This window comes from Geotrypetes seraphini, chromosome 9 (genome assembly GCF_902459505.1).
Source record: "Geotrypetes seraphini chromosome 9, aGeoSer1.1, whole genome shotgun sequence".
Lineage (NCBI taxonomy): Eukaryota > Metazoa > Chordata > Amphibia > Gymnophiona > Dermophiidae > Geotrypetes > Geotrypetes seraphini.
This window is the reverse complement of record NC_047092.1, coordinates 107,051,361-107,628,076: the sequence shown is the minus strand read 5'-3', so window position 1 is coordinate 107,628,076 and position 576,716 is coordinate 107,051,361. Positions and strand designations below refer to the sequence as shown.

At 43.7% G+C, this 576,716-nt stretch overlaps 3 protein-coding genes across 3 annotated transcripts in view; all 3 read left to right on the top strand.

The window, feature by feature from the left end:
• The window catches only part of TM4SF19 (transmembrane 4 L six family member 19), a 236,686-nt gene extending 68,809 nt beyond the window's left edge, over positions 1-167,877 (top strand). The window contains exons 3-5 of the mRNA XM_033957805.1: positions 13,259-13,336; positions 158,114-158,298; positions 167,596-167,877. Coding sequence (XP_033813696.1) covers positions 13,259-13,336; positions 158,114-158,298; positions 167,596-167,800 — 468 coding nt within the window. The 3' untranslated portion in view covers positions 167,801-167,877. The remainder of the gene's footprint in view (positions 1-13,258; positions 13,337-158,113; positions 158,299-167,595) is intronic.
• Positions 167,878-245,543: 77,666 nt separating this feature from the next.
• Positions 245,544-493,314, top strand: LOC117366358 (galactose-3-O-sulfotransferase 2-like). Its single transcript, XM_033957636.1, has 4 exons — positions 245,544-245,736; positions 359,187-359,297; positions 413,225-413,702; positions 492,216-493,314. The coding sequence occupies exons 1-4, from the start codon at positions 245,705-245,707 to the stop codon at positions 493,062-493,064; spliced, it is 1,470 nt and encodes a 489-aa protein (XP_033813527.1). The 5' UTR covers positions 245,544-245,704; the 3' UTR covers positions 493,065-493,314.
• A 28,654-nt stretch (positions 493,315-521,968) lies between these two features.
• Positions 521,969-522,957, top strand: LOC117366422 (putative nuclease HARBI1). Its single transcript, XM_033957761.1, has 2 exons — positions 521,969-522,440; positions 522,560-522,957. The coding sequence occupies exons 1-2, from the start codon at positions 521,969-521,971 to the stop codon at positions 522,955-522,957; spliced, it is 870 nt and encodes a 289-aa protein (XP_033813652.1).
• The last annotated feature ends 53,759 nt before the right edge of the window (positions 522,958-576,716 follow it).

Sequence of the window (576,716 nt, the reverse complement as noted above, 5' to 3'; positions counted from 1 at the left end):
CTGGAAACAGATTTCACTAAAGATAAATCAATTGAAGGAGAATTTTCTAAAAAGAAGATTCGTATTTGTAATTTTCGAAGAAGAACATATAGCACAATTCTTTGCATAAAACCATCATAGTAGGGGGAAGGAACATAACTCAGACCAATTCCAATACCGAGATTTGAGATTCATCTAGAGTAACATTTGATAAATTTATGACTGCTGATTCCTGCTTCAAGTTGTTGCTTGTAGTTGGGGTTTCCCTGCTCCCTGTCATCCTCCTCATGACCGTCCTCTGGGCATCCCTCTCCTGGTTGTTGGAAAATCCTCAGAACCCGAGGATTGCTGTTGTTGATCAGTCGTATCTTCACCACTAACTTCTCAGTCTGCTGAGGAATCTTCAAAAGCCAATTTTTTTTATAAACCCGAGTTGATTATCTATGCATCCATGTATAAATTTGATCTTGAAGATAATCTTGTTCATCCCTCCAAAACTTCTTAATTTTATTTTGTTTCAATGAATCTTTAAATTGATGAATAGCGTCATTAGCAGTGGTGTACAAAGGGGGGGGGGGGAATTCCTCCCTGGGAGCACGGCTTGGGGGGTGCACAGCCGGTCAGGTCCGGGTCTTCCTGCCCTTCCCAGCTGTGCCGCTACGATCCTACCACCCCCGCCAACAAGAAGTCTTTCTGACCTCAATTCTGACGTTGGATAGGACGTTCCGGGCCAGCCAGGCAGTGATTGGCTGGCCCAGACTGTCCTCTCCGATGTCAGAATTGATGTCGGAAAGACTTCTTGTCGGTGGGGGGAGGTAGGATCGTAGCGCGCGGGCTGGGGGAAAGGAAGGGGAGAGGCACATTTTTTTCCTGTGGCAGGAAGGGCAGGATGTAGGCAGGCAAGCTGGCTGGCTTTAGTGAGGGAGGGAGATAGGTATACAGGCAGGCTGGCCAAAATCTGGAAGGGGGGGACATAAGGAGGCACTGGGGCACCATGGACACGGGACGGAGGTACTGGGGGCACAATGGACACAGGATGGAGGCACTGGGGGCACTATGGACACAGGAAAAAGGCACTGGGGGCACCGTGGACATGGGACGGAGGCACTGGGGGCACCATGGACACGGGACGGAGGCACTGGGGGCACTAAGGACACAGGATGGAGGCACTGGGGGCACCATGGACATTGGACGGAGGCACCATGGACATGGAACGGAGGCACTGGGGGCTCTAAGGACACAGGAAGGGGGCACTGGGGGCACCATGAACACGGGATGGAGAAACTGGGGGCACCGTGGACACGGGACGGAGGCACTGGGGGCACTGAGGACACAGGATGGAGGCACTGGGGGGCACCATGGGCATGGGACGGAGGCACTGGGGGTACCATGGACACGGGACGGAGGCACTGGGGGCACCATGGACATGGGACGGAGGCACTGGGGGCACTAAGGATACAGGATGGGGGAACTGGGGGCACCATGGACATGGGACAGAGGCACTGGGGGCACTATGGACATGGGAAGAAGGCACTGGGGCACTAAGGACACAGGACGGGGGCACTGGGGGCACTATGGACACAGGACAGAGGCACTAAGGACATGAGAAGAAAGCACTGGGGGCACTAAGGACACGGGAAGGGGGCACTGGGGCCTATGGACACAGGAAAGAGGCACTGGGGCACCATGGACACAGGAAGGAGGCACTGGGGCACTATGGACACGGGACGGAGGCACTGGGTCACTATGGACATGGGAAGGAAGGAGGGAGGGAATAGAAAGGGACATTGTTGGGCCTGAGTGAAGAAAGAAAGAAATGAAAGAAAGGATACACAGTCAATTAATAGATGTCACCTTTTGATGAAAAAAAATAAATGGTCACGTTACCTCTGACTTACTTTCGCTGCAGCAGAGTTGGCAGCCGTGCTGAGGTGCAGGAAGGTCCCGTGATGACTCGTCTGCCAGCTCTGCTCCGGAAGAAGTTAGTTACGTTGGAGGGGGTGGACCCGGCAGATGCTGTCATTGCGGGACTTTGCCACAACTCCCTGCGTCTGCTGGGTCCACCCCCTCCTTCTTCTGGAGCAGAGTCAGCAGGCGAGTCATCGCGGGACCATCATTAGGCTGCTGAGTCCGCTCCAGAGCAAGTACGTCGGAGTAGGATGGACTGGCAGCCGGTAGCTACAATCATCGTGAGACCTTGTTGCATGAAGGTAGAGAAAGGAGCAGGATTGCTGGAATGGAAGAGTGGTGGAGGGAAAGAAAGGGGGCAGGGTGGTATGGAAGGGTGGTGCTGATAGAACTGATGTACAGAGAAAAGGGACAGACATAAGGGGGAAGGATATTGGAGGGAGAGAAAGGGGGCAGATGCTGATTGAAGAGGGATGGATGATGAGAGAAAGGGCAGACATTGGATGGTAGTGGGGAGCCTATGCTGGATGGAAGTGCAGATGGGAGAGATAAGGGAGAAATTGCAGGAAGGAGGAGAGAAAGAGGGGAGCAGACGCTGGATGGAAGTGGACAGAGAGAGGAGAAGGTATTAGATGGAAGGGTTGGAGAAAGAGGGTACATGATGGAAGGTGGGGATAAATAAAAGGAGGGCACATGATGGGGAGAAAAGGATTGAGTTAGGGAAACACTGGAGGGGTGAGGGAGAGAGGTTGCAAGCTTTAGGTAGACAGTAAAAAAGAATATTGATGAGAGGGTAGTAAGAACGTAATCTAGACAGATGCAGAAAAGGAAAATGAGGGAAAAAAGGGAAAGGGATTGCAGAGGAGAGGTGTGGGAGAGGGAAGGAGAGGAGAGAGATGCCAGACCAATGGGGGTGAAAGGAGAGATGGAAGGGCGAGGCATACAGTTTCTGGAAGGGGCATAGAAGGAGAGAAGATGCCATATAGGGAAAGAGAGACGGCAGACAGTGGATAGAAGGAAGAGAGTTACAAGAAGATGAGGAAAGCAGAAACCACAGAAGACAAAGGTAGGAAAAAATTTTGTATTTATTTATTGCTTTAGGAGACATGTGTCACTGTTTCCGTGGTGCACTGTATGCAGAGTCCAGCTTCTTACTGGTTCAATTTAACCTTTGTCTATGTATTTCTATTTTATCCCCCCTTTTACAAAACTGTGGAGCGTTTTTTAGTGCCAGCCGTGGTGGTAGCAGCAGCTCTGATGCTCAGAATTCTATGAGCATCAGAGCTGTTACCACCATGGCTACAATTCACACTACAGTTTTGTAAAAGGGGGAGGGTTTAGTTTGTGATGACATATTCCATACTAGGCGAAGGTGTTTTCTGTGTTCTGTGTGTTCGAAAGACATGGTTTTTTGTTGGGATTGACTGCAGGATTGATCTGTACTAGTCTGGCTTGTTTAGTTTTACAATGGGTGTATTGATGTTGTACTGCTCACTGCAGTATGTAAGATGCTGCCTTTTCCTAGGTACTCATGTGTGATATGTGGCTTGTTACTAAAAATCATGTTTTTCGTATAGATGGGGGAGGGGTGTCAAAAAATGATGGGCCCCGGGTGTCACATATGCTAGGTATGCCACTGGTCATTAGTAGTCTGAATACATTGATTATATTCTGCTTCAATTTTTTTTTTGTTTTATAGTAGATTCCATACAGGTAATCTTTTCTTTAAGATCTTTCTCAGAAAGTACACATGTAAGGGGGTGTCCAAGATGGTGGCATCATGACTGACGGGTTGTGGTCGAGTAGTTGGACTTTTGATTTTGTTTCCTCTGTTCGGCAATGCCACATTCAAAGCGCAAAGACGTAGTCTGAACGGGCCCATTACTGTCGGAATCTTCCATGCAATGCGTCAAACATTGCTCGACTTCCCCGCCAGAGCTCATCTCAACAGTGGAGACCGAAGAGCCGTGGCATTGATGCCCTTGGACTTGGACATCATGCCGAAGCCGGAAGTCTCACTCTCGCCTCCAAATCTGACTATCCCTCCATGCCCTGCGGCAGAGAAGATCCGATTCCGAAGTGGCAGCTGGAGCCTTCTCATTTGTGGGGAGCTGGACGGATCAAGGAGCCACAGGGAAGGTTAGCCATCAAGGAGCCGAGAGTTTTTCCTCGACCCCCGCGGAGGTAACTCTAAAGGATGTCTGGAGTTTGTTACAGAAGATGGAAGGAACGATTAGAAAATCCACAGAGGAAACTGCAAGTTTGGTAGGCAAAGTTGACTCTTTTGTACAAACTGTTGAAGTAATTTTAAAAGACACTGAATCTAAGTTTCTTACTGTAAATGAAGAAATTGCAGCTTTAAAAACTATTAATGAAACTTTGGTTAAGATAAATTACTGACTCATAGGAAAATTGAACAACTAGAAAACTTTAACAGAAGGTTAAATCTAAGAATATTAAATTTTCCAAGATCACTGGATGTTTCTCCAGTTGAATTGTTTAGAAAATACTTGATAGAAAATTTGTGCTTCAACCCTGATACTATTCCTCCATTAAATAAAATTTACTATCTACCTAGTCCCAGTGGCGTACCTAGCATATGTGACACCCGGGGCCCATCATTTTTTGACACCCCCCAATCTATATGAAAAATATGATTTTTAGTAACAATCCACATATCGCACAACAAGAGTGTTCTTAGGAAAAGGCAGCATCTTAAACACTGCAGTGAGCACTAGAACACCAACACATACATTGTAAAACTAAACAAGCCAGATCCCACAGTCAATTGATCCTGCAGTCAATGCCAACTGAAAACTATGTCCTTTTCATACACACAGAACAGAGATACACCCTTGCCCAATATGGAATAATCACAAACTAAAAATAGAAATATGTAGACAAAGTTAAACTGAACCGACAAGAAACCAGACCCTGGATACAATGCAACACCATGAAAACAGTAACACATGTCCTCTAATACAGTGCAAAATATAAAGACAGTAGATGTAAATTTGAAAAAACTGATACATAACAATCACCACTTTACAAATTAACAAATAAAAATAAAACAAATAATGAGAAATAAAAAAATACCATTTTATTGGACTAATCCCCGTAAGCTCGGTCCCCATCCCCCAAACCACCTGATTCCATCCACACAAGCCTTGAATTGTTTTATATTGAACTTATTATATTAAAATATAAAAAGAAACAATATTCTGTACAATTGTCAATTTATAAATTAGCGTCTTCTCCCCACTCTCTCTTCCCCATTTCCCTTCATCGTCCTCAGCCCACTCTCTCTCCACTTTCCTTCAGCGCACGCACATAAAAACAAGCAAGTAATTTTATATCATTTTCATTCTATTCATTCATAGAAATTAAAGTCTAAATAATGTCAGTCACATAACAAAACATGATTTTACAAAAATAATTCCCTGCACAGTCAAGGATTACTAGATGTCTTTCAGTAGCTCCCCTCCCTCCCCCTTACCTTTGTGGCCAAGTCAAAATGATCTACTAACAATAAAATTTTAAAAACACAAAGCACACTGTATGCAGAGAAAATGTTAATTATCATTTATATTCCGTGGGTTTTCAAAGAGGTCAAGGCAGATGACTTTATGCAATGTCACCTCAGTAACAACTATACAAAAATAGACAAATATACCCCCTCCCTTTCTACTAAACTGTGATAGTGGTTTTTAGTGCAGGGAGCTGCGCTGAATGCCCCATGCTGCTCTCGACACTCATAGGCTCCCTGCGCTAAAAACCGTTATTGCGGTTTAGTAAAAGGGGGCCATATTGCAAAATATAGACAGCATATATAAATTCTCAAAACGGACACATTTTGATCACTAAATTGAAAATAAAATCATTTTCTGTATGTCTGTCTTTCTCTCTCTCTCCGTGCCCCATTTCTTTCTTTGTTTCACCCTTACCCCTTCTTTCTCTCTCCATGCCCTCTTTCATTCTGTATGTCTGTCTTTCTCTCTCTCTCTCTCTCTCTCTCTCTCCGTGCCCCATTTTTCTTTGTTTCACCCTGCCCCCTTTCTTTCTTTCTGGCTCCCTGTCCCCCCTTTCTTTCTTTCTCCCTGCCCTCCCCTCCCCCATGCCACCACCATTGGGAAAATGGTGCCACCGCCGCTGGGGAATAGGCTGCTACTGCCACCATCGGGAACAGGCCGGCGCCGAGTTCGCCCCGCTTCTCTTCCCCTTGGGGCTGACCAACTCTTGCCGCCCGACGTCAATTCTAGCGATTGGCTGACCCAGAACATCCTCTCTGATGTCAGAATTGACGCGGGCGGCGAGAGTTGGTCAGCCCCACAGGGAAAAGCAGGGAGAACTCGGCGCCGGACTGTTCCCGATGGCGGCAGTGGCACTCAAGTGGCTAAAGAGCCGCAGTTTGCTGGCCTAGGGAGAACACTGGAGGGTGGCCAGCTGTGCACCCCGTTGGGGCGTAAACCCGGGCATACTGCCCCACCCCCACCCCCACCTTGGTATGCCACTGTTTGTACCTCACTCCCTCCCTATGACCAAAAATTCTCCTTTCTTCCATTCCCCGTGTACATAACCATCTCTTTCCCTCCCTTCCTCTCTCCCAAGTCCATGCCTTCTGTGTCCAAAAATGCACTCCCTCCCCCCTTTTGTGTTCTGCGTTTGCTTCCTAGCCCTCATCTTAGCAACTTTCTCAGCCAAATACAACTGGAGCTGCGAGGCTCGTCTTGTGTTCCTACCTGCCCTGCTGCGCACACATAGCCGACCGGAAGTCTACCCTGATGTCAGCGCTGATGTCGGAGGGAGGGCTTAAGCAAAGCCTGCCCTCCGACATTAGTTCTGACCTCAGGGAAGACTTCCGGTCGGCTATGTGTGCGCAGCAGAGCAGGTAGGAACACAAGACGAGCCTCGCGGCTCCAGTTGTATTTAACCCCGCGTGTCCCCGTCATCCCCGTTCAGCTGTCTCCTGAGCACCCCTTTGGGGCGTGCACCCTTGGCGGACCGCCCCCCCCCACCCCACCTAGATATGCCACTGCCTAGTCCTATAAAGAAAAGAGGGACTAAAGCAGAAGCAATAAATCAGGAAATCCAGCAGGCTTCAATGGATCTTGGTAATATTTCCCAGATTCTGAGACAATATTATCAACAGTTGATGAGAGGGCCACTTTTATTAGTTTTTACACAAGACCTCAATGCCGTAATGAGAATGTATTTTAGAAAGGCACAAACTCCCTTCTTGGGACAACGTGTTTGGATATATCCTGATGTCAACAAGAAAACCCAAGCAAGGAGGAAGCTTTTTCTTGCAATGAGGCAGGAAACAAAAGATTTTGGGGCCAATTTTCAATTGGCATACCCATGTAAATGTATAATTAAGTATGCAGGATTGAAATATACTTTTTTCGTTCCGGACCATTTAAGGAATTTTATGGACTTGAAAAATATCTCTAAGAGTTAAGATAGTTGGTAGAAATATAGAGGAACTATTACCATTAATGCCATGAGACTGAATTTAATTTTCTTGCTTATGTTAATTTAAGTCTCTTGTTTTCCTAGGACAACCCCCCATAAATTATTTGGGGTCTAAGAAGAAATTTAAATTGTTGCATTATAAATTTATATTTGGAAACTTTTTTCCTTTTCGCTTAAACAAGTGTTCAATTGTTTGTCATATATTGCAAAATTTAATTTAAAAAAAAAAAAGATCTCTCTCAACTGTCATAGTAGTCTCTACAATAAGAAGCATGAGGTCACAGCTACACTTATTAAGAATAGATATCCATTTATCCATAAAGTTTTTATCATATGTGAACATCTTGGGTTCCTTGTTCAATCTCAAGCCCCTTGGTATCATCGTTTTTTTTTCAAATATTGAACAAGTGTGCTCCCGTGAAGCTCAGCCCGTATCAATCTTTCTTGAGTGTTAAGTAAATCATTCCATGAGCTCTGCAAAGTACTTTTAGTTTCATCGTCCAGAAGGGCAGGGCATGCCATCAATTCTGACACCCGTTCCTCCGAGAATCCTATAAATTAATTCATTGTGTTCATAGTTGCCACATTTTGTATTGACTATCATGTACCTATTAATGGCTATTTGTTTTAAAGTCCAATTGTAATGAGGTCCAGTTCATAAAGTATATATCTCAGCAATATCCTCATTCAATAATAAATTCATACAAACTTGAGACATTTAAACACTTTCTATAATATATCTCTACAGTTCATAATTATTAATTCATCATTTTTTCAATTTTTCTATTCCTCTTATTTTTCATTAAGGGAATAGACCTCAGTGGCTACATCTGCACAAGATCAAGTCTGTTAAGTGCAGATTTCAAAACGTAGCTGGCCTCCTCATCGGTCATAACCCTACTCCTCCTTGTATTAAATATTCTTAATTCATAATTTTATACTATAAGTTATTTTTATGCAATAAATTAGTTTTTTAACTTAGCTTTTCATAGCGTTGAGGCAGTTAAATGGGACTCCGACATGGATCCACGTTTTGCAAGTGCTATTTCAAGGAGATGCCTCTCCTTAACCCCAATTCTTACTCTTTCCTTTTTTTCCCCCACATGTGCAGCATCTTTCCTCCCCTCCCTCCCCTCCCTCGTGCAGCAGAACATTACATTTCATTAGAGATTTCTATTTCGCCAATACCTTGCAGTTCAAGGCGGATTACAAAAGAAGTTATCTGGCCATTTCTAGAGGAATTGAAGAGTAGAGAGATTTGCTACAGAGAATTGGGATGAGTCTTGCGGAGTTAGTTTGTCTTCAAGGAGGTCTTGAATAGGATGTTTTTTATTTCTTTTGTAAATGATTTGTAGTCTGTAGTCGTTATCAGTAAATTGAAGAATTGGTAGTCTAGTTTTGCTGCTTGAGTGGCTAGAAGACTGTTGTACAGGTTTTTTTTTCATTTTATGTCTTTGATTGGGGGATGAGTGAACGGTCTATGCATTCTCCTGTGTCTGGTTGAGGTAGTTTCGATTAGGCGGTTGTTTAGGTAGGCTGGGCTGGGTAGTAGGCAGTAGAATTTTAATTGTACTCTTGCTTGTATTGGGAGCCAGTGAGAATCTAGGTAAGCCGCCGTGATGTGATCGCGTTTCCTCAATAAATAGATAAGTCTTAGCGCTGTGTTTTGAACAGTTTGTAGTTGTTTTATTATGGTTGTGGGGCAGGGGAGATAGAGTATGTTGCAGTAGTCTAGAAGACCCAGGACTAGGGATTGGACCAAGAGCTGGAATTGTGTTCTGTCGAAGAATTAAGAACATAAGAACATAAGCAGTGCCTCCGCCGGGTCAGACCATAGGTCCATCCTGCCCGGCAGTCCGCTCCCGCGGCGGCCCAAACAGGTCACGACCTGTCTGCATCACCAGAAGGGGCTCCCTTGCCACCTTGGTTTCTCATTTAAGTCCTATCTTCCCATCGTAGTCCTAACCCTCCGGTCTTGCACATGCACGACCTGTTGGCTTTCTATACCTGTGTTACATCCCAGCACCTCTCTCAGTATCCCACGATCCCTTTATCCCTCAGGAATCCGTCCAATCCCTGTTTGAATCCCTGTACCGTACTCTTCCTGATCACTTCCTCCGGTAGCGCATTCCAAGTGTCCACGACCCTTTGGGTGAAAAAAAACTTTCTTGCATTTGTTTTGAACCTATCTCCCTTCAGTTTCTCCGAATGCCCCCTCGTACTTGTTGTCCCCTTCAGTCTGAAGAATCTGTCCCTATCCACCCTCTCTATGCCCCTCATGATCTTGAAGGTCTCTATCATATCTCCCCTGAGCCTCCTTTTTTCCAGAGAGAAGAGCCCCAGCCTATCCAATCTCTCGGCATATGGGCAGTGTTCCAGCCCCTTTACCAGTTTCGTTGCTCTCCTTTGGACTCTCTCAAGTACCGCCATGTCCTTCTTGAGGTGTGGCGACCAATACTGAACGCAGTATTCCAGATGTGGACGCACCATCGCTCGATACAATGGCATGATGACTTCCCGCTTCCTGGTTGTTATGCCCCTCTTTATGATGCCCAGCATCCTGTTGGCTTTTTTCGAGGCTGCTGCGCACTGTGCAGATGGCTTCAGTGATGCATCCACCAGCACACCCAAGTCTCTCTCAAGTCTGCTGTCTCCCAACAATGCCCCCCCCAATTTGTAGTTGAACAACGGGTTCTTTTTCCCTATATGCATGACCTTGCATTTTTCCACGTTAAAGCGCATTTGCCATTTGTTTGCCCAGTCTTCCAGCTTGTCCAGGTCCCTTTGCAGGTCCTCACACTCCTCCCTGGTCCTAACTCTACCGCACAGTTTGGTATCGTCTGCAAATTTTATAACCTCGCACTTTGCCTCCTTTTCCAGGTCATTGATAAATATGTTGAAGAGTAACGGCCCCAGCACCGATCCCTGCGGCACACCGCTCGTGACTCCCCGCCAGTCAGAATATTGGCCCTTCACTCCGACCCTTTGCAGTCTACCCGACAACCAGTGCTTGATCCATCTGTGCACATCCCCTCCCACCCCGTGGTTCCACAGCTTCCTAAGCAGCCTTTCGTGTGGCACCTTGTCGAAAGCCTTTTGAAAATCGAGGTAAATGATGTCTATAGGTTCCCCATTGTCCAACCGACTGCTTATTCCCTCGAAGAAGTACAGAAGGTTCGTTAAGCATGACCTTCCCTTACAGAATCCATGCTGGCTTGTTCTCAGTAGGCCATTTCTCTCGATGTGCTCGCAAATACTGTCCTTGATCATAGCTTCCACCATCTTCCCTATAATTGAAGTCAGGCTCACCGGCCTGTAGTTCCCGGGGTCACCCCTCGATCCCTTCTTGAAGATAGGTGTGACATTCGCCAATTTCCAGTCCTCTGGTACCTCTCCAGTTTTCAGGGATAGGTTGCAAACATGCTGGATTGTGCCCGCTATTTCTTGTCTTAGTTCCTTCAGAACCCTTGGGTGGATCCCGTCCGGGCCCGGCGATTTGCCGCATTTTAACCTGTCTATCTGTTTGAGGACATCCTCCTTACTTACCTCTATGTGTTCCAAATTTTCAGCCTGTTCCCCGCTCATGAGTTCCTCTGAGTCCGGTATATTAGATGTGTCTTCTTTCGAACTTGCCTTAAGTTTCTCATGACCCCAAATGATTTTTGTATTGTTTTGTTGATTTGTGGTTGCATGGTACAGCATCTGTCAATTGTCATTCCTAGAAGTTTTAGAGTGGGTTGTATAGGATATGTGTGAGTTTATTACTAGGTTTGTTATAGTTAGGGATTTATTATTTTCGAGGAGAATGAATTTTGCCTTGTCTGGGTTCAGTTTCAGTTTGTGATTATTCATCCATGTTGCAACTGTTTCAAGTGTAGTGTGTCTGTCATGGAGGATGTTGGTTGATCAAAAGGAAGGAGAATGGTGATGTCATCAGCATAGCTATAGGAGGTTAAGTCTAATTTGTTCAGGCAGGTGCCGAGGGATTCAATGTAGAGATTGAAGTGAGTTGGGGATAGTGGAGATCCTTGGGGTACGTCGCAGGGGTTGGACCATGGTTCTGATTTTTCTTTGTTCAACTTGACTCTTGCCCAGCTTCCCTTCCCTCTCTCCCATCCCTTGTGCAGCAGAACCCTTACCTAGCTTCTATCCTTCCCTCCCTTCTATCCCTTGTGCAGCAGAACCCTTGAGCAAGCACTGCCCCCCTGAGCACCTCTCTACCCCCACTGCGCAGTTGAACCTTCATCCTTCCCTCCCTCCCATCTGAACCCTGCTGACTGCAAGCAAGCCCTAGTACATACCTCCCTAAGCAGCGTCGGGCTGGCAGCACTCTAAACAGGCTGCTTCGGCCTTGTCCACCTGTGAATTCATTCTGCCACATTACTGATGATGGCATCAGTAACGCAGACAAGGCTAAAGCAGCATGTTTAGAGTGCTGCTGGCCCGACGCTGCTTAGGAAGGTATGTACTAGGGCTCGCTCGCAGTCTTCAGAGTTTGGATGGGATGGAGGGAAAGATAGGGGTTCAGCTGCATGACAAAGGGTAGGTGGGGGTACTTGGGGGAGGGGCGGTGCTCGCTCAAGGGTTCTGTTGCACAAGGGATGGGAGAAGGGGAACTGCCGGCGAATCCTGGGACTAGGGCTTATTTTTGGGGTAGGGCTTATATTAAGACCTACCCTGAAAATCCTGCTAGGGCTTATTTTCAGGATAGGTCTTATTTTTGGAGAAACATGGTAGTTGGATGGAGATGTGGGGTCTAGTGAAGTTTTTTTGAGGAGCGGTTTAACTATGGTATGTTTGAAGACATCAGGAATTGTTGCAGTAGGTTGAGGATGTGACAGATGGGAGGGATGACAGTGGGAGTGATAGCTCTGAATAGATAGGTGGAAATCGGATTAGAGGAACAGGTGGTGGGTTTGGAGGAGGAGAGGAGGTGAACCTTTTCCTCTTCAGTGACTTCAGAAAAGGAGGAAGAGGTGGCAGGGGCTGAAGGGAGGTAGGCAGAGTGGATTACTGGAAGGGGTGATGGGGGTAGGTGACTTTGTTGAGAATTCAAAGTGAATCTTATGAATCTTGTCATAGAAGAACTTTGCAATCGTCTGGGGGAAAGTGAGGAGGGGAAAGGATATGGGGGTACTTTGAGTAGAGAGTTGAGTGTGGCAAAGAGACAGCTAGGGTTATTCTTGTTTGGCAAGTGAGAGGATAGATTGGAAGGATGCCAGCATGAGTTTGAAGTGTATGAACTTAGCACGTGTGCAGGATTTAATCCAAAGACGGTTAGCAGCTCGAGCACATGTCTGTAGATAACGGATGTTGGGGGTCAGCCAGGCTGGTGTTTGGCACTTCATACATGATGTGAAATGGGAGGGGTGAGGGTATCAATAACAGAAGAAAGAATAGAGTTATAGGAGAGGACAACTTCATTGACAGACTTGCGTACACCTTTTCAGCGCTATAGAAATTATAAATAGTAGTAGTAGTGTGACATAGTAGTTGAAAGGAGGGATGAGACAGTAGTGAGGAGCATATCAGGGTCAAAAGCCTGAAGATTCCTAAATGTATGGGTAGTGCTTGGTCAGTTTTGGTGGAGAGGGTGATGAGTTGTGAAAGTTAGCAGATGATGGTTAGAGAGGGGAAGAGTTGAGAAGCCAAATTCAGATGTAGAGCAATTGGAGGAGAATACAAGGTCAAGGCACTGGCTAAATCTTGACCTGGTATTCCAAAAAGTTATACTAGTGGCCAAATTCTACTGTTTAATTGTGTTTATGGCTCATTTTTGTTAATAAAAAAGATTTAAATATAAAAAAATAGCTTTCCATGATTAGTTTTCAATTTGCTTCTCATTAGTTTCATAGAGTATCCTATAATTTAGACCAAAATTATCTTTTGCTCCTTCCAGGTTCTTTTGGCTGCAATTCAGATCATAACTGCTGGCTCCAAGATAAACTGGTTTGGCTGCTATGGATCCTGCTGGCATGTAAGACCAAGATTTATTATTAAATCCAAGGATTTTTTTAAATTAAAGAGCCATTTGGGTTATGCAATTGTGATCCTTTCTTGCCTAGATCAGTCCTAGGAGGGTTATTTTACTTAGAATGCATTCTGTATCTACTGTATATCATTACAAAACTGTATCTGAATGCTGGAGAGAAGCCTGGTGGTATGCCTGGTAGATTACCATATAGTAGTGCTCTTTCTTCAGGCTTATAAATAAATGTCTGTCCTCAATGGATCATTTTAGTATTTCTGCAGATCATCAAAGAATCCAATTTTTGTTTTAGTTGGTCATTCAAATAAGTTAATTCTTCAACTATTTATCAAATGTAGCTCATATAGATTCCAGTTCTTATTTGTCCTTCTTTGGTTGTAATATATATTGTATGTTCTTTTTTTGGGCAAATGAAGTATGAAAATGGGAAATTGAAAGATTGATGTCTTTAGCTATATTCAATCTGTTAGAATTAAGACAACATCACTATACAATTTTTTTTTCAATTTGTCCTTTTTTTGGGTTGAAAGATATGTTATATGTTCCTTTTTGGGCAAATGGAATATGGAAGTGCAAAACTGAAACAGATTGATGTCTTTAGCTATATTCAATCTGTTGGAACCATAGCAACATCAGTATATTATTTTTGAATTTATTTGTCCTTTTTTGGTTGTAATATATGTTATTGTTATTTATAAGAAATAGCTTTTCAATGTTTTTGAATTGGTTCTTATCAGATTTCTGTAACTTCAAAATTGAAATAAGAGAAATTTCAATAATTTCTTGTTTAGTTTCTAAATACAAATAAAAAGGGTAACATGAATTACATAAGCATTTGAGGGAGGAATCCTTTGTGCAAGGGGGGATATAGGGGATTACAGGTCTGCCTGTGTGCAACCAAGTTCACCATGGGCTCCTTTTACTAAGCTGCGCTAGCAGTTTTAGCGCACGCTAAATTGCCGCGTGCGCTAGATGCTAACACCAGCATTGAGCTGGCGTTAGTTTTTGGCATATAGCACGGGGTTAGTGCGCACGGCAATGCAGCGTGCACTAAAAACGCTAGTGCACCTTGGTAAAAGGAGCCCCATGTGTTGCTTCAGAGGGGTGGGTAAGGGCGGGCTAGGGGTTTTTGAGGGTTCGTGGTCCTGGATGTGTATGAAAGGGTTATTTGTGAATCTGGTAGAGGTTAACAGAAAATGGAGTATTACATTTCTATTTATCTTTGAATCTAACTAAAATGGCTTTAAAAAAATTTTCACTAAACATTAATGGACTTAATCATTCCATAAAATCAAAAGAAGATACCTACCTTTTTGAAAAAGCAACAGGCTGATATATATATTTTTTACAAGAGACTCACTTGTCTGCAGGAGAATCAGCCAAGCTGGAAGGTGGCAGGATTAAACACTGTTTCTTTGCTCCAGCTATTCTGGTTAATAAAACAATATCTGCTACCTTTGATAATTTTCATGCTGATCCAATGGGTAGATGGCTCTATAACTCTATGGCTTCTGGTGATTATACCCTGATGCTTTTCAATCTTTATGCACCAAATTCTAATCAGGTAGATTTCTTCAAAAAACTGCAAGAAGTTATTCTTTCACATCTAATCTAATCTAATCTAAACCTTAAGTTTATATACCGCATCATCTCCATGAGAATGGAGCTCGACACGGTTTACAAGAACTTAAAATAGTGGGTAGAGAAGAAGAAAAAGGATTACATGAACTTATGTGTAGAAGGGGGGAGAGAAAGGGGGGAAGGATAGAGCTACAATTTGCTGAAAAGCCAGGTTTTCAGTTGTTTGCGGAATAACTGAAGGGAGCTCAGGTTCCGCAGCGGGGTGGTGAGGTCGTTCCAAAGACCTGTGATTTTGAAGAGAAGGGATTTTCCCAGTTTGCCTGAATAGTGGATGCCGCGTGGAGAGGGGAAGGCTAGTTTAAGCCTTTGGGCAGTTTTGGAGGAGTCGGGACTGGAGGAGTTGAAAGACAGTGGGATAAGAGGAGGCAGGATTCCGTGAATGATCTTGAAAGCCAGGCAGGAACATTTGAAATGGATTCTGGAGATTATTGGGAGCATACTCTGCCTAACTTATTATAGCTGGAGACTTCAGTGCTGTAGTGGATCCGTATATGGATAAACAACCAGGTAGACAAATGAAATCTTTGGGGCTCGATCATTTTATGAGTATTTGTGGTTTAAGGGATATCTGGCGGATTCTTAATTCTAATGCTTATGAGTTTACGTTCTGTTCCCAAGTGCATCAGTCATTCTCATGAATAGATTATTTTTTAGTATCAAATCATATAATCCATGAGGTTTTAAAGACAAATATAGATCCTATTATTATTACAGATCACACAGGTGTCTGGATCAAATATCCATTTACTAAAGAACATTCGCAGGTCCCTATCTGGAGATTTAATAATATACTGCTTGTTGACTCAAATTTTCTTGAGCAAATACAAATAAAAATATCTGAATTTTTCCAAATTAATACCTTAGATATCTTTAGAGACCCTATGGAATGCCTTTAAGACAGCTCATGTTCAGAAATTATTGCAGCTTGAATTTTCTAAATTAGAAAGGATTATTTCTGCTCTTGAATTGCAACTGGCTTCTCAATGGAATCAAGTAACTTTAAATGCCCTAATGACAGCTAAGTACAAATATAATTCTATTAGTAGTCAATTAGCCAGGAAAGACTTTTCCTTTAGCAAGCAGTATATTATGGAAGCTCTAATAAAGCAGTGAGAGTGCTTGCAAATTACTGTATCATAAAGCTAAGAAACGTAGAGAAAAGATCACAGCTATTAAGGATAAAAGGGGCAATGTCTATATGCATCAATGTTATATTCTGTCCCAATTCCTTGTATATTATAAAAAATTGTACACCTCTGATCTAGGTTCAGGAGATACAGTTAGAACAGGAAAATTTCTACAGTCTATTCTTGGGCCCAAACTTCTAGATCACATAAAAGAATCCATTGATGCACCTATATCTTTTCCTGAGCTCTAAACAGCATTGAAGCCTCTTAGGGCTCCTTTTACAAAGGTGCGCTAGTGGTTTTAGCGTGCACTTAGCGCGCTAAAAATGCGTACACTAGCCACTACCGCTTCCTTTTAAGCAGGCAGTAGTTTTTCAGCTAGTGAGCGCTATAGCATGCGCTAATCTTGTGTGTGCGCTAAAAACGCTAGCGCACCTTCGTAAAAGTAGCCCTTAGAGTAGGATCTACTCTAGGTAGTGATGGATATACTGTGGAGTTTTTAAAAAACCTTTCAAACCATATTACTACCTCATCTTTTTCAGTTGTTTCAAGCACAATTGACAAAGGGACAAATATCTGGTACCATGGCAGAGGCTCTCACAATTGTACTCCCCATACCAAATAAAGATCCTATGCTGGTAACAAATTACAGGCCGATCTCCTTAATGTGGATGGGAAAATATTAGCTAAACTTTTGGCTTTAAGATTAGCAAAGGCTCTTCCTCATAGTATTGGTATGCATCAAATGGGTTTCGTCACTCATAGACACTCCACCAACAATACTAGATTAGCACTACATATGCTTACTCTGGCACAATCTATAGAGGTTCCGGCCTTCTTGGTATCATTGGATGCCAAGAAGTCCTTTGACCGAGTAGAATGGTCTTTCATGTATCAAGCTATGTATTGGTTCGGGATAGGGCCTGGATTTGTCCATATGATTAAAACTCATTATAGTTTCCCCTCTGCTAGACTTTATATTAATAATGCATTCACTGAGTGGTTTCCTCTAGAAAGAGGGGGGGTGGGGGGGGGTTCGGCAAGGATGCCCCTTGTCTCCACTGCTTTTTGATATTGATCTAGAACCTTTATTAATGGCAGCTCAACAAGCTGTGACAGAGCCGGTACCTGTGGTTTCCGGAGGTCCGGTCTCCGCTCACTTTAGCGCAACTCCGGCGTGCTTCCTGTGAAGGAAGGAAGTCCTGCTGGCTCACATTCACATTCCAGGCATGCAATCAAAAAGGCAAAAAAGAGTCAATTTTACTGTTCATACAATACCCACTTTATTCAGTGGTATGTTGGTGGGAGTTGCTCTACAATTAGTCCACACTTTGAGCAATCAAAATCAATCCCTTCAAAACAAAAATAGAGCTGGCCCAAAAAAGTTTGGGTTCCAGCTCCTACCTTCAGTCAGGCAATTCAGGTAAGTCAGAATAATAAACACAAAACAAAACTTAAGTGCAGCTGCCTTTACCTTTAGTTAGGTAAGGAAACCTATTAGCACTCTCACTAGTTCTGTGTACAAGTCCTGCAGTTGTTATGGCTTGATCCCAGCCAACTAAATAAAGAGTTGGTGGGGGAGGGGAGTAAACAAATCCACTATTTAATTTTCTGATTCTCAGAATGCCACTAATGGCCCCACTAACCCAACCTGTATGTTAAGTGAATTCTCCCCAAGGTTTACTTCCCTCACTCACATTTAAGTGAGTCACAATTAAAGCCAGTTTAACTTAACTGCCAACTTTAAGCTTCAAAAAAAAAACGTTGGTTTTTTTTTTCCACATAGTCAGGTCAGTGCATTTTCTTAGCAATATACTATCACACCAAGTATGCTAACAAACCCCAAACTTCCCAGCCCTGCCACTTAGCTTCACTCCATTGGAATATCTTCAGGCAGGCTAGGAGTTTCCACACAGTCCATGGGTTCTGGCAGTGCTAGCTGGTTGGCAAAAGGGTCAGCGTCTGCTTCCTGCATTTCGATGTCCTGACACCCAGGAGCACAATCAGGGGAGACCCTTTCCTGATCTGGCCCAGGATAAACTGAACTCCTTCTCCTCAGGGCAGCCTCAAAAGTATTCAAACGAACACGCCCTGCTTTCTGAGGGGGAGGAGTTGCTTGCAAAGTTTGCCTAGCTTGTCTCGGCTTCCTCGTTATTTGTTTCAGCTGGGAGTATGCAGAGGGAGGGAGGTTCCTCTGAGGCTGTTCTGAGCTGTTCTGCTCCCCCTCCTCTACTCCCTGCAGATCAGACAGCTCTGAGTTAAAGGGGAATATACATTTCTCCCTATGGCTGGTCACAATCCTATCCCCGTGGTTAGCTCGCTGAATGGCTAGACAGGGTTTAGTCACAGGCATATCTGGTCCAAGCGGAGCTACAGGGGTAGGATTGTGACATACCCTCACCTTTAAGGATTGATTGCCCCTGCCTTTCAGGGATAAATCACTATCCTCTTGCATTCGGGATAGGGTGTCAACATTCGTACTCAACTTGCCGGGGCGATGCAAAACCTTGAACCTGAATGTTTGCAGGGCCAAGTACCATCGTGTCAGCCTTGCGTTGTTATTTCGCATAGTATTCAGCCATTTCAAGGCTGCATGATCGGTCACTAAGGTAAATTCTCGCTCCTGCAGGTAGTGTTCAAGGGTTTGCATTGCCCATTTGGCTGCCTAACATTCCAACTCTACCGTCGCATAATTCCTCTCGTTAGGATGCAACTTGCGGCTAAGGAAGAGAACTGGTTGTTCCACCCCTTGAACTTCCTGGCTTAGGATAGCTCCCAGCCCTGTCCCAGACGCATCGGTTTGCAATACTAACGGTTTTCCAAAGTCTATCGCTATAAGAACCGGGTTGGTGCACAAAGCTGCCTTTAGTTCTGTTATAGCTTGTCTTCCCTCGTCTTTCCAACGTAAGTTGTCCGGACTATTCTTTTTTAGCATGTCCGTGAGGACTGCGGCCTTAGTAGAGAATGCCGGAATAAACCGGCGGTAGTATCCTAGGAGTCCCAAAAACCCTCGCAACTGTTTCTTGGAGCTAGGTATGGGGTATTCCTTTATGCAGCGTACCTTGTCCACTAAAGGCCTAACTTGCCCTCTGCCTACCACGTACCCTAGGTATTTCACCTCTTTCTGCCCCAGATAGCACTTCTTTGGGTTGATTGTAAACCCAGCTTTTCTAAGTGATTCTAGTATCGCTTTCACATGCACCAGATGTTCTGTCCAATTCTTAGAAAAAATCATGATGTCATCAAGGTAGGCCTCTGCGTAACTATGATGCCCCCTTAAGACCTCCGTGATTCCTCTTTGGCAAGTCGCAGCAGCCCCATGGAGGCCGAAGGGCATGCGTTTTAACTGGTACAGACCATGGGGTGTGCTAAAGGCTGTCTTTGGCCTAGCAGACGGGGATAACGGAATTTGCCAATACCCTTTAGTTAGGTCTAACGTGGAGAGGAATTGGGCTTGCCCCAATCGATCCAAAAGGTCATCCACCCGGGGCATGGGGAAAGCATCAAATTGCGAGACCTCGTTCAACTGACGGAAATCGATGCAGAATCGGGGAGTGCCATCAGCCTTTGGAACAATGACAATAGGGCTGCTCCAGGGGCTTTGGGATGGTTCAATCACCCCCAGAGCCAGCATTTCCTCCACCAGCTTGTGTACTAGTTCTTTCTTTCCCTCTGTCAGTCTATAAGGCTTCACCCTGATTACCTTCCCAGGAGTAGTAACTATCTCATGGGTGACTACTTCCATCCGCCCAGGTATTGGTGAGAATACATCCCCAAAAGCCTGCACTAAGGTCTCTAATTGTCTGGCCTGGCTACTGGACAATTCCGTCCCAATATTGACTCCTTCAGTTTGGGCCATATCAGCTATCTGTGGTCCCAGATCGTCATCGGGCTTCTGCTCAACCATCAGGGTTAAAGTTTCCCTATCTCTCCAAGGTTTTAAGAGATTAATGTGGTAAGTCTGGACTCGGTTTGTCTCATCCTTGACCCTATAGTCCACCTCATTCACTCTTTCTGTAACTGTGGCGGGACCCTTCCACTCTGCTAGGAACTTATGAGGGTCCTTGGGTATCAGGACCAGGACCTTATCTCCCACTTTCAAGTGACGAGCCCGAGTCCCCTTATCGTAATACCTTTTTTGTCTCTCCTGGCCCCACTCTAAATTATGCTTGCCCAATTGGGCCACCTGATCCAACCTTTTCCTCAGCTGGCTTAAGTAGGATACTGCATTCATATCCTCGCCCTCTTGCGAGCCCCATTGGTCTTTAACTACGTCTAGTATTCCCCTGGGGACCCTTCCAAACATCATCTCAAAAGGGCTTACCCCCAAGGAGTCCTGCACTCTCTCACACGTTGCAAATAAAACCAGTGGGAGGAAAAGATCCCAATCTCGCTTTTCTGAGACTGCCACCTTCTTTATCATTTGTTTCAACGTTTGATTGAACCGCTCCACCATGCCGTTAGCCTGGGGGTGATAAGCAGCCGTTCTAAGGTGGCGAATCCCGAATTCCTGCCAAAACTTCCCCATTTCTCTCGACTGAAAGTTACTTCCTTGGTCTGTCAAAACCTCCCGTGGGAACCCCATCGTACAAAAAAGGCCCATTAATTCCTTCATAAGCATTGAGGACGTCGTTTTCCGTAATGGAAAGGCCCATGGGTAACGGGTGGCCACGTCCATCACTACCAAAATGAAGCTATACCCCCTTGGAGTCTTTTCCAACGGACCCACAATGTTCATAGCGACCCGGGCCCAAGGTTCTCCTACCCTAGGGATGGGTATTAACGGGGCCTTAGCTGGTCTACTCAACGAGAGTTTTTGACACGTAGGACAGGATTTACAAAACCCTGCTACGTCCTGAGCTATGCCTGGCCAAAAAAATCTCCGGGAAATCTGAGTTTCCGTCGCTTCAGTCCCTTTGTGCCCTGAAAGCGGATGGTCATGAGCTGTCTCTAAGACTATCCTCCGGAACCCCTGAGGAATTACTAGTTGTTCAGTGTTGTTATTGGGGTCCTTTCCCAAAGTGTGCCTGTAAAGTAACCCTTGTTTTACCTTAAAGCACACTGGGGACCTAGGGGGTTGCGAAGCTTGTTTCCAGAGTTCTGACAGAGAGGCGTCAGATTTCTGCTCTGCTGGAAAAGTGGGAAATAACTGCGTCACCTCCTTGGGTAACCAAGGAATATCCCTAGCCATGCTAACCTGCTTCAGAGCCTGACTTCGTTGTTGCCTCTGCCTGCGATTCTGTGACCTCGAGCTTCGTTTTGTCCCCTGGGATGCTTCCCCTATTACCTCCCCCCTAAAGGGGAATATCCTCCCCAGTTCCTCTTCCTCGGATGGAGCCAGAGGACCCTGGGAACGAGTGCTCACCAGGCCTTGCTTAGTTTTGAGACACTCCTCTAAACCCTTCCAATCCCGGCCTAGTATAAGGTCGTAGGGTGCTCCGGGGACCATGGCTATCTTGACCCGGTATACTCTATCTTTATTCAAAATTGTCGTGGTGCGAAGAGGATACCTTACCCTGTCTCCATGTACACACTTGATGACCACAGATTCCCCCTTCCTGTACTCTGCTTCGGAGGGGAACAATTTCTTGAAACATGGCATGGACATCATAGATTGATCCGCTCCTGTGTCTACTAGGGCGGCGACTACCCTCCCAGCAACTGAGACTGCAGCCATGTAAGCTTCCGGGACCTGGGTATTTATTCCCTGAGTCACCATCAACCCTCCTTTAGATTTGCAGAACTTCTGGGTATGCCCTATTTTGCCACAGTGATAACACTTAAGGGCTTCTTTCGGGGCAGGCTCCTTAGACCTGGGATACCCTGAAGTCTTGCCAGGTTGATCCTGACCTCGGCTGGCCTTACCCTTTCCCAGACCCGGTAAGGAGGTTGTCCTCTCTTCCTCATAGGTGCCCTGAGCGTCCAAATAGGCCTCCGCAACCTCTAATGTCTGGGCCAGGGTTTTGCAGCCTTGTTTCTGCACCCAACCCCGCAGATTCTTTGGAGCTGACTGCAGAAACTGCTCCCTTATCACCTCCAGTACTACGGCCCTGGCGTCCCCAAGCCATGGACTAAGCCACCGCTCAGCCAGCTTAGATAGCTTTTGAGCTAGTGCCTTAGGCCTTTCCCTTTCCTACATAACAGTTGCTCTAAAGCGCTGACGGTAATGCTCAGGGGTGTAGCCTAAATATTCCAGGATGTGGGTTTTCACAGCTTGGTAATTATTAGCTACCTCTGGGGCTAGTGTCTGGAAAGCAGACAAGGTTTCTCCTGCAAGGCATGGGAGCTGCCTTAAGTACATAAGTACATAAGTACATAAGTAGTCGCCTCCGCCGGGGCAGACCAGAGGTCCATCCAGCCCAGCGGTCCGCTCACGCGGCGGCCCATCAGGCATATTGCCTGGTCAGCGGTCCCTGACTAATTTTATTGCCTACCTCTACAGTTATCTCTAAACCTTCCACTGCTCTTATCTGTACCCCTCAATCCCTTTGTCTTCCAGGAACCTATCCAGGTCATCCTTGAAACCCTGTACTGTGCTATTTCTTATCACGGCCTCCGGAAGGGTGTTCCATGTGTCCACCACCCTCTGTGTGAAAAAGTACTTCCTTGCGTTTGTTTTAAACCTGTCCCCCTTCAATTTCATCGAGTGACCCCAGCCCACTGACCCTGAGGCCAACCAGCAGCAGTAGCTACCCTCTCGAACGCGGACAAGAACTCGTCTGGAGCATCTGCTGGCGTTATTTTACACAGATTCAGCATGGCGAGAGGGTTAGCTGCTCCTGAGGTTTGTGGTATGCCACTGAGTCCAGGCTCACTGCCTACGGTTGTCGAGGGGTTCTGCAAAATTTTTGACAGTACCTTCGTTTGCTCCCCCATTGACAGTACCATTTCGTCGTGCTGCCATCGAGACAGCTCTTGGGACCGATACCACAATTCTTCGTTGGTGTTCAGTACGGCCTGCAAGTCCTCACTTTGCTTTTGCCTTTCGGCAGTCAGGAACGCTATCAGCTGCTGCTGGTCCATGTTGTTCCGCTGCCTGTAAGGAAACAAACAGAGAGACCAACCCAAGTGCGGTATCAAACAACAGGGTAGCCAATCCCCCTCACCAACCCCTGGTCAGGTACCTTACCCTAACGATTGGTGAGTCTGAGCCTTTGGTTTGTAGGCCTCCTTGGCCCCCAGTCGTTTGTCTGCGTCTCTGTCCTCTTATCTTGGCTTCCAGTCCTCCTTCGGTCCTTCTCCTACTCGGGTTCCCCGTGGGCCAAACTGGATCTGTCCGGTCTTGTGCTTCCGCTGTACACTCTCGCGGATGACTCCGGCAACAGCCACCCAAGGACAGGAGCTAACACAATAAACTAACAAAACAAATCCAAAAAGTCAAAACTTTTTTTTTTTTCCCCCAAAGTTCCTAGAATGTCCAGCAGGAGGCGCTCTATCCCACTTCTGACACCATATGTGACAGAGCCGGTACCTCACTTTAGCGCAACTCCGGCGTGCTTCCTGTGAAGGAAGGAAGTCCTGCTGGCTCACATTCACATTCCAGGCATGCAATCAAAAAGGCAAAAAAGAGTCAATTTTACTGTTCATACAATACCCACTTTATTCAGTGGTATGTTGGTGGGAGTTGCTCTACAATTAGTCTAAACTTTGAGCAACCAAAATCAATCCCTTCAAAACAAAAATAGAGCTGGCCCAAAAAAGTTTGGGTTCCAGCTCCTACCTTCAGTCAGGCAATTCAGGTAAGTCAGAATAATAAACACAAAACAAAACTTAAGTGCAGCTGCCTTTACCTTTAGTTAGGTAAGGAAACCTATTAGCACTCTCACTAGTTCTGTGTACAAGTCCTGCAGTTGTTATGGCTTGATCCCAGCCAACTAAATAAAGAGTTGGTGGGGGAGGGGAGTAAACGAATCCACTATTTAATTTTCTGATTCTCAGAATGCCACTAATGGCCCCACTAACCCAACCTGTATGTTAAGTGAATTCTCCCCAAGGTTTACTTCCCTCACTCACATTTAAGTGAGTCACAATCAAAGCCAGTTTAACTTAACTGCCAACTTTAAGCTTAAAAAAAAAAACGTTTTGTTTTTTTTCCACATAGTCAGGTCAGTGCATTTTCTTAGCAATATACTATCACACCAAGTATGCTAACAAACCCCAAACTTCCCAGCCCTGCCACTTAGCTTCACTCCATTGGAATATCTTCAGGCAGGCTAGGAGTTTCCACACAGTCCATGGGTTCTGGCAGTGCTAGCTGGTTGGCAAAAGGGTCAGCGTCTGCTTCCTGCATTTCGATGTCCTGACACCCAGGAGCACAATCAGGGGAGACCCTTTCCTGATCTGGCCCAGGATAAACTGAACTCCTTCTCCTCAGGGCAGCCTCAAAAGTATTCAAACGAACACGCCCTGCTTTCTGAGGGGGAGGAGTTGCTTGCAAAGTTTGCCTAGCTTGTCTCGGCTTCCTCGTTATTTGTTTCAGCTGGGAGTATGCAGAGGGAGGGAGGTTCCTCTGAGGCTGTTCTGAGCTGTTCTGCTCCCCCTCCTCTACTCCCTGCAGATCAGACAGCTCTGAGTTAAAGGGGAATATACATTTCTCCCTATGGCTGGTCACAATCCTATCCCCGTGGTTAGCTCGCTGAATGGCTGGACAGGGTTTAGTCACAGGCATATCTGGTCCAAGCGGAGCTACAGGGGTAGGATTGTGATAAAGCATAGGAGATACAGGGAATTCCATATGTGGGTCGAATAAGGTTTCAACATATGCAGATGATATTTTATTGCATTTAACTAATCCTTTTATAAGAACATAAGAATAGCCTTACTGGGCCAGACCAATGGTCCATCAAGCCCAGTAGCCCATTCTCACAGTGGCCAATCCAGGTCACTAGTACCTGTCTAAAACCCATGCTACCGATATAGGGCAAGCAGTGGCTTTCCCCATGCCTTTCTCAATAACAGACTATGGACTTTTCCTCCAGGAACTTATCCAAACCTTTCTTAAAACCAGCTACGCTATCTGCTCTTACCACATCCTTTGGTAACGTGTTCCAGAGCTTAACTATTCTATGAGTGAAAAAAATGTCCTCCTATTGGTTTTAAAAGTATTTCCCTGTAACTTCATCCTGAACTAACTATTCCAGCTTTGCTATAGTTGATCGGAAACTCTAGGAAATTTTCTGGATATAAGATCAACTGAAGCAAATCTGAGGTCCTTCCATTGAAAGTTCATTGTGTATAATGTTCATAATTAAACAGAATTCTTTTGGGTTTTCCATGGCTTGATAAGACCCCCAGAATTGCTTATCATCTTTGCAAAAGTCTCAGTCTATGGGAGGAATAAATTTTCCAAATTTTCATATGTACAATCAAGCTTACATCTTACATCAGGGTATATATTGGGTCCTGATATACTGTACTTAGGATGCAGAGAGACCAATCTGAATACAGTCAAAAATACCTCTCTGTATTTACTCTTAATCTTTCAAATTAGAGACCAGTAGTGAGTGTTCTTTCATCTACACTTATCTCTGACTCTCAGTTTTCGATTTTTACTCTATATAAGAGGAGTGGCCTCAGATCCCCATGCGCTGTCAGCTAGTTCACAGTTCTTCAACCGCCGGTCCGCGGACCGATGTCGGTCCGCAAAAAAATATTGCCGGTCCGCGAAGGATTCGGTCCCCGCCGCAACAAAAGGCCGGCGTCAGCTGACTTGCAACTTCCTGTTGCAGTCGCTGTGCCGGGACTCCTGCCTTCCACCGCATATGTCTCCTGCCTTGTCTCCGCACCTCCAGACCAGCAGCGGTAGCTCTATGTGCTTTTAACTTTGGCACAGAGCTACCCCTAAGCAGTAGTTCAGCGCGGTTTCATGAGGCAGCCTCGGGGCCTTTGCTAGGCCAGCCCGCTTCGATGATGTGATGTGGGCCGGCCTAGCAAAGGCCCCGAGGCTGCCTCATGAAACCGCGCTGAACTACTGCTTAGGGACAGCTCTGTGCCGAAGTTAAAAGTACACAGAGCTGCCGCTGTTGGTCTGGACTCTAGGGCCGCTGAAGGAGGGCAAAAAGCAGCTGTCCTGGAGGTTTCCCTTCCTCTCGCCTTTGCAGGTCCCTTTTTTCCACCTTTCTTCTTCTTCGAACGGCAACGGGCCCCAGCATCGACATCAATCAAGTAAGTTCCACTGTTCCTTGCAAGCGGTTCTGCTCGGCCAAAGCTTCCCCTCTGACATGAGCCACCCTCAGGGGAAAGAAAGTGACCTGCAAAGGTGAGGGGAAGGGGGGCAGACGATGGAAGTTGGAGGGGGGAAGAGAGAAGGGGCAGATGATGGAAGTGAGAAGAAGGGAGAGAGAGCAGAAGGCAGATGGATGTCAGTTGAGAGGGGATAGCAGATGCTGAATGGAAGTGGGGAAAGAACACATATTGGATGGAAGGAGGAGATAAATAAAGGGGGAAGAAAATAGTAAGATAATGGAGGGGTGAGGGAAAGGGGTGACAAGCTGTGGGTAGACACAGTGAAAAGAGGGAAACAGGACTAAATAGCAAGAAATAATTTAATTTAGATGGAGGCAGAAAATAGAGAAGGAAGACCAGAGAAGAAAAGGGAAGAGAGAGCAGAGAACGATATCAGATCTGAGTGGAGGAAATGAGAAGAGAGAGATGCTAAAAACCACAGGGGGGAGGGAAGGACTGAGATGCCAGACCATGAGGTGAACAGAAGGAAGATGATGGATGCCAGACCAAATTGAGGGGGGGGGGGCAGGAGGAGAGATGGAAGGGGCAGATGCTGGACTGAAGAGACAGAGAAGGTTATCATGCCGCTGTACCGGGCTATGGTACGCCCTCAACTGGAGAACTGTGTCCAGCACTGGTCACCGTACATGAAGAAGGACACGGTACTACTCGAAAGGGTCCAGAGAAGAGCGACTAAGATGGTTAAGGGGTTGGAGGAGCTGCCGTATAGCGAAAGATTAGAGAAACTGGGCCTCTTCTCCCTCGAACAGAGGAGATTAAGAGGGGCCATGATCGAAACATTCAAGATACTGAAGGGAATAGACTTAGTAGAGATAAACACTATTCACCCTCTCCAAGGTAGGGAGAACGAGAGGGCACTCTCTAAAGTTGAAAGGGGGTAGATTCCGTACAAACGTAAGGAAGTTCTTCTTCACCCAGAGAGTGGTAGAAAGCTGGAACGCTCTTCCAGAGGCTGTTATAGGGGAAAACACCCTCCAAGGATTCAAGACAAAGTTAGACAAGTTCCTGCTGAACAAGAACGTGCGCTGGAGGGCTAGTCTCAGTTAGGGTGCTGGTCTTAGACCAGAGGGCCGCCGCGTGAGCAGACTGCTGGGCATGATGGACCACTGGTCTGACCCAGCAGTGGCAATTCTTATGTTCTTAGGGCAGACGCTGGATGGAAGAGAGTGAAAAGGCAATGAAAGCAGAAACCAGAGACGACAAAAGGTAGAAAAAAATTATTTTATTTCTATCTTGTGATTCAAATATATCAGATTTGAAGTATGTATCTTGCTAGACATAACTGGGGAGTGCAAAGCCCAGGCACTGCTTCTTTAGCTTCCAGCTGGCTTAGGGCTCTCTCTGACCAGGGGGCAGTTGCCCTAGTTCCACTCCCCTAACACCATTCCTGTCATGTGTGACTGTGTTATTCTGTTACATGATATTTGTGTTGCATTCTGTAATATTTTAGCTTATTCATTTTTCTAGTAGAGGGGATATATGTGAAGGGGAGGGGAGACAAGGGTTTTGTTGATCTTTGCCCTGTATTATTTGTATTTATAAAATGACAATTGTATAGAATATTGTTTCTTTTTATACTTTAATAAAATATGTTCAATATAAAATCATAACTATTTGAGGCTTGTGCAGATGGGATCAGATGGTTTGTGGGACCGAGCTCGCGGGGATGGGGCGGCGATGGTTTTTAAAAAAAATTTCAGTCTTAGTAGTTTGCCGGTCCACGAAATAATTATTTTATTTCCGCCGGTCCACAGGTGTAAAAAGGTTGAAGAACACTGAGCTAGTTAACTAAACAGCCGTACTAGAAAGGGAAACAACCTCATTGGCCCTTTCCCCCTCCTGCCTAGCTTTTAAGTTTATAGAGTCTAATTCCCAAAATATATATAGAAAAACTTAGCTCAGGCAGGGTGATTATTCATATGCGTTCAACACCACTGAAATTCTTTCTTGCTGTCTTTGCTGGTCCGATCCTGCCAACGTAAAGCTAGCTGGTGTATCGCTATGTAGCTGCGTCAGGGCGGTGGACTCCTGTACAAAGGAAACACATAAACAGCAATGTCAGAGTAAGAATGGTGAAAGGACACCTCTCCCTGTGCCAGTGGCGTACCTAGGGTATGTGGCACCCGGGGCCCATCATTTTTTGACACCCCCCCCCCCCCCCCCCCATGTAAAAATTTTTTTTTTTTTTTTTTTTGCAATAACCATGAAATGGAATAAATGGTCAGAATAGAAACAGGCAGTGAAAATTTTCTTTTATTGAACCTCATATATGTAACCATTATTCCAAACATAACATAACATAAATTATGTCTAAATTGTCATGACATTAGAAGTACATATGGAGTAGTTGCAGGTGATGCTTGGGACAGTTCTGATTGTGTTAGTTCGGTTTTATGTGTTTTTTGAATAGAAGGGTTTTTATTTCTTTTTGAAGGTTTTGCAGTCTGTGGTTGATATCAATTGGTTGTAGAGTTGGGGGTCGAGTGTTGCAGCTCGAATGGCTAGGAGGTTGTCGAACAGTTTTTTCTTTTGACGTTTTTGGTTGGAGGGTGTGTGAATGGTGCACAAGTTCTCCTATGTCTGTTTGAAGTGGATTGAATTATTTAGCTGAAGAAATTAGTTACCCCCCATTCCATGGGCCCGGAGTTTGCTCAGCAGAATTTCCCAGACCACCTCTTCCTCTCAACACATTGACACGCTGCCACCATCACCACTAGGAACACCTCACTGGGTAGGCCAGCTATGCTATAAACTTTATAAAACACATTATTATATTTTCTTATAAAGCACATATTTTAACTGACCTCTCTGACATCCTCAGCCTTTCCATTCACAAAAATAGAAGGAAGAAAAGTTCCCATTTCCTGCTGTCTCATGTCCCCGGCCTATACAATATTTTTTTTCTGCAGACCCTTCAAAAGTCTGACCAAATCCTCGTTTCACTTGCATTATAAAGTACTGAGGATGCCATCTCTCCCCAATCCCAGGTCCTAAAGTCTAAGACAGTAGCGCAAACTAATGCTGCCAGATACAGGAAAAAAAAATTTCGATTCGATTCAGCCTATTGAATTGGTTTTTCAATTCGATTTTCCTGCAAATCCTGGTGGGTTTTATAGCTTTTTCACCCCCTTTGGCTTCTCCTAACCACACTGGCGCTGTGGTGTAAATAAAATAAAGAAACAAAAAGGACTTTTCCTCTCTCTGTTAAATCCTAGCTCACGTTTGCAGTCCAACACCAGCTCTGGCAGGATACACATTTCAAATCTGACATGTTATAATCACAAAACAGAAAATAAAATTAATTTTTCTACCTTTTGTTGTCTGGTTATATTTCAAATCTTGTTGGTCCAAGGCTCTGGTTTTCTTCTGATAACTTGCTTGCCAGGGTCTCCTTCTTTCTGCATGCTAACCATCCATCTGCCAACTCTGTCCTCCCTTTCCATTTCCCTTCCCTTCCCAGGAAGTCTGGTATCTTTCCTTTTTTTCATCTCCCTCCACAGATCCACCTTTTCTTAAATACCCTTTCATCTGGCATCTCTCCCTCCTTCCCCACCATCCCAGGTTCCACCATCTCTCCGTTTCTTTTCCTAATTACCCTCCTATCCAGTATCTCTATCCCTCCTCCACACCATCCCTTGTGTCCAATTTCTCTCCCTTTCTGTTCTTTCCCTCCCTAAATCCCATGGTCCATCATCTCTCTCCCTCTCCTCTATTTTCAGACCCATTATTTCTCCCCCCCCCCAAAGTTTGGCATATGCATGTCTCTTTGAACACCCCCTTCCCTCCGTGTACTTCTAAATCATGGTCCCCCCCCAAAGGCCTGTCCCCCCTTAAAGGTCTGCCTGTCCCACCTTGAAGGCCTGCCCCCCCCTTGAAGGCCTGTCCCTTCCCCTTGTAGGCCTGTCCCCCCCTTGAAGGCCTGCCTGCCTGTCCCCCCCTTGAAGGTCTGCACCCCCCGAAGGCCTGCACCCCCCCCGAAGGCCTGTCCCCCACTTGAAGGCCTGTCCCACCCCCTTGTAGCTTCTCCCCCCCCTTGTAGGCCTGTCCCCCCTTGAAGGCCTGCCTGCCTGCCTTTCCCCCCTTGAAGGCCTGTCCCCCCTTGAAGGCCTGCCCCCCCTTGAAGGCCTGCACCCCCCCCCTCAAAGGCCTGCACTCCCTTGAAGGTCTGCACCCCCCCCGAAGGCCTGTCCCCCACTTGAAGGCTTGTACCACCCCCTTGTAGCTTCTCCCCCCCTTGTAGGCCTGTCCCCCCCTTGAAGGCCTGCCTGCCTGCCTTTCCCCCACTTGAAGGCCTGCACCCCCTTGAAGGACTGCACCCCCCCCCGAAGGCCTGCACTCCCTTGAAGGTCTGCACCCCCCCGAAGGCCTGTCCCCCCCTTGAAGGCCTGTCCCCCCCCTTGTAGGCCTGTCCCCCCCCTTGTAGGCCTGTCCCCCCCCTTGTAGGCCTGTCCCCCCCTTGAAGGCTTGCCTGCCTTTCCCCCCTTGAAGGCCTGTTCCCCCCCTTGAAGGCCTGCACCCCCTTGAAGGTCTGCACCCCCCCCAAAGGCCTACACCCCCCCCGAAGGCCTGCACCCCCCTGAAGGCCTGCCTGCCCCCCTTGAAGGCCTGCACCCCTTGAAGGTCTGCACCCCCCCCCGAAAGCCTGTCCCCCCTTGAAGGCCTGCCTGCCTGCCTGTCACCCCCTCCCCCTTGAAAGCCTGCTTGCCTGCCCGCCCGCCCCACCCTGAAGGCCTGATGCCCCGACCCACCCCGAAGGACCGCTCGCCCCCCTGGCCTCCCCGCACCACCTATGAAGCAGCCGCAGCAGGATCGCGAAGTCAGCGTCAGCGATCCCTGCGCTGCTTCCTGCGCCACGGTCCCGCCCCTCCTCTGACGTCAGAGGAGGGGCGGGACCGTGGCGCAGGAAGCAGCGCAGGGATGCTGACGCTGACTTCGCGATCCTGCTGCGGGCTGCTTCACAGGTGGTGCAGGAAGGTCAGTGGGGCGAGCGGTCCTTCGGGGGTGGCGGGGGACTGAACGGCAAGGCCGGGAACACCCCCTTAGGGCTGGTACCCGGGGCGGCCCGCCCCCCCCGCCCCCACCTAGGTACGCCACTGCCCTGTGCCCCTACTTACTCGGCGATTCTTATCATGCTTAATACGGCAAAGATGGCGACTGCCTCGAAGTGCTCTTATTTATATACGTCATGACATCATAACACCCGACGTGTGCTGTCAATTACCAACAGCTGACTTCCACTTGTCAATGTTGCAACCAGGCTTCACTCAGGACGTTGATGAAAATGTCATTGTTATAACTTTTGTAAAGATCCTCATTGTGACTAAAAAACAAGTGCCACTCAATTTTAGCATTTAATCCCTTGGGTTCTTCAGAGTTCATATGAAAAATCCACTCTTGTTCCTTCTGCATTAGGACCAGTTGAGAACTGCATATACAAGAGACAGATATGTAAATAGGAATTTACTTTTAGAAAAGAGATTAAAGCCAAAGGAAGACTTAAAGGCATTGATTTTATCTTCCAAACGTCAGGGGTTGAAGTCTTTAGTATGGTTAGCAAATATTTATGATTTAGTCATTCATTTTTCTACCACAAAACTTCCAATGGCTTGTAGTTGAGAGCAAATTGATGTATATGATGCACAGTGTTGGCCTCATTGTGACATCATCAAGATGCACCTAGATGGCAGATTGTCACCAAAAATTGAATATGTGTTGGGGTATCCAACCATCATTTGGATAGGAGGCTAGGAGATGTGCCATTAACTGTTGAGCCACAGCCACAGCCACTTTCTTTGAGTTAGGGGTTTCTACCATGAGAGCTTAGGATATCTTAGCCATGTGAAGGTGAAAATAAGCTTGCCTGAAAAGAGAAATGTGCCGATGCAAATGGCAAAGTCCACCATCTATACTCTTTTATAAGAACATATAGGAAGCTGTTAAAATTAGTGGAGGTGAGGGTGGGATTTAAACCAGTGAGCTTGAGAGGAAGGACAAGGTGCAACAAGGTGCCTTAACTTGGTAAGTCACAGATGGTTTCTTTCTGTCAGGGAAGAAGTTTCCTACCATGAGAGCTTAGGATATCCTAGCCATGGCAAGATCTAAATAAGTGTGCCTGATGAAAAATGGCAAGATCTAAATAAGTGTGCCTGATGAAAAATGGCAAGATCTAAATAAGTGTGCCTGATGAAAAATGGCAAAGTCCACCATCTATGAGAGCAAATAGGAAGCTGTTAAAATTAGTGGAGGTGAGGGTGGGATTTGAACTGGTGACCTTGAAAGGAGAGCTGAGGTGCCATAACTTAGTGAGCTACAAATGCTTTCTTTGTGGTGACTGTGATATCATACCTAAGCAGATGATACAAGTCAGTAAGCTATGATATGACAGGGCAGTCAGATCCACCTGATTGGAAGTTGATGTAACTCAGATTGGAAGCTGATGTAGCTCAATGTGTTAAAACCCTATGCTGATCTTCCAGAAGTTGTGAGTTCAATTTCTAGCACATCTTTTAATTGTGGCATTGTACCTTGCAGGTACACCTTGATGATCTCACAATGAGGTCAGCATTGTATAACTGTACACCTCCATTTGCAATGAAGTAAAAGCCACATTAAGGCCTATATGTGGTTTTTCAATTTTTAAGCTAAGGGAAATGAAGTTATGTATGCAATCTCTATATTTTTGCCATGTTCTTTGCTTTCAAGAATGAGCTGATTGCAGCACTGTTTGGTGAGAAAAAAGGGTTCTTTTTGAGCAGGAAACCCAAAAGTGTGTGTTTTTCATGTGCTGTAATTAGTAAATCATATTGCTGTTTGGCCAGAAAACTATTATGTTTTGCATGCAATGTTTATATTGATGTGCCCTGTTTATATGGTGGCTTATTAAATGTATTAGGAGCTAAAAAACCAAAAAACAATATCCTAGAACTCTAGAAGATGTCATTACGGAAGTCCAAAGCATACCTATGCTTCACCCATAAAAAGTCACATCTATCTAAAGCTCAAAATAGACTGAAAAGTAGACCAACATTTCGTTCATCTACAATTTCTGTGATATACAGACACACTTTGCTGCTCAACTATGTCAACTGACATCTATCTTGAGACCTCTCCCTAACCATGCCCAGGTTATTCCCCCATCTATATAGTTAGGCGCGGGTCTTTATAGAGGATGTCAAGAAACATGGAGACGCGTCTGAAAACTCACGTCTACATTCTTGGGACGCCTATCTGTCAATTAACGATGCTTATCTGCCAATTAACGCTTGTTAGGACCCTTAAATAGCTAATTAACCACTTAATTTGGATGCCTAAAAGGCAGGCGCCACTTAGGCGCACTTTATAGAATCTAGGCCTATGTATGTACTATGAGTTTGAGAGAATGTTAGCAGAAAAATTGGGTGAATCCTGAAAGTTCAAAGTGATTTCGGATCCATTAGATTCTTGTGTCAAACACCTTTTAAATTTAGGCTCTATTATGTTTTCTGTAACCTACCAGATTTGAGATATATTAATTACTCTTCATACATATCCAGGATGAATGGGAGGGAGGGAGGGAGGGAAGGGTTGAAGGGGAGGTTTGTTTCATGTTTTCATGCATAGTATATAAGTGCTTTTTGATGATATTACTGTTTATATAAATTGTTGCACTTTGTATAAGCTGTTTTTACAAAATTAATAAACAGTTATAAAAATGAAAAACATAAGTTTTAGTAATAATCCACAAATCGCACAAGAGTGTACCTAGGGAGTGAGAAGAACGTCAATACATCCAATAAAAAATAAACAAGCCAGATTGGTTCAGATCGATCCTGCACAATGTCACAACCCCAGCCTTAAGGCTAAGCTTGTGCCAGATAAATCTCCTCAAAACCCAGGCCTTACCCTTAAAAGGGCTGATCAGTGTGATAGGTTCTACTCAGACAGACAAGTAGGCTCTGAGTTCAGATTGAACCAGCATGATCCAGAACCCTGGGGAGGGGAGGAATGTTGGGACAACAGCCAAGAGCAACAGGAGGTGCCTTGCAAAAAGGGACAGCCTAGGAGGCAGGCTCCTAGCTCAGAGAATTCACAGCAGAAACAGCAGGTTGCCCTTCCCCCTCACAGGTTAGGGCGTGGCCAGCTCAGTGCTTTAGAGGCTGAGCTGAGAAAGACCAAATCAGTCTACCCTGGGCCAGCCCAGGAAGGAAGCTCGAGGGACTGGGCTCCTGAATTCCCACATAACAAGGACATTGAAATGGTGGATGTTACTTCTGTCCCTGAGGCAAACCAGACAGCCAGCACAGATACCATAGAACTTATGGATACTTCCATGGAACCTGAAGAAATACACATGGATGAAAGTTAAGTGGAATTTTCCTTACTGTTTGGTGTGCTTTTGAACTTTGGTTTTCTTTTGAGCTGTCTGGAAGCACAAGTCTAGTGCAGGTAGTGGGAACCGTGCTAAGCTCACTGCTGAACTTGGCGCCTTATTTTGTGGGACATTGAAGGAAGTGTGTTTTTGCATTTTTACTTTTATCTTTTTCTGTTTGGATGGGACTCTGTTGCTGAACGTATGAAAAGGGTAGTAGTGGGGAGAATCCACTGAAGATCCTCGGGTTGGGATTGTGGGGCCAATTTTGGCAAGTTTAAATATAGTGGATTCAGCTACTCCCCTCCCCCACCAGCTTGTTAAGTTGGCTGGGGAAGGCCTGTTAAAAACCGGGCCTAGGCAACATGTTCTAAAACTGTTTAAAAACATAGTGAATAACCAGTATAAAGGCTGGGTAGTTTTTGTAGCCTTATTTTGCCCTTTTGACTGTGGGACTGATAGGGCAATGCTACAGTAGAACCATTTGGACACTTACCTGCAAGAAAGGTGTGGGCTGTTTTTGTAAGCCCGAATTTTATGTTCATGTTTTGAGTGCAAAGCCTAAACTGTGGCAGTGTGCTATTTAGGAAATAAAGTTGGACTCAAGTTCTTTTGAAAAGCTTTATTCTTTCCTGACATTTTTTTTTATTATACTCATAAGAACCATCAGGACCTTCGATTTCCTTTGAAGGCACGTCAAGTTCGGTCTTTGCAAAACCGGCCAGTTGCAAAACCCGGCACCAGCAAGCTCACAACAGTCAATGCTAACAGAAAACCATATCTTTTGTATACACAGAACACAGAAACACCCTCGCCCAGTATGGAATAAGTAATAACAAACTAAAAATAGAAATATGTAGACAAAAGTTAAATTGAACCACCAAGAAGCCGAACTCCGCATACAATGCAACACCACAGAAACAGTGATGTATGTTCCCTAATATTGTACAAAATATAAAGACAGCAGATGTATATTTGAGAAAAGAGAAATAACAAATCACTTTATAAATTAACAAATAAAAATAAAACAAACAATGGAAAATAAGATAATACTATTTTATTGGACTAATACATTTTTAAATTAGCTTTCAGAAGTCAAAACCTCTTTCCTCAGGTCAGTAAAGTATACTGCTGTTACAGTATCCTGTCCTGACCTGAACAAGGGAGATTTAGTTTCTGAAAGTTAGTAAAAAAAATGCATTAAAATTAGTCCAATAAAAGGATCACCTTATTTCCATTTTCTATTTATAAATGTTTATCAACACAACTACAATAGTACTTTATCCTAAAGCAAAAATAAATAAATAAATAGAAATTGTTTTTCTACCTTTTATTGTTTGGTTTCTGCTTTCCTCATCTTCTTGTCATTCTCTTCCTTCCATCCTCTGTCTCCCCTCTCTCTGCCTCTTCCATATGGCATCTGTTCTCTTTCTATGCCCCTTCCAGAAACTGCCTGCCTCCCTCTCCTATTGGTCTGGCATCCATCTTCTTTGCTACCCCTATGGTCTGGCATCTCTGTCTCCTTCCCTCCCTTCCCCCACTGGTCTGGCATCCATCTTCTTCGCCCAACACCTCCTATGGTCTGGCATCTCTATCTCCTTCCCTCCCCCACCAAGGTTTTTAGCATTGTTCTCTTCTCATTTTCTCCCCTCAGATCTTGTATCTCTGTTTCCTTCCCCCAGATCTGGTATCTCTCTCTCCTCTCTCTTCCCTGGTCTCCCTTCTCAATTTATTTTCTGCCTCTGTCTAAATTCTTTCTTACTATCCAGTTCTCAGTTTCCCTCTTTTTACTGTGTCTATCTACAGCTTGCCATCCCTTTTCTTCACCCCCCTCCAGTATCTCACTAACTCTATCCTCTTCCCCCCATCCAGCATGTGACTTTTTCTTTATCTTCTCCTTTTTCCCCTCTCCTTCCAACCAGTATGTACTCGCTTCCATTCAGCACCTGTTCCGTCTCTCTCCCTTCCCCACTGACATCCAATGTCTGCCTTTTTTTTTAACTCTCCTTTTACTCCACTTCCACCATCTGCCCCACTCTCTCTCCTTCCACTTCAGTTCCATGGTGTATCCTGCCCCACTCTTTCTCCCTCCACCCCAATTCTGTTGAGTATCCTGTTCCCTTCTCTCTCTCTCCCCCTCCACCCCAATTCCATTGAGTATCCTACCCCCTCTCTCCCTCTACCCCACCCCAAGTCTATCGAGTATCCTGCCTCCCCTCTCACTCCACCTCAATTCCATTCAGTAGCCTTCCCCCTCATCTTCTTACCCTGCTGCTGCTTTCCCAAATGCTCCTGATGACACATAAAGCTCAAGTTCCATGCAAACTCTTCCCCTTGTAGGCCCATCTCACCCCCCTTCCCCTCCCCTTCCCTTCGTGGTCGCCTTTCCAAATCACAGTTTTCTTTTTCAGCGGGGCCCCGGCACGACAGCTATTTTCATAAGTTGCAGGCAGAGCTGCCTGGCCCAAAGCTTTTCCTCTGACGTGATCCACCTAGGCAGAAACAGGATGTTGCATCAAAGGGGAAGCTTCAGGCTAGGCAGCCGCCTGCAATTTAGGAAAATGGTTGCCGTGTTGGGGCACTGCTGAAGAAGAAAACTGATTTGGAAAGGCGACCACGAAGGTGAGGGGGGAGGAGATGGGCCAACAAGGAGAACAGATGCCCAGAATGTGGGGCTTCTTGGAGCTGTGGGGCCAAGGACAACTGCCCTGTTTGCCCTTCCCTAACGCTGGCCCTGTCTGTGAACATTCACTAACTCAGCTGACACCAGAATTGTGATTCTGAACCATAAAGTTCACTTAAAATAAATTTTAAGCAATAAGGACAAGAATCACAAGGAGCAATCAGATAATGCAGACAGACTCTCTAGTTGACACCTCTCTTCTACTATACACCTTCATAGTTGGCTTAAACCCAGATGCGATTGCTTCTTTTGTTTATCTTCCCTACTTGACTCCTCTTTTGTAATTCTCTCTAGTTTTTCATAGGTACAGTGTTCTGTTTTGCTTTCACATTTTCCCAACTGCTCAACTCCTCTTTTCTTCTCCTTAGAAATAACAGGATGCTATTCTAGCTTACACTTTTGAGCAAGAGCAGGAATTCTCAGCAACCATGTCAGTTCTCACCACTTCCTTCCTCCTACTGCCTTTGGCTGGTTTAGCCAAAGTTCCTGATCCCCTCACAAACCAGATGCAGTGACTGGGGTATCCAAGCTAAAGACCCTTCCCCTCACTGTAGTATGATGACTGGGGAAATAGGAGCCAAAGACAGAATTTAAAGAGGCTGGGGTTTTATACCATCCATTTTCTTCCACATGGGGTCTCCTCTCATACTATTACCTCCCTGGTGAGGAGAGTTTTACTTTTTTCTTGAAACTGTGGGATTATTCACAAGTCAAAGTACAATATTTTAGCAAAGCCACTAGAGGTCTCTGCTATCCACCTATGGCAGAACCTTAGAAGTCTCTATGCAATAATTTCTACTTCACAGTTTTATTCTCAAGGGAGTCCTTTTACTAAACTATATTGAGCACTCACCCCCAAATTATATATATGGTACCTAAAGTTGTGCATATACATTGGTGTGCATAGCCGATGTATGTGTACAACTTAATTGATTAATAGACCTAATTGGCAGATAGTTGGCAATTAATACCTAATTGATGCTAATTGAAGTTAATTGAAACTTGCATGCACAACTTGGTAGGTGCATAGAGGCCTAGAGGCCAACTAAACCCAGAAGAATTCTGGTCCCACTACAACCCATCATTCATCCCAGACCTAGACCCTAATTTCATCTCAGGTTAGAACATCTTCAGCAATCAGGTCCTAAACGACATTGCTCCACTGAAACTATGCAAGAAAAAACTCCTCTGCCAACTGGTTTGATGCCAACCTACTCACCCTGAAACGAGAAGTACGCAAGCTGGAAAGGACCTAGTGCAAATCAGGCACAAACACTGACAGACACTCCTGGCGAATAAAAGTTACAGAATACAAAAGAATGATCAAAGAAAAGCGCTAAAAATACTACTCCCATTCTATCAACTGCCCATCCCTGAACAGCAAAAAACTCTTCAAACTAGTTAACTTCTTATTTGACACCGACCCTCATAAAAGCTCCCCCACAGAACTACCACCCTCCCCGACAAATCTAGCTGACCACTTCGCAAACAAAATTCTTAACTTGAAAGCATCCCTCGCAACATCCAACACTTACCCATCTATCCATCTACCTACCCCAGAAAACGATAGTTCAACGGCCGACATGACCTGGTCTCGCTTCAATAACCCTGATTGGAACCTATTCCTCAAGCTATACTCAAAATATTCCAAATCCAACTGCCTACTAGATAACTGCCCTCTACCCATCATGAAAACTGCCTCCCTCCCCTTCAAAGCCGAACTCTTCAACTGGATCACTCTCTGCTTGTCTACCGGCTTCTTCCCGCTGGAACACGGCCACATCCTCATGTCTCCGATAATCAAAAATCCCAAGGAACCACCCTCTGCAGCCGCCAATTACAGACCTATTGCCAATATTCCTCTCTTCCTCAAAATCATGGAAGGTCTTGTCAATCATAATCTCATGGCTTACCTAGAAAAATTTAACATCCTTCACGATTCCCAGTCAGGATTCCGCACCAACTATAGTACGGAAACCGTTCTAGCCTCATTAACCGATCACCTCCTCCAACTATTCTCACTGGGAAATAGCGTACTGCTACTCCAGTTTGACCTCAGCAGTGCATTCAACCTAGTAGACCATGACATACTGCTTAGCTGCCTCGACTCCATTAGCATTTCCGGACAAGTACTATCTTGGCTCACAGGCTTCCTAAAAAACTGCATCTACCAAGTTCACAATGACGGAACCTTCTCCCATACCTGGTGCAACCCCTGTGGAGTTCCCCAAGGCTCCCCCCTATCACCTTCTCTGTTCAATATCTACATGGCATCACTGGGACACATGTTATTGAACCGAAACCTGAAATCCTACATTTATGCAGGTGACATTACAATCATCATCCCTATTACCTCACTGTCACAAGAGACAGAACAACACCTCAACTGTCCTCACTATGGTTGAACACTGGACCACTCGCTTCAAACTGAAACTAAACCCAGAAAAAAACAAATTTTTCCTTGCAAGTCCCAACCACAAACTAACGACCACCACCCTGCAACTTAACGGGCTAACATATCCAATCAATCCCACCATTAAAATTCTCGGAGTCATCCTGGACCGCTGCCTCACCTTTGAAGACCATACCAATGCCCAGGTCAAAAAATGCTTTTCCACCCTTTGGAAACTCCGTTCTATCAAACACTACTTTGATTTCCCCACCTTCAGATTGCTGGTCCAATCCCTAATCTTAAGCACCCTGGATTACTGTAACATTGTATACTTGGGTTCCTACAAGAAAACCATTAAACGTCCTAAGACTCATTCAGAACACCGCCGTCCGCCTCATCTATGGCCTCAAAAAGTCAGACCATGTTAGCCCTTTCTACAGAAAACTTCATTGACTTCCAATTGAAGCAAGGGTCATCTTCAAATTCGCCTGCTTCTGCTTCAAAACCTTAACTGGCTCATTACCGATATACCTGTCATGCCACTTTGTGTTCCCAGGCTCCAACCGTACACGCAATGCCCCTCGCCAAAGGGATGTATCTACAAAAGATTCCTGGACAAAACCCTCTCTTTCCAAGCTGGCAAATGGAATGACTGCTTGACCACCCTCATCTCTCTTGCCCCATCCTACCTATCCTTCAGAAAATCTCTCAAAGCATGCCTCTTTGATAAATTTCTCTAACCCCATCCCTCCCGAACAAGCTACTTAACTCTACCCCGCCTCCCTTCCTTCCCTTTCCTCTCCCTTCTCACCTATATACCTCATCCCCCCCAGATTTTACTATCCCCATTCTGTACTCCCTTGTAATTGTTACAGGATTATTTTGTTATTGCTACTGGTTACATTACATTGGTTAATCTAACTCTCTGTATCTTCGCTGTAAATGTACAGTCTCTTCTCCTGTAAACCGCTCTGAACTGTTTTGTGGTACTGCGGTATACAAAAATAAAGTTATTATTATTATCAATTCTATAGTGCTGAAAGGCATACACAGTGCTGTACATTTTGACATTTAATAAATTGTCCCTGCTCAGAAGAGCTTACAGTCTAACTTAGACAGACAGACATGACATCTAGGGTTGGGGATACTGTACATTTTGACATTTAATAGATGGTTTAATAGCACAAAGTGTTATGCATCTTGTCCAGTGCATGTATCTAGAAATGAGCATGGCTAGGAGCAGTTCGTCAGCGTTTTGAGTTATGCACAAGTTTTGGACTTATGTACAGATGTGTGCACAACTTAGGTGTAGGCATTTAGGCCAAGTAAAACCTGATAGAAACATAGAAACATAGAAAGATGACGGCAGAAAAGGGCTACAGCCCATCAAGTCTGCCCACTCTTCTGTCCCACCCCATCAAGTCTGAGTGCTAATGACCCAGTTCCTTAGCTCGACCCCCGTAGGGATCCCACGTGGATGTCCCATTTATTTTTAAAGTCAAGTACACTGGTGGCCTTGACCACTTGCACCGGAACTGAGCAGAATGGTGCTTAGGTGGTGCTACACGTGATTCTATAAATTGCACATAACTTTTATAGCATCATATTTAGCACTGCACTAATCAGCTCTGATATTCTGGGTGCTCTGTATCAAGTTTCAAGTTTACTTAAAAAATTTGATTATATCACATTATCATATTTTCTAAGTGATGTACAAATTAAAAATAAAGGGAATGACGAACAGTGGGTTTGGGTGAACAAAAGACTTGAATGCAGACATACGAACAGAGGCATTAAACATAAGGGAAGTAGGAGGAACTACGAGTAAAGAAAAGAACATAGAGGGGAACAACAGTAGGTTAAGACATACCTAATTTAGTAGGCTCATAGCTCTTTATGGTTCAAATGCATCTTTAAAAAAAAAAAATTAGTTTTCCTTTAAATTTGTCTAGATAGTATTATATTGTATTGTTTATATTTATATTGATCATATTATTGTAATATCTGTATTTTCACATTGATATATTATTGCAATGTTTGTAATTACATTTGAAAACGTGTCAATCCTTATGGTTGAACTCCAAGATTGAAATTGGCCAGTCTAAGATCCTCTGAAAGCATTGGCTGCAGGCAGGTATATACACTTTAGATGATGTGATCTCCAATGGGAAAATGCTAAATTTATTACAACTGCAACAATTATTTGGTATTTCAAAGTCTCAAGCTTATCTAATCTAATCTAATCTAATCTAATCTAAACCTTAGGTTTGCATACCGCATCATCTCTACATTCATAAAGCTCGACACGGTTAACAAGAGTTAGGGTAGAAAGGAACTCCAGTGGAGGGAAGAGGCAAAATGAAGAGAAAATTTCAAAGACTAGAATAACCAGAGAGGGAGGAGGAGTTACATTTTTGAGAATAACCAGGTTTTCAGATGTTTACGGAAGAGTTGGAGGTAGCTCAGATTCCTAAGAGGGGAGGTAAGGTTGTTCCAGAGCTGAGTGATTCTGAAAGGGAGGGAAGAACCTAGTTTTCCTACAAGTGAAACGCCTTTTAGAGAGGGAAAGGAAAGTTTCAGTTTTTGGGTGGATCTGGCAGAATTGGGGTTAGAGGAGTTCCAAGAAAGAGGAATGAAGGGAGGGAGAATACCGTGTAGGATCTTGAAAGTGAGGCAGGCATATTTGAAGTGGACTCTGGAGATAATCGGAAGCCAGTGGAGCTTGGATAAAAGTGGTGAGACATGGTCGAATTTGCTTTTTGCGAAGATAAGCTTAGCAGCGGTATTCTGAATCCGCTGGAGTCTTTGAAGGTTTTTCTTTGTTAGGCTAAGGTAGATAGAATTGCAGTAGTCCAGTCTGGAAAGGATGGTGGATTGGACAAGGACGGCAAAGTGTTTTTGATGGAAACAGGATCTCACTTTTCTCAGCATGTGAAGGCTGAAGAAACATTTTTTTTACTAGGGAGTTGAGGTGGTCGTCGAAGGAAAGTGTAGAGTCAATGATGACTCCCAGAACTTTACTAGAATATTCAAGATGTAGAGTGGGGCCAGAGGACAGTGGTATGGAGGTGGGCAGTTGGTCCAATTTTGGGCCGAGCCAGAGAAGTTTTGTTTTAGATTCGTTCAATTTCATCTGCACAGTGTGGGCCCAGGATTGAAGGTTTAATATACATGAGGATATGTTCGCCGAGAGGTTGGTGAGGTTCCAGTCGGTCTCGAGGAGGACAAAGATATCGTCTGCGTAAGTGTAGAGTGTTTCAAGGGGGGAGAGATGGAGGAGTTTAAGGGAGGACATATATATGTTGAAGAGGATAGGAGAGAGAGGTGAGCCTTGCGGGACTCCACAGATTGGGTTCCAGGGGGAGGAAGAAGTGCCCTTCATGTTGACTATGTAGGAGCGGGAGCGTAAGAACTTCGAGAACCAGTCAAGGACTGTGGAGTTTATGCCTATCTCGGTGAGTTGGTAAATTAGAATATCATGATGGACGACATCAAAAGCTGCAGAGAGGTCGAATTGAAGAAGGACGGCGAACTTGTTGCGAGAATGGAGATATTGAACTTTTGAGATTAAGGAGGTCAGAAGGGATTCGGTGCTGAAATTGGGATGGAAGCCGTATTGGTAGGGTTGAAGAATGGTGAATTTCTCAAGGTAGGAAGATAGTTGAGTGATGGACTCTAGCATCTTGGTAAGAAGGGGAATGTTAGCTATTGGATGGTAGCTGGATGGTGTAGAGGGGTCAAGCTCAGGTTTTTTCAGTAGTGGGGTTAAGGAAATATGGCCCATTTCTGGGGAGAAGAGACCCGAATGGAGGGTGGAGTTTATGAGAATGGTAAGAGATGAGATGGCCTGAAGGGGAGTGTTCTCATAGAGGTAGGAGGGGAAAGGATCCAAGGTACAGTTGCAGGATTTCAATTTGAGGCAGAGATTATAGACCAGGGATTCAGAAACAAGTTCGAAGGAAGACCAGGATCTGTCTGCTGGGATAGGGAAGGAGTCTGTTGGGATAGGGTTGGGGTCAATTGGAATCAGAGATTTGTAGGAGATTGTAGGTGGAAAGGAGTACCTCAAGGTGGGAGACCTTATCGTTCAAGAACTTTGCTAGAGAATCGGCTGAGGGGGAGGAGGGAAGTATGGAGTCATATTTGGAGGTTAAGGAACGCCAGATGTTAAATAATGTGCTACTCTGATTGTTGGATTTGGAGATTTTGTCACCGTAGAAGTTTTTCCTTGCTTTTTTTAGAAAGTATTATAGATTTTAATGTTGACCCTCCAGGAGAGTCTGTCTGTAGGGGATTTAGATTTTTTCCATTTTCGTTCCAGAGCAAGGCATTTCTGTTTCAGTTCTCTGTGGTATGGGAGGTACCAAGGGGCCTTAAGGGAGTAGGAAATGGTTTTAGTGGAGAGAGGGGCGAGGGAATGGAAGGTGGACTCGGAGAGGGTGACCCAATTTTGCCAGTTAGATTCTGGTTCTGCAGGTTTAGAGATGGGGGAAAATTTGTCAAGAAAATTGATCCAGAACAGATTGCTCGAGATTTTTTTTACGGAAGGTAATAGAATTTGAGGTGCGGGATGGGGGCCCGAGATGTGACATGAAAATGGGGAGACAGAAGGCCCCTAGGTAGTGGTCGGACCAGGGGACAATTTCCCAGCGAATGTCGTCAGTTGAGGTTTTGTGAGTAGTAAGATCTAGAAAGCTGATGAGGTCTAGTGTGTGGCCTTTATCGTGGGTTGGGGAGAGTGTGGGGGGGAAAGCCTAAAGTGGAGAGGAAGCTATTAAATTTGGATGTATCCTTGTTGGTGACATCGTCAAGGTGGAGATTGATGTCTCCGATGATCAGTAATCTTTGAAATTTGAGGAAGGCGTTTGTTATGGTTTCAAAGACGAGTTCGGAGGAATTGTTCCAAGGGGCAGGTGGGCGGTATAGAAGCAGGATACCCAGAGGATGAGGGTGGAATTCGTCATTGACTGAGGCTAACATGTATTCTAATGAGGAGTGACTGCCCTTTTCAAGGAGTTGGACATTGAAGAATGATTTGAAAAGGAGGGCCAGGCCGCCTCCTCTTCGGTTGGTTCTGGGAGAGAAGAGGCCTTGGTAGCCTTGGGAACAGAGTTCATTTTGAGTAAATTGGTCATCTTTTGTGATCCAAGATTCTGTGATGAATAGGAATCCGGGGTCAGAATCCTCGAGTAGGTCCTTCAAGATTTGTATCTTATTGCAAGCGGATCTGGCATTGCAATAGAGTGTTGGGACTGGGGTGAGAAAATGTGAGGCAAGGTTGGGGGGAGTGGAAGCGAGGACAGGTTTTATAGAGGCATGGTTGACTTTGCGAGGGTTTTTGTAGGATGGGTGGTGTTTGGGGCGAATGAGTGTGGCAATTCTGAGGCCAGGGCAGGTATTGCGAGCATTTGTAGAGTCGAAGAGGTTGGGGGCAGGGGGTGTCAGGCAGGGGAAGAGTTTGAGAGAAGAGAAGAGTAGGAGAAGAAGGAGCCATGAAGGTGGCTTCATGATGAGAGATTAGAGATCTATGGGTTAGATGGCCTGTTTGAGGCGTGTGAGAGTAGGTTAAGGATGGAGGAGCGACTAGGTAATAACGTACTAGGTATCAGCACAAACGATATTGGACAGATCTAGTAAAGTGTTTCTGAATTGGAGTTATTCTGAGAATGATCTCGTGGAAGGGGGATGAAGATAATCTGGCTATCAAATTGGTATTCAAATTAGCATAGATTTTTGGATACAATAGGCATTTAACAAATTAGTTAAGAATTGACAACAATTAATTGACAAAAATTAAGAAGACAGCAAGCATTTAATAGATTATATGATTCAACAGGTATTTAAGATAATTTTTTGATTACTTATGCTTTATGTATATACAGTGGAACCTCGGTTTGCGAGTAACCCGGTTTGCGAGTGTTTTGCAAGACGAGCAAAACACTCTGCAAACTTTTGCCTCGCAAACCGAGCATGTTCTGGTGTACGAGCACCCCCCCCCCCCCGTGAGAACCGCAAAGCACCCCCGTGCTGAAGGCGGCATCCGCCCGCCCTTCCTCCCAAGCACTGTCCTTACCCCTTCTGCTTGTTGTAAGGGTGAATGCGAGCTCCCACCTCTTGCCTGGGCTGGGCCTTGAGCATCTCTGCATGCTCAAGGCCTTCTGGCTCTCATTCTCTCGGAGAGAACGAGAGCCAGAAGGCCTTGAGCATGCGCAGATACTCAAGGCCCAGCCCAGGCAAGAGGCGGGAGCTCGCATTCACCCTTACAACGAGCAAAAGGGATAAGGACCATGCTTGGGAGGAAGGGCGGGCGGATGCCGCTTTCAGCACAGGGGTGCTTTGCGGTACTCGCAGGGGGGGGGGTTGCGATGCCGGTTCGGGGGGGGTGCGATGCCGGATAGAGCGGGGGGAGCGAGTGATGGTGATGGAGCAGCACCGGTAGTGTCGGGGGGAGGGGGGGCGGGGCGGGTTGGTGGAACAAATTGTCCTAGTTTCCATTATCTTCTATGGGGAAAGTTGCTTTGATATACGAGTGTTTTGGTTTAAGAGCATGCTTCTGGAACGAATTATGCTCTTAAACCAAGGTACCACTGTATATATTTTTTTTTTGAGAGCTAGTAAATTAACTTTACAGTTGAATGGGTTCACGATTATGCTTAATGATTAAAGATTTCACAATTAGACTTAAACATGGGGAAAGTTTCCCCTGCTGGCTCGGGGGGGTGGGCGGAGCGGTGCTCGAGACCCGCCGATGTAGCCGCTGTTTTCGGTTGGCGATAGCCCACTTGAAGGGAGAAAAGTTTCCCCTGCTTCCCTTTCGATCTCACCTCTGCTGGAACGAGGGAGGAGTGGAGATGAGGCCAGGTGTCCTGCTGGAAAGGGCTCCCGAAACTGGCCGCTGGTGTCGAGTGCCGTTAGCGCTGCTTCTCTTTATTTCTCTCCCCTGCTGGAACGGGGGAGGGGTGGAGATGAGGCCAGGTGCCCTGCTGGAAACGGCTCCCGAAACTGGCCGCTGGTGTCGAGTGCCGTTAGCGCTGCTTCTCTTTATTTCTCTCCCCTGCTGGAACGGGGGAGGGGTGGAGATGAGGCCAGGTGCCCTGCTGGAAAGGGCTCCCGAAACTGGCCGCTTGAAGGAAGAAACTGGCCGCTTGAAGGGAGAAAAGTTTGAAGGGAGAAAAGTTTGAAGGGAGAAAAGTTTCCCCTGCTTCCCTTTCGATCTCACCTCTGCTGGAACGGGGGAGGGGTGGAGATGAGGCCAGGTGCCCTGCTGGAAAGGGCTCCCGAAACTGGCCGCTGGTGTCGAGTGCCGTTTGCGCTGCTTCTCTTTAGTTCTCACCCCTGCTGGAACGGGGGAGGGGTGAAGATGAGGCCAGGTGCCCTGCTGGAAAGGGCTCCCAAAACTGGCCGCTTGAAGGGAGAAACTGGCCGCTTGAAGGGAGAAAAGTTTCCCCTGCTTCCCTTTCAATCTCACCTCTGCTGGAACAGGGGAGGAGTGGAGATGAGGCCAGGTTCCCTGCTGGAAAGGGCTCCCGAAACTGGCCGCTGGTGTCGAGTGCCGTTAGCGCTGCTTCTCTTTAGTTCTCACCCCTGCTGGAACGGGGGAGGGGTGGAGATGAGGCCAGGTGCCCTGCTGAAAAAGGCTCCCGAAACTGGCCGCTGGTGCCAAGCGCCGTTAGCGCTGCTTCTCTTTAGTTCTCACCTCTGCTGGAACGGGGGAGGGGTGGAGATGAGGCCAGGTGCCCTGCTGGAAAGGGCTCCCGAAACTGGCCGCTGGTGTCGAGTGCCGTTTGCGCTGCTTCTCTTTAGTTCTCACCCATGCTGGAACGGGGGAGGGGTGAAGATGAGGCCAGGTGCCCTGCTGGAAAGGGCTCCCAAAACTGGCCGCTTGAAGGGAGAAACTGGCCGCTTGAAGGGAGAAAAGTTTCCCCTGCTTCCCTTTCAATCTCACCTCTGCTGGAACAGGGGAGGAGTGGAGATGAGGCCAGGTTCCCTGCTGGAAAGGGCTCCCGAAACTGGCCGCTGGTGTCGAGTGCCGTTAGCGCTGCTTCTCTTTAGTTCTCACCCCTGCTGGAACGGGGGAGGGGTGGAGATGAGGCCAGGTGCCCTGCTGAAAAAGGCTCCCGAAACTGGCCGCTGGTGCCAAGCGCCGTTAGCGCTGCTTCTCTTTAGTTCTCACCTCTGCTGGAACGGGGGAGGGGTGGAGATGAGGCCAGGTGCCCTGCTGGAAAGGGCTCCCGAAACTGGCCGCTGGTGCCGAGTGCCATTAGCGCTGCTTCTCTTTAGTTCTCTCCCTTGCTGGAACGGGGGAGGGTTGGAGATGAGGCCAGGTGCCCTGCTGGAAAGGGCTCCCGAAACTGGATTATAAATGGTTGCAGAAAGGGTTCCCTGAATGGCGAAATTTAAAAACTCAGTATAGCTTGCTGGGCCTATGCTTCCAGAGAGATGCCAAGTGGTATAAATTAATATCTGCATATTTGAACAAGAAGCCTAAAACTAGTCTAAAAGACATTTGGAGCATTGAGATAAAGCAGCAGATTTCTGCTACTCAGTGGCCACAGATTTGGACTTGGAGGATGAAATGTACAGCATCAGCATCTATGAGGCAAACTTGTTTTTTTTCTATTACATAGAGTTTTTGGGGCCCCAGTTCGTTTGCAGAAGTTAGACAGTTCAAAATCTAATAGATGCTGGCACTGCCATCTTGAAATAGGGACACTGGATCATTTGTTCTATTGTCCTTTGATACTCAACTTTTGGAAATCAGTATGGGGACAAATTAATTTGATTCTGGAGTCTTCGATTCCGTTATCTTATGAGGTGGTTATCTGTGGTACATTTTTGTCCATTAGCTAGATATAAAAGCAGACTATTTGCCATAATGACTGGGATAGCCATGCAAATGGTTATCAAGAACTGGAAAAATTGGGATAGACTCAATTTCTCATTTTGGTGGGATTCTTTCTGTTTATGTTATAAATATGAAAAAATGAATTCAGAAATTTTGTGTAATAATAAGCTATTTAAATTAAAGTAGGGTCCATTGACAAATTTTTTTAACACTGATTAGCTTATTTCCTATTTGATTTGCACATCCAGGGAGGGTGGGTATTATATTTTGTTGTGTTAATTGACCAAAGGAAAGTGTTGTTTATGATTTTAATTGTATGTATGTAGCATTGCACTTTGTTTTTGTTCTTGAATTAGGGTGGGGAGGGGGGAAATGTTTTATAGTACAGTATTTCTTTGATCGATTGTAAGTGCTGTCTTGAAGTCAATGGTATGTTTATTTTAATGCACTGTTTTCAAATGGAAAATGAATAAAGATTTATTTAAAAAAAGAAAACAAATAAATATGGAAAAAAATTTCAAAAAAAATTTGTCTAGGTTAGTTTCTTCTCTTAAATATATTAGCAACGAATTCCATGTTTGAGGGGCCGTCACTGGAAAAACTGTGTCCGTCAAGAGTTAATGTTTCTTAAAGAGGGAGCTGTGAAAAGATGTTTATCCTTGGATCTTAGGGTTCTTGAGGGAGTGTAGGGAATAAGTATTCTATTAAAAAATAAAAGGGCCTTTGACATTTGTACTTTAAAGGTTAGTAAAGCTATTTTGAAACGAAACAAAAAACTATACAACCCCCCCCCCCCCCGCTAAAAAATAGCTGGAAAGCGATGACCTCAAATGCTCACAGTCTAAGCAATAAAGTTCATGATCTGCAAGCCCTGATGTTAGAGGGGGACCTGGATATTGCTGCTATCACAGAGACATGGGTCATTGAATTTCATGGATGGAATGCAAACATACCGGGATATAATCTTTTTAGAAAGGACATAGTTGGTCAAAAAGGTGGAGGAGTAGCTCTCTATGTAAGGATTGATATCCAAGTGACTGAAATGCAAGGGACTTGGGGAGAGGAAGACGCAATATGGATTGCTCTGAAAAGAGAAGATGGAACTTCTATCTACGTGGGTGTGGTCTACAGACCTCTGACTCAATCACAGCAAATTGATAAAGATATGATTGTGCATATCCAAAAGTTTGGAAAGAAAGAGGAGGTACTGCTGTTAGAAGATTTCAACCTGTCAGATGTGGACTGGAAAGTTCTGTTTGCGGAATCAGAAAGAAGTAGGGAGATTGTGGATGTCTTTCAAGAGGCTCTGCTCAGACAAATGGTGATGGAACTCACGAGTGAAAAAGCGATATTGGATCTGGTCCTCACAAATGGAGCGAGTATATCTAATGTACAAGTGGGTACTCATCAAACGGTTTGGTTTGATATAACGGCTAAAATGGAGAGCAGCCGCACGATACTAAAAGTCCTAGATTTCAAATGTACGGACTTTAATAAAATGGGAGAGTACCTGAAGAAAGAGCTGTTAGGATGGGAGGACATAATAGAAGTGGAAAACAGTGGTCTAAGCTGAAATGAGCTATAAAAATGACTACAGAACTTTATGTGAAGAATATAAATAAAAACAAGAGAAAAAGGAAGCAGACATGGTTCTCCATACTAGTGGCAGAGAAAATAAAGGCAAAAGAGTTGGTGTTCCTGAAATATTAAAAAAAACCCAAGAAGAAGAGTACAGAAAGGACTACCGGATGAAACTGAAAGAAGCCAAGAGGGAGCTACAGCTGGCGAAAGTGCAGACGTAAGAGCAAATGGCTAGAAATGTAAAAAAGGGAGACAAAAATTTTTTTTAAGATATATTAGTGAAAGGAGGAAGATGAAAAATGGAATTGCGAGCGTTGCGGCTGCGGGGAGTCGGAATCAAGATGGCGTCAGAGTGAGTCGAGCTATCAAGTGGCTCCTGCTCTGTTCGGCATTTTCTTTAATTTTTCAACTTTTCCTTTATAGAACTTACCTGCTATGCCTAAGTGCAGGGGTAAGCAGAGGAGTGTGCTTCCTGCCTCCTCTTCCACTTCACTGACTCGGCAAGCGGCAATAACAACCTATGTTGTCCCAGTTGGAGAGGGCGCATCCGCTGACCGAGGAGGGCAGACCTCGGTCCTGGAAGGCGACGTTTCGCTTAGCCCCTTTGGGCCCGGAGTTCCCCCGCGTCCCGGGATGATGTCGGGGACGCCCTCAGACGCACAGGAAGCACCGGAATTGATGTCTCCGGCGGCGCTGCAGGTCTCACCCCTGACCCCGGATGGAAACCACAGCTTGCTGACTTCTTTACAGTCAGCATTGGAAACTGGAGGACCTGAAAGTCAGCGGGAAGCGGGGAAGGTGGAGATGGATCCTATGGTGGAGTCCCCCGGAATAGCTACCCCTGCTCCCCTGATTAAACCAGCGGTGATTGACATGGAGGCATTATGGAGCGCTATGGAGACTTTACATAAGGTATGCTCCCAAATTGTACTTTCCACACAAAATACTAATAGTAAATTTAAAACTTGAAGAGAAACTCCAGCAACAGTCTCTTAGAATGGACAAATTGAAGAAATCTGTGGCAGATGGGAAGATTACTACTAATTTACAACTTAAGGATAAAGTTTTACTTGCTAGGAAAATTGAAAATGTGGAAAATGCTAATAGGAACTTGAATTTGAGACTTATAAACTTTCCTGTTTCCAAGTTTCAATCTCCTAGGGATCTATTTCATTCCTTTTTGAACACTGTTTTGAAATTTCCTGAAAATAACATGCCACCATTACAAAAGATATATTACTTAAATTTACCAAAGGAGGATAAAGATAAAGGGAACGCCATACCGGGAGAATTGGATCTCACTGGTATGCTGGAGACATTGCAAGAAGATTTATTGACTAGAACTACTTTATTGGTAACTTTTGTCTTTCTTCAAGATAAAGAAGCAATTCTTTGTCTATTCTATAGGACTGAAAAGGTGGAATTTCATGGATTCAAAATTTCTATATTTCCTGATGTATCTAAGTGGACACAAGCCAGACGTAAGAAGTTCTTGGCTTGTCGTCAGTCTGTTTTGAGATTAGGGGCAACTTTTCAATTACGTTTCCCCTGTAAATGTTGCATTACTTATCAGAGTAATAGATATATTTTTTATGAACCCGATCAATTGCAGTTTTTTCTTGAAGGTAAAGTAACCACAAGAATTCCAGATACCTCCATGGAATCAACCCAGCAGGCCATTAGTTAAATAACTCCAACTGCACTCTGTTATTTGTATTGTATTAATTTAGTTTATTTCTTGAAACCAACTACCCTTGAAAGTGATTGATTCCTTCTCCTCTCAGATTGTGGACTTTACTCATAGTTACTATGTGGCATTATTTCATAATTAATATTTGTTTTTCTTATTGGATTGTTATATTTCCTTCAAGTACTGATTGACATGTTAATTTGTAAAAGTATAAGGAAAAAAAGAAAAAAAGAAAAATGGAATTGCTAAACTAAAAGATTCTGGGAACCGATATGTGGAGAGTGATGAGGAAAAAGCAAATGTGTTAAACAAATACTTCTGCTCTGTGTTCACGGAAGTAAATCCTGGAGAAGGACCGATATTGTCTGGCAAAGTTACACAAGAAAATGGAGTAGATTCTGCGCCGTTCAGGGAGGAAAGTGTTTATGAACAACTTGAAAAACTGAAGGTGGACAAAGCAATGGGACCGAACAGGATCCATGCCAGGATACTGAAAGAGCTCAGAGAGGTTCTGGTGGATCCTATTAAAGACTTGTTCAACAAATCTCTGGAGACGGGAGTGGTTCCTGGGGACTGGAGAAGAGTGGATGTGGTCCCTATTCACAAAAGTGGTTACAGGGATGAAGCGGGAAACTGGAGTCTGGTAAGCCTCACTTCGGTTGTTGGAAAAATAATGAAAGTGTTGCTGATAAAAAGAATAGTACATTTCCTAAAATCTCATGGGTTACAGGATCTGAGGCAACATGGTTTTACTAAAGGTAAATCTTGTCAAATGAACCTGATTGAATATTTTGATGGGGTGATCAGAGAGCTGGATCGAGGACAAATGTTAGATGTAATTTACTTAGATTTCAGCAAAGACTTTGACACGGTTCCTCATAGGAGGCTCTTGAACAAACTTGAAGGGCTAAAGTTAGGACCCAAAGTAGAGAACTGGATTAGAAACTGGTTTACGGACAGACACCAGAGGGTGGTGGTTAATGGAAGTTGCTCGGAGGAAAGAAAGGTGAGTAGTGGAGTCCCTCAGGGTTCAGTGCTGGGGCCAAATAAGGAACTAAGGCCAGTACTGGGCAGACTTGCATGGTCTGTGTCTGCATATGGCCATTTGGTGGAGGATGGGCTGGGAAGGATTTCAATAGCTGGGAGGGTGTAGATGAGCTGGAGTGAGCTTTGACGGAGATTTCAGTAGTTGGAACCTAAGAACAGTACTGGGCAGAGCATTGGATTCTTGCCCAGAAATAGCTAAGAAGAAGAAGAAGGGAACCCCCCCCCAACAAATTTTTAGATTGAATCAAGTTGGGCAGACTAGATGGACCATTCAGATCTTTATCTGCTGTCATCTACTATGTTACTATGTTATTCTATAGTTTAAAGGCAGCCAGTTTGTATTCTTTAAGAGAGGTGTGACATAATCAAATTTCCTCATTTTGGTGATAATTTTTATTGTGGTATTTTGAATGATTTGAAGGCTTCTTATTTCTCTTAATGTGATTCCCTTGTATAATGAATTGCAATAATCGAGTTTTGATATTATCAGAGAGTGAATTAGAGTATTTAAAGAAGATGGGTAATGAAAATTGGCCAGTGATCTAATCATCCGCAGCCTAAACTCATATATACTGTAGAATTGGGCCTTCAGGCCCTGATTCTATAAAGGGCGACTAATGCCAAGCAGGACTTAGGCGTCCAAACTAAGTGGTTAATAAGCCATTTAAGGGTCTTAAGGAGCGATAATTGGCACATGGATATCCAAAGGATGTGGATGTCACTTTGTAGGTGCCTCCACAATTTCATGGATGCCCATTGGGAAAACTCATGCCTAACGGAATAAGCATGGGCATGGAATGGATGTGGTCTGGACAAGGCTTCAATATGGGTGTCCTTCAATTCATTTGCATAACGCTGAGTGACCTAGGGCATCCATCTCATGCCTACAGTGTAGGCGAATGAAAACCAGGTCTCCTTTTCAGCATAGTTAGGGCTTCAGATAGACGTGAGTACTGTGGACGGAACTTAGGCATAGTTTGGATGTCCCTTAATGCGATCAGTTAGATTTCTTCAAAAAAATTCAGCAGATTATTCTTGCGCAGAATTGTTCAAATTTGATTCTAGTGGGAGATTTCAATGCAGTAGTGGATCCTTATATAGACAAACAATCGGGTAGATATATGAAGTCTTTGGGAGTAGATGATTTCATGAGCAATTGTGGATTAAAGGATTCTCAATCCTGCTAGGAATTCACTTTCTGTTCACAAGTGCATAATTCTTTTTTGCATATAGATTATTTTTTAGTATTGGAAGCTAAGATAGATCCTATTGTAATAACGGATCATGTGGGTATTTAGTTGAGTTTTCAAATTGATAAAGAAGATTATCAAGCTCCTGTGGGAAGATTCAATAATTCACTGCTCACTAATACTAATTTTGTGGAAGAAATGGAAACAAAAATTTTGGAATTCTTCCAACTTAACTCATCTGAGGAGTTATCTTTTGAAATCATTTGCGATGCCTTTAAAGCGACTATAAGAGGCCATATTATTGCATATTCATCTCATATGTGGAAATCATTAATGGTTGATTTTTCTAAATTGGAAAGGTTGATTTTGGTTCTTGAAAAAAAATTGATCATTCAATGGAGTCAAGTAAATTTGAATGTGTTGATGGTAGCTAAATTTAAGTATAATGCTATTAGTAGTCAATTAGCAAGAAAAGATCTATTTTTACAGAGGGCAGTGTATTTTGGAAGCTCAAACAAGGCAAGGCTTGTGAATTATCTTAAAGCTATAAAATACAGGGAAAAAATTGCGGCAATAAGAGATAATGGGGGTGGGGGTCTTTACTAAGCAATCTGAGATCTTATCTCAATTTCTCATATACTATATAAAGAAAAAACTCTACTCCTCCAGTATTGATTCTGGGAATAAAGACAAGCAGGACAAAATAGGAGAATTCTTACAATCAGTTTTTGGTCCAAAACTTCCAAATCACATTAAAGAATTTATTGAGGTACCTATATCTCTACCTGAGCTTCAAATGGCATTGAAATCTCTCAAAGCGGGATCAGCATCAGGTAGTGATGGATTTGCAGTGGATTTTCTTAAAACCTTCCAAAATACATTACTACCTCAACTATTTCAAGTGTATAGAGAACAAATGGGAAAGGGGCAAATTACGGGAACCATGTTAGAGACACTCAGTTGTGCTCCCTAAACCAAATAAAGATCCTTTGTTGGTAATCAATTACAGGCCAATCTCATTAATAAATGTTAATGGTAAATTGTTAGCAAAACTGTTAGCATTGAGACTAGCAAAAGCCCTCCCTTATATAGTTGATATGCATCAGACTGGTTTTGTGGCAGGGAGATACTCCAGTAATAACACCAGGTTGGCGTTACATATGCTAGATTTGGCAAAATCTATGGATGTTCCTGCCTTCTTTGTATCGCTTGATGCAGAGAAGGCCTTTGATCAAGTTGAATGGTCCTTTATGTACAGAGCAATGAATTGGTTTGGGCCTGGATTTGTTCATATGATTCAAACTCTTTACAGTCATCCTGCAGCTAGACTTTACATTAATAATATAATCACGGAACGGTTTCTTCTAGAAAGGGGAGTCCATCAGGGTTGTCCTCTGTCTCCTTTGCTTTTTGATATAGTTTTGGAACCTTTATTGTTAGCCATTCAACAAGCAGAGGAGATACAGGGTATTCCTTATGGTGGACGAACATATAAGGTCTCAGCTTATGCAGATGATATTTTATCCAGAATCTACTATTCCAGCTTTATTGGATTTAATTGACAATTTTAATATGAATTGGATTTTAAAATTAATTGGAATAAATCCGAGGTCCTTCTCTTAAATGTTTATTGTATTAAGGGGCTATTTGAGTCTTTCCTGTTCATATGAAGGGAGGATGGAATAAAATATTTGGGTATATGTGGTCATGTGATGTATGCCGACATCAAGCTGGAGAATGGGAAGTCCAAGGGGTGCGGTGTAGTTAGGTTTGACTCCCCCCCAAGTTGCTGAGAGAGCCTGTCGGATGATGAATGGGATAAAAGTCAACGGGCGGGAAATTGATGTACGAATGGATCGAAATGCTAACTCCCTGCTTCTGGTTCTTAGGAAGTAGAGTCTGGGGTTTGTTTTTCTCTGTTAACCCCATTTTAAATTGTTAAATGGATTTATAAGGAGACAACAACAAGGAATAATTTTATAATTTTTTTTTTAATGGGCACAGATCTGTGCAGAGCATTTCTGTTTGTAGTCGTGAGATTTTGTTGACAGATGTACAAAATGTGCGTTTGATAATAAATATGTATTACCACAGCACAGCACAGGTACCGATTCCATTGCGATTTCATCATCGTCATCTACAGGAACAACTGGGCGAGCCTTCCTATGAATCCCATGCTCTGAACTGGTCTCAGGACCTTTCTTGTGAAGTGACAGCCACCATGATCCATAGGGGGGTCTTTCAGACAGCTCGTGTTTCACATAATGTGATCCTGTTTGAAATGAATTATAAATTTTTGCACCGACTGTACCGGTCTACCTCATACCAATTTTGGGCGAAGATGTGTTTGTCCGACTGCTGCCTCAAATGTTCTCATTCTCCATCTACTCTTGGACATCAGTTTTGGTCTTGCACTCGGATTACTACCTTTTGGCAGCAGCTTTGTGGTCATATTCAAACCATGTGGAATTACAAATTTGCTTTGGATCCGGTGATGTTGTTTACGCTGGACCATATTCCCCTGTCTGCACCAAAGGGGTTTCGGAGCTTTCTTGCTCACTCAGTGTTGTTGGGGAAGAAAGCGATTTTGCTATGCTGGATCTCCTCTGATTCTCCGACGCTTTCCTGTTGGCGTACTCTGATGATACATCAAGCATCCATGGAGCGATTATGCTTTTCATCGTTGGACTCTGCCTTGGGCAGGTTATTTTGTCTTTGTTGGACACCATTTTGGGACACTTTAACACCTAGAGCTCGTAGTCATTTGTTGAATGTGTGAGCCTTTTGTTGGGACTGCACTGGAATGGATTTTTGTTTTTAGTTCTTGTTTAGGCTGTGGGAGTGGGAGTGGGAGTGGGAGTGGGGTGGGGGGGAGGCTCAGGTATACGGTGAAATTGGGATGTGTTCTGGTACCCACTTCTTCTGTTGTACACCATGTATATTTGAGTATTTTTGATTATTTTTGAAAATTTAATAAAATATATTCTTCAAAAAAAAAATAATTTGGAAGAAACTATTTTGAACAATGAGAAATTGTTATTGCTTAAAGTTAAAGATATGTGTGAAAGATGGAACCCTTTATATCTATCTTGGTGGGGGAGAGTTCAAGCAGTCAAAATGATGATTGTACCTGTGATCTGTTATCAACTGAGCATGATCTCAATTTATTGTAAGATATCCTTTTACAAAAAAATTAATTCTTACAGGGTTTATTTGGTCGGTAAAGGCCCCTAAAATCTCCTTAGCATCCTTGCAAAAACCTCAAAACATGGGTGGGATTAATTTTCTGAATTTTTATAGTTACCATCAGGCATATATTTTTCATCAAGGGATGCATTGGATCCTCCTGGAGCTTTTGGATAGCCTGCCTGAGTGGCTTCTTCTTGAGAAAAAACTGATGGCTCCACTTAATCTTAAATACTGAGTATTCAACTTCCAAGATTATACAAAAATAATAAGATTTTTCAAGTTTCAAGTTTATTCAGAAATTTTATAAACCGCCCAATCAATCTTCTAGGCTGGAAAACGTTGAAATTCTTAGATGCTTTGTTGCCCGTTCCTACAGCGAAAACAAAATCTCAATCTCTATAGTTAAATTAAAAAATAACGGTGGCACTGTCATCTTGAAGCAGGGACTTTGGATCATTTATTATTTTATTGTCCATTTGTTATAACTTTTTGGAAATCAATTTGGGACCAAATTAATTGTTTATTAGATAATCCAGTGGCATTGTCATATGATACTGTGTTGTTTGGTATGGCAATGAGAGCAAAAAGTCAGATTTCTTCAAATAATAACAAATTATTACTTATAATGACTGGGGTTACCATTCAACAAATTACTTATAATTGGAAAAACTGGAGTAAATTAAATTATAATTTCTGGTGGAATTCCTTATGTCATATTTATAAAATGGAAAGATTTATTGCAATACAGCGAGAGTGTTTTAGAAAATTTCAAGATGTGTGGGAGCCATTAACAAAGTATTGTACTGATTAGATGACTTTTTTACCTTAAATTTTACAGGTTCAGTTATGAGGGGGAGGGGTAATTTTATCATTATATATTGTACAAGGTATTTGATTATATAATAGGAAGGGGTGGGAGATAACAGAATATCATTTGTACTATTGATGTTTATTAAGTGATATATTTATGGTTAAATTTGTTTTAACATATTGATACACTTATTGTAAGTTTGAAAATGAATAAAGATTTATTTAAGATAAATAAATAAATAATGGTGGGGAACTCTAAAATTCTATAGAAGCAATGGGTGCAAACAGGAATTCATTCATTAAATGTTGTGATTATTCAGGATAAGTTTGCCTCTTTGTTTCATTTGCAGCAATCGTATAATCTTTCAAAGATCCAATCTTAAATTGTTGCAATTAAGACAATCTACAGCAGGGGTGCCCACACTTTTTGGGCTTGCGAGCTACTTTTTAAATAACCAAGTTAAAATGATCTACCAACAATAAAATAAAAAAAAAAACACAAAGCACATTGTACGCATAGAAAATGTTAATTATCATTCCTATTCAAGGGTTTTTCAAAGAGGTCAAAGCAGATGATTCTATACACTATCACCTCAGTAACAACCATACAAAAATAGACAAATATACCCCCCTCCCTTTTTACTAAACCACGATAGCAGTTTTTAGCGCAGGGAGCTGCGCTGAATGCCCAGCGCTGCTCTCGACACTCATAGGCTCCCTGTGCTAAAAACCTCTATTGCTGTTTAGTAAAAGGGGACCTTAGTGTAAAATATAGACAGCAGATATAAATTCAGACACATTTTGATCACTAAATTTAAAATAAAATCATTTTTCCTACCTTGTCTGGTGATTTCATGAGACTCTGGTTGCACTTTCTTCTTCTGACTGTGCATACAATCTTTTTCCCTTCTTTTAGCCTGTATGCTTCCTCTCCTCCAGACCTCATTCCTTTCCCCAACTTTTCCTTCCTCTTCCCTTTCTTTCTCTCTGCCTCCCTTTCTTTTTTTTCTGTTTCTCTTCTTTCTTTCTGTCTCCCTGCCTGCCCTTTTTCTTTCTTTCTCCCTGCCCTCCCCCAAGCCACTGCCACTGCCATTGCCATCGGGGACCAGGACCCAAACGCCACCAATAACAGGCCCCAAGCTCTCCCTGCTTCGGCCAACCAGCATTCCTCTCCCCGATGTCAATTCTGCCGTCGGGAAGAGGAAGGCTGATCAGCCCAAGATCGTGATCAACCTATTGGGGGAAATGCTGCCGGGTCCTGCCTTCGCGGAAACAAAAAGTAGGCAGGACCCGGCAGGAAGAAGAACAAATGCTTCACTAACCTGTCTCCCTCATTAGCCCGTAGCGAACGCTTGCTTCAGGGCTCTCAACATGTGCGTGCCGGCTTCCCTTCTCCCCCCCCCCCCAAGACATAACTTCCGGTTTCGGAGGGAAGGGAAGAGAAGAGAAGCCAACACGCACATGTTAGAGCCCGGATCATAAGTTCGCTATGGGCTGAAATCTCAGAGGAAGGCTGATCGGCCCGTAGATCAGGACGGCAACACGAGTCTATCACGGAGCCCGGGATGGGCTCCGCGATTGACTCACGTTGCCTTCCTGAGCTACTGGTCGATCGCGATCGACGTATTGGGCACCCCTGATCTACAGTATACAAAAGGGAATTCCAGATTGGTGTGCTCTTGCAGACCAAAGGAGCTTGCCTTTCTTGTGTTTTCAAGCAGATTTTCAGGGGCATCAAGCTTCTAAATGGTATAAAATAACCTAGAACAAGTCTATATGATATTTGGAACACTGAAATACAGCATAAGATCTTAGCAAGATGGCATAAAATATGAATGTGTCGACTGAACTGTACAGGGTCTGCTGCTATGAGGCAGACTTTGTATTTTCTTTTATATAGAATTTTCTGGATCCCGGTGAGGTTGTAAAAATTATACAATACTCAATCCAACAAATGTTGGCATTGTAAATTGGAACTGGGTACTATAGATCATTTGCTGTATTATTGCCCATTGATTCAAGTCTTCTGGAAAAATATATGGAGTAAAATTACTTCAGTTCTTGAAGTCAATGTGTCTTTATCATATGGGACTGTTTTATCCAGTAAAATAAGAAATAGAGAAAAAGATTAACCAAAAACAAATAGATCCACAAAAGAGGTTAATCAAATGAGCAAAAAGTCATCAAAATAAATGACCTGCATAACTAAATCAACATGAAGGAAAAAGATCTCAGAGGTGCCACTCCTGCGTATTATAGTGTTCTAGTAATTTAAGTTCCACTAGTAGATCTTCATCTACACATAGTAATGGCTCTGGGAATTTTTTATCCAGAAGAAACCCTCAAAAAAGAAGGGGAAGAGGAAACAACAGATGGAACCAAAGAGGCCGACCAGTTACGAGATCTCAACAACAACAGTACCCATAGGGAATAGTCCTTCAACACAAGCGTCTATTATCTGTAACCGCGTAGTAACCCCACAAGCCGATTCAGTTATTATCAATCTGTCTAACAGAATACTTACAACCACAGAAGAACAGCTACTTAATTGTGGATTATCATTTGTTCCCTCTAAAACGTTTGACCACTTTCAATTTAATATCGACCTTGAAAGATTCATTAGAAAACTTAATATCAAGATGTTTTTCCATGCACAAGAAGCTTTTGAAAGCAGAGCTATTATGAGACCTCATTCTCAATGGTGTCCGCCTGGTCCGATGGATAATACCCTCACTGTGTTTAAACAAAAGATCTTAAAAGATGTTGAAGCTTTTAATTTGGTAGATCAAAAAAGCTTCAATAATTTAAACACACAACAAAGAAAAGCTTTAAGAGATCTTATAAATGATCAAACTATTATTATCAGAAAAGCGGACAAAGGCGGGGCGGTGGTCATTCAAAACAAAGTTGATTATATGGAAGAAGCCTTAAGACAGGGGATAAGAAAACTTATAGGTTGATAAAACTGGATCCAACCAAAAGATTACAGAAAAAGATCAAACGGCTTGTTAAAGAGGGTACAGAAGCGGGGTTTCTTACTTCTAGGGACGCGAGATTTTTATGTGTTTCTAATCCATTGGTTCCGGTAATCTATTTTTTACCGAAGGTACACAAAAGACTTGACCATCCACCTGGTCGTCCTATCATTTCATCTAATGATTCTGTTTTGGAGCCTTTAAGTAAATTTGTTGATTTCTTCCTAAAGGATTTGATTTGTCTGAGTGAGTCTTACATCAAAGACACTGCACATTTTTTGGAGATATTATCATCTGTTTCAAATGAAAGTTTTCCTCTTCTCATGGTGACCCTAGATGTCACATTTCTCTACACCGTCATTCCCCAGGATTCTGCTATTCAAATTGTCAAAGAAGCACTTTTTTCAATTCAACGACCGTCTCTGATCCCTCCAGAATTTTTACTTCAATTAACAATATTAGCTCTTAAAGAGAATTTTTTCTTGTTCAACAATGACTTGTATCTACAACTTTCAGGGGTTGCAATGGGGGCTACATTTGCACCCTCCATTGCTAACCTTTATATGATGGATTTTGAGAAAACTTGGATTAAAAATTCCCCTTTCATCAACAAAATTTATTCGTGGCATAGATACATCGATGATGTATTTTTGCTATGGAAGGGCAATGAAAAAGAACTCCATTCATTCCATACTTGGTTGGGTACTTGTGATGAAAATATTCAGTTTTCCCTCACCTATTCGACAGAATCCATTCATTTCTTGGATGTTGACATTGTGCAAACTAATGATACTTTTGTGACTAAAGTTTCACCAAGGCTACCGATAAGAACACGTTTTTAAAATTCAGTAGCTGTCACCCTAAGAAATTGAAAGAAAGTCTCCCCTTTTCACAAATGCTACAAATACGCAGGAACTGCACTGACATCAAAGAGTTTGACAAGCAGTCACAAATTCTACAAGAAAAGTTCTTATCTATGGGGTATCCAAAACATGTCATAGAAAAAGCAAAACGTTGTGCAAAATTTGTTAACAGAGAACATCTTTTGGATCCTAGAAGGAAGAATATTTTAGAAGCTGATGTAGAGACCTGTGTACTTCGTTATTTTTCCAATAGTAATAAAGTAGCAGAATTAATGATAAATAATTGGGAAATTATGAAACTCCATCCTATTTTTGAGAACAAGAACCTCAGGATTGCATTCTCTAGGAACCTTAAAGAAATTTTATGTCCTTCCAATATCCGTTTGATTGGAACAACACCACGGAATGTGATTGGTCACTTTAAATGTCATTCTTGCACTATATGTGAAATCACATTGCAAACTAAAATTTTTACTAATCCACAAGACAATAAACAATATACGTTGAAGCATTTCACAAATTGTAGGAGTCAGTTTGTCATTTATGCCATCATCTGCCCATGCAATCTGCTATATATAGGTATGACCACAAGGGATTTAAAGACTAGAATTTGTGAACATAAATCCAACCTCAAACGTAACAGAAGTGCAGAGGTTATAGTTGAACATTGTGCTGCATTTAAACACACTTTCAGTGACTTACGCTGTCTGGCGATTGACCAGGAACCCAGAACTTTACGAGGAGGGGATAGAGTAAAAAGATTAAGACAACGAGAACTTAGATGGATTTATATGCTTAATAGCATGCACCCCTTTGGGTTGAATACTGTAGCAGATTGGTCAGTATTTATATAAGTTTTTTCATAGTATTTCTGCTGTTTTCACATGTTGATTTTTGTTATCCAATCAAAATGTCTGAATAGTTTTTGGCCCATTGCGCATGCACTGGCGTTCTGTGCTTAAAAGCTCCATTTTTTAAGTGCAGGTTTGTGTGATAACAACCTAAAAGACAAACGCTTTAAGTAAGTACTTTACTTTGCAAATATTTTGGTGATAGACATATTCCTTATAATAATAACTTTTTTGTGTGCTTTTTTCTCAGCCCGTATATCAATTAAAACCCTGTTGAAGCCGCATGTTGCGGCGAAACGGGTTCCCATTGGATACTAGTTATGGGAACTAAGCCTTCTATCTTGTAACATGAAATCACAAGATAAGTGCCTTTTTGGCTTTTTTGATATGTCTTTGCTGTAAATTGCTTATTTGCACCAGTTTTGCTGCTATTATCAGTTTTGCTGCTATTTTCTGTGCCTCGTATATTCGCACAGTTCAATTGTTGCTTATCTGCACAGTGAAATCATTGCTTATTTGCACATTCTAAGTTACTGTTAGGCAGTTGTCATTTTATATTTTTGCAAATTTGCAGCCTTTAGATAGTTAAAAGAAAAGAAAAATTTTTAAAAATTATTTAAATTAAACTATAAATATATAGGATAGACACTTTAAATTATAAAGAGTAGTGAAGTGATATATTTAAATTTTTTGACGAATTAAGTCACATACTCATCATGAAGGTTTTTTTAGATCGATGAAAGACAACCACGCCACAATTCCATATGTGTACTATAACACTATAATACGCAGGAGTGGCACCTCTGAGATCTTTTTCCTTCATGTTGATTTAGTTATGCAGGTCATTTATTTTGATGACTTTTTGCTCATTTGATTAACTGTTTTATCCAGCACATCATTCCTGACTGGAAATCTGCTTGGTGAACATAGAGATAGGCTTTTTCTCATAATGTCAGGGGTGAGGTTGCAGTTGATTATGAGAAATTGGAAGAATTGGGACCGTTTAAGTTTCCCTTTTTGTTGGGACTGTTTAAGTTTCCCTTTTTTGGAGTTCCAGATTTCTATCTCTTTTATAGATATGAAAGAATTTTAGCCGAACAAAAAGGTGAGAAATTTCACCAAGATCTCAACAATTTCCCCAAGGGATATGGTACAGCGGTACTTTATGGAAAATTTAAAAATACTTGAAGATTCCCTACCTCCCTTGACAAGGGTTTATTATCTTCTATTAAAGAAATACAAAAAGAAGATGACGGAATCCTGCAGGAAGGTCCCTTAGACATTACCGCCATTTTGGAACAATTAAGAGTAGTTTCGATGAAAGGGGAGGGGTTTATATTTATTGGTATTTATGATTAGTACATAAGTGCTTTTCAAGAGTGTTAAGTGTTGAATAATTTGTTGCACTTGTAAAATGTTTTTCTAAACTCAATAAAAACTATAATCACAATTATGTGGTGGGATTTGAACCTATGACCTTTGGAAGAGGGGAACAGGGCTTTTACCCATTGAGCCACAGCCACTTCCTTTCAATTGTTGGGGTTCCTACCATGAGAGCTTAGTGATCCTAGCCATGTGAAGGTAAAAATACATGAGAAGATAATAGCTTAGCAGATTCCTAAGCTATCATATCAGATGTGAGGATGAAAGATATTAGTGGAAGCTGCATAAGATTCTAGGTGGCTGCTACCAATGATTGTTAGAAGCCACAGAAAAACCTTTTGTGCATTGGGAGGAGAGTTTCCTTGTAAGTAAGACTGGTTAAAACTTGCATTGGAACCTCAGAGCGGTGCCTAGTGATGCCTAAATTGAGATGCCTTCTGATGCCTACTTGAAAAGTAAGCATGGTTAGGGGAAGAGAATAGGTGTGATTGAGTTAGAAATCCAGTATCTCTCCCTCCTTTCTTACCACCCCAGGGTTCACAAGCTCTCCCTTTCTTTTCCCAGCTACCCTCCTATCCAGTATCTCTTTCTTCCCTCCACACCATCCCTTGTGTCCAACTTCTCTTCCTTTCTGTTCCTTTCCTCCCTCCATCCCATTGTCTACCATCTCTCTCTTTCCCTCTCCTGTTTTTAGACCCATTATGTCTTCCCCTCCCCACCCTCATTCCAACATATGCACATCTCTTTGGACCCTCCTTCCCTACCTCTGTGTACTTCTATACTGCCCCCCCCCAATGCCTGCATGATTTCCCCCTTCTTTCTAGCATCTTCCGGTTTCTTGGTCTCATTTTCAAAGCAGCCTGCAGAGGATCGCTGGTTGGTTTTAGCGATCTTAGCAGGCTGCTGTCAGCCTCCGCAGCACGTTCCCTCTGCCCCACTCCTGCCCCTCCTCTGACATATGGGACCGTGGCAGAGGGAATGTGCTGCGGAGGCTATGACAGCCTGCTAGGATCGCTACAGCTCTGCAGGCTGCTTAGAAGGTGAGACCAGGAAGCTGGGAGAGAGATGGTGGACAATGAGATGAAGGGAGGGAGGGAAGGAACAAGGCATTTTCTCACAGGCCAAATTTAATTACCCTGCGGACCAAATTTGACCCGTGGGCCTAAGTTTGACACTCCTGCTCTAAAACAGGGGTTCTTAACCTTCTAAAATTTTTTATAGTTCAAACAAACTTCTTAACAGAATAGCATCAAAACATATAAACACACTCTGGTATACTCTCAGATGAACAACCAATCCCCCATCTCCTCCCCCCCACCATCACCTAGCCCTTTTAGTACTTTCCAGCATTCCGACAGTCCAATCATATAGTTCAAGGTAACAATAATCTGCCACCATCCCACAGAATTCAAAAACATACTTCTCATTCAAGACTTTAGTGCCCAGAAAGGTAGTCTAAGTGTTAAATTTAGTCATTTTCTTTTTTTCCTTTACCTTGGACTGGCAGTGTTTCCATGCACAGTAATAAATGCATTTGGTTTCTTCATAACATCGCGGTGGAAAAATTTTTGTTTATCTTCATCACATTCAAATTCAAGGTCATCCTCCAGATCTAGTAATAATGCACTGGGGAGGGGCCTAAGGCCCTGATTAGTCTAGGCACCTAAGGTTCCTCAGCCAACTAGAATCTTAGGCCTCCTTCCCAGTGCATTCTGGGATGCCCTAGGAGTAGCTTATGTCTTCAAGTGGCCATATATCTAAGGCCACTACCACTGGGAAGGAGACTTAAAATCCATAAAAGTCTTGTGGGCCTCCCCCCCGGTCGCCCTATAGTGTCAGGCATTGGTTCCATTTTTGATCCTCTGTCCAAGTTTGTGGACTTCCATTTAAAAGGGGAAGTCAAAAGGGCACAGTCTTACATTCAGGACAACAAGGACATGTTAAACCTTTTGGAGGAGCAGGAGCAAATTCCAGCAAGGGCTATTATGGTAACACTGGATATAAAAGCATTGTATACAAATGTACCACAGCAGGCTGCTGTTACAGTGGTCCAACAACATCTGCATGCCCTATCATTATCTCAGCCTAGGGTTGACTTTTTTGTGACCCTCACTGCTATAGCTTCCAGTTTGATGATATGTTTTTCATGCAAATAAAGGGCACTGCCATGGGGGCCACCATGGCCCCAAGGTAGCTTGCCTATATGTCAGAAGTTTTCAAAGAAAGATTTGAAGTACACATCTGAGTACTTCCAGGACGTGCCAATCTGGAAACGTTTCATTGATGATATTTTCTTGGTATGGACTGCTTCTGAAGACACTCTTAGTAATTTTGTGGAATGGCTAAATCAATGTGATCCCAACCTTCAATTCACCTTATCAATGGACTATTATACCATATCATTTCTGGACATTAAGATCATTCTTACAGGAGGGAAATTTGTTACATCCTTGTATCGTCAAGATACGGATAGGAATAACCTGCTTAGATTTGACAGCTACCACCTGAAGCATTTATAAAACAACTTACCCGTAGGACAGTTTTTGCGTTTACGCTGGCTATGTTTCACTGTAGATGATTTTAAGGTGCAAGCACAAGAACTCTGGCAGCAGTTTATGGACCGAGGATACCCCCAAGCAATCATCAAGCGTGCTTACAAGCGGGCGCTATATGCTCAAAAAAAGCATATAGTACTTAAAAGTGAAAAACCACAATCTTCATACACGGGGTGTGTGTTACCCTACACTTATAGGGCATTCCAGATTAAAAGACTCATTCAAAAACACTGGGTTTATATTACAGGTCCACAAACAATTCAAGGACCCACCTCTGTTTGCATACTCCTGGGGCAAGAACATCAGGGAATTGGCATCCAGGTCCCAATTCTTAAGACCACAATCTCAGTTAAATACTTTGGATAAAGGACATGACCAATGTGGCCATTGTACAGTGTGTAAATATTATAACAAAAAAAGTGAATTAAATTATTTAAAGTATATATTATATTATTAAAAATAATTTATAGAGTGCTCAGTGTGATATCTTATTCAAAACCAACAGGTTAATAGAATAAAGATGTATTAACATTACATCATTGCACTCACCTACCTACCAGCCCTAAACATTTAATTAGATATAAGTTGTTCAAGCAGAATAATAGTGGTGAAGAAGTATAGATGAATACTTAGCTGAATATGATTGATGAAAAACATATGCTTGTCTCCACTGTCAAATGTATCATCTCAAGATAAACAAAAGTGTTTAATTTAATTCACTTTTTTTGTTATATTATTTATTAGGTGAATAGATTTATAAAAGATTTTTTCTCCCATTTATTTAACCAGTGTGTAAATATGCCATAAAAACAAGCACTATGATTCATCCATGTTTGGGACGCACTCACCGTTTACAACATAACACCACTTGTGACTCTGTAGGGGTAGTATATTGATTGAGTGCCCGTGTCAACTGTTTTCCATAGGGCACACAACTAGAAGCATTCAGGTCAGAATGTGGAATGTTTAAGTAAAATACAGCGGGGGATCCAGTTGCATCTCTTATAGCTCATTGGCAGGAAAAACAACATAAAATGGAGGAATTGAGATTTGTGGTATTGGAAAGTTCAAAGCTTCAGCAGGGTGGAAGAGGGAGCAGGCATGGATTTTCTATTGGCAGACAGTGATCCCCCTTGGCCTCAATTGTGAGGTTGAGTGGTGGGCGTTTCTTCACTAACTTCAGTGATTTAACAGGCTGAAGTAGGACTGATGTCACAAACAAAAAATGCAGTTTTGAAGAATGGAAGGTGCCCTCCAGCAGCGCCATGGAAGCTGATTTAACAACTAATTGCAAGTTACATTTAATTCAGTTACTGAGAGTTTTTATGTATTTATTGTAGGTAAAGAGGAACCTTCTTGGTCATAGCAAGAAGTGGTGTGGGTTCTCTGAAGCAGCCCATGAGGGTGAAACACGTCAGAACCCATTATTACCATCAGAGCAAACCACCTTAGTTTCACCAAGATTGGAACAGAGTTTTAAAGTTTTTGGACACAAGCACTTGATGGAGCACTTAGCACTTTAAAATTTATTAGAGAAATTCAAAATTAAAAAATCACACCTTAAAAAGATTCCCTACTATTGGGTGAAGTGCTGTGATAGACCAAGGGGGGGTCTGCATTTTGGAGCGTGTCTCCATTTGTGGGTCCTCTATCGTCCACCTAAGGGTTCTGAGCACTTCTAAGATAGTTTAGAATTAAAATATTGATATAAAAATAGGAGAGGGGGGATTGGTAATATATTTATTATCACCATTGAATCTACTATATGTATATTTATATATTCCCCTGAGTTTGTCTATTGGGATATCTATAATATAGACACAGTGTCTCCCACCAGAATGGGAAGTTTAGATGATCCCAATTCTTCCAGTTTTTTGTACTTAATTGTAACCCAACTCCAGTCATTACAAGATGGAGTCTATTCTTATGATCATCAAGTGGACTTTTGGGCATCAGTGAGGTACCAATTAAACAGTCTCATGTGATAATGGAATAGGAGCTCCAAGAATTGAAATAATTTTGCTCCATATAGATTTTCAAAAAGCCTGAATCTGTGGGCAATGAAATAATAGATGATCTAATGTACCTGGTTTAAGTTGACAGTTCCAGCACTTATTGGAGCGTTTATTATCTAACTTTTGCAATCTCACCAGGGTCCAGAATATTCTGTAGAGTAAAAAATACAGTTTGCCTCATAGCAGCTGAGTCTGTACATTTCACTCTATGATTTCATATTCTGGACCACTGAGTCACAGAAATATTATGCTGTATTTCCATGCTCCAAATATCATAGACTTGTTTTAGATTTTTTAGGTATATATTCAAATATTAGTTTATACCACTTCGAAGCCTGAAGTCCCTGAAAGACCACCTGAAAACACAAGAAGGGAAAACTCTGTTGGTTTGTAAGAGTGAGCCACGCAGGAATCCCATTTTGAAAGCTTGCTTCAATTGCAGCCATTTAAAACATTCAGGGCTCCTTTTACTAAGGTGCGCTAGCGTTTTTAGTGCATGCAGGAAATTACCGCGTGTTACGCTTCTAGAACTAATGCCAGCTCAGTGCTGGCGTTAAGGTCTAGTGTGCATGGCAATGTAGCGTACGCTATTCCGTGCGTTAAAGCTCTAGCACACCTTAGTAAAAAGAGCCCTGAGTCTTAGATAAATCAAAGGACTGATGCAACTGAAACAAGGAAGCCAATTTATCTTGAAAAATTACATCATCTAAGGTTCGAATTCCAGCCTGTAGCCACTGCTTTGGGGCTTTAACACATGGAATAGCGCACGCTACATTACCGTGCCCGCTAGACCTTAACGCCAGCATTGAGCTGGCATTAGTTCTAGAAGCATAGCGCGCGGTATAGTGCACGGTAATTTCCTGCATGAACTAAAAACACTAGCACACCTTAGTAAAAAGAGCCCTGAGTCTTAGATACATCGAAGGACTGATGCAACTGAAACAAGGAAGCAAATTTATCTGAAAAATTACATCATCTAAGGTTCGAATTCCAGCCTGTAGCCACTGCTTTGAGCAGGGACCTTACCAAACTCTGCCCTTAGTTGCCTGAGAATAATAACAATTGCACAAATATTTTCCAATCGGTTATTTTTTATTTGTTTTGGCATTAACAACTTTTGTTAGTCATTCGTGCAAGGAGATATAAAGTCAGGCATGTTACAGTACATCTCTCCTAGCAAATATAATCTCAAAGAACCCCTGCCACAAGGTTTCCTTATATACTTTTGTAATGCTTAGTATGACATCACACTTGTCAACCAATCAGCCAACAGAGGCTGTCCTTAGGTATGAACAATGAAAATTCCTTTTAATATAGTTAAAGTTTTACAAATCATATTGTTTACATCAATTTCTGAATGCGCAACACATTATAACATACCCAATAGACACTTTGTCATTCTCAAAAAGTTTAAATCAAACCAGTTCTCTGACCCTTTTGCTTGAAACACTGACAGCCTGGAGTTTTGAGCCCCCCTTAATGAGAATTCCTATACTGGGCCTCTAGGGGGTTTCCATAGTAACAATGTCCCTGGCTTTAACTTAACCATTTCCAGATGTTGCCTCTGGAATTTCTAAAACCTAAATTTTATAGTAATTTATATGCACATTTCATATGTAAAGACACACCCAAAATTCATGCACATTATCAAACACATTCTGGGATCTCAAACATTCATACACAAGCACACTCTTATCTCATTCACATCTCATAATTCTTTAAAACATATAAAAAAGATTATTCTCTACCCAGCATTGAAATGCCAGGACCATCTGTTAATACTTATGTCATGAGGTCTCTCCTATTCCCCCTAGGCATAACCGTCTACACAAAGAACACTAGAATCACAGGCCTTTTATAGGCGGGAAAACTTCAGTATTTTTTCTCCAAGAAGAAGAGACACAATGAAAGACAAAAGCCAACATGGAGGAAGATTAATACAAAATGGAGTCATTAATACCTCTAGAAGTATGTTACACATTACCTGATTTCCCCTAGGATTTGGCTTAATAGCAAAATACATAAAGAGAATATTATTATGCTTTTCCTTATCTATAGTGTTTTTCTGGCCTTAACTGCAATCCATATTCAGATTGTTATTCACCAACTTTTCATACGCTTCTATTGGGCTTAGCCTTAATTTTCACATATGCTTCTATCTAGTTTTACCCAGAACCACACGAAAAGCAGGTGTTAAATGTAGAAAACACTCCACAAACACGTCTTGCACACTATCCATTCCATTTCCGCATTATAGCACCCCTACCAGCCAGTGAGCGCCACTACTACTCAGCTTCCATAAAATTTTTGAATTCCCCACCATAATTTTTGAATAAAACATAAAGATTGACATTTTGTTTTATTGGTGGGGACTGGCAATAAAGGATCTAGAAACCTCAATGTTTTCCAAGTTGAATGAAAAATCTTGTTATTTTTGTAAATTCTTGGAAGTCCAATGTTTAATAAATGTTTAAGATGCAGCGGGGCCATAAGATGATCCTCAAGAATAAGTCAGTCTAGCATATTTTCCATGAGTTCAGGGAGGATCTAATACATACCCTGATGTAATATATAGGCCTGATGATACCTAAAAAAATTCAGGAAATTTATTCCTCCCATAGATTGAGAATTTTGTAAAGATGTTAGAGAAATTCTAGGAATCTTACCCAAACATATAAAATCCAATAAAATGTTATTTAATTTTTTATAGAAAGACACCTGAAAATAAATAGGTATCATACTCATCTGGTAACAAATTACAGGTGCAATCATCATTTTAACAGTTTGAACTCTCCCCCACCAAGAAAGGTGTAACAGGTTCCATCGCTCACACATTTCCTTGACTTTTGTCAACAATGATCTTTCATTTACCAGTATAGTTTCTTCCAAGTTACTTTGGATAATTATTCCTAAATATTTTATTCCATTTTCTTTCCAAAGGAATGGAAATGGATCTAGTAATCCTTTTATATAATGGAAATTCAATGGAAGTACCTCAGATTTGCTCCAATTGATTTTATAACCAGAAAAATTTCCAAAGTTTTCAATCAATTGGAGCAAAGGTGAAATAGTTTGTTCAGGATAAGTTAAATGCAATAAGATGTCATCTGCATATGCTGATACCTTATACATTCGACCTGCATGTGGAATTCCCTGTATCTCCTCTGCTTGTTGAATTGCCAATATCAAAGGTTCTAGAACTATATAAAAAATCAGGGGAGATAAGGGACAACCCTGTCAAACTCCCCTCTCTAAAGAAAATTGCTCTGCAAGTGTTATTGATATAAAGTCTAGCAAAAAGGGAACTATAAAGACTGAATCATATGAAAAAATTCAGATCCTATACCCAACCAATTCATTGCTTGATACATAAAAGACTACTCTACTCAGTCAAAGGCCTTTTCTTCATCCAATGAAACAGAAGGCCAGAAAATCTAATGTTTTAGCCAGATTAAGCTTATGAAGTGACAATCTTATGTTACCAGTGGAATGTCTTTGAGCTACAAAACTTATTTGATGCATTCCAATAATGTAAGGGAGAGCTCTTGCCAATCTGAGAGCCAAAAGCTTAGCCAATATTTTTCCATCAACATTAATTAATGAGATTGGTCTGTAATTTGTTACTAGCATAGGGTCTTTATTTGGTTTTGGGAGTACAATTGTGAACTCCTCTTCCATGGTTCCAAAAATTTGTCCTGTTGTCAATTGTGCCAGAAATGTTTGAAAAGTTTAAAAATAAACTCCACAGTATATCCATCACTATCTGGTGCAGATCCAGCTCTAAGAGACTTCAATGCTGCTAGAACCTCTGATAAAGAAATATCAAGGGATTTTTTTGATATGATCTGGAAGTTTAGGCCCACAAATAGATTTAAAAAATTTCCCTATTCTGTCTACATCTTTTGATCCTGGATCAGAAGAATATAATTTTTTATAATTTTCATGAAACTGGAAAGAACATCAGATTGATGCATATAAACAGTACCATTTCCATCCTTAATTGCAGTGATCCTCTCACTGTGCTTTTTAGATTTAAGATAATTTGCAAGGACTCTTTCTGCCTTATTGGAAATTCCATAATATACCGCTTGTTGAAGAAAAAGATCTTTCCTGGCAATTTGACTACTAATAGCATTATATTTATATTTAGCTGTCAGTAACGCGTTTAGTGTTACCTGATTCCATTGTAAAACCAGTTGTTTTTCTAGAGTCAAAATGATAATTTCTAATTTAGAAAATTTGAGCCTTGGGGCAGAGCTTGGCCACGAGTGAAGATGGCAGCATAATCTCACTGCTCCTCCCTGCCTCACTTAACTGAACATTCTGCAGGATTAAAATACATCCTTTTTCTTTTTTAAAAAATATTGATTTACTAAATCTTAGTATGGCTTCAGGAAAGCAAAATAAGGTGGATGCTGCTTGTACTTCAGGGGGAATGGCCAAAAGACTGAAGGCTGATCCTCCTACATCTTCTAGGATTCCTTTGTCAAAGGAACTTAATGAACTTATGGAGCAAGTAATAACTGACCTCCAGATTATAAAAGAACTGATCAAGGAGACTTCTTCAAAATTAAATGGTCTTCAATGTGAGGTTGCTAACCTGTCCCAGCAAATGGCAGTAAGTAACACCCAGGTTTAGCAATTAGAGCAGAGGATAGTGGCAGTGGAGGAGGTAACATCTCAGAGCTGTTTGGATCATAAACTGATTGCGCAGGTGTCTGCTGAACTGGAGGAGATGGAGAACTGATCTAGAAGGGATAATGTTCGGATTTTAGGAATACTGGAGGGATTGGAAGGGAAAAATCCTGTGTCATTCCTTACCTTTCTCAACCCTGAGGTTTTGTCCATTAATTTTGTGGAGCCGTTTGAAATTGAGAAGGCACACAGAGAAACAAAAAGGGGCCAAGACCACTGTTAATTAAAGTACTGCATTTTTAACATGCAATGCAAATTTTTGAGGCTGCCTAACAGAAAAAACAGTGATATGGAAAGATAAAAAACTTCACTTTCTTCCGGATTTTGCTAGGAAGACAGCAGCTGTCAGAAAGCAGTGTTTGGATCTTCGTGGGAGGTTCAAGGATTTAGGAGCAAGATATGGGTTATTTTACCCAGCAGTTTTGAGGGTCACATTTAATAATAACACAATTCAATATCAGGACCTGAAGAAACTTGAGGATTTTATTGAGAAGCATAAACATCGTATGGATTTTTAACTGTGTGATCTGACAGTTGGTAGCAGTTGGAAAGGCAGTTAGCCTGCCGTTCTATTTATTCCTTTAAGTTTAATTACTCCTACAATATCTTTTAGATTATGTGTTGGTATGAGACTGAATTATTTTCAATATTTTTTCTTTGTTTTTGCTTTTATTTCTGATGGGATTTATTATTTCATTTTTGGAATCGTTTTTACGAATAATTTGAGTGTCTTCAATACTACTACCAATGGGATTGAAGCTTCTTTAAAAGAGAACCTCCCTCTTTGCAGCTCTAATTTCTTTATTGGTTTATAAGGTTTTACTGCAGGTTTTGTGTGAGGACAAGGATTATGAAGCAGGAGTGAAAAATTAACTCTCTCTGCCTTCCCTTTGGGCTCCCTCCTGCTCTTCTCTCTCTCTCTTATCGACCTGAGGTTGTTGATCATTATTGCTGAGGGAAAGGAGAATTTTTTCTGTTTTGGTGCCATTTTTTCAAAGAATCTGTAGAAGCTTGGACCCAAAGAGCACAGAAGTAGCAGGAAAACATCCAGTGTTTGTGGCGTGGGTAAAAATTGGGAAATGCCCACCCTGGAACTCCTTTTTCCGCATGACCCGTTCCCACCGTGAATTGGAGGTAATGGTCACTTCCGGTACACTGAAAACCTGATTGGGGAACTGGTCTGGAGAAGGAGGAGTGCTAGTTATGAGAAAATGATCGGGTGCAGATAGTGAAGTGGCTAATCTGTTCCCCCTGTGTTTGTATTTTGAAGGAGCCTGTGTGCCTGGGAGGATCATGTCTTTTGTAGAACATGTGTGGGCAGAAATATTGGCAGCGATTGTTCAGTATGTCACACACTTGCTTGGGTAGAAGATGTGCAGATTAATAGATAATGGGACAATATGATTCAGCTTTATAACAAACTACAGAACCTGCTTGAAAAGAACAAGAGCGTCATAGAAAGAACTGTTGTTGCAAAATCTATGCCTGAATGGCAATTCTGTTAAGGAAGCAGAAATCAAAAAGAAGCAATCAGGACACTATTCAAGCGATGTTTGTACAAGTGTGATCAGTCGCACAAGTAAAGGCTCTGTCTTTACCCAGTATCTCTGCCTATATATCAACCTTGAAGTTGAAGAATGTGATGGAACCATTCTTCCTGGACTCCTCCCTAGGCTGGGAGACATGGGGAGGAGGGCAACCCAACAATTTGGACATCATTGTCAACATTAACATGATCAACATCACAGACTATAGCTGCACTGAGAGATTGTTTTGGGGTGCAGGACAGCTGTTGAAGTCTCAGGGTGTGCTCTTTACCTTTGGCCTCTACACTGTTAATGGACAGCTCACTCCACACAGCAATGTGGACTTCAATTACAGTTTAAAACTGAGGAATCTAGCTTGGAGGATTCAGGACACAATGCATCTGCATCAGCTTGCAGAAGCCAATGGACTATGTCTAGAGAGAATGGTTGATATGCCAGCTAACAAGTGTCTTATCTTCTGCAAGCAATGAATAGCACAGTCCAGAGCCATGGAAACACTGTGGAAGATCATCCTCAATTCTGCTACTGCAGCTCTGGAACTTCAGCCTTATGCTGCTTATCTTGTTGCCTCTCCTTCCTCCTACTGTGCCGTGCAACTCCTCTGAATCCCCTTTCTTCCCCTCTGCAGTGGGCTTGCTGAAGTAATGAGAGTTTCTATGCCTCTCCCTGCATATCCTTTGCATCTAAAGAAATTAAGTTATTGTTTGCTTTAGTTTGTCTCATTATTTCTCCATTCCCAAAGGACATACAGTTCCTGATGCTAGCTGGATCCAGTCTCAAGGCAGCAAGAGTCACTCGCCTAGGTGATGTATGAATACTTCTCAGCTGGTGTGCATCCTGGTGTTATCAGAGCAGTCTCCACATCCAATTTTCAAAAGGGTGAAAATGAATAAAAGAAATGAAAAGGAGATAGAACAGAGGCAGGAGAAAAGAACATCAGATACTGAAATGATATGGGGAAAAGGTGTGTGTGGGGTTTTATTTTTATTTTATTTTTTATTTTCTACATTGAAGGCAATTGCTTTACAAAATCTCCCATGTGCAGGGGCACTAGCATTAGAAATATGGCAAAAACTTGAGAAAGCTGATGTTGCAAAAACTTGAGAAAGCTGAAAAGAAAAGAGTGCAGAACACTGATGTAAGATGTTTCTTCTCTGCATATTTTGAAAGGAGTGCTTGGGGATGGGTGTTTTTACAAGGTTTTTAAATTTAATTTAATTTAAGAGGTGTTTATAGAAATTGTATGGTATTTTGTAATGAATTGGGGTAATTTAAGCTGTACTTATAATTTGATTAATTTAATATGAAATTGGAAATGAGGATATAGTGTTTAATATGAATTGTGGGGCGGGGATAGTGATTTTGTGTGCCTAATCATTCCGTATCCAAGCTTACACGAATTATTTTTGGGGAAGGGTTGGGGGATAGTGGGATAGATAGGGTCCTGGATGTGTATTATGTTGGGAAGGGAAATACTTTGAATTTTATTGTGAATTATTTAAAATGTCTTTAAAAATATTTTCATTAAATGTCAATGGCCTTAACCATCCAATTAAGAGGAAAAGAACACTTAATTTTCTAAAAAAGCAGGATGCTGATATATATTATATCCAGGAAACACACTTAAATGCCATGGAATCAAAAAAGTTGGAAGGGGGTGGGTCAAACATTGTTTGTTTGCTCCTGCTGTAGGTAAGAAGGCTGGAGTTGCTATTTTAGTTAATAAGAAATGCTTAGCTACTTTTACTTTGAATTCTGCTGATCCCTCAGGTAGATGGATCCATGTGTACATGGGCATGGGGGAAAATACGCTGGCACTTTTTAATATCTATGCCCCTAACTCACATCAGGCTGAATTTTTAAGGCTCTTCAACAGATGATACTACCACTGGCTGCTTCTAATATAGTAGTGGCGGGGGACTTTAACGCTGTTATGGATCCATTATTGGACAAGAAACCAAGTAAAATTATAAAATCATTAGGTTTAGATAATTTGGTACAATCCTGTGTACTTAAGGATATATGGTGGATTCTCCATTTTGATGATCGGGAGTTTTCTTTCTGCTCCCAGGTTCACAAATCATTTTCACAAATAGATTATGTTTTTGTATCAGATAAGTTAGTACAGCAGGTTACACAAGCCGCTATAGATCCAATTATTTTGTCAGATCATGGTGGAGTTTGGATTGAATTTAAGATTGCTGAACAAGATAATAATAGACCTGTGTGGAGATTTAATAATGCATTGCTTGCAGACTCAAACTTTCTGGAAGTTTCATTTAAAAATGAATGAATATTTTCAAATACATGCCTCAGAGGAAATATCATTGGAAATACTGTGGGATGCTTTCAAAGCTACCATGAGGGGGCAAATAATCTCATATTCGGTACATATTAGGAAACAATTTATAAAGGAATTTGCTGATCTTGAACAAAATATTAATAACTTGGCCTCAAAATGGGAACAATCTACTTTACAGGCCCTCTTAAAAGCTAAATATAAATACAATGAGATTTCCTCGCAACTGGCTAGGAAAGAATTGTTTTCTCAACAGGCTTTGTATTATGGAAACTCAAATAGGGCAGGAAGAGTACTAGCAAATTACCTTAAAGCTAAAAAAAGGTAAAGATTGTAGCTATTAAAGATGAGAAGGGTGAAACTTATTCTCAAATTGGAGATATTTTAAAACAATTTTTGAAGTTTTATAAAACTTTGTATTCTTCCGAGCCTTATTCAAATAAAGAACTAGAGGGTTTAGAATTTTTAAACTCAATTAAGGAATCAAAAATCACATAAAGGGGAACCTTGAGGCATCTATTTCATTGAGAGAACTACAAGCAGCGTTGAAGTCCCTTAGAGTTGGATTCGCTCCAGGTGGTGATGGGTTCACTGTAGAATTCTATAAATCATTTCAAATTACCCTATTACCTCATCTACTAAATTTATATCAGGCTCAACTGACTAAAGGTTGCATTACAGGTACTATGGCAGAATCTTTAACTATTGTTTTGCCAAAGCCAAATAAAGATCCTATGTTGGTTTCAAATTACAGGCCTATTTCGTTGATTAATGTAGATAGAAAACTTCTGGCTAAGTTATTGGCTTTGCACCTGGCCAAGACTCTCCCTTATATTATTGGTATGCACCAAACGGGGTTCGTTGCTCATAGACATTCTTCAAACAACACTAAACTGGCTTTCCACATATTAAATTTCACAAAAGCCATGGATGATCCGGCCTTCTCTATGTCCTTAGATGCAGAGAAGGCCTTTGATCGTGTAGAATGGACCTTCATGTATCAAGCAATGTATTGGTTTGGTATTGGTTTTGGATTTATACAAATGATCCAAACCTTGTACAGCTCCCCCTCTGCCAGATTATATATTAATAATACTTTTTTGGAATGTTTCTGTCTGGAAAGGGGAGTTAGACAATGGTGTCCGTTATCTCTTTTGCTTTTTGATATCGTACTGGAACCCTTATTATTGGCTATTCAGCAGCCAAAGGAGAACCAGGGTATTCCTTATGCAGGTCAGAGAATATAAAGTCTCTGCGAATGCAGATGACATTTTGCTGTATTTGAGGAATCCTGAAACTACCATTCCATATCTACTAGATATGATAGATATGGGAAATTTTCAGGATATAAGATAAATTGGAGTAAATCAGAGGTTCTTCTGCTGAATGTTGTCACAAGCCCAACTCCAGTTATGGCCTTGTGCCAGTTAAGAGCCCCAAAAATTGCCTGGTGAAAATGATTAGAACCGACCAATATGTTCCTGCTGTGCAGGAACAAGACCAGCAAGCTCAGGCTGAGTTTAGGCAGGACTCAGTACATAGCCCTGGGAAAAACAGTTTGGTCCCTTTAAATCCACCATCGTGGAAACTGCTGACCAAACAGGTTAGAAGGCAGCATCAGGTGCAGAAAGCCCTTCCCCCGCGGAGGGCTGGACATGGTACAGCAGCTCTTGAGCACTTAGAGAGCTGGCTGTCTGGAAGGAGAGGGCAGTCAAAGGAAGCTCTCATGTTGGAAGAGCCTGTACCTCCTCCAGAGCCCACTGACATGGAAATGTTAAACCCAGAGTCAAAAGAAGCAGCCCTTAAAACCAGGAACCTGAGGAAATGGACTGAAGTGCTTTGCCAGAATTTGTGCTTGCTGAAGAGATGGAAGTAAACTGATTGAATTGTGGGCTTGTGTTTTTGAAAAGTTTTCTTTTGGTGAGCTTTTTGGGGTTTTGGATGTTTGACTGCTGGGACATTAATTTAACTACTGTGATGTTTGAAGGAAGTCACTGCTGAATAAGTGAATTCTCTGTGTATGTTAGCAGAGGGAAGTGTGCTAGTAATTTATTCTGCTTGTTTGGCAGTTGTTTCTTTTTGAGCCAAGATGGTTACTGCAAGCTGAGGCTTGGCTGCAGTGAGGAAATACTTGCAGTGTCCTTCTTAGAGTTGGAAAACCCTGAAGACTGGGGCAGGATCTGCCCAACATTTGTGCGGAGGGATTTGAGGGTTCATTTTGCTCCTTGTCCTGATAAGGAGACATTTTTGGCAAATCCGCCAACCTTCTACTCTGGAACTCTGAGGAGAAGGGAAGATCTATGACATTGCAAGGTGATAAGGTTTTTTTTCTGTTTGCATTGAGGACTACAAGAGACTGAATTAAGTTTTGTTGCAGTACTGCTACAAGGAAGTAAGACTTACCTGGGACATAAGTTGAACACTGAGAATTAATCAGATCAGGCTGAGGAGTGCAGCATTATTGAACTGTCAGTTGATGTTACTGTTATTTTTTGTACTTTTGTTTTTTCCTTGCATTCTTTGTTGGTCCTGACTGGATAATAAATAAATTTAAATTTATCCTTTTGATACGTACCTGTGAGAGGCCATTCTGTTCAGTGTGCACAGTGTAAGCTATCCACCACAGGACTTCCTCCCATTTGAGGAAGCATATCAGGGCTATTTAGTGGTTGTGTACCAGTCCCTGCTATGACGTAAGGGATGGCCATGCCACACATGGTGACAGGATGGGATATAGCGCCTCCCGTTGGTGGAAAATTTTTTTAAGGAAAAAAAAAAAAAATCTGTTTTTTTGTTTGATGTTGACTAACCATTGGATTTATTGGAACTGTTTGGCAACTGTGGACTCAAACTGGTGGAAAAGCGCCTTACAGACACCGGAAGTCAATCCATAGGAGGACCGGAAGTCAACCCACAGGAGGACCGGAAGTCAGCTGAGCTGGGACATTGAAAGCTAGTGATCCAGTCCTTGGGAGTGCAGTTCCAGTTTGGAGAGAGATGGAGTCAGACGCAGGACCCATCTTGGAGAGCAGTCATATCCGGCCAGAGACGGAGTGTTCCCGAGTACCGGAGTGATACAAGGCGCAGACTCATCAGTACCTTGGGTAAGAGTACCTAATTCAACAGGCTGTTGAGCATAATAAATATCAATCAGCGAAGCTGGTCAGCTACGCTGTGGGAAGAGGGTCAGGTGAAAGCTTAGAGGAGTCACACTTGGTTTTCATTTTCTTTTTGCTTCCATTTCAGGTGGTTGGAGATGGAGTAGCAGCAGGTATTGGCCTTGATCACTGGAGAACGCCAGAAGCAGATCCAGGAGATGCAGGAGGTCTTCAAGACAAGCCAGGACTGGAACCAGGCACAGGACCACGCACAGACACAGCACCAATAAACTCATGGCTGCTATGGGGGAACAATCAAGACTGTTTTCTCAGTTTTTATAAATACCACAACCGATTATGAGTACCCCACTACCGCATTCGGTACACCAGCAAAAGGTAGGAGCCAATCCTTTGGCTTGGATGCACTTAAACAAAATTACACCTAATGATGCACTTGATGACTTTTTGTCAGCCTTTGAAAGGACTGCCAATGCTGCTGATTGGCTGCAAGAACAATGGGCAGCATCTAGTCCACTAAACAATGGGCACCTTGTTTAGTGGACTAGATGTTGGCTGCCTTTCAAATTTTGAACCCTGATTTGGCCAGCAATTATCAAACTATCAAGGCACACATATTAGACTATTTAGGCTTCACAAATGAACATTATAGGCAACAGTTTAGATCTGCCATAATGGGGGAACAGGAAAGACCTAAGGCCCATGTACAATGGCTGACTAAAATGGCCGAGCGCTGGTTACAACCTTGTCTAGCTGACCCTAGGGCACTCTTTACAGAGATCATTAAGGAGCAATGCCTTGAATCTATGCACAAAGAGTTCAGAAGCTGGATGCAGAAACAAAGTTGTAAGAGCCTAATGCAGGTCTTAGAAGTAGCTGAGGCCTATTTAAATGCCACGGGTTCTGCAGGGGAAGTTAGGGTAGTTCCTTCTTCCCGAGGTGAGTCAGGAAAAAAGTTTGCAGCTGTCAGCAGGCACACTATTTTTAGGGAAACAAAAACTAATGAGCCTGGTGGTTCCACACATAGGGAAGAACCCAAATGTTTCCGCTGTGGTAAAATGGGTCATGTACAGTGGAACTGCTGGCTAAAGAGGGACTTAGTTGCCATAAGAGATTCAGAGATACCGGATAGAGCCGGATCATATTTGACTCAAGTTTGCATAGGGGAACACCTTACATCGGCTATGGTAGACACAGGACCTGATCAATCCATGGTGGCAGCCCACTGGTGGGAGAAGGTCCGCCCCAGGAGGAGGGAGATAGGGGAGGGAGGTTTTATTATGATCCGGTGTATCCATGGGGATAGTGTTAGGTATCCTCTTAAAGACACCACTATGTTGCACAAAAGTAGGGTATATCGGGTGAAGCTAGCATTGGTCCTGGAAGCCCCATTTGACGTGATATTAGGGCGTGACTGGGATGGCCTGGGAGAATATCTAGGGAATAAACAGGGGTTGATGAACACTCACTCCCAGAAAGTTCCTGGAGACAAAGAAGGGGAGAAGCTGGGGAAGGTGTTCCCTTTTAAAGAAGGAGTATTTCACAGGTATCCCCAGAGGCCAGTGAAGGGAAACAAGGCTAGCAACAAAAGACAAAAACACCAGCATTGTCAAGTTCTATGGCAGCTCACTAGTAAACAGGAGATTCCCTATTTACCACAGGAAGTGATGGACCTATTCCCCACCTTTTCGGCCGAGCAAAAGGCAGATGACTCATTAAAAGAGGCTTGGCAGCAGGCTTCTGGACCTCAATGCGGGGAAGGGCCCTTTAGGTTCAGGAGGGGGCTACTGTACCACCAGGAAGTAAATGGGAGTACCGGGGCTCAGGAGGAACAGTTAGTGGTCCTGAGAGGTTTTAGGAAAGTTATTCTTCAAACTGCTCATGATCACCCCATGTCTGGGCATAAGGGAGCTGAGGCTACTTTGAAACAAGTCCTTCGGAGATTTTTCTGGCCAGGGATCAGGCAGGATGTGCTTAACTTTTGTACTGCCTGCCCTACTTGTTAGAAGTTGACCCTGGCAAAACCTCTTCAGGCTCCCATGATTTCCGTCCCTCGGATGGAGGATCCTCTTAGTCGGTTAGCTATGGACATAGTGGGACCCTTGGAGAAGACTCCTAGAGGACATAGTTTTATCCTAGTGATAGTGGATGTGGCCACAAGATTCCCACAGGCATTTCCTCTAAGGAAGACCTCTGCCCAGGCCATTATGAAAGAGCTTACTGGTTTGTTCTGCACTGTAGGATTTCCATGTGAGGTGCTGACAGACCAGGGTAGCAATTTCATGTCTAAGGAAATGCAGGACTACTGGCGAGGCTTTGGGGTTTGTCACATCTGAACCTCGGCATACCACCCACAGGCGAATGGATTAGTAGTACGTTTCAACCAGACCCTTACACAAATGCTTAAGAAGGGGTTGGATGGGAACATGAGGGATTGGGACCTACTCATACCTTTTGTCCTTCTTGCCGCCCGGGAGAAAGTCCAAAATTCCATAGGAGTAAGCCCTTTTCAGATCTGTTTGGAAGAAACCCTATGAGAATTTTAGATGTATTAAGGGAAGGTTGGAGCCCTCCGTAGTATCAAGAAGTTAACGTGGTTTCCTACCTGGTTCAGTTAAAACAGAGATTGGCCCGAGTTGCCCAAATTGGTAAAGTCAATCTGGAGTGGAGTCAGAGGAGACAAAAAGCCTATTATGACCGGTGGTCTTGTGAGAGACACCTGCAGGTTGGGGATAGGGTACTAATCTTGGTACCTACCGACCCCCATAAATTCCTGGCGCAATGGAGGGGCCCGGCAGTAATAGTTAAAAAGTTAAATGAGGTTGACTATCAGGTTAAGGATGAGAAGGGTCGGGAGCAAACATACCACATTAACCTGCTTAAGCCATGGAAGGATAAGGGAACAGCTCTGATAGCCCTGTAGAGCCAGGAGGAAGACTTTGGGCCACAGGTAACAGACCTCTCTCAGGAAGAGGGGGTCAATATAGGAACGGAACTCTCTGATGCCCAGGTGCAACAGGTGGGGACATTGATTAAAAACTTTGAGGACATGTTCTCTGTGACCCCAGGATGCACTGAGGTGGTATCCCATGATATCATTATTGCGCCGGGTAGGATAGTGCGCATCAAACCGTATAGGTTATCTGAAGAAAAAAGAAGCTGGTACAAGACATAGTAGACGAAATGTTAGCCCTATGAGTAATTGAGCCCTCACTTAGCCCATGGTGCAGTCCTATAGTAATTGTACCCAAGGCAGATGGGACCCCTTAGATTCTGAATAGACTTCCGCCAACTTAATAAGGTCTCTCAATTCAATGCTTTCCCTATGCCATGGGTAGATGAATTATTAGACCACCTAGGACAGGCCCAGTACTTATTCACCCTGGACTTAATGAAAGGGTACTGGCAGATACCCTTAATGCCAGCTGCTAGACCCAAAACAGCCTTTAGTACTCCTGCTGGTCTGTTTCAATTTAGGCATATGCCTTTTGGACTCCATGGCGCTGCTGTAACTGTCAAAGACTAGTCAAAGAGGTACTGTGGGACCATCACCCATACGTGGGGGCATACCTCGATGACATTCATTTGCGTAATTGGACCCAGCCCTTGGAACAAGTTGCAGCAGTCCTGAAGTCATTAAGGGAGGCGGGCTTAACAGTGAATCCCAAGAAATGTTTCCTAGGGCAGAGGGAGGTAAGGTACTTGGGCTATGTAGTGGGCCGAGGGCAGGTGAAACCGCTGGTGGACAAAGTTCAATGTATTACGGCCTATCCCAAACCTGTCACGAAGAAGCAGCTGAGAGGGTTCTTGGGGCTGATCGGATATTACAGAAGGTTTATTCCCCAATATGCTACTAGAGCAGCTCCGCTAACTAATATGTTGAAGAAAGATAAACCTGACACCTTGCACTGGGAAACACTAGGGCAGGAGGCCTTAGAAGATCTGAAAGGCTGTCTTTGGTCAGAACCAGTTCTAAGGGCTGTAGATTTCTCTAAACCCATGATCCTACAGACAGATGCTTCCACAAGTGGCTTAGGGGCTATCCTTAGCCAGAGGTACAGGGAGTAGAACATCCAGTACTGTATCTCAGTCGCAAACTCCATGACAATGAACGAAGGTATGTTACGGTAGAATTAGAGTGCCTAGCCGCTAATTGGGCAATGCAGACCTTGGTTCACTATTTGGAGGGCCAAGAATTCACATTGGTAACTGACCATGTGGCCCTCAAATGGTTAAATACCATGAGGAATAACAACGCTAGACTTACTCGATGGTACCTTGCCCTCCAAACATTTAGATTTAATGTAGTGCACAGGCCAGGATATCTAAGCACTAATGTGGACAGACTTTCCCATTTGTAGGAGAACCCAGAGGAGGGTAGGCCATGGTTCAAGAGGGAGGGTATGTCAAAAGCCCGACTCCAGTTACGGCCTTATGCCAGTTAAGAGCCCCAGAAATCACCCGGTGAAAATGATTAGAGCCGACCAGTATGTTCCTGCTGTGCAGGAACAGGACCAGCAAGCTCAGGCTGAGTTTAGGCAGGACTCAGTGCATAGCCCTGAGAAAAACAGTTTGGTCCCTTTAAATCCTCCATCTTGGAAACTGCTGACCAAATAGGTTAGAAGGCAGCCTCAGGTGCAGAAAGCCCTTCCCTCACAGAGGGCTGGCCGTGGCATAGCAGCTCTTGAGCACTTAGAGAGCTGGCTATCTGGGAGGAGAGGGCAGTCAAAGGAAGCTCTCATGTTGTAAGAGCCTGCACCTCCTCCAGAGCCCACTGACATGGAAATGTTGAACCCACAGTCAGAAGAACAGCCCTGATAAACCAGAAACCTGAGGAAATGGACTGGAGTGCTTTGCCAGAATTTCTGCTTGTTGAAGAGATGGAAGTAAGCTGATTGAATTGTGGGCTTGTGTTTTTGAAAAGTTTTCTTTTTGTGAACTTTTTGGGTTTTTGGATGTTTGACTGCTGGGACACTAATTTAACTACTGTGATGTTTTGAAGGAAGTCACTGCTGAATAAGTGAATTCTCTGTGTATGCTAGCAGAGGGAAGCGTGCTAGTAATTTATTCTGCTTGTTTGGCAGTTGGTTTTTTTGAGCCATGATGGTTACTGCAAGATGAGGCTTGGCTGCAGTGAGGAAATACTTGCAGTGTCCTTCTTAGAGTTGGAAAACCCTGAACACTGGGGCAGGATCTGCCCAACATCTGTGTGGAATGATTTGAGGGTTCATTTTGCTCCTTGTCCTAATAAGGAGACATTTTTGGCAAATCCGCCAACCTTCTACTCTGGAACTCTGAGGAGAAGGGAAGATCTATGACATTGCAAGGTGATAAGTTTTTTTATGTTTGCATTGAGGACTACAAGAGACTGAATTAAGTTTTGTTGCAGTACTGCTACAAGGAAGTAAGACTTACCTGGGACATAAGTTGAACATTGAGAATTAATCAGAGCAGGCTGAGGAGTGCATCATTATTGAACTGTCAGTTGATGTTATTGTTATTTTTGCACTTTTGTTTTTTCTTTGCATTCTTTTATGGTCCTGACTGGATAATAAATAAATTTAAGTTTATCCTTTCGATACTTACCTGTGAGAGGCCATTCTGTTCAGTGTGCACAGTGTAAGCTATCCACCACAGGACTTCCATTTGAGGAAGCATGCCGGGGCTATTTAGTGGTTGTGTGCTGGTCCCTGCTATGCCCTAAGGGACGGCCATGCCACAATGTTCATTGTCCAAAAGGATTGTTTGATCCATTTCCCTTTCTTTGGAAAGAAGAGGGTATAAAATATTTAGGTATCTGGATTCACAAAATGCTGGAGGAAATGATGAAAATAAATGAAAGATCTTTACTGATGAAGGTTGCAGAAATGTGTGAGCAATGGAACCCATTACATTTGTCTTGGTGGGGGAGAGTTCAAACGGTTAAGATGATGATTTTGCCTGTTGTTTGCTACCAAATGGGTATGTTGCCAGTGTTTTTCAGGGGTCTTTTTATAAAAAAATAAATAGTATACTTAACAAATTTATTTGGCTGGGTAAAGCAGCTCGAATTGCTTTAGTATCTTTACAAAAACCAATTGCGGAGAGTGGGGTAAATTTCCCAAATTTATATAGGTATCATCAAGCCTATATAATGCGCCAGGGTTGTATTGGGTCCTCCCCGAGCTTATGGAAAATCTTCCAGATTGGCTGAACTTAGAGTGGCAAATTATGTCTCCATTATGATTGTTTCATGTGCTGAGTATCAAGTTAACCAGATATGTTAAGAACAATAGTATTTTATTTGATACCTAGAAAACCTTGAAATTTATTAATAAATTAACAGATGTTCCAGTAGAGAAATCCACTTATCAATCCTTATGGCTAAACTGCAAGGTTCAAATAGGAGGGTCTGGGATCTTCTGGAAGCATTGGATGCAGGCAGGCATTCATACATTAGATTATGTTATATCTAATGGGAAACTGCTTGACTTTTCATGATTGCAACAATCATTCGGTATTTCAAAATCTCAAAATTATAGGTGATTGCAGTTGAAGCAGGCCATTCAGAGTGGGTTCCCTGCTTGGCAGAATCTCAAAAATCATTATAGCTTGCAGGTCCTATGCTTCCAGACAGATTTTCTAGGGCATCAGGCCTTCCGGTGGTATAAATTAATTTCTGAATTCTTTTTAAGTTCAAAAAAGTTTTTATTTAAATTTCTTGGTTACAAAACATGTAAAGTCATATGGCATCATAATAAATATATACAAATCAGATTAATAAAGAGAAATATCATACAATGCCTCAGAGAAAACTTGCTGTATGAACAATAACTCAGAAAGAAAAAGGAAGGTAAGGAAAGTTAAAGAAGAGGAAAGCAAACAGAAAGTAGACTAAGCAGAAAAGTCTGAGTAGAGAACCAAAATGAACTGGTAACATCTATATGTCAGTAAAGGATGTGTACTACAAAGTTACTTCAAACAGCATTTAGTCAGAAAGCAGTTGGTTCTAACATATATGCAATGTCAATACTTTACACTCAAGTATCAATCAAGAGACCCTAAATAATAGTAAATCAATCTAATATAGAATAAGGCAGTTTAGCAAGATCTAATAAAGGGGCCCATATGTGTTCAAACTTTTTCAACGAGTAGGATCTTTCAGCTACAATGCGTTCAAATTTAACTGTCATACAGATTGTGTTCCACCACACATTATATTCCACAGATTCTAGATTTTTCCAGGCTATAAGAATGAGTATGTGCATTAAACTAGCAGAGTCTCTTGGTAGTGCCAATGTAGTAGCATAACCACCAACAATAATGGAATTAAAGTCTGAAAGCATTGGGCAGTCAAATAACATATGTCGAAGTGAACCGCTTGTATTTCCACAGGACCAACATTTGTCAGACATGTTAGGACTAAATTTAGATAGCCGACTGGGAGTCCAATATGCTCTGTGTAGAAGAAACAAGGATGTTTGGAGAAAGGACGCGGCCCCGCACACAAAGGCAGTATGCGTCCACAGTGATTGCCATACTTCTTCGGTCAGATCCAATTTTAGATCAGAATTGCATCGGTTCTCTACTTCTTGCGGTCTCGCTGATTTTTTGAGTCTTATAATCTTGTACCACTGGGAAACTTCCTTCGGTTTGTGAATAATGGATGAACACAAAGAGAGAACATCCGGTATGACGTCAACCAGTGGTTTAGAGCGAAGCAGACCCTTTAGGACATGCTTGAGTTGAATCCACTGAAACTATTGAGTGTGGGGTAGACCTGTGTTATTGGTCAGGTTTTCGAATGTGACCCAACCAGATTCCAGCCTTTTGCCAAGATTTCCAATCTAGCATATTTCTTTGTATTCTAATCAAGTCGTTTCTCCATAAAGGAGAATGGAGTGTGTCTAGCCAAGAACAATCGAGCAGTCTATTTGTTTAAATACAGTTTTCATGGTTGAAAGTATATGATCCTTGCCACGTTCATGTTTGAGCATTTCCATGAATGGTAAGCATTGCAAATGGTGAGGGTACAATCGGTCTCTTTCAAAAGGCAACCAGATGTTCTCAGTCCGAGGGGAAGTAACATTAAGAATCCATCGAGAACCTTGTCATAGTAAGAAAGCGCAGTGATAATCAAAGAAGTCAGGGAAGTTAACTCCACCATTTTTCTTGCATTGCTTCAATTTACTAAGCGCGATCCTGGGAGTACTATTATTCCACAAATAATTAAATAGAGCCGTATCAATTTTTTTGTATAGAGAAGCATTCAGCAGCACAGGCAACATGCTTAAAGTATACACAATCTTGGGAGTTAGCACCATTTTGATAGATTCTAAAAGCCCCCACCAGAACAAGTTTAATGGTGTCCATTTATTGACATGATCCTTTATTAGCTGTAATATACGCAAAGAGCAAAGATCTATGGTGGAATCAATGGTTTTGGCAAAATTTATACCCAGATACTTTAATTTATCATCTGTCCAATGGAAATTATGATGTTTAACCTCAAATTCATGGATCAATGAGTTTAGGGGCATAAGTTCAGTCATAGTGCTGTTAAGTATATAGCCTGACATTTTAGAGTAATCTTGTATAGTGGATAATAGTGCAGGAAGAGAGTCAGGAGTTGTATATAGGAGTACGTCATCCGCATAAGCTGAAAACTTCACTTCTTTGTTGCCACACTTAGCACTTTTAATGCCAGTATTATTGCATATGGAGTGAAGAAATGGCTCGAGTGCAAGATTGAAAAGAAGCGGTGACAATGGACAACCTTGTCTTGTACCTTTAGAGGGGTGAAATGAGGTTGAAACCATACCATTTATCCTTACATTAGTGGTTGGAGCTGTATGCAGAACTTTAATCGTGGATATAAAGGTCTCATTGAATCCAAACCATTTCAAGGCTGAGAATAGGTAGTGCCATTCAACCCGATCAAATGCTTTTTCAGCATCAAGAGCCAGTGCCAGCATAGGGGTTTTGATGTTATTTGCATGGTGAATTACATTAGCAAATATTCGTGAATTATCACTGGATAGCCTGTTCAACATAAATCCATTTTGTTTCATGCCAATCAGTTTGGGGAGTACAGACTGTAGACGATTAGCGATTATTTTTGCGTATATCTTTGCATCCATATTAATAAGTGATAGTGGTTGATAGTTAGAAACATGTAGAGGATCTTTGCCTGGTAGGCAGTACTATAATGCTAGCTTCTGTAAATGAACCACTTATTCGACCTGTCTGAATGAAATAGTTGTATAAAGATGCATTGCAGGGATCGAGGGCACAAATGGACCAGGTAAGCGGCACCAACACAGAACAACAGGAAACAGAGGGGCAAAGTCATTGTGAAAAAGAGCCCAGGACTGAGTGGGAATTAGGAGAGCAGGAGGTGCAGGGGAAACAGGCAGAGGACGTCACAAACACACAACAGGAGGAGGACGAAGCTCAGGGGCTGGCAAACCATGAGGGAAACTGCAGGAATACCAAAGCACAAGGGAAACAAAGAGAGAGGACAAAAAACTGGGTCTTAAACTGCCTATACACAAATGCTAGGAGCCTGAGGGCCAAAATGGGAGAACTGGAAATCACAGCCAGCAATAAGGACCTAGACATAATTGGAGTCACAGAAACGTGGTGGACTGAGGACAATCAATGGGATGTGGCCATACCAGGGTACAAACTATACAGGAGAGACAAGTCACATAAAAAGGGTGGAGGAATAGCGCTGTACATAAAAGACTCCATACCATCAGCCAGAACGGAAACAACAGTACGGGCGGATGGCCTGGAATCACTATGGGTTAAGCTACAGGGAGGAGCAGGAGCAGACATTAAACTGGGTCTGTACTACTGCCCACCTGGACAACCGGAAGAAATCGACCAGGAGATGGAGGCTGAACTGAAGCAGGTATGCAGAAGCGGAAATGTGGTGGTGATGGGGGACTTCAACCATCCTGGGATAGACTGGAGTATTGGGCACTCAAACTGCGCAAGAGAGACAAAATTCATAGAAGTCACGAGGGACTGTTTCATGGAACAGCTGGTCACGGAACCAACAAGGGGCGATGCCACTCTTGACCTAATCTTCAACGGACTAGGGGGGACAGCAAAGGAGGTGGCAGTATTACCCCCACTAGGTAACAGCGATCACAACATGATCCAGTGCAGGCTTGAAATTGGATCATCAAAGGGGAAAAGAACCACAACGACGGCACTCAACTTCAAAAAAGGAAATTATGATGCCATGAGAAAAATGGTGGGAAAGAAGCTCAAAAGCAACATAGGGAAGATGGAATCCGTAGAAAAGGCCTGGACCTTATTCAAGGAGACTGTGCACGAAGCACAAAGCATATGCATCCCCAAGTTCAGAAAAGGGTGCAAAAAAAATAGAACAAAAAACCCAGTGTGGATAACAAGTGCAGTAAAGAAGGCGATAAGCGACAAGAAAGCATCGTTCAGAAAATGGAAAAAAGACCAAACAGAGGAGAACCAAAAAGAGCACAAAGAACACCAGAAAGAGTGTCACCGAGTGGTTAGAAAAGCAAAAAGAGAATACGAAGAGAGACTGGCAAAGGAAGCAACAAACTTCAAGTCGTTCTTCAGATACGTCAAGGGGAAGCAACCGGCGAGAGAAGAAGTGGGACCATTGGACGATGGAGACAGAAAGGGAGTTGTAAAAGAAGAGAAAGAGATAGCTGACAGGTTAAATGAGTTCTTCACGTCAGTCTTCACGATGGAGAATATAACCACCATTCCGGAACCCGAGGAGATCGTAATAGGAGACCAAGACGATAAGCTGGTCGATTTAGAGGTAAGCCAAGAGGATGTACTCAAGCAGATCGACAGACTAAAGAGCGACAAATCGCCCGGTCCGGATGGCATTCACCCAAGGGTACTCAAGGAACTAAAAGACGTAATAGCGGAGCCACTTCGACAGATATGCAACCTATCCTTAAAAACCGGAGAGATCCCGGAGGATTGGAAAATAGCAAATGTCACGCCCATCTTCAAGAAGGGTGCAAGGGGGGACCCGGGAAACTACAGGCCGGTGAGCCTGACCTCAGTCCCGGGAAAGATGATGGAGGCACTGATTAAAGACAGCATCTATGAGCACATCGAAAAAAATGGGCAGCTAAAACCGAGTCAACATGGCTTCTGTAAGGGTAGGTCATGCCTCACAAACTTATTGTACTTCTTTGAGGGAGTGAACAGCCAGGTGGATAAAGGGGAATCTATAGACATTATTTACCTTGACTTCCAAAAAGCCTTCGACAAGGTGCCACACGAGAGACTGCTTAAAAAGATATGGAACCACGGGGTACAAGGGGAGGTCCACCGATGGATCAAAAACTGGCTGGCAAACAGGAAGCAGAGGGTTGGCGTAAAGGGCCACTACTCAGACTGGAAAGGGGTCACGAGCGGAGTTCCGCAGGGGTCGGTGCTGGGACCACTCTTGTTCAATATCTACATAAATGACCTAGAGGCGGGAACTAAGTGTGAAGTCATTAAATTTGCAGAAGACACCAAACTATACAGCAGGGCTCAAACCAAGGAAGACTGCGAAGATCTCCAAAAGGATCTAACGCAGCTGGAAAAGTGGGCCGAAAAGTGGCAGATGAGCTTCAACGTGGGGAAATGCAAGGTCATGCACGTGGGGAAAAAGAACCCGATGTTCACATACAAAATGGGGGGAACACCACTAGGGGTTAGTAACCTGGAGAGAGACCTGGGAGTGATGGTAGACGCAACACTGAAGGCATCGGCGCAATGCGCCACAGCCTCTAGGAAAGCAAACAGAATGCTGGGTATCATTAAGAAGGGTATTACGACCAGGACGAAGGAAGTCATCATGCCGCTGTATCGTGCAATGGTACGGCCGCATCTGGAGTACTGTGTCCAGTACTGGTCGCCGTACCTCAAGAAAGACATGGCGGTACTTGAGGGAGTACAAAGAAGAGCAACCAAACTGATAAAGGGAATGGAAAATCTCCCATATTCTGACAGATTGAAGCAGTTGGGACTTTTCTCCCTGGAAAAGCGAAGACTTAGAGGAGACATGATAGAAACCTTCAAGATCCTGAAGGGCATAGAAAAAGTAGACAGGGACAGATTTTTTAAATTAAGGGGCACCACAAGTACAAGGGGGCACTTGGAGAAATTGAAAGGGGACAGGTTTAGAACAAACGCTAGGAAGTTCTTTTTCACTCAGAGGGTGGTGGATACATGGAACGCGCTTCCAGAGGCTGTTGTAGACAAGAAAACATTAAATGGTTTCAAAGAAGGTTTGGATAGATTCCTAGAAGAAAAAGGGATTGGGGGGTATAGATAGGTATAGACCATTGCTCAGGCAATGGGCCTGATGGGCCGCCGCGGGTGCGGACCGCTGAGCAGGATGGACCTATGGTCTGCCTCAGCGGAGGCAACTTCTTATGTTCTTATGTTCTTATGTTAAAAGAGAAGGAGTAAGCAGATCCTGGAAGGCCGAATAAAATTCAGATGTAAAACCATCCATCCCAGGTGCTTTACGATTAGCCATTTCCGTCAAAATCAGTTAAATGTCCTCAATTCTTATACTCGAGGACAAGATGTCATTATCTTTTTTTTGTAAGACTGGGATGAGAGAAATCAGACAGGATTGCAGAGGTGTCTGGTGTTGAGATCTCAGAGGTATAAAGGTCCTCATAAAATTTTTGAAATGTTTGAGATATTGCATTAGGGTCCGAAGTAAGCTGACCATCAGGTTCTATTATCACCGAAATGTTGAGTTGTTCCTCCTGAACTTTCAAATATCGTGCCAATGCACTCCCCGCTTTATTGTTATCACAGTAATAATTTGCTTTTTGCATGAAAATTGCATTACCAGCTTTCCTGCTAAGCAATAGATTATAATCAAGCCTAGCCTGGTGTAATTTCGTTAACATCACCGTATCTGCTGGGTTGGTCTGGTGACAAGTTTCCAATTCATTTATGCTTTTCTCACAATCTTTCAATTGATGGTTTAGTTTCTTGGTTTTAGCAACTTGATAGGAAATGATCACTCCTCTAATGTAGGCCTTAAATGCGTCCCATAAGGTCGGCCAACCTGTATCTTCGATCTTATTAAATTCAAAGTATTCAACAATAGCCTTACGTATGATCTCAACAAATGCGGAATCCTGTAATAATGAATTGTTGAACCTCCATGTAGAACCCCTCTTAGTCAAAGTGGATCCATCAATGGTTAGTTCGATAGCAGCATGATCAGAGACTGAAATTTCGTATATTGTAGATTGTGATAAACCATTAATAAGATTGTTGCTCACCAGGAAAAAGTCTATTCAAGAGTAGGAATTGTATGGAGCAGAGTAAAAGGAGTATTGTTTATCAGTTCCATGCATGAGTCTCCAAACATCCACTAACTTCAATTGAGTGATCAGGTTATGTAAGCTTTCCCAAGCATTTGAATTTTTGAATAAAAAATAGTCTTAGGGACATTTGGAGCATCGAGATAAAGCAATATATTTCTGCATCTCGATGGCCATGAATTTGGAGGATGAGATGTACAGCGTCAGCATCTATGAGACAAACATGGTTTTTTTTCTGTTACATAGATCTTTTTGGTTCCTTGTTAGGTTACATAAGTTAGACAGTTCTAAATCTAATAGATGCTGGCACTGTCATCTAGACATAGGAACACTGGATCATCTGTTCTATTGTCCTTTGATACTCAACTTCTGGAAGTTAATATGGGGACAGATTAACCTCATTCTGGAATCAACAATCCCTTTGATGTATGAGGCAATTATATGTGGAACATTGCTGCATATCAAGCCTCCCATGGATCGCTACAAAGGCAGGCTTTTCCTAATTATGACAGGGATCGCTATGCAAATGATAACCCGCAATTGGAAAAATTTCAACCGCCTCAACTTTCTGTTTTGGTGGGCCAGTTTATGTTTAGGTTACAAATACGAAAAGATGAACGCTGATATGTTGGGGCATAGCAAATTATTTAAATTGGTTTGGGGCCTGTTGACATCCTTTGTTACTTCAATATAGTTGTCTTCATTTAATTTTTTTTTTTTATTAATTCTTTATTCATTTTCAAAAATACATTAAGTGTTAAATATATTCATTCATATTAACAAGAAATACATCACTTACAAACAATCATTGATATATTTCATAAATTCTTATCCCTTCCCCTTCCCTATCCCTCCCTCCCAGATATTCCATTATCATATAAAACATATAATAATAAACTTCCCCCCTCCCTATACCTTAAGTTGATAAATATAAGGGAAACAAATTCAAATTAATCTTTACAATACTTTGTCAAAGGTTTCTACACATCCTGAAACTTCTTAAAATATCCCCGTTGTAATGCAATAAACCTTTCCATTTTATAGATATGGCATAAAGAATTCCACCAGAAGTTGTAATTTAATCTCCTCCAATCCTTCCAATTATATGTAATTTGCTGAATGACAACACCAGTCATTATAAGTAGTAATTTATTGTTATTCGCAGAAATTTGACTTTTTGCTCTCATTTCCATACCAAATATCACAGTAACATAGGATAATGCCACTGGGTTATCTAATAAATTATTAATTTGGTCCCAAATTGATTTCCAAAAATTCATAATACATGGGCAATGAAACAATAAATGATCTAAAGTTCCTACTTCTAGATGACAATGGCAACATCTATTAGACAAAGAACTATCTAATTTTTGTAACCTAACGGGTCCACAACGCTCTATGCAACAGAAAAAACCAAGTTTGTCTCATAGATGCTGACAACGTACATTTCATCCTCCAAGATCAAATTCGTGGCCATTGAGATGCAGTAATTTCATGCTTAATCTCAATGATCCAAATATCTTTTAAACCAGTTTTTTTTTTATTTAATTTTAAATTTCTTTTTATATACGTCCAGGCCAGGGTAGAAGGGTGGGGGGATATTTTCTTGGTGTATTTCTTGATTAAATTCTTGGATGGGAGGGGAGGGATATTTTTCTTCTGCATTGTTATTGATGGAATTTAAGGGCTTCTTTTACAAAGGTGCACTAGTGTTTTTGGCACACGCACCAGATTAGCGCTATAGCGCACAATAGCTGAAAAACTACCACCTGCTCAAGAGGAGGCAGTAGCGGCTAGCGTGTGTGGCATTTTAGCATGCACTATTCCGCGCATTAAGGCCCTAATGTACCTTTGTAAAAGGAGCCCTAAGTGCTTATATTGATTATTAATGTCTGTATAATTCTTGGCACTTTGTATTAGTTTTGAAAATTAATAGTTTTTTTTTAAAGAAAATTCGAGCCTCAATAATTTCTGAAGATGAGCTGAATATGATATAATCTGACTGCGCAGAGTTGCCTTAAATGCATCCCATAAGACCTTTAGAGGTATCTGATCAGAAGTGTTGATTTGGAAAAACTCCATGACTTTTGATTGTATTTCCTCAAGAAAATTTGAGTCAGCAAGCAATGGGGAATTGGGAGTGTTCTATGTGATCTGTAATACAAATGGGATCTATATTTTGGTTTTAAAACCTAATGAATCATATGATTAGATTTTAAAAAGTAGTCTATTCGCGAGAAAAATTGATGTACTTGGGAGTAGCTCCTTTTACTAAGCTGCACTAGTTGTTTTAGCGCGCGCTACATTGCCATGCGCACTACACACTAACGCCTCCATAGAGAAGCCCAAGATGGCCGCTGAACAGACACGCTGAGAGCGTCGCTCCGGACTGCGGTGGTTATCTTACTTTGTTCATAGCAGTTGCGGCTTCACGGCCTGATTTCCTGTGGAGATGCCAAAGAGAAGGGGCAGGAGCGCAGCTGGTGCCTTGCCGTGCTCGGATTTGCCCTCCTTCGGCAGGATAGATGACCTGTTGCGGCAGATGCAGGGAACAGCGCAGGCCATGTCGGTGAGCAGCCCGTTGGGAGCACCCGGACGGAGCGAGACTAGGGTTGTCTCTCCTGGGCTTGAAACTACTCTAAGCCCCGACTTGAGAGCCCCACCTCTGCGACCTCGGTCAACCAGTTCTCCAGGGGCAGAGGAAACCCCGGAGAAGGGGGAGGTCCTTTACCCAGAGGCAGCCTGTTCTATCTTGGAAGCAGAGTTCCCTGTTCAGGAAGCAACTGCAGAGGAGACCCAGGAAGTACAAGCAGTCGGAGGTGGATTCCAATTAGATTCAAGCCAGGACAGCTCTTTTTCTCAGGACGGTGAGCATTTCTACACCCAGCAAAGGTTTTCTATTTGTGAGAAACCAGCACAAGTGACTTTAGATTCTTTATGGGATTTGATAGAAAATTTTACTCAATCTATAAGCCCCAATTTCCAATACATAGAAGAAAAATTGATTCAACATACTAAAAAGCTGAAAGACTTAACAGCGGATTTAGCAGTCTCTAAGACCACGACTCAAAAGTTTGATCAAGAATTGTTAACACTTAAACATGTACAAGAGTCCCTAATTAAGGATAATACTAATCTCAGGAAGAAAGTGGAGATACTTGAAAATAACTCTAGAAATAATAATTTGAGACTTATTAATTTTCCTAGAGTATCCACCGTCACTCCTAGGGAAATGTTAAAGAGATATTTGATTGAAATATTGCAAGTTCCTGAGGAAACTTTACCACCATTTACTCAAGCGTATTATTTACCAAACAAAGATGGGGCTCAATTACAGACTAAAAGATCGGAACAAATACCACTGAATGTTTCTGAAATTTTAGAAACATCAGATAGCGAGACTGCAGTATCTTCTACAATGTTAGTGACTTTAGCTCTCACAATAGATAAAGTATGGTTATTGAGACTTTTCTTTAAAAACAAACAGAAAGAGTTTCTTGAATGTAGAGTACAAATGTTTCCTGATTTTTCCAGAGAAACTCAAAAGCGTCATAGAGAATTTCTACTTTTGAAATCTGGAGTCACTTCACTGGACGCGACATTTTATTTGAGATATCCTTGCAAGTGTATCATTTGTTACCGTTCAGTTAAATACGTTTTCTTTGAACCTTATCAGTTAAATACTTTCCTAGCTTCATCTCGATTGGATAAAAAGGAATCAACAATAGCTCAATAGTATTACAAGCTGTTCTTTAATCTCAGTGTGTCTTTATATGCCAACCTTTATTTTATTTTCCTTTCTCTCGCTTAAAGTAATCTTGGATCTTCCTTTTGAGGACTTGAGTGGATTATTTGAAAGATTTTCTTTTCTTTAATTTTATGTGCCCTATATTGTTTATCTAATATAATAAAATGCTAGGCCGCGCATACGCACTAAAAAATTGTGTTCCCTGATCCGTCGCGAAAACACGATTGCGCATGCGCGGGTTTACGTCACCACTTGCTCGCGGCAGCTTTCAAATTAAAAAAAAAAAATTACACAGCTGCGGCGGCCTTCCTCACCCCCGCCTCTCACTGTGAATGGTACCGGCTCCTCTCTCGAACTGCACCAGGATCGAGAGAGGAGCTGCAGCGCCGGCTTTCAACTTAAAACAACCCCCCCCAACTGGAGATCGCCGCTCTCACCCGGCTCCCACTGTGCAAGCCCCCCACCCCCAACTTGAGATCGCCACTCTCACCCGGCTCCCACTGTGCAAACCCCCCCCCAACTGGAGATCGCCGCTTTCACCCGGCTCCCACTGTGCAAACCCCCCCCCCAACTGGAGATCACCACTCTCACCCGGCTCCCACTGTGCAAACCCCCCCAACTGGAGATCGCCGCTCTCACCCGGCTTCCACTGTGCAAACCCCCCCAACTGGAGATCACCGCTCTCATCCAGCTTCCACTATGCAAACCCCCCAACTGGAGACCGCTGCTCTCACCCAGCTCCCACTGTGCAAACCCCCCCAACTGGAGATCGCCGCTCTCACCCGGCTTCCACTGTGCAAACCCCCCCAACTGGAGATCACCGCTCTCATCCAGCTTCCACTATGCAAACCCCCCAACTGGAGACCGCTGCTCTCACCCAGCTCCCACTGTGCAAACCCCCCCAACTGGAGATCGCCACTCTCACCCAGCTCCCACTATGCAAACCCCCCCAACTGGAGATCGCCGCTCTCACACGGCTCCCACTGTGCAACCCCCCCCCAACTGGAGATCACCGCTCTCACCCGGCTCCCACTGTGCAACCCCCCCCCCCAACTGGAGATCGCCGCTCTCACCCGGCTCCCACTGTGCAAACCCCCCCCCCCCCATGGGAGGATGCGCCGCAGCAAAGTGCTGCACAGGTACTGGAGGGGGAGAGACATATCGCTTCTGCACCGGTACAAACATCCCCTCCAGCATTGGCAGTCACTGCACGTTAAACAGGCTGCTTCGGGCTTTCTCCTGCAGTTGAGTCCCTCTGCTGCGTCACCAATGACATCATCAATGACGCAACAGATAGACTCAACGGCAGAAGAAAGCCAAAGCAGCCTGTTTAGCGTGCTGCGGCTGCCAACGCTGGAGGGAGGTTTGATATTAAAGTCATCTTGCTGGGAGGGTCGCAGAGTCAGTGGGGGTTGGACTGGGAGGGGAGAGAAGCGTCTGCCTCGGGTGCTTCAGGCAGCAGCAGCGTTTACAATTTGCTGCTGTTGCCGGCTTCAGGCCTTCCTCTCCGGCCGGTCCTGCCTACTTCCTGTTTTCATGAAGACAGGACCAGCCAGAGAGAAAGACCTGAAGCCAGCAACAGCAATGAATTGTAAATGCTGCTGCTGACCAATGAAGTAGTTAAATGAGGAAAGGGAGCAGAAGGGGAGAGAATGGCTTGGAGGGAAGGAGGAAGGTATGCCAGACCAAGGCAAAAGGAAGGAGGAGATGGAGAGAGGCCATATGGGGGAGAGAGAGAGATGGAAAGAGAAGAGAGGGCAGTGAATGGAAGGGGCAACATAGAGGGTGAACAGTATTCTAGCACCCGTTAATGTAACGGGCTTAAAGACTAGTAAGTAATATTCTAATAACCTACTTTCTGTACAAGTGAATACTTGAATATATAATTAAAAGATGCATATTTGTTTGTATTGTGCACCTTGGGGTGCCTGGGTATTGGATTATGTTGTCTGCATCAATAAAAATTGTTTGAACTAACACCTCCATAGAGCTGGCATTAGTATTTTCCATGTAGCACGGGGGTTAGTGTGCACTAAAAACTCTAGCACACCTTAGTAAAAGGAGCCCTAAATAGAGCTAAATACATTAATCTGTTATATTTTTTATTATGTCTCCTAATTCCATATTATTTATCCCCAAAGAAAAGAAAGAAAGATTAAGGAAAATGAAATCAAAACTATATTGATTACCTATAAAGGGAATGAGATTATGTACTGATGTAATAATATAATAAGCAAAATAAAGCTAAAGACATTAATTTGTTTGATTTGAAGTGACCAGAGGACTGGAAACTGGCGAATGTCACACCTATCTTTAAGAAGGGATCGAGGGGTGACCCCGGGAACTACAGGCCGGTGAGCCTGACTTCAGTTATAGGGAAGATGGTGGAAGCGATGATCAAGGACAACATTTGCGAACACATCGAGAAAAATGACTTACTGCGAACAAGCCAGCACGGATTCTGTAAGGGAAGGTCATGCCTTACGAACCTACTGTACTTCTTTGAGGGAATAAGCAGTCAGGTGGACAAAGGGGAACCCATGGACATCATTTACCTCGATTTTCAAAAGGCTTTTGATAAGGTGCCACATGAAAGGCTGCTTAAGAAGCTGTGGAACCACGGGGTGGGCGGGGATGTACACAGATGGATCAAGCACTGGCTGTCAGGTAGACTGCAGAGGGTCGGAGTGAAGGGCCAATATTCAGACTGGCGGGGAGTCACGAGCGGTGTGCCGCAGGGATCTGTGCTAGGGCCGCTACTCTCCAACATATTTATCAATGACCTGGAAACGGAGGCAAAATGCGAGGTTATAAAATTTGCGGACGATACCAAACTCTGCGGAAGAGTTAGAACCAGGGAGGAGTGTGAGGACCTGCAAAGGGACCTGGACAAGCTGGAAGACTGGGCAAACAAATGGCAAATGCGCTTTAACGTTGAGAAATGCAAGGTCATGCATATAGGAAATAAGAACCCGTTGTTCAACTACAAAATGGGGGGGGCACTGCTGGGAGACAGCGGACTTGAGAGAGACTTGGGTGTGCTAGTGGATGCATCAATGAAGCCATCCGCACAGTGTGCAGCAGCGGCGAAAAAAGCCAACAGGATGCTGGGCATCATAAAGAAGGGTATCACAACCAGGACGCGGGAAGTCATCATGCCACTATATCGGGCGATGGTGCACCCGCATCTGGAATACTGCGTTCAGTATTGGTCGCCGCACCTCAAGAAGGACATGGCGGTACTTGAGAGAGTCCAAAGAAGAGCAACGAAGCTGGTAAGAGGGCTGGAAAACTGCCCATACGCTGAGAGGCTGGATAAGCTGGGTCTCTTCTCTCTGAAAAAGAGGAGGCTCAGGGGAGATATGATAGAGACCTTCAAAATCCTGAGAGGCATAGAGAGGGTGGATAGGGACAGGTTCTTCAGACTGAGAGGGACAACGGGTACGAGGGGGCACTCAGAGAAACTGAAGGGGGATAGGTTCAAGACAAATGCAAGGAAGTTTTTCTTCACCCAAAGGGTCGTGGACACATGGAATGCGCTCCCGGAGGAAGTGATCAGGCAGAATACAGTACAGGGATTCAAACAGGGATTGGACAGATTCCTGAGGGACAAAGGGATCGTAGGGTACTGAAAGGGGTGCGGGGACAAAGGGTCAAGAATTTGATGGGAAGATGGGACTTCGATGAGAAACCAAGGGGTGATTCAGACAGGTCATGACCTGTTGGGCCGCCGCGGGAGCGGACTGCTGGGCGTGATGGACCTGTGGTCTGACCCAGCAGAGGCACTACTTATGTTCTTATGACCATATCTCATTCCCAAAATAAATTAATGAATGAATTATAGTTATATGGCAATGCTATCCATGTGTAACAGACTAAATAAAGCTAAAGACATTATTCTGTTACTTTCATATGTCTCCCATTACCATATTATTTTAATCCTAATGAAGAAGGAAAGATTAAGAAAAATGAAATCAAAACTATATTAATACCTATATAGGGAATGAGATTATATACTGATATAATAATATACTAAACAAATTAAATATAGCTAAAGACATTAAGGCAGGGGTGTCAAAGTCCCTCCTCGAGGCCCGCAATCCAGTTGGGTTTTCAGGATTTCCCCAATGAATGAGAACTATTAGCATACAATGAAAGTAGTGCTTGCAAATAGATCTCATGCATATTCATTGAGGAAATCCTGAAAACCCAACTGGATTGCAGCCCTTGAAGAGGGACTTTGACATCCCTGCATTAAGGGCTCATTTTACTAAGGTGCACTAGCATTTTTAGTGCAGGCACAAAATTACCATGCGCTAAACCGTGCGGTATGCTTCTTGAATGACGCCAGCTCAATGCTGGCATTAAAGTCCAGTGCGCATGGCAATTTAGCGTGCGCTATTACACACGTTAAGGCCCTAACGCACCTTAGTAAAAGGAGCCCTAATTTGTTTGATTTGAAGTAAGCATATCTCAGTTCCCAAAATAAATTAATGAAATGAATTATAGTCATGTAGCAATGCTATCTAAGTATAACAGACTAAATAAAGCTAAATACATTAGTCTGTCACTTGCCTATGATGTCTCCCATTACCACATAACTTTAATTCCAAAAAGAGGGAGGAAAATGAAATCAAAACTATAATAATAATAAACTACAAAGGAAATGAAATTTTGTATTGATGTTATGATATACAAAACAATTTCAATTCCCCAAAAAAGTAATGATATAAATTATAATTATATAGTAATATTGCCAACTATAGCAAACTAATAAAACTAAATACATTAGTTTGCTATGATTTCTAAAGACGCATTCAATCTTTTACCTTCCATCCAATAATATGACGTCTCAAGTTTTAAATCAAATTCACTCTTCCTTTTGTTCTTCCCATCACTGTTTTTCTTCTTCTCTATCACAGAATTGTAACTTTTCCCCCCTTTTCCTCATGACTCACGTAAGTTTTACCCAATAACTTTGAGGTTATTTTGTTCGTCAGCACTCCGTTTGTCTGTTTTGTTTTATTAAATTGTACATCGCTTAGTAAATTAAATAAGCAATCCATTAAATACCAATAAAAACTTGAAACTTGAAAAACTCTATTATATCTCATGCTACCATATATATTATTCCAAAATATAAAAATAAAAAATTGAATTATAGAAATACAGATCTCCATAATACAGATATTAGTGACCCAGATCTAAAGAAAAAGAAAAATGGCAGACAAGGTATTATAAATATTATAGGCAGGAATCAAATATTGTCAGTTAGCACCACGACTATGCCTTGCCAGTGTTGCATTTTAGCCCTCATAAAAGTAGCCATGGTGGAACAAATGCAAGATCCAACTGATGAATAAATTTGCCAGATTTCATTTAGTGTGGTCTCACTATGCAGTTTCCCGGGAAGCAGAGGAGAAATAAAGGTCCACCAGCATATAATATTAAGCTGACTAGGACTCTGAAGCCAGTTGCAAAACTTTTCTTGTTAAAGGGTAGACGTTAAAGGTCTTGTTAGAACTTGGCATCTTAACTTCTTCGGATTCAAATATGGCGCTATTTCCTCAGCACTATTTCTTCTCAGCGAACTGCGATGTAATAACGCTTATTATCATTGGATCTATGTACTCACTCCAAACTAGTTTGAAAAATTCACCCTCCTGCCATACTAATGGCAACTCTCATTTTGGAGAATAATAAAGTGAACTTATGAAGAATCAATTAACAGTAAAACTTTTATGGTGACAAGAGAACTCCATATAAAGCAAGCAAGAAGTTAATCACCAACTGACTTTTCCAACTGTCAACTGCTAACCATAATGTTCATATCAGTAATCTCAAGTCATCTGACTCTGTTGTTGATTTATAAATTTCTGTAAAGTATTAGAATTCTGGTAATGAGTCGTTCTGTTATTATATGTTATTCTCATCACTGCAGGGTATAACAGGCCATACTTTGTGCCCATTTCCCTTAACTGTGGCTGAAGTTGCAGAAATTGTTTCCTTAGTGAGGCAGTCTGCTTGGCAAAGTCTGGGAGGAATAAAATTATTCCATCCTGACATTTTACAGTTTTTGCCAGTTTTGCTGCCTCAAGGATTTGCATTATTTGTTGAAATCTTAAAATCCTAAATATTAGTGGTCTAGGCCCATTTTGCTTATTGAGGGTATGAGTTGGAATTCGATGTGCTCTCTTTATTTTGAGTGGAAAAACAAATTTGAGAGAAAGAACTTTTGGAATAAAGTTAGTCAGTAATTCAATCAGATTCGTACCTTCAACTCCTTCTGGCAAATGCAACAGATGGATGTTGTTTCGTCTGCTGCGATTGTTGGAAACTCATGCTATGGTTTTGTGGTCAGCACGGCATTGATTAAGAGTCTCTTCAGCACCTGATACATGCTGCTCTAGTTGTTCTGTACGGGCGTTACACACTGTTATTTTTTGTATTAAATGAGAGATTTCCGTTTGAACAATGTCAAGTTTTGTAGTAATTTCCTGTATCATCTCTTTGTGCACAGATCTGATTTTACTTGATCTAGCAGCTCTGCAGAATCTTTCAGCAACAGAACTTTTGACAGTGTGGGAGGATCTGGCTTAGGCCTCTTGGCCGTTCCCGCTGCCACAAATGCTCTATCCAGCCGAGTTTGCCTTCCTGAAAACATAATCTTCAGACTTCTGAGATTGAAAGAGAAAAAGCACTCAGGACTCTTTCAAAATAATCATTAATGCAAGGCAGGGGAGAGCAACAAAATCATGCGTCCATCATGCTACACAGCCAAGCTCTGCCCCTTTGAAATTTTTAAACTATCAGTATTCAACAGCAGGTTTCAGTGCTCAGGAGACCCTTTTTTTTTTTTTAGTTCAAAATATTTTTATTGATTTTATAGGTATAAAATAAACAACAACAGGCTTCCGAGAAAGCCCAACAAGAAAAGAAGTGACATCACCATAATAAGATAATATATCGGTATCCAACACAAAGCATCAAATAATACAATACAGTCTTCTAGCCACAATAAATAGCAAGACAGAGAAGTTGGTAAGGCAATGGATGTGCATAGGAAACCATAATTTAAGCAAAGATAGAAAACCATAGATTACAAAAGCTATGTAAAACCAATTATCATAAATGTTGAAGGGGTCACTGATGAGTCCTGAGAATGCAGTAGATAGTAAACACCAATGAGAAATGCAAATGAGTAAATCAATTAGATGAATGATATTATGCAGGTAAAGGTCTAATAAATATTATTAGTTCAAAGGTCTTGAGTGCAGTAATCCAATAGTATTGACCATGTTTTATTATAAGTGGATAGTGATTTAGAGCGTTCTGCTAAATATCGTTCATATTTAACATGAAGACAAACCGAATTCCACCAATGAGTGAAGCTGAGATTAGAGAAGTCTTTCCAATTTTGCAAAATTAATTGAATAGCTAGAAATAGCAAAAGGGTCAAAAGGCGATCATGATACAAAGATAAAGTTAAGGATAGTGCTGAGGATCCCAGAATTAACACATCTAATGTAAAGGCCTCATTAATAAGAAAAATTTTGGTAATCGCATTCCAAATAGAGGACCAAAAAATCTGTAAATGGGGACAATCATATATCATATGTCGTAGAGAGCCTTCTGAGGATTTACAAGTCCAACAGGAGCTATCTGAGGATCTCTTAATTTTGGCTGTTTTGGAAGGAGTCCAGAAGGCTCGATGGTATAGAAAAATCACGGATTGTCTATGGGAGGCAGAGTGGAGCGATTTAAAAATTCTGGCCCACAGTTCCTTCCAAATACAATCAGTTAATGGAGACTGCAACAACATATCCCATTTAGTCAGGGAAGCTGGGATTGCAGCGAAACATTTAGAATGCATAAATTTGTACCAATTAGATGATTGGCCTTTGGAGGCAGTGAAGGAAAGAGCCAAAGTGTAATTCTGAGGTGGTATGAAGAGATGCTGGGGAAGGGTACCTCGCAGTAAGACAATGGTGAAGTTGAATCCATTTGAAATATTGAGAAGGAGGAATATTAAATTTGGCCATGATATCTGAAAAGGTGATCCATTTGTCATTATGCAATAGATGGGAAATATGCCAAATTCCATGCTAATGCCAAGTTTTCCATATGATCACCGCATTGTCTATCTTAAGTTTGGGGTTATGACAGATGGGTGCAAATACTGAGTCTATCAATTTCTTGTTTGAGAGGGAGTCAATATGGTTGAGCGCCTGCCACGTACTCAACAATATTGGGTTTTGTTTTGCCAACTGGGGAAGAGGGATAGCAGGAGCATGATGCAAAATATAAGAATCAACGATAGCAAACTTCAAAGGTAACCAAGTAGGAGCCATACGCATAGACTCCAAATTCAGCCATAAGGAGCCCTGAGACATCAAAAATGCATAGTGATATTCGCGAAAGCTGGGAAAATTGACCCCACCCTGCTCCTTAGAACATTTCAATTTACAGAGTGCAATCCTAGGCTGCTTGCCTTGCCATAAAAAGGAAGAGAGTAATTGTTCAATGCGAGAATAGACCGAATGGGGAAAAAGAAAGGGGAGCATATTAAGAATGTAATTGATTTTAGGAGTGATCATCATGCGTATTGTAGATAGTCTACCCCACCAGGAAAGATTAAGGGGGGACCATCTAGAGGTGCAAGAACGAATAATAGAGAAGATATAGTCTGAATTAAGTCGTGAAGTGGATTCAATAGAGGGCCCAAAATACAGACCGAGATATTTGATCTTGGAGGGGGACCAGATGAAACCGTATTGGGAGGAGTCAGATTGAATGTCAATACAATTCAACGGCAACAGTTCAGATTTATTGACGTTCAATTTGTATCCAGAAACAGCCGAAAAGCAGTCAATTTGTTCAAGGACAAAGAGGAGAGACTCCGGAGTGACGTAGAGAAGAACATCATCAGCATACGCCGATAGTTTGACTGAAAAGTCATTATAGTGGAAGCCATCAATCCGAGAATCATTCCTAATGGCAGATAAAAGTGGTTCAAGGGCAAGATTGAAGAGTAAGAGAGATAGGGGACAGCCCTGCCTCGTGCCACGGGACGGAGAAAAGGGTTGTGAAAGATGACCATTGATCATAATACGTGTCGTCGGGTGAGAGTACAGAACTTTAATCATAGATAAGAAAGAATCAGGGAAGTCATACCAACGAAGGACATGAAAGAGATAGGGCCATTCAAGACGATCAAAGGCTTTTTCGGCATCTAGGGCCATAATTAAGAGTCTGTCTGAATGAGATGTTGAATGATGGATAATATGAGACAATAGTCGGGTATTATTAGAAGAGTAGCAATTATTTAGAAAACCAGATTGATCTGGAGAAATGAGAAGAGGGAGTACAGATTATAGACGGGAAGCGAGGATCTTGGCAAAAATTTTGGCATCGACATAGATTAGTGAGATGGGGCGGTAATTTTTGACATCTTGGGAGTCCTTGCCCGGTTTAGGGAAGACAATGAGGGTAGCTTCTGTAAAAGAACCTGTGGAATGACCTTGATTACATAAAAAGTGAAAGAAAGGCAGCATGTGTGGAAGTAAGATGGGTAGAAAGACTTTGTAGAATTCAATTGTAAGGCCATCAGGACCCGGAGATTTAAAGGAGTGAAAGGAGAAGTAAGCGAAAGAGTATCAGTCGGAGAGAGAGAGGGGTATGGGAAAGACAGGAAGGAGTTGAGACTAGATAAAGAGGAAGTGGTTTCAGAAGAATAAAGATCTTGATAGAAATTATGGAAGGCGGAAGAGATGGCTGAAGAATCCATGGTAAGTTGTCCTGCGGGGTCTTTAATAGATGATATGGTGGTCTTCTCTTGGGATTTTTTCAAATAATTCGCGAGCAGGTGGCCGGGCTTATTATCTGCGTAGTAAGAAGCAGCCTGGACAAAGACAGATTTGGCAGCAGATGAGCTCAATAAAGAGTTATATTGGAGTCTAAGGTTATGCAGAGTAGTCAGGGCCAGAATATCAGTAATGTCTGAAATATGGGTAGCCTCCGCTTCACGTATGTGAGATTCAAGATCTCATAGGACTTGTTTTCTAGAGGAGTAGAGTCGAGCAGTGAACTGAATTATCGTCCCACGTATGAAAGCTTTGGAGGCATCCCAGGTGGTTATCCAATTGGAGTGTGTGGGGATATTAAAATGAAAAAATTCTTGGATGGCAGCAGTAATGCACTCAGAGAATTGGGCCTCAGCGAGGAGAGAGGAATTGAACCGCCATTGCCTACTGCGAGGTGTAAGAGAAAAGTAAGAACAAGTCAGGGCAATAGCAGCATGATCAGAAATTGTGATGGAGTGAATATCAGAAGTGGTGATGTGTGGTAAGATAGATGCACTAGCAAGAAAATAATCAATCCTTGAATAGGTCGAGTGTGGTGCTGAAAAAAACGTAAATTGATCATGGTCTTGGTGCTGCAGTCTCCAGGGATCTGTTAAATGAAACTGGGAAATAATATCATGTAATGCGTACCAGGATTTTGGTTTCTTGTATGAGGCATGTATAATAATAATAGGAGTATCAGGATCCTGTAAAATATGATTAGCCAAATTATGAAAAAATTCAGGAGAATTTAAGTTTGGAGCATATATATTAATGATACGCAATGCATGATTGTATATAGAAAGTTTGGCACTCACCCATCTACCATAAGTATCATGAGAGCTGGATAAGATAGAAATGGAAGGATGTTGCCTAATTAGTGTAATGACACCATTCTTTCCATTCAAAGCAGGGGAAAACAAAGGTGAACAAAAACCTTGTTTAAGAAACTTACTTGATCCAGAATCATTAAGATGAGTTTCCTGAAGCAGAATGATATCTGCTTTAAGATCATCAATGTAAGACAGTAATTTACGTTTTTTAATCACATTATTAAGACCTTTGACGTTTAAAGAGATTATAGATAATGGCATTGGAAGCAAGGAAATGTGTTATGCAGTAGGATTGAGGTACTTGTAAGAACCATACAAATTTTGATTGAGGACTCGTAAGCAATATATATGACAAGGCCAGAAAAAGTAGAAGCTGTATGCATCATAAAAAACCAATAGAAAGAATAAATAAATAAAGTAAAGGAGTAGGAGGATATACCTGAAAGGAGGAGAGAGCCCACTGTAATAAAACAGCAAGCCAAAAACTGTGGGTGGCCGAAGAGGGGACAGATAGCCGAGTGAACAAACAGACTCAGCAACCAGCTAAACAGTATTGTGCGAATAGTAGCTCTGAGTGCACACTCAATTAACAAAGCAAACAGCAGGGTCAAAAAGTTCAAATGCTGTAGCAAAGTGAAACGTCTGAGCCAACAATGGCTAATTAACAGCAATCAGTGCAAACATGTGAGTCAGCAGAGCAATGAGGCACATCTAATGGCTAGTAAACTAGAGAATGACACGGTGGCGGTTTACCCGTGGCTACCGCTTTTAGCCACGGGTAACCCGCCAAAAACGGGGAATGAAAATTAGCAGCCTCTGCGGGGACGGGGACAAGGCCATCACCGCCCCGTGGAGCGGTGATTGGTCTTGTCACCGCAGTGAGGCATAAAGGATCGTGCGGTCCCTGAAGCTCCCACCCGCCCACCCGCACGCCGGCTCGATCGTTTAACCAGCTTCCTCTCTCCACCTCACCTTAGTTTGCCGGCTTTCTTTTTCGGCGACCGGAACGCTTTCAAAAGAGCCGCGCATGCGCGGCTGCTCAGTATTCAATCTTCTGCTCTGACCCAACTGGAAACAGGAAGTTGCAGCAGAGCAGAAGATTGAACTTTGAGCAGCCGCGCTTGCATGGCTCTTTGAAAGCGTGCCGGTCGCCGAAAAAGAAAGCCGGCAAACTAAGGAGAGCTGGAGAGAGGAAGCTGGTTAAACGATCGAGCCGGCGTGCGGGTGGGGGCTGCGGGGACCGCGTGTTCCGGCTCACACAAGAAAGTAGGAGGTGAAAGGGAAAAGTTTCTCTTCCTTGGAAATGTGGAAGGCAGAATGGGGAGAAGACGCTGGAAGGGAAGAAGAAAACAGATGCCAGACTATGGGGGAGCGGAGGGAAGAAGATGGGTGCTAGACCAATTGTGGGAGGGGGTGAAGGGAGAGGCACAGTAACAGCAAATGGAAGACGCAGAGAGAAGACACACAGTGGATGGAAGGAATTGAATGAGAAGATGTGGAAAGCAGAAACCAGACAACAAAGGTAGAAAAAAAATTCTATTTATTTATTTATTTTTTGCTTTAGGATAAAGTAGTATATTAGTTGTGTTGATAAAAATTTATAAACAAAGCCCTGCCAGCTGAACATCTCTTTCTCTAGTTCAGCAGCAGGAACTTTGATTTATAAGAAAGGAATAAGCTAAATATTGCAGTACTAAGGCTTATATGGATGCTGCGGGGACAGTGACGGGGCGGTGAATGGGATGGAAGTGGTGGTGACGGGGCGGTGAAAGGGATGGCGGTGATGGTGACGGGGCGGTGAAGGGAACGGCGGTGATGGGGCGGTGCAGAGGATGGTGGGCCGGGGACGGTGCAGTGACGGGGACAGATTTTTTTCCCCTTGTCATTCTCTATAGTAAACTAATGGAGCATGCTGTGAAAGTAACACTTTTTGATAGTATTAAGAATGAGAGGCATAAAATAGCAAGTAACATCCCAGACAAGGAGAGAAAGTAGGTAAATTCAGGAGGAGATATCCCTACAAACATAGTGAGCATGGTAATATAACAGAATAGTTAATGATAAGAAAGAAAAATAAAACGCAGAAAAAAAGGGATAAAAAGTAAACAAATGCTCAGTAGCGCTGCAGTTTAATCAGTAAACATGACAGAGAGATATAGATATTAGTAGCTGTAAGGAAAGAGAGCAGAGAAGGGGGAAATAAAAAGAAAATGCAGAAGCAAATAGATCGAATATTACAACTCACATGCAGTACAATAAGACAGTGGCTGAAAAAGGCACTCGAACTCGGTTAACACGTAATCAGTACTGTGAAGCATAGCCAATAATTGTTAACTACAAATAAGGAGCATATTGTGAAAAAATAACACTGCTGGAAAGTGTTGGAGATACGAGGCAGTTAGCAGTAAGCAGTTACTTACAGAAAAGGAAGGTAAAATTGAAGTAAAGGTAGGGACAGGAGAGCAATATGGTCGAGATGCATGATCCTGCAGAGCAAAATCACATGGCAGTAAAGAAAAGAGAGCAAAGAACATGAAGAGAGGACCAGCACATACGGCAATAAGGTAGATGAGGTAGAAAGAAATATAAAAAGGAGCCATTCAAGCAGGTTATAGCAAAAAGAGAGAGAGTCATGGTATAATATTTATGCAATTTAAAATTTGAAAATGAAGGTATAAAAGTCACTTTTCAAAGGCAGCATGAGAGACGAGCAGCAGGCACAGCAGGGGCAAGCTCATACAGAGTCAATCGGGGTCGGCGAAGTCTCCTCGATGTAAGTAGCCAGGAGCTCCGGGTCAGAGAAGTCCCACGTTTGATTCAGGAAAGTAACCCTCATTCTCACCGGATAGAACAGTCCGTAGCGGGCTCCCATCTTCTTCAATTGTGGTCTGAATGCAAGGAGTTGCTGGCGGGCTTTAACGGTATTCTTGTGAAGATCTGGAAGGAAGAGGATTTTATTTCCCTCATGGGTCACAGGCGCCATGGATCGGGCTTTTTGTTGAATTTCGATGACCTGTGGGTAGCGGAGGATCCGAAGCACAATGGGTCGTGGACGACGATCACGCGGGAACCGGGAGGATGGTGAGTGGTGAGCGCGCTCAATCTCAAAATCATGTTTAAAGTGGCGGTCCAGTAATTTGGGAATAAAGGACTCCATGAACGCCACCATATTATTACCCTCTTGACCTTCCGGGACCCCCAAAAGACGCAGGTTATTTCGGCACGAATGGTTACTTGCGTCTTCCATCTCTTTTTCCAGGGCCAACGTGCATTTCACGTGGCCCTGCAGTGCCTTAACATTGGCATCTGTGGTCGCTGATTTTATTTCCAAATCCGCTATTTTTAATTTGAAAGTGGTCAGTTCGGTTTGTATTGTGGAAAGGTCATCCTTAAGCTCAGAGATGGCATCTTTAGTCTCAGTCATCAGGTCATGCACCGTTTTAATTGCATTCCATAAAACAGACATGGAGGGAGCCTCAGGGCCATCATGTGTCTCCGATTTTGAATCCTTTGCAGGAGAGGGAGGGTTGGGTTTGTGCATCTTGCCCTTGGTAGCTGCAGCCATCGTTTATAGTGCAGATGGAGTTGGATTGAGGGGTCTGGCACCAGTGTAGTGAAGCCAGATAGAGGAAAGATGGTAAAGGTTGCTGGAGCTGGTTGTTCATATGACCATCTTCGTCGGGCTCAACAGTGCCCCCGCCAGGAGACCCTTAAAAATTTGTTACAAAATATAAGTTTTGAACATCTTGCTACCCAACTTTTTCTATCAAACCCAGTGTAAGTTTGGCACCTTTAATAGAATCAGGGACTTATTGCATTTATGTTATCTCATTTTTCACTTTTCAAGTATTGGTTGCTTGGTTATACGTGTGGAGGGGCATTTTTGAAAAAAAAAAGTCTAAATCCAACTTGGATGTTTCCAGCTGAACATCCAAAGCTGGAGGTTCAAAAATGACCATTTTCAGATGGCAAACTGCTGGACAGCCAAATATATATTTTTTTGAACCTCGTCTACTTAGATGTCTTGGCCACTGGGATGTCTAACTTTATACCCCATTTTTGATCAGAAAACATCCAGGTTGAAAACGTCCTAATCCTGACGATTTGGACGAGGTTCGGACTATCATAGTAATGGACTGGCCACATAGACATCCGGACAGAACAATGTGACACCTTAGAGAGCACTGCTGTGAACTTCACTTAAAGGTACCAACTGTATATCTCACCATAACCCCCTTATAATTTAGGGTGAGCCCCAACCCTTCCCCTAACTATATACTCCTGTGTACTATCCCAAGAGGGTTTGGGAAGGCTCACATATTCTACCATAAATGTAGTGGTTAGAGTAGCTTATGTGCCTGGGTCCTCTTTGTGGTTCACTAGCCCACCCACCAGGCTACTTAAGACACCTGTGTGCAGTTCTACTAGCCTTCTCCATATCAGATGCTGCTGTTTTAGAGACAGGTATGTACATTTTTGTTCTCATTTTTGTGTGGTGGAAGGAGGTCATTGAGCACTAGAGGAGTGTAAAGGTTGTAGCGTGGCCATCCCTTAGGATATAGCAGGGACCGGTGCACAATTACAATATAGCCCCAGCATGCTTCCCCAAGAAGGAAGAAGTCCCTATAGTGGTGAGCATACCTAGCTTATAATTGTCAGAATGGTAATCCACAGGTAAGTTTTCAAAGAAATCAAAAAGACTTTATTTATCATTCAATTTTAGGAAGTCAATGCAAAGGAAAAAGAGTCCAAAGGTATCAACAATAATTGTAACAACAAAAAAACCTAATGCTCCACTCACAAGCCTGGTCTGGTCAACTCCCGAGTGTCCAGCTCTCTAAATGCTGCAGAGCTGTTGTGCCTCACCCAGATCTGCATGGGGGAAGGGCTTTGTGCAGCTCTGGTTGCCTTCCAGCCTGTTTGGATGCTCTTAAAGGGGCCAAACCTGATTTCCCTAGGCTATGATTAAAGTTCTGTCAGGTCTCAGCCTGAACTTCATATTCCTGTTTCTGGCCTGCAGGGACATAATGGTCATCCCTAACCAGCTTAACAGGGTGATTTCTGGGGTTCCTGACTGGCACAAGGCTGGTAGAGGAGTCGGGCTTGTGACATACCCTCCCCCTTAAACCATGATCATTCGAGCATGGTCTATGTTCTTCTGAGGTTTCCTGTAAATGGGACAGTCTCTCCACATTAGTACTTAGATGCCCTGGTCTATGCACCACATTAAACCTAAATGTTTGCAGAGCAAGATACCATTGGGTACATTTGGCATTGTTATTGAATTCTTGGCCCTCTAAGTAGTGAACTAGGGTCTGCATAACCCATTTAGCAGCTAGGCATTCTAGTTCCACTGTGACGTACTTTCTTTCATTGTTGTGGAACTTGTGACTGAGATACAGTACTGGGTGTTCTATTCCCTGAACCTCTTGATTGAGAATAGCCCCTAATCCACATGTGGAAGCGTCAGTCTGTAGGATCATGGGTTTGGAGAAATCTATAGCCCTTAGAACCGGCTCTGAACAGAGGCACCCTTTAAGATCTTCTAAGGCCTCTTGCCCTAGACTCTCCCAATTCAAGGTGTCAGGTTTATACTTCTTCAGCATATCGGTGAGCAGAGCTGCTCTAGTAGCAAATTGAGGGATAAACCTTCTGTAATATCCTATAAGTCCCAAGAACCCTCTCAGCTGCTTATTCATGACAGGTAAGGGATAGGACTTAATACATTGGACTTTGTCCACCAGCGGTTTCACCTGCCCTCGGCCCACTACATAGCCTAAGTACCTCACCTCCCTTTGCCCCAGGAAACATTTCTTAGGATTCACTATTAAGCCAGCCTCCCTCAATGTGTTCAGGACTGCTGCAACATGTTCCAAGTGCTGGGCCCAACTACTCGAGTGGATGACCTCTGCGTATGGTGGTGGTCCCACAGTACCTCATTGACTAGTCTTTGACATGTTGAAGTAGTGCCAAGAAGTCCAAAAGACATGCGCCTAAATTGAAACAGACCAGCAGGAGTACTAAAGGCTGTTTTGGGTCTAGCGTCTGGCATTAAGGGTATCTGATAGTACCCTTTCATTAAGTCCAAGGTGGATAAGTACTGGGCCTGTCCTAGGCGGTCTAATAATTCATCTACCCTAGGCAAGGGGAATGCATTGAATTGAAAGACCTCATTAAGCTAGCAGAAGTCTATACAGAACCTAGGGGTCCCATCTGCCTTGGGTACAATTACTATGGGACTGCACCACGGGCTTTGTGAAGGCTCAATCACTCCCAGGGCTAACATTTCATCCAGTAGATCCTGCACCAACTTCTTTTTCCCTTCAGATAATCTATATGGTTTGACTGGCACTTTCCTCCCAGGCGTTGTGATGATATTATGGAATACCACCTTGGTGCGACCTGGGGCCACAGAGAACACATCCTCAAAGTTCTTAATCAATGTCCCCACCTATTGCACCTGGGCATTAGAGAGCTCTGTTCCTATATTGACCCCTTCTTCCTGAGAGAGATCTGCCACCTGGGGCCCAAAGTCTTCTTCCTGGCTTTGCTGGGCTATCAGGGCTAACTTTTCCCTTTCCTTCCATGGCTTAAGCAGGTTAATGTGATATGTTTGTTCATGTCCCCTCTCATCCTTAACCTGATAGTCCACCTTATTTAATTTTTTAACTACTATGGCTGGACCCCTCCACTGAGCCAGGAATTTATGGGGGTCGGTAGGCACCAAAATTAGCACCCTATTCCCAACCTGTAGGTGTCTCTTACGAGACCACCGGTCATAGTAGACTTTTTGTCTCCTCTGGCTCCATTCCAGATTGACCTTACCAACCTGAGCAACCCAGGCCAAACTCTGTTTTAGCTGAATTAGGTAGGGACCACATTAACTTCTTGATCATCCAGAGGGCTCCAACCTTCCCTTAATACATCCAAAATTCTCCTGGGTTTCTCCCAAACAGCATTTCAAAGGGGCTTACTCCTTAGGAATCATGCACTTTCACCCGGGTGGCGAGGAGGACAAATCCCTCATGTTCCCATCCAGCCCTTTCTTAAGCATCTGTTTAAGAGTCTGCTTGAAACGTTTTACCAGTCCATTTGCCTGATGGTGGTATGCCGAGGTTCGGATGTGATGAACCCCGAAACCTCACCAGTAGTCCTGCATCTCTTTGGACATGAAATTGCTACCCTGGTCCATCAGCATCTCTCGCGGAAATCCTACTGTGCAAAACAAACCAGTAAGCTCCTTCATAATGGCAGAGGTCTTCCTTAGGGAAGTGCCCACAGGAATCTAGTGGCCACATCCACTATCACTAGGATAAAACTATATCCTCTAGGAGCCTTCTCCAAGGGTGCCACTATGTCCATAGCTAACTGACTAAGGGGATCCTCCACCCGGGGAACAGAAATCATTGGGGCCTGAAGAGGTTTCGCCAGGGTCAACTTCTGACAAGTAGGGCAGGCGGTATAAAAGTTAAGCACATCCTGCCTGATCCCTGGCCAAAAAACCCTCAGAAGGACTTGCTTCAAAGTAGCCTCAGCCCCCTAATGCCCAGACATGGGGTGATCATGAACAATTTGAAGGATAACTTTCCTAAAACCTCTCGGGGCCACCAACTGTTCCCCTTGGGCCCTGGTACTTCCAGCTACCTCCTGGTGGTACAGTAACCCCCTCCTCAATCTGAAGGGGCTCTTCTCCCATTGAGGTCCAGAAGCCTGCTACCAAGCCTCCTTTAATGAGCCATTTGCCTTTTGCACAGCCGAAAAGGTGGGGAATAGGCCCATCACTTCCTGCAGTAAATAGAGCATCTCTTGTTTACTAGTGATTACGCTGGTGTTTTTGTCTTTTGTTGCTATCCTCGTCTCTCTTCACTGGTCTCTGGGGATACCTGTGAAATACTCCTTCCTTAAAAGGGAACGCCTTCCCCAGCTCCTCCCCTTCTTTGTCTCCTGGGGATTTCTGGGAGCGAGTGTTCACCAACCCCTGTTTATTCCCCAGATATTCCTCCAGGCCACCGCACTAATATCACATCAAATGGGGCTTCGACACTATCCCCATGGATACACCGGATAGTAATAGTATCTCCTTTCCCTATCTCCCTCCTCCTGGGATAGACCTTCTCCCACCAGCGGGCTGCCACCATGGATTGATCAGCTCCCATGTCTACCATAGCTGATGTAAGGTATCCCCCCAATGCAAACTTGGGTCAAATATGATCCTGCTCTGTCCGGTATCTCTGAATCTCATATGGCAACTAAGTCCCTCTTTACCCAGCACTTCCGCTGGACATGGCCCATTCTACCACAGCGGAAACATTTGGGTCCTTCCCTGCGTGAGGAACCCCCGGGCCCATTAGTTTTAGTTTTCCTAAATAGTGGCTTCTGAGGGATAGTGTGCCCGTTGCCAGATGCAAATTCTTTCCCTGTCTCACCTCAGGAAGAAGGTACTATCCTGACTTCCCCTGCAGAACCCTGGCATCTAAATAGGCCTCTGCTACCTCCAAGGCCTGTAGTAGGCTCTTACAACCTTGCTTCTGAACTCAGTTTCTTAGCTCCTTGGGCATTGACCCGAGGCATTGTTCCTTAATAACCTCCGTAAAGAGTGCCCTAGGGTCAGCTAAACAAGGTTGTAACCAGTGCTCGGCCATTTTGGTCAGACGTTGTACAAGAGATTTCAGTCTTTCTTGATCCCCCATTACAGCAGATCTAAACTGTTGCCTGTAATGTTCATGTGTGAAGCCTAAATAGTCTAGTATGTGGGTCTTAACAGTTTGACAATTGCCGGCCAAATTAGGGTTCAAGGTTTGAAAGGCAGCCAACGTCTCTCCCGCTAAACAAGGTAGCAGTCGCATTGACCATTTTTCCTGTGGCCAGCCTGCGGCATTGGCAATCCTTTCAAAGGCTGATAAAAATCATCAGATGCATCGTTAGCTGTAATTATGTGCAAGTTCATCCAAGCCATAGGATTGGTTCCTACCATTTGATGGGGTACCGGATATGGCAGCAGGGCACCCATAATCGGTGGTGGTGGTGGTGTTTGAAAAAAATTTAGAAAACAGTCTCGATTGTTCTTCCATAGCAGCCATTAGTTCCTGGTGTTGGGTCTGCACGCAGTCCTGTGCCTGGTTCCAGCTGTCCTGGCTAGTCTTGAAGACCTCCTGTATCTGCTTTTGGCATTCCCCAGTAATCAGGGCCAGTACCTGCTGCTGCTCTATCTCCAACCACCTGAAATGGAACCAAAAAAGAAAACAACCAAATGTGGCTCCTTTTAACTTCTGCCTGACTCTCCTCCCATAACGTAGTCAACCAGCCTCCCTGAGTGATACTTCCCTATCCTCACCAGCCCATTGGATTAGGTACTCTTACCCGCGATACTAATGAGCCTGCGCCTTGTATCACTCAGGTATTCAGGAACCACTCCGACTCTGGTCCGGATACTGTTGTTCTCTCAGGAAGGGTCCTGCTTCCAACTCTGTCTCTCTCCAAACTGGAACTGAGCTCCTTGGACTTGATCACCTGCTTTCAATGTTGCAGCTGTTATGGCTTCCGGTCCTTCTGTGGGTTGACTTCCAGTATCTGTAAAGCACTAGTCCACCAGTTCAAATTCCACAGATTCAAACAGTTCCAAAAAATCCAATGGTTAAAAAAAGACAGAAGCAGAATTTTTTTCCAAAAAACCACAAAAAATATTCTCCACCAACAGGGGTGCTATATCCTATTCCTGATACCACGTGTAGCGTGGCCGTCCCTTAGGGTATAGCAGGATCCGGCGCATGACCACTATATAGCCCCAGCGTACTTCCCCAAGAAGGAGGAAGTCCCTATAGAGGTGAGCTTACCTAGCTTATAATTGTCAGAATGGTACTCCACAGGTAAGTTTTCAAAGAAATCAAACAGTCTTTATTTATCATTCAATTTTAGGAAGTCAATGCAAAGGAAAAAGAGTCCAAAGGTATCAACAATAATTGTAACAACAAAAAAACCTAATGCTCCACTCACCAGCCTGGTCTAGTCAACTCCCAAGTGTCCAGTTCATGTCCCAGGTAAGTCCTGTTACTTTAATAGTGGCAGCAACAGTATAGAACACAAGTCCAGTACTATTCAGTCCTGTAGCACAACAAAACAAACATATCATCTTCAATACCGAGGATCTTCACTCCTTCCCATGTGCTAAGGAGCACAAGGTTGGTGGATTCACCAAATCGGCACTTAAGAACATAAGAACATAAAAACATAAGCAGTACCTCCGCCGGGTCAGACCATAGGACCATCCTGCCCGGCAGTCCGCTCCCGCGGCGGCCCAAACAGGTCACAACCTGTCTGAATCACCAGAAGGGGCTCCCTTGCCACCTTGGTTTCTCATTGAAGTCCTATCTTCCCATCGTAGTCCTAACCCTCCGGTCTTGCACATGCATGACCTGTTGGGTTTCTATACTTATTACCTGGTTAGCTTTCTATACCTGTGTTACATCCCAGCACCTCTCTCAGTATCCCACGATCCCTTTATCCCTCAGGAATCCGTCCAATCCCTGTACCGTACTCTGCCTGATCACTTCCTCCGGTAGCGCATTCCAAGTGTCCACGACCCTTTGGGTGAAAAAAAACTTCCTTGCATTTGTTTTGAACCTATCTCCCTTCAGTTTCTCCGAATGCCCCCTCGTACTTGTTGTCCCCTTCAGTCTGAAGAATCTGTCCCTATCCACCCTCTCTATGCCCCTCATGATCTTGAAGGTCTCTATCATATCTCCCCTGAGCCTCCTTTTTTCCAGAGAGAAGAGCCCCAGCCTATCCAACCTCTCGGTGTATGGGCAGTGTTCCAGCCCTTTTACCAGTTTCGTTGCTCTCCTTTGGACTCTCTCAAGTACCGCCATGTCCTTCTTGAGGTGTGGCGACCAATACTGAACGCAGTATTCCAGATGTGGACGTACCATCGCTAGATACAATGGCATGATGACTTCCCGCGTCCTGGTTGTTATGCCCCTCTTTATGATGCCCAGCATCCTGTTGGCTTTTTTCGAGGCTGCTGCGCACTGTGCAGATGGCTTCAGTGATGCATCCACCAACACACCCAAGTCCCTCTCAAGTCTGCTGTCTCCCAACAATGCCCCCCCCAATTTGTAGTTGAACAACGGGTTCTTTTTCCCTATATGCATGACCTTGCATTTTTCCACGTTAAAGCGCATTTGCCATTTGTTTGCCCAGTCTTCCAGCTTGTCCAGGTCCCTTTGCAGGTCCTCACACTCCTCCCTGGACCTAACTCTACCGCACAGTTTGGTATCGTCTGCAAATTTTATAACCTCGCACTTTGCCTCCTTTTCCAGGTCATTGATAAATATGTTGAAGAGTAACAGCCCCAGCACGATCCCTGTGGCACACCGCTCGTGACTCCCCGCCAGTCAGAATATTGGCCCTTCACTCCGACCCTCTGCAGTCTACCCGACAACCAGTGCTTGATCCATCTGTGCACATCCCCTCCCACCCCGTGGTTCCACAGCTTCCTAAGCAGCCTTTCATGTGGCACCTTGTCGAAAGCCTTTTGAAAATCGAGGTAAATGATGTCTATGGGTTCCCCATTGTCCACCCGACTGCTTATTCCCTCAAAGAAGTACAGAAGGTTCGTTAGGCACGACCTTCCCTTACAGAATCCGTGCTGGCTTGTTCTCAGTAGGCCATTCCTCTCGATGTGCTCGCAAATGCCGTCCTTGATCATAGCTTCCACCATCTTCCCTATAATTGAAGTCAGGCTCACCGGCCTGTAGTTCCTGGGGTCACCCCTCGATCCCTTCTTGAAGATAGGTGTGACATTCGCCAATTTCCAGTCCTCTGGTACCTCACCAGTTTTCAAGGATAGGTTGCAAACATGCTGGATTGTGCCCACTATTTCTTGTCTTAGTTCCTTCAGAACCCTTGGGTGGATCCCGTCTGGGCCCGGTGATTTACCGCATTTTAACCTGTCTATCTGTTTGAGGACATCCTCCTTACTTACCTCTATGTGCTCCAATTTTTCGGCCTGTTCTCCACTCATGAGCTCCTCTGAGTCCGGTATATTAGATGTGTCTTCGCTCGTGAAAACCGACAAGAAGAACGTGTTCAACCTCTCAGCTACCTCTTTATCCTCCTTAATCACTCCCTTCCTAACCCCATCGTCCAACGGCCCCACCTCCTCTCTCGCTGGTCGCTTCCCCTTTACGTATGAAGAATGCCTTGAAGTTTTTCGCCTCCCTGGCCAGCCCCTCTTCGTATTCCCCTTTCGCTTTTCTAACCTCTTGGTGGCATTCCTTTTGGCATTTCCTGTGCGCCTGGTGATTTTCCTCCGTTGGGTCCTTTTTCCATCTCCGGAAGGATACTTTTTTGTCATTTATTGCCCTCTTTACTTTAGTTGACATCCAAACCGGGTCCTTTGATCGCTTGTTCTTGCAGCCTTTCCTGAAACTGGGGACGTACATTCTTTGTGCTTCCTGCAGGGTGTCCCTGAATAGGGTCCAGGCGCTTCCCACAGTCTCCATCCTAAAGATGTTTCTGAGCTTCCTCCCCACCATTTCCCTCATAGCAACATAGTTCCCTTTCTTGAAGTTGAGCGCAGTAGTTGCAGTCCTCCTTACTATGGGTGTCCCCCTTTCTAATGTGAATCTGATCGCGTTGTGATCACTGTTGCCTAGTGGTCCTCCCACTTCTACCCCTCTTGCAGGCCCCCCTAATCCGTTTAGGATGAGGTCAAGAGTAGCACCCCCTCGCGTCGGTTCTTTGACTAGTTGCTCCATGAAGCAGTCCCTCACAGCTTCTACAAATCCTGTTTCCCTAGTGCAGTTGGAGTGACCCGTACTCCAGTCTATTCCCAGGTAGTTGAAGTCCCCCATCACTGTTACACTTCCAGTCCTGCATTCCTGTCTCAATTCCACTTCCAAGTCGTGTCCGACTCCTTCTGGCGTATCCTTCTGGCATACTTCAATGCAAAGTGCAAAAGTAACCCGCAAAACCCTCCTCATAGATGATGGACAAATCCTGCCCCCAACCTTCAGGTCTTTAAGCTCCAGAAAAGGACAAAACCAACTGTGCAGTTAAACACAGGCTCAGCTCTGCTCATATGCAGCGAAGCCTCTTAAGCCGCAGCCATCTTGGAACAAAAAAACTTGCAAACCCCCCCCCTCAATTTAATAGCAGTTTTTCTTTTCAACATTTCAGTCAATTCATCACCCCAGATAGTGGCATTTTCAGCCACAAACATTTCTAGAGGCAAGCAATTCCCTCAGCAGTAAAGCAGCAAGACTAATAAAGAAAACTTTTGCAAAAACCAAACAGCCACTTTAGTTTACTTACATTGCCTGAGAAAGAGGAAGTTCAGGCAGGGCATTCCATTCCATGGCCTTAGGTCCTGGTTCTTCAGGCAATCTTCCTCTGCCTCTGGGTTCTGCATCTCAACATCCTCCGGTATCTGGGATGGTGGAGGCTCCTCCAACATGGGAGCTTCCCTGGGCTGCTTGCTTCTCTGAGACAACCAGCTCTCTAAATACTGCAGAGCTGTGGTGCCCCGCACAGACCTGCATGGGGGAAGGGCTTTGTGCAGCTCTGGCTGTCTTCCAGCCTGTATGGTTGGCAATTCCAACATGGATGCTCTTAAAGGGGCCAAACCTGATTTCCCTAGGCTATGATTAAAGTTCTGTCAGGTCTCAGCCTGAACTTCATATTCCTGTTCCTGGTCTGCAGGGACATAATGGTCAGCCCTAACCAGCTTAACAGGGTGATTTCTGGGGTTCCTGACTGGCACAAGGCTGGTAGAGGAGTCGGGCTTGTGACAGGGTGTCTTACCTTAATGCATGCAGTGGACATCTGGTCAGTTTGGGCATCTTTGTGGCACTTAGACCCTTCTAAACCAGGTGTAGCTCCAAATGTATAAGTTCCATCCAGGATGTCTTACAAAATGTTTGATTATTGCTGCAAGATGTCCTTGTCTAACCTGCCCTTTAGACTGCCCAAAGCCCACCCAAAACATGCCTCCACCACACCCATCTCACACCTTCACCATGCCCATCTCATGCTCTGGATAGACAGATGGTAAAACCAGAGGACATAATTTGAGGTTGAGGGGTGGTAGATTCAAAGTCAATGTTAGGAAATTCTACTTTATGGAGAGGGTGGTGGATGCCTGGAATGCGCTCCCAAGAGAGGTGGTGGAGAGTAAAACTGTGACTGAGTTCAAAGAAGCGTGGGATGAACACAGAGGATCTAGAATCAGAAAATAATATTAAAAATTGAACTAAGGCCAGTACTGGGCAGACTTGCACGATCTATGTCTGTATATGGCCATTTGGTGGAGGATGGGCTGGGGAGGGCTTCAATGGCTGGGCTGGAGTAGGTTTTAACAGAGATTTCGGCAGTAGGAACCCAAGCACAGTACCAGGTAGAGCTTTGGATTCTTGCCCAGAATTAGCTAAGAAGAAAAAATTTTAGAAAAATTTAAATTGAATCAGGTTGGGCAGACTGGATGGACCATTCGGGTCTTTATCTGCTGTCATCTACTATGTTACTATGTTACAGAGGCTGGAACACCTCGCTAGATGTACAGAAAGACAGTTTTGATTATCAGCACTTGGACATTCTGGCAATTAGGGCATCTAACTGCCGATTTAAGATGTTTTTTGGATGCCTGTGTTTTTTTATCAAGAGCCTGCTAAACTTTAAAAATAAAATAGGAAAACAAATATATAAAGTTTCTAACCTGTGTGGATGCATGAGGATGGGGCTCTCTTCAGGGATACTTCTGAAACTACTACTGCCTCAAGCCTTTGAACCTAAACCATTACCAATTCTCCTGCACCAATATAAATCCAACTCTCATCTCTTGCCACTTCTAGCTCTCTTCAGGAACACTTCTGAAACTGTATGTTCTTGCTTAATGTGTAAAACTGATGCATTTATTTTGTAGTTCTTGTAAATTTTGCTATTATTTCTCTCTCTACCTCCTCCCTTTTTTGTCTTCCCAGCCTCCTGCCTCAAGGTTTGAACCCAAACCATTAACAATTCTGCACTGATATAAATCCAACTCTCATCTCTTGCCAGTTCTAGCTCTCTTCAGGGACACTTCTGTAAAATGCCCATCATTAAAGTATAACTAACCTCCACAGTCACACCATGAACTCAGTTTAGACACTCCCACCCTTAGGCTCACATTACATATATAGACCCACCCACCAATCATCCCCCACCTGTTGCTCAACCAATAGAATAAAAGTAACTAAATTAAAAATATAATTCAACAACCCCAATACTATACCTTAATCTTATAAGCTTATATAAGTACATAAGAATTGCCGCTGCTGAATCAGACCAGCGGTCCATCGTGCCCAGCAGTCAAAGACCAGTGCCCTAACTAAGACTAGCCCTACCTGTGTACGTTCTAGTTCAGCAGGAACTTGTCTAACTTTATCTTGAATCCCTGGAAGTTGTTTTCCCCTATGACAGACTCCAGAAGAGTGTTCTAGTTTTCTACCACTCTCTGGGTGAAGAAGAACTTCCTTACGTTCGTACAGAATCTATCCCCTTTCAATTTTAGAGAGTGCCCTTTCATTCTCTACCGTGGAGAGGGTGAACAACCTGTCCTTATGTACTAAGTCTATTTCCTTCAGTACCTTGAATGTTTCAATCATGTCCCCTCTTAGTCTCCTCTGTTCGAGGGAGAAAAGGCCCAGTTTCTCTAATCTTTCACTGTACGGCAACTCCTCCAGCCCCTTAACCATTTTAGTCGCTCTTCTCTGGACCCTTTCGAGTAGTACCGTGTCCTTCTTCATGTACGGTGACCAGGTTAGGGCGCACCATGGCCTGGTACAGCGGCATGATAACCTTCTCCAAGCTGTTCGTGATCCCCTTCTTTATCATTCCTAGCATTCTGTTCACCCTTTTCGCAGCCGTCACACTTTGCGCTGACGGTTTTGACTTGTTGATCAGAACTCCCAAGTCTCTTTCCTGGGAGGTCACTCCAAGTACCGCCCCGGACATCCTGTATTCGTGCATGAGATTTTTGTTACCGACATGCATCACTTAAAAAAAAAAATATATATATATATATACACTAGTTTTATAGCCCGTTACATTAACGGGTGCTAGAATATATGTGTGTGTCTGTCTTTATTTCTTTCTCTCTCTGTCTCCTTAGCCGCTTTTTCCTGTCCATTCTCCCTTCTTTTTACCTCCCCTGTGTCCACCCCCCCCTTCACTGCTCCCCTTATCCAGCAGCAGCCCTTCTCCCTTTGTTTTACCTCCCCCCTGTCCATCAGCACCACTTCCTGCTCCCCCTGTCCAGCAGTAGGCCTCCCTTCATTTCCCACCCTCCGTGTCCATCATCACCTCTTCCTGTTCCCCCTGTCCAGCAATAAGCCTCCCTTCCTTTTTTCCCCCCTGTCCATCATCACCTCTTCCTGCTCGCATTTCCCTCCCCCTCCAGGTCCCTGTGCAGCAGTAGCAGCATTTTCCTCCACCCCCTTCCCTACTCTTACCACGATGTGGCCTGCTCCTTTTGGCCCCTCCGCCTTCCATTCCCGCGGTCTAGCCTACTCCAAGGGCCCCCCCTTCCCTTATTGTGTTCCCCGCAGGCAGGCCCAGCTTCTCCCTGCACGTTACCTTTTTTTCATTCTGTTGCCCTCCCTCGCGTGGCTGCCTGCCTGGTCCCATTGAGCGGCGAGCGGCTGAAGTCTTTTTTTTTTTGGTGCTTCCCTGCCCTGTGTTTGTTTTGGTGTTTGTCTCTTTGGCTGATGTATGTGGATATTTTTTTTTCTGTGTCTCTCTCTCCTTTTATTTTTTTCTTTCTTTCAATCTTTCTCTATTGCTCCTTGTCTTTAAGGGTTTTTTTTTCCTGTGTGTGTCTCTCTCTGTTTGTATATGTCACCTATTTTTTTTTTTTTAATAACTTAAGTTTCAGAGTAAGTTTTTTTTTAAATGTATATTACCAGCATTCCCTCCCTCTCTATTTCCCTCCCCCCACACTACTTTCCTGTGCAGCAGCAGCATTTCCCCTACCCCCCCTTTCCCTTCTCGCGGTCTGGTTGGCTCCCTTAGTCCATTTCCGCCCCCCCCCTTCCCTTCCCGCGGTCCTGACAAACCTGCTACACCAGCAGTGTCTGCAGCACTGTACACACGCTGCATCGGGGCCTTCTACTGCCCTGATTTGCTCTGCTTCTGTGCCAGAGTAAATCAGGGCAGTAGAAGGTCCCGAAGCAGCGTGTGTACAGTGCTGCTGGAGTCGGGACCGCGGGAAGGTTTCTAGAGAGTAGCTGAACAGGTCACCGGCAGTCAATGAAGGGCTGCTGTCCTCGGGGGCAGAGCCGCGGCAGGATTTTGAATTTACAGTTTGCGGTCGGGCAGACGTCCTCGCGCTCCGTCCACCGTGCGCATGGGCTGCCTCTACCCTCGGGTGCGCTCGGCGGCGATGCTTGTGGCTGGGCCGTTGCCGTTGTGAAGGGGCGGCGTGGTGCGGTCTGTATTGTGAGGTGGAGAGCAGGGAAGGGCGCGCATGCGTACTTGTCTTGCCACATCCCGACAGAAAAGGGATCAGGGAACACACTTGAGGCAAGTGCGCATGCGCGGCTAGCATTTTATTATTTAAGATATATATATATATATATATATATATATATATATATATCACCCTTCCTTATCTATCTTCCATTATATCCAGGACAACTCTCACTCCCTCCCCTCCCTCAATGACTCCTGTTCACCAACTCCTCTTATTGCTACTAAACTTCCCCATCCCCTCCCCCTCCGCTAAACCACTTAACCTCCAACCTTCACACCATTCACATTTCAGCTTTACCACCTCACCCTCTCTCTTCTCCCCCACCCTCTTCTCAGCCTTACAGCTACTACACTCTCTCCCATTCATACAGATATCCTCACTCTACTTATATGCATCTCCACCATGGCATAGCCCCCATGCCTCTCCCACACTCTCTCATATCCTCCTACTCCTTCTCTTGCTCTCTGCTGGGGACATCGATCCTAATCACAGTACTCCCAATCAACCATTGGCCTACTCATGGGGATCACAACACAATGTAACAAATCTTATTTCTGTTCCCCTCCTCCCTCATTCCTCCATGCCCTTCTCATATGCCCAATGGAACACCCACTCCGTATCCAACAAATTTACCTTCATACATAACCTCTTTATCTCTAAAAATAACTCCACCTGTTAGCACTAACTAAAACCTGGATCTACCCTGAAGACTCCGCTTCAGCTGCCACCCTGTGTCATGGAGGGACCTTTTCTCACACACGCCTTGCCCAGATGGTCATGGAGGCGGTGTTGAACTCTTACTCTCACCGTCTTGTAAATATCAACCCCTTATTCTTCCTCAATCTCGCTGTTCTCCTTCATTTGAAGTTCACTCCATCAGTCTATTCACTCCCTTGTCTCTCAGAGTAGCGCTTATTTACCGACCTCCTGACAAATCCTTCTCCTCCTTCCTCAATGAGTTTGACTCCTGGCTCTCCTCCTTTCTTGAATCCTCATCTCCCTCTCTTATTCTTGGTGACTTCAACATCCATGCGGATGACCCTTCTGACTTCTATACGTCCAGGATTCTCGCTCTAATGTCCTCGTATGACCTCCAGCTGTGCTCCACTGCCCCTACTCACCAGAAAGGCCACTACCTTGACTTCGTCCTCTCCTCCAACTGCTCTATTACCAAATTCTGTACCTCAAACCTTACCATCTCTGATCATCAGCTGTTAACCTTCACGACTCATCACCCTACTCCCCAACCCTGACCGATCACTACCTGTACATTTAGGAACTTTCAGGCTATTGACCCTGACATGTTCTCTACCGCTGTCTCATCTCTCCTTTCTACTATTTTGTCAAACGAGTCTGCTGATGAAGATGTCCTCTCCATTCTCTCTTCTTTCTATATTCTTGCCCCTCTTCTCATAATATTCTTGATCCGCTTCAATCGGGTTTTCACCCTCTCCACTCTATGGAAACTGCCCTTCCTAAAGTCTTTAATGACCTATTCCTGGCCAAATCCAATGGACTCTATCCTCATTCTTCTTGATATGTCTGCTGCCTTTGACACTGTTGATCACCGCCTCCTTCTCGACACGTTGTCCTCACTGGGATTCCGGGGTTCTGCTCTCTCCTGTTTTTCTTCCTATCTCTCTCATCGTACATTCATTGTATGTTACGGTGGATCCTCTTCCGCCACCATCACACTGTATATTGGCGTCCCCTAAAGCTCTGTCCTGGGTCCTCTCTTCTTTTCCCTATATACCCTCTCTCTTGGTATGCTGATCTACTCTTATGGTTTTCAATATCACCTTTATGCTGATGACTCCAAGATCTACCTCTCCATGCCAGATATCTCTGCGGGAGTTCAGGCCCAAATTTCAGCATGCCTGTCTGACATTGCCGCTTGGATGTCTCACCGCCTTCTCAAACTGAATATGGCTAAAACTGAACTCCTTATCTTTCCTCCCCAAACCTGCCTCTCCCCTCTTGCCGTTCTCTATTGCTGTGGATAACGCTATCCTCATCCCTATCTCATCAGCTTGCAACCTTGGAGTGATCTTTGACGCCTCTCTCTCCTTCTCTGCTCAGACCGCCAAATCCTGTTGCTTCCTCCTCTATAACATTACCAAAATCCATCCTCTTCTCTCTGAACACATGACCAAAACCCTTGTCCATGCTCTCTTAACTTCGCACTTAGACTACTGCAACGTACTTCTCTCGGGCCTCCCGCGCACCTGTCTTTTGTCTTTTTAATCTATTCAAAATGCTGCTGCGTGACTCATATTCTGTGAGAACCATTATTCTCACATTTTCCCTCTCCTCAAGTCGGTTCAATGGCTCCCCGTCCATTTCTGAATACAGTTTAAACTCTTCTTGCTGATCTATATGTGCATTCGCTCTGAAGCCCCCTGATATCTTTCCTCACTCATCTCCCCCTATGCTCCCCCCGTGATCGCCAATCAATGGGCAAGCCCCTTTTATCTGTACTCTTCTCTTTCACTGCCAACTTCAGACTCCGTCCCTTCTTTCTTGTGGCGCCATATGCCTGGAACAGGTTGCCTGAATCAATATGTCGTGCTCCATCCCTGCCAGTGTTCAAATCCAAGTTAAAAGCCCATTTTTTTGAAACTGCTTTCAACTCTTAATTCCCCTCTCACTGCTGTCAGATACCTATACCCACTATAACCTCTCCAACCTTGAAATGTCCTGTCTAAATTAGATTGTAAGCTCTTCAGAGCAGGGACTGTCTATTGTATGTTAAAATATATAGCGCTGCGTACACCTTTCAGCTCTATAGAAATAATAAATAGTAGTAGTAGTTAGTCCTTCTGAATTCCATCAAATCACAGTTAGAAGGGAAAATTGAGCTGCTATTGTGAATGACAACAAGGTGCTATGACCATCACACTTGTGGTTCAGGAACATCTCAAAGCTGAAGAATAACATCATTTTTTACCACCTCAGCAATGCTCAGAAATCCAGTACTAAAGTGAACAGGGCCCACTCCATACTGCGGGAGAAGCTCAAAAACGTAGCTCCTCAATGCTCAGTGCTAATGACATGCAAATCACTTTGAGACCAAAACTAAGGGGGAGGAATGTGCCTGACACATGAAAACAAAGGTTTCATGATAAGCACAGTTTTTGTGCATATGCCCAGGCAAACTCAGAAGTGAAGCACACATCAGAACTGTTCTTTTGCATCTTTAAATATATGCTTTTCAAAAATTTGAAAGGCTTATATTTAAAGCACAGAAAACAGATGCTGATGTATGCTTCCATTTTGGGCTTTACTTGGACTCGCATATATTTGTTTATCAGTATCACAGTGACAGTAAATTTCAGCAGATAAAGACCCACATGAGCCATTCATTCTGCCCAAGGTGGCAAGATCTGTGCCCACCACTCTGTGTGTATCCCAGTCACCCACACTTGTCAAAAAATCATTGAGAAAGCACCTTCCTGGAGGACCAATCAGGGGCAATGCTTATGTTCTTATGGCAATAATTAAAGAATGAATTAGTATATTTAAAGAGAGCAGCACAGGAGAGTGATTCGACAGAGGGGTCTCCAAGATATCCACAGTGTCCACTAGGGGCAGTAAGGAAGGGGAGAGCAGGAGATAATCAAGTCATGTATGTAGATTATGTGGATTAGAGAAAAAAGTGTAAGTACGTTCCGTGGGATGTAACAATCGCCAGATATCCAACAGCCCGAGTTGGGTAGCCAAGAATTTCACCCCTTTACCGCCGTGGTCACATGGAAAACACTTTGGGTGAGCGCAGTCTAAGGTAGGGTCAGTCGTGATGTTGAAGTCCCCACCTAGAATTAGTTGGTATTCCGGGAACTGTGCTAGCCTCGCAAACATTCCTGAAAAAAAACTGATGGCTATAGATATTGGGGCCATACACATTACAAAACAGCAATTTATGGCCCCAGAGCTCCCCAAGCACCAGCACAAATCTACCCTCCTTATCCTGAATAACTTATCCTGACCTGTATTTAAGTTGCTGTATAGTCTTTGTACTGTCCAAATGTATTCCACTGTGAATGTTTGCTTGTAACCCGTTCTGAGCTATGAGTCGTGGCTCGTGGCCAGCGTGCTGTTTATGGGACAATATTGGAATGGATGTCAGGAGCATGATAGTGCAGTAAAAAGCGCCAGTTTTTCGTATGATTCTGGGTAATTCTGTGTTAGTTAAGGACCATGCCCAAATAGAAGCGTACGGAAAAACAGGTGAATAAAAATTTGAATATAATGTAGCTAAGGCCAGAGAAAAACACACTAAGGATTAATATAAGGGAAAGCATAATAATATCTGTGTATATACTTTGCTGTTGAGCCAAATCATGGTGGAAATCATGATTACATGATTACATAGAATCCAGTTTGGGTTCTCTGTTTGGACACCATCTTGTACCAGTGACTAGTTTCTGCCTTCTTTGTCCTCTCTGAGTTTTTCCCGCTCCCAGCCTCATAACACCAGATGTGCTTGCTTTAGACTGGTAAAGAAGGATAACGTGTCTCAAACTGAATTGGATGTAGTTTTGAATGAAAATTATGATTTATTGAATGGAAAAGCTTGGCCAAGCAAAGAGTGAATGAAGCAAAGTATAAATGAATATGACTGGAGTGATGGCTGTGACTATGTTGAACAAAAGGAATAAGTTTTGAAAAAACATATTTTATATATTTTAAACCTGAAGAAACACTAAGGAAAATCCTAAGGCAGCATCTGGAAGTAATTAGAGTCAGTCTCAAGAATAGGAAGAAGGGGGGCAATTGAATCCCATGCTTCAGGGATAGGAGAGGGGGATTTGCCCCCCTTCCTCCAGAGTAAGGTTTCTGTGTAAGGCTGTGCAATTTGAACCTGTCAGCTTAGGAAGAGTTTTTTCCTTTAGGGCTGAGAATTTCTCAGCACCATGTTAATAATTATAGATTCTCTTGAATGTTATTATGTTAATTCAGAAATCAAAAGTAATTTTCTGAAAACTTTGTATAACTTTTAAACATGGAGGAATGTTTCTTTGTCCAACTTTAAGACCACCCATAGGATTGTTATTGGTTGATTATGATGATGATGATGATAGGAATTTTGGAGCTAGTAAAACGAGACCATTGTGAGAAGGCCAGCCTTTGGCCACGATGATGATCTCCCATGAGCGCAACGTAAGCAATTATGCTGTTCTTTTGATCTAATAATGGAAAAATAGAAACAATAATTCAATAAATCTTGGTTATAATTTTAAAACCTTGCGCTGGTGTCATTTTGCATGTATAATTATTTTCAAACCTGAAGCTTTCACAAATGGCGTCAATGACCCTTGCTCAGCTACTGGGAGGACGGGATAGAAATCGAATAAAATAAATAAATACATTTATGCATTTGAAATGGAAGTTGCTTATGGATTAAAATGGCCACCCCTTACTGACGGCTACTATAAGATGAAAAATAGACCTCCCCAACCCAGTCCCTCCTTAATTTCTCATGTTCTATAGTCGTGAGGTGGGTCTCTTATAGAAAGGCAATATTGACATGCTCCTTACAAAACCAGGTCAGAACCTTTTTTCTCTTAATCGGGGAGTGGATCTCATCCACACTGAATATGGAGATTTCAGTTTAACCATACTCTATCTGCCCATCAGTAAAAAGAATGTGAAGCTGCAGTCCTATAATAAGGGAAAGGTGGACCCTCAGCCAGGTCCCCCCCCTAGATGTACAATGGGAACACCACCCACATAGCCCCAGAGGATGATCTGACAGTTGTCCTCTGCAAACTTATTCAACACACACATCATGCCCTTGTACTCTCAAGCTGCCATTCAAACTCCCCCATGCACACCCCACCCGACACACTCCCTGTGCCGACCTCCGCACCCCCAAAAAACCCACCATCTACTCAGCCCCAAACCCTCCCCAAAGATCAGAAACAACAAAGAACCCTGAGCTCCACCCCCTTCCCCCCATAGAGAACCAGGTGTAAGCATGGTGTCAACACTTGTCAGCTAAGAATATGCCAAGCCCTGGAACCAAAGCACACAGAAAGGAATTAAAGAGAGTCACCAGGCCTGGACCAGTCTGGTCTGCATATAAAATTGTTCCGTCAAGCCAGGAGTTGGGATAACAGATGATCACCAATGCTTCAGCTCAGGAAAATCCAAGGAGCACAATCCAGCACACAGGGTCCAACAGAAAACAGGCAAGGGAGGCTACTCTCATCTGGTAGTGGCAGCATGCGCTCCAAGAATCCCCCGCAGATTCGAGAGCAGAAGCCCATTCAGGCTTAAAGGCCATAGTCTTGGGGTAGACCCCCATCAAGGGGCAGGCAGCTTGTCCAAAAAAGCACGGGGATCCACAGGGTATCCAGGGTGACGGTCCCATTATTATGATTGATACGGACCTTAGCAGAATACTAGAGTGCAAATTTGATTCCTCTGGTGTGCAGCTGTGTACAATAAGGGGCCAATGCCCATCGACACTCAGCCAGCTTTACGGAGAAATCCTGGAAAAGCAGGATCTTAGAGCCCTGGTAGTCAAGGGACCGGGTCTGCCTCCATGATCTTCGATTTGGCTGCATAATTAAGGAAGCGAGTTATCACTGGCTGCGGCCAGTGCCCTCCGCCCTCGGGGCCCCGATGTGGTGGGCCCATTCCACATGGACAGTGCCCAGGGAGGACGCCAGTCCCAGAGTCTGTGGCAGCCAACTCGCCACCAGGTCGCCCAGGTCCGAGTCCCGAACCGATTCGGGCAAGCCGATGAGCTGAAGATTGTTGCAGCGGCCTGTTTTCCGCATCTTCTGCCCTGTTTTCCAGCAGCTTCACCTGGGCTTCCAGTGAGGTAATGCGCTGCTCCGCCATCTCTGCCTGATCCTCTTGGGCCGAGATTCTCTCCTTCGCGTGTTGTATGCGCGCTGCATGCCCAGTAATGCTGTCTTTGACTTCTTCCAGGACGGTATGTAGTTTAGACAGCTTTTTGTACAGCAGTTGGGAGAGATGGTGGATGGAAACCTGCATGCTGTCCTCATGAGTGGGCGTGCTGCTAGGTGCTGGGCTGGGAGCCCCCATATTAATATTCTTGGTGGGCTTTTCTTTTCCAGGCCTCGTCAACTTTATTAGCATTACTGCCGATCCACGTCAGTTCCAGTGCTGATAAACCTCTTGATCAGATTCAGGAGCAAATCCGGGGTTGGCCATGTTCGGTATTGCTGCAATTGGTGCCGACAAGCATGAGTTAGGGGTGTTTTAAGGAGGAAGAAGAGCAGAGCTCGAGCAGGAGACGTTTGGTTATAGCGCTGCCATCATGTGGCCCCCCATTGTCACATTGTTTTACTGCCTTGGAATCCTCACTCCAAGGTCTCTCTCCTGATTTGTGCATGTCAGTCTCTCACCCCATAGTATATATTTCTCTTTTGGATTTCTACAACCCAAGTGCACGTCTTCATATTAAATGGCAACTGCCAAGCATTTGGCCATTCTTATTTTTATAGATTTCTTCTCTTGTTGTCCACTCTGTCTGGGGAATCTACTCAGTTGCAAATCTTGGTATCATCCATAAAAAGGCAAACTTTTATGTCTATCCCTTTGGCAATGTCACTAACAAATGCAGTATGTTGAATAGAATTAGCCATAGTACCAATTCCTAAGGTTCTCCACTACTTAACATTTCTATCCTCTGAGAAGACTCAATCTAACCACCCTCTTCCATTTGTCAGTCAATATTGACACTTAGAGGCTTGCATGGGCTTCCTTCTGCTTATAAAACAAATCAAAACTGGCAGATTTTAAACAGAAAATTATAAGACATCCTCTCTTCAAACTTCCCAACACCTGCTCAGAGCTAATGGTAGGTTTCTAGTGTTAATAGCAGGGTTTGCTTGTGTGCTGTTCTCTGAGCATTGGGAAGGAATAGCAAATGACCTCAATAACATCCATTTGACTATATTTAAATACAGTTTGTGCCAATCTTTGGCACATGCATTGTTTCTTGTGCTAAAGCTCTCTGAACATTCTGCGCAGATTAATACCAGTGCTAGTCCAGTGCTGATTGGCTCTTAATGCCAGCGTTAGGTTTTGAGCATCGGGGCCCAGGAGTCCTAAAGGGTCCCAGTACATTTAATAAGATCTATATCAAGGAGACTCTATGCCTGCAAATGGTGATTATTAGCTTTAAAGTAAATTGATAATCCTATCTGCACCTGGCAGTAGGAACAAGATCTACACTGTGAACTGAAATATACCAAAATGTTTTTTGTCATATCTTCCACAGAACTTAGACAATTATTATGAAATTTAGTGTGTCATTTCCTGAATGAAGTTGATGTAAAATGCTGTAAATATTTCCCATTGCATAACAACACTACCTTGTGAAAATGAATCGTTGCTATGGGATATGCGCAGAAGCAGACAAAAGTTTATAAATAGTCTCGGTCATAGGCTTCAGAAAGGGGCGAAGGTTCGTCTCCCCCACCCTACCTTCTCTTCTGGCAGCTATAATTTTAAATCTTCAGTGTGCAGGGTAAGTTCGTTCATTCATTTTCCCTCCCTCCCATGTCCTGAGTTCATGCCCCCTTGCCCTCACTGCCTTCCAGCCTTTGTCCTTCATTCTTCCTGCTGTGCCATAAACTGCCTTCCTCCCACTGCACGCTGAAACCTGCCTACCCTCTGCCGATTCCTCTTCCTCTGGCCCCAGTCTGCCCCAGCTGCACCGCAAGTCAAAGAAGGGAAGGGAAAGGCCAGTGTGCAGCGATTGCATGTTGCCGGCCCACAAGCCTTTACCCGACATTGGGAGAAGGCTTGTGGGCTGGTGACATGCAATCGCACGCTGGCCCTTCCCTCTCTATCCTGCTTCCCATTTTCATCTACTTCGTTGCCTGCATCTCTGTTCAATTAATACTTAACTCTATGTAACTTTGTTCAATTAATACTTAACTGTATGTAACTATGTTTAAATTAATGTGAACCGCCTAGAAATCACTGGGTATGGCGGTATACAAGAATAAAGTTATTATTATTATTATTATTATTCTTTGAGTTGCGGCAGCCAGCAGGGAGTAGCGGCGATGAGCAGGGAGCAGGAGCAGCAGCGCTGGCAGGGAGCAGTGGCAAGCAGCAGTCAGTCTGCGTACCCTCAAGAAGTGGGTCATTTTAGAAAGGTACGCCGGGGTGAGTGGGGGGTGTTTAACAAAAGTTACCTTCATTTTAAAAGACGCACTGAAATTTCCACCCAATTTTGGGTGGAAAAAAAGTACGTCTTATGAAGTGAAAAATGCGGTAATTATTGTACATATCACTGAATTATTCAGTGTTCTTTTATGTTAACCACTCAGAATGTATGGTAGGGCAGTATATAAAAATAAAGTTTATTATTATTTATTATTATTAGATGTTGCTTGGGCTGGGAGGGGGGTTGGGAATTACAGATGCTGCACAGGCTGAGAGGGGGTTGGGAATTAAAGATGCTGCATGGGCTTGAGGATTGAAAAGGACAGATGCTGCATAGATGTGGTGCTGGGAAAGGAGGAAAAGAGAGATGCTGTTAGTGGAGAGGGAAGAGAAAAAGGAAATTGTTATACATAGGTGCATGGAGTGGGAGGGAAAGAGAGCTGCTCCTGCTCCCTGCTCACCAACGCTGCTCCCAGCTGGCTGCCGCAACTGAAAGAAAGGAAGGGCCAGCATGCAGTGATTGCACGTCGCCAGCCCACAAGCCTTCTCCCGACATCAGAACTGATGTCAGTTCTGACATCGGGTGAAGGCTTGTGGGCCGGCAACATGCAATCGCTGCATGCTAGCCCTTCCCTTCCCTTCTTTGACTTGCGGTGCAGCTGCGGCGGACCGGTGTCAGAGGAAGAGGGAGAAGAGGGAAGCAGAAATATTACATTGGAAGGGAGGATAGATGACTCAAAAAAGGGAGAGATTTTAGATTCTGGAGAAGGGTTATGGAAGGAGAGAAAGAGAGTTGTCAGACCACTGGAAGGGGAAAGTGAAATACCAGACCAGAAAAAGGAAGGAGAGGAGAAAGAGATACCAAACTGTAGGAAGGGATACATAGATGAAAGCACATGGGAAAATCACACATGAACAAAGGAGCTCAGACAAATGCACGCAGGGCGTCAGTGCATCGGATTAAGAGTTAAATTTAAAGCACTCCGAGAGTTTACTTAGAAGTGTTGGCGATGCTGTTGGGGGTTCAGAGGAAACCCCATATTATAGAGGAAAGTGTAATTTTTCCCTGTTTTAGGGAAAAATTACAGTTTCATCTCTAAGTTTGTGTGTGGGGGTGTTTCCCCCCACACCAGTGCCAACACTTCTAAGTAAAGTGTGGGAGGTTTCCCCACTCCCCCTCAGAGTGAGAACATAAGAACATAAGAACATAAGCAGTGCCTCCGCCGGGTCAGACCATAGGTCCATCCTGCCCGGCAGTCCGCTCGCGCGGCGGCCCAAACAGGTCACGCCTGTCTGCATCACCAGAAGGGGCTCACTTGCCACCTTGTTTTCTCATTTAAGTCCTATCTTCCCATCGTAGTCCTAACCCTCCGGTCTTGCACATGTACGACCTATTGGGTTACTATACTTATTACCTGGTTAGCTTTCTATACCTGTGTTACATCCCAGCATCTCTCTCAGTATCCCACGATCCCTTTATCCCTCAGGAATCCGTCCAATCCCTGTTTGAATCCCTGTACCGTACTCTGCCTGATCACTTCTTCCGGTAGCGCATTCCATGTGTCCACGACCCTTTGGGTGAAAAAAAACTTCCTTGCATTTGTTTTGAACCTATCTCCCTTCAGTTTCTCCGAATGCCCCCTCGTACTTGTTGTCCCCTTCAGTCTGAAGAATCTGTCCCTATCCACCCTCTCTATGCCCCTCATGATCTTGAAGGTCTCTATCATATCTCCCCTGAGTCTCCTTTTTTCCAGAGAGAAGAGCCCCAGCCTATCTAATCTCTCGGTGTATGGGCAGTGTTCCAGCCCCTTTACCAGTTTCGTTGCTCTCCTTTGGACTCTCTCAAGTACCGCCATGTCCTTCTTGAGGTGCGGCGACCAATACTGAACGCAGTATTCCAGATGTGGACGCACCATCGCTCGATACAATGGCATGATGACTTCCCGCGTCCTGGTTGTTATGCCCCTCTTTATGATGCCCAGCATCCTGTTGGCTTTTTTCGAGGCTGCTGCGCATTGTGCAGATGGCTTCAGTGATGCATCCACCAGCACACCCAAGTCTCTCTCAAGTCTGCTGTCTCCCAACAATGCCCCCCCCAATTTGTAGTTGAACAACGGGTTCTTTTTCCCTATATGCATGACCTTGCATTTTTCCACGTTAAAGCGCATTTGCCATTTGTTTGCCCAGTCTTCCAGCTTGTCCAGGTCCCTTTGCAGGTCCTCACACTCCTCCCTGGACCTAACTCTACCGCACAGTTTGGTATCGTCTGCAAATTTTATAACCTCGCACTTTGCCTCCTTTTCCAGGTCATTGATAAATATGTTGAAGAGTAACGGCCCCAGCACCGATCCCTGTGGCACACCGCTCGTGACTCCCTGCCAGTCAGAATATTGGCCCTTCACTCCGACCCTTTGCAGTCTACCCGACAACCAGTGCTTGATCCATCTGTGCACATCCCCTCCCACCCCGTGGTTCCACAGCTTCCTAAGCAGCCTTTCGTGTGGCACCTTGTCGAAAGCCTTCTGAAAATCGAGGTAAATGATGTCTATAGGTTCCCCATTGTCCACCCGACTGCTTATTCCCTCGAAGAAGTACAGAAGGTTCGTTAAGCATGACCTTCCCTTACAGAATCCATGCTGGCTTGTTCTCAGTAGGCCATTTCTCTCGATGTGCTCGCAAATACTGTCCTTGATCATAGCTTCCACCATCTTCCCTGTAATTGAAGTCAGGCTCACCGGCCTGTAGTTCCCGGGGTCACCCCTCGATCCCTTCTTGAAGATAGGTGTGACATTCGCCAATTTCCAGTCCTCTGGTACCTCTCCAGTTTTCAAGGATAGGTTGCAAACATGCTGGATTGTGCCCGCTATTTCTTGTCTTAGTTCCTTCAGAACCCTTGGGTGGATCCCGTCCGGGCCCGGCGATTTGCCGCATTTTAACCTGTCTATCTGTTTGAGGACATCCTCCTTACTTACCTCTATGTGTTCCAATTTTTCAGCCTGTTCCCCGCTCATGAGTTCCTCTGAGTCCGGTATATTAGATGTGTCTTCTCTCGTGAAAACCGACGAGAAGAACGTGTTCAACCTCTCAGCTACCTGTTTATCCTCCTTAATCACTCCCTTCCTATCCCCATCGTCCAACGGCCCCACCTCCTCTCTCGCTGGTCGCTTCCCCTTTACGTAACTGAAGAATGCCTTGAAGTTTTTCGCCTCCCTGGCCAGCCCCTCTTCATATTTCCCTTTTGCTTTTCTAACCTCTCGGTGGCATTCCTTTTGGCATTTCCTGTGCGCCTGGTGATTTTCCTCCGTTGGGTCCTTTTTCCATCGCCGGAAGGATACTTTTTTGTCATTTATTGCCCTCTTTACTTCTGTTGAGATCCAAACCGGGTCCTTTGACCGCTTGTTCTTACCGCCTTTTCTGAAACTGGGGATGTACTTTCTTTGTGCTTCCTGCAGGGTGTCCCTGAATAGGGTCCAGGCGCTTCCTACAGTCTCCATCCTAAGGATGTTTCTGAGCTTCCTCCCCACCATTTCCCTTATAGCAACATAGTTCCCTTTCCTGAAATTGAGCGCAGTCGTTGCGGTCCTCCTTCCTGTGGGTGTCCCCCTTTCTAATGTGAATCTGATCGTGTTGTGGTCACTGTTGCCTAGTGGTCCTCCCACTTCTACCCCTCTTGCAGGCCCCCCTAATCCGTTTAGGATGAGGTCAAGAGTAGCACTCCCTCGCGTCGGTTCCCTGACTAGTTGCTCCATGAAGCAGTCCCTCACAGCTTCTACAAATCCTGTTTCCCTAGTGCAGTTGGAGTGACCCATACTCCAGTCAATCCCCGGGTAGTTGAAGTCCCCCATCACTGTTACACTTCCAGTCCTGCATTCTTGTCTTAGTTCAGCTTCCAAGTCGTGTCCGACTCCTTCCGGTGTACCAGGTGGGCGATAGTATAGCCCTAGTTTTATGACTGCACCCTTGTTTCCCGGCAATTTGACCCATAGCGATTCCAGCCCCTCTGCCTTTTTTGCCATATCCATCCCGACCGAGTAGATAGAGTCCTTTATATATATTGCTATGCCTCCCCCCTTCTTGTGTGTCCTGTCCCTCCTGTAGAGCTTGTACCCCGGCAGTGCCACATCCCATTGATTCTCCTCTGTCCACCATGTTTCTGTAATTCCAATTATATCCAGGTCTTCCCCCTTGGCCACGACCTCTAGTTCACCCATCTTGGCCATGAGGCTTCTTGCATTTGCGTACAAGCACCGCAGGTCCCGTCGTTTTTCCTCCACCTCTGTATTTACCTGGGCCGCCTCCCCTTGAACTTCGGTCAGTTCTCCTGTTCCCTGTGCTTCTGCTTTGCTCTCAGCCTTTACCCTGCTTTAAATTTAACTTTTAATCCGGCGCGCTGACGTCCTGTACGCATTTGTCTGATATCCTTTGTCCGTGTGCGATTGTCTGGCGCGCTTTAGTCCCATCACCGTGGGAAGGAGAGGAGAGAGATGTTAGACCATGGGAAGAGGGAGGGAAGGAGAGAGAGATGCCAGACCATATGAGGGGGTAAGGGGGAAGACAGAGATGTCAGATCATGGGAGAGAGATGGGAGGAGATGGTGCACAGGGATGAAGGGGAAGGGGAGAGAGAGGGAGGAGATAGTGCACAGCAATGGGTGTGGCAAGGAAGAGAGATAGAAGAAATGCTTCTTCTGGGATAGAGTGGAATAGGGTAGAAGAAAGAGAGAGAAGATGGTACACATGGATAGATGGAAGGGAAGGTAAGACATGAAAAAGTAGATTTTGAGAAGAAAGCATAAAAATGTAAGAAAGTTGAATGTTAAAAGTTAATGCCAAAGATGAATGTAGAGCAGAAAGTGAAGCAGGAGAGAAGTTTCCAAGTTTCTAAGTTTATTATAAGATTTGATAAATCACCTATTCCATGTTCTAAGCGATGTACATCTATAAGTTACAAAGTTAGGGTAAACATACAAACCAAAAGAACTTAATATTAAACAAGTTAAAATAACATAAAAGTACTTGACATAAAATCACATGACTAGACAAAGGCCACAGGACTGATTAACATGTATGATCAAAGAAGGGTAAAATTATGGGGAGAAATACAATTCAATATAAAAGAAACATTTAAGGTTAAAAACATTAGGAAAAGGGGAGAAATTTAATATAAGATGTAAAAAAGAAAAAATTCAATTAGTCACTAAAAGCGTCTTTGAAAAGGAATCCCTTAAGTTTACTCTTAAATTTATCTAACATTCTTTCCTCTCTCAAATAAATTGGCAAAGCGTTCCAGGCTAGAGGGGCCGTAACTGAAAAAATGGAGTGACGTCGTGTACCAATAACTTTTAACGACGGAAAAACTAATAAGTGTTGTTCAGTTGAACGTAATACTCTCGAAGTATTATAGGGGATTAAAAATTTATAAATAAATGCTGGAGTTTTAAAAATTATAGATTTGAAAGTGAGTAAATTTAATTTGTATATTATGCGATATATAACCGGCAGCCAATGTGCTTTCTCTAGCAAAGGCATAACGTGATCGAATTTCTTAGCGTTTTCAATAATTTTAATCGAGGCATTTTGTATAATTTGTAAGCGTTTGATTTCTTTTTGGGTTATTCCTTTAAATAAGGCATTACAATAGTCAATCTTTGAAATAACTAAGGAGTGTATCAATATATTCAGGGATTTTGGGCATAAAAATTTTTTCATTGAGCGAATTTGACGGAGACTATAGAAAGAAGATTTCACGACATGACTAATATGATCGTGATATGTTAGTTTTTCATCAAAAATAACTCCGAGAATCCTGATCTTATGAATAAGTTTCAAAGAAATGCCTTTAATAGATATTGGACAAGAAAGGGTAGAATTGTCTTTCCAAGGGAATAGCAATACATTTGTTTTGTCAATATTTAGTGCTAATTTATTTATTTCGAGCCAATGATGAATCTGTTCAAGTTTGGTATTAATGTTAGTTATTTCTGAAGAACTGTTGGGATCAGGTGGTGAAGAAGTTGTATGTCATCCGCATATGCGAATACGGTAAAACCAATAGATTGACAGAGGGTCATGAGGGGAGCCAGAAAAATGTTGAATAAAAGAGGAGATAGGATAGAGCCCTGTGGAATTCCATAAGGAACTGAAAAACTTTCCGAAGTGGTGTTATTAAAGCTAACTGTAGAAAAGCGATTATCAAAATAAGAGTGAAACCAAGAAAGTACCTGATCTGATATACCGATAGATTGGAGTCTATTAAGTAAAAGAGTGTGATCAATGGTATCAAAGGCCGATGAGAGATCAATTGAGATCAAAAGAACAGATAAATGATGGTCAAGATGATATAGAATGGAAGAAGTCATGCCAATCAAAGAGTGTTCTGTAGAATGATATTGTCTGAAGCCAGTTTGATTAGGATGAAGGACATTTGTCATTTCTATGAATTCTGAAATTTGGTTATATACTATCTTTTCTGTCAATTTGGCTAAGTAAGGAATATTAGCTATAGGCCTATAATTTGATTTTTCTTCAGAGCTAGTCTTTGGGTTTTTTAAAATAGGATGAATAATGGCTTTTTTCCAATCTGATGGCATGATACTTTGCTTCAGACTTTCTTTAATCAAGGTTAATATTAAAGGGCCAAAGATTGAAAAATATCTTTTAATAATAAAAGGAGGAATTATATCAGCCTGAGTCCCCTTATTATTAATAGTTTTTATGAGAGATTCCAGCTCACCTAAAGTGGGAAGATTAAAGTGAGAACATTTAGCAGACAAAGATGATCTTGGTTCTATTTCGGATACTGAAGTAGAGGCTTTTGTTTTTAAAAGATTTTCTCTTATGTCTTTAATCTTTTTTAAAAAGTAATTTGCAAGTTCTTGCGCAGAAGGAACTGAATTTGTGACTTGTTTTTTTTTTTTATAAGCAGGTGAAATCGATTTGAGAATGGCATAAAGCGTAGAGACATTTTTGGCTTTGAAAATTTGATTAGAATAGAATTTCATTTTTGCCTGATTAATTTTATTTTTATATATGTTTGATTGCTCTTTGAATTTATCCAAATTTATCTGGCTCTTATTTTTCCTCCAACGTCTTTCCAATGATCTAAGTTGTTTTTTAATTAGGCAGAGTTCTGAAGTGAACCAAGGATTAGCTTTTTTTCTTGCTGAGATAGATTTAATTTGAAGTGGAACTAAAGAATCTAACAAATGTTTAGTGGAGGAATTCCATTGTAGTAAGAGCTCTTCTACAGAAAAAGTATCTAAGTCCTGAAAGGTTAAATTAAAATTGTCAACGATTAATTCTAATGATAGGCTATTATAATCTCTATATGTAATGGTTTGAGATATTGAATTTGTTTTCGTCAAAGAAGTTAAGTAAGAGATTGATATAAGGAAGTGATCGGACCAAGGAATTGGAAGACAGGAGTCGAATTGGTAATTGGCTTTAGTAACAAGAGAGGTTATAATCATATCTATAGTGTGACCGGCTTGATGTGTTGGAACATTTAATAAGGGATGCAAATCTAGATCATTAAAGAGAGAAAGAGTATCCATAGTGTAATTATTATTCTGGTCTTCAAAATGAATATTAAAATCTCCTAAAATCAAAGGATTAGTAGTGGAGGATGCAAAATCAAAAAGAAGTGATTGAAGCTGAGATAGATTTGTACTATTGATTGGAGGTGGGAGATAGATAAGAAGTGCATCAAGTTTAGGTTTAGTTTTAACGGTAAATTGTAGAAATTCAATTGGAGAATTTATTGGAGAGTAATCAACTCCTATTGCTAGGGAATCCTGAAATAAAACTGCCAGTCCTCCTCCACGTTTAGAAAGACGATGATTATATAGATAAGAGAAGCTAGGAGGACAAGCATAGGAGAGGTACGCTTCCTCTCTTTCATTAAGCCATGTTTCAACTAAACATAGAACAGTATAGGAAGATTGAATAATAAGGTCTTTAATTAAATGATATTTGGTCTTTAGAGAACGGGTATTAAGTAGACCAATTTTGATTCATTTATGATTTAGGCGGACTGGATTATCAAGTTTAATTGAGTCATATTGTTCAGGAAATAACGGGATAGTATAGCATTCTCTAACCTGAGTTGAGAGTGTCTTATTGATTGATTTATTAGTACGATTACTATATAAAACAGGAATAGTAGATGGATAGTTCTCCATATTTAAGAATCTGTTAGAGTTATTTAGGTAAACAAATAAATAATCGCTATAATGAAGAAACTGATGGTAGGCAAAGAGAGAGCTGAGGGTAAATAAAATAATTTAAAAAAGTTTAGTAAAAAACTTACTTGAAAAATTATTATGATTTGTTCTACAGTTCAAGAGTCGCACACAAAGGAGCGCAATAAGGAGCATGAACTATGGTTCCAAAGTGCGTTGTGCAGGTGCAAAACAGCAATAACAGTGCCTCTGGTGGTAATGGCGTGCGCCGCAAAGGAACAGAATTTAAAGAGCATGTACCGGCTGTAAAAGAGGGCGGAGTCCAAACGCGTTCCAAAGAGAGATTGCAGGTAACTAATGAAAACAAATTAAAAACAGCATAAGACAAACAGTAAAAGAATAAAAACTATACAGTTAAAATTACTATGGTTCCAAAGTGCATTGTGCAGGTGCAAAACAGCAATAGCAGCAAATGGATAAGAAGGCCCTGTAAACACAAGAGCACAGACAGAATAATAATAATAATAATAACAGCTTATATACCGCAATACTGTGAAGTTCTATGCAGTTTACAAAGATTAAGCAAAAGTACAAATTGATTGACTTTAAGAGGGGAGGAAGAAAGAGGGTTAATAGGACAGGAAATCCATTTTTGAGGAGAGAGTGATCAATAGAACAAGTTAATCGCTATAGAGGGTAGAGAGAAGAGAGGATCAATTGTCTATATACTTTAGGAACAGGTGTGTTTTCAGACGTTTCCTAAATTCCTCATAAGTAGTGGTCGTTTGTTGAACAATGAATTCTAAGGTTTTTAATTTTCGAATCGAAGTGTAGTGCTAAGTCATTTGCAGAGGGTAACTTAGAGTTGTGTGTGGGTGTGGTGTAGCGAGCGGTGTCAAATAAATTTGTGATCAGGTTGAATAGTTCTTTTGTATTGATTACTTGTGAACCATTACAAGATGAGTTGATTTTAATTGAGTAGAATGCTTTACATTTGTCTTTTATCATTTGTTTGTAGATTTTTATGTTAGCTCTCCATTTGTTACGGTCTGTTAGTTCTCCTGTTTTTTTCCAAGTTCTTTCTAGTCGTCTAGCTAGTTGTTTCAGTTTTAGAAGTTCGGTGTCAAACCATTTGTTATATTTATTTGCATTGCTTTTGCTATTGCATATAGGTGCGATTTTATCTAAAATGGATGTGCTGGTTGTCATCCAGTGATCCCAGAAATCGATTCCTTCTTCTATCTCCGATTGCCATTCATATTGTGACCAGAAATCTATTGGATTAATATAGCCTCTGGTGTGATGTTCTCTTTTTATTATTGGGCGTGTTTTAGATTTAGAATAAGACCAGATTAGCTTGAAATAATAAATCATGACACCAGGTGCCTTTACGTATAGAGATGGCAGGGTTTGGGATGTCCTTTGTGGACATGGCTACCATATCTAACTGATGGCCTTTTTCATGTGTTTGTGTGGATAGAGGGAGGTTGTAATTGAGTAGGGATAGAAAGTTTTTAAACTCTTTCGCGTTTGTATTGTCCTCTTCATCTAGGTGTAAGTTTATGTCTCCTGCGATGATATTGTAAGAAGAACCGAGTGAATTGTTTAGGACAAATGCACAGAAGTCTTCTTTGGCTTTTGGCCAGCTTTTTGGTGGGACATAGAATAATATGCATGATAGGGATTCTTCTAGATGACGGTTGCTAATTTTACAGGCTAGAATTTCTAGTTGGTCACTCATTTTGGAATCTAATAGTTCGAACTCAAATCCATCTTTAAGAATAATTGCTAGACCTCCTCCTTTATTGTTTCTATGGTTGTTGACTGGATTGGTGTAGGTTTTGAAGGTGGTCCAAAGGGATATAGATTTTAAGCAGTTCTATGACAAAGTCTCTAGTAATTACACATGCAGCTATCAGTTACTCATGCATTTAACAGCTATTTGTGTGTCTGATGATAACATATGCCTCAAAAATTCTTAAGTAGTCCTAATTCAAGACTTCACCAATTACACATACATCTAGTGGTTAAATTTTCATCTAGCAATTGTATGACTCTGATGGTAATATATGCCTAGCAGTTACATATGCAGGCAGGCAGTTCTTAATCGCAGGATCGGGTCGATGGGCTCTCTGTAGTGACGATGGCTGATCCCGCTGCTTGGAAATAAAAAGCAGGTAGTAGCAGAAGGAAGTGCAACCATAAGAACATAAGCAATGCCTTTGCTGGGTCAGACCTGAGGTCCATCGTGCCCAGCAGTCCGCTCACGCGGCAGCCCAACAGGTCAAGGACCTGTGCAGTAATCCTCTATCTATACCCCTCTAACCCCTTTTCCAGCAGGAAATTGTCCAATCCTTTCTTGAACCCCAGTACCGTACTCTGCCCTATTACGCTCTCTGGAAGCGCATTCCAGGTGTCCGCCACACTTTGGGTAAAGAAGAACTTCCTAGCATTCATTTTGAATCTGTCCCCTTTCAACTTTTCCGAATGCCCTCTTGTTCTTTTATTATTCGAAAGTTTGAAGAATCTGTCCCTCTCTACTCTCTCTATGCCCTTCATGATCTTGTAAGTCTCTATCATATTCCCTTTAAGTCTCCTCTTCTCCAGAGAAAAGAGACCCAGTTTCTCCAGTCTCTCAGCGTATGAAAGGTTTTCCATCCCCTTTATCAGACCAGAGAATGGGAAAAGATGAGTAGATTACCAGACAACAAAGGTGTAGTGAATATGAATTTACTGATTGAAATGTGTCAGTTTTGAGAATTTATATCTGCTGTCTATATTTTTCACTGCTCAGAAAGAAATTAGTTTCTTTCTATTTCTCTAATGTTATAATGTATGTAGAGTCTTGCATCTTAGGGTTTCATTTATATATATTAGTACTTTTAGTTTGTGGTCCTGTATTTGCATAGAGGTTATCTGTGTTCTGCTTGTGTGACCAAGGCCAGGTGTTCTGGTAAGAATGAATTTTGTGTAGTTTAATGAATGTAGTAAGTTAGGTATTTTAATGAGTGTAGTAAGAATGAATGTTGTGTAGTTTAATTTTGTGGTTAATCATAAGATTATATTGTGTATATATATATATATGAAAAATGAATGGAAAAAAAGTATTACAATTAATTATTATGAGGTGAGGTCAGGGATGACGCTTGGGTGGGGTCTGGGCAGAGCTTTTGGACCTCCCAAACAAAAAAGTGTTCTACTGCCTATGGTCTCAGTATCAAAATGTTTTTCACTGCAGAAGACCGAAATCTGATAAAAGAACTTGGTACTGCTACAAGGTTACAGCAGTCAACAATTGTTGAAAGAGTTCTCAGAGAAGGGTTGGAACAAAAATGGCCTTGGTGTACTACTACGCAAGATACAAGCAACAGGCGCTGTGGATCATAAGCCAGGCAGTGGACCACTGTGCTTGATTTGCACACAAAAGCACATTGACGTTGTATGAGATCTTGTACTGAGCCAGGAGGACATGCTGGAAACACACTGAATAACTCGTCAAATAGTAAGAGAAGCAGGAATAAGCCAGACAACTGTGGTTAGGATAATTCTTGATGATCTGAAATTAAAGTGTCTTAAAAAACATCGTGCCAATGAGTTAACTTTACACAACAAAGACACACGCCTGAAATGGTGCAACCAGCTTTTCACTAAGTACCCAGAGCACAGCATCAGCTTCATCTGGTTTACAGATGAAAAAATATTTACAGTAGCTCCACTGATTAATACACAGAATAATCACCTGTACGTGTCTTCAACAACACTGAAGCATGAGGTTAATGCCAGAAGCCTACTACAGACACACCTGACCTTCAACCAATCAGTCATTGCAATCTCAAAACTCAGATTCACAGATCTGTTCTTCATCAATCCTGGGGTTAAGATCAATGGTACATACCAGTGGTGTACCAAGGGGGGGGGGGGGAGGTCTGCCCCGGGTGCATGGCTTGGGGGGGTGCACAGCTGGCCAGGTCCGGATCTTCCTGCCCTTCCTTTCCCCCGGCTGTGCCGTTATGCTCAATTCTACCTCCCCCGCCGACAAGAAGTCTTTCTGACGTCAATTGTCGGCAGGGGGAGGTAGGATCATAGCACGTGGGCTGGGGGAAAGGAAGGGGAGAAGCACTTTTTTTTACCCGCGGCAGGAATGGCAGGATATAGGCAAGAAATCTGGCTGGCTTTAGCAAGGGAGGGAGATAGGTAGACAGGCAGGCTGGCCAAATTCTGGAAGGCAGTGGGGGGACATAAGGAGGCACTAGGGACACTATGGACACGGGACGGAGGCACTGGGGGCACCATGGACAAGGGACGGAGGCACTGGTGGCACCATGGACAAGGGACAGAGGCACTGGGGGCACTATGGACACGGGAAGGAGACACTGTGGGCACTATGGACATGGGAAGAAGGCACTGGGGCACTATGGACACAAGACGGAGGCACTGAGGACACAAGATGGGGCACTAGGGGCACCATGGACATTGGACAGAGGCACTGGGGGCACTAAGGACACAGGACAGAGGTACTGGGGCACTAAGGACACAGGACGGGGGCACTGGGGGCACTATGGATACAGGTCGAAGGCACTGGGGGCAATAAGGACATAGGAAGGAGGGAGGGAATAGAAAGGGACAATTGTTGGGCCTGAGTGCAGAAAGAAAGAAAGGATACACAGTCAATTAATAGATGTCACCTTTTGATGAAAAAAACAAATGGTCACGTTACCTCTGACTTACTTTCGCTACAGCAGAGTCGGCAGCCGTGCTGAGGTACAGGAAGGTCCCGCGCTGACTCGTCTGCCAGCTCTGCTCTGGAAGAAGTAAGTTACGTCGGAGGGGGTAGACCCGGCAAACGCAGTCATTGCGGGACTTTGCCACAACTCTCTGCATCTGCCAGGTCCACCCCCTCCAACGTAACTTACTTCTTCTGGAGCAGAGTCAGCAGACGAGTCATTGCGGGGCCTTCCAGCATGCGGCTGCTGAGTTCGCTCCAGAGCAAGTACGTCGGAGTGGGTTGGACTGGCAGCCGGCAGCTACAATCATCGTGGGACCTTGCTGCATGAAGGTAGAGAAAGGAGCAGGATTGCTGGAATGGAAGAGTGGTGGAGGGAAAGAAAGGGGGCAGGGTGGTATGGAAGGGTGGTGCTGATAGAATTGATATACAGAGAAAGGGGACAACATAAGGGGGAAGGATATTGGAGGGAGAGAAAGGGGGCAGATGCTGATTGAAGAGGCGTGGATGGCAAGAGAAAGGACAGATATTGGATGCTAGTGGGGAGCCTAAGCTGGATGGAAGTGCAGATGGGAGAGATAAGGGAGCAATTGCAGGAAGGAAATGGGAGGAGAGAAAGAGGGGAAGCAGACGCTGGATGGAAGTGGACAGATAGAGGAGAATGTACATGATGGAAGGAGGGGATAAATAAAAGGAGGGCACATGATGGGTAGAAAAGGATTGAGTTAGGGAAACACTGGAGGGGTGAGGGAAAGAGGTGGCAAGCTTTAGGTAGACTTTAGGTAAAAAAGGACATTGATGAGAGGGTAGTAAGAATGTAATCTAGACAGGTGCAGAAAAGGAAAATGAGGGAAAAAAGGGAGAAGTGTGGGAGAGGGAAGGAGAGGAGAGAGATGCCAGACCAATGGGGGTGAAAGGAGAGATGGAAGGGCGAGGCATACAGTTTCTGGAAGGGGCATAGAAGGAGAGAAGATGCCATATAGGGAAAGAGAGACGGCAGACAGTGGATAGAAGGAAGAGAGTTACAAGAAGATGAGGAAAGCAGAAACCACAGAAGACAAAGGTAGGAAAAAATTTTGTATTTATTTATTGCTTTAGGAGACATGTGTCACTGTTTCCGTGGTGCACTGTATGCAGAGTCCAGCTTCTTACTGGTTCAATTTAACCTTTGTCTATGTATTTCTATTTTATCCCCCCTTTTACAAAACTGTGGAGCGTTTTTTTAGTGCCAGCCGTGGTGGTAGCAGCAGCTCTGATGCTCAGAATTCTATGAGCGTCAGAGCTGTTACTATCATGGCTAAAATTCACACTACAGTTTTGTAAAAGGGGGAGGGGTTAGTTTGACATATTCCATACTAGGTGAAGGTGTTTTCTGTATTCTGTGTGTTCAAAAGACATGTTTTTTTTTGTTAGGATTGACTGCAGGATTGATCTGTACTAGTCTGGCTTGTTTAGTTTTACAATGGGTGTATTGATGTTGTACTGCTCACTGCAGTATGTAAGATGCTGCCTTTTCCTACCGTGTTTCCCCGATGATAAGGCAGGGCCATCAAATAAGACAGCCCCCCCTTTTTAGAAAAAATTGTAAAATAAGGCACCCCCCCCGCAAATAAGCCACCCACCGATACCTGCGCTTACCCGAATCGGGTGGTACGGTGGGTGACTCCGTGTGGTCCCTCCGTCTACCGCGGGGGTCGGCAACCCGCGGCTCCAGAGCCGCATGCGGCTCTTTTCCACCTTTGCCGTGGCTCCGGTAGTGTGTCACGCAGGCGTGCATCTTACAAGTCCGGCGTCGCGGCGGGAAATAGCCATGCTGAGTGAGCTCAGCACGTACACAGATGAAAGCCTTGCTTGCTGATTGGTCCGGCGGCCGTGCCGCCGGACCAATCAGCAAGCAAGGCTTTCATCTGTGTAGTGCTGAGCTCACTGCTCAGCATGGCTATTTCCCGCCGCGACGCTGGACTTGTAAGGTGCACGCCTGAAAAAGAAATCATCCTGGCCGGGGTCGGTGTCATGCTCCGGAGATCTACAGCCTTCCTATCTCCCTCTCCCTTCTACCTGCTTCCGGCCACATCCCCTGCTCCGCGGCTCTCTTCGGCAACTCAGCAGCAGCGATCGACACAAGCTTCTGACGTCGGGGCCTACCCTCTGCGAGTCCCGCTTGTTTCAACTTCCTTTTTCCACAAAGGCGGGACTCGTAGAGGGAAGGCCTCGATGTCGGTAGCTTGTCTTGATCACCGCTGCTGACAAGTTGCTGAAGAGAGCCGCGGAGCAGGGGGGTGTTGCCAGGTGCAGGTAGAAGGGAGAGGGCCAGATGCAGGACTCATGGGTGAGGGAGCAGAAGAGAGAGAGAAAGGATAGAGATACAGAGGGGACATGAAAGGGTAAATAAGGCATCCCCCCGAAAATAAGCCCTAGAGCATATTTTGGCCTTCCAAAAAAAATAAGACAGTGTCTTACCATCGGGGAAACACGGTAGGTACTCATGTGTGATATGTGGCTTGTTACTAAAAATCATGTTTTTCGTACAGATGGGGGGGATGTCATAAAATGATGGGCCCCGGGTGTCACATATGCTAGGTACATTATACACTTTCAATTGGAGACTATTGAGATAAAATGATGGTATAGTAATGCAGAGATAATGAAAAGCCAGTGAGGCTCAGTGTTTAGCTCAAAAAGAAGGAAAAAGCCTCAGAACGGGCCCTCCCACCACCACAAAGGTGGATATAATAGGTGGTTGAGCGGTAACCTCACAGGCAAAACCTTCGTTTAAAATTGAGCACTGCAACACTTGAGCATAAACCGTGCTTCACATACAAAATGTCTAGACAGAGGAAAAAATCCACTTATCAATTCCCTCTCCAGGACCTTGATAATTCGGTTGCCCGCAAGAAATCTACATGGGTTCCTCCCACTCCTCCCAGTCCTCATTTAACCCTGTACAAGGATTTGGTTACGAGCGACATTAGGAAGTTCACTAACAAAAAGACCTCTAGATACCAACCTTTTAATTTATCGAAAGATTAATTTATTGCTCTAAGAAATCTGCAATCCAACAAGGACATTAGGATCTATAAGGCAGACAAAGGTGGAGCGGTGGTAGTACTTGACATAGACAAATATAGGGCGGAGGCATTGAGATTGTTGCAAGTACAAACGGACTACTTGGAACTGAATGAAGATCCCACTCCTCATCTGGCCACAGAAATTAGGGAATTCACTCTGGCAGCCTTGGACAAGGGAATTCTAAACAAAAAAGAATTTGAATATTTGAATAATGTTGAACCCAGAGTTCCGGTTTTCTATATTCTGCCAAAAATTCATAAAGATCTTATCAATCCCCCTGGACGCCCTATAGTGTCAAGTCGTGGCTCTCTACTGGAACCATTATCCACTTTTGTTGACATCTTTTTACGTCCTTTAGTGTCCAGAGGTTTCTCATATTTACGAGACTCTTCCCATTTTCTCATGAAATTATCAGAAATTAAAATCATTCAAGAGATTACTTTTTTCGTAACTTTTGATGTAAAGTCCTTGTATACGATTATCCCTCAAGCGGAAGCTGCTGACATCATTAGAGATTTTTTAAACAGCATGATGACGTCCTGGATTCCTGTGGACTTTTTGGTAAAACTGATGTCTTTTGCAATGGAAAAGAACTATTTCAGATTTCAAGATAAATTTTTCCAGCAAGTGTCCAGGGTGGCCATGGCCCCCTCGGTTGCTAATCTGTTTATGCAGAATTTTGAGAATAACTGGATTGTTCATAATTCCTTCTCTAACATGACGGCGATTTGGCTGCGTTTCATAGATGACATTTTTGTCATCTGGACAGGCACGAGAGAAGAACTCAATTCCTTTCACCTATGGCTTAACTCAAGACATCCTAATATAGAGTTCAGTATGACCTGCCATCCTTATAAAATTTCTTTTTTGGATGTAATGGACATTAAAAAAGATGACAGGATTGACACTATTGTATTTAGAAAATCTACAGATAGAAACACTTTTCTAGACTTCTCGAGCAACCATCCTTTACAGTTGAAACGCAGCCTTCCCACATCTCAATTTTTTAGATACCACCGTTTATGTTCTGAGTTGTCTGATTTCAAGTTGCAAAGCAAACATTTGTATACAAAGTTAAAAACCAGGGGTTATCCGGATTATGTCCTTAAAAAAGCTTACAAACGAGCCAAACATCTGAACAGGGATCTTTTATTTCTCCCTAGAGATAAATCAACAGACGACGACATAACTACTTGTATTTTGCAATATTCCCCTAGTATGAACGGAATTACTAAGATTTTGAGAAGGCATTGGGAGCTTATGAAAGTACACCCCATGCACACTGAGACTCATCTTAGGATTGCATTCACGCGACAGAAAAATCTAAAGGAACTACTTAGTCCCACAGACATTAGTCATGTTTCATCTCAATTGAGTGGACGTTGCATTGAATCCACGGGGCATGTGAAATGTGGCAAGTGCTTGACCTGTAACATCACCATAGAATTTACTGACAACTTTGTACATCCCGGTACAGGGAAAATCTATAGGCTTAAACATCTGACCACATGTTCTACACATTCGTGGTATATGTCATTTTTTGCCCCTGTCTGAAGATATATGTGGGGCAAACCACACGGACATTCAGGAGACGCATCACTGAACACAAAAGCTGCCTGCACAACAATAAGATTCAAGCTCCCCTTGTAGTCCACTGTCTCGAGTACAACCATACCTTTGAAGATCTACTGTGTTGTGTCATCGATCATATCGGGGAAGAAGTGAATAATCGCCCCCTTCAACTGTTACGTGCTGAGCAATTCTGGATCCATCTACTCAACAGCGAAAACCTGTCAGGCTAAATCAGAGACTGGAATGGGGTGCGTTTTATTAGGTTTTACTTTACCTGTTTTTTCCCTTTTCAACCTTTTTACTATTCATAAGAATATAAGAATAAAAGAAAAAACGAAGAACATAAAAATTACAAATATAAGTATATAAAAATACAAAAAGTTATCCACACATGGGTTTAAACATGCATAACTCTTTGGTTCTTTTTGCACACTGAGCAATAATACATTGTCTTTTTCTCCCCTTTTTTCATTGACACATCTTGTCAGCTGGTTTTGTTTGAATCAATTATGTCTCCACTTTGTTGTCTTTCTCTGACGTACTTCCGGTGGTGACGTCTTCTTCCACCGGGAAGATTTAAAAACCAGATATCCGGAGCCACCCCATGGGATCCCTTTTTCTGGACTTTTTGAAGCGTTTTTTTTACGCTCTCACAAAGGTATGACTTTAACTAATAGAGGAGGAAGTTTAAAATAAGTGAGGAACTATATGTTCTCCTATTTTTTCTTCTTTTGTTTTGTAGACTGATCAGTCCGGTCATACCCTGATCTAGCCTGTCGATGAAACGCTGGCCTCCGTTGGTGTGCCGATCAGCATCTAAGATAAGTGGATTTTTTCCTCTGTCTGGACATTTTGTATGTGAAGCACGGTTTATGCTCAAGTGTTGCAGCGCTCATTTTTAAACTAAGGTTTTGCCTGTGAGGTTACCGCTCAACCACCTATTATATCCACCTTTGTGGTGGTGGGAGGGCCCATTCTGAGGCTTTTTCCTTCTTTTTGAGCTAAACACTGAGCCTCACTGGCTTTTCATTTTCTCTGCATTACTATACCATCATTTTATCGCAATAGTCTCCAATTGAAAGTATATAGTTTACTTACATTGGTTTTCAATACATCTGTGTTGGTTACTGCTATAAAAATATCCAAAAAATCAAGAAAAGGATGCCCAAAATAAATCACAAGAAATTGCACCCTCCAAAATACAGGACAAAAAAGTCACCTTTCTTTACAAAAAGGGAGAAAAGACCTCAGTGTCTAATAGGGGCTCTTTAAGCTTCCCATATAGACAGGCTAGTTTTAAACATAATTTAATCCTAGCAGACACATCCTTGGTCAGAAAAACTCCCAATTAGTAAGTGAACCTCTATTCTAATTTTCTAATAGTTTTATATATTTTCTTATAGTTTTATATATTTTTTTAAACTTTTCTTCAAACAACAATTGTCAAAAATAGAAGTCACTTATTTGAGCACTTCGATATTCAGGTGTAGTCCTGGAGTAAAGCAAGCAGGAAAAACTGCTCAATGGAAAAAAGCTATCAGTCAAAACATTCTTCCAAAATATCCAACAGGGGCCCCTGTTTCGCAACAAAATGCTTCGTCAGGGATTTGAGCGATCACACACCCGCTTCCACTCCTGTCAGGATAGCTTTTTTCCATTGAGCAGTTTTTCCTGCTTGCTTTACTCCAGGACTACACCTGAATATCGAAGTGCTCAGATAAGTGACTTCTATTTTTGACAATTGTTGTTTGAAGAAAAGTTTTAAAAAATATATAAAACTATAAGAAAATATATAAAACTATTAGAAAATTAGAATAGAGGTTCACTTACTAATTGGGAGTTTTTCTGACCAAGGATGTATCTGCTAGGATTAAATTCGGTTGGTTACTGCTATTACATATGTTAGGTACGCCACTAGCACATACTACCAGGATGTCCTGTTGATGCAGAATCTGTTGCCAGTGATCCGTTGCATGTTGAGAGACTACTTTATCTTCCAACAGGACAATGCCCCAGCACATTGGGCAAAGTACACCACAGAGCTGCTACATCGGGAGACCCCAGACTTCATTGGTCCAGACCTCTGGCCTGCAAATTCACCAGATCTAAACCCAGTTGACTACCGGATCTGGGTGCTGATGCAGGAATGTATCTACCAAGATAGAGATATCTGACGTTGAAAACAAGTCCATGGATCAGTAGCGGCCAAGGCTGAGGGCATACTTTTGTGTAAAGGGAGCACACTTTGAATATATGCTTAATTGAAATATTACTTTCATTTATTTATTCATTCAATTTTCTATACCATTCTCCCAGGAGAGCTCAGAACGGTTTACATGAGTTTATTCAGGTATTCAAGCATTTTTCCCTGTTTGTCCCGGTGAGCTCACAATCTAATGTACCTGGGGCATTTACATTTACATTTTTCTACAAGATACACCATAAAACTTTATGATATGTTTTTATTCAGATCACAATTCATTTTCACAAGGTAGTGTTATGGTGCGGTGGAAAATATTTACATTTTACATCAACTTCATTCAGGACACAACACAATTAGGGCTCCTTTTACAAAGCTGTGCTAGCAGTTTAACGCGCGTAATAGTGCACGCTAATTTGCCGGCCACGCTAGCCGCTACCGCCTCCTCTTGAACAGGTGGTAGTTTTTTGGCTAGCGCGGGGGTTAGCAGGGGAGCCCTAAATTTCATAAGAATCAGCCGAGTTCTGTGGAAGATATGACAAAAAACTTTTTTTTTTTTTTTGGGTTCACCACCCTTAGTGGTAAAATAAAGGAGTACACAAGATTGAAGCTTTGGAGAAGCACTGTGTAGTATATACTTTTAAGAACATAAGAAATGCCTCTACTGGGTCAGACCTGAGGTCCATCGTGCCCAGCAGTCCGCTCACACGGTGGCCCAACAGGTCTAGGACCTGTGCAGTAATCCTCTATCTATACCCCTCTATCCCCTTTTCCAGCAGGAAATTGTCCAATTCCTTCTTGAACCCCAGTACCGTACTCTGCCCTATTACGCCCTCTGGAAGCGCATTCCAGGTGTCCACCACATGCTGGGTAAAGAAGAACTTCCTAGCATTCGTTTTGAATCTGTCCCCTTTCAACTTTTGCTACAGTTAATATTTTGTTTGCTACATAATTGTTGCCTGTCAAATTTATAACTAATTTTGAGATACATTAAAAAAAATCTTGGTTCAGAACAATTTTATTGATGTTGCCTGGGTTATTGAGAGGAAATTTATAAAAGTCTGAAATGCTTATTCAGTGGCGTACCAAGGGGGAGGGGCTGAGGGGCGGTTCACCCTGGGTGCACGCTCCAAGGGGGTGCACAACCAGCCAGGTCCAGAAGCTCCCGCGCTGCTGAAAAGGCACTTCAGCGCGGCTGACGACTCTGCTCTGGAATAAATACGGCAGCCGTGGTGAAGTGCAAGAAGGTCCCGCGATGACTACTTCTGCTGCCTCTGCTCTGGAAGAGGTAAGTGAAGTCGGAGGGGGGTGGACCGCCGCCGCAGTCATCGCGGGACCTTGCCACAACTCCCTGCATTTGCCGGCACAGCCCCCCTCCGACGTCACTTACTTCTTCCGGAGCAGAGGCAGCAGAAGTAGTCATCGCGGGACCTTGCTGATTTTGATGGAGAGAGAAAGGAGCATAGCAGGGTGGTGGAAGGAGAAAAAAGGGGTCAGGATGGTAAGGAAGGGTGTGGAGGGTGAGAAAGGGGGTCAGGGTGGTATAGAAGCATGGTGAAGGGTGAGAAAGGGGGTCAGGGTGGCAGGGAAGTGTGGTGAAGGGCGAGAAAGGGGGTCAGGGTGGTATGGAAGAGTGGAGAAGGGAGAGAAAGGGGGTCAGGGTGGTATAGAAGCATGGTGAAGGGTGAGAAAGAGGGCAGTGCTGATGGAAGTGGGGGGAGGGAGAGGAGAGAGTGAAATGCCAGACCATTGGGGTGTGGGAGAGATGGAAGGGGGAGGCATAAAGTTTCTGGAAGGTGAATAGGAGAGAAGATGCCATATAGAAGGGGCATAGAGAGGGTAGACAGTGGATTAAAGGAAGACAGTGACAAGAAGATGAGGAAAGCAGAAACCAGAGAAGACAAGATAGAAAAAAATTCTATTTTTATTTTTATTTTTTTTGCTTTAGGGGAGATGCATTGCAGTTTCTGTGGCGTTGCATTGTATGCAGAGTCCAGCTTCTTGGTGCTTCAGTTTAATCTTTGTCTACGTATTTTTATTCTATCTCCCCATTTACAAAACTGTAGAGCATTTTTTAACGTTGGCATCTGAGCTGTTACCACCATGGCTAAAAAACACACTACAGTTTTGTAAAAGGGGGAGGGGTTAGTTTGTGATTACATACTAGGCAAAGGTGTTTTCTGTGTGTTCTAAAAGACATGGTTTTCTGTTAGGACTGTCTGTGTAGGATTGATCTGTACTAGTCTGGCTTGTTTAGTTTTACAATGGGTTTATTGACGTACTGCTCATTGCAGTATGTAAGATGCTACCTGCTCTTGTGTGACGTGTGGATTGTTACTAAAAATCATGTTTTTCATACAGATGGGGTGTGTCAAAAAATGATGGGCCCTGGGTGCCACATATGCTAGGTACGCCACTGTGCTTATTCAATCTCCTAGATATCTATCCAGTCCCAATCTTGATTGCATAATAAATCTGTTTGTGTACCTAGTTCCCACTCCACAGGGCATGCCTCTATAGCTTTTTCTCAGTGATTTACAAACTTTCTTGAATATTTATTAGACCAGAGTAAGCTATATAAGAGTTTAAACTTCTTAGAAGGAATAACTAAAGTAGAACAAACAAGTAATATCGTATATACTCAAATATAAACTGAGATTTGTGGGCCAAAAAGGCCCAAAAATGGGGGTCTCAGTTTATATTCGAGCTAACCCCATCCTGCACCCACCATGGGCCTCCAGTATTGTTCTGGTGGTACAGTGGTGTAGGGAGCCAGAGCTGCCATCAATCCCTCCCTTCCGGTGATTTTGTGCAACTAGCCTGCCCCTCCCCTCCTTGTCCCCCTGCAGGTCTACCATAGGTCCCTGGTGGTCCAGCGGTGAGGTGGGGCAGGAGCGATCCCTTTACATTCCTGCCTGGCAGTCTCCTTAGTGAAAAAATGACTTTGGGTCTAGTGAAGTTTGAAGCGGGATTTCAGGGCAATCATTTTTTCACTACAGAGACTGCTGGGCAGGAGCATAAATAGATCGCTCCTGCCCTGCCTCACTGCTGGACCACCTGGGACCTAAGGTAAAGCTACAGGGGAATGGGAAGGGAGGGGTGGGCTAGTTTTACAAAGTTGCCGGGATGGATTGAAGGCAGCTCTCGTTCCTCGATCCATTAGACCACCAGGGCAGTACTGGAGGCAACACAGTGGGTCCTGGAAGGGGGGCAGACTGACTGTCTGCATCACTGGACCACCAGGGCAGTACTGCTGGCCTGTGGTGGCTCTGTGAGGGGAGATCATTCTAAGAAGGGGGTGGATTGGCTGGCTGGTTGTAGAGCCGGCAGACCAGGACACCAGGGAAGGGAGGAGGGGTTGCTTCTGTCCTGTATTGGTACTTGAATATATATTAGTCAACCTTTTTTCTTCCTTTTTTTGGGGAAAAAGGTTACCTTGGTTTATATTTGGATCGATTTATATTCAAGTACATAGGTACATGCATACAGCTTATATAACTTTTAACTGATTTTCTTTTCTTTCTAGATGTTTCTATCCATTTTGTTGTCTGTAATGGCACTTTTTGGATCAGTTCTTTGCTTTGCCATATCAGCAGGTGGTTTGTTGAATGGACCTCTCTGTTTATACAATGTTTTGCTTCCTAATCGGACAAAGATCCAGTTGTGGGACTATCCTTTTGCGGGTTTTGATAATATGGCCTTCAACAACAGGTATAATATATTTTGCTACTTATCTTCCCTTTGTAATCTCCTCTGAACAGAAAATTAGGTTCTGCTTTCATGGACAAAAGTCAATCACATCATTTCATTTACATTGTGTAGCACAAATAAGAATCTCTATGTTAGCTTTGTAACTAGACATCTTTACAGTCTAATAGATTCTTCTTCACAATCTGTCCATTTAGCCTGGAATTGTTGACTGGCCATTGGTATTATTGACTGACCACTGGACCTGGAATTGTTGACTGACCACGAACTGGGTCTTGATGTAAAACTATAAACATTTCTAGTTTAGTTTATTTGTAATTTATTGGCATAAAGATCAAAGCTATTTACACAAACTAACAAAACAGAATATTAAAGAAAAGAACTACACAAGTTCAGAATTTTAAAACTTTTACTCAGATGATTTCTTAAAAGTAGTTGTTCTTGAATCACAGGTATAGAAAGCTAACCAGGTAATAAGTATAGAAACCCAACCAGGTCGTGCATATGCAAGACCGGAGGGTTAGGACTTCGATGGGAAGATAAGACTCAATGGGAAACCAAGGTGGCAAAGGGGCCACTTCTGGTGATTCAGACAGGTCGTGACCTGTTTGGGCCGCCGCGGGAGCGGACTGCTGGGCAGGATGGACCTAAGGTCTGACCCGGCGGAGGCACTGCTTATGTTCTTATGTTCTTAATTATGTATGCTGATTGTAGAAATGACGTCCATTTTTGCCTATCACATCAGGTTTTTACACAAAATAAGAAGTTATGTTTTCACGATTTTAACAACTGTAAGCACAAATGTATTCAAACACCATTTCACATGAGGTCAATTTTTATTACAAACACATTTTAAAAATGCTGTAAAAAAAGCAAACAGTGTTCCATTAATTAATTAATATAATTTTCTATACTGCTCTCCCAGGAAAGCTCAGAATGATTTATATGAATTTATTCAGGTATTCAAGCATTTTTCCCTGTCTGTCCTGGTGGGCTCACAATCTATCTAATGTACCTGGGGCAATGGGGGGATTAAGTGACTTGCCCAGGGTCACAAGGAGCAGTGTGAGTTTGAACCCACAATCCCAGGGTACTGAGGCTGTAGTTTTAACCACTGCGCCACACTCGTCCCCCTTTTCCTCTTTGACTTCCTTGCAGTTCCTTGAAGATCTTGACTGTCTCTCTTCAACATTCAACAGTAGTCGGCCATCACAGTTTCATTCCATCTTCCCTAGTACCTCCTCTCCATCTCCTTAATATCTTGGTGAAAACGTTAGATAAATTTAAAGGACTATTAAAATGCTGGTTGTATAAGGATGCCTTTGAGACATACGGCCTCTTTTACAAAGCCATGCTAGCGGCTGTGCTGCACTAATGGCCCAGAAGCCCATAGAGATTTAAAGGGCTTAGGAGCTTTTGCTGCGCGGCAGCCGCTAGTGCGGCTTTGTAAAAGACGCCGATAATCACCATATTCTCTTTGTGACCCCAATCATTGCAGAAACTTTCACCTCCTTTGTCCCAGACCTCGAGAAATTTAAAAAATAAATAAATAAAAATCTTTAATTTTCTTTTTTTTTTTTTTTTTAATATTACACTTTTAAAAGTCTTACCCCCATATTGTATTTACCTTTCTTGTTTACTTTTCTATGCTTATTGTAGTTCTCCCTACTTCCCCTGTGTATGTTGTAATGTTTGTGTGTTTGTTGTAGTTAGTAATTGAGACCCTGTTTTTTGTGATTTTTTTAAAAATTCTTTATTCATTTTCAAATTTACAATAAGTGTAACAATATATCCAAACAAATTAACAATAAATATAACACTTAATAATCATCAATGGTACAAATAATATGCTCTTATCTCCCACCCTTCCCACCCTTTCTTATCATATAATCAATACCTTATACAATATGTAACAATAAATTTACCCTCCCCTCCCCCCCTCACAATCAAACTTATAAATTTAAGGGAAAATAAAATAAAATAAAATGTTGAATTTATGATATTGCGATACATCAAAATTTTAATAAAACTTGAAACTTGCTCTTCACTATAATGTCCCAGATTTTCTGGAAAGTAGTCGATATGGGAATGTAGAAAGTGAACTTTTACACTTATGTCACAACCCAATTTCTTGAAATTTTCCAACATTGTTTCAACAATGGCCCTGTAATTAGGATCTTTGTTATTCTCTAGACAGTTTTCAGTAATAGATCGGAAGACGGTCCATGCATCTTTTTCTCTCATTCATTGTTTTATCAAAATCTTCATTCTTCATCAGTTCCTTTATTTGAGGACCAACAAAAATTCTAGCTTTCAATTTTTCTTGTGTGATGAAGGGATATTTCTTAGAAAGGTACTTTAAGCAGGGCCTATCCTGTGGTAGAGCCCTTACAAAGTGCTTCAACAAGCCCAATTTGATGTGTAGTGGTGGAAGCAGGACTTATGGGGGGTCTACAAGTGGTTCATGCAGGATGTTTTTAGTTCCAGGCACAAAATTTTGCCGCTCTAGTCAAACTCTCACACTCCAATGTCTTTGCTTTTTCCCGACTGTCCCATTCACATATAAAACAAGGCATTTTAGTGAACCCAGCTTGTTGTCCTAAGTATTCCTATAATTTTGAAGTCTTCATACTGGATACTTGTTAAAAGTAGCTTCATGTTCTCGAATGTCTCTTTCGTTTGAACTGAATGGGCCACAGGAATGGATCCATACACATTCTCATTATCCAGTAACATGCCTTTGATGCTCCTCTTTGAGTCTATAAAAAGTCTCCACTGAGTAGGATCATGTTCAGTGCCATAGAAGTGCATTAACTCATTTATGTTATTCCAGTAAACCAATGAATCGTTATGTGAGAATAAAGGAACTAGTTCTTTTTCTCTGTGTCTGTACCATGAGTAATGTGTTCCTGGTTCCAGAAGATTCTTACTTTTAAGCCAGGAGTCAAGTAGCTCTACAGATTCCTCAGGCAAATTCAAATCATGTACTAGATCATTAAGTTCACTCCGAGAGAATTGTTATGGAGTAAAGTCTTATTCTGTCTGATACACATCATCATTATCATCTTTGGTGATTGCATCAAGTTCACTTTCAACGTCATCTTCTGCCAGGTTCTCTAAAACAGCTGGAGGAAGAGGAGCATGCAGGTCTTCTCCATGTGGAACTGGCCTAATGGCTGAAGGAATGATTGGATATACAATTTGTTTCTTATTTTTTTAATTGCACCCCTGAATATTAACTAAATAGAAGTAACAGTCATTAAGGTGGTCTTTAGACTCCCTCCACACCATAGAAATTGCAAATGGCATGCACGTTTTCTTTCCTTTTGTCCACAATCTTAACCTCTCAACACAATAGCGGCAAACTTTCTTTAGCACCTATGCCTTATCCTGGTCACCAAGTTTCACTTTAAAGTAAGCCATAATAAGCTTTTTTCACAAAGTCTGTTATATCTGATCTTTGCTTAAGCACTGTATAATTTCCACAAATGTAACAGAAAACATTTGGATTGTTCACACACTTGTGCGTAGACATTGCAATCACAATAGAGAAATAAAATGAGAACGTACTGGTAATGCAAGCGTCTGAGATAAACAATACTTCCTTTTTTTTTTTAGTTCAATCTTCTGTTACTAGCCTCCTCCAAGTCTTTTTTCATCTGTGCAATAGTTTTATGGTCTGCTTGGCAGCCTTGTAATCCATCCTCAATAGCAGAAACCTACTGCTCAAGATGTTCAGTCCTCTTATTACATGTATCCATTTGTTGGGACAGGCTTACAACTTCCGCTTGTAATGCGGAAATATAGACGTGCTTTCCTTTATCAATATTTTAATGTCTTTAAGTTCAGACATTAGAAATTCCAGGATATCTGAAATATCCCATTCCTTTGATTCTTTAAGTGGCATCAGCGGGTCAGGCTTACTTGGCACTGCCCACTGTGAAAGCAGCCACCAACTTTGCTTTTCAAATGCCATCCTAAAACTTATATATTATACTCACTATATATGCATATAATGAATACTCCTAAATTGCTCGTGTTTTATACAAGTGTAACCTTCTAGTTAGGAAAAAAAGATGGAGAAGGGAGAGAGCCGTTGATTCAAATGTTCATTCTGCTTCAGCACCAAGCCATGCCCCTTCGATAAACAACACTTCCAAGGTCACACAATAACAACTAGCAGCAACAGTTGTGCCAACCTAAAGGCTTACAGGTCTGTATTGAGAAATTTCCCTCCATATATTGAGAAATTTCCCTCCAACAATACTCATTACCTACTGGCAAAGCAATAAATCTTTCAAGTAAAATTGTGAAAAAACTGTACGTGAAAACTACAGAACAGTTCATGGAACTGGTGTGTCTTGAAAGATATGCTAGTGCCTTTCTAATTCTATAAAGATTAATGTATCTGTTCCCAGTATATGGCCAGACCAACAAAGAGCAATGGGTAGTACCCTCCAGTCTTCATACCAGAATCTGCAAGGATATCTTATTCCTAAACCAGGGGTAGGCAATTCCAGTCCTCAAGAGCCACAGGCAGGTCATGTTTTCAGGATAACCATAATGAATATATCTGAGATGGATTTGCATGAACTGCCTCCTTGAGGTGCAAATCTATCTCATGCATATTTATTGTGGCTATCCTGAAAACCTGACCTGCCTGTGGCTCTCGAGAACTGGAATTGCCTACCCCTGTCCTTAACAATCACCTAACCAGGAACAACACATTCAGACCAAGGAGAACACAGACACCCTTCACTCATCCCCCAAACAAAGGCATACATCGTAAGAAAATGTATGATGGCCAACCAAGCAGCAAAACTAGACCACTACATCTCCAACCTGCTGATCATAACGTCCAACTACAAAACCTTCAGGAGAGAATTAAAAACCAAATTATTCAGGAAATTTTTCAAATTAAACTAACCTTCTCAATATATCCCTAATGCTTTTTCTAAATATTCATCTTCTAATCTAATCTTCGGTTTATATACCAGGTCATCTCTCATTGGAGTTCAACTTGGTTTACAAATATTTTACAAATAGTTCTGAGACTGGAGTGTACATAAATGAGGTAGAATAGAGTGTTTAATTAAAAACTATCATGAAATAGAACTTACATTATTATCGGTTAGTGGATTCTGCAGGTAAACTATTTAAATATTGTGAAAAAAGCAAAGTTTTTAAGGTTTTCCGAAATAATTGTAGTTGTCCTATCGTTCTAATAGGACCCGGTAGTCCGTTCCAAATCTCTACCAACTTGAAAGTATAGGACTGACAAAGTTTCCCAGTTGATTTAATTTCTTTAAGAGAGGGAAACGATAACTTATACTTCTGTGTGCTCCTCATATAGCAGGATCTGCATATATTCCAACATAAAGGAATCCAAAGGTCAAATATTCCATAAAGAAATTTAAAAATGATGCTTGCACATTTAAATTGGACCCTATAACAAACAGGTAACCAATGAAGCTTTCTCAGCAAAGGAAAAACATGATCGAACTTTCATTTCTTAAAATGAGTTTCACCATCTTATTTTGTAACAACTGAAGGCATTGCAAACTGCCCTGCTTGATACCCAGATACACAGAATTACAGTAGTCCAGTTGAGCAAGCATAGTGGGCTGAACCAATGGATAATCTCAATGGGTATGCCCAGACCAATTCTTTTGTAATCCGCCTAGAACCGAAAGGTATTGGCAGAATAGAAGACACTAATGTAATGTAAATTCTTTCAATGACTGTTGAGTATTTTCATGGATTATTATTTGGTCATGCTGTTTTCCAACACATCCTGGAACTAAAATCAGTATTTAATTTCTATTCTGAAACCAGGGCTGAGAGTACTTCTTGCAAATTTAGAAAGCTGTACAGTACATGAAATAATTGGAATGCAATTTAGGTCACAAATAAAGGGACCCTTTCACCAGAGGGTGACAAGCACTGAGTGCTTAGTGTGAGCACGCAAGGAAAATACTGTAAAACACTTTAATGCATTATGAGAAATTTTGCCTGTTTTCTCACACTAAGCATGCATTAACTATTTTAAAATATTATTTTTTTTAGAGGAGGGCATGTCAAGAGTATATGTTCCCAGGTTATCCAGCTAACAAATTGACATTATCGTGTGCTAGCTGGATACCACAGAGTTAACATAGGGAGCACTTAAGGCCTGATTCTATAAACAACACCTAACTCCTAAATCAGGGGTGTCCAATGTCGGTCCTCGAGGGCCGCAGTCCAGTCGGGTTTTCAGGATTTCCTCAATGAATATGCATTGAAAGCAGTGCATGCAAATAGATCTCATGCATATTCATTGGGGAAATCCTGAAAACCCGACTGGACTGCGGCCCTCGAGGACCGACATTGGACACCCCTGTCCTAAATGCTACTCAGAATGGTTGTCAGTCAATTGTTAGGTGCCATTTACAGAATCATGCCTACGTCCTAATGGTAGATGCCATTACATTAGGCCAGAGTTTTCCTAGCCTAATTTATCAGCACCTATAACAGACATCCAAGTCATACAATGCCTATTTTCTACCCCATGCCTGCTTTACAGGTAGGCATTGTTAGGCACCTCGACTTAGGCATTTCTAAGTGCCATGAAGAATTCCACCTGTAATTTTAATTAATTGATTAAAAAAAAATTTAAATTAATTTTTAATGGCATGGTCAGTTACCATGCCAATTAAAGTAATTAAAGAAAATTAAGTTGTGCTTGGATTTTGGCTAGGCATCTCCAATTAGAGCGCCTAGTGGAGCCTAATTTAGATGCCATTTATAGAATTCCCCCCTGAGTGCATCTTAAATAGGAGGTGGTAAGTGCTCCTGAATTATATTTTGCAGGTGCTGTATACTAATAAGAGCATTAGCACACAATCTTCAAAAGAATAAAGGAAAAGAATCAAGAAAATAAGAAATGCCCAACTATATTGTCCTGGTAAATCCGCTCCAAAGTAAATCACTCACTGTTTAAAAATGTTAGAATGATCATAAGATCAACTTTGGCAACATATTTTTTTTATTACATAGAGCTTTTTGGACCCCTGTTCGTTTACAAAAATTAGATAGTTTCAAGTCTAATAGATGCTGGCACTGTCATCTCGATGTAGGGACATTGGATCATCTACTGTACTATTGTCCCTTGATACTTAGATTTTGGAGATCCATTTGGGGTCAAGTGAATAATGTATTGGAAAATCCAGTGGCATTGACGTACGATACCATGCTATTTGGCACGTTAATGAAGGCAAAAAGCCAAATATCTTCTAATAATAAACTTCTATTCATTATGACAGGGGTTTCCATACAACTTATTATGAAGAACTGGAAAAACTGTGACAGGTTGAATTATACTTTCTGGTGGAACTCTTTATGCCATATTTTTAAAATGGAGTGTGTGATAGCCATACAGCAGGGGCATTATAAGAAATTTAAGGATGTTTGGGTACCATTAACAATATTTTGTAAGGAATGATTATTATTTTTTCCCTTTAAATATACACGTCCAGGGTGGGTGGGTGAGGAGGGGGCTGTGTATACTTTGATCTATTTATGGTTGAGGGCATTGTTGGGTGTATAATGGGGTGGGACGGTTTGATATATATAATTGATATGAAATATAAGTTGATGGAATATTAAGTGCTGTTAAAGTGTAAAATGCTTCTATATTATGTTATGCTTATTGTTAGTTTTAAACTGAATATATAATTTTTTTTTTAAATTAACTTTGGCTTTGCTGCCTTTTAATTCTTGCTTTTTCCATCATTTTTCCTATATATTTGTGTAGTGTTGAGAGGAAGTCAAATACAGGACACACCTATACAGATCACAGCTTTGTACCATATATACTCGAATATAAGTTAACCCAAATATAAGCTGAGGTAGCCCTTCCCCCCAAAGGAGGAAAAACAGTTGAGTTGAGGACAAGCTGGGGGGCTAATATTCAAGTGCCCTGCCAGGCTCTGTACCCAGCTGCCCTCCCTCACTCTCTCCCCTGCGCTGCCAGGCTCTGCACTCAGCCCCCTTCCCTTCCTGCCCTGCAAAGCTTATCCACCTTGTCCCCCCTCCCTGCTCTGTTCCCTCTCCCTCCCAATGCTTTGCAGGCCTGCACTGGGCCTGCTGTAAGACATCCTGGAGGGACCCTCCTGTTCTAGCCTACCGTGTGACTGCCAGGGAATTCAAAAGGTACGCGGGGAGGCAGGAGAGAAGTAAAAGTTTTTAGAGTCAGCCGGGACAGGAGGTCCGTGTACCTTTCAAGTCCCTAGAATTCCTGCACTTCTGTTTGGTGAAGAGAACGCTAGCTGAATGATTACCATGAGTTTTTGTACCAAGCAGGAACACGGGAAGATTGCTATTGCTCAGTTCACCACTGGACCACCAAGGCATTGAAAGGTACATGAGGGAGGCAGGAGGGAGGTAAAAATTGTCGCAGTCAGCCATGACAGGAGGAGGGAGGGATCACTCCTGTCCCATCCTACCATGAGACTGCCAGGGAATTCAAAAGGTACTCAGGAGAGGTGGGAGGAAAGTTAAAGGTTTTAGTTTTGGCGGGGTCAGAAAGCGGGAGGGATCCCTCCTGTCCCGGCCCACTGTTGGGCCACCAGGTCTTATGGCAGGCCCAGCAGAGACCCGCAATAGATCTGGAGGGGGTGTGGGTGTGCGCTGACCAAAATATAAGCAGAGAGCCCCATTTATGAGCCATTTTTTGGCCCAAAAATCTCAGCTTATATTCGAGTATACATGTATACAGTATATTGAGGTTGGATATGTATACCAAAACATTTACATGGGAGTATAGATTACATGCTGTCTTCTTCAAATCATGCAAAGCCCTCAAATGCATGAGAGTCAATGCACAAGTAACTTGTGAAAGAGGGACACTGAAGCAACCATTTCAAACCTTGCAGGTGCATGGAGGTAATTTCATAAAAGGTTGCCTAAAAATAATTTTAAAATAGTGCCATTTTATTAAGATCCTTAGAGGTATTCTCTAACAGAGCTCAGCAAAAATGTGTACTTTCTCTAAGGAGATATACATGTCTGCAAGTCTCTATGCATGTACATGTGTACAAGTATTTTATAAAATGTGTGAACACTGCCCCAGCTCCACTTCTATGAATGCCTGTGCATAGATAGAATAATGTTAAGTATTTCTCATATTTTTGTATCAGTAAGCTCCAGAGGGGTGTTTTTGTCAGATGATAAGGGCAGTTTATTTCTCAGACTTATTTATCCCTTCTTTTCTTATTTGTAGACTCTATCATATTCTAATATGGAATACATCTTTCTTTCTAGTGTTCCAAATTACCTGGAAGATCGTTCACTCTGGGACTCTGTGTGCATTGAGCCCTCAGGAGTTGTGGTCTGGAACATTCATTTCTTCTCTATTCTTTTGGTCATTAGCACACTAGAGATTTTCCTGTCTTTGATTCAAATAATAAATGGTTTTTTTGGCTGCTTGTGTGGCCTTTGTGATGAGAAAAGTGTAACCTCTTCCTAAGAATTTTCATGCTGTAATATGTCATGACATGTACTGTATACTCATTTGAACGAGTCCTTTACTATTATTGTATCTGTGTTTACTAGATTTGGAATATCAATAAAAACAAATATTCCCAACTCCCCCCTCCTTTCTCCCCATCCTAGAACTGTGATTACAAAAGAAATCAAATCATGACATATTTTAAAATACGACTGCGAGTATGTGGTGTTAGACTGTCTAAGTAAGCATATTTGTTTAAATTTTAGTGTTCAATGAATTTTAGAGGAGATCATCAAATTCAATCTTACAACTAGAAACAAGATAACAAGTACACTTCATTGCTTAATTGAATTCCTAGATTGTCACATTCTAATTGTAATGCAAATTTCCTACTACCTGGTATTTGCACAATGTACATAATGTGACATTTAGGGGCATAGCTATCAATATATGCTACCATTATGATGTGTTGTTTTAACACAGGTCCCATTTTATGTAATTAGACCTAGTTACTAGTAATTGGGGTTAAAGTAAAATAATACATCAAAAGTAGCTCGCTTTGACATCTTCCTCCCTTAATTTCAAGTTGACCGCGCCAAGTGAACATTGCAATGTTCCACACCAAGGATGAAAGTAAGATGCAGCACACTCATTTATTTATTTAAAATATGTATAGCCTGCATTATCCCACAGTTCTAAGTGTAGTACAAATCATTAATATATACACAATAAAACAATACACAAGACAAGACAAAAAATCCCCAAATTACCTACTGCTTAAATAAGATCATACAGTCATGAATCACACACAATACTAAAATTAAACTATAAGATGTGGTGGGGTCAAGCCCACCACGCAAGCTTGGATCTAGTCCCCACAGAGTGCCAATATGGTGTGCAGGTTTCCCAAAATAAACAGCCTTTTTTTTCCTTTTTACACTTTCAAAACCAAAAGCTTTATTTTCCTTGGAATTCTTTTATACAGTGAAACTGGCAGCAAAATCCCCTTTGCCGCTTCCAACACAGCCCAAGCCTCAAAAAATATAGTAAACTTTTCAAATATCTTCAACAGTTCAGGATTTCAATATTCTTCATTGAAAAATAGCAAACTTATTTCATAGATTTTGTCCCCTCAGCTGCTGCTCTAACACAGTCCAAGCAGCCTTTGCAAATAGGACCAAAGTTTGCTTCTTCTTGCCCATAGGCAACTCCAGGCAGCGCTCCTGCCTGCATTCAATTCTCAGACTGCTACTACAATCCACAGTCAAATAAAGGACACTCTCTTGCACCTAGCTCCAAAGAGCTTTCTCACCTTACTGCCCTGACTCTCTCTAGCTGGGCCAGTAGGTGTGGGAACAAGTTCCACCCAATTACAGAAAAATGGACCTTGTACACCTCCCGTGTTCCCAATTAATCAGTGTCTCAGGACAGAGACAAACTCAGGTCACTTGAGACAGCCTTGGTTTTAAACCTGACTTTCTCTGCAGTAATACTGGGCTTTCCTCCCCCCTACACCAAAGCTCATTCACACCCATGTCCCCACACTCAGACAAATCTCTGTTTCAAATCCTTTAGCAACAGGATCCTTGATTCACTTTTAAATAGGAAGGTTCCTTATTTAAATTAGGTTTATTCACACATGCATTCATTACACATTACTTCCTCTGGGGCATAAGTGTAATCCATGTCATAGTCTAAGTATTATCCTCAAAACCTTGTTTATTCACCTCCAAAGGAGCTATTTCTCTGCAATGTGGCTCCCTTTCCCCACTCTGTAAAAGCCCTCATTTCTCACTGCCAGCCTGTACAAACTTCTCCTCAGAAACCTCCCCCTACCAAGCTAACCTTGCTCTGGGAAATGGATTCTTGCCTTGCCTGGGAGTTCCTAATGGCAACTTCAAATGAGGCAGTGGTACTGGAATGGAAACTTTCTCAATATTCCATGAGGTACCTGGCAGAGTTTACAGCTTTGCAGCTCTGCCTTGCTGTTTCTCCTGCTGCTCTGGCTCTTCCTGTTCCTGTCACTCTTCTCTCCAGCTCTCAGCTATGGAAGCTTTATTCTTCCTAGGCTCTAGCCTTGCTTGATGCACATCAGCCCTTATGACTCCTCCCCTTTCTTTACCCCTCTGTGTGTCAGCTTGTAAAGCTGAAGGTTTAAAAGGAGTTTTTACTTCTGCAGTTTTGAATAAGGAATAATAGGATAAAATGAAGAAATTCTGAGCTTCTGCTGCACTCTGTCCTATTCTCTGCCTTTCTGGTGTGTAAGCTATCTGCTTGCCATACCTTTCAGTTTGCTTTCTTGTTTTGGGAATAGGCACTGGCTTGCCAGGAAAAGGGTTAGCAGCAGAGCCTCTGAATGAGACAGGGTCTTTGCCTGTCATAAAGAATATATCTAATGCATAAGTACAATAATCCTGAGTTAATAATAATCTTTTTAGCTGCTTACAAAAATGTAACAGACCTACTGAAGCACATGAATCGAAAGGCAGTTCATTCTACCTCCTTGCTCCTTCAGTCTGAAACATTGACTATAAATAAATAATCTAACTTGTCTAAAAGAAGGAATATCCAACAATTGTTTATGAGAAGATTGTAAACAGCACAAAGGCATGTACACACAAAATGTAGTTGCAAGAGTAACAGGACCATTCAAAATTTTGAAAATTAAACACAAAATTGTGAAGCCAATACATAACTTGACTGGTAACCAGAGCAATATTTGCAAAATTCGTGTAATATGCACACTTTTAGATCACCAATTAGGCTGCTGCTTTCTGCACAAGCTATAAAATCAATAACATGGACTTGGAAGGTCACAAGTACAAAGAATTACAATAGTCCAAAATCAGGAAAATCATTGTCTAAATCACTGAATGAAAGTTTACAAATGACAACAAATCTTTCAGACCCTTCAAAAGTCTTAACTGAAAAAGGGTTTTTAATCACACTCTTCAATTAAGTAAATGCACTCCCACAATCTCATATCCAAAATGGCAGTGCCATCCTAACACACTTTATTTGGATGTATTGTACTAAAATAAGGGGGGAGGGGGATATCACAGAGTAAGAAATATGGAATGGTCCACTCTTAGAATATACCATGCCTGTGCCTTTTAATGAGGTCTGCTTTAGCCTGATTTGGCTCATAGGAGATATTTAAACTCCCCATAGTCCATTCTGCTCCAATCCAGAATTAAGGGCTCCTTTTACAAAGGTGCGTTAGGGCCTTAACGCACAGAATAGCACACGCTAAAATGCTGCGTGCGCTATTCGCTACCACCTCCTCTTGAGCAGGCAATAGTTTTTTGGCTAGCGTGCACTATAGCGTGTGCTAATCCAGTGCGTGAGCTAAAACAGCTAGCGCACCTTTGAAAAAGGAGCCCTAAATCTAAATTTGTTTCAAAATTATGCGTATGTCTACCTCTGTCATCTTCACTATGTAAGTTATTAATGTGGGCTACAGTTAAGATATGTTGTTTTACCACTAAGGGGAAAATTCATCAATTGGCACTATCACATTAACACATGCTAAACGCTAAAGACGCCCATAGGAATATAATGGACATCTTTAGTGTTTAGCGTGCATTAATGCGGTTAACACCCGTTGATGAAATCTCCCCAGTGAGACCTAGATACTAACAACTGGGGATAACTGTAAACAGTGGCGTACCTAGCATATGTGACACCCGGGGCCCATCATTTTTTGACACTCCCCCATCTATATGAAAAATATGATTTTTAGTAACAATCTACTTATAGCACAAGAGTGTACCTAGGAAAAGGCAGCATCTTAAACACTGCAGTGAGCACTAGAACACCAACACATACATTGTAAAACTAAAAAAACCAGATCCTGCACAGTCAACTGATCCAGTACAGTCGATGCTATCAGAAAGCCATGTCCCTTTCATACACACAGACAGATACACCTTTGCCCAATATGGAATAATCACAAACTAAAAATAGAAATATGTAGACAAAAGTTAAACTGAACTGCCAAGAAACCAGACTCTGCATACAATGCAACACCACAAAAACAGTAATACATGTCCTCTAATACTGTACAAAATATAAAGACAGTAGATGTAAATTTGAAAAACTGATACATAACAATCACCACTTTACAAATTAACAAATAAAAATAAAACAAATAATGAGAAATATGAAAATACCATTTTATTGGACTAATCCCCGTAAGCTCGGTCCTCATCCCCACAAACCACCTGATTCCATCCACACAAGCCTTGAATTGTTTTATATTGAACTTATTATATTAAAGTATAAAAAGAAACAATATTCTGTACAATTGTCAATTTATAAATCAGCGTCTTCTCCCCACTCTCTCTTCCCCATTTCCCTTCAGCATCCTCAGCCCACTCTCTCTCCACTTTCCTTCAACGCACGCACATAAAAACAAGCAAGTAATTTTATATCATTTTCATTCTATTCATTCATAGAAATTAAAGTCTAAATAATGTCAGTCACATAACAAAACATGATTTTACAAAAATAATTCCCTGCAGTCAAGCCTGCAAGGATTACTAGATGTCTTTCAGCAGCTCCTCTCCCTCCCTCCCCGTTACCTTCGTGGCCAAGTCAAAATGATCTACCAACAATAAAATTTTAAAAACACAAAGCACATTGTACGCAGAGAAAATGTTAATTATCATTTATATTCCGCGGGTTTTCAAAGAGGTCAAGGAAGATGGCTTTATGCAATGTCACCTCAGTAACAACTATACAAAAATAGACAAATATACCCCCTCCCTTTTTATTAAACCGCGATAGCGTTTTTTAGTGCAGGAAGCTGTGCTGAATGCCCCACGCTGCTCTCGACGCTCCCTGCGCTAAAAACTGCTATTGCAGTTTAGTAAAAAGGGCCCATAGTGCAAAATATAGACAGCATATATAAATTCTCAAAACGGACACATTTTGATCACTAAATTGAAAATAAAATCATTTTTCCTACCTTTGTTTGGTAATTTCATCAGTCTCTGGTTGCACTTTATTCTTCTGACTGTGCATCCAATATTTCTTCCCTTCTTTCAGCCTCCTGTATGCTTCCTCTCCTCCAGACTTAATTCCTTCCCCCAACTTTTTCTTTGTTTCATCCTGTCCCCTTCTTTCTTTCTCTCTCCATGCCCCCTTTCTTTCTGTATGTCTGTCTTTCTCTCTCTCTCCGTGCCCCATTTCTTTCTTTCACCCTGCCCCCTTCTTTCTTTCTTTCTCTCTCCATGCCCCCTTTCTTTCTCTGTGTCTGTCTTTCTCTCTCTTTCCCCATGCCCCATTTTTTTCTTTCTTTCACCCTGCCCCCTTGCTTTCTTTCTGGATCCCTGTCCCCCCCCCTTGCTTTCTTTCTGGCTCCCTGGCTCCCCCCATTCTTTCTTGCTCCCTTCCCTCCCCCATGCCACCGCCGCCACCACCGCCGGGGAAAGGCTGCCACTGGCCATAGGAAACAGGCCGGCACCGAATTCGCCCTCCTTCTTTTCACGTGGGCCGACCAACTCTGGCTGCCCGACATCAATTCTAACGTCGGAGAGGACGTTCCGGGCCAGCCAGGCAGCGATTGGCTGGCCCAGAACGTCCTCTCCGACAGCAGAATTGACGTCGGACGGCTAGAGTTGCTCGGGGAAGAGAAGCAGCAGGGAGGGAGAATTCGGCGCCGGCTTCTTTCTTTCCCCGGCGGCAACCTATTCCCCGGCCAGCTGAACACCCCCTCGGGCCTTGCACCTGGGGCGGACCGCCCCCCCGCCTCCCCCTTGGTATGCCACTGACTGTAAAATAACATGTTTTAACAGTAGCACATATTGATAGCTTTCTTTTTAGTTGTGACAAGAACAGGTACTTTTTATGTTACTTTGGCCATTCCATACACTGAGCTCTTATGCTATTCTGCAGGTGAAAGGGAAATGACATAGGGTTAGATTCACTAAGCAAACTGATCGTGTATTGATCGGTTTGTGTCCCGATTTCCCTCCGACCTGATTCACTAACCTCCCTTGCTAAATAGCCAAGCGATTGATTCACTAACAATTGCTTGGCTATTTTGAATCGGGTTTTACTATTGTCAAACCCGACTGCTGCAGACCTGTCGGTAACTTTATTTTTAAAAATGTTTTAAAAAAGAAAAATAGTTTGAAGGTATATTTACACCAATTATCTAATATAATAAAACGGTAAGCCGTGCATGCGCACTTCCTATGCGTGTGTCCGTTTTCCGTGAGCTGCAGCTAGGAAGTGCGCATGTGCGGCTTACGCTCTGGCCTCCCTGCCGGCCAAAGTTTCTAAAGGCAGTACGGAGCGGCGGCGTACAACAGGTGGAACATGGCGAAAGAGACAGCCGGGACCGAAGGAGCCAACGGCAGAAATCTCAGCTCGGGGAGCCGCAGCTCAACCTCTTCAGACCCCGCCACTCCTCCTCTTCGGCCACCAGGCTTCTCTCACGCACCCATCGCCGCCGCTCCCATTTGCCTTTCAGACCGTCCGAAACAGGCCCCGCAGCCTCCCTCCTCTGAACGTTGTGTCCCCTGATTATCCAGCATCTAGCCCTCCCCCCCGCCACCACTTCCTGTTTTCAGCGAGGCAGGGGGGAGGGCTGGATGCTGGATAATCAGGGGAAACAACGTTCAGAGGAGGGAGGGGTATAAAAGCGCAAGCGAGCTGCGGAAGTGGTGGTGGTGGTGGTGGGCGGCCTCAGGTATGAGTTTGACATTAGGATGGTGGGGTGGGAAGGCCTGAGAGTGAGCGTGCGCGCACAGGGAGGAGACGGGGAGAGACGCGCTGCACTGACAGGGGTTGGAGAAGCGGAAGAGGAGAGACCGGTCTCCGAATGTGTGTGAAGAGATGGGGGCTCTTGGAGTATGAGGCCAGCAAAAGACATGTGACACTCCCCCTGTGCTTCCCTCCCCCTTCTCCCCCGCAGAACAACTTCCGAGGGAAAACACAGTGCAACTTATTGAGTTCAGTAGATTTAACCTGCTGGACTTGGCTGATGCAGCATAAACACCAACCTCACCTTCTCCTCAAATTGACAAGGCTCATTCACTACCCAAATACCTCCCTTCACACTCATGCAGTATGCTTCCGACCCTCCTTCCCTCCTCCCACTACACATTTATTACTCGCCAATGTCTTAGCAAACTCACTAATCATTTCTTACTGCCTCTCCCACTAATTAATGTTCCCACTAACCCAATTCTGTTCTTCTCTCCATCTGATTCACACTCTCCCAATCCCTCCATCCACACTTATTTTCCAACCACTACTCCTGATCAGACACTCTCTCTCAGTCTGACCCAGAATCTCTACTGCCCTGGCTCCATGTGACACACACACTTCAAAACTGTTTCCCATCCTAGACTGCTGTGACATTCACTCAATTGCTCTTTCCTTCCACTGCTCTGACAGACACCAAAACTATCTTCCTCCTCCCATCCAATTCATTTGTTTCCCAACTTCTCCCTCAGTGACCACTTTCAAAACTCTACCCTCACCCACCCATAAGCATCCTTTTTTTTTTTTACTGTATCTCCCCAACTGCCCTGCTCCCATTCCACCCCCAATCTGGCACACTTATTCACCCGACTGCCACCTTTCCTAGGATTCAGCACACTCAATTCCAAGCCACTTCACTCCTCCTCACGGATCTGACACAACTGCACAGGGAAATGGAGGGGGAGGGGATGCTGATGTGGCTACTGCACAGGGAAGTGGAGGGGGGAGAGAAATGCTGCTGCATAGGGGGGCAGGGAGAGAGACAGATAGAAAGAAAGGCAGATAGTGGGAGGGAGGGAGACAGAAAGAAAAGAAAAAAGAGATGGGCAGGGAGAGAGACAGAAAGAAAGAAAGACAGTGGGAGAGAGAGACAGTAAGAAAGACAGACAGATATATATTCTAGCAGAGGGGAGATAAAACAAAGGGAGAAGGGCTGCTGCTGGATAAGAGGAGCAGTGAAGGGGTGGTGGTGGACACAGGGGAGGTAAAAGAAAGGCATAATGGACAGGTTGGAGCAGACAAGGGATGGTGGTGGACAACCAAGGACAAAGAAAGAAATAAATAAATACAGAAAGCGGCTAAGGAGAAAGAGAGAGAGAAAGAAATAAAGACAGACACACACAAATATATTCTAGCACCCGTTAATGTAACGGGCTATAAGACTAGTCATAATATAAAGTGATTGTGAAATATCTTTTTACCCCTTATTGTTGGAATTAATTTAGTTGTAGGTTGGATTTTTGTTTAGAAAGATCTGTTTTCTCTATATGTGGTAACTGTGTTACTGACAGGTCTGCCATTTGTCTTTTTTATTCATTTTTTTAACCATGGTACAGATATTTTGCATGTGATACACATGCAAAATATCTGCACCATTAAAAAAATTAATAAATGACAGGGAGGCCTGTCAAAAAAATGTGTCCCTGACCCACAAATTGCAGGAGGGATTACCCCCCCCCCAAAAAAAAAAAATGTGGCCACGCTGCCCTCCCCATGAATAAAAAAGCAGAAGGGATGCCAACTATTTTCTGCCATCGACGCTTGCAGGCCCAGTCCCTAAAAAAACATTCTCGATGCTTCCCCCTGCCTCTCCATTATTCTCCATCCTGTGTGAATATGGCAGGAGGGATGCCAACTCCCTCCTGTCATTGCAAATTCCCATTGCCATTGGCTGGGCCCAGGTCAGGCTGGGCCGGGCCCAGGCCCACCCCTACTCCCCTCCCCGTACCTTTCAAAGTTGGGAGCAGGAGGAGTGCTCAGTCCCTCCTGCTTCATAGGGCTCCTCCATGTGAATGTGGGCATTAGGCCATGCCCCAGTGTATCATGTGATGCATGGGGTGAGGCCTAAGGTCCTGATTGGCTCAGGCGCCTTGGGCTTCTCCCCCAATGGGAGGTGCCTGAGGTACCTGAGCCAATCAGGGTCTTAGGCCCCACCCCATGCATCACATGATATACTGGGGCATGGCCTAATGCCCACATTCACACGGAGGAGCCCTATGAAGCAGGAGGGACTGAGCACCCCTCCTGCTCCCAACTTTCTGAGGTAGAGGAGCTGGTATCCAGGGTTAGTGGCAGGAGGGAGTGGGCATCCCTCCTGGGTTTTTGTGAGGGTAGTGGGAGGTATTTGCTGGCAGGAGGGAGTGGGAATCCCTCCTGCCTTTTTGTTCAGGGGATTCGGGGGTGCAATTGTCAGGGAGGGGGCTTTTTTTCATTTTGTTTTAAGTGGCCATGCAAAATATCTGGCCCATTTAAAAGAAAAAAAGCTGCTGACAGCAGTGACAGGAGGCTGCTTCTCCTGTCACTATTATCAGGGATGCCCTGACTCAATTGCTCACTGAGCGATTGAGTCAGGGAGTTTGCATGCAAATGATTTGTACCTCCGTGCAAATCATTTGCATGCAACAAAGGTAGTGAATCAATCACTGTTTCAAAATCGGCCTGTAATCAGCCAACAGCATTTGAATCGCTACCTTTTCATGAATCTGGACAATATTCTTCTTAGCACAATGAATTGTCCTCACAGAATCAACTGAAAAGTATCTGGAAATGCAGATGTGAGAAGATGGCTTTCTGAATTTTACTATGAAGATAAGCTTCTACTGAAAATTATAAATAGTACTATTTGTTAAGTACAAGAATGAGTTAAACTATTAAAGTTCTATTTATTTATAATGCACTTTTATGGGTTTGTTTGGTTTTTTTACCATCCTATGTTAGTTTTGGCTGTCATTATTTGAGTACTACTACCGTATTTTCGCGGATATAACGCGCACCATTGTAAAACGCGCACAGGGGTATAGCGCGCAGAAATCACGATGATATGTACAAAAACTTTTCTATACCGCGCTCAGGCATATAACGCGCATGCTGCCCGACTCTCCTCTGGCCACCCCGACTCTCCTTTCGCTCTCCCCGACTCTCCTCTGGCCACCCCGACTCTCCTTTCGCCCTCCCCGACTCTCCTCTGGTTGCCCCGACTCACCGTTCACCCGCCCTGACTTTCGGTGCACTGCCCCGCCTCTCCGTGCCTGTCCCCCTTGAAGTCCTGTCCCCCCTTGAAGGTCTGCCTGTCCCCCCTTGAAGTCCTGTCCCCCTTGAAGGTCTGCCTGTCCCCCTTGAAGATCTGCCTGTCCCCCCTTGAAGTCCTGTCCCCATCCTGAAAGCCTGATGCCCCCCCTCGACGTCCGATTCTTCTCCCCCCTCGGCAGGACCACTCGCACCCCCACCCCGAAGGACCGCCGACTCCCCGACAATATTGGGCCAGGAGGGAGCCCAAATCCTCCTGGCCACGGCGACCCTCTAACCCCACCCCGCACTACATTACGGGCAGGAGGGATCCCAGGCCCTCCTGCCCTCGACGCAAACCCCCTCCCCCCAACGACCGCCCCCCCCCCAAGAACCTCCGCCCGTCCCCCAGCCGACCCGCGACCCCCCTGGCCGACCCCCACGACACCCCCACCCGCCTTCCCCGTACTTTGTGTAGTTGGGCCAGAAGGGAGCCCAAACCCTCCTGGCCACGGCGACCCCCTAACCCCACCCCGCACTACATTACGGGCAGGAGGGATCCCAGGCCCTCCTGCCCTCGACGCAAACCCCCCTCCCTCCAACGACCGCCCCCCCCCAAGAACCTCCGACCGACCCGCGACCCCCCTGGCCGACCCCCCCACCCCCCTTCCCCGTACCTTTGGAAGTTGGCCGGACAGACGGGAGCCAAACCCGCCTGTCCGGCAGGCAGCCAACGAAGGAATGAGGCCGGATTGGCCCATCCGTCCTAAAGCTCCGCCTACTGGTGGGGCCTAAGGCGCGTGGGCCAATCAGAATAGGCCCTGGAGCCTTAGGTCCCACCTGGGGGCGCGGCCTGAGACACATGGTCGGGTTTGGCCCATGTGCCTCAGGCCGCGCCCCCAGGTGGGACCTAAGGCTCCAGGGCCTATTCTGATTGGCCCACGCGCCTTAGGCCCCACCAGTAGGCGGAGCTTTAGGACGGATGGGCCAATCCGGCCTCATTCCTTCGTTGGCTGCCTGCCGGACAGGCGGGTTTGGCTCCCGTCTGTCCGGCCAACTACCAAAGGTACGGGGAAGGGGGGTGGGGGGGTCGGCCAGGGGGGTCGCGGGTCGGTCGGAGGTTCTTGGGGGGGGCGGTCGTTGGAGGGAGGGGGGTTTGCGTCGAGGGCAGGAGGGCCTGGGATCCCTCCTGCCCGTAATGTAGTGCGGGGTGGGGTTAGGGGGTCGCCGTGGCCAGGAGGGTTTGGGCTCCCTTCTGGCCCAACTACACAAAGTACGGGGAAGGCGGGTGGGGGTGTCGTGGGGGTCGGCCAGGGGGGTCGCGGGTCGGCTGGGGGACGGGCGGAGGTTCTTGGGGGGGGGGGCGGTCGTTGGGGGGAGGGGGTTTGCGTCGAGGGCAGGAGGGCCTGGGATCCCTCCTGCCCGTAATGTAGTGCGGGGTGGGGTTAGGGGGTCGCCGTGGCCAGGAGGGTTTGGGCTCCCTCCTGGCCCGATATTGTTGGGGAGTCGGCGGTCCTTCGGGGTGAGGGTGCGAGTGGTCCTGCCGGGGGGGGGATGTATCGGACGTCGGGGAGTCGGCCGGGCAAGAGGGCTTGGGCTCCCTCTTGCTCCGATCGTGGATGCGGGTGGGAGCGCGTGCGAGCGGTCGTTCGGGGTGGGGGTGCGAGCGGTCCTGCTGGGGGGGTGAATCGGGCGTCGGGCGGGGTGGGAACTATGTTTAAAAACTTTTGTATACCGCGCTCAGCCATATAACGCGCGAGGGGTATGCGCGGTACGTAAAATCACGTATAACGCGCGCGTTATATCCGCGAAAATACGGTAATTATTTCTATAGCATTACCAGACAAATGCAGCACTGTACAAAGTCACGAAGAAGACAGTCCCTACTTGAATGAACTTACAATCTACACATACAAGATAAACAAATAGGATGCCATGGGTACAGTTAAGGGGAATGGTTAATTGCTGGCTAGGTTGGTGAGCAGTGGGGAAGGCTATATAAAAAAGATAGGTTTTCAGTCTGCTTTTAAATAAGGGAAAGGAAGGAGCATGGTGGACAAACTCGGGTAGTTTATTCCAGGAATAGGGGGCAGCTAGATGAACTAAACTAAAACTTAGTTTAATAGACCAAGCCATCAACCAAGAGGAGCTCGACTCGGTTTACAATAATGTAAAACATAATACATAAATTTGACAAGAAAAAGTAGACTGAAATAGTTAATTTCCAAAATGTTTAGCAAACAAAAACGTTTTCAGAACTTTCCGGAATAAAGCAAAAGAACCTAAACTTCTTAATGTAGGTGGTAGAGCATTCCAGAATTCAGTTAATTTAAAAGCAAAAGAGTACCTCTTATAGGTTCTGTTTTTACCATGAGAGAGGGAAATGTAAGTTTTAATTTTTGAGAACTTCGGGCAAGATGAGATCTATGAACATTCCAGTCTAAAGGAATCAAAGTGGCAAAAATAATAATAATAATCATAATAAACATAATAATAATAATAATTTATTTTCTTGTATACTGGGTGGTTCACAACAGGAGAATACTAAGACATTTCAGCACATGGTACAGTTTCATAGAACACACTATCTACATACAATCTAAAATTATATAATAAAAGTAATACAATTGTTATAAACATTCAAGTACAATGTTAAAAATTATTTAAAAATTAACATACTATGACAATAAGAATAGAAATAAAAGACCTCATTTAAATATATCAAAATTAATATTCTTAATTGTCAAATAAATAGGTCTTTAATGATTGGCAGGACCTGTCCTTGGTAAATCTATGTGATCCCCATCAACATGGATTTACCAAGGGCAGGTCCTGCCAATCAAATCTGATTAGCTTCTTCAACTGGGTAACAAGACAACTAGATGCCGGGGAGTCCCTGGACATAGTGTATTTGGACTTCAGCAAAGCTTTTGATAGCGTCCCACACCGCAGGTTATTGAACAAGCTGAAATCGCTGGGATTAGGGGAAACACTAGCTGCATGGGTTAAGGATTGGCTGAGTGGTAAACTTCAGAGGGTGATGGTAAATGGTACCCCATCCAAAACATCGGATGTGACCAGTGGAGTGCCACAAGGCTCAGTCTTGGGTCCAATCCTATTCAACATATTCATAAGTGATATGACCCAAGGGCTCAGAGGAAAAATATCATTGTTAGCCGATGCCGCCAAACTGTGCAACATAGTAGGTAAAAGCACTATGCCTGACAGTATGACGCAGGACCTACTACTATTGGAACAATGGTCATCGACTTGGCAGCTCAACTTCAATGCTAAAAAATGTAAAGTGATGTACCTGGGTAAAAGAAATCTGTGCAGGACTTACACGTTAAATGGTGAGACCTTAGCTAGGACCACGGAAGAACGGGATTTAGGAGTAATCATTAGTGATGACATGAAAACTGCCAATCAAGTGGAAAAGGCTTCCTCCAAGGCAAGGCAAATGATGGGTTGCATCCGTAGAGGTTTTATCAGCAGGATGGCAGAAGTCATAATGCCACTGTACAGATCCATGGTGAGACCTCATTTGGAATATTGTGTTCAATTCTGGAGACTACATTACCGGAAAGATGTCAATTCAGCGGATGGCCACCAGGATGGTCTCGGGGCTCAAGGATCTCCTGTATGAAGTAAATTGCAGCTGTACTCACTTGAGGAACGAAGAGAGAGAGGGGACATGATTGAGACATTTAAATATATCACGGGCCGTATTGAGGTGGACGAGGATTTCTTCCGTCTTATAGAACCTTCATCCACCAGAGGGCATCCGCTGAAAATCAGGGGAGGGAAATTTCATGGTGACTCTAGAAAGTATTTCTTCACCGAAAGGGTGGTGGATCATTGGAACGAACTCCCACTGCAGGTGATTGAGGCCAACAGCGTGGCAGATTTTAAAAATAAATGGGATATTCACGTGGGATCTCTAATGATGTAAAGGTAGGGGATGGTGGGCAAAATCAAGGTGAAGGGTCACTAGAGTGGGCTTTGGCCCTTTTCTGCCATCATTTTTCTATGTTTCTATGTTTGTATGATTTCCTAAATTAGATTGAAAAATCATCGGACTTAGCCAGTAGTTCATCTTCCCAGCTTGATACTGCAAAGTCTTGTCTAAAAAGGTCTTAAAACTACAGGCCTTTGGAGTAGAGAAGATAAACTTTCCAGAATTTCTAGTTCCTTTTGTTGAGTAAGAAAGTTTCAGATAGGGGGACAAATATGAGGGAGATAATCCAAAAAGCATTTTATAACAAATGCATCCAAACTTAAAAAACATTCTGGCCCCAAAAGGCAACCAATGCAACTTGGTATAAAAAGAACTAACATGATCATACTTTTTAAGATTAAAAATCAGGTGAACTGCAGCATTTTGCACCAACCGAAGTCTTAATATAATCTTTTTAGGTAACCCCAAATAAATTATATTACAACTAGTGATTAAGCCCGTTACATTAACAGGTGCTAGAATAGATGTCTGTCTGTCTTTCTCCTGCCCCCCTGTCTCTTTCTTCCTATCTTTCTGTCTCTCTCCCTGCCCCGTCTATCATTTTTCTTTCCGTCTCTCTCCCTGCCCTGTCTATCTTTCTTTATTTCTTTCTATTTTTCTTTCTCCCTCCCGCTGTCCATCTTTCTTTCTTTCTTTCTTTCTTTTTTTCTTTCTGTCGCTCTCCCTGCCCAGACCCTCACTGAAGCCGCCTTCCAGCCATGCCAGCTAAGGCATCCCTTGCCCTCTCCTCAATCCAGCTGTGGTCAGTTGCCCGCACACTCCTGGCGGGGGAGGGGAGGGGTTCCTTTAGTTCTTGTTTGCTGAGGTGGTGGTGGCCCACCCCATCCATGCACTCTCTCTCTCCTACCTGCACTCCAAATACCTGTTTCTCTCACCCGCCCAAAACCTCTCTCTGTAGTAGCTATCCCATGTCTCTCTTCTCACCAACCCAGGCCCCAACTCCCAATCAGGCATCTCTTTCTGCCCCCACCCAACTATCATTCTCCTCCTTGTCCTCCACCATCATCTCATGATTGATTCCCTTGCTCCTGCCCCCAGCTGACCATCTAACCTGCCGGTTCCTTCTTCGGACAGATGGGAATGATCTCCCTCTCCCCCCTTGCTCCAGGGGAGTTTACTTTGGGGGGGTCACAGTCGTGGGCATTGGGAGTTTTTGTTGTTGCAAGCTCCCCTTTCCCCCTACATGCCAGCGATTGTTGGTTTTTTTTTGTTTTTTTCGGCAGACAGAGAGAGGGCGGGAGGGGGGGAGTGGCTGTCGTGTTGATCTGGCCGACTCTCATGCAGGAGTTATTTTTCAGTTTAAAGGTGCCGCGGCAGCTCCTCTAACGATCCCCGCCTGCATTAGAAGTCTTCTCTGAAGCAGGTGCGGTTCGTGACAGGAGCCGCGGCGGCACCTTTAAACTGAAAAATAACTGCCGGCCAACTGGCAGTTCAAGTCGGAGCTTCGGACTGGCCTGCTCCCTGCTCAACTTGCCGTATTGTATTTTTTAGTTGAAAGATGCGGCGGCAGCTCCTCTCATGATCCCCACCTGCGTCGGAAGTCCGACGCAGGTGGGGATCATGTGAGGAGCCACCGCCACGTCTTTCAACTTAAAAAATACAATATGGCAAGGTGAGCAGGGAGCAGGCCAGACTGAAAAACAGGATGAAAACCAGAACCCTAAGCGCGCATGCGCACTCATACCTGCAGGTCCCTACAGCTCACGGAAAATGGGAGCACGCAGTGGAAGTGCGCATGCGCGGCTTAGAGTTTTATTATATTATATTAGATAATCTAAAGTTGATAAAACAATAGATAGATCTTAAATGCAATACAAATGCACTTAAATTGAATTCTGAGATACAATGGAAGCCAGTGGCGTACCAAGGGGGGGGGTGGGGGTGGAGGGGGGGAGGTCCGCCCCGGGTGCATGGCTTGGGGGGGTGCACAGCCGGCCAGGTCCTCCAGCCCTTCCTTTCCCCCGGCCGTGCTGCTACAATTCTACCTCCCCTGCCGACAAGAAGTCTTTCCGACGTCAATTCAGATGTCAGAGAGAACATTCCGGGCCAGCCAGGCAGTGATTGGCTGGCCTGGAACATCCTCTCCAATGTCGGAATTGATGTCGGAAAGACTTCTTGTCGGCGGGTGGAGGTAAGATTGCAGGCGTGGACCGGGAGAAAGGAAGGGGAGAGGCGCTTTTTTTTTTCGCGGTAGGTAGTGCAGGATGTAGGCAGGCAAGCTGGCTGGCTTTAGCGCAGCAGGAAGGGAGGGAGATAGGTAGACAGACAGGCAGGCTGGCTTTGGGGTGGAGAAAATCTGGAAGGCAGTGGGGAGGACATAAGTAGGCACTGGGGGCACTAAGGACACAGGAAGGAGGCACTGGGGGCACCATGGACACGGGAAGGAGGCACTGGGGGCACTATGGACATGAGAAGGAGGCACTGGGGGCACTATGGACACGGGAAGGAGGCACTGGGGGCACCATAGACACAGGAAGGAGGCACTGGTGGCACTATGGACATGGGAAGGAGGCACTGGGGGCACTATGGACACAGGAAGGAGGCACTGGGAGCCCTAAGGACATGGATTTTGGCAGATCATGGTGGAATTTGGATTGAATTAAAAATGGATGAACAAGATTATAGTAGACATATCTGGAGATTCAATAATACATTGCTTGCAGATTCCAACTTTATAGAGGGATTTCAATAAAAAAATTACTGAATACTTTCATCTAAATGCCTTAGATGAAGTCTCTTTAGAAACCTTATGGGACGCTTTTAAAGCCCACCCGGCCTATTTGCCTAAGGCCCCGCCCACAGGAGGGGCCTAAAACTCCCGGGCCTATTCTGGTTGGCCCAGGTGCCTTAGGCCCCACCTGTGGGTGGGGTTTCAGCCACCTGGGCCAATCCGGCCCCATTCCGGAGCCGGCTGGGCTGATGGATGTGCAAGCTTGGCACCAGTCCATCCGGCCAACATTTAACAGGTATGGGGGGTGGGATTGGGGGTGGGGGGGTCATGGGGTCAGCGGGGGGGGGTCGTGGGTTGGCGGGGGAGGCCGATCAGGGGTTCGGGGGGGCGATCATTGGGGATTTGTGTCAAGGGCAGGAGGGCATGGGATCCCTCCTGCCCATATTGTAGTGGGGGGTGGGGGGTATGGGATCTGCCTGGGCAGGAGGGGTTGGACTCCCTTCTGCCCGATCTTGTAGGGGGTGGGGGGTGAGAGGCCAGGAGGGCTTGGGTTCCTTGCTGCCCTGAACATAATCGGGAGGTTGGGGATCATGGGGCAGGAGGGCTTGGGCTCCCTCTTGCCCCGATGTTGTCGAGGGGGGGGGGGTGATGTATCGCAGCAGGAGAGATGCCTAATCTCCCTTACCGCGATGCCATCACTCCTCTACCTTAATCGCCACAACCCGCGGCAGGAGAGATAGGACATCTCTACTGCTGCGGGTTGCGGCAGTTCGGATAGAGTGTTGGCATCGCGGTAGGGGAGATGAGGCATCTCTCCTGCCGTGATCATTGCTGTAGGGGGTGAGCAGGTTGCTGGGGCCACTGAGCTGATCGCAGCAGCCACAATCAGCTCAGCGGCCCCTTTTTCAGCACTTAGACCTGTTTTGACTTCGTCTAAGTCCAATGTCGGTCCTCGAGGGCCGCAATCCAGTCGGGTTTTCAGGATTTCCCCAATGAATATGCATGAGATCTATTTGCATGCACTGCTTTCAATGCATATTCATTGGGGAAATCCTGAAAACCCGACTGGACTGCGGCCCTCGAGGACCGACATTGGACACCCCTGGCCTAAGTCAAAACGTATAAGTGCTGACTAGGCAACCTGCCTAAAGTTTTGATTATACCTGCTGCACGCCTAGGTCTAGGTCGGCCCACCTCCCTTTCCCCTCCTCTAAAAACGCCTATTTTCTCTCTGTACGTTTAGAGGCTGGGGAAAGGCCTAAGCTGGTTTTAGATACGTCTAAAAACAGCTTTGATTATGGGTACTTGGACGATCAGGCTTTTTGATCGTCCAAGTAGCCATTTAGGCCACTTTTTAGACGTTTTTTTTATTATGAACCCCTTAGCGCGCATGCACACTTCAATCTCCATGTTCTGTGATTCGTGGGGCTGTGCCGCCGCATGCACAGTATAAGGAGCCTGTGGTGATTTGCGATACGTGTGGCAGTTTCCCCAGCTGAAAATGGAGCCAGCTGAATAAGGAGCCTGTTGCGGGTCCTGGCAGAGCTACTTTAGAAAACATGGGAAACTTATCAGATAAGAGCAGGGAAGGGGTGCTGCTGGACAGGAGGGAGGTAAAAGGAAGGGAGAAGGGCTACTGTTGGCAGGGGAACAGGGAAGGGGTGATGCTTGGCAGGGGGAGAGACAGAAAGAAAGAAAGACAGACAGAGGGCCAGGGAGAGAGACAGAAAGACAAGGGGCAGGAAGAAAGAAAGAAAGACAGACATACAGAAAGAAAGAAATGCCTAAGTCTACATATCTATTCTAGCACCCATTAATGTAACAGGCTAAAAAACTAGTAATAAATATGCTTCAATAAAGATTCCTTCATCTGTACCCTGCTCCTGTCAACTCTGTTAACCTCGCTCTAAATAGAAAAATATGTACTAAAACTCTGCCTTTTAACAGAGGTAGTTAGGGACGGTGGGTTGTTGTTTTTTCAGCATGAGAACTTTTATTTCTGCTTGTTAAAGAGCTAAGGCATACGTCACTATGACAATACCAGTAGGCAGGGACATGTTCAGACAGGTTTAAACACACCTCCACCTCCCCCCTTGGCTTTATCAGGGGCTGTAAGAACCTTTATGATTAACCAGCTTATCAGTTGTCACCATGACAATCGGGGTGTTACCCTTCCCACAAACATTAACTAAGTGTTCCTTCTGAAGTGTTTCTTTTTTAAAAATCCAGAAAAAAAGGCATTTATCTTTTGTGAGCTGTACATGCACTGCTCTAACAATTAGATCTTAAAACCTGTCTTTTAACTAAAAGGCTGTTAAAATAAAGACACTCTTTTTTTTCTGGCCACATCATTTCCAGAGGTTCAACTAAATCTGTTTCTGCTAACATCATCAGAAAATGCATTTCTGTTTCATCAGAAAAGCACATTTCTAGTGCTTCATTTATCCTGTTTCCACTGCTGTCGTCAGAAAGTGCATTTCCGGCGCTTCATTTACCCTACATAAGCCCCACCTGGTATGTCAGTCACACCCATTTCCACTGATGTCATCAGAAAGCACATTTCCGGGGTCAGACACACCCATTTCTGGTGAAATCATCAGAAAGTGCATTTCCAGTGATGAGGGCAGGGCATGGGCCAGCAGTGGGTGTGGTATGGGTGGAGCCTGGGTGGGGCTTATGTAAAAGTAGGCGGAGTGTGGGTAGGACATGGGCAGGGATTGGGTGAAAGTGGGCAGAGTGGGTGGGCTTTGGACATAGAGTAGGTGTGGCTTAACCCAGAAGTGAACGCTGATTGGTCAATCCTTATTTTTGAAGCTGGTGTATAATGGTGTACCCATTATACTACTGGCATGGTAAGTTTTGAGAATCTGGCCCACAGAAAACTTTCTTATGCTATAGCAGGAAAACAATATGGCCCAAGTCTTTCATAAGAGACACACTTTTCAAGCTAAGTACCTTTTTGGATATGGATTATTGTGAAATATTTTTTTGAATATGTATTTTTCTGATCTTAGGAATAAAGCTAATCACAAACTACATTAAGTTAGTCCAATAAAAAAAAGTATTTTTTTTCCTTTTTGTTTTTATTTCTACATATTACCAGAGTATTTAATTAAACAGTATTTGAAGCCTATGAAGAGTTAGATCAGGGGTGACCAAAAGGTCGATTGTAATCGACCAGTAGATCATGAAGGCAACATGAGTCAATTGCGGAGACCATCCCGGGCGCCGTGATAGACTCACGTTGCCTTCTGTTCTATCTGCTTCCTGCCCCTGTAAAGACACTGAAGCGCCGGGCCGACCAACGTTCCTCACTCAACATCAAATCTGACATCGGAGAGGAAGTTCCGGGCCAGCCAATTGCTGCCTGGCTGGCCCGGAACTTCTTCTCCGACATTAGAACTGACGTTGGATGGAGAACGTTGGTTGGCCTGGCACTTGTGTCCTCTTTATGGTGGCAGCCTGTTCCCTGATTGTGGCAGTGGCAGCGGCCTGTTCCCCAATGGCAGCGTCGATGGCTTGGAGGAGAGCAGGGAGACAGAAAGACAGACAGGGAGACAGACAAAAAGGGGCATGGAGGGAGAAAGACAGAAAGGGCATGGAGAGAGAAAAACAGACATACAGAAAGAAAGATGGAGAGAAAGAAAGAAAGGGGAGGAGGGCAGGGAGAGAGGAAGAAAAAGTTGGGAGAGAGAATGAGGTATGGAGGAGAGCAAGCATACAGGAGGCTGAAAGAAGGGAAGAAATATTGGATGCACAGTCAGAAGAAAGTGCAACAAGAGATTCATGAAATCACCAGACAACAAAGGTAGGAAAAATGATTTTATTTTCAATTTAGTAATCAAAATGTGTCCATTTTGAGAATTTTTATCTGCTGTCTATATTTTGTACTATGGCCCCCTTTTACTAAACAGCAATAGCGGTTTTTAGCGTAGGGAGCCTATGAGCATCGAGAGCAGTGCAGCTCCCTGCGCTAAAAACTGCTATCACGGTTTAGTAAAAAGGGAGGGGGAATATTTGTCTATTTTTTGTATAGTTGTTACTGAAGTGACAATGCATAAAGTCAACTGCCTTGATCTCCTTGAAAACCCAAGGAATATAAATGATAATTAACATTTTCTCTGCGTACAGTGTTCTTTGTGTTTTTTAAAATTTTATTGTTGGTAGATCATTTTGACTTGGTCATTTTAAAAGTAGCTCGCAAGCCCAAAAAGTGTGGGCACCCCTGAGTTAGGTGAATCACTGGCAGAGTTTCTCATGTGAAACAAGTCACCACTGAGGCTTCTAAAGATTATATCCTGCATGAAGATTGTAGCTGCGCTGTTTGTAAAGGTGTGGCTTTGCAATTTATAATTACACATTGTGTGTTTAGCACATGTACAAGGTTTGGAAGTAATTACTCCCACCAGTAAGAAAAAAAAAATCTTTGATCAACATAATGAATAGCTTAGGAAAGATCATATTGGCAGCCTGCTACATATGTATACATAAGCCTTTAAACCACCTTTGGTCTTTCAAAACAGATCATGAGTTTATTACATCTAATGTTTGTTTTAAAAGCAAAGAATAAGAACAGCCCAAAATAAAGTCAGTCTTCACTCAATCATTTCCTGCTGCAAGGTGTGTACTTGGGCTCTACTTCAGAACTAAATAATCATCACCTGGGATTGTACAGGATCTGGAAGAAGGAGGAGCATATCCTAGGTATCAGTTCAAAGCTTTCAAACACAAGATGAAATTTTTCCGAGGGAAACATAGGTAAGGAAAAATATATAACTATTTCAGTGATAAATCCTTCAGGTTGCATAATTTTATGTTTTGTGTTACAAAATTAATTTTTTTGTCAAGTAGATTTCTCCTGCTCCTTTAGGCATCCAGCTGACTAGGAGCAAATCCCTATTATTTATTTATTTTTATTATTAGGATTTTATATACCGCCTATCAAGGTTATCTAAACGGTTTTACAATCAGGTACTCAAGCATTTTCCCTCTCTGTCCCGGTGGGCTCACAATCTAGCTAATGTACCTGGGGCTATGGAGGACTGAGTGACTTGCCCAGGGTCACAAGGAGCAGCGCGGGGTTTGAACCCACAACCCCAGGGTGCTGAGGCTGTAGATCCAACCACTGCGCCACAGACTAAATGTGTGTTTCACTAGTTTATATTCCCATCCCAACATACTTAATCCAATCATTTCAGTACTATTCATCAATCGGGAAGCCAAGTCCAGCATTGTTAGTGAAAACAGGTTAAAATTGTACCTATCTAGGAGGTAGTACAGCTAAAATATTTATTTTAAATTGATTATCTGCCGTCATTTACTATGTTACTATGAGAAATCTGTAAGTGTTGGAATGCATGAGAGTATGCAAATGAGAATTCCAGGAGATAGTGTGCATGTGAACATTCTCAACAATTTTTCCAGAGTTAGAGACAGGATTTGAGGGAGTCAGAATCTGTATTAAATGAGTGAGGTTCAAAAGGGATTCTTTTAGTTGAATTTGGCTTACAAACAGCTAGGTCTAATGAACCTATTAGGTATTAAATGTGAGAAGATATTTAAAGATGTTTTTAGAGTTTTTGAAGCAATTTCTGTACTTTTAGAGAGAAATTTAGTGAAGAGAAACTTTGGAGGCATTTGGAGAAGGTAAATAAGTTGTTTAGAAAAACTTTGTAATGGAAAGATTTTCTGAATTTAGCTCAGTGGAAGTTTGAACAGGGTTGTTGAACATGGTTGACAAGATTTATTTACTATTTCTGTTTAAAGAATGAGATGAGTATTTTCAGTAAGAAGTTTGAACTAGAAGTCTTTGCTATTTAATAACTAAATAAATTGATTGTAGAGAGAGAAATTTACAGTAAACTGAATTTCCTTTGCTTTTACTGAAGTTGTAGATTTTAAAAAAAGGTGCAGTAATTTGTTCTTGTTGCTGTAGAACAGGGCTGCCCAATTCCAGTCCTCAAGATCTACTGGGAGGCCAGGTTTGCAAGATATCCACAATGAACATGCATGAGAGAGATTTGCATACCAAGAAGGCAGTGCAAGCAAACCTCTCTCATGCATATTCATTGTGGATATCCTGAAAACCTGGCCTGCCAGTAGATCTCGAGGACTGGAATTGGGCAGCTCTGCTGTAGAATTTTGACTTGTGCTTCACTGATCATAGTGAGAGGATGCTGGCTGGACATTATTATATAGGTACAAGTCCTGAAGTGAAGTTAAAGAAAAATAGATTTTCTGAATACTGATTTTATTTTGCACAAGTTATTTAGCAACACAGTAGGTACCTGAAGAAGGAGGACACACTTTAGACACCATTCAGAGAGAGGCAAAATATTTTTATTTGGTTAATCATTGTAGCCATAAAACCTACATATTTGCCAGAAGGAGGTCCTGTGCCTGATCCTGGTTCCTGCAGATCTTGGTGGTATGCAGTTCCAGCTGCTTCAAGGGTTCCAGTTTCCATGATGTTTCTTTTCAGCATATGCTAGCCAACACAAGAAAGCCTGCTATCAAAGGAGAGGATTTCTTTAACTTTATTTTTCTGTGTGCACACAGTGGGTTAATTTAATTTTTTTAATGCCTGAGACATTCTTAATATTCACCTGCAAAGAAAAGAAATAGGTATTAAGATATGCTAGAGGAATATGCTAGGGAAAAGAGTGAGAACATTAAGAAAAATGGGTATTTACCTGCAACACTCCTTAATGTTTACCTCCAAAGAAGAAAAGTCCTGAAAGGAAGAAAAGAAGAATAAGTATTTGATAGTATTTGATTAGCTGGAAAGAGTATACTACTTTTAGAAAGTGTACATGTAAAACTTACCTGTTCTCATTTGTTAGTAGAAGGTGACATAAGCTAAAAAGAGTTTATACATAGTTAGGGCTCCTTTTACGAAGATGCGCTAAGCATTTTAGCGCATGCACCGGATTAGCACATGCTATAGCATGCGCTAGCCGAAAATCTACCGCCTGCTCAAAAGGAGGTGGTAGTGGCTAGCGCGCATGGCGATTTAGCGAGCGCTATTCTGCGCGTTAAGGCCCTAGCGCAGCTTTGTAAAAGGAGCCCTTAGTTTTCTTTTAAATTGAAAGCACTTTAAAAGGTTTTTAGACTAATTTTATGACTGAATAGTCTAATGTGTTTTTGTTTTAGAGAAACTTGCATTTTAATTATTTATTGAAATTTCTTCTTATTGTGCAATAAAACTTGAAAAACCTCAGTGGGGTTTAGTTGTCTTTTCATACCAGCAGTTCATTGAAGATTCCACACATCCTGAGACTTTACAGAGGTTTTTTAAAAAATGTATATAACACCCACAGTGTGTTCGGGAGAAAGCATACACTGACCCGGGGAAAATTCTATCCTCCACCCACTGCCATTGTGATCTCAGCTGAATAGCTGCTGCATTGGGTCAGAGTAGGGCTGAACCCAAAAAGAAGCTGTGGGGGTTCTCATCAGGATGACTGGGACTCATCCTGGAGCTGTGAATGCTGCTACTGAGGTATCCCTACCTCCAGTAAAGCCTCAGAATGGAATATATGACAGAGGAACTGAATAATAGATAACAAAATGCATTTCTTGATCGATTCTCAATCCAACTACTGGAAAGCAAGAGTGCATTTGAAAGTGTCAACAAATGAGAAGGTTGAGAGATTGAAATAAGCTGTCCATACCATCAAGTTTTGTCATGTACTACTATGTCTTTTGAATGTCCTATGTATAATATGTGATATTTAAACAGAGCAAGAATTCTCACAGCATGTATATATGTGTGCAAAATAATTTGCGCACTATTGAGGTAATAATGCAAAAAATTATTTTGCTGTAATAAGGTCCTGAAGAGCCGAAATGTTTAATAGTGGAATATAAGTACTGCATTCTATTGTATTGCATTTTATTACCTTTTTAAAATACTACATCAAAAATCACACAAAGTTCCAGAACAAATTATACAAGTCAATGAGAAACTATGGGGTACTTTTACTAAAGCATGCTAACCGATTTAGCATGAGCTAATCAATTTAGCATGTGCTAAATCAATTAGCACGCCTTAGTAAAAGGACCCCTATATCATTTTAAATTGTGTATCCACGTCACATAAGTTTTGAGAATGTTTAGCATAATTGTTCTGTTTTTAAAACAATTATTTTTGCTGAAGTCAATTAACTACATTAATTTTTTTATTTTTTTTTTAAACAAGATATATTCTGAAACTATTTCCCTTTGTATATTATTTGTATTCAAGGTTGACAGGGGGAAAATTATCATTCTCCGAAGACAAGCAGGCACAAGTATCTTTACAGTATGGGCTGCCACTTATTGTACCATTAACCCATACTGTTTTAGCACAGGTCCCATTTTAGGTAATGAGACCTAGTAACTAATATTTATTTGGATTTATTAAATGCCTTTATAAAGAGATTCACCCAAGGCAGTGTAATAACTCAGGTTAGCAGTTAAACAACCCATCTTAATGGTATCAAACATTTATAGCTCCCTTCCTGAATGTAACATATTTTTGTCATTAGCAGAGACTGATGATTGATAACTGTTAGCCTTGGTGACAGTGATTACTATTCACTGCATTGGCCATGCATTGTTCCTAATGTTCCTTTCTCAGTTAATTTACAAGCATTTCCATTTCTGCTTATCAGAAAATAGTTACACATTGTCCTTTATAAAGGAGCATAACATAGGTGAAGTTTAACATGGATAAGTGTAAGGTGATGCATGTCGGTTACAAAAATCTTGTACACGAATACAGGATGTCTGGTGCAGTACTTGGAGAGACCCCCCAGGAAAGAGACTTGGGAGCACTGGTCAACAAGTTGATGAACACAAACAAAAAAAGGAAGAACCAACAAAATCTGAAGTGAAAGGGTCGAAGACAAAACAAAGCAAGGAGAACTGCAGTAACATGTACAATGATACAGGCAAAGTTTATTAAAATAATTGTGGTTAAAAACAACACCTTAAAATTAAACCACGGGACCCAACACGGTCTGTGTTTTGGTACACGCCTTCTTCAGGGGTCCTAATGTACAAAGATAAAAATAGAAATAGCTAAAAATATATATCATAGAGCTATATCTATAAAGACATATATTAAATAACCTAAGCGAAAAGGTGTGCAATAAAAAACTTAAGCAGAAGGTGTACAAGAAGACACCCAGGATATGTAAAAAGGACATGCTCGGATTAAAAAGATGAAAATAAAAAGTGAAAATAGAGATGAAAATAAAAATATGTAATAAACCATATATCGTACAGATATGTGTCCAAAAGATAGACAGAAGAAACGAATCAAAAGAGAACTGATGGAGCCAATATGCATAACACTGGAATTCGCACCACACTCAGATTGTTCACAATAAAATACACCAACTCAGATATAGTGGCAAAAAATGGGTCGCAGCTTTATTTTCATTAAGAACAAACCTTAATCAAATCAACTTATCAACATTTTCAAAAAACAGTGTAGCTTATACTCAAAATTCTGAAGCTACTCGGTGTCGAACTAGCTCCTCTTCCAAAATTCTCCCCCATTCCCCAGTTCCCTTACAGCAAGACACGCGGTGCCGCAGAGTCCAGCCGCCACCCATGGCGGTATCACACATGAGCAGTTACAAAATTTAGTCACCAAATCTGTTGCATAGCCACACTGATCCAAAATTGTTTCCCCAACATATAATTTTTTCCGCCACGTGCGGAGACAGCTTAGCTAGTCACCGCACCCCCCCACAAAAGCTGCGGCCCCGGGGGCCCGCATAACAGGCCTCCAACAAATCCTGCACTGAACTCAAAAAAATATCAAGCCCAATATCCGACAAATGTACCCCATCTGCCCTATACAACCCAGGGCAGTCAACAGTGAGCAAATCTTGGCACAGAACTAAACCTCCCATCATACCCAGAAACCTGGAAACTTCAGAATTAACACGTTTGCGTAGACGCTCAATACCCTCAACCTCGAGCATCTCGCCAGACCAACCGGGGAATGATGCAACACCATACAAAACGAGTGTCTGGAAAATTAAAAGAGGCAGCCAACAAATCTTGCCTCATTCTCTGAATAAGGTCCACTCCTTTAATATAACACAAATCATTACCCCCAACATGGAAAACAACCACTTGAGGCAAAGAAAAATGGCGAGCTTGTAGTAAAGTTGGAAGAAACTGTTCCCACAGCATGCCTCTCAAGCCGAGCCATCTGATGCGGACTCCCAAATGCACCAGTCCAAGGTTCGGTCCCCAACTAGACTCCTTTGCTCGGCGCTGTGCCCAAAAGACATAGGAATGGCCACAGAGCCATACGCAATTATCAGGCAGCAAGGCATCTGTAGGAGAAACTGAAGCAAAATAAGATTAGACACCCGCACTGTCTGGTAGAGCGCGCACATAGCGCTGATAACAAGCCGAACGCCAGCGCCCAATCCTGCATAACAAAGATGCAGAAGCTCCACGCCCTGCAGCATAAGACGCCGCCCCGATTCTAAAAGAATGTGTTCCAAAATGCATCAGATCACAACCAACCGCTAGTAAACACAATTTGAAAACAGCACCAAACTGATAACGCGCTAACGGTGCACCATTGGCATGAATGAGCCAAAATAAGCCCCCAACAGGGCGCACCGCCACATACGCCTGAGCACAAAGGACTGGACACACAATCCAAGCCCCCAGTGCCCGTAACACCACCCAGATTCCAGCACCCCGTTGGTCAGTTTTAGATCTACTGTAGGGTCATGAAATAGTTAACTGTTGTTTAAAATATTGCTCTGGCCTACATAGCTGAAAACAGTGTATAATCTATTGACTGCATCTGCCTAAAATGTATGTCCCTACCTTACCACATTGTAAGCTGAATAGATAAGAGTTTGAGCCATGATGTACCCTGCCCTTCTGTACATTTAACTGTTAGAGTTAGATAGGTGTCCTGCTAGTGACCTGCTAGTGTGAGCTTAGAACCAATGAGTGTTAAGAAAAGTAACACGTGAAAAGCTTTTTCTAGAATTCAGTTTTATAGCCAGAAAAATGAATAAATATCTCTGTAACTTCCTGGTTTCGGCACTTCTGAGCCAGCTTGGAGCTCAGGGGTCCAGCATGCATGCTGTGAATAAAACTTGTACTTCTTCACGCCTCTGACTTTGTGTGTCCAAGTGACCTTTCATTTGGCTTCCGAACAGGGACTTGAAGGTCTCTTGACCACTGGTTACTCGATTGGTCACTTGTTTCTGGTCCTACGGCTGATATGTCTGCTTAGCCGGCTGCCTTCCTTTTGGGGGGTTGGCAGACCTCAGGACGTTGGACCGCTTCAACTGACTTATCTAGTCTCAGTTTAAAGTACAAGAATCTGTATCTGTATCTGTATCTGTACCTGGAGTGGCCACTATCTGGTAAGTGGGGATTGATCATCCCTATCCTGTCTCTCGTCTCCTGCCTAGTAAGCCACGTGATCTGTCGCTGAAAAGTTGTGGGAAAGGGATTCTAGGAACTGTTATTTTCTGGTTGAGTAACTGAACTGAAATCTGTTGTGTTTTGTGTGTTTGAGTGTCTGAGACGTCCTTGAGGACGAAGCGAGTGTGGACCTGTTAGTACTGCGTTTCCCTAGTCCAGAGATGGGCGGGGCCAGGAATTCAGGGAAGTGTTTTTGTCCTCCATTGCACAATGGGGGGATGTTTGTCTACCTGTGGTTAGCTAATTTTAAAAAAGGAATTTGTCTTTGATTATACTTAACAAATCAACCCTTATTTGTCTGTGCCAGTTAGAATGGCCGATATTTGGTGTGGGCTGGCCCCCTCTGGCTCCCTGGAAGAGGACATAACTCGTCAGGTTTTTATGCATTCGTTTGCTGTCAGTTCCTCTTCCAGTCAGCCAATTTTTGCATTCCAATGGGAAAACCCTTCCACTGGACAAACCTCCTAAGTAACCTGGACCCGTCTACCCCAGGGCTTTAAAAATAGCCCCTCTCTATTCAGCACTGCCCTTGCTTCAGACCTTGCCAAATTCTTCCCTTCATCTGATTCCCAAGTCCTGCAGTATCCCGGGTTCTTTATGACTTCTGTCTGTTCAAATGTATCAGTGAAGTTTAAACTGTCAGTTGTTCACAGCATGAGAGGAGAGTACTTTTCCTTTTGTGTGATAAGGGCCATGAAATGTGTAGCACTTCCAATGTGGTTTCTCCTGAAACAGATAAGTGGTTTTGCATTTGAAGTTTTTGGCTATGTTATAAAATGTATATGCATATTCAGAAATGCATATAAACGAAAAATATGATTTCTGGAAATTATATTCCATGCTAAAAAGAAGTTCTTTGTCCAAATTTAGTAGTTATTTGTCTAAATTTAAAAATTCTGAAAAGGACTACATCTGTAATTTGATCTCTTTGATCTTTAAGCAACTCTCTCTCCTTTGTGAAATTCTGTAGGAAGGGGGAGTAAGTCTCTACTGAGACCCATGTTGATTGTAAAAAAAATAAAAATGAACAATGTTTAAACTTGTGAGTACAGTAAAACTTTGGTTTGGGAGCATAATTTGTTCCAGAAGTATGCTTGTATTCCAGGGCACTAGTGTACAAAAATATACATACTTGTATTGCAAGCCCTTGCTCGTTTGGAACAGTCACTGCATTCCTGCAGCGTCATATAGAGAGGAACCATTGACTCAGTTGTAAAAATGTGATGCTTCTATACTGTATGTACGTGTATTGCAAGACGTTGCTGGTATAGCAAGTTAAAATTTAATCATTGCTTGTCTTATAGAACACTTGCAAACCAAGTTATTTGCAATCCAAAGTTTTACTGTATATTCCAATCTTTGTTTTGTATTTCTGTATATAAAAAATGTAAGTTTAGGTATAACAATGTAATTTTTAGGAATGCTTTTGTATTGAAGTAAATATTTTTGCCAGTCAGCTGATAGTGAAGGGACTGCTGCTTTAGAGAGCGCTTGTGTCAGACTACCCTGCTTAGTGGGTGGATCCAGAACTGCATTTAGCTTAATTTTATAAGTCAGCTCTTTGGGGTAGGAACCTGATATAGAATAGGGATTGAGAACAATTCTTATGTGTTAGTACACATCTTAAGTTCAATTATTTTGTACCTTCTCTAATCTTTTGTAAACCACATAGCTCTTCACGGTATTGCGGTATATAAACTGTTATTATTATTATTTATCTGAGTCTTTCAGATAGTGGGTCTGCCTTTTAAATTTTCCTGTGGCCATATTTACATTGATTTCAAGTATGCCTTCCTCGTGTCACCTACCTTGGATTTCAAATCTCCAAGGGTACCAGGTCCCTTCCTACACCGAGGTCCAGGCTGTCTGTAGTCTCCCTGTCCCTGATAACTGCAAGGCTCTGAGCACCTTTCTCAGTATTGCAGGATACTGTCCCATCTGGATCCCTGATTTCTCTACTATTGCTCGTCCTCTGTATGATTCCACCAAAGGCGCTGACTCAGCCCCTTTTGTCTGGACCCAACTTCAGGAGCGGTTTTTTCGCTGCCTCCAAAAACTTCTGACTCAGGCTCCTGCCTTCTGGCCCTTCTGCCCAAGAAGCTGAGCTTTATGCCCTCACTTTTGCCCTGCGCCACTCTGCCTCTCAGTCTTGCAATATATATATACTGACTCCAAATATGCTTTCCTTAACTTGCATTCCCATAGGGCCATCTGGAAACATCGAGGTTTCATTATAGCCTCCGGCCGCCTGATCCATCATGCTCCCCTCATTCTTGACCTTCTTGAGGCCGTACAACTACCCTCACGTGTTTCTGTTATGCTCTGCCATGCTTACAGACGCGTGACGGACCTTGTCTCTCGTGGTAATGCCCTTGCCAACCGCACAGCCCGAGCTGCCAGTCTCTGCCCCCTCTTTTGGCTCCTCTGTATACAATCATTCCTTTTCTGGATTCCCTTACACCCCAGTACGCTTCTCAGGAACAGACTTGGGCATGCATTATTTTGGGCCAGTCTGTCCTGAAAGGGGGTGGATACAAAATGCGCCAATTCAAGTGCCAATCCAGACCCACACACTGATACTTCAAACGTAAGCACAGCGGGTACCCTCATATTCATTCCTCAACACCTGGCCCTCACGATTGTCAAAAGATGCCATGATCTGGCACACTCTGGAGAACCCGCTATGAAAATTGACTCTCAAGAGACATTTCTTTATCAATCACCTTGATCAGCTAGTCCGGAATATGGTCCGACAGTGTGTTGTCGGTTCTAGAATAAAATTCCCAATCAGATGACAGCCACCTCTTGGATACCAACCTATTGGAACATATCCGATGCAGGTTCTGTCTGTAGATTTTACCCACATGCCCATTTCCCGTTCCCTCAGTCACTTCCTAGTCTTCACAGACACCCTGACTAGATGGGTCAAAGCCTTCCTTACTTGCACTGAACGCGCCAGGGAAGTAACCAAACACCTCCTGAATAATTCCGTGCTTTGGTCTCCCTGTTTTTATAGGCAGTGACAATGGCCCTGCTTTCATTGCCGATGTTGTCCAACAAATTGCTCAGGCCCTCCAAATTGAATAGAAATTATATGCTGCTTACCATCCTGAGAGCTCTGGTCAGGTCGAAAGAATAAACAGAACTCTTAAGACCCTTCTCACAAAATGAATTGAAGAAACTAATCTGTCCTGGCCTGTCCTGCTGCCTTCTGTTCTTTTTCAGATTAGATGCATCCCATCTAAGCCCCATTTGAGCTCATGTCCGGCCGGCCACCACCCATTGTGAACCCAGATCCTGGTTCCTTTGCTACTCTGGGATCAGATATCCTCTAGAGTCAGGTCCAGTCTTTAGCTAAAGCCCTTTAAGAGCTCCACAAATGGGTCCTGGAAAGGGCCCCACTATCGATAGCTACACAAGTCCATGGGTATGTTCCTGTAAATACAGTATGGCTAAAACTTGGAAGTCAGACCCCCTGAAACTTAGGTGGATAGGTCCTTTTACTGTAATAATTTCTTCTCTTACAGTTGTCAAAGGTGTCCGGACATGAAACTTGGTTCCACTACAACACGGATCTTCAGCTGAAGCTTTCTAAGACCTCAAAAGTTCTGAATATTTACCACTGTACTTAGCAGGTGTTCTGAATATAATTCTTTATAAGTGTTTGAGTTTAATTGACTGCCTGTGGTTCACACTGCCTTTAGCAAGTGTCTTGAGTATAACTGTTTGAAGTTTTCTAAGTTGTGCCTGAAAGAAAAATGAGCTTCCTATGTTAGTATATATAGATATGATATTTGTGTTGCCCTCACTTATGTTTCTTTCTTCTGTATTTTGTACTTAACAAGTGCAGCCCCTTTGCCTGATGTTTGTTTGCATGAAGGAGTTAAGTACAGAAAGTGTCAAACGTTTGAGGGTATTTTCTGTTTCCAACCTACTGGTGATGAAGTTTAAAAGTGGGCGGAAATCTACATTGATGATGTTGAGGGTCCACTTATCAACTAGACTCTTATTGTAGACCCCACTCACCCGGTGTCTTTGTATTGTGATACATGTGTGCTATTTGATGTTTCTCAAGGTCATGGTACTACCCCTAATTCAGTTTTGTGTGGCTCCCTAGACTGACAGCATTATTATAACAAATGTGCTAAGTATATAGGTCTGTATAACCTGATGCCTTTTAAGAACTGCCCCTATGAGGAAACCTTCACTAATGGTGGAGCCTGTCCTTTATGAGAAAGTGTCTTGTGGGCCACCTACAATAACCCACACAAATATCCCCCTAATACCCCGTCTGCCTCCCTTACTATAGGTCCTAGCTCCGGCCCCTTGTGTACTACAGGCTACTGTAATCCCATGGTTTTCACTATCACTGACCCATATAACTGGAATGCCAATGTCCAAGTCCAGAAGGCCAGAGACTGCATGGCATTGTATATTGATGGTAAAAGGTGAGACTCAGGTACTGATGTATATGTCCGAATTGTATCCCACTCATGTGCTCCTGTCTATCACTCTGTGGTGTTTCCCAGTTTTATGAAATTATGAAAGTAGATACTAATATCCTGTAATCACTAGAAATCTGTTTATATAGTTTGCTGAAACTATAGGTCAGACTCTTAATGTTAGCAATTATTTTGTATGAGGAGGGACTGGTATGGGAGAACAGTGGCTATGGGAGGCAATGCAGCTGGACATGTTAAACCTGACTTCACAGACCCTCACTTTTACGTCAGGTCCACGACCTTCACGATGGGCCTTGTCAACCTCCATTGTTGCTTCCCACTGTCTTCAGCCCTTCAGACACTGCTTAATGGAACTTCCTATGAATGATGGTCAGCTCCTGATAGTTGATATTGGCTCTGTGATCCGTTTGCCTACTCTTGGTTGCCTGCTTAATGGACTGGTACATGTGTGCTTTGCATGATCCGTCCCAGCTTCTTCCTGTTACCGCTGGCCAATGGTGAACACCTGGGAGCCCCTGTATTCAACACCAGAGGTCGCCAAAAGCGGTCTACTTCCACCAATTCCCTTAAAATAGGTGAATGGGGTGATGACTGGCCTGCAGAACGGATCATTGCTGCTTATGGACCTGCCACATGGACCGAGGATGACACCTGGGGCTATCGGACCCCGATCTATATGCTGAACTGCATTATTTGTCTATAAGCTGTACTTGAACTGATAACCAATGAGACCTCCCGAGCTTTGAGTACCATTGGCAGAGCGAATGCTAAAATGTGCACTGCTATTTATCAGAATCGTCTAGCTTTGGACTATTTACTAGCTGCTGTGCCTGTGATAAATTCAACCTCTCCAACTGCTGCCTTGAACTTGAGTAAAGTGATTGAGAACGATGTGGATCGTATCACCAAACTGGCTCATGTTCCTGACCAGACCTGGCGTGACCTTACTGCAGACTGGATCTCTGGTACCTTCAGCTCCTGGTTGCCCTCTGGTTCAGCATTGAAGATCATCTTGCTGGTTGCTGCCCTGTCTTCTCTGCTCCTTTGCTGCCTGCCCTGTGTGGTCCCCATAGCCATAAAGCTGCTCCACTGAACTATGGACTCTGCTGTCAAACGTTCCACTGCTGCATTGGCCCTCTCCCAGTATCGTCCCTTACCCACTGGGGACCCCGACTTTCCTGACCCCTAACTTTATTTTGTCAGGCTTGGCTCCTTAGGTACGCCAGCCTGAAAGGGGGGAATGTAGGGTCATGAAATAGTTAACTGTTGTTTAAAATATTGCTCTGGCCTACATAGCTGAAAACAGTGTATAATCTATTGACTGCATCTGCCTAAAATGTATGTCCCTACCTTACCACATTGTAAGCTGAATAGATAAGAGTTTGAGCCATGATGTACCCTGCCCTTCTGTACATTTAACTGTTAGAGTTAGATAGGTGTCCTGCTAGTGACCTGCTAGTGTGAGCTTAGAACCAATGAGTGTTAAGAAAAGTAACACGTGAAAAGCTTTTTCTAGAATTCAGTTTTATAGCCAGAAAAATGAATAAATATCTCTGTAACTTCCTGGTTTCGGCACTTCTGAGCCAGCTTGGAGCTCAGGGGTCCAGCATGCATGCTGTGAATAAAACTTGTACTTCTTCACGCCTCTGACTTTGTGTGTCCAAGTGACCTTTCACTACGAATGCGCAAACGCAAACAGCGCTCATGCAAAACCACATCGGAGACCAAGAACCCAGTCTCCCCAGCAGCAGAAGAGGCCGGGGCAACGAGCTCACTAATCCTCAGGGCTGCAAAAAAGGCAACACTAAATGCCACCTTGAACAGACACACTTCAAAGGCATCAGTACAAACATTAGGCAAAGCATCCCAAAACTGCAACAACTTCCGGAGAAAGAGGCAAACGCAAAGGCCTCAAACCCTGAGCACTGCTGGAACGCTGAAAGCCTTGAAATAATTTCCGCACCAAAAATGCAGCACAAGGATTAGCATAACCCAATAATTGGGACAGAAATGCCACGCTTGCTAAGGAAGAGCGCACAACACCTACCGACCTGCTGCCGGGCAAAAACTAAAAACTGCACCATTAAAGGCACTGAAAAAGGCAGACTACCATGAGAAACTGGATCCACCAAAAAAAGCAGAACATGGCGCCAGCCAGAGCGATAGGATTTCCAAGTATTCACAGCCAGACTATTCCTTAGCAGCTCCATTAAGAATCCAGCACTCTGCTCCACAGCTCCACCGGCATCACAGTAGGTTCCAGGTCTGCCATGGGGGCTAAAGCCCGAAAACGGGCCCACTGAAAACGAGATAATGCATCGGCAATCTCATTAAGCAAGCCTGGAACATGCTGAGCAGACAGAGTAATATTCAATTGCAAACAACGTAGCACAATCAGCCACAGTAACTCCACCAGCAACGGACAATGAGCAGATTGCGCATTAACCGCCTGCACCACCGCTATATTGTCCGAAAACAGCACCACCTTCCTGTGCTGCAAACGGTCACCCCAAATCATAGTGGCTACCCAAACAGGAAATAATTCCAAAAAAGCGATGTTAGCACCCCACCCCCGCTCATGCCACCATACCGGCCAAGGTTGAGCGCACCAAGCTCCCCCGAAATAGGCACCAAAACCAAAACCTGCAGCCACATCAGTAAACAGGCGTAAATCTACTGAGGAGACCGCTTCTTGCTGCCACACACAAACACCATTAAAGCTCTGCAAAAACTGATACCAGAGCCTCAGATCAGCCTTAACACCCGCCGTCAGGCGTACCCTAAAATGCTTTTTTAAAAGACCCCTGGAAAGAATAGCCAAACGGTGGGAAAAAACACGACCCATTGGAATCACTCGAGACGCAAAATTAAAGTGACCCACCAATGACTGAACCTCTTGCAAAGTCAACTTAGACTTTCCCAAAGCCTCCCCAATAGCCAGACACAAAGCCTGCACCTTAGCTAAAGGCAGCCGAGATTCCATCCGAATAGAATCAAGTTCCATACCCAGAAAAACTAAGGAAGTAGCAGGCCCCTCAGATTTTTCTGACGCCAAAAGCACACCCAAACTCTTAGTCACCGCCTCAAATGCTGCCACCATCTCCGCACACTGAATAGAACCCACAGGACCCCCGAACAAAAAGTCATCCAAATAATGAACAATACAGCCACAACCTGACACCAGCTCTGTGACCTAATGCAGAAAAGAGGAAAAGGCTTCAAAATAAGAACAGGACACAGAACACCCCATCGGCATACACTTGTCAAAATAATAACCATCTTGGAACTGAAAACCCAACAAATGAAAGGAATCAGGATGGACAGGAAGTAAACGAAAGGCAGACTCTATAGCAGCCTTTGCGAATAAGGCCCCCGGACCCAAGCTGCGCAGCATAGACACTGCCACATCAAAAGAAGTATACTGCACAGAACAAAACAAAGGATCAATAAACGAATTCACACTGCGCCCCGGGGGAAAAGACAAATTATGAATCAGTCTATACTTTCCCAACTCCTTCTTCGGTATCACCCCCAAAGGCGACACCACAAAATCAGGTAATGGAGGGACCGAAAAAAGACCAGCAATCCTTCCCAAATCCAACTCCTTTTTCAACTTATCCTGTACCACCTCCACATGCAACTGTACCGAAGATGCATTATGACACAAATGTGAAAGGGGGGGGGGGGCCCAGCAAACGGAATAACCAAATGAAAACCCTCCCACAACAACTGCGCAGCATCCTTAACCAGATAAAGTTGTAGCCAGACATCTAAAACTTCCAAATTAATAGGTGAAGGGGCTTTAGCCATGTACGCTCCCGGCAAAAAGCATGAGGGCCGCACTCCTGCACCCTGTCCACCCGCGCCGATGCTGGTACACCTAAAAGCTGGGTGGGACCCAGCACATTGACTGCAAAGGTGACGGTATTTACAGGAGGCCCTCTCACACCGCCCAGCATTGAACTGGAAACAAAAGGTACTGGGTCCCCCTCGACCCGCCGATGATCCAACCCCTCCTCCCCGGCCCTGGAACCCTGAAGAAAATCGCTGCACTGCGGGAGTGGAGATTCCACTGGCAGAGACTCCCTCATAAAACCCAGACCCAAAGGAACCGCTGGGACGAAAGGACCAAGACAGGGCTTGCGTCATCTCCCCCAACCATAAATCAACATTCTGATAACCCCATGCCCAAGATTTGTCAGCCGCAAGACTTTTCCGAAACTGCTCATTGTAGTTTAACCACGACCAGCCACCATAAGTCCGATATGCCCGTAATATCATATCGGCATACCGGAACAAACCCGCATACAAAACTGGCCGAGCTACCCCAACCACTGCCGCATAAATATTAAAACCCAACAACCAGTTCATGATAGTACGCGGAACACGTGGCTTCTTACGAGAGCCGTCAGCCTTACCATCATCTTTTTTCTTATCACTTTTATCATGCTCCTTTTCTAACAAACGAAACACATCTATAAATTTCCCTCTCAAAATTTTGTGCCGCAATTTGGTAGAAATACCACAATCAAGCGGAGCAATCTCACACATAGTATGACCATTACGAGTCACGCCCACCATTGCAGCACCAGAGGTACTCGGCACAGACCCCACCACAGTGGCTGAACCAACCATCAGAGACTGCCCGTCCAAACCATGCGTACCCTCATCCTCAGAAGAAGAAGAAACAGAAGAAGGCTCCGAAAAATCATAAGAGTTCGATGACTGCCAAGCTGCCATCGGATCCCTCAGAGCACCTCTCCTCTGCTTCTTTTCTCTTTCCAAACGCTTGGCCACATGTCTCAAATTTTTTAAAAACCTGCGGTCACGGAAACGCTTGTTAACTGCCTTCCGATCATCTAAACCCATCTGCCTAGACCCAGAAGATCCCACCCCCCCACCCGAAGATCCCCCAACCCCCGCTAACAAGTCATATAAAACTCCCATAGACTCACCCAAAGCAGCTGAAGGAGCAGTGCCAGAAGGTCCAGGTAAATAATAATAATAACAATAACTTTATTTTTGTATACCGCAATACCACAAAACAGTTCAGAGTGGTTTACAGGTTAAGAGACTGTACATTTACAGCGAAGTTACAGCATATCAGAAAACAGTTCAGAGCAATTTATGCAATGCAGGTGCAGAGAATTAGTTAACAATTGTATGGTGTAAACCAGTGACAATTACAAAATGATCCAATAACTGTTGCATGGGGGTGCCATCCGGGGTGAAGGGGAGGAAGGGTAGGGAGGGGGGCGAGGTTGGGATTATTAGTTTGGTAGGGAGGGCGGGGGTTAGAGGAATTTATCAAAGAGGTATGATTTGAGAGATTTCCTGAAGGATTGATAAGTTGGGGCAAGAGAGATGAGAGTGGACAAGCAGTCATTCCATTTGCCAGCTTGGAAAGAGAGGGTTTTGTCGAAGAATCTTTTGTAGATGCATCCTTTTGGGGAGGGGTGGGCATTGCGTGTACGGTTAGAGCCTGGGAATGCGAAGTGGCGTGACAGATATATCGGGGCTGAGCCAGTTAGGGTTTTGAAGCAGAGGCAGGCGAATTTGAAGGTGATCCTTGCTTCGAACGGTAGCCAATGAAGTTTTCTATAGAAAGGGCTGATATGGTCTGACTTTTTGAGCCCGTAGATGAGGCGGACAGCGGTGTTCTGGATAAGTCGTAGTCGTTTAATGGTTTTCTTGAAGGAGCCCAGATATATGATGTTGCAGTAATCCAGGGAGTTTAGGATTAGGGATTGGACCAGCAAACTGAAGGTGGGGAAATCAAAGTAATGTTTGATGGAGCGGAGTTTCCAAAGGGTGGAAAAGCATTTTTTGACCTGGGCGTTAGTGTGATCTTCTAAAGTGAGGCATCGATCCAAGATGACTCCGAGGATTTTTATAGTGGAGTTGATTAGATACGTTAAACCATTAAGTTGCAGGGTGGTGGACATTAGTTTGTGGTTGGGACTTGCAAGGAAGAACTTGTTTTTTTCTGGGTTTAGTTTCTGTTTGAAGCATGTGGTCCAGTTTTCTATCATGGTGAGGACAGTTGAGATGTATTGTTCTGTCTCATGTGACAGTGAGGTGATGGGTATGATGATTGTAATGTCATCTGCGTAAATATAGGATTTCAGGTTACGGTTCAATAACATGTGTCCCAGTGATGCCATGTAGATATTGAATAATGACGGGGATAGGGGGGAGCCTTGGGGGACTCCGCAGGGGTTGCTCCAGGTATGGGAGAAGGTTCCGTCATTATGGACTTGGTAGGTTCGGTTTTTTAGGAAGCCTGTGAGCTAGGTTAGTACTTGATCGGAAATGCCAATGGAGTCGAGGCAACTAATCAGAATGTCATAGTCTACTAGGTCGAAGGCACTGCTGAGGTCAAACTGGAGTAACAGTGCGCAATTTCCCAGTGAGAATAGTTGGAGGAGGTGATTGGTTAGTGAGGCTAGAATGGTTTCCGTACTGTAATTAGTGCGGAATCCAGACTGAGAGTCGGATTTCTCTAGGTATGACGTGAAATTGTAATTGACAAGTCCTTCCATGATTTTTAGGAAGAGAGGAATATTGGCGATGGGTCTGTAGTTGGAGGCTACAGAGGGAGATTCTTTGGGGTTTTTGATTATTGGAGATACGAGGATGTGTCCAAGTTCCAGTGGGAAATGGCCAGTTGAAAAGCAGAGGGTGACCCAGTTGAAGAGTTCCGCTTTGAAGGGGAGGGGGGCAGTTTTCATGATGGATGGAGGGCAGTTATCTAGTAGGCAGTTGGATTTGGAATATTTTGAGTATAGCTTGAGAAATAGGTTCCAGTCTGGATTTTTGAAGTGAGACCAGGTCATGTCAGCCGATGAGCCATCATTTTCTGGAGAGGGTGGATGGATATATGGGTAAGTGCTAGTTGTTGTGAGCGTTGTTTTCAAGTTGAGAATTTTGTTGGCGAAGTAGTCAGCTAGATTTGTTGGGGAGGGTGGTAGATCTGTGGGGGAGCTTTTATGTGGGACGGTGTCAAATAAGGAGTTAACTAGTCTGAAGAGTTTATTGGTGTTTAGGGATGGGGTGTTGATAAATTGGGAGTAGTGCTTGTAGCGCTTTTCTTTGATCATTTTTTTTGTATTCTGTAACTTTAATTCGCCATGAGTGTCTGTCAGTGTTTGTGCCTGATTTGCACCAGGTTCTTTCCAGTTTGCATACTTCATGTTTGAGGGCAAGTAGATCTGCATCGAACCATTTGGCAGAGGGGCGGTGTTTTTTCTTGCAAAGTTTCAGTGGAGCAATGTCATTTAGGATCTTATTGCTGAAATTGTTCCAGTCTGAGATGAAATTAGGGTCAAGATCTGGGATGGATGTTGGGTTGTAGTGGGACCAGAATTCTTCTGGGTTAAGTTGGCCTCTAGACCATTTTGTTTTTTCTTTGTGGATGGTTCTTGGTTGTTTTTTGGTTTGTTTTTTAAGCCAGTGTAATTTGAAATTGCAACGGAGGTGGTCAGACCAGGGTGTGGTGGTCCAGTTTTCTTCTTTAAGGCTAATGCTGGGGGTTGAAGGGTTATTGGGGAGGAAAGAGATCAGATCTAGGTGATGGCCTTTGTCATGGGTTTTTGTATGGGGTGGTTTAGAGAAGCCTAGGGATGTTAGGAAGGAGAGGAGATCGGCCACGTTGGAATTCTCTTCCTGTTCAAGGTGTAGATTGACGTCGCTTGCGAGAAGATTGTAAGTGCCCGCGACGGAATTTGTGAAGAGGTATTCGTAGAAATCTTCTTTAGCTTGGTTCCATTTGCTGGGGGGGGGTGTAGAATAGAGTAACGGTTAGGTTGTCTTTACAGTCAGCTTTGGAGATTTTGCAGGAGAGGATTTCCAGGGCGTTGGTCAGTTTGGAATCAAGGATTTGGAACTGGAAGTGGTCACGGAGGATTATTGCTAGGCCGCCTCCTCTTCTAAAGTTTCTTGATAATGGAATGATTTTGTAGTTTAGAGAGAGTAGGTCTCTGATGATGGTGTCCTGGTCGGAAATTAGCAATGTTTCGGTGAGGAGTAGGATGTCGAGGTGGGTTTCTTCTAGCCAATCCTTGATCAGTTGGGCTTTGTTTCTAGCCGAGCGAATGTTCAGATAGGCACCCGAAATTGTTTGGTGTTCCGGGGGAGTGATGGACTGTGTACTTGGTAGATTTTTTAGGAGCCTGTTTCTTTTTTGCGTTGGTCTAGAGGAGTGTCGGGTGGAGTTGATTACGGTGATCGGGAATGGGCCTGATTCCTTGTAGTCATGGAGGGTATTGGAGGGGAGAAGTGGTTTATCTGGTTTGATGGTTCTGTTCCAAGTGAGTTAGGTGGGGATTGGTTCAAATGCTAAGGTTCTGGTGATCCAATTTTTCGTGCTGAGTAGATAGAGAAGGAGGAGGGTTAGCAGTTTTCCTGTGAAATTAGGCATGATGGGCCTTGCAGAATTTGGATAGAGGGAGATGAAGGGTTGGGTTGGGGTTGGAGGGGAAGATTGGTGGAGCTGGGGTGAATTGAGGTAGATGTAAGGAGTTGAGGGAGATTGATTCTGCAGTAGCTGGTAGGGGAGGATCGGAGGTTGATGGGTCTAGCTGGTGGAGGGGTAGTCCAGTGATGGAGTAGTTAAGATTTCTGAGACTTCGGTTGGTTTGGGAGGAGTCAGTGCTGGAGTGAGAGTGGGTTGTCTCTGGTCAGGTAAGAGAGTGAAGAGTTGTTTAGGTTGGTTAGGGCATGCGATTGGGGCATGCAGTTGGGAAGCTGAAGTCATGCAGGGGGGGAGAGTGATTGTCAAAGCATGCAGATTGGTGAGAGGAGGTAGTCATGCAGATACTTAGCTGCTAGGCCAGTCTGGAATATCCCGGTCAGGTTGGAAATTTGGACGCAATCGTCGGCACGAGGCTGTCTGATCAGGTCTTGAGGAGTCAGATCTGGAGAGCTGGATGAGGGTGGTGTAGGGTGGAGAGGTAGCTTTGGGCTCCACTTGGCTGCTTCGCAAAGGTGCGTGCTAAGGCGCAAGGCACGCGCCTTTGCCGTGCGCCTTCGCCGGCGCGCCGAACGGCCAAGTGCCGTTGAGAGGAAGTTTTTTAAGATCTCCCGGCAAGTTTTGGGGGGCGGAGCAAGCTCACACGCCCGGCACAGCAGTAAGATGTTGTTCGGGAGAGGCAGGAGGAGTCGGTGTCGGCGGGCCCTCCCCAGGAGCAGGGCAGGCAGTCTCGGCGGGTGCGAGGTAGGGCAGCAGCGGTCCACCACAGTCACCGCCGCAGTCCGCCTGCGTGTCGCACCTGCTGAAGACTCTGAGCCCACTCTCGGACATGATGCAGCACCACGACGGCGCAAAGCACCCCCTCTCGGACACGATGCAGCACCACGACGGCGCAAAGCACCCACACTACGTCGTGAATCGCCAGACGCAGCCACTGCCCCAACAGGTCGGGAAACTTCCACAGCACGACCCCTCCGAGCTCCACCACCCCTCACGCCCTTGGAACCACCAGATTTTTGGGTAGGTGCCATGACAAACACAAAATTCCACCAAACCTCTAAAGACCCAGAGACCCCCCGCCCCCCTTCTAGCAAGCACCCCCCCACCTAAACAAGCACCCACCACAAATACACAGCCCCAGCCCCACCCCCACCAGATGCACCAACTCTCCCACACACCCCAACACCACTCCCCCCCACAATTCCACACAAGTACTTGCCCTGTAAGAAATGCTGCGGAATCCGGCAATTACCTTGAAGTAAAAGCCGGACTGCAGATGTCTCCGGATCCGGATGGCACACAAGGGAAGGAAGAAACAGCTGACTGCTACTTCCCCTGCACTCACCGCCGACGCGCACAAGGCCCTCCGAAGTGCCACCCCACTTGAAAGCCGCACTGGATACAGCTATCTTCACGGCCGCGGCCTAAAGCGCTAACAGCCAACGTTACTCAGCCGGAGCCCAGCAAAAACCGTGAAGCAGCTGCCCTGCAGAGCACAGCCTAAAGGAAACCTCAAGGAAACAGCAATGAGGTAATGTAGCCAGCCGACAGTACCCCCACCACAACTCAGCACCAAACAATTACAATTTACTCCTCCAACCTTAACCTTCCCCACTCCCTCCAAACCCCTAATTCTCCACTGCCCGCCAAATCTCCTCAGAAAACTCCACCAATCCTTAAGCCCCTTTTTCTAGCCAATCCTTACACGGTTTCACCTACACCTATCTTTTCCTTCTTACTTCCACTCCTCCCCTTACCTAACCTGCCTAACAACCCACTACTCATCCTCTTACCTACCTACTACTATTTAATTAACCCTTTCTCCCCCCAAACAATCTTCGCTGGCTCATCCAGTGTTATAAGCCTGCAGATTAATCTGCAAGCCACTATACATATAAAATGGATAGATAGCACCAAAGGGTGTAAGAAATTTGCAAAAGAATGATAGAGCAGGCAATAAGAAGTGTGTGTGTGTATGTGGGGGGGGGGGTAGTAGTGAGCAATAAGTAAAAGACCAATGAGTGGAAGTTAAAAAGAAGAAAAAGAAGGTGGAAAAACTAATAAGAGCAATGAATCAGTGGTTGGAAAGGAGTCAAACTGAACCACAAAAAACATGCTGTAGAGGTAAAAGTAGATAAGAATTCAGAAATATGCTAAATATTGTGCTCAAAAGAAAGGGAAATGAAAATCAATTAAGTACTCATAATGGCAGACATGATGGCAAAGAGTAATAGAAACAAACTAGCATACCACTATAACCATAAAGTGCATCACACTATTTTACTACAGTTTCAGAACTGGAGCCTACGCATAGTACTTTTATCACAAACTCGAGTGATCAGCGTAGCGATTTAGCTCCCTGCTCCAATCATTGACCGCTTAGATTTAAAACATGTAAACTTTAATAATTTAATTCTAAAATATTTTTTATAGAAAATTTTTTTTTAATTATATATAATTTTAACTCTTTTTGTAAAAAACCTCAATATCAATATCGTGATGGGAAGCAATATATTCTTAACCATGATTCTGATTGTAAAACATCTGGGGTTATCTACATTATACAGTGCCCGTGTGGTAAACTCTATGTAGGACAGACCTCCAGGAAACTAAATATTCGCCTTACCGAACACAAAAGTAACATTAAAAATCGAAACTTAGGGGCTCCTCTAGCAAAGCATTGTGTGGATTTCAACCATCAATTTGTATCTTTAAAGGTGGTGGTTATTGAAGTTCTATCCCCGGGGGCACGAGGGGGTGACTTTAGGCGTTTTTTTGGCTCAACGTGGGCAGCGATGGATCCACAGGTTGGATACGTTGAGCCCTAGGGGTCTTAATAAAAACATGGAGTGGCAGCACTTCTATTAATAAACACAGTTTGTTCCCTTTAAAACTGCTTTGTGTGATAAAGTGGGAGGAGTTAAGCTACGAGGCTTTGACGTTGTGATGTCATGTGATAGATTTGTATAAATACCAGCCTCTGGCGCCATTTTAGTTTGGTTTGAAAAATTTGACGTTGAAACTGAATGCTGTAAGTAACACTATATTGGATTAATTTGTTTAGTATTTTAGTAAAAGCTAATGTAGTTTTCTAATTTCTAGAATTGAATGCCGCAGTGCTGGCTTGAAGCAGCGGACAAGCAGTGAGTCCGCGAAATGCTGGCCATGTCGGCTTGTGCAATACTGGCTTTTGCAATACTTGAGCACTGCTTGAAAAAATGTATCCAGAGACAAGCGCAGCTTAAGATAAGTAGCTTGTCATTTTTTCAAATCCTTGAATAGTGCATACAATGTGGACAAATTTGCACTGATATTGAGGTTTTTTACAAAAAGAGTTAAAATTATATATAATTAAAAAAAATTTTTCTATAAAAAATATTTTAGAATTAAATTATTAAAGTTTACATGTTTTAAATCTAAGCAGTCAATGATTGGAGCAGGGAGCTAAATCGCTACGCTGATCACTCGAGTTTGTGATAAAAGTACTATGCGTAGGCTCCAGTTCTGAGACCGAAGTAAAATAGTGTGATGCACTTTATGGTTATAGTGGTATGCTAGTTTGTTTCTATTTATAAATCACTACCACTTGGGATACTTGTTTATAGATTGGCAAAGAGTAATAGCCATAATGCTCAAAATATTAAAACGATTAGGCCTAAGTATGAAAGCTGAACCACAAACAAAGCATCTTTGGAAAAACTAAAGAAATATCAAACCCTCATTTAATAGTTTTTGAAGCAACAAAAATGACAAAATTAAAGGATAAAGATAAATGAAAATCAAAAACGTGAAAAACAGAACCAAATACCAGGAAACATAAGCAATAAAAACATACCTGAGGTAAACTTAAAAAAGAGACAAAATAGCGAAAGAAAGGGCAAAAAAACCCTCTTAGATTAAACCAGTAGAGCTTCAGCATGTCCCAAGCGCACTCCAGGGGCCACTTTAACTCTCTTTACAAAGAGGGCAGCGTTTAAGATAAGGAGTTTATAATTTTGGTCAGCATCACCGCTCATTAAACAGAAAAAGTTTTTGTTACGTGACAGTTTTATTTTAAGATCTACGCCATTGATGAGTAGCTTTTCTTGAAAAAATAAATCGCTGTGTAAATGTCCCAACAGTTCCACCTTGTGGCTAGATGCTGTAAAGTGAGCCCTTTCGGTAAAACCCACATTACGTGCACCTATATCTCTAACGTCGTGATGTTCGGCTGTATCCTTATAAAACAGGCCGCTTGTAAACTGTGATTTGAGGGCTCCTTCACTGTAATTGAGGAGCAGCTCTATGAGGGCTCTGTAGGGGTAACAGTTATTACTCTGACTAATCAGCTGGTCTCCCAGGGTAACATCCAATTGGCTAAAAATAGATGCAATCGGGTAATTTACCAGGGCTACTTTGGCGGCTGCGTCAATGTCTGAACCGTCTTCTTTCACAATTTTACAGGTCAGATGCAGGAGAGTGTTGTTTAAATCAATGTAGTCTTCACCGTGCCCCGCTATGTAGAAGTCCAAAGGTGCTGTTTCCGATAAAGCTGATAATGGTGGTATTTCCACATAGATGCTTTTTTCGATACTGGTTTGGGTTGGGGATAGCTCAAACAGATCTAGTTCTGATTTAACGCATTCTTCAGAGCCTTTGTGTACAAAAGCCATGGTTTTTTTAGAATATATCACGTTTCGTAGAACGGGTCCTTCTCTTCTTGGATCCGCTGGATAGCTTCTGTGATTTGTTACCTTGAGGTTTCTTTCTTTTAAAAGGTTTTGGAGGTCCTTGCAGAATCTCTTGAGGGTGGTCCTCTTTCTTTTAACAGCCCGTCTAATCACAGCCAGTCCCGACCCCGCCTGCTCTGCGGAATGGTTTATTTTATTTAGAACGGTTGTTGCGACATGACCCATGACATCTTTAGCTATGTTTTTTGCGGCTCCTTTCACATGTGGTTTAATAATTTCAAAACCCCTTCTCAAAAGCGGTATTGCTTTTCTAAAGAGACTACGAAAAACGCCACCTACACCGGCACCGTACATGACAGGGGCTCCGTGATATCCTGAAAGTTCATAACCGGCTTGTGCTGTGTAATAATTTTTGTATGCTTTGGGGTCTCCATAATCTTTAGACACCAACATTTTAAAACACAACAGTCTTCCTGGGCCGCAGGTGAAGCTTAAGGATCACCTTCCCGTAAAGAAATGAGACGTTCCTGTTCTGATCCGTCTTTATTTCAAATGTGATGGTATCGATGTGCTGCTTGTTCACAGGTACATAGTGCGGTTTATCGTACGTGAGGGTGATAAACTTATCCGCTGACCCTAGAGCTGGAACACAGTGCAACAGTTGTACAAAATGGGCACCTACTAACTGGTGCTCTACAATATCGGTGTACACGTAGAGGTATTAAAGCCGGCCTCAATATTTGCTGGGAAATGAGAAAGCCTTGTATTAACGTTAGCCTTTACCCCCAAAATGGTTGCCAAATCACCCCTTGCAGAAATAACAGACTTATCCTCTGATTTTACATGAATTCTTCGCGTATTGGGGTCATATATGATTCTCGGCGGTCTCTCAGACTCATAGGCGCTTCTAATGTCATGATTCATGGTATCCAATAACCTCCCCATGGTCGCATAATATCCTCTCTGGATTGTAAATTGGCGTACATTTCCTTCTGCAGAGGTGACAACGTACTTTATGTCTTCCTTAATATTTTCCCAAGTATGTGGGTATTGTATTTCCACCAGCCCCGCTTCCCACGGACCCTGTAAGTCCAAAGGCCTAGCTATTTGTATGGTGAAATTAGAGCTGGTATTATGGGGAAACATAGCTGCCGAAGCATTGCTAGGCAATGTGATATAAAAGCCACCGTCATTCATTTTGGGTTTTTCTCTCTCTGTGCTGCTTCAAAAGACAAAATCAGATGTCTTGAATCTCTGAGGCCTTCACCCAACTGTTAAATTTATCAGGCCACCCCTTCCATTTCACGAGACAAATTTTGTTCTTACCCCCTCCTTTTACCTTTAGAACCTTTTCGATATGGTATATTCTGTCCTCTAGAGGGTTGACTTTTAGTAATTCTTCAGGATAAAAAGAACCTTGTATAGCTTCGCTATCGTAATCCTGTATCTTGTATATTGTTCTCTGACCCCTGTTTAAAACATTTTTTATTATAAATATTTCATCCGTCCATGTTTGTTCGTAACCTTTCTGAAATCTTCCTTTAAGTTTTGATAGCCTTAAATGGTCTCCTTTCATTAAGAGATCCTTGGTGGGATCGCATTTGATGTTACTGCCGTAGACTGTTTTCCAAATCTGCAAAGAGTTTGAGGGTGTCACATCTACAGGCCTCGCCTATATCGTTCTGTGAAAACTATAATTATAGCTGTGCACTATAGCCTGTAGGACGTCTTGATAAGTAAATGTATTATGGGCTGTAAAATATCTCCACATTTTGGATTTTAAAGTCCTGTTAAATCTTTCCACTACAGCTGCTTTAACATCATTATGTCAAAAGTTGTCTGGACCACTATGTATTAAAGTGATTTATGTTGTATTCCAAAAGGACACCTCAGCCCCACCACTCCACCGCATGTAATGTTTTCTATATAGCAGGAAGCATGTTGTGGTGCTTCATCATTGGCTGTCACTTTTTGGTTATTCACTACTAATTTTCTTATTTTTTGTATATAGAAATTTTCTTTTTAGGTTTTATCTCAATAATTTAAGAAATAAATATTCCCTTAACACTCAACCTTCCAAGTGTCATAGTGTACGATTTAAAAGTAAATTGTACTTATCTCAGCCAACACCAGGGGAGTCTGACCCGACATGTTTCACACAACAGTGTTTTATCAAGGGTCTCCCTGTAAAATATAAAGCAGAGGCTGTCACATACATTTCCGTGCCGCCCCTCCCCCATCAAAATTTTTTTTTTGTTGAAAAGCTATGTACTCATATACATTTAATTTTACACTCACCAAGGCTACCGCTGTCATCCGACTCCGTATCTAAGTGAGCAAAGATGGCGGCGGCGTCCCTGATCTGGAGTTTAAATCCTCCCTCTCAAACAACTATAGTGAACGCCCCCTGTAGCTCATTGGTCCAGAACTAAAGTTACATCAGAGAACCCCATTCTAATTCGCTGTTCAAGCCATGAGGCTCAACTGTGTCAAGTGAGAAAATCAGTCTTTGTTCATTCTCATTAAGTTTACTCTGATCACATCCCCCATCCCACCCTGTCACTTTCTTAATGACACGCCATCTCAGATCTGCAGTAATATGTCCAACATTTCTTCGGCTGGACAGAATATCTACCTTACCTATATTGCCAATTCTAACGTTAACATCATTATGTGTCACAAAATGGCTAACACCTTTTTGTTTTAATAAATTCTTCAGAGACTTATTTAAAAATTCTTTACCCTTGTCTGTTTGAAGTTTTTCAGGTGTACGCCCTAAATTAAATATTGTTTCAAAGGCTTCGGTGACTTCATGACTGGTTTTTGTTTTTAAAGAAACGACCCATGCATATTTTGACAGGATATCTATTACCGTTAAGATGTATTTGTAACCGTTGTTATAACGGGCAAAGGCTGACATGTCGACTAAGTCACTTTGCCACTGTCTGTCAACTTCCGACACAATTGTTTTATTTCTTTTAAAATGGATTCTAGCCAGTCTGTGTAAATTGTATGCGTTTTGACCAGTGATCCAATCCACCACATCTTTTCTCCGGACTGTTATATCACTCTTTTTAGCCGCTTGAAGTAGAGGGGTAATGCCTCCATAGCTTCCTGCCGCGTATGGATCATAATAAATTTGCTTCAATAAAGAATCTTTCATAGCTCTGCCTTTTTAACAGAGCCCTGTTAGGTCACAGCTGCTTTTGTTTTGTTTTTTTTTCAGATTGTTAAGACAACAGTAGGGGGCCGGGACAAGTTCAGACATGTATAAACACACCTCCACCTCTCTCCCCCTTGGCTTTATCAGGGGAGGGGTGCTGCAAGGGGCTTATCAGCTGTTACCATGACAATAGGGGAGCTGGCCCATTAACCATTAGCTCAGAATTCCTACTGAAAAGTGTGTTAAAAGCAAATGCAACCTTTTCTCGTTTGTTTCTGCCCCTGCTCTGTTTTAAAAGCAGGAAAGATTTTGTGAATGCCTTTTGTTTTGTGATCTGCTCTATCCGTGAGCTCTTAAACCCTGTCTTTTAACTAAAAACTGTTAAAATAAAGATGCTTTTTTTCTGGCCACATCATTTCCGGGTGGGGGTTTTGACTAAGTCTGTTTCCCCTATTTCCGCCTACGTGGTCAGAAAAGCGCATTTCCGCCGCGTCATTTACCCTATTTCCGCCTACGTGGTCAGAAAAGCGCATTTCCGTCGCTTCATTTACCCAATTTCCACCTATGTCATCAGAAAAGCGCATTTCCGGTAGGGGCAGGCACTCCCATTTCCAGTGATGTCATCAGAAAGCGTATTTCCGGGGTCAAACATGCCCCCATTTCCGGTGATGTCATAAAAAAGTGCATTTCCGGGGCGGGACATGAGGGGGTGGGGCAATGGGAGGGGCGGGGCTTGAGGGGAGGGTCCATGGGCGGGGGCGGGGGTCATAGGCGGGGCTACCACCATTCATTCCTATGGGAGGGGCGGGGCTTAGGTAAAGAGTGGGGTGGGGGCGGGGCCATGGGTGGGGCTACCACCATCCATTCCTATGGGAGGGACAGGGCATGGGCGGAGACTAAGGCAGGACAATGGGCGGGGCTTAACCCGGAAATGAACGCTGATTGGTCGATCCTTATCTCTGACAGCTGTCAATCATTTTGACATGAGGTGTACCCATTATACTACTGCTGTCTATATTTTGCATTATATTTGTCTATTTTTCTATAGTTGTTACAGAGGTTACATTGCATATCTTAAAGTCATCTGCCTTGACCTCTTTGGAATAATCCCGAATATAAATGATAAATAACATTTTCGTTGTGTACAGTGTGCTTTTTCTTTTTTTGTGGCTGCCTCCTCTAAACATGCTCTGCAGGGCAGGAATGAAGTTTGCGATCTCAAGCTTCGCCCTGTGCCCTTCCTGATTGGTGCCATCATGAGAACTGATTGCAGCCAATCAGGAAGGGCGTGCTAGTAGCTTATCTAAGAGTTTTAAAATCTACATCGGCATTTCCTGCAGCCTATACATGTGGAAATATGGCATATGAAAAATGAATGGAAGAAATTGCATTACAATTAGTACTATTATTACGAGACAGTACTATTATTATTAAATTTGCAGACGATACAAAGTTATTCAGAGTAGTGAAGACACAGGGGTATTGTGAAGATCTGCATCGTGACATAACCACGCTCGAGAAATGGGTAGTGACATGGCAAATGAGGTTCAACATGGATAAGTGTAAGGTGATGCATGTCAGTAACAAGAATCTCACGCATGAATACAAGATATCTGGGGCGGTACTTGGAAGGAACCCCCCAGTAAAGAGACTTGGGAGAACTGGTCGACAAGTCAATGAAGCCATTTGCACAATGTGCGGCAGTGGCAAAAATGGCGAACAGAATGTTAGGAATGATTAAGAAGGGGATCACAAACAGATTAGAGAAGGTTATCATGTCGCTGTACCGGGCCATGGTACACCCTCACCTGTAATACTGTGTCCAGCACTGGTCGCCGTACATGAAGAAAGACACAGTACTACTCGAAAGGATCCAGAGAAGAGCAACTAAAATGGTTAAGGGGCTGGAGAAGTTGCCCTACAATGAGAGATTAGAGAAACTGGGCCTCTTCTCCCTTGAAAAGAGGAGACTGAGAGTGGACATGATCTGATATTCAAGACAATGAAGGAATAGACTCAGTAGATAAGGACAGGCTGTTCATCCTCTCCAAGGTGGGGAGAACAAGAGGGCACTCTCTAAAGTTAAAAGGGAGAGATTCCGTACAAACGTACGTTAGTTCTTTTTCACCCAGAGAGTGGTGGAGAACTGGAATGCTTTTCCGGAGTCTGTTATAGGGGAAAACACCCTCCAGGGATTCAAGACAAGTCTAGACAAGTTTCTGCTAAACCGGAATGTACACAGGTGAGGCTGATCTCGGTTAGGGCATGGTCTTTGACCTGGGGGGCCGCCGCGTGAGCAGACTGTTGAGCACAATGGACCACTAGTCTGACCCCGCAGCGGCAATTCTTATGTTCTTAGGGTGGAGTTAGGGGCAGAGCTTGGGCAGGTCTGGGGCGGAGCTTGGGTGGACTACTCAGTTGGTATTTGTTAGGCATAAGGGCTTGAAAAGGTTGAGAAACACTGTAGTAGATGATCTCTATCATTATATAGACCCCTCATAAAAGATCTCTTAATGCATTGGTCAGAATAACCTCTGCTGGCCAATTTATCCTGTAGAACCCTGGATTGTTTTTTATATTCAATGGTTGCAGAACAAATTCAACGATATCGCAGGAATTGTGAATCAGGTAAACTTTATTTTAAATGCCTGGGATGTGAACTACTAAAGTGCAAAAAAATGTTTCGGTTGGTGTTTTTGCGAAACACTGTAGTAAAAACTATAGCTTTTTTATCTCAATTTGAAAATAAATTTGAGAGGTATTCCTGATTTCTGTCACTTCTGCCTGTTGAGTGAGTGAACTTCAAGCATTGGTTTCTGAGTCACCATACACAGTATTTCATCATAACAAGGTGGTTCTCCGGACCCATCCTAAATTCCTCCCTAGTCACACAATTTCACCTGAATCAATTCATTGGCTTCTGGGGTTTTTTCCCCAAAGACTCATTTTAATTCTGGAGAAATAGCTCTACACACTTTGGACCGTAAGCGTGCCTTGGCTTACAAAGGACTAAACCACATAGATCCTCTTTTTCGATCCTAATGGATTGGGCCTGCCTGTCACCAAGAGAACTATTTCCACATGGTTAGCGGCCTGTATTTCCTTTTGCTATGCTCAGGCTGGGCTACAGCTCAAGGGAAGCGTTACAGCACACAAGGTCCAAGGTATAGCAGCATCAGTAGCTTTCATACATTCCACACCCATTGATGAAATCTGCAAAACAGTTACTCAATTCACTTCTCACTACTGTTTAGAATCCTATTCCAGACAAGATGATCATTTCAGACAAGCAGTATTAAAGAATTAATTTTCTTCTTAATGGCCAACTCTCCCTCCATCCCATTACAGTAATCTAGGTAGTCCCATGTGTGAGAATATGCTACATGCTTGTCCTAGGATAAAGCAGTTACTTACCATAACAGGTATTATCTGGGGACAGCAGGCAGATATTCTTACATCCTTTCCACCTCCCCTGGTTGGCTTCATAGCTTTTTTTAAGGAACTGAGGTACCACATGCCAGCATTGGGCGGGAAGGTACTTGTGAAGTTTCTAAAAACTTAAAGTGGCAATACACTTTTACCACTGTCTATACCCACTTCTGAGAATATATGCCTGCTGTCCCCTGATAACACCTGTTACAGTAAGTAACTGTGCTTTGTTACTCTAGTGGGAAGAGTTAATTGTTTTCTGTAGGGTCTTTACTGCTTTAGAATGTATCAATTTTTGAGCTGCCATAATTTTAAGAAACGCTGGTTAAAAAATTGTACAATTTCATGTGGAAAATCAACAACTAGCTTTAAATTGTATGTAATATGTTATTTACCTACTTAGAATTTCTAGGAAATTATGCAAAAAATACACAAAGTACTGAAATATGTTTAAGTGCTCTGATAAAAAAAGATTATATACTTAGCTTGGTAAACTCTTTTCCAATAGATAGGTGAAACATTCTAGACCAGTGGATAGTATCCCCACGGCTGTGTGCCATCTGTAGAAGGAATCCAGTAAGGATTTTTCTCTGTGCCTCTTCTGTACTTCACCAAGCTCCTTAGCTCCACCCACAGATAGTGCCCAAGCACTTAGGGCCACCAATCAATGTGAAGTAGAGACACTAAGACCAATCAAGGTCATAAATGAGTTCTGTTCAAAGGAGTAACATGAAAATATCAGCTGCAAATAGCCAGCAAAACCTCAATGGATCTTAGAAACTACTCCCTCCTAAAAGACTCACATCTCCTTGAAACAGCCCTAGCGAAACGTGGATCCATGTCAGAGTCCCGTTCAAGTGATATAAGCTAAGTTCTAAAACTAATTTATTTCAAAATATTTATAAATGGGGGGCGCTGTTGAGCCCGACTGGGATGGTCACTTGAACAACTAGCTCCAGCAAACTTTATCTACTTTTTGCTCTTTTGCCCTCAAATTAACATCTTCTGGTATATGAAGTACGGCTTCAACTACTAAGAGCAAGAGACATAAGCCAGACCCACCATCTCCGGCGAAAACTTCTACTTCAGAGACATCTGACAAGGCTGAATCTCCCTCCATGTCTGATCTTTGGCAAGCAATAACAGCTGGATCTGGAAAGGCCATCGGTCTCTTTCCCCACCCACCCCCACCCACATGTATTTCAAACAAGATCCTCAACCTAAGTACCCATAAATAAAGACACAACAACATTAAATTGGAAAATAGAGTCGCAGCTCTGTTTATTATAACAACAATAACACAGAATTATAAACAACCATCAAGCTACCATATAGCTACATATAAACAGCTTTTTGGCCCCCGTGACTCCGCCCCTGTCAGCAAAGGTCAGGGGGGGGTGGCAGGAACCGCCCTGCCCCTTCGGTCAGGTCACCAGCCCACCTGGGACCCGCTTCCGAACCAGCTGCCCTCTAGCCACTCATTTCCGGATGAGCCCCGGCTTTTTGGTAGCTTGAACCCCGCCATGAGCCCGAAATCCTATTATGGGCTCCCCCCAAGAAACAGAGCTACGACTACAAACCCCTACTCTCCAAACAAGCCTCACAACATGCCGCAAAGTCCTCAAGAAACAAATCCAAACCCACATCTGAAAGATGAACACCGTCCCTGGCAAACAAACCCCTACAAGTTACATCCACCCATTCGTGTCTGATGTGAAGCCCCCCCCGAAGCGCCACCCATGCCCCAATTTGTTTATTAACTTTGGACAAACCCCTGGTCCACTTCTTGGACCCCAAACACCGAAGTCGCGGGACAATATCCGACCAAGCCAACCTCGTAGCAGGGAACCAAGACATGATACACCGAAAATCATCTCGGGCTGCATTGACAAGCTGCTTGCCAGTGTAAGAGTCCACATCGTTTCCGCCCAGATGCACAACCAAGATGTCTGGGCGATAAGAGCAGGTCCGCAGGTCTCGCATCAGGGGCAGCAACTGATTCCACCGCATGCCCCGCTGTCCCCACCACGAGACTCGAACACCTCGGTGAAAAAGGCCAAGATGCATACCACCCTGTCGGACCGTCGCCCGATCACTGGCCCAGTGAATAAAGGAATGCCCCACGATCCACACCGTAAAGGAACGAGGGACCCAACCTACAAAACAAAGCAAATTACTGAAACAGAGAGAATAAGACCAAGGAGAGAACACATGCCAGCGTGCCAGAGCAACAGGCTCGGATGCAAACAAAAGTGCTCCCCAGCCCAACTCCCAACAGTCAAAACACAACCCCCCTCACACCAAATGCCCACCCCAGTACAGCTACGACAAACCAGATTAGCGCATACCAGTACGAATGTAACCTCTGAAAGCACCAGAAACCCATCTGCCCAAGCTTTGAATGACTCCGTCATTGAGACCCGCTTCCCGAGCACTCGTCGCCGCTCCTATCCGAAAGGAGTGAGTCCCAAAACGCGCTGGATTCAGCCCACAGCGCCCCAAAGCCTTTCGCAACACGGCCAGCAGTTGATAACGAGTAAGAGGAGGCCCGTCATGGTGAACCAATAAAACAGATCCCCCGGCAGGCCGGACTGCCAAGTACTCCTCCAGCAAAGCCACCGGACAATAACAACTGCCTGGAACTCGCCGAAGCCGCATCGACTGCCCCCGACCTGTCTGATCCATTTTAGATCGCGCCACCAGCACTCTCAAGGTGTCACCAATCAACTGCACGTGGTGTAAACGGAGTCCCTCCTCTTCCCGGCCTGCCGAAGGACGCGCCAGGAGTTCCCCAATTCGCAACGCCCCAAAAAAGGCCAAAGAAAAGGACACTTTGAACAACCGTTCCTCGTAGGCTGAAAGGACAACCGACCCTAAGACCTGCAGCAGCCGCACCAGCAAATCATGAGTAATCGGTATCCTACTGTCAGGAAGGACTGGTCGGAGCCTGCCCATAGCCGCCAGCATCCGTTTCACCAGGAAACCAGCGGAAGGATTACCCCAACCGAAAGCCTTACAAAAGAAGGCAAAACCCGCCAATTTCCCAGCTATAGAACGACGGGAAGCCCCATTCCGGAAACAGTTCACAACAAACTCCGCCATCAGCTCATCGGAAACCGGGCCTGCAGACCAACCCTTACTTTGCAAGAAGGAGGAAACAGCCACCCAGCCAGCTCTATAATGGATCCAAGTCGAAGGGGCCACAGAGCGTCTCAGCATGTCCCAGATGGAAGTCTCACCAACTGCCACAGCGACTCCGGCATGGACCGTCCTTCGAGATGAGCGCCCGGAGCAAGACGACGGAACTGCAAAAAGTCAAAGCGAGACAAAGCGTCAGCTATACCATTATGAACCCCCGGTACATGACGAGCCCTGATGAACAAGTTAAGAGACAGACACCTAAGAACCAGCTCCCTAATCAAGGAATTAACCAGCAAACATTTCGCGGTCTGCCTATTAACAACAGCAACCACAGCAGCATTGTCACACCAGAAGAGTAACCGCCTGTCCCTCAATCTATCCGGCCAAAGCTCGCAGGCCACGATCAACGGGAATAACTCCAGCATGGTAACATTCCTCGTGACACCACGTCTGTGCCATTCCACTGGCCAACGCTCAGCACACCAGTCCCCCTGAAAATACAAGCCAAAACCGACGCCACCTGCCGCATCAGAAAACAACTCGAGGTCAAAATTAGACACCTCCCGAAACTGAATAGGAAGAGTCCCGTTAAAAGACAACAGAAAACGAGACCAAATGCGCAAATCCGCCCTAACCCCAGCCGAAATACGCACAAAATGCCGGGCAAGACGTACCCCAGATGTAGCGTGCGCCAGCCGCCTAGAAAAGGCTCTACCCATCGGCAAAACCCTACACGCAAAATTCAAAGAACCCAGCAAAGACTGAATTTCCCGCAAGGGGACCCTCTTCGCCCCCAAAACCCGCCGAATCTGGACCAACAGCTTGTGAACCTTGCAATCAGGCAACCTGGTCACCATAGCCACAGTGTCCAGCTCGATGCCCAAAAAGACGAGCGAGGTAACCGGCCCCTCTGACTTGTCCGCCGCTAACGGAACCCCAAATTCCACGGCCACGAGCTCGAATGTCTCCTTCAGCCTACCACACTCCCCAGAACCCGGAGAACCAATGAACAAAAAATCATCCAAGTAATGAACCAAGGAGTCGAGATCCGTCCTCTGAACCGCCACCCAATGCAAAAAAGTACTGAAAGCTTCAAAATAGGCACACGAGATGGAACAACCCATTGGCAAACACTTATCGAAATAAAAACGGCCGTCAAAACAAAAACCCAACAGAGGGTAAGAATCAGGGTGAACAGGCAGCAACCGGAAAGCTGATTCAATGTCCACCTTGGCTAAAAGAGCACCCGGGCCCAAGCGCTGAATGATTGCCAACGCGCTGTCGAAAGACGCATAGCGCACCGTACATAAATTGCGCGGAATACCGTCATTCACAGACCGACCTAATGGAGAGGACAAATTATGAATCAAACGAAACTGCCCAAAAACCTTCTTAGGAACCACCGCCAAGGGTGACAAATGCATGGCAGGAAAAGGTTTCTCCAAAAAGGGGCCCGCAATACGACCCCGAGAAAGTTCCTCATCTAATTTGATCCGTACCACTGACCCCAAGCGACCCACTGAGGAAGAATTACGAGAGGAAACGTCACTTCTGGGACCCTGGAAGGGGATGAGGAATCCCTCGGAAAAACCGAGCAAAAATAAAGAAGCAGCCTTGGTAAGAGGGTACCGTAAAAGCCAAGGCCGCATGGCATCGACCCGAACAGGAGTGGGAAGCCTAGAAGAATCACTTACCAGGACCGGCGCCACCAGCCGATCCCTTCTTGGGACACTTAACGGACGGATGCCCTTGCCCGCAAAGCAGGCAGACATGCTTAAACCTGCAGTCGGGGAACAGACACGACGATCGATTGAACTTCCAACAAGCGTCTGACACCTGACTCCCCGCGACGCCCGGGGAGCTGGCGGAAGTCCGAAAGGGCCGCCCCGAGCCAGACCCAAAGTTCCCAGGATGCGCCGAAACCCCCCCTTGAGACCCCCCAGCCTTAGACACCATATGAGTCAACCAAAGATTAATGTCCTGAGTACCCCAAGACATATGACGATTTTCCTCCATCTTGTCGCGAAAAGCCTCATCATAGTTTAGCCAAGCCCAACCACCGAAACGCTGATAGGCATCCAAGACGGAATCGGCGTAAGACAACAATAAACCGGAATCAATCGGACGCGCTCTACCCCAAACACTAGCTAGCCTCAAAAACGACCGAATCCAATTGATAATATTCCGAGACACAGGAGAGGGACGCACAGGAACTCCGTCCTTTTTAACTTTCTTTTTAGATTTCTTATGAACATGCCCCTCCAACAGCCGGAAAATATCAACACACCTACGTTTTCGAATTTTTCGCCGCCACGCCTTCGGCACTTTTTCCCACAATTCAGACAACGCGACCAACGCCGGAGCACCCCGAGAGCTAACGTCCGAAGAGCGAGACTGACCCAAGAGACCCTCCGTCCCCGAAACAGAGGGTGAGGAAGAACTAGAAGAAGAAGAAGAAGAAGAAGAAGAGTCAGACGAGGAAGAAGAGGACGACACATGCCCCTTACCCTTACCCTTCTTCCTATGACGTCTTCTAGCCCTTTTACCCCCACCAATCCCCCTTTGTCCCCGTTACCCAGTCCAGCAGCGCGCTGAGGCTCTGCCACTCCTGAAGTCTCCACGCCAGTGGCGCCCCCCGCAGCAGCCACCACATCCTCCATCGTCTGACCAGGATCACGATCCACCACCACCGACGCTGATGCCGCTACCGATGCCTGACCAGGTCCAACCGCTCCACCGCTCGATGTCTCCGGTCTCGAACTCAGGTCCTTTTTTAAGCAGCCTAGAGGAACATAAGGAATAGCATGGGTGAAATGGCAGATCCTAACTGTACCCCCCTATCTCATCTTCTAGTTGTGCATGGCACATACCTATATAGGCTGAAGGCACAGTTTCTTTCCGGTTGCTGGTATCCCCTTGCCATTTTACTGTGGTTAGGGTTTAGGATGGAATTGATTCCATCCATGCACTAGTTCTTTCCTCGAGGGCTAACTTCTCAGCAATGTGATATTTGCAGCGGCTGTTACACTAGGTGCTAAGCCACCAATAGGTATAGGAACCCCAGTAGCACATCTGGTCTTTAAGGACAGAGTGGTGTACTGCTACTCGCATCGTCTGAATGCTGAGTTGCCTGCGGAATCGTGAGTGGACGAGGGTAAAGTGTGAATTAAGTTTCCAGGTCATCTGATATTGTTGCCATGCTAGTTTGTCCAATAGTTAGGATATCCACGGCTGGTTTGCTATGTGTCTGTAGTTGGAGAAGTGTTGTAGGTTTTTGTAGTGACCTTTTGGTATAGGTTTCACGATGAGATGTTATCATCTAAATGGAACTTGTCAGGACTGTAATGAGTCATTGATGAGGTATGTGAGGTAGGAGAGTGCTGGCGCTTCAGGCGCTCTCATCAGCAGAATCAGGCAGCTGTGGAGGGAGGAGGTTGGCCCAGTTTCACTCTTCTCTGTAGTTTCTTTACTAGGAATTCAGTGATAGGTTTAAAGTTGTCCATGATGTGTCGAGTTTATCTTTAGTATTTGTCCCTAGATGATGTCATTTTGTCAGTTTTCCTCCTATAGCTTTCTTCTTTTCTCAGTGAGGAGATTGCTGAAATCTTTACTAGTTCGGGAGCATTCGGTAGCAATATGCCAACCCTTTGACTAGGTGGTTTTAGTGTAGAATTGCTGATGTTGGTGGAAGCGCAGCCACTGAGCTGATCTTGTTCCCCTGTAGTGAGAGGAAATAAAATGAAGGACATGAAGAGGATGTTCTCCTTTGAATATAGCATAATCACATGTCCCCAAATGTGGGATATGGGGAGACCACCATCTAGATACATGCATTGTTCCTACAGCTACACGAATGAATCATTTCTATAGCGCTACCAGACTCACACAGCACTGCACAGAGTCACAAAGAGTAAGGAAACAGTCCCTGCTCAATAGAGTTTACACTTGAAACAAGGAAGACGGACAAACAAGATGTCATGGATACAGTGAAGAGGTTTCATCGGCAGGCTGGTTTGGAGGGCATAGGAGTAGGATAAAGCATTGATGGTGAAATCCAAAAGGTGGGTTTTGAGTCTGCTTTACTCGGGTAATTGATTGCATGCATATGGGGCAGCTAGATGAAAGGCACAAAGTCTGGATTTGGCAGTGGAGGAAAAGGGTCACTTATCTGATGAGCAGAGCTATCAGAGAGGCATATAAGGAGAGAGAAGCCAGGAGAGATATAATGGGGTGGCAGAATGAACACACTTGTAGGTCAGCAATAACATCGTGAAGTGTATGCCATGGTAGATAGGGAGCCGGTGAAGTGATTGAAAGAGAGGGGTGATGTGAGCATTGGGAGGTTAGTAGAAGATGAGTCAAGCAGCAGAAGAGGCGACCCTGAGGAATACCAGTTAGGAGTAGATGACAGTACTGTAAGTGTGAGGTAAGGAGATCTTTGGGTCTGGTAGTGTGCTCAGAGAGGAAAGGGAGAAAGTAATTAGGTTATATTGAAGAGAGAGAAGTGACAGGTCTTAGCAGCGTGTTTAATATACGTAGCTAATGAAAGTTCTGAATGGAACACCACTCCGACATTACGAGCAGAGGAGACTGCAACTTTGACACTATTATTTACAGAGATGGAGAAAAGAGGAGGAGCAGAGGGCTTAGGAGGACAGAGGAACAGCTCAGTGTTGGACATATTCAGTGTCAGAAGGTGGCAGGACATGCAGGCAGCAATGTTAGCCAAACAAGCAGAGATCTTTTCTTGGGCTTTAGATGAGAGTTCAAATGTAAAAAGGGTTGATCTGGAAGTTGCCAGCATCTAGGTGATACTGGAAGGCATGGGAGGAGATCAGGGCACCCAGGGAAGAGGTGTTGAGAGAAAAGAGAAGAGGACCTAATAGGAAACCCTGTGGTACACCGCCCGCTAGCGGGCTGGCAGCAGCAGAAGAGGACTCAATGGCACATACAGTAAAGGGGCGTGGGGAAAGATAGGAGGCAAACCAGCACAGGACAGATTCCCCAACTCCAAAGGAAAACAGCATATCGAGTGCTAAACAGCAACTTACAGTATCTAAGGCAGCAGACAACTCAAGAAGGATAACGGTTGAGTAAAGGGCCTTAGATCTGGCCATGAACAATTCACAGCAGACCTCAGTGAGGGCAGTCTGTGTTGAGTGTTGGGGGATGGAGAATGTGTCCAGTTGAAAGGATGTGCAAGCAGCTTATAAGCATAGCATGCTGGAGTACGTTGGATAGGAACAGAAGAAGGGAGAAGGGCGATCTTTGGAGGTACAGAAGGGGTCAGGCGAAGCTCTTTGGAGATGCGCCTTAACCGCCACATGTTTGAAAGCAGCAGGGGGGGGGGGGTGGTGGACAGTTGCAGTGAAAAGAGCTAGATTGTGAATATGGCATATGGGATAACATTATGTGAGATGGGGTGGGAATTGGGTCCCAGGGCCATGTCGGGGCTTGGCTGAGGACAGAAGTTGTGCAGTTTTGTCCTGTGTGATTACAGAGATGGCAGAACATCTGCTGTTGTTGAGGGAGGGACAAGCAGCCCCCACCAGACATGAAAAACTTCCAGAGCTGTTTGACTGAAGGATGAAAGGGAGGTGGGAGGTAGGAGTTCAGGGGACTGGCTGGTAGGTAGGGGAGAAGGATGTGACTTTGTAGTCAACCCAAGGGCCATCTTGCAGACCTAGTAATGGATGTTATCTGCCATAATCTGGCCTCAGAAAGAAAGAGAGAGAGAGAGAGAGAAGGAGACCTCAGAAGTGGGAGGGAGTGGGGGTGGGGATGTGCGTTTTGAGGGGGGAGGGAAGCATGGCAAAGAAAAAGAGTTAATGATTTGGCTGTAGTCATGATGCTTGACCTGTGTAAGTGCTGAATTGAAGGAGGAGAATGTAAATTTTAAGTGAAGAAGGTTAGCACATGTGTGAGATTGTAGCCAAGGGGGCACAAAAACATCGGGTGCAGGATCGTGGGTAAAAAGAGACATTATTGAGGAGTGTGTGGCGCAGTGGTTGAAGCTACAGCCTCAGCACCCTGGGGTTGTGGGTTCAAACCCCGCGCTGCTCCTTGTGATCCTGGGCAAGTCACTTAATCCTCCATAGACCCAGGTATGTTAGATAGATTGTGAGCCCACTGGGACAGATAGGGAAAATGCTTGAGTACCTGATTGTAAAACCGCTTAGATAACCTTGATAGGCGGTATATAAAATCCTAATAAAACTTGAAAAAAACTTGAAACTTGAAAACTTGATTGCTGAGGCAAGGTCAAGGTTTGTTATGCTTGAGCCAGTGAGAGACAGGAGGGAAGCAAGGGTGTCCAGACCAGAGGAGAGAATAGAGTTGTACGACGAGAGTTAGATAACATTGTGGAGGCAAGGACACGTGAAAGTGTGGATGAGAGGGTGGAAGGATGGAGGGCTTGAATATTTACAAAGCTCTTGGATGTGATTGAGTGTGGCTGAGGGGGAGGGGGAGTAATGGTGAAGGATATCAGATGGTGAGCAGCAATGTGGTGCGGTGAGGTACAGAAATTAGAGAGAGAGAGACAGACAGAGAAAGCATTTGGAAAAAAAAACATGGTCAGGGAAGTGGCCATCTCGGTGAGTGAGGGAGGGAGGGTTGTGGGCCAAAGCTAGAAGTGAAATGATGAGGGAGGTGAAGGTAAAGGTTTCTGTAGTAAGAGAAAAGAGTAAAGAACATGAAGAGGATTGTCTACGTAGAATGTAGCATACCTGAAAAAGCGCATCCAAACATCCCTGAATGCAGGCTTATGGGGAGACAGGCACGTAGAGATGTGGATATAGTTGGTGACGTGGGTGGGAGCCCAAGCAGCTGAGCTGACCTTGGTCCTGTAGTGAGAGAAAAGAGTAAAGGACCTTAATAGAATGGTATCCATAGAAGGTAGGAGCCTGGAAAGAGCTCATTCAAAGGTGCCCCAATGTGGGCTTATGAGGAGACAGGCCTCTAGAGACATGGATATGGTTGGTGGTGTTGGTGGAAGCACAGTGACATTGTTCCTGTAGTGAGAGATAAGAATGAAGAACATTAACAGGATCCCATCCTTTGACTGTAGCATCCCAGAAAGAGCACAATCCAACAGTCCTTGAATGTGGAATAGGAGGGGGGGGGGGGAGGGAGACAAGCATTTAGAGACATGGATAGGGTTGGTGGAAGCGCAGCAACCGAGCTGACTTTGTTCCTGTAGTGAGAGAAAAGAGTGAACAACATTAAGAAGATCACATCCTTTGAATGTAGCATCCCAGAAAGAGCATAATCCAACATCCTGGAACATTAGGATAAAAAACCTTTTGAACCTACACTAGTCAAGTGCATATACAGTATATGAGTAGATATTGTCCTATAAATATAATCATGATATAAAGAATGTTCTCTCAGAACCCCTAACACACATGGCCAATGGAACAGGGAATCATCATAGCTGCATTCTGTTCTCCGAGAACCTGATCTCATTCACAGCCCTCCATGCTTGGTTTTCTGTCATTGACTTAAAGAATGCTTTCTACTCTATACTTTTACATCCTGATTCTCATCCTCTTACTGCCTTTACTGTAGGAACTGATCGTTACATGTGGAAACGCCTTCCCCAGGGCCTCCATGAGAGCCCTGGTATCTTTTCCCGAGTCATTTCCCATGACCTACAGGGGTTCCATGACACTATGCCCTCTGATTTTCAAGCCTTTTTGTGTATGTAGATGATCTTCTCTTGTCTGTTGATACCGAATCCCTTTGCCAACGCCTTACTGATGATCTTCTTTATTTCTTGCTTTCTAAAGGGTATGCTATTAACTCTGAAAAATTACAATATTGTCAACAGGAAGTTACTTTTCTTGGCCATACTATTCGTGCAGATGGCAAGTTCTTATGCCCTACTTTGCTCAATGAAATTGACCAACTTTCCATTCCCCACACTGTCCATGACTTACATGCTCTGTTGGGTCTTCTTAATTACTGCGGGGATTACATTCCTTGTTTGAGTACACGCGTTCTTCCTCTCCGGCTCCATCTCAAAGGGAACACAGAGTGGAAAAGTACTATTCACCCTGGCCCCACTGATGTTGATATTATCAAATCCCTACAAGCTGATTTGAAATTAGCCCCTCAGTTTATGTTACCCTCTGAATCTCTCCCTGTAGATTTGTATGTAATCAACCACCCAGAGGGGTGGGCTGCTGTGGCCTGTCAGGCTGATCATACTATTTGTTACCTGTCTGGCTCTTTCACACCTGTTGAAGTGCGCTTCAACCGCTGTGAACAGGGGGTGGTTGCGGCTGTGAACGCGGTTCTAAAAATTTATCAATTTTTACCGTATGCTTACATTACATTGCATTCTACACATGTTCTTTCCAAAATTTTATCCATCCCCCTGTCACCTTCACCACCAGAAGGCTTGCTACTTACTTAGCTGTTCTTCTTACAAGCAACATTGATATTCACCCTGTTTCTAATATTGATATTCTATCTGATAAGGTACAACCATTCCTTGTCTTCTTTGGCCCCGCGGCAATCACCTTGCATGGGTGTCCCCAAGAAACGCCTTTGAAATCAGTTGTCAAACCATACATAGATGGCTTTCACATTTTTGTTGATGGTTCCCAAACCAAAACAGGCACTGCCTTTGCTTGGTTTGTGTACAACATTAAAGATCAGATTTGGGAAAGCGGATGGAGTATAATGCCCACCTCCCTTACTGCACAAGCAGCGGAACTGGCAGTTCTCCTGCAAGCTCTTGAGACTTACCCTGATCAAAATCTTACTATTCTGACTCTGTTTATGCTATCAAATGTATTGAAGAAAATCATGACAAATGGCAGGTTAGAGGTTTTATTGATAGTACAGGCAAACCATTGCAACACATTGCGCTCCTCGAGCGCCTTATGACAGCTATACAAACCAGACGCACCCCTGCAGTAATTGTTAAAATAAAAGCCCATGATAACACTGACATGTCCTTTACTCAGAAGGCACATCAACATGTCGACCTTTTGGCTAAAGAAGCCGCTGCATATCCATACACAGCCCCATTGTATGCAAACACAAGGGCTCGACCCATTGATCTTGATGGCTCCTTTACTGAAGGAGCTACTCTAGAAGAATTACAACAATGGCAGAAATTAGGGTGTAAACAGATTAAAGGAATCTGGAAAACTCAAGATATGCGAGCATGTATATCCACAACTTCACTGTGGTTGTATGCTCAAGGTTATCATGTAAAAACACATGCTCCCTTCTCACACCTTAGTGCCCGACTTAAAATGCTAGTATGGCATCCCAGGTTAGATGCCATCTTGAAAGAAATTATCCGGACATGTCCAACTTGCATTAAAACAAATCCTAGAGGAACTCCTACTCCCTTAGGTGTTATACCTATTCCGGAAGGGCCATGTAGAAAATGGTGCATTGATTACACAGATATGATCTTCGAAAATAAAGAGAAGAGATACCTTTTAGTATGTGTGTGTCCCTTTTCCCAGTGGATAGAGGCATACCCATGTGTCTCTGAAACTGGAAAGGAAGCGGCTCAGAAAATTTGTACTGAAATTGTAAGTAGACATGGTGTTCCGGAAGCCATTGTTTCGGATAATGGCAGTCATTTCCAGAATGACCTCCTGAGAGAATTGTGTAGTTCTTTAGGCATTGAACATAAATTTGTTACTGTTTATAGGCCACAAGCAAATGGGTTAGCAGAAAAAGCCAATGATCTTATTAAAGTGGCCTTAAAAAAACTGATGCCTTTAGAATAAAAAAATTGGCTGAAATTTCTGTCTGCAGCCCTGTATGCTGTCCGAAATCAGACTCTACAGTTCAAGGATCTCGTGACCAGTCCGTTCCAGTTATGTACTGGACGCTTACCATATTTTCCGCCTTTCCAGCAACCTGGCCAGAGGGCCTTGCCTCAAGTTATATCTGAATATGTATTTTCTTTACAGACAGCTTTGCAATTACTAGAGGACAAAAGAAGATCCTCAGCAAGGGCCCCAACGCCTTGGGTTTACAAGTACCACAAAGGACAACAGGTATATAAATGCAACTTCCAAAAGCAGAACTGAAAGCAGTTGGCCTTTCACGGACTGTACACTATTGAGGAGTCCTACCCTTTTTCAGTCAAGCTACAAGGACAAACTACATTGGTGCACCATAAAGACATCAAACCGGCTCCTACTGAAGAGCCAGCTTCTACTGAAACGCAGACTGAATAGGTGATCCAGCCCATGAGCTGGTGGACTAGATTATTGCCTTCTGAATTTATTTTTCTGCTGTACTTATTTAGTGTCTCTTTTCCATTAGGGTATGTTATACTAGTAGTATGTTCTAAAAGGTGTAAAACAACTATAGATTTTGGGTTGCATGCACATTTTCTTAAACCATAACTGTCATATCTTTTTCTTTCTATGAGCGACAACGAAGAGATTTGTCTCAGCTTAGTTAAAACTCTTGCATATTCCTTTTTAGCTGCTATTTTCTTATTAATCTTGTGGGCTCTCCTTTCTGTACTCCAAACTATTGCTTGGTTTTGGGATTACAAGTTTCCCTGGTGGATCTGTTGTGTGTGTCGTTATATTCTCCGTTTAACAGATCCCCCATTGACTCCCCGACCTCATGACAATGGGGCCCAAAAATATGGGACCTCCTTGGAATCTATTACCCAAACATCAACCGGGTATGTCTCCTTTCCCCCGGTTCATTGGTCAAAGGTTTAATATTTTAATACAACTACTGATTATCTTTTTCCTGCTATATCCAGTCATTGTCACTCCTGCACCAGAGGTGTTCACACCATCACCGTTATTTGAACCGCCCACGCCTTCTCCTCTATCAGCTTGCACCCCATGCATCCACCAGACACGGACAGGTACTCACATTACTAACACCCTGATTTATTACAAGCAGTTTAGTTGTAATTCCACTACTACAGAATGTGTGCACAAGGGTTTTATATACCATATGTGTACTGCTGATAGAGGAGACAACACTTCAGTCCAAATCTGTATTCTGTAAGGGAAGGTCGTGCCTAACGAACCTTCTGTACTTCTTTGAGGGAATAAGCAGTCGGGTGGACAATGGGGAACCCATAGACATCATTTACCTCGATTTTCAAAAGGCTTTCGACAAGGTGCCACATGAAAGGCTGCTTAGGAAGCTGTGGAACCATGGGGTGGGAGGGGATGTGCACAGATGGATCAAGCACTGGTTGTCGGGTAGACTGCAGAGGGTCGGAGTAAAGGGCCAATATTCTGACTGGCGGGGAGTCACGAGCGGTGTGCCACAGGGATCGGTGCTGGGGCCGTTACTCTTCAATATATTTATCAATGACCTGGAAAAGGAGGCAAAGTGCGAGGTTATAAAATTTGCAGACGATACCAAACTGTGCGGCAGAGTTAGGTCCAGGGAAGAGTGTGAGGACCTGCAAAGGGACCTGGACAAGCTGGAAGACTGGGCAAACAAATGGCAAATGCGCTTTAACGTGGAAAAATGCAAGGTCATGCATATAGGGAAAAAGAACCCGTTGTTCAACTACAAATTGGGGGGGGCATTGTTGGGAGATAGCAGACTAGAGAGAGACTTGGGTATGCTGGTGGATGCATCACTGAAGCCATCTGCACAGTGTGCAGCAGCCTCAAAAAAAGCCAACAGGATGCTGGGCATCATAAAGAGGGGCATAACAACCAGGACACAGGAAGTCATCATGCCATTGTATCGAGCGATGGTGCGTCCACATCTGGAATACTGCGTTCAGTATTGGTCGCCGCACCTGAAGAAAGACATGGCGGTACTTGAGAGAGTCCAAAGGAGAGCAACGAAACTGGTAAAAGGGCTGGAACACTGCCCATACGCTGAGAGGTTGGATAGGCTGGGGCTCTTCTCTCTGGAAAAAAGGAGGCTCAGGGGAGATATGATAGAGACCTTCAAGATCATGAGGGGCATAGAGAGGGTGGATAGGGACAGATTCTTCAGACTGAGGGGGACAACAGGTATGAGGGGGCATTCGGAGAAACTGAAGGGAGATAGGTTCAAAACAAATGCAAGGAAGTTTTTTTTCACCCAAAGGGTCGTGAACACTTGGAATGCGCTACCGGAGGAAGTGATCAGGCAGAGTACGGTACATGGATTCAAACAGGGATTGGACGGATTCCTGAGGGATAAAGGGATCGTGGGATACTGAGAGAGGTGCTGGGATGTAACACAAGTATAGAAAGCTAACCAGGTAATAAGTATAGAAAGCCAACCAGGTCGTGCATGGGCAAGACCAGAGGGTGAGGACTTTGATGGGAAGATAGGACTTTAATGAGAAACCTAGGTGGCAAGGGGCCCCTTCTGGTGATTCAGACAGGTCGTGACCTGTTTGGGCCGCCGCGGGAGCGGACTGCTGGGCAGGATGGACCTATGGTCTGACCCGGCGGAGGCACTGCTTATGTTCTTATGTTCTTTATCTGTTTTGACCCTCGAGCCCGACCTACATATCAGTGGTACATATGCTCTTGTGATAATAACAGACTAGCCGGAGGGTTTATTTGGTGGCATGTAAGAAAAAGCAAGACCGCCAAATTTACCTCCTTAACTACTCCTATTAGTTTTTCATTTGACGTATGCACTGTCATCAATCGTCAGAAGTTTTCAGACCATAATTGTGATAAAAGAAACCCCTCCAAGTATTTCCATATTAAAAAGTACATCTGCCCAGAACAAGCCTGGTTTGCCTGGGATAAAGATGCATCTTCCAGATATTATTGGTGTAGCAGTTGGTCCCAGGTGGTGGCAGACACTCACAATCCCACTTTCAGAGGGGATCCTTCGGTAAAATTAACACAAAGCCCCAAGCCCCCTTTTAAACAATGTGTCCGACAAAATGCCTGTTCTTCAATCTACTTCCATATGAAAGATCCTACAGCTTTCTTGACTCCACGACGATATCAGATAGCTATTGATGCTGGAGGAGCTGCCCCATATGGGTTTATGGAAATAGGGCTTGAACTTACCTAGACTGTTTCTTTCCATAAAGCACACCACATTGAGGAAATAGAACACACAGTTGAGTATGGCACATCAGCAAGCAATCTTTTCCTTACCTTAGCTGAAACTATAGCAGACACCTTAAATGTAACAGATTGTTACGTTTGTGGTGGCACCCACATGGGAGAACATTGGCCATGGAAAGCACAGGAGGTAGACCTTACAAAAACATCTTCCTTTATAGTAAATTTTACTAGAGCTCCTCCATTAACAGTAGGTTCTCCTTGGATTTTGAAAACCCTATTTGTTTCTGATTATTGCCTTGTGAGATCTCAAACCTCAGGGGCATTCCAAGCAGGGTGGTCTGCTTATACCTGGAATAATTCTGGTGGTACTTATACCTGGAATAATTCTGGTTGGGCCACTTGGCCCACTGATACCCGACCCTTTACTGATACCTTTTTCCTGCTATTACGCCATTCCCAATATTCTAATCTTTACAAAGGCCCTTCTGAGCAGGTGAACTGGCCGGCCCCTGACGGCCTCTATTGGATATGTGACAACAAAGCATACGCATGGTTACCCAAAAAACTTGGGAAGGATCATGTACTTTAGGCATTATCCGACCCAGTTTCTTTTTACTTCCACTTGAACATGGAGCCCGTTTAGGGTTTCAGGTATACCAATCTCGTAACAGAAACAGACATGCTGTAGATGTTACTAAAGGATTCAAATAGGTGAGTGGAAAGATAATGATTGGCCCCCTTCTCGCATTATCAGTTACTATGGGCCTGCTAATTGGGCAGCTGATAGTATGTGGGGATACTGTACCCCTATCTATATCCTGAATAGACTCATCAGACTCCAGGCAGTCGTTGAGACTATTACTAATGCTACTTCTCTTGTCCTAAACATTTTGGCTGCCCACGATGACCAGCTTAGAAATGCTATTTACCAAAACAGATTAGGCTTAGATTATTTATTGGCTGCTGAAGGTGGTGTCTGTGGTAAATTTAATCTATCAAATTGCTGTCATTTTGATAGATTAAATCAGGTACATTGATGAGGTAGGCCAGGTTGTGAAGGATATAACTGATGGTATGAAAGATGTTGTACATGTTCCAGTCCAAAATTGGAATGGAATTCAACCTGACTGGTTCACCTCCTGGTTTCCTAACATTGGCGCCCTTAGACCTATTTTGATTTTCTTGGGAATTCTTTGTCTGATTTTCTTGTTAGTTCCATGCTGTCTTCCTTGCTGTGTTAATCTTGTGCGCACTACCACTGCACATGTTTCACGGCAAATGTTAGCTGCCCACATCTACTGCCATCTCACCCCACAGGCTGTGGATCCTAAATACCAAACTATGAGACCCCTGACAAAATATCTTTGCTGACCTTCCTTCTCATGAGCAACCATCCACCACCACCTCAGTGATCTATTCCGACATTCAGGATACAACTGAGTTGCAAGACACACCACTATAAGCACCTAGCTAATTATCTGAGTATTTAGCTTGCCTTTATTTCTACTACTTTTATTATAATACTGTGTTGTTGATTTTTACAGTCACTGTGACATGCTATACCGTCCTAGGTTAGTATAGTTTGTGGGTGGACCATTTGTCCTTTTCATTTTTATCATACTCAACTTCGAGTACTTGAGCCTTATGCCTGTACTTCGAGACCAACAACCTGGATTGTTGTGCTATTTACATCACCTACAACGTTTCCACCTCCCGACAGGATGTCAAAGCCACCTGGGGCTTTGAAGAGGGATGAGAGGAAGAGACCGAGCTCTTGTATAAAGGAGAATACAGTAATTAAGTCCTTGTATGATACAGGTGAAGTAAAGTAAGTTCTTTAGATAAAGCTAAAGGTGAAGAAGCAGACATCAAAATGGAAGAATTCCCTTTCTCCTCTCCTCTATAATAAACCAGTATATTAACAGTCTAAAAAAATGAATCATGAGACATTCTGACTACACTTGCTACACTTGTCAGTTGTCATATGCTTTTTGGGAAATAACCTGCTAGGAGAAGTGAAACTTATGATTAGCAAAAACAAGCAAAAGTTCAACTACCGTATTTTCACGCAGATAACGCGCACCCGTGTAAAACGCGCACACGGGTATAGCGCGCAGAAACCACGATTTTATGTACAAAAACTTTTGTATACCGCGCATGCAGCCCGACTGTCCTTTCGCCCGCCCCGACTCTCCTCTGGCCACCCCGACTCTCCTTTCGCCCTCCCCGACTCTCCGTGCGCTGTCCCGACTATCCGTTCACCCTCCCTGACTTTCCGTGCACTGCCTCGCCTCTCCGTGCGCTGTCCCGACTCTCCGTTCACCCGCCCTGACTTTCCGTGCACTGCCCCGACTCTCCATGCGCTGTCCCGACTCTCCGTTCACCCGCCCTGACTTTCCGTGCACTGCCCCGCCTCACCGTGCGCTGTCCCGACTCTCCGTTCACCTGCCCTGACTTTCCGTGCACTGCCCCGACTCTCCGTGCGCTGTCCCGACTCTCCGTTCACCCGCCCTGACTTTCCGTGCACTGCCCCGCCTCTCCATGCGCTGTCCCGACTCTCCTTTCGCCCGCCCTGCCCTGCTCCCAGTTGGGCCCATGTGCCTCAGGCCGCGCCCCCAGGTGGGACCTAAGGCTCCAGGGCCTATTCTGATTGGCCCACGCGCCTTAGGCCCCACCAGTAGGCGGAGCTTTGGGACGGATGGGCCAATCCGGCCTCATTCCGTCGTTGGCTGCCTGCCGGACAGGCGGGTTTGGCTCCCGTCTGTCCGGCCAACTACCAAAGGTACGGGGAAGGGGGGTGGAGGTGTCGTGGGGGTCGGCCAGGGGGGTCGCGGGTCGGCTGGGGGGGGCGGTCGGAGGTTCTTGGGGGGGCGGTCGTTGGAGGGAGGGGGGTTTGCGTCGAGGGCAGGAGGGCCTGGGATCCCTCCTGCCCGTATTGTAGTGCGGGGTGGAGGTAGGGGGTTGCCGTGACCAGGAGGGTTTGGGCTCCCTCCTGGCCCGATATTGTCGGGGAGTTGGGGAGTCGGCCGGGCAAGAGGGCTTGGGCTCCCTCTTGCTCCAATCGTGGATGTGGGTGCGGGTGGGAGCGCGTGCGAGCGGTCGTTCGGGGTGGGGGTGCGAGCGGTCCTGCTAGGGGGGGGTGAATCGGGCGTCGGGCGGGGTGGGAACTATGTAAAAAAATTTTTGTATACCGCGCTCACGCGTATAACGCGCGAGGGGTATGCGCGGTAGGTAAAAACGGTTATAACACGCGTGTTATATGCGTGAAAATACGATATTCTGTTACTGGCAACAGGCACCATATCTGCTAAAATATCATAAAGGATTAACACATATCCTGGTCAAGAATAGAATATCAAAGAACATTATTGAGCTAAAGTACCTTGTGATAAAAGGGCAGAAGGGCAAGACTTGAAATTACTGACATTGATAAATTAAAAGGATGGGAAAAGGATAGATTTTCTGGTAAACAGGACGTATGTATAGCATGACACAAATATTATAAACCAATTAATGAATTAACAAGTGTAATGACGTGTAAGAAATAACCAATAAAGACTGATCATGTGATTTAGATCAACGTGGTGCTGGCCACCTAGAAATGTATAAAAATAAGCCTTTTAGAGGAAGTAACTAAAACAGACATCAGAGGATCCTCAGGCCTGACGATCACATTCTGTTACTTTATATGCTGAATGATTGATTTCTGTAAGCTGTTACTGATTTATTAATAAATATACTTATTGATTAATACCAGTATATGGAGTGTGAGGTCTCTATCTGATCGTAGGCCCCGACAGCGGCCTACATCAGAATGTTCTCTCAGAACCCCCAACACACACGGCAATGGAATAGGGAATCATCATAGCTGCATTCTGTTCTCCGAGAACCTGATCTCATTCACAGACAAAACACAAGTGAAGCATTTAGTCGTCTACGAGAATGAAAACAAACAGAACTGTTACTTATCTAAATAGATGGAATGGCGCTCCAAATGCCAGGTGGCCATGTGGTGTGTGATGGCAACACCTCCGACAGATCCATCTCTCTGTAACCAAAAAGGTGAAAAGTCATCAGAAGACTAAAACCCATGTGTAGTGTGTTCGACATAGTCCACTCCTTAACTCTGGCGGAGTGGAAAGGTATCCCCTCCCTCATGTACCTTTGAAATAAACAGCTGTATGCTGAGCATTCCAGATATAGTACATGTGATCTATGTGGAATAAGTGAACAGAAGACAGCATATAGCTGACAGCTGCTATGCACTGATCTAACCTATGTATATGGCAGCCTCCATGAATGGTGCAGGCCTATTGGTAGCAGGCATACATTTGACATCACTGTGGCACACCTACACATAGCGGCGGGATGGATAGGAGGACATCATAGCTGCACAGGGTACAACAGGGCCAGTGCTTTCTGTGGAACAGATGGGGGATGGATGAACATATGCTGGCTCCTTTACAAAGCTGTGGAGCCATGGTAACAACTCCGACGCTTCATAGAATTGCTATCCACACCTGAGCTGTGACCGCCATGGCCAGCCCTATGGACGTGAGTGTGCCATTGTAATGGAGAGGGCTAGTTCATTGATACCTGCATAGTTCCACTTCGCCCCCTGGACACATCTGTAACACTTACAGGAAAAATGAGTTGCTGCCGAACTTGCCTACCGCTCAGAGTGGTAGCATGAGTGGGTGCGGGCCGACATGATGGATCCGGTGGAAGATCGAGCTGGATTTCTACAGGTACACGGTGCCTCACTGCGATGTTGTGGAGCATGCAGCATGCCAGCACAATCTGGGCCACAGTATCGGGGGAGTACTGCAATGCTCCAATGGATCGATCCAGATACCAAAACCTACTTTAGAGCACCCTGAAGGTACGCTCAATGACCCCACGGGTGGCGATGTGGGCATCGTTGTAGGCCCTCTCTGCAGGTGTCTGGGGCTCATGTAGTGGAGTGAGAAGCCATGGGAGACAGCCGTATACGGCATCACCTGGGAAACAAAGGTGCACATATTACAGCTGTTGTTAGAGGCTTTCCAGGGTTTTCATCTACAGCTCATATATCACAGACATATGAAAGCTCACACCTCCCTTGGCGCAGTGTGTTTCCAACTAGTATGCTTCAAACTAGTATGGGGACTAGCCCCCACATACTTATTATCACACCTCATACTATACAGTCCCACGAGGCAAACCAGAAATTGCAATCTATTCGCATATCCAAGCTTTACCGGCTGTAAATACAAAACCTTCCTGAATAGAACTTTTATGTACCAAGCAAACAAATAACAACATTGGCTGGACAACTACATAAATGGAGCTAGACTGACCTACTTCGCCTTTAGAAAACCATAAAAACTGCCTTATTGAACAAATATATCACCTAAAATTCAACTACCCCAATCATTATTTCTTTTTCTTTTTCCTAATATGTCCTCCCTGAAAAAATTCTAAACAAACTGTACTATGTATTTCGCCACTTTATCTAAAAGGATCCCTCTGAATTTCTAAACAAACTGTATATTGTAACTGCTGCTTTTCCATGATTCTGTATACTGTAATTTCATTAATTATCTGCATATTGTAACTCGATGATTGTCCAGCTCTCTTCAGTTGTAAACCACCTAGAAGTCGCACGATTGTGGAGGTATAGAAGAATAAAGTTATTATTATTATTATTACAGATAATGATGAATAGGCTGCCCAATCGGCACACAATTCACTCCTACTAGGGTGAAATGTTGATGAAAAATCATATCTTGTAATGGCAGGTACATTTAAGCGGTGACATTGTTATGTATGTTGATGAATGCATGGGTGGGTAGAAGAACTGGCATCATGAGAAGGAGGCTGGTACCACGTCACCTACAAACACAGCTATCCCAGAGAAGATAGCTGTAAACCGTAGGTGTTTCCTACATGTTTTCTTTGAAGTAGCCAACATACGTGAGAATTGTAGGAGCTGACATCATCGTGTTCACATCCTGCATTTGTTGACGCATCATAAATGCTGAGTGTGTGACATTCACACACGGGTGTGCAGGTCAGGTGACACCATCACCGACCCCTAGAGAGCACACATAGAGGCATCTCCGCTGTTGTGTGTAACAGTCAACAAGTGAGATGAAGCAGTGTAGACTGAATGACATTGTGCATTTGCACAAGCCTGTGTGACAAAAATTGCCACACACCCCTGTTAGCATTTTGACAACTGTGCTGGAATGAGAAACTGTACTGCATAGAGATGGCATGGTCCTGTTAAAGGCACTAAGATGAGTAAGGAGGGGGCTTTCATCTGCCAGAGCACTTACCCCACTTTGCTGAGGAATGGTTTAGGGCTATAGCATGTCCTTCCCTGCCCCACAACTGTAGCAAGCTCCTGACACACCTTTACTGTGGGAGCACCCTGCTAACCAACAGACTTAAAGGTGAACACATGAATAGCGAATCCCCCACCCCATTTATCTTCTGAGCAGGGACTCTGTAGGAGAGTAGCCTTGAAAAGGTCAGCATCAGGCTGGGAGTATGAGCAACTCCCCAGGCTGGAACAGGGTAACCTATCATGTGTAATGTGTAGTATGTGTAAACATGCAATAGCAGTTGGTATATTCAAACACAGCACAAATATGACATATTTGGTATCAATAGCCAGCCCCTTCCCCCATACTAGGTAAACACCCATTGTAATGCTGGCCTAATCAAAGGAGCCCATAAATATGCACCTTCCTAAGTGAGAGATTGCCACCTTAAATGTAGCCGGTTTTAATGTTGGCCTATGTTAAAGGTGGCTGTCTTATCACACAAACAGGATTGTGGAGACTGCCACACCGCTAGAAAAAGGGGAGGAGGGGATTGAGACATCTGGCCTTTACTTCTATTTAAAGCAATGAAGGAAAAACCCGGATGTCTCAATCCATCCATATGATGCTGCTTCCTAAATCAAAGCTACAGAGTGTAGAGACAAAAGCTGTTCCCCATGACACTTACCTAGGAGTCAGTCGTTGCCATGCCTGCCCTCTTCAAACTGGCAGAATATGACTGATTGTCGCAGGATGTAGGAATCGTGGGTAGATTCTGGAAATCTGGCCACCACATTCATGATCAACATATCTGAGTCGCACACCACCTGCACGTTAAGGAAATGGAAATGCTTCCTGTTCCGGTAGCAGGCTTCCGTGGCACTGGGCGGGACTAATGCCACGTCTGTACAGTCGATGGCCCCCATGACCTGTGGTATTCCAGCTTCAGTCTCAAACAATACTCCTAAGGCTTCCCATGCTGCCCTGGTGTTGGGCAAGGAGATATAATTTCTCACTCTGGCCATCATGGTACCGAGTACCTGGTGGAGACACCTTGAAAATGAGGGTGGAGATATCCCTGCCACAGCAGCAACGGAGGGCTGAAAGCTGCCAGACCCCAGAAAGTGCAGGACAGAGAGCAGCTTGCAGATCCCGGGATGGCTCCGGATCTAGCAGTCAGGGGTTCCAGATCGTCCCAGAGTTGATCATACAGTTCTGTGATGGCAGCAAAACTGAGGCAGTACATGACCACCTGGTCTTCCCTCTGGCCTCGCAACAGCCTCCAAACACGAAAGAGGGGAGGGAGACATAGCTGTTGTTCGGCCCTACGAGGCCACTCTCACCTCTGCTGCTGCTGAAGCTGGCCTACTGCTCATGCTACTGGTCTCTGCTGGGGGGGGGGTGCCTCCTCATGCACATTTTGTGGTGGGTGGTCCTCACCCTGTGGCTGTGCATGTTCTACCTCTAACAAGAGGATCGCTAGTGGTGCAGCACAACTGTAAACAGCCATGGCTGCAAACACTTCTTGGCTGTCTAAGCTTCCTGTCCTGTTTTATTGGCTGAAAGGTGATGTCATCACATGCAGTACCGCGCATTAGTTACCATATGCAGCGTGCGCCATAAATAAACTGTTAACCTATTTCCATGGCGTTAAACAGGGATGCGATAAACATGCGATAGACCCGCGCTACGCATCTGGCTACATCGCGCGCTGCATAGTTTCTGGTACCTGCCTACACCATGCCTCCGTTATGCCCCTATCTCCGCACATATTCATGTTAGGACATTAACGCATGGATTGCAGCACAATACTACATGATTTACCACACGCACCACCTAACGCGGCCATAACACGCGGTACTCCACGCGTTAATGCCCTAACGTACCTTAGTAAAAAGAGCCCATAGTCACACATGCATAGCGCCTAATTTTTTTTAAGGCTGCCTAAATTTTTAGAGGCGCCTTATTACAGAATATCACTTTCTTGATAGGCGCCTATGTTTAATCAGTGCTGATTAAAAAGCTTAATTGAGCTTGTTCTTTAATTTAGATAGGCGCCTCCAAAATAGGTGCCTAACTTTAGGTGTTGGTTAAAGAATTTGGGCCTTAGGGCCCCCGGCCACGGTAGAAACATGTATCACAGCTTAGTAAAAGAGGGCCTAAGTTATGATTGCTATTTGTATGGATTACTTATATATATAAAGCTCTATAGACAGAGGCCATACAATATATTGTCATTATCCATATACCTTTAGTACCTCATCCTTTCTTCAAACCATCCCTGACTTTTCTGATAGATATACGAATACATTTTGGCTTTATATTGACTTATACAGTCAAAAAATATTTGTTAGAAATTAGGAAATTTATCTCACCAACCAGGTGGCTGGTTGCTAAAAGGGAGAGGAACATGGACTGTTTAATTCTTAGAAGTTAGTGATTTAAAAATAAGTTGAAGATACAGAGAATGCATGCCCATACAGTATCTTGTTTAACTGGTTATGTATAAAGCTATGTTTGGTACCCAGAGGAAAGGGTGTATATTCTTTCAGGCTTCAACATGACACATAAAAAAGAGAATGCAAAAAACATTTGACAGAATAAAAGAGGAAAAGGGAGTCATGTCCTTAGGAGGAGCTCATAAAAAGGGAGGAACCACACTCCAATCCCCAGTGTAGAAAGGCTGGAGCAAAAGCAGCAATTCAGGAGTTCAGTGCAAATGCCATAACTTAAGGAGAGTTGCCCTTCACTGCAGAGATTAAACTGGGATCTCAGTGTCAGAGACATTAATAAGAGACCCATGTGTGAACAAAGAAAGCAGAAGAGGAAGAGAGCTTCCTATATCCTTTTCCAAGTCTACACCACAAATACAGGAAGAACCAGCGTCACCACAAATACAGGAAGAACCAGCGTCACCACAAGTACAGGAAGAACCAGAGTCAGAATCACAGAGAGAGATTCACCTGTGAGGGAACCTAAACAGCATCAGAGAAAGGCTGGAGTGCCACTCTACAATACAAAGAAAAAGAAGAGATAGAACATATTTTCACTCTGAAATTTAACTCGGTCTTTTTTTTTCTTTGCTGTTTGGAAGTATACTCTGTTCTACAGCTAAGGGTATCCCTATCATTGTACCCCATCATGTTCAGGAGAAAGAGATCATACTGCATCAGGTAAATAAACGGAACAAGCTTATTTGCTTAGAGGGAATTGAATGTTAACTACCGCAAGTGTCTGAAATGTTAGAAATATATTTGGAATTCATCTAACTCTTTTTACACCCTTTGGACATTGATGCCTTAGTTATAACATAAGGAGTGAGTAGAGAGGAAGCTGGAGGTTAATTCAAAGTGTCCTGGTCAGAGCAGTCAAAGTTTCTGTCATTTACTTTGGCCTTTGTGTCCCCCATCAGTTGTAGTATTTTTCTTTAATGCTAATCAGTACTAGTAAATAAATGGTTTATTAAGACTAAGTTAACCAGCTCTGAGACCACTGTGAAATTAAAGTGCCTACCACCACCACTATCACCAATAAAGGCTAAAGAGATACCCCAAATTACACTTCCTGATCACAGAAACAACTCTCCCCCCCTAATAAGTCACGCAGTAACAAATGTGAAATCCTGTCCCTGGAAACAATCTCTGCCTAAAATACAACCTCCACCCCTATGCTTCCAGACCTTTCCTTTACCCCCATTTGGTAGAAACCTCAGGGAGATAAATGGCAGGAATGAAAGTCATCCAAAATGAAGATATTGTCATTCAGAAATAGATATTTTGGATCGTTCAACAGCTGGATGATGGCACCAGGAGAACAAAGATGGTTAGGGCTTGTTCCTGTCCTTTACCACATAAGGGCTCTGCCAGATTTAGAGGGAAGATTGTGGACCTATAAGTATGGGGGTATTTCTGGCATTTTTGGTGGGGAGGTAGGGTTTCACAATTTGACATGAAATAGCAGTCAGGAAGGAGGGAGCCGAAAGGGGCTAAAGGTAGGGAGGATTTCTGTGACTTATCTGTTGAAGGTTTTCCAAACTGGGATTTTGAATTTCAGTGTTTTTCAGTTGTAGCTCAAGGTATTGTTCTGTTACCATAGTTTAGTGAATACAGATACAAGATCTGAAATTCCGAAAACCGAAAAGCTCCAACAACCAAAATTTGATACAAAACGGAAGTAGTAGTCGTATTATCCAATGTGACACATGCTGAAACCAATACAGGTGCATGTGTTTGTTCTGCCTCTCAGTAGCATCCCTTTTTTGAGGAGAAGGTCACCACATTTAGCTGGTTGCCTCTTTGATGTGTTTTTTCTTGACTTGGTGTAAAGATATCTAGATATGATAGAAAAAAAAATAGATCTTTAACATCTGCAGTCTCTTGGTCCATGTGGATGTTAATATCACCTAGAACAGTGATCTCAAACTCAAACCCTTTGCAGGGCCACATTTGTAGGTACTTGGAGGGCCTCAGAAAAAATAGTTAATATGTTATTAAAGAAATTACAATTTTGCATGAGGTAAAACTCTTTATAGTTTATAAATCTTTCCTTTTGGCTAAGTCTTAATGATAATAATGTCACTTATAGCTAAAGAGGCATATGATCAAGAAACTGTTTTATTTTACTTTTGTAACTATGATAAACATACTGAGGGCCTCAAAATAGTACTTGGTAGGCCACATGTGGCCCCCGGACCACGAGTTTGAGACCACTGACCTAGAAGAAGGTGATGTGGCCCGAGCATAGTACTAGATTAAACAAATTCATAAAAGTCATTTTTTGCGAGTTTCCATTTCTTTGGGGGGGATATAGAATAATGTAACAATTAGACTAGTTAATCTTGAATCTAGTTTTTCAAAGGTCAATAAAGTCATTCAAAATGATTGTAGGACCACCACCTCTCTTTGAGTTTCTGGATAGCGGAACTATTTTGAAACCTTGGAGTAAGAAATCGTATATGATTACATCATTATCTGAGATCAACCAGGTTTCTATGATTAGGACAATATCCGGTTTGGTGACCTTTAGCCAATCATGTACTAGATTTGATTTATTTCTTATTGATTGAATATTCAGGTAAGTGCCCCTCAGTTAAGAAAATTTTGCACTCGAGGGTGAGGTCAATAAATTAATGGGTTTCAGAGTTCTTAGCCTTCGTGCATAAGGTTTGGAATTATGGTGAGATGGGACCAGGACCGGAATTTGCCACTGACCTGATTCTCCATAATCATGTAGACATCGTGGAGTTCTATAAGGGACTCCGTATTTAATAGCTCTATTCTAGGAAAAATGGATTGGAATAGATTCATTGTTAATGATTGCACTAGCCCAACTTTTAAATCAGATTAAGTAAAACATCCCAAAGGATAGTAACAAGTCAGTTTATGGGGTTTAGAATATAATTGTTCTTACCCTTTAAAACTTAAGTAGAGATATAACTAGAAAATTTTTTATTAGGGGTAAGGCTTAGAACGTAGAGTCTATTCGCTTCTTATATAAACGTGATCAGGTTGAGTCTTAAAGTTGAATAAAACAAATCGGCTTGTATGGCATATAATTGTGTCTACTCTTTAAAAACTTAGGGCTCCTTTTACTTAGGTGTGCTAGCGTTTTTAGTGCACGCACCGGATTAGCGCATGCTATAGCGCGCGCTACCTGAAAAACTACCGCCTGCTCAAGAGGAGGTGGTAGCGACTAGCGTGCGGGGCATTTTAGCGTGCGCTATTCTATGTGTTTAGGCCCTAATGCATCTTTGTAAAAGGAGCCCTTAGATTAGGGTAGAAATTTAACATCTATTTGTTTCTTGTAAAAACTTAATCAGAGGTAAAACTTAGCACCTATTTGTTTCTTGTAAAAAACTTAGGGTTAGATTCATTAAGCAAACCGATCGTGTACCAATTGGTTTGCGAGCCCTTTGCGACCAAATTTCCCTTTAACCCCATTCACTAACGCCTAAAGCGATCCTATCCTGGTCCTCCAATGCAAATTAGTAAAACCCCATGCAAAATAGCCAAGCGATTGATTCACTAACAATTGCTTGGCTATTTCAAATCGGGTTTTACTATTGGCAAATCCGACTGCTGCAGACCTGTTGGTAACTGAGTTACAGACAGTTCTGCAGGTTTTTTGACAGGCCTGCCTGTCTTTTTTATTCATTTTTTTTTTCCATGGCACAGATATTTTGCATGTGTTACGCACGCAAAATATCTGCCCTTTAAAAAAATGATGGGACAGGCGTCTGCCGAGGGCCCCCTGACAAACGCGATGCCCACTCCCTTCTGCCACCACCTGATGCTGCCATCCCTGCGCGAATATGGCAGAAGGGATGCCAATGCTCCCTCCTGCCACCAATCAACATCCCCCGACTCATTTCACATACCCCCTCCCCCGTCCCAGCACTGCAAGGCACCCCCCCACCACACCACAAGTTCCCTGACCGGCCCAATGCACCGTCCCTGACCGGCCCACTCCTGGTCGGGCCTGGCCTGACCTGGCTAGAAATCTCCCCTGTACCTAAAAGTTGGGAGCAGGAGGGGTGCTCAATCCCTCCTGCTCCTTAGGCCTCCAGCACTGTCTTCCGCTGTCTTCAGGAGCAGGAGGAACCCCAAAGTCCTCCTGCTCCTGTTCCTGGCCATGACGTACTGCTTTGATCATCTCCAAACTTGATTACTGTAACTCCATTTATGCAGGAGTTATCACTTCTCAAATTAAATGCTTACAGACCATTCAGAACGCTCCCATCCACTTACTTTTGTCATGCTCGTCACTGATTACATGACTCTGTTTTTTCTATGTCTCAGCCAATAACGAAATCTCTCCTTCCCTATCTTTAACGTATGGTGTCCCACAAGGTTCTATTCTTTCCCCATTACTATTTAACATATTTCTATTGCCTCTCCTAACTTTAGCACAATCTATCGGCTTCACGATCTTTGCCTACGCTGATGACATTCAACTTCTACATCCAATTAATATATCTAATAATTCCGATATCAAATCTATAAACAATAAATTGGACTCCATAAACGACTGGCTTCATCTCAATAAACTTGCACTCAACATAGAAAAATCTCGCGGTCTATATTTTCATCCAAAAAGCTAGAAACTCTCCAAGAAAAAATTTCTATCAAATCCATCCCAATCCAAATGGAGACAAAAATAAAACTCTTAGGTATTACCATTGATAATGGCCTATCATTCCACGACCATATAAGTTCAGTCGTAAAAACTTGTTTCTATAAACTCCGCTTAATACGCTCATTGACTTCAATTTTAGAAACTGAATCTATCAAAACTCTTGTTCATTCATTGATTATTTCTCATCTAGACTACTGTAACTCCCTTTTCAATGGATTACCACAAAAAGAAATTCGACGCCTTCAATTAATCCAAAACTCAGCTATAAAACTTATTTACAACCTAGGCAAATATGATCATGTCACACCAGCTTTGAAAGATGCTCACTGGCTTCCTGTGACACATCGTATCACATACAAAATTATTCTACTGACATTCAAAATAAAATCTTCACACTTACCATTATTTCTTCACAAACTTCTCATTCCTCAATACTCCTCTCGAACTCTTAGATCTACAAATCAAAATTTCCTACTAATTCCTTCTATAAAATAATTTTACTACACACGAAAAATAAATTTTGCGGTATCTGCCCCGACACTGTGGAACTCTCTCCCACAACCACTTCGAGAAGAACAAAATCTCGATAAATTCAAGAAAAGCTTAAAAACATTCCTATTTCATGACGCATTTTCTTCAGTCTAAACCTCTCTTTAATTTCATACTTCATATACTACTCTACATCACATTCATTTTTCCCCACCCTATATGTTATAACCCCAACCCCTCTATCTCCTTTTTCTCTCTACAATGTAACTTTACCCACCCATTCCCCTTTTGCCCCCACTATCTAGTCTGTTATGTTAAAGTCTTGAATGTTCACTACACATTCTAATTTATTTAATATTTTATATTACTTGTACTGTACTTCTTTAAATTTCTTTTTTTACTTTTTCTTCTTTTTCTATCTTTTTTAAAAATTTTATGTAAACCGGCTAGATATTAGCTTGATAGTCGGTATATTAAAACTCCAATAAACTTGAAACTTGAAATAAACTTCATTGGCTGACAGTACATTTTCACATCCAAATGTTATGTCTTGCTCAAAAGACACGCAAGAGCAAAGTGGAAATGTCCAATCAGATTGGTGCACAAAAAAGTGTCTTTCAACTCATCTGATAAATCCAATGGTCTTTATTAATCCAAATTAGCTCATACATCCAAAGCAACTCACCTACTCGACATGATCATGTTTCGGCCACCCGGCCTGCATCAGGAGTCTTAGGAGTCTTTGGGTATCAAATAGTCTCAAATGGTCTAAAGCAAAATGAACAAACCGTTGCTCCGAATCTGTAAAGCTGTGTTATTCTGTGGTGTTACAGATTCGGAGCAACGGTTTGTTCATTTTGCTTTAGACCATTTGAGACTATTTGATACCCAAAGACTCCTAAGACTCCTGATGCAGGCCGGGTGGCCGAAACATGATCATGTTGAGTCGTTGAGTTGCTTTGGATGTATGAGCTAATTTGGATTAATAAAGACCATTGGATTTATCAGATGAGTTGAAAGACACTTTTTGTGCACCAATCTGATTGGACATTTCCACTTTGCTCTTGCCTGTTTGATTTTGTGGAATTGCTTCCCCTGTTTTATTGTGGTTGCTCAAAAGACACTTCATACTGGCCAACCTCCCTACTTATTCATCCCTGATTATTTCCTATACCCCTGCATGAACTCTTCACTTTTGCAACACAAATCACTTAGTATTTCCTGGTCCAAAACAGGCTCATTATGAATCCACTAGAAATTCTGCCTTCTATTTTGCCACCCCAAAATTATGGAATGACCTCACGCCATCTATTTGCTTGGAGCCCACTTTTGCAAAATTTAAGACATTGCTTTTTTTTATATCTTTATTCATTTTAAAGCAATTCCTCAAAATAAGTTATATGGGCAGATATTTGGCTTTTGGCCCTTATTAACATGCCAAATAGCACGGTATCGTATGTCAGTTCCACTGGATTTTCCAATAATTTATTGACTTGATCCCAAATGGATCTCCAAAATTTAAGTATCAACAGACAATAGAACAGTAAATGATCCAATGTCCCTACATTGAGATGACAGTACCAGCATCTATTAGACTTAGAACTATCCATTTTCTGTAAACAAACAGGGGTCCAGGGGGGTCACATGATGCATCTGACTTGAAAGGACGTGTGCCCTTGAGCTTTCCGACCCCGGGTCTCTAAACCTCTGCTAGACTCCCTTTTCACTACTGCCCGATCGGCATTAAACTTACTGGAGACCTTCTTAAGGTGCTGTGCGGGAGCAGGGCCTATGGAGAGGTGGTTTGCGACCGGAATGCCAGTACGTTCCGCAAAGACACCCAAACACAAGTCTGCCTTTCCTGTGCCTAATATGGTGGCGTCGCCGACTCCATCTTCTGCTCCGGCACAATGGGGAGAATGGTCACTAGAAATCTCACGCGTGGTGACCGCGGCACTGGAGGATCATCTCCATAAGCTTCAGTCAGCTGTGGACTGCATAAATGAACGTTTTGAGTCCCAGGCGAATCGCATTGCGGTGGTGGAGCAGCGCGTCTCTGATGAGGAGGATACGGCTTTGTGGGATCGCACTAGCGTGGTCACATTGCAGGCCCAAGTGACCGCGCTGACTGGCCAGCTCGATGAACAAGAGAATCGCCAACGCCGGAACAACCTCCGCGTGGCGGGTCTTCCAGAGCTCCAGGCTGATCAAAACCTCTAACACTTCTTTCAAATCTGGCTCCCGATTAGGCTGGGCCTGGAGACACCGCCGACTAGCTTTATCTGTGAGAGAGCGCATCACATGGGCCAATGCTCGGGGGATAATAATCCTCCTAGGGCTGCAATTGTTCGTTACCTAAATTGGAAGGAAAAAGAGCTTATCTTGCAAGCCTATAGGAAAGCTGGTCAGGTGGACTATGAAGGAAAAAAGTTGTTGTTATTCAATGATTACTCCCTGCACGTGGCATCCCTTCATAAGGAAATGGCACCTCTCTGCACCATGCTTCATCGTCGGGGAGTGCGATTTGCGCTTGTGTATCCAGCATCTCTGCGCATTTGGAGAGACAGGAAGCCCCAAACCTTCACTGATAGAGCAGCAGCACAGCACTATCTGGACTCCCTGCCGGCAATTGCTGACAGTGGAGCACTGGCGGCTGATCCAGTGGTTTGATTCTGCAGGCCACCTTTGTGCTCTCCATCTGCGGCCTCTACCCATTTACACCACTTCTGGGACAGATTGTACTGCTGAGGGCAGCTTTACCTGGACTTTACTTTTCACCCGAGCAGGAGTGCGGTGCCCTGTTCGAGATGTTTCAGGGTAGATGTCTCGCATGATATCACAGGTCTGCTCCTGATCCTGAGGGGGTGGACTGTATGCTGCCGGACCCTGTGTCTTTTGTTCCCACCTTCAGCAGCTTTCCTACTGTTGGGAACTTTTAGTCTGGGCTGCTGGTGAGAGACTGCTGGGCCCCGAAGCTGGCTGAATTTCCTTACCATTCTAGCAGTGGCCCTCTCTGTGGGAGACTCTGGGTCGAGAGTTCAGACTTGGACTTTAGGTTGCTCCAGTCTTTGGGAGCGCAGATTTTTGTTCTTAGTTTTTTCTGTTGGGTTGTGGAGTTTTGGGGGTACTTCTGGGGTTGGTTTTCCCTGTGAATGGGGTTGTGGACTTGTGACTGGTGTGTTTGAGTATTGGTATGTGTGGTGGTTGAGCCTGTGGTTCAGGGGGAGGGTTGGCCATGTTGAGGTGCAGCTTAACTGGGTGGGGTTTGTTCTACTCCGGAGAGTCCTGGGACCATCCAGGGTGCTACTGCTCAAGGTGTTCTGGGTGGGGGGGCCTAGCTGGGGGGCCTTTCCTCCTTTTTACTGTCTTGTTATCTATTATTGCCTTTACGAGCCTGTTTCCTCCATGACTAAGTTGACCATCGCCACTTTAAATGTGGACGGACTCCACTCCCCTGTTAAGAGGAAGAAGGTTCTGAACTGTTTCAGGAGGAGGGGGACTGACATTGCTTTTGTCCAGTAAACCCATTTCTCCCCTGCCGAACACCTCAACCTTTGAAGAGAATGGGTGGGTGAGGTCTGTTCTTCCTCCTTTTGTACCCGGAAGTAGGGGGTTGCGATACTTATTCATAAACAATTGCCCTTCCATGTACATAAAGTCCACCCAGACCAAGAGGGATGTTCTGTTATAGTGTTGGGGGAATTATGGGGACACAACTGGTTATTATGCAATCTGTATGCTCCCAATGTGTATAATCATAAATTTTTTTCAGCTCTGCTTGCCAAGATAGCCATGTATCCAGATTACCAGCCACTGGTGGGAGGGGATTTTAACATCACTGTGGATCCTGCCTTGGACTGTAGTCCGGCAAAGGCGGGGGCCTGGGACCATGGAGCCAAAGGGGTAAATTTTTTGCTTAGCCAGTTGCAGTTATTGGACACCTGGAGGCTTTTGCACCCGACGGAACGCACCTACACTTTTTACTCTCACCCCGACAATGTATATGCTTGATTGGACTATCTGCTGGTCTCACCCTCTCTGCTCCCCAGGGTGTCTGGGATACACATTGAGGTGGTTCCTTTCTCGGATCACTCGCCAGTTGTCATGGAACTTCAGTTTACTCCTGAATTAAGGGAACGACATTGGAAATTTCCGTGTTACCTCTACAGAGATCTAGAATTTCATAAATATCTTCAGGAGCAGTGGTTGGAGTATAGTTCTCATAACAATACTGAAGATGTCCACCCGGTGCTATTCTGGGAGGCCTCCAAGGCGGTTCTGCGGGGGTTCATTATTGCTTATCTTTCTCGTAAGCAAAAGAAAATGGATGTTGATTTATTGGCTCTACCGGGGGAGCTTCGCCATTTGCGGACGCGACACTGTACTTCCCTTTCCAAGGATGATAAGCTTCGCCTGCTCACCGTACAGTGACAGATTGACACTATTTTAACGCAGAGGGCCTCTCGAGATATTTATTTTCAACGGTATAAATTGTATTCCTGGGGAGGCAAGACGGGGAGGCTGTTGGCTACCCTAGTCCGCCCTCCACGAAAGCACCAGGTTATTTTATCTATTCAGGATCCGAAAGGTAATCGTTTCACCCAGGAGCAGCAGATCCAACAACAATTTCTTCACTTTTATGAATCCCTGTATGCGAACCGCCCGTTCTCGGACGCCGATAGAGATGTTTTCTTTCAGGGACTCAAGCTTCCTAGGTTGAAGGTTGCTCAGTTGGAGCAATTGAATGTACCTATCAGTTCTGGGGAGGTGCAGCTAGGCATTAAAAAGCTCAAGTTAACTAAAGCACCTGGTCCTGATGGGTTGGCTCTGAATACTATAAGATCTTGTCGGATCAGGTCTCTCCTGTTTTGGTGGAGGCATTTAATGTGTTGTCCGAGGAGCAAGGTTTGAGGACCCCTCATCTGGCCCACGTTGTGCTATTGCCTAAACCAGGCAAGGATCCGGCCCAGGTGGGATGCTGTCGGCCTATTTCTCTTCTTAATCAGTATGCCAAGCTTTTTGCCGCGATCTTGGCGAACCTTTTGAATACATTCTTGCCACTCTTGATCCATGAGGACCAGGCCAGGTTTGTGCCGGGCTGATATGCCTCCATGAATCTTACTCGCGCTTTGATGGCCCTTCATTCCAGACACGGCCTGGAGGGCACATTGGCTATTGTGGGCCTGGATATGGAGAAGGCATTTGAAAGCATCTCCTGGCAGTACCTTTTCAGGGTTCTGCATCAGTTTGGTGTTGAGGGCCCTAATCATCGATGGATCTGTAGCCCTGAATATGTATACCCTAGAGGAAAGGAGGGACAGGGGAGATATGATTCAGACCAGAGAATGACACGGTGACAAAATTCATCACCATTCCCGTCCCCGCGGATAACCGCGGGAAACCATCTTCATGTCATTTTTTAAGGAGAGAGGAAGAATCAGAGTATGAATGGCCACAACCACTGACCCGCAAGCTTTGCTTTGAAGAATGCTGGTGTAGAACGACCGAGGTTGAAATAGACACTAGAAAATGACATGGGATTATTTCCTGTGGTTATTCGCAGGGACGAGAACGGTGATGAATTTTGTCACCGTGTCATTCTCTAATTCAGACGTTCAAATACTTGAAGGGTATTAACGTAGAACAAAATCTTTTCCAGAGAAAGGAAAATGGTAAAACCAGAGGACACAATTTGAGGTTGAGGGGTGGTAGATTCAAAGGCAATGTTAGGAAGTTCTACTTTACGGAGAGGGTGGTGGATGCCTGGAATGCGCTCCCGAGAGAGGTGGTGGAGAGTAAAACTATGACTGAGTTCAAAGAAGCGTGGGATGAACACAGAGGATCTAGAATCAGAAAATAATATTAAATATTGAACTAAGGCCAGTACTGGGCAGACTTGCATGGTCTGTGTGTGTATGGCCGTTTGGTGGGTGATGGGCTGGGGAGGGCTTCAACGGCTTGTAGGGTGTTGATGGGCTGGAGTCAGTTTTAACAGAGATTTTGGCAGTTGGAACCCAAGCACAGTACCGGATAGAGCTTTGGATTCTTGCCCAGAAATAGCTAAGAAAAAAAATAAAAAAATTTAAATTGAATCAGGTTGGGCAGACTGGATGGACCATTCGGATCTTTATCTGCTGTCATCTACTATGTTATGTTATATATTCGACCGCAAGCACGACTTTTAATAAATGGTCAGTTCACTGCTCCGTTTGCCTTGGGTAGGGGACGTGACAGGGCTGCCCATTTTCTTCGCTGCTCTTCGTGTTAGCCATTGAACCCTTGGCCGCTAAGAGCTTCGGATCTAAGGGGTATCCATCTTGGGGAGCAGGAGAGCCGCATTAATCTATTTGCCGATGATATTCTCCTCTACTTGGACCATTCCCGCCAAGATTTGGGGCGAGCCCTAGCTCATGTTCATTCCTTTGGAGACATTTCTGGCCTGTGAGTCAATTGCGATAAATCTGAACTTCTCCCATTGCGGTCCACTGCATTGGGGTCTGAGCATTGGGGCCTAGAGATACCACCATTATCTTGGTGTGTATTTAAGCCCCAGTCTCAAGCTTCTGTACCAATATAATGTGCAACGCCATCTGGATGAGATCCAGCATTTGTGTGATAAATGGAGAGACCTTCCGTTGGGAGTCTGGGGTCGAGTGGCTTTGTCTAAGATGGTACGTCTTCCCAAGATTCTGTATCCTTCGCAGACCATACCCCTTTGGGTTACTGATACGGACGTGTGCCTGTTTCGTTCTATCATCTCCTCCTTTATTTGGCATCATAAACGAGCCCGGATTAGCTATGCCACTCTGGCTTTGGATAAAACTAGGGGCGGATTGAATCTTCCTGATCTTCGATATTACAACTTAGCAGCTCTGGTTCGGTTTATCCATGAAGGTTGGACGGGTAGTTATAAATTTTTCCCCCGGGCTGGGTGGAATCCTGGTGCGCCCCTCATTTGGTCCTGTCCCTTCTTCATGCTCCGCTGTCGGCTATCCCAGGCGGGAGTCCCAAGTTTGCGTTTCTTCTACCCCTGAGACATGGCAGCGTCGGCAGGGGAAAACTCCGGCAGCTTCCCTTTTGTTGCAATTGTTTGGGAATGTCGGCTTTCCACCGGGAGTGGGCCATTCTTGGTTTAAATAGTGGGAGCAGAGGGGGTATAGATCCCTTCGGGATTTCCTTACCGTGGAGGGTGGTCAGTTTCCTACTTTTGCCCAACTGCAATCCCAGTGGCACCAGCCCCAGACTCATTTTTGGGCTTACCTTCAAGCTCGGCATTACTTCTTGTCCCTTGGTCGCAAGTGGGGAGATGTTTGGCTCTGTGGTCCCTTGGATGTTCAGTTATTTCAGGTGCCTCCTGCTTTCAACAAATTATCCACCTGGTATCAGCTTCTGAAGAATGCTTCGGATCTGAGATGCATTGATCGGCTGGTTTCGCGTTGGCAATCAGAACTTGACATTACACTTGACCGAAGGGCATTTCTTGATCGTTTTGCCAATGTGCACGCCTTGGGGGGCTCCACGGATTTTCGGGAACTGCAATTTAAAATTCTGCATCGAGCGTATATCTCCAGGGTTCAGGAAGCTCGCATGGGCCTTTGGTAGGGAACGGTTTGCACTAAATGTAATCGCTCTTTAGGTACCCTTATTCACCGTTTCTTGGAATACCCTTCTTCCGCCTTATGGTTGCAATTTTTCCAATTTTTGGAGTGCCTGGTTCGGCGTGTTCTGCCCTGGAGCTATGGTTTCCTGCTCTTAGGGGATCAGCGCGACTTGATTGAGGGAGGGCTTACGCTACCCCAGCGCAGGGTTCTTACATGGCTGTCTTGGTGGCAAAAAAGCTCTTGTTGCACCATTGGGTGGCTGACTCAGTGGCCTCTTTCCCGCAGTGGATTGCTCATTTCGTTCAGGTTGGGCATTATAAACTTCAGCGGCATCCTCAGCCTGGGAATCTTGCCCACCGGTGTTATCAAGCTCTATGGAAGCGGGCCTTAACTTTATGTCCTGGCTCGGAAATGGAGGCTGCGGAACCCATGCTTTGACTCTTCTTGGAGTGGATGATATTCTCTTTTTTCTTTTTTCGCCCCCTGGGGGGCTGCACCTGGGTGGTTGCACTTGTGTGTTAGGTTGTTTGGGGGTATGAATGTGGGGTGCTTGTTGTATGCCTGTTGAGACTTGGAGTCGAGTGTATGGGGTTGTGTGTGTTTGCTTGGGGGTTTTTGCTACTTAAAATTGCCAATTGTGTTGGATATCCAGCCATAGAGTTTCTGTGCTATGAATCACCTGCTGTTATGGTTTTCACTTGTGGTTTTATCTGGCTGTTGTATTTTTTCTGCGCTGTACCCTTTGCAATTGCTAATAAAGATAATAATAAAAAAAACAAAAAAAATCAGGGGTCCAAAAAGCTCTGTGTAACAAGAAAAATCATGTTTGTTTCATAGATGCAGACGCCATACATCTCATCCTCCAAGTTCAAATTCGTGGCCATTGAGATGCAGAAATCTGCAGCTTTATCTCAATACTCCAAATGTCACGAAGACCAGTCTTTGGTTTCTTATTCAAAAATTCAGATATTAATTTATACCACTGAGCGGCCTGATGTCCCAGGAAATCTGTCTGGAAGCATAGGACCTACAAGCTATAATGATTTTTAAGATTTTGCCAATCAGGGAACCCCTTCTGAATGGCCTGCTTCAACTGCAACCACTTATATACTCGAGACTTCGCAATACCAAATATTTGTTGTAGTTGTGAAAAGTCAAGCATTTTCCCATTTGAAATAACATCATTTAATGTATGTATGCCCGCCTTCATCCAATGCTTCCAGATGACCTTAAACCCGCCAATTTGAATCTTGGAGTTCAGCCAATGAAGCAAAATATCATCTGCATATGCAGAGACTTTATATTCTCAACCTGCATAAGGAATACCCTGTATCTCCTTTGCCTGTTGAATAGCCAATAGCAAGGGTTCCAGTACAATGTCAAAAAGCAAAGGAGATAACGGACACCCTTGTCTAACTCCCCTCTCCAGACAAAAATGTTCTGAAAAAGTGTTATTAATATATAATCTGTCAGAAGGGGAACTATACAAGGTTTTAATCATTTGTATAAATCTGGAACCAATACCAAACCAATCCATTGCTTGATACATGAAGGTCCACTCTACATGATCAAAGGCCTTCTCTGCATCCAAGGATACAGTGAAGGCCGGATCATCCATGGCTTTTGTTAAATTTAACATGTAAAAAGCTAATCTTGTGTTGTTTGAAAAATGTCTTTGAGTAACGAACCCCGTTTGGTGCATACCAATTATATAAGGGAGAGCCTTGGCCAGGCGTAAAGCCAATAACTTAGCCAGAAGTTTTCCATCTACCTTAATCAAATAAATAGGCCTGTAATTTGAAACCAACATAAGATCTTTATTTGGCTTTGGTAAATCTATAGTTAAAGATTCTTCCTTAGTACCTGTAATACAACCTTTAGTCAGTTGAGCCTGATATAAATTTAATAGATGAGGTAATAGGGTAATTTGAAATGATTTGTAAAACTCTACAGTGAACCCGTCACCACCTGAGCGGATGCAACTCTAAGGGACTTCAACGCTGCTTGCAGTTCTTTCATTGATATAGGCGCATCAAGAGTTCATTTTATATGCTCGGGAATTTTAGGCCCCTTAATAAACTTCAAGAACTCTAAACCCTCCAGTTCTTTATTTGAATAAAGCTTAGGAAAATATAAAGTTTTATAATATTTCAAAAATTGTTTTAAGATATTTCAAATTTGAGAATGAGTTTCCCCATTCTCATCTGTGATAGCCACAATTTTTACTTTCCTTTTTTTTAGCTGTAAGGTAATTAGCTAATATTCTTCCCGCTTTATTCAAGTTTCCATAATACAGAGCCTGTTGAGAAAACAACTCTTTCCTAGCCATTTGAGAGGAAATCTCATTATATTTGTATTTAGCATTTAAGAGGGACTGCAAAGTATTTTGTTCCCATTTCAAGGCCAATTGTGACTCTAAGTCCTTAATATTTTGTTCCAAATTAGAGAATTCCAATTTAAGTTGTTTCTTAACCTGTCCTGAATATGATATAATTTGCCCACTCATGGTAGCTTTGAAAGCATCCCATAGTGTTTCTAAAGAGATATCCTCTGAGGCATTGATTTGAAAATATTCGTTCATTTTTAATTGAAATTCCTCAATAAAGTTAGAATCTGCAAGCAATGTATTATTGAACCTCCAAACAGGTCTATTTGATTCTTGTTCCTCAGATTTTAATTCAATCCAAACTCTAGCATGATCTGATAAAACAATTGGGACTATGCCAGCTTTGGTTACCTGTTGAACTAATTGATCTGATACAAATACATAATCTATTCTTGAAAATGATTTATGAACTTGGGAGCAAAAGGAAAACTCCCGAGCATTAAAGTGAAGAATCCACCAGATATCTTTTAATCCACAGGATTGAACTAAATTATCCAATCCCATTGACTTCAAAAGTTTACTAGGTTGTTTATCCAGCAATGGATCCATAACAGCATTGAAGTCCCCAGCTACCACTAGATTAGAGGCAGCCAGTGGCAGAAGTACCTGTTGAAGAGTCCTAAAAATTCTGCTTGATTTGAATTAGGGGCATAGACACAAAACAGCGTCATAGCATGTTTCCCCAATGTCATCTTTACTTGAACCCACCTTCCTGAAGGATCTTCAGAAATAAAATTAAATACAGCTTAACATTTCCTATGCACTAAGATAGCTACCCCTGCTTTCTTTCCCATAGCCGGCGCAAAGAAACACTGCTTAACTCACCCTCTTCCAACTTCATTGATTCCCCAGCAGACAAATGAGTTTCCTGTATCATATACATATCTGCCTCTTGCTGCTTTAAAAAAGTGAGCGTTATTTTCCTCTTAACAGGATGATTGAGGCCACTGACATTTAAAGAAAAGTTTTAAAATTAATTGCAAAATTTCAAAGAAGATAACTCACAATAGTATATCAAAAAATCATTTTTCCCAAAACACCCTTTGATCAATACACGTCCTAAACCCCATAATAAAAATTCCCTGTTTTCCCCCAAATTCTCTATCCCCTATATCATACAATTGCTTGAAGACATACATTTAGACTAGCAGCCAGAACCCTCCCCCAGGCAATATAAATAATTACTTCCCCTTATAAAATTAAAATTAATCAATTTCCCAAAACACCCTTTGATCAATACACGTCCTAAACCCCATAATAAAAATTCCCTGTTTTCCCCCAAATTCCCTATCCCCTATATCATACAATTGCTTGAAGACATACATTTAGACTAGCAGCCAGAACCCTCCCCCAGGCAATATAAATAATTACTTCCCCTTATAAAATTAAAATTAATCAACCCATATAATATTGATCTATCCATTATACCCAAAGGGGCTCATAATCAAAAGAGAAATACATCCAAAAACCAGCCTAAGTCGGCACTTGGACGAACATTTCTCAAATACATCCAAGTGCCGATACTAAAAATGGGTTTTGGACATATTTCTAAACTTCATAGTGCCGCTGAATGACCTAAGCTAAACAGGGCATTTCGGGAGGAGTGGTGAGGGCAGGAGTTGGATGGGACATGGGCCGGCTTAGACTTAGTCGTACAGCATGTATAACCGAAAGTTATACAGCCCACGATCGACGGAACTTGGACGTTGTGACTTAGACCATGTAAAACATAGTCTAAGTCACAAAAACCCACCTAAACTCATCAGATAAGCACTGAAAACACATAATACAGACCCCCACACATTACACCAGTGATCACTGACCCCCCACCCCCATAAAAATATTAATCACATCTTTAAAATTCAGCCTCCAGACCATCATTACCTGGCTGCCTGGCATAGGAAAGCCTAGTTGTCCAGCACAGAAGCAGCTTAAGTCATCTTGGGGGTGGGTTAGGGACCCATAGAGAGGAGGACCCATGCCCATAAGCCCCTGTAATCACTGCATTGATACTTAAACATGTGCACTGCTCTATACACCACCAAACCCCTTTTTTACTGGCATATAAGTGGCTCCTGCAGCCATAAGGGCTATTGGGGTGGTAGATAAGTGGGTCTAGGGGATTATGGAGGTGGTTTGGAGGGCTCACCGTAACCTATAAGGGAGCTGTAGGGAGGAGAAGACATGGCACCTTTTTTGTGAAGTTCACAGCAGTGCCCTGTAAGGTACCCCACTATTTAGGTGGCATGTCTAGGTATGCAGTCCTTCACTTTGCAGATTCCTCACACGTCCAACAGGGCTTGTTCTAGCCGTTTTGGACTTGGATGGAAAGTTGGACGAAAATGTGGTATAAAGTTGGAAGATTTAGCAGCTTGGATGATCAGATTGGCAGGACGTATAATTAGATGATTTTCGAAACGAAAAAAAAGTTAAGACGTATTTTTCGAAAATGTGTCTTAAGCTGTTTTTTACTTTGGACGAGTTGCGAGATGGATATAAACGGACTTAGACGTCCCTTTTGATTATGCCCCTCCACATATTTAATAGATGTCTGAATACATGAATAAATAATACTAAATGGTGAATAACTCAAAAATGGATTATAAGAATAAGATAAATTACATTCCTTATACTTATGGAAATTCCTTAAATCAATGAAACATTTAACTAAAAAAAACCCTTATACAAGGTTATTTAAAAATCAATAGAATTACATCAATGAGATCTTAAAACTAAGATTTTAAAGCAGATATCAAAAAATAAGATTATCAGCCTCTTTTACAAAGCCGCGCTAGCGTCTGTTACGCGGCAACAGCCCTGAAGCTCTTTAAATCTCTATGGGCTTTGGGGCCATTAGCGCAGTGCAGCCACTAGCGCGACTTTGTAAAAGAGGCCATATATGTCAAGATTAAATTAATCCTTAAAATAAATAATTAAAATTCCTTATAGTAATTATACTATTACCCTTAAGATATTAATTTGATAAGAAATTAAAAAACTTTTCTTATACTTGAGGAATTCTTTAAATTAGTAAGTTGCTTAAAGAAATATATTTGATTAGGTCAAACATTAAATGCTCTATATATTTGTGTATTAAGGGCTCCTTTTACAAAGGTGAATTAGGGCTTTAACACGCGGAATAGCGTGCGCTGAATTGCACACTTGACCTTAACGCCAGCATTGAGCTGGCGTTAGTTCTAGAAGCCAAGCATGGGTTTAGCATAAGCTAAAATCCTGCGTATGCTAAAAACACTAGCACACCTTAGTAAAAGGAGCCCTAAATGTTATAAATAATCTTCTACACAGCAAACTGTGATTTGCAATTTATTTAAAAAAAAAAAAAAAGTAAATAAATAAAGTGAAATGAACTAGAGCATTTTATTTACGTATTGAAATGCATGTACCAAAAATATTACTTTAAACATTAGTAGAATGAATACTGAAAATTTAATGAAATGGTATATAATAGGAATTAATATTACCCCCACACGTCCTCTCAGGCAGTGTTGTAGCCTTGGAAGTTGTTTCACTATTACAGTCTTTCTAATTGGTCCTTTCTTACCGAGTCGTTTTCCTCGTCTCCTCAGTTCAGCAGGCAACAGGCTGGCAGCATATTCTCTTCTTTTCTTCCTCATGTGTCTGCTTTCTTCACACACCTTCTGGATTTCCAGTGCAGTTTCTGTATCAGTACAAAGCCTTCATGTACAGGCCTTCATTCAAGCATGCTGCTGCTTCCTACCTTCTTCTCGACAGGAAAATGCATCACATGAGCTTGTTTTCATTAGTCAATTGAATTGCTAAAATTATTTATACTGAAGTCTTCTGTAAGGGGAAAAAACCTATGATCATGTCACCCTGTACTGAAGAAGTTGTACTGGTGCCCTGCCTTGAATAGAGTGAACTGTAGACAAGTTTCAAGTTTAATCAAATTTGATGAATCGCTTATTACACCTATGTAGCTCTTCAAATCACTGAGTCTCATGGAATATAAATATTTGTCTGTGATCACTGTTTCCAGCCAGTAGTGGGTTCTTGCCTTAGAGAACCATATTTCCAAATGCTGACTCCTTCGCTGACAATCACTGCAATTTTTAGTTATCTCTTTAATGATTTCCCCAGTTGTTTCCGACAAGGTCCTTGATTCACCTGTTCTTGGCTGCATCAGGGAATTCTTAACATTGTTTTCATCACCAGCTCCGTGCAACAAGTCATTTTCCCCAGCTCTGACACTGTGCCTTCATTTGCTGTTCTTGCTCTAGCTCTGTCCGGAGCTGGTTAGTCTCAGAAGATCTAAATGCACCTCTATGTATTGGAAAAGAAAAACAGTGGGCCATTTCATTTAAACTTAAGCTGAATGCCTCAAAAACAAAGGTGATATGGTTTTCAAATCAATTAGATCATTACCCCAGCTCACTTCAAATTAATTCTGAAGAACATCTTAAGGCACCAAAAATTCATTGAGTGTACTTGGAATGCTTTTGAATTCAACACTCTCTTTTGAAATGCAGATGGACAATTTATTAAGAATTTTTTTTTTCCTTTCCCTTTTTTTTCTCCAGCCCTTGGACGCCAGCATGGGCTGCTGGACCTTCACCACTGTGTGCCTACAATGCTGGCTGAACTCGCGACACTTGCAAATGATCAGAGTCTTCCCCGCCAGCGGCACGTTTACCCTTTCCAACTTCCTCCAGCCCCGGGCGCCAGCCAGTTCTGCCTGCAGCTGCAGCCGATGCAGAATCTGGATCACTGGAAAGGATTGGCTACATTTGTCCGAGGAGCTGCAGCACCACCATATGCAAAATAGGCTGTTAACTGGATAATGATTCACGGTGACTTTTACTGTTACTGGTATATCTTTAAGAACAGTTTCACTCATCATGAAACCGTAGGCCGCACCACCAGCTCCCCACCGTCTCTGACCTTCCTCTGAGGTCAGATACTTAACTGCTTCCTGATTGACTAGTGGGCAGGAACTTCCTTTCTTCTTTTTGCCTGTCATTTGCTGAGAGAGCAAGAGAGATCGAATTCTCTCCTATCAGAAGGCTTATTTGAAAAAATATTCTATTCTCGTGGTTCTGTGACAGTTACAAGTCTGGGGACAGTTGAAACATCCAACTCCATATAATAAAATAAATAGTTCAAAAATGTTAAACATTAAAATTCATCTTTAACTCTCCAAAATCCAGAGAAAATCAATAAATAAAAACACAATTACAACTGACAGGATTTTCCATTCAGTTCATCAGTGTCTCTTGTTGTGACAAAAACTCCTTCAACTTTTCAGGGTCTTCAAACCGATAGAATTTTTCTTTATAAGTAACCCTCATTAGGGCAGGATAGTAAAGCCCATATTTTGCCCCAAGCTCCTTTAATTGTTGCCTCAATTGTAAAAATTGCTTGTGAAGACTCACTGTTGCACTCGCAAAATTCGGGACAAACATAATCTTTGAGTACTTGTAAATTAGATTTTTTTTGTCTCCTTTGACACTTAAAATTTCCATAACATGCTGGAAACGTAACAGGCGGAATATTATTGGTCTAGGTCTCTACTGACATAGGGTCCTGGGATCCTATGTGCCCTCTCTATTTCTAATGGCACTTTTAAGGTAAGGGGGAGTATTTGTGGCATGACTTCTTCTAGAAAAGATATAATATTCTTTCCCGCCACCCCTTCCTTTAATCCCAGTATCCTCACATTGTTTCTTCTTGCCCGAATTTCAAAATCTGTCATTCGTTTTTTCCATTTCTTGAAGAGCCTTGTGATCTTTTTTACCTTGCAGCTGCTCATTTTCCACTTTCTCCATTCTGGTTTCTAGCTGATCCATTCTGTTATGGACCATTTCCATTTCTTGTCCCAGATTTGCTACTTCTTCCTTTACTACAGTTGCTCTGTGTTATCTTTCAACACTAATCTGATATTTCTCAGTTAGCTCAATCATATCCAAAGCGTCCACAGGCAGGGGAGTCTTGGTAGGAGTGGGTGGATCTTCCTTTAATCCTTTTGCTTTCCCACCTGTTTTTTAAGCTGTTTCAGGCTTAGATTGCTTATTAGAAGGCATTATTTAATAAATTTTCAGACTTTCTGCTTTTAAAAAAATAAATTTTAAAGCTGTAAAATGCCAAAAGAGTGCCTGAGAATGGGAGCTACATAGCTACACAGCCATTTCAGTTGCCTTCAAGTTCCGGAATCAAAATTTAAGACATTGCTAAAAACTTATCTTTTTGACAGAGCATTCAGTTTGGAAACTACCTGATACCTCTTTTGCTGCTTCTTTCCTCCTCAGTTTACTGCTCTGATGGGGTCTAATGGGAACACATACTTACTATGTTTTTATCCTGCTCTTGTATGAATGTTTGTTCTTTCCTGTCTTATTTTATGGAGTTCTTTTCCCTCTGTTAATGCTATTCTAACATTGTACACTGCATTGATCGTTTCATAGGAAAATGTAGTATATCAAGTGTAAATAAACCCTAAACCATTAAGATGGGTATGGGAAAACCACTGATTATGCCTAGGATAAGCAGCATTATATCTGTTGTACATTCTTGTATCTTGGCAGATTCTTGTGACCTGGCTTGGCTACTGTTGGAAACAGGATACTAGACTGTATGAACCTTCAGGCTGTCCCAGTATGGCCACTCCTCTGTTCCTGTGTACATGGCTCTCAGTGCATGGGTCAGTGCTGCTCAATTAGCCTCTGTAGCAGGCCTACCATCTGGACCGTGATCTGCCTCTGTGCACTGAGCACAAATTGGAAACAAATTTGAAAACAATAATTGAACTGAGACCCCCAATAATTTAAACTCAGCAAGTACTGCAACAGTGAAAAAATAAAAATAGAAATGCATTACAAATACAAAAACATCGGTGATGCACATTTCCCAAAGCTACCATATTTCAGTTAATAAACTGAAAATAAAACTTTTTCTACCATAGTTATCTTGATATTTTATTTTTCCATCATGTTGGCATCAGTTTTTTCTTTTCTGTTTATCGTCTGCTAATTCTCTTTTCAGTGCAGCTGTCCATTTGTATTTTATCCTCTCTCCTGTCTCCTGTCTTGCTCCATTCCTTCAGTACATCTGTTTCTGGCATATTGATCTTTCCCTTTTAACTCTTTCCTCTATTTTTTCTTTTCTACCTCTTTGTCCACTCAAATTTCACTCTCTTTCTCACTCTTCTACTTCTACATTTCATCTATCAACTTTCCTTATCCTTCTCTCATGCCCTAGCTCTCCCATTTCCTGTCTTACTCCTTCCCCAGCTTCCCATTCTCTTCCATCTTTCATCTACTCCACATTACCACATTTCTACCTTCTGTGTTCATTATCTTCCTCTCATTAATTTGCATGCCATCTCCCTTGGCCTCTCCCTCTTGCTTCTTCCTCTCTTGTAATCCAGCATCTCCTACTTCTCTCTCCACACTCCTTGTAGCCTGATGTCTCTGTCCCTTCCACCTATACCTCAGAATCTTCCTATCCCATTTCTTTTTCATTCTGCTTTCCTGTGGTCCAGAATCTCTCCTCTTCTACCCCCTCCCTTCCCCCACCCGTGATCTATCATCTCTCCCTCCCTGCCCCTATGGTCCAACATCTCTTCCTTTTTCTTTTCTCTCTCCCTCCATGGTCCAGCCACCTCCAGATCTAATATTTCTCCCTCTTTCTTCCCTCCTGCCCTCATGTCCAGTATCTTTCCTTCCCTCCCTTCCACTCCCAATTCAAATATTTCTTCCTCTTTCTTTCCACCCTAAATCTTGTTAAGCATCTTTTCCACCAGCTCCTTCCCTCCATCTCTAGATCTAACATCTCTCCCTCTCTCTTTTATCTATCTATTTTATTATCCAGCATGCCTCTCTTCCTCCCCTCTACCACCAACCCATTATCTCTCCACTCCCTTCCTGCCTGCACTCCAACATCTCCAGCTCTGTCAACAGTGCCCTTCTCCCACCCCAGTCTACCTTAAAAAGAATCTTTTTTTTACAGGGAACACTGGCATTAGCAACAATTCTGATATGAAACATAGAAACATAGAAGATGATGGCAGAAAAGGGCTACAGCCCATCAAGTCTGCCCACTCTGCTTACCCACCCCCTGTCTATGCCCTAATGACCCAATTATCTTATCTTGACCCTCATAGGGATCCCACATGGGTATCCCATTTATTCTTAAAGTCTGGCACGCTGTCTCCTCGATCACCTGCACTGGAAGCTTGTTCCAATGATCAACCACTCTCTCTGTGAAGAAATACTTTCTGGTGTCACCATGAAATTTTCCGCCCCTGAGTTTGAGCGGGTGCCCTCTTGTGGCTGAGGGTCCCTTGAGAAAGAAAATATCATCTTCCACTTCGACACATCCTGTGAGGTACTTAAATGTTTCTATCATGTCTCCCCTCTCCCTACGTTCCTCGAGAGTGTAGAGCTGCAATTTGTTCAGTCTCTCTTCATACGAGAGACCCTTGAGCCCCGAGATCACCCTGGTGGCCGTCCGCTGAACCAATTCAATTCTGCGCACATCTTTACTGTAATGTGGCCTCGAGAATTGCACACAGTACTCCAGATGAGGTCTCACCATGGCCCTGTACAACAGCATTATGACTTCAGGCTTTCGGCTGATGAAACTTCTATTGATACAACCCAATATCTGCCTTGCCTTAAATGAAGCCTTCTCCACTTGATTGGCAGTTTTCATGTCTGCACTGATGATTACTCCTAAATCTCGTTCTGCTGAAGTCCTAGTTAAAGTTTCTCCATTCAAGAAGTACGTCCTACATGGATTTCCACTTCCGAGGTGCATGACCTTATATTTCTTAGCATTGAACCAACTTTCCAATGTAAGCAGGTTGAGGACCAACTTTCCAATGTAAGCAGGTCCTGCGCCATATAATTCTGTAAACTGCATTCACTTACTATATTACATAGTTTGGCGTCATCGGCGAATAGTGTTATTTTACCTTGAAGCCCTTGAGTCAGATCCCCTATGAATATGTTGAAAAGGAGTGGACCCAGGATCAAGCCCTGCGGCACTCCACTGGTCACCTCCGATGTTTTAGAGAGGGTACCATTAACCACCACCCTCTGAAGTCTGCCACTCAGCCAATCATTGACCCATGCAGTTAGTGTCTCTCCTAACCCCTGTGCCATTTTCCATCATGATAAAAACAGGAAGTTGCATCAGAGAGAGGTTGGATGTAGTAGAGGAAATGCTTCAGGGCTGCCTCAGGCAGTGCATCAGAAATGCTGCCACAGCCGGTGACCTCTGTAAAGAAAGATACATTTAAGATAGATCAGGAAAAGTGGAGGGAGGGGAATGGCAGAGTGGGGGGGGGGGGGGCGGTGGCAAGTGAAGAGGAAGAGATAATCAACAAGAGCCCCCTGTAGCTGTGGGGTAAAGGGCAACTGACCTGTTTGCCCCCTCCACCCCCTTACCAATGGCAACTCTGGCAACTAAAGACCCTTCTCTATTTTTTCTTCTTATGCAGTTTGCCCTAAGTTATAGGCTTTCAAATACACTTACTAGTGCATTGCCTAGATGTAGTGGCACCTCTTTACCTACCACAGTTATGTCTGATAGGCCTCTGATTCTCTGATAGGCCAATTTCTGCTCCAAGAGAACCTCTACTGGTCTGGTATTCAGTGAAAAACCAAACAAAATGCCTAAAGAATCTGTATATATTCAACCAACTTACATATAAGCTGAACCACCAAGAGAGGAAGTTATCAATATTGGGCTACAGTTAAGATACATTATTTTTTTTGTTAACCCCAGTTATTAGTAACCAGGTTTCATTGCATAAAGGGGAGGAGTGGTTTAGTAGTTAGAGCTACTGCTTCAGCATCCTAAGATTGTGAGTTTGATCCCAAACCTCTCCCTAGGCAGGTCACTTAACCTTCCATTGCCCCAGCTATCACAGCTAGATAGTGAGCCTACTGGGACAGACAGGAAAAATACTTAAAGTACCTGATTCAATGTATTGTAAACCACTTTGGGTGAATCTCTTCATGAAAAGACAGCTAATAAATCCCAATAAATACACAAGCTGTTTGTTTTAAAAGTATTACCATGTAACTTATATGGATATGCTTGCCTTAAGTTCATATGGACAATTTTGAAGCTGTAGTTCCCAAAAGAACATACAGTAGGTGATTATTGAGAATTGTATTCTTAAAGAATACTGACTTAACACCATTTAGGAGAGTTAATGGAGCAATATTTGGAGACAATAAGACTAATTAAAATTTAATAAGAAAAAGCAGGGATCAATATTCAAAAGTACTTACATACCAGCTTTAGGTGAGAATCACAAATGCTTTTGTTTAAATTTCTCCAGCCACAAACCAAGCATTTTGAACATATCAGACAATTATATGGATAGATTTTAGCTATATATCTATAGGAAACGTCTGGTGTGGGAAGGAGGAGGGGCAAATGTTGTATAGATAAGGACAATAGTCAACCACTATTCATTTAACTTTATATATGTAAGTGGACACAAAAATAGCAGTCCTAATTTTATATGGATATTATCTACATTAACCCCCCCACCTTTTTACTAAGACACGTTAGAGGTTTCTACCATGGCCGAGACCACTAAATGCTCCAATGTTGCTCCAATGCTTATAGAATTCCTGAGTGTCAGAGCACAGTCAGAGCATTTAAGGGCAAATTTTATAAGCAGCGCCCAAAAGTTAGGTGCCTAATTAAGTACTGTTCAGTGCGATTCAAGTAAAATTGGATGCTGTTTAGTGAATTACGCTGAGCAGCACCTATTTGGGCACCTATTTTGGAGGCGCCCAATAAATAGGCCAGCTCTAGGCACAACTAAAAGTTAGGCGTCCATGCGAACGCTTAAACATGCTTAAGAACAGGGATTCTGTAAGAAAGTGCCTAACACATAGTCATGCCCATGCCTAACATGCATAGTGCATATTTTTTTTGAAGGCCGCCTAAATTTTTAGAGGCGCCTTGTTACAGAATCACACTTTCTTGATAGGCGCCTATGTTTAATCAGTGCTGATTAAAAAGCTTAATTGAGCTTGTTCTTTAATTTAGATAGGCGCCTCCAAAATAGGTGCCTAAATTTAGGCGTTGGTTAAAGAATTTGGGCCTTAGGGCCCCCGGCCACGGTAGAAACATGTATCACAGCTTAGTAAAAGAGAGCCTAAGTTATGATTGCTATTTGTATGGATTACTTATATATATAAAGCTCTATAGACAGAGGCCATACAATATATTGTCATTATCCATATACCTTTAGTACCTCATCCTTTCTTCAAACCATCTCTGACTTTTCTGATAGATATACGAATACATTTTGGCTTTATATTGACTTATACAGTCAAAAAATATTTGTTAGAAATTAGGAAATTTATCTCACCAACCAGGTGGCTGGTTGCTAAAAGGGAGAGGAACATGGACTGTTTAATTCTTAGAAGTTAGTGATTTAAAAATAAGTTGAAGATACAGAGAATGCATGCCCATACAGTATCTTGTTTAACTGGTTATGATTAAAACTATGTTTGGTACCCAGAGGAAAGGGTGTATATTCTTTCAACATGACACATAAAAAAGAGAATGCAAAAAACATTTAACAGAATAAAAGAGGAAAAGGGAGTCATGTCCATAGGAGGAGCTCATAAAAATGGAGGAACCACACTCCAATCCCCAGTGTAGAAAGGCTGGAGCAAAAGCAGCAATTCAGAAGTTCAGTGCAAATACCATAACTTAAGGAGAGTTGCCCTTCACTGCAGAGATTAAACTGGGATCTCAGTGTCAGAGACATTAATAAGAGACCCATGTGTGAACAAAGAAAGCAGAAGAGGAAGAGAGCTTCCTATATCCTTTTCCAAGTCTACACCACAAGTACAGGAAGAACCAGAGTCAGAATCACAGAGAGGGATTCACCTGTGAGGGAACCTAAACAGCATCAGAGAAAGGCTGGTGAGCCACTCCACAATACAAAGAAAAAGAAGGGCTAGAACATATTTTCACTCTGAAATTTAACTCGGTCTTTTTTATTTCTTTGCTGTTTGGAAGTATACTCTGTTCTACAGCTAAGGGTATCCCTATCATTGTACCCCATCATGTTCAGGAGAAAGAGATCATACTGCATCGGGTAAATAAAGGAACAAGCTTATTTGCTTAGAGGGAACTGAATGTTAACTACCGCAAGTGTCTGAAATGTTAGAAATATATTTGGAATTCATCTAACTCTTTTTACACCCTTTGGACATTGATGCCTTAGTTATAACATAAGGAATGAGTAGAGAGGAAGCTGGAGGTTAATTCAAAGTGTCCTGGTCAGAGCAGTCAAAGTTTCTGTCATTTACTTTGGCCTTTGTGTCCCCCATCAGTTGTAGTATTTTTCTTTAATGCTAATCAGTACTAGTAAATAAATGGTTTATTAAGATTGAGTTAACCAGCTCTGAGACCACTGTGAAATTAAAGTGCCTACCACCACCACTATCACCAATAAAGGCTAAAGAGATACCCCAAATTACACTTCCTCATCACAGAAACAACCCTCCCCCCTAATAAGTCATGCAGTAACAAATGTGAAACCCTGCCCCTGGAAACAATCTCTGCCTAAAATACAAACTCCACCCCTATGCTTCCAGACCTTTCCTTTACCCCCATTTGGTAGAAACCTCAGGGAGATAAATGGCAGGAATGAAAGTCATCCAAAATGAAGATATTGTCATTCAGAAATAGACATTTTGGATTGTTCAACAGCTGGATGATGGCACCAGGAGAACAAAGATGGTTTCAAGTTTCAAGTTTCAAGTTTATTAAAATATTTGATTGAACGCTTTTCAGGATACAAAGCGTTTTACAAAGAAATAAAATTGGATATATTAAAATTACAAATACATCGTAAATAAAAATTGTTACTTAAAAAATTAAAAAACGAACTGGGGTAACAAACACATGGAACAGTAGGAAAGGAGGGAAAAGAAAAAATACAATAAAAAAATAAAAAAAACAAGATGAGTTAATCAGGTTGGGTTAGAACATAAGGATAATGTGAGAAAAGGATTTACAATCTTGAAATCTAAGAGGGAAAAAAAAAAAAAAAGGGGTATATACTCAGAGTTTAATACAAAACGATAAAATTAGGAATGAACCGAAAAATAAACTTTTAGTTAAAGGCTTCTTTAAAAAGAAAACACTTTAAACTATTTTTGAATTTATTCAATTCTTGTTCAAGTCTTAAATGAAGAGGAAGGGAGTTCCAAATGGTAGGGGCTGTAACCGAAAAAATAAGGTCACGGCGAGTACCTATGACTTTCAAAGAGGGAACATAAAGGGACGCTTGTGAGGAAGATCTAAGAACTCTAGAGGGGCTGTAGGGGATCAGAAGCCTGTCTATAAATGCAGGTGTATTATTTCTTAATGTCTTAAAGACTAATAGTGCTATTTTATAGGTGATTCTATATGAAATTGGTAGCCAGTGAGCATTTTGAAGCAGTGGTGTAACATGATCGAATTTTTTTGAACCTGTGATTACCTTTATTGCAGTGTTTTGTATGATTTGGAGGCGCCTTATATCCTTAAGATATGCCCCCTTTAACAAAGAATTGCAGTAGTCTAGCTTTGAGATCACTAGAGAATGTATTAAGGTATTGAGTGAAAATGAATCTAGAAGGGGAACCAATGAGCGGATCATTCTTAATTTATAGAAACAATTTTTTACCAAAGCACTGATGTGTAATCTGAAAGAAAGATTATTGTCTAAAATGACGCCTAAGATTTTTGTGTTGGTAGTGAGGTATAGAGGTTTGTTATCTATTAAGATTGGGTTGATTAGTTTTACACCTTCTCTCCCTGAAAAAAGCATAGATGTAGATTTATTAATACTTAAAGAAAGTTGATTATTGTTCAACCAATCGTGAACTTTGGTTATAGCTTGCTCCTGTCCTTTACCACATAAGGGCTCTGCCAGATTTAGAGGGAAGATTGTGGACCTATAAGTATGGGGGTATTTCTGGCATTTTTGGTGGGGAGGTAGGGTTTCACAATTTGACATGGAATAGCAGTCAGGAAGGAGGGAGCCGAAAGAAGCTAAAGGTAAGGAGGATTTCTGTGACTTATCTGTTGAAGGTTTTACCAAACTGGGATTTTGAATTTCAGTGTTTTTCAGTTTTAGCTCAAGGTATTGTTCTGTTACCATAGTTTAGTGAATACAGATACAAGATCCTTTATCTGAAATTCCGAAAACCGAAAAGTTCCAACAAGCAAAATTTGATACAAAATGGAAGTAACATAGAAACATAGAAGATGATGGCAGAAAAGGGCTACAGCCCATCAAGTCTGCCCACTCTGCTTACCCACCCCCTGTCTATGCCCTAATGACCCAATTTCCTTATCTTGACCCTCATAGGGATCCCACATGGGTATCCCATTTATTCTTAAAGTCTGGCACACTGTCAGCCTCGATCACCTGCACTGGAAGCTTGTTCCAATGATCAACCACTCTCTCTGTGAAGAAATACTTTCTGGTGTCGCCATGAAATTTTCCGCCCCTGAGTTTGAGCAGGTGCCCTCTTGTGGCCGAGGGTCCCTTGAGAAAGAAAATATCATCTTCCACTTTGACACGTCCCGTGAGGTACTTAAATGTTTCTATCATGTCTCCCCTCTCCCTACGTTCCTCGTGAGTGTAGAGCTGCAATTTGTTCAGTCTCTCTTCGTACGAGAGACCCTTGTGCCCTGAGATCATCCTGGTGGCCATCCGCTGAACCGATTCAATTCTGCGCACATCTTTACTGTAATGTGGCCTCCAGAATTGCACACAGTACTCCAGATGAGGTCTCACCATGGCCCTGTACAACGGCATTATAACTTCAGGCTTTCGGCTGACGAAACTTCTATTGATACAACCCAATATCTGCCTTGCCTTAGATGAAGCCTTCTCCACTTGATTGGCAGTTTTCATGTCTGCACTGATGATTACTCCTAAATCTCGTTCTGCTGAAGTCCTAGTTAAAGTTTCTCCGTTCAAGAAATACGTCCAGCATGGATTTCCGCTTCCGAGGTGCATGACCTTACATTTCTTAGCATTGAAGCCTAGCTGCCAGGTTGAGGACCAACTTTCCAATGTAAGCAGGTCCTGCGCTATATAATTCTGTAAACTGCATTCACTTACTATATTACATAGTTTGGCGTCATCGGTGAATAGTGTTATTTTACCTTGAAGCCCTTGAGTCAGATCCCCTATGAATTATGTTGAAAAGGAGTGGACCCAGGACCAAGCCCTGCGGCACTCCACTGGTCACCTCCGATGTTTTAAAGAGGGTACCATTAACCACCACCCTCTGAAGTCTGCCACTCAGCCAATCATTGACCCATGCAGTTAGTGTCTCTCCTAACCCCATCGATTCCATCTTGCTTAGCAGCCTGCGGTGTGGGACACTGTCAAAAGCTTTACTGAAGTCCAGATGCACGACATCCAAAGACTCTCCCAAGTCCAACTTTCTTGTTACCCAGTCAAAGAAGCTGATCAGATTGGATTGGCAGGACCTATCCTTGGTGAATCCATGCTGACTAGGATCCCGAAGTGGTAGTAGAAGTCAGTTTCCCCAAACTAGCAGTTCCCCCACATCAACCCCTTCAACCCAACAATCCCTGCCATCAGTATGTCCCTCCCTCCCTCGACAGGACTTACAGTGCCTACCTTCCTCCTCCTATCTCTCAAGAAAGGCTTTTATTACTACAATCCACAATATTTGATTTTTGTACCACTACCAAAAATCCCCTCATTCTTAGAGACTTTAATGTTCACCTTGAAGACTCCAATAATAATAATAATAATAATAACTTTATTTTTCTATACCGCCATAATCTTACAACTTCTAGGCGGTTCATAGTAAAGCGAGCTGAACAATCAGCGAATTACAATCTTAAAGATCAATGAATTACAATCTTAACAATCAGCGAACTACAATATAGTATTAACATGTTACTGTGAAGGGGCTGGATGGCCAGCGAATTACCGAATACAAATGGAGAGGAAGACACTGAACAGACAGAGAGTACAGCATACAATTAGTGAGGGAGCGTGGTATCAGCATGAAGAGTAATAGTTTTAGAAGGAGGGAGTATTTTGACTAGGAAATAAATCTATTGAACAGAGCAGTCTTAATTTCTTTCTGAAAGGCGCCGTAAGTCAATCTGGCTCTATCAATGAAGTTGCCTAGCCAGGTTTGCTGTCTGCTAGCTTGAAACTTAAATGTTCTTTCCAGAAAGGTTCTGTATTTGCAATCTGTGATCTTCGGGTAGGCAAAGAGATTGTGATTTCTGGTTGTCTTTGTGGGAGTGTATAGTTCGAAATGAGGTGAGAGGTAATTGGGGGCCATTCCCCACACCAGTTTATAACAAAAACAAGAGAATTTGAATAAAATTCATGCCTCAATGATCTAAACCAGTGTTTTACATTACATTACATTACATTAGTGATTTCTATTCCGCTTGTGCCTTGCGGTTCTAAGTGGATTACAAATTAGAAGATATCTGGACATTTCCAGGAGAATTACAAAACAACGAAGCAAGTATATTACAGGTTACAGTAGAGAATATCAACACATTTTAGGTTACAGAAGAGAATTACATAACGTTGAAGGAAGCAGTTTTCTGATTACAGATGGTGGCTGCTTATTTAGGTTTCTGAATATATATTGGTGATAAGGTTTGAAGAATTGATTAGGTGTTACTATAGGGGTTGTATTCAGGAGGGAATCTGCATGTGCGAATAGGAAGGTGGTTAGAATGATGGGAAGTGTTTTTTGAATAGAAGTGTTTTGATTTCTTTTCGGAACACTTTAATGTCTGTTGTTTTGAACAGCAGCTTGGAGATGGTAGGGTCAATTTTCGCTGCCTGTGTCGCTAGAAGGTTGTCGTATAGTTTCTTGCGTCGAGTACCGTTGAGAGGAGGGTAGGTGAATAGGCTCTGAGTTCTCCTTATTCTGGGTGAGAGGTTACGGTATAGGCGGTTGTTTAGGTAACTGGGTGCGGCACCATGGGTTACTTTAAATATTAGACAGTAGAGTTTGAATTGGATTCTTGCTTTTATCGGTAACCAGTGAGAGTCTAGGTAGGCACCGGTGATATGGTCAAATTTGTTAAGGGAGTAGATGAGTCTGAGGGCTGTGTTCTGAACGGTCTGTAGTTGTTTTATCATGTTGTTTGGGCATGGTAGGTAGAGGCTGTTGCAGTAGTCTACAATACTTAGCACAAGGGATTGGACTATGATCCTGTATTGATCTTTGTTAAAGAATTTTCTTATTTTTCTTAAGTTTCGCATGGTGAAGAATGCTTTTTGGATGATTTTGTGGATTTGTGTCTGCATTGTGCAGCATCTGTCTAATTGTATTCCCAGAATTTTGAGGGTGCTCTGTATTAGGTACTTAATTGCGTTTACTTCCAGTTCTGTTAAGGATGGTTTTTTGTCCTTCTCTAGTAGTAGGAATTTAGTTTTATCCGAGTTCAGCTTCAACTTATGGTTTGTCATCCATTTTTCTACGGTTTCCAGTGTTGTTTTCAGACGTCCTGTGGAGATGGGGTCTTGGATGTCGAAGGGGAGGATTATGTCGTCCGCGTAGCTGAATGATACTATATTTAGGGTGTCCAGAGTTGTGCCTAGGGAAGCTATGAAGAGGTTGAATAGTATGGGCGATAGTGGTGATCCTTGTGGTACTCCGCAGGGGTTTGACCATGAGTCGGATATAAGATCTTTTGACTTAACTCTGTATGATCTTGTTTTAAGGAAACCTTGGAATCAGTTGTGAACTCTACCCGAGATTCCTATGGCGTCTAGTATCTGGAGTATTATGGGATGGTCTACTAGGTCGAATGCTGCTGAAAGATCGAGTTGAATGATTAGCAACTTGTTTCCTTTGCTGAGGTGCTGTCAGGCTATGTCTAATAAAGATACCAGTAGTGTTTCTGTGCTGTGGTTTGTTCTGAATCAACCTTTTTACATTACATTACATTACATTACGGATTTCTATTCCGCCTATACCTTGCAGTTCAAGGCGGATTACAAAAGATTTGACTGGACATTTCCAGTGATGATCACATTACAGAGGATTATACTGGACATTTTTACACCCATGGACCGGCAGAAATAAAATAATTATTTTGTGGACCGGCAAACTACTAAGACCGAAATAAAAAAACACCTTTCCGCCCCGTCTCCTCAAACTCGGTCCCCACAAACCATCTGATCCCATCCGCACAAGCCTCAGTTATGATTTTATATTGAACATATTTTATTAAAGTATAAAAAGAAACAATATTCTGTACAATTGTCATTTTATAAATATAAATATACAGAGCAAGGACCAACAAAACTCCTGTCTCTCCTCCCCTTCACATATATCCCCTCTACTATAAAGAAAACTGAACAAGCCAAGTTATTACAGAATGCTACACAGAAATATCATGCTAAAAGAATACTGCAATCAAACATGACAGGAATAGTGTTAGGGGAGTGCCCCCTGGTCACAGAGAGCCCTAAGCCAGCCGGAAGCTAAAGAAGCACTGCCTGGGCTTTGCAGTCCCCAGTTATGTCTCTAGCAGGATATATATTTCAAATCTGATATATTCTAATGACAAAATAGAAATAAAATTATTTTTTTCTACCTTTTGTGGTCTCTGTTTTCATCTTTTCTTTCCAGCGTCTGCCCTGTCTCTTCAATCCAGCATCTGCCCATTCCATCCACTGTCTGCCCTCCCCCTTCCATATGTATCTGACTTCTTTCTATGCACCTCTCCCCTTTCCATCCAGCCTGTGCCTCCTCTATCCTTTTTACATCATTCATTCCAGCTTCACTGCTTTCTTCATTTTTATCTCTCCTACACCAGATCTAGCATCTTTATCCCTCTCTCATTTCTCTGCTACCCCCTTTCCAGCATCAATCTCTCTCTACTTTCTCATTCCTCTTTCTCTCCCCTTTCCCTCATCTGATCTCTCCATTCCACCCTGACCCCTGACCCCCTTTCCCTTCTGTAATCTTCCTGCCAGCTGTTTCCTTCCTTTTTTCCTTCTCCCTTCCCTCCTCCCCCTATCTAACATTAACTCTCTTTCCATCCCTTTTCCTCCTCCCCTCCCAGTAGCATCTCTCCTTCTACCTCCCTCCAGGTCCAGTAGCAGCTTTCCCTTTATCCAGAACCTTCCCAGCCTCCAACAGTGGCTTCCTCTTCTTCCAGCAGCTCTCAGTACTTGCCTGCAGCAGTGATTTCCTTAGGCAGTCTTGGGTCCGTTGCCGCCTCCAAGGAAAAGGGAAGTTGCCAAAGTGAATCACTGCCCTGGTAAGTACGAGAGCTGCTGGGAGGGGAGACAGCCACTGTTGAAGGCTCCCCATGAACTTGCTCCTGCACGCCCTGCACATTCGCGCCCCCCCCCAAGCCGGCAAAAACAGCGTTGCGCCGCAGGTCCTGCCGCCCAAGACGAGCCGGAGGCCCCTACCCGCCGCATCCTGCACGTGGGAAGACTCTCAGCACAGACGCTGCTGATGGCCCCAATCCACACGCTGACCCCCCCCGTGCATGCTGACCATCTCCCTTCTACCTGCACTTTCCCCGCGGCCCTCTTCAGCGACTCGGCAGGGGCAGCGATCAAGACAGGCTGCCGACGTCGGGACCTTTCCTCTCTGAGTCCCGCCTATTTTGTTTCAACTTCCTGTTTCCGCATAGGCGAGACTCACAGAGGGAATGCCCAACGTCGGCAGCCTGTCTTGATCGCCCGAGGCTGGAAGGAACAGCAGATTTCCGCCAACACCACCGGGGCAGGAAATTTAACGGCGTCGATCTCGCCAGCCCTGTGCAGACCGGCAGGAATTTTCTGCGGACCGGCGGTTGAAGAACAGTGATCTAAACCTATTCCCACTAATAACTTCCCCAACTCACAGAGCAGGAGACATGCTCGCTATGGTTCCTAAACCTGTAGCTTCTTTCTACTCTCTGATTCCTAATAACTCCGTGCCATGGTCAGATCACTCCTTACTTACCTTTTCTTATTTTTGGTTACCTATGACTCCTCTGTCTGGCACCAAACAAATTAGCTCTTCCATTTCCTCCTCTTTTAAGTATAAGTGCGAAACTACTTCTGATACATCAATGGATGAGCTCATGGCAGAATGGAATAGTTCTCTATCTATACTCATAAACGAACTAGCTCTTCTCCAAACTAAATCTCTTACCTCGCGACAACTTAAAAATCCGTGGTATTCATCCGAACTCAAGCTTATAAAGAAACAACTGGGTATCTTAGAAAGAAAGTTGAGGCACAATAAATCCTTGACTACTTTACACCAATACAAAGAACAAGTGGATTACTATAAATCAAAAATAATACTAGCAAAATCACTTTATTACTCAAAGAAAATTTCTAAAGCTAGGAATACGGAGACTCTTTACAGAATTGTCCGTTCCCTGACTACAAATCACCAAAAACAAAACAATTCTCTTCAATTACCTTCAGCTCAAACTTTGGCTGATTTTTGTTTTTTACAGATAAAATTCAGAAGATTGATATAATATCCAAGATGGTGTTTTGAACAGACGCTAGGCCGTGAGCTCCTCGCTAGTGTTGTTGCACAAGCCCTCTTTCCCTTTACCTGTTGTGTGCGGCTTTTTTCGTGCAGTTCTTTGATATCGCTGGTAGTTGTTTGTCTCTGCCGGCATTCAAGACTTTTTCCTGTGGGCCTTGATCAGTGCTGCGGGACCAAGCGTGGATCGAGTCACGAATGGTGAAGAGGAAGGGAACTACCTGGCCGATTCCTCTGGTGCCCGGGGCTTCCAAGACCTTAGTGCAAACAACGTTGGATAGAGGGTTCTCTCACCAGCTGAAGTAGATGCCCCCGACTCTGGCAGGAACTCCGGATTCAGTGAACTTTAGCATCGGGTTTAACTTTAACGATCGGGTTTCCCTAAGCCCGATTCAGGGGCGAAGTCCTGTCCAACCAAGAAGAAGCCCTGCAGAGAGAATGGCTAACAGCTTACCCAGGAAGGTGGATTGCTGCCTAGCCCCGGAGGAGCAGTAGGAGGAGAAGTAATGGAGCCTAGGCATCGGCACTCAAAGCAGAGGCAGGAAAAACTATTGCGAGTAACAACATTCAATTTGGACAATTGACTAAGCCAGCAGTAGTGAATTTAGAGGAACTGTGGAGGGCTAGAGAAATCATGGAGTCTAACCTCCAGAAGGCGATGATTAAGGTACAGGCAGATTGTGTCTCTGTCAGCTCTCAGGTTGGGGTCCATGAGAGAAAGTTAAAAGAACAGGGAGATGAAATTAAAAAACATGAAGAACAGATTACTCAAATAAAAAAGGTAGAAGTGGAGATTATCAAAGATCTTTTATTTTTTTAAAAACTTGAATATATGGAAAATAAACAGAGAAGAAACAACTTAAGACTCTTAAATTTTCCTAAATCTCCAGTATTATCTCCACTTGAGATGGTGTGAAAATATTTGAAAGAAACTTTAATGATTCCGCAAGACAATTTGCCGCCTATTACCATGGCTTAATATATATCTACAGGGAAGAAACAGAATGGTTCCACTCCTATTGAAATGGGAGAAAAGGGAGAAGGGAGGAATAAAATTAACAGATATTTTGGAGAATTCCCTGGAAGTAGTCACAGAAAGGATTACTCTCTTGGTAACATTTGCCATGGAGCATGACAGAGACTTTGTATTTAAACTTTATTTCAGACACATGAATGATAAGTTCTTTGGTTCGGCAATCCAGATTTTTCCTGATATTACTCAGGCAACACAGATGAGGTGAAAATAATTTCTTCTTTGGCCCTGGGTGCATCCTTCATTTTGAAATTTACAGCAAAATGCTGTTTCACTACAAAGAAAACACTTTTTATTTTTCGAACCAAAGCAATTCTTAATTGTTGGAATTTATATCAGCCAAGGAAGGGGGGGGGGGGTAGTGGAGTGGTGATTGGTCTAGTAGCTCTTCCAGCAGTTTAAGTCCAGGCTATTGGGGGTTTCCATCATTGTCTCCTAAACTGTTCCTGCAATTAATATGTATATTTTCTTCTTTTTAAAAATTCTTTATTGATTTTCAAATCAAATACAAAGGGCTCCTTTTTCTAAGCTGCGCTAGTGGTTATAGCGTGCACTACAATGCCCCGTGCACTTCATTGAGCTGGCGTTAGTTTTTCCATGTAGTGCGGGTGTTAGCGCGCGCTAATCTGCAGCACGCAGTAAAAATGCTACCACAGCTTAGTAAAAGGAGCCCAAAGTGCAAAGAATATGCAGTAAATTATTACATTACACAGCACTTGTAGCCAAACAAATACTAATACAAAGAATTTTCCCTCTCCCACCCTCCCTGGATATGTGTAAAAATCACTTAGGCTTATTCTAGTAATCAGATTTAACAAATTCCACTAATGGATTCCAGACTTCTTTAAATTTTTTATTATGTCCCAATTGTTCAGAATACATTTTTTTCAAATTTATAATATTGGCAAAGAGTTTCCCACCAAAAGTTAAAATTCAACCTGTCCCAGTTCTTCCAATTCCTTGTTATTAAAGTCTGTTTTTATTCGCATCCATTGGACTCTTAGGTTGCAATAAAGTCCCAAATAAAACAACATCATACGTCAGTGGGACAGAAGTTTCCAATATCCTATTAATTTTACCCCAAATAGACTTCCAAAAGTTGAGTATCAAGGGGCAATAAAACAATAATGATCTAGTGTCCCTATTTCAAGATGGCAGTGCCAGCATCTATTAGATTTTGAACTATCCAACTTTTGTAAATGAACAGGGGTCCAAAAAATTCTATATAACAAAAAGAACCAAGTTTGTCTCATAGATGCTGATGCTGTACATCTCATTCTCCAAGTCCAAATCCATGGCCATTGAGTAGCAGAAATCCGCTTCTTTATCTCAATGCTCTAAATGTCTTTTAAACTTGTTTTAGTTTTTTTTGGTTTAAAACATGTTTATTAAAAGCAAACGAACAAGTAAATCCAACACATGTGAACAAGATCCAGCAACATCACAAGGAGATTACAATGCACAACCTCCAAAAGCACAGATCTAAGGTCTAAGGTAGGAACCCTACCCAGGTACAAGTACAACACAAGCCAAACAAGGTCCCGTTCCCAAAGACCATCGAAGAAGTTAAAAAAAAAACCCACAGTATGGAAACCAGCAGCACAGTCTGTCAGTTTACTCCCACATTTTTGAGAAATCCCCTACATACATACAAACAAAGACCCTTCCCCCAACACCTCCTACCCTCCCCCCCCCCCAGCGACTGAAGAAAGAAGAAAAGAAGCAGATAGAAAAAGAAAAAGAAACAAGGCAGCCTCATGAAGGAGCATCGGCTGCAAGGACCCAATCCCATAGTGACCCATATAATCTATGGGGTCCCACAATATTCTCCCTGAGGCTACGCCACTCCCAGTGTGCCAGTTCATGAAGAGATCGCCGCCATCCCAGCAACTCCACTTACGGAGTACTCCCCGTTTAGCTACAAGTGAAGCAACATAAACAAAACGCCACTGGGCGTCGGTAAATCCCTGATCCAAAAACCTCCAAGATCTGGGCAAGAAAATCCAGGACCCCATTCCAATAAACGCCCAAGACCGGGCATTCAATGAGCATGTGCAATAAAGACCCGGGTATATGCTTACATTTCACGCAGTCAGCAGAGTCCCAGAGACCAGCCCACAAACGAATGAAATAAGTACAATGGAGCAGCTTAAATTGGAGCTCTGGTAGTTGAGCATTACGGACCCCTTGAGTAATATTAGAGAAGCATGCTTTGAGCAGCTCTGGGGCAATCTCCTCCCCCAGCTGCAGTGACCACTTGGAGGCTAAAATAGGCAGCTGGGTGTCCTCCCTCTCTGCCCATGTCATCTCATACCAGAAGGATAAAGAGTTGAGAGCAGAAGGGAGAGACAGAAATATCTGGTCCACCTCCCGGACAACAGCGGAAGTTGTCCAGATAGTAGTGACGCAGTTGTAGGTATGCAAAAAAAGGCATGCTAGGCAAAGCCCAGGTGGTGCGGAGCATATCATAGGAAGGAAAGGCAAATGGAGCAGGGCCCACTAAAGACACACTCCGGGCAGAAAATCAGGATTATGGCTGAGCATCCGGAAGGCCCAATTCCCCTGCCCTTTGCCAATTTGGTGCCTCTACCAATTCAGTGCCCTCCGCAAGGGAAGTAGCCAAATGGAGTTGAGGCCCAAACGGGCACGCTGCCACTGGGGGCAGGTCAGATATGCCAATGCAGCATAAGGGGCCACCCAAGAGTCAAATAGTCCTACAGGAGCAAATCGAGCCTCAGCGGTAAAAAATTCATGTATCCAGTGCATAAGAGCGGCCACATTATATAAGCGAAGATCCGGCAGGGCCAACCCCCTCTGTCCCTGCTCTGGGTAAGCTTCCACTATCCTATGCGTGCTCTCCTACGATACCAGATAAAGAGCCCACAAAAGACCAATAAGAGTGTTCGTCTGCAGGCCTAATCCATAAAGGGACCATCTGCAGGGGGTAAAGGAGCTTGGGAAATAAGACCATCGTTACCAAAGCAATTCTCCCAAACAGAGAAAGAGGCAAGTCCCCCCAGCGGGCACAATAATCCTGTAAGCTCTTCAACCTGGCAGAGATGTTACGTTGATAAACAGTGGGCCAGTCCGCACTAAGAAAAATGCCCAGATAATTAAGTGCCCCGCTTGCCCAATGGAATGGAAAAGCCGGGTCAGAACACGATGCACACGGGGAGGAAACAGGCAGAGCCTCAGATTTGCGAAGTTGATGCATAGACCCGAGAAAGCACCAAATTCCTCAATAAGGGCAGACAAACGGGGGATCGTCCCCCAAGCCCTACTCACAAACAATAACATATCATCCGCAAAGAGGGTTATCTTACACTCTTCAGTACCAACCCTAATGTCCAAGATGTCCTAATCTTGTGAGCCAAAGGCTCCAAGGAAAGAATAAATAAAAGAGGAGATAGGGGGCAACCCTGTCGCGTACCTCTATAAAGCGAGAAGGGTGCTGTTTGATGTTTGTTGATAAGCAACTGTGCCATAGGGGCTGTGTAATGGCCCTAAGATACCAAATTGTTACACTATCCAAAAAAGATAAGGCCAGGTTACCTTATCAAAGACCTTTTCAGCATCTAAACTAGCCAGGAGATCATCCCCCACCCATCCCCCCACCAATGCCCGCAAGATATTAGAGGAAGCAAAGCGCCCAGGGACAAAACCAACTTGATTAACATGGACCAGGAAGGGTACTACCTGCGCTAACCGGCTCACCAGAATTGAGGTAAGGATATTTATGTCTTGATTTAATAAAGAAATCAGGCAATAAGTCCCCACCAGTTCAGGGTCTCTTGAGCGTGAGCGTGGCTTTGTTCTGGGAGAATACACCCCGAACTCTGCAGATCGGCAAACAAGGCAACCAAGGCAGGCCCAATCTGAGTGTTCAAAATTTTGTAAAACTTAGGCCCCATGCCATCAGGGCTGGGAACCTTCGCCAGCTTCAGCTTCCCCACCGCCACATGAGCCTCGTCGCAAAAAATAGGTGCGTGTAACAGTTGTAATTGAGAAGCCGACACCTGAGGTAGAGCAAGGTCATGAAAAAGGAGTCTCTAGCCTCCAGATTATAGGGGCCCGGTCCGAAAAGATCCTTATAGAAACAAACAAATTGGTCCTGGATCGCTGCCTCTTCCGTATGAACAGCATGGCAACCCTCCTTAATACGGGAAATATGGGTAGCCTTCCGAAACGGCCTCACCAAATTAGCCAAAAGCTTGCCCGTCTTGTTGCCCCACTGATACAACATTATAAACATCACTGATACAACTTATAAACAACACTGATACAACTTATAAACATCAATATGGGTCATAGCGCGCTCTGTAAATATGGCATCAATTTGTTTACGCAGACTAAGATACTCTACACGAGAAGCCTCCGAGGGCTGTGAAATAAGGGTCTTTTTACAAAGACGCAATTGTTGGGCAAGCGACACCAAAGCTGGATCCCTTTGCCTCCTTTGCTTGACTGTATAAGCGATGATCTGGCCCCGGAGGTACGCCTTAACAGCCTCCCAAAAAATAGTGTCCAAGACTTCCCCTCCCATATTAGTGAGGCAAAATTGATCCCATTTCTCAGCAAGATACTTATGAAAATTTTTATCATGATAGAGGGTAGGATTAAGGCACTAGATACGATCTGAGGCAGGGCCCTGCCATTTTAAAGTGAGAGTGACAGCGGCATGATCACTGAAGAGAATGTTGATGATATGGGAGCACACCACTCATCCAATGGACTGGGACAGCAACAAAATATAATCCAGCCTAAAATGAGTGTGGTACGCCCCCAAGTAAAAAGTGAAATCCACCTCTCCCAGATGGTAAACCCACCAGACATCCACGAGGCCTAGTTTGCCCATCAGAAAATTCACTCCAAGCCTTTCATTGTCACTCCACATCACCTGAGGAGGTTTACAGTCAACAGAGGGGTCACTAGTAATATTAAAATCCCCTGCAATTATAAGTTCATAATTGGGTAGGGCTACCAGGTGGGCTAAGACTGCTGAAAAAAAAGAGTGAGCATAAACGTTAGGGCCATAAATATTACACAGTACCATGGGTCAATTCTGGAGGGTGCCAGCCCAAAGGACATAACGACCCTGAGGGTCCGTGATAATCTTATGTGGGAGCGCCACTACAGATTTGTGGATAAGAATAGAAATACCCCATTGTGTAGAGTTCTATGAGGAATATGCAGCCTCCCCCTCCCAGTCCCGCACCAGCTTTGAATGCTCACCAGAAGTAAGGTGTGTCTCTTGCAAAAATGCCACGGAAACCTTCTTCCGCTTCAGAAAGGACAACATCTTCTTACGTTGGATTGGCAAGTGAAGGCCAGCTACGTTAAGAGTAATATAAGTTAGGTCAACCATGAGAGAGGCAAAGAAGAAACAGCATAAAAAGAAACAGCAAACAGTCTCCCCAATGGGCCTCCCAGCCAAGCCCCCAGGAAAAGAAAAAGGAGAAACCCCAGTCGCTGAGGGTAACCTGCCTCCTCCCCTGCCCCCCCACACCCACAAACCAGTCGACCAACCCAACCCCTAGAACAAACATAACCCACCACAACAACCACCCCATCCCCCATACAAACTCTGACACCCCCCACTGCGTCCAGCCACCCCCTCCCCCAACAAGATTAAGAAAGACTAAAGATGCTCGCTTCCAACCTCTCCCCTCCTGATCCAAAGGAAGACCCATGAGATAAACCAGCATGAAGGAACAACAACTAGAAACCAGCAGAAAAGCTCCCATAGTAGCACCCCAATCAGCAAGTATTAACAGAAAAGATAAAACACCCAGCAGGCATAAAAATGAATAAAACAACAACAACAACCAACCATCCCCGAAAATAACCAAGAGGAGATAACAGGAAAAACAAATGAAAAAAAAAACAACAACCAGCACTAAGCAGGAGGCCATCTGGGGATACGCAGGGCAGGTAGTCTCTCCAGGGTTCGCCAACAGAGTGTCAGTCCTCCCACACCAGCACACTCGATGTCCCCCAGTCAGCACCCTGCAGTACCCAGTAGCCAGCTCCACTCCACGCCATCAGATCTTAAGGTGGTGACGGACCCCTCCACACAAGCAGTCCACAAAATTATAGGGTCCATCCCCAGCAAGCAAACACTGCCAGCCAAGCACTGCCCAGGGACAGAACAGAGGGCTCAAGGACCATCTCAAGGTCCGAAGGCACCAGCGAGGAAAGAGTCCCAAGAACCACAACAAAGAGTGACCAGAAGTGACTCTGTCAGAAAGAAGCCAAATCAAAAAGTGACAGCAGGAGAGCACAATCCAAAAAGACTGCCTGTCCTCTGTCCTGGAGCTGTTACCACCCGCAGATTATTTCTTCTCCCACGGTTCTCCTAATCCTCCATTTGGGCTAGCAGGGTAGAGCACTGGGACTCCAAAGGACGCAGGCAAGTAGCATCCTGGGTACCGCAGTCCTCCTGTACCAACACTCTCTGCTCCAGCTGGGTAAGTTGAGACCCGTGCCATTCTATACAATCCTTCAGTTCATCGACGGATGCCTGGAATTATGCAAATTTATCATCGATAAGGGCAGACATGTGTCTGGTAAGTTCCCTCAGCGTCTCCTCCTGCAGGGTAACAGTCGTGCGTGCTGGAGTCCCCTCCAATGCCATTTTGGGTGAGAGCGTGGTCTGCTGGAGTTTTGGCGGCTGTGGAATCTTAGCGGGCATAACACCCCATGTGCGCCCCTCATCGCTCCAAATCGCACTCCCGACGGTTCCCACAGGTAAGCAGCACTGGGGAATGTAAAATTAGATCAAAAATAGACAGTTCATGCCGAATAGAAAAGAAGAAGGAGCGGGGAGAGATCGGAGCTCGAGCAGAGAGCCAGTGCTCAGCAGCGTGTCATCACGTAACCCCAGGTTTCTTATTCAAATATTCCTATATTAATTTACACCACTTGGCAGCCTGGTGCCCTTGCAAATCTGTCTGGAAACACTAGACTGGCTTTCCACATGTTAAATTTAACAAAGGATATGGAAGTTCCGGCATTTTCTGTATCCTTAGATGCAGAGAAGGCATTTGATCATGTGGAATTGACCTTTATGTATCAAGCTATGGATAGGTTTGGTATTGGTTCTGGATTTATTCAAATGATTCAAGCCTTGTATAGTTCTCCTTCTGTCAGATTATATATTAATAATAATTTTTTGGAATGTTTCTATCTGAGGAGGGGAGTTAGACAAGGATGTCCATTATCCCCTTTGCTGTTTGACATTGTGCTGGAACCCTTGCTATTGGCTATTCAACAAGCAAAGGAGATACATGGTATTCCTTATGCAGGTCGGGAATATAAAGTCTCTGCGTACACAGATGATATTTTGCTTCATTTAAGAAATCCTGAAACTACCATTTCACATTTATTGGATTTGATAGACAGATTTGGTAAATGTTCTGGTTACAAAATAAATTGGAGTAAATCAGAAGTTCTTCCATTGAACGTTCATTGCCCAAAAGATTTATTTGACTCATTCCCTTTTCTCTGGAAAGAAAAGGGTATAAAATATCTAGGTATTTGGATTCAGAGGACGTTGGATGAAACAATGAAAGTAAATGAAAAATCCATATTGCTTAAGGTCTCAGAAATGTATGAGCAATGGATCCCTTTACATCTGTCTTGGTGGGGGAGAGCTCAAACAGTTAAGATGATGATTTTGCCTGTGATTTGCTACCAAATGGGTATGTTGCCAGTGTTTTTTCAGGGTCCTTTTACAAGAAAATAAATAATATTCTTACTAAATTTATTTGACTTGGGAAAACTGTGAGAATTGCTTTAGTAACCTTACATAAATCAATTACGGAGGGAGGGGTTAATTTTCCAAATTTTTATAGGTACCATCAAGCCTATATTATGCGCCAGGCTATGTATTGGATCCTCCCGGATCTCATGGAAAGTCTTCCGGATTGGTTATGGTTGGAATGACAACTCTTGTCTCCGCTAAGGTTGTGTCATGTCTTGAGTGTCAAGATGCCAAGATTATATAAGGACAATAGAATTTTATGTGACACTTGGAAAACTTTAAAATTTATTAATAATTTAACATCTATTCCGATCCATAAATCCATGTGTCAGTCCCTTTGGCTGAACTCCAAGATTCAAATTGGCAGATTTAAAATCATCTGGAAGTATTGGATGAAGACGGGACAGGGATCATAGAATGGCTTGATAAAGAAAAAAACATTTTTACCCACCAGCACCATTTTATGGCACTTGAACGCCACTGAGGATTAACAATAGTCATCAATCCATCCATTTCAGATAAGTCAAGTTTATTTTCTTTGGTGCAGATGGTTTATCTAGTTACATGGATGGGCAGGGGACAGTGAAGGCAGTGATGGTCCCCTTGATAACCTTAGATTGGTGTCATCACTGAATCACAGGTTATATGGTCTGAGCACTTCACTATTAGTTATCAATTTTATAAAATTTTAAAATTAATCCAGAGCTGTGATTATTGAAATTGTAGAATTTTATCACAGGATATCAGTAGCTATCTCCCTATTAGTTTGAATACCCGCTACGTCTTAACCATATTTTGAATATCAAGCTTCCTAGAATTTATAAGGACAACAATATTCTTTTTTCCACTTGGAATACATTATAATTTATTAATACTTTAACTCCTACTCCAATACAACAACCCACGTGTCAGTCCCTATGATTAAACTCCAAGATAGAAATCGGCAAGTCTAAAATTCTCTGGAAATATTGGTTGCAGACAGGCATATGAACTTTAGATGATATGATTCAAAATGGAAAAATGGTAAATTTATTACAATTGCAACAATCATTTGGCATTTCAAAATCTCAGGGTTATAAATGATTGTAGTTGAAACAGGCCATTCAGAAAGGGTTCCCTGGTTGGTGAAATTTTAAAAATCAATTTAGCTTGCCGGGCCTATGTTTCTTTCTTTTTTTTTTTTTTTCTTTATTGAGTTTCAAACATTCATAATGCAAAGCAATTAAACACACATATATTATTATAATAAAAGCATTTTGAACTAATAAATATACCTAAACAATCATTTTCACCCACCTACCCCTTAATTAATAATCAACTACTAATGACCATTTTAAAATCTTCATGTAAACCCCCACCCCTCCCTCCTGGATGTGTATAATAAATGACCAATAATAAGATCAGTCCTTACAATAATTTATCAATGGCTCCCAAACTACCAAAATTTTTTTATAATTCCCTTGTTCACAGCAGTGCCCTGTAAGGTACCCCACTATTTAGGTGGCATGTCTAGGTGTGCAGTCCATCACTTTGCACACCCCTCCCACGTCCAACAGGGCTTGTTCTAGGCGTTTTGGACTTGGACGGAAAGTTGGATGGAAATGTGGTATAAAGATGGACGATTTAGCGGCTTGGACGATCAGATCGGCAGGATGTATAATTAGACAATTTTCAAAAGTAAAAAAAAGTTGGACGTATCTTTCAAAAATGTGTCTTAGGCTCTTTTTTTAAGTTCAATCGTTTTTATTGAAGTTTGTAAATAGTACAAATCATAAAACAAGAAACAACAAGCTGTGTATTGCAGTGATACAATCAATTGGTCAAGAAATGTGCAATAAAAGAAAGATAATGGCTAATTATAGACAATCGCCAAAGCAGTCACTGAGCATAACAATTGCAGCTATACACATCACTTATAGTTCAATATGGAAAGATTCTAACAACAGTGTGGCCAATGATATGCTTGCCTACTTTGATTTGCAATAGGCCAAAACAGGAGACCACAACTTATGATAGGAATGACAAGAGTTAGTCTTGTCAGCAGCTATAAGTTCAAATTTAGAAAATAAGCATACAGTATTCCACCAAGAGTTGTGATGTAAAGACGAAAAGTCTTTCCAACTTGATAAAATAGTTTTAAATGCAATGAGAGTTAAGCATTTGAGTAATCGGGTTTCATATTTATCCAGATGGTGTTTCTGCAGGGCACTCGACCCATAAATGACAATAGCAAATGAAAGGTCTTCATTTATGTGTAGTATCTGACAAATAGTGGACCACACGTCTGACCAGAACGGTACTAACTGCGTACAGTGATAAATCATGTGATCCAAGGTTCCCACAGCATCCATGCAAGACCAACATTTGTTTGAATTAGAGGACCCTATTTTGGATAATTTGAGTGATGTCCAATACGCATGATGATTTCAGGGCCTTGAATGATGTTAGCCAAATCTCCTCCCAGTTATACTGATCTACAGGTACAGAGCCTGTAAATCATGTAAAGCCAAAGACGGTGCAAATTTCTGTTTATGTAGTAGTTTGTACCATGCAGACGCCTGACCCGCTTTGGAATTAATCAGGGCAGACCATTGGAGTATGGTAGGCGTATCAGTCGACAGGGTGGTCCTCTTGAAATAAGTCATTAAATAATGTCTTAGTTGCAGCCATTTATAGTGATGAAACGATTCCAATTCATAGGTCTTAGCAAAAACATGAAAATCTAAAAATGTAAGGTCAGATAATAGTTGTCTGATGGACCAAATGCCCTTCTTACGCCAAGATTTCCATTCCATATAGCGACCCTGAATTTGTAAACATGGGTTTCACCATAAAGGAGAGCTAGTGGTGTTATTCCATCGTACAGGAGCAATGGCGTCCAATTCCTGAAGAGCAGTTATAGTAGATGAGAAGATAATATTGTTGTGAAGCGTATTTTCCCTATTAGCAAATGACACAAACATGAGATGTTCTTCAGGAAGTTCTAGTTTCAACCAAGCAGGCATGCGCAACTCATCTGGAGCTGCAATCCAATGTGATCCTTGTCTGCACAAAAAGGCCAGATGATAGTCATAGAGACTAGGGAAGTTGACTCCTCCATGTTCTTTAGTGCATTTTAGTTTTTTCAGGGCAATGCGAGGTGTCTTAGCATTCCATAAAAATTTAACCAGGGCAGATTCAAATTTCCTATACGCAGAGTGTGGAAAGAGGAAGGGAATCATAGATAGAATGTAGGTAATTTTTGGGGCTAGGACCATTTTAATAGAGTCTAACCGTCCCCACCAAGACAATTTCAGTGGTGACCATCTGGTAGTGGTAGCAGTGATAATGTCCATGATATAGGAGATATTATAATCTTGAGTCTCTTCAACGGTAATACCAAAATAAACTCCCAAATATTTCAATTTAGTTGGGGCATAATTGAGATGCAGCGCCCGAACCTCTTCACCGCATGGCATTCCAGAAAGTGGCATAACTTCTGATTTAGTCAGGTTGAGCTTGTATCCAGAAACTGAAGAAAAGATGTCAATTATACGTAAAACAGTTGGTAAAGACTCCAGTAATGTATATATTTGGACGTCGTCCACATAAGCCGATAGCTTAATGGATAATAATAATAATAACTTTATTTTTGTATACCGCCATACCCAGGGAGTTCTAGGCGATTCACATCAATTAAAACAGAGTTACAAACGGTTCAGTATCAATTGATCAGAGTTGCAGGCAACAAAGTAGTTGAGTTTTGAAGGAGTAGGAAAGAGTGGGTCAAGGGGGGGGTAGGGTGGTACAATAGGGGGAGGGAGGGAGGTTTTGGTTCTTTGAGGAGGGGGCATTAAGGGTCCTGGCCTTGGAAGAGGTGGGTTTTGAGTAATTTTCTAAAGCTGAGGTAGGTGGGGGCATTGAGGATCATTTGGGCTATCCATGGGTTTAGTTTGGCAGCCTGGAAGGCGAAGGTTTTGTCGAGGAATTTATTGGAGTGACAGAGTTTTAGGGAGGGGAAGGCGAACAGCTGAATTCTGCGGAAGTTCTTGTTTCTGTGATTCAGGAAGAAGTGTGGGTTGATGTAGCATGGGGATAGACCAAATACTGTTTTATAACAAAAACAGGCGAATTTGAATAGGATTCTGGATTCTAATGGCAGCTAATGAAGTTTGTGGTAAAAAGGGGTGACATGTTCCCATTTTTTCAGGCCGAATATGAGGCGGACAGCGGTGTTCTGGATAAGTCATCCAATTGGAATCCTCGAATGGAAGAGTTGGATCTAATGTCAATCAGTAGTGGTTCCAGAGCCAAATTGAACAGGAGAGGGGAAAGTGGGCAGCCTTGCCTTGTGCCCCTCAAAGGAAAGAACATCTCTGAGAGGATCCCATTGATACGAAGTCTAGTTGCTGGATAAGAGTACAGGACTTTTATCATTCGAAGAAAAGAGTCAAGAAAGCCAAACCAAGAAAGTACTTTGAACATAAAGGACCATTCCACTCGATCAAACGCCTTCTCCGCATCCAAGGCCATGGCAACATAGGGTGAAGCCGACCTGGAGACTTGCAATATAATATGAGACAAAAGGCGAGAGTTGTCACTGGCAAGACGGTCTTTCATGAAGCCATTTTGATCAGAGTGGATTAATTTTGGTAAAACAGGTTGCAATCTGGATGCTAATATTTTCGCGTATATCTTGGCATCAATGTTTTTCAGAGACAGAGGTCTGTAATGTTGAACGTAAAGCGGATCCTTGTCAGGTTTCGGTAAGACAATAATCATTGCTTCCGTAAAAGAGCCCATCGCCATGCCCTGATCGATAAGATGAGTTAAATATGATAACAGTGTTGGTAATAAAGCATCCTGAAAAGCTACATAGAACTCAACTGATAATCCGTCAGGCCCTGGAGCTTTATGTTTGGCCAAGGAGTTCAGTGCTTCCTTGAGATGATCTAATTCCAGTGGTGAGGACAGGAGTTCGACTTCTCCCTCATCCAATCTGGGTCCAGTAAGATTAGCAAGGTACTCATCTATCAATGGTAGTAAAGGCGTCTCTGATTTGTAGAGATCTCGATAAAAGCAGTGAAACTGACTACAAATCTCTCCATCTGTTGTTAAGATTTCGTTGTTATCTGTTTTAATGGCTGGTATAGATGTTCTTTCCATCTTCAATTTCAGATATTGTGCTAGTTGATGACCAGCCTTGTTAGAAGTGGCATAATAATGAGAAGCTTGAAGGAGAACCTCATAGGCAGCAGCAGTACTGAGACGCAAGTTATAGTCATAGCGCAATTTATTCAATTCAGTTTGGAGGATGATGTTAGAGGAATCCGCAGCATGTGAAGATTCTAATGTCGCTATCTGCGATTCAAGCAAATGTAGTTGTCGTCTTGTTTCAGATTTTTTCTTGGCAGCATAGGAGATGATATACGATTTAAATGCATCCCACGTGATTTGCCACGAAGTCTCTTCTACTTTGTTAATAATGAAATATTCCTTAATATGGTTATTGATGTACTCGATGAAGAGAGGATCCAACAATAAGGAGGAGTTAAATCTCCAGACACCTGATGATTTTGGAAGAGCAATATCCCTAAATGTGAGCGTAATTGAAGAATGATCTGATATAGTGATGGGCTGTATTTCAGAAGTATCCACTTTATGTACCAAAGCGTAGCTGAGCAGGAAAAAGTCAATTCTCGAATAAGATGAATGTGGAGGGGAGAAGAAAGTGAACACCTCATCTTTTTGATGTAACAGTCTCCAGGGGTCTACTAATTTCAGCTGACAGAGAAGGTCTTGCAGGCAATACCAAGCCTTAGATCTTTTGTAAGGAGCCTTAGATTTTAGATCAATCTCTGGATTCAAAACAAGATTGAAGTCACCACCCAATATAAATGGTAAAGTATCAGCGGTACTGATATCATCAGCCAATGCTTCGAAGAAAAGAGGACAATCTTGATTAGGTGCGTATATATTATAGGTGTATATGAAACAATTCGCTACTTTCAGCGTAACTCTAAGCCACCTGCCATCCATGTCATGTGAAGATGAGACAATGCTGATATCTGGGCGTTTTCTGATCAGGGTAATAACACCATTTTTCCTCTCCACAGAAGGGGAAAACAAAGGTGCATAAGCCCACCTAGAGCTTCAGTGTCACAAAGATGTGTTTCTTGATATAATATAATATCAGGGTTATATTGTTCTGTGTAGCGCAAGATTTTAAGCCTTTTCACCGGATTATGAAACCCTTTCACAATTGAGAGAAAAGCAGGTTAAATCCATTCAATCAAAATCAGTAAAATATGCCTTGAGTCAGTATAGCAATTGTTACACAGCATTGGCATAAATTTAAAGAACCAAATAAAAACATTTAGCCTAAGGTAAGAAGGAAAGACAATCATTGCACATAAATATTTCAGTAGAATCTGCAATAGCATAAAAAACTGTAATAAACAGGATAAAGTCACCATGGGTCAGAAAGCTGACAAGAGAGAGAAGCCTAAACAGCAAGGCTCCTACAGCTCAGGTTTTGAGATATTAGGCATCATTATCATAATAATCAAACAAGAGATCTAATAATAATAATAGCTTGTAATAGGAAACAAGAACTGCATATATCAGGTAGAACAAATTGAGCAGTTAGAAACCAGCAGGATAAATATAGAGTAATCAAGTTTTGTCGATAGCAGTAGGTTTCACACTCTCAATAAAATCTGCCAGTTCAGCTGGATTGAGAGAGTCTTTAGTTGAATTATTAAAAGTAACCCTTAGACGTGCTGGATACAGCATGCCAAATTTGGCACCTATATTCTTAAGTTGAGGCCTATAGGATAATAAAAGTTTCCTCCTCTTCACTGTCTCCTTTGCCAGGTCTGGGACAATCAGAATCTTATTGCCTTCAAAAGTGATGAGAGAATGTAGTTTGGCTTGTTGCATGATCTTGAGGACCTGTTGGTGCCTTAGTAGCGTGACAAGCACAGGCCTGGGGTACTTTTTGTGAAACACATTGGGCTGTGGGAGACGAAAAGCACAGTCAAAATCCAATTTTATGTCATCGTGCATTTTAAGAATCTGTGGTAGGAGAACCGCGAGAAAGTCCACTAGATCGCAAGCCTCCCATCCCTCCGGGAGGCCTAGGAGACGGAAGCAGGTTCTCCTCGCGTGGTTGTCCGCATCTTTGAAAGTGCGCTTCAGCGCTGCCACGTGGCTCGTTTGTTTGAGCAGCGTTTTAATTGAGGACTCAGCAGCCGTAGTCCTAGTTTCTAAGATAACCGCTTTGGCTTGCGCTGCCGCGAGCTCTTCTTTCATGGCAGTGAAATCAGTTTTCAGTTCGCTGATATCCTGCTTGGTCTCTACAAGCAGTTCTCTGATCGCCCGCAGCTCACTTAAGATGGCCGCCGATGCAGCGTCTTCAGCTTTGCTGGTCTCCGATTTCGACGGCGATGCAGGTTCAGCGCTTTTGCGTTTATTAGGCTTACCCGAAGTCATTACTCCTTATAGCAGAAGTAAGTGCACTATGGAAGGGATCAATAATGATGCCTATTGATTGTTTATTGAGCCTGAACCGACGGAGCTCGTGCAGCTAGCTGCCTATCTGATCAGGCTCACTAGCGCCCCCCCCCCTTCTTAGGCTCTTTTTAACTTTGGACGACTAGCGAGATGGACGTAAACGGACTTAGACGTCCCTTTCGATTATGCCCCTCCACACATTCAATGGAAGAACCTCTGATTCATTTCAATTTATCTTATATCCGGAAAAGTTACCAAAGCGATCAATCAATTCCAGTAAATGAGGGATGGTTGATTCAGGATTTTTCAAATGAAGCAACATATTGTCTGCGTAAGCTGAAACTTGATAGTCCTGACCTGCATATGGAATTCCCTGTATTTCCTTTGCCTGCTGAATGGCCAACAAAGGTTCCAAAACAATATAAATAGCAAAGGAGATAAGGGACATCCTTATCTAACTCCCCTCCTCAAACAAAAATGTTCTGAAAATGTATTATTAATATATAATCTTGCAGAAGGGGAACTATACAAGGTTTGAATAATACCAGAACCTATTCCAAACCAATCCATTGCTTCGTACATAAATGTCCATTATACACGATCGAAGGCATCCAGAGACACAGAGAAGGCCAGATCATCCATTGTTTTTGCTAAATTTAGCATATGAAGTGCCAAATTAGTATTGTTTGCAGAATGTCTTTGAGCAACAAAATCCGTTTAGTGCATACAAATCATATAAGGGAGAGTCTTGGCTAAACTTAGAGCCAATAATTTAGCCAGGATTTTCCAATCCACATTAATTAAAGAAATAGTCCTGTAGTTTGAAACCAACATGAGATCTCTGTTTGGCTTTGGCTAAACAATGGTTAATGCTTCCGCCATAGTACCTCATATACAACCCTTAGTCAATTGTGATTGATATAAATTTAAAAGATGATGTAATAGTATATTTTGAAAAGATTTGAAAAACTCCACTGTGAAGCCATCACTACTCTGAGAGACTTCAATGCTGCCTGGAGTTCCTTAAATGATATAGGCACTTCAAGATTTCCTTTTATATGCTCTGGAATTTATGATCCATTAAGTTTAAAAATTCTCTTCCTTCAATTTCTTTATTTGAATAAAGCTCAGAAGAATATAAAGCTTTATAATAATCCAAAAATCTGTTTTAAAACATCCCCAATATGGATATGAATTTTACCTTTTTCATCTTTAATGGCCACAACCTTTTCCTTTTTTTTGCTTTAAGATAATTAGCCAATAATCTTCCCGCTTTATTCGAGTTTCTATAATACAGTCTGCTGAGTAAACAAATCTTTCCTAGCCAATTGTGAGGAAATCTCATTATATTTATATTTAGCTTTTAACAGGGCATTCAAAGTATCTTGTTCCCATTTTGAACCAATTGTGACTCTAAAGTCAAAATAGTTTGTTCTAAATTGCAGAATTCTAATTTTAGTAGTTTCCTAATATACACCGAATATGAAATTATTTGCTCTCTCATTGTAGCTTTGAAAGAATCCCAAATAGTTTCCAAAGAGATTTCCTCTGAGGTGTTGAATTGAAAATATTCATTCATTTTTATTTGAATTTCCTCAAGAAAGTTTTAATCTGTAAGCACTGCATTATTAAACCTCCAAATAGGTCTATTAGAATCTTCTCCAGTAAATGAAATTCTATCCAAATTTCAGCATGATCTGACAAAAGAATCGGATCTATGCTGGCTTTAGTTAACTGTTTAACTAAATGTTCCGAAACAAAAAAATAATCAATTCTTGAAAATGATTTATGAACTTGGGAACAAAATGAAAATTTGTGAGCATTAAAATAAAAATCCGCCATATATCTTTCAATCCGCTTAAATGTATAAGATTATCTAGACCTAATGATTTTGTTTACTGGGTTGTTTATCCATTAGTGGATCCATGACAGCATTGAAGTCTCTGGCCAATATTAAATTAGTCATAGCCAGTGACAAAATTATTTGTTAGTTTTTTTAAAGAACTTTGCCTGATTTGAATTAGGCACACAAAATTTGATGTTAAAGCCCAAATAAGTCCAACACTTTCACTTGAAATTAACTTCTCAATCTTGTGCTGGATATTATTATTTTAGTAAACTGGCCTCAGACCCACCACTCCACCGCCTAGCAAAAACTTCAAGCGAGAAGAAATATATGGCTCTTCATCATCGGCCCAAACTTTCTTTCTATTGATTTAAATATATTTTCAATAATTTACTTTAGGATGTACTCAATAAATAGCATTCACTGTACCTTTAAATAAACTTTAAATTCAACTTTGCCATAATTAGTTTTTCACTTATCTTATGCATGACCTGGGAGGGAATGACCCAACATGTTTCACTGGAGCGCTTTATCAAGGGTCCCCCTAAAAAAAGAAACAGTCAATACTATCCATTAACCTGTAAATCTTTTTTACTTTAGCCCAAAACAACTCACCACGGTCACTAATGCCATTCGACTCCTGGAACTCTTAAAGAGTAAGATGGCGGTGGCGTGTTACTCTTCCACTTTAATACACTTCCTCTAAACAGCTGACATCCCCTGTCTCCTATTGGGTGAAGCCCTTAACCTATTAAAGACGCCCATTCCACCTCCATATTCTGAATGAAAAAGAACAAAGATTGATCTATCAGCTGGAGGACTTCCAGTTTGGACTCGAACAACATGGCTGCTTGAGCTGTGAGCTCCCACCTTATCTTCAGATAATCGTTCTAACACTACTTGTATCACTTACTTTTTTTTTCGTCTGAAGTCCTGCCATACGCTATTTTCATTATACTAAGCGTTATGGCCAACAAAAAAACCAAAACAGATGCACTTCCAGCTAATAAATGTCTGAAGTCGGCTCCCCCTTCTCCTGATAAATCTGGTGCCACCACGGACCTCGAGGAGGAAAACGACCCGATTCTCGCTGAACTACAGAGTATAAAATCCTTGATGAAATCCCACATGGATATCTCGAAGGACATGAGGGAAGAATTGGAATCGATTCACACTCAAATGGCTACCTCTCAACAGCATTTTGAGCTTCTCTCTACTCGGGTCATGGCTGTGGAAAAGGACATTCCGGTAGTGCGGGCCAACTCAGCAGCCATTTTAAAATTATCCTCGGACCTCGAGGATATGGCCAACCGCAGCCGTAGATTGAATTTGCGGATTCTTGGCATGCCGGAGGGGGCCGAAGGCACCGACAAACTCTCCTTCCTAACATCCTGGCTTCCTAAGTTTCTTAATATTGAATTTTCCCCGGCTTTGGAGTTAGAGCGCGCCCACCGTTCTCCTTCCACCCTGCAACCTGGAAACAAGCACCCGCGCCCACTGGTTGTTAAGGTGCTCCGCTTTCAGCACATTCTGCAGATCCTGACCACCGCGAAGGGGAAAGCATCGATGTTGCATCAGGGCCGCAAGATCATTATCGTGCCCGACCTGGCTCCCACTACAGCGTCGAGACGGAAGGCCTTTCTCGCCATGCACCAGGATCTCAAGGACTTAGGAGTGCAATACGGCCTTTTCTACCCGGCGAGATTCCATGTTACTTACCGGAATAAAACTGATAATTACTCGGATCCTGAACTCCTGCGCACCTGGATTCACCAGACCAAAATGGGATAATCCTTTGTTGACTGTCTTCGCTGAATCCTTATGCACTGGACTTATCGACGCCACCCTTCTGTGACTTGCCTCCTCGTGCTGAACGGTCTCCTGCCTCATCTTGCCTGCCATACTGCCTTCACTTCTTGGGGACATTATATCTCTCCCTCTCTTATCTCTTCCATGGTGCTATATTGTAGATTAGCCTCAATTATTTTCAGTCCTATCCTGTTATCTCTATCGCCATTTTGCTCTCTGCTTATCTCGGCTTATCCTATCTCTCGATTTCCTGGCGGTCCTATGTTATTTCCTGTCTCATCAAAGTATTTGGCTCTTTCTCTGCTTCTACTATCCTGTCCAGAATAATTATTTCTCACTCGTTTCTCCTCATCTGACCCCTTTTATTTGCTTGCTTGCTCGTATTGTACCACTTCAACTGTTTTCTGGGGCGTTTGCTCATTCCTTCTGCCTAATACCTTATCGCTTTAATCTTCGCTTTTATTCTTGACCTTCTTCTCCTTTTCCTACCTCCTCTTCATTGTGCATAGTTCCTTCTGATGAACTTACTAATATTTATATATATTGTATTATTTATTTTCCCTTTAGTCTCACTCTATTATTAATGCATTTTGTCCGATTCTACCTCTATGTATCCCTCCGCCATTACTACACGTGGCTCTCTCCTTCTTGGGAATGTCCCATCTTGTTTTACTTTACAGTTATAATGCAGTCTCTACTCAGCGATATATTACTATTTACTTGATGAATTTATAAATATCTAATTACTGCTATCATTTTTATTTTTCTCTGTGGTTTCCTTCTCTCTGTGATGCATTCTATGTTGTTTAACGATTATTTCTTATACTAATTTTTCTTTTTTCACCTTATTATCTTGCCTTTCCGTTGTAATATTAACCATGTTATTAATATACGAATCACCATATACTAAGTAATGATCTGATCGTTGATTGATGAATTTACAATCTTCGGTTTATTCCTTGTAATGTTTATTTCCCTTTATGGACCCCCTACCTCTGAGATGAATTCCATGGTGTCTTAAGTTTATTTATTCTGTTATCTATTTTCGCCCTACTATTCTGCCATATTTTTCAGATGAAATATTGTATATATTATGAACTAGCGTTGTTTTAACTGCACCGTAATGATCTACTGCCTACTTGATGAATTTACAAGTTACTGACTTTCTCTCCCCTCTTATATTTCTCTTTTCAGTCTCCCTCCCCTTGCGATGTCTTATGGGCAGTTTCTGGATTATTTATTATGTTTTCTCCTTTCTTTTTATTAAGTTGTCACTTCCCTGATGAACTATTAACCATAATATGTTTGCACACTGCACTGCCTGCACAGTAATGATCTATTCCTCGCTCCTTGCATGCACAGCTTTAGGTCCATCTCTCCCAGTACCTCTTTTACTTCTTGGACTCCCTACTTTCGTGATGAACTCTATTATGTATTTGGATTTATTTTTCATATTGTTCATTTTCTTTTATATTATTATGATGTAATGTTTCCCAGATGAACTTGGCGATGCATCAAGATTAATTACTATGATATTTATTTCTCTCTACTATACTGCTTTGTCCTCCAGATGAAATATTGCTCCTGTTTTGAAATTTTTTATTGCTCTATTTGCACGGCTCTGATTTCTTATTTGCTCAATGAATTTATATTCTCTTGATTACTTCTTGTAATATGTATTTCACTTTTTGGTATCCTCTTCTTTGTGATGATTCGTGCATTATTTAATGATTATGATCTATGATATTTATTTTCTTTCAATTATGCAGTCATCTCCTCCAGATGCACCGCTTCACATAACTTGAAGCAGTGCCATCTTACTGATATATTTATTCCACATGAATCCACACTATTTGTTTTGCACCTTTATTTAATGTTCATCGAATGGCCACTAGAATGGTCTCCGGACTCAAGAGTCTCTCATACGAAGAAAGACTGGGCAAACTACAGCTATACACTCTTGAGGAACGTAGAGAAAGGGGAGACATGATTGAGACATTTAAGTACATCACAGGTCGTGTCGAGGCGGAAAGCGATATATTCTTCCCCAGGGGACCCTCGGTCACAAGGGGGCACCCGCTCAAACTCAGAGGAGGGAAATTTAATGGTGACACCAGGAAGTATTTCTTCACAGAAAGGGTTGTAGATCACTGGAACAAACTTCCAGTGCAGGTGGTCAAGGCCACCAGCGTGCTAGACTTTAAGAATAAATGGGACATCCACGTGGGATCCCTGTGGGGGTCGAGCTAAGGATCTGGGTCATTAGCACTCAGACTTGATGGGGTGGGTCAGAAGAGTGGGCAGACTTGATGGGCTGTAGCCCTTTTCTGCCGTCATCTTTCTATGTTTCTATGTTTCTATCCCCTTTCTATATTATTACAACCAAATTTTGCCCTGTTCATTTGATCTGTGATTATCCTTTATCATATTTATTTCTTAATTTTGCTCCATGGTCACATTAATGCATTTTCTTTCCATTGTTCTCTCTCCTTTCTATGTCCCCCAAGGCTCGCCATTATTATATATATATCTCTGATGACCTGTTTTATATTCATGTGACCGATTATTATACTGCATGTTCTTGACTCATGTACGGCTCCTTGATAACCGTTATGCACACTTTAACCCCGACTTTGTTGGGTCTGCTTTTTGTTACAGTGCAGATCTCACAGACACCCTATACTTCTGTTAATGTATTGTACATTACACTTTGTACCATATGATTATTCACACTATGTACTCTACTTGGCTACATATTCTTTGTCCCACACATGTTCAAAGTTTGTGTCCCTCCTATCTGTTTTGGGTAACTTACCCCTGTTGCATTTACCATTGTTGGTATCTGAGCTGATTACATTATTTTCTGTATTGAGTGGGTTATTATAGCTCTTTTGCCATATGTTTGACAAACTGGTGTTTTCCTCTCTTCCTCCCTCTTCCTGGAGAGGATTCCTCTTTATTGCTCTCTTCTGTGACTTCTTCATTTTCTTCCCACTTACTATGTTCTTGTTCAGGGCGGACATCCCCTCTCATACTTTCTTTCACATCTGCTTCTTCTTCTACTTTTATGCCATCCCTTAAGTTTGTCTCATGGAACGTCAACGGTATCAATCAACCTCTTAAATGTAAAAAAATTATATATTATCTTAAATCAAAAGATTACGATATTCTATTATTGCAGGAGACTCATCTTAACTCTACAGACTGCTCCAAATTCCATGTCTCAGTATATACCACGCATTTATTTTCTCCGGCATTTCACAAGAAGAGAGGAGTGTCCATCTTCTTCAAAACCTCACTACAAGTTCGCATCTTACATCAACTACCTGACTCGGAGGGCAGATGGATTGCAACCTCAGTTCAAATTGGTGATTTGTTCTTCTCCATCGTCAATATTTATGCACCAAACATCGACACACACTGCTGAATATAGCTGATAACCCTCTAATTATTAGAGGTGACTTTAACCTTCCGCTAGATGTTAGCAAGGATAGACATTCTCTTTCTCAGTTCCGCCCCTCCAAAATGTGGACTGAACTTCACCAGGTTATTCAGGACTTGGGTCTCTGCGACCCTTGGAGATTGCTTCATCCTGAAGAACACTCGTTTACATTTTATTCTGCTCCTCACCGTTCTTACTCTAGAATTGATTTCTTTCTCATCTCTAAATCTCTTCTCCCCTTGGTCCGTGCTTCCCTTATTCACCCCATTATTCTTTCGGATCTTGCTCCCATCGGTCTACATGTGGAATTACAACATACACGTCCGAATCGCATCTGGCGGCTTAATACTTCTATTCTCTCGGATTCTGCTTTTCAAGATAAAATTCGTAGCTTTATCTCAGAATTCTTTACTAACAATGCCTCTTCTATTCCCTCTTATACCACCATTTGGGAAGCCTTCAAAGCGAGTCTCAGGGGCGAAGTGATTAGTTTTTTGGCATGAAAGCGTAAGTCTGACTTGTCCAGCATGGAGACCTTGGAGAGGGACATCTCCCTATTAGAAAAACAACAGGTTACAAATAATCTAACTCAGGTCTCTCCAGCCTTAATCAAGAAAAAAGTTGAATTCAATCTGTTATCTCAGCTTAAAGCCCAACAAGACTTCTTGATCTCCAAAACTGGTACCTATATCTCCGCTAACAAATCCGGTCGCTTTTTGGCTCGTTAACTTCCTAATCATAAACAACGGTCTAGAGAGGCAGCTTTATTGAGAGAAGATGGTACTTCCGCTACTGATGATGCCTCCATATCTCAGCTCTTTACCACCTTTTACAAGACTATATATTCCTCGTCTACTGCCTACTCCTCTATATCTAGTACTGATTTCCTCAATGACATTTCCCATCCCTCTCTGGATTATTTTCAGGCTTCCTGCCTCGGTGCCCCTATTTTAGAGGCCGAGATTCTGGAAGCCATTAAATCTCTATCTTCACACAAATCACCAGGGCCTGATGGATACCCGATTGAATTTTACAAAACCTTTTCTGCAGATCTTGTTCCACTGCTGAAACATCTTTTCGATTATCTCTTTTCTAATCCCAAGGATCAGGGTGGATTTGTGGAAGCGCACATTATAGTTTTACCCAAAGCTGGGAGAGATGAAACCCTGGTGGCTAATTATCGACCTATCTCTTTGCTTAATACTGACTGTAAGATTTTGGCCAAAGTTTTGGCCTCACGATTAGATAAGGTTCTGGGCAGCCTAGTTCATCCTGATCAAGTAGGTTTCATGAAATCCCGATTTATTGGTGACAATGCGCGCACATTCCATGCTGTTTTGGATATCGCCCATTCTTCACCTGATCCTTTGATAGCGATTTCCTTGGACGTCGAGAAGGCCTTTGATATGGTCGAGTGGGACCACTTATTTGCCGCTCTCCATTGGTTTGGCTGTGGTTCAGACTTCGTGCATTGGATTCGACTACTATACACCAAGCCTTATTCTAGGCTGCCCCTTGTCTCCTCTTTTATTTAATTTAGCTCTTGAACACTGTTACTGGCCATCCGTCAACATCCTCATCTGATGGGGATCCCAGTGGGCTCCTTTCAAGTTAAAACGTTAGCATATGCTGATGATTTGCTTGTGTTTCTTTCTAAACCAGCTTCCTCTATTCCCGTACTTCTCCAATTGGTATCTGAATTCTCTCGATGTTCGGGTTATCGTATAAATTGGGACAAATCCGAAGTCATGCCTCTTAATGATGTTACTTCTTTAGCCAACTATGGTCCCACCTCATTTCGTTGGGCCAGCTCTTCTTTGAAATACCTTGGTACCCTTTTCCATCAGGATACTGACACTATGATGTCTATTAATTTATCTGATTTAACGACTAAGGTTGATACTTTGGTGAGGAATTGGTCCCCTCTCTCTTTGTCGTGGTGGGGACGCCTCGAAGCTATTAAAATGACTATTACACCAATTGTTAATTACTATCTTTCTATGCTCCCTAGACTGGCCCCAAAGGAGTTCTACAAAACCATTGAGAGCAAATTAACAGATTACCTCTGGTGTAAAAAGACCCCTTGCATCTCACTGAAAATCCTTAAGTCTTCTAAAGAAAATGGGGGCATGGGGTTCCCGGATTTTTTTCTTTACCATATAGCATCACTTCTGCGCTATAGCTCACTGTGGATTCAAGACCCTACTTTGTCCCTAGACCTAGCTGCCTGGCTTCACATTGAACAGCACATTGTACGCCCGATTCCGCTATCTAGCTTGCCGTTCCTCTCCCCCTCTTCACTGTCATCTAAGTCCACTGCCATAAGTGCTACTCTTCAAGCGATCCATCATTTTGATCGTATTTCTGGATCCGACAGACGTCTTATGACTTCTTTGCCTCTATGGTACAACTCCTCCTTTCGTATCGATAATCGTTTTATCTGCTGGCGCTCCTGGATGGATAGGGGGATTTGGACATTGAATCAGATCTTGGACAACGGAATGCTCCTATCTTTTTCCCAGATCATGGACAAGTTTGCCCTACCACCTTCAGAATGCTTCCATTGGATTCAACTCTCTCATTGCTTGATGAAATGCTCCCCTTCCATTTTTACATATACTCCGACTTCTATTTTCATGACATTCTCACGTATAGGTCTAGAACTCGGTCACACCACGTCCCTCTTCTACAAAGAACTCCGATCCCATTTATATCCTCGGTCTAAGAGAACTACTGATATCTGGTCGTCCCACACTACAAGAACTGAAGCAGAAAGAGACTTAGGGGTGATTGTCAGTGAAGACATGAAGTCTGCAAATCAAGTGGAGCAAGCTTCATCCAAAGCAAGGCAAATCATAGGTTGCATACGCAGGAGTTTCGTCAGCCGTAAACCTGAAGTCATTATGCCATTGTATAGATCCATGGTGAGACCACACCTAGAGTACTGTGTGCAATTCTGGAGGCCACATTACCGCAAGAACGTGCTGAGACTGGAATCAGTCCAGAGAATGGCCACCAAGATGGTCTCAGGACTCAAGGATCTCCCATATGAGGAGTGGTTAGGGAAGTTACAGCTCTACTCACTCGAGGAACGTAGAGAGAGGGGAGATATGATCAAGACATTCAAGTATCTCACGGGCCGCATCAAGGTGGAAGAAGATATCTTCTTTTTCAAGGGTCCCGCGGCAACAAGGGGGCATCCGTGGAAAATCAGGGGTGGGAATCTGCACGGTGACACTAGGAAGTTCTTCTTCACTGAAAGGGTGGTTGATCGTTGGAATAGTCTTCCACTTCAGGTTATTGAGGCCAGCAGCGTGCCAAATTTTAAGGCCAAATGGGATAGACATGTGGGATCTATCCGCAAAGATAGAAAGGGAGGGTCATTGGGGTGGGCAGACTTGATGGGCCGTGGCCCTTATCTGCCATCTATTTCTATGTTTCTATGTTTCCTTGGCGTGGTTCTGACCAGGATTGGGATTATTATTTCAGTAAAATTGTTCGCCCAACAGCATCTGCCAGTTTATCTCAATCTTTATATTTTCTTGCGTAAAAAGTCTTTTGGACGCCTAATAAGATGTTTATGGCAGATCTCAGAGATTCCAATTTATGCTGGCATTGTGCGTCGGAGCTGGGGGATCTTCATCATATGATCTTTGCTTGCCCTATACTTAAGGAATTTTGATCACAGATATGGCGCCTTATCCAGCGCATTATACCTATTTCCTCTGAGTTCTCATTTGATATCTTACTTTTCAGAGCTTTAGCGGTGTCAGACCCTCTTTCCGCCAGTCAACAATCTCTTCTTAATATACTGATCGCCTTAATGATTCAAATGATTCTTCACAATTGGAAGTCTGCTGACTTACTTAATGTTGTTTTCTGGTGGAACACTGTTCTTATGATCCATTTGTATGAGATGAAAGCAGCAGAATTTTCAAACAGAGCTCTGCTTATCTTCCAAATATGGGAACCTATTCAACATCTCTCTCCTTAACCGTTGTCTTTCCCTTCAATTCTGTTGATCCCGTCTTCATCCTCTTTCTTTATTTTCTCCCTATCCTGGGAGTGGGATGTCCATCCTGTATCCTTTGTATACTCGCTTCTCTCTTTTAATATCTTTATGGCTATGTTCTTCTTCCTCTTATCTTTCTTTTCTCTTCTTTCTTTGCCTCCTCTTCAGGTTTATATTTGATCCCCCCGGACCATTTGGTTTTCCCCTAAGGTTCTATTTGTGATACTTTGTATGTTAATTCTCTGGATTTCCGGATGGTTATGTTGAACCTCATTGTTCATTTGTTAATTGATGATTCTGTTCCAATATTTATTTCTCTATTTGGTATGGAAACTCAATAAAAATATTTGAAATCGATCTATCAGCTGGATACTGTAGAGCCACGGGGGTTGAATATGGAGGTGGAATTATTACCAACTCTAGGAAATTGACTGGTTCATCTCTTACCTTAAAGACCGCACATCAAAAGTATCATATAACAACCTCACTACAGACACATTTCCTAATAACTTTGGTATACCTCAAGGCTCTATTCTGTCCCTTCTTTTTTTCAACATTTTCTTGGCCTCTTGGGCAGTCTGTTGGCATCTCTGTCTTTGCATACGCAGACGACATACAATTAACATACCCGATCAATCTCACTAACATTGATGACATTCTTACTATCAACAAAAAACTGGCAAAAAATAAGCGACTAGCTCTACTCTAATATGCTGTCTCTCAATGTGAACATGTCCAAATCCATGATAAGAACATAAGAACGCCATCACCGGATCAGACTTATGGTCTATCAAGTCCGGTGATCCGCACATGCAGAGGCCCTGCCAGGTGTGCACCTGGTGTAAATTAAGTCACCCATATCCCTTTATGCCTCTCGTAAGGAGATGTGCATCTAGTTTGCTTTTAAATCCTAGAACAGTGGATTCCGCAATAACCTCCTCTGAGAGGGCATTCCAGGTGTCCACCACTCGCTGCGTGAAGCAGAACTTCCTGATATTTGTCCTGGACTTGTCCCCCCTTAGCTTCAGTCCATGTCCTCTTGTCTGTGTCATAGTAACATAGTAGATGATGGCAGATAAAGACCCGAATGGTCCATCCAGTCTGCCCAACCTGATTCAATTTAAATTTTTTTTTTTTTTTTTTAATTTTTCTTCTTAGCTATTTCTGGGCAAGAATCCAAAGCTTTACCCGGTACTGTGCTTGGGTTCCAACTGCCAAAATCTCTGTTAAGACTTACTCCAGCCCATCTACACCCTCCCAGCCATTGAAGCCCTCCCCTGCCCATCCTCCACCAAACAGCCATACACAGACACAGACCGTGCAAGTCTGCCCAGTAACTGGCCTAGTTCAATATTTAATATTATTTTCTGATTCTAAATCTTCTGTGTTCATCCCACGCTTCTTTGAACTCAGTCACAGTTTTACTCTCCACCACCTCTCTTGGGAGCGCATTCCAGGCATCCACTACCCTCTCCGTGAAGTAGAATTTCCTAACATTGTCCCTAAATCTACCACCCCTCAACCTCAAATTATGTCCTCTGGTTTTACCATTTTCCTTTCTCTGGATAAGATTTTGTTCTACGTTAATACCCTTCAAGTATTTGAACGTCTGAATCATATCTCCCCTGTCTCTCCTTTCCTCTAGGGTATACATATTCAGGGCTTCCAGTCTCTCCTCATTGTAAATAATTTTTTTTCCTGCTTTTTACTAGCTTCGTTGCTCGTCTCTGCACCAGTTTTATATCCTTCCTTAGGTTGGGAGACCAATGTTGGACACAGTATTCCAAATGTGGTCTGACCATTGCTCTATATAGCGGCATTATAACTTTCTCTACTCTACTCGTGATTCCCTTCTTTATCATGCCTAACATTCTATTCAATTTCATTGCCGCCGCCACGCATTGTGCCGACGGTTTCAGTGTCCTGTCTATCAGTACACCCAGGTCCTTTTCCTGTTCGCTTTTACCCAGAGTTGCACCTGACAAGTACAGAGCCCTGGGGAACACCGCTAGTCACTTTCTCCCAGTCTGAGAACTTCCCATTTATGCCCACTCTCTGACTTCTGTTCTCCAGCCAATTGCCTATCTATCTTTCTATATCCCCCTCTATTCCATGGCTTTGTAGTTTCCTGAGAAGTCTCTCATGTGAAACCTTGTCAAACGCTTTCTGGAAGTCCAAGTATATTATGTCCACTGGTTCTCTACCATCAAAAAATTGAAGTAAATTCGTCAAACATGATTTCCCTTTTCTGAAGCCATGTTGACTGGCTCTCATCAGGTCATGTGTATCCAAGTGCTGGACTATGCTATCCTTAGTCAGTGCCTCAACCATCTTTCCAGGGACAGACGTAAGGCTCACCGATCTGTAGTTGCCCGGTTCTCCTCTTGATCCTTTTTTGAAAATAGGCGTGACTTCACTATCTTCCAGTTCTAATCGACAGGTTGGCAAGTTTTTGCAATAGTTCTCCAATTTCAATCTTCAGTTCTTTTAAGACTCTCGGGTGAATTCCATCCAGTCCAGGGGATTTGTCACTTTTAAGTTTGTCGATCTGGTAGTATATCTGGTCCAAGTCCACTTCTACTGTGGTGAGGCTGTCCTCTATTACTCCTTTGAACACTTTCACTGCTTCTGGTATTGTTGCAGTGTCCTCCTTCGTAAAGACAGACGCAAAGAAGGAATTTAGTCTGTCTGCAATTTGTTTGTCTTCCTTGATGTACCCTTTTCTTCCCTGGTCATTCAGCGGTCCCACCGCCTCTTTTGCGGGTTTTTTCCCTTTTACGTATCTAAAGAAGGGCTTGAAATTTTTGGCCTCTTGCGCTATTTTCTCCTCATAGTCCGTTTTGGCATCCCTCACTTCTTCTGATCATCTTTGGTTTGTTCCAAGCTTCGGTCGTTTTCGTGTGTTTCCATTTTTTAAAAGAGTCCTTCTTTCCTTTTATGGCTTCCTTCACCTGTCTAGTAAGCCATGCCTGTTCTCCTTTGCCTTTAGTTTTCCTTTCTTTGGAAATCCGTGGAATGTAGAGATTTTGTGCTTCCGTGATAGTATTTTTCAGTAGGGACCATGCCTGATACACCGTTTTAGCTTTGTCTATCTTTGTCGGGGGTGGGCGGAGCTAACTCTCGCCGCTGCCCCAGCCAATCCTGCTTCCTGCTTTCCCCTCCAGTGTCTTCTTTTGTTCTCTTCCTTCGCTCGCCTCCTGCTCCGATGCTCTCCTCTCTGCCTCGCAGAGCCGAACGGCTGCGTGCCATTGCCCCTCCCCTTTTAAGGGGGAGCTACGCTGGATGACATCGGGGTGGGTGGAGCTAACTCTCGCCGCTACCCCAGCCGATCCTGCTTCCTGCTTTCCCCTCCGGTTTCTTCTTTTGTTCTCTTCCTTCACTCCTCCACTCCCCTCCTGCTCCGATGCTCTCTTCTCTGCCTCGCAGAGCCAAACGGCAAGGTCAATCACTACTCTTGCCCATAGAATTTAGGTCTATTGCAGTTCAGTCAGTTAAAACCGTAAAACTTTTGGGAATTATTCTAGATGAGAAACTTACATTTCATTATCACATCAGTTCAGTTATAAGGAAATGTTTTCACCATCTTCGCATGATTCGCTCTCTTGCAAAATTTCTAGACCAAGCTTCGCTTAACATTTTCACTCATTCTTTAATAATCTCTTGCTTAGACTACAGAAACACCCTATTTAAGGAAATTACAAAAAAGGGAATTTGATGCCTTCAGATTATCCATAACACCACTGTTAAAATTATCTTTAACGCAAAAAAATTCAACCATGTAACACCCCTGATAGTCAAAGCACACTGGTTGCTCATCCCCATCGTATCACCTATAAAATACTGCTATAACCTTCAAAACTAGACAAACAGGACAGCCTGAATTCATTAACAGACTTCTAATATCCCTCACTTCTCAACGTACTCTCTGGTCATCTAATCAACATCTGCTAACAATTCCATCACTAAAAATTATCAATAATCTGCACAATAATATTTTTTGTTACTGCTCCCATACTCTGGAATTCAGCACCGGCATACTTACGAGAGATTTACACGTTAGATAATTTCGTTTAAAAACAATGACTGTCCTTTTATATTTAAATCTTTTTATTAAGCAGTAACAACAGCAAGAACAACAAAAGCATATGACAAGGTTTACAAAAAAATTGAGCTACCGCGGAGGACCAGATTCTTATGTCCTCCACAGCCATGATCAACACCCCTACCCCACAGAACACCCCCATACCCATCCCCCATCTCTCCATCCCCCTCAACAGAAGGACTACAGTACACAGACAGGGTTTAGATGTCAAACAGGTACACCAGTATACAATTGGAGTCTATTCAAGATACGGCTATGACTCACAGGGGACAAAGTGTTCAGATATGGAGTCCAGGCATTGAATGACTGTCCTTTTAAGGATACCTTAATTGATCATTAGCCTAACTTCCGTGGCAACTATAGCAATTCAGATTAAATTTTTAATACCCCTTACCTTCTGTTTTTCCCTTAACCGTTCTTTTCTCTCAACTTACTGTAGTTTTTGCCCTTTTTCCTCTCATGTCAGTTTGATTTGTGAGACTTTGTAGATGTCTTTACTGGATATAAATTAGCTATTAATTTCAATGTGTTTGTACTACCCTGTTTTTGTTTTTTAATGTTGTAAAGCCGCTTTGTAATTTTAAAAAGGTGGGATAACAAATTTTTAATAAACTTGAAACTTGATTTTCAGCACTGAGAGAGCACAGACAGCATGGTAGGCCTGGAGGTCCTGCCATTGGGGCCGGGAGGGGAGTGGGTCATCACTCATCAGGGTAGGGGGAAAGAGGGAGGGCGGTAGTATATACAGTTACAGGTACAAGATCCATTCCAAAAACCAAAAAGCTGTGAATACCAAAATATGCCTGGTCCCAAAGATTTCAGATAAAGGATCTTATACCTGCACCATAGTAACCAACCCACATTAAAACAGGTGTTAATGTATGGTTTTAACACTGCTTGTAAATAGGCTCCTAAAACAGAAGGTGGTATATACAAATATACCCTAGAAGATTTTGAAACTATCATAGCAGCATAAATTAGTAAATCAGAAAATTATAGCTCAGTTGATAGTAGGCTTGCTTTTCTTAAATAGGCTGTGAAAACTCTAAAGCTGTTTATAGCTATTTTGCATGTTGTTTTAGATAAGAACATAAGAACATAAGCATTGCCCCGGCCGGGTCAGACCAGGGGTCCTCGTGCCCGGCAGTCCGCTCCCGCGGCGGCCCCCCAGGCTCATGGCCTGTAAGTGCTTCTAACCTAAAACGTTCATACCCTATTCGTCTAATGTCCTGTAAGTAACCCTTCTATCTGTACTCTGCAATCCCCTTCGCCTCCAGGAAGTCATCCAGTCCCTTTTTGAACCCCAGTAATGTACTCTGTCCTATCACCTCTCCTGGAAGCGCATTCCAAGTGTCCACCACCCGCTGAGTGAAGAAGAACTTCCTTGCATTCATTTTGAATCTGTCTCCTCTCAGTTTTTCTGAATGGCCTCTTGTTTTTGTTGTCCCTGCTAGTCTAAAGAATCTGTTCCTCTCCACCTTCTCTATGCCTTTCATGATTTTATAAGTCTCTATCATGTCCTCTCTCAGTCTCCGCTTTTCCAGGGTAAAGAGCTCCAGCTTGTCCAACCTTTTAGCAAATGAAAGGTTCTCCATGCCCTTTATCATCCTTGTTGCTCTCCTCTGGACCCTCTTGAGTATCGCTATGTCCTTCTTATGGTACGGCAACCAGTATTGGACACAGTACTCCAGATGTGGGCGCACCATTGCTCGATACAGTGGCAGGATAACTTCCTTCGTTCTGGTAGTGATACCTTTTTTGATAATGCCTAACAGAATGTTCGCTTTCTTTGAGGCCGCTGCACATTGTGCCGCCGGCTTCATTGTTTTATCCACCAATACCCCCATGTCTTTTTCTAGGTTGCCTTCCCCCAGTACCTTCCCTCCCATCGTATAGCTGTACATGGGGTTCTCCTTCCCTATGTGCAAGACCTTACATTTCTCCACATTGAAGCTCATCTGCCATCTTTTTGCCCACTCACTCAGTTTGTTCAGGTCGCTCTGCAGTCTTTGCATTCCTCAACAGTTCGAACCCTGCTGGAGAGTTTTGTGTCGTCCGCGAACTTGATAACTTCGCACTTCGTCCCTGTTTCCAGATCATTAATAAATATATTGAACAGCAGCGGTCCCAGCACTGACCCCTGCGGGACACCACTCGTGACCTTTTTCCAGTCAGCGTAGTGTCCCTTTACTCCTACCCTCTGCGTCCTGTCCGCCAGCCAATTTTTGATCCATCTGTGCACATCCCCTTCCACCCCATGGCTCCACAGTTTCTTCAGTAGGCGCTCATGGGGAACCTTGTCGAAGGCTTTTTGGAAATCCAGATATACGATGTCTATGGGGTCACCTTGGACCAATTGTTTGCTTATCCCCTCAAAGAAATGCAGTAGATTAGTTTGGCATGATCGTCCTTTACAGAAACCATGCTGGCTTGTTCCCATCAGATTATTTCTTTCTATATGCTCATTGATACCTTCCCTGATCATTGATACCTTCCCTGATCATCTTCCCTGGAACTGAGGTTAAACTCACCAGTCTATAGTTCCCTGGGTCACCTCTCGATCCTTTTTTGAAGATCGGTGTAACATTCGCTATCCTCCAGTCCTCTGGGATTACCCCAGTTCTCAAAAATAGGTTGCAAATATGCCGCAGTAACTCCGCTATTTCGTCTCTGAGCTATTTCGTCTCTGAGCTCTTTCAGTATTCTCTGCCTGAGAATGTCTTCGAGGCTAACCTCCATGCATGATAATTTTCCTTCTTGTTCCCCTTTGAAGATTTTTTCCAGTTCTGGCTCGTTGGATGGGTCTTCTTTTGTAAAGATCGACTAGAAGAACTTGTTTAGTCTATTAGCCACCTCTTTTTCCTCTTTCACTACTCCCTTCCTGTCTCCCTCATCCAGAGGTCCCACCTCCTCCCTCGCTGGCTATTTCCCTTTCATATATCAGAAAAATGGTTTAAAATTTCTTGCTTCCTTAGCTAGTCTCTCCTCATATTCTTTCTTGGCTTTTCTGACCACTCAGTGACATTCTTTTTGATGATTCCTGTGCTCTTTCCAATTTCCCTCAGTTTTGTCTTTTTTCCACTTCCGAAATGATTTTTTCTTGTCTCCTATCACTTTCTTTACTTCATTGGTTATCCATACCGGGTCTTTTGTCTGATTCTTTTTGCATCCTTTCCTAAATCTGGGTATATACAGGTTTTGTGCCTCGTTTACCGTGTCCTTGAATAGGGACCAGGCTTGCTCCACAGTCCGAGCTTCCTTGGAGCTGTCTCTGAACTTCTTCCTCACCATTTGTCTCATGGCATCATAGTTCCCTTTCTTGAAGTTAAAAGTTGTTGCCTTGGTTATCTTTCCCTTTGGTAATCCTACTTCCACTTTGAACTGAATCATGTTATGGTCACTGTTTCCTAACGGTCCCATTACTTCCACTCCCTTTGCGGGTCCTTTCAGCCCGTTTAGGATCAGGTCCAGAATCGCTGACCCTCTCGTTGGTGCCTTGACAAGTTGCTCCATGAAGCAGTCCTGAACGGCTTCCAGGAACTCCGTTTCCCTCATACATTTGGATTTTCCAAGACACCAGTCTATTCCGGGATAGTTGAAATCTCCCATAACTATGGTGTTAGCGTTCTTGCATTCCCTCCTCAGCTCGGCTACCATTTCTGTATCCTCTGCTTCAGTTTGCCCAGGTGGATGGTAGAACAGTCCCATCTTTATCTCGGATCCGTTTCTTCCTGGTATTTTAACCCACAATGACTCCAGTTGGTCATTTGTCGCTGCTGTGTCCACACTGGTCGAGTGAATGGTGTCCCTTATGTATAGTGCTATTCCTCCTCCTTTCTGGTAAGTCCTGTCTTTTCGGTAGAGTTTGTACCCCGGCAGTACTATGTCCCATTTGTTTTCCTCGTCCCACCATGTTTCCGTGATCCCTTTGATGTCTATTTTGTATTTTTTATCTTTTCATTACTTTTTATACATTTATTCTTTTTGTTCTGTATTTCAATTAAAATTTATAATTGTGAATAATTGCACAATTAAAGGTATGTTTATTTATTTTTATTCCCACTACAGCTCCTGTGAGCAATGGAGGGTTAAGTGATTTGCCCACGAGTTCCATTGGTAAAAAAATAAATAAACAACATACCATTAATCACACAATTAATAACAATTGAAATTTTAATTGAAATGCAACCCTAGTTGGTAGCTAAATAAAATCTTTAGGGTCCGTTTTACAAAGCCGCAGTAGTGATTCTTCCATGGCAAATGCACCAAAGCCCATAGTAATTGAATGGGCTTTGGTACATTTGCCATGGGGGAATTGCTACCACAGCTTTGTTAAAGGAGTCTTTAATATCCTTTTGTTTTCTTTTTATTCCATGATCAGTCAAGAACCTTAAAAGTATTCCATGTCATATTTCAAAAGAAAACACAAGAAATAACACTCATGTGGTTTCAATCAAGTACAATGTTTAGTGCTAAATTATTCTGGAATTATTTAAGGCTTGCTCCAGGCTCTTGAGAAAAAAGTTTCTTTTGAACAGTCACATATAATCTTATATGAAATGAGGTGATCTGTACATGTAGCATGATTTTGGGAACATTAATCAAATTGTCCATATTTTTTCATATTCCAGAAGTACTTATGACCTGCAGGGTTTGCACCAATAATCAAGGCAAAACTACTTGGATAGTTATTTTTATTGCCCCTGCAAAGTGTACTTGCAGACATTTATGTCTAGCTTTGCTGAAATACTTTTTTCTAGCCAAAACAAAAAAACTATCCCCTCTTTGACAAAGTTATTCTAGCCCTTTAAACCCCTATGGGTTTTGGGACAGTTACCACAGTGGCAGCCGCTAGTGTGGCTTTGTAAAAGTGTGTGTGTGGGGTGGGTATGTTTTGAAAAATCTCAAACTATGCCAATGTAGCATCTCACAATCTATCTCCTTTGATGGAATGCTACCAGGTAATACAGAAGCATATGCAATGTACAAAAATTACTCATTTGAGAGTAGATCATTTTAAAATATTCCATTTCTGCTGATAAAATTCTAGTTTGACACTTTAAAAAAATGACTTAGAAAATGGATCTCTTTATAAGCAATATGGACAAATGTGATTCAATAAGAATGAGATAATTTATGACTCTGTCCTTAACATAAGGCTCGGGCAGCTTACAAAGAGGTACCTAGCAAAATTTCAAAATACTGTACTGATAAAAAAAAAAAAAAAGACTTCCGTTTAGATTACTCAAGCATTGGTCATGTCAGAAATAGGAGATTCATCCTGTTGCAATACTCATATCCCTGAGTCATGCTGACTTGTCCTGTTTAACTACATTTATTTATTTATTCATTCAATTTTCTATACTGTTCTCCCAGGGGAGCTCAGAACAGTTTTACATGAATTTATTCAGGTACTCAAGCATTTTATCCTGTCTGTCTAAGTAGACTCACAATCTATCTAATGTACCTGAGGCAATGGGGGGGGAGATTAATGACTTGTCCAGGGTCATAAGGAGCAGTGTGGGTTTGAACCCACAACCTCAGGGTACTAAACCTGTAGCCTTAACCACTGTGCACACACACGAGACTGTATTATCCCAATCAAGAAAAAAACCCAGTTCATTTTCCTGAATATACAAATGAGAGAGCCAGACATGATAGATTATAATGCAAATTCCACTAGAGGCAGCATCATAGTTATCAAAAACATCTGAGTGGTGTAAAACGAATAAAAGTGAATTGATTTTTTTTCTCATTCAAAAATTACAAAAACTAGGGGGCACTCAATGAAGTCACATGGAAATACCTTTAAAACAAATAGGATAAATATTTTTTCATTGAAAGAATAGTTAAGCTCTGGAACTCATTGCCAGAAGATGTTGTAAAAGTTGTTAGCGAAGCTGAGATTTGAACATACTCCTGGAAGAAAAGTCCATAGTCTGCTATTGAAACAGAAATCAGGAATCTACTGCTTTCCAAAACAATGTATATAGGATAAGGAGAGATCAATCATAAATCCACAAAAATGCCTCCCAGGGAAAGCAGTAGATTCCACAAAAATACCTCTACTGTAGATTCCACAAAAATACCTCCCATATATATATATATTTGTGGAATCTACTGTAGATTCCATAAAAATACCTCCCTTATCTATAATAATAAAATGGTAAGCACGCATGCGCACTCTAAAGCCGTGTTCCCTGATCCGTCGCGATGTGGCCACAAGAGTGTGCATGCGCGCTTATACATCACCATACAACAGACGGACTGCACCTAACCGTAACTCTCCTCCTCCTTTTCTGGCCCGGCCCGCTGAGAGGGAGAGCGGCGCTGGCACGGCCGCTCCGTCTCTGTGGGGCTAACAGCAGCAGCCTCCGAAGCTCCTTAGCAGCCTGTCTCGCCCCTTGAGAAGGGCTCGCCTCCCTGCTCGGGCAGACTTCTATCAAGGAAAAACAGCACTACCGTCCGTAGTTTATTTTAAAGTTTAAAGCCACTGCGGTGGCTCTTCTCATGAGCCACACCTGCGTCGGAGAAGGCTTCCGACGCAGGCAGCGATAGTGCGAGGAACCGCCGCAGCGGCATTAAACTTTAAAATAAACTTTGGCCGGTAGTGCTGTTTTTCCTTGATGGAGGTCTGCGCGAGCTCTCCCAGAGCCTGATCCGCACCAAGACGCGCTCCTACGGCAGTACGGCTAGTGTGACTGCGCCTCTGGCTGAGAGCTACATGGAGCACTGGGTGGGTGATGGCGATACGCTGCAGGGCATTGCGCTCAAGTACGGAGTGACGGTAAGGCACGTTAGGCCAAATACCCCACCCGGAGGCACTTCCCCTGTGGTGAGGGAGCCCTGTGGAGGTCCTGGACAGCCCACCTTCAAATTATTGACAGCGGTATTTTGAAGGGCTACAGAGGCTTCCTAGCGCTCTACAAAGACACCGAAGTGGCCTGTTAACAGAGAGAGATGCTGGCTTTGCCTGTGGGTTTTAGTTTATTTAAGATGCTTATAAACAGTCTTCCAGGGTAACTACAAAGGTAGAAGTAGACTTGGTTACTCAAGTGATCACCTCCCCGCCAACCTCCCCCCCCCTCACAAAAAGGCTGGTGTTAACTTTTGTCAGATCAATCTGTTTCTTGAAACATAGCCTTTCAATGGTAGGAGTCATATGCCTCAGATGCAGGAATGTCAGAGCTAATTTGCTTTAGTTAGGTTGGGGGAAGAAAAACAGACCAGTGACTGGATAACTGGGGGCAAAACTATTCTCTGAAAATGTAATGGAAAGGTACCAAATTTGATGTGGTTAAGGCTGCAGCCTCAGCACTGTGAGGTTCTAGAGAATGACACGGTGACAGAATTTGTCCCCATCCCTGCGGATAACCCCAATAAACCATCTGCATTCTTTTAGGAGAGAGGGAAGAATCAAGAGTATGAATGGACACAACCAATGACCCTCAAGCCTTGCATTGAAGAATGTTGGTGTAAAAGGACTGAGGTTGAGATAAACACTAAAGAATGGCATGTGATGGTTTCCCACGGTTATGTGTGGGGACGATGGCAGTGACGGATTCTGTCACTGTGTCATTCTCTAGAACCTCACAGTGCTGAGGCAGAGAGAAAGAATGACAGACGGGGCCAGAGAGACAGACAGAAAGAAAGAAATACATACATCTATTCTAGCACCCGTTAATGTAACGGGCTTCAAGACTAGTATATATATATATATATTTGTGGAATCTACAGTAGATTCCACAAAAACAAACAAACAAACAAACAAAAAAAAAAAAATATATATATATATATATATATATATATAAGGGAGGTATTTTTGTGGAATCTACTGCTTTCCCTGGGACCAGTAGCATAGCATACCATTTGAGTTTTTGCCAGGTACTTGTGACATGGATTGGTCACCATTGGAAACAGGATACTAGGCTAGATGGATCATTGGTCTAACCCAGTATGTCTTGTGTTCTTATGTTCTAATGGTTGAGCTAATCAAAGATTATAGTGGGGCTGAAGTTTTTTTGGTACATTCTCACTTCTTTTATGATTTCTTATTTCAGTCATCAATTGGGATATTTTTTTGCTGTTTGTGGCTAAACTGATTTAACAACCATACATAGACCCCTGACACATGGCCTGTGCCGGTCTTAATAAATACACTTTGATTGCCCATACCTGAAGTCCCCTTGTGCTGTTTTTTTGTTGTTGTTATTCACTATTTTTAATAGGAACATGGACAAGGGTGGGTAATGCTTCTTTGTCCAGATAAATCCAATAGAGCTAATATAGTGAAAGTTGAAAAAAAAACTGACTATGGGACAGTGCTGGCAGCTTGTGAAAATGGCTGCCACACCAGTGCCCCTCCAAAACAGAAGATTTGTCTTTGAAAGGAGACTGGGAAGATGAAATGAAGGAAGGGAAAGGGACTTAAGGGAAAGATATGCCCAGACTGCAGGGCCCCCTAGAGCTGTTTTAAGTTAGCCCAGGGGTAGGGGTGGGAAGGGATGGGAGCAGGGGGAAACGCAGACCAGGAGGGAGAGGGAAGGAGAGAGAAATGCCAGACTATGGGAAGAAGAGGAGAGAGATGCTATACCTTAGGAGGGGAGAAAGAGGAATACAGAGATGTCAGACCACAGGAGTGGGAGAGAGAGGGAGGAGATGGTACACAGGGATGGAGGGGAAGGGAAGAAATGGTGCACAGGGATGGAGGGGAGTAGGGGAGAGAGAGGGAAGAGATGGTGCACAAGGATGGAGGAGAATAGGGGAGAGAGAGGGAAGAGATGGTGTACAGCAGTGTTTCTCAACATGTGGTATGCACACCCTTAGGGGTACACGAGCCGCTTGTTGGGGGTACACAGCACTGTGTGGTTCTCCCACCCCCCCCTTTCTCCTATGGCTGCCATCACAGATCCCATGCCCTCCTTATTGCCTGACCACCTGTCCCCTTCCGCTGCCACTGCCACTGCTGGGGTTCCCATGCACTCCTTCCTGCCCAACCCCCTCCACCGAAGCCAACCCATATTTTCCTCCAATGTCAGAGCTAACAGAGGAAAGCCTTCTGGGTCAGTGGGGGCTCATGGTTACCTCCTTCCAGGTGGGCTGTTCCTTATTTATTTTATTTAATAATTTATATTCTACATATCCTACAATTCTATGCAGATTACAAATTATTCAGGTACTCAAGTATTATTTCCTAACTATTCCAGCAGGCTTCCATTCTATCTAAGGTACCTGGGCATTTGTTGCAAGGACACATCAGTGGCTCTTTTGTGCTGCATGTGGCTGACCCAGAAACCTTCCCTCCAACATTAGAGCTGACATCAGAGGGAAGGCTTGCGGGTCAGCCATGTGCAGCGTGTGAACTTCTGCCCATGTATCCTTGCAACAAGTGCCACTGACAGCAGAAGGAGCAGCCCAGCTGGACGGCCCTGAAGGAAGCGAGTGTAGCCTTAGAGCGAGCAAGTAAGGGAGAAAGGGGACATGATATGGGACAATGGGAGAAAGGGAGAATGAAGCGCATTGGGACATGGGGAGGGTATGATTTGGGGACAAAGCTGGAAGGCAGGGAGGAGGGAGCATGAACTCGGGATATAGAAGGAAGGGAGGGGGCATGAACATGGGACAGAAAGGAGGGAGGAAGGGGGCACTAATGGGATATAGGAGGGAGGGAATAGAAAGGGAGAATTGTTGGGCATGAGTGTGTGAGTGAGAGGGAAAGATGGTACACATGGGGAAAGGAAGAAAGAGGAAAATTAGGCAAAGAGAGAGAGAGGAGTGAGGTAGAGAAACATGGGGAATAGAAGGATGAGAGGAAGAAATATTGGATATGGTGGTGGACAAGGAACAGAGGGACAGATTGAAGAGGATGCAAGAGGGAAGAATGATGGACATAGTTATGGAGGGAGAGATATGACATTGTGCTGGAGAGGGGTAATAGGAGAAATGGGCATGGGGCTTGTGGGCAATGGTAAAAAATTCTGTACATGATCTGGGGGATGAGAAAGGGAGAAATGTTGGATGTGGCGGTAGAGGGAGTGGAAGAAATGCATCCTGGATCGCTCTCTCTTTCCCCACTCCTTATGTAGCAAGGGAGGGAATGAGAGAAGGACAGTGTAAGCGAGAGGGAAAAATGTTGCAAATGTGAGTGGAGGAGAGAGGAAGAAAAGTTGAACTCACGGAGGGACAGAGAGAGATGTTGGTTGGGTGAAGGGAATGAGGTCCAGAGGAGAGGAAGCATGCAAGAGGCAGAAATATTGGATGCACAATCAGAAGGAAGTGCAACCAGAGGCTCATGAAATCGCCAGACAACAAAGGTAAAAAAAATTATTTTATTTTCAATTTAGTGATTGAAATGTGTTAGTTTGAGAATTTATATCTACTGTCTATTTTTCACACTATAATTGTCTATTTTTCTATAGTTGTTACTGAGGTGACATGGCATATTTTAAAATCATCTGCCATGACCACTTTGGAAAAAAAATCCCAAATATAAATGATAATTAACATTTTTTCTGCTTATAGTGTGCTTAATGTTTTTTTTTATTTTGTGGTTCGGGGGTGGCCGATCGCCATCGCAGCAGAAGAGATGAGCCATCTCTCCTGTCGCAATGGTTGTGGTGGGGGGTGGGCAGGTTGCCAGGGCTGCTGAGCTCATCGCAGCAGCCGTGATCAGCTTAGCAACCCCTTTTTCGGCATTTATACTTGTTTTGACTTGGTCTAAGTCAAAATGTATGTGTCGACTAGGCAGCATGTTTTTGGTTATACCTGCTGTACGTTGTGTCTGGGTCTAGGTCGGCCCACCTCCTGCCCTTTCCCCTCCTCTAAAAATGCCTCTTTTCGCTCTATGCGTTTAGAGGCAGGGGAAAGACTATGTCTAAAATCAGCTTTGGTTATGGGTACTTGGATGATCAGTATTTTGATCGTCCAAGTACCCATTTAGGTCACTTTTTAGACGTTTGTTTGGGTTTTTTTAAAATTATGAGCCCCATAATGTTTTAATTGAAGGTATGAATAAATATCTAAATGAGGCTATCTATACTCAGTATACAATTGATAGAAGGTTGAAAGAATACAATCATCTCCAAGGATTTGATACAAGTAAGTGTTATTTCCTCTCTTATCTGCCCGAAAACCAGCAGATTTCATACCAGGTTGAAAGAATCCATTTTCACTAATAGGCAACAATGGGGTAATTTGATAATTAATATCTAATTTACAACAAATCTGATGCCATATGGCTCGTAAAGGTGCAAGTAAAAAATAATAAGGATTCCTCAGAACAGCAGACTCCAACCTAGAGGAATGAAGTAAATAACTGAAGTGATAAGGTTTCCACAAATGAAGTTCCACTGGAGTCTGAAGAGGGTCTTACGGCCTTCACTGACAGACCACTCGACTCTCTATATGCTGGTTCAAATAATATGAATTTAATAATCAAATAGCAATAGCTTACAGGAACAAATCACACAGCATACAGAGTAATAGAGCATACACCAGGCTGGCCAGACTGATGGAGAACTTCCGATAAGCTCTGAATCCTTGGTTCAAAGAGCTTTCTTTTATATGATTCTGACAGCTCTGGCCCACGTTGGTGCATGTTACATTTCACACTTTCATTGGTTAATCATATTCCTTATCTCATTTATTAATCTATGGATTGGTTAACATAATTGTGTGATACTGCGTCACACCTTTTTCCATCTAATTCTCCCTTACTTCCCTGTAAATGTCCTGTTAATATACCAAGTTCCTCTTTAGAGCACCTGGGCCTAACAGTTTTTCAGCTTTGTGGTTAGCTCTTGCATCTTCACGTCCCTTGTTTCTTGTTTAGTACCGCCCTTCTTCTTGATAAGCTCTCATAAGCTTATCGTGTCACTGTAGAGCTAAGATCTCTTTTTCACTAGAATTGTTTTTCTCTCCAGCTGTACTTTCTGTTTGACCCTGCTTTCAAGAAAAGCAGAAGTGTCTTTTAGAATTGACAGTTTCTTAGTCAGAGTGTCTTTTTGGTCTTTCAGCAACCATTTAGGTCTTTAGCTGTATTGGCCTGTTTTTTGCTTAAATGGGGAAAATTTCAGGGGTCTTCACCTGATCTCTACTACACAGGACTTCTCCTCCTTTCCTCAAGTCCAAGAAAAATAAGATGTTGAAAGAAACCAGTCATGTATATGTCTCATATTATAAGAATCTACAAATTGACGTAAAGACAATAGACCAAGATGTCCCCTATCTATTGGCATAGCCACTGTTGGCAATGGAAGACAGGGTCTACTTCCTTTCCAAATAAACCCTCTAAGAATAAGAGGAAGCATCTGATAAATGTAAAGCCACTGAGGTAAAATTATCATATTGTATCATATTGTATTTGCCCCATCAAAGAAACTGGAAAATGATGCCACATCAAAAGCCGAGATTTACCCCCTCTTCTATTAAACTGCGCTAGCAGTTTTTAGCGCAGAGAGCCGCGCTGAATGGCCCACGCTGCTCCTGACACTTTTACGAACTCTATGAGTGTCGGGAGCATCGCGGGTCATTCAGCGCAGCTCTCTGCACTACAAACTGCTAGCGCAGTTTAATAGAAGAGGAGGTTAGTCTTTTCTAACAATGGCTGTATGTTTACATCATGAAGTTGAATGAAATCTTGCGGTATTGTTATCTCGAGATACCCACAAGGGAAAAAGCAATATTGGCTCTGGTCCTCACAAATGGAGAGAGTATCTCTAATGTTCGAGTGAGTGCTCACCTGGGAAGTAGTGATCATCAAACGGTTTGGTTTGATATAATGGCTAAAGTGGAGAGCAGCCGCACGATACTTAAAGTCCTAGATTTCAAATGTACAGACTTTAATGAAATTGGAGAGTACCTGAAGAAAGATCTGTTAGGATGATAGGACATAAGAGAAGTGGAAAGGAGCAATAAAAATGGCTATGGACCTTTATGTGAAGAAAATAAATAAAAACAAGAGAAAAAGGAAGCCGATATGATTCTCCAAACTAGTGGCGGAGAAAATAAAGGTGAAAGAGTTGGCGTTTGTGAAATATAAAAAACCCCAAGAAGAGTGCAGAAAGGACTACAGGGTAAAACTTAAAGAAGCCAAGAAAACACAGGCGGAAGAACAAATGGCTAAAAATGTAAAAAAGGGTGACAAAAATTTTTTCAGATATATTAGTGAAAGGAGGAAGATGAAAAATGGAATTGCTAAACTAAAAGATGCTGGGAACCGATATGTGGAGAGTGATGAGAAAAAAGTAAATGTACTAAACAAATACTTCTGTCTTGTGTTCACAGAAGAAAATCCTGGAGAAGGATCAAGATTGTCTGGCAAAGTTACACGAGAAAATGGAGTAGATTCTGCGCCTTTCAGGGAGGAGAGTGTTTATGAGCAATTTGAAAAACTGAAGATGGACAAAGCGATGGGGCCAGACGGGATCCATCCCAGGATACTGAGGGAGCTCAGAGAGGTTCTGGCGGGTCATATTAAAGACTTGTTCAACAAATCTCTGGAGACGGGAGTGGTTCTCAGGGATTGGAGGAGAGCGGATGCGGTCCCTATTCACAAAAGTGGTCACAGGGATGAAACAGGAAACTACAAGCCGGTGGAACCTCACTTCAGTTGTTGGAAAAATAATGGAAGTGTTGCTGAAAGAAAGGATAGTGTACTTCCTTGAATATAATGGGCTACAGGATCTGAGGCAACATGGCTTTACAAAAGCCAAACGAACCTGATTGAATTTTTTGATTAGGTGACCAGAGAACTGGATCGAGGACATATGCTAGATGTAATTTACTTAGATTTCAGCAAAGCTTTTGATACGGTTCCTCATAGGAGGCTGTTGAACAAACTTGAAGGGCTGAAGTTAGTACCCAAAGTGGTGAACTGGGTTAGAAACTGGCTGTTGGACAGACGCCAGAAGGTGGTGGTTAATGGAAGTCGCTCGGAGGAAGGAAAGGTGAGTAGTGGAGTTCCTCAGGGTTCGGTGCTGGGGTCGATCCTGTCAATATGTTTGTGAGTGACATTGCTGAAGGGTTAGGGTTAGAAGGAAAAGTGTGCCTTTTTGCAGATGATACTAAGATTGGTAACAGAGTAGACACCGAAGAGGGAGTGGAAAATATGAAAAAGGATCTGCAAAATTTAGAGGAATGGTATAATGCCTGGCAACTAAAATTCAATGTAAAGAAATGCAGAGTAATACATTTGTGGATTAATAATCAGAAGGAACCGTATATGCTGGGAGGTGAGAAGCTAATATGCACGGATGGAGAGAGGGACCTTGGGGTGATAGTGTCCGAAGATCTAAAGGCAATAAAATAGTGTGGCAAGGCGGTGGCTTCTGCCAGAAGGATGCTGGGCTGTATAGAGGCGTAGCCAGTAGAAGGAAGAAGGTGTTGATGCCCCTGTACATTTGTGTTCAGTTTTGGAGACCGTATCTGGCGAAGGATGTAAGAAGACTTGAAGCGGTCCAGAGGAGGGCGACAAAAATGATAGGAGGCTTGCACCAGAAGACGTATGAGGAGAGACTGGAAACCCTAAATATGTATACCCTAGAGGAAAGGAGGGACAGTGGAGATATGATTCAGACGTTCAAATACTTGAAGGGTATTAACATAGAACAAAATATTTTCCAGAGAAAGGAAAATGGTAAAACCAGAAGACATAATTTGAGGTTGAGGGGTGGTAGATTCAAGAGCAATGTTAGGAAATTCTACTGTACAGAGAGGGTGATGGATGCCTGGAATGTGCTCCCGAGAGAGGTGGTGGAGAGAAAAACAGTGACTGAGTTCAAAGAAGCGTGGGATGAACACAGAGGATCTAGAGTAGGTTTTGACGGAACCCAAGCACAGTACTGGGTAGAGCTTTGGATTCTTGACCATAAATAGCTAAGAAGAAAAATTTTAAATTGAATCAGGTTGGGCAGACTGGATGGACCATTCGGGTTTGTATCTGCTGTCATCTACTATGTTACTATGTTACTATTTTACTTGGTGTCCAAGTTAAGGGAAAGGTGCCAATCCATTGAGAAGTTAATGATGATTGGAATGGAAGAAACATCAATTCCTGGTAATTCAATTGAAATCCAGAATGGAAGCCAAATTTATTCAGTGTATCTAGCAGATGTGATAAAGAACGCTCTGGATCAGTCAATATGAGCATAAGATCATCTGCAAAAAATAGAACCTTCAATTCATGACCCACAATGGAGAGACCTTTTATATGGACATCATGCTTGAAAGTACATAATAATGGTTTCAAATAAATAAGAAAAAGTAATGGAGATAATGGACAATCCTGACATATCCCTCGAGAAATTACAAAAGAAGAAGAATAAGTCCTGTTAATAAGAATAGATGCACGAGGTCTAACATATAGGGCATGCAAACAATCAATAAATCATTCTGAGAAACCCATGTATGAAAGTGTCGAATAAAGAAAAGACCACTCCACCCCATCAAAACTTTGCGAACATGCAGAACTGATTTTCGACCATGGACAAATCTGACTTGCTCTTGTCCTATAAGTAAAGGTAAATAAGAAGCAAGCCTGTCTGCCAAGACCTGGGCAAAAATTTTAAGGTCAACATTCAGCAAGGAGATAGGGTGGTATGAATCAACAACATGAGGGTCTTTTCCTTGTTTTGGGATTAAGGTATTTAACCAAGAGGGAAGGAACCATCTTCCACACAGGTGTTAAAATATCTCACCAACTGTCCCAGAATGTGGTAAAGTAGTAATTTGTAATATTCTATCGTAAATAAATCAGGTCCAGGCATTTTACAAGTTGATAATAATTTAATGACCTGCTGAACTTCCCCTGTCCACAATAGTACATTTAATGAATCTTTCATCTGGGGGGTTAATTGGGGTAGTACTGAGTCTTCCAAATATGTCTGCACCAGAGAAGGCTGAGAATGAGAGTCTGCAATATACAGGCAGTGGCGTACTAGCATATGTGACACTCGGGGCCCATCATTTTTTGACACCCCCCCCCATCTGTATGAAAAATATGATTTTTAGTAACAATCCACATATCACACAACAAGGGTGTACCTAGGAAAAGGCAGCATCTTAAACACTGCAGTGAGCACTAGAACACCAACACATATATTGTAAAACTAAACATGCCAGATCCCACACAATCAATTGATCCTGCAGTCAATGCCAACTGAAAACTATTTCCTTTTCATACACACAGAACAGAGATACACCCTCGCCCAATATGGAATAATCACAAACTAAAAATAGAAATATGTAGACAAAAGTTAAACTGAACCGCCAAGAAACCAGACTCTGCATACAATGCAACACCACAACACCAGAAAAACAGTCTCCTAATACTGTGCAAAATATAAAGACAGTAGATGTAAATTTGAAAAAACTGATATATAACAATCTCCATTTTACAAATTAACCCATAAAAATAAAACAAATAATGAGAAATAAAAAAATACCATTTTATTGGACTAATCCATTTTTCAATTAGCTTTCAGAGGCCAAATCTTTCTTCAGAACAGTACAGTATACTGCTGTTATGGTATCCTGTCCTGATCTGAGGAAAGGGGTTTAATCTAAAAAATTGCCTTATTTCCATTTCCTATTTATAAACTTTTATCAATACAGTTACAATACTACTTGATTCTAAGTAAAGCAACAAAAAAATATTTTTACCTTTTGTCGTTTCTGCTTTAATCATCTTCTCTTCGCTCTCTTCATTCTATACAGTGTTTGTCCTCTCTCCCTTCCATGCAACATCTGCCCTCTCTTTGCCCCTTCCACCCAGCTTCTGCCCTCTCTCTCTCTACCCCTTCCATCTACTGCCCACACTCTCTCTGCCCCTTCCATCTACTGTCCACCCTCTCTCTTCCATATGACATCTTCCCTCTTTCTATGTCCCTTCAATAAACTGTATATCCTGTGTCCCTTCTCTCCTTTGCACATGATTCATTTCAGCTTCACCCCTCTCCATTTTTTCTGTCTCCACCCCCTCCCCTATGCTTTGGCATCTCTCTCTTTCTCTTCTCCTTTCCTTCCTTCCTTCCCACTCCACACCAGGTCTGGTATCTCTATCTCCTTCCCTTCCCTCCCCCCATGCCATGGCATCTCTTCCTCCCCCTCCATGGTCTGGTATCTCCTTTCCTTTTTTTCTCCCTCCCATGGAATTGGCATCTCTGGTTCATCGCCCTTATCTTCCTTCTCCCTCCTTTCCTTTCTCTCCCCAATTGGCTGCTGTAGCAGCAGCATTTCTCTCCCCCTTCCCTGTGCAGCAGTAGCAGCATGTCTCCCCCTTGCCTGTGCAGCATTTCTCCACCCCCCCTTGCCTGTGCAGCATTTCTCCACCCCCCTTGCCTGTGCAGCAGCAGCATGTCTCCCCCCTTGGCTGTGCAGCATTTCTACCCTCCCCCCTTCCTTGTGCATCAACAATATTTCCCTGCCCAGCATTTCTGGCCGGTTCCCGTTTGCAAAGCCACGGGCGTCTACACCTCAGGCGATCCGCGGCTGCATCAGAAGCCTTCTCTTTGACATACACCCGGGATGGACCGCCCCCCCAACCCCCTTGGTACGCCACTGTATACAGGTTGGAGAAATAATCACAAAAAGCTTAAGAGATACGAGCAGGATCATTAATATAAGTTCCATCTGGAAGATGAATAGAAGGAATCAACCTAGGTCCACTCCAAGCTTTGGTGAGATGAGCAAGATAAAATCCAGGATGATTACCAAAATGAAACAAACAAAATTTACAATAAATATTGTTACATTTAGACCGCTCATGGAGAAGGCTACTTGTGTTGTCAACATACCCTCCTTGTAATCCAAAGTAGGGTGACGAAGATAAGTCTTCTTTGCATTCTGAAATTGACATTCGAGCGAGATAATTTTGGAAGCTATACAGCGATTACGTCCTGCAATGTAGGCTATAACATCTCCACGGAGTATAGCTTTGAATGCTTCCCAAAATAGAATCGGGTCATTAACATGTTCTGAATTAAAGTGAGTATAGACCAGGGATCTCAAAGTCCCTCCTTGAGGGCCGCAATCCAGTCGGGTTTTCAGGATTTCCCCAATGAATATGCATGAGATCTACTTGCATGAGATCTACTTGCATGCTTTCAATGCATATTCATTGGGGAAATCCTGAAAACCCGACTGGATTGCAGACTTTAAGGAGGAACTTTGAGATCCCTGGTATAGATTGTCCATTTTCCACAAGGAATTGGTGGATATGGGGATCATCATATAAGTAGGCGAGAAATTGCCAATTGCCACTTCTACGGGTGTCCAGCTCTAAATTTACAAATATCAGAGCATGATCAAAGATGGCCATCAGGCCATTAATAGATGATAGTACTTGAGGAAACATGGATTGAGATTAGAGAGTTGCGCGGGGACAGAAATCCCACCCGTTCCCCGCCAAAATACCACCTGTCCCTTTGAGGAAACCCTCCATCCCCACCCATCACCGCAAGAAATCCCTCTGTCCCTACCCGTCCCCTTGAGAATCCCCTTTGTCCCCACCCATAATCGTGAGAATCCCCTCCATCCCTGCACGCACCCCATAACAGTTACTTCAGAAAGTTTTGATTTTTTGAGTGAGCCATAGTTTAAGTCTGTGGTTAAAGGAATTATCTTCCAAAAGAAAGTATATACACAATTTTTCTCCTTACAAAAAAATCATAAATATTCAAAAATGAATAAATAAAGACAAGTTGATGACACCAAATAGTCAGTACTGTCTTGATATATATTGTGAGTGTACTGCAACAGGTTCGGGTGCCTTTGATAAAAACTAAGTCTTAAGGAATTTTGGTTAGTTTTTTTTAACCTTACAATGTAAGTACTATCTGCATATCTTTCTCAGCCTAAATGTATAGACCAAAATGTATGAACCAAAATGTATAAACCAAAATTCCTTAAGGCTTAGTTCTCTGCTGAAAAGAATCACTGAGGGACAAAGGTTAACCATTACCAGCATATGTATCAATATTTCAACTTCAATAAGTTCAGGTGCCTTCGATAAAATTGAATGGAAAGCTGAGGAGTCGCCTTAACTCTAGCCTTGTGTGTTCCGATGTGCCAGGACTTTTATTTCTCATACCTGATCTATCACAACACAGTGTAACGTTTACTCCAGTCTCCTCCTCCTCCTCTCTTAGTCTGGGCCTTTGGGGGGATCAGCTCAGGTGACATTCCTCCTCGGCTCAGGTCTCTAAAGGTTTCGGGCTTCATCTCTTCCTCAGGTCTTTCAATCGGGGCTTTTGGGGGCTGGATCATCCACGGCTCGGGGGTACTCCTTGGGTCCGGTCTCCTCCTCCTCTGAAGGCTTCGTCTCCTTCTCGGGGTCTCTCTCTCAGTTGGGGCCTTTGGGGGGATTGGGCGGCTCACTCAATTAAGGCTGTTTTCCCTCCTAGCCTTGCATTTGATGCCTCCCAACCAATCAGCAGCATTTCTTCTCAGTGTGCGACATGTGCATAGGTGCTGAGCTCACTGCTCAGCATGGTTGTTCTCGCCGTGGCACCACACCTGGACCGGTTTCTTCATTAAATTTAAAGTGGATCAATGGAGCATTAGGTAGGCCTCATGAACCCCGGTTCTATCCCTGTGTGAGTCCAGTGGGTCTTGGGGGGTCCCCGTGGGAGTCCCGTGGGCCTGGGAGGGATCCCTGTGGGAGTCCCATTGACTTTAGGGGATTCCCGCAGGATCCCCACAATCCCCATTCCTGTGCAGACCTCTAATTGAGATATAAGAATATAATCAATACGAGACCAAGTAGAGTGAGAACGAGAAAGATGTGTATAGTCTCTTTCAGTGGAGTGCATTAGTATCCAAGAATCAACTAAATCTAATGTGGAACATAAATAGGGAACTCACTTAGGTGGAATAGAGGTCTGCTGTCCTGAGGAAGACCTGTCTAGAGAAGGGTCCAACACTTGGTTCAACTCTCCAGCTAAAATAAAGGGACCAGCTTCAAAACTCAATGCAGTCTGAACCAAGGAGTGGAAAAAGGCATGTTAGTAGATAGTGGAAGCATATACCACCAATAGATTAAAAGAAAAGGAACTCAGAGTTACTTGTAACAAAAGAAAGCTACCATAGGAATCTTTAGCTAGCAGTTTAATATGGCTTTTTTACAATTAGTTGAAGAACAGTAAACCTCTCCCACCCAACCAGTTTTAAGCTTCATATGTTCTATATCAGATAACTTTGTTTCTTGTAAACAGGCAATGTCTATCTCCTGGCGTTAGATATATGAGAACAATTTAGCACGTCAAATAACTGAGTTTATCCCTGATAGATTCCAAGAAGCAATTTTCAGCGAGGAAGGCAATTTAACCTCCATCCTAAACATAAAAAGATGTAGTTTTCAAAGAGATAATGTTGTTTTTTTTTTTGTTTTTTTTTAAACGTATGTTTATTAACAGTGAAAAATACACCGCCCAACTGGGCACAACAGTAATCATCAAAAGGGCAAAAAGCAAGCCATTACATATGAATAGCAGGAACAATAACAATAACAATGCTACCCCACAGTGTCCCCCACACATGTATAATATACAGGAATAGAATAAAAACAATGAGAGCAACGGGGGTAGACGCAGTTAAGTACAGCTGCAAGTGGAAGCTGCCCTTCTGGAACAGTGATCTCCCACCTCTTTTTTCTTTTATACCATATTGATAACCCCCAGACCCCACACAGAGCTCAGAATACCAATCGCACACTACAACATCCGTCCCATACATACCTGTCACTCAAATCCCCGAGCATCTCCCTCCCTCCCCCCCCCCCCTTCCCAGAGGCACCAGAGTGTAATAGGAAAGAAAATGTAATAAAAGAAAAGAAAAACAGTTAGAATGCGCAGCCGGGGACTAGTCAAGGATGCATAGAAAAGATTCTGATCTAAGAAGACCCCTGCTCCCCCTCCCGTGCACACGACGGCACCAGGTCCCGCATTCTCTCCCATAAGCCAACATAGTGCTGCTTAAGCACGCTCGGTGTTCTAGCATAGGATCGAATTTCAAACTGAGCCACCTCCCGGAGTCGACTCCTCCATTGTTGTATCGGAGGGGCCTCCTCAGACATCCAATAAGTCAATATCAATTTCTTCACTACTAGAATAGCGTTATAAAAGAATCTGCATTGGGGTGTGGTGAAACCCTGATCCTGGAGGGAGGTCTGCAGACCCAGGAGTATGAACCCATAGTCCCATTCTACAGTACGTTGCACTGCTTGTTCCAATAAGGGGAGAGCCTCCCGCCACACACTCAGCCGAGGGCACTCCATAAAGGAATGAATATAGGTACCTGCGCTGCTCTTGCACTTAATACAGAAACCACTCTCCCAGAGTCCCATGCGTGCCCCCCTCTGCGCCGTGAAATAAGCCCGGTGAAGGATCTTATACTGGAGTTCTTGGAAATCTGCAGATTTAGTGTAGGAGTATAATGTAGTAAAGCAGGCCGCGAATTGCGGTTCAGAAATATCCTGCCCCAGATCCCGCGCCCAGGAAGTGCGCACTGGGGTAATTACTGATATAGCTAGAGAGGACTTAAGGATGCGGTACCAGTGCGCAAGGGAGTTTGTTGCAGGCTGGGTGGACGAAAAAAGGATATCCAGAGGCCCCTTGTCCCAGGCCCCAGCATCTCCTCTACGTTCCGTCTCCCAGTAGTGACGTACTTGAAAATAAGAGAACAAATAGCATGAAGGGAGGCCCCACTCGTCCCGTATCTGCTGGAAGGATGGGAACCCAGTAGGAGACAAATCAAGTAGGTTTTCCATCATCAGACATCCCTGGGCCGCCCATTGCTGAAATACAGATCTACCCCTGCCCGGTGGAAATCTGGGGTTACCCTCTATACGCATGAAAGGAGATATGTCCGAGGGCAGTTGCTGTCTACGCCTCCACCAACGCCACGCCAGCCGTAGCGGTCGCAGATAACGAAAACAAGTGGTGTATCGCCTCCCAGGATCTTCTTGTCGATGTATTAGATTCAAAAATTGGAAAGGGGCACTCCAGCCCGCCATCCATCCCTGGGGGGAATAGCGTGGGCACTCTGTGTAGCCCTCGTGGATCCATCGGAGAAGAGAAGCAACGTTATAAAGCCGGATATCCGGGACATTGAGTCCCCCTAGAGATTTATCCAAGATGAGTTTGGCCATTGCTATTCGAGGAGTGCGGGACCTCCATATGAAACGGGAGATAGTGGATTTGAAGACAAGTTCGTCCCTTCTGGTGAGCCAAAGCGGCATGGTCTGTAAAGGGTACAAGAGTTTTGGTACCAGAACCATTTTTACCAAGGCCACCCGACCCAGTACCCCCAGCGGTAGTTCCTGCCAATCCTGGCACAGTTTTGCAATAGCCTCGAGTGGTCGACGGATATTAGCGTTGTAAAGTGTAGGTAGATCAGTGCTAAGGTATATTCCAAGATATCTCATCGGTTTAGTCGTGGGTGCAATGGGTAACACCGCATGCCAGGGCTCCACCCGACCCCCGGCCAGCAACAGTAATTCCGATTTACTACAATTAACTTGTAAGCCCGACAGTGCACCAAAAGCACGGATCACCTCCAGAGCTCTTGGTAAATGCAGGGAGACCTGATCCACATAAAGTAAGATGTCATCAGCAAACAAGCTGATTTTACATTCCTGGCCCCGTACCCTAATACCCTGAATGGTCTCATCCTGCCGAATTTTCGCCGCGAGGGGTTCGATAGCCAAAAGAAAGAGGAGCGGGGAAAGAGGGCACCCCTGTCTCGTTCCTCTCTGTAATCCGAAGTCCTCAGTTAAGCCCCCATTTATCATTAAGCGCGCCCTGGGGTTCTGGTATAAAGCTGATGCCCAGGCCAGAAAGTCGCCCTGAAATCCACCCCGGCGCAGGACCCAGAAAAGATAATCCCAAGAAATGCTATCGAATGCTTTCTCCATGTCCAGACCCGCCACCGCCTCCTGGCCTCCGCTTCCTACCCTATCATGGATCGCCCCCAATACCTTCAGCAGATTCATAGAGGCATAGCGGCCCGGCACAAACCCAACCTGGTCTGGGTGAATAAGATCGGGGAGGATACCATTCAAACGCCTCGTCAGAGTCGCCGCCAGGAGCTTGATATCCTGATCCAGGAGGGAAATCGGGCGGAACGACCCCACCAAATCCGGGTCCTTACCCGGTTTAGGGAGCAGGACTATGTGCGCCATGTTATCCGGAAAGGAACCCCCCGTCCTCGCCACCTCATTATACATTGCGCTCAGGGGCGGTGCCACCAAATCCTCGAGGATGCGGTAGTATTCGGGACCAAACCCATCCGGGCCCGGCGCCTTGGCCAGTTTAAGAGACCGAATGGTGATACGGAGTTCAGCCTCGGTTATAGGTAGGCTCAAGGATGCGGCCTGATCCTCCTCCAGGCTCGGCAGTGACAAACCCCCGAAAAAGTCCCGAAGAGCAGTCTCATCCAGCGGACGCTTACCATATAGGGTCTCATAATACCTAACAAATTGTTCGGCAATTTGACTCTCCCCTTCGTGCCGAGTGCCCCCAGCATCGCGGATTGCTGTAATAAGTTGACGTTTCTTATACGGTCTCACTAGGTTTGCCAGAAGTTTCCCTGTCTTGCCCCCCCATCTGTGCATGTTATACCGTTGAAATGCAAGGGTCTGTTCCGCTCATTGGCGAAGTAAGGTCTCAATGCGATCTCGTATTGTCTTGTATTCCTGTCTCTCCGTGTCCGAGAGGGAGGAAATATGGGCCCTGCGAAAACCGTGCAATTGTCTCGTGAGGGACAAGAGCTCTGCTCCCCGGGCCTTGCGTTTAGCCGCAGTATATGCGATCACGTGCCCCCTCAGAACTGCCTTGGATGCATACCAGTAGGATATCGGTCCAACGTCAGGGGTGTCATTAGTGGCCTGGTAGTCTGCCCAACGTGCCCTAAGAAACGTCCGGAATTCCTGGTCTTGGTACAGGTGCAATGCCATTCTCCAAGAGGAGACCTTATTGCCAGCCGCAAGGGTCAAGGTAAGATCCACAGTAGCATGGTCCGAAATCGTGGAATCCACTATCTCAGACTTGGCAGCCCTAGAGAATAACCTTTGATCTAGTAAAATATAATCCAGGCGGGCGTACACTTTATGGGCATGGGAATAAAAAGTAAAATCCGAATCATATGGGTGCAATGCCCGCCAGACGTCCACCAGACCTAAATGCTGTGTTAGGAAGCCCACCCCTTTGTTGTCATGATCCCTCAAACTACCCCTGGGAGGTTTGCAGTCCACCCCCGGGTCTGCAGTGATATTCATATCCCCCCCCAGGACCACTTGGTATTCCGGGTAAGCCGATATTAGAGAGAGAACTGTGGAGAAGAATTTATGACAGTAAGAATTGGGGGCATACAAATTGCAGAGTAACAGTTTTAAACCCCAGAGTTCCCCCAGCACTAGTACATATCTCCCCTCCCGATCAGTCAGTTGTTTATGCAAAACAAAGGGCAACCTCTTGTGGAACAAAATTGCCACCCCTCGGCGTCGTCCCCCAGAAGTGGAGGAGTAAACATCCCCGACCCAATTTCTCCGCAATTTAGAATGTTCAATCTGAGTGAGGTGGGTCTCTTGCAGGAAAGCCACATCCGCGTTCAGTTTACGCAGGCTAGTAAGAATACGAGATCTCTTTACTGGGGACCTGATGCCATCAACATTAAAGGTAACAATCCTTAGATCAGCCATAACAGTGAGAGAATAGCTTTATGCTGCACAGTAACCCTGAGAGAAACATCCCTCCAAGAGTGAGAGAGTTCATCCATTCTCCACCAGCCAGACAGGAACTGGTCCTGTGCAGAAGGAGCAGATGGGCCCAGACGAAGCCTCCCAGCTAAGCTTCGCTGCCCTCGGTATCGTTGTGCCCCCTAGTCCCATCCCCCATACCCCCATACATCCCCCCCATACACACATCCCGGACTCAACCACACACTCCCATTCACACCCCACCTCACATTCCTCCAGCAGCCCTCCACCCCCCACCCTAGCCCCCCATGCTGATCCCTCCCCACCAGCATACATACCCATAACTTTATCCCCCAACCTGCCCGGAGCCCTCCCCCCCACCCACCAATAATTCCCCTATCATACAGTCCTGGTACATAAGAAAAACATTATCATGGGACAAAGAAGAGGTAATACCAACAAGTCCATATGTGAACCCTCCAAAGCATCCGCGGGCCGTTCCAAGAGGCCCCGATCTGGTCAGGATACCCAGCGCTGAATGGGTCAGATAGAGTCCCTCAAGATGGATTGTGGCCGAAAAGTGTGCAGGAGTCCATATGGTGACACAGGCACCGAGGCCTCACACAGCCATGTGCGGATCTCCCAGGCGGCTCCCCCATCCTGGGCTCGGGTGCCAGTTCCGAGGTGAAAGAAAGAAAGGGCCCCACCTCCGCAGCGACGCTTGGAGTCCTGCGTCCTCACGGTGCCCGCTGAAATTGGTCAGGTTTATGTCCTCTCTGCAAGCCGGGCTCTTAGGGACTCCAGCGCAGCTTCTCTGGAAAGCAGGTTTTATATGCTGAGGGATCTTAGATCAACTGCAGCAGGCTCGAGATGACCCTAGGCAGGTAAAGTCGCCAGGAACACCTTGGCCTCATCGCCGTTGTTAAGGGTGAGGGTCCGGCCCTCATGCCAGACCCTGAGTTTCGCTGGATAGACCAGTGCGAATTTAACTCCTCTGTTGTGAAGGTCTGTGCAAGAAGGTGCCATGAGCTTTCGTTGAGCTGCCACCCGCACAGAGTAGTCGTTGAACATGAGCACTCGTGAGCCCTTATACTCCAATGCCCCCGCCTTTCTGTAGGCCCGGAGAAGGAGCTCCTTTTCCCTCCAGTTAGTATAGCGGGCTATGGCAGTCCTCGCCCTCCCCCCCTCCAGGGGCCTGCTTCCAATGCGGTGCGCCCGTTCACAGGTAAAGGCCTCTGCGCTCCCGGTCAGGTTCAGGGTTTCGGGTAGCCACGTGCTAAATATGGCGTACAGCTCTTGCTCACCCACCGTCTCCGGGAGCCCGACCAGCCTCAGATTGTTTCGGCGGCTTCTATTCTCCTGCTCCTCCAGGGCCTCCAGCAACTCCCAGGACGTTTTCTTCAGGTCTGCCACCTGGGCCGTCAGCGTCGCGCACATGTCCTCCTGATCGGACACCCGCTGTTCTACCTCCATCAAACGTCGGCTGTGGGAATCGAACTTCTCATGCATCTCATCCACAGCCGACTGGATTTTATTGAGTCTGTCCGCCAGCGCCGCTGTGACTGAGCGCGTGATATCCGTGATCCAGTCGCCGGCGGGAATCGTGAATGTGGCCTGCTCCGCCGCCATCTTGGAGGGGGTAAGAGAGGGCTTATCCCGGGTACCTTTAGCCGATTTGACGGGCATACCCCGTGCCGCCGCGTTCGCTTCAGACAGCGTTCGTGAGAGCTGATATTAATATCTCGTCCCGCTGACTCGTAGCTGTAGTAGGGACGCAAAAGGGCCGACTTTATGGCGGATTTAGTGTGAGTGAGGCAGGAGCTCTCCTGTCGTGCGACTGCTCAGACAGGCTGCATCACGTGACCCCCCCCAGAGATAATGTTGTAACATCTAGGGGCCCAGCCCTCCCCCCAGATGGAATTATGTACCACTTTCATGAAATTAGAAATTAAAAGGCTATAGTAACATAAAAACCAAGAAATAAAAATTAAACAACATAAAACTAAATAAAAGAAAATAATTTAAAAAACCATTTAATCAACCAAACCCAAAAATTTACAGTCCTGGAAGACCAACCAACCCTCTCAATTTTAAAACGCGCCTCCTTATAAACAACCCCCCCTTCATGTTCCCAATGGCATCTCTGATCTCCTCATTAAACAATAGGAAAACAGGGAATCTGAGTCACAAAGAATGTAATCTCTCCCCAGATCCCAACCATCTAACATAAATAACCTTAGAACCTTAAAATAAAATCTAGTCCTCAAGTAAAAATAATGTAACAAATTGTGAGGCAGAATTCATATGAGATTAGAAGCAAAGAGTGAATAGTTATAAAATACCTTATATTCATCAAACATTTTAAACATATGTAAACAATAAAATATACACAAATACAATGCATTCAAGAAAACACTCCCATGAGAAGAAATACCAATCAGTTATTCTGAAAAGTGGAGAAAGACCTCAGTGTCACATTGGATCTAGTAAAAAATAGATCCTCCGGACAAAACAACTTCAAATAAAAATTTAAAGATGCAGACACATTCTATATTAATTCTTTATTTGAGTAAATATCTAATGTTGGTAAGTAGCATATAACTTCCCACAGCTACAGGCTATCTTCTTGACAAAACTCAAAAAAAAAGAAATAAACAGAAAACTTATCTGCTGCAGGAATCTCTTCTACATGATGTGTAAGCAGGTACAAATAGAATGTCAAAGGGTCCAAGTCTATCCAAATTTATATGGTATATGGTATTCTCCCCTCAGCAAACTCCCGACAGGGCCCCTGTTTCACTATAATAAGCTTCGTCAGGGGAATGAGTTGCAACAATAAAAAGTCAAAAATCAAAACTATAGCTCACTCTAGGAAAATATCTCAACAGTTTTCTATAATCACACAGTACCTTCAACTTGAGCAAAATGCTTCGAATTTCCTGCCACCAGAATGGCTCCTCAGCGTCCTGGAAATAGGTTTAAATGAACGTCAAAAAACATAATGATGTCAAAAACTCAAAAAAACATATTCCAATCTTCCAAAGAATTCAATGAAAACTTCAGAAAAAAATCAGAAAAGATTTTTTAAAAAAAAGCATTCCATTCTATATAGGAATTAAGCCCTGTTGGAGCACAGGTACTCAAAACAAAAATCCAGCGCTGCTCACGTTGCCTCAAAATATTCATATAGTCACCATCACGAGCTGGCAAAAGCGGCTATTCTATAATCCAGCATTTCAAGTTAGTGAAAGAATGTTGTAAGGTTAAACATTGTTCCACTCGTGGTGCCTCTCAACACTTACTGGATAGACATGACTTATGTTCCGTTATTCTAGTTCGGAACTTCCTGGAAGTTTGTCCAATATATAATTTGGTACAAGGACATTGGATTGCATATATGACACCAGTGGAATCACACATTGTATTACATCTTAATGAATAGCTTTTATTATCTTTAGGATTGATAAAGCATCTTCCTGGGTAATCACACAGATATGACAATGACCACATTTGAAATGTCCCGTCCTTCCATCTCCATTATTCAAAATCTGTTTAGGCACAGAGCCTCTGCTAGTTGGACAAATACGCTCTTGTAGATTGTGATTTCTCGAATAAGCTAGTACAATTCTACTATCTCTCAAGCAATCATATGTAGATAAACAATGCCAGTATTTCTTGATAATTTTTTCCAAACAATTTTGCTTGATATGTAAATTGTAATGTACATGCAATAAAATCAGTGTACATTGTATCCTTCTCAGTATATTGTAATAAACGATCTCTATCATTAAACAAACCCCTTTTAAAGGACCTCTTAATACACTGTTCAGAATAACCTCTTTCTTCCAATTTATCTTTCAAGATTTCTGATTGGTGTTTATATTCAGCCATCGTAGAACATATTCTGCGATATTGAAGGAATTGGTATTGAGGGAGGCTTTCTTTAAGATGTCTTGGATGTGAACTTCCAAAATGTAAAAATGTATTACGGTCAGTTTCTTTCCAAAATATTGTAAAGAATCCAGATTCTCTGATCTCAATAGACACATCTAAGAATTGGATACACTGTATGTCATGGAAAGGTTAATAGTAGTTTCACAAGAATTAAGATAATCGATGAAATCATTCAATCTCTCAATAGTCTTCCCAAAGGAGGAAGATATCATCAATATATCTTCCCCACTAAATAGCACTGGAAAAAAAATACAGAAGAATAAACAAATTTCTTTTCAAAATTAGTCATGAAGAGATTTGCCAATGATGGGGCACAGGTAGCTCCCATAGCTATACCTTGACATTGTTGATATCATCTCCCCTGGAAACAAAAATAATTTTTCTTTAGAGAGATCTGCAGTAACTGAATAAAAAAATCAGTAGGTACTGTATGGGGACATGGCCGTGAATCTAAAAAAGATTTAAATTCCTGCATAGCAGCATCCTGGGGAATGTTTGTGTATAGAGATTGAACATCCTTGGTCTTGAAAAACTCCACATTCTATATTAATTCTTTATTTGAGTAAAAATCTAATGTTGGTAAGTGGCATATAACTTCCCACAGCTATAGGCTATCTTCTTGACAAAACTCAAAACAAAGAAATAAACAGAAAACTTATCTGCTGCAGGAATCTCTTTTGCAGATAAGCAGGCACAAATAGAAGGATGTCAAAGGGTCCGAGTCTATCCGAATTCATATGGTATTCTCCAACAGACCCCCCCCCCCCCTCAGCAAACTCCTGACAGGGATCCTGTTTCACTATAATAAGCTTTGTCAGGGGAATAAGCTGCAACAATAAAAAATCAAAAATCAAAAATATAGCTCACTCTAGGAAAATATTTCAACAGTTTTCTATAATCACACAGTACCTTCAACTTGAGCAAAACAGTTCGAATTTCCTGCCACCAAAATGGCTCTTCAGCATCCCGGAAATAGGTTTCAATGAACGTCAAAAAACGTATTGACATCAAAAAACATAATGATGTCAAAAACTCAAAAAAACATATTCCAATCTTCCAAAGAATTCAATGAAAACTTCAAAAAAAAAATCAGAAAAGATTTTTTAGAAAAAAAGCATTCCATTCTATATAGGAATTAAACCCTGTTGGAGCTCAGGTACTCAAAACAAAATCCAGCGCTGCTTGCGCTACCTCAAAATATTCTTATAGTCACCACCACGAGCTGGCAAAAGTGGCTGTTCTATAGTCCAATATTTCAAGAAAGTGAAAGAATGTTGTAAGGTTAAACAGTGTTCCACTAGTGGTGCCTCTAAACACTTACAGGATAGACATGACTTATGTTCTTTCATTCTAGTTCGGAACTTCTTGGAAGTTTGTCCAGTATATAATTTGGTACAAGGACAAGAGAATGAGGCTTTGAAACATTTAAGTAGCTTTGATAATATTATAATTAGACGCGCCAACAAAAGCGGTGCGGTGGTAATATTTGATAAAGCACATTATACTAATGAAATTTTGCAACAACAGTCAGTGACAAGAGTGTACTTCCTTCTCCAGGAAGATCCAACAGATGAGATCATGAATCTGATTAAGGATATTGCTTCAAAAGCAGTCCGACAAGGGTATTTGACCCAATAAGAATTTTTGTTCCTGACACGTCTATATCCACGGACCCCCTTCTTTTATATTCTCCCAAAAATTCATAAACATGCTATGTGCCCTCCTGGTTGACCAATTGTTTCAGCTCAAGGATCCCTTTTGGAAAGAGTTAATCAATAGGTTGACTATTTTTTGAAACCTTTAGTGGTAACTGCTGTGACAGAGCCGGTACCTGTGGTTTCCGGAGGTCCGGACTCTGCCCACTTTAGCGCAACTCCGGCGTGCTTCCTGTGAAGGAAGGAAGTCCTGCTGGCTCACATTCACATTCCAGGCATGCAATCAAAAAGGCAAAAAGAGTCAATTTCACTGTTCATACAATATCCACTTTATTTAGTGGTATGTTGGTGGGAGTTGCTCCGCACTTAGTCCAAACTCTGAGCAACTCAAAATCAATCTCTTCAAAGTAAATAGAGAAGCAAAAAGAAAAAACAATAAACTAGAAATAGAGTTGGTCCCACAAGATTGGGTTCCAACTCCTACCTTCAGTCAGGCAATTCAGGTAAGTAATAATAAACACCAAACAGAACTAAAGTGCAACTGCCTTTACCTTTAGTTAGGTAAAGAAACCTATTAGCACTCTTACTAGTTCTAGGCACAAGCCCTGCAGTTATTATGGCTTGGCTCCAACCAACTCAGCAGTTGTTGGTGGGGGAGGGGAGTAAACGAATTCACTACTTAATTTTCTGATTCTCAGAATGCCACTAGTGGCCCCACTAACCCAACCTGGATGGTCAGTGAATTCTCCCCAATATTTACTTCCCTCACTCACATTTAAGTGAGTCACAATCAAAGCCAGTTTAACTTAACTGCAAACAAAGAAACACAAAAAAAAAACGTGTTTTTTTTCCTTAGTTAAGGCAGCACAAGTCCCATTCAACTTCCAATAGCCAGCACATTTTCTTAGCACTACACTATCACACAGAGTATGCTAACGAACCCCAAACTTCCCAGCCCTGCCACTTAGCTTTGCTCCATTAGAATATCTTCAGGCAGGCTAGGAGTTTCCACACAGTCCATGGGTTCTGGCAGTGCTAGCTGGTTGGCAAAAGGGTCAGCGTCTGCCTCCTGCATTTCGATGTTCTCACACCCAGGAGCACAATCAGGGGAGACCCTTTCCTGATCTGGCCCAGGACAAACTGAACTCCTTCTCCTCAGGGCAGCCTCAAAAGTATTCAAACGACCACGCCCTGCTTTCTGAGGGGGAGGAGTTGCTTGCAAAGTTTGCCTAGCTTGTCTCGGCTTCCTCGTTATTTGTTTCAGCTGGGAGTATACAGAGGGAGGGAGGTTCCTCTGGTGCTCTTCTGAGCTGTTCTGCTCCCCCTCCTCTACTCCCTGCAGATCAGACAGATCTGAGTTAAAGGGGAATATACATTTCTCCCTATGGCTGGTCACAATCCTATCCCCGTGGTTAGCTCGCTGAATGGCTGGACAGGGTTTAGTCACAGGCATATCTGGTCCAAGCGGAGCTACAGGGGTAGGATTGTGACACTGCTCAATCATATATTCAAGACACTACCCATTTTTTCAAGTTTCAAGTTTCAAGTTTATTAGGATTTTATATACCGCCTATCAAGGTTATTTTGACAAAATTAGGTGACGTATCATACCATGGAGTGACGAATCGTACCATTCTGGTGACCCTGGATTTTCAATCTATATACACAAACATTCCCCAGGATGCTGCTATGCAGGTACTTGAATCTTTTTTAGATTCACGGCCATGTCCCCATACAGTACCTACTGATTTTTTGATTCAGTTACTGCAGATCTCTCTAAAGAAAAATTATTTTTATTTCCAGGGGAGATAATATCAACAATGTCAAGGTACAGCTATGGGAGCTACCTCTGCCCCAACATTGGCAAATCTCTTCATGACTAATTTTGAAAATAAATTTGTTTATTCTTCTGTATTTTTTTCCAGTACTATTTATTGGGGAAGATATATTGATGATATCTTCTTTCTTTGGGAAGACTCTATTGAGAGATTGAATGATTTCATCAATTATCTTAATTCTTTTTTTTTAATTCTTTATTCATTTTAAAACTTTTAATAAGTGCAATACAAGATGAAAACTTTTTACACTTTAAGATCACTTAATATTCTATCAGAAACTAATTCAAATCAAATATCCCACCCCCCGAAAACCCAACAATTATCTTTAGTTTTAAGAAAACAAAAATTATCCCCCCCCCATCTTGGACGTGTATGTTCAAAGGGAAAAAGTAATATTCATTCTTTGCAATATTTTGATGGGTCCCAACCATCTCTAAATTTCTTAAAATGCCCCTTTTGAATAGCTATAGCATGCTCCATTTTAAAGATATGGAATAAAGAGATTCACCAAAAATTATAACATAGCCGATTCCAATTTTTCCAATTATTTGTAATATGCTGTATGGCAACCCCTGTCATAATAAGTAGTAACTTAGTATCAGATGAAATTTGGCTCCTCGCTCTCATTGATGTACCGAATAGCACAGTGTCATATGATAAAGCCACCAGATTTTCCAATAAATTATTTACTTGGCTCCATATGGATTCCCAAAAAATATGTATCAATGGACAAAAGAATAATAAATGATCTAATGTTCTAGCTTCAAGATGACAATGTCAGCATCTTTTAGACTTAGAGCTGTCTAATTTTTGTAAACGAACTGGGGTCCGAACCGCTCTATGTAATAAGAAAAACCAAGTTGGTCTCTTAGATGCTGACATTGTATACCTCATCCTCCAAATCCAAATTCATGGCCATTGAGACGCAGTAATCTGATGCTTTATCTCAATACTCCAAATGTCTCGAAGACCAGTGTTTGGTTTCTTATTCAAAAATACAGATATTAATTTATAAACTAAACTAAACCTTAAGTTTGTATACCGCATCATATCCATAAAGATATGATGTGGTTTACAGGTAATTCAATAAATGAGGGAAGGACATAATAAAAAATTAAAGGTTATGAAGAGGATAGCTAGCTTTACATTTTAAATAGATAGCTTTACCTTTTGGAGAAAAGCCAGGTTTTCAGATGCTTTCGGAATAATTGGAATGAGCCTAGGTTCCGCAGCAGGGCAGGGAGGTTATTCCAAAGCTCAGTGAATTTGAAGAAAAGGAATTTCCCTAATTTACCTGCATACATGACACCTTTTAACGAGGGGAAATATAGTTTGAGTAAATGGCCGGATCTGGTAGTGTCAGGTCTCGAAGAATTCCAGGATAGTGGGATTAGGGGAGGAAGAATGCCATGTAGGATCTTGAAAATTAGGCAGGTGCATTTAAAGTGAATCATAGAAATCACCGGAAGCCAGTGAAGTAGGGAACCATGACAGAAGCAGGGAAACATGATCGAATTTGCTTTTTGCGAAGATCAACCTAGCCATAGTGTTCTGGATCCGCTGAAGTCTTTGAAGATTTTTTTTGATTATACATAGATAGATGGAATTACAATAGTCCAGTCTGGAAAGAATGATTGATTGTACAAGGACAGCAAAATGTTGTTGGCGGAAGCAGGATCTCACTTTCCTCAACATGTGAAGACTAAAAAAACATTTTTTTACCAGAGAGTTGAGATGATCATTAAAGGAAAGTGTAGAGTCAATAATGATGCCCAAACTTTGCTTGAGAATTCGATCTGCAGTGTGGGACCAGAAGGTAGTGGAATGAGCGTGGGTAACTGATCTAATTTTGGGCCAAGCCAGAGTAGTTTTGTTTTGGACTTATACCATTGAGCAGCCTGGTGACCCAGGAAATCTGCCTGGAAGCACAGGAACGGCAGATTATACTGATTACTAAGATTTTCTTAATTCTTGTGAAACTACTATCAGCTTTTCCATGACATACAGTGTATCTAATATATCATTCTTAGATATGACTATTGAGATCAGAGAATCTGGATTCTTTACAACAATATTCCGGAAAGAAACTGACTGTAATGCATTTTTACATTTTGGAAGTTCACATCCAAGACATCTTAAAGAAAGCCTCCCTCAATTCCAATTCCTTCGTTATCGCAGAATATGTTCTACGATGGCTGAATATAAACACCAATCAGACATCTTGAAAGATAAATTGGAGGAAAGAGGTTATTCTAAACAGTGTATTAAGAGGTCCTTTAAAAGGGGTTTGTTTAATGAGAGAACATAAGAACATAAAAATTGCCACTGCTGGGTCAGACCAGTGGTCCATCCTGCCCAGCAGTCTGCTCACGCGCTCTCTAGTCAAAGACCAACATCTTGAGCCTAGCCCTACCAGCATACGTCCTTGTTCAGTAGGAACTTGTCTAACTTTGTCTTGAATCCCTGGAGGGTGTTTTCCCCTATGACAGACTCCGGAAGAGCATTCCAGTTTTCCACCACTCTCTGGGTGAAGAAGAACTTCCTTACGTTCGTACGGAATCTATCCCCTTTCAACTTTAGAGAGTTCCCTCTCGTTCTCCCTACCTTGGAGAGGTGGAACAACCTGTCCTTATCTACTAAGTCTATCCCCTTCAGTACTTTGAATGTTTCGATCATATCCCCTCTCAATCTCCTCTGTTCGAGGGAGATTGAGAGGGGACATGATCGAAACAATTTACTGAGAAGGATACAATGTACACTGATTTTATTGCATGTACATTACAATTTACACATTGTGGCCGGGCCAGTCTCAGAGTATGTGGGAAAACCCTGCTTGGACTACAAGTAAGAATTTTGTAGCACCTTTTATGTGGTCAAGTGAAGGAAAACCCGGGTGCTGGATTCCTTGAAACGGCACCAGGTTTATTAGTGCTCCAAAAGTAAATACAAAAAGAAAACATTTAAATTGGGCTTGTAGGACTCTCTTATACAGTTCCTGCAATCTCATACAGTTCAGTCCAGGAGACTCGCATTGGGCTTAACTTAGGAACTGGATAGTCCTTATTCACAAAATAATCAAAATTCAAAAACCAAAATTCCACGGTAACTCTGGACATTCAAAAGTCCCATTGCCCTTCTGGGTTTATCAGCTTCTCCTAATCCCAGTACCTTTCTTTACAGCTGAGCCCAGCTAGTATCAGCTGCTTCACATCTCACATCTCTTCCCAATCAGAGCATAAACAAAAGTAACTTTTCCTCTGGTCACTGTAACACGCTGTCCTCCCCAGGGAACATTCACAGCCCTGCCTGGCAGGATGTACGGGGCAAGCCTCCCTTAGTTTAAGGTCTTCAGACCCTCCCGATATGCCCTCTTATCTTCTCTATCTCATGCTCTCAGGGAGTCTGACCACAATGTATTTACAGAGCACTATCACTTAATTATGCAGTGCTGCCTCAGCCCTGCTTACAGCGGTGCTCTGGCTTGGGTTTAAACAAAAACGGAAAACTTTCTTTACAGGAAAGGACCGACCCTCACACCCTGTAATCTTCCAGGTCCATGTCCTCCTCATGCACACTATCCCCAGGGTCACTATACATTTCCCCCTCATACTCTAGGGAACCCGGGCTTTCCAACTAGAGAGCTGCACGGGAACGGGGATGACGGGAATCCCGTGGGACCCGTGGCCATCCCGCGGGTTTCCCCTTCGGGTCACGGGGATCCCATGGGGATGTCCCCTAAGGTCACGGGAATCCCGTGGTGATGCCCCCTAGTGTCACGGGGATCCCGTGGGGACGCCTCCAAGGGTCGCGGGGTTCCTGCGGGGCTGGATGTATTCAGTCGCGCGGCTCTTCTTCTCCCTACCTGCTCTGCTTGCAGCACAGAGCCGAACGGAAGTCTTCCCGACGTCAGCACTGATGTCGGAGGGAACAGCCCTCCCTCCCTCCGACGTCAGCGCTGATATCGGAGAGACTTCCGTTCGGCTCTGTGCTGCAGGCAGGGCAGGTAAGGAGAAGGAGAGTAGCTTCGTGGCTCGAGTGGCTACCAAGGGAGGGGGGGCGGTCCGCCCCGGGTGCAGCACAGCCGGCCAGGTCCCCTTACTTTTGTGGCGCTTCCCCGACCGACCTACAACAGCCCCGGTCTGACAAACCTCCCTGCCCTGTAGCCGCGAATCTAAATTACCTTCTTACAGCAGCTGTAAGAAGGTAATTTAGATTCGCGGTTAAGGGCAGGGAGGTTTGTCGGACCGGGGCTGTTGTTGGTCGGTCGGTTAGTTGGGGAAGCGCCACAAAAGTAAGGGACCTGGCCTGCTGTGCTGCACCCGGGGCAGGAGAAGGAGGGGGGAGAAGGACGCTGAAAGCACTGGGGAAGACAAAGGGGTGGAGAAGGACACTGAAAGGCCATGGCTAAGATGGGGTGGGGGGGAGAAGGACACTGAAAGGACATGGGGAAGACAGAGTGGGGAGAAGGACGCTGACAGGACATGGGGAAGACGGGAGGGAGAAGGACACTGAAAGCACATGGGGAAGACAAAGGGGTGGAGAAGGATGCTGAAAGGACATGGGGAAGACGGGGGTGGGTGGGATGGAGAAGGACGCAAAAGGCCATGGGGAAGAAAGAGAGGGAGAAGCACGCTGAAAGGAAATGGGGAAGAGAGAGTGGGGAGAAGACACTGGCAGGGAAGAAGACAGAGATGCCAGACTATGGGGGGAGCGGAGGGAAGAAGATGGGTGCCAGACCAATTTGGAAGGGGGGAGAAAGGGAGAGGCACAGTAACAGAGCAAATGGAAGACGCAGAAGGAAGAGAGACAGTGGATGGAAGGAATTGAATGAGAATATGAGGAAAGCAGAAACCAGGCAACAAAGGTAGGAAAAAATTCTATTTCTTTTTTTTTTTGCTTCAGGATAAAGTAGTATATTAGTTGTGTTGATAAAAATTTATAAACATTAAAGACTCTGGTAGAAACCCGTTTACAAAGTATGTATTCTTCCCAATTAATATTTCCAAATTAATAAAGTCTTTTTGCTTATTTGTAAATGGGTTTCTACCAGAGCCTTTAATTCTGTAGCATAATTAAATGAAATAATTATTTAAGTTTATAGGGACGGGCGGGGACGGAGGGGATTCCTCACGGTGACGGGCGGGGACGGAGGGGATTCCTCACGGGGACGGGTGGGGACGGAGGGATTCCTCACGGGGATGGGTGGGGACGGGTGGGATTCATCACGGGGACAGGTGGGGACGGAGGGGATTCCTCGCAGGGACGGGTGGGGACGGAGAGATTCCTCACGGGGATGGGTGGGGACGGGTGGGATTCCTCACGGGGACGTGTGGGGATGGGTGGGACTTTGGCGGGGACGGGTGGGGACGTGTGGGATTTTTGTCCCCGCGCAACTCTCTATTTCCGAACCCCTCATTCACTCCCGGCTTTTCCTCCCATCCCCCTCTCTGCATGCTTGCCAGTTCTCCTATAGCATTTACCTTAGGATAAACTCCCAGCCATTCTCCCTGAGGGTTGCTGGGCCAGTCTTCAAGCCTCCCGGGGTTTACACTGCCCTCCCTTGTGAGCTGGCTCCTGGCAAAACATCCTTGCTGGGCAATAGGCCACCTCTGGAAGCTCTGATCACCGTGGGTTGTCTGACTCTCACAATCAGAGCCAGGTGAGCCCCCCTGCTTCCTCGGCTGACTTCCTATTTGAGGCTTTTCCAGCTGCACACTACGAGGGCTGACTCCACCCCTTCTCAAGTGGGTTTCAGGTTTCTCCCTGACTCGGGGAGTGCCTGAATTCGGGACTGTGACACAATCTGCCTGCTTTACTTTCTTTCTCCCTATGCTGGCTTAAGGCTGTCAGCAGGGAGTTTCTGTTTTATTCTTGTGCCTGCAGGTTTAAGGATTTCACTGTGGGCTGGTTTGACTGCTCTTTGGACCGTAACAGGAGCTTCCCTGTCACAACATCAAGCAAAATCGTTTGGAAAAATTGTCAAGAAATACTGGCATTGTTTATCTACATATGATTGTTTTAGAGATAGTAGAATTGTACTAGCTTATTCAAGAAATCGCAGTCTACAAGAGTGTATTTGTCCAACTAGCAGAGGCCTGTGCCTAAACAGATTTTGAATAATGGAGATGGGAGGGCGGGACATTTCAAATGTGGCCATTGTCATATCTGCTTGATTACCCAGGAAGGTGCTGTCTTTATCAACCCTAAAGATAATAAAAGCTATTCATTAAGATGTAATACAACGTGTGATTCCACTGGTGTCATATATGCAATCCAATGTCCTTGTACCAAATTATATATTAAACATAGAAACATAGAAATAGACGGCAGATAAGGGCCACGGCCCATCAAGTCTGCCCACCCTACTGTCCCTCCCCTCCCTTTGCCCTGTAAATAGATCCCATGTGTCGATCCCATTTGGCTTTAAAATCAGGCACGCTACTAGCCTCAATCACCTGCAGTGGAAGACTATTCCAGCGATCAACCACCCTTTCAGTGAAAAAGAATTTTCTGGTGTCACCTCGTAGTTTTCCGCCTCTGATTTTCCACGGATGCCCTCTTGTTGTCGCGGGACCCCTGAAAAAGAAGAAATCTTCCTCAGTCTCGATGCGGCCCGTGAGATACTTGAACGTCTCGATCATGTCCCCCCTCTCCCTGCGCTCCTCGAGCGAGTACAGACGCAATTTGTCCAGCCGTTCCTCGTACGGGAGATCCTTAAGTCCCGAGACCATCCGGGTGGCCATTCTCTGAACCGACTCCAGCCTCAGTACATCCTTGTGATAATGCGGCCTCCAGAACTGCACACAGTACTCCAGGTGGGGTCTCACCATGGACCTGTAAAATGGCATGATGACTTCCGGTTTACGGCTGATGAAACCCCTGCGTATGCAACCCATGATTTGTCTAGCCTTGGATGAAGCCTGCTCCACTTGATTGGCAGCCTTCATGTCCTCACCGATGATCACCCCCAAGTCTCTTTCTGCTACCGTTCTTGCTAGGATCTCTCCATTAAGGGTATAGATCCTGCATGGATTTTGGCTGCCCAGGTGCATAACTTTGCATTTTTTGGCATTGAAGCTGAGTTGCCAGGTCCTAGACCAGCGCTCCAGTAGGAGTAGGTCGTGTATCATGTTGTCGGGTGTCGAATCTTCGTTCGTAGTGCATTTCCCACAACATTACTTAGTTTGGCATCATCAGCAAATAAAGTTATTTTCCCTCGAAGCCCTTCTGTCAAGTCCCTTATAAAGATGTTGAATAGGATCGGGCCCAAGACCGAGCCCTGTGGCACTCCACTGATCACCTCCGTCATTTCGGAGGGGGTGCTATTCACCACTACCCTTTGAAACCTACCTCCAAGCCAATTCCCAACCCATTTCGTCAGTGTGTCTCCTAATCCTATAGAACTCATCTTGCCCAGCAACCTGCGGTGAGGTACGCTATCGAATGCTTTGCTAAAGTCTAGGTACACTATGTCCAGGGACTCCCCAATATCCAGCTTCCCCGTCACCCAGTCAAAGAAGCTGATAAGGTTGGATTGGCATGATCTTCCCTTAGTAATCCATGTTGACGGGGATCCCGTAGATTCTCCTCATCCAGGATCTTATCCAGCTGGTGTTTAATTAGAGTTTCCATTAGTTTAATCACTATCGTTGTTAGACTCACTGGTCTGTAGTTTGCTGTCTCCGTCTTAGAGCCTTTTTTGTGGAGTGGAATGATGTTGGCCGTCCTCCAGTCTAACGGGACGTTGCCTGTACTAAGGGAGAGGTTGAAGAGCGCTGACAGTGGCTCTGCCAAGACGTCGCTCAACTCCCTAAGCACCCTGGGGTGTAAGTTGTCAGGCCCCATTGCCTTGTTAACCTTGAGCTTTGACAGCTCATCGTAGACATTGCTGGGCGTAAACTCGAAGTTACCAAATGGGTCAATTGAGTTGGCCCTTGTCTGTAGCTGAGGGCCTAGCCCCGGCGCTTCTCGGGTGAAGACTGAGCAGAAGTATTCATTTAATAGTTGGGCTTTTTCCGAATCCTTTTCCACATAGTCTCCTTCTGGTTTCCTAAGACGTACGATCCCGCCTGAGTTCCTACTTCTGTCACTGATATACCTGAAGAAGGATTTATCTCCCTTCCGGATGTTCTTTGCCAGAGACTCCTCCATGTGGAATTTAGCTTCCCTAACTGCTGTTTTGACGGCTTTTGATTTGGTCAAGTAGTCTGCTCTAGAGTCCTGTTTCCTCGATTGTTTGTAAGAGATGAATGCTTTTTTCTTCTCCTTGATGAGGTCTGAGATCTCCGCAGTAAACCACTGCGGCTTGTTGTTCCTTCGCCATTTGCTTACTGATTTAACATAGCGGTTTGTCGCTTCCTGTATGGTGGCTTTCAAAGTCGATCACATTTCTTCTACGCTATTGGTTTCTGTTTGCCTTTGTAGCGCCTGGTGAACAAAGGAACCCATGTCTAGGAAGTTTGTGTCTTTGAATTTGAGGACCTTGATTATTGTGGTGGATTTAGTGAAACCTTTCCTAAGATCGAACCATACCATGTTGTGATCGCTGGAGGCCAATGTGTCCCCCACCGAGACCTCTGTTACACTTTCCCCATTGGTAAGTAATAGGTCCAGTATTGCCTGATCCCTCGTAGGGTCCAACACCAGTTGCTTGAGACCAGCTCCCTTCATAGAGTTTAATAGCCTCCTACTGCTGCCAGAAGCAGAGGTAAGTGTATTCCAATCCACATCAGGCATGTTAAAGTCACCTAACAATACCGTGTCCCCACGCAAGGTGATATTTTCTATATCTCCGATTATTTGACAAACTATTGGACAAACTTCCAGGAAGTTCCGAACTAGAATGATGGAACATAAGCCATATCTATCCTGTGTTTAGAGGCACCACTAGTAGAACACTGTTTAACCTTACAACATTCTTTCACTGATTTCAAATGCTGGATTATAGAACAGCCGCTTTTGCCAGCTCATGGTGGTGACTATAAGAATATTTTGAGGCAGCATGAGTAGCGCTGGATTTTTGTTTTGAACACCTGCGCTCCAACAGGGCTTAATTCCTATATGGAATGGAATGCTTTTTTCTAAATAATATTTTCAGATTTTTTTTTCCTGAAGTTTTCATTGAGTTCTTTGGAAGATTGGAATATGTTTTTTTGAGTTTTTGACATCACTATGATTTTTGACGTCAATACGTTTTTTGACGTTCATTGAAACCTATTTCCAGGACACTGAGGAGCCATTTTGGTGGCAGGAAATTCAAAGTGTTTTGCTCAAGTTGAAGGTACTGTGTGATTATGGAAAACTGTTGAGATATTTTCCTAGAGTGAGCTATATTTTAGATTTTTGATTTGTTGCAGCTCATTCCCCTGACAAAGCTTATTATAGCAAAACAGGGGCCCTGTCGGGAGTTTGCTGAGGTGGGTCCGTTAGAGAATACCATATGAATTTGGATAGACTCTGACCCTTTGACATCCTTCTATTTGTACCCTGCTTACACACCATGTAGAAGAGATTCCTGCAGCAGATAAGTTTTCTGTTTATTTCTTTGTTTTGAGTTTTGTCAAGAAGATAGCCTGTAGCTGTGAGAAGTTATATGCTACTTACCAACATTAGATTTTTACTCAAGTAAAAGAATTAATATAGAATGTGGAGGTTTTCAAGACCAAGGATGTGTCTGCATCTTTAAATTTTTATTTGGAGTTGTCTTGTCCAATGGATCTGTTTTTCACTAGATCCAACGTGACACTGAAGTCTTTTCTCCACTTTTCAAAATAACTGATTGGTATTTCTTTTCATGGGGGTGTTTCCCGGAATGCACTGTATTTGTGAATATTGTAAGGAGCATTCAATTTGATTATTGTTACTTTTAACAATAAAATATAGCCATAAATAATTAAAAATAACTTAAATAAATTAAGAAATTTTCGTTTCAAGGTCCCATAGCTTCTTGTGTTGAAGACAGAGATCTCATAAATTCACCAGCAGTTGAGGCAGATTCAAAAGCCCACCATCCAGCATTAGTTAAAATCTTTAATGTTGCTGGGTATGCCAGCGTGAAGTGCATTTTACACTGCACTAGGTCTGTACAAATCAATGAAAACTGTTGGTGCTTGTCAGACAAGAAAGAGGACTAGTCTTGGAACAAACTGATCCAGTTCCCTTCAAATGTAAGTAAATCTTGACGTTGCTGATATTTTTGAAAGATGGCTACTTTATGTGCATAATTATACACTTTAGCCAGTGGCGTACCTAGGGTATGTGGCACCCGGGGCCCATCATTTTTTGACACCCCCCCCATCTATATGAAAAATATGATTTTTAGTACCAATCTACATATCGCACCACAAGAGTGTACCTAGGAAAAGGCTGCATCTTAAACATTGCAGTGAGCACTAAAACACCAACACATACATTGTAAAACTAAACAAGCCAGATCCCGCACAGTCAATTGGTCCTGTAGTCAATGCCAACTGAAAACTATGTCTTTTTCAGAACACACAGAACAGAGATACACCCTCGCCCAAAATGGAATAATCACAAACTAAAAATAGAAATATGTAGACAAAAGTTAAACTGATCCGCCAAGAAACCAGACCCTGGATACAATGCAACACCACAAAAAACAGTAACACATGTCCTCTAATACAGTGCAAAATATAAAGACAGTAGATGTAAATTTGAAAAACCTGATACATAACAATCACCACTTTATAAATTAACAAATAAAAATAAAACAAATAATGAGAAATAAAAAAATACCATTTTATTGGACTAATCCCCGTAAGCTCGGTCCCCATCCCCGCAAACCACCTGATTCCATCCACACAAGCCTTGAATTGTTTATATTAAAGTATAAAAAGAAACAATATTCTGTACAATTGTCAATTTATAAATCAGTGTCTTCTCCCCACTCTCTTCCCCATTTCCCTTCAGCATCCTCAGCCCACTCTCTCTCCACTTTCCTTCAGCGCATGCACATAAAAACAAGCAAGTAATTTTATATCATTTTCATTCTATTCATTCATAGAAATTAAAGTCTAGATAATGCCAGTCACATAACAAAACATGATTTTACAAAAATAATTCCCTGCAGTCAAGCCTGCAAGGATTACTAGATGTCTTTCAGCAGTTCCCCTCCCTCCCTCCCCCTTACCTTTGTGGCCAAGTCAAAATGATCTACCAACAATAAAATTTTAAAAACACAAAGCACGCTGTACGCAGAGAAAATGTTAATTATCATTTATATTCCGCGGGTTTTCAAAGAGGTCAAGGCAGATGACTTTATGCAATGTCACCTCAGTAACAACTATACAAAAATAGACAAATATTCCCCCTCCCTTTTTACTAAACTGCGATAGCGGTTTTTAGCGTAGGGAGCTGCGCTGAATGCCCCTCGCTGCTCTCGATGCTCATAGGCTCCCTGCACTAAAAAACTCTATTGCGGTTTAGTAAAAGGGGGCCATAGTGCAAAATATAAACAGCAGATATAAATTTTCAAAACGGACACATTTTGATCACTAAGTTGAAAATAAAATCATTTTTCCTACTTTTTTGTCTGGTGATTTCATGAGTCTCTGGTCCTTCTTCTGGTCCTTCTTCTTTCTCTCTCCCCCTGGCTCCCCTCTTTATTTCTGCCTTTCTTTCTCTCTCCTCCTGGCCCCCCTCTTTATTTCTGCCTTTCTTTCTCTCCCCTTGGTCCCCCTCTTTCTTTCTGCCTTTCTTTCTCTCCCCCTTGACCCCCTCTTTATTTCTGCCTTTCTTTCTCTCCCCTTGGTCCCCCTCTTTCTTTCTGCCTTTCTTTCTCTCTCCCCCTGACCCCTCTTTATTTCTGCCTTTCTTTCTCTCTCCCCCTGCCCCCCGTCTTTATTTTTTCCTTTCTTTCTCTCTCCCCCTAGCCCGCACAAAGCCATCGTGCCGATTTCTCCACTTCCACGATTCTTTCCCTACCCTCACCCCCAAGCCAGCAGCCGATTTCTTCCTGCTCCTTCCCCGATGTCCTGATGTCCTGAACTTCATCGGGCAGCAGCAGCATTCACAATTCACTGCTGTTGCCCGCTTCAGGCCTTCCTCTCTGTCGGGTCCTGTCTTCATGAAAACTGGAAGTAGGCAGGACCCGGCAGAGAACAAGGCCTGAAGCCGGCAACAGCAGCGAATTGTAAACGCTGCTGCTGCCCGAAGAAGGTAATGGAGCACCGAGGCAGTCCGCTTCTCCCCCCTCCCAGCCGAACCCCCGCTGACCCTCCTATCTCCCCCCCCCCCCCCGTGAACCTTTCCGACCTTCCCAGCGAGAGCAGCAAACCTCCTTCGCGGCTTTCTCCTCCCTCTGCCGCGTTACTGATGACGTCATCAGTGATGCGGCAGAGGGAGGATAAAGCCGACGCTACTGGAGGGAGGTTTGCTGCTTTCGCTGGGAGGGTCGGAAAGGTTCACTTGGGGGAGGAGAGATAGGATGGTCAGCGGGGTTTCGGCTGGGAGGGGGGAGAAGCGGTCTGCCTTGGTGCTCCAAGGCCTGGCGCCATTACCTTTTTCGATAATGGCGCCGATGCTGCTTTCGCTGGGAGGGGAGGAGCGCGATAGGGACCGGGCCAGCTGTGCACCCCCCCCCCTAAGGCGGCACCCGGGATGGACCTCCCCCTCGCCCCCCTTGGTACGCTACTGCCCTGGGGAAACAGCCTGCAACAAGATCGCGCGATGCCAGAGATCTTTGCCTGCTTCGGCTGTTTCCTCCGCCGCGGTCCCGCCCCTCCTCTGACATCAGAGGAGGGGCAGGACCGTGGCGGAGGAAACAGTCGAAGCAGGCAAAGATCTCTGGCATCGCGATCTTGCTGCAGGCTGTTTCCAGACGCGACACCCGGCGCAGGGGGGGGGGAACCGGACCGGGAGCACCCCCTCAGGGCTTGGTACCCGGGGCGGACCGCCCCTCCCGCCCCCCCCTTGGTACGCCACTGACCTTTAGCAATTACTGTTCTAGGTCGTTGCCGATTTTCAATCTTGCAACCCATCGATGTACTCTTTCAAAATGGATAGGTCCAATGCCTATGGGGAGTGGTAATTCTTTGTGCAGCCAGTCCTCTAGTTGAGACAGCAGATAAGAATCTAATATAGTTTCTGGTAGACCAACAAAGCAAATATTATCCCTGCGGAAGCAATTTTCTAAGTCTTCAAGTCTAGCTTCTTGTATACAAAGCTGCTCCCTCAGGGCTGCCATTGAACCTGAGGTAGTCCGTGTTATATCCTCAACTTCTGCCACATGTGCGGTGGATAATTTCTGACAGGAAAGACTTCACTCCTGCTATTTGGTCAGACAGCTGGGTAAATCTTGGCTCCAAAGCATTCACCACAGCCATAAATCTAGGTTCCAAGGCCTGAACAACTGCTGTTGTTACTTCTTGCACTGAAAATTCTGAAAATTGACCAGTAGAATTAGCCATGTTGCCAGTCTGTGAATGAGTTTTCTCACTTTTTTTTCCCCTTCACATGGCTCTTTGAGCTCATTCATGTTTCAGATCTTAGCAGATATTTTTCCATGTATCTTAAATGAATTGCTTTTAGGATCCAGAAGATTAATTTGCAGTATTAAGTGCAGTTGAGCCCTGGGGGACAGGAGCCCAGCTCAAATATGTCCTGCTAAGCTGACCAACTTTCTGGAACATCCTTTAGGTTTTTAAATTTGTTTCGATTTAGCGAATATATAGGTATATTAGAGAAATATTTTTGAGAATATATATAAGATGGTGTGAATTGTAAAAAGTAGGATGATATTTTTAAATGTTGTTTTAATTTGTACATTTGGATTTATGTATGCAAATATTTTTGTATGTTATAGACCTCTGATGCAGGCTAAGAGCCGAAACACTGGCAGTGTCGGGTCTTTTTAGTGAATACTAAACTGTCCCAGTTCTATTGGCGTGTACACTCTTGTGGGTGTCTTTGACTTTTCTTTGTATTTTGATCCCTTTCTGTGTGCTGTACTAGAATTTGATCTAGGAAATAATAAACATGCACTTGGCTGCTTGGACCCATTCTGAGAAGTAGTTTTAGGCAATATTTTCCCTCTTTGCACTAACCTAGGCTGTGCAATAGGTTTGTGATGTGCAGGGATCTGTGCCAATCTGCCCATGTCCTTGCCTGCCCCTGGTTTCTGCAGGTCTTTCTCAGGGCTTCATCTTCCCTGTGACACCGTCCAGAGAATAAGTTTTGAACATAGTGAATTGGAAGGGTTTGGTGAGAAAATCTTCCATATGCCCATTTATGCTACTTTTTGGATGTTTTTCTTTTTTTTGAAAATGAACCCCCAAATATCTTAAAATTATAAAAAAAAAAATACAAATTAAACTTCTAAAATACTTTAGGCCTACCTGTATCATAATTTGGGGAAATCACTACTTATCTACAATGACAAATAATCTTTTTTATTGTGTATTAAATTGTGATATTACTTCAGCCATAAGATGGCGTTATCCTGTACATGCATGGAATAGATATGAAGGGTAATGGGAGTTAAAGGGTAAAAGATCAGGTAAAAGTCAAGATTGGATGGGGGAGTTTTGGTGTTGGGTCACATATAGGAAATTGTATGTCCTATGTATCTACCCAAAGCAGAAGAATCTAAGTGTGCAGAGTTGATGATCCCATATGATCTTTAGCCCATATGGTCTTACCATCTTCTTCCATATAACAGTGTTATTATAGATTTGGTACCTTACATTTATGTTTTTGTCTCCCTGGCCAGCCTCCCAAGACAATATATATAGAATCGGAGTCATAGCCTCAAGAAAAAATATAATGGAAAAGGAGGAAAATAACTCTTAAAAACTTGTTTCTCTCTTCCTACAGGAACCTGCTGCAGATATTCAGGAATGAGTGTGGACTGATCTGGCTCTGCCTCACTGTTTTTGGCATCTTCTGTTTCACATTACATATCATAGACATTCTCCAGCACAGCAGGTAGGATCAGTGTACATGCAATAAGTATCCATTCCTAGGAACATTTTCATTCTGATCAACCTGAGATTGGTGTAGATTAAGAAGGGTGGAGGGATGCACTGTGTATATCTCCAAATGACTAAGTGATGTTGATCAGCAAGGATGGTGTGCATACAAATTCTTTCTCCCTCCTCAGATTGGACAAAGGTAGGGCACTTTTACTTTCCTTCCCCAAGTCACATGGACATGGATTATTCGAAGGAGTAGATGTGCAAACCTTCCCTTCTCCCAGACTCCCTCCCTCTTTTTCTCTCTCTCTCTCTCACACACAGCATAATGGTTTTAAGCACCCAGCTACCTCTATTTATTTATTTAAAATATTTGTAATCAACTCTGTCCAAATAATTCTAGGCAGCTTCCACAGAATAACATTCATAATAAAAACTTAAACAGTATAGAAAAAAACTGAGTAATACACCAACTCATACTCATTACATATCTGCTGCCTTGCAAATGAAAAATGTAACCAATCAGGCAATATTCTGTTCAGCACAATGAAATTTGCTCATTATCCCCCCCCCCCCTTTTTACAAAACTACGAAAGCAGTTTTTAGCACTGGCTAGCATGCTGAATGTTCTGCGCTGCTCCCAATGCTCATAGAGTTCCTATGAGCCTGGGTGCAGCACAGAGCATTCAATGCGCCGGCCTGGGCTACAAACCATTTTTGCGGTTTTGTAAAAAACAGGAAAGTCTTTAGTTCCCGCTTGAATGACGCAACAGGTGTAATAGATCTCAAAGCTTGAGGCAAACCGTTCCATAGACTAGGACCAGTTGTACAGCTGTAAAAGAGGGAACATCCAGCAAATTTTACGGATCTTACGGACCTTGCAGGTTGATAGATTCATAAAGTAGAAGCAATCAGTGGGGAAACCAAATTATAAATCTTAAATACTAGCATAAGAATTTTGAAAATAATTCCTTGCCTTATAGGAAGCCAATGAAGCACTTTTAGAGCTGGAGTAACATGTGCATATCAAGAATATAAAAAAAGTCCTCCAAGCAAATCCCAATAGGAGATTATTGCAATAATCGAAACATGGAATCACTATAATTTGAGGCCCAGATTCTATAAATGATGCCTAAAGTTAGCTGCCTAGATCAGCACACATAGCTGATCTAGGCAACTAACTTAATTTTCTTAATTGGCTTAAATGTGCTGATAACTGAAGGGTAATTAATAAGCAATTTTTAAAAACGTTAAAAATTAATTTTGTAGGAGCCTAACTTCTTATCCGCCTACCATTTCAGGATAGGTGTCTACTCCAAGGCACCTGCCAGTAAGTAGGTGTGGTTAGGGAAGATTTTAGAGCAGATTTTGGGTTGATTTGACTTTGGGCTGATAGGCACACTCATTTAGGCTAGGAAAACCATGACCTAATTAGAAGTGCATCTAAGTTTTCAATACTTACTGGCACCTAAAACTGCTTAGGCACTGTTAGGTGCAATTCTTTGGTATAAATAGCACCTAATGAAGTTAGGCCCTGTATATAGAATCAGGGCCTGAATGACCTCCTAAAGTTAGCAGACGAAAGCAGATCAAGTAATCTTCTAATCAACTTTAGTCTAGAAAAAACTTGTCTGATGATCTTTGAAATCTGTGATTTCATTGTAAGGCTAGAATATAGCATAACACCCAGATTTATCTATAGAATTAACAATTAGAATTGTATAGGTCATTAATATGAAAACCAGGAGAATGTCATCTCAAGAACTCAATAACAGTAAAATTTGAGTTTTAGCTCTATTGAGCTGCAGATGATTTCCATGCAACCACTGGCTCACAGTATTCAAGCAAAGTGTCAACATTCAGAAAGTATCATTTACAGAATTTTTAATTTTTAATAAAAATTGTTTATCTGTATACTGCATATATGAAATTTTATAGGAAAATTGTTTAACAATCTACATAATGGTAACAGAAAAATATTAAACATTGCAGAGGGACAGGAACCATGGGGTACAACAGTCTGACATACCATTTCTGATGAGAACTCTGAATTTTTTTAAAATACCATATATACTCGAATATAAGCTGAGATTTTTGGGCCCACAAATGGAGGTCTCAACTTATATTCAGGTCAGTGCCCACCCGACCTCCCCTCCTGGACTTGTTGCAGGCCTCCGTCGGGCCTGCTGTATGACCTGGTGGGGTGAGTTAGGGCAGGAGGGGTCCCTCTTGTCTCCTATCCCAGCCAACTCTGACAAATTTTTTACCTCCCTCCCACCTCCCCCCACATTCCTTTTTGAAACCGTGGTGGCCCAGCAGTGTACCAGACAGGAGCAAGATTTCATGCTCCTACCCAGCATTGAGCTGCTCGCTGAATGGCTGCCAGACATCAGGAGAGAGGGGGCACAGGGTATAGGGCAGGGAGGTAGAACAGGGTGGAGAGCCTGGCAGGGAGGGAGGGGGACAGTGTGGACAGCCATGCAGGGAGGGTGGAGCAGGGTACAGATCCTGGTAGGGCAGGGCACATGAATATTAACTCCCCCGGCTTATATTCGAGTCAACCTTTTTTTTTTTTTTTTTTTTTTTTTTTTTTTTTTTTCCTCATTTGGGGGTAGGGTATCTCATCTTGTACTTGGATCGACTTATATTCGAGTATATACAGTACTAAGGGGGGAATTCATCAATGTGTGCTACTGTTAAGATGGGTTATTTTACCACAAGTACACAAGCATTAGCACAAGGTCTTATTGGATAAAATGGGCCCCTAAAATAGCACAACTTGTGGTAAAATAACCGGTCTTAACAGTAGCACACATTGATGAATTGCTACTGTTAAGATGGGTTATTTTACCACAAGTAGACAAGCATTAGCACAAGGTCTCATTGGATAAAATGGGCCCCTACAATAGCATGATTGTGGTAAAATAACCCGTCTTAACAGTAGCACACATTGATGCATTCCCCCCTAAACTTCCTAGCTGTCAAAATGAAGCAAATCAATCCAAAGCTAAGATGCTAATCCCTATAAAACTTAAATGATGGATGAGAATAGCATGGTTGATCATATCAAAGGCTGCACTTACATATATCCAGGCTTACTAAAAAAATAGTGTTTACCTTTATCAAAGCACTCCCTCACAGTATCAAGTAAAAAAATATGTAAGGTCTCTGTGTAATGCTGTGAACTAAAGCCAAACTGTTTAGCATCCATTATACAAGTTTGATGACAATCTAAAAAGTCTACCAATTGATAATAAATCACTTTTGCAAGGACTTTTGCAAGGAAGGGAAAAGACGAAATTGGCCTATGACTTGAAACTTTATTAGGATCTAAAGAAGAATCTGTTTTTGAAGACATTGTCTTGACAATGCACTATAACATAACATCGTATTATTTCATATACACCACTTTCCGGTATATATTTATTGTCCACTAGTATCCAAATTTTACCCCCAAACCTCAGCAACACCACTCCAGGCTCAGACTCTTCATAGCCTTGAGCTTGATGTGTCAGTTCGTCATCGGTTCTACTATTGATTTTCTTAACTTTTAAATAATGCATATAGCTTTTAAATGTTCAAAGAGATTTTTTCAAAGTAGTATAACTTAAAGAGGTGAGATTCACTTATCTTTATGGTCATTCAGATAGGATGCGATAAGCCAACATGTTTCGCTATTACAAGCTTTATCAAGGATGTGTACCTCTCATATTCTCCATCTTCTCATCTGACCATTTCCCAGCTATAAGTGTATACCAGAAAATGGTGTATATGAAATAGTAAGATATTTGTTGAAAGGTCCTAAGTATAAATATATAGGTGCATGGTGAACTAAGTAGAACATAAGTTTTTATTTGTATGCCACACAAATGTCTTTCGGTTTAAGGTGGTGAACAACAAAGATATATCAAGGAAAATTGTTAAAATTAAAGACAGCTTAAACCATACCACGGCATATAGATATTCCCTGTCTGTCCCAGATAGGATCACAATCTATGCTTAGTAACTTAATATATATAAGTATATAATATATATAATAGAAGAAGAAAATGTGTAAATATGTAAATGGTAGGAACCATGTGCTTATAATAGAAAAAGAAAACAATATTAAAATCACAATAAAGTAAGAAAAAAATATTAGCATTGAAGACAGGTTGAACCATACCAGACGGGATCACAATCTATGCTTAGTGGCCTAAACAGTAAATAGTAGGAACTATGGTGCTCATAATTAAAAAAAAAGTCTAAAAAGTGGCCTAAATGGGTACTTGGACGATCAAAAAGCCTGCTCGTCCAAGTACCCATAATCAAAGCTGGTTTTAGACGTATCTAAAACCAGCTTAGGCCTTTCCCCTGCCTCTAAATGCATAGAGCAAAAAGAGGCATCTTTACAGGAGGGGAAAGGGCGGGTGGTGGGCAGGAGGTGGACCGACCTAGACCTAGGCGTACAGCAGGTATAACCAAATGTTTAGGCAGGTTGCCTAGTTGGCACTTATATGTTTTGACTTAGACCAAGTCAAAACAAGTATAAGTGCCGAAAAGCACAGCCATCTGCTTCCATCAAGGCCGATCCTCCGGAATGCATCACAAATCCACCAGCAGTCTCCCGACATCAGATACTCCAGTTCTGGAACAGGCCAGTGGGCCGCCGTTGAAGCAGACCCTGCCCAACGTGCAGGGCAGGACCCAATGACAAGGCAAACAGCGCAGATAAGCAGAGATCTCCTGCCGCCGCCCCAATCTCTCGCCGCTCTCATCTCTACCACTGAGAAAGGAGGCCTGAAACAGACCTCGGCCCAACATGAAGGGAACGGCCTGAAGCAAACCACAGCAGTAAGTAAGGTCGTTAACGGCCAAGAAAGTGTATTTCGGTTAGGGACATAAAATGAATAAATAAGGATAAAGATTAAGATTAAAAAGAATAAGAAAAAATAACCTAGAATGTTAAAAATAAAATATAAGGATACAAAAATAACAGAAAATACTACAAATAAAACAATATAAAAATAAAAAGGCAGTAGGCAACATAACTCACAGCCTAACCTGCCGCCATCTTGGAAAAAAAAAAGATCACAGATGATCTAATTTGCTGTTTTAAAGCAGTTACATCTTTTTTTTTTTTTTTTTGGCAACCTCACACATAATTTGGGTCCACTTGCAATGTTGTAAGACTCCTGATGTAGGCATAGTTGCTGAAACACCACAATACCCTGTACAGTAGTGGTCTCAAACTTGTGGCCTGCCAGGTACTATTTTGAGGCACATAGTATGTTTATCATAATCACAAAAGTAAAATAAAAGTTTCTTGATCATATGCCTCTTTAGTTATAAATTACAATATTATTATTAAAATTTAGCCAAAAGGAAAGATTTATAAACTATAGAGTTTTACCTCATGCAAAATTGTCATTTCTTTAATAAGACATTAACTATTTTTCTGAGGCCCTCCAAGTACCTACAAATCCAAAATGTGGCCCTGCAAAGTTTGAGACCACTGCTGTACAGGATTGGCAGTAGTGATGCCCACTCTACTGCCTCGGTCACCGCTGTCCGGACCCACCCAGACCCCACACACATACACCCTCGTGCCTAGGCAGGAGGAATGCCCACACTCTGCTGCCACTAGCGTTCCTCACCTGACAACCTTTCCGATAGTCCCTTGCCCTCTCCATACCTTGAAATTGAAGGATGGCTGGAGGGATGCCCACACCCTCCAGTCAGCAGGCCTGCCTCTTCAAAATGGCACGCCATCCCCTTCCCAGTGCATCCTGGGAAGCACTAGAAGAAGCCTAAGACCCTGATTGACTCAGGCACTTAAGGTCCCTCCCTATCCCAGGATAAAATGGGCAGGTGAGGGTCCTTAGGCACCAGAGCCAATCAGGGCCTTAAGTCTCCTAGTGCATCCCAGGATGTACCAGGAAGGTGAAGGCCTGCCATTTTGAAGAGGTGGGCCTCCCAGCCAGAGGAAGTGGGCATCCCTCCATCCATCCTTCAATTTCAAGGTGCAGGGGAGCGGGGGGATTGTTGTGGGGGCAAGGGACACCAGTGGCAGGAAGAAGTGGGCATCCCTCCTGCCATACTTCAATTTCAAGGAACAGGTGGAGAGGGGCTGTCAGGGGGTTGTCAGTGGGGGGTGGGGGATGCTGTCAGCAGGAAGGAGTTGTCATCCTTTCTGCCATCCTTCATTTTAAAGGTGCAGGGTATACCAGTGGCAAGAGGAAGTGGGCATCCCTCCTGCTAAACAGGGGGCATCAAATGGCCCTGGGGGATCAGTGGGAGGGAGGAATCAGGGGTCTTTTTTATTTAATTTGTGGAGGGGCGGAGGGTCTGAGCTCTCAAGACTTCCTTTCCTGTCATTGCCTGAGCCAATCAGCGCTCAGGCACTGACCAGATTAGAGAATCACTCGACGATGATAAAAATTGCCCTGAATGCTCGTTTTAATATTAATGACCTCATTCTAATACCATTTTAATATTAATGACCTTGTTGTACTACATTTGTATGGCAGAGTCGGAGTCTGCTAGGAAGCTCGAAAAAGACCACGGTGAGCCATTCTGTTAATCGACCAGTAAAATACTGGCACCCTAAACTGGCTAGAACCGTTTTAGCGACCATCGTTAAAGTTTTGAGAATCCGGCCCTTAGTCCAGCGACTTACTAGTTTTTTAACATCATAGGAAAAATTGTTTACAAAAAAATTGGAAACTCACTTGACTAAGGGGCTCATAATCAAAACAAAAATACGTCTAAAAAGTGGCCTAAATCGGTACTTGGATGATCAAAAAGCCAGATCGTCCAAGTACCGATAATCATAGCTGGTTTTAGACGTATCTAAAACCAGCTTAGGTCTTTCCCCTGCCTCTAAATGCAAAGAGAGAAAAGAGGTGTTTTTAGAGGAGGGGAAAGGGAAGGAGGTGGGCAGGAGGTGGGCTGACTTAGACATAGTCGTACAGCAGGTATAACCAAAAGTGTGAACAGGTTGCCTAGTCAGCACTTATATGTTTTGACTTAGACCAAGTCAAAACAGGTATAAGTGCCAAAAAAGGGGCCGCTGAGCTGATCGCAGCTGCCGAGATCAGCTCAGCGGCCCCGGCAACCTGCCCACCCCCCACTGCAATGATCGCAGCAGGAGAGATGGCTCAGCTCCCCTACCATGATGGCGATTGCCCACACCCCGAACCATGGCACTTCGAGGGGTGGGGCTGTGTCGGGGCAGGAAGGGTGGGCTCCCTCCTGCCCATATTGGTTTCAGGGGGGTGGATCATGTCATGAGAGATTGCACAGTTCCCCTGCCACGATCCTCACCCCGAAGTGCCGCATTTCGGGGGATGCCATCACGGCAGGAGAGATGCCCAATCTCTCCTGCCGCGATCCACTCCTCCAAACTGATATAGGCAGGAGGGAGCCCAACCCCTCCTGCCCTGATGCAGTCCTCCACCCCCCCCCAATCGGAACAGGCAAGAGGGAGCCCAAACCCCTCCTGCCCTGGCAAAACCCCCACCCTTGATCAGATCAGGCAAGAGGGAGCCCAACCCCTCCTACCCTGGCAAAACCCACACCCCCCAACCTCTCCTGCCCCAGTGACTGCCCTACCCCCCACCCTCACTAAGATACGGGCAGGAGGGATCCCAGGCCCTCCTGCCCATGACGCACCCCCACGACTGCCCCCCAAACCCTCCAACTGCTGATCCTGTAACACCCCACAGCCCTGACATCCCATTACCTAAAAGAAGTTGACCAGATGGATGCGTCCCAAGCCCGTCCGCCCAGCAAGCCTGCCATTTGGTGGATTGAGGGCCTGCCGGGCAGACGGGCTTGGTACCCGTCCATCAGGTCAACTTCTTTTAGGTAAGGGGAGGTATCAGGGGTGGGGGAGTTGCGGGGTTGGAAGTTGGGGGGTTGGGGGGCCAATCGGGGGTTCAGGGGCAGTCGTGGGGGGTGTCATGGGCAGGAGGGCCTAGGATCCCTCATGCCTGTACTTAGTGGGGGAGTAGGGGGTCGTCTGGGCAGGAGGGGTTGGGCTTCCTCCTGCCCAGATGGTATCGGGGGTGGGGATTTCACAGGGCAGTAGGGATTGGGCTCCCTCCTGCCCGGATGGTTTCGGGGCTGGGGGACTGCATTGGGGCAGGAGGGGTTGGGCTCCCACATGTCCAGATCAGTTCAGGGGGATGGCTATCTCTTCTGCCACTATAGCAAAGATTGGGCATTGAGTAGTGGCAGTAAGGGGGCACTATGGTCTGCTGTATTGGAATGGATAGTGTGCAAGAGTTGTTTGTTGAATACTTTGTACATTTTTCTACATGTACCTACTTTTCATATGATTCTGGGTAAATCTAGTTAGATGCATATGTGATAGTTAAGGCCACACCCAATTAGAAGCTTATGAAAAGTTTTGTTACAAAGAGGTAAAAACTTGAATATGGATTGCAGCTGAGGCCAGAAAAACTAGAAATAAACAAAATACACTAGGAGGTACTAGGGAGAAAAAGTATAATAATATCATCTGCTGTTTAATGTATTTATTAATGACCTGGAAACGGGGACGAAATGTGAAGTTATAAAATTTGCGGATGACACTAAACTCTGTAGAAGGGTTAGAACTATGGAAGAGTGTGAGGACCTACAAAGGGACCTAAACAAACTGGAGGAGTAGGCGAATAAATGGCAGATGAACTTCAATGTAGGGAAATGTAAGGTCATGCATTTAGGGAGAAAGAACCGGATGTTCAGCTACCAAATGGGGGGAATAGTATTAGAGGGAAGTAACCTTGAAAGAGATTTGGGTGTACTGGTGGATACAACAATGAAGTCAACGGCACAATGTGCAGCAACCGCGAAGAAGGCAAACAGAATGTTGGGTATTATTAAGAAGGGTATTATGACCAGAACAAAAGAAGTCATTCTGCCGTTGTATCGGGCAATGGTGCGCCCGCACCTGGAGTACTGTGTTCAGTATTGGTCACCGTACCTTAAGAAGGATATGGCAATACTTGAGAGAGTCCAGAGGAGAGCGACACGAATGATTAACGGCATGGAAAACTTTTCATACACTGAAAGATTGGAGAGGCTGGGGCTCTTCTCCCTGGAAAAGCGGACACTCAGAGGAGACATGATAGAGACCTACAAGATCATGAAGGGCATAGAGAAAGTAGAGAGGGATAGATTCTTCAAATTTTCAAAACATATAAGAACAAGAGGGCATTCGGAAAAATTGGAAGGGGACAGATTCAAAACAAATGCTAGGAAGTTTTTCTTTACCCAGCGTGTGGTGGACACCTGGAATGCACTTCCAGAGGACGTAATAGGACAGAGTACGGTACTGGAGTTCAAGAAAGGATTGGACAATTTCCTACTGGAAAAAGGGATAGAGGGGTATAGATAGGGAGCTACTGCGCAGGTCCTGGACCTGTTGAGCCGCTGCGTGAGTGGACTGCTGGGCACGATGGACCTCGGGTCTGACCCAGTGGAGGCATTGCTTATGTTCTTATGTTCTTATGTACTGTGCTGGATTAAGCAAGACCATAGGAGATATCAGGTATAGATATACATAACACACTTATAGAGCTATTAATCTAATTCCATCTTTCTGTCTTTCTTTGTGTCTAAAGTCTGAAGGATTCCTGCTTAAAAAAGGCCTGGATTAGGGGGATCGGAGAAGCCTCAGGACTTGAGTGATAACACATGTTCATGGCATTCCATTGCTGGGTAGAAAAGCAAACCTTTCTTGAAGATACTCTAAAGAAGTATTGAATATGAATGGAATATGACTGAAATATGAATGTGTGGCTATGAGTGACTGTATGGGATCCCATGTGCAACTGGAAATTAGTTTTGAAAATTGTATTTTTATATATTTTAAACCTGGAGAAATTATGAGAGGCAGCATCTGCATTTTGCTAGCCTACCATAGAAACTCTCTTCAGTCTGTAGATGTGAAGGGAGGGCTCCTTCGGCCCACATAGGAATTTGCAGTAAGAGGGGCTCACAAACACAGGAAAAATCCAGACCGATAGCATTTGAGTTCCTGACACAAAGAACTGTTTGGATTTAAACTGTTAGAGAATACTGGGAGAAGGAGCTTGTTTTGGGTATATTGTGGGGTTTTATGCATGTGAACAAATATATAATGTGTAAAACTTTTCTTTAATCCTGGTTTCTCTAAGAGCTAAAAGGAATTCTATTATTGAACTAAGCTCAGCCTTCGTCAGTGATGAGCTGGCTGACCATTGGTAGAAGAGTGTCATCTAGTCATAAAAGCAAAAAGGGGGAATTTAAACTTAAGGATTATATACACTGAGTAAAATGGCAATCAGATTAAAATATTGAAATTATTAATAAACAACCTCCCCCATGCTAATACCATATAACACAAAAAAGTGACCTAAAAGGCAGTTTTATTTGTTTAAGTGGTGGATTCCCCCTAATAAGAATGAAAATACTATAACCAATGAATCAACTAAAACCAAAAAAGTGTGAGCTCAAATAACTGCATTGGGCCTTACAGAGACTGAGAGAGCAAGCAACTACATAAAATAAAAAAAACTAAAATGAACTACAAAACAACAGACCAGCAAAGAGGCAAAAGATTAACTCAAAAAATGCTTACCAATGGTTAGTGCACCTTATAAAGGCTAGGCCAAGTTGTACTATAATGGCTGCCATTAAAGGAAGGGGACGGCATAGAGAATGCTGTAAATTGTTTTTTGAAAAAGGTTTGTTCAATTATAATGCTTACTAAAGGTTAGTGATATCTTATAAAAGCTAAGCCGACGTATACTGCAATAGATACCATTAGAAAAAGGGCGCGGCATAAAGAACGCTGTGATTTATTTTTTAAAAAGATTTCTACATTAATATTGAAAAACTTACAATGATACAGCCGAAAAAACCATAACTTGCCGAACAATAATAAATAAAGGTGTTATGCCACGAGGAGTACGAATGCTGTCTGCTGACACAATGTGTATAGTTCTAAAAGAACTTGGAGGGGATCCGATTAAAAAACTAACTATAACATCTGACGAAGCACGTTTCCTATACGAACCAATGTGTATGTGCCACCCTGTGGCCTAAAAAGTACCAGCAGGTTAGATTGTATTGTAAAACAAGGAAAACTTTACACACTTGGGGCCTGATTCTCTAAAAGTGCGTCCTGATTTTAGGCAGCTGTAGGCGTCCTACAGCTGTCTAATCAGCCAATCGGGATGCACGTTTTTAAAAAAAAATGCTCCCCAGGCAGGCCGCCTATATTGAAGGCGAGGCCCGCAAGACACCTAGGCCCTGATTCTGAATAGAACGCCCGGGAGAGGCGTCCTATTCAGAATCGGCCTAAACTAAACTCCGATTCTGTAACCGGCGTCCATGTTACAGACGCGGGTTAGAGAAACGGGTTAGATTAGACACGGCCCGCTACACTTATCGTGACAAGGGATCTCTCTGCTGCTATAAGTATAGCGGGCCGCGGCCCCCTGACCAAGAGGGTGCCCAAACCCTCTGCCCGAAGATGCACCCCCCCCGACACTACCGACCGCCCCCCGACACTACCGACCGCCCCCCCCAAAATTACCGATCCCCCCCGACAATATCGATAGCTGGCAGGAGGGTGCCCAATCCCTCCTGCCCGAAGACGCACCCCTCCAAACCTCCACTCCACCAAACCTGTTCTTAGATGGGTCTTGCACGTCTTGAGCCGGCAGGCACGCCTCGTCGAAATGAAGCGGGCCCGCCCCTTCCCGGCCCATCCCGCCGAAGCCTAAGGCCTGATTGGCCCAGGCTCTTGAAGCCTGGACCAATCAGGCCTTAGGCATAGTGGGTCCGCCCATCCCCACTAAGTCTAAGGTCTGTTTGGCCAATCAGGCCTTAGATTAAGTGGGGATGGGCGGACCCGCTATGCCTAAGGCCTGATTGGTCCAGGTTTCTAAATGGGCCGGGAAGGGGCGGGCCCGCTTCATTTCGACGAGGCGTGCCTGCTGGCTCAAGACGTGCAAGACCCATCTAAGAACAGGTTTGGTGGAGTGGAGGTTTGGGGGGGGTGCGTCTTCGGGCAGGAGGGATTGGGCACCCTCCTGCCAGCTATCGATATTGTCAGGGGGGGGATCGGTAATGTCAGGGGGGGGGCGGTCGGTAGTGTCGGGGGGGTGCGTTTTCGAGCAGAGGGTTTGGACACCCTCCTGGTCAGGGGGCCGCGGCCCGCTACACTTATAGCGGCAGAGAGATCCCTTGCCGCGATAAGTTTAGCGGCCGCGTCTACTTACAATGTAGGCCAGCATTTTGCTGGCCTACATTTTAAGCTTCTCCTCTACTAGGGAGACACATAGGGCCGCCTAGGTTAAGCCTAAGGCCCGCCTAAGGCCCTTAGACGAGCTTAGGCATCTTGCGGGTCTCCCTAGGCTCCCGGAGGTGCCTTCAGGCTTGCCTGGGGAGCATTTTTTTTAAAAAAAACGTGCATCCCGATTGGCTGATTAGACAGCTGTAGGACGCCTAAAATCGGGATGCACTTTGGAGAATCAGGGCCTTGATGTAGAAAATTCATAACAACAGTGTGAAACAACATACAAAAAAAAATAAATGGTGCTAAGTGATATAAAAAAAACTTCAATAGCAAAAAGTCACCACCACATAATGGAATAAAAAACTAAAAAACATAAAATATATGAACAAATGAAACTGAGTTCATAACCATAATGGAGAAATGTGAACATGAATGTGAATACAAATGGAGCTGAATTCATAGCCATAATAAAGAAATATAAACACAATCCAATGGCACCATAATGAACATTATTAAATATGGAATATATCTAACCAACAATGTACATATAAAATTACCTACTTCCGCATAGCTATTAAAAAGCTCTGAATCTGAAACACTCATAAGAATACAAATAAAAAGGGAGAAAAACACTGATAGACCTCGAAATGATTAATAAAGTAAACCAATCACAAAAATATAATAATAAAAATAAGAATGGTATATTAATACCAACAAATATGCATAATACAGGGGGCATAATTTATACAAACAATGCATATCAATGAATCATAAAAATGGTCTCAAAATAAGTTCCATATTCAACCCACTAGGAGTTACTGTATTAAAATCATGAATGTAACGCTGTTCTTCCTTCAAAAGTAAAGAATCTACATCACCATCCCTCCACCTTGTTTTTATTACTCTAATGACAAAAAACTTTAAATCTTCAATGCAATGGCCCTTTTCATACCAATGTTGCACTATTGGTGCCGACTGTATATTCCTGCTGATGCAACTTCTATGTTCTATCATCCTAGTTTTAATCATACGTTTTGTTTTACCAATGTACCACTTGGAACATGGACATATAATTGCATAAATCACCTGAAAAGTGTTGCAATCACTATGTTCTCTTAATGTAATATTGACACCAGTAGCAGGATGTTGAAAATCTGAAATACTGCTTTGATTAGTCACCCATCAGCAATCTGGGGGGTCGGTGAACATGCATTTTGTGCAGCAGTGATGATTAAGAATGTACCCAGAGTAGCTGTAAAGACTACAGTACCACCTTACTAAGATAAGTAGTTTCTGTTCCTTTTTTAGGAGCTGTGGATGTTGTTAGAACTTATGTTATATAGTAATGGTGGGTGAGACTGTGAACAAGCAATGATGGTCTCTTTACCCAGCTTCTCTGTGATATTTCACTGGGATATAGTTGTGGGTCTGAGCGTTCACTATTAAGCACGAATCATATTTTGTGTGGTCATTTTTTTATATACAAAGAGATTTATAGATTGCTGATGGGTGACTAATCAAAGCAGTATTTTCAGTATCACCCTTCTTTTGTCATTATAATTCCCTCTTATAATAAGGAAAATCTGAAATAGTCATACTGTGCTTACAATGTCCACATGGTGTATGGCCAATTGAACCAACGTCATTTGTTCTGGGGTCTGGGAGTGTAGAAGGTACTAACATATCTCTAAGATTCTTATTTCTTGAAAATGCGACAACTGGTTTGATATTTCTGAAACATTCATGAGTTCCTAGAATATGCCAATTTTTCTTAATTATATCTTGAATATCATGAGAGAGATGTGAAAATCTGAGAGTACATACTAAATCTGTTTTAGGTTTGTTCAATGTCGGATTCAATAACTCCGCTCTTTGTTGGATTTGTGCCCTTTCAAGACAATCTAACACACAGGCCTCTGGGTAGCCTGTTGATAAAAAATTATTTGCCATCATTGGTGCCTGACGTTCAAATTCATCCAAATCAGTGCACAACCTTTGTAATCTTAAAAATTGTGAATACGGGAGATTCTTCAAACTTTTATTATGAAAACTGGTGAAATGGAGATAAGTGTTTCTGTCAGTGTCTTTCCTATGGATTGAAGTCTTGAAACAATATCTCGTTTTGTAGATCTTAATATCCAGAAAAGAGATGGATTGGTTATCATATTCCATCTTGAATTTCAAATTGATATCACAAGTATTAAGCCACTGATGAAAAGCAATCAATTTCTCACTATCACCTTTCCATAAAATAAACACATCGTCGATGTATCTTTTGTAAAGTATAATGTTTTCTAGTAAGTTGTTTAAAAGTGTAGGTGGTTTGCTTGCAGATTTGGGGAGAGAGTGTGAGGAGACCCATAGGTTAAGTCGATACTGTACTTGATACTGTACCCTCAGATAGGGGGAAGTCAATTATTCGGTGTAACCTGGCTTAACAACTTTCTATTTTATTTCTCTTTCTTTTGGTAAGTTGTTTAAAAGTGTAGGCCGTTTGCTCACGGATCAGGGGGGAGGGTGTGAAGAGACCCATAGGTTCAGTCGATACTGTACTTGTGATCCCCCACTTATGCTCCACGAGGTTCAGTAGGTATGTAATTTAATTGGTATATTTTTTTATATTTTTCATATTTAGGTCAAGGGGTCAGGCTATGATAACAACACGTACAATGCTTTATCTCCACAGGTTCGAACCATCATGTGTATACTGTGGCTCCACCAGCAGAACACTCTATGGCTCCCCCTGCTGTCCCCTGTATGGCACCTTCAGTCTCTTCTAGCCCTATCATACATGGTGAGTATTCTCCCTGTGTGAGATGAAGCATCCCACTGACCCCCCCCCTTCAACATATTTGTACACCATTCATCATTGTAATTTCTCCTTTCCAGGTGTGCAAGATACTAATCTGTCCACTGCTTTATATCCACAGGTTTGAACCCTATGACTCCTCATGCGTCCACCACTATGGCATATCCCTTATGTTCAAGCCCTATCATACGTGGTAAATAACCTCCATGTGCAAGATCATTACCCCCCACCCTCCTCCAGCTTATGTGTACCCCATTTATCATTGTTATTTCTCCTTTCCAGGTGTCCAAGATACCAGTGCTTCTTGGCGGGTAGCACACATGTTTCATGGATAGCCATCTCCATCATACACGGGTAAGTTTTTAGCTTAATGGGTTTCTTTTGTATTTGTCCTATCTTATATCTTCAAGGTGCCACCCAGTGTCAGGCAATAATAGATTTTGGTTTATTTTATATACTAGGACCCGAAACGTCAACGCCTGTGCAACCAACTAGGCCACCTACTGGCCCCACAGAAGCTGTGTATCGAGGTATGTAGCGCTCATTTGCTTCCCTTTCTTTAATTGACATTTTGTTTTTTGCAATCCTTATCCCCTATTTTTCCTCTTACCTTCAGCGCTCTCAGCGATGTACACTGAGGACACAAAGTTGCCAACATTCCAATGAGGTTCAGCATGGGACACTGTTAATAAGGATACCACAGTTATTCAGTGTGGACTTATAAGCACATAAGCATTGCCTCTGCCGAGTCAGACCATAGGTCCATCATGCCCAGCAGTCCACTCCCGCGGCGGCCCCCCAGGTCAATGACCTGCAGTGATCCATTACTCTACTACTCTTTTACTCTATAGCCTTTTGTACTGTATAGTAACCCTCTAATTGTACCACTGGATCCCCTTTTTCTTCAGGAACTTGTCCAATCCATTTTTGATCCCCAAAGTCGTACTCTGCTCTACCACCTCCTCTGGAAGCGCATTCCAGGTGTCCACCACCCTCTGTGTGAAGAAGAACTTCCTAGCATTTGTTCTGAACCTATCTCCCATCAATTTTTTTGAATGCCCTCTAGTTTTTGATGCCCCCGCCAGTCTGAAGAATCTGTCCCTCTCCACCTTCTCTACACCCTTCATGATCTTATAAGTTTCTATCATATCTCCTCGAAGTCTCCGCTTTTCCAGGGAAAAGAGCCCCAGCTTCTCGAGCCTCTCAGCATATGAGAGGTTTTCCATGCCCTTTATTTTTGTTGCTCTTCTCTGGACCCTCTCGAGTATTGCCATATCCTTCTTAAGGTACGGCGACCAGTACTGAACGCAGTACTCCAGATGCGGTCGCACCATCGCCCTATACAGCGGGAGGATAACTTCCTTGGTTCCTTGGTTCTGGTAGTTTTTTGATAATGCCCACATTCTGTTCGCCTTTTTTGAGGCCGCTGCGCATTGTGCCGCCGGTTTCATTGTTTTATCCACCAAAACCCCCAAGTCCTTTTCTAGGTTGCCTTCCCCCAATATTATCCCCCCCATCATGTAACTGTACATCGGGTTCCTTTTTCCTATGTTCATAACTTTACATTTCTCTACATTGAAGCTCATCTGCCATTTATTTGCTCACTCACTCAGTTTGTTCAGGTCCCTTTAAAGTTCTTTACATTCCTCTACAGATCTAACTTTACTGGAGAGTTTTGTGTCATCCGCAAATTTTATAACTTCGCACTTTGTCCCTGTTTCCAGGTCATTAATAAATATATTGAATAGCAGTGGTCCCAGCACTGACCCTTGTGGGACCCCACTCGTGACCCCTTTCCAGTCTGAGTAGTGTCCTTTTACTCCTACCCTCTGTTTCCTGTTCGCCAGCCAGTTTCTGATCCATCTGTGTATGTCCCCTTCCACTCCGTGATTCCACAGTTTCCTTAGTAGGTGCTTGTGAGGTACCTTGTCGAAGGCTTTCTGGAAGTCCAGGTATACTATGTCTATGGGGTCACCTTTGTCCAAATGTTCGCTTATCCCCTCGAAGAAGTGCAGCAGGTTCATTTGGCATGATCTTCCAGTACAGAAACCATGCTGTCTTGTTCTCATCAGGTTATTTTTTTCTATATGCTCATTGATAGTGTCCTTGATTAATGATTCGGCCATCCTCCCCAGAACTGAGGTTAAGCTGACCGGTCTATAATTCCCCGGGTCGCCTCTGGATCCCTTCTTGAAGATAGGTGAACATTCGCTATCCTCCAGTCTTCTGATATTACCCCTGTTTTCAAGGATAGGTTGCAAATCTGCTGTAGTAACTCCGCTATTTCATCTCTAAATTCTTTTAGTATTCTTGGGTGGATTCCGTCCGGGCCCGGAGATTTGTCAGTTTTTAGCTTATCTATCTGTTTGAGTACATCTTCGAGGCTTACCTCCATGCACGATAATTTTTCCTCTTGGTCCCCCTTGAAGAATTTTTCCGGTTCCGGAACACTGGTTGTGTCCTCCTTCGTGAAGACCAACAAGAAAAACGTGTTTAATCTGTCCGCTACTTCCCTAATAATTTTCCCGAATTTCATATCTTGTGCACTTCTTGTTTTTATGTGTGTGCATATGCCCAGAGATCCTTGAGCCTGGTCTACGATCCTTTTTCGCATTGTAAAATGTTTGAAACTTAGGGAATTTGTCATGGTCCTTAAAGTTATGCAAGGCTTACACAGTTCCCGTCTAAACCTTTTTTTTTCTTTTTTTTTCGTTCATTTAGGACAGGCTCCTGCCACGTATGTTCAACCAACAGGGTTGCAAATGGGCTCTGAGAAGCTGTCCATCAAGGTATGTAGCGGTCCTTGTCCTCCATTCCTTTATTTGTGTTTTTTTTTGTGGTTTTCAAGCCTCACCCACTGTTCTGTTTTTTCTGTTCCCTTCAACACTATCGGCGGTGTACCAAGAGTAACAAGCCTTGTGTAGTGGTTCAGCGTGGGACAGTGCATACCCTTGATTTGATGTTGAATCATCCCCAAATTTAATACACATAAGAACATAAGAAGTTGCCACCACTGGGTCAGACCAGAGGTCCATCGCACCCAGCGGTCCGCACCCGCGGCGGCCCATCAGGTCTGTGACTTGTGAAGTGGTTCCTGACCATTTCTGTAACCTACCTCTACATCTATCTGTAACCCTCAATCCCCTCATCCTTTAGGAACCTATCCAAACCTTCCTTGAAACCCTGTAGTGTGCTCTGGCCTATCACAACCTCCGGAAGCGCGTTCCATGTGTCCACCACCCTCTGGATAAAAAAGAACTTCCTCGCATTTGTTCTAAACCTGTCCCCTCTCAATTTCTCCGAGTGATCCCTTGTACTTGTGGTTCCCCACAGTTTGAAGAATCTGTCCCTGTCCACCTTCTCTAAGCCCCTCAGGATTTTGAAGGTTTCTATCATGTCTCCTCTAAGTCTCCGCTTTTCCAGGGAGAATAGCCCCAGCATTTTCAACCTGTCAGCGTATGAAAAGTTTTCCATACCATTTACCAGTTTAATTGCTCTCCTCTGGACCCCCTCAAGTACTGCCATGTCCTTCTTGAGGTAAGGCGACCAGTACTGGACACAGTACTCCAGATGTGGGCGCACCATTGCACGATATAGCGGCATGATAACTTCCTTCGTCCTGGTCGTGATACCCTTTTTAATGATACCCAACATTCTGTTCGCTTTCTTTGAGGCTGTCGCACATTGTGCTGATGCTTTCAATGTTGTGTCCACCATCACCCCTAGGTCTCTTTCAAGGTTGCTCACCCCTAGCAGTGATCCTCCCATTTTGTAGCTGAACATCGGGTTCTTTTTCCCTACATGCATGACCTTGCATTTCTCTATGTTAAAACTCATCTGCCACTTTTTTGCCCACTCTTCCAGTCTCGTTAGGTCTCTTTGCAAGTCTTCGCAGTCTTCCGTGTTTCTAACCCTGCTGCAAAGTTTGGTATCATCAGCAAATTTAATAACCTCACATTTCGTCCCCGTCTCCAGGTTGTTGATAAATATATTGAATAGGAGCGGTCCCAACACCGACCCCTGTGGAACTCCGCTTGTGACCCATTGCCAGTCTGAGTAATGGCCCTTTACTCCAACCCTCTGTTTCCTGCCTGCCAGCCAGTGTTTGATCCATCGATGGATATCCCCCTGCACCCCGTGGCTCCACAGCTTCCTAAGCAGTCTTTCGTGAGGTACCTTGTCGAAGGCCTTCATCTTATGTGCATTTCATTTTTAACTTGGAGTGTTCAACCAATGAGATCCTTGAGCCTGATAGAATCCTTTTTTCAGGTTACAAATGCCTTAATTGTGCAATGGTTATAATAAAGCTTTTGAAACTTGGATGGAATGTATCTTTATAGGCGCTCTAAGTTGATGTGTTTTTCATTGGTTTTGTTTTATCTCTTTCCTTCAGCACTAGCGGAAGTGTACACTGAATAAGAACACATGTGTTCTGGTTCAGCATGAGACAGTTCAGACTCTTGATTGGATGTGCACTCATCCCCGAATTTAACACACCTTCATCTCATGTGCATTTTTAACTTGGAGTGCGCAACCAATGAGATCCTTGAGCCTGATAGGATCCTTTTTTTCAGGTTACAAATGCCTTAATTGTGTTATGTGTAATATAAGGCTTTTGAAACGTATCTTTCTTGACGGCTCACACTTCCTGTGTTTTTCATTACTTTTGTGTAGACATGGCCATAGCATTTATATTTTTAAGGTTTTACAAGAATCATCGACTATAGGTATGTTTGTTATTCCAATGGGTGGTTTATAATCTGTATTCACTTCCCTCTGCTTAGTTATACTGTATTCTAACTTTGGGCTGCCTTAACCATTGTTTTATCTCTTCCCTTCAGCACTATCAGCAGGGTACACTGAGTAACAGACCCTCAATAAAATGTGGACTCATTCATAAGAACATAAGCAGTGCCTCGGTTCGGTCAGACCAGGGGTCCATCATGCCCAGCAATCCACTCACATGGCAGCCCATCAGGTCCAGGACCTGTGTAGTATTCCTCTATCTATACCCTTCTATTCCCTTTTCCTTCAGTAAATCATTTAATCCCTTCTTGAACTTCAATACCGTACCTTGTCCTATCACGCCCTCTGGAAGCGCATTCCAGGTGTCCACCACCCGTTGGGTGAAGAACAACTTCCTAGCATTGGTTCTGAATCTGTCCCCTCTTAACTTTTCCGAATGCCCTCTCGTTCTTGCAGTTTTCGAAAGTTTGAAGAATCTGTCCCTCTCCACTTTTTCTATGCCCTTCATGATCTTGTAAGTCTCTATCATATCTCCTCTAAGTCTCTGCTTCTCCAGGGAAAAGAGCCCCTGTTTCTCCAGTCTTTCAGCATATGAAAGGTTTTCCATACCTTTTATCAAATGTGTCGCTTTCTTCTGAACCCTCTCGAGTATCGCCATATCTTTTTTTAGGTAAGGCAACCAATACTGGACGCAGTACTCCAGATGCGGGCACACCATCACCTGATACAGCGGCAGGATAACTTCTTTCATTCTGGTTGTAATACCCTTCTTGATTTTACCTAGCATTCTATTCGCTTTCTTAGCGGCCGCTGCACACTGTGCCGACGGCTTCATTATCTTGTCCACTATTACCCCCAAATCCCTTTCTTGGGTACTCTCACTCAATAACAGCCCCATTTTGTAACTGTATCTCGGGTTTCTGTTTCCTACGTGCAAGACTTTACATTTTTCTACATTGAACTTCATCTGCCATCTCGTCGCCCACTCCCCTAGTTTGTTCAGGTCCGTTTGTAAATCTTCACAGTCTTCTATAGTCCTAGCCCTACTAAATAGTTTGGTGTCATCTGTAAATTTTATTATTTCACACTTCGTCCCTGTTTCTAGATCATTATAAATACATTGAATAGCAGCGGTCCAAGCACCGACCCCTGTGGAACACCACTCGTGACCCTCTTCCAGTCCGTGTAGTGGCCCTTCACTCCTACCTTCTGTTTCCTACCCGCCAACCAATTCCTGATCCATCTGTGTATGTCTCCTTCTACCCCATGGTTCTTCAGTTTCCGAAGTAGGAGTTCATAGGGTACCTTGTCAAAGGCTTTTTGGAAGTCTAAGTATACGATGTCTATGGGGTCCCCTTTGTCCATCCGTTTGTTAATTCCTTCAAAAAAGTTCAATAAGTTTGTTAGGCATGATCTTCCCTTGCAGAAGCCATGTTGGCTTGTTTTCATAAGTTTATTCCTTTCTAGATGCTCCTCGATGCTATCTTTTATCAGCACTTCCGCCATTTTCCATGGAATTGAGGTCAGACTTACCGGTCTGTAGTTCCCTGGGTCACCTCTTGATCCCTTTTTAAAGATGGGCGTAACATTGGCTATCTTCCAATCCTCCAGGATCACACATGTTTTCAGGGATAGGTTACAAACTTGCTGTAGTAGTTCCGCTATTTCCTCCTGTAGCTTTTTCAATACCCTAGGGTGGATTCCGTCCGGGCCCGGTGATTTGTCAGTTTAAAATTTTTCTAACTGCCTATGTATGTCTTCAAGGTTTACTTCTATGGATGTTAATTTTTCTGCTTGTTCTCCTTTTAAGATTTGTTCAGGTTCCGGTATGTTGGATGTGTCCTCATTTGTAAATACTGATGAAAAGAACGTGTTTAGTCTTTCTGCCACTTTTTTCTCCTCCTTCACCACTCCCTTCCTATCTCCGTCATCCAGCAGTCCGACCTCCTCCCTAGCCTGTTTCCCTTTAACATATCTGAAGAACGGTCTGAAATACCGTGCTTCCCTGGCTAGCCTCTCTTCATATTCACTTTTTTGCTTTTTTAACCGCGAGGTGACATTTTTTTTGATACTTCCTGTGTTCTTTCCAGTTCTCCTCGGTTTTACCCTTTTTCCATTTCTTGAATGAATTCCTCTTATCACCTATCGTTTTCTTTACTTCTTTGGTTATTCAAGCCGGGTCTTTAGTTCGGCTCTTTTTACACCCTTTTCTGAATCTGGGGATATACAGATTTTGCGCCTTGCTCACCGTGTCCTTGAATAAAGACCAGGCTTGCTCTACAGTCTGCCAATTCTTTGAGCTGTTCCTAAGTTTCTTCCTTACCATTACCCTCATCGCTTCATAGTTTCCTTTTTTGAAGTTGAAAGTTGTCGCTGTGGGTCTCTTTCCCTTCGATATTCCTACTTCAACTTTGAACTTGATCATGTTGTGATCGCTGTTTCCCAATGGTCCCACTACTTCCACTTCCTTTGCAGGTCCTCTTAGCCTATGTAGAATTAGATCCAGAGTGGCATTACCTCTCGTCAGTTCTCTGACAAGCTGGTCCATGAAGCAGTCCTGTATAGCCTCCAGGAATCCGGTCTCCCTAGCGCATTTTGAGTTTCCAAGACTCCAGTCTATCCCGGGATAGTTGAAGTCTCCCATAATGCTTTTGCATTCTCGTTTCATCTCGGCTTCCATTTCTTCATCGGTAGCTTCGGTTTGCCCAGGTGGACGATAGTACAGGCCCATCTTGATCTCGGGCCCTTTCCTTCTGGTATTTTAACCCATAGCGATTCCAATTTGTTGTTCATCGCTGCTGTGTCCACTCTGGTCGAGTGTATGCTTTCTTTTATGTATAGGGCTATTCCTTCTCCTTTCTGACCTGACCTGTCTTCGCGATAGAGTTTGTTCCACAGCAGAGTTATGTCCCATTTGTTTTCTTCATTCCACCATGTTTCAGATACTCCAATGATGTCTAGGTTCTCAGTTTTGGCTATGACTTCTAATTCCCCCATTTTGTTCCTTAGGCTCCTTGCATTAGTATATATGCAATTTAAGTCCTGGTATTTTTTCGTCTTCATTTCCTTTCCCTGTGCTTCGATCTTTATTTTCTTCTCCTGTGCTACAATCCTCTTATCCTCCTCTTCTGGATCAGTCAACTCCTGTGTTTTTGGCCCATTGTTTCTTCCCAGCATTTTACCCACTTAGTATCTTCACGGGATACCTTCTTCCGAATCGTCGACACTTGGTCAACTGTCGGCTTTCCCTTTCTTCTTAGTTTAAAGCCTGCTCTATTCCTCTCCTAATGTTGTTTGCTAAAAGTCTAGGTCCAGCCGCGCTCAGGTGCAGTCCATCTCTCCCCAAAAAGTTGTCCAGTTCCTCATGAATTGGAACCCCTCTTCCTCACACTATCTCCTCATCCATGCATTTATTGATTGTAGTTCCGTCTGCTTCTTCACATCTGTCCTCGGTACTGGTAGGATCTCTGAAAATGCAATCTTCTGAGTCTTCATCTTCAACTTCCTTCCCAGAATCTTGAACTGTTCTATCAGTGCACTTCTACTGTAGTCCCTCCTGCTGACATCATTTGTCCCAATGTGGATCATTACTGTAGTGTCTTCCGTCTCTGCTCCCTCTAGGATCTTTCTGATTTTGTCAACGATGTCCTTTGTTCTCGCTCCTGGGAGGCAGGTCACCAGTCGATCCTCTCTCCCAACTGCTATGTGACTGTCTACTTGACTGAGGATTGAGTCTCCCACTAGGACTGCAGACTTTCCCTTCTTCAGTTTTTGCTCCGGTCGCAGGTCTGTGTCCTCGGAGTGATTCGCTGCTTCCTCTTCTGTGTCCTCGGTGTGCTTCTCTGCTTCTTCTTCTGGGCATCGACCAGACCTACACCTCCCCTTCCTGCGGGATTTCTCTGTGGGTTTCTTCCTTGGAGTCATCATCTCCTTGTTCTCCCTTCCATGTTGGTATGTCTTCATCTTTCCTCTGATGTTCGTGTTCTTCCACTCTCCTCCTGTAGGCCTCCTCAATGAATTTCTCGAGTTCTCTGACTTCTTCCTCAATGTGTCTCCCTCTCGTGAAGTCCTCTGCTGTCCTGAGTGGGTCTTCTGTGATGTAAAGTCCTTCCAATTCTTGTATCCTGTCCTTCAGTTGCCTGACTGAATTAAACACACCATCATGCCATGAAGTTGTTTTGGATATCCATATTTGAGCTTTTTGGAATACCATCAACTAGCCAGGCAAAGTGATGGCTTTCCCACAAAGATAATATTTATGTATAGATATGTATTCTTAACTGTTGTTGACAAACTTTAATGTTTTCCAATAAAAATTTGTGCACTTATTTCTGTAGTGTTTGCTTAATCTATGACTTCAAAACTTTTCATGTACTACTGTAAAAAGGATTGGGTGGAAATTAGAATAATGTTTAAAAAGCTTTTTTACAAAGCATTGACGTGACACTGGATTACACTTTGATTATCTGAATGTCACAAAAAGCTACATGTAATATAGTTATAATGATATTGCATACTGCAGGCAATTACAAATATGAGTTATTCATTTTTAAGAAAGGTTATGATAAGTGAAGGTATTTTACAAGGATGCTCGCATGGTTCAGTGCAAGGTTATGCAGCACACAACACACACATATGATGTCTTCCACCCTCCGGGAACTATAATTAAGAGCACCACCAGAGAGATGCAGTGCACGGAAGTGGCTCTTCAGTACCCCAAAAGTATGCTCAATAGTACACCATGTTGAGATGTAGGCTTCGTTATAATGTTTCTCTGCATCAGAGTGTGGTGTTAACAATGGGGTCATTAACCATAGATTGCAAGCATATCCGCCATCCCCTGTTACAAGAAAGACAGTGAGGTTAATAGTATCCTTTATGTTAAAAATATTATGGCCTATCATTGATCGCCTAAAAATATTTTATAAGTCTCAAAATATGTTCAGTTCATGAATATGACTTATACAAAGTGAACATTCAGACCCACAACTTTATCCCAGTGAACAAAGATCACGGAGTAGCTGTGCAGAGAGACCATCATAATGTTCACAGTCTCACCCACCAGAACCAGTACAGAGCATACAATAAACCAAATCTATGTAGAAAAAAACTGTAATGACTTATCTTGGTTTATGGTGGGAAACAATCAACAGCTGCTCCGGGCACCTCCTTAAAGTTACAACAACATGCAAACAGATTCACCGACCCCCCCCTCTTCAGGAGGGGTACTAAAAACAAAACAAACCAAACATCCTATCAGACACATGTTCACCACCCCACTAAAATTGCTTCTAAACACTTTACCACAGTACAAAAAGACATAATAATCTCTGCTTTCAGCTTACCGGGACTGGAACTCCATCTTGCAAACAGAAAACACTACTGGTGGCAGGTCACATGCAGGCAGGCCACGCCCCTAAAATACTCCCACACATCCAACATCATACACACCAGGGAAACCAAAACTCACAGCTTAAACCAATCAATTTCATTGTTAAGACCATTAGGGGTCAAAGTGTGCCACTGAAATATGAATTTATGTTCATAATAAAGCAGATAAAGTTGTGGGTCTGAATGTTCACTTTGTATAAGTCATATTTATGAATTGAACATATTTTGAGACTTATAAAATATTTTTAGGTCATCAATGATAGTGCATATATTACATATCACCTTTGATAATTTGATTACCCTCGTTTTTTTGAGAAAAATATTATGGCCACACAATTATTTGAATACACATATTACCTACCCAGTAGCCAAGATCGTTCAAAATGTCCTTCTGCAAATTTCTGTCCGATTGTGGAGTTGGCCAGTATGTATGAATCATGGCAGCTACCAGGGAACTTGGAAACAACGTCCAGGATCTGGAGGTTGGCATCACATATGACTTGTACATTCAAGGAGTGTCCGATCTTATGGTTCCAGTATATTATTTCCTCTTCAAGTGGGGGAGGGGGGAAATAGTACATGTGTATAGTCTATGGCACCCAAGACATTGGGTATTCCTGCAATCTGACAAGTCTTTTTTTACTTGACATTCTTCCTCCATACTATCAGGAAGCCTGATGTACTGCCTGGCATGTTTTCTGATTGCTCACAGAACCTGTCCCACAAATCTGCACACTGATGGCTGTCCCACACCACTCGTACAGCCGATGACTCGCTGAAAGGATCCGGTGGCAAGAAAGTGAAGGATGACGAGCAGATTCATGAGACCAAACACTGCATGTGAACAAGCTGTTGTGGGATCGATGTTAGCTCTAATTTCACCATAAAGATGTAAAATAGCAGCCCTGCTAAGAGGGTAATCGTTCATTACCTTCTGGTTGGACATCTCATCCAGGGCAATTCGCTCATAAAACACACACGGGCAGGGAGGTACTCGCCTTCTCATTTCTCTAGCTCCATCTTCCTCGTCATACTCATGTTCTAAAAGAAGATATCGGAGCCAACGAATGTCATCCATTTCACTCAGGAAAACAAATGTTAAGTTACTAGCAAGCACAGCAGTTAACAGCACTGAGATCACGCGCTCTTATATACAGCATATGAATCCCATGAGGCTGTGTGGCTTCCTTCTGCCGTGAAACGCGAATCAAACAAAGGCAACCCCATGATGCCATATGCATCTGGAAAAAAAGGGGGAGGAATATTTGGCCCTAAAAAGAAAGGATACACCAACTTTTTAGCTGAATATTTTGATGCGCAGGGAGAGCACGGGGTTAATCTGCAATTTTCTCGCAATACGCATTTGACATCCACGATTTACTCCCATGCTCACAATGCGCATTTATTTCTAATGTTTAAGTACAGTTATTTTATAGGTTTATATATATTTTGTATATATATTAATTTTTACAGTGGTTTAATATGGGATTCTATACTTCCATACGGCTATTGCTAGGCAGGAGAGTCGGCTAGGATAGTAAACTGACTAGTCCTCAGCAGTCGCAACTTTTTGGATCGGAAAGCCCAGTCGGTGTAGCTGAAATTGTTTAGTGAATCGATGCCTTCACAAATTTGCATGCCATTTTCCTCATTTGCATGTGCTGATAGAATCGGGTGCACATCGGATCAGGATAAAGGTTAGTGAATCAGGCCAGGATTGCAAAGTGATCGCAAACCGATCGGTACATGATCGGTTTCCTTAATGAATCTAGGCCTAAGACTTTGGGCATGCACTAGTCCTTAATGGCTTTATCAGATAAGGATTCAGGTTAGAACAGAGACAGCAGTAATCACACAATTGGAACATTTCCCCTCACCCGGTATTAGGCAACAGGCACAGTAAATCTTCACAGTACCCAAACAGGAACCAGATCACTTTTAAAGTTGAAAGAAAAGCAATTACAGTTTCTGTAGTTCCCAACCTTTTTGCTGGGTCAGCAGTATCTCCATGGCTACTTCCTCTCTAACCCCATTCTGGGAATTACTTGCCCAGTCAGGAGTAACTTCCATAGGCTGGAGCTGTTCTAATGAGGATTCCCCATTACTCTCAGCAGCATCCAGCATTTCTATGTCTGACTTCTCCTGAAGGCTGGAGCTTTCCTCTAAGTCCTCCCTCTGGCAAGCCTGCTGCTTGGGTTTGGGTTCCTCTCTCCTGTCTCTCTCCACTCTCCTCTCACTCCCCTTTGTGTAGTGAGGCACACCCTGATAAGGCTTGTTTTCCTCACAGGTGCTTCCTCTGTGTATTTAGTATGGTCATTAATCTGCAGGGACCCTGGTGTTGCTCTCTTTTCCTTCCCCTGGGAAACCCATGGTCTGGTTTGACAGCTAACCTCTCTCCTGTCAATTTGAGAGTTTTTACATTTACCCACATCCCTGTCATTCTCGTGGGTTTGGGATGCCCTTGCACCTTCTGGGCAAGGAATATAGGTCCCTTTCTGGGTCTTCTGAGGGCACATGGGCGTTTCAGATGGCGCAGCGCTGCCTTGACCGTGACAATACTTTGGAGGAAAGGCGGGAGAGGGGAGATATGATAGAGACATTTAAATACAGTGGTACCTCGGTTTACGAGTGCACCGGTTTGCGAGTGTTTTGCAAGACGAGCAAAACATTTGCAAAATCGGTGCCTCGGAAACCGAGCATGGCTCGATTTACGAGCACACACCCCCCCCCCGGAATCCGGCACCCCCCCTGCGATCCAGCACCCCCCTGCCTCGAACCGGCACCCCCCCGCCACGATCCGACCCCCCCCCCCCGACACGATCCGACCCCCAACCTCGACACAATTGGGCACCCCCCCCCCCCGCCGCTTCTTACCCTCATCTGGGCACTCTTGAAGATCGTCCCTCGTCTGCTGGGCCTTGAGCATCTGAGCATGCTCAAGGCCTGCGAGTTCACGTTCTGAACGTGAACGTGAACTCGCAGGCCTTGAGCATGCTCAGATGCTTAAGGCCCAGCAGACGAGGAGTCCGATCTTCTAGAGTTCCCAGATGAGGGTAAGAAGCGGCGGGGGGGTGCCCAATTGTGTCGGCGGGGATGTCGGATCGTGTCGGGGGAGTGCCCAATCGTGTCGGGAGGGGGGTCGGATCGTGTCGGGAGGGTGCCCAATCGTGGCGGGGGGGGTTGGATCATGGCGGGGGGGGTACCGGTTCGAGGCAGGGGGTGCCGGATCGCAGGGGGGGTGCCTGATCGCAGGGGGGGGGCCTTCGAGGGGAGCATCAAAGCGAGTTTCCATTATTTCCTATGGGGAAACTCGCTTTGATAAACGAGCATTTTGGATTACGAGCATGCTCCTGGAACAGATTATACTCGTAATCCAAGGTACTACTGTGCCTATGTAATGTAAATGCGCATGAGTCAAATCTCTTTAATTTGAAAGGAAACTGCAATGAGAGGGCATAGGATGAAGTTAAAAGGTGAAAGGCTCTGGAGTAATATAAGGAAATACTTTTGTACAGAAAGGGTGGTAGATGCATGGAACAGTCTCCCAGAAGAGGTGGTGGAGACAGACTGTGTCTGAATTCAGAAGGACCTAGGATAGGCATGGGGATCTCTCAGAGAGAGAAAGAGATAATGGTTACTGCGAATGGGCAGACTAGATGTGCCATTTGGCCTTTATCTGCCATCATGTTTCTATGTCATGATCATCTGAATTAGAAGTAGTGCTGTCTAATTCATCACTTCCACCTTCATCTTTATCATCCTCCCCCCTCCCTACTCTCCCCCCTCATCTGGATGTGTGTGGAAAGACACGAAAAACCCAAAACTTAAGGATCATATCAATCAATCAATCTACCATTTAACAAATGTGTCTAACGGACCCCATACTTCTTTAAACTTCTTACTATTTCCCACCTGCTCCACAATCATTCTCTCATATTTGTAATAGAAGCACAATGTCTCCCACCAAAAGGAGAGGTTCAGCCGATCATAATTTTTACAATACCTGGTTATCATCTGCATAGCAACCCCTATCATAATTAAAAGAAGTCTGCTTTTGTGCTTGTCAACTGGGTAAGGCTAGACTCAGGGCACTGGTCTTTGACCTTAGGGCTGCCACATGAGCGGACTGCTGGGCACGATGGACCACTGGTCTGACCCAGCAGTGGCAATTCTTATGTTCATACCATATAAAACCATCTCATATGTCAATGCAGAGGATCACAAAGTATCATAATAATCTTTCCCCAAATCGATTTCCAGAAATTGAGTATTAAGGTACTATAAAACAACAAATGATCCAGTGTCCCTACTTCAAGATGACAATGCCAGCATCTATTAGACTTTGAACTATCCAACTTTTGCAACCGAACTGGGGTCCAAAAAATTATATGTAACATAAAGAACCAGGTTTGTCTCATAGATGCTGACGCTGCACATCTCATCCTCCAAGTCCAAATCCATGGCTATTGAGTAGCAGAAATCTGCTGCTTTATCTCAATGCTCCAAATGTCTTTTAGGTTACTTTTAGGCTTCTTATTCAAATATTCTGATATTAATTTATACTACTTGGTGGCCTGATGCCCTAGGAAATCTGTCTGGAAACATGGGTCCGGCAAGCTATACTGATTTTTTAAATTTTGCCAATCAGAGAACCCTTTCTGAATGGTCTGTTTCAACTGCAATCATTTATAAGCTTGAAACTTTGATATGCCGAATGATTGTTGCAGTTGTAATAAATTTAGCATTTTCCCATTTGAGATCACATTATCTAAAGTTCATATGCCTGCCTGCAACCAATGTTTCCAGAGAATTTTAGACTCACTGATTTGTATCTTGGTCTTTAACCTTAGAGATTGACATGTAGATTGTTGTATTGGAGTAGGTGTTAAATTATTAATTAATTTTAATGTATTCCAGATGGAAAAAAAATACTATTGTCCTTATATATTCTGGGCAGCTTGATACTCAAAATGTGGCTCAAACGTAATGGGACATGAGATAACTCTCTAATATCAGCCAATCCGGTAGATTCTCCATGAGTTCAGGAAGGATCCAATACATACCCTGATGCAATATGAATGCTTGATGATACCTATAAAAATTTGGAAAATTTGCCAAATCGATCAATCAATTCCAGTAAATGTGGTACGGTAGACTCAGGATTCTTCAAATGAAGCAAAATATTATCTGCATAGGCTGAAATCTTATATTCTCGACCTGCATATGGAATTCCCTGTATCTCCTTTGCCTACTGAATGGCCAACAAGGGTTCCAAAAGAATATCAAACAGCAAAGGAGTTAAGAGATATCTGTGTCTAACTCTCCTTGCCAGATAAAAACGTTCAGAGAATGTATTATTAATATATAGTCTAGCAGAAGGGGAACTATACAAGGTTTGAATGATTTGAATAAATCTGGGTCCTATTCCAAATCAATCCAATGCTTGATACATGAAAGTCAAATCTACACGATCAAAGGCCTTCTCTGCATCCAAAGAAACCGAGAAGGCTGGATCATCCATTGTTTTTACTTAATTTAGCATATGAAATGCCAATCTGGTATTATTTGAAGAATGTCTTTGAGCAACAAAACCTGTTTGGTGCATACCGATCATATAAGGAGAGCCTTGGCTAATCTTAGAGCCAATAATTTAGCCAGGATTTCCCATCCACATTAATTAAAGAAATAGGCCTGTAGTTTGAAACTAACATGGGATCTTGGTTTGGCTTCGTCAAAACAATGGTTAACGATTCCACCATAGTACCTGATATTCAACCCTTAGGACTCCTTTTACGAAGGCACGTTAGGGCCTTAACATACGGAATAGCATGCGCTAAAATGCCACGTGCGCTAGCCTCTATCACCTCCTCTTGAGCAGGCAGTAGTTTTTTGGCTAGCAAGTGCTATAGCACACGCTAATCCAGTGCGTGCGCTAAAAACGCTAGTGCACCTTCATAAAAGGAGTCCTTAGTTAGTTGTGATTGATATAAATTTAAAAGATTAGGCAATAGTAAATTTTGAAAAGATTTTAAAAACTCCACTGTGAAACCATCACTCCCCGGAGTGGATCCAGCTCTGAGAGAATTCAGTGCTGACTGGAGTTCTGTACATGATATAGGCGCCTCAAGTTTTTCTTTCACATACTCGGGAATTTTTGGACCATTAATTAAGTTTAAAAATTCTCTTTCTTCAATTTCTTTATTTAAATAAAGCTCAAAATATAAGGCTTTATAATAATCCAAAAATTGTCTTAAAACATCTCCAATATGTATATGAATTTTATCTTTTTCATCTTTAATAGCCACAATCTTTACTTTTCTTTTTTTTTTTGCTTTAAGATAATTAACCAATAATCTTCCCACTGTATTTGAGTTCCCATAATACAGAGCCTGCTGAGAAAACAGATCTTTCCTAGCCAATTGTGAGGAAATCTCATTATATTTATAATTAGCTTTCAAAAGGGCATGCAAAATTTTTTGTTCCCATTTCGAGGCCAATTGTGACTCTAAAGTCAAAATAGTTTGTTCCAAATTGGAAAATTCTAATTTTAGCAGTTTCCTAGTATGTGCCGAATATGAAATTATTTGCCCTCTCATTGTAGCTTTGTAAGCTTCCCAAATAGTTTCTAAAGAACATAAGAACATAAGAACATAAGAAATGCCTCCGCTGGGTCAGACCCGAGGTCCATCGCGCCCAGCAGTCCGCTCACGCGGCGGCCCAACAGGTTCAGGACCTGTGCAGTAAATTTCTATCTATACCCCTCTATCCCCTTTTCCAGCAGGAATTTGTCCAAACCTTTCTTAAACCCCAGTACTGTACTCTGCCCTATAACTTCCTCTGGAATTGTATTCCAGGTGTCCACCACCCGTTGTGTAAAGAAGAACTTCCTAGCATTAGTTTTGAATTTGCCTCCTTTCAACTTTTCCGAATGCCCTCTTGTTTTTTTATTCTCTGAAAGTTTGAAGAATCTGTCCCTCTCTACTCTCTCTATGCCCTTCATGATCTTGTAAGTCTCTATCATATCCCCTCTTAATCTTCTCTTTTCTAGGGAAAAGAGTCCCAGTTTTTCCAATCTCTCAGCATATGAAAGGCTTTCCATCCCCTTAATCAGTCGTGTTGCTCTCCTCTGAACTCTCTCGAGCAATGCCATATCCTTCTTAAGGTACGGTGACCAATACTGGACGCAGTACTCAAGATGCGGGCGCACCATTGCCCGATACAGCGGCAGGATAACTTCTTTCGTTCTGGTTGTAATACCTTTCTTGATTATACCTAGCATTCTATTCGCTCTCTTAGCGGCAGCTGCGCACTGTGCTGTCGGCTTCATTGTCATGTCTACCATCACCCCCAAGTCCCTTTCTTGGGCACTCTCATTCAAAAACTTCCCTCCCATCGCATAATTATACCTCGAGTTTTTGCTTCCCACATGCAATACTTTACACTTCCCAACATTGAATTTCATCTGCCATCTCTCTGCCCATTCCCCTAGTTTGTCCAAGTCTCTTTGCAATTCTTCGCAGTCCTCCTTTGTCCGAGCTCTACTAAATAGTTTGGTGTCGTCCGCAAATTTTATTATCTCACACTTCGTCCCTGTTTCTAGATCATTTATGAATATGTTAAAAAGCAGTGGCCCGAGCACCGAGCCCTGCGGAACACCACTCGTGACCTTTCTCCAGTCTGAGTAGTGGCCCTTCACCCCTACCCTCTGTTTCCTACCTTCTAACCAGTTTCTGATCCATCTATGCACGTCTCCGTCCACCCCATGGTTCTTCAGTTTCCGGAGTAGACGTTCATGAGGCACCTTGTCAAAGGCTTTCTGGAAATCTAGGTATATAAGAACATAAGAACATAAGAAGTTGCCTCCGCTGAGGCAGACCATAGGTCCATCCTGCTCAGCGGTCCGCTCCCGCGGCGGCCCATCAGTCCCATTGACTGAGCAATGGTCTATACCTATCTATACCCCCCAATCCCTTTTTCTTCTAGGAATCTATCCAAACCTTCTTTGAAACCATTTAGTGTTTTCTTGTCTACAACAGCCTCTGGGAGCGCGTTCCATGTATCTACCACCCTCTGAGTGAAAAAGTACTTCCTAGCGTTTGTTCTAAACCTGTCCCCTTTCAATTTCCCCCAATGCCCCCTTGTGCTTGTGGTGCCCCTTAATTTGAAAAATCTGTCCCTGTCTACTTTTTCTATGCCCTTCAGGATCTTGAAGGTTTCTATCATGTCTCCTCTAAGTCTATGGGGTCTCCTCTGTCCATTTGTTTGTTAATTCCTTCGAAGAAGTGCAGTAAGTTAGTTAGGCACGATCTTCCCCTGCAGAAACCATGTTGGCTGGTTTTCAGAAGTTCGTTTCTTTCAAAATGTTCATCGATGTTTTCTTTTATCAGTGCTTCCGCCATTTTCCCCGGAACCGAGGTCAGATTTCCTCTGAGGTATTAAATTGAAAATACTCATTCATTTTTATTTGAATTTCCTCGAGAAAGTTTGAGTCTGCAAGCAGTGTATTATTGAACCTCCAAACAGGTCTAGTAGGATTTTCTTCAGCCAATTTATATTCTACCCAAATACCAGCTTGATCTGACAAAATGATCAGGTTTATGCTAGCCTTTGTGACCTGATGAGTTAAATGATCTGAAACAAAAAAATAATCAATTCTTGAAAACGATTTATGAACTTGTGAGCAAAAGAAAAATTCCCGAGCATTGAAATGAAAAATCCACGATATATCTTTCAATCCACAGGCATTTATAAGATTGTCCAGGCCTAATGATTTTAAATGCCTGGATGATTGTTTATCCATTATTGGATCTATGGCAGCATTAAAGTCTCCAGCTACAATTAAATTAGTTGTAGCCAGTGGCAGAACATAAGAACATAAGAAATTGCCTCCACTGGGTCAGACCAGAGGTCCATCACGCCCAGCAGTCCGCACCCGCGGTGGCCCCATCAGGTCCACGACCTGTCCGGTTTTCTTGATTTAGCCCTATATCCCTATCTACCTCTATCTGTACCCTTCAATCCCCCTATTCTTCAGGAATCTATCCAATCCCTCTTTGAATCCCCGTAGCATACTCTACCCGATCACATCCTCCGGGAGTATGTTCCACGTGTCCACAACCCGCTGAGTGAAGAAGAACTTCCTGGCGTTAGTTCTAAACCTGTCCCCTTTCAGTTTCTCCGAGTGCCCCCTTGTACTTGTGGTTCCCCTTAGTCTGAAGAATCATTCCTTGTCTACCTTCTCTATGTCATTCATGATCTTGAAAGTTTCTATCATGTCTCCTCTGTCTCCGCTTCTCCAGGGAGAAGAGCCCCAGCTTGTCCAGCCTGTCAGCGTATGAACAGCCTTCCATACCTTTTATCATTTTCGTCGCTCTTCTCTGGACCCGCTCAAGTATCGCCATGTCCTTCTTGAGGTACGGCGACCAATACTGGACACAGTATTCCAGATGCGGGCGCACCATCACTCGATACAGCGGCATGATGACTTTCTTCGTCCTGGTTGTGATACCCTTCTTAATGATGCCCAGCATTCTGTTTGCTTTCTTTGAGTCCGCCGCACATTGTGCCGATGATTTCATTGTTGTATCTACCAGTACACCCAAGTCTCTTTCAAGCTTACTCTCTCCCAGTAATGTTCCCCCCATTTTGTAGCAGAACATCGGGTTCTTTTTCCCTATATTCATGACCTTGCATTTCTCTATGTTAAAGCGCATTTGCCATTTATTTGCCCACTCTTCCAATTTGCTTAGATCCCTTTACAGGTCCTCGCACTCCTCTGCGGTTCTAACCCTGCTGCAGAGTTTGGTGTCATCCGCAAATTTTATAACTTCACACTTCGTTTCCGTTTTCAGGTCGTTTATAAATATATTGAACAGCAGCGGTCCCAGCATCGACCCCTGTAGCACACCGCTCGTGACCCTCTGCCAGTCTGAGTATTGGCCCTTCACTCCAACCCTTTGTTTTCTGTCTGCCAACCAGTGTCTGATCCATCTGTGTACATCCCCTCCCACCCCGTGGTTCCACAGTTTCTTAAGTAGCCGCTCATGAGGTACCTTGTCGAAGGCCTTTTGGAAGTCGAGGTAAATGATATCTATGGATTCCCCTTTGTCCATCTGGCTGTTTATCCCTTCGAAGAAGTGCAGTAAGTTTGATAGGCACGGTCTTCCCTTACAGAAGCCATGTTGGCTCGTTTTAAGTTGTCCATTTTTTTCTATGTGTTCGCAGATGCTGTCCTTTATCAGAGCTTCCATCATCTTACCCGGAACTGAAGTCAAGCTCACCAGTCTGTAGTTCCCCGGGTCGCCCCTCGATCCCTTTTTGAAGATAGGCCATGATATTTGCTAGTTTCCAGTCCTCCGGTGTCTCCCCAGTCCTCCAGGACAGATTACAAATTTGGCAGAGTGTTTCAGCTATTTCATTCCTCAGTTCTTTTAGTACCCTTGGGTGGATTTCGTCTGGGCCCAGTGATTTGTCGCTTTTCAGTCTATCTATCTGTCGGAGGACATCTTCATGGCTTACTCCATGGCTTACTTCATGGCTTACTTCATGGCTTACTCCATGGCTTACTTCAGTTGCTCCAGTTTTTCATCTTGATCCCCACTTATGATCTCCTCGGGTTCTGGTACATTGGATGTGTCCTCGCTTGTGAAGACCGACGAGAAGAACCTGTTTAACCTATCTGCTACCTCTTTTTCTTCCTTTACCACTCCCTTCCTGTCGCCATCATCCAACGGTCCCTCCTCCTCCCTCGCTGGTTGCTTCCCCTTCACGTATCTGAAGAATATTTTGAAGTTTCTTGCTTTCCCAGCTAGCCTCTCTTCGTATTCTGTTTTTGCTTTTCTAACCACCCGGTGACATTCCTTCTGGTGTTTTTTGTGTTCCTTCCGGTTTTCCTCAGTTTGGTCCTTTTTCCATTTTCGGAACGACATTTTTTTGTCACCTATTGCCTTCTTCACTTCACTTGTTATCCACACTGGGTCTTTTGTTCGATTTTTTTTGCACCCCTTCCTAAACCTGGGGATGCATAGGTTTTGTGCTTCTTGCACCATGTCCCTGAGTAGGGACTAGGCTTCCTCTACGGTCTCCATCTTGCTTGAGCTGTTTCTGCTTTTGAGTTTCTTTCTCACCATTTTTCTCATAGCATCATAGTTCCCTTTCCTGAAGTTGAGCGCTGTCGTTGTGGTTCTCTTCACCTTTGGTGTCCCTACTTCTAATTTGTACCGGATCATGTTGTGATCGCTGTTGCCTAATGGCCCTACTACTTCCACTTCCTTTGCAGGTCCTCCTAGTCCGTTGAGGATTAGGTCGAGAGTGGCATCCCCTCTCGTTGGTTCCCTGACCAGCTGTTCCATGAAGCAGTCTCTCACAGCCTCTAGGAATTCTGCTTCCCTTGCGCAGTTGGAGTGTCCATTGCTCCAGTCTATCCCGGGGTAGTTGAAGTCTCCTACCACCATCACACTCCCGCTTTTGCATTCCCATCTCAATTCTGTTTCCAGGTCATGGTTGCTTGCTTCTGGTGTTCCAGGTGAGCGATAGTACAGTCCCAATTTTATGTCAGTTCCATTTCTCCCCGGCAATTTGACCCATGCCGTATCCATCCTGGTCGAATGGATGGAGTCCTTTACATATAGCGCTATTCCTCCACCCTTCTTGTAGGTTCTGTCTCTCCTATAGAGTTTGTACCCCGGTAGTACCATGTCCCATTTGTTGTCCTCTGTCCACCATGTTTCTGTGATTCCAATTATATCTAGGTCCTCTCTTTTGGCCATGACTTACAGTTCTCCCATTTTGGTCTTGAGACTCCTTGCATTTGCGTATAAGCAATTTAAGTCCCGTTTTTTTTTCTGTCCCTGCTGTTTTTCCTTGTGATTTGTTTCTCTTGTCATCCCCTTCACGGGCTGGAGTTTACTAAAGAAATCAGCCTGATTAGTGTTAACAGCATGAACATTAAAAAGTATCAGGGTACCTTTACCTGAACTCATATTAACACAGAGCCATCTACCCATTGGATCTGCTTTAAAATTGTCAAATTTAGCAGAGATCCTACTATTGATCAGAATTGCCACACCTGCTTTTTTTAACCTACTGCTGGAACAAACAAACAATGCTTTACCCACCCTCCTTCCAATTTGACTACTTCATTTGAAAGTAGATGTGTTTCCTGCAAAAAATAAATATCTGCTTGCTGGCATTTCAGGAAATTCAGGACCTTTTTCCTTTTGATAGGGTGATTGAGCCCATGGGGTGGATCGAGACGTACACAGATGGATCAAAAATTGGTTGGCGGGTAGAAAGCAAAGGGTAGGAGTGAAGGGCCACTACTCGGACTGGAGGAGGGTCACGAATGGTGTTCCGCACGGGTCAGTACTCGGACTGCTGCTGTTCAATGTATTTATAAATGATCTAGAAACAGGGACGAAGTGCGAAATAATAAAATTCGCACACGACACCAACCTATTTAGTGGAATTAGGACTAAAGAGGACTGCAAAGATTTACAAAGGGACCTGAACAAACTAGGAGAATGGGCGATGAGATGGCAGATGTAAAGAAATGTAAAGTCTAGCATATAGGAAACAGAAACTCGAGGTACAGCTATATGATGGGAGAGCTGGTAATGGGTGAAAGTACCCAAGAAAAGGACTTGGGGTAATAGTGGCCAAGACAATGAAGCCGTCGGCACAGTACGCAGTGGCCTCTAAGAAGGCAAATAGAATGCTAGGTACTATCAAGAAAGGCATTACAACCAGAACGAAAGAAGTTATCCTGTCATTGTATCAGGCAATGGTGCACCCGCATCTGTAGTACTGTGTCCAATATTGGTCGCCATACCTTAAGAAGGATATAGCGATACTCAAGAGGGTTCAGAAAAGAGTGACATGATTCATAAAAGGTATGGAAAACCTTTCATATGCTGAAAGATTAGAGAAACTGGGGCTCTTTTCCCTAGAAAAGCGGAGACTTAGAGGGGACATTATAGAGACTTACAAGATCATGAAGGACATAGAGAAAGTGGAGAGGGGCAGATTCTTCAAACTTTCGAAAACTACAAGAATGAGAGGGCATTCAGAAAAGTTAAGAAGGGACAGATTCAGAACCAATTCTAGGAAGTTCTTCTTCACCCAGATGGTGGTGGACACCTGGAATGCACTTCCAGAGGGTGTGATAGTACAGAGTACGGTATTGGGGTTCAAGAAGGGATTAGACCTGCAGTCTCAAGATCGTCCTTAAGCCACTCAATCTCCGATTTCTTTTACCGCTGAAAAAGTGCCCTGCAGTTACTTTATTCAGTTGTAAGGGTCAAACACAAACTTTTTCAACTTTCAAGAGACATTAACTTTAAAAGTTATACAGGCTCACATCCCAGTCTTCCTTCCTACTACCTCACTCTTTTCTTCTATGCCTTCCACTTCAGAATTGGCTTGCTTCTGGCCTGAAAAACGTGCTGCTAAATCCAAGTCCAGAACCGAAAAGTCCAGTCAACTCCCTCGTTGAACTTTTCTAAACTAAAAACCCTGTCCAAGAGTCATTGTGACATTATTCCTCCACCCTATCGCCCACCGGGACAAACGGAAGAAATCGACCAGGATCTGGAGGCTGAACTGGGGCAGGTATGCAAAAATGGAAGTGTGGTGGTGATGGGGGACTTCAACTACCCGGGAATAGACTGGAATATAGGGCACTCAAACTGCATGAGGGAGACCAAATTCCTGGAGGTCACAAGGGACTTTTTCATGGAACAGCTGGTCACGGAACCAACACGGGGAGATGCCACTCTTGACCTAATCTTCACCGAACTAGGGGGACCCGCTAAGGAGGTGGCGGTACTAGCCCCACTAGGAAACAGCGACCACAACATGATCCAGTACAGGCAAGAAATTGGATCATCAAAGGTGAAAAGAACTACGACGACAGCACTGAACTTCAAAAAAGGGAATTATGATGCCATGAGGAAAATGGTGGGAAAGAAACTCAAGGACACCGCAAGGAAGATGGAGTCTGTAGAAAAAGCCTGGACCTTACTCAAGGTCACGGTGCACGAAGCACAAAACCTGTGCGTCCCCAAGTTCAGGAAAGGGTGCAAAAAAAATAGAACGAAAAACCCAGTGTGGATAACAAATGCAGTGAAAAAGGCAATAAGTGACAAGAAGGCATCATTCAAAAAATGGAAAAAGGACCAATCAGAGGGCAACCGAAAAGAGCACAGAAAACATCAAAAGGAGTGTCACCGAGTGGTTAGGAAAGCAAAATGAGAATATGAAGAGAGACTGGCAGGGGAAGCAACAAACTTCAAATCATTCTTCAGGTACGTAAAGGGGAAGCAACCAGCAAGGGAAGAAGTGGGACCCTTGGATGATGGAGACAGAAAGGGAGTGGTAAAAGAGGAAAAGAAGATAGCTGACAGGTTAAACGAGTTCTTCACTTCAGTTTTCACGAAGGAGGACACAACCAACATTCCGGAACCCGAGGAGATCGTAAAAGGAGACCAGGATGAAAATCTGGTCCAACTAGAGGTGAGCAAGGCGGATGTCCTCAGGCAGATAGACAGACTAAAGAGCGACAAATCGCCAGGTCCGGACGGCATCCACCCAAGGGTACTCAAGGAACTAAGGAACAAAATAGCTGAGCCACTTCGACAAATATGCAACCTATCCTTAAAACTGGAGAGATTCCGGAAGACTGGAAAATAGCAAATGTCATGCCCATCTTCAAGAAAGGCTCAAGGGGAGACCCAGGAAACTACAGGCCGGTGAGCTTAACCTCGGTCCCGGGAAAGATGATGGAAGCGCTGATTAAAGACAGCATCTGGGAACACATCGAAAACACTGGGCAGCTAAAGCCGAGCCAGCATGGCTTCTGCAAGTGCAGGTCATGCCTCACAAACTTACTATACTTCTTTGAGGGGGTAAACAGCCAGATGGATAAAGGGGAATCTATAGACATCATTTACCTTGACTTCCAAAAAGCCTTCGACAAGGTACCACGAAAGACTGCTAAGGAAGCTATGGAACCACGGGGTGCAAGGGGAGGTCCACCGATGGATCAAAAACTGGCTGGCGGACAGGAAACAAAGGTTGGAATAAAGGGCCATTACTCAGACTGGCAATGGGTCACGAGCGGAGTTCCGCAGGATGGGTGCTAGGACCGCTCCTGTTAAATATATTTATTAACGACCTGGAGGCAGGAACAAAATGTGAGGTTATTAAATTTGCGGATGACACCAAACTATACAGCAGGGTTGAAAAAACGGAGGACTGTGAAGATCTCCAAAAGGATCTGACAGCGCTGGAGGAGTGGGCCAAAAAGTGGCAAATGAGCTTCAACATAGGGAAATGCAAGGTCATGCATGTAGGGAAAAAGAACCCGATGTTCACTTACAAGATGGGGGGATCACCGCTAGGGGTGAGTAACCTTGAAAGAGACCTGGGAGTGATGGTAGACACATCATTTAAGGCGTCGACGCAGTGCACCACAGCCTCAAGGAAGGCGAACAAAATATTGGGAATCATTAAGAAGGGTATCACGACCAGGACGAAGGAAATCATCCTGCCACTGTATCGTGCAATGGTGCGACTGCACCTGGAGTACTGTGTCCAGTACTGGTCACCTTACCTCAAGAAGGACATGGCGGTACTTGAGAGAGTCCAGAGAAGAGCAACTAAGCTAATAAAGGGTATGGAGGACCTCTCATATACTGACAGACTATAAAAGCTGGGGCTTTTCTCCCTAGAAAAGCGGAGACTTAGAGGAGACATGATAGAAACCTTCAAGATCATGAAGGGCATAGAAAGAGTAGACAGAGACAGATTTTTCAAATTATGGGGAACCACAAGCACAAGGGGGCACTCAGAGAAATTGAAAGGGGGAAGGTTTAGAACAAACGCCAGGAAGTTCTTTTTCACCCAGAGGGTGGTGGATACATGGAACGCGCTACCGGAGGATGTGATAAGCAGGAGCATGCTACAAGGCTTCAAAGAAGGTTTGGATAGGTACCTGGAAGACAAAGGGATTGAGGGGTACAGATAGGAGTAGAGGTAGGTTATAGGGATAGGATTAGAGGATTAGAGGCAGTTACAAAATTAGACAGGGACACTGTTCAGGCAATTAGGCCTGATGGGCCGCCGCGGGAGCGGACCGCTGGGCAAGATGGACCACTGGTCTGCCTCAGCGGAGGCAACTTCTTATGTTCTTATGTTCTCCATGGAGTATCTCATAGGTGACCAGTACCAGACCACAGTCTAAATGAGAACTGCCTCATACATCATTTAGTCCATTGTGAAATTAGTAAACCTGTGAATGAAATCACACTCCCTGAAAATAAGAAATCTTCAGACTTGTACACCAGGGGAGAAAGGTGAAAAAGGCACAAAATACATACACTCCCTAGAAACCCAATAAATAGGACAATACAATATAAAGTGCAAAGTGATGAACAGCAATATACTAAGAAGTTAAACAGTAGTATATTTTATTCAATTCTGTTCTCTATCTTGAAATGTATTTTAGATTCAACTTCTTAGTATATTGCTATTCATCACTTTGCACTTTATATTGTATTGTTCTATTTATTGGGTTTGTTTCTAGGGAGTGTATGTATTTTGTGCCTTTTTCACCTTTCTCCCCTGGTGTACAAGTCTGAAGATTTCTTATTTTCAGGGAGTGTGATTTCATTCACAGGTTTACTAATTTCATAATGGACTAAATGATGTATGAGGCAGTTCTCATTTAGACTGTGGTCTGGTGCTGGTCACCTATGAGATACCGCCTGAGCCATAAGTTCCCATTTATCCATCAAGGGCTCATACTGATGTCCATTATTTAAATAAGTTTTTTCATCCTTTTCTATTTTTTGATTCCTTCCCAATTCAGACTTTTTATCCAAGGGACTAAGTGTGCTAGCCATTTCTTTAGTATTACTTCCCCTCCTAGCCGCCATAAATCCTGCAGCTGTCATACCTGATAGAAAGAAGCCATTTTCACAAATGGGCAAGAGAGGTGTAGTCTGAAAATCTAATTTCAACTGGGTACACACTTGTTGTCAGGTAGATCTCAAGGGAGCGAGAAAAAAATAATAGCGGTCCCCAGGACAGCAGCCACAGCTCAAAGGTTATACAAGAGATAGCTGAAGTGATAGGGTTTCCAAAGTTGCAATTCTACTAGAATCCATGAAAAGTAAAACATAGAGAGAAACCAATTGTGGATATGTCGCATGTGACAGGCCTCAACAAATCTCCGCAAGGCAACAATCTAAGGCCACTCCATCTATCGGCAAAGCTGCCAGGCACAAAGGGAGGCATGGGTGGGTGCCCGACCAAAGAAACCCGCGCAATTATCATGGGCGACTTCAATTATCCGGGGATAGACTGGAACCTATGCACATCCGGCTGCAATAGGGAGACCAAGTTCCTGGATGCTGTAAGTGATTGCTTCCTGGAACAACTTGTCAAGGAAAATAGGAGAGGAAATGCAATTCTGGACTTAATTCTAAATAGACTACGAGGAATGGCACAAGGTGTAGAAGTAGAAGGGACACTGGGAAGCAGTGATCACAATATGATCCACTTCAACCTGGACACAGGGGCAAAAAATCAATCCAGAACTCATGGTGGGGAAGAAGATTAAGAAGAGGATAAGCACTATAAAAATGCTAGAGCAAGCATGGTCCCTTTTTAAGGACACAGTCACCGAGGTGCAAAATCTATATATACCACTTATCAACAAGGGATCCAAGAGGAAAAAGAAAAAGGAACCGGTGTGGCTCACTGTAGTGGTGAAGGAAGCAATAAGAGACAAGAAGACTTCATTTATGGAATGGAAAAGCACAGTTACTTACCGTAACAGGTGTTATCCAGGGACAGCAGGCAGATATTCTCACATGTGGGTGACGTCATCTATGGAGCCCCAGCGCGGACAGCTTTTCAAGCAAACTTGATTGAAGTTTCAAGTTTGCTACACTGCACCACGCATGTGCATGCCTTCTTGCCCACTAGAGGGCGCATCCCACCTCGTGGTCCTCAGTTCCATAACTAGCAAAGAAGCCATCCTCGGGGAGGCGGGCGGGTTGTGAGAATATCTGCCTGCTGTCCCTGGATAACACCTGTTACGGTAAGTAACTGTGCTTTATCCCAGGACAAGCAGGCAGCATATTCTCACATGTGGGTGACCTCCAAGCTAACCAAAAAAGGGCAGGTGGGAGGATGGCATTTTATGAAAACAGATTACGTAACACCGACTGGCCAAACCGGCCGTCGTTTCTGGATAAAGTGTCCAGACAATAGTGGGAGGTGAACGTATGAACCGAAGACCAAGTGGCAGCTTTACATATGTCCTCCATAGGAGTAGATCGGAGGAAAGCAACTGAAGCTGCCATTGCCCGGACCTTATGTCCCGTGACTCGACCCGGGAGCGTAAGACCAGCCTGAGCGTAGCAAAAGGAAATACAAGCAGCCAACCAGTTTGACAAGGTGCGCTTTGAAACAGGGTGTCCTAAACGATTAGGATCAAAGGACAAAAATAATTGAGGAACCTTCCGATGAGACCTGGTACGTTGGAGATAAAAAGCCAACACCCTCTTACAGTCAAGCGTGTGAAGCGCCGTCTCGCCAGGATGGGAGTGGGGCTTAGGAAAGAACACAGGAAGGACAATGGACTGATTGAGGTGGAAATCAGACACAACCTTAGGTAAAAATTTAGGATGGGTGCGGAGGACCACCTTGTCATGATGGAACACAGTGAAGGGCGGATCCGCAACCAAAGCTTGCAACTCACTAATCCGCGAGCAGATGTGAGAGCAATCAGAAATACCACCTTCCAAGTAAGGAATTTCAGGAGAGACTTGTCAATAGGCTCAAATGGAGGTTTCATCAGTTGAGCTAAGACCACATTCAAATCCCAAACGACAGGAGGGGGCTTCAGAGGGGGACAAACATTGATTAGACCCTTCATGAAACGCGTCACCAGAGGATGAAGCGAAAGAGAACGTCCATCCAAGTGCCGATGGAAAGCCGAAATGGCACTGAGATGTACCCGGACAGATGTCGTTTTCAGGCCGGAATTAGACAAATGTAACAAATAGTCCAGTACCGAAGACACCGGGACCGAATCCGGCTCCAGATGACGCGAGGAACACCAGGAGGAAAACCTGGTCCACTTTTGGGAATAACAAAGCCTGGTCGAGACCTTGCGCGAGGCTTCCAAAACATCCCGCACTGACCGTGAAACCTGGACCGAAGTCAAGGGGAAAGGAACCAAGCGGTCAGGTGTAACGACTGAAGATTGGGATGTAACAGTGAACCCCGACTCTGAGATAGCAGAGAGGGAAACACAGGCAGAAGCAGAGGCTCCCTGACACTGAGTTGAAGAAGCAGGGAGAACCAGTGTTGACGAGGCCACCGAGGCGCAATGAGAATCATAGTGGCTCTGGACGATTTGAGACGAACCAACGTCCTCAAGATCAGGGGAAAAGGAGGGAACGCATAAAGGAACCTCCCTCCCCAGTCGAGAAGGAAGGCGTCCGCTTCCAGACGGTCCGGGGAGTACATCCGAGAACAATACAGGGGTAGTTTGCGAGTGTCCGGGGAGGCAAACAGGTCCACTTGCGGAGTCCCCCAGCGGTCGAAGACCTCGCGCAGGACTCTGGAGTTGAGTGACCACTCGTGCGGCTGGAGAAGCCGACTGAGTTTGTCTGCCAAGCAGTTCTGGTCCCCCTGTATATAGACCGCCTGTAGGAAGATGTTCTGGGAGATCGCCCATTCCCAAAGTCGCAGAGCTTCCCGGCAAAGGGGCCAAGAGCCCGTCCCACCTTGCTTGTTCACATAATACATGGCTACCTGGTTGTCCGTTCGCACGAGGACTACCTGGTCGCGGAGCAGGTGGCAGAAAGCACGAGCCGCCAGAAAGATGGCGCGAAGCTTCAACACATTGATGTGACAGCGTCGGTCCTCCACCGACCACAGGCCTTGGGTCCGCAGACCATCGAGATGGGCCCCCCACGCGTACTCCGAGGAGTCCGTGGTCAGAACCTTGTGAGGCGGAGGGACGAGAAAGAGCAAACCCCCGGAAAGATTCGAAGAGTCGGTCCACCAACGGAGCGAGCGTCTCAAAGAAGGAGTCACCGTTATGCGAGACGAGACCGGATCGCACTCCTGGCGCCACTGAGAGGCCAGAGACCACTGAGGAATTCTCATGTGCAGCCTGGCGAACGGCGTGACGTGGACCGTCGAGGCCATGTGGCCCAGAAGCATCATCATGCGCTGGGCCGACACCAGCGGCAGCTGGAGGATCAGCCGACCCAACCGAACCAAAGCCTCCAACCGCGGAGGAGGAAGGAATGAACGGAGGCGAACAGTGTCCAGCACTGCGCCTATAAACTGAAGTGATTGGGATGGGCATAATTGGGACTTGGGAAAGTTCACTTCGAACCCCAGGCATTGAAGGAAGGCGATAGTCTGTAGGGTCGCTGAGATAACACCTTCCCTGGTCGGGGCCTTGAACAGCCAATCGTCCAGGTAAGGAAAGACCTGGAACCCCCGAGACCGTAGTGCTGCAGCGACTACCACCATACACTTCGTGAAGACTCGAGGGGACGAGGCCAGGCCGAAGGGGAGGACTCTGTACTGCAGGTGCAGCTCGCCCACCTGGAACCGTAAGAATTTGCAGAAAGTGGGATGCACCGGAACATGGGTGTACGCTTCCTTGAGATCCAGGGAGCACATCCAGTCCCCTTCCTCCAAGAGAGGATATAATACCGGAAGTGACAACATCCGGAACTTCTCCCGGACCAGGAACTTGTTGAGCTTCCTGAGGTCTAGAATGGGGCGCAAGTCCCCGGTCTTCTTTGGGACCAAAAAGTAACGGGAGTAAAACCCCCGCCCCCGCTGGTCGGAGGGAACAGGTTCCACCACCCGAAGCCTCAACAAGGCCCTGGCCTCGGCCATGAGGACGGGGAGCTGGGTCCGGTTGTATGGGCAAGCCCCCGGTGAATGTTCCGGCGGCGCAGAGCAAAAGTTGAGAGAGTAGCCCTCGGAGACGGTCCGGAGCACCCAAGCGTCGGATGTTATCTCGGTCCAGGCCGCATAAAAGGACCGGAGTCGACCCCCAATGGGGAGGGAGTCCGGCGCGAAGGCGGAGGGGGGCCGGCCCCATCCGCCTATCCCGTCAAAAGGACGGCGCCGGCTTGGCAGGACCCTGCGCTGGAGTCTTGGTTTGTCCCCCTCTGCCCTGTCTAGGGGGGCGCCGAGGCGGTGGCCTTGAAAAAGCCGGGGTTGACTTTTGAGGGTACCTCCTCGGGGGAGGCCGGAAGGGTTTCTGCGGCGTGGCTCGAGGTTTCGGACGGACCAAGGAGGCTAACGAGCGCTCCTGTTCCGAGAGCTGTTTGGTCGCCGCCTCCAGGGATTCATCGAATAATTCGGACCTCACGCAAGGCAAGTCCGCAAGGCGTTCCTGCAGGTTTGGGTCCATATCTAGGGTGCGTAGCCACGCCAACCGGCGCATAGCTACCGCAAAGGCCGACACCCTCGATACCAGCTCAAACATATCGTACACCGCATGGAAAAGGTACAACCGCAATTGAGACAGGTTGGACACAAACCTGTTGAACCCTTCCTTGCGGGAGTCCGGCAAAGCCTCACGATATTGGGGCAGATCCTTAACCATGCCCCGTAGATAGGAGGAAAAGGTAAAGGCATAATTTAACGCCCTGGTTGCCATGAAGGAGTTGGCATAGAGGCGACGACCAAACTTGTCAAGGGTCCGACCCTCCCTGCCGGGCGGAACCGCCACAGAAACCCGGGAGGGTTGCGTCTTTTTGAGCGCAGACTCAACCAGTAGAGACTGGTGGGAGAGTTGAGCCTTTTCAAACCCTTTGGGTGGTATCGTCCTGTACTTGGACTCCATCTTAGACGGCACCGCTGCGACTGTAAGAGGTGAAGCCAGGTTCCTAAGCAAGGTCTGATGAAGGACCTTGTTCAGGGGTAGCCGAGGGGATTCCCTTGGGGGGGCAGGAAGGTCCTGCTCCTCGAGAAACTCCTTAGTATACTGCGACCCAGCCATGAGGTCCAGGCCCAAGGCACGCGCCATGTCCTGCACGAAGCCAGAGAAGGAGGACTGCCTGGCCGGCGGGGAGGGAGTTCTCGACCTCTCCGCCGAACAAAAGGGGGAGGGCTCGTGAGAATAACAGGGCTCCCTACCTGAACCCGAGCCCCATGAGGCCAGATCTAATGGTCCCGAGGGGGTCGGGGAACGTCTCCGCCTCGAAGAGCCCCTGGGAGACGTCCCAGGCGTCCGAGGGACCGAGGTACGCCCCCTTTTCCTTGGCGAGGAGTCACGAGAACCCCCTCTCGCAGGGGAACGGAGAAGCCTCGGGTTGTCGAGACGAAGCTCCGAAACCCTCAAGGCCTCGCCCCCGAGCGGCGAGGAGCGACCACGTCGCCGAGGAGAGCCTCGCGAACGCTTCGGCTTCCTCGGGCGACGCCTCGCTCGAGGCCGGCCCGAGGGCGAGGAACCCTGGGAGGACCTCGAGGAGGAGGAGGAAATCCGTCTCACTCGGCGCACCTTGTCTCGGGGCCGAACGCTGCTCTCAGGCGGGGCCCCCGAGGTCGAGGTCGAGGGCAAGGTCGAGGCCGAGGTCGGTGGTGCCCCGGCAGCCGAGACTGAGGGAGTCGAGACCGAGGTCGCCGAGGTCGGAACCCCCGAGGCCAAAGCAGTCGAGGTCGCAGCCCGCTGCAGTTGTTCGAGGGCGCCAGACAACTCCGAGGAAATCAATGCTCGGAGCAGGTCCTGGAACGCCGGGATCCCCACCATGGTAGGCAGGTCCGAGGCCGGGGGATGCTCCCTGGAGGGCGACCTCGGTCTCGAGTATTCCCTCGGGGCATTAGTGGCCGGAGTCCTGGGCGGGGCCGAGGACGACCCACCCGCCGCAGAGGCACTCGAGGATGGCTTCTTCGACGACCCTGGAGTCGGGGATGGAAAAGAGGACTTACCCGAGGCAGGCTTGGTCACGGGCGTCGGCTTCGAAGTTGAGGTCGAGGCACGCGGCGACGCCGAAGGCGCCGAGGCCGAGGTCAAGGCCGGGGCCGAAGCCGAGGCCGACGTCGAGGACTTTCCGGGCGCGGTGTCAACTGTAAAAAGCTCCGCCATCCTGGCGCGGCGTCAACGGAGCGCTCTAGCCTGAAGAGTGGAACACCTATCGCAGGAAGCAGTCGGGTGCTCGGGTCCAAGGCAGAGCAAGCACCACCGGTGGGGGTCAGTGATGGAGAGTAACCGCTCACACCGGGTGCATTTCTTAAAGCCCGTCGAGGGACGGGACATGAAAAAGAAAGTGGCCGGGAATGAACGAAGTCCCGCGGCCGCGGCTCCCGGGAGCCCCCAGAGCCGAACGGAAGAAACAAAATCTTTTTTTTTTTTCGACGAAAAACGACGGACTAAACAGAGAAAACAATAAATAAAGCACAGCGACCGAGCTAAACAACCCAGACGCGGTGTCAGAAGGCTGAAAAATAGGAGCACAATTTCCACAGGGCTTCTGGCTCCGCGGAAAAAACTGAACTGAGGACCACGAGGTGGGATGCGCCCTCTAGTGGGCAAGAAGGCATGCACATGCGTGGTGCAGTGTAGCAAACTTGAAACTTCAATCAAGTTTGCTTGAAAAGCTGTCCGCGCTGGGGCTCCGTAAATGACGTCACCCACATGTGAGAATATGCTGCCTGCTTGTCCTGGGATAAAGGTCAAAAATGGATGAAAACTGGAAAAAGCACAAACATCATCAAAGCAGGGGCCATAAGGCGATGAGAGGGGACAATAGAGACTACGAGGAAAAAATAGCCAAGGAGGCAAAAAACTTCAAGCCGTTCTTTCGATATATTAAGGGGAAACGTAGGAAGTGGTGGGACCTTTGGATGACTATGGAATAAAGGGAGTGCTAAAGGAGGACAAAGCCATCGCCGACAAACTGAACACATTTTTTTGCATCTGTATTTACCAAAGAGGATATACACAACATACCGGAAGCCAACAAGCTATACGCAGGAAGCGAAGACGGGAAACTGACAGGGTTGACGGTCAGTCTAGAAGAGGTATGCAGGCAGATGATAGGCTTAAAAATGACAAATCCCTGGGACTGGATGGCATCCATCCAAAGTTAATCAAGGAACTGAAAGGGGTTATAGCTGAACTGCTTCAACTAATAGCCAATCTGTTGATAAAATCAGGAAGGATTCTAGAAGACTGGAAAGTGGTGAATGTTACGCCGATCTTCAAGAAAGGTTCGAGGGGAGATCCGGAAAACTACAGACCGGTGAGTCTGACCTCGGTAACGGGAAAGATGGTAGAGGCGCTGATAAAGGACCGTATCATTGATCACCTTGATGGACACAATCTGATGAGGACCAGCCATCATGGCTTCAGCAAAGGAAGATCTTGCTTGACGAACTTGCTGCACTTCTTCAAGGGAGTAAGGCAGATAGAGAAGGGTGACCCAGTCGACATTGTATATCTGGATTGTTAGAAGGCGTTTGACAAGGTCTCGTATGAACGACTACTTTGAAAAATTGTGAGCCATGGAATCGAGGGTGAAATACTCACGTGGATTAAAAACTGGTTGGAGGATAGGAAACAGAGAGTGGATCCAAATAACAATGTCTTATAAAAGAAAGTAACACAATTCAATAAAAAATACTGACTAACAAAATGCGACCCTAACTTATTCAAAGTAAAATATGCACAATACAAATTATTTATACAAAAATAGATAAGAAACTGTAAACATTATTCCATAAAAATAATAAAAAAAATCTGTTTAAAATGGTAATTTTGAAATCAATTAAATATTGTATTGTTTAACTAGATAAGTTTTAAGATCTTTCCGAAATTGATAATAAGTGAGGGCTGGAGAAATAAGAGCATTCAAACATGAATTCATTACTCCTGCTTGAAACACCAGACTCCTATCTAAGAATTTCTTAAAGCGACACGTTTTCACTGAAGGAAAATAAAACCAACCGGATCTACATGTATTTTTTTTACATGTAAAAACTCTAAAATGAGCAACAAGATAAGATGGAGCTAACCCAAATAAAACTTTATAACAAATACATCCAAATTTAAACAACACTCTAGTCTTGGACTGAAAAAGCGTCATGAGTGGAGTACCATAGGGTTCGGTGCTTGGACCCGTGCTCTTCAACATTTTTTATTTTTTTTTAATTCTTTATTCGTTTTTATAACTTACATCAAGTGCATAAAAAAGTAACATCATTTTGACTTAAATACATCACTTGAAATTCCCTTTCCCTCTCATCTCTTCAATACTTCATTACACATATACCATATAATAATATCCCCTCTCCCCTTACCCCATTCTTTCATTTATACAAATCAGGGAAAATAATACCTATTCATTGCAAAAATGTGTTAATGGCCCCCACACATCTTGAAATTTATTAAAATTCCCTTTCTGAATAGCTAGTGTTCTTTCCATTTTATAAATGTGACACACTGAATTCCACCAAAAACTGTAGTTTAATCTGTTCCAATTACTTGTTATTTGTTGTATGGCGACTCCTGTTAAAATAAGTAAGAGTTTATTATTTTTGGAAGATATTTGACTCTTCACTCTCATAGACATGCCAAATAATATTGTATCATATGATAAGGCCACATGATTTTCTAACAAATTATTAATTTGGCCCCAAATTGATTTCCAAAAAGTCATAATAAATGGACAATAGAACAATAAATGATCCCTGCTTCAAGATGACAATGCCAACATCTATCAAACTTAGAGCAATCTAATTTTTGTAAACGAACAGGGGTCCAGAATGCTCTATGTAATAGGAAAAACCAAGTTTGTCTCATAGATGCAGAAACTGTACATCTCATCCTCCAAGTCTAAATTCGTGGTCATTGAGACGCAGTAATTTGATGCTTAATCTCAATGCTCCAAATGTCTCTAAGACCATAACAGGGGTTCAGGGGGTCCGGCAAGAAGGACTAGGCATCCCTCCTGCCTGCGATGCTTGAGAGGGAACACAGTAGGTTTGGGCAGGAGGGACTGGACATCCCTTCTGCCGTGGTCATTGCAGGGGGTGTGGAGAATGGGTTGCCTGGGCCACTGAACTGATCACAGCAGCCGCGAGCAGCTCAGCGGCCCGATCCGGAACTTATACCTGTTTTGACTTGGTCTAAGTCAAAACATATAAGTTCTGTCCAGGCAATCTGTTAACCTTTTCAATTATGGCTGCCAGACAACTAAGTCTAGGTTGGCCCACATACTGCCTACCTCCCACTGCATTGTGGGATGCACCAGGGAGGGGCCTAAGGCCCTGATTGGCCCAAGCACCTAGGGCCCCTCCCATATGAGGGGCCTTTAAGCGCCTGGGCTAACCATAATCTTAGGCCTGACTCCCAGTGCATTCTGGGATAAGAACATATGAACATAAGAATTGCCGCTGCTGGGTCAGACCAGTGGTCCATCGTGCCCAGCAGTCCACTCCTGCGGTGGCCCTTAGGTCAAAGACCAGTGCCCTGAGTCTAGCCTCACCTGTGTACGTTCTGGTTTAGCAGGAACTTGTCTAACTTTGTCAGGTTGGTGGAAAACTGGAATGCTCTTCCGGAAGCTGTTATAGGGGAAAACACCCTCCAGGGATTCAAGACAAGGTTAGACAAGTTCCTGCTGAACTGGAACGTACGCAGCTAGGGCTGGTCTCAGGGTCTTTGACCAAGGGGCTGCCGCGAGAGCGGACTGCTGGGAACTGTCACACGGCTAACCCCTGCCTATACCTGCAGGCGGCTTAGCAGTGTATTACTCTGACCTGTCGGCGTGGCTTCCTCAGGAAAAAGGAAGGCCTTTCAAGTAAAAACAGACCTAGGCCCCTGCCTAGTCTGCCCAGGCTACATTGAGATAAATTTACCAAGAATTGGAGACACAGTCCAGGTATTGTTGAACTTTCAATTCTAGGCTTTATTTGGTAAGTGGTCTGAGCACCGCCAGCCACAATCATGAAATTCATAAATCAGGCAAAAATAAAAATGGTTCGCACAGTTGTCATAAATGTCCAAAGTTCAAGTATCACTTGCAATACTGTTTCTAAGGTGCTTATACTCAGTTCTCTTCCACCTTCATACTTTACTTATCAACTATATGCAATATTGTGCCAAAGTCTTCAGAAACACCCCTCCTCCGTCCCATTACAGGTCTTATTTTCCGGGGAGGACAATGTGTTAAATCCTCACTGGTATAGGCTCAATTTTCTCAATTTTTAATTTTTAATAACTCTTTCTTATTTTATGTTTTGTACTTATCTTAATAATAGTCAACCATTTTCTCAATTCAGTGTCTAAGCAGTTGGACCTCCCTGTTGGGAGGGGCCTGTGGTGCCTCAGCCAATCAGGGCCTTAGGCTCCTACCTGTGCATCACATGAAGCACTGGGGCAGGACCTAAGGCCCACATTCGCGGTGCGTCATCAGGGAAGCAGGAGGAGGCAAAGGAGCAGGAGGACTCCTGCTCCAGAAGACGTCGCTGGAGGTCAAAGGAGCAGGAGGGACTGACCACCTCTCCTGCTTCCAACTGTTAGGTACAGGGGGTGTGTCGGATCAGGACAGGTCGGGCCAGGTCCAACCAGGGTTCCCTGCAGTGCATGCCCGCTTTAAAACCACAGGCTTGCACTGAAGGGAACAGCAGCAGAGAGCAGGAGAGTCCAGGAGCCGGCAAGAGAGATCTGGGCTGGGCTGAGCCCTGACAGATTTGCTTCTCCTGCCTCTGTCTCTCCTGTCTCCTCCCTACTGTGATTCAGGGCTTTGCTTTTACGTGTGTCATAGTCCCACCCCTCTCTCCTAGGAGGAGGGATGTTGGGCTGAAAATCCCTAGGGAAATAAAGCTGGTTTCTCCTAGGCTGACAATAGAGTGATACCCTGCAGGACCAGGTCTCCACTTCTCAGTAAAAGTCCTAACAGGCTTTCTGGTATATTTACTCTGATATGGCACATTCTGCTGAATATCCTTAGGCTCATACCCTTCCTGATCTATCTCACTGTCTGAGGGGTAGTCAGCCATTTCTATATCATTACTTTTAACCTGGTCAGCTCTTCTGACCAGGGACCGTGTTCTGCTTTTATTAATCACAGGGACAAAGCTGGCCATGGGTTTGTCACAGCACGATGAACCACTGATCTGACCCAGAAGCGGCAATTCTTATGTTTATATTCAATGTTGGGTTAGATCTAGGCACTAGCATTGAATATCCAGGGTTTATGCAGCTGGCTACTACTTATGCTGTTATGCTGTTATGCTGTTATGTGTGATATTCAGCTGTTATGTGTGATATTCAGCTTAAGTGGCACTATTTAACTTAGGCGGTTAAGTGCTAAATGTTGGCATTTAAACATATACATGCTGACTCCATCCTTGGACCACCCACAAAATAGTTGACTTTTACTTTAGCGGTGTGTAGTAATATTCAGTGATTTAACTAACAAGGAGTAATTTCTGGCTGGTTAAATCGCTTTGAACATTGACCCAAAACTTTCTAAACTCCAACATGAAATCTGGAACTAAAAATGTGACTGATAGGAACACTCTATGTCAGTAGGGTGAACAGCTCTGCAACCATTGATATAAATCCTTTAAATAGAGCTTCAGCAACAGCAGACATGATGAACATAGGCATCATCAGAAAAAGCTTAACAGTCAAAGTAAATTTGAGCTATAGCTTATTTTTCTCTCTCAACAGAATGAACAGCTCTTCCATGAATCCTGCAAGTAAGAATACCTTCTTAATCCAAAGTTCACTCAGGCTACAACATGTGAAGACAAATAACATAGATAATTTAAAGATTACCAATGCTCCATTACAGATGTATGGAAAGTTGTTACAAGGAAAACTCAATTCTCCAAAATCTGTCACAGGTACAGCTGAGCACAGAGGAGCTCAGAACCAGTCATTCTCCAGTTTCCCTATCAAATCCAGCTGCAAACCCCAAACTCATATCTTCTTCCTCAAAATGCATAAGAGTGCCAGCAGCACAGTCATGAACAGTCTCTTCCGCTTTGGTGATACTCAAAATCTGACATTTGCCTTGCCATACAATGGATCTTATCAATTTTTCTATCCAAGATATTTCATAGCATTTTTCATAGAGGGTTTCTCGGATTACAACAGGACTGAATTCAACATCATGTGCCACCACATGAGGTTCCTGCAGTCAGAGGTGAGTAAACTTCAGAGGAAAAGAAAATGGGATAAGAAAACTAGAAAGATGGGAGATATGAACTTGTGAGGGAGAAAAGGGGAAACATAATGTTTGAAAAAGGAGAAATACATTTCAAACTGTGGTAACCGAAACCACTGGGCCCCACCTCAATATGGAAAACAACCATACTGTTAAAATCACATATTGCAATATCCCATACATATTGACTGTAACTTATGCAATAAGAACTACTTGAACAAATTAAGAGATCAAGTAAATTATCTGAACTTGCTTACAACCTGACTAGGGAACAAAGCCTTCCATACAGTATACTAAAATTGCACTATAGTACTACAGTAAAAGAAAAATAGTCTGGAATCTCTGTAAAGTCCAATTCCAGCAGGTATCACTGGATTCAGTTCATATGAGAGTGTTACTTCTGACCGTTCACTGACTTTTTGAGGGTTATCCGAAGAGGAACATTGGATTGCTGTACACACCATTTAGCTGGGGCATCGACCGATCCCTTGATTCTGGTACAGTGAGTCCATCCCTTTTCTTTTGTTCTCACTGCAGTCTCCGTGGTGAGCAGCACTTGATAAGGCCCTTCCCATTCAGGTTGCAACTTGGCTTCTTTCCATGATTTAACTAGTACCCACTCTCCATGCTTGTAGTGGTGCACCGCAAATTCTAAGGGTGGGGTCTGCGCCACCAATCCCTTTTCCCTAAGTGCAAAAAGAGTAGAAGAAAATGCCAGTATGTACTTTTTAATAAACTGATCCCCTGTCTCTAAAGATGGAAGACCTTCCAAAGTGCCCATATAAGGTAACCCAAATAACATTTCATATGGGGACACTCCTATATCTCTTCTTGAAGCAGTCAATATCCAACTCTCTTCCACTAGGAGAGCTGCGGCAACAACTGCCTGCACACACTCAGGCCATCCTCGTGAAACAGTGTCTAGTAATTTGCTCTAGTACTTGACCAAATAAATTTGGGGACTCAGTGAACCCCTGGGGTAACACCGTTCATCTATATTGTTGTTTGCAACCTGTGTAGGGGTTCTCTCACTCAAAAGCAAACAGATCGCAACTCTCAGGATCCATAGGATAGGACCAAAATGCATCCTTCAAATCCACTATGCTAAACCACCTATGCTCATGTGAGATTTTACTCAATAGGGTATAAGGGTTGGGAACTACAGGATGTTGAACCTGTACTAGAGAATGACATGTTGGCTGATACCCACGGCTAGCCACGGGTAACCTGCCGAAATAGGAAGAGAAAACTAATAGTTGTCAAGGGGACGGGGATAAGGTCATTCACCGCCCTGTGGTCTTGACTCTGCAGTGAAGTAAGGGAATGCACGCGGTCACTGAGCGCGGTCCAGCAGCCCCTTCCCGACCAATTACCACCATCTCCCTCCCTCTTTTCCCTTCACCTTATGCGGCGAATTTCATTTTTCTTCTTCCAGCAGCACGTTTTCAACAAGTCGTGCATGGCTGCTTGAATCTTCTTCTCTGATGCGTCTGCCTGTTTCCAGTTGCGTCAGAGGAGAAGATTCAACTCAAGCAGCCGCACGTGACATGTTGAAAGCGTTCCACTGGGAGAAGAAAAATGAAATTCACCACATAAGGTAAGGAGAAGGGAGGAAGGGAGATGATAGCGATTGGGCGGGAGGGGGATGCTGGACCGCTCAATCTGTGACTGCACGTGTTCCCTCACAGTAGGAAGGAGGGAGTGGAAGGGAAAGAGATGCTGGACTAAGGGGATGAAGTAAGAGGGAGACAAATATTGAACCCACAGCAGGAAAGAGAAAGGGGAGAAGGACAGGCAGGTGAGCCAGATGCTGGAAGCAGGGGGAGAAAGAGGGAAAGAAGCTAGATGGGGTTGGAGAGGAGAGAGACACATTAGTGTGGAAGAAGAGAGGGGAAATCTGGACATAGGAAGGTAACAGAAACAGAGGGGAAATTATATGCATGGGGGCATAAGGATAGAGACATAAAGGGGAGTTATATGGGGATGGTATATGGACACAGGGTAGGCAATGCCGGACACAGGAGGGAGTATACAGATACAGAGGGGAGATATTAGAAATGGGGAAAATAGGAACACAGAAGGGAGATGGTTTGTGCGGATGGGATCAGATGGTTTGTGGGGACGGGAACCGAGCTCGTGGGAACGGGACAGGAACAGGGACTGAGCTCGTGGGGATGGGACGGGAATGGGGACCAAGCTCATGGGGACATAGATGAAGACATATTTTTTTCCCGTGTTATTCTCTAACCTGTACCACCTGGTTCAGGAGTATTTATTTAACAATTAATATACAACACATAACTATGCGGTTTACATATTAGCTACATACATATTATCCTGATCACCCTTTAGTCACTAAACATTTAATACAAACAAAGGACAAACAAAAATTTCCTATCCCCTAAAGAAAAATAGTACTATATCAAAACAAATATTGACAAATCATAAAATCGATACAGGCATTATTGAATCATAATTTCCACAAATAAAATGCAAAAAAACATTAAAAATTACCTTCCAGCCAGAAATATTCTTAACACTATATCTTTTTTTTTAATTTGTATTAATTTTCCAAACTACAACTTGTGCAAAACAAAAATATAGATACATATGATAGTACAAGAAAAGCACATTGAACTTACAGACTTAAATGAGCAATAAATTTTACCCTTCCCTCCCATCTAAAAATAACTGAAGAGACTACTGAAACTTTAGCATAAGAAGGCATTGACAAAAAGTTTTACCAGGCAATATGATCCATCTTTTTGATTGGAAGGACTGGAGTATTATACAGGGACATGCAGGACTCCAGCAAACCATCTGTTACTAAACTGGCTGAAGATCTTTTCTTCCCTCCAGTGAAATAGAATACTGAGGTTGGCATATTATCTCGTCTCCCTTCTTCAGTTTAATTTTTTTTTTTCTTGTAAAACATAAAATATTCTAAACTAACATAAATGTGAGGTAGGGGGAATTCCTGTGTTCATGCTCAGAGATTTCATGTTGCAGGAATTCAGAAGAGAGCTGCTATTGCCTTTGATGTCATGGCGATGGAGAGGCTGTCTGCACTCTGTATGGACTCCTCCCCCTGCCAAGATCAGAGAGCTACCATTGACTGTTTTGGAAGATTCCGAGTTTTTTTTCAGCCTGAGAAGAGTAAAAAGGAAAAGGCAGAGAACAGTGTGTGTGAGAAGGGGAAGTGAGCAGTTTGGAGTAGGGAGAAGCAGCTCATCTTTCTCTGGTTAATAGTTTTGTGGGAGCTGGCAGAAAATTTCTCTAAGCAGACTATCTCTGAACTCTGAATGTACTAGTAAAAGGGGAAGTTCTATTTGTATTTATTATTTTACTATTTTTACCCGATAGTATATTTTGGCCGGCCAAAGGGTACCATAGGAGGCTAGAGGTTTGCACAAGTAGTGCCCGAACATCAGGGACCTATCCCAAGGAGCTTACCTAAATTTTAGTATATTTTATCGCACTCCACTTTTATCACTTTAGAGCGCACTGGGTGCTGTATCAGTATGCCAAAGGGGCAGAGATATGTTTAAAATAGAAACTGTAGTTTGTGTGCTTTTGGATATTACTGTGAAGAATGAAGAGTGTGGTGCAGTGATTAAAGCTACAGCCTCAGCACCCTGGGGTTGTGGGTTCAAACCCACGCTGCTCCTTGTGACCCTGGGCAAGTCACTTAATCCCTCCATTGCCCCAAGTACATTAGATAGATTGTGAGCCTGCCGGGTCAGATAGGGAAAAATGCTTGAGTACCTGAATAAACCCATGTAAACCGTTCTGAGCTCTCCTGGGAGAACGGTATAGAAAAGTGAATAAATAAATAAAATGGCAATGCAAACTTTACTAAAATGGTGTGCGGGAGAGGGAACTGATTCTACAAGGGGTCTTTTTGTTCAAAGAGGTTCCTTTGGGAATTAGTTTCCAGGAAATTCAGACTGTACTAGAAAGAAACACAAGAGTACAAGGTATAAAAATTCTAGGTAGGATGAGGGGTCCTATACAGGAAAAATTACTAGTCCTGTGTGTATGCCCTTAGGATAACGTGACCATTTATTTTTTTCTTCAAAAGGGACATCTACTAATTTTCAATCCCGCCCCCAATCCCACCCTAGTCCCACCCCTAATTTCTTCCATTCATTTTTCATGTACACACAATATCTTAATTCATAATGATAACCATAACATTTTTTTTAAAAACACAAAGCACACTGTATGCAGAGAAAATGTTAATTATTATTTATATTTGTTTTATGTTTCAAAGAGGTCAAGGCAGATGACTTTAAAATACGCAATGTCACCTCAGTAACAACTATAGAAAAATAGACAAATTTAGTGCAAAATATAGACAGCAGATATAAATTCTCAAAACTGCCCCCTCCTCTTCACTGCCTTCCAGCATTTGTCCCCCTTGTTGAATTGCTCCTTTGTCCCCAGAAGCACTACCCGCATCACTATGTCCAATACCCCCCTCACCCTGCATCCCCTCTGTTCCCTCTCTACCACTATATAAATATTCATCTCAGCTTTCTCCCCCTCCCTGCCTCTAGCATTTGTCCCTAACAGCACTCCCCACATCACTATGTCCAATATCCCCCACCTGCTTCCCCTTTGTTCCCTCTCCACCACCATATAAAAACTCATCTCAACCTTCTCCCTCTCCCTGCCTCCAGCATTTGTCCCCAACAGCACGCCCCACATTACTATGCCCAATCCCCCACCTTGCATCCCCTCTATTCTTGCTTGTGGAACTGCTCCTCTTATCTTTCCAACTCTTTGAACTGCCCCTTGCTCCAGACTCCTCGACGGTGGATGATGGCCTAGCACTTCTGGATGGCCCGGCCCAAGCAGCTTCAAAACTCTGCATGTGGCAGACCCACAAGCCTCTCTCCGACGTGAACTCTGACGTCAGAGAGAAAGCCACTTACGAAGGAGAGTGCTGCTCCAAGGGGCGGGGCGAGGTAGCACGGCAAATCCAAGAGCCAGTGCAGGAACAGAAAGAGATCGGGGCAGGATCGTGAATGGTGGCAGTGGCAGCGGGTAAAGAAAGCCGTGTCCCCAGCTCTTCCAGGGTTTTGAACGGGACCATCCTTTTATTAGATCATTCTCACCACTGAAAACTGGGCATTTCGGCGCCCCGAAGTGGTGTGTGGGGACAATGGGACATGCAATGTAATAACGGGACGATTCCATTCAAAACGGGACGTATGGTCACCTTACCTTAGGACAAGACTCTAGGATACTTCCAGAGAAAATTATAACAGACATTGAGGCCACAATAATAGCTGACATTAAACCAATGATCAGTCACAGAGAAACTGTTTCTACCGACACTGCCTCTATTATTCTAGCAATAGGAAAGGTGCTGGAAAATAATCAAAAGAATCAAAGAGAAAACCCTGTCGATAAGAGGTTAAAAACATTTTCAGACTCATTTAAAATACATAACATGGACTTCCGGTGACGTCATGGGGATGAGTGGTCGCTGAAAAGCACTGCTCCCGTCCTCGCGAGCCCTGCCGTCCTTTTTCCCCACTTGCAATCGGGATCCGAGTGCTCCGGAGGTACCGGGTGCTTCGTTGCGTCGGGGGACGTCTGTGCGGCGCGATTTTATAGCGCTTATGGCCTCGAAACCGGCCCGTCCCGCGCGTGATCGGGGCCGACTTCAGGAGCCCAAGATGGCGTCAGACGCGGCTCCCTCTAGCCCGACAGCATGTCCCGCGCTGACTTCCGACCTCGTGGCGGAGGTCACAGCAGCGGTGGAAGCGGCAATTGACAAAAAACTGCAGCAGTTCCTGGACAAAATCAATGCTGCTCACGAACGGCTGGATAGCTTGGGGCTGGAGCTGGATGAAGTACAGCATCGGGTGAGTACTTTGGAGGACCGGGTGCAGCCGGTGGAGCTGGGATCTTCCCGGATGGCCAAGGAGCTGGCAGCCCTAACTCAGAAGGTGGATGACCTGGAAAATCGGGCTCGCCGGAGTAATCTGCGTCTCGTCGGTCTCCCGGAGCATATCCTTGATGTTGAATTGCCTGGCTTCTTGGAGAGTTGGATCCCACAATCACTAGCTTTGGATGCCTGCTTGGGAAAGTTCCGGGTGGAGAGGGCGCATCGCCTGGGGCCTCGGGGGCCAGAGGGTTCCAGGCCTCGTGTGGTTATATTCAAGATCTTGAACTTTGCTCATAAGACTGCTATCTTACAAGCCCTTCGAGCTGGCAAGGGTCTGCGCCACGAAAATAAAACTATCCTTTGTTTTCAGGACTATTCTACTGCAGTGGCGGCACGACGCCGGGAATTTACACCTATTTGCTCGGCTTTGTTTGCAAATAAAGTGAAGTTCGCCCTGCTCTATCCAGCCAAATTGAGGATTCAGAAGGATGGACGCACACAGACTTTTGATTCTCCGGCCACCGCCCTGCCTTTTGTCACCTCTTTGGGTATTGAGGTGGTCCCTCCGGCTGTGCGCAGGGGGCAGCCGGATGTAGCGGTAGTGGCTAATGGGTCCCTGTAGGGCTTGTACTAGGGCTTAATGGTCTGTTGGGTTTGTTGGTTGCTCTGTTTTGGGGGCTGAGTGATGTGCTTTTGGGGTGGTTTTTGTGTGGGTTCCCAAGTGTGTATGGCAGTGGGGTTTGGTGTGTGGGGATTGTTTGGGTCTGTGGGTTTCCCATATTTGGTTTTGTTTAGCAGGGGCGAGGATTAGGACGTCATGAGTGAAGTGGATTTGGGGGGTACATGGGGGAGTTGGGGGATGGACGGGGGGAGTTTCCCTCGGGGGGTGGGGTTGGGCTTGGGAGGGTTTTGCATTCCAGTGTCAGGGGTTTTTTACTGTGTTGGGCCAAGGGGATCTGTTTCTCTGGTGGTGGATCTGGGGGGTCTTATGTGGGCTGGGCATTTGACCCCTCTTTTCAGTTTTGGGAGTCTGGTGGTTGTTTTCTTTTGCTCTGACTATGGGTGATTCCACTCTGAAAGTGTGCTCCTGGAATGTGGCGGGTATAAACTCGCCGGTAAAAAGGTCTAAGATACTGCAAACTCTTAGGCAGAAGGGGATGCATGTGGCCTGTCTCCAGGAGACACACCTGTCTGATGCTGAACATGAGAAACTGGGTAAGGGATGGGTTAAGGAGGTTTATTATTCTACGGGTACTACCCATAGTGCGGGGGTGGCCATTCTACTTAGTAAACATTTTCCCTATACGGTGCGTAGAGTGGTTAAGGATCCTGGGGGGAGATATTTATTTCTTCATCTGGACATTCAGGGTCAGGAGCTGATCTTAGCCAATGTCTATGCCCCGAATGTGTTTAATTTGGATTTCTTTCAGCAGCTTGTGGGTCTGTGCGCCATCTTTCCAGATGTCCCCTTGATGCTTATGGGGGATTTTAATGCAGTCCTGGATCCAGATATGGATAGATTGGGAGGAGCCTCTCCCGTGGATTTCAGATCGGCCAGAGGGTTTGCTCAATTTTGTAGGGTTTTGGATCTTGTTGATGTGTGGCGTTTATATCATCCTTTAGATAAGGATTTTACACATGTGGCACGTGCTCATCCCACCATGTCCAGAATAGATTATATCTTGGTTGTGTCTTCTTTTTTATCACGGGTGACTAGAGCGGAACTTGATGTCCCTACTCTCTCTGATCATGCGTTAATTTGGGTGGAGGTTAGGGGTCTGCAATTCGGTGGTACGCCTGGTCCGTGGCGCTTTCCTCGCTAATTGTATTGGGATAAACATTTTCGGAAACATATAGTACAATGTTGGAAGCAATTTTTATTGGACAATGCTTCTTCGGCCTCCAACCCGGTTTTGCTGTGGGAGACCGCGAAAGCGGTTCTTCGTGGTGAAACCATAGCGTATGTGGCCGCACAGCGCAAGGCTCAATCGCGTGATCTTTTATATTTACACCGGAAGGTGGAGGCCTGTAAACATCAGTGGATTGCTTCTGGCTCTCCGGGGGACCATGATTCTCTTTTGGTGGCTCGGGTGGCCTTGCAGGTTAAGATTCATGAACACAGTCAACGGTCCCTTCATTCGTGCCGTTATCGGTTTTATAAATATGGTAATAGGTCTGGTAGACTGTTGGCTCGCTTGGTCCATCCTTGGCAGGGTCCTCATTTCTGTAAAGGTCTTCTTCATGGGGGTGTGTTTGTCACTGACCGTGATCGCTTGACGGAGATTTTTTATGACCACTTTCGGGACTTTTATGCTAAACGCCAGTCCGTCCCGGAAACTTTACATTCTTATTTTCGGGCTCTCCATCTGCCACGGTTCTCGGAGGACTCCACGCAGTTTTTGCATGAACCCATCACTGCCTTGGAGATTGGCCAGGTGATTAAGAGTTCGCCTTTGTCTAAGGCCCCGGGGCCTGATGGTCTCTCTTCCGAGTTTTATAAGATTTTGCAGGACCATGTGGTTCCGCATTTGGAGGCTTACTTTGCTCAGGTACTGTTGGATGGGCATTTTCCGGCCCATGCCAATCGTGCCCATGTGGTGTTGATCCCCAAACCGGCTCTGAATCTTGCGTCGGTGGATTCTTATCGTCCTATTTCCTTAATTAACTATGAGCTTAAATTGTTTGCAAAAATCTTAGCTATGCGTTTGTCTTCCCTCTTGCCTGAGGTTGTGCATCCGGATCAGGTCGGTTTCGTTCAGGGGCGGCAGGCGGTGTGGAACGTGCGTAAAGTTATGGCTGCTTTGGGACATTGTGTGACTTCTTCTATCCCGGCCCTCTTGATTAGTTTAGATGCCCGGAAAGCTTTTGATTGTGTCGATTGGGACTACTTGTTTTTGGCCTTGGGTAACTTTGGGCTGGGGGGTCTATTTCTGGACATGGTGCGGATTCTCTATGTTAATCCTAGTGCAGCGGTGCTGGTCAATGGTGCTGTCTCTGCTGGGTTCCAGGTGGAGCGGGGCACCCGTCAGGGGTGTCCGCTCTCTCCTCTACTTTTTATTTTATCCCTGGAGCCCTTGTTGTATCGCATTCGGACGGACGGCTCTATTTTGGGCCTTCCGGTGGGACAGGATGAAGTGCGGTGCCTGGCTTTTGCAGATGACATTTTGTTGCTCTTGACTCAGCCCCGCCGTTCTTTTCAAAGGGTTTTACGATTAGTACAGTGCCATGGGGTGGTTTCTGGTTTTGAATTGAACTTGGACAAGTCAGAGGCCTTGCCCTTTAGTGGGTATGCTTATGCGGATTGGCCATCCCCTTTTCCATTACGAAAGGTGGCGCACAGACTTAAATATTTGGGGATCTATATTACTGGTGATCTCAAAAGGGCTTATGGGGAAAATTTCAAGGTATTATTGCACAAAACTCGGGATTTATTGGCTCTTTGGACCAATTTTCCTTTAACTTTGCGGGGGAGGATAGCATTGTTTAAAATGGTTCTGTTTCCGAAATGGATTTATGTGATGCAAACTTTTCCTATGTATATTACCAATAAGGACATTGGTCTGTATCATAAAGTGTTACGTAAATTTCTTTGGAATAATAAGCCCAGATTGACTTTAGCACAACTTTCCTTGCCACTGGGGAGAGGCGGTTTGGCATTGCCGGACCTGCGGAAATATAATGTTGCCTGTCTCCTTCGTCACCTGGTCGGCTGGATCAAGAATACTGCCTATTATACTCCTGTGTCCCTGGAACAGCAACTGACGGCGCCTACACATTTGTTGTATTATCTTCATGCGAAACGACCCCATCGGATTTTTCCAACTCGTTCTCATCATTTGTTGAAATCTATGCGTCAATGTTGGCAATGGTTATGCAAACGGATGCAGGTGCCTTTTACTTCTACAGTGCTTTTACCCTTGTGGGGAAATCGGGACTTGGATCCGGATGACTCTAAAACTTATTTGAAGACTTGGTCGACCAATGGCCTTTGTTTTGTGCGGGATGTGGTGACGACACAGGGCCTTCCGGTTTCCTTCCCTGCTCTTCAGGCTCGGGGTGTAGTACAGGCTCGGGATTGGCTTTCTTATGGTCAAGTCAGTCACTATCTGCACTCTCTGGACCGTTCTACTTTGCAGGAAGATAAGGCGGACTTGGTTTGGGAGACTTTGACCCTGTCCCGTTCGACCAGTATGAGTCTCTCCTTTCATCAGATTAGCTTGGGCAGTTTTTCGGTACCTTGGAATTATGATACGGTGGCTGCTGTTTGGAATCTGGACCTTGCCTCTACTGAGCAGATCACTGGTGAGGATTTGCGTCTCCTCATGCGACATCTTCCGAGACTGACTCGCTCGGTGGTACTGCAAGAACAGCACTACAAATTCTTGTTGAGACTTTACATTTCCCCATATAAGGCCTTGGTGGCTGGTATTGCAACTCATGCTGAATGCCCTAAATCCCGTGCTGCCCCTGCTGGTTTGTTGCATATGTTTTGGTCCTGTGACAGAATACAAACCTTCTGGTCTTTTGTTGGCCTTCATCTACAGACGATCTTAAAGAAACGACTTCCCCTTGGAGCGAAGGTTTTCCTTTTTTATCACTTTACCTCTTTGGGACTTTCTAGGGGTAATTCCCTGTTGCTGAAGAAGGCTTTTTTGTTATCTCGTAAATGTATCCTCTTGTTATGGAGGCAGGCCGAGGTGCCTACCCTCACAATGTGGAAAAATGAACTGTTTACTTTGCTGAAGTATGAATATTTGGATACTAAAAAGAGTGGCCCTGGTCAATGGAGGAAATTCCGAGCGGTTTGGGCTCCGGTTTGGGACAATTTGTCTCCGGGTGCCCGAAGTGCCCTTCTGAATTTCTGACACTGGAGTGCTTGGGGGGTGTGGGGTGGGGTTGGGGGGGGTTTGGGGGGTGGGTTCTTCTTGGCTTTTGCTGAGTATCTTTTGTCTCCGCGCAGAAACCACGCGGTAGACCCTCTAGTCTGGTGTTTTACTTTGTTCCTGGTTCTTTGTATTCGGATTGTGGTTTACTTCTTTGTATACTTCTTTTCTTAATAAAAAGAAAATTTGAAATTTAAAAAAAAAAAAAAAAAATACATAACATAACTTAATTCATCTATACCGCCACAATCAGACGATTTCTAGGTGGTTTACACCGAAGAGAACTGGACAATCAGCGAAGTACAAACTACAAATAGCAAAAGTACAACATATTTCTTAAGAATAGTCAGAGTAGAATTATTGTTATTAATATAACTTCTATTTAGGAAATGAATTTATCAAACAATACAGTCTTAATTTCTTTCTGAAATGCACCGTAAGATAGCCTGGCTCCACTGATGTAATTACCCAACCAGGACTGCTGCGTACTTGCTTGAAACATAAAAGTCCTATCCAGAAAAGACCTGTATCTACAGCCAGTAATTTTTGGATAGGCAAATAAATTACAATTTCTGGTTATCCTTGTAGGGCTGTATAGCACGAAATGAGACAAAAGATAGATAGGGGCCAATCCCCAAACCAGCTTAAAGCAAATGAAGAGAATTTAAACATTACTCGTGCCTCCACCGGCAACCAGTGCAGCAGTCTATTGTAGAGACTAGCATGATCACTTTTCTTCAGCCCAAATATCAGACGGACAGCCGTGTTCTGAACTATTCTCAATTTTCTCCCAACTAAATGATATTGTAATAATCCAATATAGATAGAACCAATGCCTGCACCAATAATCTAAAAGACAGAGGATCAAAGTATTTTTTGATGGTCTTTAGTTTCCATAGTGCAAAAAAGCACTTCTTCACCACTAAATTCATATGTTCAACCATGGATAAATGAGTGTCTAATGTGACTCCTGATATTTTTATAGATTTGGGAATTGGGTAATCGTGACCATTCAAGTGAAGCGATGTTCTAGTTATTTTACCCTTTGGGCTTGCTAAGAAAACTTTTGCCTTTCCTGTATTTAATTTCAATTTAAAATTGGTTGTCCATTGTTAACATAAGAACATAAGCCGTGCCTCTGCTGGGTCAGACCTGAGGTCCATCATATCCAGCAGTCCACTCACGCAGCGGCCCATCAGGTCCAGGACCTGTATACTAGCCCTCTATCTATACCCTTCTATCCCCTTTTCCTTCAGAAAATTGTCCAATCCCTTCTTGAACTCCAATACCGTACTCTGTCCTATCACTCCCTCTGGAAGCGCGTTCCAGGTGTGAAGAAGAACTTCCTAGCATTGGTTCTGAATCTGTCCCCTTTTAATTTTTTGGAATGCCCTCTCGTTGTCGAAAGTTGTCGAAAGTTGTTGTCGAAAGTAGTTGTCGAAAGTTTGAAGAATCTGTCCCTCTCCACTTTCTCTATGCCCTTCATGATCTTATAAGTCTCTATCATATCCCCTCTAAGTCCCCACTTCTCCAGCGAAAAAAGCCCCAGTCTCTCTAATCTTTCAGCGTATGAAAGGTTTTCCATACCTTTTATCAAACGCGTCGTTCTCTTCTGAACCCTCTCGAGTATCGCCATATCCTTCTTTAGGTATGGCGACCAATATTGGACGCAGTACTCCAGATGCGGGCGCACCGTCGCCCGATACAACGGCAGGATAACTTCTTCATTCTGCTTGTAATACCCTTCTTGATTATTCCTAGCATTCTATTTGCATTCTTAGCAGCCGCTGCGTATTGTGCCAATGACTTAATTGTCATGTCCACTATTATCCCCAAGTCCCTTTCTTGGGAACTCTCACTCAATAACAGCCCTCCCATTGTATAGCTGTACCTAGGGTTTCTGTTTCCTACTTGTAAGACTTTGCATTTCTCTACATTGAACTTCATCTGCCATCTCGTCGCCCACTCCCCTAGTTTGTTTAGGTCCCTCTGTAAATCTTTGCAGTCCTCTTTAGTTCTAGCCCCATTGAATAGCTTGGTGTCATCTGCAAACTTTATTACTTCGCTCTTCGTCCCCATTTCTAGATCATTTATAAATACATTGAATAGCAGTGGTCCATGCACCGACCCCTGCGGAACACCACTCGTCACCTTCCTCCAGTCCGAGTAGTGGCCCTTCACTCCTACCCTCTGCTTTCTGCCCGCCAACCAATTCCTGATCCATCTGTGTACGTCTCCTTCTACCCCATGGTTCTTTAGTTTCCAAAATAGGCGTTCATGGGGTACCTTGTCAAAGGCTTTTTGAAAGGCTAAGTATACAATGTCTATGGGGTCCCCTTTGTCCATCTATTTGTTAATTCCTTTGAAGAAGTTCAATAAGTTTGTTAGGCATGATCTTCCCTTGCAGAAGCCATGTTGGCTTGTTTTCACAAGTTTATGCCTCTCTAGATGCTCCTCAATGCTATCTTTTATCAGCGCTTCTGCCATTTTCCCTGAGGTCAGACTTACCGGTCTGTAGTTCCCCGGGTCACCTCTCAATCCCTTTTTAAAGATGGGCGTAACAATGGCTATCTTCCAATCCTCCGGGATCACGCCTGTTTTCAGAGATAGATTACAAACCTGCTGTAGTAGTTCCGCTATATCCTCCTTTAATTCTTTCAATACTCTAGGGTGGATTCCGTCCGGGCCCGGCGATTTGTCAGATTTTAATTTTTCTATCTGCCTGTGTACATTCTCAAGGCTTACTTCCATGGATGTTAATTTCTCTGCTTGGTCTCCTTTGAAGATTTGTTCAGGTTCCGGTATGTTGGATGTGTCTTCTTTTGTAAATATCTTTTATCTATCTCAGTCATGAAGTAAGAGATTTGTTCTAAAATTTCATTAGGTATGCTATTTAAAGGAATTAAAATGGAAATATCATCTGCATATATATAAAAATTTAAATTCAACTTTTGCAGTAAATGTCCTAAGGATGAGATGTAAATAATGAATAGGGTGGGTAATAACGGAGAACCCTGAGGTACCTCCGATGGGTTATTCCAAGAACAAGAGTATTTCCCATCACAAACCACTCAATATGATCTTTTTGTTAGAAAACCCTGAAACCAGTTCCAAACTCTTCCCGAAAACCCCATTGCATCTAGGCCAGGGGTGCCCACACTATTTGGGCTTGCGAGCTACTTTTAAAATGACCAAGTCAAAATGATCTACCAACAATAAAATTTTAAAAAAACACAAAGCACACTGTACGCATAGAAAATGTTAATTATCATTCCTATTCCAGGGTTTTTCAAAGAGGTCAAAGCACTCTATGCACTATCACCTCAGTAACAACCATACAAAAATAAACAAATATACCCCCCTCCCTTTTTACTAAACCACGATAGCAGTTTTTAGCACAGGGAGCTGTGCTGAATGCCCAGCACTGCTCTCGACGCTCATAGGCTCCCTGCACTAAAATCCTCTATTGCAGTTTAGTAAAAGGGGACCTTAGTGTAAAATATAGACAGCAGATATAAATTCAGACACATTTTGATCACTAAATTTAAAATAAAATCATTTTTCCTACCTTGTCTGGTGATTTCATGAGTCTCTGGTTGCACTTTCTTCTTCTGACTGTGCATCCAATCTTTCTTCCCTTCTTTTAGCCTGTATGCTTCCTCTCCTCCAGACCTCATTCCCTCCCCCAACTTTTCCTTCCTCTCTACCTGCCCTTTCTTTCTCTCTGCCTCCCTTTCTTTTTTTTCTGTTTCTCTTCTTTCCTTTTGTCTCCCTGCCTGTCCTTTTTCTTTCTTTCTCTCTGCCCTCCCCCAGCCACTGCCACTGCCATCGGGGACCAGGACCCAAATTGCCATTGGGGACCAAGACCCAAACCGCCACCAATAACAGGCCCGAAAGCCGACGCCGCCCCAAGCTCTCCCTGCTTCGGCCGACCAGCAATGCGATCGACCTATTGGGGGAAATGCTGCCGGGTCCTGCCTTTGCGGAAACAGAAAGTAGGTAGGACCCGGCAGCAAGAAGAGGAAATGCTTCACTAACCTGTCTCCTGCCTTAGCCCGTAGCGAACGCTTGCTTCAGGGCTCTCCCCCCGGACATAACTTCTGGTTTCGGAGGGAAGAGAAGAGAAGCCGGCCGGCACTCATTAGAGCCTGGAGCATAAGTTCGCTACGGGCTGAAATCTCCAAGCCAGGTATTTTTTTATTGTTCAGCAGCGGCGGCAGCAGCAGATGACAGCTGGTCCCTAGGGAGAACACAGAGGAAGGCTGATCGGCCCGGTAGATCAGGACAGCAACACGAGTCTAGCGATCGACTCATGTTGCCTTCCTGAGCTACCGGTCGATCGTGATCGATGTATTGGGCACCCCTGATCTAGGCAGTGTAACATTATTTCATGGTCAACCAAATCAAAAACACTGCTAAGATCTAGTTGCAAAATCAGGGCACTAGTGCCTTTACTAAAAAGACCTTAAAGGTGATTAAGAATTGAAGCTAAAACTGTCTCAGTGCCCAGAAGAGAATATGGTTTTGAAAATTGGATGGAGCAAGCTACCCAGATGGTTCAGGAGTGAGTGACCTGCCATGAAAAAAAGGTAAATATGTGAAAGCCTAAGGGACCCAGCTCTAGAGATTTTGGGACTGTAAAAGCTTTAAAAAAAACCAACCTAAGCCTCAGCTGTGGAGTGTCTAGAAGCATTAGAAAGCACATTTGACACTGCAGAAAGTGAGCCTGACCTGTATTTTCAATTTAGAAACACATGTCAAAAAAAGGAAGAAAAACTTTCAGATTATCTCTGAAGGCTTGAAGCTCTGCTTAGGAGTGTAGTCAGGATAGATGGCTTAGCACCCTCAAGAAAAGACTCTGCCATAATAGAACAACTAGTAAGAGGTGCTTCCCATTCAGACAGAATGATCATGCACCTGAGACTCTGTGAAAGGAAAACAACCCCTTTTGGGATTTTACAGTTTCTCAAAGAGATCAGAGATGAAGAGGAGCTGGAGGCAGCAAGACTGGCTTTGGTGGGGGCAAAGAAAATCCTGATATGTCTGCCAGGTCTTTTGCCCAGATAAATGAAATGGCTTGCTGAAATAAATGCAGGCATTTGCTGAGAGAAGGAGCTCTGAGCCAACCTGACCCTCTTGTCCTTCTTCCCTCTTTCACAGGTTTTGCTATAAGTGACCTGTCTTTGAAGAGTGAAATGTGCTCTGAGCGTGAGATACTATGTCCCCCCAATATGGCTGCCTTAGATTAATAACTCGCACAAATGCATACATTTTCAATTAAAATTATTTTTTATTCAATATCTATTAAATGTCAATAATAACTGCAGCTATTTCCATAATTAAAATGCTACAGATAATCTATATATATAAAATCGGAGGTATGTATGTGTGTATGTATGTGTGTGTGTGTGTATGTGCCGCGATCACGCAAAAACGGCTTGACCGATTTGAACGAAACTTGGTATGCAGATCCCTCACTACCTGGGGTGATATGTTCTGGGGGTCTCGCGGCCCACCTGCACACGTGGGCGGAGCTACAAACAGAACATCAGATTTCACCCATTCATGTCGATGGAAAAAATGTAAAAAGCTGCCATTCTCACAGTAATTCAAAAACGGCTTGACCGATTTGAACGAAACTTGGTATGCAGATCCCTCACTACCTGGGGTGATATGTTCTGGGGGTCTCGCGGCCCACCTGCACATATGGGCGGAGCTGCAAACAGAAAATCAGATTTCACCCATTCATGTCAATGGAAAGGATGTAAAAAGCTGCCATTCTCACAGTAATTCCAACTATAAAACACTTTCTATGACACTATAACCACTAGGGACATCGTTTCTATTCTACCATGGACACCATACATATAGAGTTTATATGTTCTAACTGTGTTTGTAACTGTTTCCTTCATGCACCCCAGTTCATAATGTTATTACATTACATGAGTACTCACATATGCTGAACTAGGAATACAGGTTCCATTCTGAACCGGGAAAAAACTGCATGGAGTTTCTTTTCAACCTGAGTTTCCACATATTGAGTTGTTTAAATCAATACTGAAACTTTTGGATGCCACTTATTCCAACAGATCTTCCTTTTCAGTTTAAGAGATTGCAAATTCCAGTGAGACTTGCATTCTCTATCACAATCAACAAATCACAGGGACAGACTATTACATACTGTGGAGTGGATTTAAGATCCCCCTGTTTTTCCCATGGACAACTCTATGTTGCTTGCTCAAGGGTGGGTTCACCCAAGAATTTATATGTTCTTGCTCCTGGAGGTGAAACTAACAATGTTGTTTATAATCAAGTTTTGTGTTAGTTGTCTTGTATTCATTTTGTCAAATATTTCACATTATAATTTGAATATTGTACTTTTTATAAAGCTGTTAAAAAATAATTTCATTCACCACTATAAAGTATCTTTATTTGAATCCATTTACAGTGTTATTGCTATAATTAAATACCCGTGCAACGCCGGGGCATCAGCTAGTATTTTATATTTGTGGAGGGAGAAAGTTCTCACAACAAGACTTTACTTCATGTCTTTGTGGAGAATTTCTCAAAGTGCCTAAGCTGGGCACCCTCTGTTGAAATAACTGTGGTATGCCATCTCTCCAATCTCCAATACTTGGTCAGAGCATTTCCATATAAGACAGAAGGCAGGCCTATTCCTTTTTTTTTAAATCATTTTTATTAAGGAATCCAAGGCAATCAGGTAATAGTAAACAAGGCATAACAACTTACAAAGCAAACACAATACCAGCAATGAAATTAAATACAGACTGGAAGAACAGCAGACCATATCATATGACACTGCCCCACAATCAGGAGTGACTAGAACAGTGTTGCTCAATTTTCTGAAGCCGAGACACACTAAAGGTAGTGGCCACGGCTTGAGGCACCCAGAAGTGCGTGGACATCACTGTGATGACATCATGCATATGCATGACATCATCACATTGATGTTCGCACATGTTCAGAGGCCCTCTAGATGGACCCTGAGATGCCAGTAGGGGGTGCCAGCAGGGAAGAGGGCTGGAGAAGAGAGGCACTGGCGCCAGCTGATTGCCTACAGCAGTATTTCTCAACTACTTCAAGCTAAGTACCCCCTAAGTCTAAGAAATATCAACTGAGTATCCCAACCACAGACCTCCCTAGGCCCACCCAAGCTCTGCCCCAAATCCCATCCCCTTTATTAATTGTAATGCAATTTTTCCATTCATTTTTCATATACACACAATCTACACAGCAGATATAAATTCTTTAAAATGACACATTTCAATCACTATATTGAAAATAAAATCATTTTACCTATCGGCAATCCTCTGCAGGCTGCTGTAATTAGCTTTAAAGGTGAGACTGGAAGGCCAGGGGGAAGCCGGAGAACGCTAGAGAGAAGGGGGAAACATGCAGGCCTTTGGCGAATTGGGAAGCGCTGGCGTGTACCGTGTACAGAAGTCAGCTGGCAGGCGCCTCTCTTCCTCCTCAGTGTGCTGCGGCACACTTGGAATCTCAGCACACAGTTTGAGATACACTGGACTAGAGCAATGCAGAGTGTTAAATATCACAATCCCCCAGCCAAACAGGTGAGAATGGCTGCAGAAGCAGCGTACAGCAATATAGAGCCCAAGGTCCTCAATTCCTTATTTTTCTTTATTTTATATCCCCAAGTTACATTACATTACATTACATTACATTACGGATTTCTATTCCGCCTATACCTTGCAGTTCAAGGCGGATTACAAAAGATTTGACTGGACATTTCCAGTGATGATCACATTACAGAGGATTTTACTGGACATTTTCCAGTGAGGATACAAATTTTTTTTTTTTTTTTTTTTTTCTTGGGGAACTTATGGGTTGGATAGAGAACTAACAGTGCCTAGCAGTGTGATATTAGCAAATGGAACACAGTTAGAGTAGGCAAGATTACAATCTTTTTATGGTCTGTTTACTTGAAGGGTGATTAGGTGTGATACTTGGGGGAGGAATGTCTGATGGTAGATGAGTTCTGTCGAGGTAGGTGAATTATCTGGAGGTAGGTGAACTTAGCTGGGGTAGGTGAAGTGGTTTAAGGTTTTTGGATGAATTTTTTAAAAAGCAGGGTTTTGATTTCTTTACGGAATGTTTTGAAGTCGTCCGATGTTGTCAGCAGGTTGGAGATGGAATGGTTGAGTTTTGCTGCTTGTGTTGCCAGAAGGTTGTCAAACATTTTCTTGCGTTGTGTGCCTTTGAGTGGAGGGAAGGCAAAAGGATTTGGGGTTCTTCTTTGTCTTGTGGTGGAGATCTGGTTTAAGCGGTTGTTTAGGTAGGATGGGGAAGAGCCTTGTATTGCTTTGAATAATAGGCAGAGGAATTTGAATTGAATTCGTGCTTGTATGGGTAGCCAGTGGGAGTCTAAGAAGGCGGTTGTTATGTGATCATATTTTCTAAGTGAGTAGATCAGTCTGAGGGCGGTGTTTTGTATGGTCTGGAGTTGCTTTATCATAATGGCTGGACAAGGAAGATAAAGGGAGTTGCAATAGTCCAGCAGACCTAAGACTAGGGATTGTACGACTAGTCTGACTAGTCTCACCATCTGGCAGGCACAGCCAGGAGGGCACCAACAGTCATACACCATACACCCAAAACAAACATATAAGACAATTAAGATCCTCCCTCCCCCCTCCCCTGCCCACCCCAATGTGAGAGACTAATGGGAGATGTAGAAATGCAGTCCATAAGGCTTTGTAGGCCTGGATATCAATGTTCAGGGTGGATTTGTAATAACATAATTCAAAGTGGGCCACCTCCATCATTTGATGAATCCACGGCTCGATAGGCACATCCCCACCTTCATCCAATATTGCAGGATGGTTTTCTGAACCACTAGGAATGCCATATATATGAAACGCCTCTGGGGGACAGTCACCCCCTGCTCTATCAGCAATTTCTGGTCCCCCAATAACAATGTGTTATAATCCCATTCGAGATGTCCCTGAAGTACCTGTTGGAGCTGTTGTAAAGAGCAATTCCAGAGGACCAGATGGGGACACTCTAAAAAGGAATGGATAAATGTGCTATCAGTCCACCCACATTTGGAACAAGTGGCATCCTCCCATAAGTGTATCTGAGCCCCCTGTTCTTTCGTAATATAGGCCTTGTGTAAAAGTTTAAATTGGGTTTCCTGCATATCTGCAGATTTCACAAACTCGTACAGTGTACTGAAAAGTGCTACAAAAGTATCCTGGGTATAGTTGGCACAGAGATCCCTGTTCCACCTGGCCCTGAGCATATTGAGGTTTTCCAGTTGTACTGAAGAGCACACAATACCATATCAAAAGGAAAGAGAATTCAGTGGCACTGGGATGTGTAAGAGGCAGACATCTAGCGGCCCACTGTGCCAGGAATCCCCGTGTTGGAGGTGAGAACCATAGTGCCGAGCTTGTAAATATGCATAAAACTTGGAGTTGGGCAGCCCCCACCGTTCTTTAAAAGTGTCAAAGGCATAAAAGGCATGTGTGTCAGGATCTATCATGTCAAAAAGTCGGTCAGCCCCTCTAGATTCCCATTCCCCAAATGGCTTGGGAGGCCTCCTGGGAGGAAAGCTCAGATTACCACAGAGCTGCAAGGGGATGCCAGAAGAGACCTATCATGTGCCTTGCGCCATCACTTCCAGTCCGCACAAAAAGGGTGAAGAAATCAGAGTTTGGAGGCCATGTCACTGCCCGAACCCAAAGGAGTATGTAATAAGTTCAAAAAGGTAAAGGGCGCATACCACCCCCTCAGCCACCCCGGGGGAGAGAATCTCTCTATGCCCGTTACACTTTCATGGATGAAGCGCATCAATGCTGCTACATTGAATGCCCAGAGTTCAGGTAAGCCCTAAACCCCCCTGCCCTTTAGCAAAAATCAGTTTGGCATAGCTGATCCTCGCTAATCTGTTCCTCCAAAGGAAAGCGCCAAAGATGGAGCGAAGCTTACCCTCGTCCTTCTTCAGAAACCAAAGAGGCACTGTCTGTAAGGGGTATAATAGCTTAGGTAACAATATCATTTTGATTAATGCTGCTCTCCCCACCAACGGAAGATCCCACCAAGTGCACAAACTCTTAATTTTGTCTATATGGTTTAGAATATTACATTTGTTCACCACTCTCAGGTCCAAATAAAGGTAAACTCCAAGATAACACATAGGCTTGTGCACCAGGGGGATCTGCAGTTGAGCATGCCAGGGCTCCTGTGAAGTTCCAGCAAGAGGCAGCAATTCAGATTTCTCACAGTTAAACCATAGACCCGAAAGACCACCAAAGTCCTGGACTATGAGCAAGGCTATTGGAAGATGGAGCATGACCTGGTCAAGAAACAGCAAAATGTCATCGGCAAATAAGGTAAGTTGACACTCTCCTCCCACCTGGATCCCACTCCACTCCCCTCCCCCCACCTGGATACCCCCAAAGTCTGGACTAGTACGAATCTTGATAGTGAGGTGTTCAATGGCCAGGAAGAACAGTAACAGGGAGAGGGGGCACCCCTGCTGTGTCTCTCTGCAGAGTTCAAAGGATTCTGTCAGCCCACCATTAATAATGAGTTTGGCCTATGGGTTGGTATATAAGCCTCGAATCCACTGTACAAACGTCCCCGTGATCCCATATTCTGGGAGTAGCCAAAAGAGGTAATGCAGAGGTGGGCAGAATGGATGGGCCGTGGCCCTTTTCTGCCGTCATGTTTCTATGATGCTATCAAATACCTTTTCCATATCAAGGCTGGCAATCGCTGAGGTTCCCCCCTTACCCCAACACTCGTAAATAGCCGTCAAAGCTTTATAAAGGATTCATGGAGGCATATCGATGGGGAACGAACCCCACTTGGTCCGGGCCAATGAGAGTAAGCAGGAAATGGTTCAGATGGGACAGCAAGGTAGAAGCTAGCAGTTTGCCAATTTGATTCAGCAAAGATATAGGCCTGTGGGATCCCACCTGCGAGTGATGGGAAGCAATGTGATATGAGCCAAGTTATGCTGAGGGTTGTGACCGGTACAAGACAAAAATTGAAAATACCGCTGCAAAAGCCCCACTAAAATATAAAGCAGGAGTTTATTTTTTTTTTATTCTTTATTCAGTTTAAAACTAACAATAAGTGCAACATAAATAATAAATACATTTCACACTTTAACAGCACTTAATATTTAAACAAATTATGTTTCATGTCAACTATATATATATCAACCCCCGCCCCTCCCCCCCAATTATACACCAAATAATTGCCTTCAACCATAAATCAAAGCTTCCCCCCACCCACCCTGGGCAGGAGTTTATAATATTCAGAGCCAAACCCATTGGGACCCAGGGATTTAGCTAGGGTTAGTTTTTTAATTCCTTACCTAATCTCCAGATGGGTGATGGGAGCACTAAGAAGTGCTACCTGCTCCAGATCCATTCTCGGTAGAGGCAGGTTGTGAAAGAACTGGTCCCGTTTGGTTACAGAGAAGTCCCGTGCCTTATATAGGGTGTGGTAATATTCTACAAACTGGGCATGAATTTGTAGCTCGGTAGTAAAACATTACCCTGTCCATTTTTTTATCAAACAAATAAGTTGTTTTTTCCTATGGGGCCTTACCAGATTTGCCAAGAGCTTGCCCGCTTTACCTCCCCATTGATAAAGTTTGAATTTCTGAAAGTACAGATCAGTCCGAGCCTTCTGATCTAGGATGTTATTGATTTGGAATCGGATGGATTTAATGTGTTGTGCCTCACGAGCGGTCAGAGTCCCCTGATAGAGGCAACAAAGAGCCGTCAACTGAGTTGAGAGGGTCAGCAAAGTGTCACCCTGCTTTTTATGTTTACAGCAGTATATTGCATGATAACCCCTCTCATATCCTCCTTAAGAAGCCTCCCAGTAAACCTCAGGGGTCACGTCCAGTCTATCATTGTGCTAAGCATACTCTATCCAATGGGCATGTAAGTACGAATGCAACTCTTTATTGTGGTAGAGGGCAGAAGGAAACCTCCATGATTTCTCGCCCACATTAGCCGTGACGCCCAACTGCACTAGCACCGCGGAATGATCAGATAAAGCAGTGACCTCTTTGGTGGCCCCCTCCACCCAGGAAAAAAGTGTGCGGGACACTAAGATATAGTCCAATTGAGTATATAATTTGTGTGGGTTAGAATAAAATGTAAATTCCCGGTCGAAGGAATGGAGAACTCTCCATGTGTCCACATCCAAATTATGACTCAGAAAATTGACCTCCTTCTGAATATGAGCTTTAGGGGTTGTTTTCACAGGGGAACAGTCCAAAGAGGGATCTGCCGTTATGTTGAAATCCCCTCCTAGAATGAGTTGGTAGGAAGGGTACTGAGTTAAAAACCCCAATAGTCCGGAATAAAATGTAATGCTATAGATATTGGGAGCATACAGATTACAGAAAGCAAAGGTAAACTCCAAAGCTCTTCCAGCACAATGGCATAATGTCCTTCTTTATCCTGAATAACCTTGTGGAGGGCCAAGGGCAATTGTTTGTGGATTAAAATGGCAACCCCTCACTGTCTACCATTATAAGAGAAGTAGCTCAGCTCGCCTACCCACTCCCTACGCAACTTCTCATGCTCAGGCGATGTGAGGTGCATTTCCTGAAGATAGGCGATATCCATGTGCTTCTGCCGAAGCCAAATGAGAATTTTCTTACATTTTATAGGTGAATGAATGCCATCCACATTGAGAGATGCCACTGTTAAATTAACCATAACTACTTAGTAGAAAGAGCCACCACAAGTCCCAAATTGTAAACATCAAAGGATATATTGGAGAACAGATCCCCCAGCTGGGTCCCTCCACAACAGGTACACACCTGCATCCATTCATACAAAAACAATGTCGTCATCCCCCCGCCCTCCTCCCTCCCACCCGGGCTCATCCCTTCCAACATTCCTTCTGCCATGCCCAAAATCACGTACCTCCCCTCCCCCTCCCCCAAATCTGCCTTCTACATCAGCACAAGCTATGCCAATGCCACAGATCATGCAGACCCCCATAGACCCCGTGGGCATACAGAGCCTCACTCTCCCTAAAAATGTACCCCTTCCCAAATTATATCACCATCATAGAAAAGTGAAGCAGAACATATAACCAACCAACCAAGAGCCCATTGCCATAACAAGAATGGTAAATGAGGAACATCCCATTGAAAGGTCTGATGGTCTGATGGTCTCCACAGGCTATAGAAAAGGAAACCCAAAGAGATGTCTTAAATGTTAAACCTGGGCAGCCAACTGCCTCAATAGCAGAACAAACTTAAAGCTCACTGCCAAGTGGAAGCCATCAGCCTCTCTTTTGTCTAGGTTGTATCTTGTACTCCCCAGACCAGAAGTGCCAGAGTTCTAAAGGATGCCAGCTGCCCAAAAAACATCATAGTTAGCAGTAAGGTAAATGACAGAGAGACACCAGGCTTTCAGTTATGTAATATAAATACATAAAGCCCCACAAACCATCAGGAGGCAAATGAGCAATGTAGTCCACCGAAGCCATAAAGCCCAGCTGATGGCAGGCAGACAGAGATCTCGAAGTGGGAACAGAAGCTGGAACAGATGAGGGTCTCAGGTCTGCAATCTCTGGTTCCCCATTCTGGGCAGTAATACCAAAGTCCATGAATCAATATCCCCTCCAAACTCGCGATCAGTATCACCAGTCATTTGCAGCAAGGAACCAAGGAAGATTTTCATACCTGTTCCACTAGGTCCGAAGCAAGAATTTGCGTCCATCAGCCTAGTTTGTGCAAGACAGGGTGTGTTCATCCTTGCCAGGTATGCCTGGGCTTCCTCCACAGACTGCATCTTGCCAGATTTTCAATTTAGCGGGAAACACCAAGGCAAAGGAGACTCCCTTTTGATGCAGGGTCGTGCAAAAAGGTGCCATGATTTTATGCTGCGCCACTACCCAAGCTGAAAAATTATTAAACAGAAGCAGCTTCTGTCCTTCATATTTGATGGGGCCCGCCTTGCGATAGGCCTACAGTATCACCTCCTTGTCCTTCCAGTTGCAATAGTGAGCAATGGCTGATCTAGGGCGCTGGGCTCCCACCTGTTTAGGACCCACGCAGTACGCACGCCCACAGCCATATTGGGGAACCTTGCCGGTAAGGCCCAACTTGTAAGGTAACCACCGACTGAAGAATTGGTATAGAGCAGCATCCACAACGACTTGGGCAATCCCATTACCCGTAAGTTGTTACATCAGCTGCAATTTTCTTGCTCCTCAACTTGCTCCTGGAGAGAGAGTGTCTCTTTTTGTAAGTTGGCAATTTGGGATACCAGGTGGGTGCTTTGGTTTTCCTGTGCAGAGACACTCTGTTCAATCTCTGTTATGCGGCGGTTCTGGGTGTCAAACTTTTCATTAAGTTCACCCACCGCAGACAGTAATTTGTTCAAACTGTCTACCAATGCCGTCAACATGGATCGGGTGATCTCTTGGATCCAATCCCCCGCCGGCATAGTGAAGGAGGTAGGGTCCGCTGCCATCTTTGGCAGCGGTGATATTAGCTTGTCTCGGAGTCCCCTCAGGAGTTTAGCTAGTATTCCGTGCAAACACTGCACCAATCAGCTCAGGAAGGCATTAGTCACTCGTTGCTGAGCTCAGGGCAAGTAAATTAGGCAGAAAATTTTGGCCGATACAGCAGAAAAATCGCAGTTAGGTGCTAGGGAGAGCGGAGTTCCACCAACACACATCCTTCTAGGCAGGCTGTATCACATGACCCTAGGGAGGACTATTCCTACATGTGATCTAGACAAAGACATTTCTTAACTTTTTGAAACACAATGCTTTTCTAAACCACATTATACAAATAATTAACAAATTATAGAAAAAAGGTTATTGGTAGGTACATATCTGTAAATAAAATAATAAACTCTTAAACAGCTTATAAAGAACTAAAATATAGCATATGATATGTGCTCTTAAAGAATGAATCAAAAAAAGCTCTCTGATCCTAATATTGGATTACTCTGTCTCAGTGAAGCTGACAGTTTCAGTGGATTGTAATGCAAGCTAACCAGTCCCCAACATTCTGTCCATTGTTTACTAAATATAAAATCCAAGTATCTTCCTGATACTTGAAACACAAGTTGACAGATTTTTACAGCACCCTGCATTTCTTTCTCAGGTTTAACAGAGCAATCTACTCTAAACTAAACTAAACTAAACCTTAAGTTTGTATACCGCGCCATCTCCACAAGTGTAGAGCTCGGCACGGTTTACAGGGTTAGGTTGAAAAGGAGCTACAATGAAGGGTTATAGGAAAGGAGCTAGGAAGATAAAGAGGGACAGGGTGCCAAAGAGCGGGAGGTGTTAGATTTTTGAAAAGAGCCAAGTTTTCAGGTGTTTGCGGAAGGATTGGAGGGAGCTTGAAATTCTGAGCGGGGATGTGAGGTTGTTCCAGAGTTCTGTGGTTCTAAAGGGGAGGGATGTTCCTAGTTTTCCTACGCGGGATATACCTTTTGCAGAGGGGAATGATAGTTTCAGTTTTTGGGAGGATCTAGTGGAATTAGGGTTAGAGGAGTTCCAAAAGAGAGGGATAACGGGAGGGAGGATGCCATGTAGGATCTTGAAAGCTAAACAGGCACATTTAAAGAGGACTCTGGAGTGAACTGGGAGCCAGTGAAGTTTGGACAGGAGTGGGGAGACGTGGTCGAACTTGTCTTTAGCTAAAATAAGCTTGGCTGCGGCGTTCTGGATTAGCTGAAGTCTATGGAGTTTTTTTTTAGTTAGGCTTAAATAGATGGAGTTGCAATAATCCAGTCTAGAGAAGATGGTGGATTGAACAAGGACGACGAAGTGAGAATGATGAAAGTACGATCTCACTTTCCTTAGCATATGAAGACTAAAGAAGCATTTTTTTTACCAAGAAATTAAGGTGGTCATTGAAGGAGAGAGAGGAGTCTATGATGATGCCAAGGACTATGCTTGAAAACTCAAGCTGAAGAGTGGAGCCGGAAGATAATGGGATGGAGGTGGGTAAATGACCTAATATTGGGCCGAGCCAAAGTAGTTTTGTTTTGGACTCATTCAATTTCATTTGTACAGAATGTGCCCAGGATTGAAGGTTCATTATACATGCGGATATGTTCTCAGGGAGGTTAGTAAGGTTCGAGTCGGTCTCAAGGAGGATGAGGATATCATCAGCATAGGTGTAGAGAGTTTCCAGGGGGGATAGATGAAGGAGTTTCAAAGAGGACATGTATGGTATGTCACCCGCAGAGGCAATCATATCCGAAATCTTGTGAAAGAAGGTGGGGTCATCGATGTTTGGAGCATATAGATTGATGACATTGACAGGAGAATCAGCAATGGACAGCTCAATCTTAGACCAGTGACCACAGTCATCAGTGGCATGTGACATAATCTTGATATCCGAACGGCGACGAATCAGTGTAATTACACCATTCTTCTTACCCACTGCAGCTGAGTATAGTGGCGGGTAGGCCCACTTAGGAGCGATCTTTTTGGACTCTGAATCATTCAGATGGGTTTCCTGATAAAATACTACATCAGGTTTGTATTGAGCAGTGTATTGAAGTATCTTGGATCTCTTAATTGGGTTATTAAAGCCTTTTACATTTAAAGAAAAGCAGGTTAGTGGCATTTCAAAGCATTAGAGTGATATACCCACAGTAGTAAAGCAGCATAGGTGCAGCATATAAGCAATTCAGCTGAAGCTAAACATGATGAGTAAGAGTGAACTAACATGTGACATAAACATGTGTGAGAGAACATAAGCAGGTAAGTAATCATAAGGCAGGAATACAATATAACATAGGATGTGGCAAGAGTGCCATATTTAGAGGCAATCATATAGAACATATACTTGAGAATACAGTATATTTGGAAATTGTGATAAGCAGTCATATAGCAACAGAGCACACAGTGTTGGAAAAACAATGTAAAGCTATGACCTGTATAAATAGGCAACAGCCTGACAATTGAGAGAACTGCAAGGCACATAATAAGACAGTTGACAATACAAAACTGATGTCCATGAACGTAGACCAGCACCATCCTGTAAAGAGCACTATAATTAATTACAGCAATAGGAGAGGTATGAAACAGGGATTGTACTGCTTCTATATAAGGAAAGATATAGCTCCTATGGCAGATGAACTTATCTTGCAAAGAAATGAGAACAAGAATATAAGCAGTGCACTGAGAAGGATTGCAATCTGGTCTCAAGATATACACAGCACACACTGCTGAACAGGACAAAACATAAGAGAAGACATACACCGGAGACAAAACCAAGGGGACATGGAAAGTGAAAAGAAAAATAATATTACAAAAAGCATAGAAATATACGATGACACAAACCAGTTGAGAGTATTGAAATAACATGGCAATAAAACAGAGCTACCTGCAGCAATGAGAACGTGAATAAGAACAATAGAACAAATAGACACCATGGGAAGGCAAACCACGAACAGGGACCATAGGGAACTGAGAAGCCAGTTAACAAACAGTTATCTGAAGAACATCGCTCTATTAGAATGCTGAAATAAAGATAAAAACAATAACAGAGAGAGGCTGGGCAGCCTCGTGGCTGCAGCCATCATTCCAGCTCTATGGCAGACGGGTCCGGCGATAAGAGCTTGTAATATACAGAATCCTTAGCAAGGAAAAAGACACAGAATCTCTCATGTTTTATCAATCGCCGTCGGGTTCAGATTTTCGATGTAGTCTGCCAAATCAGACGGGTTAGTAAAATCTTTGGTTGCATTGTGAAACGTAACTCTCATTTTCGCCGGGTATAGTAGGCCATGTTTAGCGCCCATGGCAGTCAGTTTAGGGCGGAAGGCAAGTAATTGTTTTCTCTTCTTCGCCGTTTCTTTAGATAAATCAGGAACCAGAATCAATTTAGAGCCCTCAAACATCACCGGTGCATACGTTTTCGCCCTTTGTAGGATGAGCTGAACCTGGGCTTGACGCAATAGTGTGATTACTATCGGGCGCGGAAATCTGCTGGGGCGCGCCACATGCTGAGGCACTCTATATGCGGTATCACATTCAATCTTCATTTCAGGCGGTAATTTGAGCAATTCTGGCAGGAGAGCACCAAGAAATTCAGAGAGATCACAGGCTTCCCGTCCTTCCGGTAAACCGAGAAGACGGAAACTGTTCTTTTTAGCCCGGTTCTTTTCAACTTCCAGTGCAAGCTCTAGTTGAGCAATCCGAGAGGACTGCTTTAGAAGCAGCTTGATAGAATCTTCGGAGGATTGCATTTTAGCTTCCAGAGTTTCAGTACGGGCTTTAACATTGGCGAAATCCTCACGTAACGATGTGAGATCTGATTTAATATCAGTAACATCTTGTTTCGTGTCTATCAATAAGCTCCGTATCGAACAGAGCTCTTCCAATATGGAGGCCCCAGAGACCTCATCAGATTTTGCGTCGGGCAATTTTTGAGGAGAGGACGGTTCAGCATTTTTCCTCTTACCGGGCTTATTGGTAGACATGAGAAGGCTGCTATGAGGAATCAATATAAGCAAAAAAGAAAAAAAATGAAAAAAAAAGCGATGTTAATCTCGAGTTATGTCGATGTATAGCAGGAGCTCAGTCACCCTGCAGCCATCCCAGTCGGTGCTCACCAGCGCCCCCCATGTATGTCCTTTTTCATGGGTTGGAGAAGAGGTAGGTGAGGGGAAACCTAGAGAGGTAAGGAAGTTGTTAAATTCGATCGTGTCCTTGCTGTTGGTGTCATCAAGGTGGAGATTAATATCACCAACAATCAGTAGTCTTTGAAATTTAAGAAAGGCGTTTGTTATAGCCTCAAAGATGAGATTGGAGGAGTTGTTCCAAGGGGTGGGTGGGCGGTATACTAATAAGATGCCCAAAGGGTGAGTGCGGAGTTCATCATTGACAGAGACAAGCATATATTCTGGAGAGGCGTGAGTGCCCTTCTCGAGGAGAGGGACGTCAAAGAAAGATTTGTAGAGCAGTGCCAGTCTGCCTCCTTTTCGGTTGGATCTGGGGGAGAAAAGGCCTTGATAACCATGGGGGAGGAGTTCGTTTTGTGTAAAAAGATCATCTTTGGCGATCCATGATTCCGTGATGCACAGGAATCCAGGGTCGAACTCATCTAGAAAGTCCTTCAAGATTTGGGTCTTATTGCATGCTGATCTGGCATTGCAATAAAGAGTCAGGACTGGGGTGAGAGAGTCAGAGACAGCATTGGGAAGATTGGCTGGGGGCAGGGGCTTTAGTGAGTTTAGGTTGACTTTTCGGAGATTTTTCTTGAAAGGGGGAATTCTGGTGCGTATCAGCATGGGGATTCTGAGGCCAGGGGAAATATTATTGGTGTTTGGTGGATCGAGTAGGTTGGGGGAGGGGGGTATCAGACAGAGGGAAGAATAGAGAGGTGAGCAGAATAGGAGAAGGAACCAGAAGAAAGGATTCATGGCGGGGTTAGGGCCGGATGATTGGTGTGTGAAAGTCTGCAGCAGGGGGGGATTAGTGTTAGCTAAGGAAGGGGCAGGGGACTTAATTAGGCTGGCTGAGTGCATAGTCAAGAATAGGGAAGAAAGGCGAAACCTTTGGCAGTAATACAGATAGGCACTGAACAAAAGCACAGACAGTAATAAACTTAGGCAACTAAAACAAGAGCATGGAAAATAATAAAAAAATATGGAGCTAAAACAAAAGTATAGAGAGTAATAAGATTTGGCTCCCAGTGGATCTCGATAAGCTAAGGTGGGGGAGGGCGGTGAATTAGTCAGAAAAGAGCCCCGTTGGTTTGAGCGTCAGACTGCAGCTCTCAACTGTCGGCTCTCCCCTGCTGGAACGGGGGAGGGGTGTAGATGATGCTAGAGGCCCTGCTGGAAAGGGCTCCCAATCTGGCCACTAGTGAAACTGGCAGTTGGTGCCGAGCACCGACAGCGCTGCTCCTCTTGTAATTCTCTCCCCTGCTTGAACGGGGGAGGGGTGTAGTTGATGCTAGGAGCCCTGCTGGAAAATGATTCCCGATCTGGCCACTAGTGAAACTGGTAGTTGGTGCCGAGCACCGTCAGCGCTGCTCCTCCTGTAGTTCTCTCCCCTGCTGGAACGGGGGAGAGGTGTAGATGATGCTAGATGCCCTGCTGGAAAGGGCTCCCGATCTGGCCACTAGTGAAACTGGCAGTTGATACTGAGCAACGTCAGCACTGCTCCTCTTGTAATTCTCTCCCCTGCTGGGACGGGGGAGGGATGAAGATGATGCTAGGAGCCCTGCTGGAAAGGGCTCCCGATCTGGCCACTAGTGAAACTGGCAGTTGGTACCGAGCAAAGTCAGCGCTGCTCCTCTTGTAATTCTCTCCCCTGCTGGGACGGGGGAGGGGTGAAGATGATGCTAGATGCCCTGCTGGAAAGGGCTCCCGATCTGACCACTAGTGAAACTGGCAGTTGGTGCCGAGAACCGTCAGCACTGGTCCTCATGTAGTTCTCTCTCCTGCTGGAACGGGGGAGGGGTGTAGATGATGTTAGGTGCCCTGCTGGAAAGGGCTCCCGATCTGGCCACTAGTGAAACTGGCAGTTGGTACTGAGCAACGTCAGCGATGCTCCTCTTGTAATTCTCTCCCCTGCTGGGATGGGGGAGGGGTGAAGATGATGCAGATGCTCTGCTGGAACAGGCTCCCGATCTGACCACTAGTGAAACTGGCAGTTGGTACCGAGCACCGTCAGCACTGCTCCTCATGTAGTTCTCTCTCCTGCTGAAACGGGGGAGGGGTGTAGATGATGTTAGGTGCCCTGCTGGAAAGGGCTCCCGATCTGGCCACTAGTGAAACTTTTACTCTAAAGGCATGAGAAAAATATTACCCACACTAAGAGAGAAAAGAACAGTTTGAGAGCAGAAAAATATTCTTAAATTAGGGAAGATTTATATTTATAAATCTAGCTTCCATTCTTCCATTCTTTCACTGTTTCACCAAAATGGAATGCAGAAGATTCAGGTTTCAAGAAGCCAAAGTCAAGAGGTCACCTAGCCAGGCTAAATAGGTTTCTAATACTTATCTTAATACATTATTGTGTAAAGTTAAAACAAAGAAAACATGTCAGTAACCAGACCTCAATGACAGAAAGAAAGATACTGAAGTCCAGTTCTTGCATTCCACAGATAGCTTCCATGGCAATGGTCCAAGAAGCAACTAAGAGGTCAACAATGGTCGGAGGCCCCTACTAGTTGATTTCTTTCCATTACAGAGTATAGCATTCTCGTAGATCCTGCCAGTACCCAGAGCAGATGAGAAGAGACAGATGGAGCTGCAAGCAATCAACGCGTGGATGCGGCGCTGGTGTGAGGAAGAAGGATTCCACTTCGTGTGCAACTGGACGATGTTCTGGAGGAAGAGAAAGCTATACAGGAAGGAACGGACTCCACCTCAGCAGAGACAGAACGAGACTACTTGCAAGAAATATCAAGAGAGAAATTGAGAAGCTTTTAAACTAGGAAGAAGAGGAAAGCCGACAGTCGACCAAGAGAGAGAGTCGATGATTCGGGAACCGGTATACCCGGAGGATACCGTGCAGGAAGATGGAGGGGAAGCTCACCAGATCACAGACAAGACAGACCGAAAGGGACAGAAGAGGGAAGGACACGCAGGAAGAGAACAGGCTGCAAACTCAAGTGTATGTACACGAATGCAAGGAGCCTTAGAAATAAGATGGGTGAATTAGAAGCTGTGGCACAAAAGCATAACGTTGACATCTTCGGCATCACAAAAACATGGTGGACTGATGAAAATGTCTGGGACACGGTGCTACCGGGATACAAACTATACCGCAGAGATAGAGTGACAGAAAAAGGAGGAGGAATTGCCATATACATCAAAGAGGGAATTGAATATATTGGAAAGAACATGCTACAACAGAAGGATAAATTAGAGTCTTTATGGGTCAAAATTCCAGGAACAAATGGAGCAGAAACGAGGATAGGCATCTACTACCGACCCCCAAGGCAGTCCGAAGAAATTGATGGAGAAATGACAGATGAGATTAAACGCAACTGCAAGGGAGGCTACACAGTTATCATGGGTGACTTCAACTATCCAGGGATAGATTAGAACCTCGGCACCTCCGGCTGTGCTAGAGAGACCAAGTTCCTGGAAACTGTAGGTGATTGCTTCCTGGAACAACTTATCAAGGAAAACACGAGAGGAAACGCAATTCTGGACTTAATTCTAAATGGGCTGCGAGGACCAGCACAGGATGTAGAAGTAGAAGGGACGCTGGAAAACAGCGATCACAATATGATCCACTTCATCCTGGAAACAGTGGTGAAACATTGGTCTAGAACGACGGCCACGGCGCTAAACTTCCAAAAAGGGAATTACGAAGGGATGAGACGCATGGTGGGGAAGAAGATTAAGAAGAGGAATTAACACTGTAAAGACGCTAGAACAAGCTTGGTCTCTTTTTAAGGATACGGTCACCAAGGTGCAAAATCTATATATACCGTGTATCAACAAGGGATCAAAGAGGAAAAATAATAAAGAACTGGCGTGGCTCACTGTAGAAGTTAAGGAAGCGATCAGAGACAATAAAACCTCATTTAAGGAGTGGGAAAGATCAAAAATGGACAAAAACTGGAACAAGCACAAGCAACATCAACGCAGGTGCCATAAGGCAGTAAAACGGGCCAAAACAGACTATGAGGATAAATAGCCAAGGAGGCGGAAAACTTCAAGGTGTTCTTTTGATATATTAAAAGGAAATGACCAGCGAAGGAAGCGGTGAGACCGTTGGATGGCCAAGGAATAAAGGGAGCACTAAAGGAGGACAAAGCAATCGCCGACAGACTGAACACATTTTTTGCGCCTGTATTTACCAAAGAGGATATACACAGCATACCAGAACCCATCAGGCTATATGCTGGAAGTGAAAACAGGAAACTGACAGGGTTGACGGTCAGTCTAGAAGAGGTATGCAGGCAGATTGATAGGCTTAAAAGTGATAAATCCCAGGGACCGGATGGCATCCATCCGAAGGTCATCAAGGAACTGAAAGGGACCATAGCTGAACTGCTTCAACTAATAGCCAATCTGTCGATCAAATTGGGAAAGATTCTGGAGGACTGGAAGGTGGTGAATGTTCCGCCAATCTTTAAAAAAGGTTCAAGGGTGAGCAAGGGTCATTGACGCCTTTGTGAAAACTTCAGGTTTGAAATAATTATACATGCAAATGACACCAGCGCAAGGTTTTAAAAATTTTAACCAAGATTTCTTGAATTATTGTTTCTATTTTTCCATTATTAGGTCAAAAGAACAGCATCATTGCTTACCGATTGCGCTAATGGGAGATCGTTAATAGTGGCCAAAATGCTGGCCTTCTCCTAACGGTCTCGAACCCCTACTCTGCGTCATTCTATTATATAACTTTTGGCTTAGTGATGTCATCAGTATAACAACGAATGACAATTCACCAAAGAGGTGGTCTTAAAAAGACAAAGGAAAAATAAATCCCTTCATGTTTCCATGTTTAAAAGTTTAGAACAGTATATTTGATTTCTAGAATTAACATTATTATTCAAGAGAATCTACAATTATTAACAGGGTGCTGAGAAATTCTCAACCTCTCCCTAAAATTGACAGTAACTTTAATCTGGAAGAGGAAAGCTGACAGCTTCATGTTACACACAGTGATAAGCATGGGCTTCCAATGCCCCCCCTTCCTATGCTGGAGACTGACTCTAATTACTTCCAGATGCTGCTGTAGGATTTCTTCCTTAGTGTTCTTTTTATAAACCATTTATATCACCACATATCACATTCAGGGGCCCCAAACATTCATAATTTCATTCATATCTTGGCCATTCATACTTCATACATTTTATATCTTAGTTTAGGACACGTGATCCTTCTTTACCAGTCTAAAGCAAGCACAGCTGGTGTTAATTAACACCATGCTGCTGGGAGCGGGAAAACTCAGAGAGGACAAAGAAGGCAGAAAACTAATCACTGGCACAAGATGGTGTCCAAACAGAGAACCCAAACTGGATTCCATGTAATCATGTAATCATGATTTCCACCATGATTTGGCTCAACAGCAAAGTACACAAGAAAACACCATTCTTTCCCTTATATTAATCTTTAGTGTGTTTTTTCTTCTGGCCTTAGCTACATTATATTTAAATGTTTTATTCACCAGTTTTTCGTACGCTTCTATTTGGGCGTGGTCCTTAACTAACACAGATGTTTGTCTAACTAGAATTACCCAGAATCATACGAAAAACTGGCCTTTTGTAGAAAAAAACTCCACAAAAAATACTGCACTTATCATGTCCTAACATCCATTCCCATTTCCGTCCCATAACCAGCACCCCCTGCTGGCCACGAGCCACTACTCAAGGGGAGACCCGGGAAACTACAGACCGGTGAGTCTGACCTCGGTACTGGGAAAGATGGTAGAGGCAATTGATAAAGGACCGCATCATTGATCACCTTGATGGACAATGGTCTAATGAGGACCAGCCAGCACGGTTTAAGCAAGGGCAGATCTTGTTTGACAAACTTGCACTTCTTTGAGGGAGTAAACAGACAGATAGACAAGGGCGACCTGGTCGACATTGTATATCTGGACTTTCAGAAGGCGTTCGACAAGGTTCCGCACGAATGACTACTTCATAAATTGCGAGCCATGGAATCGAGAGTGGAAATACTCAAGTGGATTAAAAACTGGCTGGAGCATAGGAAAACAGAGAGTGGGGTAAATGGACAAGACTCGGACTGGAAGAGCGTCACTAGTGGGGTGCCGCAGGGCTCAGTGCTTGGACCTGTGCTCTTCAACATCTTTATAAATGATCTAGACATAGGTACGACGAGCGAGGTGATTAAATTTGCAGACGATATAAAGCTATTCAGAGTGGTGAAGACGCAGGAGGATTGCGAAGACCTGCAACATGACATAATCAGGCTTGAGGAATGGGCAACGACATGGCAGATGAGATTCAATGTGGATAAATGCAAAGTGATGCATGTCGGTAACAAAAATCTCATGTATGAATACAGAATGTCTGGGGTGATACTTGGAGAGATCTCCCAGGAAAGGGACTTGGGGGTTCGACAAGTCAATGAAGCCGTCCACACAATGTGCGGGTGGCAGCAAAAAGGGCGAACAGAATGCTAGGAATGATAAAGAAGGGGATCATGAACAGATCACAGAAGGTTATCATGCCGCTGTACCGGGCCATGGTGCACCCTCTCCTGGAGTACTGGCGTGCAGCATTCGTCGCCGTACATGAAGAAGGACACGGTACTACTCGAAAGGGTCCAGAGAAGAGCAACTAAGATGGTTAAGGGGTTGGAGGAGCTGCCATAAAGTGAAAGATTAGAGAAACTGGGCCTCTTCTCCCTCGAACAGAGGAAATTGGGAGGGGAACATGATCGAAACATTCAAGATACTGAAGGGGCTAGACTTAGTAGATAAGGACAGGTTGTTCACCCTCTCCAAGGTAGGGAGAAACGAGAGGGCACTCTCTAAAGCTGAAAGGGGATAGATTCCGTACAAAACATAAGGAGGTTCTTCTTTACCCAGAGAGTGGTAGAAAACTGGAATGCCCTTCCAGAGTGTGTCATAGGGGAAAACACCCTCCCAGGGATTCAAGACAAAGTTAGCAATGTTCCTGGTGAGCAAGAGCATACACTGGTAGGGCTAGTCTCAGGGCGCTGGTCTTTGACTAGAGGGCCACCGTAGTGAGCGGACTGCTGGGCATGATGGACCACTATTCTGACTCAACAGTGTCAATTCTTATGTTCTTACAAACATTCACTTATTGGAGTTCCAACAACATTCACTTCATACACTCAGTCCATATAATTATTATTAGAAAGCTTTTTAACTCTAGCATCTACCTCAGTTATTTTTATAAGAGCAGGAAAAACAAAGAGAAAATTAAAGGTAGAAAATTTCTGTTTAGTATAGGACAAGGAAAAAAAAAGGGGGGGGGAACAAAGAAAAAGTATTTTAACCTTAAATCGGCAAAACAATTTTTTAATGCATTTAGCCTTTCCTAAATCCTGATTAACCAGCAAATCACATAATTATATATATTATTTTTCCTCTCTCTATATATATTATTTTCCCTCTCTCTCTACTATAATCTTCCAGGTCCTTTGTTAACAATATCCTTCTTATTTATTCAAGTTATTTTACTATTGTCCCAGGGGCAGTTTTTGCAAAAGCCATTTACTCCATTCAGGTGTTTTCCCTAACCTGTCCCAATGGGCCCTTTTTTATCTAGTATACCTGGAAAGTAGTAGATATGATGCTAGGAATTATTAGAAAAGGGATGGTAAACAAAACTAAGAATGTTATAATGCTTCTGTATCGCTCAATTGTGCAACCTAACCTAGAGTATTGCATTCAATTCTGGTCTCTTTATCTCAAAAAAGATATAGCGGCACTAGAAAAGGTTCAAAGAGCGACCAAAATTATAAAGGAGATGGAATTCCGCTCGTATGAAGAAAGACGAAAGAGGCTAGGGATCTTCAGCTTGGAAAAGAGACGGCTGAGGGGAGATATGATCGAAGTCTACAAAATCCTGAGTGATGTAGAAAGGGTACAAGTAGATTGATTTTTACTGCATCAAGATTTACAAAGACTAGGGGACACTCAAAGTTACAGAGTAATACTTATAAAACAAATAGGAGGAAATATATTTTCACTCAGAGAATAGTTAAGCTCTGGAATGCGTTGCCAGAAGATCTGTCAAGAACGGTTAATATAGCTGGTTTTAAAAAATGTTTGGACAAGTTCCTGGAGGAAAAGTTCATAAAATACTGTTGAGACAGACTTGGGAGAAGCCACTGCTTGCCCTGTATCAATAGCATGGAATGCTGCTACTATTTGAGTTTTTGAATAGAAAAAGTGGGTAATAAGATGGGTAAATGTTTGTCTCTAAACCAATTTATTAAATACTGATAATCGCTGAAACTTGCTGTTCAAAATTAATACTCCATCAACTTGAAATAAGCTTTTAAACAACTCTATGTCTCGTTGTATAGAAAATCCCCATTAAAAATTATAATAAACTGTAATAAACTATAATGAACATGTGAGGTGAACATATCATAATGTGAGAGAAGGTCAGTTCATAGGGGCCTCTTATGATTTAGATATCATTTCAAGTCCACATCCTGTGTCCTTATTACATAATCATGTATGCTCAACCCACTCCCCCTCTGCCCTACCTTTGATCAGAAGCCTAAATACTAATCCCTTGTATGGAAAAGCACTGTTTAACAGAAAGGCAACACTTATCTCAAAGCGGCTGTGTGCCACAACCAGCACTGAATGTAAAGTGTAACCTCCGACACCCGTGTCAATTCACACCGGATCTTCTTCGGGGAATTTAAATTGCGCTGACTCTCTAAAAAATTTAAAAAAGACCAAAAAAGGAATGAAAAACAACCTCATGTGAACAGCCAACTATAAAATCCATAACAATATGATATGTTATATCCATGGATTTTTAAAACCCCGCTAAGTTAACTGATTGCACATATTCTCTGGCTACGAATTCCAGAGTTTAATTACACATTGTGTGAAGAAATATTTTCTCCAGTATGTTTTAAATCTACTACTTTAGTAGTTTCATTGCATGCCCCCTAATCCTAGTATTTTTGGAGTGAACAAGTATTTCGCATCTACCCTTTCCACTCCACTCAGTATTTTTAGACCTATTTATTAATTTTTTGTTTTATGTATTTATATACCACTTATATCATATCACCCCTGAGCTGTCTCTTCTCCAAGCTGAAGAACCCTAGCCACTTTAACCTTTTCTCATAGGGAAGTTGTCCCAAAATGTTTATCGTTTTTGTCACCCTTCTCTGTACCTTTTCTAATTCCGCTATATCTTTTGTGAGATACGGCAACCAGAACTGCACACAGTATTCAAGTTGCAGCCATAGAGCAATACAAGGGCATTATAATATTTTCATCTTTGTTTTTCTTCTATATATTTATTGGCTCTTGAGATCTATTTTAGAAAAATATCTCAGGGAAGTATTGTTGCTGTTCCAATTCTGAAACTACTCTGAAACTGTATACCTTTGAGAAGCTGTTATTATTTATGAGTACCAACTAGGAAAAAACACCAGGATAGCTGCTCGCATCCCTGATTTAGTCTAGCAGGCTGCTTGTCTCCTTCCCAGTTCAGCCAGTTCCCAATCAGCTACATGGTCTTCCCCCCTTTCAAGGTGTGGTCTATCAGGGGTTAAGGCTCAGTCCAACACCAGGTTCATCCTGCGAACCTGTGAGGCTGATTTCTTCTCCATTGTTTCCAGCTGAAATCCTGTGCTGAAGCAGATGTACACTGCATGGCACAGTGAGTAAGACTATTTTAGCTTATGAGGAAAATCAGGGAGTCCCCCAAAAGTTGAATTTAAAGGTTTCTGTCCACTGAGTCCAAGTCCCCCACATCCAAAACCCCTATTCTCTGTGTTTTGTTTAGTTTTTTTCCTTCAAGGCCGTTTTTGTTGCAATTTTTCTAGCAGCTGCATCTTGGATTTTACATTATCTTTTTTTTCTGTTGCCTTCATTTGCCTCAAAACCCTTCAATTTTACTTAAAATCGACAGGGATGGATTCACTAGGCCTTTTTACCCCTATATCATTCCAGGTTTGTTCTGGATGGCCACCCGTGTGCAACAGAGAACATGGGTGAGGGGCAGAAGCCTCGGGTTCAGCCTCTGAGTCCTCCTGACTAGGGATCCACAGAAGGTGTTTTCCCAGGGGAAGAGACACTTTACAGCAATGTCTCGCAAACTTTTTTGGCCTGCGGCACACTAAAACAAGTGCCCCGCCTAGAAGGCACCTAGAAGTCGACACGATGTCATGCACATGCGTGACATCATCACGTCAACCTCTGCTCATGGGCGGAGGCTCGTCTGGCCGTGACCCCGCCGTTACAGAGATCCAGCAGGTGCAAGGAGAAGAGGAGAGACGTCGGCCAGGAGGAAAGTCAGTTGCACTGGCTGACTTCCTCAAGGACTTGCCTCTTGCCACGAGAGGCACATCCTGTAGGCAGGTAGCCGGTGTGGACGACTTTCCTCCTTGCCAGCACACCAGAAATCTCAGGAGGCACACTGGTGTACCGCGGCACACAGTTTGCAATACACTGCTTTACAGGGAAGAGACCCTCTAAAAATGTATTGGACAAGCACAGTCAAGTAGGTGCTGTGGAGCCCAGGAGGACCAGCAGGGGGTGTCCACCAGGGTCTTTGAGACTCACAGTACAAAGCTTCACATAGGATCAGGATCAGTGCAGAGCCCTTGATATGGAGAAGGATTCCACTGTGTGTAGATTTTTCAATCATGCACATCTTGTGGATTTGATCTCTGAATCTCTCCAGGAATTAAAGCTGCAGTCTGAGCAGCCTGTCACCTCAAAATGTTTCCTCATGAGTGACTGGAGGCCACAATCTGCCTCTTTTCCTGATCATCCTGACCTCATTCAGATTCTTACGGATATTTGGGAGACTCCTGAGGGTCCCTTGAAATGTGCTCGCACCATGGTGCAGCTTTATCCCATGGTGGATGCCTTTAACTTCACCAAAAGTGAATTCCTCGGTGGCATGGGTCACCAAACGCACTTCTCTCCCCAGTGACGGGGGTGTATTCCTGAAGGATAATCAGGACCGATGAGTGGATTTTGTCCTCAAGCGTCTGATTCGGCGGCCACTGGTGTTAAGGTGGTGTTGGCCTCTTCTTTCGTGGCAAGAGCATGCCATTCCAAGCTGTGCCATTATCCCAACACTGTGGTGCTTTGTAACTTGAAATTTTTTTTTTTTTTTTTTTTTAATCTCTATTCATTTTTAATACTTTCATTAAGTGAATACAAGAAAAAAGATACATTTTATACTTTATACATCACTTAAATTTTATTATCTCAGGAGTGGATTATATGGCTGATGCCTTCTATTATCCAATTTCTTACCAACTATTTTGATTTTTGTTATTAATTTACTGATATTACTTTAAATTGTTAATAAACATATATTATCAAATTATATTATAAGTGCTCAGTCTTGTATATTTTACATGAAAACCAAAGCAAGTTATTACAGGACCATCATTGCGCTTATATGTCCTTCATATAATGCATTGACCCATCTAAACATTTTTACTGTAATCCACTTTAACTGGTAATTCAAAAAATGCTCAATCATTAAATGCAAACCGGAAATATAGCACTTATCTTTTCCATTGTAGAAGGTCTTTGCTTTGGTGTCATGAACTAAATTTTTTTTTTTTTTAAGATTTTCTTCTTAGCTAGTGAAATGCCGGTGAGTATGTGCCATCCAAATTAAAGTGCAATAGTGCTGTGTTGCTCCCCAACTCAGTCCTGAGTTTCGCCCCAACGGCTTCTTCAGGAGGAGTCTAATACTGCTGAATTAAAATCTAAATCAATCACCTCTATTTCTTAAATAGCACTTATATTTCTCTACTATCTCTAATATTATTCTGATTAGATTAGTTATACTTTCATATATGATCTTATTATTATTAGAGATTAGATCGGCAACGCCGTGGGCTGAAACGAGACATTCTCGGGTCATTCAGTCACTTCATTTTAACCTGAACCTCCTAAAGGGTGCATTTATCTGTCCCAAAAGGTAAAAGCTTATAACATAATCATTGTACTTATATGCTGTTAAGTCCATTAGATGTAATTATGCTGGCGTTTTCTCTTCTCGGTTATGTTCACCGCGGATCAAAACAAAATGGCGGGTCAATTACTAATGACATGGATTAAATTACTGAACGCAGAATTTCATTGGATAGCCCTTATAAACTCAAGATTTGAAACGGGGGATTCTGATTCGTTTGTCATCATTCTGGGAGGGATGATCTAAACCCATTGAATATCTGTGTTTAGGCCTCCCGGTTCCAATGTGCCCCATTGATAAATAAAACGCTGTTCCTTGCGTAGTAAACACTTACTTGTATCTCCGCCCTCAGATGTTTGTATTTGTAATAAAACTGTAATCTTTAACTCTTCTTCTGTGTGTTTTTTGGCGCTCCAATGTTCTTTTAAAGGTGCTTGCATTTTACCCGTTCGAATGCAGCTTAAATGTTCTGCTACTCGAACTTTCATTTTTTTTTTTAAATTCTTTATTCATTTTCAAAATTACATTAAATGTATATATATATTCAATCACATTAACAATAAATATATCTTTAATTTTTTATTTTGTATGTCCTATATAATATAATCCACAGGGGCAAACTATACAATATACGACTGCTTGCGAATTTCAGTCTGTTCTGTCCCTAATAATGAAATGTTTTCCTGTTTTCGGTATTATCAATGACTGGGTTTGATATGCATTGATACAGTATTTGCAATGACTGCATGCTTGATGTCCTCCACCTTCCTCATTTCGATTCTGTATATTCCTTCTAAATTTATTGTCTTTTAACATTTCACCTATATTTCTGCCCCTTGTATAAGCCTTCTATGACATCTTGAAAGTCTTTGCTACGCTTTCTGTCTATTCCATTTCAGTTCGCAGGATGCACTGGATCCGGCAGTGATCTGTTGATTCATCTAAAGCGAACATGAGCCAGTTGTTCTTTAAGGGACAGCTGTTGTTCGACTAGGATCTGGATGACTGGATGACCAGTGTGCAGGATCGCAGGCCCAAGTTGCCCATTCTTCCTGAGGTTCGGGTCGTCCTAATTTTCATCCCTTCAGGCACTCTTGTCTGTACTAGGGCCTTTCACGGGCCCGAGGTCCTCTTTGTCCACCAGACCGCGGTTCAGCGGTTCTTGAAGTCAGCCATCCATGAAGAGTTGTCCGGCGGCTCCTGCCAAGAAGCAGTCCCTGCGCATAAGGGGAGTGGTTGTAGGCTTTTCTGGTGGAATGGCAGGCCATTACCTCAATACCTCTAACTGCTGGGTCTTAGAGGTTCTCAGGGGTTCTTAGAGGTTCTTAGAGGTTCTCAGGTTCTCAAACTGGAGTTTTTGGATTCCACGGCAGGCCACCCTGAGAAGGCATAGAAACATAGAAACAGACGGCAGATAAGGGCCCACGGCCCATCTAGTCTGCCCACCTTAATGTCCCTCCCCTACCTTTGCCCTGTGAATAGATCCCATGTGCCGATCCCATTTGGCCTTAAAATCAGGCACGCTGCTGGCCTCAATCACCTGTAGTGGAAGACTATTCCAGCGATCAACCACTCTTTCAGTGAAAAAGAATTTCCTGGTGTCACCTCGTAGTTTCCCGCCCCTGATTTTCAACGGATGCCCTCTTGTTGTCGTGGGACCCTTGAAAAAGAAGATATCTTCCTCTGCCTCGATGCGGCCCGTAAGATACTTGAACGTCTCGATCATGTCTCCCCTCTCTCTGCGCTCCTCGAGCGAGTATAGCTGTAATTTGTCAAGCCGTTTTTCGTATGGTAGATCCTTGAGTCCCGAGACCATCCGGGTGGCCATTCTTTGCACCGACTCCAGTCTCAGCACATCCTTGCGATAATGCGGCCTCCAGAATTGCACACAGTATTCCAGGTGGGGCCTCACCATGGATCTATACAATGGCATAATGACTTCCGCCTTACGACTGACGAAACCCCTTCGTATGCAGCCCATGATTTGTCTTGCCTTGGACGAAGCCTGCTCCACTTGATTGGCAGACTTCATGTTCTCACTGACGATTACCCCCAAGTCTCGTTCTGCTACCGTTTTTGCTAGGATCTCGCCATTAAGGGTATAAGACCTGCATGGATTCTGGCTGCCCAGGTGCATAACTTTGCATTTTTTGGCATTGAAGTTGAGTTGCCATGTCCTAGACCATCGCTCCAGTAGGAGTAGGTTGTGCATCATGTTGTCGGGCACTGAACCTTCGTCTGTTGTGCATTTGCCCACTACATTAGGCAGTTCGGATGCAATCCACAGTCTGCAGATTATTCGATATTGCAGCAACAGAACCCGTTCCAGTGTGAGACTCGGTCTCTGGGAGATACTCGATATACTTCATCATTTCAAAGAAAGGCTCAGACGATTCTAGTTCGCATGGTGGTCAATGTGGTGCTGAAAGTGCTTCACTTCTGCATGGAGATTGTGTGCTCAGTGATAGGATCGGTGGCACCAGGGGGAGTTTCTAGCCTCCCTAGATCTGATGGAAGCATATCTCGACATTCCCATTTTTCTGGACCACCGGAAGTATCTGAGGTTCCACGTCTTGGGGGTAATATTTCCAGTTTGCAGCGATGCCCTTTGTATTGGCAATGGCACTAAGGACCTTCACCAAAGTGATGCTGGTGGTGGCGGCCCATCTTCACACCCTGGGTGCCTGGTTCACCCGTATCTAGATGACTGGTTGATTCAGAATACCATCATAGTCCAAGGGGTGCCAGGCTGTTCATCATGTGGTGCAGTTGCTGCATTGCCTGGGCTGGTGTATCAACTTCAGGAAGATTCACCTCGAGCCAATGAAGGATCTGTAATACCTGGGAGTTCAATTTCACATGGACAGAGCAAAGTGTTATCCTGCCTTTCTCCTATCAAGAGAAGCTTTGACAGGTTATCAGGGACTTTCTGGCCTCTCCGGTCCCAACAGCATGGCAGTACCTCTAGAGACCATGGTTTCAACGATTCAAGGTGATTCCTATGTGCCAGAGCCTGTTTGTTTCCCACATTCAGGATGCTGTTACATGTACCCTTACCTTGGACTGAGTCATAGAACAATCTTGCATGGTGGTTGCGGCTCCTCTTGCTATCCACTCTAGGATTTTGAATCAGGTGTCTATGGATGCGAGTCTCAAAGGCTGGGGAATGGTGTGTACGACCGTCCCTGTTGCAGGGCCAGTGGGCACCCTCAGAGTGCAAGTGGTTCATCAATCGCTTGGAGTTTCAAACAATTCAGTTGTCCAGAAATTGATAGGGATCGACAAGAGTTGACAGTTCTGGACATATAAGAGTTGTCTCCAACATCGAGCCATCTGCATCTTCTCGGACAATGCCACGGCGATGGTTCATGTCAATCAGCAGTGGGGCATAAGGAGTCCCTTGCTGAGCATTGAAGCCTCAGCTCCTCTTCTGGTGGGCAGAGAGACATCTTGTGGCACTGCCAGCAGTGAAAGTGACAGGAGTGGATAACGTTCAAGTGGATTTTCTCAGTCAAACAGACTATCTCAAAGAGCGTTCGATTGCATAGTAGATCAGTGGGGGCACCCCACGTTCGATCTCATGGTGACTGCAGCCAACAAGAAAGCAGATAAGTTCTTCAGTCGCTGTTGCAAGGCCGTCAGCAAAGGCCTGGATACTCTGGTTCAGCCCTGGCCACAGGAAGGTCTCCTATATGTCTTCCCTCCATGGCCCATGTATAGGGCATCTGTTGAGATGAATATTGGCCCACAGAGGTCCGGTGATCCTGGTCACCACTCAATTGGCTGATGCGTCCAATGATATGCCGACTTGGTTTGGCTCCAGTAGGACTGGGGGCTTCCGGCTACCTTGTCATTCTGCCTACTCATGCAGGGTACCCAATTGTGATGCAGGATCTGGATCACTTTGGTCTTATGGCTTGGCTCTTGAGCGTACCGCCTTGACTTGCTGGGACTATTCTTCGGCTGTGATTGCCATGTTTCTACACAGCAAAAGGAAATCCACATTGGCTGCCTATGCGAAGGCTTGGAGATGTTATCAGACCTAGTGTGACCTGTGACCGGTAGACCCATATGTTCCATCTCGGTCCCTCGGGTCCTGGAGTTCCTACAGAGATGGTTTTGAAGAAGGGCCTAGCAATAGCTTCTTTCCAGGTGCAGATTGTTGGTCTTTCATATATGGGTCCTCCTTCTCCGAGGGGCTCATTGGCAGCTCAACCAGACATGGCTCGTTTTCTGCAGGGCACTCTGCAGCTTTGGCCTCCGTTGCGCTTTCCCTGTCCAACTTGGAATCTTAACTTGGTTCTCCATTCTCTGGCTCGTCCACTGTATGAGCCTCTGGAGCATGCATCTCTTATTTATTTAATTCATTTTCTATCCTGTTGTCCCCATAGAGCTCAGAATGGATTACAGGTTAAACATATATATATACTGTACAATAAATAGGTTAAGATTTACACTGGATTTGACATAATTTCAGTACAAGTTTACAATAGTTTTTATCCTAACTAGATACATATTAAGGGTTTAATAGTAATATACATAATATACAATTAACCAGTTACAATTTACCCTAGTTATCCTTACAGTGTGAGTTTTCCAGTACAAGTTTATCCTAGTTGACACATATAGACAATTTACAGGTACAGTACAATATTTTGCAATACAAGTTTTGCTTTCGTGACACATACTAGGGTTCTGTACCAATATATATTTCTTTGTAATCCATTGGTCAAGGGGGCAGGGGAGTTAGGGTGAAGAGGTATATTATTATTGCTTTCCTAAAGTTGAGGAGTCAGTTGATTCTAGTGACTTGTATGAAGTGGGATTAGGTACGTTGTTTGGTGGTTTGCAGTTGTAGAGCATGACCAGGGGGCGTTTTGAGGCATATTTCATCCTGGGAGCAAAGGGACTAGTTCCGCATGTATGGAGGAAGCTTAGCCATCATGTAACCCAGTGCCATGTCGTGCAAGGATTTGAATGCTAGCATCAGGCCCTTGAAGACACAGTGTTTGGCTATGGGCAGCCAGTTAACCAATGCTAAATCCTGGGAGTCAGGGTCATGGGCATGGAGGATTTTTAGAAGCATGATCACTGTGTTTTGAACACACTGGTAACGATGTACATTCTTCATCGTGAGACCATTGAATAGCGCATTGCAGTAATCCATGTGAGTACTAAGGCAGAGAGAGTAGTTAGGTGAAGATGGACTCTAAAAATTAGTTCCTTATTTTGTGGAGTTGTTGTAGGTAGTAAAATGAGGAAGATACCACCTGAGAGATATGGTCGGAAAGTGACAGGTTGCCATCAAGGTGTATTCCTAGGCTGTACACTTGGTCTTTTGCAATTATAGTAGGTCAATGAAGGAGTGCAAATGGTTTAATACTGTTTTTTCCAAGATCTTGGAGATGAAGGGTAGGTTAGAGACAGGTCTAAAGTTACCGGGCATGCTAGGGTTTGAGCGTGGTTATTTCAGGATCAGTCTGATCAGTGTGCCAGTCAACGGCTGCCTCATCAACAGATTGAGAATTTGGTTTTGATGTTTCCACTAGGTTTGAAAGGTCTGTGAAGAGATCATCTAAGTTAATAGTGTCATTGTTGTATATTATCTTATGTTGGGGTTACTTCCTGGTTGACAGGTAATTCGTTGTGTAGGTGTGGTTGAATGTGATCAAATAGTGATCAGATTAGGGTACTGGTTTGGTAGTACAGGCTGGGATTAGTGTGGTGTCTTTTAGACTAAAGATTAAATCTAGGATATGGCCTGCAGAGTGAGTCAGTGAGGGGACCATTTGTTTGAAGCCTAGGTCTATTAGTAAAGTAATGAAGTCTGCTGGGGATCCAGTCTCATATGTTAGCTTGTGAAGTTAAAGTCTCCAAGTACGATGACTTTGTTGTATGTGATAATCAGTTTGTTAAGGATGGATAGCAGGTCATCTAAGACAGTCACTGGAGAGAGTGGTGCTCTGTATATCAAGGCAAAGGTTAGGTCTTTGTTGTGACCCATTGAGAAGGTGAGACACTCTAGCACAGGGGTGCCCAAATGGTCGATCGCAATCGACCAGTAGATCGCAAAGGCAATGCGAGTTGATTGCGTTGCCTTTGTGATCTTGTTCTTCCTTCCTCCCTGAGCCAGGCCAGGCGTATACAAGCACCGGACCCACAAAACTTCACCTTTGATGTCAATTCTGACGTTGGAGAGGAAGTTCTGGGCCAGCCAATCGCTGCCTGGCTGGCCTGGAACTTCCTCTCCAACATCTGAATTGATGTCGGAGGTGAAGGCTTGTGGGCCCGGTGTTTATACGCGCCAGGCCTGGCTCGGGGAAGCAGGAAGAAATTGGCGTAGTGGCTTAGAAGGGGGAGGGGGAGGAGGAGCGGCAGGGAGAGAAAAAGAATTGGGAAGTGGAGAAATCAGCGTGATGGCTTGGGGGACAGGGGGAGAAAGACAGAAAGGCAGGCAGGGGGCGAGAGAAAGACAGAAATAAAGAGAGGGCAGGGAGAACAGAGAAAGAAAGATAGACAGAAAGAAAAGGGGAGGGGGCAGAAAGAAAGACAGAAGTATTGGATTTACAGAAGAAGGAAGTGCAACTAGAGACTCATGAAATCACCAGACAAAAAGGTAGGAAAAATTATTTTATTTTCAATTTAAGAACATAAGAACATAAGCTGTGCCTCTGCTGGGTCAGACCTGAGGTCCATCATGCCCAGCAGTCTGCTCACACAGCAGCCCATCAGGTCCAGGACCTGTATAGTAGCCCTCTATCTATACCCTTCTATATCCTTTTCCTTCAGAAAATTGTCCAATCCCTTCTTGAACTCCAATACCGTATCCTGTCCTATCACTCCCTCTGGAAGTGTGTTCCAGGTCTCTACCACCTGTTGGGTGAAGAACTTCCCAGCATCGGTTCTGAATCTGTCCCCTTTTAATTTTTCCGAATGCCCTCTCATTCTTGTAGTTGTCGAAAGTTTGAAAAATTTGTCCCTCCCCACTTTCTCTGTGCCCTTCATGATCTTGTAAGTCTCTATCATATCCCCTCTAAGTCTCACCCAGATGTCACCCAATTCATTAAAGGGGCTCTACGGTTGCACATTCCCCTTTCCCTTCTTGGAATCTTAACATCATGTTGCAGGGTCTCAGTGCAGCTTCATATAAGCCCTTAAGGGAGGCTTCTCTTTTGGATCTTACAGTCAAGACAGTGTTCCTGGTGGCAATTACATTGGTGAGACAGGTTTCCAAGTTACAAGATCTTTCCTTCAGCAAGCCGTTCTTTAGGATCATGGAAGCAGGGCTCTCCATATGCACAGTTTCCGTCTTTCTTACCAAAAGTAGTCTTGGCCTTCCACATCAATCAGGAAATCCATTTACCCACTTTTCACCCTATGGTATCTAAGAAAAAGGATAAAGGGTTGCATTTGCTGGAAGGCAAGCAAGTGCTTCTTTGGTATATCAAAGTTACCAATGAGTTTCACCTTTCAGATCACTTTTTTGTTTTGACCAGTCATGCCAAGAAAGGGAGGCCAGCATCTAAAGCCTCAATTTCCAGATGGATTAAAATGGCCATTTCCTCTACGTATGTGGGCTTTGGTAAACAACCCCTAATCGTATTGAAAGCACACTCCACTAGTGGGGTTGCTGCCTCTTGGGTAGAGACCAGAGTTGTCTTACCTGAAGAAATTTGTAGAGTGGGTACATGGTCTAACCTACATACCTTCACCAGGTTCTAGAGGGTGGATGTAGCAGCTGGGAAGAACGCCGTCTTAAAGGTAGACACATCAGGCCCACCCAAGCCTCTGGTGACTGCTTTGGTATGTCCCTATCATTTCTGGACCACTAGCCATATTGCACTAGAAAGAAAGATTAGGTTCTTCCTTGGGGTAATCTTCTTTCTTCTAGATGTGTCTACTGGTACTGAAACCCCACCCTGTGAATGGGCTTCGTCTGCCTTCTGTCTTAGGATCAGTCTGGATTTGAAGAATTCTTCGTCTCTCAGAGGAGCTTAGAGGAAAAAAGATAATGCATAGGAAAATCATCAAGACCATACAGTTTGATTTAAGTCTCTGCTTGATAGCAGGACATGCGAGTAGTTATGAGCTCTCCAGGGCCGCCATCATAAATTTCTGGGCTCCTTACTGAGCAATCCTATTGGGCCCCCACGTACCCCTTCCCCCCCCCCCCCCGACCCTCCTCTTCTTCCATGGGCCGAATACACACATATTTTTCTCTGTCGCCGCACTCTTTGACCAAAAGATTTGTAAGCCTGCAACCACATCAAGGTTTCAGCAGGGCCCTAACCTAACCTAAACTAAACTAATCTATACCTATCTATTCTAAACTAACATATGTCTAATACTGAACTAATAACAAACTAACAAATATCTGCATAATAAATAACTAATAAATAATAGTGCTAGTAGCTATAATTCACTTTTGAATGTAAAATCTCAGTTAAGGATTTCTTTTGACCTTTGTAGGCAGAAGTAGATCACAATTGCACAATATTTTTTGTAACAAGTATTAAATGTGTTTTTATAAATACTGTAAGCTTAATAAATATATAAAAAAAACTACACATCTGAGCGCATATCTGAACATACACATCTGTATGATCCCATCCTCCTCAGCTTGCCTATAGGTGCATCATGCATGTTAAAAATGTGCGATATGTTGATATGTGCATCTTCCTTCCTTCCCTCCCATCGATCCTCCTCAGCCTGTCCTTACACATCCACAGCTGCATGTTAATGATGATGTATATGTTATGATGATAAATAAGTGCATATGAGCACATCATTAACATGCAGCTATGGATGAATATAAAAAAGAAACAATATTCTGTACAATTGTCAATTTATAAATCAGCGTCTTCTCCCCACTCTCTCTTCCCCATTTCCCTTCAGCGTCCTCAGCCCACTCTCTCTCCACTTTCCTTCAGCGCACGCACATAAAAACAAGCAAGTAATTTATATCATTTTCATTCTATTCATTCATAGAAATTAAAGTCTAAATAATGCCAGTCACATAACAAAACATGATTTTACAAAAATAATTCCCTGCACAGTCAAGCCTGCAAGGATTACTAGATGTCTTTCAGCAGCTCCCCTCCCTCCCTCCCCCTTACCTTTGTGGCCAAGTCAAAATGATCTACCAACAATAAAATTTTAAAAACACAAAGCACGCTGTACGCAGAGAAAATGTTAATTATCATTTGTATTCCGCGGGTTTTCAAAGAGGTCAAGGCAGATGACTTTATGCAATGTCACCTCAGTAACAACTATACAAAAATAGACAAATATTCCCCCTCCCTTTTTACTAAAACGCGATAGCGGTTTTTAGCGCAGGGAGCTGCGCTGAATGCCCCACACTTCTCTCAACGCTCATAGGCTCCCTGCGCTAAAAAACGCTATTGCGGTTTAGTAAAAGGGGGCCATAGTGCAAAATAAGACAGCATATATAAATTCTCAAAGCAGACACATTTTGATCACTAAATTGAAAATAAAATCATTTTTCCTACCTTTGGTAATTTCATCAGTCTCTGGTTGCACTTTATTCTTCTGACTGTGCATCCAATATTTCTTCCCTTCTTTCAGCTCCTGTATGCTTCCTCTCCTCCAGACCTCATTCCCTCCCCAAACTTTTTCTTTGTTTCACCCTGCCCCTTCTTTCTTTTTCTCTCTCTCCATACCCCCTTTGTTTCTGTATGTCTATTTTTCTCTCTCTCTCACCCTGCCCCCTTCTTTCTTTCTCTCTCCACACCCTCTTTCATTCTGTATGTCTGTCTTTCTCTCTCTCTCTGTGCCCCATTGTTTCACCCTGCCCCCTTTCTTTCTTTCTGGCTTCCTGACCCCCCTTTCTTTCTTTCTCCCTGCCTTCCCCTATGTCACCACCATTGGGAAAATTCTGTCACCGCCACTGGGGAATAGGCTGCCACTGCCACCATTGGGAACAGGCCGGCGCCGAGTTCTCCCTCTTCTCTTCCCCGCGGGGCCGACCAACTCTCACCACCCAACGTCAATTCTAACGTTGGAGAGGACGTTCTAGGCCAGCCAGGCAGCGATTGGCTGGCCCAGAACGTCCTCTCTGACATCAGAATTGATGCGAGTGGCGAGAGTTGGTCGGCCCCACAGGGAAAAGCAGGGAGAACTTGGCGCTGGCCTGTTCCCGATGACAGCGGTGGCACTCAAGTGGCTAAAGAGCCGCAGTTTGCCGGCCTAGGGAGAACACTGGAGGGTGGCCAGCTGTGCACCCCCTTGGGATGTAAACCCGGGGCGGGGCAGACTGCCCCCCCACCCTCCCCCACCTTGGTATGCCACTATCTGTACCTCACTCCCTCTCTATGACCAAAAATTCTCTTTTCTTCTATTCCCCGTGTACACAACCATCTCTTTCCCTCCCTTCTTCTCTCCCAAGTCCATGCCTTCTGTGTCCAAAAACCCATTCCCTCACCCACCTCAGCATCTCTTTCCCTCCCTTCCTCTCTCCCAAGTCCATGCCTTCTGTGTCCAAAAACCCATTCCATCCCCCACCTCAGCATCTCTTTCCCTCCCTTCCTCTCTCCCAAATCCATGCCTTCTGTGTCCAAAAACCCATTCCATCCCCCACCTCAGCATCTCTTTCCCTCCCTTCCTCTCTCCCAAGTTCATGCATTGTGTCCAAAACGCACTCCCTCCCCCCTTATGTGTTCCGCGTTTGCCTCCCAGCCCATCTTTGCAACTTTCTCAGCAAAACGGAGCTCGAGCCAAGAGGTTTGTCTCCTGTTTCCTGCCTGCCCTGTCGCACACAAATAGCCGACCGGAAGTATTCTCCGACGTCAGCGCTGACGTCGGAGGGCAGGCTTTGCTTAAGCCCTCCCTCCAACGTCAGCGCTGACATCGGGGAACACTTCCGATTGGCTATATGTGAGCGGCAGGGCAGGTAGGAACAGAAGACAAGCCTCGTGGCTCGAGATGTATTTAACTCCACGGGTCCCCCATCCAGCTCTCTCCTGTGCACTTGGGGCGGACCGCCCCCCCCCTAGGTACGCCACTGGGACCGGCACCGGTCTGCGGACTGGCGGTTGAAGAACTGTGGTCTAGGACCCTGGGGAGGTCCAGGCCCCCTGTCAGCTCAGGGCCCCTGAATGCAGGACTGGTAGTACTGCCCTGATGGCGGCCCTAGAGCTCTCTACATGGTTACTGTTGATTGCAGAGGTTTGGATGTTATAATGTTAAATACTGTTTGTTAAAGACCATAACAGAACTGTAGTGTTGGGGATTATTCCCCATTGTCCCTCTTCCAGTTATATCCAGACGGAATCCACTCAAGGGTTCTAAAAGAGCTAAGGAACGAAATAGCGGAAACTCTCCGACAAATTTGTAACTTGTCCTTGAAAACTGGGAGATCCCAGAGGACTGGAAAATAGCAAATATCACACCTATCTTTAAAAAGGGTTCGAGGGGTGACCCGGGGAACTACAGGCCAGTAAGCCTGACTTCAGTCCCAGGCAAGATGATGGAGGCACTGATAAAGGACACCATCTGTGAACACATAGAAAAAAATGGACAACTAAAAGCGAGCCAGCATGGCTTCTGCAAGGGAAGATCATGCCAAACGAACCTACTGCACTTCTTTGAAGGGATAAACAGCCAGATGGACATAGGAGAACCCGTAGACATCATCTATCTCGACTTCCAAAAAGCCTTTGACATGGTACCACATGAGCGGCTTCTTAGGAAGCTGTGGAGCCACGGGGTGGAAGGGGACATACACAGATGGAATTAAACACTGGTTGGCAGACAGAAAGCAATGGGTTGGAGTGAAGGGCCACTACTCGGACTGGCGGAAGGTCACGAGCAGTGTTCCCCAGGGGTCGGTGCTCCGACTGCTGCTGTTCAATGTATTCATAAACGACCTAGAAGCGGGGACGAAGTGTGAAGTTATAAAATTTGTGGATGACACCAAACTCTGCAGCAGAGTTAGAACCATGGAAGATTGTGAAGACCTACAAAGGGACCTAAACAAACTGGAAGAGTGGGCAAGCAAATGGCAAATGCGCTTTAATATAGAGAAATGCAAGGTCATGCATTTAGGGGAAAAAAACCCGATGTTCAGCTACAAAATGGGGGGATCAGTGCTAGGGGATAGTAACCTTGAAAAAGACTTGGGTGTGCTGGTAGATACTACAATGAAACCAATGGCACAATGTGCAGCAGCCTCCAAGAAAGCAAACAGAATGTTGGGTATTATTAAGAAGGGCATTAAAACCAGGACGAAGGAAGTCATCATGCCGCTGTATCGTGCGATGGTGCGCCCGCATCTGGAGTACTGTGTCCAGTATTGGTCACCGTACCTCAAGAAGGACATGGCGATACTTGAAAGGGTCCAGAGAAGAGCAACGAAAATGATAAAAGGTATGGAAAACTTTTCATACGCAGACAGGTTGGGAAGGCTGGGGCTCTTCTCCCTTGAAAAGAGGAGACTCAGAGGAGACATGATAGAGACTTTCAAGATCATAAAGGGCATAGAGAGGGTGAAAAGGGACAGATTCTTCAGATTGTTGGGAACCACAAGCACAAGGGGGCACTCAGAGAAGCTGAAAGGGGACAGTTTTAGAACCAATGCTAGGAAGTTCTTTTTTACACAGAGGGTGGTAGACACCTGGAATGCGCTTCCGGAGGTTGTGATAGGACAGAGTACACTATGGGGGTTCAAGGAAGGATTGGATAAATTCCTGAACGATAGGGGGATTGAAGGATACAGATAGAGGTTTGAGATAGGTTTTAGACAGAGTATGGATAGAAGGATAAAAGGGATTAGAAGAAGGATCACATTACAGGTCATGGGCCTGATGGGCCACCGCGGGTGCGGACTGCTGGGCACGATGGACCTCGGGTCTGACCCAGCGGAGGCAACTTCTTATGTTCTTATGTTCTTATTACAGTGCTACTTGATTGCTTTTATACGAATTGAGGGGGCAGGAGCAGCTCCCTGAGAGGGACGGGGAGTTGAAAACATGATTGACGGTTTTCTATAAGCAACTTGTGAGCTGAGATGCAGAACTCTATCATCTCAGGACAACTAGACACATCTATAAGAAAGAAGATTACCAAGGTAAGAACCTAATTGTTCTTAAGGTCACAACCATAAATTCTGGGCACAAAAGAATGTAGTATGACCATACGTCACCAAGGTTTCCTAGCATTTCCTTCCTGCCCATAAACCATTGTGCCTAGTGACTGGCTGGAACTGAAATTATTGGAAAAGTTGATATTCATTAAGGTAGATCTCCCTCTGCTGAATCTTCTTGACTTTCTATATGAGTAGCAAGAGGAACTCAAGTTCCATCAATGCCCCAGTGCTCTGCAGTGTTGTTGACCTTTCCGTTTCTACTGTGTTTGCTGGCCTATTTTATTGGTTTCCTGAGGTATTTTGGCCCAAAATACAAAAAAAGTAAAAGAGAAAATATCCTTTCTTGGCATTCTCTAGATGCCTTGAAAAGTTGTCATTATCTGGCTGCTGAGCTGCTCATGTTGATGCTGCCTGGTTGCTTTACTCCATGCCAATCTGTTGACATAGTACCTTGTTGTATTGTTGCTAGTGCCACCACGGCTGGATTAAAGGGTAAGCCAAGTAGGCACGGGCCTAGGGCCCGAAATGGTCAGAGGGCCCACCGCCGGAAATACCCTCCCTATTCTGCTGCTGCTGCTTTTCTTAACCAGCAGCAGCAGCAGCAAGCCTTTAAATCAAGTGTCCAACCCGCGGTCCAGCTTGTGCTCCCTGAAACATGGCCTTCTCCCTTCCTTTCTTCTGTGCCTCCCTCTGGCACGTGCTTCATTTCTAGCTGGCTCCCTTGCTGCCTGTTCAAAGCTGTGGGCGTCAGCTCCTCTTGCGATCTGCGGCCAAGTCGGAAGTGTTCCTTCTGACATCACGACGTCAGAGAGAAGGATTCCGACGCAGCCATGGATTACAAGAGGAGCCAACGCCTGCGGCTTTGAACAGGCAGCAAGTAGCCGGCCAGAAACGAAGTACGCACTAGAGGGAGGCGCAGAAGAAATGCTAATGCTTCTGCACAGGGAAGGGAGGGAAGGGGACAGAAATACTGCTGCTGCAGCAGGAGGGGGAGAAATGCTGCTGATGCTGATGCTGTACAGGGAAGGGGAGGGGGATAAATACTGCTGATACACAGGGGAGGGGGAGAAATGCTGCTGAAGGTGGGAAAGGGAAGAAATGCTGTTGCACAGGGAAGGGGGGCAGAGAAATGCTGCTGCTGCACCCAACTGGGGAGAGAGAGGGAAGGAGGGAGAAGGAAAAGGGAGAGGAATAAGAGATGCCAAGTCCATGGGAGGGAGGGAAAGAAAAGGAGATACCAGTCCATGGAGGGATAGAGAGAGATACCAGGGCATGAGGAATGGAAAGAGACAGATGCCAGACCAGGAGAAAGGAATGAAGTAGTGAGGGAGAGAGAGAAAGGAAGAAGAGGAGATGCCAGATAATGGAGAGGGAGTTGGAAGGATAGGAAAGGAGAGAGATGCCAGGGCATGGGGGGGAGGGGAGGGAAGGAGATAGAGTTACCAGACCATGGGGTGGAGTGGTAAGGAAGGAAAGGAGAAGAGAGAGATGCCACAGCATAGGGGAGGGGGGTGGAGACAGAAAAATGGAGAGGGGTGAAGCTGAAATGAATCATGTATAAAGGAGAGAAGGGGCACAAGATAGACAGTATATGGAAGGAGAATAGAAAGAGGGAAGATACCATATGGAACGGGGAGAGGACGGACAGTGGATGGAACAGGCAGAGAGAGAAGGCAGACAGTGGATGGAAGGGGCTGATGCTGCATGGAAGACAGGGAGAAGACAGATACTGGCTAGAAAGAAGAGAGTGAAGACAAGATGATTAAAGCAGAAATGACAAAAGGTAGAAAAAATATTTTTTTGTTGCTGTAGTATAAAATAGTATTGTAGTTGTATTGATAAAATTTTTAAAACAGAAAATAAGGTAATATTTATATTGGACTAAATTTAATACATTTTTACTAACTTTTATAAACCAAACCCCCTTTCTCAGGTCAAGACAGTATAATGTAAGAGCAGTATACTAGAGAATGACACGGTGCAAAAATTGGTCCCCGTCACCGCCCCCGTCCCCGTCTCACCATCCTCTGCACCGCCCCGTCACCGCCATTCCCTTCACCGCCCCGTCACCGCCACTGCCACCCCATTCACCGCCCCGTCACCGCCACTTCAACCCCATTCACCGCCCCGTCACCGTCACCGCTGCATATATAAAAGCCTCAAACGGGTACGATTTTAAATACTTTTCTTTATTTACGTATAAAGGAAACATTCTTTAAAACTTTAAAACTTAGTTAAATATTAGTTAATAACTATACAAAAACAAACACGACATGTACGGCTGCAAGTCTCCCCTCCCCCCAGCGATCACGGCAGGAGGGCACCCAACCCCTCCTGTAGACCCCCCCCAACGGCCCTCCCGACAATCGCAGCAGAAGGGTACCCAACCCCTCCTGCTGGACCCCCCCCCAACGAACCCTCCCACCCCGGAACCCCCTTAGTCTTACTTTCCAAGTTGGACCGGACGGCTCCTCACACGTATGGCCAGCAGGCTTGCCTCCGTCCAAATGAGGCGGGCCCGCCCCTACCCTGCCCAACCCACAGGATCCTAGGGCCTGATTGGTCTAGGCACCTAAAGCCACTCCCGCTATAGGAGGGGCCTTAGGTGCTTGGGCCAATCAGGCCCTAGGATCCTGTGGGTTAGGCAGGGGAGGGGAGGGGCGGGCCCGCCTCATTTGGACGGAGGCAGGCCTGCTGGCCAGACGAGCGAGGAGCTGTCCGGTCCAACTTGGAAAGTAAGACTAAGGGTGGTGTTTCGGGATGGCGGGGTTTGTTGGGGGAGGGGCCGGCAGGAGGGGTTGGGCACCCTCCTATTGGCGATATAGGGGGCCGTTGGGGGGGCCGGCAGGAGGGGTTGGGCACCCTCCTACCAGTGATCATAGGGGGGCTGTTGGGGAGCTGGCAGGAGGGGTTGGATATCCTCCTGCTGCGATCGTCGGGAGGGCCGTTGGGGGGGGGGTTGGGGTAGGCAGGAGAGGATGGGTACCCTCCTGCTGCGATCGTTGGGGAGGGCTGGTTCTGTCGGCATGAAGGGCTGAGCACCTTCCTGCCGGCGATCGTCGGGGGGGGCGGGGTTCTATTGGCAGGAAGGGTTGATCTGACAAATGAGGAGCCAGTATATTGGGGGGTGGAGTCAATGCGGCAACGTGCAGGTGAAACACAGGTAAATAGCGGTTCCTAGAAGGGGGGACATTGGCCTGCGGGGACAAATCTATTCACCGTTTTTGTGGGCGGTGAAAGGATTTGTCCCCGCGTCTGCGGCGATTTGCTAATGAGGTCACCATAACCCGCAGCCAAACCGCAGCCACGCAGCGGTTCGCTGCGGGGATCGCTCCCCGTGTCATTCTCTACAGTATACTATATTGGCCCGAAGGAGGCTATGGCCTCTGAAAGTTAATTGAAAAATGGATTAGTAAAATAAAATGTTATATTCTTATTTTCAATTTTTGTGTTATTTCTATTTGTTAATTTGTAAAGTGGTGATTATTTGTCAGTTTCTTCAAATTTACATCTGCTATATTTATATTTTGCAGAGTTTTAGGGGGCTATATGTCATTGTTTCTGTGGTGATTCACTGTATGCAGTTTGGCTTCTTGGTGGTTCAGTTTAACCTTTAACTATATTTTTCTATTTTTAGTTTGTGATTACTTATTCCATACTGGTTGAGGGTGTATCTGTTTCTGTGTTTATGTATGACATGGTTTTCTGTTAGCTTTGACTAGCCTTTTTTGGCGAAATGCATCGAGCATGGTTCTTGGGAGCACCTTGAATAAACCTGATTTATTCCTTATTTTCTGCTGATCTTCTTTTGTTTCATGTTGGATTCTTTGGTGGACTGCTTGCCTTGTTGTTTTGTTACAAGTTAACATACATGGAGTGGAACATACTAAAGATTTGGTTGTTTATCTATACATATGGGTTCTAGTTGGTTGACACAGAGTGAGGCAGTTGAGAGGCATTGTAAACTTGGTTATTAATATAGACTCAGTGGCGTACCAAGGGGGGGGCGGGAGGGGGGGGGAAGTCCGCCCCGGGTGCACGCCCCAAGGGCAGCCAGCCACCCTCCCTATTCTGCCGCTGCTCCGTCTCACCACCGCATCCCAGCACTGGCTCCCACGCAGAGTTACTCCTTAACCCGGCCGGACGGCAACTGCGTGGTAGGTGGAGGCAAAAGGTGAGGCGGGCTGGTGGGCGGGGAAAAAGTGCAAGGCCCACAAGACTTCACCTCCGGCGTCAATTCTCCCTCCTTCAAAAACTTTTACTCTTCATGCTGATACTACGCTCCCTCACCAATTGTATTCTGTACTCTCTGTTCAGTGTCTTCCTCTCCATTTGTATTCTGTAATTCGCTGGCCATCCAGCCCCTTCACTGTAACATGTTAATACTATATTGTAGTTCGCTGATTGTTAAGATTGTAATTCATTGGTCTTTAAGATTGTAATTTGCTGATTGTACAGCTCTCTTTACTGTGAACTGCCTAGAAGTCGTAAGATTATGGCGGTATAGAAAAATAAAGTTATTATTATTATTATTATTATTATTATTAAGTTCTGGGCCAGCCAATCGCTGTCTGGCTGGCTGGCAACTTCCTCCCCATTAGAACTGACACCGGAAGTGAAGACTTTTGTGGGCCCGACGCTTGTACGCGCTGGGCCTGGCTCAGGGAAGGAGCAGGGAGAAATCGGCTGCTGGCTTGGGGATGAGAGTAGGGAAAGAATCGTGGAAATGGAGAAATCGGCACGATGGCTTTGTGGGGGCTAGGGGGAGAGAGAAAGAAAGGCAAAAATAAAGAGGGGGGCCAGGGGGAGAGAGAAAGAAAGGCAGAAAGAAAGAGGGGGTCAGGGGGAGAGAGAAAGAAAGGCAGAAAGAAAGAGGGGACCAGGGGGAGAGAGAAAGAAAGAGGGGGGCCAGGGGAAGAGAGAAAGAAAGGCAGAAATAAAGAGGGGGGCCAGGGAGAGAGAGAAAAAAGAGGGGGGGCCAGGAGGAGAAAGAAAAAGGACCAGAAGAAGGACCAGAGACTCATGAAATCATCAGACAAAAAGGTAGGAAAAATGATTTTATTTTCAATTTAGTGATCAAAATGTGTCCGTTTTGAGAATTTATATCTGCTGTCTATATTTTGCACTATGGCCCCCTTTTACTAAACCGCAATAGCGGTTTCTAGCGCAGGGAGCCTATGAGCGTCGAGAGCAGCGTGGGGCATTCAGCACAGCTCCCTGCACTAAAAACCACTATCGTGGTTTAGTAAAAAGGGCAGGGGTAATTGTCTATTTTTGTATAGTTGTTACTGAGGTGACATTGCATAGAGTCATTTGCTTTGACCTCTTTGAAAAAACCCGCGAATATAAATGATAATTAACATTTTCTCTGCGTACAGTGTGCTTTGTGTTTTTTTTTTAATTTTATTGTTGGTAGATCATTTTGACTTGGTCATTTTAAAAGTAGCTCGCAAGCCCAAAAAGTGTGGGCATCCCTTCTGTAAACAGTGGTGTCCATCCCAGCTTGTGCTCACTCCGGTGGTTGCTTCACTTCTGGCTGGCTCCCCTGCTCAAAGCCGCGGGTGTCAGCTCCTCACGCAATCCGCGGCTGCATTGGAAGCGTTCCTTCTGACATCACGATGTCAGAGAAAGGCATCCAATGCAGCCGCAGATCGTGCGAAGTGTAGACACCCGCTGCTTTGAGCAGGGGAACTGGCCAGACATACTGGGCAGGGAAGAGATGTTCCTGCTGCACAGGGAAGGGGGGGAAGAAATGCTGCACAGGCAAGGGGGGAGAAATGCTGCTGCTGCACAGGGAAGGGGTAGAAATGCTGCTGCTGCGCAGGGAAGGGGGAGAAATGCTACTGCTGCACAGGGAAGGGGTGAGAGAAATGCTGCTGCTGCTGCTGCACCCAATTGGGGAGAGAGAGGGAAGAAGGGAGAAGGAAGACAAGGGAGAGGAACCAGAGATGCCAAATCCATGGGAGGGATGGAAAGGAAAGGAGATACCAGACCATGGAGGGGGAGGAAGAGATGCCATGGCATGGGGGGAGGGAAGGGAAGGAGATAGAGATACCACACCATGGTGTGGAGTGGGAAGGAAGGAAGGAAAGGAAGGAGAAGAGAAAGAGAAAGATGCCAAAGCATAGGGGAAGGGGTGGAGACAGAAAAATGGAGAGGGGGTGAAGCTGAAATGAATCATGTGCAAAGGAGAGAAGGGACCCCAGATATACAGTTTATTGAAGGGACATAGAAAGAGGGAAGATGCCATATGGAAGAGAGAGATGGAAGGGGCAGAGAGAATGTGGGCAGTAGATGGAAGGGGTAGAAAGGGAGGGCAGAAGCTGGGTGGAAGGGGCAAAGAGAGGGAAAATGTTGCATGGAAGGGAGAGAGGACAAGCGCTGTATGGAAAGAAGAGAGCAAAGAGAAGATGATTAAAGCAGAAACGACAAAAGGTAGAAAGATTTTGTTGTTGTTGCTTTACTTAGAATCAAGTAGTATTGTAACTGTATTGATAAAAGTTTATAAATAGGAAATGGAAATAAGGCAATTTTTTGGACTACACCCCTTTCCTCAGGACAGAATAGCATAACAGCAGTATACTGTACTGTTCTGAAGAAAGATTTGGCCTCCGAAAGCTAATTGAAAAATGGATTAGTCCAATAAAATGGTATTTTCTTATTTCTCATTATTTGTTTTATTTTTATATGTTAATTTGTAAAGTGGTGATTGTTATGTATCAGTTTTTTAAAATTTATATCTACTGTCTTTACATTTTGCACAGTATTAGGGGACATGTGTCACTATTTTTGTGGTGTTGTGGTGTTGCATTGTATGCAGAGTCTGGTTTCTTGGTGGTTCAGTTTAACTTTTGTCTACATATTTCTATTTTTAGTTTGTGATTATTCCATATTGGGCGAGGGTGTATCTCTGTTCTGTGTGTATGAAAAGGACATAATTTTCAGTTGACATTGACTGCAGGATCAATTGACTGTGCGGGATCTGGCTTGTTTAGTTTTACAATGTATGTGTTGGTGTTCTAGTGCTCACTGCAGTGTTTAAGATGCTTCCTTTTCCTAGGTACACTCTTACTGTGCAATATATGGATTGTTACTAAAATTCATATTTTTGAAATAGATGGGGGGTTTAAAAAAAATGATGGGCCCCGGGTGTCACATATGCTAAGTTCGCCACTGTATAGACTTATACATTATTTCGGATAGTATTACTGTTTTACAATATATTTGAACACTTTTATTTAAGTATGGAAAGGGTTCAGAGTTAAAGTTCTGGGAAAGTAGGTGGGAAAGGAAGGAAGGATCGCTCAGAGATGTTTTGGGGTTGCATAGAAAATAACTGTGCACTGGTATGCTAATCTTTGTTTTGAATTTTAAAAAGAAAGAAATACAAGTGGAAATAAAGAAGTAAATAAGAAAACAGATAAATAGGGGCAGGGCATTGGTGGGGCATGGGAGAGTCAGGGTCAGGGGGGGCCCAGTGTACTTGTGTGCCTAGGGGCCCTTGAAGAATTAATCCTGCCCTGAATGCCACTCTGGCTCTTCCTGTTATGCTCTTTCTGTTGTCCAACACTCTTTATGCCACTGGGGTGTTTCACCCCCCCCAAAAAAAAAATATATATATATATATATATTTATTTATTTATTTTTTCTTCCTCTACCCCTCTCATGATACATTAAGCAGTTTGTGTTAGTATTCCTTTTGCTTTCTTCCCCATCTTGTTGACTTTTGCTTTAGCTTCACAACTGTGGTACTTAACGTGTATTAATCCTGTCCAACATTGAGCCTTCAGTGGAGTATACTACTCATTTTAGGATGCTTTTCCCCACAACCCAGCTAAGAACATAAGAACATAAGAACTGCCATCTCCGGATCAGACCCATGGTCCATCGAGTCCGGCGATCCGCACACGCGGAGGCCCAGTCAGGTATACACCTGATGTAGTTTTAGTCACCCATATCCCTCTATGCCTCTCATAAGGAGATGTGTATCTAATTTGCCTTTGAATCCCAGCACAGTGGATTCCTTAATAACCTCCTTTGGGAGAGCATTCCAGGCGTCTACCACTCGCTGCGTAAAACAGTACTTCCTGACATTTGTCCTGGACTTGTCCCCCCTTAGCTTCAAACCATGTCCTCTTGTCCGTGTCGCGTTGGACAATGTAAATAATTTATTTTCCTGCTCTATTTTATCGATGCCTTTCAGCATTTTGAACGTCTCGATCATGTCCCCTCGCAGCCTCCTCTTCTCAAGGGAGAACAGTCCCAGTTTCTTGAGTCGTTCCTCATATTCCAAGTTCTCCATACCTCTTATTAACTTCGTTGCTCGTCTCTGCACCCTCTCCAACAGTTTTATATCCTTCTTTAGGTTGGGAGACCAATGTTGGACACAGTATTCCAAGTGTGGTCTGACCATTGCTCTATAAAGCGGCATTATGACTTTCTCCGATCTACTCGTGATTCCTTTCTTTATCATGCCTAACATTCTGTTTGCTTTCTTTGCCGCTGCCGCGCATTGTGCCGATGGCTTCAGGGTCCTATCTATCAGTACACCCAGGTCCTTTTCTTGTAAGAAGGTCTGATTTCATTGAGCCATGGGAGACTATTGGCCCAACACCATCCAACATAGGAGCTTCAGTCTAAATGACTTGAGCCCCTGCCATGAATAGAATTGATGAGGCAATTTTCTACTGGATGTCATTCTTCCTCCACTCAGTTGCTTCTTTTTTTTTTTTAGAATTGCTGCTGCTGGGTCAGACCAGTGGTCCATCATGCCCAGCAGTCCGCTCCCATGACAGCCCGTAGGTCAAAGACCAGTGCCCTGTCTGAGTCTAGCCTTACCTGCGTATTTTCTGTCTTGAATCCCTGGAGGGTGTTTTCCCCTATAACAGCCTCCAGAAGAGCGTTCCAGTTTTCCACCACTCTCTGGGTGAAGAAGTATTTCCTTACATTTGTACAGAATCTATCCCCTTTCAACTTTAGAGAGTGCCTTCTAGTTCTCCCTACCTTGGAGAGGGTGAACAACCTATCTTTATGTACTGTCTATTCCCTTAATTATCTTGAATGTTTCAATCATGTCTCCTCTCAGTCTCTTCTTTTCAAGGGAGAAGAGGCTCAGTTTCTCTAATCTCTTACTGTACGGCAACTCCTCCAGCCTCTTAACCATTTTAGTCATTCTTCTCTGAACCCTTTCGAGTAATACCATGTCCTTCTTTAAGTACGGCGACCAGTGCTGGATGCAGTATTCCCGGTGGGGGCTTACCATGGCCCGGTACAGTGGCATGATAACCTTCTCCGTTCGTGATCCCCCTTCTTAATCATTCCTAGCATTCTGTTTGCCCTTTTTGCCGCCGCCACACATTGCACAGACGACTTCATCGACTTGTCGACCAGTATTCCCAAGTCTCTTTCCTGGGGGGTCTCTCCGAGTACTGCACCAGACACCATGTATTAATGTATAAGATTCTTGTTACCGACTACATCGGAAAATTGCGAGCCATGGAACTGAGGGTGAAATACTCACGTGGATTAAAAACTGGCTGGAGCATAGGAAACAGAGAGTGGGGGTAAATAGGCAAAACTCGGACTGGAAGAGCGTCACCAGTGGGGTGCCGCAGGACTTGGTGCTTGGACCCTTGCTCTTTAACATCTTTATAAATGATCTGAACATAGGTACGATGAGCGAGGTGATTCAATTTGTGGACGATACAAAGTTATTCAGAGTAGTGAAGATGCAGGGGGATTGCGAAGATCTGCAACGTGACATACTCAGGCTCGAGGAATGGGCATCGACATGGCAGATGAGGTTCAACTTGGATAAGTATAACATCTCATGCACGAATACAGGATGTCCAGGGCGGTACTTGGAGAGACCTCCCAGGAAAGGGACTTGGGAGTTCTGATCGACAAGTCGATGAAGCCGTCCACGCAATGTGCGGCAGCAGCAAAAAGGGCAAACAAAATGCTAGGAATGATAAAGAAGGGGATCACGAACAGATCAGAGAAGGTTATCATGCCACTGTACCGGGCCATGGTGCACCCTCTCCTGGAGTACTGCGTCCAGCACTGGTCGCCGTACATGAAGAAGGACACGGTACTACTTGAAAGGGTCCAGAGAAGAGCGACTAAGATGGTTAAGGGGTTGGAGGAGCTGCCGTACAGCGAAAGATTAGAGAAACTGGGCCTCTTCTCCCTCGAACAGAGGATATTGAGAGGGGACATGATCAAAACATTCAAGGTACTGAAGGGGATAGACTTAGTAGATAAGAACAGAATGTTCACCCTCTCCAAGGTAGGGAGAATGAGAGGCCACTTTCTAAAGTTAAAAGGGGATAGATTCCGTACAAACGTAAGGAAGTTCTTTTTCACCCAAAGAGTGGTAGAAAGCTGGAACGCTCTTCCGGAGGCTGTTATAGGGGAAAACACCCTCCAGGGATTCAAGACAAAGTTAGACAAGTTCCTGCTGAACAAGAACATGCGCTGTTAGGGCTAGTCTCGGTTAGGGTGCTGGTTTTTGACCAGAGGGCCGCCGCGTGAGCGGACTGCTGGGCATGATGGACCACTGTTCTGACCCAGCAGCGGCAATTCTTATGTTCTTATGTACATATCCACGTTAAACCTCATTTGCCATATCGCAGCCCATTTCTCAAGCATGTTTATGTCACGTTTCAGGTCTTCGCAATCCTTATGTGCCTTCACTACTCTGAATAATTTCATATCGTCTGCAAATTTAATCACTTTGCTCGTTGTTCCAATTTCTAGGTCATTTATAAATATGTTGAAGAGCATGGGTCCAAGCACCGAACCATTCGGCACTCCACTCGTGACGCTTTTCCAGTCTGAGTATTATCCATTTACACCCCCCCCCCACTCTCTGTTTCCTATCCGCCAACCAGTTTTTAATCCACGTGAGTATTTCACCCTCGATTCCATGGCTCACAATTTTTCAAAGCAGTCATTCATGCGGGACCATGTCGAAAGCCTTCTGAAAATCCAGATATACAGATATACATTGTCAACGGGGTCACCCTTGTCTATCTGCCTGTTTATTCGATGAAGAAGTGCAGCAAGTTCGTCAAGCAAGATCTTCCTTTACTGAAGCCGTGCTGGCTGGTCCTCATCAGATTATGTCTGTCAAGGTGGTCAACAATACGGTCCTTTATCAGCGCCTCTACCATGTTTCCTGGTACTGAGGTCTCCCCTCGAACCTTTCGAACCTTGATTCTTAATTCAACTGTTATAATGTCAATTGATGTAAATTGTTTGTTTTCGATTAATTCGTAAAAATTGTATGTGAGACCACCACCTGGTGGCTTTTAAACTGTACATCGCTTAGAATTCTTATATAAGCGATTCATCAAATGCTAAATAAACTTGAAACTTGAAACTCGGCGTAACATTCGCCACTTTCCAGTCTTCCAGAATCCTTCCCAATTTGATCAATAGATTGGTTATTAGTTGAAGCAGTTCAGCTATAACCTCTTTCAGTTCCATGATTACCCTCAGATGGATGCCATCTGGTCCAGGGGATTTATCATTTTTAAGCCTATCAATCTGCCTGCATACCTCTTCTAGACTGACCATCAACTAAGTCAGTTTCCCATCTTCGTTTCCTGCATATAGCCTGTCAGCTTCCGGTATGTTGTGAATATCCTCTTTGGTAAATATAGACGCAAAAAATGTGTTCAGTTTGTCGGCAATGGCTTTGTCCTCCTTTAGCAGTCCCTTTATTCCATGGTCATCCAATGGCCCCACCGCTTCCTTTGTGGGTTGTTTCCCCTTAATATATCAAAAGAACGGCTTGAGGTTTTTTGCCTCCTTTGCTATTTTTTCCTCATAGTCTCTTTTGGCCCCTCTTATCGACTTATGGCACCTGCTTTGATGTTGCTTGTGCTTTTTCCAGTTTTTATCTGTTTTTGACCTTTTCCATTCCTCAAACAAAGTCTTCTTGTCTCTGATCGCTTCTTTCACCGCTACAGTCAGCCACACCAGTTCCTTGTTCTTTTTCCTCTTGGATCCCTTGTTGATACACGGTATATATAGATTTTGCGCCTTGGTGCCCGTGTCTTAAAAAAAGGACCATGCTTGCTCCAGCATTTGTATAGTGCTTATCCTCTTTTTAAGCTTCTTCCCCACTATGAGTCTCATCCTCTCGTAATTTCCTTTTCGGAAGTTCAGTGCCATGGCTGTCGTTCTGGATCAATGTTTCGCCCCCGTGTCCAGGTTGAAGCGGATCATATTGTGATCACTGCTTCCCAGCATCCCTTCTACTTCTACACCTTGCGCTGGTCCTTTTAGTCCATTTAGAATTAAGTCCAGAATTGCATTTCCTCTTGTATTTTCCTTGATAAGTTGTTTCAGGAAGCAATCGCCTACAGCTTCCAGGAACTTGGTCTCCCTACCATAGCCGGAGTTGCCTAGGTTCCAGTCTATCCCCAGGTAATTAAAGTCACCCATGATAACTGCATTGCCTCCCTTGCAGTTGTGTTTAATCTCATCCGTCATTTCTCCATCCATTTCTTTGGACTGCCCTGGGGATCAGTAGTAGATGCCGATCTTCATTTCCGTTCCATTTGTTCCCTGAATTTTAGCCCATAGCACCATTTTTTGCTTTTAAACAGAAGCAGGGCTGTTCACAAAGATGTAGACCCCCCTGAGGAAGCTATTATTTTGGCAAAATGGGACCCGTTGGCCATCAAAAAGCTACATATAAGAAGCACCGGCAGTAACTAAGATAAGTGCTGGGCTGGTTTTCATATATTTATTGCATGAAGCACTTTAAATTAATGCAAGCACGTATAAAGAAAAGTTAAGAAAAAATATGCACTGAGCTCGATGATTGATATCTATCACCTGCTGAAACTGATCTAAAGATCTGTGACCGATCAGTGCAGGTATCTGAGAGCTCAATTGCGTTATCTAAGAATACACATATTGGAAAGCAATTGTGTGAAAAATCCAGGTATAACGTTTTACAACATTAGGAACTTTTTCTATTGCTTAGTGTTGAGTGTAGAATATTCATGCCATTCTTAAACCGATATACCTCACTCATGCTACTTTAGGGTAATGTTGCCTTTGCTGCTGATTTCTGCCTGCAAATTTCATGAAATTTAGATAGATAACCTTATAATTTGAGTTAAGCATAGGAAGAATTGTTGCCTTCTCCTCCATTTTTGTCTATTAAACTGGATAACTAATGTTTTTTTATATAGCATGGCACATATTGTATTTTTTTAAATATTTTTATTTAAAAAATGTCAATATGTTACTCACATATAATGCATACAACAGAACATGAGTACAATAATAATCTGAAATCACCGAACTGGAAGAGTAATAAAGAAAATGATATTGCAGTTATAAGAAAACATTGAAGTTAACATGTGATATTGTTTCTTTATATACCACACTTGAAATGAAATAATTTGGCAAACAAAATGATTGAAATGATAGAAAAGAACAATGAAATGAAATAACAAAACAAACAAAATGACAATTTTCTCCATGTACATTCCTAGAAGGGAACAGATTGAGGGGTCTGGAAAGCATAATTCTGTGTTTATGATTATGCTTATTGAATACTTGATATACAGTACAACCTTTCACCAATCAAAGTGGTTAACAATCAAAAATTATAAAGTCAGGGTGAGAAAAGAAAAGAACTACAAATATGGACAGGAAAGAGAATGAGAGGTAGGATGCTAGTGGAAAAAACCCAAAGTATCCATCCATGTGTATGGAATCCAGTGTTGTGGCCCATGAGAGGGCATATGGATAAACAGCAATATGGAGGAGTTCAATCTGGTTTGGGGTCTGAAGGATACAAATAGTGAATAGTTGAATACAAAATGTGGCTGGGGTTTGTTATTTCACCGTTTATAGTATAGCACTGAGGCATCTTATATAGACATAGAAACATAGAAACATAGAAAATGACGGCAGAAAAGGGCCAAAGCCCATCAAATCTGCCCACTCTAATGACCCACCCCCCTGACTTTACCCCCCTAGAGATCCCACATGTATATCCCATTTACTCTTAAAATCTGGCACGCTGCTGGCCTCAGTCACCTGAAGTGGAAGTTCATTCCAACGATCAACCACCCTTTCGGTGAAGAAATACTTTCTGGATTTTCAGCGGATGCCCTCTTGTGGCCGAGGGTCCTTTAAGAAAGAAGATATCATCTTCCACCTCGATACGGCCCGTGATATATTTAAACGCCTCAATCATGTCTCCTCTCTCTCTTCGTTTCTCAAGTGAGTACAGCTGCAATTTATTTAGCCTTTCTTCATATGGGAGATCCTTGAGCCCCGAGACCATCCTGGTGGCCATTCATTGAACCGACTAAATTCTCAGCACATCTTTCTGGTAATGTGGTCTCCAGAATTGTACACAATATTCCAGATGAGGTCTCACCATGGATCTGTACAATGTCATTATGACTTCGGGCTTTCTCTACGGATACAACCCATCATTTGTCTTGCCTTGGATGAAGCCTTTTCCACTTGATAGGCAGTTTTTATGTCATCGCTAATGATCACTTCTAAGTCACATTCTGCCTTAGTTCTAGCTAAGGTCTCACCATTTAGTGTGTAAGTTCTGCACGGATTTCTGCTGCCCAAGTGCATGACTTTACATTTTTTAGCAATGAAGCTTAGCTGCCAAGTCGATGACAAGTGCTCCAACAGAAGTAGGTTCCATGTCATACTGTCTGGCAAAGTGCTTTTACCTACTATGTTACACAGTTTGGTGTCATCAGTGAACAATGATATTTTACCCTTAAGCCCTTGGGTCAGGTCTCCTACGAATATGTTGAAGAGGATCGGGCCCAAGACCGAGCCCTGCGGTATTCCACTGGTCACCTCCGACATTTTGGAAGGGGTACCATTTACCACCACCCCCTGAAGTCTAACGCTTAGCCAATTCTTAACCCATGCAGTTAGTGTTCCCCTAATCCCATCGATTTCAGCTTGTTCAATAACCTGCAGTGTGGGACGCTATCAAAAGCTTTACTGAAGTCCAAGTACACGACATCCAGGGACTCCTTCGCATCCAGCTTTCTCATTACCCAGTCAAAGAAGCTAATCAGATTTGATTGACAGGACCTACCTTTGGCAAATCCGTGTTGGTGGGGATCCCGTAAATTCTCCTCGTCCAGGATTGTATCTAATTTCTGTTTGATTAGTGTTTCCATGAGTTTGCTCACTATGGATGTGAGACTCACCGGTCTGTAATTTGCAGTCTCTGTCCTGCAACCCTTTTTGTGGAGTGGAATAACGTTAGCTGTCCAAGGGGACTCTTCCCGTGCGCAGGGAAAGATTGAAGAGCACGGATAATGGTTCTGCCAGGACATCAAAATATCCACAAAGAAGAAAATCCAGAGAAAACCAAAAAAAAACTCTGTGGAGTGACAATGTTCCTAAATGGACTTTATTTGAAAGTATCAAAGTTTCAAAGGTACACTGAAATCATCCACATAAAATAATTTTATCCACATAAAAGTAAAATCATCCATATAAGAGCCTTAAAGGACCTAGTCCGCTAGGGATACAGGAACCAACACGGTCCGCGTTTCGACAAAAAGTCTTCTTCAGGGGTCCCTGGGGGTCCTATAAAGGTGAGTACATGGGAATCAATTGTGTAGTGAGCCGAAAGTGAGACACTGTTTGCATTTGCAATGGAAAGGCTCTAATGTGGATGATTTACTTTTATGTGGATGTAATTATTTTATGTGGATGATTTCAGTGTACCTTTGGAACTTTGATACTTTCAAATAAAGTCCATTTAGGAACATCGTCACTCCACAGAGTTTTTTTTGTTTTCTCCGCCAGGACATCACCTAACTCTCTAAGCACCCTGGGGTGTAGGTTGTCCGGTCCCATGGCTTTGTTTACTTTGAGTCTTGATAGTTTGCAGTAGACACTACTGGGCATAAACTCAAAATTTTGAAACGGGTCTTTCGAGCTTTCCCTTGTCTGCAACTGCGGACAGGATCCCGGCGCCTCGCAGGTGAAGACTGAGCAGAAGTATTCATTTAGTAGTACGGCCTTATCGGAATCTGATTCTACATAATTCCCGTTCAGTTGCCTAAGGCGTACTATCTCATCTGTGTTTTTTTTCCTGTCACTAATATACCTGAAGAAGGATTTATCCCCCTTCTTAATGTTCTTCGCTAGAGTCTCCTCTATTCGACTGCCCTTTTGATAGCTTTAGACCTGGTCAGATAGTTTTCTTTTGCCTTCCTTTTTTCTGATGTTTGTAGGAAATAAATGCTATTTTCTTTTCTTTAACGAGGTCCGAAATCTCTGCAGTGAACCACTGGGGTCTGTTGTTTCTCCGTCGTTTGCTTACTGTTTTTATATAGCGGTTAGTTGCTTCGTGTAGAGTAGATTTCAGAGTTGACCACATAGCCTCCACATTATCAGTTTCAGCTTGGTTTTGCAGCGCCTGACGGACAAAATCTCCCATGCGTTCAAAGTCAGTGCCTCGAAAGTTGAGGACCTTCGTTACTGTGTTTGATCTAGAGAAACCTTTCTTGAGGTTAAGCCATACCATGTTATGGTCGCTGGAGGCCAGCGTATGGCCTACCGAAACCTCCGAGATGCTGTCTCTGTTGATGAGTACCAGATCCAGTATCACCTGGTCCCTAGTGGGCTCCAATACCAATTGTTTGAGCCGTGCACCTTTTATGGAGGTTAATAGTCTTCTGCTGCCGCTGGTATGTTGCGGGCATATTGAAGACCCCTAACAGTACTGTGTCCCCACGCAAAGTGATGTTCTCTATGTCTTCGATTAATTCTAAATCCTTGTCTTCCTGTTGACTTGGAGGTCTGTATACCACACCAAGGTACAGGCATTTTTCGTTTCCTCTGGCCAGGTTCACCCAGAGGGATTCCCCGATGTATCTAACATCCATGATTCTGGTAGTTTTGATGTTTTCTTTAGTTTATAGTGCTACCCCTCCTCCTAACTTGCCCTCTCTGTCACGACGAAGTAGGTTGTAACCCGGTATAACCATATCCCACCCGTGTGAGTCCGTGAACCAGGTCTTGGATATCGCCACCACGCAGGGCCGCCATCAGAAATTTCTGGGCCCCTTACTGAGCAATCCTATTGGGCCCCCCATGCACCCCTTCCCCCCCCTGACCCCCCCCTTCTTCCATGGGCCGAATACACACATACTTTTCTCTGTCGCCGCATTCTTTGACCAAAAGATTTGTAAGCCTGCAACCACGTCAAGGTAGACTCTTTCAGCAGCTCCCCTCCCTCCCCCTTACCTTTGTGGCCAAGTCAAAATGATCTACCAACAATAAAATTTTAAAAACACAAAGCACGCTGTACGCAGAGAAAATGTTAATTATCATTTATATTCTGCGGGTTTTCAAAGAGGTCAAGGCAGATGACTTTATGCAATGTCACCTCAGTAATAACTATACAAAAATAGACAAATATTCCCCCTCCCTTTTTACTAAACCGCGATAGCGGTTTTTAGCGCAGGGACCTGCGCTGAATGCCCCACGCTGCTCTTGAAGCTCATAGGCTCCCTGCGCTACAAAACGCTATTGCGGTTTAGTAAAAGGGGGCCATAGTGCAAAATATAGACAGCATATATAAATTCTCAAAACATTTTGATCACTAAATTGAAAATAAAATCATTTTTCCTACCTTTGGTAATTTCATCAGTCTCTGGTTCCACTTTATTCTTCTGACTGTGCATCCAATATTTCTTCCCTTCTTTCAGCCTCCTGTATGCTTCCTCTTCTCCAGACCTCATTCCCTCCCCAAACTTTTTCTTTATTTCACCCTGTCCCCTTCTTTCTTTTTCTCTCTCTCCATACCCCCTTTCATTCTGTATGTCTGTCTTTCTCTCTCTCTCCGTACCCCATTTTTCTTTGTTTCACCCAGCCCCCTTTCTTTTTTTTTTTCTGGCTCCCTGTCCCCCCCTTTCTTTCTTTCTCCTTGCCCTCCACTATGCCACCACCATTGGGAAAATGCTGCCACCGCCACTGGGGAATAGGCTGCCACTGCCGCTATCGGGAACAGGCCGGCGCCGAGTTCACCCTGCTTCTCTTCCCCGCGGGGCCGACCAACTCTCGCCACTCGACGTCAATTCTAACGTCGGAGAGGACGTTCTGGGCCAGCCAGGCAGCGATTGGCTGGCCCAGAACGTCCTCTCCGACGACAGAATTGACGTGGGTGGCGAGAGTTGGTCGGCCCCACAGGAAAAACAGGGAGAACTTGGCATCGGCCTGTTCCCAATGGCGGCGGTGGCACTCAAGTGGCTAAAGAGACGCAGTTTGCCAGCCTAGAGAGAACACTGGAGGGTGGCCAGCTGTGCACCCCCTTGGGGCGAAAGCTCGGGGCAAACCGCCCCCACCCCCACCTTGGTATGCCACTGTCTGTACCTCACTCCCTCCCTATGACCAAAAATTCTCCTTTCTTCTATTCCCCGTGTACACAACCATCTCTTTCCCTCCCTTCCTCTCTCCCAAGTCCTTGCCTTCTGTGTCCAAAAACACATTCCCTCCCCCACCTCAGCATCTCTTTCCCTCCCTTCCTCTCTCCCAAGTCCATGCCTTCTGTGTCCAAAAATGCATTCCCTCCCCCACCTCAGCATCTCTTTCCCTCCCTTCCTCTCTCCCAAGTCCATGCCTTGTGTCCAAAAACCCATTCCCTCCCCACCTCAGCATCTATTTCCCTCCCTTCTTCTCTCCCAAGTCCATGCCTTCTGTGTCCAAAAACCCATTCCCTCCCCCACCTCAGCATCTCTTTCCCTCCCTTCCTCTCTCCCAAGTCCATGCCTTCTGTGTCCAAAAATGCATTCCCTCCCCCACCTCAGCATCTCTTTCCCTCCCTTCCTGTCTCCCAAGTCCATGCCTTCTGTGTCCATAAACTCATTCCCTCCCCCACCTCAGCATCTCTTTCCCTCCCTACTTCTCTCCCAAGTCCATGCCTTCTGTGTCCAAAAACCCATTCCATCCCCCACCTCAGCATCTTTCCCTCCCTTCCTCTCTCCCAAGTTCATGCCTTGTGTCCAAAACGCACTCCCTCCCCCTTTTGTGTTCCCCGTTTGCCTCCCAGCCCATCTTAGCAACTTTCTCAGCAAAATGTAGCTCGAGCCGCGTAGGCTTGTCTTCTATTTCCTGCCTGTCCCGCCGCGCACACATAGCCAACCAGAAGTCTTCCCCAACTTCAGCGCTGACATCGGAGGGCGGGCTTTGCTTAAGCCCTCCCTCCGACGTCAGCGCTGACGTCGGGGAAGACTTCCGATCGGCTGTGTGAGCGGCAGGGCAGTCGGAGTAGAAGACGAGCCTCGCGGCTCGAGTTATATTTAACCCCGCGGGTCCCCCATCGTCCCCGTTCAGCTCTCTCTCCTGTGCACCCCCTTGGGGCGTGCACCGCCCCCCCTAGGTACGCTACTGGCCCGGGCCCCCTGTCAGCTCCAGGCCCCTGAATGCAGGACTGGTAGTACTGCCCTGATGGCGGCCCTTATCTAGGTGCCTAAATCCAGATGCCCCTTTATAGAATTGCCCTCCACATGGGTATATTTAGTATCTATAGGTTAAGTAGCTAATTTTCAAAGGAGGTAGCATTTCTTTGAAAATTAGTGAAAGTGCCCACAGATTGTGTCTCTGCACAGGTGATACAAAAAAAAAATTGGGCCCTAGCAAGGGAAAGTGTCAAAGCCACCCACAGGAACTGGCTCTTTGAAAACTTCCTACACTGTAATTTGTATCTGTATGTGTTTTGTTCCACACACTTATCTGTATTTAGCAGAGACATTCCTGGGAATGAGGTTAGGTTCAGCATCACTACAAAGCAAATACTTTCCCCCTACCCCCCCAAAAAAAAAAGTACCTACAGAAAAAAAGAACTTAAGGTCTCTACAGATACATTTATTTTGGTAGTTTTTAGAAGTGTACATGTGTAGTTTCACTTTCAGACAGATAATTTTATATAAGGGTAAAGCCTGTTTTACAGCAGGAAAAAATTATATCAAATTGTATGGCCACATATGCACAGTAGGAGGCAGTGTTACAATGTACAGATGTATTTTATAAAAATGAACAGCAGTAATTTTTCTGCTGTCGCCTCCCAACTCTCGCCACCCGATGTCAATTCTAACGTCGGAGAGGACGTTCTAGGCCAGCCAGGCAGCGATTGGCTGGCCCAGAACGTACTCTCCGATGTCAGAATTGATGCGAGTGGCGAGAGTTGGTCGGCCCCACAGGGAAAAGCAGGGAGAACTTGGCGCCGGCCTGTTCCCAATGGCAGCGGTGGCACTCAAGTGGCTAAAGAGCCGCAGTTTGCCGGCCTAGGGAGAACACTGGAGGGTGGCCAGCTGTGCACCCTCTTGGGATGTAACCCCGGCGCCCCTCCCCCACTTTGGTATGCCACTATCTGTACCTCACTCCCTCCCTATGACCAAAAATTCTCCTTTCTTCTATTCCCCGTGTACACAACCATCTCTTTCCTTCCCTTCCTCTCTCCCAAGTCCATGCCTTCTGTGTCCAAAAACCCATTCCCTCCCCCACCTCAGCATCTCTTTCCATCCCTTCCTCTCTCCCAAGTTCATGCATTGTGTCCAAAACGCACTCCCTCCCCCCTTTTGTGTTCCGCGTTTGCCTCCCAGCCCATCTTTGCAACTTTCTCAGCCAAACGGAGCTCGAGCCGAGAGGCTTGTTTCCTGTTTCCTGCCTGTCCTGCCGCGCACAAATAGCCGACCGGAAGTATTCTCCGACGTCAGCGTTGACGTCGGAGGGTAGGCTTTGCTTAAGCCCTCCCTCCGACGTCAGCGCTGACATCGGGGAACACTTCCAATCGGCTAAATGTGAGCGGCAGGGCAGGTAGGAACAGAAGACGAGCCTCGCGGCTCGAGATGTATTGAACTCCGAAGATGCCCCGTACAGCTCTCTCCTGTGCATCTGGGGCGGACCGCCCCCTCCCTAAACTGTGGCCTACGCAGTGTTCCCGCTAAGCTGCGCTGGCGTGCGCAGGCGCACAAAATATTACATCGCAGCGCACAAGTTTCTCGTCACAGCGCACGGCGTACGGCAGATGGCAGGGCGGCGAGAGGAGAATCGGGCGAGTTGGCTCATAACTTGCTGGCGCCCGATATTTTTAGCTCACAGCGAAAAAAGTTTGCTCACAACACCCGCCCGCTTAGAGGGAGCACTGCCTAGGACCCTGGGGGAGCCCAGGCCCCCTGTCAGCTCGGGGCCCCTGAATGCAGGACTGGTAGTACTGCCCTGATGGCGGCCCTGCCACCACATCCAGGTCGGCGTTCATTATTTCTGTCTCCAATTCCAGAATTTTATTTCCCAAACTGTGTGCATTAACATACATAGCCCTCCACACCTTATGTTTGTTAAGTCCCTGTGAAGAGTCTCCCGTCTGAGTTAGTGTGACTCCTAAAGTATTGTTTTTAGTGTGTGTACTTACCTCGGACTCAGAAATGGAGTTGCGACTTGCCTCCTCAAGACAGTTACTTACTGCACTGGAATGTGAGTGGGTACCCTCCCCCAATTTACCTAGTTTAAAGCCCTACGAAGTAGGCAGGCAAGTCGATGTCCGAAGACGTTCTTACCTCTTCTGGTCAGGTGGAGTCCGTCTGGTCCCTGAAGTCCCTGCAGCGCCTCTCCATGGTCCAGGAATCCAAAGTTCATCTCTTTGCACCATCCATGAAGCCACTCGTTGGTCCTCTGGTTACGCTCTTCCCTTGCCTCTTACTGGGAGGATCGAGGAAAAGACCACCTGCGCTCCTATCTGCTTCAGCTTCTCACCCAGGGCTCTGAAGTCTATGGGTATATATGTCCCTTATTACAGAACTTACTGATTTGTATTCTCTATATACTTCCTGGCCAGTATTCAAAACTACTTAATCGGCCAGGAATGGCCCCCGACCAGTTAAATAACGTTTTAGTACTTAACCACAGATATTAGCAGTGTTATCTCCCATTGAATATGCTCAGTTAGCAGCTATATCATGCAACTTATCCAGTTTAGCAGTCAAATAGGACCACATAAATTGCTGTCCTATCTTTAACTGCTAAAATGTTAACCAGCTATCACTGAATATCAGCATAACTAGTTAACTTTTTAGCAGTTAAAAAACTCTGGATATTCAATGCCAGTTGCTGGAAATTGCCTGTCATTGAATATCCCCACCTGGAATACTGTGTGCAATTCTGGAGGCCGCATTAACGCAAGAGACTGGAGTCGGTTCAGAGAATGGCCACCCGGATGGTCTCGGGACTCAAGGATCTCCCGTACGAAGAACGGTTAGACAAATTACAGCTATACTCGCTCGAGGAGCGCAGAGAGAGGGAGGACATGATCGAGACGTTCAAGTATCTCACGGGCCGCATTGAGGCGGAGGAAGATATCTTCTTTTTCAAAGGACCCATGGCAACAAGAGGGCATCTGTGGAAAATCAGGGGCGGGAAACTACGAGGTGACACCAGGAAATTCTTTTTCACTGAAAGGGTGGTTGATCGCTGGAATAGTCTTCCACTGGAGGTGATTGAGGCCAGCAGCGTGCCTGATTTTAAGGCCAGATGGGATCGACACATGGGATCTATTCACAAGGCAAAGGTAGGGGAGGGTCATTAGGGTGGGCAGACTGGATGGGCCGTGGCCCTTATATGCCATCTATTTCTATGTTTCTATGTTTAACGCCAACAGCAGACAGCAAAAGTACTGCCCACCTCCAGATGAATATTGGGCCCCTCATTTCTTTCTGCTATAAAAGATATTTTAAAGGGAATTTTCAGGCAGTGTATGCAATGTTTCCTTTTGAGAACTGGTCTTTCTGTAGGAAAAATGGTCAGTTCTCCATATATATATATATATATATACACACAGTACATATATTTTTGCATTGAAGCAGATGCAGATGTACTTGTGGGAAAGAACAGAAGAGCTTTCAAAATGAAAACCCATCTGTACTTGTCCTTCTCCTACCTAGCCCCGCCCCCTTTCATTTACAGGTGAAAATACTCAGTTTAGTCACAATGCAAGTAGTTTCATCTGCACTGGGTAGTGCACTCTTCAACTGGTCTTTTACATAGGTAAACAACTTTGGAAAATTAATAAAAATTTTCCTCTTAAAGTGTATGGTGAAAAGATAGCTAGAACTCTTGAGATCCACTTCTAGTCTGATGACCACAGCATAAAATTAAACAGATATGCATGTAACTTTATGCAGTTATCAGTAGCACTATCCCTTTAAATGACACCACTGAAAATCTATGAATAAAGTTAAATGGTTAAATGATACCACTGAAAACCTATGTCTGTCTTGCCTGTTCTGATTGTAAGTTCTTTCGAGCAGGGACTCTTTTCTTACTCTTTGTGACTCTGTGCAGCGCTGTGTGCATCTGGTAACGCTATAGAAATAATTAATAGTAGTAGTTATGGTAGGATAAAGTTAAATGGCTAAAATATTCATTTAATGTTATACCTGGTATTTATGCAATAAAACCTATAAATGATAAGTTATCCTACTAGCAGTTTAGAGAGTAACATTTTGGCTAGCCATGGAAAGCTTCTAAGCACACCTTTATAAATGGTAACTTTTGCTGTTTAGTAATTTAAGGATATAGTTATCAATGTGGGCTACTGTTAAGATCTGTTATTTTACCTCTATCCAGTATTATTTTAGAATAGGTTCATTTTATGCAACAAAACCTAGATATTAATGACTAGAGATAATAAAATAACACATCCTAACAATAGCCCACATTAATATTGTTCCCCCTTAAATAGCTATATTTATCCTTATAAGTGGCCAATTTTTATAAACAAAAAACAAGATGGCCGACAACAAAAATAATGACCACACACTACCCAACATAATTAAATTTAATAACAATCAGAATATCTTCAATATAAGGAAGGAAAAGATTTCAGTGGTGCTTCCAACATGATTTGCTGCAACAAAGGTATATGTTTGGAAATATTTTGCATATTTCTTCTAGTATAGAATATGTTATTCTCTTTACACAGATCCAGAAGGTGATGCCCAGTGATACATTCTATTTTTCCATCATACGCAATCCAGTTCACCTCATGGAGTCTTCATTTGATTACTACAAAGGAATTCCAGCCTTCCGCAGAGCTAAAACACTGGATGAATTTCTTGACCAGCCTTCAAAATTCTATAATTTGTCTGACCCTTATAGTCCTTTTTCCAAGAACATAATGACTTTTGACTTTGGTTTTAATAACAATGTCAAATTCTCAGTCAAGCATGCTCACCAAAACATTGAAATAATTGAGGCTATATTTGATCTTGTATTGATTGCAGAGTACTTTGATGAGTCCATGGTTCTCCTGAAGGAGGCTTTGTGCTGGAAACTGGATGATGTGGTGTCTTTTCCTCTCAATAGCAGAGATAAAAAGGCCAGGATGCCTCTTTCAAAAAACAGCACAGAGAAGATCAAGAACTGGAACAGACTGGATTGGGAGCTCTACATTCACTTCAATAGGACTTTCTGGGAGAGGATTGACCAAACTATTGGAAGGGAACAGATGCAGCAAGAAGTGAACAAACTACGTAAGAGACGGGAAGAACTGTCTAAAACATGTCTAGAAGGTGGGAGCATGGTGGATCCAAAGCAGATCAAAGATTTGTCACTGGCACCATTGCAATTTGGCAGAGCTCATATCCTTGGCTACAACCTCAGACTAGGACTGGATGAAGTAACAAAGAAGCTGTGTCAAACTTTAATCACCCCAGAAATCCAGTACACTAAACACTTGTACATCAAGCAATCCCTCCAAAAAACAAGTGCACTCCAGAAGTACTTAATTGCTAATAGGTTAGTTTTCAAACGATTTGACACACTAATGTAACCCTCCTCCCACACACACATACACACTGTTTAAGTGGGCTAGGCAGCTGACTAGTTACTGCCCAGGTTGGTGGGAAAAAGGGCACACACAGAATTTATTTGTTGGGACCAGAGCTAGGATCAGGATTTTCATATCAGGCCAGGTAAGCACAGCATCAAACTTCACATACATATAATGATGTAGACCACACAAGTTCTTTTGATAAGAGTATAGTTTCAAACTTCTCAGAATACATGACCAACTATTTACAACAGCTTCTGCTCTCTTCCAGTAAGGCACCAAAATTATAATCAGTTTCTACTTCTTTCTCCTTTCTTCTCAAGCTACTCACCAACTTGTCTTATTTGTACAGTTCACTTTCTGTTACCCTTAAGCAGATGTTAACTGATCTAGATTTTTTTATTTTTGATCTTAAACATCCTATTCCAAGAGGTCTTAGAGCAGGGGTGTCCAATGTCGGTCCTCGAGGGCCACAGTCCAGTCGGGTTTTCAGGATTTCTCCAATGAATATGCATTGAAAGCAGTGCATGCAAATAGATCTCATGCATATTCATTGGGGAAATCCTGAAAACCCGACTGGACTGTGGCCCTCGAGGACCTACATTGGACACCCCTGTCTTAGAGGCTTTCTTCAAAGAACAATTTTATCAGGTCTGAAAATCATACTCTATCTTTGGATTGGACCCTTGAAACCAACATATAGTCATTGGTGTTCTAGAACAGTGGTTCCCAACCCTGTCCTGGAGGACCACCAGGCCAATCGGGTTTTCAGGATAGCCCTAATGAATATGCATGGAGCAGATTTGCATGCCTGTCACTTTCATTATATGCAAATCTCTCTCATGCATATTCATTAGGGCTAGCCTGAAAACCCGATTGGCCTGGTGGTCCTCCTGGACAGGGTTGGGAACCACTGTTCTAGAATATTCCACATCTTGACAATGGAAAGTATGCAATTATCAGAATGGGATAGTAGACAGGGAAGACAATTTTTTACTATTTGGCAACCTTATTTAGATACTTTAACACCACATACCCGCAGTCATATATTAATACGTTTTAATGTTTACATTTTTTTTCCACAGCTCTGGAATGGGGAAAAAGGGAGGGAATTGGGAATATTTGCTTTTATTGATATTGTTTATTATATAATAATTCTGTAAATTTTGTTTTTCTTCTTATTGTATTTGAAATGTTTTTTGTTATTCTTTTGAAATCTCTTTATTGAGCAAAAGGTGAACACATTACAAAATAAGCACTCATCAGCACCAAAGAAACAAAGTAAACAGCAGCAAGCCATACAAACAAGAGAAGCATAAGGAAGTGCAATACAAACACCATTCTAGATATTGCCAGTTGCTCACAAATTTTTGTTTTGTCCCACAAGATCCCTCCATACCCTCCCAAACCCCCCCCCCATTCCCGAGTGGACAGCACAGAGAAAAAAGAGAGAGAGCCTACACCAAGAGGCGCAGGAGACGTGAGTGAGTGAGTGCACTACCCAAACCAAAAGAGATGAGACAAGAAAAAGAAAAAGAGAAAGAAGAAAACAGAAAACAGAAAAGAACAAGGAAGACAAGAAAAGGAGAAACATCCCACCCCATCCTAGGAGTTAAGCAGGAGACTCCTCGATCTATGAGGTAAGACTGTCCAGTAAGCCTCCCAGATCTCTTGAAAACGGTCCCAACTACCCGGCACCCTACCCGACACAGCCCTACGCTCCACAGGGCCAATCTCGAAAAGGTACCCGCTGCCATTGGGGCCACGGGTGGAACAGCAGGTTCCCTCCAACACACTAGAATCACCCGTTTAGCCATCAAGAAAGCCTTTTACACAAAAAGACGGTGTCCCCCCAGGCATGGCACCCATATCACCAACCACAGTAAATAAGAGCGATCAGGGGAGAACACTCAGGTATGACGACATGGAAAGATCGAAGGTAACACCACACCCGGACCAAAACAGCTGTATCCGAGGACGAAGGCCTAGAACATATGTCCCAACGTGGCTCCAGAACAGCCACACCTAGGGCATGCATCCCTGTATGGCAAAGCCCGCTCGAAAAAGCTCGCAATGGGGAAATAAAAGCTCTAATGCAAAAACTTATATTCCTGTTCCCTATGTATCATACTCCAAGAAACTGTCGCAATGCTACCAAAGCCATGAGAAAGTACATCCGGCACTATAGCAAGCTGTAGGTCCAGGCTCCAGGCCTGAGCCAAGCGACATGCCTGAGTATCAGGACAAAGGGACAAAAGAGCAGAAGTATAATAGCTCAACCTAGGGGCCACTGAGTCCCACATAGCCAGGCACTTGCCCAATCGGTCAGAGACAGCTGTCGTCACTGCCGAGGCGTCCAGTCTAGAGATATAATGGCAAATCTAAGATACCAAAACAAGTCAACTGAATCGAGGTTGTACATAGACATAAGTTCCGATGGAGTAAGAAGGCGCCCCTGTTCGTGCAGAAGGTCACCCACCCGTTTAATTCCCCAGGAATGCCACGTGATAAAAGTACGGGTCTCCGTCCACGGAACAAAATCCAAATTCCCGACAAGAGGGAGAAAAGGAGTCACACTAAAATTCACTGAGAGCTTCTTGCACAAGAGTTTCCAACCCCACCGCATATAAGCCCAAATAATATGATTCCGAAAGGCCAGAGACAAGGGCGCTGAGGGAGCATGGAGAACATACAACCCCGCCAAGTGTCCCAGCAAATCCCGCTCTAACGGGTAATTCAGGGCTACGGAACTTTCAAGACACCAGTCTCACAGGACCCGCAGCCCGCAAGCTAAGTTGTAAATCTGAAGGTTAAGTAGGCCAAACCCCAGTTAAGAAACAGGCAACATCAGCACTTGCAAAGAAATACGGGGCCATTGGCCCCCCCACAAAAACACACGAAGCGTCGTATATAAGGTGTCTAAATCACGGTGCTTCAACCATATAGGTAGGGTCTGCAAAAGATGCAACCATCGGGGTACCAGCATCATGTTATAAAGATAAATACGCCCCAACAACGAAATAGGGAGAGCACCCCATAAACGAAGAAGCTTGACAGTTTTCTTAAGTAAATAATAATAATAATAATTTATTTCTTATATACCGCTATACCGTGAAGTTCGAAGCTGTTTACAATAAAGATACATTAGACAGTACATGGGATAGAAACGGTTTACAATAAAGATACGTTTAGTCAGTACATGGGATACAAGTGGATTACAGTAAAGGTATATTTTGTCAGTACATAGGATGCAAGTGGGTTACAATATAAGTGGTTTACTATCAAGATGCATTTTGTCAGTGTTTGGGATACAGGTGGGTGGGTTACCATAAAGATACATTTAGTCAGTACATGGGTTACAATAAAGATACGTTTTGTCAGTACATGGGGTGCAGATGGGTTACAATAAAGATACATTATGTCAGTACATGAGATTCAAGGTGGAAAGTATAATTAGTTTCGGGCCTTGGAATTAGGGGGCGAGGTGGAAGGGTCATGGCGAGGAAGAGTTGGGTATGGGAATTTAGAATTTGTTAAACAGTCGAGTTTTCAGGGATTTTCTAAAGTCTGCGTATGTAGTGGCCTCAAGTATGGGCTTTCCAAGCCATGTGTTCAGCCTAGCTGCCTGGAATGATAACATTCTATCTAGAAACTTTTTGTATTGGTAAGATTTCAAGGAGGGGTAATTAAATAGGTTTGTTCTGCGAGTGCTCTTGTTGGACTCGTTGGGGGAGAACTGGGAGATTAGGTAAGCTGGAAGAATCCCAAAGACAGCTTTGTAACAAAAACAAGCAAACTTGAAGAGGACTCTGGATTCTGCGGGTAGCCAGTGGAGTTTCTGATAATAAGGGGAAATGTGTTCCCATTTTTTTAAACCGTGGATTAGTCGGATCGCGGTGTTCTGAATTAATCTCAGCTTGTGGAGGTTCTTTTTATAAGCTCCTAGGTATATGATGTTACAGTAATCTAGGGTGCTTAAGATGGATGATTGTACTAGTAAACGGAAGGACTTTTCATCAAAGAATTTTTTAATAGTGCGAAGTTTCCAGAGGATTGAAATACATTTTTTAAACAGTAGGTTTGTGTGGTTTTCCAGGGTTAGGTGTTTGTCATGTGTTACCCACAGAATCTTTATAGTTTGGTCAATTTTGTATTCTCGGCTCTGTAGGTGAATTGAATTTTCTTTTATCTTTTCGTTGGGTGATGCCAGGAAGAATTTGGTTTTTTCTGTGTTGAGTTTCAGTTTGAAGGCCATCATCCAGTGATCTATTTGATTTAGGTTGTTGGTTAAGGAGTTGGAGAATTGTGATGTTAGGGCGGTTAGTGGAATCACTACAGTAATGTCATGTGCGTAGATGTAGAAGGTGAGCCCTAGGCTTTGTAGCATGTTTCCTAATGAGCTGAGGTAGATATTAAAGAGGGTTGGGGATAGGGAGGAACCCTGAGGTAATCCGCAGTTGTTATTCCAGCTATAGGAAAGTTTGTCATCTTTGAATACCTGGTAGGATCTGTTCCTGAAGAATCCCTGAAACCAATTGTGAGTGTAGCTTGTGATGCCTGTGGTTTCTAGGCAGTTCAAAAGAATGGTGTGATCTACTAGGTCAAAGGCGCTACTTAGGTCCAGTTGTAGGATCATGGCGCTGGTACCTCGGGTGAGGAGGGCATGAAGGTGGTTAAGTAGTGAGGCCATGATTGTTTCAATGCTGTGACCAGGTCTGAAGCCTGACTGGTTATTGTGCAATAAGTTGAATTTGTCTAAATATGAGTTTAGTTCAGCATTTACTATCCCTTCCATTATTTTGACCGCAAGTGGGATGTTTGCGATAGGTCTTAAATTGGTTAGGTTGTTGGGTGGTTCTTTGTTGTTCTTTTTAATGGGTGTTATTATAATTTGACCTAAGTTTTTGGAAATATTCCTGCGGTTAGTTGTAGGTTGACCCAGTTGAGTAGTTTGGCTTTGAAGATGATTGGGGCAGCTTTCATTACATCTGGGGGGCAAGTGTCCAATCTGCAGTTTGATTTGACGTATTTGTTGTAGAATTTGTTAAATGTCTACCAATCGGTCTCATTAAAGTTGGACCAGCTCATGTCTGCTTTGGTGGCGACTAGGTCTTGTGGAATGGAGTAGTCCCAGTGGGAGTCTGGAGAGTCCGTTATAGAGTGTCTTCAGTTATTTACTTTGGTGTTGAAGAAGTCCGCCAGGTTGTCGGCTGTCACTGTGGATTCTTCTGTCAGGTTATGGACCAGTCTGAAAAGTTTGCTGCTGTTTATGGAGGTGTTACCGATTATGTTGGCGTAGAGGGTTCTTTTCTTTTCTTTGGCTGAGATTTTATAGCTTTTCAGCTTTTGGTGCCAGGCATTTCTAGTCTCTGAGGTTCCTAGTTTTGACCATTTTCTTTCTAGCTTTCTTAATTCTCTCTTTATCTCTAGGAGCTCTGGGTTGAACCAGCCTGTTAGGTATCTAGGTCTCTTCCTTCTTTTTTTCAGTGGGACTATTTCGTTTAGTATGCGGGTGCTGGTTTTGATCCAGGAGCACATAAATTGATTGTTTCCCTCATCTTGGTTATGAGTGATGTCATAGTCTGACCAGAATTCAGTTGGGTTAATCTTGCCTCTACTGGTGTGAAGTGGAGGGGATCTGATCTTTTCTTTCGTTGTGGTTGAGGTTGTCTTCAATTGCCAATCTAATTCGAAGTTGCATATTTTGTGGTCTGACCATAGAGAGTCAGACCAAGTTTCTGATCTCCATCTTATGAAGGGATTTGTCGAGTGTTTTGAGGATAAAGTTACCAGGCCTAATTGGTGGCCTTTCTTGTGGGTTATTACTGGAAGTGGTTTGGGAAAGTCTAGTGTGGCTAGAACGGACCAGAATTCTGAGATCTCTGGTTGGTTAGATTGCTCTAAGTGTAAATTTAAGTCTCCACTAAGGAGGTTCAGAGGGCCTGTTAGTGAGTTGGTTAATAGGAATTCATAAAATTCCTCTTTTGCTGTGGACCATTTTTTAGGGGGGATGTAGGCTAGGGTGATCGTTAGGGCGTCAGCTAGTGGTTCCGAGGTTAACTTTAGGGATAGGATTTCTAGGTATGTGGAGGATTTAGAGCTTAGCATGGTGCAGATTAAATGGTCTTTGAAGACTATGGCTAGACCTCCGCCCCTGCCTCTTTCTCTTGCTAGGGATAGGATTTTGTAGTTGGAGGGTAGGCATTCTTGGATGATGATGTCATCGTCTGAGAGTAGCCAAGTCTCTGTCAGTAGTATGAAGTCGGGGCTGTGGTCGGTCAGCCAGTCATAGATTAGTAGGGATTTGTTCCTCATGGATCTTATATTCAGGTAGCAACCCTCAGGGGTTGGAATAAGCTGGTGGAACTTTGGTGATGGGGTGAGAGAGGGCACAGTTTTTCAGCACTCGGTCTTTTTTGAAGTAGGGTCTGTTGGTTCTGCGGGACATTGTGAGGACAGGGATAACAGGTGGTTTGGGTTCTGAGTGGTTCTGGAGGACCCTGTGTTGCATTATTGGGGGTTTGGTCATGAAGTTGCGAGCTGAGGAGTAGTGGATGGGGATTGGGAAGAGGAAAGGCTGAGCAGTTGTCTTACTTTTTAAGCCGGTTAAGTAGAAAGCGAGCAGAAGAGTAATAAGGCTGTGGTGCAGAAGTGCCATTTTGGTATGTGCAGTAAGAGAACAATTGTGCAAGAGTGTAGAGGAGGAAGCTTATAGTAATGCTGTGGAGTCGAGAGCAGTTTTAAAAGTATACAGAAGGAGGAAGGGGGGATGTTAGCAATTCTGTGGAGTCGAGCAATATAGTACAGTAGGGGGGAGAAATACAATTGTGCTGAAGACAAGTAAAGTACGTTAAAGAATAGGTAAGGGCCAGTAATGGAAGTTACCTATCTTGTATGCGGTCTTCTGGGAGTTTTTGGAGTCATTTTTCTCAAGGCGTTTCACCGCGGTGTTTCACCACGGCGGCTTCATAAAGGCTCGCCAGTACGCCGAACGGCGCAGTTTTAAATGCTCCCCGCAGGATCGGGGGAGGGGCAGAGCTGTGCTCCCACGCTCTGCAGAATCGGGGCTCCTGCTGTGTCTGGAAGTCCGCTGGTTTCGGTGCGGGGCAAGGCAGCTCCCGGTGGTGCTGTAGCAGTTTTAAATGCTCCCCACAGGATCGGGGGAGGGGCAGAGCTGTGCTCCCACGCTCTGCAGAATCGGGGCTCCTGCTGTGTCTGGAACTCCGCTGGTTTCGGTGCGGGGCAAGGCAGCTCCCGGTGGTGCTGTAGCAGTTTTAAATGCTCCCCACAGGATCGGGGGAGGGGCAGAGCTGTGCTCCCACGCTCTGCAGAATCGGGGCTCCTGCTGTGTCTGGAAGTCTGCTGGTTTCGGTGCGGGGCAAGGCAGCTCCCGGTGGTGCTGTAGCAGTTTTAAATGCTCCCCGTAGGATCGGGGGAGGGGCAGAGCTGTGCTCCCACGCTCTGCAGAATCGGGGCTCCTGCTGTGTCTGGAAGTCCGCTGGTTTCGGTGCGGGGCAAGGCCCGAAATTAAACTCATACAACTTGCTCAAAGACGAAGGGACATGGACCCCTAAATATTTGACCTGGAGAGGAGTCACCTTCAAGGGGAAAGTGGGCCACAAAGCAGCAACATCTAGGATAGCCTCCGATTTAGAAACATTAAGTTTCAAACCAGAGAGCTCTCCAAAACTATGGAACTGATCTAATAAAGGAATCAGAGCCCTCTCCGGCTGAGTAAGTATTACCATAATATCATCCGCAAAGGCCAAGCAACGGATCGACGAGCCCCCCACTTCCACCCCCGATAAGTCCGGATGCCACCGAAGCCGAATCAATAAGGATTCTAAAAACAAAATATATAGAAAGCGGGCATCCCTGCCTGGTCCCCCGCCCCAACAGAAACACCGAAGGACACCCATTGACCAATACCGCAGCAGCTGGGTTAGAGTACAGCGAGCGAATGGCTTGCATGAAAAACCCTGAGATCCCATAATAAGTTAATAAGGGAAAGAGGAATGCCCAATCGACCCGATCAAATGCCTTCTCCGAATCAAAACTGATAACCAGAGAAGAGATTCGATGAGAGTCACAATGTGCCATGGCCAACAGCAATTTTCAAACATTATGACCCGCCTGCCTACCATGCACATAACCGACTTGATCCTCCTGCACTAAGGCTGGCAGAAAAGGAGCCAAGCGGTCAGCCAATAATTTTGCTAGTATTTTTAAATCAACATTAATGAGGGAGATAGGACGATACGATTCGACCAGGCTATGATCTATGCCTGGTTTAGGCAGTACAATAATTAGAGCCTGATTGGCCACTGCAGGAAAGTGACCCTGAGCTATGGCTTGGCAATAGTAGCAGCAGAGCGGGTCAGCTATATAACTATTAAGAAGCCAGAAAAATTCTCCACTAAACCCATGATTTGCCAAGCGGAAGACTCTTAACAACTCTGTCTCCCTGGAGACAGAGAGGTTCAAAACATCAACATCAGCAGCTGGTAATGTGGGCAACCCCAAAGAGTTAAGAAAACCCTCAATTAACCGTTCCTTATTCACCATCTCTGCTGTGTAGAGTTTGTGATAATATTGCACAAAAAGAGACTCAAGCTGCGACTGTTGAGTAACAATCCGTCCAGTCGCCGTGCGCAGAGAAGAAATCAATGAGGGATCCCTCCAACCCTTGGTCAAGTTAGCCAGCAATCTGATAGGTCTATTACCAAACTGATGGAATTTGTACTTACAATACAGCAAGGAGCACCATGCACATTCATGCAAAAGGGCGTTATAAGCCGTCTGGGCGGTATAGAAATCATGCTTGTGCTGCTGCGTGGGGGAGCGAAGAAATAACCCATGACTGAGCTTCACCCTCCTCTCCAACTCTAAGATCTTACACGCTAAAATCTTGCGTTTCCGGGAGTTATACTCTATACTCTATAATGGCCCCCCTTAGCACCGCTTTAGCCGTACTCCAAAAAAGCTCACCCTCCCCTGCATGCCCCTTGTTAAAAGAAGCAAAATCCTGCCATTGCTTCACAAAAAAAGATGAAAAATCAGGGTCATGATAAAGAGCCACAGGGAATCTCCATCTACCCCCACCACCCGTCTCCCCACCGCCCACCACCAAGTCCAACCAAATAGGTGCATGATCAGAGACTGCCAAGACTCCAATACTAGCCCCAGAGACACAGTGGAAAGAAGAACTAGAAAGAAAAATATAGTCAATCCTCGAGGAAGTAAGATATGATACCTTAGAGATATGAGTGAAAGTTACCCAAATATCACTATCAATATTTATTCCCCTCCCTCCAACCCCCCACCCCCCTGGATGTATAAAGATAAATAAACCAAAGAAAAGAAGAGATATGATGAAAATACATTATGTTTTTACAAATTTAGTCAATGGGCTCCAAATTTTATTAAATACCTCACTAAAACCCCTACATTCTGCGTTAATTTGTTTGTATCTGTATGTAGTACACCCACCAAAATGTATAATTAATTCTATCATGGTTTTTCTAACTACTTGTAATCAATTGAATGGCTATACCTGTTAGGATCATAAATAGATGACTCTTATATTTATCTAGAGTGGGTTTCACATGTAAAATTGTTCCGCAAATTATAGCCTCATATGACAATGGAACATTTGAATCTAGTACTAAATTTATTTGTCCCCAAATTGACTTCCAATATATTAATATAAACGGACAAAAATACAACAGATGATCCAAAGTCCCTATACCAGTATGACAATTTTGTCAAATTTAGCATATGAAAAGCCAATATAGTATTATTTGAAGAATGTCTACTAGCAATGAACCCTGTTTGGTGGACACCAATAATATAAGGAAGAGCCTTGTCCAAGCGTAAAGCTAATAATTTCACAAATATTTTCCCATCTACATTAATCAAAGAAATCAGCCTATAATTAGCAACCAACAAGGGATCTTTATTTGGCTTTGGCAAAACAATAATTAATGATTCCACTATAGTACCTGTTATACAACCATTATTCAGTTGATCCTGATATAAATTTAATAGATGGGATATTAATATGTTTAAAATAATGCATAGAATTCAACCATATATCCATCACCACCTGGAGCGGATCCAACTCTAAGAGACTTCAATGCAGATTGTATTTATTTTTGTGAAATGGGTGCTTCTAATTTTCCTTTCACATGCTTGGGAATTTTGGGACACTCAATCAGATTTAAAAATTCCAACCCATCTTCCTCCTTAGTTAAATAATGCTCAGAAGAATACAAGCTTGTGTAAAAGGAGGGGACGAGGGGGGCCTAGCCATCATCACAAGAGATGCATTTGAGTCCACCATCTTAGCCTCAAATTCCTCACCAGATCTCAAAATTCTTTCCTGTAAACTCCAGTCTGACCGACTAGAAGATAGCCTAATCATCACTCTTTTTTACAACCCTCCCAAGAAATGGCCTACCGCTAAAGACAACTTCTCCGAATTTCTCCTCACTAATTCTATTACAAGTCCCTACAACCTACTGATCGGTGACCTGAACATTCACCTTGAACAAACCGAATGAAATTACACCAAAGACCTACTATCCTTCATCACCTCTCTGGACTTCTTCATACCGACCCCTGAAATAAACCATCACAAGGGCCACCATCTGGACTTAGCAACATTCTCCTCTAAAGAACAACTCCATCCCAAGATTCTCTGGGAGCTAGCCACTTGGACTGACTCCCTATGGTCAGACCATAGGGAGTCAGTCCAAGTGGCTAGCTCCCAGAGAAATCTTGGGATGGAGGTGTTCTTTAGAGGAGAAAGTATAGATCCATGGTGAGACTGCACCTGGAGTACTGTGTGCAATTCTGGAGGCTGCATTACCGTAAGGATGTGCTGAGACTGGAATCGGTCCAGAGAATGGTCACCCGGATGGTCTCGGGACTCAAGGATCTCCCATACGAGGAGCGGCTAGGGATGTTACAGCTCTACTCACTCGAGGAACATAGAGACAGGAAGATATGATCGAGACATTCAAGTATCTCACGGGCCACATCGAGGTGGAAGAAGATATCTTCTTTTTCAAGGGTCCCGCAGTAACAAGGGGGCATCCGTGGAAAATCAGGGGTGGGAAACTGCACGGTGACACTAGGAAGTTCTTCTTCACTGAAAGGGTGGTTGATCGCTGGAACAGTCTTCCACTTCAGGTCATTGAGGCCAGCAGCGTACCAGATTTTAAGGCCAAATGGGATAGACATGTGGGATATATTCACAGAGTCAGGTAGGGAGGGTCATTGGGGTAGGCAGACTAGATGGGCCGTGGCCCTTATCTGCCATCTATTTCTATGTTTCTATGCAACTTCCAACTTAACTGGCAAGAAAAACACCATCCATCCAACCCCAAACTGGCAAAAAGGTCCAAGAAAATGATAACCACCAGAGGCTTCATTAACCCAGTGGAATTCTGGGCTCACTACGACATCTCCTCCAACCCGGACCCCGACTCATTCACGGCCAAAGCCTGGATCAGCACAAGCACTCAGATCCTAAACAAAATGGCCCCCATTAAAACAAGGAAATTAAGAGACAAAAATACAGATGGCTGGTTTGACGCCGAATTAGGATCAGTGAAACGGGAATTACGGAAACTTGAAAGACTGGCTGGAATCAGGTGACAGTAATGAGAAAACCAACTGGAGAACAAAACTAAAAGAATACAAAAAACTCATAACTACCAAACGCACCAACTTCTACGCACTATAAATCGGCACCCCTAATCCCAATATCAAAAACCTCTTCAAAATAGTCAACGATCTTTATGACACCCAGATCCTAACCTGTACTACCTCAGACTCCCCACCATCAGCCAATGCCCTGGCCGACTTCTTTTACAGCAAAATCTCCAATCTGAATTCCTCCCTAGCAGTCACCACATCCAACCATTTAAACTACCCAGTCACCCAGCACCTCGATGAACCCAGGGCTGATCTGTTCTGGAACACCTTTGCTACCCCTAACTGGCAACAATTCTGTAAGCTCTACTCAAAATACGCTAAATCCTACTGCACACTGGACTGTTGCCCACCCAACGTAATGAAAGTTGCCCCGGCCACCTTCAAAAGCCAAACTACAACACCTGGATCTCTTCCCTTTTACTCTCTGGCATGTTTCCTGAGGACCAAGGCCAGATCCTAATCTCTCCTATTGTAAAAAATCCCAAAAACCTGACATCAAATTACAGACCCATCGCTAACATCCCCTTCTTTGCAAAGTTAATGGAAGGGCTGGTCAACCAAGACTTAGTGACCTATCTGGACAAATTCAACATTCTAAACAATAACCAGTCTGGGTTTCGCCCTGGACACAGCACCAAAACCATTATAGCCTCTCTACTAGATTCCCTCCATCACCTGTTTAGCCGGGGCACAAGTGCACTAGTCCTTCAGCTTGATTTAAGTAGTGCCTTTGATTTAGTTGATCATACCATCCTTTTAGACTGCTTTGGAGTCAATCGGCATCTCGGGCAGATGTCTTAAAATGGTTCCGGGGTTTTCTATGTAATCAATCATACCAAGTTTACAATGCCAATACACTTTCCTTCAGCTGGGTAAACGCATGTGGAGTCCCACAAGGCTCCCCCCGTCCCCCACATTTTTCAACATCTACATGGCCGCATTTGGGAACCTATTACAAAGCTTGAAAATCAAGTTCTACATCTACGCTGACGACATCACCTTAGATTTTCCCCTATCCACCATATCTCCGGAGACAACAAAACACCTGGCATCCACCCTAAAACAAATTGATCTGTGGATGACTGATTTCAAATTAAAACTCAACTCTGAAAAAACCAAATTCTTCCTGGCAAGTCCAAACGACAAAATCAAAGATTCTACAATCTCCTTAAATGGTCATGTCTTTCCTATCACAGATTCTATAAAAATTCTGGAGTGACACTAGACCGCAACCTCACCCTTGAATCTCACACTGACATTACCTGGTCAGAAAAGGCTTCTCTGCCTTATGGAAACTGAGAACCATCAGAAAGTACTTTGCTGCAAGCTCTTTCCGACTACTGGTACAGTCATACATCCTAAGCCTACTCGACTACTGCAACATTATTTACCTGCGGTCCTTCAAAAAAAAACATTTAAAGACTTCCGCATCATCCAAAACTCAGCTAATCCGACTGATCTTTGGGCTGAAAAAATGGGAACACATAATCTCCCTACTACTAAAAAACTCCACTGGCTACCCATGGAAGCAAGAATCCAATTCAAGTTTGCCTGTATCTGTTCAAATCCATTCTTGGTATACCTGGGTTCCCCATTTCTCCTTAAACTGCCCTTCTAGACCCACCCACAGAGCCCATCTCTTCAACCACCCAAGCTCTAAAGGCCTGCCGATACAAAAGTCACCTAAACAGAACACTTGCCTTCCAAGCAGGTCAATCTAAATGACTGTGCTGAGCAGAATTATCTCGCACTCCTCATCCTACCTAAACTTCAGGAAATTATTAAAAACTAGCCTATTCAACTGAACTACAACCTAGGCCCTCTCTCCGCTCCCTCCCCTGCTCCCCAAGTTCTCTTTCCCTACCCTTCACCCTGCCCACCTTACTTTTGTCCCTCAAATTTTGCCCATTCCCCGCACACTAGATTCCCTCCATTATTGTATCTGAATTTGCTGACTGTAACATCTCACTGATTGACCTGCCCTTCTCTGTTGTAAACCGTATTCGCTAATTCTTTGTTGTATTCACTGATAGTAACTATTCACTTATCTGTATCTGTATTCACTGATTGTAACTATTCACTATATCTGTATCTATGTTTTTCGGCTAGCTATTCGCTATATCTGTATCTGTATTCACTGATTGTAACTATTCGCTGATTGTCCAGCCCTTCTTTATTGTAAACCGCCTCGAACTACTATGGCTTTAGCGGTATATAAGAAATAAAATAATAATAATAAAATTTCAAAAAACTGTTTTAATATATTGTTATTTTGATAATGAATTACCATGTTTTCATCTTTAATTGCTGTAATATTTATTTTCCTCTTTTTAGCTTTTAAATAATTAGCCAGTAGTCTTCCCACCTTATTGAGTTTCCGTAATACAAAGCCTTTAGAGACAACCAATTGTTTCATAGCTAGCTGAGAAGAAATTTCATTGTATCTAAACTTTGCTTTTAAAAGAGCCTGAAAAGTAATTTGGATCCCAATTTGACTTCAATTGTAACTCAAATTTAGTAATATCTTGTTCTAAAATAAGAAAATTCTTTATTTAATTGTTTTTTAAATATATGAAGAATATGAGATTATATGACCTCTCATGGTAGCCTTAAAGGCATCCCATATTGTTTCTTAAGTTATTTCTTCTGAATCATTAATTTGAAAAAATCCATTTATTTTCAACTGAAATTCCTCTTTAAAATTAGAGTCTGCCAGCAATGTATTATTGAATCTCCATACAGGTCTATTATTCTCTTGTCAATCTGTACTACAATCAATCCAAACACCTCCATGATCTGATAAAATAATCGGATCTATGGATTCCCTTGTTACCTTTGGAACTAAGTTATCTGATACAAATATATAATCTATTCTTGAAAATGACTTATGCACATGAGAGCAAAATGAAAAATTCCCGTTCATTGAAATGGAGAATTCTCCAGATGTCATTTTAAACCATAAGACCCTACCAAATTATCCAAATCTAAAGATTCTAAAATTTTACTAGGTTTTTTATCCAATATTGGATCCATAACCGCATTAAAGTCTCCTGCCAATATTAAATTGGAGGCTGATGATGATAATATTAATTTTTGGAGCTTGTTAAAAAATTCCAATTGATTCAAATTAGGGGCATATATGTTAAACAGCATCAAGGTATTTTCCCCTGAGATCATTTCTATTTGAATCCATCTTCCCAACGGATCCATAGATATCATATTAAACGTCGCTAAACATTTTTTATTGTATCAAAATAGCTACACCAGCTTTTTTTTCCTATAGCAGCGGCAATTCTTATGTTCTTAAAACTTTTTTTTACTTTATATCATTTTTATTATTAAATGAATAAACAAATACAATTACAGTGGTTGCCTCACACAACGAACTTAATCCGTTCCAGGAGCAAGTTTGTTATGTGAAACGTTCGTTGTGTGAAACGCGTTTATCCCATAACAATACATGTTAAAAAAAATAATTCGTTCTGTAGCATAAAATATGCTAAGATGACATAAAAAAAGATAAATTTTTTGGTTATTATTTTTATTTAGATACATCTAAAAACATAATTGTTTTTTAAAACAACACACATTTTTTAAATTTAAAGACAGACTAAGTAGAGTCTAATTTTACAGTGAGAGGGCAGAGTCTCAGCGGCAAATACTGGGACTTACTGTTCATTTTTTTTTTTTTTTCTACCGTGTTCCCCGATGAGTAAGGCAGGGCCATCAAATAAGACAGCCCCCCCTTTTAGAAAAAAATGTAAAATAAGGCACCCCCCCGCAAATAAGCCACCCACCGATACCTGCGCTTACCCGAATCGGGTGGTACGGTGGGTGACTCCGTGTGGTCCCTGGCACCCCCGACACGATCGGGGCAAGAGGGAGCTCAAGCCCTCTTGCCCCCCCGACTGCCCCGACAGCGATCAGGGCAAGAGGGAGCTCAAGCCCTCTTGCCCCCCCGACTCTCCCCGACACGATCGGGGCAAGAGGGAGCCCAAGCCCCTTGCCCCCCCGACTCCCGACACGATCGGGGCAAAAGGGAGCCCAAGCCCTCTTGCCCCGCCGACTCCCCGACACGATCGGGGCAAAAGGGGAGCCCAAGCCCTCTTGCCCCGCCGATTCCCCCAACTCCCCGACAATATCGGGCCAGGAGGGAGCCCAAGTCCTCCTGGCCACTGCGACCCCCTAACCCCACCCTGCACTACATTACGGGCAGGAGGGATCCCAGGCCCTCCTGCCCTCGACGCAAACCCCCCCTCCCCCCAATGACCCGCCCCCCCAAGAACCTCCGACCGCCCCCCCAGCCGACCCGCGACCCCCCTGGCCGACCCCCATGACACCCCCAACCCCCTTCCCCGTACCTTTCTGTAGTTGGCCGGACAGACGGGAGCCAAACCCGCCTGTCCGGCAGGCAGCCATCGACGGAATGAGGCCGGATTGGCCCATCCGTCCCAAAGCTCCGCCTACTGGTGGGGCCTAAGGCGCCTGGGCCAATCAGAATAGGCCCGGGAGCCTTAGGTCCCTCCTGGGGGCAGGGCCTGAGGCACATGGTCAGGTTGGGCCCATGTGCCTCAGGCCCCGCCCCCAGGAGGGACCTAAGGCTCCCGGGCCTATTCTGATTGGCCCAGGCGCCTTAGGCCCCACCAGTAGGCGGAGCTTTGGGACGGATGGGCCAATCCGGCCTCATTCCGTCGATGGATGCCTGCCGGACAGGCGGGTTTGGCTCCCGTCTGTCCGGCCAACTACAGAAAGGTACGGGGAAGGGGGTTGGGGGTGTCGTGGGGGTCGGCCAGGGGGGTCGCGGGTCGGCTGGGGGGGCGGTCGGAGGTTCTTGGGGGGGGCGGTCGTTGGGGGGAGGGGGGGTTTGCGTCGAGGGCAGGAGGGCCTGGGATCCCTCCTGCCCGTAATGTAGTGCAGGGTGGGGTTAGGGGGTCGCCGTGGCCAGGAGGGACTTGGGCTCCCTCCTGGCCCGATATTGTCGGGGATTTGGGGAATCGGCGGGGCAAGAGGGCTTGAGCTCCCTCTTGCCCCGATCGTGTCGGGGAGTCGGGGGGCAAGAGGGCTTGAGCTCCCTCTTGCCCCGATCGTGTCGGGGAAGTCAGGGGGGGGCAAGAGGGCTTGAGCTCCCTCTTGCCCCGATCGTGTCGGGGAGTCGGGGGGGCAAGAGGGAACCAGGCGGAGAGAGGGCAGTTACGCGCAGTGCCTGCGCGGAAGGATGCAGCTCGGGCGACTTCGTTGTGTGAAACGAAGTTCGTTGTACGGATCAAGACATAAAGTTCGTTGTGCGCAGCGTTCGCTGTGCGAGGCGTCCGTTATGCGAGGCACCACTGTATTAATAACAATACCATACAATTTGAAAAATGATAAATATATAATCAAATACTTTCTTTTTAAATGCCCCTCTAGGGCTCTTCAGTAATGATATTGTCAGATGATAAATAGTTCTTTTCTCCTCCTACTTACTATAGATAGAAGTGCAGGCTACCTGTACATCACCTTGTACATTACCTCATTTTACATCATGGAATTCACTTTCTTTGTCTTACCAAAATTTGGCTCACTGACGGGGAGGATGCTTATCTGACGCAAGCTTGCCCCAACAACTACACATTTAAAGCAGTTTATCACCCAAAACAAGATTGGGGGTGGTGTTGCCATCATTTACCTTTCTTCCCTCCCACTCCACTTTGATTCTTCCAGCTCCTCTTGTTCTTTTGCAGAGATACTACAATTTACCATACCCCACTCCTTCCCATTTTATTTTCAACTCATCTATCTGCCCCTCACCCATCTCTAGTGAAAAACTTTCATCAATCTATTATACTCAATTACTGCATATCCCACAGCAATCTGGGAGACTTTAACATTCATTTTGATGACCCGTCTAATCATTTCTCCTCTGAAATCCTTACCTTAATTTCAGATATCTCACTGGTACCAATTATCTCTAACCCCACTCACCAAGTGGGTCATACACTCAACATGATTTTCGTTCACGGTTCATTCTCATCTAGGTTCACGAATCAGCAAATTCATCCCCTTCCTTGGACAGATCATTCTCTTATCAGTCTACTTTTGCCATACAGTATTCAAACCAACACACACACCTATAATACTCACAACTACAACAAATATTACTCCGTCCTCAATTAACAATAACCTCGACCTTCATATTAATGAATTTTCCACCCTAGCTCTAGAACAGCAATCTGACATTTGGTGAAATAAAACCCACAATTTGATAGATACAATGGCCCCCCCTAATGACCCATACTAAACTCATAACTCAAAAAAGAAATCCTGGTACACCACTGAATTTATCCCTTTTCTGACTCCAGTTATGTTCCACCCAAACACCTATGGAGACGCAAGCGCTCTACTTCTATGCCTGCGTAAATATAAAGACCAAGCAACCCACTACAAAACTACATACAGGACAGCAAAGAAACAATACTACACCAAACACAAAGCTGCAGCCCACAACTCATCAGCTCTCTATTCTATCATCCGGTCCCTCTCTTCTATATGCCAATAAATCATCTCCAAACGCTAACCGACCCCACCGCTCAGGACCTCGCAAACTATTTTGATAAATAAAATTAGCACTGTACTTACAAAACTCTCTAACCAGGTTGATATATGAATCATTAAAAACCCTCTATCTCAGAAAATACTCTCTCAGTTCATTTTCAGATTTTCACCTACCTTCACTTAACAAGATTCAGAGAACTAGTCAGACCCTAAACATCTCAAACAATTCCTTCGAAACTATACCACCTAACATTTTAAAAAAGTACTTCTCAATATTTGGTCCCTTTCTCAATGAAATGATCAATAAAAGTCTATCTACAGATTTCATGCCTAATCGAAGGAAATAAGCAGTAGTATTCCCTAGGATCAAACAATCTAAGATTTCTGAAGAAGAAACCCATTGCTAATCTACCATTGCTAGCTAAATTAACTGAAAAGCTGGTTTTCTTTTTTTTTTCAAATCTTTATTCCTTTTTATTTCTCTCAACAAGTGTACAATATTATTATAATTAATTCACATAACACACTTGACATTCTTAAACAATATTATTATACATGTTTTAATTCCCCCCACCCACCTCCCATCCCTTCCCATATCAATAAAATAATCTATCCAAACATATACATACTTAGACATCCCTCTTCCATAATACAATTAATCATACATTAACCTATCCCTCCCCCCACCCTTTCTTCCTCAAACTCTTTTTTCATTTTATTATATACATTAATGCACAACAAATATATCTCATCATATTACATATATCCCCTAATATTTCATAACAACATATTTCCAATAATTTTACCCCTTTTCCTTTTCTATTCATACATATATACCATGTTTCTTATATCCATTAATCAGTTGAAATATACCGCTATTTAATTAGATTATCCTATCCCCCCCACCCCCACCCCCATTTCTACAAATTATCCCCTAAGGAAAAAGAATAAACCTTAATCATTATAATATTCAATTAATGGCCTCCACACCTCCTGAAACCTTTTAAAATACCTCCTCTGTACTGCAAGAAATCTTTCCATCTTATACATATGGCATACTGAGTTCCACCAGAAACTACAATTCAGTCTAGAACAGTCTTTCCAATTAGTCGTTATTTGCTGAATTCCCACACCAGTAAGAATCATCAGTAATTTATTGTTTGCTGCAATATTTGGCATTTAGCCCTCATGCACATTCCAAAAACCACTGTGTCATAGGACAATGCCACATGACTCTCCATCATTAGGTTAACTTGATCCCAGATTGATATCCAAAATGCCTGAATACATGGACAATAAAATAAAAGATGGTCTAAAGTTCCAACTTCAATTTTACAATGCCAGCATCTATTAGACTTAGAACTGGTTTTCAATCAACTGTCTTTGTCGAAAAAACTAACACTTTACACCCATACCAAACAGGTTTTCAAGCCCACCACTCTACTGAACTTTCACTAACAGGACTAGTTACAAATATCCGCTACTTCCAAGACCACCATAAGTCTATTCTCCTGATATCACTCGATCTGACATCTGCTTTTGATACCATAGACCACACCTTACTGCTTAATAGATTACAAACCATAGGTATCACAGGGACCTCATTACAATGGTTCACATCCTATTTTCAAAATCGTAACTACAAAGTCCAATTTAATAATACCACGTCATCTACAATAACTCAAACCTATGGCATTCTACAAGGATCCATTCTCTCTCCCCTTCTTTTCAATATCTTTATGAGCCCTCTTCTTACTTTGGCACAATTCGTAGGCTTTATTATCTTTGCATATGCCGACAATATTCAATTACTTCACCCCATAAACACTACTACACTAGCTGAAATAAAAGAAATGAATAATAAACTCAATCTGATCAACTCTTGGCTTTGGCAAAATAAGCTTTCTTTAAACATCTCCAAATCCAAGAGTATATTTTTTCTACTTCCCCCAAAAGCTTTCTGAACTATCCAATCAGTATAGATTCATGCACTATTCAACATGACAATAAAATTAAAATCCTAGGAGTTATTATTGATGAAGATCTCAACTTTCACTACCAAATCAGCAATGTCATTCAGAAATGCTTTTACAAACTAAGGCTTATCTGTTCTATTCTTTCTTTATTAGATCCCCCCTCCATCAATATTCTAATTCACTCCCTTGTCATTTCCAACATTGACTACTGCAATGTTGGAAATGTTGGAATCAAGAAATTACTCAAAAATAAATCCGTCGGTTACAACTTTTACAAAATACTGCAGTCAAGCTTATTTACAAAGCTAAAACATTTGACCACATGATCCCCCCCCTCCTTCGCAAAGCTCACTGGTTACCCATTTCTCACCGTATCACCTACAAAATACTTCTGTTAACATTTAAAACCAAGCAGTCCAATTCACCAGCATTCATCAATAAATTACTTATTCCGTATACCCCTTCCTGGAATCTGCATTCCACTACCCAAAACCTATTCTCTGTTCCTCCTATTCATGAACTATTTCTTGATTCTACCCGTAAAACCATTTTTTCAGTCACTGCTCCTATGCTATGGAACAACCTTCCATTAGATCTCAGACAAGAAACATCTCTTGAAAAATTCAAATGTAATTTAAAAACATTCCTCTTCAAAGACGCTTTCACAATTTGACTCTTCTCTGCGAGCCCAAACAGCTTCCTTGTATTCAGCAGTACCGAATCAAAAATAAAAAAATGCTTCTTCTGAAGCGACCCCTAACCTAATGTATTAATGCCCTCCTGTTTCTTTCCTCCCTTTATTGCATTTTATTTTTGCCATTGTATTTAAGCTCTTCCCATCTCCAACTTTTCTCTTTTTATTCCAGTATGTCTATATGTCTTGTCATCCCCCCTCCCACTTTTCTTTTTTTTCCCCTATTTTAATTTTAAAATTTTAAAGTTTTAATTTAATTTTAACAATACTCTGATAATTGTAAACCGTTTAGGTATGTTTTTGATAAACGGTATATCAAACAAACAAATAAACTTAGAAACTTGGTTACCAAAGGTACCTAAGTGAATTCCTAGGGGTAGAAGGGTTCCCTAAACCTTCCCACTAAAACAAGGCTGCAACTATTTTTGTCCTTGAGTCCTTAAATCCCTGCTCCTTAGCAAGTGCCTCTTAGTGTCAACTCATGACAGGCTGATTCTGAGCTCTATCTCTGCATCAGGCTGGACAGGGGGATATCTCTCTTGGCATGGGTCAAAGGCAGGAGATGGAACTTAAAACAAATTTCACAGGCAAAAGAGGGAGCTTATAATACACAGAGAGGTGGAAATTGCTGCTACCAGTCTCTTCCCCAAATTATCATAAACCCTCTTAGTGTTCCTTCACCTTCCAAAGGATTCTACCCTATTCTCCTCTACCTCTCTGAAAACTTCTAGTGAGGACGTGTAACTTCTGACCAGGTGCAGGTCCAGAAAAAACAACTGGTCACAGAAAGGCCACAAACTGGCTCCAAGCTGTCTATCTTCTGAGTGGATAGAAGCCCAAAGATGAGATCTGGCATAAATTGCAGGCATTCTCATCCCATTGGCTGTCAGGGTACCATAGTGCTGTAGAAATTCTCATGATGTTACACTAACTTCAGCATTTAGGAGGCCTGGAGGAGCATTTTCAATATGATATCTGAATTCAATTTTATATAACATTCAAACCACTACAATGCCTTAGTTGAACCTTTGAAATCCTCAAACGAAATCAGATTGTCTCAATTGTTTAGGCTCAGATATTGATAATAAGTAAGTCCAAGTTACACAGAAATGTTGTAATACAGCTTATATACTTTTGTATGGACCTTCAGACTACCTATAGGGTACAAACCCCAGGCTGTTTAACTCTTCGTCAGTCCAATTTTATTCAATCAAATTTTATTTAAATTTTATTTTTTATTTTTGTATTAAAGGTCATTTTTTAAAAACCAGCAATACATCACTTAGCTGTAGCTTATAGTGATGCTCTTCAATCTTCACCCCTCCCGACATGCATGTTTCATACAAAGAAACTATCTTCAGGGTCGAGGGATACTAAAACAAACAACAACTGTTTCAATTTCTCTATGGCTTGATTTTCCAACGATTCTAGACAAATCATTCAACTAGATAACCTCACTTCATTGATAGTTTACAAACTTTAAGAGTAGAGAATTATTTAACTTACCAACTAACAGGAGCTAATTCATGACATGACACGGAGCCACGAATGTTTTAAAATGGAGTTATTTATACAGCTGGACTACCACACATAATTGGGTGTAGGAGGACGTCAACCTACGTGCAGCGTGTGAACGTACAACCAACCCCCGTGGTGGGGGAGAGGGAGAATGTAGTAGTTAACACTACTCCTAATATGAACAATTCCCGGTTATTAACATCTCTGGGGTGCCATGCCCGGATATCCAAATCCATACTCTAAACATGGGTTTAGGCTTTGTTCCCACCCCTGTGTACGACCCTTTCGAGACTAGGTTGGTGGTGTACCGCCTCCTCCATACTCTACAATTAAAAATCTTCTTTTCAGAACATCATTAGCCTGAAATCACAATGGTCCCCTCCGGGGCCTTTTCACCCTTACTTGTTAACATTTAGGGATCTCATATTTCAGGAATTAGACAAACAGGAAAAACGTTGGGAGAAATCCTATAAGAGGAGAAACATAACATATGATGAGAATATGCAGATCCGTTTACTTAGAGAGCACCCTGAAATTTTGATTTCCAGAGCTGACGAGAGAGGAGCGATAGTCATCTTGTCCCATGAAAAATACAATATGGAAGCATACAGACAACTAAATAATACTGACCACTACCGGCGCCTCCCTATGAATCCGACCAACAGGATTAAAGCAGATATTGCTGAATTGTTATCCTTGGATTACAAAAATCATATGATCACCCATAAGGAATTGTCTTTTTTGAAGGAAAATTTTCCAGTCACCCTCCAGATTTATTTCTTACCGAAGATCCACAAAAATTTGGAAAGCCCTCCGGGGCGCCCCATTGTATCCATGAGGAACTCTATCCTTGAATTCTATCCTTGAAATTTATTGATGTTTTTTTGAGGGGTGAAGTAATGAAAATACGGTCCTATATTCAAGATTCTACCCACATGTTAAAAATACTGACATCTATTACGAATGTGACGGATGAGTGGATTTTGGTCACATTGGATGTGGCTTCCCTATACACCATGATCTCAGCAAATGAAGCCCTAGAAATGTTAAGAGGAATTTTTGATCAGAAGACCATATACCCAAGGATCTCCACTGAATTTCTCATACAGTTAGCTACAATGGTTTTAACCAGGAGCTTCTTCTGGTTTAATGAGGAGTTCTTCGAACAGATCCATGGTATTGCCATGGGTGCTTCGGTAGCCCCCTCTATAGCCAATTTGTATATGGCTGCCATGGAGGAGAAATACATCTATGAATCTGAGGACTTTCAACATGTTTTTTTGTGGAAGAGGTTCCTGGATGACATCTTCTTGATTTGGACCTCTTCTGTACAAGATCTACATAACTTCATAGCTTGGCTTAATCAGTTACTTCCTAATATCAAATTTTCGGCTACTATCAATACTAAAGAAATTGCTTTTCTGGATATTCATATTCAGAAAGAAGCTGACGGATTTAGGACATCTCTCTATCGCAAAACCAAGGACAGAAATAGTCTGCTCCATTACCATAGTTTTCACCCTGCTCGCCTTAGGAACAGCTTGCCGATTAGCCAATTCCTCCGCCTTCGTAGGCTATGCTCTTCCATGGAGGATTTTATGACTCAAGCCAAAGATATGAAGGAGAGGTTTTACCAACGTGGATACCCCAAGGGGATCATAAGCCAAGCATATACTAGAGCTAAATATGCTCAACACGAGCTTCTTTTGACTTATCAACAGGACAGGGAGGAAACAGGACTGATTTTTGTTCAAAAATTTACCCCACTCTCTGCCAGTATCAATAGAATCATTCTTAAACATTGGCATGTGGTCAGACTGGTAGTTCCTGACTGCCCTGAAAGACCGCTGTTTTCTTTTATGAGCACAAGAAACATCGATGAATTAGTGAAGCATAGGGCCCCGTTGGATTTCAATAGGGGGGTACACTCTATGTGTGGCAGATGCCAATGGTGCTGCCTTACTTTGGTGGGCTCACCTGGGACTAAACCTGATACTGGACTCACCCTGATACAGGGACTAAATATTTTAGTCAGACATTCACTAACTGTGATTCCACGGGTGTCATCTATTTGATTCAATGCCCTAGCAACAAATTATATATTGGTCGAACAATGCGTTCCATTAAAATTCGTTTAAACGAACATAAATCCAGGGTATGTACAGAACGGGAAACGGCCCCTTTGGTAAGACACTGGCAGCTTATGAAACACACATGGTCTAACATAAAATGGAGGATTATTGATACTGTAACTGTAGGGTGGGAGGGAGGAAATATTCAAAAAGCATTAGCGTATAAGGAACAAAAATGGATATACAGTCTTAATACTCTAGCACCTGCAGGGCTTAATGAAGAAATAGAGTGGCTTTCTATCATATAGTGTTTTATCTTTGACAGCCCTAGCTGAGTCCTGCACGGGGGTTGGTTGACGTCACACGCTGCACATAGGTTGACGTCCTCCCACTCTCAATTATGTGCGGTAGCCCAGCTGTATAAATAACTCCGTTTTAAAACATTCGTGGCTCCGTGTCATGTCATGAATTAGCTCCTGTTAGTTGGTAAGTTAAATAATTCTCTACTCTTCTGGGGGAGCCGGTGGGGTTTAAAGTTTGTAAACTATCAATGAAGTGAGGTTATCTAGTTGAATGATTTGTCTAGAATTGTTGGAAAATCAGGCCATAGAGAAATTGAAACAGTTGTTGTTTGTTTTAGTATCCCTCGACCCTGAAGATAGTTTCTCTGTATGAAACATGCATGTCGAGAGGGGTGAAGATTGAAGAGCATCACTATAAGCTACAGCTAAGTGATGTATTGCTGGTTTTAAAAAAAATGACTTTTAATACAAAAATAAAAAATAAAATTTAAATAAAATTTGATTGAATAAAGTTGGACTGACGAAGAGTTAAACAGCCTGGGGTTTGTACCCTATAGGTAGTCTGAAGGTCCATATAAAAGTATATAAGCTGTATTACAACATTCTGTGTAAACTTAGACTTACTTATTATCAATATCTGAGCCTATAACAATTGAGACAATCTGATTTTCATTTGTGAATTCAACTTTAGACATTTTACGGAAGATGCACAAAAATCCAAGTACTAAACATTTCCCATTTTCAAAACTGCAAAACATCTTATTTTTTGTTTGTGCTCTGTGCATCTATCTTTTCAAGCCATTAAAAAAAACAACAAAAAAAACCCTACATAAATGAAAAATCCACAGAACAAGCCATTGGGGTATAGAAGAGGCCAGAGTTTGTACTAGACTGATCACACAGACATCCCAGCAGAGCAGTGGGTCACCATAGGAGGCACTGTAGTAAACTTCACATAAAAGGTCCCAGGTACACATCTCACCATAACCCCTTTATGGTGTATGGTGAGCCCTCCAAAACCCACCCAAAACCTACTAGACCCAACTATATACCATACCAATAGTCATTATGCCTGAGGGTGACACTTCACATGTGGGATTTAGGTAGAGTATGGAATACTCACAGATTCCCACATATCCCACTCTAAGTACTACCATAAGTGTAGTACTTAGAGTGGGATATGGGCCTGAGACCCATCTCTGTGGTTGACTACACTGCCCGCCAGGCTACTCCAGGAACCTGCTTGCTACTCTTCTAGGACTAGCCATAACATCTGAAGCTGTCATACAGACAGGTATGAAGCTGTCATACAGACAGGTATGTTATGTTTAGTGTCAAGCTTACTGTACATCCAGTGGTCATCTAGTCAGTTTGGCCACCTTTTTGGCACTTATTCATTATTAAAACAGGTCTAGGCCCAGACATCTAATTTATTTATTTATTTATTCAATTTTCTATACCGTTCTCCCAAGGACCTCAGAACGGTTTACATTAATTTATTCAGGTACTCAAGCATTTTTCCCTATCTGTCCCGGCAGCTCACAATCTATCTAATGTACCTGGGGCAATGGGGGGATTAAGTGACTTGCCCAGGGTCACAAGGAGCAGCGTCGGTTTGAACCCACAACCTCAGGGTGCTGAGGCTGTAGCTTTAACCACTGCCTTAGACATATTCTTAAATGTTTGATTATGGTAGAAAAACGTCCAAGTCATAAGTCTGTCCTAGTCCTGCCCACACCATACCTCCTATGGGAGGGGCCTTAAGTAACCTGACCAAGCAGAGCCTTAGACCTTTCCTTGGTGCATCCCTGGATGCACTGGAGAGGGGAAGGCCCGCCATTTTGAAAAGGTAGGCCTGCTAGTCAGAGATAGGAGGCGTCCCTCTGGCTGGCCTTCAAAAACAAGGTAAGAGGGGTGGAGGTCATCAGGAGTATGATGGTGGCAGTGGGAGTGACATTGTCCTGCTGGCAGGAGGGTGTCAGGGGGTTGCTTGGAGGCAGGAGGGAGTGGGCATCTTTCCCGCTGCCGGGGGGTGTTACTTGTTTGCAGGAGGGAGTAAGCATCCCTCCCACCACCAGAGGGGTGTAGGGGGGTTGCTTGGTGGCAGGAGGAAGTGGGCATCTTTCCTGCTGCCAGGGGGTATTGCTTAATGGCAGTGGTGGGAGGGAGTGGGTATCCCTCCCACTGCTAGGGGGGTTGCATGATGGCAGCAACATTTTCTGGCAGGTCTGAGCTGTCAAGCCTTACTTTTCTGTTAGTGCCTGAGCCAATCTGAGTTAGTGCCTGAGCAGAATTTTGTGAGGAACATCTTCGGTTTTTGTGGCAGGCAACCATTAGGACACCTCTCTTGGACATGGCACTTCCTGCCGCCAGTGCCGTCTGTGGTCTGCAGTTCATGTCATTCAGAGAGTAGATCGTGGAAGACTGAAGAAGAGAGTCTGTTTGGAGTTGGGTGATGGCAGTGCTTGGTGGGTCCTGTGGGGCTTTCTGCTGTTCGGCATTGAGCTGCGATATGTGTTCTGTTCATGGTTCTCCGGGTGCCTGAACTTCACAAACAGCATTGGCCAGTCATTTTCAGCATGCATCTTCATTTTATGGTGGAATTGTGCATGCCACCATCTGCAGTTGGGGTAATGAAGATGGACTGCAGTGCTTTACAGTATCATTGTAAATGCACTGCCCCCATTATGTGTCTGGCCAAATTGGGAATGAACAGTATATCAAGAATGAAGGTTCATATTGGTGTCACGTTCAGAATTCTTTCTAACAGGCTTGTTTCTCAATGTGGAAAGTCATTATCTTCAGGCCCTTGAATGTGAAGTGTCTTTTGGCATGTCTGGCAGTATCTCTTCACTCCTCAATAAACAAGGTTGATATAAAAGGGGGGGGGGAATCTCCCTACTCAGCAGAACGCTGGCAGGTTGCACATCTCGTGCTCTACTATACTATATGATTTTAGCCAACTCAGATCAGAAGTGTTAAATAAAGAGGCTATCTGCAACTTTATCTAATCTAATTTAGACTCAATCACCGGTGACTCTCTTTCTATGCCGTGCAGTCCATGCAGGCTTTGTCAAATTGTGAGATTGGCATTTCCAAGGATATAAAAGTCCTGCTCCTTTGCTGCGGAAAGTGAGGATTTTCTGGTCACCCAGATCTACCATGAAGTTGGTACTCTTAGCAGCTTGCTTTACTACTTAACTATTTAATTACCTATTTACTGCTCAATTACTTCTTGTGAGGAGAAAGGTTCAAGATGATTGCTTCAGAGTGTGACATTGCCCGGGTTTGCTGCTATGTCCTACGCCACAAAACGTCCAATGTAAGTCGTACAAAATGGGGGCGTTCCGGGGCCGTTCCGATGGTAGGTTTAGGCCCCAAATGTACAAATACGATAACCAAAGGTAAATCAGTTTGCTCTGTGCGTTCAAAGTAGCGTTTTGACTTAGACCTGCTTTCACAATGTCTAAGCTGTTCCTGAGTGTGTGCCGGCCTGTGTACAGGTAAGGAAAGGGTGTGTAATATCGTGTGTGTGTACCCTCTCACTCTGACCATCTCTAACTCAACCTTCCCACTTATGTTGTCACTGCTGTGTGTCTCCCCACGTTTCATTCACCTCTGCAAACACCCCTTTCTCATCCCGCCTACCTCCTATCACCATCACCAGCTCTTTCTATTACATCTAGTACAGCTTACCCATGCACTGTGGTCTCTATCGTGTGGCATGAGTGAGTGTTCTCTTTTACCACCTGCCTCAATCCCTGGGGGGAGGGGGGTGTCAGGGGACTGCTTGGCTGGGGCCTGTTTAGACTGTAATGAGCTCTGCTTTCTTTGCCAGGTGCCTTCTTTGTGGGCCATGGAAGGGGTCAATGTGCTGGTTGCTGTTGAACTCCTTCTGCAGGAGGAGGTGGAGAATGACAGGCCCCAACATCGAGTTCACCATAGGAGGCTGTTTAGGCCTCGCTCCAGCTTCCTTGAGCTCACCGACCAGCAGTGTGTGGAGCGATACTGATTCAACAAGGCCATCATCCAGGATCTCTGCCTCCAATTGCAGCCCTTGCTACAGGCCCGCACTCGCTGTAATTACCCAATGCCAGTGCATTTAAAAGTAACAACAGTCCTTGCTTTCCTGGCAACTGGGAGCTTCCAGTCTGTATTGGCATCCAGCAATGGGCTCACTCAACCTGCCATTTCCAACTGCCTCACCCAATTTTTTAATGCCTTCCTAACCCACACCCGTGACTACATCTCCCTCCCCACCACTCCCCAGGCCCTACAGGACAGTATGAGGCAGTTCTACAATGTGGCACAATTCCTCTCCGTCATCGGAGTGGTAAACTGTACTCATGTTGCCCTCAGACCCCCTCGGGCAGATGAGGCCAGTTACCGGAATAGGAAAGTGTTCCACTCCATGAACATGCAGGTGGTGTGCAATGCCCAGGGAGAAATCCTGGATGTGTGTGCCAGATACCCTGGCTCCACACACGATGCCTACATAGTGCAGCATTGTGGCCTCCACAGGAGAGCAACCCAGGGGCACTTCAATGGCGCTTGGTGTCTTGGTAAGCACCTCAGGGACACAGCTACCCCGTTCCTCCCCCATCCCAACACTCTCTTCCTGCACCTGAAAATCACTTCCACTCATCATTGTTCTCTCTCTCTGTTTCTCTATGTCTCATAGGTTATAGGGGGTATCCTCAGCGAGTCTGGCTGATGACTCCGATTGTCCACCCTCACACTGCAGCTGAGGAGGAATACAACCGGTGTCACAGAGCCACCAGGAGCATCATCGAAAGAACATTTGGGCAGTTAAAAAACTGCTTTAGATGCCTGGATCACTCGGGGGGCCAGCTGCTATACAGGCCTGAGAAGGTGGCTCAGATCTTCGTGGCATGCTGCATGTTGCATAGCCTTGCAGTACGCAAACACCAGCCATTGCCGGATCCCCCACAGCAACAACTGCAGCAGCCACCTGATGGCGATGATGACGACTTTACCCCACAGCACAGAGCTGAGCACAGTGCCAGCCAGGAAGGGTTCAATGCCAGGCACCGTCTAATACAGACCCACTTCCTGTGAAATGGACGCTGTACCCTAGCCACCTGACACTATATCAGTCCAGTGCCATTTAACTGGACTGCACAACTAACCCAGGCTAATGTCAGGTTCAGTGTAGATAAGCTGAAGTTTGTAAACAGCAAGGACAACAGGTTCTTTTAAAGAAACACCTGTATTTTCCCACATTGTGTGCAAACCACCACCCTTATATACACACATCCTCACCAACCCCACCCCCCCCCACATACACGACCAACACCAGCCCCTTACCTACCTCCCCGTCCCCTTCCCTCACCCACGTGGTCTCCCACGGCCCCTGACAGCCCTCCCAGCTCCACCTCTAGGTACAGATGAAGCTTCTGGACCAACTGGGGCAACATCAGTGTCTGAGCTGCCACTATCACTGCTGGAGTCAGTGTTCTGCTGCCCAAAAGCTGGCCATGTAACCTGAGTGGAGGAAGGCAGGCGTGGAACAGGCCCCAACAGCTGGGGGTGTTTTCTTTTCTGTGTGGCTTTGTGTGCTGTCGCCACTGAGCCAGTGGTGGAGGGTGGTGCAGGCACCTGATCAGCGTGCTGGTTTGTGGAGGGAGGATGGTTTGTAGCTCTCGGCTCACTCTGGAGGCCTTCCAGCTTTCCAACGATGGCAGTGTTGGCATGCAAAAGCTGCCTCAGCAGTTCATTCGTCTCCCGTTGGGCCTCCACTGACTGCTGTTTTACCACCAGTGACTGCTGTCTTGCCTCCAGTGACTGCTGTCTTGCCTCCACACCCTCTCTCAGCAGCTGGAGCTTCTGCTGCCGATATCCCTCCAGGGTCAGATTGTGGCCCAGTAGCCTCTGGGCCAGTCTCAGCAGGTGGCGACGCTGGCGACTGGGTGCCCTCCAGTGGCCAGGCTGTGTGGCCTCACTGCCCTCCTCGGTATCGGCAGCCACATTGGAAAACTGCTCAGGCGGTGAGAGAATTGGCAGCTCCTCATCCCCATTGGCAGGCTCCTGGGCTTGGGTGTCCTGGGACTCGTCTGGCCCCTGCTGGCTGAGTGTTGCAGCTGTGTCATCCTGCTGTCCCAGCACAGTCAGTGTGTCGATGCCACTGCATCCGGCCTGATCCTCGTCAGAGCTGGCATCTACATATGGATGTCACAGCATACCACAGGTAACATGCATCCCAAAGGTGTGTGACCACATACCCAGCTACCATAGGGCGGTGTGTTGGTGACATAATGAAGGGGGTGAAATCAGTGTATATGCAGACACCTAGGCCACATTTCTTGGTACGTTTAAATTTAGAGGGCCGGGATACGTCTACATCAGCACGCACTTCCGTCTCCTTTCTGTTCGGAGGTACTATCTACTGATGCTATCCGAACTCGTTTGCTGCATGTTACAGATTACATGGTCTGCCTTTTCAAGCCTGTGACTGTATTCAGGTACGCAAGTATTCCTGCTTCACTTATGATGTTTTCATTGCTTTTAGATATGTCTGGGGCTCACGTTGCTGGTCACCCTCTGGAAAGGCTGTTTGAAACAGCGTTTAGACGAACGGGGGGAAGAAGCAATCTGTATAGGGGCCATAACAGGGTAAGGGCAACGACTGTGTGAGCTTCCTAGAACACACCTCTTCAATCTCCCCATCCCCCATCCCTGCCTAGAGGGGGGCTCCTTATCCCACATGCTACCCCCTTCATTCAATGATTGCTTTACCTTACCCCCCTCCCCTGGGATTCATGCCTTACACACCCTTGATCCTGCCCACAGGTGTATGTGGTGGCTCAGCTGTTACAGCTTTTTGGTGTCATTGGGAGGGAGGGGGGGAATACCCTCTCAGTTGACACTGGTCTGCTTCCTAGTGCCTCACCATGCACATGTGTAGCTCTTATGGCGCCTAACTGATTGCATATGATCGGTGCAGGTCAGTGACATGACATCAAGGGATCACACATGACATTTTGTTCTGTTTTTTGTCATCAAGATTCAAATATAACTGCATACACCTTTGCTGAGGTAGACATGAATGGTAGAACACCTGGTCACAAAAGACTGTCATAGAACAATCGTCATTCAAATATGTATGCTTTATGAGAAAATACAATATCATCATACTTATGCTAACAACATGGCACATGCTTAACACTGCTCCAACCTGTGCAAAGTAAGCGAGCAGTTCTGAGCCTCACATACTTTTTCATTTGTAAAGGTCAGCAAAATCTGTGAGGGCTGTCCTGCTGCTGCAGCCTCTGTCTCCAGAGATTGTGGCTTCTAATCTCAATGCTGCTCCCTGTACCCCTGGCCTGGTTACATCATCATCCATTGGCCCATAGGTTAGAGAAGATATTTGTGACCTCAGATATACAGCCTAGCATTCCCACGTTTTAAGTGTCAATCTTTAGGGCCTCCTCACCACATCCCATCTGATGGCAGGGACATTTAATTTCATTGCATACCTGTTTTGCACTGATATGGGGAAGGTACCCTTTATTGCGTACAACACTGACCCACCATATGCATGTCTTCCTACCCTAGTCATGGGATTGGAACACACCTTCAGTGCAACTATTGTACACCTTAACCATCACTGTACAGTTTGCATCTGTACATCACATCTCAACACTTGCAATCATTGGCAGAGAATATGGTGACAGCATTGTAGCCGACAGCCAGTAACATCAAGTAGGTTAACATCCAAGTATGTCCCAATGAGATACAGTAGGTAAAGTCTCCTGAATATGCGATGGAGAGGCCGTGTGATGTCCTTTCAGTCATTGGATTTCTGCCAGCTACTTGTGAGCTATCAGGGACACTGTTGGTAACATGATTGGGGCCTCAATGGCCCATTGGCAGCGTGGCCCTCAGGTTTGCCCCTTCGTCCCCTAAACGGGCTCCTAAAAGATGACAACCAGCTGCCACAGAAGGCTGACGATTTCCTGCAGGGTCTGCATGGTTTCACGCCTCCCCTCCTGCAGTTCACTGCGCATTTTGGCCACAATGTTCAGCAGCTGTCCATAGGCCTCAGGAGGGGGAGGAACAATTGGGGCCACTGGCAGGACATCATGGCATGGGGTCAGCCCTGTTGCCTCCATCGCCACCTCCTCATCCCCTTCAAGAGGGGGCAGGTCTGCATAGACATCAGGGACCTCCCATGCTCCCTGCTCCTCCACCACATGCTCCGGTACCACCTCCGCCACGACCTGTGCCACATCCTCCACCTCTGCCACCTGGCCCTCGTCCTCCACATTGGACACCTCCACTATATCCTCATGTGGCAGACTCTCCTCAGATGCAGAGTAGCCTTCCTCCTCATCTGCAGCCTCTGCCTCTGCCACTGCCTCCCTGGCGGCCTGGAGGCACATTTCCTGCACCACCTCCTGGGCTAGGCCCTCAGCAGCATGCTGTGCACGACCTGTGTGTGGTCAGAATATGATGTTAGGGTTACCATAGCATGCATTGCTTTTATACTACATACACAATTAGATATCCCCCCCACACCCAACCCATTGAGACTAAGTGGGAGACAGGTCAGGCCAGTGTGTGACCAAATATGTAAACTACTTTGTGTGTACAGTTACACCGGTATATATCTATACAAAAGGTGACCGGCATATGCAGGTGACACTGAATGGCTTTGATGTATTTGTTGACACAGTGGACTGACCGGTATCTCAGCACCCACATTTTGGCTGGCAATAGATTACATACAAGAACAGCTGCCAAGGAAGAGCACATTGACAAGGAGCTGAGCTTTGAGAGGTAGCAGACATGACATGACATAGGATAGAACAGTGTTTTTCAACCGCTGTTCCGCGGCACACTAGTGTGCCGCGAGTTGTTGCCTGGTGTGCCGCAGGGCCGCCATCAGGGCAGTACTACCAGTCCTGCATTCAGGGGCCCGGAGCTGACAGGGGGCCCGAGGCAGGGGCGCCAGTAGCTCGCCAAGGCAAAGTGAGTCGATCACCCAGGACTCACTTTGTCTTGGCGATCTAATCTATCGAGCCGATAAGTCTTCTTCTCCCCGACGTCAATTCTGCAGTCGGAGAGGAAGTTCGGGCCAGCCAATCGCTGCCTGGCTGGGCGGAACTTCCTCTCCAATTGCAGAATTGACGTCAGGGAGAGCATGCGTCGGCTTTGGGGCTTGTTATCCATTGGTGGGTCCTGTTCCCCGATGGCAGCGGCAGTGGCAGTGGCTTGGGGAACGGCAGGGAGAAAGAAAGAAAGGGGGCAGGCAGGGAAACAGAAGGAAAGAAGAGAAACAGAAAAAAAGAAAGAAAGGTCAGGGAGAGAGGAAGAAAAAGTTGGGGGAGGGAATGAGGTGTGGAGGAGAGAAAGCATACAGGCTGATAGAAGGGAAGAAAGATTGGATGCACAGTCAGAAGAAGAAAGTGCAACCAGAAATCACCAGACAAGGTAGGAAAAATGATTTTATTTTAAATTTAGCAAAGTGGAGGCAGTATTACCACAGTTTTCAAAGGAATTTGCCCAAATAACTTAATAGTTAACTGGGTAAATTCCCAGAGATGAAAACTTCCCTTCACTTACTATGCACAGTTCTGAATTTATATCTGCTGTCTATATTTTACAATATGGTCACCTTTTACTAAACCGCAATAGTGGTTTTTAGCGCAGGGAGCCTATGAGCGTCAAGAGCAGCGCTGGGCATTCAGCGCAGCTCCCTGCGCTAAAAACTGCTATTGTGGTTTAATAAAAAAGATGGAGGGTATATTTGTCTATTTTTGTATGCTATAAAAACCAAATACAGAGAGAGACTGAGAGCTGTTGACGAAGAGCTACGTGTGTGTCTTTCTTCGATTCCAGCCAGAATATCAGCTTTGTGTTCAGCCAAACAGGCCCAGGTTTCGCACTGAATAAAGTATTTTATAATTTTTCACTATTCTGTTTACTTAATATTTCATAATAAAGTAATTATAAAATACTTTCTTTGTGTTTATTTGATTCCTATTCAAGATAATTACTTTATATATAGTCAATATAGGCACAGAGTTAAATTTTTTAACATTTTCTAATGGTGGTGTGCCTCGTGATTTTTTTCATGAAACAAGTGTGCCTTTGCCCAAAAAAAGTTGAAAAACACTGGGATAGAAGGTGACAGGTGCAACTATGATTCACACATTATGCTTAGAATGGGATAGTGTCTCCCTGAAGCCCTTCTCTGCAATCAACTGCAGTGTCAAGGAGGCATACCTGAACAAGGGATATATGCCTCCAATACAGCAGGCCTGACTATTGGTCTGGAGCTATGAAGGTGACCTCCAGACCAACATGTGGGAGGCAGCCTCTGAGGCGTATATCCCTTGTTGTGTTATGCCTCCTTGACAATGCAGTTGATTGCAGAGAGGAGCTTCAGAGACTGACCACTCAGTATGCTACCAGCGCTGATATCAACTGCAGAGATATTCATTGATCTGAGGATGACCCCCCATTCCTCCATTATAGCTTTTTACCATCTGATAGTCACCTACACATTTCAGGATTTCTGGTATGTCTTACAAGGCAGCTGCCATACCTGTGCTACTGACTTTTGGGGGGGGCTGCCACTTACGTCCAGCTCTGAAGTGGTGTCTGGTGCGCCAGATGAGGGCTGGATTCTCCTGGTGGACCCTGCGCCACCTGCGCCTCAGGGACTCCAGGTCATGGTACACCCCATAACGCTTGCAAGAAGGATATGGTGGAGAATAGGGTCAGGTGACAGTTCTTTGCATCCCCCTTTCAAACATATGCAGGCTTCTGAGGGCACTGAGCACATCACATCTGTCATGTATTTTCTGATAGGGTAGGGACATATCCAGAAATGAACCATCTGCCTGCCAAGATATTGTTATCCTTCTTTATCTATCTATCTATCTCTCTATGTTTCCTTAAAGCAGTTCCTTGAAAGATGGGGGTGGGAGCAAAAGGTGACAGGTTTAGAGACTAGGACACACTGGCTACATAGTGATCGGTACTGGGGGAGTTCTCACCTATGCAGGGTGTCACGTATTCTTGACCAGGCCCTCATGGCGACGTGGCGGGGTGGTCTCACGCCATTGTGGCCAAACACCCATGCCTCATACTGGAGGCAGAGCTCCACTAGGGACCACTAGGGAGTAGTTTGGCTCCCTTCACTCCACCATCACACCCACACACACTCACATAAGCTCTCACACACACACTCACACACCCTCTCCCACACTCACCCTGGTGGCCACACACTCTTCCTGGCACGCCCTTCCTCACTACACGATCTCTCACTCCCACAATCACTCACACTGTCTCTCTTGTCTGTCACTCTTGCACTCTCTCTCACTTGCTCTCACACACACACTCACAGAAATACTCTCCAATCACTCGATCCCACTCAGTAATCAATATTAACTATCCTATCCTCCACCAAACTCCAAACACTCTCCTGACTCATCACTAAACGCCTACTACACCCACAAGGGTCGCACTTCCACGTGGTGATTTATATATGGGCATGCAGGACGTTGTTGAGGACAGTGTGACATCAGTGGGACATGTGCCTGAATCAGTGGGATGTGTACCTGAATCTTTGTTATATAATTCCATCGGATAACTTCAGATATCCTCTAATTTGTAACTCTCAACTGTATCAAGTAATGTACCTGAATCTTTGTTATATAATTCTCTCGGTATTGTCCAGATATCGTCTAATTTGTAATCCGCTTAGAACCGCAAGGCACAAGCGGAATAGAAATCACTAATGTAATGTAATGTAATGTAATGTAACTAATAGATAAGGAGCGCTATACGACTAGCAAGTCGTCCAGTGGATCGCGGCAACAATAGATATACGTCTTGTTTGGACGGGCTCATTTTGGTAGGAAAAGTTGGACGCTTCAGTATAGTGCACGAGGACGTGTTTATGCTGGACGTCTTTCATGCCGATAATCAATTGACTTGGACATCTTTCCATTATTGACACATTTCCCTGGACGTCTTACACCGCCAACGCATAGACCTTTTATATGACCTATTGATTATGCCCCTCCACGTGTTTGGTGCTAAATACTTATAATAAGTGAAAAGTCTAAAATAATATTTACTTTATTCTATAGGCATATTTATAATTCTGTGCATTTTAGGAAATTTAAAATGTCTTTGATCTGTTAGGTTCTTTTAATTATTATTACATGAATATTGGTTTGATAAGGGAATTATGAAATTATAGCTAGTTAGATAACTACAAATTTCTTATATTCATGAAATTCATTATAATATTTATTAATATTAATCATTAGTTTAAAAAACATTTTAGAATCTTTTTATTTATTTATTACATGTAGGGGTAAATTCTCTATTAGTACGTCTAACATAGGCGTGCTTTAGACGTCCGGCAAACGCAAGTGTCAATCAAACGGTACTTAGGCGTACAGTAGACGTCTCTACAACCGCTTGGCGCAAGATAGACGCAGGTTTCTGAAACGTCATTAAGACGTCTCCAATAGACCTGTGATAGTCGTCGGTACGATGTTTTTTTTTTTAGATTATACTTTTTTATACTCTTTATTATCAGTCATTCAGCATTCTAAGTATAGGATGATGAAAAGGATAACCAAAACACAGTATACCATTTTATAAACTATATATTAGTTGATCTGGCAATATCAGTGAGGTAGGGAATGGCAGACAGAGAACACTGCTGTGTTGTATCTTTTTCCTCTAGGATATCAGAATTGTACAGTTTACCATTAATACAAGGAAAAAAAATATGTTATGTTTCAAAGGAGAACTAGAAGATGAAACGTACCGAGTGGGTGTTGAACTTACATTATCAGTATGGAGGGTGGGAACCGGTAGATGTATGCTACACAGAAAGCTGTACAGGAATGTCATACTCACCTCCTATTAGAAGTGGAAAGGATAGGACTTTGAACACCATATAAACTTCGTTTAAGTTCCACAAAGACTGGCAGGAAAGGCACCCTAAGTCATCCAATAAGCTTTCTCTCGATTTCCCAGAGACATTATTTCAGAGAGGATAGTTTAGAAGTGATATCTTGCTCGAAAGAACACTCTCCTGGTCTTAAAACATTCCTACAATCAGCTCATTCTTCACAACAAAGGTAAATCCCATAACTTACACTGGCCCAACTTAGAAACAGAATCAAAACACAGATCAGACCTGAATGTGGCTTCTAGTTCACAGGAAGAGGAAGTAGCCAGCAGCACAATGCTGACCTCATTGTGACATCATCAAGGTGCACCTGGAAGGTAGATATGCCACAAGTAAAAGACAAGCCGGGAGTTGAACTCACAACCTACAGATGATCAATATAGTGCTTTTACTCACTGACCTACACCTGTGTCTCTGGTTCCCCTGTCATAGCATACCTTAGTGATGTGCTAAAGTATACTCAATTTAGCTATCATATCACAGTCAGTTGAGGCAAAAGACTGGTAGCTCAATGGTGTAAAGCACCGTTGTCATGGATGCAACACCCATATTCTTAAGTAGGGTTCAATAAATATAATACAGAGTTAAAATTATGCTGTTTATTTTATCAAACCCAAGCTCAACTTTGTAATGTATTGTGTATAGTCTCGCTAATGTGTTTGTGATGAAAATGAGATGCGATAGGTGTAATCCTATATAATAAAACCTTAGCCGCGCATGCGCACATACCTGCGTGCTTCTGTGATCTCTGCTCTGTGATCAGTAGGCCCGTGGCCAGCAGGAGTGCAGATGCAGCAGCCAGGTGACTCCCCCCTCCCGCCCTCACTCACCACCAAAACCACCACCGCCAAAGCCTCCTCCTTCTGCCCAACCGGGAGGAGGGCTCCGAGTCGCTGAAGACTGTCCCAGATCAGCTTACATGGTCCCTAAAAAATGAACCTTTTCATCTGAGGCGCGAGGCTGCGGTGACCTCCCTCTCCCGGCTCACTAAGGTTTCGTCTTAAGAAATTCAAATGCGTTGTTGAAAATGCAAGTGACTGTTCTCTGTCATCCTAGACACCCCTGCAACACCCCAACAACACACTCCTGCAGCATAAACCCCTCATGTTATAATCAAGTAAAAGACAAGCCGGGAGTTGAACTCACAACCTATGGATGATTGGTACAGCGCGTTTTACTCACTGAGCTACTGAGCTATTTAACTCTAGCCCTAACCCTAACCATAAAGTAGCGTCTGATGTCATAGAAGCCGTTAGAATTTTGAAATCGTTTTGGACGTTCATTGGGTGTTCTCAGATCAAATACACCTGTAGATACTTGCAATGATTACCCCTTGTTAAAGCTTGTACGTAAAGCCTTTCTGGAGACTCCCATTCCCAAATCCCCAACATAGCTCAGTGCTTAAAAGCACTGCATGTATTTTCCAAAGGTCAGGGGTTCAAGTCCTGACTAAGGTTACTAAAGACATAATATTATTTTTTTTTCCACCCACCCAAACATGCATAGCTAAGCTAAACTATGTGAACCTCACTTCCCAATCTTCATTTATTTAATTTATAACTTGTCATTGTGTTTGTTCAAATGTAGATAGTGTGAACCTAAATACATGGGGGGAGGTGAAATTTCATTAGGTTTACATGGTAAGCTTCTAAGCTTGTACCTAAAGTCATTTCTGGAGACTCCCATTCCCAAATCCCCAACATAGCTCAGTGCTTAAAAGCACTGCATGTATCTTCCAAAGGTCAGGGGTTCAAGTCCTGACTAAGGTTACCAAAGACATAATATTCTTTTTTTTTCCACCCACCCAAACATGCATAGCTAAGCTAAAATATGTGAACCTCACTTCCCAATCTTCATTTATTTAATTTATAACTTGTCATTGTGTTTGGGGGAGGTGAAGTTTCATTAGGTTTACATGGTAAGCTTCTAAGCGTTCTGCTATACTTTTTTGTATAACAGCGATATCGGCGTGGTTTAGGATGTAATCAACAGTGTTGATGTAGCGCGGATCGGCCGCCACAAGCACGCCCAAGCGGCACAAAAACGTCATCGTGTTTTTTTGCGTTGTGATATCATAGAATCGCCCGTTCTTCATACGCAGTTATTTCCTCTAAAATGGCAGCCAGGAGACAGCCAAATTTCTCCACAGAGGACTCCAAGCTGCTGGCCAGGCTCTTCTTACCAAACGAGCATCACTACTTTGTAGTGCCTGGCCATCGTAGGTCATACCTGCAGTTCAGGAACTCCTGGACCCGCCTGACCCGGCGGTATAACAGAAGAGCCTCATGTCCCAGGGAAGTAAGTATTCCAAGTCAGGCCCTCACAAATAATCATGTAAAAAGTAATGATGATGGAAACCTGTCTCTATCAAATTGGTCATGTTATTGTGGGTAAATCTTGATTCCTTTTAAAAACTACAATTGTGCATAATAAATCTTTTACATTGAATACTGAAATTAAAGCACATCCCAAAGGAGCAGTAGTAGGATTTTAAATGACAAATGCAGCTCCTATAAGGCTGCATTTGTCAGCCATTCACAACATGCACACAATATTCCATTCACAACATGCACACAACTAATTTTTGGGTCATGAACATCGCATTTGTAATACAAACATCTTGAAATCAACTTTGCCAAAGGAAAACAAATATATTAAAGTACTGCTATGTCATTTCAAATACCTACAACTTTCCTGTATCAATCTGCTGGTCTAGGGAGATAGTGGCATGACGTTTAAAGTGACAGCGTCAGTACCCTGACGTCAGGGGTTTCAAGCCACGCTGCTCCTTCTGACCAAACTATTTTATTGCCCCTGCTGCATAATTGTAAGCTCACCAGGACATGCTGTAATGTGGGGCAGTGCTGATAGGCTACAGCCTCAGCACCCTGGGGTTGTGAATTCAATCCCACACTCCTCCTTGTGATGCTGGTCATGTCACCTCACCCCCCCCCCCCCACACTGTCCCAGGTACAGTAGAGAGATAGCGATGCCTCCAGCACAGAAAGGGGAAAATGCTGGAGTACGTGAATACATTCATGTAAAACATGTGGCAGAAGGGGGTGGAGGCAGGCAGCAAAGCGGATAGGGGCTCTTGGAGGGCAGCGTACTCCATTTTTATGTGCTTATAGAGGTCAATACTTAAGTAAACATGTTATGCCACAGTGCTAGATGGCACTCATCATATCCCTCCCTCTCTGTTCTTTCTCTCTCTCTCTATTATCCAGGTTGAGGATCTCAGGAAAAGAGGGCGGCTGCTGAGGCGCCAGGAGCGTGCCTTCCTTGAGGGGGTGATGGAGGAATTGCGCGCTGAAGCCGGTGAGTAATGAGTCCAGCGTGTGTTTCTTTGTGATCAGCCTACCAGAATAAATAGATGAAAATGCTTGAGTAGCTGTAAACCATTCTTAATCATAAAATTTGCAGTAAAGCTGCTATTGTGATATCATGTCACAATGGCGTTATGGTTTTCTACTTGCCTCACTTACTTACGCTACATTTTGATGTTTACAGTGGAGTAGGTGCTTTGCATCCTGTTATTAGCATTTGAAGAAAATAACGTAGTAAAGAATGTCATGTTCAAAAGTGTTGTGGACATATCTGACTGTATCCTATTTCTCTCTTGTCAAGCAGCAGCACAGGCACCCCCTCAGGAGGTGGCACCCATGACCCCACCCTGGGCCCCGGAGGTGAGGGAGGGGGCTCCGTCCTGGTCATCGGCGGAGGAGGAGGAGGAGGGGGAAGAAGAGGAAGATTCCCCGTGGCAGCTTGCTGAGCCACCCACACCGCCTGCCCCACCACTGCCCCCTGGACCCCCACCGCCTGCCCCACCACTACCTCCAGGACCCCCACCACCATCCCCTGTTGGACCTTCCCCTTCCCATAGCCCTTCCCCTCACTCTCCTGCCCTTCCTGTTCCTGATCCCATCCCACCCCCTTTCCTTGCTGTTCCCCCCCAGGAGCAGCCCGACCAGCATCAGGAAGGGGCGGGCAGGGAGATGGAGCCCTACTCTGCCCTCTTGGAGGAGGTGCAGGTATTGAGAGGATGTGTGGAGAGGATGGAACATGCCCTCTTGCGGCTGGTAGCCGAAAGAGGGCATGGTGCCAGCAGCCATACACCCTCTCAATGACTGCACCTCTTCCGCCCCCCTCGCCTGAGGTAGCTCAAGCTGCTCTTGGGGGGCACCCACCCTCTTTCCCTGTGTTATGTGTATGTAAATAGTTATTTTAAAAAAAGTTTTACGTTTTAAAAAGTTTTATATTTTAATAAAAAAATTGTTTATAGTTTAAACTTTCCTGTGTGGTTTTAACCTTGTAGCATCAGCAGTTTAGTGAACAGAGTCCAAGGTAGATAGGGGTTCAGGAGGGACTGCTGAATGGGCCCTTTTCAATATAACAAGGTGACATATAGAAAGTTTGACAATCTTTATTGGGGTCTGTCATTCATTCTATTACCTGCTAGCCACTCTGATGTCAAATCATTGCAGAATCTAGGAAAAAAGCAAGTGAATGCAAGGGTATATGCAACTGTAGGTAGATGACGACATCTCAGCTATGATGTGCAAAGTAAGCCAGTCCCTGTTCCAAAGTAAATGGCTACATAAGGAAGAGAAGTCACTCTGGTAGATTTGTTGTTAAGGAATAGGGTTACTGCTAGTAAGAGTTGGCTCCACACCAGGAGAATCCAAATGAGACATGTGGGTTTTTCTTCCTTTCACGGAAGGTGATGGAAGTAAAGGCCAGATACCTCAATCTATCCTCCTGGTTCTTGAGCTGCACTATTTTGGTTATGCAGGTGTGGAAACCACAAAGATGCTCACAGCTACACTGCTCTCAGTAATACAAAACTCCATCTGACAATACTGCAGGAACAACTACAGTTGCCTGAAAACAGAAAAGAGAAGAAGCTGGTTTACACAAGGTTCACAAACAGGGGGGTTCAACCCCCAAGGTCCATATCTGTCCTCCCTTCCCTGAAGCAAAGTGTTAACCTCATTTATGTTGAGCTGCTTAGATGTCACTGTGGTATAGTTGTTAAAGCAATAGCCTTAACTCGCTGATGATGTGGGTTAATATCACCTGTAATCCTCCACTGCTACTGTTTAGAATTCATGTGAGGGAATAGACTAACTGAAAACAAAAAGTTTGTGTGCATATAACAGCAGGAATGCGTGCCATGGTGTTCTACGAGGCCAACATTATCAATTTACTATTGTTCCTGAAAGTCATCAAGGATACCTGTGTGAAGAGAACAATAGAAGTGTGAAACATGTTAGCTTTGTGAACATTTATTTCACTCATCAGAAGAGTGACTCAAGTGAAGAATAGTAGAGTAAGCAAATAAAGGTTACCATATATCATTCTCACCTACAACTGTTTGGCTAGGTGCAAGCTGGTGTGCTGAGCTGCTCGTCTGGTTTCTCTCTGGCAAACACATAGGTGATGAGCATAGTTAACCTGAAATGAAGAATAGAGAGAAACTGTTAACAAAGACCTATGTCTCCAAAATTAAACACTGAAGTTGTGGCAGAACACACACCTAGAAGTAACAGAGGTGCTAACATAGACTCCTTATTAAAAATGGCAGCCATTAGGCACTCATAGGAGTTTTCCACCTGAACCATGTACACTGATTGGATGTCCACTGAATGGCAGTGTTTCCCCCCCCCCAACACACCCGACCTATTTTTATCAATGAGTTAGTACACCATTCCTCACCTGATTTTAACTTGCCTGTAATTTGATTCTACAAAGAATTAATTTTAGCTCTATGAGTAAACCCTCTCAGATGTGTGAACACATCCATTTTACTTACATATCCATTTTTCTACCAGCAAAATTTCTACCAGCATGGTCTTTATCAGTCTTCTCAGTCATTTTTGTCAGCCCTGTGGAATGGAGAGTAGGAGATATCAGAAATAAAATAACTATTATAAACAATAGCACACAATGAAAGCCCATAAAGAGAAGTCAGTTTTTCTGGTTGGTTTCTTTAGTTCTATCATAAGGACACCTAAGTAGCTTACAAAATATCATTCTCACCTGGACTTATTATCTGAGCTGCTTCTAGAAAAGATAAAACAACATATTAGAATGACATGTAGCTTGTTAATGGCTCTGTGGAATAGAGAGAAATGGGAGGCAGAGATAGGAAAAAAAATGTAAAAGACTAAGACAGAGTAAAGTCTCAAACATCTGCATAAGCAATAGGACAGAATAGAAAAGAAACACTGCTCACCTGGACCTTCTTATACCCATGCACGCCTATGTAGCTTCTGACGTCAGCATGGCGGGAAAACTTTCTCTATGCCTATTGGGCGCCGTTCGAGTGCGGTTGCTTGTCCCGCTTCCTAACCACGCCCATCACACCTCATTGGCTGTCCTATGGGGGTGTGTTTGAACGTGTTCAACAAGTAGCCTGAAAAGATGTCTTCACCTTGCAACATGGCTCCAAAACGGAAATCGAATTTCTTGCATGGAGAGTTGCAGATATGGAAAATGGAGGTGGGGCAGACCATGACATTATGAAAGCAGGGAGAGTGGTGAGTGTGGGCATCTGTGTGTAACCTGGCCTGGCCCCTTCTTTTCCCTAACAATTGATTCCCCTCCACACTTAACACAAAACCTAAGTCCTCAACAATCCCTCACACCAACACCCAGAAAAATCCATAAACTAAAGAAATACAGATAATGGGAGTGGGGAGGAGTGTCAAAGGTAGAAGGGAGTATAAAGGAGAACAGCCAAGTCATAGCACAAAGTTTCATCATTGAGGAAACGGAACACCACAAACACTAACTCACATGAGGGGGGTCTTACATAGGAAAAATGGCTGTGCCAAAGCTTTCTATATACTAAGCACGCCTAATTAGTGGCTGACGTCATAGGAACCGTTAGGATTCAAATCTAATTGGATGTGCATTGGATGTCATTTTGCCATATACAGCTGTAGTGACGTTGTAGTCATTTCCTTCACATCTCTAAGCTTTGATACGAAGCTCTATGTTCTAAACAAAGTTACCTCTATAGCTCTATGTCTTAAGGCATTGCTTTTCATCTTCCTTACATCAGGGGGTTCAAGTCTTGAGTAAGATTAGCAAATAGTTTATATTCATTTCTCAGCCAGGACACCTGGTAACTCTTTAGCCTTGCCTTTACATATCAATATTTTGCTTCAGCTTTTATTATGTGCAGCCCATTGTCTAATATTTAATGCAACCTGTTCTTTCTCATGCTGAACACCCTCCCCCCATCAAAAACATCCCCCCATAACTGGATCATTCTTCAACACCTGTCCAAGCCCTCTGAAGTTTGATTTAACTCATAGCTGTTGGCCAATGCCTATATTGCATCAAAAGAAACACATCCCTACTAGAATGGCTTCCAGTTAGGAGCAAATGAAAGTATCTCATGCACCTGTGGCTGCAGAATGCTGAGGAGAAACAGCAAATTCCACCACTTCTGAGAACTGTTAGGATGCAAGGAAACAAAAGTGAAGGTGCTTAGAATGAAGATTAGCGTGTGAGCATGGTCTGGGTTGGACATTAGAAAATTGTGGATAACAAACCACATTTCTGCCCAAACAATAATATAATTTACATAGCTAATGAGCATAGACATCTCAGTCAAGTATGATATGAAAGAGTGGTGAGATGGACCTAAGTAGAAGCAGCTGTAGCTCTATGTGTTAGGAGCCAGCCTGTGCTCCTAACATCCAGAGGTTGTGAGTTCTACACCCAGCACATCTTTTAATTGTGGCATACTACTTTGAAGGTGCAGATTGATGAGGTCACAATGAGGTCAGTTTTGTGCAACTGAAGACCTCCATTTTGCAATGAGGGAAGCTTGAATGTTAAGGTGTGTATCTGTTTATTCTCTTTTTAAGTGCTGATAATGTGTGCTGTTTTTTCTTTGCTTCAAAAGAGAGCCGATTGCAGTGCTGTTTGTTGAGAAGAAAAAGGGGGTTGTAAAAGCCATGTGTAAATTATATTATTGTTTGGGCAGAAATGTGGTTTGTTATCCATGCAATATAATGTGTTCCATTGACATTATATTTATTAGGACAGAGAAAAGATGAAAATTACCTATTCAAACTCACTATTGGAATTATTGATGAAAAAACACAGCGAACGTCTGCCTCGCGTCTAACAAAGAGGCGCAATTACGAAAGTTGAAACGGCATTGAAATCCAAGTTAGACCAGGGTTTCTTACGTCTACATAATACACGATATTTAGATGCAGGTGTTCGCTCAGGTAGCGCCTATCTAGCGTCCCCATTTGGCACGCCCACGGAACGCCCATGGAACACCCACGTCCAGAGCTGGAGACGGGACTATGCTTTCTATAGACGTCAGTCCGTCAACTACCTCTTAGGGACGTCTATGTGTCGTTTATTTCCCAATTAACATTAATTAAGACCCTTAACTCCGTAATTATTCACTTACTTCTGACGTCCAAAGCACGCCTAAGGTAAACGCAGTAATAGAGAATTTACCCCGTAGTATTCAAGTTCTTACTGTATTATTATTTATTCTGGGGTGGATATTAATAATACTTTTTAAGGGGGAAATATTTGGGATGCCTAGGGGGGTTGGGTTGCTAGTCTATATGTGTGCTTTCAAGTTGTCATATGATTTTTGGGGAGGGGAGAGGGGGATCAGGGGGATTTTATGGTAGGGGTGTGGAAGTGTATTGATCAAAGGGTGTTGTTAGGTATTAATGGAATTAAGGGGTATGTTTTGTTATTCCATTTCCTTTTTATAGTGGCAAAATGATTCTGAAAATATTTTCTCTAAATGTCAATGGTCTCAATCATCTGATTAAGAGGAAAAACACTTAACTTCTTTAAAAACCAAAATGCAGATATATACTACATACATTTAAATGCCATAGAAGCAAAAAAAATCTAGAGGGTGGATGGGTTAAGCATTGTTTTTTTGCCCCCGCTGTAGGGAAAAAAGCTGGGGTGGCCATCTTAGTTAGTGGAAAATGTTCAGCTACATTCAAATTGATTTCTACGGATCCCACAGGGAGATGGGTACTGGTGGATATGAGCTTGGGGAAAGATACTCTGAGGCTTGTTAATATCTATGCACCTAATTCAAATAAAAATATATATTTTTTAAACTCTTCAACAGTTGATTCTGCCACTGGCTGCTTCTAATTTAGTTTCAAGTTTCAAGTTTATTTATTATTTGATTAATCGTCTATTCCAAATTCTAAGCGATGTACAAATTGGTAAAATACATTATCTAAAATATACATAAAATAGACCTACATAATTAACAAGGGGATAAGTCACAAAAAAAAACTAATTAAGTTAAGACATGAATACAATAGGGAAGGTAGGATAGAAATACAATCTTTAGAAAGGAAAGAGTCAACAATTAAAGGTTAAACACAACAGGAATGGTAGGACAAATAAATAAGATAAAAGTAAACAAAAGAGCAATTAGCGAAAGAGCAAATTAACATTTCAATTAAGTATTGAACGCATCTTTAAAAAGAAAGCCCTTAAGTTGGCTCTTAAATTTTTCCAAATAGTGGTGGTGGGAGACTTCAATGCAGTTATGGATCCGATATTGGATTAAAAAACCTAGTAAAATACTAAAATCATTAGGGCTAGATAACTTGGTACAATCCTGTGGTTTAAAGGATATTTGGTGGATTCTTCATTTTAATGATAGGGAATTTTCTTTCTGCTCCCAGGTACATAAATCATTTTCCAGAATAGATTATATATTTGTATCAGATCATTTAATGCAGCAGGTTACAAAGGCCACTAATCATTTTGTCGGATCATGGTGGAATTTGGATTGAATTGAAAATGGATGAACAAAATTATAATAGACCTGTCTGGAAATTCAACAATACATTGCTTGCAGATTCCAACTTTATTGAGGAATTTCAATAAAAAATTGCTGAATATTTTCAACTCAATGTTTCAGAGGATATCTCTTTAGAAACCTTATGGGATGCTTTTAAAGCAACTATGAGAGGGCAAATAATCTCATATTCAGCACATGAAAGGAACAACTCAATAAAGAATTTTCAAATTTGGAGCAAAATATGAAAGACTTGGAGTCACAACTGGCCTTGAAATGGGACCAAACTACTTTACAGGCTCTCTTAAAAGTTAAATATAAATACAATGAGATTTCCTCTTAAATGGCTAGGAGAGAGTTGTTCTCTCAGCAGGCTCTGTATTATGGAAACTCAAATAAAGCGGGAACAGTATTAACTAATTACCTTAAAGCTAAAAAATGGAAAGTAAAAATTGTGGCTATCACAGATGAGAATGGGGAAACTCATTCTCAAATTGGAATTATCTTAAAACAATTTTTGAAATATTATAAAGCTTTGTATTCTTCCGAGCTTTATTCAAATAAAGAACTTGAGGGTTTAAAGTTTTTGGAGTTAATTAAGGGGCCTAAAATTCCTGAGCATATAAAAGGAACTCTTGATGTGCCTATATCAATGAAAGGAGAACATAAGAAGTTGCCTCCGCTGAGGCAGACCAGAGGTCCATCCTGCCCAGCGGTCCGCTCCCGCGGCGGTCCCTCAGGCCTAATTGCCTGAACAGTGTCCCTGACTAATTTTGTAACTGCCTCTAATCCTATCCCTATTTCCTACCTCTACTCCTATCTGTATCCCTCAATCCCTTTGTCCTCCAGGTACCTGTCCAGAACTTCTTTGAATCCCTGTAGCGTGCTTCTGCTTATCACATCCTCCGGTAGCGCATTCCATGTATCCACCACCCTCTGGGTGAAAAAGAACTTCCTGGCAGCGTTTGTTCTAAACCTTTCCCCTTTCAATTTCTCTGAGTGTCCCCTTGTACTTGTGGTTCCCCATAATTTGAAAAATCTGTCCCTGTCTACTCTTTCTATGACCTTCATGATCTTGAAGGTTTCTATCATGTCTCCTCTAAGCCTCCGCTTTTCCAGGGAGAAAAGCCCCAGCTTCTTCAGTCTGTCAGTATATGAGAGGCCTTCCATACCCTTTATTAGCTTAGTAGCTCTTCTCTGGACTCTCTCAAGTACCGCCATGTCCTTCTCGAGGTATGGCGACCAGTACTGAACACAGTACTCCAGGTGCGGGCGCACCATTGCACGATACAGTGGCAGGATGACTTCCTTCGTCCTGGTCATGATACCCTTCTTAATGATATCCAACATTCTTTTTGCCTTCCTTGAGGCTGTGGCGCACTGCGCCGACGCCTTCAATGATGTGTCTACCATCACTTCCAGGTCTCTTTCAAGGTTACTCACCCCTAGCGGTGATCCCCCCCATTTTGTAAGTGAACATCGGGTTCTTTTTCCCTACATGCATGACCTTGCATTTCCCTATGTTGAAGCTCATTTGCCACTTTTTGGCCCACTCTTCCAGCGCTGTCAGATCTTTTTGGAGATTTATGCAGTCCTCCTTGTTTTCAACCCTGCTGTATAGTTTGGTGTCATCCGCAAATTTAATAACCTCACATTTGGTTCCTGCCTCCAGGTCGTTAATAAATATATTGAACAGGAGCGGTCCCAGCACCTACCCCTGCGGAACTCCGCTCGTGACCCATTGCCAGTCTGAGTAATAGCCCTTTATTCCAACCCTCTGTTTCCTGTCTGCCAGCCAGTTTTTGATCCATCGGTGGACCTCCCCTTGCACCCCGTAGTTCCATAGCTTCCTTAGCAGTCTTTCATGTGGTACCTTGTCAAAGGCTTTTTGGAAGTCAAGGTAAATGATGGAGGAGCGGGTAGCGGCGAGAGGAAGCTCTGCCCACTCCCACCGTGTCATGGAAGGGAGCCATCGTAGCAAAAGCCACTGCAGCCGCATGGTGAAGAGGAGCAGCGGAGTAGCGGAGGCAAGTGAGAGAAGCCGGGAAGAGCAGGAGAGAAGCTAGCGGCGGCGGCAGTGAAGAGCGGGTAGCAGCGAGAGGAAGCTCCATCCACCCCCACCACGTTATCAGCGTCATCGCCCCGGCTACCCCTTAACAGGAAGGGAGCCAACAGAGCGAAAGCCACTGCAGCTGCATGGTGAAGAGGAGCAGCAGAGCAGCGGAGGCAAGGGAGAGAAGCCGGGAAGAGCAGGAGAGGAGCTAGCAGTGGCAGCAGTGAGGAGCGGGTAGCGGTGAGAGGAAGCTCTGCCCATCCCCACCATATCATCAGCGTCATCACCCCGGCTCATCCTTAACAGGAAGGGAGCCAACGGAGCGAAAGCCACTGCAGCCGCGTGGTGAAGAGGAGCAGCGGAGCAGCGGAGGCAAGGGAGAGAAGCCGGGAAGAGCAGGAGCTAGCGGCGGCGGCAGTGAGGAGCGGGTAGCGGTGAGAGGAAGCTCTGCCCATCCCCACCATATCATCAGCGTCATCGCCCCGGCTCATCCTTAACAGGAAGGGAGTCAACGGAGCGAAAGCCACTGAAGCCGCGTGGTGAAGAGGAGCAGCGGAGCAGCGGAGGCAAGGGAGAGAAGCCGGGAAGAGCAGGAGCTAGCGGCGGCGGCAGTGAGGAGCGGGTAGCAGCGAGAGGAAGCTCTGCCCATCCCCACCATATCATCAGCGTCATTGCCCCGGCTCATCCTTAACAGGAAGGGAGCCAACGGAGCGAAAGCCACTGCAGCCGCGTGGTGAAGAGGAGCAGCGGAGCAGCGGAGGCAAGGGAGAGAAGCCGGGAAGAGCAGGAGCTAGCGGTGGCGGCAGTGAGGAGCGGGTAGCAGCGAGAGGAAGCTCCGCCTACCCCCACCACGTCATCAGCGTTATCGTCCCGGCTCCCCCTTAACAGGAAGGGAGCCAACGGCACGCAGCCATTCGGCGAGCGGCAAAGGCACTCGCCTTAGCGAGAGCGCCTTTTCGAAGGGCCTGAAGAAGGGCCGGGTCGCTAAATCCAGGAACCCCAAGAAGGTCAGCAAGGTAAGAGAGTAGCAAAAACACAGGATAGCATACACATACAAGCAAGTAAGGCAAAGGGGCAGCAGACACAAAAGATAAGGAACAAGTAGGCCCAGGGGAGACCTCACCCACACACGAACAAAGGGTAGCAACACACAAATAGGGAATCGACAGGTGAAGAAGGCGCAGAAGAAAAGCAGCAGGGACAGAAGACAAGGAAGGGATAGGCCCAAGAGGTAGCATACACACACAATAACAACAAAAAAAAGCAGCAACAGGCAAAGCAGGACAGAAAAGGCGGACTCAGGAGAAAACACACACAAATACACTAGCAAACAGAAAAGGAAGTCATAAAAAAGAAGCAAGGGGCAGACAAAATACACACACAAGCAAAGGGTAGCGTAAGACAAAGAAGGTAAGGAACAGCCAAGCACAGGACTGAGCACACAAGCTGAGAGTACCAGAACTCCTAGAAGGCGGACAAGAATGGAAGCTGAAGGAACCCAGAGGATGAGCTTTCCAGTGTACTGCACGGACTGCCACATGAACGACTACCTCCCCTTGGGGAGGCAATCGTATGTGTGTGGACGATGTCAGGAACTGGAGAGCTTGAAGAGTGAGGTCAGTCATCTGAAACACAGGATCCAGGAGCTGGAGGGACTCTACATCTTAGAAAACCCCTTCCAGGCAGCCTAAGACCCTATGTGAGAGAGGCACATCGAGGAACAAGTCAGGGAGCTCGAGAAGTTCATCGAGGATGCCTACAGGAGAGTGGAAGAACAAGAACATGAGCAGCACAGGGACAAGGAAGACACACAGAACAGAGGACAAGAACCTTCTGACACTGAGGTAGAAGGTACCCATGGAGGAATCTCGCAGAAAGAAGAGGCAAGACTCTATCAGTGCCTAGAGGGAGGAGAAACGAAGCGCACCAAGGACACGGACCTGCGACCGCAGCGGAGACTGAAAAAGGGGAAATCTGCAATCCTGGTGGGAAACTCAATCCTAAGGCAAGTAGACAGTCACATAGCAGGAGGGAGAGAGGATCGGCTAGTGACCTGTCTCCCAGGAGCAAGAACCAAGGACATCGTTGACAAAATTGAAAGAATCCTGGAGGGAGCAGAGATGGAAGAGACAGCAGTGATAATCCATGTCGGGACAAACAATGTCACCAGAGGGACTACAGCAAGAATGCACTGACTGAACAGTTCAAGATCTTAGGAAGGAAACTGAAGATGAGGACTCAGAGGATAGACTTCTCAGAGATCCTACCAGTACTGAGGGCAGAACTGAAGAGACAGGCGGAGCTACAATCAATAAATGCGTGGATGAGGCGATGGTGTGAAGAAGAGGAATTTCTCTTCGTGAGGAACAGGACATCATTCTGGGGTAAGAACAAGCTCTTCAAGAAAGACGGACTACACCTGAGCACGGCGGGAACTAGACAACTAGCAAATAACGTCAGAAGAGCAATAGAGCAAGCTTTAAACTAAGTAGAAGGGGAAAGCCGACTGTTGACCTGGTGTCGACGGTTTGGAAGACAGTATCCCGAGAAGATACTGAGTGGGAAAAACGCTGGGAAGACACAAATGGCAAACAACAGGAGCAGAAAAAACAAGGGAGACGGAAGAAGCAAGAAGAGGTCAGGAGGAACATACTGCAAAGGGAAGTCAAAATGGAACTGAACAACGGGAAGGAACATGAGGAGGACAGTAGGAACATATCACAAGGGGAAGACAAAGGAGAGGAGGACTTGAGGAACATACTACATGGGGAAATCAAATTGGAACTGGACGAAGGGAAGGAATAAGAGGAGGACAATAGGAATAAACCACAAGGGGGAGACAAAAGAGACATAAATCAAGAGTCGGCAGGTCAGGAAAGGAACAGAAAGGAGAATGTAACACACGGAAAAATAGCAAGGACGAAAAAATATCAGGACTTGAACTGCATGTACACTAAAGCAAGGAGCCTAAAAAACAAAATGGAGGAATTGGAAGTCTTGGCCAGAAATGAGAGCCTAGATATCATAGGGATCATGGAAAAATGGTGGAATGAGGAAAACAAATGGGACATAGTACTGCCAGGGTACAAGCTCTACCTAAGAGACAGGACATATCAGAAAGGAGGAGGAATAGCACTATACATAAAGGACACTATTCACTCGGCCAGAGTGGATGCAGCAGCAGCGACAAATGTCCAACTGGATTCACTAGGGGTTAAAATACCAGGTAGAAATTGATCCGAAATAAAGATGGGGCTGTACTACCGTCCACCTGGGCAAAATGAAGCACTAATACAGAAATGGAAGCCGAGTTGAGGCGGGAATGCAAGCATAATAACACCATAGTTATGGGAGATTTCAACTATCCGGGATAGACTGGAGTCTTGGAAATTCAAAATGTACAAAGGAAATGGAGTTCCTGGAGGCTGTAAGGGACTGCTTCATGGAACAACTTGTAAAGGAACCAACGAGAGGGTCAGCGATTCTGGATCTAATCCTCAATGGGCTGAAAGGACCCTCAAGAGGAGTGGAGGTTGTGGAACCACTAGGAACCAGTGACCACAACGGTTCAAAGTAGAAATGGGGTTACCCAAAGGGAAGAGAACCAATGCAACAGCGTTTAACTTCAAGAAAGGGAACCATGATGCCATAAGACAAATGGTGAGGAAGAAACTCAGAAACAGCACCAAAAAAGGTCAGACTGTGGAGCAAGCCTGGTCTTTATTCAAAGACACGGTAAACGAGGCACAAAACCTGTATATACCCAAATTTAGGAAAGGATGCAGGAAGAATCATACAAAAAACCCAGCATGGATCACCAATGAAGTAAAAAAAAGTAATAGGAGACAAGAAAAAATCATTTCAGAAGTGGAAAAAGGACAAAACAGGAAAATTGGAAGGAGCACAGGAAGCAGCAAAAAGAATGTCACCGAGTAGTCAGAAAAGCAAAGAAAGAATATGAAGAGAGACTAGCCAAGGAAGCACAAAATTTTAAACCATTCTTCCGATATGTGAAAGGAAAGCAGCCGGCGAGGGAGGAGGTGGGACCTTTGGACGAGGGAGACAGGAAGGGAGTGGTGAAGGAGGAAAAAGAGGTGGCTGATAGACTAAATACACTCTTCTCATCAGTCTTTACAAGAGAAAACACATCCAACGTGCCTGAACCGGAAAAAATCTTCAAGGGGGATCAAGAGGGAAAATTATCATACTTGGAAGTAAGCCTCGAAGACGTGCTCAAGCAGATAGATAGATTAAAAACTGACAAATCTCCGGGCCCAGACGGAATCCACCCAAGAATACTGAAAGAGCTCAGGGACGAAACAGCGGAGTTACTGCGGCTGATTTGTAATCTATCCTTGAGAACAGGGGTAATCCCGGAGGACTGGAGGATAGCAAATGTTACACCTATCTTCAAAAAAGGATCGAGAGGCGACCCGGGGAACTACAGAACGGTGAGTTTAAGCTTGGTTCCGGGGAAGATGGCGGAATCATTGATCAAGGAAAGTATCAGTGAACACATAGAAAAAAATAATCTGTTAAGAACAAGCCAACATGGTTTCTGTAAAGGAAAATCATGCCAAACGAACCTACTGCATTTCTTTGAGGGGATAAGCAAACAACTGGACAAAGGAGACCCTATAGACATTATATATCTGGACTTCCAAAAAGCTTTCAACAAAGTACCCCACGAGCGCCTACTAAAGAAGCTGTGCAGCCATGGGGTGGAAGGGGACATGCACAGATGGGTCAAAAATTGGCTGTCGGACAGGAAGCAGAGGGTAGGAATAAAGGGACACTACTCAGACTGGAAAGGGGTCACGAGTGGTGTCCCACAGGGGTCAGTTCTGGGGCCGTTGCTGTTCAATATATTCATTAATGACCTGGAAATGGGGATGAAATGCGAAGTTATAAAATTCGCAGACTACACAAAACTCTCCAGTAGGGTCAGAACTGTTGAGGAATGCAAAGAACTACAAAGTGACCTGAACAAGCTGGGTGAGTGGGCAAAAAGATGGCAGATGAGCTTCAATGTAGAGAAATGTAAAGTCTTGCACATAGGGAAAGGGAACCCGATGTACAGCTATACGATGGGAGGGAGAGTACTGGGGAAAGGCAACCTAGAAAAGGACTTGGGGGTATTGGTGGATACTACGATGAAGCCAGCGACACAATGTGCAGAACAAAAGAAGTTATCCTGCTGCTGTATCGAACGATGGTGGGCCCGCATCTGGAGTACTGCATCCAATACTGGTCGCCGCACTTTAAGAAGGATGTGGTGATGCTCAAGAGGGTCCAGAGAAGAGCAACAAAGATGATTAAGGGCATGGAAAACCTTGCATATACCAAAAGGCTAGAGAAGCTGGGGCTCTTTACCCTGGAAAAGCGGAGACTTAGAGGGGACATGATAGAGACTTTTAAAATCATGAAAGGCATGGAGAAGGTGGAGAGGGACAGATTCTTCAGGCTAGAGGGGACATCAAAAACAAGAGGGCATTCAGAAAAACTGAGACAGATTCAAGACGAATGCTAGGAAGTTCTTCTTCACTCAGAGGGTGGTAGACACCTGGAATGCGCTTCCAAGAGAGGTGATAGGACAGAGTACAATGTTGGGTTTCAAAAAGGGCTTGGATGACTTCTTGAAGGAGAAAGGGATTACAGGGTATAGATAGAGGGTTACTATACAGGGTACTTCAGGATTAGGGTACAAGCAATGTAGGTGGTGGGAACTCAAAGGTCAAGGACCTGGGGGGCCGCCGCGGGAGCGGACTGCTGGGCACGATGGACCCCTGGTCTGACCTGGCAGAGGCAATGCTTATGTTCTTAACAATGAAGTCCCTTAGAGTTGGATACACTCCAGGTGGTGATGGTTTCTCTGTAAAGTTTTACAAATCATTTCTATTAAATTTATATCAGGTTTAACTGATATACAGGTACTATGGCAGAATTGTTAACTATTGTTTTGCTGAAGCCAAATAAAGATCCTATGTTAGTTTCAAATTACAGGCCTATTTCTTTGATAAATGTAGATGGCAAACTGTTGGCTAAGTTATTGGCTTTGCGCTTGGCCAAGGCTCTCCCTTATATTATTGGCATGCATCAAACGGGGTTTGTTGCTCAAAGACATTCTTCAAATAATATAAGGCTGGCTTTTCACATGTTAAATTTAACAAAAGTCATGGATGATCCAGCCTTCTCTGTGTCCTTGGATGCAGAGAAGACCTTTGACCGGGTGGAATGGACCTTTATGTATCAAGCAATGGATTGGTTTGTATTGGTTCAGGATTTATACAAATGATTCAAACCTTGTATAGTTCCCCTTCTGCCAGATTATATATAAATAATACTTTTTCGGAACGTATAGAGAGGGGAGTTAGACAAGGATAGCCGTTATCTCCTTTGCTGTTTGATATTGTTTTGGAACCCTTGTTATTAGCTATACAACAGGCAAAGGAGATCCAGGGTGTTCCTTACGCAGGTCGGGAATACAAGGTCTCTGCTTATGCAGATGACATATTGCTTCATTTGAGGAATCCTGAAACAACCATTCCACATTTACTAGATTTGATTGAAAGATTTGGAAAATTTTCTGGATATAAAATAAATTGGAGTAAATCAGAGATTCTTCTGCTTAGTATACATTGTCAAAAAGGATTGTTTGATTCATTTCCCTTTCTTTGGAAGGAAGAGGGTATAAAGTATTTAGGAATTTGGATTTATAAAACGCTGGAAGAAACAATGAAAGTAAATGAAAAATCCTTATTGCTAAAGGTCACAGAAATGTGTGAACAATGGAACCCATTACATCTGTCTTGGTGGGGGAGAGTTCAGACGGTTAAAATGATGATTTTGCCTGTGGTTTGTTACCAAATGGGTATGTTACCAGTGTTTTTTCAGGGGTCCTTTTACAAAAAATTGAATAGTATTCTTACAAAATTTATTTGGCTGGGGAAAGCAGCAAGAATTGCTTTAGTATCCTTACAAAAGCCAATTATGGAGGGTGGGGTAAATATTCCAAATTTTTATAGGTACCATCAAGCCTATATAATGCGTCAGGGCATGTATTGGATCCTTCCCGAGCTCATGGAAAATCTTCCAGACTGGTTATGGTTGGAATGGCAACTCCTGTCTCCACTGAGATTGTGTCACGTTTTGAGTATCAAGATGCCTAGGCTGTATAAGGATAATAGAATTTTAATGGACACTTGGAAGACATTAAAATGTATTAATAATTTAACAGATATTCTAATTCATAAATCCACTTGTCAGTCCCTTTGGTTGAACCCCAAGATTCAAATTGGTGGGTTTAAGGTCATCTGGAAATACTGGATGAAGGCGGGCATATGTACTTTAGACAATGTAGTATCAGGCGGAAAGCTGCTTGAGTTTTCACAACTGCAACAAAAATTTGGTATTGCTAAATCTCAAAGTTATAGTTGGTTGCAGTTGAAGCAGGCCATTCAGGAGGGGTTCCCTGACTGGAAAAATCTTTAAAAATCAGTATAGTTTGCCGTTCTTGTGCTTCCAGACGGATTTCCTGGGTCACCAGGCCGCTCAGTGGTATAAATTAATATCTGGATTTTTGAATAAGAAACCAAAAATTGGTCTTCGTGACATATGGAGCATTGAGATAAAGCATCAAATTACTGCGTCTCAATGGCCACGAATCTGGACTTGGAGGATGAGATGTATGGTGATGGCATCTATGAGATAAATGTGGTTTTTCTTGTTACATAGAGCATGTTGGACTCCGGTTAGATTACAGAAATTAGATAGTTCCAAGTCTAATAGATGCTGGCACTGCCATCTTGAACCTGGGACATTGGATCATTTATTATATTATTGTCCCTTGATACTTCAATTTTGGAGATCCATTTGGGATCAGGTAAACAAAGTAATGGAAAATTCAGTGGCACTAACATATGACACTGTGCTATTTGGCACATTGATGAGAGCTAAAAGCCAAATATCATCTCATAATAATAAACATCTTTATTATGACAGGGGTTGCCATACAGCTTATTTTAAGGAATTGGAAAAACTGGGATAGATTGAACTATACCTTTTTGGTGTCAAGTTTTTCAAATGGAACGTAATATGGCTATACAACAGGGACATTACAAAAAGTTTCTGAAGATTTGGGAGCCATTGACAAAATTTTGCAAAGAGTGATTGTTGATTTTGCCCTTTGGTCATGCATGTCCTGAATGGGTGGGAGGGAGGGTTGGAAAATATTTTTTAATTCTTTAATTTGAGTGCAATTTTTGAATATGAGTATGGGGGGGGGGTGATATATCTATTTGTCATTGATTACAATTTGATTGATTTTAAGTGCTTTTATAGTGTAATATGATTGTATAATATGTTGCACTTATGTATGGCTTAAAAATGAATACATATATTTAAAAAAAAACAACAATCAAACAATGGAGATGTCCAAAGAAACAGGTGTGCTGATTTATTTCAAAACTCTGCTTTATTCAATCAATGACTCAACATATACATGTTTCAGCCTGCATCAGGAGCACCTGCATCAGGCCTGCATCCTACTTTGCAGAGTGACGGTATTTGTCAGAACATCAACATGATAAACCTAGCATAATGGGAATGTGTCAACATATCAAGCACTCTGGTCAAAATGTTGAGAACTAGCGTGCTTAGTGGACATCTACTAAGTGCAGTTCTCTCTTGTGGATTTCTCCTGAGGATGTGAATTGCGAAACAGGGTACTCCTGTTGAGATAGTGTGCAGCATTTGAGTGCTAAGAAGAGTGCTGTTAAGATAAGTGCCGGGAGGTTTCCTGCATCTTTATGAACTTGAAAGAAAGAGTGTTACTATTTTTTCTGATCTGCCCTAGGATGGTTTCAGACTGTTTCGTTGCATTGAATTTGTTTGTTGAGTGCAGTTTTTTGACTTATGATTAAGCTGCACTTGCTATTTTTTTTAGATTATGCTTATTAGTTTTGTGCAGGATGTACTGAGGTCTTTTCTCCACTTTTTGTGTTAAATTTGCAACAACAGTCTGTTCCCTCCCTGTGGAAGAGAATAGAGTATTTGCTGTTTATATATTTTCTAGGTTTTTCCTACTTTTGCCTCAAAGATATTTTTCTGTCTTTATGCATACCCCATTATTCAAGATGTATTCTAAGGGACTCATTTTCAAAAGCAAAGCATGTCCAAAAATGGCATAAAGTGGCACACATTTTAATCGCTAATGGGCTCATAATAAAAAAAGAAATATGTCTAAAAACTCATCTAAATCAGTACTTAGATGATCAAAAAGACAAGTCATCCAAGTACTGATAATCAAACAGGGTTTGAGACATATCTAAAACCAGCTTAGGCCTTTTCCCTGCCTCTGACCGCCCAGAGTGAAAAGGGGCACCCATGTTGCTAACAGTTAGAAATTCCATTGAAATTCGTTGTGGCTGGGAACGGCGTTGTAAAGTTTCAGAGATGATTACCTACTAAAATGTACATATTACATTTTCGCTCAGCAAATTGTATTTCTATACTATTGCCTCCTGGGGTCTCTGATCTCTGTATTTCCTCTGAATATCTACTTATTGTATTTCGCTGAATGTCCAGCACTCTTGATTGTAAACCGCCTAGAAGTCGCAAGATTGTGGCGGTATAGAAGAATAAAGTTATTATTATTATTATTTCCAGGGCTTGGACCTGAGGAATTTGAGTATATAAGGAGGTGACATCTAGTGTGACCAACCATGTCCCTTCAGGAATGTTCTCTAATCTTGATAAAATCCTCAATGAGAAGTATCTTTCACAAAGGATTTTACTTTCTTGGCCTCTTCTCTCAAAAAAATATCACAAAATTTCGAGAGAGGTGGATTTCAGCGGTTGTGATAAAGAGTTTTATTTCTAAGATTATGAAATGAATAGTTAAGTGTCCTTTAGGACAATGTACATTTAGCGGAAGAACCTCTGATTTACTCCAATTTATTTTACACTCTGAAAATTTTCCAAATCTTTCAATCAAATCTAGTAAATATGGAATGGTAGTTTCAGGATTCCTCAAATGAAGCAAAATATCATCTGCATTTGCAGAGACTTTATATTCCCGACCTGCGTAAGGAATACCCTGAATCTCCTTTGCCTGTTGAATAGCCAATCGTTGCCTGGCTGGCCTGGAACGTCCTCTCCAATGTCAGAATTGGCGTCGGGAAAAAGGCTTCTGGGCGGCAATTAGCAGCAGCAACAGGGAGGTAAGAAGAGCAGCGGCGGTGGCAGACCGGGAAGGTTGAATCAGGCGCTGGAGAGAGGCTTTTTTTTTTTTTGCACGGCAGGGAGGGAGAGGAAGTTATCACCTGTCCCACTGTCCTTGAAAACTGGACATTTTGGCATCCCGAAGCTGTGTGTGGGGACAACAGGACAGGGGATCTAAAAACGGGATGTATGCTCACCTTAGGTGAGATGGATGGGGGAGAACAGAAAAGAGGGAATGAGAAATGTTACACTCTCGGGGAAGGGGGAGAGGGCAGAGAGTGAAAAGTTGGATTCATGGAGGGAGAGATGATGTTGGTTGGAGGAGGGAAAGATAACCAGAGGAGAAACATGCAGGATGCCCAGGAAACATAGTTAAAAGCACAGAAAAATAAAGTCACCAGACAACAAAGGTAGAGAAAATTATTATATTTTACATATAGTGATTGAAATGTGTCAGGTTTGAGAAAGGAAAGATGTTAAATGTTAACTGTGAGAACCACTGAAAAAATAGGGTACTTGGAGGGCTGCAGAAAAAAAATAGTTAATGTCATTAAAGAAATTACAATTTTGCATGTAATAGATGTTGACACTGTCATTTTGAAATAGGGACACTGAGGGCTCCTTTTACGAAGCCGCATTAGCGGCTTTATCGTACGTACCTTTTTAGCGCGCGCTAACCCCCGCAATAGCCGAAAAACTACCACTTGCTCAAGAGGAGGTGGTAGTGGCTGGCACGGCCAGCAAATTAGCGCACGCTATTACGCGCGTTAAACCGCTAACGCGGCTTCGTAAAAGGAGCCCTGAATCATTTGTTGTTCTGTTGTCCTTTGATAATTAACTTTTGGAGATCAATATGGGAACATATTAATTTGATTCTGGAGTCCACAATTCAGTTGTCTTATGAGGTGGTAATTAGAGGTACATGGTTGTCACCTAAACCTCCATTAGATAGCTATAAAAGCAGATTATTTGTTATTATGACTGGTATAGCCATGCAAATTGTTACCAAGAACTGGAAAAATTGGGATAGACTTCATTTCTCCTGTTGGTGGGAATCTGTATGTGTAAGCTATAAATATGAAAAAAAATGAAATCAGAAATTTTGTGGAATGATAAGCTATTTAAATTAACATGGGGTCCATTTACAAATGTTGTTAATACTGATTAATTGGATTATGCCAAGGTCACTAAGAGAGATCCAAGTTCCAGAGCAGCAGCAAAGAATCACGCGTGGTAAACAATTTCTTTTGTGGGATTCCGGTGAAAATGATGAAAGAAGCATTTTCATTTTCACAACCCAAGCAAATATTGAGGTGCTGGAGCAACATGAGCATTGGTTCATGAATGGGACATTTAAAGTTGTACCTCATTTGTTTGTACAAGTGTTTACCATCCATGCCTTTATAGACAATCGTGCACTTCCCATGGAGTATGTGTTGTTGAATAGCAAAACGGAGGAGGACTATGAACGTGTACTAAGAAAACTGGTAGAAACCAGAAACACTTTGGCACCATTGATTATTTTTATTATTTTTTTTTTAATACTTTATTCATTTCATATCTTAAATCAAGTACAATCAATACAAATTACAATTTCACTTTCAAATACATTTGACATCTTATAAACAACCCTTATAAAATATAATAATATCTCTCTTCCTTATATAATTATGAAAAATATATTCATTCTATTATAATCAAAAAATACCACCCCCTCCCTCCCCTATTTTCTTAAACTTTTTAATTCAGGGAAGAATATTTTTTAATCTTTACAAAAATCCATCAATGGCCTCCACACATCCTTAAATTGTTATAATTCCCTTTTTGGACAGTTAACGCCTTTTCCATTTTATATATATGACAAACAGAATTCCACCAGAAACAATAATTAAGACCACTCCAATTTTTCCAATTATAAGTAATCTGTTGAATGGCAATCCCAGTTAAAATTAACAATAATTTGTTATTATTAGATGATATTTGTTTCTTCGCTCTCATTTCTACACCAAATAAAACTGTGTCATAAGATTATGCCACATGATTTTCTAACAGGGAGTTAATTTGATTCCATATTGATTTCCAAAATTCTAATATATAAGGACAATAGAACAACAAGTGATCTAAAGTCCCCGCTTCAAGATTACAATGCCAGCATCAATCAGACTTAGAGCCATCTAATTTTTTTAAACGAACAGGGGTCCAGAAAGCTGTATGCAACAAGAAAACCCAAGTTTGTTTCATAGATGCAGACATTGTACATCTCATCCTCCAAGACCAAATACGTGGCCATTGAGATGCCGTAATTTCATGCTTAATCTCAATGCTCCAAATGTCTCTAAGACCTTTTCTTGGTTTTTTTGTCAATAATCCAGATATTAATTTGTACCACTGCGCGGCCTGATGTCCCAGAAAGTCTGCCTGAAAGCAAAGGAATTCTAAACTATATTGATTATTAAGATTTTTCCATTCAGGGAACCCTGCCCTGAATGGCCTGCTTCAGTTGCAACCATTTATAACTTTGTGATTTATTCAAGCCAAATTTTTGTTGCAACTGTGAAAACTCAAGCATTTTACCATTAGAAATTACATCATCAAGAGTGCGTATTCCTCCTATTATCCATTGCTTCCAGATAATCTTAAATCCGCCAATTTGAATCTTGGAGTTAAGCCATATTGTTTGATTTGTCGATTTATGAATTGGATTAGAAGTTAAATTATCTATCAATTTTAAAGTTTTCCAGGTGTCAATTAATATTTTATTTCCTTTGTATAACATAGGCATTTTAGTACTAATAATATGACACAGCCTTATAGGAGACATTAATTGCCATTCCAATCTTAACCAATCTGGTAATTTTTCCATGAGTTCTGGGAGGACCCAATACATACCTTGGCGCATAATATAGGATTGATGATACCTATAAAAATTTGGAAAATTTACCCCTCCCTCCACAATTGATTTTTGTAAAGTCACTAAGGCAACTCTAGCTATTTTACCTTGCCAAATAAATTTTGTAAGAGTACTATTTATTTTTTTGTAAAAAGACCCCTGAAAGAACACTGGTATCATTCCCATTTGGTAACAATCATCATTTTAATGGTGAAATCATCATTTTAACTGTTTGAACTCTTCCCCACCATGAAATATGCAAGGGATTCCATTGCTCACATAATTCTGTAACCTTCTGTAATATATGTTTTTCATTTAATTTTAATGTCTCTTCTAACGTATTGCTAATCCAAATACCTAAATACTTTATTCCTTCATCTTTCCAGACAAATGTAAATGTATCGAATAATCCTTTTGTACAATAAACATTTAGTGGAAGGACTTCTGATTTACTCCAATTTATTTTATAACCTGAAAATTTTCCAAATTTATTGATCAAATTGAGTAAATTTGGAATCATTGTTTCAGGATTCCTCAAATAAAGTGAAATGTCATCTGCATAAGCAGAGACCTTATATTCCTGATCTCTACGAGGAATACCCTGAATCTCCTTTGATTGCTGAATTGCTAATAACAAGGGTTCTAATACTATATCAAAAAGCAAAGGAGATAATAGACAACCTTGTCTAATCCCCCTCCGCAAATTAAAACTCTCTGACAAATTATAATTAATATATAATCTTGCAACAGAGGAGCTATACAATGTTTGAATCATTTGTATGAATCCTGATCCAATTCCAAACCAGTCCATTGCTTGATACATAAAGGACCATTCCACTCGATCAAAAGCTTTTTCAGCATCTAACGAAACACAGAAGGCTGGATCTTTAACATCTTTGGATAAATTTAACATATGTAAGGCCAATCTAGTGTTGTTAGAAGAATGTCTACGAGCCACAAACTCAGTCTGATGCATTCCAGTGAAGTGGGGAAGAGCCTTAACCAAACGCAAAGCCTTAACCAAATTTTAGCCAGAATTTTCCCATCTACATTTATTAAAGAAATAGGTCTATAGTTTGAAACCAATGTGGGATCTTTATTTGGCTTAGGCAAAACAATAGTAACTGATTCTGCCATAGTTCCTTTTATACTTCCATTATTTAATTGTGTTTGAAATAAATGTAATAGATAAGGTAATGTAATGTAATGTAATTTATTTCTTATATACCGCTACATCCGTTAGGTTCTAAGCGGTTTACAGAAAATATACATTAAGATTAGAAATAAGAAAGGTACTTGAAAAATTCCCTTACTGTCCCGAAGGCTCACAATCTAACTAAAGTACCTGGAGGGTAATAGAGAAGTGAAAAGTAGAGTTAGAGGAAAAATAAAAATAAAATAAACATTTTAACAAGACAGCATTGATCTAAATACTTTGGAAGGTAGAAGAGAGGAGAGAAAGGAATAGAACCAGAAGGGGGAGCCGTTGAATAGTAGAATTCTGGATAAATTTAAATGATAGAAATAGAACAAAACAAAGACAAAAGGCAAAACAATAGATAAGATTAAAGATAAATCATAAGCTGGAAAGAAAAATAAAATAAAACTTTGTCTTCAATCCACGGTTTCAGCGTCAGTGATGAAGTGGAGCAAGTAAGTTTAGGAGGAGCGATTGACGTTTCCAGAAAGGGCTTCTTCAGGGAAGAGACTTGGCCGACAGTCCCAGGATGCCTATGTCTCCTCCCCTGCGATGTTCTCCCATCCATGCATTCCCTCCCAGACACACTGCCCATGCCCCAGCCGCTCCAAGGAGGCTGCCCCAGATGAGGCCCACGGTGAATGCAGGATTCTCTCCTCTGCGGGAAAGCCGCCCGGAGCCGACAGTCGATCTTCTTAGCGGATTGCAGGGGGGGAAGAGTTCACACTCTTGGTAGGATCGGGTCTGTGTGCTCTCGGTGGTTGTGGCTGGTCTCGTTGCTGCTTAGGTAATAAGGTAATTTGAAAAGATTTGTAGAATTCTACTGTGAAACCATCACCATCTGGAGTGGATCCAACTCTAAGGGATCCCAATGCTGTTTGTATTTCTTTTAATGAAACAGGCTTCTCCAAGCTTTCTTTTATATGATCAGGAATTTTTGGTCCTTTAATTAAGTTTCAAGTTTATTAGGATTTTATATACCGCCTATCAAGTTTATCTAAGCGGTTTTTACAATCAGGTACTCAAGCATTTTTTACTTTTAAAAATTCTAATCCATCTTTTTCCTTGTCTGAATAAGGCTCAGAAAAATACAGGGATTTATAAAATTTCAAAAATTGTTTTATAATTACATCCGTTTGAGAAAATGCATTCCCATTTTCATCTTTTACCATCCCTATTTTTGCTTTTCGTTTTTTTACTTTTAAATAATTTGCCAATAATATTCCCGCCTTATTCGAATTTCCATAATACATTGTTGAGAGAATAAGTCTTTTCTTACCATTTTAGAAGAAATCTCATTATATTTTCCTTTAATTTTTATTAATTCTTGTAAAGTGGAATTATCCCAATTATTAATTAAGTTTGATTCTAATCTCTTTATTTCTAGTTCCAAATTGGAAAATTGTTTTTTAATTTGTTTTTTTAGTAAATGTTGAAAAGGAAATAATTTGTCCTCTTATGGTAGCTTTAAATGCATCCCAAATTGTTTCTATAGAGACATCTTCAGTATTATTAAATTGAAAGTATTCATTTATTTTTGACTGAATACTCTCAATAAAATCAGAATCTGCCAGCAATCAAATCTCCATATTGATTTATTATTCATATGATCAATTAAATTTATTTTGATCCACACTTCTCCATGATCAGATAGAATGATTGGATCAATAGAAGCTTACATTACTAGTTGAACTAAAGAGTCTAAAACAAATAAATAATCTATTCTAGAAAAAGATTTATGGACCTGGGAATAAAAAGAAAATTCCCGATCATTAAAATGAAATATTCACCATATATCATGCAGAGTACAATTTTGTATTAAATTATCTAACCCTATGTGGAGATTTCATACATCTACTAGGTTTTTTTTAAATCCAAAATCGGATCTATAACAGCATTGAAATCCCCAGCCACAACTAAATTAGAAGTAGCCAGTGGTATTAATAATTGATGAAGATTTTTAAAGAATTCGATTTGATTTGAATTAGGTGCATAAACATTGAACAGTGCCACGGTAGTATTTCCTATTATCATGTCCACATGAATCCACCTTCCTGAAGGGTCTGCATTTCTCATTTTAAATGAGGCATTATACTTTTTATGAATTAAAATTGCTACTCCTGCTTTTTTCCCTATAGCTGGCGCAAAAAAATAATGTTTTGTCCAATCACAATTTAATCTTTTAGATTCAATAGCAGACAAGTGAGTTTCTTGGATAAAACAAATGTCAAAATTCTGTTGTTTTAGGAAAAGAAGTGTTTTTTTTCCTTTTTATAGGATGGTTGAGGCCATTTACATTAAGTGAATATATTTTAATCTCCATTAATAAAATTATTACTAAATTCATAACTCTGAACAAATACTCTGTTCATTAATCTATCTTTCTTTCCATATTTCCCTCTTTCCTCTTCCCTTGATTTAGTTAACAATTTTTTAATTAATAAATCCCCATAATCCCACCCTATCCCCACCCATATTCCCACCCCTTCAAACTTACGATAACTTGAAAACACCAAAACAGGCAAGTTTCTAACAGCCCTCCCTTGAAAATCCAATAAATTTTTTTTAATAGAAATTAAACAAATTAAATGAGTTTTTCCATTCCATAATAATCAATGGTTGATATATAAATTTAACTTTAAAATAGAATTAAAACTTAATATATTAATTCCATATTCTTAGAAGTTATATATTATTATAGTTCATTAATCATTCAACATATTCTAATATAATCAATTGAGATATTTCAAATAGCTGTTCTCATAAACACCTTGAAAACATAAAAATTCAAAATTTCTCCACAATGTCATAAATAATTTCCATTTTCATTAAAACTTCAATCCTAACAAAATATCCCTATTTTATACTGACGAAAACTTCATCTTTGCATGGCCCCGATCCCCTTGCGCCACAGCAGCGTCGACGACTCCCCCCTCCTGCACCAACTGCTGCCGCTCCTGTTTGAAGCGGCCTGATGAGGTTCGCGGCCAGCTGTGGCGAACCTTGCAGGCCGCTCTCCACATGAAGCACGTTCCCTCTGACACGATCGCATCAGAAGGAACATGCTATCATATGGAGAGCGGCCTGCGAGGTTCAATACAGCCGCCCATGAACCTAAGCAGGCTGCTTTGAACAGGAACAGGAGTGGCAGTGGCGGCAGGAAACATGGATGCATGGAGGAAGGTAAGAACGGGAGGGGAAGCCAAAAAAGAAGGGCCCTGGAGAAAAGGGAGCTGTTTTGGTGGGAGGGTTGTGCTGAGTACACGAAGCAGGCAGGCAGCCATTGCACAACAGGGGGAGAGGCAAAGGGGGCTGCTTTGGGGGGATGGTTGTGCTGGGGGCCGACAGCAATCATGGGGGAAACAAAATAGGGCCATAGAGCAGGCAGGCATGGCACAACAGGGGGCCAGAGGGAGAGCGAAAGGGGGCTGCTTTGGGGGGAGGGGTGTGCTGGGGGCAGACAGCAATCAGGGAGGGGGAAGGAACAGAAGGGGGGCCACGAAGCAGGCAGGCATTGCACAACAGGGGGAGAGGCAAAGGGGGCTGCTTTGGGGGGATGGTTGTGCTGGGGGCCGACAGCAATCATGGGGGAACAAAAGAGGGCCACGGAGCAGGCAGGCATGGCACAACAGGGGGCCAGAGGGAGAGCGAAAGGGGGCTGCTTTGGGGGGAGGGGTGTGCTGGGGGCAGACAGCAATCAGGGAGGGGGGAGGAACAGAAGGGGGACCACGAAGCAGGCAGGCATTGCACAACAGGGGGAGAGGGAAAAGAGGCTGCTTTGGCAAGCAGGGGGGCCAGGGAGACAGACAGAAAGAAAGACGCACAGACAGGAGACCAGGGAGAGACACAGACACAAAGAATGACAGACAGACAGCGTCCAGGGAGAGAGAGAGAGAGAGACAAATAAAAAACAGACATACAGACATCTACTCTAGCATCCGTTATTGTAACGGGCTTAAACACTAGTGCTTATAAATATTGCTTTTCTGTAAGCCTATTTCCATAATATATTCTTTATGCAATCACCTCTGGCTGTGTTTCTTATTGGATTCTACTCCTGGTGAATCTTCTGTGAGAGAACTGAACCTGGGACCTGGCGTTTGTAAGGATGCCTCTCAAGTGACCCCACCAACCATATATGGTGGGGTCCACACTAACAATCCTTACATTTTGGGGGCTCATCTCGGTCCTTCCTGATGATTTCATTTGGGTAAGTAGAATTCAATTTTTTTTTTCCTTGAGAGAGAATGGGCTTCTAAATGTCCCTATCTGTATGTAGCCTTTGAGATTGAAATGCTTCCACTTATGAAGGAGGGAGACTTTAGTTAATAGGTAGAAAAGCGAGGTAAAGCGTGTTAGGCAAGAGTCATTGGCATAAAATAATACACTTATGCCCACACTTGCCCACACTGGTTACTACCTGAAATTTACAGGCAGAAGTTTAGCAGGAAAAAATATAAGAAGTCTGTTAGAAGAGCAGAGGTGTCAGCTGCCAGTTCCAGTCCAGTGTGCACTGGGCCTTTCACCAGGGCATAGACTGACAAGAAATAGAATTAAAAGCACAAGATAAAAAAAGTAAAAGTTATTAGTACAGATGTGGCGTGTCTTAATTGAGTGACTGTTTTCACTTTGAACCCTGCTTTTCTTCAGAGCAGCTCAAATATTCTTACATGCAACACCCTAGCAAGCATATAATAGCAAATCATACAATGCAAACTGGCACAGGTAAACTACAAAGACTTTTGATAGTAAAATCTCACCAAATATAAAACCCAAAATATTACTGAAACTTTTCACAATTGTGTCATCCAGTCTAAAATAATTTTAAGGATTCCAGAAGGACTTTTGATTTCTATCTGACTCTGTCTATCAATCAAAAATACAAAGTCTAAGTAAAATCTCACCAAGTATAAAACCCCACAATATTACTGGAACTGTTCACCAGGGTGTCATCCAGTCCAAAGTACAATCAATCTAAGGGTTTCCCAAGGGCTTTTGATTCTATCTCACTCTTATACATAAAAAAAAATTGAATTATACTTACCCAAATCATCAGGAAGGACCGAGACAAAGCCCCCAAAATGTCAGTTTCGTTTAAAGAATATATTATAGAAATAGGGGAAAAGAAAGGCAGTATTTATAAGCATTACAATGAAGCATTACAATTAAGCAGAGAGCATTACACTTAAGCAGAGAGCAAAGTAGTTTCCTGCCTTACAGAGTCCAGAAGAAAGCGTGAAGTTCTAGGGAAAGGCAGAGAGAGAGAGAGAAAGGGGATGGGGGTGATGTTTCGTGTTCCATAGATAAAGAGAAGGATAGACAGAGAGATAGAGAGAGCTCAAGAGAGAACCAGAGTGCCAAGCCAAGAGCCAAGAGATAGCTAGATAGAAAGAGAGAGAGGAGGCTTTTATACCTTGGCTGAACATAGAAACTTGTATGCCCCAGTATCTTTCTGTTTAGAACTTGCAAACTGTTTGAGACAATGGTCAATTTAATTGACAAAGGAGGGTGTGATACCTGCAAGCATGGAAGATGGGATTAAGTCTCTGGCTTCTTTGTTCCATGCACCTGGACCCATTGTCCTAAGCACCCTCTTAATCAGACATTAACACCTTTTAGCTAGTCATGATTCAATCAGGGCTGCTTAAAACATATCAGGGATACTTAAAACAGTCTTCCTGTCCTCAGGGTCTATCTGCATTCCCATGCCAGAGTCAGATTGATATAATTTCCCATAGGTCTTCGCTGACATAAGTAAAGCCAACTAAAAATGCTGAATGGTAGCGATAGCTAGGCTGACAGTTTTGAGTTAATTTGCACTCAAAAACGAGCAAATCCATCACATTGATTAGCAATTCTATTTTATCTACTTTAATTTCACTGTTATTACAATTGCCTATACATAGCTTAAAGAACTTTAAATAAATAACTCTTAATTTTTTTGCTGGTTTTGCAATTTTATAATTTCAGTTATGTGCCATGAAAACCATTTGCTCCATTTAGTGTGCCAGAGCTAAAAACATTTGAGAGATACTGACTTAGAACATAAGAATAACCATATGTTTTATCCAGTCAATATTGGGGTAACTGAAATCAAAAACATACTATGGCACAGGCACAAAGGCCAGTTTCCCTATGGCAGTGTTTTTCAACATCTGTAGTGTCCATTGCCCTGAGTAAAAATTATTTTATACTTGATGATTAGTTTTTCTTCAACACGTGGTACGGCAATGGGTGCCACTAGAGCACCCTCTATTGCTTGTTTATATGTTTCTCGGTTTGAGGACACTTTTTTATACTGTCACCGGCAGCCTCAGGGCAATGGGTCCTAGGGCACCAGTAACAAAAGGAAAGCACAAGGAAAGAAAAAAGGCCACCAAAAGAGAACACCACAACACCAGGTAAGTATATTGCATCAAACAAAAGAAAAACCTTCAAACCAGCCTGCTTGCCTAAAGTTCAACAGTTCCACATTGGAGGAAAGAAAATCAATCTTGTCAAGCTGTTCAAAAATATAAAGTATAGTCCAAAGCAAACAAACTGTAATTCCAAACAGTATCTGGATTATTGCCAGCCAATAAAATTCCAAAAACTCATAATTCAGGCTTTTCAAAGCTGCCGCTGGCTCTCCTGCCGATTAATGGTTCAAACTTTCAAATATTCAAAAACAGTCTCTTGGGCTGATATCACTATCTCAGCCTCTTAGTGCTATGACACTAGGCTCCAGCATCTGACTTGCTGGCCAGGGAGTGTGCTCTGTGTGGTCACAATTTGCAAATAATATGCCTTCAAACCCACCACAGAAGGCACAGAGCAGTCCCCACTTCCTGGGACTGGTAATAGCCCTTCCCCCACCCAGAGGGAAGAGAACCCCCCCAACAAAATCCAAAAACAGTTTTTTAAAGTTCTTATAGGTGCCCCCAAGCACCACACCTTCTTCAGGGTTACACAACAAAAGTAACAAACAAAACATTTAGTAAGTTTAGCCAAATAGTGTCCAGGTTAAACATTTAGGCAGTTTAATTTACTTGCCTTCAGTCCTGCAAATTTCCATTGGCAGGGCTCCATTCAGTGGTTCAGCATATGGCTCTAGCTCCATGGTCTGAAAATCTTGAGGCATTAAGTTTGGTTGCTGCAGACCAGCCTCTGTCAACTCTATATATTCAGGCTGTTCAGTGCCATTCAGAACTCTCAACCCTGAGCCTCCCTGCCTTCTCTGTTGCTCCTGTTTTTCCTTCTGGCTCTCTAACTGTTCTGCTCTCTGATGTAATAGCCTGCAGCCATGCCCCAAACTCTCAGGTGAAAAGGCTTTCCGGCTGGTTCTGCTTCCAGCCTGTAGCTGGGAACTAAACTAGAGATGTGTGGGTGTTTGGGAACAGGCAAATCTGCTCTCCTGCTCCCTCTAGAGGCCAAAGAAGAAAAGTCTCCAAAATGTTCATTTTGGGGTTTAAATTGAGCTGTTTGTAGTGTATCTACTCCTGATCTGTGCACTGCTCTGGGGACAGACCCAGCAGGCATAGGCTGAATACCACATAATCCATCAGAGTTTTTATTCAAAATGTACATAATGTGGAAACGTTATGGTGAGATCTGGACTAACTATGCAGAATGTTTTCAAAGATTTTTTGACATGGTTGAACAGCTGTGATGAACATTTACAGTTTGTTGCATATACTAGCTTTATGCAAGTGTCTTTTTTGGACATTTTGATCACAGTAGATGGCTCTCAATTCCCTACTACCATTTACTGTAAGGAAACAGATAGAAAGAATCATTTGCTGTACACTAGTTTTCTCCCTAGACATCTAAGGGACAACTTACCAATGGGACAATTCTTGCAGTTATGCCGGTTGTGCACTCATAAGAATCAGTATATTGAGAGGGCTAAAGATATGATGGATCACTTTTCTGCACTATGGGTATCCTTTGAAAGTTATTATAAAAGCATATAAACATGCTTTATATGCCCCGCGAGAAGTACATTAGATAGAGTGTGAGCCCACCAGGACAGATAGAAAAAATGCTTGAGTACCTGAATGTAAACCACTTAGATTATAAGTTGTATATAAATAAATAAATAAGTGTTACTACAAAATACACATGTACAAGACACCAGTTTGACTTGCATGTTGCCCTATTCATCCCAAGCTTTTATCATCAAAAACATTATTAAAAAATATTGGCATGGTTTGGGGGCTCAAAAGGTTATCCAGAACACACCTAGATTTGCTTTCTCCCGAAGTAGCAAGTTCAGAGATCATTTGACAAAGTCTTATTTTACATCTTCTATGTCTGTGGTTACTAGCCAGCCGCATGGACATAGACCCTGCGGTCGGTGTTCAGTATGCCCTCATGCTTTCAATATAAGTGTGGTGAATGTATCTGGTTTTACAGTATCACTTTGTGAGTCTGACTCTTCCAACTCGATAGCAATTTATATGATTTTTTGTCCATGCCATAAGACATATGTGAGATGCACGATAACCTTTCATAATCGCATTCAAGAACATTTAAGCAGAATTCATAGGGAAATCATTGAAGCCCCTCTAATGCAACACTGGAAAGACTTCTCACATATTAATGGATTTTTAAATGTGCTATTCTAGAGACTGTGACATTGCCCCAAGGGGGAGATGTAGCGAGAGCCCTTTGGCAGCATGAACAGCAGTGGATATTCTGCCTAAATACGGTGCATCTTCACAGTTTAAATCATGAGGTGGTGAGGCATGCTTTTTTATAAGACGTTTTTGTTGCAAGAGTCTTGCTGTCACAAGAACCTTTTTTGTTTTAGAAGTGCATTTAAATTGTCTTGGTAATGTGCCATTCGTGTGTGATGTCATCATGTCCGGAACATTCATAACCTCTTTTTGGTGCCAGTTTCGCGGGGCGTCTTTGCATTTGAAAGAAGTTTCAAGTCTGCACGTCAAAGAAATTGAGGCACAGATGGATCAGAAATTGGCTGGCAGACAGGAAGCAGAGGGTAGGAGTAAAAGGGCACTACTCTGACTGGAAAGGGGTCATGAGTGGTGTCCTGCAGGGGTCAGTGCTGGGACCGCTGCTGTTCAATATATTTATTAATGACCTGGAAACAGGAACGAAGTGCGAAGTTATAAAATTTGCGGATGACACAAAACTCTCCAGTAGGGTTAGAACTATCGAGGAATGTAAAGAACTACAAAGGGACCTGAACAAGCTGAGTGATTGGGCAAATAAATGGCAGATGAGCTTCAATGTAGAGAAATGTAAAGTCTTGCACATAGGGAAAGGAAATCCGATGTACAACTACACGATGGGGGGGATGGTATTGGGGGAAGGCAATCTAGAAAAGGAATTGGAGGTCATGGTGGATAAAACAATGAAGCCGGCGACACAATGCACAGTGGCATCCAAGAAGGCAAACAGAATGTTGGGCATTATCAAAAAAGGTATTACTACCAGAACCAAGGAGATTATCCTGCTGCTGTATCGGGCGATGGTGCGCCCGCATCTGGAGTACTGCGTCCAATACTAGTCGCCGTACCTTAAGAAGGATATGGCGATACTTGAGAGGGTTCAGAGAAGAGCAACAAAAGAAGGTCTTGATGGATTGAGGGGTACAGATAGGAGTAGAGGTAGGAAATAGGGATAGGATTAGAGGCAGTTACAAAATTAGTCAGGGACACTATTCAGGCAATTAGGCCTGATGGGCCACTGCGGGAGCGGACCGCTGGGCAGGATGGACCTCTGGTCTGCCTCAGCGGAGGCAACTTCTTATGTTCTTAATGATAAAGGGCATGGAAAACCTTTCATATGCTGAGAGATTGGGGCTCTTTTCCCTGGAAAAGCGGAGACTTAGAGGGGATATGATAGAAACTTACAAGATCATGAAGGGTATAGAGAAGGTAGAGAGGGACAGATTCTTCAGACTGGCGGGGGCAACAATAACAAGAGGGCACTCAAATAAATTGAAGGGAGACAGATTCAGAACAAATGCTAGGAAGAGGGTGGTGGACACCTGGAACGCGCTTCCAGAGGAGGTGGTTGAGCAGAGTACGATTTTGGGTTTCAAAATGGGATTGGACAAGTTCCTGAAGGAAAGGGGGATTGAGGGTTATGGATAGATTGATACTATACAAGAAAAAGAAAAAGTTTTAAGAAAAAGATCACTAACAGGTCTCTGACCTGGGGGGCCGCCACGGGAGCGGACTGCTGGGCACGTTGGACCTATGGTCTGACTCGGCAGAGACGATGCTTATGTTCTTATGAATTTCATCAATTGTGCTTCCAGTGTTTTTTCCCAAGCCCACTCTCATCCTGGAGAAGTGGCTCTTCATACTCTAGATTGCAATCATGTCTTGGCTTATTACTTACATAGAACTCAGCTGCATCGGACATCTCCTTAATTTTTTATCTCTTTTGAAACTAACAAGTTGGGACATCCTGTATCCAAGCACACTATTTCCACTTGGTTGGTGGCTTGTATCTCATTCTGTTATGCTCAGGCTGGGCTGCAACTAGGGAGTCGTGTCACAGCCCATAAAGTGTGAGCTATGGCAGCTTCAGTTGCTTTTCTCCGCTCTACCCCAATTGATGAGATCCGTAAAGCTGCTACTTGGTCCTCAGTTCATACCTTCACATCACATAAGAACATAAGAATAACCTTACTGGGTCATACCAATGGTCCATGAAGCCTAGACGGAATAGTCACTTCGACCAAGCAGTCTTACAAAATTTATTTTCCTAATGGCCAACAATCTCTTCATTCCATTCAACTTAGCTAGGGAGTCCCACATGTGAGAATATGCTGCCTGCTTGTCCTAGGATAAGGAAAGCCCTTTGAAGTAATCAGAGGGCTCATAATTTTGGATGAGCCCTGTAGGAAAAAGGATATTCGGGGTGGGGGGAGGGTAGGGAGTAGAGTAGATACCAGAGTAGATACCGAAGAGGGAGTGGAAAATATGAAAAAGGATCTGCAAAAGTTAGAGGAATGGTCTAATGCCTGGCAACTAAAATTCAATGCAAAGAAATGTAGAGTAATGCATTTGGGGATTAATAATCAGAAGGAACCATATATGCTGAGAGGTGAGAAGCTGATATGCATAGACGGGGAGAGGGACCTTGGAGTAATAGCATCCAAAGATCTAAAGGCGAAAAAACAGTGTGACAAGGCAGTGGCTGCTGCCAGAAGGATGCTGGGCTGTTTAAAGAAAGACGTAGCCAGTAGAAGGAAGAAGGTGTTGATGCCCCTGTACAGGTCATTGGTGAGGCTCCAGTTGGAGTATTGTGTTCAGTTTTGGAGACCATATCTGGCGAAGGAAGTAAGAAAACTTGAAGTGGTCCAGAGGAGGGTGACGAAAATGATAGGAGGCTTGCGCCAGAAGACGTATGAGGAGAGACTGGAAGCCCTGAATATGTATACCCTAGAGCAGGGGTGTCCAACCTTTTGGCTTCCCTGGGCCGCATTGGCCAAAAAAAATATTTCTGGGGCCGCGCAAACACTGCAGCAAGACAGAGGAGGGAACCAGCAAGATGGTAAACACCTGGGGCAGCAGAGGAAAACACTGCATCACCCTTCACCAGGGCCGCACAAAATACTTCACGGGGCCGCATGCAGCTCTCAGGCTGCAGGTTGGACACCCCTGCCCTAGAGGAAAGGAGGGACAGGAGAGATATGATTCAGACGTTCAAATACTTGAAGGGTATTAACATAGAATAAAATATTTTCCAGAGAAAGGAAAATGGTAAAACCAGAGGACATAATTTGAGGTTAAGGGGTGGTAGATTCAAGAGCAATGTTAGGAAATTCTACTTTACGGAGAGGGTGATGGAATGCGCTCCTGAGAAAGGTGGTGGGGAGGAAAACGGTGACAGAGTTCAAAGAAGTGTCGGATGAACACAGAGGATCTAGATTCAGAAAATAATATTAAATATTGAACTAAGGCCAGTACTGGGCAGACTTGCATGGTCTGAGTCTGTATATGGCTGTTTGAGGGAGGATGGGCTGGAGAGGGCTTCAATGGCTGGGAGGGTGTAGATGGGCTGGAGTAGGTTTTGACGGAGATTTCGGCAGTTGGAACCCAAGCACAGTACCGGGTAGAGCTTTGGATTCTTGTCCAGAAATAGCTAAGAAGAAAAAATTAAAAAAATTTAAATTGAATCAGGTTGGGCAGACTGGATGAACCATTTGGGTCTTTATCTGCCGTCATCTACTATGTTACTATGTTAGGGAAAAGGGAAGGTAGAATAATTGGAAAGGTTAATGAGACTGAGATGGGAAAAGAATGAAGGGATTGGTTGAAGGAAGAATTATTGGGTTTGAAACAAAGAGTAAGTGATTAGTGATTAGTGAGAATGGGGGAAATGTGATTGGTAGATTCGGGCGGGAGAACTGTGTGGAATTTGTGTGTGGGAGGTTGGGGGTCTGAGGAGGGTAGGTGGTAAAGAGGAGCGATGGAGAAACTGAGAGGGTAGTTGGAGGTTTTAATTTCTTTTATTTAAGTTCCTTTATAATTTATAGAGTTGCAGTATTTACTGGAGATTAAAGTGGCATACCTCTTTGGGCTGGGGGTGTAGTGCAGTAGTCTGGCAGTGAAGCGAGTTGGGCAGTGGTGGTGGCTTCCTCATTGGGATGCATCAGCAGTTTCGGGCTGTGGGCGATGTTTGACATGCTGTCGGGCAGGAGTGCAGCAGTGCATTCGGCTGGGATACGGCAGCGCATCAGACCGGGATGTGGCAGCACATCAGGTCAGCTGTCTTCACGGCTGTGCATTGGGAGCGCAGCTGTGTGGCTGGCCCGCTGGTGTGGCTGGAGTGTGGTGGTGGGCTTGAACGGACGTGGCTTTGCAGGTACTGGGGGTAAGCAGCCTGCATTGCAAGGAGTGCTGGACCTGTGTGTAGCGATTGGTGGCCAGTGGGAAGCCTTGTGGGTGAGTAGAATAGGTGTTCTGGGCACGTTTATGCCAAGATTTTCTTTTCAACTGTAACGTTGCTGGCTTATTTCTTGCTGTATTTTACCTAGAGTTTATTGGGGGTAATTTGTGGACGATATTGGGGAAGTTTGGTGGGGAAGGGTTGGCACCTAAAAGTGGGATGACTTGTTTAATTATGGCTCCTAAGAAAAGTATTACTCAGAATGCCAGGAAGGGGAAGAGTGTCACTGGGGTTCGTAAGGCGGAAGGCTGCTCCTACTTCCAGGGTGGCTGGCACTACTGTGGCACAAGGGTGAGCAGCGGCAAGCCGCTCGAGTGTTTCTATGGAAGCTGCATGTTCAAGAAGGTTTGCTCCGGTGGGGGTAACTCATGCAGGGTGCTCACCTCAAGTGGCTGTGCAGTCAAAGGTTGCAGTGGAGGCGGAGGATGGTGCTGTCCCTAGTACTTCGCAATCTCAAAGGAATCCAGTCCCTGCTAGTGAGTTTGCTCGCTGTGTATCTGACTTGTTGGGCATGGTTGCTGGGTGTAAGGGGTCAGAAGGTTGGCAGGTAGTTCAGAGGGTTCTAGGAGAAAGTCTTTGGGAAAACGCTTGAGGAGTAAAAATTTTTTGCATCGCCTGCAGCATGTGGTACAGCATTTGGATAGGGAACGTGAGTTGGAAGTCGGAAACAGGGAATCCCATGAAGGTTTGGGAATCCTTGGATTCATGGGACTCTTCTCATTCTCCATCCTCCTCTTCCTCTTCGGATGTGGTGCCTGTGGTTACTACTGGGGGGGTGGGTATTGGTTTGACTGGGACTGTGGGGGGGGGGGGGGGGAGTCACACAGTTTTCCAGATCGTGGGCATACTTTATGCGAGATTGCTTTTTTGGATAGGCAATTGTCTCAGAAATGCAAAAAGAAAAATTTTACGAATGAAATATGTTGATGTATTTGCCTTATTAGAGTAAGGAAGCTAAGGAAGAGGGGAGAAAAAAGAGAAGTAGAGTTTTGTGGACTATATTTAATTGATTATTAGGCTTCAATGTTTATGCTAATGTTTTAGGTGGTACAAAACCTGGATTGTATCCTGGATTACTTCATTATGCTGATTTGATTTTACGGGCCTACTGGACTTACCGTGGGTTTGCCTGATTAAAAATTATGATGAACATTTTAGGTGTAGTATAGCTCAGGATAAGTCTGAGGCTTGGGGGTTATAGGGATGTTGATAAATGGCTGACTGAATGACTCCAGTTAGACCAGCGGTTTTTCAGGGAGTACCCTCCTCAGGAGGCTCTTTGCCCTTGGGAAGGGGGGGTTTCAGGACCAGCGGGATTGGGACAAGCAGGGGCAGGTATTGGGGGAATAGGGTTGTGTGGGTGGCAGGGAAGTCAGCGAAGTGGATCCGTTGGCTCCTTATGTTTTCAGTTCAATGGGGGTCAGTGTGACCAAGTTGGGTGTAAATTCCGGCATGTGTGCAGTCAGTATACGGGCCCCCACCCTGTGATTAGGTGTCTGGGAGCTTGGGCTAAAGGACAAGTAGGGTGGTCAACTTGGTCAACTGCCCAGGGTATGTCTGGTCAAGGCCCCGTCACTCGTTGATTTTCAAGAGCTTTCTGGTTGGTTGCACATTTATCTGAATTGGGTAGGTGCGGGCATTCTATGGGAGGGTTTTGATGAAGGGTTCCTTATATCTTTTGATGGTCCCCTATTATCGTATAGGTGTGTTAATTCACCATCAGTTCAAAAGTATCCTATGGTAGTACGAGAAAAATTGGGTAAAGAAATTTAATTGGGAAGAATTGCGGGACCTTTCCGGACTACTCCTTTTGACAATTTGGTGCTTTCTCCTCTTGGTGTGATTTCAAAGAAGGAGTCCGGGAAATTCCATTTAACTCATAATTTATCTTTTCCGCTGGGTCAAAGTGTGAATTATTTTATTGACCCTTGTTTTGCTCTGTACAATATGCCTCTTTTGATTGTGCAGTGGAGATGTTACTTAGTTTGGGTCCAGGGGCTTTAATGGCTAAAGCAGATATAGAATCGGCTTTTCGCTTACTACCGGTTCATCCATCATCCTGTTATTTATTAGGTTTTTGGTTTGAGCAGAATTATTATTTTGATAAATGTATGCCCAAGGGTTGTTCTGTCTCCTGTGCTTTCTCGAGGTTTTTGCATTAGGTGATAGAACAAAGTTATCCCAGGACAAGCAGGCAGCATATTCTCACATATGGGTGACGTCAACCACGGAGCCCCGATGCGGACAGCTTCACAAGCAGACTTGCTTGAAGAACTTTTAGAAAGTTCACGACTGCTGCACCGCGCATGTGTGAGTGCCTTCCTGCCCAATGTAGGGCGCACTTATCCTCAGCATCTCCTCAGTTCTAAGTTTTCCGCGGAGCCGAAAAGCATCGTTTCGATGTTCTGTATGAAGAGTTAGTTCTAACTCATGTCTTTTCTTCACCGCGGCTCGTGTAATTTGTTTATTTTCTTTACAGGGTCACTGTGTTGCGTGTAAAAAAAAAAAAAGTTTAATTTTTTGGTTGTGTCACGGCGGGGCCTGGTCAGCAGCCTCAGCCCACGGGCTTCGATTTCATCACGGCCGTGTTTCATTCGATGTCCCGGCCGGTCACAGGATTTAAGAAGTGAACCTGGTGTCATCAGGCAATCTCCATCACTGACCCACATAAGTGATATGTACAGTGTTTAGGACCTGACCATCTTCTGGAGTCATGCGCCCGCTGGGCTACACTTCAAAATTGAGACTAAATCCTCTCCAGAGGGGCCGTTATCCTCAGTGTCTCCATCAGGTAAGCTATCCATTCTAACCCCTCATGAGTCACAGGCCAATCCAACAGCGACAATGGTGGACCTGGTCACTTCGAGACTCCCCAGGAAGCATGTCTCAAAATCGAGGCAACACTCTTCCTCGAGGTTGTCTACCTCAGAGTCCATAGCCACACCAAATGTACCAGCTCCAGTGTGTCAGCCTAGCAATCAGCATTTTCAGTTAGCCTAACCAATGTCAGCAAAGGCCTATGGGAGATCATATCATTCATGTCTGACCTTAGGGAATGTCATTGCAGACAGCCTTAATTAAATCATGCTTAAAAGGTAACAAACGAACTTGCAGCTAAGAGGTGAGAAGAGGTGTTAAGAAGATGTGTTAATGTCTGGTGCTTAAGATGGACAGCTTAGGAGGTACAATGGGTCCAGATGCACAGATATTGTCAGAGGCATACTGGAAATTATATTTGACTCCAGTCTATTCTTCTCCAGTCTAGCACACCTCACTCACCTTCCTGGTCAGTGAAACTAACTATTGTTTCAGACAGTTTACTAAGGATGGAGATACTTAACTTTAATAGATTCTATGTGTTATAAAAAGCCCCCTTTCAACATCAACCCCCCTTCTCTTTATCTCTGGAACCCGAAGCTTAGACCATCACCCCCATGCCCCTTTCTTTCTCTCTCTCTCTGCCTCTCCCTGGAACTTCATGCTTCTCTCTGGACTCTGTAAGGCAGGGAAACTGCTTTGCTCTCTCCTTAATTGTAATTCTTAATTGTAATGCTTATGAATATTGCTTTTCTGTAAGCCTATTTCTATATTATATTCTTTATGCAATCATTTCTGGCTGTGCTTGTCAGTGATTTTATTTCCTGGTGAATCTTCTGTGAGGGTACTGAACTCGGGACCGCGGATTGTAAGGCCACCTCAACCATAACCCCTTCAAACCTTATATTTGGGGGGGGGAGGGTCCGACCTTACATTTTGGGGGCTTGTCTCAGTCCTTCCTGACGACTTCATCTGGGTAAGTAAAATTCAATTTTTTTTCTCTCTTGGATGAAAGGGGCAGGAATTTTTTTTCTTGTATGCACTGTGCAATTGGCTGCATAAGACAAGGTGAGAGATAGTATTTTCCACTCAAAAGGCCTTGTGCAGTATAGACAGAGTGAGATAGAAATCGAAAGACCTTGGGAAACCCTTAAATTGTACTTTAGACTGGATGATACACTGGTGAAAAGTTCCAGTAATATTTTGGGTTTTAAACTTGGTGAGATTTTACTTATCAATAGACTTTGTATTTTTGGTTTTATAGACAGAGTGAGATAAAAATTGAAAGACCCTTAAATTGTTTTAGACTGGGTGACACAGTTGTGAAAAGTTCCAGTAATATTTTGGGTTTTATATTTGGTGAGATTTTACTATCAAAAGTCTTTGTAGTTTTACCTGTTTGCATTTTATGATTTGCTATTATAGGCTTGCTAGAGTGTGTTGCATGTAAGAATATTTGAGCTGCTCTGAAGAAAAGCATGGTCCGAAGTTAAAACAGTCACTCCATTAAGACACGCCATATCTGTACTACTAACTTTTACTTTTTTCCTTTGTGCTTTTAATTCTATTTCTTGTCAGTCTCTGCCCCGGTGAAAGGCCCAGTATTCACTGGACTGGAACAGGCAGCTGATATCTCTGCTCTTCTAACATACTTCTCAGGAGTTTAGAAAGAAAACAAATAAGCGAAAATGCTTTTTCATTCAAGGCCTATTTGGGGAATTATTAGTATCAGACAAGAAAATACTGACTTGAACACTCAGTGCCATCAGTTGTCCAAAGACTTAGATGAGGCACAAATTAATATATTCATGCTAAGAACCCAAATTGTTCAAGCTACAAATTCCTTTTTAGCTGTAAATGAACAATTAGAAGAGGCTAAGGCACAATTAAAGTATTTAAAATCAAGATGTGCCTCACAGGGACAGGTTAATGCTGTCTCCTCACAGATTTTGCCTTCTGTACCAGTGCTACCTTCACCCTATAATCCCTGTAGTTAGTTTATAGAGAAACAGAACACAGTTTTTGTAGCAGGCCAGCAAAAAGGTAAAATAGCTACAGACGTAGAACAGGAAGAAGAACCGATAAAGGAAGATGAGGAAAATTCACTGCCATGCCAGAGCAATACCAATACTGCCCCCAAAAGTGACCCAGCATTAGTACATTAGTACTAATGTACATATGTACATTGTACATTAGTAATATGTACATATGTACATATTAGTACTAATGTACATATTTACATTAGTACATTAGTACTGCAGGGACATATGAAAGACAGTGACATTGAAAGAATAGTGGAGAAAGTGGGTCCTATGCCTTTTAACATAAATGAATGGTGCAAAAGAAAAAAATGCAGATTTTGATAAGCTTATGCACCTAGCCCTGGATCCACATTATTATAAATTTGGATCTCTTGTTCATTCATGCCAATTTGTAAAGATGGGCATCGAACAACTATTTCGCTGCACCTCCCTGCAAGTACTTAGAACTCTTTTACCCCTGCCAACCGATACACTAGAGTAGTTTGCATATTGGGTGTGGGTAATAAACGCTGTACTTAAAGAGCATGAACACTGGCCCAGTTCAGAAGATTATGGTCAGAGAGAACATAAAGAATTTCTATTAGAATTATTATCCCCCAAGATTACTAAACACCTGTTATTTTCGGAAGACCCAAAAGCTACCCTTTTTGACACTTTACTGCTCAAGATTGGGTCTGTGTGGAAGACCCAGCTAGCTCCAATTATTTCAGTATCAGAAGCTAGGAGGTGGCATGCTGAAGGAGTACACCAATATAAGAAAACACCACACACAGGAAACAGAGGGCATGGCAAAGGTAATTACAGAAATCCCTCCACTTACATTCCTTTCCATGAGCTCAGAGCACAGACAGAAAAATTAGAAAAATAGAAAATTAAATGGGAACAGGATAGACATACAATGCAGTTAGAACTGGACAGAGTAAAAAGTGTTTTAACAGCCAGGAACAACAGTGTTAGTCCTGACTCTCTGTGTTCAAATACCAAGGTGACTCAAACCTTCACAGCCATGCCGGACTCCTATCACTTACCTGTGGACTCACTTCTGGAGACGCAGGATAAGGGAAAGAAGTCAGACTCAGAATTCAGCTTGAGGTATGTGTCACCTCTGATATTGAATACTTGCGGCCGCCCCAATGTTAATACTACCATAGAGGGTCAGGATAAATTAGCTTTGATTGATACAGGGGCTGGAATCAGTTTTACAAACAGAGCGCCTCCTACTGGAGATCAGAAAAATGTAGAAATGTATGAGATTCAGGGTATAAATGACACAGCTTCAAAGTGTGTTGCTATCCCTGTGAAATGGGGCTTCCAGGTTCAAAATGAACAGAGCCAGGACATTTTAGAAATTACTGCCCCCACTATAGTGAGTACCGACAAAGAAATACTGGGAATTGATGTCCTCAACCAGTTAGACCTGGTTGTCGATATGGCTAACCTTACATTGTGGCAGGGTACAGGAAGCCCAAATGCTTCTAAAACGTTAGTTCATGAGGCTATTCCCATGCAGTTAGCTACTCAGTGCACTAAGACAGCTCAGCTGTATTCCCTCAGAGGTGACAGATATTCCAGTTTGGGCTGTGGGAGAATGCACACTGAAATACTGTTAGAGGGTGAGGACCCCCCACCACAAAAGCAATACCCAGTACCTCATCAAGCAATAGAACCAGTAACTCAGATTGTACAGGTACTAGAGGAGAGGGGTCTGATCAGACCTATCTCTTCAACGTACAATTCTCCAGCATGGCCAGTCGTCAAACCAGGGGGATCATTCAGGATCACTATAGACTACTGGGCCCTAAATCAGGTTTCCAAATCCGAGGTAACATTGGTTGACTCTTACCCTGAAATGATTTCTAAATTGAACCCCAAATGCAAATTTTTCTCTGTCTTGGACATTTCTAATGGCTTTTGGAGTCTGCCCTTA

Excerpts from the sequence above, each read along its gene's own strand:
- LOC117366358 (XM_033957636.1), top strand. The coding sequence starts at position 245,705 with ATGTTCAGGAGAAAGAGATCATACTGCATCAG. Across the intron at positions 245,737-359,186 it reads AAGAGATCATACTGCATCAG|GAACCTGCTGCAGATATTCA; the intron begins GTAAATAAACGG and ends CTCTTCCTACAG. Across the intron at positions 359,298-413,224 it reads GACATTCTCCAGCACAGCAG|AATGAACAGCTCTTCCATGA; the intron begins GTAGGATCAGTG and ends CTCTCTCAACAG.
- LOC117366422 (XM_033957761.1), top strand. The coding sequence starts at position 521,969 with ATGCCAGTGCATTTAAAAGTAACAACAGTCCTTGCTTTCCTGGCAACT. Across the intron at positions 522,441-522,559 it reads CAATGGCGCTTGGTGTCTTG|GTTATAGGGGGTATCCTCAG; the intron begins GTAAGCACCTCA and ends TATGTCTCATAG.